Source organism: Eretmochelys imbricata, chromosome 18 (genome assembly GCF_965152235.1).
Source record: "Eretmochelys imbricata isolate rEreImb1 chromosome 18, rEreImb1.hap1, whole genome shotgun sequence".
Lineage (NCBI taxonomy): Eukaryota > Metazoa > Chordata > Testudines > Cheloniidae > Eretmochelys > Eretmochelys imbricata.
Genome location: NC_135589.1, coordinates 4,726,791 through 5,303,506, shown reverse-complemented (window position 1 = coordinate 5,303,506; position 576,716 = coordinate 4,726,791). Strand labels below are relative to the sequence as shown.

General features: G+C 51.0%; 4 protein-coding genes and 1 long non-coding RNA gene across 7 annotated transcripts; 1 reads left to right on the top strand and 4 right to left on the bottom strand.

Annotated features, from left to right (window-relative positions):
* Positions 1-105,394: 105,394 nt before the first annotated feature.
* On the bottom strand, positions 105,395-314,435 carry EPHB2 (EPH receptor B2). The gene is made up of 16 exons (XM_077837254.1): positions 314,393-314,435; positions 302,006-302,070; positions 291,934-292,618; positions 190,935-191,090; positions 188,354-188,689; positions 148,433-148,557; positions 140,823-140,985; positions 140,336-140,444; positions 139,931-139,998; positions 137,296-137,418; positions 136,371-136,618; positions 134,691-134,906; positions 125,989-126,138; positions 117,385-117,578; positions 114,723-114,878; positions 105,395-106,374 (listed from the first exon to the last, which is right to left on the bottom strand). The coding sequence occupies exons 2-16, from the start codon at positions 302,060-302,062 to the stop codon at positions 106,266-106,268; spliced, it is 2,895 nt and encodes a 964-aa protein (XP_077693380.1). The 5' UTR covers positions 302,063-302,070; positions 314,393-314,435; the 3' UTR covers positions 105,395-106,265.
* Positions 314,436-314,821: 386 nt separating this feature from the next.
* On the top strand, positions 314,822-352,820 carry LOC144277014 (uncharacterized). Of its 2 annotated transcripts, none has more exons than XR_013348378.1 (5): positions 314,822-314,908; positions 315,557-315,693; positions 331,530-331,661; positions 335,759-335,939; positions 351,847-352,820. It is a non-coding gene; the product is annotated as an uncharacterized LOC144277014 (long non-coding RNA). The 2 variants fall into 2 exon arrangements; XR_013348379.1 differs by lacking the exon at positions 351,847-352,820 and adding an exon at positions 336,454-337,963.
* A 106,700-nt stretch (positions 352,821-459,520) lies between these two features.
* On the bottom strand, positions 459,521-464,477 carry C1QB (complement C1q B chain). Its single transcript, XM_077837233.1, has 3 exons — positions 464,434-464,477; positions 462,989-463,158; positions 459,521-461,105 (listed from the first exon to the last, which is right to left on the bottom strand). Exons 2-3 carry the CDS (start codon positions 463,143-463,145, stop codon positions 460,534-460,536), a joined length of 729 nt encoding a protein of 242 aa, XP_077693359.1. The 5' UTR covers positions 463,146-463,158; positions 464,434-464,477; the 3' UTR covers positions 459,521-460,533.
* Positions 464,478-468,288: 3,811 nt separating this feature from the next.
* On the bottom strand, positions 468,289-471,063 carry C1QC (complement C1q C chain). The gene is made up of 3 exons (XM_077837285.1): positions 470,992-471,063; positions 469,860-470,047; positions 468,289-469,396 (listed from the first exon to the last, which is right to left on the bottom strand). Exons 2-3 carry the CDS (start codon positions 470,041-470,043, stop codon positions 468,840-468,842), a joined length of 741 nt encoding a protein of 246 aa, XP_077693411.1. The 5' UTR covers positions 470,044-470,047; positions 470,992-471,063; the 3' UTR covers positions 468,289-468,839.
* Positions 471,064-473,084: 2,021 nt separating this feature from the next.
* On the bottom strand, positions 473,085-477,498 carry C1QA (complement C1q A chain). 2 transcript variants are annotated; one of them, XM_077837252.1, is made up of 4 exons: positions 477,437-477,498; positions 476,104-476,155; positions 475,477-475,724; positions 473,085-474,878 (listed from the first exon to the last, which is right to left on the bottom strand). In XM_077837252.1, exons 3-4 carry the CDS (start codon positions 475,688-475,690, stop codon positions 474,310-474,312), a joined length of 783 nt encoding a protein of 260 aa, XP_077693378.1. In that variant the 5' UTR covers positions 475,691-475,724; positions 476,104-476,155; positions 477,437-477,498; the 3' UTR covers positions 473,085-474,309. The 2 variants fall into 2 exon arrangements, with proteins under 2 accessions (XP_077693378.1, XP_077693379.1); XM_077837253.1 differs by having other exon boundaries at positions 475,477-475,646; positions 477,437-477,492.
* Positions 477,499-576,716: the final 99,218 nt, after the last annotated feature.

The window sequence follows — 576,716 nt, the reverse complement described above, 5'->3', positions numbered from 1 at the left end:
TTTTCAGCCCTTACTCCAGGTATCTGCTCTGACACCACGAGGAAAGGAAGAAAGCGAGCAGAAACTAGACCTGTATCTATGTCTGGAGGTTGCTCAGAGAGCCAGACACGAAGAACTATCACCCTCCCTTCCTCAAGGGAAGTAGTGCCGTACCTCTCCAACAGCTGACTCACATTTTCTCCACTGTATTTTACCAACCAGGAAAGACCTGGGTACAATTCCCATGTAGTGGCCCAAAATTTCTCAACTGCCCTAGAATATCATTGAGTGATATTGGCTGGACCACAAGCAGAGAAGACCTTGCATTTGTCCACTCGAGAAATGACCCCAGCCTACCAGAAGTAGAAATTCCAGTCTAATGCAAAGTTACATATTTATGACCAAGTGAAGCAGGCCACACCTCCAGAATGGGGGATTGTTTCTCTGAAAAGGATCTAGGGGATCATAGTATAAAAGCAACTCAACATGAGCTCCTGGCGTGATGCTGCGGCAAAAAGACTAATGCGATCCTGGGATGTATAAACAGGGAAGTAGTGAGTAGGAGCAGGGAGGTGATTTTACCTCTGTAGATGGAATTGGTGAGACCAATACTGGATACTGGATCCAGCTTTGGTGTCCACATTTTAAAAAGGATGTTGAAAAATTGGGAGAGTGAAGAGCCTCAAAAATGACCGGCGGGCTGGAGAAAATGCCTGGCATGAGAGATTTAAAGAGCTCAATCTGTTTATCTTACCAAAAAGAAGCTTGAGAGGTGACTGGATTACAGTGCTGAGGGTACTTCTTCCCTTGGACAGGGACAGATATTACTGAGATGTCTTCGCAAGCTAGGGGGACCAGCCCATTTTCAGAAGGCTCTGAGGAAGAATTGGGGGCAGCCAGAGTCCACTCTGTCACTGCACCGGTAGGACAATGGAATAGTCTTCTGTCCCAAACTTATATGCTGGTTCCCAAGTGCCTTCTTCTCCAGTTTTTCCCTCCAGTTCATCTCCAGGCTGGAGAAAATGCCTGACAGTGAGAGATTTACTCTATCGAGTGTCTTAGGGTACGGCTACACTGCAATTAGACACCCATGGCTGGCCCCTACCAGCTGACTCAGGCTAAGGGGCTGTTTAACTGCGGTTTAGACATTCGGGCTTGGGGTGCAGCTCAAGCTCTTGGACTGTCCCACCTCGTAGGTCCTAGATCTTGGGCTCCAGTATTGGTTGCAGTTGCTTGATGATACACCATATGGGTTCCAATATGAGGTGGTAGGTGACAACTAGGGGTGTGTGGTCAGAGGGGATTTTATGTCTGTAGTGAAACAGTTTTTCTTGGGGTATTTGGGTAGTCCATTCCATGAGGCAATCTACTTCTCTGGTGGAGTTTCCTTGTTTGTTGAAGGTAGTTTTGAGGGTGTTAAGGTGTGTATCCCAGATTTTCTCCGTGGGACATACAACAACACTTCATACTATCTAGTGTCTGGCACCCGGGGCACAGAGAACAGTCCTGTTCTCTACATCTCAGCCTGACTTCAATGCCCGCAGTTGCATGAGCCTCATGAGAATTGGTGCTGATCTCTCACATGCAACTAATTCCCTTTTGGACCTATTTCAGAGTAACAGCCGTGTTAGTCTGTTAATCTGATGAAGTGAGCTGTAGCTCACGAAAGCTCATGCTCAAATAAATTGGTTAGTCTCTAAGGTGCCACAAGTCCTCCTTTCCTTTTGGACCTAGGAGCAGGTTACTGTCTCAGGCTATGTCTACACTGATGTCTAGCCATGGGTCCACGCAAATGTGTTCGCTCACCAATTTTCCCCATACCCATTACATGTGTCCAAATATGCTGTGCAACACCTTCTGTCTTACTGTAGAGTGCTGTGCACTTCATAACATTTGAGACTAAAGACAAGTACTTTAAGACAGAGTGGACACAGGACAGGACAGGCTTGCAAAGCCTTTAAAGACAGCATGATCCAGTGGGCATTCATATTGGTGCTGGACTGCTGTGGGCCAGGGAAATCCGGGATGCAATTTGTGTCTACATCTTGGAACAGTGGGTAGGCAGGGGGTGACTTCAGCCTGGCCCCAAACAAACAAAGCACACCCCATGCAGTTGCTGTGAAAACACAGCAGGGAACATTCCCACTCACTTGTGCTTCAACACACAGTTTTGTTCCCCTCCTATGGACAGTCATTAGCCAGTCATTTATGTAATGACTCGTTATGGATAATTGGGACAGGCGCCTCCACAGGTATTACACCTGGTTAGTGATTGTTCTGCCAAGAGTGTCTGCTCAGTTAAATTGCACTTATTGTTCTTTCATTCTGTGTTAATACTCACAATTGTTAGCCAGACCATAGTTTCGGGGGATTACTCAGTGCCTGAAGGACACTGACAGCAGTTGGTGGAGGGGTTGGGATGGGCTTTTACAACTGATTGCAAGCAACTGTGATTGTGTTCGGGACACTTGCTGTCTGTGAACCATGAATAACCCCATGGTTCAAAGAGGTCATTGGGGGAGGGGTTTTAGTATTGTTCAGTATGTGATGGCAGTTACTTCACTTTGTTTTTCCTGAGATCTGTTTTGTCAAACCCATAGGGAAGTTTATCCACCTTTCCTGCCTACCTCCAGTTAATAATACTGTCTCACAAGACCTTCTCATAAACAAAGTAGGGAAATACAACCTAGATGGAGCTACTATAAGGTGGGTGCATAATTGGTTGGAAAACCATTCCCAGAGAGTAGTTATCAATGGTTCCTAGTCAAGGTGGAAGGGAGTAGCAAGTGGGGTCCCACAGGGATCGGTTCTGGGTCCGGTTCTGTTCAATATCTTCATCAATTATTTAGACAATGGCATAGAGAATTTGTGGATGATACCAAGCTGGGAGGGGTTGCAAGTGCTTTGGAGGATAGGATTAAAATGCAAAATGACTGAATAAACTGGAGAAATGGCCTGAAGTAAATAGGATGAAATTCAATAAGTACAAATGCAAAGTACTCCATTTAGGAACGAACAATCAGTTGCACACATACAAAATGGGAAATGACTGCCTAGTACTGCATTCTTACCCCATACATGTCTTGAAACCTATGTTTCTGGGGTTTAGATGTGGATGGTATAGGGATTCCGGCACAACCATGTGCACGGAGCCCTGTCCAGATGCTGGTGTAGATGTACCTTAAAAGTGACTTAATTTCACAATGTGCCCTTTAATGGCACTTAATTCTGCATGGGGAGACAAAGAATTCCCCAGCTCCCTCTTTTCCAGTCCACCTCCCACCACCACCTGCTCTGGACCTCTGCGGCACCCTCTGCTGTTTAGATGGTCGGCTCATTTAGCCTTCAAATTACCTCCAATGCATCCATCCTCAGACTAAGCGTTTAATGGGCTCAGGTGGATGTGCCATAAGTTAAAAAAATCTATTTCTAGTCCCAGAATGCCAGCATCCTTCTGGCTCCCTTCATGCTGCCGTCTGAAACAGCAGGCCAGCCTCTCTATGGGTGACCTACCTCATTCAGCCGGGCAGTAGGAGGCCAGGAGCAGCACCATATTGCTCCACTTTCTAAAGCTTTATAAATGTAAGCAACTTCTTAACTTGCTGTGTAGTGTAAACTCTGAGCCTTAGTGACAGGCTGAAGCCCTCTCCCCTTCAGCTACCCAACAGAGACAGCGTGGCGGCCCAGCCCAGTGCTGGAAATGTACTTTCTAAAATATTTAATATTTGAAGTATGATAAAAAATTCATTGTAAAGCAGCATAGCACAGGCACGTTACCAGGAGAACGCAGCCAAGGGCTGGGCACGTGGCAAAATGGTTCGGCATTCTTTTTCAGCAAGGGGGCCTGGTCTTTCGAATTTTATCTGACAGCACTGAACAGGGGCTTCAGGCAGACTCTGTGTGCTGTCCTCGTCTGGCATCTCATTGGTGGGATGGCCCTGGCTTTATTCTCATGACGGAATCAATAAAGTTGACTGGGATGTGTTTTTCAGATCAGAGGAATTCAGTGAGCAGGGGATAAAACCAAGAGAGTGAGGAAAGATGGAGAAGTTAAGCAGAACTGCTTCATATAAAGGGGAATAAACATCCCACAAGTTACCAGAGGAGGGAAGGGAAGCAAAGAGGCTGAAGGAAAGCAAGGAGACCTTGGACAATGCAGTGACTGCCGGGAGATGGGGAGTGAAGTAGAATGGGGGTCACTCAAATCAGTTTGAAAAGAGCTGAAGTGTGCAGTTCATGGCCTCTGCCTCATCCTAAACATGCCTGATCTGAACCATGTAAATACACCGAGCGGCAACTCTGGACACATCTTCATTGGCTAACTCTTTCCTGTCTGAGACAAGGTGGGTGAGGTAATGTCTTTTATTGGACCTGTTTCTGGCTCCTGTGGAAGAATTGCCGAAGCCCAGAGCTGCTGGCTGGCCAGCCTGCTGCACTTTCTCAGTTTGGGATGGATAAATTCTCAGACTCTGGCAAGTGGGAGAGAAATGAAGGGCCTGGTTTTCAAAGTTAGCCTCATGCCACTCAGTTTGAATCTACGTGCACTCAAATGCCTGACTTACATTTGCACCTCAGGAACTTGTGTACGAGCTTGGGCAATTAGGCTTCTAACTCTACTGTGTAGGTAAACATACCTCAGGTGTTTGCACACATAAGTTACACACGCCCAAATGTACATATACGATTGCAAATGTCCAACTGAAATCCAGGCCTGGGGCTCCTTGTAGCTCCTTTTCATCTGGGTTTCCCAGTTTTGTTTGGTGTCATTTGTATGGATATTTTTGGAAATTCCCATCCAATTGGGGGCTACTGCTCTGACATCTTGTCTCAAGAAGTCATAGAATCATAGAATCATAGCATATCAGGGTTGGAAGGGACCCCAGAAGGTCATCTAGTCCAACCCCCTGCTCGAAGCAGGACCAATTCCCAGTTAAATCATCCCAGCCAGGGCTTTGTCAAGCCTGACCTTAAAAACCTCTAAGGAAGGAGATTCTACCACCTCCCTAGGTAACGCATTCCAGTGTTTCACCACCCTCTTAGTGAAAAAGTTTTTCCTAATATCCAATCTAAACCTCCCCCACTGCAACTTGAGACCATTACTCCTCGTTCTGTCATCTGCTACCATTGAGAACAGTCTAGAGCCATCCTCTTTGGAACCCCCTTTCAGGTAGTTGAAAGCACCTATCAAATCCCCCCTCATTCTTCTCTTCTGCAGACTAAACAATCCCAGCTCCCTCAGCCTCTCCTCATAAGTCATGTGTTCTAGACCCCTAATCATTTTTGTTGCCCTTCGCTGGACTCTCTCCAATTTATCCACATCCTTCTTGTAGTGTGGGGCCCAAAACTGGACACAGTACTCCAGATGAGGCCTCACCAATGTCGAATAGAGGGGAACGATCACGTCCCTCGATCTGCTCGCTATGCCCCTACTTATACATCCCAAAATGCCATTGGCCTTCTTGGCAACAAGGGCACACTGCTGACTCATATCCAGCTTCTCATCCACTGTCACTCCTAGGTCCTTTTCCACAGAACTGCTGCCTAGCCATTCGGCCCCTAGTCTGTAGCGGTGCATTGGATTCTTCCATCCTAAGTGCAGGACCCTGCACTTATCCTTATTGAACCTCATCAGATTTCTTTTGGCCCAATCCTCCAATTTGTCTAGGTCCTTCTGTATCCTATCCCTCCCCTCCAGCGTATCTACCACTCCTCCCAGTTTAGTATCATCCGCAAATTTGCTGAGAGTGCAATCTACACCATCCTCCAGATCATTTATGAAGATATTGAACACAACCGGCCCCAGGACCGACCCCTGGGGCACTCCACTTGACACCGGCTGCCAACTAGACATGGAGCCATTGATCACTACCCGTTGAGCCCGACAATCTAGCCAGCTTTCTACCCACCTTATAGTGCATTCATCCAGCCCATACTTCCTTAACTTGCTGACAAGAATACTGTGGGAGACCGTGTCAAAAGCTTTGCTAAAGTCAAGAAACAATACATCCACTGCTTTCCCTTCATCCACAGAACCAGTAATCTCATCATAAAAGGCGACTACATTAGTCAGGCATGACCTTCCCTTGGTGAATCCATGCTGGCTGTTCCTGATCACTTTCCTCTCATGCAAGTGCTTCAGGATTGATTCTTTGAGGACCTGCTCCATGATTTTTCCAGGGACTGAGGTGAGGCTGACTGGCCTGTAGTTCCCAGGATCCTCCTTCTTCCCTTTTTTAAAGATTGGCACTACATTAGCCTTTTTCCAGTCATCCGGGACTTCCCCCGTTCACCACGAGTTTTCAAAGATAATGGCCAATGGCTCTGCAATCATAGCCGCCAATTCCTTCAGCACTCTCGGATGCAACTCGTCCGGCCCCATGGACTTGTGCACGTCCAGCTTTTCTAAATAGTCCCTAACCACCTCTATCTCCACAGAGGGCTGGCCATCTCTTCCCCATTTTGTGATGCCCAGTGCAGCAGTCTGGGAGCTGACCTTGTTAGTGAAGACAGAGGCAAAAAAAGCATTGAGTACATTAGCTTTTTCCACATCCTCTGTCACTAGGTTGCCTCCCTCATTCAGTAAGGGGCCCACACTTTCCTTGGCTTTCTTCTTGTTGCCAACATACCTGAAGAAACCCTTCTTGTTACTCTTGACATCTCTTGCTAGCTGCAGCTCCAGGTGCGATTTGGCCCTCCTGATATCATTCCTACATGCCCGAGCAATATTTTTATACTCTTCCCTGGTCATATGTCCAACCTTCCACTTCTTGTAAGCTTCTTTTTTATGTTTAAGATCCGCTAGGATTTCACCATTAAGCCAAGCTGGTCGCCTGCCATATTTACTATTCTTTCGACTCATCGGGATGGTTTGTCCCTGTAACCTCAACAGGGATTCCTTGAAATACAGCCAGCTCTCCTGGACTCCTTTCCCCTTCATGTTAGTCCCCCAGGGGATCCTGGCCATCCGTTCCCTGAGGGAGTCGAAGTCTGCTTTCCTGAAGTCCAGGGTCCGTATCCTGCTGCTTACCCTTTTTCCCTGCGTCAGGATCCTGAACTCAACCAACTCATGGTCACTGCCTCCCAGATTCCCATCCACTTTTGCTTCCCCCACTAATTCTACCCGGTTTGTGAGCAGCAGGTCAAGAAAAGCGCCCCCCCAGTTGGCTCCTCTAGCACTTGCACCAGGAAATTGTCCCCTACGCTTTCCAAAAACTTCCTGGATTGTCTATGCACTGCTGTATTGCTCTCCCAGCAGATATCAGGAAAATTAAAGTCACCCATGAGAATCAGGGCATGCGATCTAGTAGCTTCCGTGAGCTGCCGGAAGAAAGCCTCATCTACCTCATCCCCCTGGTCCGGTGGTCTATAGCAGACTCCCACCACTACATCACTCTTGTTGCACACACTTCTAAACTTAATCCAGAGACACTCAGGTTTTTCTACAGTTTCGTACCGGAGCTCTGAGCAGTCATACTGCTCCCTTACATACAGTGCTACTCCCCCACCTTTTCTGCCCTGCCTGTCCTTCCTGAACAGTTTATAACCATCCATGACAGTACTCCAGTCATGTGAGTTATCCCACCAAGTCTCTGTTATTCCAATCACGTCATAGTTCCTTGACATCACCAGGACCTCCAGTTCTCCCTGCTTGTTTCCAAGGCTTTGTGCATTCGTGTATAAGCACTTGAGTCATAGATTTCAAGGCCAGAAGGGACCTTGTGATCCTCTAGTCTGGCTTCCTGTATAACACAGGCCAGAGACCTGCCCCCAGATAATTCCTCGAGCAGATCTTTTACAAAAACAACCTATCTTGATTTAAAAAATATCAGTGATGAATCCACCACGACCCTTGGCAACTTGTTGCAATGGTTATTTACCCTCACCATTAAAAATTTGCATCTTATTTTTAGTCTGAATTGGTGTAGCTTCAAATTCCAGCTACTGCATCCTGTTACTTCTTTCTCTGTTAGGCTGAAGAGCCCATTATTAAATATTTCTTCCCCATGTGGATATTTATAGACTGTAATCAAGTCACCCCTTCACCTTCTCTTTGTTAAGCTAAATAGATTGAGTTTCTTGAGTCTATCACTATAAGGTAGGTTTTCTAATCCTTTAATCATTCTCGTGGCTCTTCTTTGAAGCTCTCCAATTTATCAACATCCTTCTTGAATTGTGGGCATCAGAACTGGACACTGTATTCCAGCAGCAGTTGCACCAGTGGGTGCAAAGTGTGTAGGTGTGTGTGTACTGGGGTGTTTTTTAATTTGTGCTCTTAATGATATTTTTATAAACAAAAAATGTATCAAATTTCCATAAATACAGTCAGAATGAAATAAAATGAAAGAGGAGCTGCAGTAGTCCATAAAATTAAACCACATGAGGCCAATCCCCTGTTAGTGTACTGGGCACAGCACCATTCTAGGCAATGGAGCTTTACCCATTTACTCTACCAGGGGATCTGGCCCTGCAATCAATAGGAAGGAAAAACAACAGAGGACAGCTGAGATGGTTGCATAGAGAGGGTGTGATTAATACTTCCTGCTTTCCCCTGTTACCAGTAATAGGTCCGGACCATGCGGCTATGCTGCTGTCAGATCAGGGCTGGTGTTTGCAGAACGGTTGTCACGAACAGTCATATACAACCACTGCAGCGCTAAGGGCCACTTTGGCAACTTGCCAGGACCCTGAGGGCAGATACTAAGTTGCATACATATTTACATGAATTTACATACATCTTGCATCTATTTGCATCGCCCTATGATGCATTTAAGAATAAATTAAGCATATGCTGCTCTGAAACAAACACATTTTACACATCTCACAGTTTTGTGTCTCCTAGATTATACTTCCCCTTTCCTCCAGACCTTTACTCCTTTCCTCTCCTTCCCTTCCCCATTCACCTTCCTTTCTCTTTTCTCTCTCCCTTCCAGTTCGTTTCCTCTCCTTTCCCTCTGTTTCGCCTTCATTATTCCCTCTCTGCTTAGCTTCCCCAGGTTGCCCTTTTGCCTTGCTGCTTTGCTCATGCCCAGCTGGGGTGTGGCCCAACAGTCTCCCTGCACAAGTTTCAATCCTGAGCGGTGAGAAAGTGATGAGTGAATTCCCCAGCGTTTCCCCACTATGAATAGATTTCTGTCCTGTTCAGAGGAGGCCTTTTCCAACCCTTGATTGCCATAGGTAACCTCTATGTTTAACCCTAAAAGCACCTCTGAGCCCTACTGACTAAGGATAACTGTAAAACAGAAACCCAGCCCAACTCACCCCGACCACCCTAAAATCTAAAGGAAACCGATAAACTTAAACCCTGCTGACAGAGTTCAGTGGTAGCCGTGTTAGTCTGTATCAGTAAAAACAATGAGGAGTCCTTGTGGCACCTTAGAGACTAACACATTTATTTGAGCATAAGCTTTCGTGGGCTACAGATCACTTCATCGGATGTATGAAGTAAAAGATAGAGGAGTAGGTATAAATACATGAAAGGATGTGGGTTGCTTTACCAAGTGTTAGGTCAGTCTAACTGGAATTAATTTGCAAACTAGATACCATCAGATTAGGCCTGAATAAAGACTGGGAGTGGTTGGGTCATTACAAAACCTAAATTTAATTTCCCCAGGACTAATGTCTCCCTCCTGTTACTCACACCTTCTTGTCAACTGTCTGTAATGGCAGGTTTCAGAGTAGCAGCCGTGTTAATCTGTATCCACAAAAAGAAGAGGAGTACTTGTGGCACCTTAGAGACTAACAAATTTGTACTCCTTTCCTTTTTGTCTGTAATGGGCCACTGTCTTACCACTTCAAAAGTTATTTCTCCTCCCTTGCTATCCTGCTGTTAATTGATTTATCTCATTAGACTGACCTAACACTTGGTAAAGCAACCCACATCCTTTCACGTATTTATACCTGCTCCTGTATCTTTTACTTCATACATCTGATGAAGTGGGTTCTAGCCCACGAAAGCTTATGCCCAAATAAATGTGTTAGTCTCTAAGGTGCTACAAGGACTCCTCGGTTTTTTTAAACCCTGCTGTGAGGCTGGCGGGTAATTCAATGCCACTGGAAGCAGGCTAGACCCTAGGCAGAATCTGCAATAGGTTGCCTAGCCCCCACTCTGTGACCCAGGACACTCCTTCAGAGAGGATAGGAGTGGCTGCGATTTGGGGAGCCCTGCCATCATGAAGATTTGTACAGCTGGATCTGCACAAACCTTGGAGGACGTGTGAATTTTAGTGCGCCCCCTAGGGGGCGTACCCTGCCTTTGACTGAAGAATTAGGAGGAAATTCTGCAAGATTCTCTCTAATAGCCCAGATGCAGGAGAAGGAGGCCCTGGCTGACAAATGCAGGTGAAACAAACATTCCTGCTATAAAACATGATCCTTTGCTACAAACGGCAAGAGACCACTCCTCACTGGGGGTTTGTAAAGTTCAGAAACATCCCATGTGTACAATTAAACCGGTTAAAATGAACACTGATTGCACTAAATGTTTTATTAATTAATACATATATTCATGGGTTTGTTATGTATGATTTTTGTGACATTCAATATTTAATTATGTTCTTATGTTCTTACGTTAAAAGAGATCTGATTTCAGAGTTTGCTTCTCATGTAATAGGTTGTTCCCTCACCCAATAGTTTTGTAACTGTGATTCATTAAGTGAAAAAAAAAAAGCTACATGGAAGTTGTGCACCTAAAGAATTTTAAAAAGTCAGGAAAGCAAACACTGAAGGTAGTTCTACTCTAAAAGGTACCTGTGTAAATATAGCACCTTTGCACTCCACACATCTGCTTCTTGTCTATAGCCAGAGACAGACCTGCTAGTTTAAGTGTCTAAAATACGTTATTCTGCTGTGATTTGCTCCTGTTTTCCGGCAGGGCTGATAAAGCTATGTGAGAGTGAGCTGGAGTCCATTACTGCCTATGCATCAGCTGCAGGATTGCTTACCGGTGAAGGTTAATAGGGTTGGTCACTGCTCGTATAACACATGTCCAGCCTTTATTGGGCACGACCTGCTTCATGGATAACGCTGGCAGTTGACACAAAAGTTGGAGAAGTGGTAAATACTGAAGAGGACAGGTTCCTGATACAGAGCGATCTGGATTGCTTGGTAAACTGGGTGCAGGCAAACAAGATGCATTTCAACGTGGCTAAATGTACACATCTAGGAACAAAGAACACAGTCCATATTTACAAGATGGGGGACTCTATCCCGGAAAGCAGTAACTCCAAAACCGATTTGGGGATTGTGGTGGATAATCAGCTGAACAGGAACTTCTAGTACAACACTGTGGCCAAAAAGGCTAAAGCGATCCTAGGATGCAGAAACAGGGGAATCTTGTATAGAAGTAGAGAGGTTATTTTGCCTCTGTATTTGGCGCTGGCATTAGGGCTGCTGGAATCCTGTGTCCAGTTCTGGTGTCCGCAGTTCAGGAAGGCTATTGATAAACTGGAGAGGTTCATTCAACAGAGAGCAGGGTGTGAACAGCTGAGCCTGCAATCTTATCACTCAGATGTTAATGTTAATTAGTTCCCCATGAGAAAGCTGGTGGGAGTAACTAGACAATCAGCCAGGTGGGCTGGATGGGATAAGGAGCCAATTAACCCATCAGCCCAAGGCTGATAAAGAGGCAGGAAGGAAGCCCCAAAAGGAGATAGAGAGAGAGGAGACTAGGGCTCAACGGGTAGTGATCAATGGCTCCATGTCTAGTTGGCAGCCAGTATCAAGTGGAGTGCCCCAAGGGTCGGTCCTGGGGCCGGTTTTGTTCAATATCTTCATAAATGATCTGGAGGATGGTGTGGATTGCACTCTCAGCAAATTTGCGGATGATACTAAACTGGGAGGAGTGGTAGATACGCTGGAGGGGAGGGATAGGATACAGAAGGACCTAGACAAATTGGAGGATTGGGCCAAAAGAAATCTGATGAGGTTCAATAAGGATAAGTGCAGGGTCCTGCACTTAGGATGGAAGAATCCCATGCACCGCTACAGACTAGGGACCGAATGGCTAGGCAGCAGTTCTGCGGAAAAGGACCTAGGAGTGACAGTGGACGAGAAGCTGGATATGAGTCAGCAGCGTGCCCTTGTTGCCAAGAAAGCCAATGGCATTTTGGGATGTATAAGTAGGGGCATAGCGAGCAGATCGAGGGACGTGATCGTTCCCCTCTATTCGACACTGGTGAGGCCTCATCTGGAGTACTGTGTCCAGTTTTGGGCCCCACACTACAAGAAGGATGTGGATAAATTGGAGAGAGTCCAGCAAAGGGCAACAAAAATGATTAGGGGTCTAGAACACATGACTTATGAGGAGAGGCTGAGGGAGCTGGGATTGTTTAGTCTGCAGAAGAGAAGAATGAGGGGGGATTTGATAGCTGCTTTCAACTACCTGAAAGGGGGTTCCAAAGAGGATGGCTCTAGACTGTTCTCAATGGTAGCAGATGACAGAACGAGGAGTAATGGTCTCAAGTTGCAGTGGGGGAGGTTTAGATTGGATATTAGGAAAAACTTTTTCACTAAGAGGGTGGTGAAACACTGGAATGCGTTACCTAGGGAGGTGGTAGAATCTCCTTCCTTAGAGGTTTTTAAGGTCAGGCTTGACAAAGCCCTGGCTGGGATGATTTAACTGGGAATTGGTCCTGCTTTGAGCAGGGGGTTGGACTAGATGACCTTCAGGGGTCCCTTCCAACCCTGATATTCTGTGATTCTGTGATAGGGATAGGGACAGGGCTAGGGCTAGCTGAGCCTAGTTACATGGGTGCTTCAGGGAAGAGAGAGAGAGAGAGACTTCTGTTCCCCTCAGGCCCTGGGGAGAGGGCCAAAAAGCACAGTGGTGCTGTAAATAGACTGTTGCAGAAATGGTGACAGGAATTTAAAGTAAAAGGGGTTCAGGGAAACCACTGGAGTCTGTGCAGTTTCTGCAGGGAAGAAGGCAAGAGAGAAGCCATGCCCCATAAAAGCTCAGAGAAGAGCCATGAGAATGATTAAAAGATTCGAAAACCTGCCTCCTTGTGACAGACTCTAGGAGCTCAATCTATTTAGTTTAACAAAAAGAAGGTGAAGGGGTGATTGGTCACAGCCTATAAATACCTAAATGAGGAACAAATACTTAATATTGGGCTCTTCAGTCTAGCAGAGAAAGGTATTGAAGGATGCAATGGCTGGAAATGGAAGCTAGACAAACTGAGACTAGAAATAAGGCTCACATTTCAAGGGTGAGAGTAATTAACCATTGCAGCTGCTCCATCACTGGCAATTTTTACACCGGGACTGCATGTTTTTGTAGATCTGCTCTAGGAATTCTCTGGCCTGTGGCAGACAGGAGGTCAGACTAGATGATCACAATGATCCCATCTAGTCTGGGAATCCAGCAATTGATGAAAAAACAAAATAGGTTTGACTTTTCAATTCAACAAAAAATTTTGTTTCAGTTCAAATCTAACTGGTTTTTCTTTTACTTTTTTGGTTTGGTCCATGGACCAAAAATTCTATTAGTCACTCAGCTCTGCTTATCTAACCTCTCGGGGCCTTAGTCTTCCATCCATGAAATGGGGACAGCGCTTCCACACTGCCTCGAGTGCTGTGCGCATGACTGGTCGGGTTGGCGTTTGGGAGATGCATGGGTACGCTTGGCTCAGAAGCCACATGTGTGAGTGAACAGATGATACTAAGAGGAAGGGAAAGAAAAAGGTCAGGGTCAAAAGATCCATTTGCACGATTTCTTCCGTCACAGAGCAGGGGAGGCTGCTCTGGCCTTCTACTCATAGCTACTGTGTAAATTATGGCAGCACTAGGCATGGGCGCCGGCTTCTGCTGGTGCCGGTGGGTGCTCAACCAGCCCCCAGGCCGGCCCTGACTCCGCCCCGTCCCACCCCCTCCCCGCCCCAGCCCTGCCTCTTCCCTGCCTCCTCCCTGGAGCGTGCCGTGTTCCCGCTCCTCCCCCCTCCCTCCCGGCCCTGGAGCACCCCCAGGGTCAGCGCCTGTGGCACTAGGAGAACTCAATAAATCAGGGCCCAGTTGGGCCTGGCACTGTACAGATGAGTAACGCAGAGGTGGACTCAGCCCGTGAGCACAAAGGATCTGCCAAGATGCACTAGGTGGAGAAGCAGCAAGTATAGAGGAGTACAGACACGCTACAGCCAGGGATGGGAAATCTGCACAGCTTGGCAGTCTCATTTTGATAGTAATTTTAATTCTAGCCATTCCAGCTGCCCCTTGTCTATTGTGAGCGGAGCTTGGAGGTTCCTGACTCCCAGTCCAGTGTTTTTTAGCAACAAGTTCATTCTTCTCTCCTACCATTAGCATCTCAATTTTGCCCACGGCTAACAGACCTTCCTGGTGAGTCGCTTTGATCACAGCCATCCCTCCTGTGCTTCCCTCCACCGTTTCCCCCTTCTCCACTGCATCAGTTAACTCCTGTCTTCACCTTTAAAGCCTTGGTTTTATAGCAATTGATTTTAAAATGCAAAATCTGTTTTCACTGAAATTATTATTTTTTGAATGAGGTTTGGTAAAGGTGTTGCCCCGGGGATGCCATGTATGCAGCATACACAGCCATCTGTTTCAGGAGTGCTCTAAGTAGGGTCCTTGACATGGAAGTAACAATGTTTGGGCCCTTCCACACCAGCACTTAAACACTCTCTACCACTGAGACATGGGTACTAATCCTTTTAGTGTGGACAAAGCTAAAGAGGAGATCATGCAGTGACAGAAAGGATGTATGTGGCTAACAAATGAGACAGAGCTTGGGAAACAGCTGACACAAAGTGACTCCATGGGCAGGGGTAGAGGCAATACAAACATGCCTTACTTCATCTTCACAACGCCCTTCCCTCCCCTGGAAAGCCTAATCCTCAAGGTCAGCCAGTCTGGGATAGAGGTCATGTACCTGCCTGCTTGGGGTTTGGAGAACAGCAGCAGCAGAGCCAGGGGAGAGCCAACAGAAGCCACTCAACTGCACAGATCAGAAATCACTTGGGCTCTAAAGAAGAGGGCAGTTTATATGATGAACCCATGATCCAGAAGGAGTCTGTATCATGGAGCTCAGACCACAGCTAATACCAGAGTAGGGGATGGGGCTCAACAGGGCAAGAACAGAGGAGAACAGCAGTCTGGACAAGCAAAAGCCCAGTCCAGAGAAGTGAAATGTAATTACCTGGGCTGCCAACTCACTCCTAACGGTCCTGGATTCACTGACTGACCAGAGGGGGGTGATGACAACTGCTTTCCGCTTTGTTTCCCAAGCCAGTGATGGGCAGCACTACTTAAGAACATTTTCATGCTTTCTGAATTGCTTTTTATGTCAGTCCCATCACGGCCTTGGGACAGACCCTCGGCTGGTGTAAACTGACAGCACCGTTGCTTCAATGCCATTGACTTCACTTGAGCTATGTTGAGTTACCCCAGTGGAGGATTTACCCTAAGTTTGCTCCTCCTTCCCCTCAATGCCTTTGCAAAGAAAACACAACTTTATACAAGTGTGGAGAACAGTTGTACCTCCTGGGTGCAATTCACCCTGTGCAGGCACCATTTCAACCTTTGATAATCCTTCCAAGTGTAGCTCATGTGGGACTGGCCCTTGGGGCTGGGTCCTTGCACAGGGCTCAGTCTCATCCTATGGGAATAGCAGCCATGCACAAAGACAGGCATTCACTCCCAGATTTGTAAAATTTCGGTCATCCAATCCAGGGAGCAAAAATGTGAGTTAGGTGGCCAATCCCACAGCATGCATTGGAAAGAGAGAACAGTTGCAGATGATTCATCAAGACACTACAAATAAAGGACTGGGTTTTCAAAAGTGTTTTTGCAAGTAATTGTCTAACAGAGAATGGGTATGTTTGTTGGATAAATTGCTCACTTTGTGAAGGAGAACTAGATAATTCTCTCCCCCGCCCCCCATCTGCTACTCTGCTAAATTGATTTTGTAGCTCCACTCCACTAGTTATGTCCTATACTGTTCTCAATATGGGGTCAATAGATACCGTCTCAGAAATAGTGGAACAAATGGGTTTTCTTTTTCTACTTGCAAATTTAAGAACTAGGTTATTCTTATACATGTCACCATGATTTATTTTAGAGCAAGAAAGAACACACCGACTTCAGACACACTTAGCTAGGTTAGGAGAACTGGCAGGCAGTGTAAGTGGCAGGGTAGTTGTTATTCTCTGAGCTTGGTATCTTGGAGCCATAAGGAGTTAATATATTTATAAGGATGCTTTTGAGAGTGCACTTAGTGAGGCATAGGCTCCTTACAAATAATTTACCATGTGGATATAGAGCCCAAAGCAGCTGTAACACATCCGCATCCCTTGACAAATAATGCAGAAGACAGGACAGATAGAGAGCACAAACGAGCAAAGTGTGAGATAGAAAGATTTTGCCAACATTAGGTGTGAGCCCAAGGCCTTTGACCGCATCACGTTGTGACCTGGCAGTGAAAGTTTACACCTTATCTATTCACACCTCTCTAAGACACTGGGCCTTGCATAACTAGTGCCCACAGGACTCAATGGGGAGAGGGTTGCCCCAAAGTCTGATTCACAACCATGCAAAAAGGTTCCGTATTCTTCTTCTCCCTGTCTGGTTGGGGTGAAGACCAGCACTTCCCATTCATGCTTTACTATTACTTTAACAACCACAAGAAAACACTGTCTGAATTTGCAGTATTTCCACAGAAGGCTTCCCTGTTTGTTTTCAGTTTGTTACTGGGGTAAATGGGATGTACACACAGTCCACTTTACTCCAGAAAGGGCACTGGCAGGCAGGAGGTTCCATACATTGACTCTGGCTGGAGTTTGTAACAATCCCATTGACAGAACAGTTGGGCCGTTGGCTTGTCTCCTAACTGCATGAAGGGACAGATTTTTCAGAAAGACAATTTCCGTTTCTGGAACCCACATGATCCTGGCAGGAATTTACTCACAGGCATACATTGGAGGCTGCACCTTGAATGACCTGAGTGAGGCACAGATCTCAGCTAGTTAGTGAGAGCTCACTCAGTTCTGGCTCACAAATTATTCTGCGGGTGCAAGTTGTGCCCACAGGCCGTGAGGCCAGCCCTCAGCATGGCAACAAACATACCCCAAGTATCAGAGTAGCAGCCATGTTAGTCTGTATTTGCAAAAAGAAAAGGAGGACTTGTGGCACCTTAGAGACTAACACATTTATTTGAGCATAAGCTTTCGTGAGCTACGGCTCACTTCATTGGATGCATCACGAAAGTTTATGCTCAAATAAATCTGTTAGTCTCTAAGGTGCCACAAGTACTCCTTTTCTTTTTGCGAATACCCCCAGTATCTTTCCACTCATTCAGAAATGAGTAAGGAGAGACAAACTGATTGCTATAAAATAAGAACTGAGGCCAAACATCACAGACTACAGACCCTTCCCCAAGGCTCAGAGATTCTGGTTAAGACATTGGAGTCTGTTTTCCATTTAGAAAAGGAGTACTTGTGGCACCTTAGAGACTAACCAATTTATTTGAGCATGAGCTTTCGTGAGCTACAGCTCACTTCATTGGATGCATACTGTGGAAACTGCAGAAGACATTATATACACAGAGACCATGAAACAATACCTCCTCCCCCACCCCTCCTGCTGGTAATAGCTTATCTAAAGTGATCACTCTCCTTACAATGTGTATGATAATCAAGTTGGGCCATTTCCAGCACAAATCACAAATCCAGCACAAATACAGACTAACACGGCTGTTACTCTGAAACCTGTTTTCCATTTGCCTGGGTGCTTCCCAGTTCTCCTAGGCATGATGTTTCCCACCTGGCAGGAACCCTTTTTGTTTCAAAGCTTGGTTCCCAAGCCAGTCAGTGGAAACACACAGATATCCCAAAATGGAGTCCAGCACCAGGTGACCTGGTCACATGTCCCTGTAGTGTCACAGGAGCCATGAGTGGCTGTCTGCAGTGTCCTCAGGAAACACACACACACACAGATAAGCTTCTTCTAGGCCTATTGTTTTCTCCTAATGGCTCATTAACCTGAATGGGCCCTTCCCAGCCAGCCATCTAGACTGAGAGCCTTTTGCCTAGTGAGTGTTCCCCATGTGTACACACATTTATAATACAGATACATAGTCAATACTCCTAACTTCAGATATAAAAATGATACATGCATACAAATAGGATAATTGTATTCAGTAAATCAGAACCTTTCCAATGACACCTCACATGACTTATCTTGCATAAAATACAGTATGATTATGTCATAATCATATCATAATATCGCTGTGAAGAGTATGCGGTGCAGTGTCACATAACTACTTAAGGGAAATGCTAAAAAGGAGCAAACGGGAACAGCTCACTTATTACTAACATTGTTTCTATTGTGACAGTGCCCAATATTAGCACAGCACAGAGGAAAAAGAGGCAGCCCTATGCACCCCGCAACGGCTGATATTAGTGCAGGTAGGCACAGCCTGGGTGCATACGATTCCACATAAGGGTCCTGCACTTAGGATGGAAGAATCCAATGCACCGCTACAGACTAGGGACCGAATGGCTAGGCAGCAGTTCTGCGGAAAAGGACCTAGGGGTGACAGTGGACGAGAAGCTGGATATGAGTCAGCAGTGTGCCCTTGTTGCCAAGAAGGCCAATGGCATTTTGGGATGTATAAGTAGGGGCATAGCGAGCAGATCGAGGGACGTGATCGTTCCCCTCTATTCGACATTGGTGAGGCCTCATCTGGAGTACTGTGTTCAGTTTTGGGCCCCACACTACAAGAAGGATGTGGATAAATTGGAGAGAGTCCAGCAAAGGGCAACAAAAATGATTAGGGGTCTAGAACACATGACTTATGAGGAGAAGCTGAGGGAGCTGGGATTGTTTAGCCTGCAGAAGAGAAGAATGAGGGGAGATTTGATAGCTGCTTTCAACTACCTGAAAGGGGGTTCCAAAGAGGATGGCTCTAGATTGTTCTCAATGGTAGCAGATGACAGAACGAGGAGTAATGGTCTCAAGTTGCAGTGGGGGAGGTTTAGATTGGATATTAGGAAAAACTTTTTCACTAAGAGGGTGGTGAAACACTGGAATGCGTTACCTAGGGAGGTGGTAGAATCTCCTTCCTTAGAGGTTTTTAAGGTCAGGCTTGACAAAGCCCTGGCTGGGATGATTTAACTGGGAATTGGTCCTGCTTCGAGCAGGGGGTTGGACTAGATGACCTTCAGGGGTCCCTTCCAACCCTGATATTCTATGATTCTATGATTCTACATCCCACCAAGGAACTATAACTCTCCTCTCTCCTTCCCTGCAACCTTGCAGAAGGCCACCACCAGGACTGTGTTGACAATGGCAAAGTCAGTCTCTAAAACAGCTGTAATATTTTCACTCACATATCCCCCTCTTGAATAATACCCTCTGGCAGAGATCTGGCCCTAGTACATTTCAACCCAAAAGTCACTGAAGAGGGCTCTTAAGCCTCTCCATCCTGAATTTATAATCTTACTGGCACTGCCCCTACTCACACCTCCTCTGCTACATGCTCATATCAAACCAGGCTGGTGCACTCCTTCAAAGTCCTCAGCACCGAGGTCCCTCGCTCTACACAATGCCACATTTTAGCAAGCCAGCGACTGACGCTAATGGGCTCTGGAATGACCATAGTAATTAAAATCTTTATTTTCCAATACATTTCACAGTGAGACATGCTTCTGAACTGTTGACCTTGCATGTGGTTGGGCTGAGACTCCCAGGGATGCCTTTCTTTTACATTTTTACCCCGATGTTATTTCCACTTATCCCCGTCACCTCAGTGCTAATGGATACCCTGAAATCCACAGCTGGCTGCACTGGGTGGTGATTGGACGGCTGTGACCATGATGTCATAGCCTGATCTCTGGGTCTAGCAGTGATTGGACAGCTGTAGCTCTGACATCATATTGCCATTGCTTCACTGGGTTCTTCAGCGTAACTCATGGCGGCAGTTTGCATTTTGTTTGTTAGTTAAATGCCCCTAAGCATGGTCTATGGAGCGCTGCTGACTTACTCCCTGTCTTTAAAAACAGGCCTCTCCCAAAATACACCACGTAGCTACCTCCTGCCATACACATCAGGCAAAGCTTCCTGGGTGGCTTCTCAAGCTGGTTTAGTCATTTGTCGTGAGGGGGTCCTAGCGGATTTTCCATCGTGGGCAATTTTTAAATCAAGATTGGATATTCTTCTAAAAGATCTGCTCTGGGAATTATTTTGGGGCAGGTCTCTGGCATTGGCTGTGCAGGAGGTCAAATGAGATGATCACAGTGGTCCTTTCTGGCTTTGGAATATATGAATCTGTATTTTGAACCCCACCCTTATTGCTGCCATTAACCACCTGGCAGACGGGTTACATTTAATTCCTGAAATGCTTCCATATTTTAACTTTGAGGAAGCTGTTGTAGGATTCCCACTATTCTATCCCAAAGCTCTGCAAACTCTACAGACCTTGTCCAGCTTCCCAGGTTCTACTTGGAGTCCTCAGTATAAGGTAACACTGGTAACACATTTAATGATGTGTTGAGAATTAAGTTTTGATATAACAAGATCCAAAGGCCGGATGCTGAAGCTAGCCAAATTCAGACAGGAAATGAAATACAAATTTCTAACAGGGTAATTAACCATTGGAAATACTGACCAAGGACTGTGGTAGTTAACCTAAGAACAGACATACTGGGTCAGACCGATGGTCCATTAGCCTAGTATCCTGTCTTCTGACAGTGGCAATGCCAGGTGCTTCAGAAGGAATGAACAGAACAGGCAATCATCAAGTGATCCATCTCCTGTCCACTTCCAGCTTCTGGCAGTCAGAGGTTAGGGACTCCCAGAGCATGGGGTGGCATCCCTGATCATCCTGGCTAATAGCCATTGATGGACTGATTCTCCATGAACTTATCTAATTCTTTTTTGAACCCAGTTATACTTTTGGCCTTCAAAGCATCCCCTGGCAACAAGTTCCATAGGTTGACTGCGTTGTGTGAAGAAGTACTTCCTTTTGTTTGTTTTAAACTTGCTGCCTATTGATTTCATTAGGTGACCCCTGGTTCGTGTATTATGTGAAGGAGTAAATAACACTTCCCTATTCACTTTCTCCACACCATTCGTGATTTTGTAGGCCTCTATCATATCCCCCCAAGTCATCTCTTTTCCAAGCTGAAAAGTTCCAGTTTTTTTAATCTCTCCTCATACGGAAGCTGTTCCATACCCCTAATCATTTTTGTTGCCCTTCTCTGTATCTTTTCCAATTCTAATACATGGTTTTGAGATGGGGTGGCCAGAACTGCACACAGTGTTCCAGGTGTAGAAGTACCATGTATTTATATAGTGGCATTATGATATTTTCTGTCTTCTTGTCAATCCTTTTCCCAGTGGATCCTGTTTACTTTTTTCACTGCCACTGCATACGGAGTGAACATTTTCAGAGAACTATCCACGATGACTCAAAGATCTCTTTCTTGAGTGGTAACAGCCAATTTAGACCCCATCATTTTATATGTATGGTTGGGATGATGTTTTCCAATGTGCATTACTTTGCATTTATCAACACTGAATTTCATCTGCCATTTTGTTGCCCAGTCACCCAGGTTTGTGAGATTCCTTTGTAACTTTTCAGTCTGCTTCGAACTTATCCATCTTGAGTAGTAGTCAAAGAGAAACTGCTGAGCTACAATTCATTTGCAAATTTAACACCATTAATTTGGGCTTGAATAGGGACTGGGAGTGGCTGGCTCACTACAAAAGCAATTTTCCCTCTCTTGGTCTTGACACCTCCTCATCAATTACTGAGAGTGGACCACATCCACCCTGACTGAATTGGCCTTCAAAATTGGTTCTCCACTGGTAAGGTAACTCCCTTCTCTTCATGTGCCAATATACATTTATGCCTGTATTTTTAATTTTCACTCCATGCATCTGAAGAAGTGGATTTTTTACCCATGAAAGCTTATGCCCAAATAAATCTGTTAGTCTTTAAAGTGCCACCGGACTCCTCATTGTTTTTCTTGAGTAGTTGTGTATTATCTACAAATTTTGCCACCTCACTGTTTATCCCTTTTTTTCAGATCATTTATGAATATGTTGAACAGTACTGATCCAAGAGGGACACCATAGAATCATAGAATATCAGGGTTGGAAGGGACCTCAGGAGGTCATCTAGTCCAACCCCCTGCTCAAAGCAGGACCAATCCCCAATTAAATCATCCCAGCCAGGTCTTTGTCAAGCCTGACCTTAAAAACTTCTAAGGAAGGAGATTCTACCACCTCCCTAGGTAACGCATTCCAGTGTTTCACCACCCTCCTTGTGAAAAAGTTTTTCCTAATATCCAACCTAAACCTCCCCCACTGCAACTTGAGACCATTACTCCTTGTCCTGTAATCTTCTATTTATCTCTCTCCATTCTGAAAACTGACCATTTATTCCTACCTTTTGCTTCCTGTCTTTGAATCAGTTGCTGATCCAGGAGAGGACCTTCCCTCTTATCCCATGACTGCTTACTTTGCTTAAGAGTCTTTGGTGAGAGACCTTGTCAAGGCTTTCTGAAAGTCCCAGTACACTATATCCACAGAATAACCTTTGTCCACATGTTTATTGACCCTCTCAAAGAATTGTAATAGATTGGTGAGGCATGATTTGCCTTTACAAAAGCCTTGTTGACTCTTCCCCAACAAATCATGTTCATCCAGGTGTCTGGTAATTCTATTTTTTACAATAATATCAACCAATTTGCCTGCTAGTGAAGTTAGGCTTACCATCCTGTAATTGCCAGGATCACCTCTGGAGCCTTTTAAAAAAATTGGTGTCACATTAGCTACCCTCCAGATGTCTGGTACAGAAGCTGATTTAAGCAACAGGTTATATACTACAAATAATAGCATTCTACAATGTCATATTTGAGTTCTTTCAGAAGTCTTGGGTAAATAACATCTGGTCCTGGTGACTTGTTACTTTTTAATTTATCAATTTGTTACAAACTCTCCTCTATTGACACCTCAGTCTGGGACAGTTCCTCAGATTTGTTACCTGAAAAAACTGCGTGAGAATCTCCCTCACATCTTCCGCAGTGAAGACTGATGCAAAGAATTCATTTACCTTCTCTGCAATGGCCTTGTCTTCCTTGAGTGCTCCTTTAGCACCTTGACCGTTCAGCATCCCCACTGATTGTTTGGCAGCTTCCTGCTTCTGATGTACTTAAAAAAAAATTGCTATTTGTTTTTGAATCTTTTGCTAGTTGCTCTTCAACTACTTTTTTGGCCTGGCTCGTTGTACTATTACACTTGACTTGCCAGAGTTTATGCTCCTTTCTATTTTCTTGATTATGATTTAATTTTTAAAGGATGCCTTTTTGCCTCAAACTGCTTCTTTTACTTTGTTGTTTAGCCATGGTGGCACTTCTTTGGTCTTTTTACTCTGTTTTTTAACTTGGGGTATACATTTAATTTGATGTTTTTAAAAAGTTCCCATGCAGCTTGCAGGCATTTCACTTTTGTGACTGTTCCTTTTAATGTCTGTTTAACTAGCTTCCTCATTATTTGTAGTTCCTCTTTCTGAAGTTAAATGCTACTGTGGTGGACTTCTTTGGTATTTCCCCCCCACAAGGGTGTTATATTTAATTATATTACGGTCGCTATTACTGAGCAGTTCAGCTATACTCACCTCTTGGTCCTGATCCTGTGCTTCACTTAGGACTAAATCAAGAATTGCCTCGCCCCTCGTGGGTTCCAGGGCTAGCTGCTCCAAGAAGCAGTCATTTACACTGTCTAGAAACTTTCTCTGCATGCCGTCCTGAGGTGACATGTACTCAGACAATATGGGGTAGTTGAAATCACCCATTATTATTGAGTTCATTAAAGTTTGATTAATTTAAGATTTTATTTGACTCTATGCTTTTTCACATATAGTGACACTTCGCCACCAGCACGACCTACTCTGTCATTCCTATTTGTTTTGTACCCTGGTATGTGCCATTGGTTATCATTGTTTCACCATGTTTCTGTGACGCCTCTTAAATCAATATTCCCATTTAATACCAGGCATGCAAGTTTACCCATCTTAGTATTTAGATTTCTAGCACTTGTAAATTTTTAGCTGTCTGCCATTTCTCTGGCACTGGCAATTTTTAAATCTATCATAGAATATCAGGGTTGGAAGGGACCTCAGGAGATCATGTAGTCCAACCCCCTGCACAAAGCAGGACCAATCCCCAATTTTCAGCCTAGATCCCTAAATGGCCCCTCAAGGATTGAACTCACAACCCTGAGTTTAGCAGGCCAATGCTCAAACCACTGAGCTATCCCTCCCCGCAAGGACACAGCAGTCATCACAGCCTTACCAGAGACAGGATTCAAACCCACACAGACTCACACCCATTAGAATTTTAAGTTTACTGCTTTAACCCCTCAGCTATTCTGGTGAGATTGGATGTTTTTCTAAAAGTTCTGTTCCAGATGAACAGGAATTAATTTGAGGAAGTTCTCTGGCCTGTGTTATACAGGGGGTCAGACTAGATGGTCACTATAGTCCCTACTGGCCTTAGGGCAACGTATCTCTGTAGGGAAGGTTCAGCAACATACAGGCCTGCAGACTTGGCTCTAGTAGCAGGGAAAGCACTGGACAGTGTGATCAGACACATGACAGATGGACACATCTGAGGCTATTGTGTAGTCACAGAAAGACAAACGTGGCTAACAAATGAGACAGAGCTGGGAAAGGAGCGGGTACAAAGTGACTCCATGGGGGAGAAGCTACAGACATAACTAACTTCATTGGCACAAAATTCCCACAAAAGCCTAATCCTCAGGGTCAGCACATCTGAGGCAGAGGCCAGGCTACCGCCTACACACAGCACTGGCTGGAAGAACATAAGCAGCCAAAGGAGGCAATGAATAAAACAGGACGGAGGGAGTGTGTCACATGGACCAGAGTGAGCGGGGGCTGAAGGCAAGCAGCATGCTAAACCATGGCTGGAGAAGAATCAGCTTGCAGGGAGGAAACGCAGAGTGCCGCTGGTGTGAACCTAAGGATGGCATCTCAGTGTGCCATGGAGACACTGGACGGTGGTGAGCATCTAAGGCAGAGGATGATCTGCTCAGAAAGGCCCTTGGGCTTCTAGCTGAGCCTTGCCCCACCTAGAGGGGCCTGATGGGATCCCACTGCTTGCTGCACTGCAGTGCTCATGCAGAATGGCAGGTACTGCCTATCAGCAGGTGCACTTCCATGCTCCTGGTCTCTACAGCCGTAGAGCTGATGCACTCATCTTGAGCAGGCCCCACAGGGGCCTAGGGCTGCTCTGACCAGTGTCAGTAGAGTTGTTTTGGTTTGAATACAATTTAAAAAACAATTTAAAAAAACAAGGCAACCCTACTAGAGCCTGGTAAAGTAAGAGTGATTAGCCATTGGGATGATTTATCCCCTGGCAGCGGGATTCTCCATCATTGGGTTGCTTTAGATCCAAACCCAATGTCTCTTTCTAAAAGCTCTGCTCTAGCTCACCCAGCAGTTATGGGCTGGATTCAGGGATCACTGTGGGAAGGCCTCTGCCAGGTGTGATGGCGGTCAGGCTGGATGGCCTTAAAAGTCTAAGACACTATGGAAGCAGCCCAACAGGGCCTAGAATGAAGAGAGAGATCAACAGTCCCATGGAGGCCAGGAGGCAAGAAAACAGACTTGGGGCCCATTGGGGACCTAGCGAGTGGACACCGAAGTCAGCAAGGGCTACCAGTTTTCACGGCAGACGCTCTGGGCAGCAGGCAAGGGAGTCTGGTGTGAAAATACTGTGTTTATCTGGAAGAGTGAAAGGATTTTTAGGCAGACTGAAATTTCACCAGATCACTGGGGTTAACGCTCTGCTTCCCCAAACGGTGCCATGGGAACTTCAAGCAGCCAAGTCATCGATTCATAGATTCTAAGGACAGAATCATCTAGTCTGATTCTGAGCATCTAGTCTGACCTCCTGCATATCACAGGCCAGAGAATTTTCCCAAAATAATTCCCAGAGCAAATCTTTAGATAACCATCCAGTCTTGATTTAAAAATGGGAAGTGATGAAGAATCCACCATGACTCTTGGTAAATTGTTCCAGTGATTAATTACTCTCACTGTTAAAATTATATGCCTTATCTCCAGCCTGAATTTATTTTGATTCAACATCCAGCCATTGGATCGTGTTGTACCTTTCCCTGCTAGATTGAAGAGCCCATTATTAAATATTTGTTCCCCATGTAGTTACTTATGTGATCAAGCCATCCCTTAATCTTCTCTTTGTTACGTTATATAGAGGGAGCTCTTTGAGTCTGTCACTATGAGGCAGATTTTCTAATCCTTTAATCATTCTTATGACTTTTCTCTGGACCCTGTCCAGCTCAAGTGCTTGGCTGGATCACACCTCTAGCAGCCCACATGCCATTCCAGGGCAATGCTCCACACTGACTTGCAGTGAAGAGTGCCCTCTACAGAAACACTGGCACCAATTATGTTTCTTGGAGGTCTCTATTAAAGGGCTTATCATGCCTGATGCTGTTTTACTCGTGGGAGCAAACAACACTGTGACTGAGTTTGCCTCTATTCCAGCACTCCCTTCGGGGCGAGCCATCAGCAGTGTCTGGAGCAAGGCATTCCAAGCCTATGGATGGAAAACAGCAATTCTTTTCTGTGGAAAAATTTAACATAAACTTCTGTTTCTGTCAAATTTTCTGTGGAAAATGTCAACTTGTCAGAGAAATATCACAAACCAAAATATTTTGTCAATTGAAAAGACACTTTTCACCCCAAAAGAAGTGTTTAGTAAAAAGCATAGAAGATTAGCATAGAAGATTATGGTTGGAAGAGACCTCAGGAGGTCATCTAGTCCAACCCCCTGCTCAAAGCAGGACCACACCAATTAAATCGTCCCAGCCAGGGCTTTGTCAAGCCTGACCTTAAAAACCTCAAAGGAAGGAGATTCCACCACCTCCCTAGGTAACCCATTCCAGTGCTTCACCACCCTCCTAGTGAAAAAGTGTTTCCTAATATCCAACCTAGACCTGCCCCACTGCAACGTGAGACCCTTGCTCCTTGTTCTGTCATCTGCCATCACTGAGAACAGCCGAGCTCCATCCTCTTTGGAACCCCCCTTCAGGTAGTTGAAGGCTGCTATCGAATCCCCCCTCACTCTTCTCTTCTGCAGATTAAATAAGTCCAGTTCCCTCAGCCTCTCCTCGTAAATCATGTGCTCCAGTCCCCTAATCATTTTCATTGCCCTGCACTAGACTCTCTCCAATTTGTCCACATCCTTTCTGTAGTGTGTGTGCGGGGGGGGGTGAAGGGGGCGGAACTGAACACAATACTCCAGATGTGCCCTCACCAGTGCCAAATAGAGGGGAATAAACACTTCCCTCGATCTGCTGGCAATGCTCCTACTAATGCAGCCCAATATGCCGTTAGCCTTCTTAGCAACAAGGGCACACTGCTGACTCATATGCAGCTTCTCATCCACTGTAATCCCCAGGTCCTTTTCTGCAGACCTGCTGCTTAGCAGGTCAGTCCCTAGCCTGTAGCGGTGCATGGGATTTTTCTGTCCTAAGTGCAGGATTCTTATTGAACCTCATCAGATTTCTCTTGACCCAATCCTCCAATTTATCTAGGTCCCTCTGGACCCTATCCCTACCCTCCCGCATATCTACCTCTCCTCCCAGTTTAGTGTCATCCTTGAATGTGCTGAGGTTGCAATCCATCCCACAATCCAGACCATTAATGAAGATGTTGAACAAAACTGGCCCCAGGACTGACCCCTGGGGCACTCCGTTTGATACCGGCTGCCAACTAGACATCCAGCCATTGATCACTACCCGTTGAGCCCAATGATCTAGCCAGCTTTCTATCCACCTTATAGTCCATTCATCCAATCCATACATTTTTAACTTGCTAACAAGAATACTGTGGGAGACCATATCAAAAGCTTTGCTAAAGTGAAGGTATATCATGTCCACCGCTTTCCCCATATCCACAGAGCCAGTTATCTCATCATAGAAGGCAATCAGGTCGGTCAGGCATGACTTGCCCTTAGTGAATCCATGTTGACTGTTTCTGATCACTTTCCTCTTCTCCAAGTGCTTCAAAATGGATTCCTTGAGGACTTGCTCCATGATTTTTCCAGGGACTGAGGTGAGGCTGACCGGTCTGTAGTTCCCTGGTTCTTTTTTTTTTTAAAGATGGGCACTATATTTGCCTTTTTCCAATTGTCCGGGACGTCCCATGATCACCACAAGTTTTCAAGGAAAATGGCCAATGGCTCTGTAATCACATCTGCCAACTGCCAGGATCCTGAACTCGACCATCTCATAGTCACTGCTGCCCAGGTTGCCACCCACTTCTACTTCCCCTACCAATTCTTTCCCGTTTATGATCAGCAGGCCAACAAGAGCACAGCCCCTAGTTGGTTCCTCCAGCACTTGCACCAGGAACTTATCCCCAACACTCTCCAAAAAATTCCTGGATTGTCTGTGCACGGCTCTATTGCTCTCCCAGCAGATGTCAGGGTGACTGAAGTCCCCCATGAGAACCAGGGCCTGTGATTTGGAAACTTCTGTTAGTTGTCTGAAAAAAGCCTTGTCTACCTCATCCTCCTGGTCTGGTGGTCGATAGCAGATGCCCACCACGACATCACCCTTGTTCTCACGTCTAAACTTAACCCAGAGACTCTCAACAGGCTTTTCCCCAGTTTCATACTGGAGCTCTGAGCACTCATACTTCCCCACTTACCTCTGGGTTTAGGTCTCCATCCCTTAGTGAACCTAGTTTAAAGCCCTCCTCACTAGGGTAACAAGCCTGCCTGTGAAGATGCTCTTCCCTCCGTACCTGTCTCTCTGGTTGCATTACTCGATGTTCACTGCCCCACACAGAAAGCCTGCTGCAGTCAGGGCTACCCCAGCCCATGCAAACTGCAGGACTGCAGGCTAAGCAAAGGCAGCAGGGTGTGTGCTTCACCAAGCAAATCCTTTCTCTAAACCAGGTGAACATCTTAATGTATTCCCCTGATTTAGGGTCTGGAATGTCTGAGGGGCCTGAGAGGTTTAACGGATGATGAAAACCTGGCTTTGGTCACAAGCATACAGCTGGAGTGTGGTCAGTTGCGTGTCCAGAAGGTGCTGCCTGTCTGCCTTGCAGGGAGGGCAGAGGTACGTTCTCAGCACTGAATTCAAATGCAGCAGTGTTTCCAGGCCTCCTATGCCCATGTGAGTCGGAGCTGGAGTGACGTTTCGGAGTGCTTGTCCTTCCATGTGGTTGTCAGTCCCTCGCAGAGATGTGTAAAGCTCACAGGGCTTCATCTGACCCTGCTCTTTGGTTTTTAAGTGGGGGTGAAAGGAGGCTCAGTGAGAACATCTGCTCTGTGGGCAGCAATTTAACAAGGAGATGGGTTGTGTTAAGAAAGGGATAGAGCATGCTATATAAATATTCTATTGTGGTATAAATCACTGGCACACAACCCTAGAATCTAGCACATGGTGCCGGGCTGCACATCTCAGGGTAGGTCTACACTGAAAACCCTGCATCGGTGCAGCTTCTCCCGTCGGCGTACTTAATCCACCTCCCCGAGAGGCAGTAGCTATGCCGGCAGGAGAAGCCCTCCCATCGACATCGTGCTGTCTACATTGGGGGAGGGGCGATATAACTAGGGATTTTTCACACCAGCGTGATGTAGTTGTACCGATATAGGTCTGTAGTGTAGATCTGGCCTCAGAAAGGATGCGGTAGGCATAGAGAGGACGACACAAATCAGCAGGTGCCTGGGCAGAGTCCCACAGACGAAAGACAGGAAGGTGGGGTCTTTATAGTTCAGAAAGACGTGACTAAGAGGGACCACAAGAGACCTACACAATACAATGGGAGGAAGCCTATAGGTTGCTCACTCCTACTACAAGATTGAAGGATACTCCCACTCCCAGGCAAAGTGAAAAGCATAAGATTTAAAACTGATCTAATGAAACATTTCTTTAAACAGAATGAACTCATGGGACTCACGTGCAGGTACTCCATGCCACCCCCCCGATGCTCACGTGCAGGTACACCATGCCACCTCCAGATGCTCATGTGCAGGTACACCATGCCAGGCCCAGACACGGGTGTGCACATGACCAAGGCAGAACTAATGCTCGTTGTGCCAGTTAAGGGTTGATGGGGGTGGGGAGTGGAGTTGGTGTCAAATGACAATGGCCAAGGCAAGCTGCCCCTCTCAGGCACATATCCCCTCCCCCAACTCAATCCCCCTCAGTCAGCCCCAGACGCTAGGGATTGACAAGCAAGAGCCACTTATGTCTCTGATTGACTCTCTCCTTGGTGTGTGAAGTGAATCATTCACACATTTCCTTGGGCCCCTTCATAGAATATCAGGGTTGGAAGGGACCTCTGGAGTCATCGAGTCCAATCCCCTGCTCAAAGCAGGACCAATCCCCAATTTTTGCCCCAGATCCCTAAATGGCCACCTCAAGGATTGAACTCACAACCCTGGGTAACCCTTCTGCCCGTCAGAGTTGGCAGCAACAAGGGCTGGGTTCAATATCTAGGGGATCCATTCCAATAACACAATGCAAACCGGTTCGAGACCCCACCCAGTGACCTGGGACAAATATATACCACCCCCGCTGGGCGCCTCCAAGAGGCAATACTTCCCCTCTCGCAAGCACATAGTCTGAGTGTAGCAAAAAGCCTTTTAATAACAGAGAGAAACAATGTGGCATTATGTTGGGGAAACATCACCAACAGGATTCATAACACAACCCATGAGCAAAAAAAACCCACCCCAAGCAAATTGGGGCATGCCCTTTTCCCTTTGGTTCTTGAGTCCAGCAACCCCAAATCACCCAAAGTCCCAAAAGTCCAATGACCCAAAAGTCTCTGTCCCTGGTCAGGGCAGCCCCAGAGTTCGAAAGTTTATGTGCGGACCTTTACCTCCCAACCTGGGTGGAGATGGGACGGGGGTAAGAGGCACCTTACATGAAGCTGACTGCCCCATAGCTCCATAGCTGCGCTCCACTCCGCCAGCCGCCCCACGAACTCCTTCGCTCAGCTGCGCTCCGCTCCGCCAGCCGCCCCACGAACTCCTTCGCTCAGCTCCGCTCCGCGGCCCACAAGCAGCTCCTGCTATCCACGAACTGCTCCGCATCGAACTGCTTCACCAGCCTGTCCACAAGGCAGTCCAGCCGTCCCACAAACTGCTCCACAATATATCTTCAGGCTCCCCCACTACTTAACACAACACTCAGCAATTTCAGCTCTTAGGTGAATTCAGCTTGTAGTAGGGGAGCCCTAGTGCTGGTGCACTGTTAGCCCAAGGTGAGCTCAGCAGCCTATAACTAGACTTCTAATGAAATCAAAATTAGCTCTGATATTCCACAGTGGAGAGAGGAGAAAGTGCAATTAGCATGGAAGGCCCTCACTAGGGGGCCCATACCACCAAGTATTAATACTTATCCCCAACCTCTCTCCATTTACAGAGTTTTGGAACCCATGTCCCTTGCCTAGTGAGTGCTACTCAGTTGATGGTGAATCCCTCCATCATAACAAAAGGCCACGTACAGTTCCAAGCACAGTTCCCATAATCAGGGTAATAACAATTTATTCTTCCTGCCCCAATAACAGAGACACTGGGGATCCCACAGCCGCCAAAGTGACCATTTGGGCAGCTATGGTCTCATTCTAGGCGGGATGGGTGTGCCTATGCAAATGAGATCAGCCCCTGAAGTTCTTTTCCACAACTTGCCACACATCACTACCAGATGTCAGGGTGGAGCTCATCCTGACACTGCTTACATCTGGGTTTAGCAGGGCAATGCTCAAAGCACTGAGCTATCGCTCCCCCCTTCCCACCTGCCCCAGCTCTGGAATCCTGCTGGCTATGGAGGATTAAAACTAGAACTTCAACCCAGGCTGATTTAAAACCAAGTGACACAGAAGCGTCTGAAGCTGCTAGCTGGAGCCCTGGGAGGATTCTGACAAAGGGTGACCTGGTCTGGTCAGCCCCATGGCAGGCCTTTTCTTCTACAACGCTGGAGCCTGGGCAGCTCGCGCGCCAGTGTGTGCAGCCAGCCTTTTCAAAGTCGCCCTTTGGGTCTCTCCTGTTTCTCTAACAAGCTACAGAAAAGGCCTCGTTAAAAGCACAGAAACCTTCCCAGGGCTTGGGGTTTTTGTAACTTTTCATTTTGAGGGGGAGAGGGGAATTGAGGGGGAGAGGGGAATTAGTTCTTCAGGGCTCTGCTTAAGGAAGTGAGAGAGGCCAAGAACAGGCTGGGGCCAAGCATAACGGAAGCAGGCAGGGGCTGATAGCTTCCCCTCACAGAGCTCTGCCAATGCTCCTGACTCCCCAGCTGCACCCCCCCGCCCTTCTGGTCATGGGTTCCTTGCACTCACCCACCATTTTGCTGATGCCCTCAGTCTCGACCTGCAATGTCCCTCCTACTTCAGCCCTGGTTTTCTGCCCACACCCCCCGCCAGCTCTGCAGATGCACCTCAACCTCTAACCATAGCCTCCCCGCTATTCCAGTCATGGGTTCCCTACACAGCTCTATCTTTGAACCTCAGTCCCAACCTGCACCCTCCTACTACTCCAGTTCTTCACTCCCCTCTAGCCAAGGCCCGGGGTATGGGTGATGTTAGTTGTAGCATCAGATTCCCTATTCACCCCTTGCCACAGAATCATGCTGCAGAATCTCAACTTTCCGTTTTTAAAAAAAGTGGTTCTAGCCCTTTTGGTGACCGAGAAAACCTTGGAAAATATGACCCTAGCGGGTCTGATGAGAGCCCGAAACAACACCTGTAAGAGGTGTGACCTGCTCCAGAAACAGGAGTTTGCAGAAATGCAACAAAAATGATTGAGAGGCAGGAGACAGGGTTGAAGAGGAATGATCAAAAGAACTCGCCATTTCACTAGCTTGGTTCCACAGGGGATGGTGACAGTGTGTTGGGGTGAGTGGTCATACATTTACACACAGCAGAAGGGTTCACACACTCGGGGGTGGGGGGGTGCAGAATGGATTAACCAGGGCCCAGGGGTGCTTTATGGAGTCATGGGATGGAAATAGGCGAAGGAATATCTAGGCTAAACATTAGGAAAATCTCTCTGGAAGTGAGAGCTCGCTAGCTGAGGAACTGTCTCTAAGGGGGTGAAGGGGAGGCCACTGGCCGCTAGGCAGGACAAGGCAGAGGAGAATGTAGGGCCCAGCCAGGCACTGGCTGATGGGAGTGATGAACTGAGCTTTCACTGCTGTGATTCTCTCTGTTCTGTCAGCATAGCCTGTGCTCTGGCACAGAGGATTGCCCTTGTTTCTGGAAGTCTCCTTGCTGATCCTACCCCCCTGGGGTACAGGTCATGCCACGATCAGTCTTTGGTGACCTGGCTGCAGCAGATACACCTAGATTTCCAACCCAGCCGGCTCTCCAGACCTTGGATTCGTTGTCAGGCCCAGGGGGAAGGAGGGCATGAGATGCAGTTGGATTTGTTCTGGATGGTTTGTCAGCACATTGGCTATTCTCTAACCTTTCTTCTAGCTGGAGCTGAGTGCAGATGGCTTTCCAAGGCTCCTGCCGGGGGCTGGGGCTGTTGGGAACTGTGCCAGGACATGCCTGCTCTGTGTGTGTTATTGATCGTAGATGCTGTTGCTATGCGAACAGGTCTGTTATCAGTCACTCAGCCTCCCTGTTTCTTTCATGCAGTTGGACATGGTGTCCTTCACAGGCCACATCACAGGCATGGGTGATGGGTGAATGTGTCATGGGAGGAGACTAGTCCCTGCTCCCTCCCGCCCAAGACCCCAGCCCTTCACTTCTGCCCCCTCCCCCACCGGCATAGACACGGCCGCCAGCCCCCACGCAGGTCCCCAGCCCGAGCGTGCTGGGTGGGTAGCATGGCTGGAGCGCCCCCGGCCTAGAGTGCTGGGTGGGCAGCACGGGCCCAGCACCCCCAGCGCTGGGTGGATGGACAGGTGGTGCAGTGTGGCCTCAGCCCCAGCGTCCCCTAGCGCTGGGCCTTGTGTGCACTGGCCCCAGTCTGCCTTCCCCAGCCTCTTGGCCACAAGAGCCAGAAGGGACCTGGAAGCAGGCAGGAGGGAGCCTGGGGCCGGAGTGTGGGCGGGGCCACGGCAGGCTGTTTGGGGAGGCACAGCCTTCCCCTGCCTATGCTACCCACCACCCATGATCACAGGCACTGCCAGTCAGCAGGCAGAGGTGTCACCAGCCTGGGGCAGATGAACCCTCCAATCCCCTGGAGCTCCCTAAGGATTCAGGGCAGTATTCACAGTCACAGCTCCAGCAACACCTTGTTGAGAGCCTGGCTCTGGGAGTGGAGCAGGCCTCATATATTTCAGGGATTCTGCTGCTAGCCATGGCCAGAAAACAAAGAATTTGGTTTTGCCAAAAAATTTAAGGTTTCAATTAGGGCTGTTGATTAAACGCAGTTAACTCATGAGAGCAACTAAAAAAAATAATTGCGATTAATCACATTTTAATTCCACTGTTAAATAATAGAATCCCAATTGAAATTTATTAAATATTTGGGATGTTTGTCTACATTTTCAAATATATTGACTTCAATTACAACACAGAATACAAAGTGTACAGTGCTCACTTTATATTATTTTTATTACAAATATTTGCACTGTAAAATGATAAAAGAAATAGTATTTTTCAATTCACCTCATACAAGTACTGTAGTGCAATCTCTTTATCCTGAAAGCGCAATTTACAAATGTAGATTTTTTTGTTACATAACTGCACTCAAAAACAAAACAAAGTAAAACTTCAGAGCCTACAAGTCCACTCAGTCCTATTTGTTCCGCAGGCAATAAGAGAAACAAATTTGTTTATATTTACAGGAAATAATGCCGTCCGCTTCTTATTTACATTGTCACCTGAAAGTGAGATTAGACGTTTGCATGGCAGTGTTGTAGCCGGCATTGCAAGGTATTTATGTGCCAGATATGCTAAACATTTGTATGCCCTTTCATGCTTTGGCCACCATTCCAGAGGACATGCTTCCATGCTGATGATGCTCATTAAAAAAATAATGCATTAATTAAATTTGTGACTCAACTCCTTGGGGGAGAATTGTATGTCTCCTGTTCTGTGTTTTACCCACATTCTGCCATATATTTCATCTTATAGCAGTCTCAGATGATAACCCAGCATGTTGTTCGTTTTAAGAACACTTTCACTGCAGATTTGACAAAATGCAAAGAAGGTACCAATGTGAGATTTCTAAGGATAGCTACAGCATTCAACCTAAGGTTTAAGAATCTGAAGTGCCTTCCAAAATCTGAGAGGGACGAGGTGTCAAGCTTGCTTTCAGAAGTCTTAAAAGAGCAACACTCCAGTGTGGAAATTACAGAACCCAAACCACCAAAAAAGAAAATCAGCCTTCTGCTGGTGGCATCTGACTCATATGATGACAATGAACATGTGTCAGTCTGCACTGCTTTGGATTGTTATCAAGCAGAACCCATCATCAAAATTGATGGGCATGTCCTCTGGAATGGTGGTTGAAGCATGAAGGGACATATGAATCTTTAGCACATCTGGCACGTAAATAGCTTGTAACGCTGTCTACAACAGTGCCATGTGAACACTTGCTCTCACTTTCAGGTGATATTGTAAACAAGAAGTGGGCAGCGTTATTTCCTGCAAATGTAACCAAACTTGGCTGAACAAGAAGTAGGACCAAGTGGACTTGCAGGCTGTAAAGTTTTACATTGTTTTATTTTTGAATGCAGTTATTTTTGTACATAACTCTACATTTGTAATTTTAACTTTCATGATAAAGAGATTGCACTACAGGACTTGTATTAAGTGAAATTGAAAAATACTATTTCTTTTATTTTTACAGTGCAAATATTTATAATAAAAAATAAATATAAAGTGAGCACTGTACACCTTATATTCTGTGTTGTAATTGAAATCAATATATTTGAAAATGTGGAAAACATCCAAAAATATTTATATAAATGGTATTCTATTACTGTTTATCAGCACGATTAATCACAATTAATTTTTTAAATTGCTTGAAAGCCCTAGTTTCAATATTTATTTTCATTCTGAAGGAAAATGAGCCCTTTCGAAAACTGTCACAAAAAATAGAGAGAGCCCTGCCTCTGACTAGCCAAGATGTGCTGCCCCAGCTTCGAGCTCTAGCTCTGCCAATTCAGAGATGGAACAAGAACTTGGGTCTCCCATCTCCCCAGCAAGTACCTGACCCCACCTGCTTGCCCTCACAGCTGGCGTGAAAAGGTGTTCCCTGTGGAATTCTTGTTCATGTCGCAGGGAGCTTTTGGAGCAAGTGCAGAGTCTGTCTCCAGAGGGAATTGGGTTTTTTTTGAAGTTTGATCACAGACAGAGAGCAACAACCAGCCAGCGTTCAGCCATTTACGAGAAGGAGGCTAATGAAGAATAGGTAGTTCAGTGTTCCAAAATCTTTCTATTTGTTTGAACACTTGTAGCACCCCTGAGGTTTGGAGTACAACTCTGAAATTTGGCAAGGGGAGAGCTGTGGAAGCAGGTAAATGGCCTTTGCGGTCCCTGTGTAAAGCTACCCAAGTTTGCTTGAATTATAAGCTGCAGAAAATCACCATTTGCACATGCTTCCTAGAACTTATATGTTTGCTCATTGTTTTCACACTCCCACTGCACCGAGCATGCTCCCTGGTTCAGCTGAGCCTCTTGCATCGTATGTGTATGCTATACATGGATCAAGAACTCCAGACAAGACACAGGCAAAACAAATTTGCCCCAAAAAACTGCCTGGCCTAAGAGTGATGCAGTGGGCTGGGTGCCAGGAGAACATGGGTTTAGCTCTTGCCTTTTGGACTGACTGCTGTTAATAATTCTGTGCATCTAACAGCTTTTATTATCAAGTCAGCCCTCATAACTCTACCCTAGGAAGTAGGCAACTATCATTATCCCCATATTACTGATGAGGTAACTAAGAGGTTGCATGTGATCATTTCTAGCAGAGCTGGGAAAGGAACCCAGATACAGGTCTCTTCCACAGCCATGCTGCCTTTCAGAATCACTGCAAATCTGTGTCATGCTCCACAACATACAAACACAGAAGTTAGCTAAAAACAGAACCACTCTTGCTGGAAGGTTGCAATGTAACACTACTTTATTTCTTAGAATTTGGAATGGTAACACAAAAGAACCAAAAAACAGAGAGCACGCGAGAGCAGGCTGCTCCCCAAAAGAGAGAGACACAATTCACCCCACCTTACTCTAGGCTGGCTACAAACTGACTGCTTCTAGGCCCAGATCACATGCTTCCCGATGTAAGCAGTGTCAGGATGAGCTCCACCCTGACATCTGGTGGTGAGGTGTGGCAAGTTGTGGAAAAGAACTTCAGGGGCCGATGTCATTTGCATAGGCACACCCACCACGCCTAGAATGAGACCATAGCTGCTCAAATGGTCACTTTGGCTGCTGTGGGATCCCCAGCGTCTCTGTTATTGGGGCAGAAAGAATAAATTGTTATTACCCTGATTATGGGAACTGTGCTTGGAACTGTACGTGGCCTTTTGTTATGATGGAGGGATTCACCATCAACTAAGTAGCACTCGCTAGGCAAGGGTCATGGGTTCCAAAACTGTGTGAATAGAGAGAGGCTGGGGACAAGTATTAATACTTGGTGGTATGGGCCCCTTGGTGAGGGCCTTACATGCTAATTGCACTTCCTCCTCTCTCCACTGTGGAATATCAGAGCTAATTTTGATTTCATTAGAAGTCTAGTTATAGGCTGCTGAGCTCACTTTGGGCTGACAGTGCACCAGCACTGGGGCTCCCCTACTACAAGCTGAATTCACCTAAGAGCTGAAATCACTGAGTGTTGTGTTAAGTAGTGGGGGAGCCTGAAGATATATTGTGGAGCAGTTTGCGGCACGGCTGGTGAAGCAGTTCAACGCGGAGCAGTGTGTGGATGGCAGGAGCTGCTTGTGGGTCGTGGAGCTGAGCGAAGGAGTTCGTGGGGCAGCTGGTGGAGCGGAGCGAAGGAGTTCGTGGGGCGGCTGGCGGAGTGGAGCGCAGCGGAGCGAAGGAGTTTGTGGGGCGGCTGGCGGAGCGGAGCGCTGCTATGGAGCTATGGGGCGGTCAGCTTCAGATCATGTAAGGTGCCTCTTACCCCTGTCCCATTTCCACCCAGGTTGGGAGGTAAAGCTCCGCAGATAAACTTTCGAACTCTGGGGCTGCCCTGACCAGGGACAGAGACTTTTGGGGCATTGGACTTTTGGGACTTTGGGTGATTTGGGGTTGCTGGACTCAAGAACCAAAGGGAAAAGGGCATGCCCCAATTTGCCTGGGGTGGGTTTTTTTTTGCTCATGGGTTGTGTTATGAATCCTGTTGGTGGTGTTTCCCCAACATAATGCCACATTGTTTCTCTCTGTTATTAAAAGGCTTTTGCTACACTCAGGCTATGTGCTTGCGAGAGGGGAAGTATTGCCTCTTGGAGGCGCCCAGCGGGGGTGATATATATTTGTCCCAGGTCACTGGGTGGGGGCTCGAGCCGGTTTGCATTGTGTTATTGGAATGGATCCCCTAGATATTGAACCCGGCCCTTGTTGCTGCCAACTCTGACGGGCAGAAGGGTTACATTTTTGGGGGCTCGTCCGGGATAGCCTGGGTCAGTACCCCTCGCAAGCACCTGTTGAGTGATCCACTACATTGGGAAACAATTTATATTTTTTTTTGTTTGTGCTTATATTTTGAGGAAATTACTGTTTGTATAATGGCTAATATGTCAGGTTTGTTGGGCCCTTGCTCAGCAGCTTCTAGCTCAGGGGCCGCAGCCTCGGCTGATGATTGGACAAAAGCTCTGGGGCAAATATTGGAAAAGGTTGTGCTGCCCCATGCTGAGTCAGACTCTTGTCGTAAGTTAAGATTATTTGCTGGGGAGGAGGAGTTTGAACCCTGGTTAGAGCATACCACTGAAATGCTGCAAGAGTGGGCCGTACCAGATGCAGAAAAGCGAAGATGCCTTATAGAGAGCCTTGGCGGCCCAGCATTAGATGTGATTCGCACCCTGAAGCTCATTGACCCTGGGGTCAGTGTGAAGGACTGCCTAGAGGCCCTTGAACACAACTTTGGGAGCGTAGAGGGCCCTGAAGACAGCTACTGTAAGTTCCTTAATTCCCGACAACAAAAGGGCGAGAAGGCTTCAGCCTACATACAGAGACTGGAGAGACTGCTTCAGAGAGCTGTCATGAGGGGAGCAGTGACTGCTGAGCAGATGGATCGGACCAGACTGGCTCAAATTGTAAGAGGAACTCAGTATCAGAACCCGATTCTACTTCATCTCCAGCTAAGAGAACGACGGGAACATCCCCCAAGTTACTCCCAGCTGATAAAAGAGGTCCGAGAGGAGGAAGAAAGGCAGGCTGCCAGTGAGTTTTGGGAAGCCCAAACATCGGAGCCAGCCAGCACAACACCACTGCAAACGGCCAGTGTACTGATGGTGAGCACCAGAGAGGAACTTGCCCAACAAATGCAGGTCCTGACGGAACGGATAGCTGAGCTGCAAAGTACCGTTGACCGAGTTAAGACTTCCAGGAATAAGAAGCCTCAAACTGTGGCGATTGAGAAGCCCGCACTTAGAGCCACCATCCCCCCCAGGCGAAGGGGAAAAGGTCAATTCTTCTGCTACCGATGTGGTCAGGATGGACACAGTGCTGCCAAGTGCCGTAATGAAGAAAACCCCTCCTTAGTGTATGGAAAGCTGAGGATCAGTTGGGAGAGATCCGGTAGCTGCCAGAGGGTCTGGGGACGGGGACCCCCCAGGTCTGCAGGATTTGAAGATTCCCCCAGAAAAGACTGTCCAGCTGGGATCCCTGCAGGACTGATAGGGCCTCGAGCAGAGGTCACGGTGAGGATTGAAGGGGTGGAGTGTAAAGCAGTGCTTGACACTGGATCTCAAGTGACTATTATATTTCAGTCATTCTACCAACAGATGCTTAGGCACCTGCCTATACAGCCACTGACTGGCCTTGGCCTGTGTGGCCTCAGCATGGATGAATACCCCTATCAAGGGTATGTCATCGTGCACCTGGAATTCCCAGAGGAGGTTGCTGGGGTAAGAGAAGAGGTAGACACAGCTGCCTTAATATGCCCTGACCCTAAAGGGACTTCTGATGTGTCTGTGCTGATAGGGACCAACTCCAGTCTCTTCAAGGTACTCGCGGATTACTGCAGAAGGCGGGCTGGGGACCAATACCTGAATACCCTGATGATCCATACGCTTTGTGCTGAAGCCTATAGGAAAATTGAGAGCGCTAAAAGGGACACATCTGAGCTACCGCTTGGGGCACTGAAGTACGCGGGCACAACCCCCTTAGTAGTGCCTGCAAGGACGGAGCAAGAAGTGCTTGTCATGAGTACCTGTCTGAAAGGCAGTAAAGGGACATTAGCAATGATAGAGCAGCCGATGGGAGGAGAGCTCCCTGAAGGAGTGTTGGTCCCCAGTGGAGTCATAACCCTACCTGCTGAAGCCCAGGAAAGGGTGACTATACTGATTGCTAATGAAACGAGTCGTGATGTTGTTGTGAAGCAAGGACAAAAGATAGCAGACCTCTTTGAGCCTGAGTCGATTGTAAAACCCCAGTGTGAAACTCAAGTTCCGACAATAGATCCAGCAAAGTTTGACTTTGGAGATTCACCAGTGTCCGAGGACTGGAAAGATCGCCTGAGGAAGAAACTTTGTGAAAGATCCAAGGTGTTCTCACTGCATGAGTGGGATGTGGGATGTGCAAAAGGAGTAGAGCACAATATCAGACTACATGACTCTCGACCTTTCAGGGAGAGATCTAGGAAGATTGCTCTCTCTGAGATGGAAGATGTGCGACATCATCTTCAGGAGCTGGCTGCGAATGGCATCATTACAGAGTCCCGTAGCCCATACGCCTCACCCATTGTGGTAGTCCGCAAAAAGAATGGGAAAATCCGGATGTGTATTGACTACCGCACCCTAAACAGCCGTACTGTGGTCGACCAGTACACTATGCCTCGAGTGCAAGATGCCTTAGACTGTTTGCTGGGAAGCCAGTGGTTCTCTGTGTTGGATCTTCGAAGTGGATACTACCAGATCCCTCTGGGAGAAGAAGATAAGGAGAAGACAGCCTTCATCTGCCCATTAGGGTTTTATCAGTTCGAACGCATGCCCCAAGGGATTTCTGGAGCACCTGCCACCTTTCAACGTCTCATGGAGAAAGTTGTGGGAGACATGAATTTACTGCAAGTGTTAGTTTATCTGGATGACCTGATTGTGTTTGGAAGAACCTTAGAGGAGCATGAAGAAAGACTTCTTAAAGTGCTTGATAGGTTGGAGGATTATGGTCTGAAGCTTTCAATTGACAAATGCCAGTTCTGCAGAACCTCAGTGAAGTATGTGGGTCACATTGTGTCCCAAGAAGGTGTGAGTACTGATCCTGATAAAATAGAAGCACTCACTACATGGCCACGTCCAAGTAACTACAGAGAACTCAAGACCTTTCTTGGATTTAGTGGCTACTACCGCAGATTTGTGAAAAACTATGCTACGATTGTAAAGCCTCTGAATGATCTTACCAGGGGACATCAGTCCAGCAAGAACAAATCTAAGTCCAAGAATAAGGGGAGGTCCCCAAAGCCTCCTGTGCAGAGACACAATGGCCCCTTTGCACCATTTGGGCCACGGTGGGATGAGAGATGTGAAAGGGCTTTTCGAGAAATCATTACTTGCCTAACTCATGCTCCAGTCCTAGTTTTTGCTGACCCAAGCAAACCATTTATCCTGCATACTGATGCCAGTTTGGAGGGTCTGGGAGCAGTCCTGTACCAGGAAGTGGAAGGCAAATGTAAACCTGTAGCCTTTGCCAGCCGAGGATTGTCTGATAGTGAAACTCGCTATCCCACCCACAAGCTGGAATTTTTGGCCTTGAAATGGGCCATCACTGAGAAATTTCGAGACTACTTGTATGGTGCTCAGTTCCAGGTGTGGACAGACAACAATCCACTGACTTATGTGTTAACAAGTGCTAAGCTGGATGCTACAGGGCAGAGATGGGTGGCTGCCTTGGCTAGCCATGAGTTCAGCATTCAGTACCGATCAGGGAGAAGCAATGTAGATGCAGATGCATTGTCCAGGCGTCCGCAGGCTCCAGAAGTTGCTGTGATACCCACAGATGGAGTGAGAGCTATTTGCAGTGTGAGTCGCCGAGAGCCAGAGGCCCGTGAGGGCTTTCAGGGATGTGTTGCAGAAGCTTTGGGCCTGCCCCCTGAATGCATGCCTTCTGCTTCAGTGAACTATATTGCATTAGACCAATCTCCTTTGCCCATGCTCAATGCGGCTGACTGGCAAGAAGCCCAGCGGCAAGATATTGACATTCGTGATACACTACTTGCCAAAAGGGAGGGGCGAAGCCCAGCTGCGGTTGTCCCACCTAACCCGGAGGGTAAACTACTATTGAGAGAATGGACCAAACTAAAACTGATTCAGGGAGTGCTACACCGAATGACCACTGACCCTTTACAAAAACAACGAGCACAACTAGTACTGCCAAAAAAGTACAGAGCCCTGGCCATGAGGGCCCTGCATGATGACTTTGGGCATTTAGGGATGGAGAGGACCCTGGAACTTATTCGTAGTAGGTTCTATTGGCCCCGAATGGCTGAAGATGTTCACAGGAAATGTGAGACTTGCGCTCGATGTGTTCAAAGGAAAACTCTGCCCACGAGGGCTGCATATCTCAAGAACATCACCAGCAACAAACCTTTGGAGTTGGTATGCATTGATTTCTTGTCTGTAGAGGTAGACAAGAGGAATGTTGGAAACATTCTAGTAGTGACTGACCATTTTACACGGTATGCACAAGCATATCCCACACGTGATCAGAGGGCCACCACCGTTGCTCGAGTATTGTGGGACAAATATTTCTCAGTCTATGGATTCCCGGCTCGGATACACTCTGATCAGGGGCGGGATTTTGAGAGTCACCTTCTGAAGGAGGTGCTGAAGATAGCAGGAATTAAAAAGTCTAGGACAACGCCTTATCACCCCCAAGGTGATCCTCAGCCAGAGAGGTTCAATCGAACCCTATTAGATATGTTGGGAACTTTGCGACCAGAGCAGAAGGCAACCTGGAGCCAGCATGTCGCATTTCTGGTGCATGCCTACAATGCCACAAAGAACGATGCTACGGGAGTCACCCCATATCTCTTGATGTTTGGGCGAGAACCAAGATTACCCATAGACTTGTGCTTTGGTGTATCAGAGGATGGAGATAACTATGAAACTCATCAGCAATATGTATCCCGACTAAGAGAAAAGCTGCGGGATGCTTATCGCTTAGCTACCGCTGCGGCTCGGAAGAACGCAGACCGCAACAAACATCGATATGATGCTAGAGTGCGTTCGCAGGAGCTCCAGCCGGGGGACAGAGTCCTGCTGCGAAATTTGGGTATTGCTGGCAAACACAAGATAGCTGACAGATGGAAGGCAATACCTTACCTGGTGATGGAAAAGCTGGGAGATCTGCCGGTCTACAAGATCAAACCTGAAGACGGTCCAGGGCAAATAAAGACGGTGCATAGAAACCTTTTGCTCCCTGTGGGGGAATTGGTAAGCACCCCTTATGAGATGGGCCACGGCAGGGCCGCCGGGCAGAACAGAGGTGCTAGACCAAAGCCGCCATCCAACACAGACAGTGGGCCCCCTGCAGCTAACTTACCCCTATTCTGCACATCTGAGAGTGAGTCTGAGGAGGAAGACACAACCCTGGTGTATCCTGGGATGGAGACAAGATTTCAGTCTCGATCAGCTGAACCAAACGAGAGTTTTCCCTCTTCCGCCCTAAACCCAATGGCGGAACTATTTAGGCCCCTTTCTGATACCCCGGTGCTGCTGATGAGACCCCCCTGTGATGACACACACAGGTTATTGGACAATGGAGACACACAGGTAGAGGATGTCCTGGGCACCTTGGACCCTCCAGCGTTAGAACTAGGAGTGCAGGGGCCTACGCCAGTAGCCGAGGGACCCTCCAGGGAAGCCTCTCCATCCGTCACTCAAGAGGATGTTCCCCCTACCTCGGCAACAGAGATTCTCAATAGACGAGACAGGGTGATAAGACCAGTGAAACGGTTAACTTATGATGCACCTGGGGTGACTAGTGAGGAGCCAATACATTTAGCACACAGGCTTGTGGAAGCTAAAGTGGGCTTCCTGAGGCCCTTTGGAGGAAACCAATGAGTTGGTATAAAGGGGGTGTGATTTGTCGGGACGACAAAGTCTCGGCTGGGGGGAGGATGTAAGCAGTGTCAGGATGAGCTCCACCCTGACATCTGGTGGTGAGGTGTGGCAAGTTGTGGAAAAGAACTTCAGGGGCCGATGTCATTTGCATAGGCACACCCACCACGCCTAGAATGAGACCATAGCTGCTCAAATGGTCACTTTGGCTGCTGTGGGATCCCCAGCGTCTCTGTTATTGGGGCAGAAAGAATAAATTGTTATTACCCTGATTATGGGAACTGTGCTTGGAACTGTACGTGGCCTTTTGTTATGATGGAGGGATTCACCATCAACTAAGTAGCACTCGCTAGGCAAGGGTCATGGGTTCCAAAACTGTGTGAATAGAGAGAGGCTGGGGACAAGTATTAATACTTGGTGGTATGGGCCCCTTGGTGAGGGCCTTACATGCTAATTGCACTTCCTCCTCTCTCCACTGTGGAATATCAGAGCTAATTTTGATTTCATTAGAAGTCTAGTTATAGGCTGCTGAGCTCACTTTGGGCTGACAGTGCACCAGCACTGGGGCTCCCCTACTACAAGCTGAATTCACCTAAGAGCTGAAATCACTGAGTGTTGTGTTAAGTAGTGGGGGAGCCTGAAGATATATTGTGGAGCAGTTTGCGGCACGGCTGGTGAAGCAGTTCAACGCGGAGCAGTGTGTGGATGGCAGGAGCTGCTTGTGGGTCGTGGAGCTGAGCGAAGGAGTTCGTGGGGCAGCTGGTGGAGCGGAGCGCAGCGGAGCGAAGGAGTTCGTGGGGCGGCTGGCGGAGTGGAGCGCAGCGGAGCGAAGGAGTTTGTGGGGCGGCTGGCGGAGCGGAGCGCTGCTATGGAGCTATGGGGCGGTCAGCTTCAGATCATGTAAGGTGCCTCTTACCCCTGTCCCATTTCCACCCAGGTTGGGAGGTAAAGCTCCGCAGATAAACTTTCGAACTCTGGGGCTGCCCTGACCAGGGACAGAGACTTTTGGGGCATTGGACTTTTGGGACTTTGGGTGATTTGGGGTTGCTGGACTCAAGAACCAAAGGGAAAAGGGCATGCCCCAATTTGCCTGGGGTGGGTTTTTTTTTGCTCATGGGTTGTGTTATGAATCCTGTTGGTGGTGTTTCCCCAACATAATGCCACATTGTTTCTCTCTGTTATTAAAAGGCTTTTGCTACACTCAGGCTATGTGCTTGCGAGAGGGGAAGTATTGCCTCTTGGAGGTGCCCAGCGGGGGTGATATATATTTGTCCCAGGTCACTGGGTGGGGGCTCGAGCCGGTTTGCATTGTGTTATTGGAATGGATCCCCTAGATATTGAACCCGGCCCTTGTTGCTGCCAACTCTGACGGGCAGAAGGGTTACACCTACATTGCTTCCTAGCCTGCCAGCAGGACCAGGAAAACCTCTGAACATTAAAAGGGATGGCTTGCCATTTCAGTAGTTTTCAACACAACACACTATGTGTTTGGCTATCATGTCTGTGAAATGGGGCTACTCCTATATACCTACCTGTGATAAATGAAGGGGTGGGGGGTAGCTCCCTGTTATGGACACCCAGCCAGCCAGTTAACTATAAAATCCCTCTTTTCTCTACTTGCTTTACCTGTAAAGGGTTAAAAAGTCTCACTGCTATGGATAGGTAAAAGGAAATGAGTGGGCACCTGACCAAAAGAGCCAATGGGAAGGCTAGAACTTTTTAAAATTAAGAAAAAACTTCCCCTTTGTCTGTCTGTGGTTGTTCTCCTGGGAACAGGGGCACAGAGCAGCGATGCTGTAAGAAGCTTTGGCCCAGGTATGAAAAATCATCTGTATCACACCTAGAAACTACTTATTTGAAACCCCAGATATGTAAGTAGATCAGGAAATGTCTAGGAAGATGCGATTAAGTTTATCTCTTTTTTATTTCTTTATGGTTTGTGGACTCCTCTGTGCCTAAACCCAGGTGCTTTTGTTTTGCTTGTAACCTTTAAGATGGACCTCAAGAAAGCTATTCTTGATGCGTAATTCTTGTTTTTGCTCTTTTAAAATCTAGCAATAGCCTGAGTTTTCAGATGTATTTTCTTTCTTCCTTTTTTTAATAAAATTTACCTTTTTTAAGAACAGGATTGGAGTTCTGTGTCTTAAGAGGTTTGTGCACATGTGTTTTTTTTTAATTAGCTGGTGACCATAGCTGATTTTTTTTTTCTTTCTCAGCTCTTCCCTGGATGGGGGTGGGGTGTGTGAAAGGGCTTGAGGGTACCCCACAGGAAGGAATTCCCAAGTGCGCCTTCCTTGGTTCTCAAAGGGGTTTTGCACTTGGGTGGTAGCAGCATCTACAAATCCAAGGTCAGAGAAAAGCTGTAACCTTGGGAGTTTAATAGAAACCTGGAGTGGCCAGTATTAATTTTTAGAATCCTTACGGGCCCTCACCTTCTGCACTCAAAGTGCCAGAGTGGGGAATCTGCTTTGACACCACCTTTTGGGATCTACAAATAAATTAGCACTATGCGGCTGAAGGTATCTTTAGCCTTAGACGTCAGAGGGGAGGGGAGTCAGCTAAGGGCACCTGATGACATGTCTCCTTCCCACCACAGAGGTGCCAAGTATGCCCATTTTGGAAGAGGCCCCACTGCAGCTCTCTTCCTAATGAGCCCTGTGCTTGGCCGAAAGGAGAGGGTCTAAGTGCTGCTTTGTCCCAGTGGTGCTAACCAGCTGGGAGCAGAGCTCTGTAGAGGCTGCGTGTACCCCTTGTGACAGGTCCAGTTTGGGGCTGGGGACGCAGGGCATTGAATATATCAGCAAGGAAAACTGGATCCAGAGGCCGGGGGCAGAGGCAGAAAAGAAATGAGAAAAATGTCCTCAGAAAATATCATTTAAACAAGGCTGGAGCAAGGGAGGAGAGCGACATGGCAAGCTGTGCTACCAGGCTCAAAGGCACATCAAAGGCTGGCCCGGGAGGCTGCCCAGCTGAATAGCTAAACAGAGCGGGGTGAAGGCTCCAGAGTATGACAGAGATGGGGAGGCAACTGAACAGAGCGTGGAAATAGACCCAAGCCCATTCACCAGGGTCAGCGTTCTGCCCAGCCCTTCCCCACCCCCCAGGCAGGAGCACTGAGAACCCAACTCATTGCAGCTCGGACAGTGGAGAGGCCCAGGCCTCTGCCCAGCCCAGCGCTTGGCCTGGCAGGTGCCAAGGGGGCTGGGCAGGAATCAGAGAGTGCTGAATCCTCTCTGAAGCCTGACAGCTCGTACTCATCCGTGGGGGAAGGAATCACGCCAGCCTGAGAAGTGCAAGGTGCCCTAAGACTTAAAGTCTGTCCCCTGAGGTCTCTGCAAAGGTGTCAAGGTGAATATCAGGCAGCCCACAGGAGCCCCGGAACAGGGCCAAGGAGGGAGTTGCCATGGTAACAGAGCAGCTTACGGTGGAGGCTGTTGAATGATGTGTCACAGTCACAAACTCACGGCACTGAGGCAGCGTTTCAGAGGAGCCACACGAACCTTCTCAGGAGGCGCAGTGAGGGAGCCAGACCCAGGATCCAGTCCCGTGCTGCTGGCCGAGGGAGAGGCACGTGTGGGTGGCTGGCTGTGGATGAGCATCGGTGTTTGTGTCGGGAGGAGTGTGAGACGATGTGTGCATGTTAGTATGAGTGTGAATAGATGGGTGTGTATGTGTGTGTATTGTATCTGGGTGAGGGAGTTTGGTGCGTGAGGGACAGTGGTGTCTATTTGCCCGTGCAGGGAGGATGATATTGTAACTAAAGCACAGAGGCAGCAGTGAGGCATCCTGGGCGCTAATCCGGACTCTGCCACTGAATCACTGTGTGACCCTGAGCAAGTCACTTATGTTGATATAAAAGGACAGGAGATGAGGGTACAGGGAATTTGCTCTGCCTGCACTTAGAAAAACCAGCTTCTGACTTTTACGACAAAATGTTTGAAGAAGGAAACCTGCGGGTCAAGCCTGAAAATCTGTGTGCTGATATTTGCATATGTAATAACTAGGGCCCTACTAAATTCACAGCCATGAAAACTGCGTCACAGACAGCGAAATCTGGTCTCTTGTGTGCTTTTACCCTATACTATACAGATTTCACAGGGGAAACCAGCGTTTCTCAAATCGGGGGTCCTGACCCAAACAGGAGTTATAGTGGGGTCACAAGGTTATTTTAGGGGGGGGTCACGGTATTGCCACCTTTACTTCTGTGCTGCCTTCAGAGCTGGGTGGCTGCAGAGCGGCAGCTATTGGCTGGGCGCCCAGCTCTGAAAGCAGCGCCCTGCCAGCCGCAGTGCAGAAGTAAGGGTGGCAATACCATGCCGTGCCGCCCTTACTTCTGTGCTGCTGCTGGCGGAAGCTCTGCCTTCAGAGCTGCGATTCCGGACAGAAGCTGCTGCTCTCCAGCTACCCAGCTCTGAAGACAATGCCCCGCCAGCATCAGCACAGAGATTGTACTGCAACCCCCACTACAATAACCTGGTAGGACCCCCCCACACACACAACTCCTTTTTGGGTCAGGACCCCTACAAGTACAACACCGTGACATTTCAGCTTTAAATAGCTGAAATCATGAAATTTATGATTTTTAAAATCCTATGACTGTGAAATTGACCAAAATGGACTGTGAATTTGGTAGGGCCCTAGTAATAACACAACCATATGTGCAAGGTGCATGTACCGATGGCCTATTAGGTGTCTAAACAGACATTTGTGAGCATAGTCACCTGATTTGTATCCTCAGTCATGGAACCTGGACACACAATGCAGGTATAAAATAATAATGTCCAAAACACTCAGGCTGATGTACAACAAAATAAGATCCAGTTCAGGGCCCATCCCAGGGACAGTTCTGTGGTCTGCTGCCTTTAGTGTAGTAGTGGGATCCTAAAACACAGCTAGTGTGTGCAAAGCAATGCAAGGCTTACAGAGCATATCCTCAATGTAAACCAAGACAAGCACAGGTAAGGACTTTAAGAAACAGTAATTCCACTGTAAAGTCAATGCTGCACTTCGTAAGCATGCAGTATAAAGACTCATTCGTGGATGAACAGATTTTAAGGTCAAAAGGAACCATTATGATCACCTAGTCTGACTGCCTGCATTTCACAGGTCAGAGACCCTCACCCAGGGATTCCTGCATCCAGCCAAAGAACTTCTGGTTTAACTAGAGCAGATCTTTTAGAAAAAGACATCAAAGCTTCATGTAAAGATTCCAAGGGATGAAGAGTCCACTTCAAACTGAACGGAAGGATTAACAAAAATAAATCTGCAAACTAGGGTTCTTGATTTCAAAAGGGCTGACTTTCAAAAATTAAGGAAATTAGTTAGGGAAGTGGATTGGACTGAAGAATTTATGGATCTAAAGGTAGAGGAGGCCTGGGATTATTTTAAATCAAAGCTGCAGAAGCTATCGGAAGCCTGCATCCCAAGAAAAGGGAAAAGATTCATAGGCAGGAGTTGTAGACCAAGCTGGATGAGCAAGCATTTCAGAGAGGTGATTAAGAAAAAGCAGAAAGCATACAGGGAGTGGAAGATGGGAGGGATCAGCAAGGAAAGCTACCTTACTGAGGTCAGAACATGTAGGGATAAAGTGAGACAGGCTAAAAGTCAAGTAGAGTTGGATCGTGCAAAGGGAATTAAAACCAGCAGTGAAAGGTTCTATAGCCATATAAAAATTAGAAGAAAACAAAGAAAGAAGTGGGACCGCTAAACACTGAGGATGGAGTGGAGGTCAAGGATAATCTAGGCATGGCCCAATATCTAAACAAATACTTTGCCTCAGTCTTTAATAAGGCTAAAGAGGACCTTAGAGATAATGGTAGCATGACAAATGGGAATGAGGATATGGAGGTCGATATTACCATATCTGAGGTAGAAGCGCAACTCAAACCGCTTAATGGGACTAAATCGGGGGGCCCAGATAATCTTCATCCAAGAATATTAAAGGAATTGGCACATGAAATTGCAAGCCCATTAGCAAGAATTTTTAATGAATCTGTAAACTCAGGGGTTGTACCGTATGATTGGAGAATTGCTAACATAGTTCCTATTTTTAAGAAAGGGAAAAAAAGTGATCCGGGTAACTATAGCCCTGTTAGTTTGACATCTGTAGTATGCAAGGTCTTGGAAAAAATTTTGAAGGAGAAGGTAGTTAAGGTCATTGAAGTCAATGGTAAATGGGACAAAATACAACATGGTTTTACATGGTTCATGCCAAACCAACCTGATCTCCTTTTTTGAGAAAGTATCAGATTTTTTAGACAAAGGAAACGCAGTGGATCTAATTTACCTTGATTTCAGTAAGGTGTTTGATACCATGCCACATGGGGAATTATTAGTTAAATTGGAAAAGATGGGGATCAATATGAAAATTGAAAGGTGGATAAGGAATTGGTTAAAGGGGGGACTACAATGGGTCCTACTGAAATGTGAACTGTCAGGCTGGAGGGAGGTTACCAGTGGAGTTCCTCAAAGATTGGTTTCCGGACCAATCTTATTTAATCTTTTTATTACTGACCTCAGCACAAAAAGTGGGAGTGTGCTAATAAAGTTTGCAGATGATACAAACCTGGGAGGTATTGCCAATTTAGAGAAGGACAGGGATATTATACAGGAGGATCTGGAAAACCTTGTAAACTGGAGTAATAGTAATAGGATGAAATTTAATAGTGAGAAGTGTAAGGTCATGCATTTAGGGATTAATAACAAGAATTTTAGTTATAAGCTGGGGACACATCAATTAGAAGTAACAGAAGAGGAGAAGGACCTTGGAGTATTGGTTGATCATAGGATGACTATGAGCTGCCAATGTGATATGGCTGTGAAAAAAGCTAATGCGGTTTTGGGATGCATCAGGAGAGGTATTTCCAATAAGAATAAGGAGGTTTTAGTACCGTTATACAAGGCACTGGTGAGACCTCATCTGGAATACTGTGTGCAGTTCTGGTCTCCCATGTTTAAGAAGGATGAATTCAAACTGGAACAGATACAGAGAAGGGCTACTAGGATGATCCGAGGAATGGAAAACTTGTCTTATGAAAGGAGACTCAAGGAGCTTGGCTTGTTTAGCCTAACTAAAAGAAGGTTGAGGGGAGATATGGTTGCTCTCTATAAATATATCAGAGGGATAAATACCGGAGAGGGAGAGGAATTATTTAAGCTCAGTACCAATGTGGACACAAGAACAAATGGATATAAACTGGCCACCAGGAAGTTTAGACTTGAAATTAGACGAAGGTTTCTAACCACCAGAGGAGTGAAGTTTTGGAATAGCCTTCCAAGGGAAGCAGTGGGGGCAAAACATCTATCTGGCTTTAAGATTAAACTCAATAAGTTTATGGAGGAGATGGATAACATGGTTTTGGTAATTAAATATTCCTGGTAAATAGGCCCAATGGCCTGTGATGGGATATTAGATGGGGTGGGATCTGAGTTACCCAGGAAAGAATTTTCTGTAGTATCTGGCTGGTGAATCTTGCCCATATGGCTGCTCAGGGTTTAGCTGATCTCCATATTTGGGGTCGGGAAGGAATTTTCCTCCAGGGCAGATTGGAAGAGGCCCTGGAGGTTTTTCGCCTTCCTCTGTAGCATGGGGCATGGGTCACTTACTGGAGGATTCTCTGCTCTTTGAAGTCTTTAAACAACTATTTGAGGACTTCAATAGCTCAGACATAGGTGAGAGGTTTTTCGCAGGAGTGGGTGGGTGAAATGCTGTGGCCTGCGTTGTGCAGGAGGTCAGACTAGACGATCATAATGGTCCCTTCTGACCTTTGGTATCTATGAATCTATGAATCTACAAGCTATGGTTAGTTGTTCCAGGGGTTAATCACCCTCCCTGTTAAAAATTTGCATTTTATTTCTAGTCTGAATGTGTCTAACTTCCAGCCATTAGATTTTGTTCTTCCTTTGTGTTCTGGATTTAAAAGCTCTGAGAAATTTACCCATATAGATGAAGAAAACAGGTTGTACATAACATGATCTAATAGATCAGACCATTGGATAACCATGCTGCTGCACTCTGAATGGGCTGCAAGCAATGGAACAGCCCTCCTGAGAGCCCCGTGAAGAGGGAAATTACAATAATTAAACCATAGGGTCATGGTGAGATATGTTGCTTATGCCATGATATTAGCCACCCAGGCTAAAAGTGCTGAGCCAGTAACCTCAGAGGGTGTATCTACAACGCAATTAAACACCCGTGGCTGGCCCGGGGCAGCTGACTCAGGCTAGTGGGGCTTGGGCTGAATGGCTACAAAATTGCAGTGTAGATGTTCAGGCTAGGGCTGGAGCCTGGGCTCTGGGGCTCTCCCCACTCCCTAGGTCTCAGAGCCTGGGCTCCTGCCTGAGCCTGCATATTCAAACCCTGTGAGCTCAAGTCAGGTGACCCAGGCAGCCACAGATGTTCTGTTGTAGTGTAGATGTATCCAGAGAGGTCTGAGCTTCCATACCAGCCCTGCAGGGTAGAGGTGCTTTCGTGTTCCCAGCTCTAAGAGTTCACAATAATGAGTCAGACCCCAAACTCACGAGATTAGCTCAAAAATCATGAGACAGTTTTAAAAAAGAATAAAGGCTATTTCTGAGCTGTCTTCTGAGTTTAGAACTCCCCTGCCCACCTCCAGTGTGGGGGATGATATGGGTTACCATTTTATAGCAAGCAATATGATTTTTGGCACCCTGCCATCAATTAGTTTTGTGCCCAGGCTCCACATCAATTACTTTTGTGCCCCTTGGCCCTCGCATCTGACCCAACTTCCAGCCCTAGGTCATCTCCACCCACATAGCCACACAAGTGTTCTGCCCCCTAGCCCCCAGTACAGCTCTGCTGCTCCTGCACTGTAGAAGCTCTTCACCTTCTCCCAGTCCCAGGAGAACTTCACACCTCCTCTCCCTGGCCTGGGGAAGGCAGGCAGCCTTAAGGGGGTTTTCTGTCTCCCTTCCCAGCCCTGGTGCTGCAGCATTAGAGTGGAGGGTGGGGAGGGAGTGGAGCAACTCTGAGTGGCTGGGCTTTTTCTGCTCCCTCTCCTCCCACGACAATGGTATCGGTTACTTCCTTCCCACATGAGGGGCTGGCAGCTCGGCCCAACCTGTCAGAAAATCAAACTTACCTGCCAAGAGTTCTCCAGCTGCCCAAGGAAGAGAGACGATCCTTCATGGAGATTCAATGCTCAGAAGAATTGAAGGAACATTCTGTAGAGGACAGGTGGACAACAAGACAATGTGCTGCCTGCCTGGAGCCAAGACACAAGACGTCACGCTAAGAATGGCCAGGCTTCCGAAGTTGACGGGCAAGAATCCATGGGTGGGGGTTCATATGGGCACTAAAGACATTACATCACAGGGTATCTCATAGCTAGCAGATCATGCCAGGGGACTTGGAAACGTGCTGAAGGAGGAGAATATCCAAGCAATGTCTCTGAGATCCTTCTTGTCCCACAAGCAAAGGAAGGCGGAAGGTTCTGGGAGTGAGTCACTGGCTAGGTAAGTGGTGGAGGGCTTTGGTTTTGTGAAACATTGGTCCACCTTCTATGGGGAAAGGGGGCTGTATAGTCTGGATGGCCTCCATCTCAGGAGAAGGGATCAATTGCCTCAGGAACAGGCTGGCTAGAGTAGTCAGGAGGGGGTTAAACTAATAGCAAAATGGGAGAGTAAAAAGAGCGAAGATATGAGCATTCAGCATAAATTTGAGATAGAATCATAGAATATCAGGGTTGGAAGGGACCTCAGGAGGTCATCTAGTCCAATCCCCTGCTCAAAGCAGGACCAACACCAACTAAATCATTCCAGCCAGGGCTTTGTCAAGCCTGACCTTGAAACCTCTAAGGAAGGAGATTCCACCACCTCCCTAGGTAGCTCATTCCAGTGTTTCACCACCCTCCTAGTGAAAAAGTTTTTCTTAATACCCAACCTAAACCTCCCCCACTGCAACTTGAGACCATTACTCAATTGAGACCATTGTTGAGAACAAAACTAATCAAGGAACCAAAGGACACGAAAAGAAGAAATTATTGACTTGCCTATACACTAATGCTAGGAGCCTGGGAACAAACAGGAGGAATTGGAGTTGCTCATTTATGAGCATAAAGTCAATCTGGTTGGTATTACTGAAACCTGGTGGGGTGATTCACGCAACTGGAATGTTACAATCACTGGTTATAACCCATTTAGAAAGGATCAAGTGGGGAAAAGGGGAGGGGGAGGGGCACTTTGTCAAAAATGGCATCACCTGTTTCTGAGTCACTGACAACTTTGGGAAAAAAGATGATATAGTCTCATCATATGATGACGATAGCAATATTTCCATTCTAGTACCTCTGGAGACTATTAAACACAAGCTTAAAATCAGCAGATCCATATAACTTGCATGCAAAGAGTTTTAAAAGAGCTGGTTGAGGAGCTCACAGGACCATTAATGTTGATTTTCAATAAATCTTGGAGAACTGAAAGACTGAAATGAAGAAGACTGAAAGAAAACGAATGTAGTGGCAATTTTTAATAAGGTTAGTAAATGAGATGACTGGGGTTTAGGAGGGTAATGTAATTAATGCAAAGTAACATGGTTTAGGGGTTTATGGAGAACGGATCCTGTCTAACTCGGTATCTTTTTTGATGAGATTACAAGCTTGATTGATAAGGTAATAGGGTCGATATAATATACTTAGACTTCTGTAAGGCATTTCACTTGGTACTGCATGTCATTTTGTTAAAAAACTAAAATACTATAAAATTAACACAGCACACATTAAATGGATTAAAAGCTGGCTAACTGATAGATCTCAATGTAACTGCAAATGAGGAATCATCTTCGTGTGGGTGTGTTTCCAGTGGGATCCCACAGAGATCAGTTCTTGGTCCTACACTATTGAACTGTTTTATCAATGACCTGGAAGAAAACATAAACTCCATCCCTGATAAAGTTTGCAGATGATACAAAATTGGGGAATGGTAAATAACAAAGATGGCAGGTCACCTTTTGAAGAATGGACTAGAACTCACAGCTCACTATCTTGTAGGTCAGTGACCCCTTTTTGGGGGTGTAGAATATTGGGGGAGGGGCAGTCATGTTTGTAACAATTACGTGCTAGGTCTCTAGTTCTTTGGAGATTCCTGACAGACTAGTGTGATGCATCATACCCTGCAGGGCAGACCAAACCAGGGCTTTGGTGTTGTCACCTCGCTCTCCATCACTTTCCCGAACAAAGGGGTGGCTTGAGTCTGCATGTTAAATGGCAAAGGCTGCAGCTTCAAGAGATGGTTTACTGAACTGGAATGAATGGCTACATGTATGCGTGATCAGTGCTCCCCACTGTCCCCCCCCCACACACACACTATGTGATGCATTGACAATGCTTACCATTAATTCCACCACAGTCACACTACTTGCTATAAGCTGGGGTCACAGCCACAAGTGGGGAGTCTCTGGGGACCCAGGAGACCATAAACAGCCTCACCTGAGACCAAATCAGAAGAACCCAGTGGATATCAATCTGCTAGGAGAGCCCTACTCTCACAATCAGAAGGGGACCAGCCATCACTGACTTGGCTTATCCACAAAGAACGTTTTAAATGCTGCCACAGTGATCAGCTGAGTGAACTGCTAGCTGAGGGAGTCAGTCTGAAGCAATCGGATTACTCACTGCTTGTGGTATGTCTGACTCATGACAGATAACATTTCTGGATTCAGTCAAAGCTCTCCTGTGCTTCTGCATCAGCTCTTGGCACAAAAGAAGATCCAAGCCCAGCCAGCTCCCCTCCAGTCTATGCTCAGCAATTTCAAAGATCACCATTAGACCGCAGTGGCCTGCAGTTACCAAAGATGACCAAGTTACAGCAAGAAACCCAGAACTTGAAAGCCTTTTATAACACCTAGTGATAGCTGTCAGAGATGTGGTCAACACCAAGCTGGAGGTTGGACGGTATGCCTCAGCACCAGTGAGCAGACTACAGAGATCCATCACATTCATAAGCCTCAAGGAGTAACCCGACTCTGGCTGTGAGATGGGTGTGGGATAGCCCTGTATTTACAACAATGTTGTGATGGTCAGCCCATCCCACAGGAATGACCCAAATATCTGAAACATCAAACCAGTCTCAAAGGTGAGACTGTGCATATGGACATTTTCAAAGCTCTCGGCCTTCTGACCAATCCATGCTAAATCCTCATTCATATTAAAATGCCCAAGAACAATAATCCGTCACAACTCTAACAGCAGCACTGACACCAGCTTAGGGAAGTCAGCTGTGAAATCCTTCCTGAAATCTGTTGGTCCATACCCCAGAAGAACTGTACACTTTTGATCTACTGCAAGGGCACAGGAAATGGCCAGTGCTCGAGTGACCCCAGGTCTTCACAAACAGATGCCAGTTCTGATCATGTTACTTTTTTCCATCTGTCCCTGTGGGACTGAAATCCCAGCTGGCATCACCTAGGAGTTTGGGATGGCTAAGAGAAAGTTACACATGGACTCATGGGTCCTGGAGCAGCGGGGGACAGCAGAGCAGCACACAGCAGGAGTTTGCCTGGGAGTTCGCCTGGAGTGAGCCCAGTGAGGCTTACATCTTGCCAACTTCTCTGAGGAAGCTCATAGTAAGAAGGTGATATGAAAGGGGGGGGGTTCAGCTGTTGTGACCTGTTGTGATGTGCCATGTATGTCTTTCTTCCACAGGACAGAAGCGACTTTGTCTGTACAAAGTGCAAGCTGGTCTCCATATTGGAAGAGAAGATTGAAGGTCTGGAGCAACAGATAACGACCCTGCATTGCATACGAGAAACGGAGGATTTTCTGGACAAAAGTCAGGGTATGCTTCTACGGGCACAAAGCTCTAAAGATTTAGAGCAGGTTGCACAGTGGAGCCAAGAGGCCAGTGAAGAAGCTTGGCAACATGTGACCTCCAGAAGAAGAAGGGGGAATGTCCGGGTTCCAGCAACGCGGACACAGGTAACTAACCTCTTTCATGTTCTCTCCACAAGTACCGTTGCAGAGAGTGGACCAGATGATATGTCTGGGGGGAGAAAGCAGAAGGAGACTCCGCTGGTTGGAAGGCATGAGATGCACTGTCCTGAGATGGGGGGTTCCACGACCACCACTCCCAAGAGAAGGAGGCAGGTGGTGGTGGTCGGGGACTCTCTCCTCAGGGGGACTGAGTCATCTATCTGCCGCCCTGACCGGGAAAACCGAGAAGTCTGCTGCTTGCTGGGGGCTAAGATTCGCGATGTGACAGAGAGACTGCCGAGACTCATCAAGCCCTCGGATCGCTACCCCTTCCTGCTTCTCCACGTGGGCACCAATGATACTGCCAAGAATGACCTTGAGCGGATCACTGCGGACTACGTGGCTCTGGGAAGAAGGATAAAGGAGTTTGAGGCTCAAGTGGTGTTCTCGTCCATCCTCCCCGTGGAAGGAAAAGGCCTGGGTAGGGACCGTCGAATCGTGGAAGTCAACGAATGCTTACGCAGGTGGTGTCGGAGAAAAGGCTTTGGATTCTTTGACCATGGGATGGTGTTCCATGAAGGAGGAGTGCTAGGCAGAGACGGGCTCCACCTAACGAAGAGAGGGAAGAGCATCTTTGCGAGCAGGCTGGCTAACCTAGTGAGGAGGGTTTTAAACTAGGTTCACTGGGGGAAGGAGACCAAAGCCCTGAGGTAAGTGGGAAAGCGGGATACCGGGAGGAAGCACAGGCAGGAATGTCTGTGAGGGGAGCGCTCCTGCCTCATACTGAGAATGAGGGGCGATCAGCAGGTTATCTCAAGTGCTTATATACAAATGCACAAAGCCTTGGAAACAAGCAGGGAGAACTGGAGGTCCTGGTGATGTCAAGGAATTATGACGTGATTGGAATAACAGAGACTTGGTGGGATAACTCACATGACTGGAGTACTGTCATGGATGGTTATAAACTGTTCAGGAAGGACAGGCAGGGCAGAAAAGGTGGGGGAGTAGCACTGTATGTAAAGGAGCAGTATGACTGTTCAGAGCTCCGGTACGAAACTGCAGAAAAACCTGAGTGTCTCTGGATTAAGTTTAGAAGTGTGAGCAACAAGAGTGATGTAGTGGTGGGAGTCTGCTATAGACCACCAGACCAGGGGGATGAGGTAGATGAGGCTTTCTTCCGGCAGCTCGCGGAAGCTACTAGATCGCACGCCCTGGTTCTCATGGGTGACTTTAATTTTCCTGATATCTGCTGGGACAGCAATACAGCGGTGCATAGACAATCCAGGAAGTTTTTGGAAAGCATAGGGGACAATTTCCTGATGCAAGTGCTGGAGGAGCCAACTAGGGGGGGAGCTTTTCTTGACCTGCTGCTCACAAACCGGGAAGAATGTGTTGCCTAGCGAGGTGGTGGAATCTCCTTCCTTAGAAGTTTTTAAGGTCAGGCTTGACAAAGCCTTCGCTGGGATGATTTAATTGGGGATGGGTCCTGCTTTTGAGCAGGGGGTTGGACTAGATGACCTCCTGAGGTCCCTTCCAACCCTGATATTCTATGATTCTATGATTCTATGAATTAGTAGGGGAAGCAAAAGTGGATGGGAATCTGGGAGGCAGTGACCATGAGTTGGTTGAGTTCAGGATCCTGACACAGGGAAGAAAGGTAAGCAGCAGAATACGGACCCTGGACTTCAGGAAAGCAGACTTCGACTCCCTCAGGGAACGGATGGGTAGGATCCCCTGGGGGGCTAACATGAAGGGGAAAGGAGTCCAGGAGAGCTGGCTGTATTTCAAGGAATCCCTATTGAGGTTACAGGGACAAACCATCCCGATGTGTCGAAAGAATAGTAAATATGGCAGGCGAACAGCTTGGCTTAACGGTGAAATCCTAGCGGATCTTAAACATAAAAAAGAAGCTTACAAGAAGTGGAAGGTTGGACATATGACCAGGGAAGAGTATAAAAATATTGCTCGGGCATGTAGGAATGAAATCAGGAGGGCCAAATCACACCTGGAGCTGCAGCTAGCGAGAGAAGTTAAGAGTAACAAGAAAGGTTTCTTCAGGTATGTTGGCAACAAGAAGAAAGCCAAGGAAAGTGTTGGCCCCTTACTGAATGAGGGAGGCAACCTAGTGACAGAGGATGTGGAAAAGCTAATGTACTCAATGCTTTTTTTGCCTCTGTCTTCACTAACAAGGTCAGCTCCCAGACTGCTGCGCTGGGCATCACAACATGGGGAGTAGGTGGCCAGCCCTCTGTGGAGAAAGAGGTGGTTAGGGACTATTTAGAAAAGCTGGACGTGCACAAGTCCATGGGGCCACACGAGTTGCATCCGAGAGTGCTAAAGGAACTGGCGGCTGTGATTGTAGAGCCATTGGCCATTATCTTTGAAAACTCGTGGTGAACGGGGGAAGTCCCGGATGACTGGAAAAAGGCTAATGTAGTGCCAATCTTTAAAAAAGGGAAGAAGGAGGATCCGGGGAACTACAGGCCAGTCAGCCTCACTTCAGTCCCCGGAAAAATCGTGGAGCAGGTCCTCAAAGAATCAATCCTGAAGCACTTAGAGGAGAGGAAAGTGATCAGGAACAGGCAGCATGGATTCACCAAGGGAAGGTCATGCCTGACTAATCTAATCGCCTTCTATGATGAGATTACTGGTTCTGTGGATGAAGGGAAAGCAGTGGATGTATTGTATCTTGACTTTAGCAAAGCTTTTGACACGGTCTCCCACAGTATTCTTGTCAGCAAGTTAAGGAAGTACGGGCTGGATGAATGCACTATAAGGTGGGTAGAAAGTTGGCTAGATTGTCGGGCTCAACGGGTAGTGATCAATGGCTCCATGTCTAGTTGGCAGCCGGTGTCAAAGGGAGTGCCCCAGGGGTCGGTCCTGGGGCCGGTTTTGTTCAATATCTTCATAAATGATCTGGAGGATGGTATGGATTGCACTCTCAGCAAATTTGCGGATGATACTAAACTGGGAGGAGTGGTAGATACGCTGGAGGGCAGGGATAGGATACAGAGGGCCCTAGACAAATTGGAAGATTGGGCCAAAAGAAATCTGATGAGGTTCAATAAGGATAAGTGCAGGGTCCTGCACTTAGGATGGAAGAACCCAATGCACAGCTACAGACTAGGGACCGAATGGCTAGGCAGCAGTTCTGTGGAAAAGGACCTAGGGGTGACAGTGGACGAGAAGCTGGATATGAGTCAGCAGTGTGCCCTTGTTGCCAAGAAGGCCAATGGCATTTTGGGATGTATAAGTAGGGGCATAGCGAGCAGATTGAGGGACGTGATCGTCCCCCTCTATTCGACATTGGTGAGGCCTCATCTGGAGTACTGTGTCCAGTTTTGGGCCCCACACTACAAGAAGGATGTGGATAAATTGGAGAGAGTCCAGCGAAGGGCAACAAAAATGATTAGGGGTCTGGAACACATGACTTATGAGGAGAGGCTGAGGGAACTGGGATTGTTTAGTCTGCAGAAGAGAAGAATGAGGGGGGATTTGATAGCTGCTTTCAACTACCTGAGAGGTGGTTCCAGAGAGGATGGTTCTAGACTATTCTCAGTGGTAGAAGAGGAGAGGACAAGGAGTAATGGTCTCAAGTTGCAGTGGGGGAGGTTTAGGTTGGATATTAGGAAAAACTTTTTCACTATGAGGGTGGTGAAACACTGGAATGCGTTGCCTAGGGAGGTGGTGGAATCTCCTTCCTTAGAAGTTTTTAAGGTCAGGCTTGACAAAGCCCTGGCTGGGATGATTTAATTGGGGATTGGTCCTACTTTTGAGCAGGGGGTTGGACTAGATGACCTCCTGAGGTCCCTTCCAACCCTGATATTCTATGATTCTATGATTCTATGACTCCCACTGAATAGTTGTGCAGTGGTCCCCAGATCAACTTGAGCTAGCCGTGACTTCTGCCATGCTCAGAGCTTTCCCCCAATACAGAGAGGGGGTCATATGGGTATCATCAACCCAGTAGCTCAAACTCCTCATCCATTCACTTCATCAGTCCCGTATCCTCTCCAGGTGGAATTATCTGCACCAACTCCAAACAGAACAAAAATCTTAAGGACTAGGAAGCCCCAAATCAAATAGCATGCTGCTTGTCCTATGGGTGTGGACTTCAAGCTTCCTTTAAAAATTTAGTCCTACAGGCTGACTAAATGTGATAAAAAAGTCACTGAGAGAATGAATATGAAGATAGCTATAACTGCTAAGCTGCAAACGGGAGATAAGGAGGACAGAGAGAGAATACAAAGCATAGATTTCCAGAGATGCCAAAAAGAAGAATGCAAAAGCTAATCAGACTTTGGAAGCAGGAAGACTCTTGTGAACACACGACCTTAGGAGAAAGTGCAAGGAAAGAGAATGGTGAGATAAGCAAACAAGTTCAATTAATATCCCACATACTTATTATTACTATATATAGGGATGGGGAAATCTTTGCTCTAAAACTGCTTTTTATAGGAAAGAAGAGTGTGACCTTCAGACTAGTAGAGGTCTTTAAGAGCAAAGCTATGGAGTAACTTGAATAACTCAAGAAATACAGGGCTGGAGGGGATTTCTCCAAAGGTTCTAAAGGAAAGAAAGACATAAAATGGCAGAGATAGTGAGGAACATAACAAATGTTTTTGAGTCTTTCCATTGACTTCAGTGGCCTTTGGATCAGGCCCTTTATCCTTAATAACAGCAACTGTTCCAGGAGATTAGAAAGTTTCTCACCCAATGTCTAAGAGAGAATTCAGGAAACTGGCTAATTAAGAACAAAACAATACAGTTCTTACATAAATGCAGTGTAACCTGACTGGGTCAAACTAGCACAGCTTCTGAAAGGGAAACTTGTGCCTTGCTGACCTGAAAAAGTTAATAAAACTGTAGATAAAGGTGACCGAAGTGGATGTAATTTACTTGGATTTTTGAAACACTGTTGATAAGGGTCCTCATAAAAGACTATTAAGGAAAATAAATAGCTGCAGGATAAAGAGGAAGGCCTGCTGGATTAAGAACTGATTTCATTAAGAGATAGGAAACGAAGAACTGTGATGAAACTCTGCTCCTCAGAGTGGAGAGAGGTGAGGAGAGGGTTGCCCCAGAGAGTCAGCGTTATTTCATATATTTATTTATTACATACAAAAATGAAGTTAAAAATATTGGTGTTGCAAAGTCAAGCCCTCAAAAATTAGCAAATGGCAGCATTAAGGTCGCCCATGCAAGCTTAATTCAGTCTCCTTGTGCATATGCATTCTGACAGTCTTTAATTCCTGATCCCGTATTACTGTTTCCACAGAATCCCTCCTCATTCAGTGCACAGGAGAGATGGTGTTTTGGGGAATAAAGCAGCTGCTCAATATTACTTTTTACTCTCATTGTTCAGCATGTGGCCCCCGGTCTTGTTTACTGCTCACCATGCAAACCCTGCCCTGAATATGGAATTGTTCATTTCCTCCTGGGCTATTCGATGGTACTCATCACAGTGGTATCTGAGAATCTCACAAACATTAATGAGTTTGTCTGTGTGAGACCCCTGGGCGGTGGGGAGGGTTTTCACAGACAGGAAAATCGGCACAGGAAGATTAAAATCAACATTTGTAAAAGTCTCCACTGATTTGAGGTGTCTCAAGGATTGGGCACTCAGCTTAAGACATGTCGAGCCTGATTGTTTTACAGTAGTCTACCTGTTCAAAGCACTGTGCAGACACTAACTGATAGATCCTCACAACGCTCCTGTGAGGTAAGTGGATACATCTAAAAAAGGATACTTACAAAAAGGCAGCCAGTTGCCACCCTAGTGAGAGCAAACAGAGGGCGTTTGCCTGGGAGTTTGCTTAGGGGGGAGAGTCCACAGAGTTTTTGCCTTTCAGGCTTCTGTGAGCAATAAATACATCATCTGAAGAGGCTCTTGATACATTACATTACAAGAGAGAAAATATGGATAGTGAGGAATAAACATGGGGAAATAGTTCCACTTTGTGTAATGACACATCCACTCCCAGTCTTTATTCAAGCCTAATTTAATGGTGTCCAGTTTGCAAATTAATTCCAATTCAGCAGTTTCTCGTTGGAGTCTGTTTTTGAAGTTTTTTTGTTGTAATATTGTGACTTTTAGGTCTGTAATCTCACCAGTCGGAGAACACTTCAATCTCCCTGGTCATTCGATTACAGACCTAAAAGTCGCAATATTACAACAAAAAAACCTCAAAATGTCAAAAAAGCAAACAAAATGTTAGGAACCATTAGAAAATGGATAGATAATAAGACATAAAATATCATAATGCCACTCTATAAATCCGTGGTGCAACCAAACCTTGTACACTGCGTGCAGTTCTGGTCACCCCATCTCAAAAAAGATATATTAGAATTGGAAAAGGTACAGAGAAGGGCAACAAAAATGATTAGGGATATGGAACAGCTTCCATATGAGGAGAGATTAAAAAGATTTGGTCTGTTCAGCTTAGAAAAGAGACAACTAAGGGGGGATATGACGGAGGTCTATAAAATCATGACTGGTGTGGAGAAAATAAATAACCAACTGTTATTTACACCTTCACATAACACGAGTACCAGGGTCACCCAATGAAATCAATAGGCAGCAGGGTTAAAACAAACATAAGGAAGTACTTCTTCACACAACACACAATCAACCTTTGTAACTCATTGCCAGGGATGTTTGAAGGCCAAAAGTAAAACTGAGTTCAAAAAAGAATTAGATAATCTCATGGAGGATAGGTCCTTCAATGGCTATTAGCCAAGATGGTCAGACGTGCAACCCCATGCTCTATGTGTTCCTAAACCTCTGACTGCTGGAATTTTGGACTGGACAACTGCATAGATCAGTCAATAATTGCCCTGTTCTGTTAATTCCCTCTGAAGCATCTGGCACTGGCCACTGTCAGAAGATGGATGGTTTGATCCACTATGGCCATTCTTATGTTCTAAAACAGCGACTTAGACACCTTTATCGTACCTACTAATACAGTAGAACCTCAGAGTTATGAACACTTTGGGAATGGAGGTTGTTCGTAACTCTGAAATGTTCGTAACTCTGAACAAAACAATAGGATTGTTCTTTCCAAAGTTTACAACTGAATATTGGCTTAATACAGCTTTGACACTTTACTATGCAGAAGAAAAATGCTGCTTTCCCTTTATTTTTTTAATCATTTACGTTTAACACAGGACTGGTCTGTATTTTCCTTTTTGGTCCCTGCTGCTGCCTGACTGCATACTTCCGGTTCCAAATGAGCTGTGTGGTTGACAGGTTTGTAACTCTGAGGTTCTACTGTATCTTGTTATCCAGTCACAAGGGGAAGAGACACTGCATAACTGGGTGATGTGTAACAGTTTTGTTTTTACTACATAGCAGCAAAAAATATTTAGAAGACTTTTTGACGCCTGCAGAGAATTCTTTTTTTAGGCTGTCATAATTGAATTAAAGGATTCTTCATCCAATCTACTTCACATTTGGCAGAACAATTCTTCCTAAAATATAGATCCAAACCCCCAAATTGAGACCAACATTTCATTGCCTGTGGAATTCAGATCGGGTGGGGTGGGATATGTGCCAGATCTGGTTTACAAAAGAAAAACCCCTCAGCTGCAACCTTAACTCTGGAGTCCCTGATACCAAACAATAAGTAATTATAGTAATGAGACAAAATTCAAACTGGGGAGAACAGTTCATGGTGAAATAATCAGCTCCTGAAACAAAGGGACTGTATGAAAAACACTCTGGTCTTGAACTACCTTTAATGTCCCAAAGCAGTCTGCAAATATCTGAAAGCAACAGAACTAGGGCCCAGATGTATGCTAGGAACTCTCTGTGATCAATCTGGAGGGCCCTCTACACAGGTGCAGTTAAGCCCAAAAACAGGAGATGGTTTTAAGTTTAAAGAAGAATAGAGCTAGCTGAAAACTGGGGAAATGGTTCCGCAAAAAAATTCAAAAGGTTGAAATGGTTTCCATTTCACGAGGTTCAAACTGGAACCACTGTCTGTATTTTACAATATTTTATAACAAGTTTTATTGAAATATTAATCAAAAAATTTTTAAAAATCCTTATAAATTGTTCAGTTCCCTGAAAACTGCATTTTCTTACTGACAACTGTCTTATGTAAAGAAAACAAATCAATGATTTTGAAAATAAATTTGATAAACATCAATAAAATTTTGATTAAAATATTGACTTAAAATATAAAAAAATTCTGGAAAACAGAAGATGTCAATATTATCAACAATGTTTTTCATGAAACAGTTTCATTTTTGACAAAAGACCATTCTTCGGCCAACCCCCCCCCCGCCAGCCCCCCACTCTTTTATTTGAAGAATTCTGATCAGCTGTATAAGAAGCATGAGTGAGTGACCCACGTAACAGGATGAAAAGGATAGGGGGCACGGTCCTAGCCTATGAAATAACCCAAACTATTCAGACCAGCATGGACTGTCCATGTTAGTGGTGTGAGCTGAACACCAGGGCACCAAGCTGGCTGTACAAGGCTCACAGGACCTTTCTATAGAATGGACAAAGATGAAGGAGCAAGGCAGAGGATGAGACAGGAACACAGCGTGAGCAACCAAACCAGTAACAGCAGCTACAGAGGAACAGGCCTGACATTTACAGTGCTATAAAGCAAAGAAAGCACAAGCATCTCCATCCCAGTGTGGCATCAGGAGACTTCAAGGCAGGAATGAATCCACATCATAAGGGTCAGAGCAGAGTAGGAGGACCTGGAGGCTCCCTGAGCAATTTCCTGTTCAAATGGAGGTTTAATTGCCCTGGGGTAATCTAACATGGGGAGCCTTCTGGGAGGGGAGAAGAGGATGCATGAGATGATTGTTCTCATCCGCTCCCCTGACTGTACATGGTCAGAGGCTAACCAATGCATTGCAGAGCTTGGCTGTGCCTTCCCTTCACCCTCTAAGCTGCTTTATAAACATCAGAGACATGATAGAAGATGAAGTAATTGATTTAGACTCCACAGTGGGTCACTGAGAATGCCCAGGAGTTCAGCTGGGACCCCACTCTGTCATCCAGTGTCCCTACTCTTTGGCAACTTCCCAGCTGTCTCAAGTGAATGCACAGTCACCAATCCCTGTGTCACCCTGCTCAGTGATCCCTGGGAATCTGCAGGACGGCATTAACGACTGAGGGCCTATACTGTTCAGTTCCATCCACCTTAGGGTTTCTATAGCGCCCGTCACTGTAATATCTACGTGTCATAGATATATTTATACAGCTGTGGCAGTTAGCACTATAGACACCAGAAAAGGAATAGTCAGTAATCAATTACCCAATATCTTGGGGAGAATTTCCTCTCCCTACTGTTCGGCATATTCCCTTAAGCACAGAAATAGAAAGCCTGTGTAGCGTTACACTGTCATCTCAGAGAGGGACAGGCAGGTTTCGATGGGCTCATTCTCATGGCTAAACAGGGTGTGAAGATGATGCTGGCAATGTCAGAGCTGACACTTTGCTCATGGTGACCTTCAGCCCCCACCAACTGTTGCCCCCAGAAAAAACCTGTGCCCCTCAGTACTGTGCTGTGAATCAGTGCCTTTCTCTGGAGCACTCCAATTAAGATTCAGCACTGCTTAGAGGGCAGCAGTCAGCCCACACTGGACTAATTAATTTTTCCTGCCTGAGTAATTACAGTCCAGAGGCAACCATGAAAGCCAAGCAAATCAATTTGTGTTCTACTGAGATCCCCATCAGTCACGGAGCACTAACCAAGAGGGAAAAAATGACCAGAGACGAAAGCTGGCCCCCAGCATAACAAACCACAATAACTGCACTGAGCTGCTGACTTGCCCACCGGAGCCAGGGATCTTAGCCCACAGATCCCAACCCAGATCAGAAGGCTCTGCTGTCAGCTGTTGTGTTCATCCTCATGACAACTGATGCTCCAGCTCTTTCATTGGTGCTCATGCCCCTTGAAACACATTAATGTTCCAGCCAAGAACACTTCAGATAGCAGCTTGGAAAGATGAGCACAATTGTTTGTCAAGATCTGCAGGAGATCACCCAGAGCTGAGAGTGACTTTTCTAGCCTCAGTGTCAGTGGGGACCTGGCTGCTCTGCTGGGGTCTAAGCACAGTGGCCAATAGCTCAGTAATTATCCCCCAAACATGCTGGGGATCTCTGAGGCTGCTTGCTTCCATCTGTCCAGGGATGTTCTGCCCAGATTTTAATAGGGGACTTCCTGAGGAACCTTCTCCCTCACTCGGTGACACAGGAGACAACCCCTCAGTAAACCAGTCTTCCAGACTTCCTGTTCCCCTCAAATCTAATGGTTCCATGCTCTTTCCCCCCACTCCAGGTGGGGGCTGCTGGGTGAGGGACTGGTTGTCTTTTGCCTGAAGTGGGGTATAAAGAGGGCGCAGCCTTGTTATGAAGTGGCTACATACAGCTGTGTTATCAGGCTGTGTAGGTTCCTACACCAAGCGCTTGTCTACGTGGGAATGTTAGACTGGTATAAGCCTAGGTGTGAATTTAAACCAATCTAGTTATACCAGTATAACTCCTGTGTGGACACTTATTGAAGTATGAGAGAGGCATTTTTTTAGTTTATGTTGCTAGAGAAGGGGTTTAAGCTAAACTGAATAAAGTAGTTTGCCTTCTGGTTTCTGATTCGTCAGGCTGCACTAGCTTCATGTTTCCAGATTTTCTTTGCAGCCACCAAGGCCAGAAACTGACTTGGTTTAAGTCTCCTCCAGTCACTTGACTGCAGGTGCTGGGCTCTATGAAATACACCAGAAATCACAAGACTCACGATAAAATTGAGGAACTTGGCAACACTGTATGTGTGCTCTAAGGCGCCAGTCCTGAAAGAACAAATAAAATGGAGAACCTCCAAGATTGGGCGTCTGCTTCTAAAAGATCTGCCCGAGCTCTACTAAAAGTTATGGACCGGATGCAGGGATCATTGGGTGACCTTTTCTGGCCTGGGCTATGCAGGAGGCTAGCCTCAGGGATCAAGGACAGAAAGGAATATCATGAACGCCATGAATATATGGTCCTGTAAGTTGTTCCACAGGGCAGACCCCCTATATTGAAGTCAATCAGCTGCTCACAGTGAAAAGAGTCCAGCCCGCATGGTGCTCATTGAAAGACAGGCCTCAATTTGGACCAGGAGCAGGTACGAGGCAAGGACAAGTACATCAGGTGTGGATTACAGCACTGGTCCGCTGCTATCTTGGAAATACGAAGGTCAAAAGAGAGCTGGTCAAAAATGCAGAAGAATAAAAGGTTTACCAATGACATTAGCTGAAATTTTTATTTTGAAAAAATGTTATTCACTCCCAAAACTGGTCAAAAATGGAAAACTTTTTGCCAAAAAAAATTGTTAAAATTTTGAATATTCAAACATTTTCAACACCTGTAGACCAAAGCGTGTGAGGCCATATGTGTTGAAACAAAGATTTGGCTGAGCTATAAGTAGAGAAAGTATTGATTATATTAGAACCGGTTTCAGAGTAGCAGCCATGTTAGTCTGTATCCTCAAAAAGAACAGAAGTACTTGTGGCACCTTAGAGACTAACAAATTTATTTGAGCATAAGCTTTCATGGGCTAAACCCCACTTCATCGGATACATGCAGTGGAAAATACAGTAGGAAGATATATACACACACAGAGAACATGAAACAATGGGTGTTACCATACACACTATAACAAGAGTGATCAGTCAAGGTGAGCTATTACCAGCAGGAGAGGAAAAAAAAAATCCGCAAGGGCTTCTTTTCCATGGAAATTCCTTGAGGAATTCCACCATGATTTCAACAATTTCCATCCCACCATCAACCTCACCCTGGACCAGTCCACACAAGAGATCCACTTCCTGGACACTATGGTGCTAATAAGCGATGGTCACGTAAACACCACACTATACCGGAAACCTACTGACCGCTATTCCTAGCCTACATGCCTCCAGCTTTCATCCAGACCACACCACATGATCCATTGTCTTCAGCAAGCTCTACCATACAACCGCATTTGCTCCAACCCCTCAGACAGAGACAAACACCTACATGATTTCTATCAAGAGTTCTTACAACTACAATACCCACCTGCTGAAGTGAAGAAACAGATTGACAGAGCCAGAAGAGTACCCAGAAGTCACCAGACAGTGCAGTATGACTGGTAGCCATCGCTGACGTACTCCAAGGTGCTCTTTTAGACAATCTCGGTGAGGTCAATCAAGGGCACCTGGGCAAACATGGGAGTGACTCAGCCAGGTCATTACCCTTTTAAGTTTCATCTCATGGCGATTCAGTCCTGCTGGCAGTCCTACTGCACCGTCTGCTGCCGAGCATCCAGGAGATGATGATGGCCAGCAGTCGTACTGCACCGTCTGCTGCCAACAAGATGTATAAAGATAGATGAAGTAGATCAAAACAAGAAATAGACCAGATTTGTTTTGCATTCATTTTCTTCTCCCTCCCTCCGTGAAATCAATGGCCTGCTAAACCCAGGGTTTTGAGTTCTATCCTTGAGGGGGCCATTCTGTTTCTCCTTGATGCAAAGCCATGTTGATTTTAATTCCCTGTAAGCCAACCCTGTAAGCCATGTTGTCAGTTGCCCCTCCCTCCGTCAGAGCAACAGCAGACAATTGTTTCACGCCTTTTTTCAGTGCAGACGCCATAGCACTGGGAACATGGAGGCCGCTCAGATCACCGCGGCAATTATGAGCACTATAAACACCGCGTGCGTTATCCAGCAGGATATGCAGAACCATCTTTTCGCAAGAAAAGCGAAACCAGGCGAGGAGGAGGCAACTGCAGCATGGTGACGAGAGTGAAGAGGAGATGGACATAGACTTCTCACAAAGTACAGGCCCCTGCAATGTGCACATCATGGTGTCAGTTGGGCAGGTTCATGGTGTGGAACGCTGATTCTGGGCCCGGGAAACAAGCACAGAGTGGTGGGACTGTATAGTGTTGCAGGTCTGGGATGATTCCCAGTGGCTGCAAAACTTTCACATGCGTAAGGGCACTTTTATGGAACTTTGTGACTTGCTTTCCCCTGCCCTGAAGCGCAAGAATACCAAGATGAGAGCAGCCCTCATAGTTGAGAAGCGAGTGGTGATAGCCCTGTGGAAGCTTGCAATGCCAGATGGCTACCGGTCAGTCGGGAATCAATTTGGAGTGGGCAAATCTACTGTGGGGGCTGCTGTGATGCAAGTAGCCAACGCTATCTGTCAAGGTTCCTTCCCCACTCTGAACTCTAGGCTACAGATGTGGGAACCTGCATGAAAGACCTCCTAAGCTTATTCTTACCAGGTTAGGTTAAAAACTTCCTCAAGGTACAAACTTTGCGTTGTCCTTGAACCGTATGCTGCCACCACCAAGCGTTTTAAACAAAGAACAGGGAAAGAGCCCACTTGGAGATATCTTCCCCCAAAATATCCCCCCACTACATAATATCCCAAATAGCCCTACACCCCCTTTCCTGGGGAAGACTTCATAAGAATCCTCACCAATTTGTACAGGTGAACACAGACCCAAACCCTTGGATCTTAAGAACAATGAAAAATCAATCAGGTTCTTAAAAGAAGAATTTTAATTAAAGAAAAGGTAAAAGAATCACCTCTGTAAAATCATGATGGTAAATACCTGACAGGGTAATCAGATTCAAAACATAGAGAATCCCTCTAGGCAAAACCTTAAGTTACAAAAAGACACAAAAACAGGAATTTACATTTCATCCAGCACAGCTTATTTTACCAGCCATTAAACAAAAGGAAATCTAACGCATTTCTAGCTAGATTACTTTCTAATTTAACAGGAGTTGTAAGTCTGCATTCCTGATCTGTTCCTGGCAAAAGCATCACACAGACAGACCAACACTTTGTCCCCCCCACCCCCAGATTTGAAAGTGTCTTGTCCTCTCATTGGTCATTTTGGGTCAGGTGCCAGCTAGGTTACCTTAGCTTCTTAACCCTTTATAGGTGAAAGGGTTTTGCCTCTGGCCAGGAGGGATTTTATAGCACTGTATACAGAAAGATGGTTACCCTTCCCTTTATATTTATGACACTATCACTGAGTTGCTGATATCAAGGGTAGTGACTCTGGAAAATGTGCAGGTCATAGTGGATGGCTTTGCTGCAATGGGATTGTGGTGGGGTGATAGATGGAATCCATATCCCTATCTTGGCGCCGGAGCACCAAGGCAGCGAGTACATAAACCGAAAGAAGTACTTTTCAATGGTGCTGCAAGCACTGATGGATCACAAGGGACATTTCACCAACATCAACCTGGGATGGCCGGGAAAGGTACATGATGCTCGCATCTTCAGAAACTCTGGTCTGTTTCAACAGCTGCAGCAAGGGACTTACTTTCCAGACCAGAAAATAACTGTTGGGGATGTTGAAATGCCTATAGTTATCCTTGGGGACTCAGCCTACCCCTTAATGCCCTGGCTCATGAAGCCATACACAGGCACCCTGGACAGTAGTCAGGAGCTGTTCAACTATAGGCTGAGCAAGAGCAGAATGGTGGTAGAGTGTGCATTTGGACGTTTAAAGGGTCACTGGCGCAGTTTACTGACTCGCTCAGACCTCAACGAAACCAATATTCCCATTGTTATTACATGTTATTATCCTCTTCATAACATGTGGGAATGGTTTCAAAGAGCAGCACCCTCATTTCCCATACGAAGTAGCCGTTGGGTTGGCCATTAAAAATGGGTTGGCAATTTAAAAGGAGGGGCTGCGGTTTCTGGGTTCACATGCAGCAGAAACCCAACTACCCCCCCGCCAATTCTCTGGGTTGATCACTTCACCCTTCCCCCACCGCGTGGCTAAGAGCGGGGAAGATTTCTGTTCAGCCACAGGCAAACAGCCCAGCAGGAACGGGCACCTCTGAATGTCCACTTACTAAAACTACCCTATTTCAACCAGGTGACCATGAATGATATCAGTCTCCTGAGGGTAACACAGAGAGATAAAGAATGGATGTTGCTTGAATGCAGGGACCATACACTGCAATGCTTTGTTCTGCAATGATTCCCGACTACGTGCTACTGGCCTGGTGTGGTAAAGTGTCCTACCATGGAGGATGGAATAAGGCTGCTCTCCCCAGAAACCTTTTGCAAAGGCTTTGGGAGTACATCCAGGAGAGCTTTATGCAGATGTCCCTGGAGGATTTCCACTCCATCCCCAGACACATTAATAGACTTTTCCAGTAGCTGTACTGGCCGTGAATGCCAGGGCAAATTAATCATTAAACATGCTTGCTTTTAAACCATGTATAATATTTACAAAGGTACACTCACCAGAGGTCCCTTCTCCTCCTTCAGGGTCCGGGAACCTGCCTTGGGTGGGTTCAGGGGGTACTGGGTCCAGGTCTAGGGTGATAAACAGATCCTGGCTGTTGGGGAAACCGGTTTCTGTCTCCTTGCTGTGAGCTGTCTACAACCTCCTCATCATCATCATCTTCCTCGCCCCCAAAATCCACTTCCGTGTTGCCTCCCACTCCTTGGAAGGAGTCAAAGCACAGGGTTGGGGTAGTGGTGGCTGCACCTCCTAGAATGGCACGCAGTTCATCATAGAGGCGGCACATCTGGGGCTCTGAACCGGAGTGGCCGTTTAGCTCCTTAAGTTTCATACGGCACTGCTGCAGGTCCCTGTTATAGCCTCTGTCCTTCATGCCATTGGAGATTTTTTTCAAATATTTTGGCGTTTCGTCTTTTTGAACGGCGTTCTGCCAGCACAGATTCGTCTCCCCATATAGCGATCAGATCCCGTACCTCCCGTTCGGTCCATGCTGGAGCTGTTCGGCGATTTTGGGACTGCATGATCTCCTGTGATGATGAGCTCTGCATGGTGATCTGTGCAGGTGAGCTCGCCTCGCTGGCCAAACAGGAAATGAAATTCAAAAGTTTGTGGGCCTTTTCCTGTCTACCTGGCCAGTGCATCTGAGTTGAGAGTGCTGTCCAGAGCGGTCACAACTGAGCACGCTGGGATAGCTCCTGGAGGCCAATACCGTCGAATTGTGTCCACAGTACCCCAAATTTGACCCGGCAAGGCCGATTTCAGCACTAATCCCCTTGTTGGGGGTGGAGTAAAGAAATCGATTTTAAGAGCCCTTTAAGTCGAAAAAAGGGCTTCGTCATGTGGACGGGTACAGGGATAAATCGAGATAATGCTGCTAAATTCGACCTCACATCCTAGTGTAGACCAGGCCTGAGAGGCTACCTGCTGTGTGAAGTGCACTCTGCTCTCTTGTCTTTCCTCTCCCTTGTTAGCAGCAAGGTCACAGGCTGCCCTATGCGCAGAGGGGAGGTGTGTTCCTAGCCAGGGCTGACAGCCAGGTGGGGAAGGGTGGGGGACAGGGCTGCTTGCAAAGGTTTATTTCTGGCTTTTCTGCTGACTCATTGTGTAACCTTGGGCAAGTCACTTACCCTCCCTGCACCTCAGGTTACTCAGCCAGAAAATGGGGATAATTATACAAGCCCAGTGGGCTGGGAGCTCTACGGGGCTCTCCTAGGGAAGCTAAGTGAGGCATGTTAAAGCCCTGGGACCACAGAGGCACCATGGCAGAGTACTCAAGTTGATAGGAAAGTACAGGGAATGGCAGCTCCTGGGGGTGAGAACTCAACGACCCCGGGAGGAAGGAATGAAGATTGCCCACAGGCAAGTCAGGGACCACGGCGGAGTAAGAGAGGAAAGTCTATCCTTTGTCTCTGTCTCCATCTGTCCCCCCTGTGTCTTCCTGACCAGCGTGTGCCCCCCAGCAGCCACAAAGCACCATTCCCCAGGCAAACAGATGGCATCAGTTGGAAATACTCTGCAGCGCCCTGAAAACAGAGACACTGGTGTGGAGACGAATGCCCCTCGCCAATGGTAACTCTGCTGCAGAAAGCTGGAGTTTGTTTTCCTGCCCTCACCCCTGAGGACACATAAGAGCATTAAGGAATGGCTGTATGAGAATAAAGCCAAGCCATCAGTGTTTCTCTGCCCGGGTAGTTGTGTGGCTCAGTTCTCCATTTAGACCCTTGGCCTTTCATTCTGAGACAGCCATTTACTTTAAAAAGGTTTCAGAGTAACAGCCGTGTTAGTCTGTATTCACAAAAAGAAAAGGAGTACTCGTGGCACCTTAGAGACTAACCAATTTATTTGAGCATGAGTTGAGCTACAGCTCACTTCATCGGATGCATACTGTGGAAACTGCAGAAGACATTATATACACAGAGACCATGAAACAATACCTCCTCCCACCCCACTCTCCTGCTGCTAATAGCTTATCTAAAGTGATCATCAAGTTGGGCCATTTCCAGCAGAAATCCAGGTTTTCTCACCCTCCACCCCCCACACACAAACTCACTCTCCTGCTGGTAATAGCCCATCCAAAGTGACCACTCTCTTTAAAATGCGTATGATAATCAAGGTGGGCCATGCACCTGCACATCCACCAATGTGATATATGCCATCATGTGCCAGCAATGCCCCTCTGCCATGTACATTGGTTAAACTGGACAGTCTCTACGTAAAAGAATAAATGGACACAAATCAGATGTCAAGAATTATAACATTCATAAACCAGTCGGAGAACACTTCAATCTCTCTGGTCACGCAATCACAGACATGAAGGTCGCTATCTTACAACAAAAAAACTTTAAATCCAGACTCCAGCGAGAAACTGCTGAATTGGAATTCATTTGCAAATTGGATACTATTAATTTAGGCTTAAATAGAGACTGGGAGTGGCTAAGTCATTATGCAAGGTAGCCTATTTCCCCTTGTTTTTTTCTAGCCCCCCCCCCCCCGACGTTCTGGTTAAATTTGGATTTATGCTGGAAATGGCCCACCTTGATTATCATGCACATTGTAAGGAGAGTGGTCAGTTTGGATGAGCTATTGCCAGCAGGAGAGTGAGTTTGTGTGTGGGTGGGGGGGTGAGAAAACCTGGATTTGTGCTGGAAATGGCCCACCTTGATTATCATACGCATTTTAAAGAGAGTGGTCACTTTGGATGGGCTATTACCAGCAGGAGAGTGCGTTTGTGTGTGGGGAGGCGGAGGGTGAGAAAACCTGGATTTCTGCTGGAAATGGCCCAACTTGATGATCACTTTAGATAAGCTATTAGCAGCAGGAGAGTGGGGTGGGAGGAGGTATTGTTTCATGGTCTCTGTATATACAATGTCTTCTGCAGTTTCCACAGTATGCATCCGATGAAGTGAGCTGTAGCTCACGAAAGCTCATGCTCAAATAAATTGGTTAGTCTCTAAGGTGCCACAAGTACTCCTTTTCTTTTTCTTTAAAAAGCCACTCTCTTTAACTAGAGGGGAACGTTTTTTCCATGCACAGAAGTGGGTTCGGTTTTTCTTGGCCACCTGACATGATGGCTCCTTTCCACAGTAAACTGGTGTTGCTAGCACACTCAATTTCAGACTTAATGGCCTTTCTGCTGCCTTGTGTGAGTCTGTGTGGAAGGCGGTTTGAACTTGGGAAGGTCCTGGTCCTGAATTTTTTGTGAGAATTCCTGGAGAAGGCTGGAATTAGTGGGATTTCTCACTTCACTCTCCTTCCTTTGCCCTCCTCCTATCTCTCCCAACAAAGGCCCTTGTTTTTTGGTTCTACAAACCTCAGCAAAGTGCAGACCAAGGGGACCCGGAGGCGATGCTAATGCACTGGATGAAATGAGGAGAGATTCCTGCTTTTGCCGCGAGCTCCTCGTGGCATGGTGAACCGTCGCAGTGGGGTGCCAAGGTCACAGCAAGTCATTTTCCAAACGCAGGGGTTTGCGAGGCTGGCAAGGGTGAGAATTCCCAAATTTGTGTCCCAGAATAATTATCTTTCGTCAGCTATAAAGCCCTCCCCGAAAGCCCCCCGCCCTTCACGCCTCGGCGCCGAGAAGCTGATGCCTCTTGACGCGCGCTGAACTTTTGAACCCAGAGAAAAAAAAACTTTCTTTTTTTTTTTTAGTTATACAAGAGAGTCATCGAAAGTTCAGTGCCCTTTCTCACGTTCGCACCACCAAAGGGACAGAAGGAAAGACATCAAGTATAATATCCATCAATGTAAGCGAGGCATTCAGAACACATCACCGATGCATAAATAACCCAAATGAAACTCCAGCAGCGGGAGGAGGTTCTGGAAGAATGGACTTACACAACAATATTTCATGATAAATTGCATCAGCATGATCGCCCAGGGTTCTTGAGTCTCACCAAAGGTTTCTCTCAATCAATCCTTTGGTTTAGACGCAAGTTGGAAAATCCTGGGCACCCGAGATCCCAAAGCTCCGGATTTCTCTTGGTTCACTGGCTACTCCTTCATGCCAAAGCTCATAAAAATCCAGACACCAATTTACTTAACATGTGAGTGGTGTGAACTCCCCAGTCAGAGCAGGTGACGTTAATTGGAAAAGAAAAAATAACCCCAAGCCACTCAGAGATTTCCATTAGCAAGCTCTGCAGTGACCTCCAATTTTCATGAATTTTTTTTCCCAACTCTAGTTCGACGGAAAAAATCTCTGCCTCAAAATACTCAAGCGTTGGAGTTTTCTCTGTCCTAAGGCTAGCATTGGGCCTGGCGGCCATACACTACCACCTTAGCAGCTGATGATTCAAATATTTGCAATTATAACTCCTTAGTGCTTGACCCTGCTAATCTCAGCCCCGAAGTCCAGCGGCTAGCGGTCTGAGGAAGCTGAGCAGAGTGTGGGCTTTGATAGGTGTGTGTTAGAAATTAGGAGTTATTAGATCATACAGCCCAGGTCTCTGCTAGGGCAGGGTTGGTCTTTTCTCTACAGTCACTGGTGTTTTCTCCAGCCTGGTTGTGTCACCTGGGAGACTATTTCACAGCAGACCTCACTGGTCTGATATTTTTCCTGGCTAAGTTTTCTCAGTCAAGTTCATCCCTGGTGTAAGTATTGACTCCAGCAGAGGTGTGCCAGGGATGAATTTGGCCCTGCAACGTTGGTTTCTTTATGACGGCGTGTGATGGACAGTTGCTTTGTAATTGGTAAGAACCTACTCTGTGAATTGTCCACAAAATGACCCTACTCTGTGGGCATCTGTATAAGAATCAAAGAAAGAGACATTTTTCATGCTTTCAGACTAAACGATCCTTCGGTCAGTTCCATCCCCACGCACCGATTTGCACCCATCCCCATAGCACCCCATTCCTCTCCCTGTCCATGTTTGGCTGTGGTTATTGTGTCTCCCATTGGCCAAGCAGTGCAACTGTCCTCTGTCCTCCCCACCTTTGTGATGTCAACGGCTCAGCCCTGCCAGGGACAGTGGAGTGACCAGACCGGCTGGGGTGAATGGAGCTCTTCCCAGCAGTCAGTGCCACCTGCCGTGAAATGCAATAATGAGCATTCACAGGATCCTAGGGGTGCAGGGAAGGAAGATCAAGTTGTAATTTTGGAAACCTTGCTCCCAAAGGGCCTGAGTCTCCTGCCCTTGCTCACCCTGAGGCCTCTCATTGGCTACAGACAGTATCATAAGGGGTTTGCTCAAACATTTTTTTGGTGGCCTCAGAGTGCGGCCACCAACTCTTGCTGGCAGCCGCTCTGACACTTTCCCCTAAAACTCTTTATTAATTTTAGGAAAAACAACTAAATATGTGTGTATAGAGATCCAAATCATTGTAAGTTATTTATGTTCAGTAGGTTTTTTTGCAGAGTCAATGATAAAAATAATGATAAAAAAGTGATATTTGTATGTTTGTTAATATCACTTTTCACAGCAAGTCCTGGCAATTTCTGACCTGGATGGAGGGGTGGGAGATGAAGCAGAGGGAGCCAGGGGCAATGGATGCAGGGCCCCCGCCACTGTGTGGTCGGAGGTGGGGGTCAGCATCCTGGGCTAGCACCCACTGGAGCCTGGGGTCGGCGCCCATGGTTGCAGGCCCAGGGCTGGGGATCGGCTCCCACTGCCATGCAGCTGGGGATCAGCATCTAGAGCCGGCACCTGCTGCTGTGCAATCAGGGCCAGGGGTTGGCACATAGGGTCACTGCTTGGGGTCCGCGCCTGCTGCTGCACAGCCAGGGCTAGGAGTCAGTGTCCTGGGCCAGCACCCACTGGAGCCTGCTGCTGCGTGACTGGGCCTGCAGGTCAGCACCTGCTAGAACTTGGGTCAACATCCAGGAGCAGTGCCCGGGGACAGCGGCCAGGGCTGGGGGTTGGAGCACACAGCCAGGGTTGGGGCTTGTGCTTGGGGTCTGCACCTGCTGCCACATGTCCAGGGCTAAGGGGCAGCATCCAGAGCCAGCAACCACAGGAGCCCAAGGCTAGCACCAGAGATCTGCACCCAGCACCGGCAGCTGCTGGAACTCAGGGTTGCTGCCTAGGGCTGGCACCCGGGTCAGTGAGTAGGGCTGAGGGTCGGAATATACAGATGTGGGTCAGTGCCTGGGGCCAGTGGCCTCCGGCAGGATTAGGGGTCGGCGCCTGTGATAAATAAACTGGGGGGATAACTCCCTTTGATGGACACCCAGCCAGCAAGTTAGCTGTAAATCCCTCTTGGTAGCTGTTCTTTACTTGCTTTACCTGTAAAGGGTTAAAAAGTCCTTTAGGTAAAGAAAAAAAAAAGTGGGCACCTGACCAAAAGAGCCAATGGGAAGGCTGGAACTTTTTAAAATGGGGAAAGAAAACTTTCCCTTTGTCTGTTGCTCTCTGGGCTGCAAGGAAATGGAGCAGCAATGGTGTAAGCAGGAATGCTGTGTGAAGTTTGAACCAGGTGTGAAAAATCACCTTCCATATCTAGAAGGAATTATTTGGATAGGGAATGTTTAGATAAATGTGATCAGGTTTTTTCTTTATTTTGGCTTGTGGATCTCCTCAATGCTAACACCAGATGCTTTTGTTTGTTTGTAACCTTTAAACTGAACCCCCAAGAAAGTTATTTTGGGTGCTTAATTTTTGGCAATTGCTCTTTTAAAATCTAGCAAAAGCCTAAGTTCTAGATGTATTTTCTTTCTTTTTGTTTAAATAAAATTTACTTTTTTAAGAAAGATTTGGATTTTTGAGTCCTAAGAGGTTTCTGCATATGCTGTTTGATTAGCTGGTGGCCACAGCTGATTTCCTTTGTTTCCTTTCTCAGCTCTTCCTCCGGAGGGAGGGGGGGTTGAAAGGGCTTGAGGGTACCCCACAGAGAGGAATTCCCAAGTGCTCCTTCCTAGGCCCAAGGGTTTGGGTTTTTTTTTGCATTTGGGTGGTGGCAGCATTTACCTGGCCAAGGTCAGAGAGAAGCTGTGGCCTTGGGAGTTTAATACCAGCCTGGAGTGGCTAGTATTAATTTTTAGAATTCTTGCAGGCCCCCAGCTTCTGCACTCAGAGTGCCAGAGTGGGGATTCAGCCTTGACAGTGCCACACAGCCAGAGATTGGAGCCTGCCACTACGCAGCCAGGGGTTGGAGTCTGAAGCCCCATGGCTGTAGCCCTAGTCTGCAACCAGGCTCCTTGAGTCGCCACCAGCCAACCACTGTAGGGCTGAAATCCGAGCCCCACTAAGCCCCCCCCCATTTTCCCCCAGGTAGAGAACTCCCCTTACTCCTTCAGTGCTGTGCCACACCTGTCTCCAGAGACGTGCAGAGTGGCACTTCCAGGAGCAATAGAGAGGGAGGGGTCGGTGCTTTGTGCCCCCCCATCACAGCCCAGAAAGCTGTTGTGGCCACAGGTAAACGCCCTGGTGGCCGCATGTGGCTATGGTGGCTGCATTTGAGGAACGGTACCGTAGATTGCAATAAGAAAAGGAGTACTTGTGGCACCTTAGTGACTAACCAATTTATTTGAGCATGAGCTTTCGTGAGCTACAGCTCACTTCATCGGATGCATGCTGTGGGAAGTGTAGAAGATCTTTTTATACACACAAAGCATGAAAAAATACCTTCCCCCACCCCACTCTCCTGCTGGTAATAGCTTATCTAAAGTGACCACTCTCCTTACAATGTGTATGATAATCAAGTTGGGCCATTTCCAGCACAGATCCAGGGAAGGATTCTAGGTGGACTCCTCCTGAAGGTCGAAACAGCAGACTGGACTTCTACATAGAGTGCTTCTGCCGACGCGCACGGGCTGAAATTGTGGAAAAGCAGCATCACTTGCCCCATAACCTCAGCCATGCGGAACACAATGCCATCCACAGCCTCAGAAACAACTCTGACATCATAATCAAAAAGGCTGACAAAGGAGGTGCTGTTGTCATCATGAATAGGTCGGAATATGAACAAGAGGCTGCTCGGCAGCTCTCCAACACCACTTTCTACAAGCCATTACCCTCTGATCCCACTGAGAGTTACCAAGAGAAACTACAGCATTTGCTCAAGAAACTCCCTGAAAAAGCACAAGATCAAATCCGCACAGACACACCCCTGGAACCCCGACCTGGGATATTCTATCTACTACCCAAGATCCATAAACCTGGAAATCCTGGGCGCCCTATCATCTCAGGCATTGGTACCCTGACAGCAGGATTGTCTGGCTATGTAGACTCCCTCCTCAGGTCCTAGGCTACCAGCACTCCCAGCTACCTTCGAGACACCACTGACTTCCTGAGGAAAATACAATCCATCACTGATCTTCCTGATAAAACCATCCTGGCCACTATGGATGTAGAAGCCCTCCACACCAACATTCCACACAAAGATGGACTACAAGCCGTCAAGAACACTATCCCCGATAATGTCACGGCTAACCTGGTGGCTGAACTTTGTGACTTTGTCCTTACCCATAACTATTTTACATTTGGGGACAATGTATACCTTCAGATCAGCGACACTGCTATGGGTACCCACATGGCCCCACAGTATGCCAACATTTTTATGGCTGACTTAGAACAACGCTTCCTCAGCTCTCGTCCCCTAACGCCCCTACTCTACTTGCGCTATATTGATGACATCTTCATCACCTGGACCCATGGAAAAGAAGCCCTTGAGGAATTCCACCATGATTTCAACAATTTCCATCCCACCATCAACTCAGCCTGGACCAGTCCACACAAGAGATCCACTTCCTGGACACTACAGTGCTAATAAACAATGGTCACATAAACACCACCCTATCCTGGAAACCTACTGACCGCTATTCCTACCTACATGCCTCCAGCTTTCACCCTGACCACACCACACGATCCATCGTCTACAGCCAAGCTCTGCGATACAACCGCATTTGCTCCAACCCCTCAGACAGAGACAGACACCTACAAGATCTCTATCAAGTATTCTTACAACTACAATACTCACCTGCGGAAGTGAAGAAACAGATTGATAGAGCCAGAAGAGTTCCCAGAAGTCACCTACTACAGGACAGGCCTAACAAAGAAAATAACAGAACGCCACTAGCCGTCACCTTCAGCCCCCAACTAAAACCCCTCCAACGCATTATTAAGGATCTACAACCTATCCTGAAGGATGACCCAACACTCTCACAAATCTTGGGAGACAGGCCAGTCCTTGCCTACAGACCGCCCCCCAACCTGAAGCAAATACTCACCAGCAACCACATACCACACAACAGAACCACTAACCCAGGAACCTATCCTTGCAACAAAGCCCGTTGCCAACTGTGCCCTCATATCTATTCAGGGGACACCATCACAGGGCCTAATAACATCAGCCACACTATCAGAGGCTCGTTCACCTGCACATCCACCAATGTGATATATGCCATCATGTGCCAGCAATGCCCCTCTGCCATGTACATTGGTCAAACTGGACAGTCTCGACGTAAAAGAGTAAATGGACACAAATCAGATGTCAAGAATTATAACATTCATGAACCAGTCGGAGAACACTTCAATCTCTCTGGTCATGTGATTACAGACATGAAAGTTGCGATATTACAACAAAAAAACTTCAAATCCAGACTCCAGCGAGAGACTGCTGAATTGGAATTCATTTGCAAATTGGATACAATTAACTTAGGCTTGAATAGAGACTGGAAGTGGCTAAGTCATTATGCAAGGTAACCTATTTCCCCTTGTTTTTTCCTACCCCCTCCCCCTTCCTCAGATGTTCTTGTTAAACCCTAGATTTGTGCTGGAAATGGCCCAACTTGATTATCATACACATGATAAGGAGAGTGATCACTTTAGATAAGCTATTACCAGCAGGAGAGTGGGGTGGGGGGAGGTATTTTTTCATACTTTGTGTGTATAAAAAGATCTTCTACACTTTCCACAGTATGCATCCGATGAAGTGAGCTATAGCTCACGAAAGCTTATGCTCAAATAAATTGGTTAGTCTCTAAGGTGCCACAAGTACTCCTTTTCTTTTTGCGAATGCAGACTAACACGGCTGTTACTCTGAAACCTGTAGATTGCAATGGACGTGGCTTGTGGAGTGAGGGGCTGTGTCTGTCCGGGAACCAGAATTTGATCCAAATGACAGTAATATACCTTGGCTAGAAGGACTATTGTGTTGCATAAAATCTAGCTGGTGGAGTGAGGCACGACAGTGCAATGATCTGGGGAGGTGGCTCTGAGGAGCTGCAGGGTCAGTATTAAGGATCTCTCTTTAGCTTGGAGTCTTGTATACTTTCAGTGCTTACCAAATACCTAACCCCCATAACAACAATAATCATTAATGCTCTGGAAGCATGTTACTGAAATCTGCTGGTGATACTGAGCTGAGAAATGCTGTCGGTTTGTCCAGCACCTGGGGCAATGTGGTCCTGGTACAGGACTGGGGCTGCTTGGCATTATTGCAAGGCAAATAATAATACTTCTAATGGTAAGTGTTTGAAACATGGCTGAGGGCAGAGAAATGATAAAAAAGGGAAGAAACAGGAGAGGTGAAATATGGTCAAGAAAAAACAAACTGAAACAAACAGCCTGGAAAACTGCAGCTGTATCGAATAACAAGAATACACAGCTATCAAGGCTGATTTCCCGCTCTGGCACTACGAGTGCAGAAGGTGGGGGTCCGCAAGGATTCTAAAAATTAATACTGGCCCCTCCAGGTTGGCATTAAATTCCCAAGATTACAGCTTCTCTGTGACCTTGGATGGGTAGATGCTGCCACCACCCAAGTGCAAAAATACCCCTTTGGGAACCCAGGAAGGCACACTTGGAAATTCCTCCCTGTGGGGCACCCTCAAGCCTTTTCAACCCCCAACCAGGGAAGAGCTGAGGGGAAAAAAAAACAAAGGAAATCAGCTGTTGCCACCAGCTAATTAAACAACACCTGCACAAACCTCTTAGGACACAAAACCCCAATCCTGTTCTTAAAAAAGGGAAATTTTTATTAAAAACAAAAAGAAAGAAAATACACCTGGAACTTAGGTTATTGCTAGATTTAAAAAAAGGAAATATAATAATTAAGCATCAAAAATGGTTTTCTTGAGGTCCAGCTTAATGGTTACAAGCAAAACAAAAGCATTTGGGGTTTAGCACAGAGAAATCTACAAGCCTTATAGAAATTAAAAAATAATAAACCTAATTGTGTCTTCTTAGACATTTCCTAATCTACTTACATACCTGGGGGTCTCAAATAAGTGGTTCCTAGGTATGATTTGATCATTTTTCATACCTGGCGCAAGCTTCTTACAGCATCGCTGCTCTGTGTCTCCTCTCCCGTGAGAACAACAGACAGACAAAAGGGGAGTCTTGTTTCAATTTTAAAATGTTTCAGCATTCCCATTGTCTCTTTTGGCCAGGTGCCTGCTCACTTCCCTTTAATTAACTATGCATAGCAGTCAGACTCTTTAACCCTTTACAGTTAAAGCAAGTAGAGAACAGCTACTAAGATGGATTCTATAGCTAACTGGCTGGCTGGGTCCATAAAAGGGAGCTTACCCCCCCCCATTTATCACAACAGCCATGGAGAGGGACAGGGCAATTCTGGAAAGCATCAATGCCAAAAAAGACTGAGGAAGGACAGAGAGCAGCAGATGGGCTAGGAACTGGCAGTGACAAAATGCAGGAAATAAAGTGAATGCAGGCTTGGTCTGTATTTGGGAGGGCTAATTAAACCTAACCAAAAAATGGAAACAAAAGTTGTATGAAAGGTTCCTAATTCTGAAGTTGTTTCCACTGTACAGGGTTCGAAAGGGAACAATTTGTTCTTGTCTTTTTCAAACAAACATTTGCCAAAAGAGTGGGTTTTTTTTTTTAAAACATTTCGAATTTTTTCAAAATTTGAATGTTAATTCAGCCCCTTTCCTCACTCTCCTGGCCCCCATTTGCCCCTTGTGTGATAAAAGGAGTTTTGTCCAAGGCCTGAGCCAGGGTTTTGTTTATTTTTCACACTTCCCTTTGTCTTTTTTCCCTTTCTTCTTTCCCCACTCTGCAACTTTTCTAACCTTCCTGAGTCTTTCAAATGTTACCAAAGGGCAGAGTGAGACAGCTTCACTTTTCCTTGCCCAAAGGGGGACAAGTTTTGAAAAGTTAGAGTGGGAAAAGAAACAGAAGGAAATATTGAAAATGTGCAGCCCAAAGTCGTTAGTCATTCGATTGTGGGAAATGACAGAAAGGGGCAGCAAAAGGGGAAAAACCAAAGTCCCTTATTTTGCCCGTATTTGGATTTTTGTGTACCAGACTGAAATTGGATTTCCAAATAAAACAAAATCAGTATTTGAATTTTTTCATTTTGCAATTTACAGTAGAAAAACTGTTAAATGAAAATGACACTTTCTCATGAAAAAATTCATTTATGACAAACCCCATTTTTACAGCAATTATTTTTTTAGCAAAATGTGTCCAGCCATGCTGTGTAGTAGTGCACTTTGTCTATGCTCCTTCAGGCTTCGCTCATTCCACGTGGCAAAGCTCACACCTCAGCTAATTGGCAGTTACTCTCCAGGTATGACAGGATGAGGTACATGTTGCCAAGGCCACGGTGCTGCACTTTATACCTCATTCACACCTTGCAGGCTCTCATATTGTAATTGTCTCAAAAATGATCAGGTTTGTCAGCCAGGATTTGCTCGGTATAAATCCATGTTGCTGGTTGTGCTTTTATCCTTTGGCTCTTTAGAGTTTTGTTTTCCTGTTAATATTTGATTCCAATTTACAAGGAATTGAGATTGGATTTACCAATGGTAATTGCTGGGTTCGCTCTTTTTTTTTTTTTTCAAAGGGGAAAAAGAGAATTTGTCCAGCTTCGCTTCCAGCCACTGGCTCATGTGATCCCAGTCTCTGCTAGATGGAAGAGCCCATTATTAAATATTTGTTCCCCATTTAGATACTTATAGACTGTAATCAAGCCACCCCCAACCTTCTCGTCATTAAACTAAATAGATGGAGACCCTTGACTCTATCGCTATGAGGCAGGTTTTCAAATTCTTTTATCAGCCTTGTGGCTCTTTTCTGTCCCAGTGCCAAAACCAGAGGTAAATTAGCCTCTTTACTCCTACTTCATATTCCCATGTATGCATCCCAGGATAACATCAGCTCTTTTGGCCACAGTGTCACCTTGAGAGCTCATGTTCAGCTGATTATCCATCATGACTCCCAAGTCTTTTTCAGAGTCACTGCTTCCCAGTAGGGCGTTTCCCTATCTGGTAAGTATGGCCTGCATTCTTTGTTCCTAGGTGCATTCATTTACATTTACCCATGTTAAAATGCATATTGTTTGCTTGTTCCCAGTTTACCCAAGCAATCCAGATTGCTCTGTATCAGTGATCCGTCCTCTTCAGTATTAACCATGCACCTGATTATTCTATTTTCTGTAAACTTTATCAGGTCATTGATAAAAATGTGAAACAGCATAGAGTCAAAACCTGTTCCCTCCTGGACCCCACTGGAAACACACTTACTCAGTCCCCATTTACATTAAATTTTGAGATCGATCAGCTAGCCAGTTATGAATCCATTTAATGCGTGCTGTGTTCATTTTATATTGTTCCAGTTTTTAATCAAAATGCCATGTGGTACTAAGTCAAATGCCCTACTGGAGTCTAAGGCTCTTATAGCAATACTAAAACCTTTATCAGCCAAACTTGTAATTTCATCAAAACGAGATATTAACTTGACAGGAGTCTCCCACAGGCCCCCATCTGGAAGGAGAAGAGGTCTGGGACAGGGTGGGTGCACAGCAAAGATCTTGCCCAAGGGCTAGAGTCATGAGTTTACTCTGACCACCAAGGGCTGGAGGCTGCTTTTTGTGTGGCCACTCTGGCTATCTCTATCTGACGTTATGGACAGGCCTAAACTGCCAAGAACCAGGCTCAGAAACCAATACCGGCCAACTTGTCAGCCCTTGTTCAGATAAATGGGGGCCAATGTGACAGGTCTTGTTGACTCAGGGTGTGGTCAGATCTTAGTATGGGACTGCTTAGTACCAGCTGGGAACCCCTTGGTGACACAACTTATTCACCATGCATCCATGGCGGACTTAAGTCTTCCCCTACTAAACACAGGCCAACATGTGGGGTTCCTAATTATAGCACTAGGACCAACAGTGGCCTCCCCCATGATTCTAAGCCAGAACTGGGAATAATCTGGGGAGATGCTGGGGCAATTTGGATCCATCCGAGGCTCCAGCTACACCTATCTCAGACAACCCAGGGGAAGGGGTTGAAGGTCCTGTGAGTTGGGAGGAGGTAGCCAAGGAGGCAGACCCAGGGGAAGCAGGGTCCGATTAGCCAGAGGCTCTCCCAGTCTCCCTCCCAGGTGAAGAAGCAGGGGCATCCCTCCTACAGGAGACAGATGTTCTGTCCAGGTTTCATTGGAGAACAACAGTCAGATGAGACTCTGGGCTGGGCCTATGACCAACTGAGTGTTGTGAATGGGGAGCGAGCCAGCCAATATCCTGGGATTGAACTCCTAGCAGAGAGAATCTATCACTTTGAGAAGGGTGACCAGCGCAGAGAAGTTTGAACTTAACTCCTGATCCCGTGACCATACTGGCAGGAAGTCCTGAGGCTGGCACATGCTGTCCCCTTTTCAAGACAGCTAGGTAAGGAGAAAACCCTCACCCAAATCTGGAGCTAGTTTTTCTGCCTGGGAATATATTAAGTGGCAATAGACTTTTGTGCCTCTTGTCCCGAATGCCAACTCATTGGTCCCCCTTTAGTCCCCTTCCATTGGTGGATACTTACTTTGATAGAATGCGGTGGACCTGGTAGGGCCCCTTGAGACCAGTGCAGTGAGATGCTGCTCTCTACTGATAATCGTAGATTACACGATCCAGTACCCGGAGGCAATGCCTCTATACTCAGCTAATGCAAAGACAAGCTCAGCTGAGCTGGTAAAAGTTCTCACCTGGGAGATCTTAATGGCTGAAGGATTAACTTCCTGCCATGACTCATGAAGAAGCTGCACGGAGGGTTACAAATGAAAGCTATTGGACCTCCGTGCACCACCCACAAACAGAAGGGCTGCCTGAGCATTTCAGTCAGGCTCGGAAAAATATGCTGAAGAAGCTCATTGTGACAGACTTCACTGGGACCAGCTGCTCCCCACCCCCTCCTATTTGCTGTGAGGGAAATTTCCCAATCGTCAACTTGTAAGTGGTCTGGTGGCCTCTTATTGAAACTTAGTGGCGCTTTCGGTTGTCCCTCTCCCAGTACCAGGAGCAAGGGGAAGGGATGAAGAGGAGCCAGGATCCTGAGGCTGACAGTCCCCAGCGCTGATGGGGAAAGGCCAGTGCTCCTAGTCAGCCGGACTGACAGGGCAGGCAGGCCAGTGAGGAAACTGAGAACCCAGGGCTCATCCTCCATGTGAGCTGGGGCTGCCAGGCCAGAGGAGGCACAGCCAGGGAGCAAGCAGCAGGCGGAGCCCGAGCGGCATCAGGGCAGTACTGGTGGGGTGAGTCTCCCGTTCTCACAGCAGGATCACGTGCACTGGTCTAGGGCCCTTTCCCAAAGTCTATTGAGAGGGCAGCAAGTTCCAGAGCCAGAGGTGGACAAGACCTGACAGGGAGCCAGGACTGAAGGTGGAGAACGAATTTGGTCACACTGAGGCCAAACCCACCCTGGTAACCACACTGGGACGCACACATCCAAATGGCTCCCAGAGTTTCAGTATGACTTTATTACTATTAAACAGAGGGGGGAAGAGGAGCAGTAACTTGTCCCTGGTCCCAGAGCAGGTGAGTGGCAGAGCCAGGAACAGACCCTAGGGCTCCTGAGGCCTGGCCCAGCAGCCTAGCCACTAGACCAGGCTGTCTCCCCTAATTGCTGAAGGTGTGGGCCCCTGTAGATTGCAGCCTCATGGGGAGGCAATTGAGACATCTATGATGTGTCCGAACCTAGCTCAGAAGACTCGCTAATGACCAGGTCAGTCATGTAGCAGGTCTGTGATATGGACCAAAACTCACCCTCGATTAATACAAGACCTTTCACTAGTGAAGTGTGAGCTCAGCTCCCCCGTGGTGAAAGGCTGTTACTACACTTGTCGCCCTGCACCACCATCATGCACCTACAGCTGGGCTGTGCTAAGCGTCATCTTTAATCCCAGGATCAGGACCCTACAGTACCCCTAAGGGAAATGCATGGGCAGCCCTCCCTTAACACTCATTCCAGAGGGTTGAAAATGTTTCTTTAACAACTGACATTTTCACAAGAAAATCTCCATTTTCCTCAACATTTCGGGTGGGGGGCAAGGGTTCACTGAAAAAGCACAACCCACAAAACCAACTATTTTCCAGTTCTGCAAACTGTTTGGTGTTGAGATTTGGATGAAAAAGTGAAAATTCCATTAAAAACATTAACTGAGACAACCCAATTTCCTTTTCTTCCAAACATTTCATGGGCAATAAAATCACTTCAGAGCAGCTCTTGTTACAATACCCAACATATCAATGGTGAGAGACACACCTGTGCCGGGGGGTGAGGAGTGCTTGGGGAACCAGAGGTGGGTGGAAGTCAAAAGAGCCCAACAGTCAGGAACCTGCCTTAGTGTGGCAAGTGGGACATTGCTGGTTTGGAATGAAATGTCTTTCCATAGGCTTCTCGCATCATGGGTGCTGGACTGGGCCCGGTTTCTTGTATGCACTGGCGGGATCTACTGGGACTGTGTGCTATGGGAGCTGGTCCCATTTACCCTTCACTGACGCTGTTCTCTTTACTGGGTGGTAGGGTCTGATGCTAATTTGCACCCCTCTGCCCTCCTCCCCTGGAGTGGCCATTGCTTTTCCTAATTGCTCTCCAAGGCACTGGGAGCAAACCTAGTCCCTGACCCTATTTAGAGCCTTGACGTTTCCTGGTAGGAAAAGGGAAGTGGCCTGTAGCAGCCGCAGCTAGTTCGGCATGTCAGTGGCCAGTGTTTTATGTGCTGAAAGCCCCTATCAGTACTTGCACTGACATGTTTTCGTGGCTCAGCTGTAAATTGATTTCCTTTTATACAGATTAGGTTATGGGGGAGCTGCTTAGCCCCACAGGGTCCCTAGGTAACTTGGGTGCCCTGGGGTATTGGAGGGCTTGGGGCAGTGAAAGTTGCTAAGTATCCCAGGGCACTAGGAGCTAGGGGGAAGCACTGGCCCTATTTAGCTCTTAAAGGCTTGTGGTACCAGACAGAGCAGCTGATCCAGGAGCCAAACAAAGGTCTTCAGTTTTAGCTGCATAGTCTGTGACGTGGAGGCTTCTTGGAGGGTGCTGCAGGCAGTAACAACGCACATCGAAAACAGCTCCAGTCCGTCAAAGCCAGTACTCTGATGAACGCTGGGGTGCAGGAGGGAGAGTTGAGCTCAGGGGCTGGCCATGGTGCTGCGGTGAGGGAGACAGGGCTGTAAAATCTGGAGACATGGTTTCAAAATATTTTAAATGGTCACTTCTTGTTATTGCAAAACTCTTTACCTGGTAAATTTGCAATGCTGGGAGAACCGTTCTTCTGCTCCAGAGCCTGCTAATGGTGTAACCAAGAAGAGCTTAGTCTTTTGACATCTGAGAAGCGGGGTGACAAAAGTAGGCTATGTAATGGCTATGAACCTAATGACTGAAGACCTTTGTTATCTCCTTTCGCTACAAGCCAATGTTTCTTTATTGCTGCTGTATGTTGGAACAGGCATTTGAACATCAGGTCACTCAACATATCCACAGCCTCTTCCTCGGCCGTATGAGCCAGTTTAATGCCCCCTCTAAACTATTGTGATAGTTCTGCAGAGTGGGGGACTTCTATCAGCCACTTCCCTGCTGCCTGCGCCTTCCCCATGCCAAGTTGGGGGAGGAGTCCAGACCCAGAAAGAGGCCAGGCTCTGTTTGAGAGCAGCAGGGAGCTCCAGGGAAGCAGCCACATGGCTGCATGGTGAGCTGGAGGGAAGCTGGGAGAAGCAATGCAGGCAGAGCTGCTGTGGACCCGGCTGTGACTGCCCGATATGACCATGTGGGGCAGGGTCTGTATGGGACTTACGGGGGAGCAGCAGGGGCTGGGCAGGGAGCCAGTGCAGATGGGCCCCAGGACAGTTACTAACTGAGCCTGGCCTGGAAACCTGCAAGTGCCTTATTGCTTGGAACAGAGACTGGAGTAAAGCGGGCACCCCAGGCACTAGTCCTGAAGAGCCTTGACTGGACTGCTCCAAGGCCCAAATGGGAACTGATCGCACATACTTTGAACTGTAACTGGGGTATTCAGGCAACTAATGGAAGTTACTAGATCACAGGCCCTGGTTCTCATGGGGGACTTCAATCACCCTGATATCTGCTGGAAGAGCAATACAGTGGTGCACAGACAATCCAAGAAGTTTTTGGAAAGTGTAGGGGACAATATCCTGGTGCAAGTGCTGGAGGAACTAACTAGGGACAGAGCTCTTCTTGACCTGCTGCTCACAAACCGGGAAGAATTAATAGGGGAAGCAAAAGTGGATGGGAACCTGGGAGGCAGTGACCATGAGATGGTCGAGTTCAGGATCCTGACACAAGGAAGAAAGGAGAGCAGCAGAATACAGACCCTGAACTTCAGAAAAACCGACTTTGACTCCCTCAGGGAACTGATGGGCAGGATCCCCTGGGAGAATAATATGAGGGGGAAAGGAGTCCAGGAGAGCCTTAAAGAATCCTTATTGAGGTTGTAGGAACAAACCATCCCTATTTGTAGAAAGAATAGTAAATATGGCAGGCGACCCGCTTGGCTTAACAGTGAAATCTTTGCTGATTTTAAACACCAAAAAGAAGCTTACAAGAAGTGGAAGATTGTACAAATGACCAGAGAGGAGTATAAAAATATTGCTCAGGCATGCAGGAGTGAAATCAGGAAGGCCAAATCACAATTGGAGTTGCAGCTAGCAAGGGATGTTAAGAGTAACAAGAAGGGTTTCTTCAGGTATGTTAGCAACAAGAAGAAGGTCAGGGAAAGTGTGGGCCCCTTACTGAATGAGGCAGGCAAACTGGTGACAGAGGATGTGGAAAAAGCTAATATACTCAATGCTTTTTTTGCCTCTGTCTTCACGAACAAGGTCAGCTCCCAGACTACTGCACTGGGCAGCACAACATGGGGAGGAAGTGACCAGCCCTCTGTGGAGAAGGAAGTGGTTCAGGACTATTTAGAAAAGCTGGATGAGCACAAGTTCATGGGGCCGGATGCGCTGAATCCGAGGGTGCTAAAGGAGTTGGCGGACGTGATTGCAGAGCCATTGGCCATTATCTTTGAAAACTCATGGCGATCGGGGAAAGTCCCAGATGATGTCATGCCCATCTTTAAAAAAGGGAAGAAGAAGGATCCTGGGAACTTCAGGCCAGTCAGCCTCACCTCAGTCCCTGGAAAAATCATGGAGCAGGTCCTCAAGGAATCAATTCTGAAGCACTGAGATGAGAGGAAAGTGATCAGGAACAGTCAGCATGGATTCATCAAGGGCAAGTCATGCCTGACTAACCTAATTGCCTTCTATGATGAGATAATTGGCTCTGTGGATGAGGGGAAAGCAGTAGATGTGTTATTCCTTGACTTTAGCAAAGCTTTTGACATGGTCTCCCACAGTATTCTTGCCAGCAAGTTAAAGAAGTATGGGCTGGATGAATGGACTATAAGCTGGATAGAAAGCTGGCTAGATTGTCGGGCTCAACGGGTAGTGATCAATGGCTCCATGTCTAGTTGGCAGCTGATATCAAGTGGAGTGCCCCATGGGTCAGTCCTGGGGCCGGTTTTGTTCAATATCTTCATTAATGATCTGGAGGATGGAGTAGATTGCACCCTCAGCAAGTTTGCAGATGACACTAAATTGCAAGGAGAGGTAGATACACTGGAGGGTAGGGATAGGATACATAGGGCCCTAGACAAATTGGAGGATTAGGCCAAAAGAAATCTGATGAGGTTCAACAAGGACAAGTGCAGAATCATGCACTTAGGACAGAAGAATCCCATGCACTGCTACAGACTAGGGACCGAGTGGCTAGGCAGCAGTTCTGCAGAAAAGGACCTAGGGGTTACAGTGGACGAGAAGCTGGATTCAGAGTAACAGCCGTGTTAGTCTGCATTCGCAAAAAGAAAAGGAGTACTTGTGGCACCTTAGAGACTAACCAATTTATTTGAGCATAAGCTTTCGTGAGCTATAGCTCACTTCATCGGATGCATACTGTGGAAAGTGTAGAAGATCTTTTTATACACACAAAGCATGAAAAAATACCTCCTCCCACCCCACTCTCCTGCTGGTAATAGCTTATCTAAAGTGATCACTCTCCTTACAATGTGTATGATAATCAAGGTGGGCCATTTCCAGACAAGATCTCTATCAAGCATTCTTACAACTACAATACCCACCTGCGGAAGTGAAGAAACAGATTGATAGAGCCAGAAGAGTTCCCAGAAGTCACCTACTACGGGACAGGCCTAACAAAGAAAATAACAGAACGCCACTAGCCGTCACCTTCAGCCCCCAACTAAAACCCCTCCAACGCATTATTAAGGATCTACAACCTATCCTGAAGGATGACCCAACACTCTCACAAATCTTGGGAGACAGGCCAGTCCTTGCCTACAGACCGCCCCCCAACCTGAAGCAAATACTCACCAGCAACCATATACCACACAACAGAACCACTAACCCAGGAACCTATCCTTGCAACAAAGCCCGTTGCCAACTGTGCCCTCATATCTATTCAGGGGACACCATCACAGGGCCTAATAACATCAGCCACACTATCAGAGGCTCGTTCACCTGCACATCCACCAATGTGATATATGCCATCATGTGCCAGCAATGCCCCTCTGCCATGTACATTGGTCAAACTGGACAGTCTCGACGTAAAAGAATAAATGGACACAAATCAGATGTCAAGAATTATAACATTCATGAACCAGTCGGAGAACACTTCAATCTCTCTGGTCATGTGATTACAGACATGAAAGTTGCGATATTACAACAAAAAAACTTCAAATCCAGACTCCAGCGAGAGACTGCTGAATTGGAATTCATTTGCAAATTGGATACAATCCCCTTGTTTTTTCCTCCCCCCTCCCCCTTCCTCAGATGTTCTTGTTAAACCCTAGATTTGTGCTGGAAATGGCCCAACTTGATTATCATACACATTGTAAGGAGAGTGATCACTTTAGATAAGCTATTACCAGCAGGAGAGTGGGGTGGGAGGAGGTATTTTTTCATGCTTTGTGTGTATAAAAAGATCTTCTACACTTTCCACAGTATGCATCCGATGAAGTGAGCTGTAGCTCACGAAAGCTTATGCTCAAATAAATTGGTTAGTCTCTAAGGTGCCACAAGTACTCCTTTTCTTTTTGAGAAGCTGGATATGAGTCAACAGTTTGCCCTTGTTGCCAAGAAGGCTAACAGCATTTTGGGTTGTATAAGTAGAAGCATTGCCAGCAGATGGAGGGACGTGATCATTCCCCTCTATTCGGCATTGGTGAGGCCTCATCTGGAGTACTGTGTCCAGTTTTGGGCCCCACACTACAAGAAGGATGTGGACAAATTGGAGAGGGTCCAGCAGAGGGCAACAAATGATTAGGGGACTGGAGCACATGACTTATGAGGAGAGGCTGAGGGAACTTGGATTATTTAGTCTTCAGAAGAGAAGACTGAGGGGGGATTTGATAGCTGCTTTCAGCTACCTGAAAGGGGGTTTCAAAGAGATCTAGACTGTTCTCAGTGGTACCAAATGACAGAACAAGGAGCAATGGTCTCAAGTTGCAGTAGGGGAGGTCTAGGTTGGATATTAGGAAACACTATTTCACTAGGAGGATGGTGAAGCGCTGGAATGGGTTAGGCAGTTGGGCATCTTGATTATCACTACAAAAGTTTTTTTTCTCCTGCTGATAATAGCTCATCTTAATTAATTAGCTTCTTACAGTTGGTATGGCTACTTCCACCTTTTCATGTTCTCTGTATCTATCTATCTATCTTCTTACTATATGTTCTATTCTGTGCATCCGATGAAATGAGCTGTAGCCCACAAAAGCTTATCCTTAAATAAATGTGTTAGTCTCTAAGGTGCCACAAGTACTACTGTTCTTTTTGCGGATACAGACTAACACGGCTGCTACTCTGAAACCTGTCAATACATTGAGGTCTTTTTTCCTCCTCCATCGCTTCCAACTGATAAATCCCCAGTTTATAGCAAAAATTATTGTTGTTAGTCCTTAAGTGCATGACCTTGCACTTTGCACTATTAAATTTTATCCCTTTTCTATTACTCCAGTTTTCAAGGTCATCCAGATCTTCATATTGGCAATACCTCCCAATTTGTGTCATCTGCAGATTTATTAGGACACTCAAGTTTTATGCCAAAGTCATTGATGAAAATTTTAAATATGATTGGTCTCAGTACCAGGCCTTGAGGAAATCCACTACTGACCTCCCTCCAACCTCGCAGTTCACCTTTTAAAATGACCCTTTCTAGTGTGCCCTATAACCAGTGCCTTACCTACCTTTCAATTCTTGTATTAATTCCGATCTTCTCCAATTTAACTCGTAATTCCCCATGTGGAATGGTATTAAATGCTTTACTGAAATCCAGGTAGGTTAGATCTACTGCATTTCCTTGGTCTAGAAAATCAGTTATCTTCTACAAGAAAGAGATCAGCTTGGTCTGGCACGATCTACCTTTTGTGAAACCATGTTGTATTTCAGCCCAGTTACTATTTACCTCTATGTCCTTAACTACATTCTCTTACAAAATTTGTTCTAAGACCCTGCATACAATTAAGGTCAACCTAATGGACCTGTAGTTTCCCAGATAATATTTTCCTTTCTTAGATATAAGAACTATATTTGCAATTCTCCAGTCATAGGATACAACCACTGCTCAGCGCTTGTTTCCTGAGCCCAGTACAGACAGTCCACTGTGTGCAGCTGCTCCGTGAATGCTAGCAGCAATCTTTGTTTCTTTCCATTGCATGCAGCAGGACAGACAATACAGATTCACTTTCTATTTCCCAGCTCATGAAATACTGCAGGACCAGCCGCCTTGTGTTCATAACACTCATCACCAGACTGGCCAGCAGTTCAGGATCCATGCTTTCAGGCAGAGATGGTGGGTGCACAGTTTACAGGGACTGATATAAAATGACACAAAGTGAAGTCGGAAGTCCATGGAACGATGGCACGGAAATAATTGCATCATGGGACGGTGAGCATGCCCTCGTGATACACTGCGATCCATTCCCAGATCTCCCAGCAGCCGTGGGAGGCAAGTTGCACAGTGGGATAGCTACCCACGATTCAACGCGCTCTCTGTTGATGCAAGAGCACTGACTTTGGACTCACTCCACCGACACAAGGAGCGTTGTGTGGATGTGTACAACTGATATAATTAAAGCAGCATACCGGCGTCGATGTAATTTAAGCCGACTTAACTCTGTAGTGTAGAAAAGGCCTTAGCGTGTGCATTATTTTTCCTGTGAGCTGAACGCTGCAGAGAACTATTTCTGAGCATTCAATCAAATAAAAACAGCGAATTCACTTCTGTTAAATTTGTGAACCTGTCACTAATTTACTGTGAACTTTAGTACAGGCCACTTTTGTTGATTACAGGGATGTTGATGGAGAGTGAAATCTCACGACCGCACATGCAGCCCTTTTCATGTGGAGGTTCACGTCAGACGTGTCCACTCAGACCGTTTGGGCTCTCCTTGATTTTCCTCCTGCTGTTTATAAATGTTTCAGCAATCCCAGCAGGAAGCAGAACCTCCATGTGACTTAAATGGTCAATCACATACCAGGAATAATGAACAGTGAGCTGTCAAAGTCACTAGTTTACAAACAATCCATTGACTCAAACTCTCATAAAGGATTTGTGGCACATTCCAGAGTAACAAACAAATTTGTGAAAATCAAAGTCTGTTTGTGGAAAAGTCGCAGAGAAAATAGTAGAATTTGTCAAATTAACAGCCTACATCACTTTACACTTAGGCGAGGGCATGGTGCTACTAATTTTAATTTAATCTAATCTAATCTATCGATCGATCATAAGGATATTTCCCAGGCATGCAGTATGCAGTCATTCTGTGTGTGTCTCTCTAAGGGACCAATACCTTTTGTGGTTCCCTAGTTCAGCATTTACACTGGAGCAATATTACTGAGGAGGGCAAAAGTTGGAAGAGGAGCAAGGAAGGAAAACCATGAGCAAATGCTTCAAACGTTACAATTCACATTTATTTTGAAAAAATGTTGTGTTAAAAATACTCCTACAAAGGCATTGGAGCAGCAGGTTTCTGTTTCGTTTATAAATACATCCGATTTATTTTATTTTATTTTTTCTGAGGAACATCCAAAGATATTTGACGAAGCCAGGGGAAGCCCTGGTCGGAATGGAAGACACACACCCCTGTGTTACAAGGACCTGCACACTATCTCCCCATTCACGTTTAAAAAAATACAAATACTGTCATGAAAACCATTACATTGTCCACAGGGCCACAGCCAATGTACGAGGGCGAGACAGAGCAAGTAATCAGGATTGGGACTCCCCTTGGGCCCACCAGATAACAAGGTCACTCCATGAGGCAAATGCTGGGTGGCTAATGAGCAGATGGAACACTGATTAGTTACTTGTCTTGGGCAGTCGAAGGGTCCCTCTCCCTCCCAATGAGGGCTTCGCACACCGAGCCACAAGGTTCTGTGATGAAACAAAGACTATTAACCACCTTGTGAGCCAACAGATGAACTAGGAACACAGCAAAATGGACTTTCAGCCACAAACACCTTGTTCCGGAATAATGTCAGCACCTCTTTGTAAGCCTTTCAAACATATCACAGGTTAGAGCTATTCAGCACCTCTCTTTGAAAGGGAAAATCCCCAGCATAGTACGGATCATATGGAAGCATCTGCTGAATGTAGATGCTAACAGGCAAGCAGAGACATTGCCATTACACTCAGCCAGCCTTTCCACTACTGTATGGCTCTTCGCCTCCCTACGGTGTTATCTAGATATGCATTGAAGGATTTCCTTATATGAGGGCAGGTAGTTTCCCCTCTGCATTGCCAACCCTGGCTCTGGGCGCAGAAGTCCAGCAGCAGGGACAGCTGCAGATTCTGCTGGAATGATATTGGTCGCAATAGCTGCCTTTCTGGTAAATGGAGAGGGATGTTTGCTCTCTGCGGTTTCTCAGACGCGCACTGAGATATGAGACTGTGTCTAGTGCTACAGAAAAGGACGTTGAGTCGCCCAACCCAGCCCACTCTACGTTACACTGAGGTCTTGAGGCTCATAATTATTGCTCACCTTCACTGAGCTCCTCACCTGTATCCCAGAGAACAACGATGCCCTCTGGAGCCCGCAATACTTGCTAGGGACCATTCAAGACAAGTCTGATGGCCTCACCCTGAGAGGTGCATTGAAACCCAGCTCTCACTGGGATCAGCAGGAATTGTGGCTGCTCAAAGCAAGGTGCTCATGTCTAGAAGATGGTTGCTACAAAGCAAGTCAAGGCTCTTTGTACAATATTCTGCCTTTCTAAAGCATCTAATGGAAGATGGCAAAGAACATGATTAATTAACTAAGCTCAATGCACTCTGGAGGCACAGGGAGGAGAAATTACTTGCACGAGGTCACAGAGCTGGGACAAGACCCAGGGACCTAACATCTAATCCTAGGTTTAACTATTAAATCACTCGCACGGCTCCCCACTCTCCTGGGCTCAGGGAACGGATTGCATCACTTCCCGAAAATACACTCAGATTGTGCTTCTTTGCTCGACCAGCAAGCTGCCCTTTCCACCGACCCATCCCACAGTAAAGAGCATGCAGGGCCTGATCCCAGGATCCTTCACGCTGGGACTAACCAAATCCTGCAGCACGCTTGCTCCCCACACGCTGCTCCTGACCAGGCGGTGGGGAAGCAAGAGGGCTTAGCTGTGCTGGGGTCACGCAGGAGAAGCCCATGTTACAGAGCTGGGAGTGCTCAATAATTCATCTCCCAAGAACATGGATCACTGTTTACAAGGTGGCTGGGACAGTCTGCTCATTTGTCCATGGGGAGCCTGATGGGCTAGGGCCCCTCCCTGTGGCACAGCAGTGGCTGCGAAGGGCCAACAGGTGCATAATATTTAAAACAAGCTGCATCAGCCCTGCTATCCTGACACCCCTTTAAGCTTCCTTGCAGACCCGTCATCCAGGGCAACTTGCTCCCGGAGAGGATGGGCAGCACAGGGAGCCAGGGCATGGAGGTTGTTATGGTTCAGGGGCAAAGCAACCTGGCTTCACTCTTCCATCTGCTTTCCTAGCGGTGTGCAGGCCTGGCCTGAACTGCATCAACACCTATGTGCTCTGTGGTAGCTCTATAAAGGGAGGAGAGGCCATAAAGAGAAATTAACCAAGGCAGAGAAAAGTTTGGAGCTGATTCCAGAGCTGCAGGGAGCTCGGTGGCAGAGGATCCACCCCAGAGAAGCCAGACTCATGGTTAGCCTCAGACACTGGGCTGGGCAGAAAACCACTCCGCTTTGCAAGACATTTTCGGGGTTAGAATTTTGATTTAATTCCAATTCTGAATGTAAATGAGCCCCTTATAAAATGGCAGTTAGGGACTTGCTTGGGCTGTGGGACAGCTGTTTTCAAACCTGGTTCTGCCTGATTCTCCCAGCTGCTAGGTGAGGGGTACTGGCTGTTCTGGGGTGTCACTCACTCGCTCTCATATCTAGCTGGATCCTAGACCTGAGAAACCTTCACAACAAAATTTCTCTTGAAACCAGTAAGTTTCCTTGGAGCACCCCCATTATTCAATGGAAAAAAGTTTAGTTGAATTTTGTTGTCCAGCTTTACCCAGCCCCTTGTATAGTTCTGACATGTCAGAACGGCTGGGGGTTGGGGTGTCACTCTGAATTGCTCGCCCCTTCCCTGACCGGGAGCTCCACCTCATGCTCAGACTGGCCCTCTCTGCCCTCACCCCTTAGAAATTATTTCCTTAAAAAAAGAAAAGAAAAACCCTTTCCTACCAGACCCCCTTTATGCCTGCTTGGGGGTGCTGTGCTGCCCACTCCCTGGGCTGGTGCCCCACCCGCCCTGCCCAATTCCCTTGGGCACTATGGTCCCAGGCACTGCCAGTCCCAAGTGGTGAAAGCTGATGAGATGGGCCCTAAGCAATCCTGAGATTAGAATAAATGCTCAGGGCTGGGTCTGGCTCTGCCTGCTTGTGCGGTGCCTTTGAGGTCCCCTTTCACAGCTTTGGGGTCTCTCTCCATGGCTTTGGGGTGACCTGTCACAATGCTTCTCCACAGATAAAAACTAGGAATTGCACCTTTGTTTTTAGGAAAGCCCAGATTCTCTCATAATCCCAACACTCCAGAAGCTGGGGCTTTAAAAAAACCCACCAGATATTGTGAGACTCACAGTGAACTCATGAGCTGGCAACACTGTTAAAGCTCGAGGTTTGTTCCCACCCACCGCTCCCAGTGCCAGGGCTTTGCAGAGTTAATGAAGGAGGGCTCCTCACCCAGCTGGGTAGCACCTCAGTGCCTGGCTGGCTGGAGTGATGACAGGGGCAGGTGGGCGTTCAGACTGCCCAGCAGCGGGACCAGTCAAAGCTAAAAGGAAATGCAAGAAAGTGCCTGGGGATGTAAACGGCACCAGCCTTTGCCCTGGAGACGGAGGAGGTGGCAGGCAGCACCATTTCCCTTCTCTACCTCACAGCACCTTGCAGGGTGCTACAGATGGGGTCTGGCAGAAGTGACACCCTGCGAGGAGTCCCCTAACTCCTTCCCTGGCTCCTCCCCCAGGGAGGCATTTAGTGCCAGATCAGCTCACAGCTCCACCCCAGCACTCACTGCCTCTCAGCAGCCAGGCCTGGAGCCTTCAAATCTCCCCAGCTGGCAGGGTGAGCCCGTCACCCCCTGCAGGACAGCGCAGCATTACCTGCATGAACCTGCCAGATGGGGGCGCTGCCTGCAGCTGGTTCGCCACATGGAGCTTGCAGGGGTCTCTGCACAAGCGCACACAGAGCTATTCCAAAGGAAAATATCTGTGTGCAGCAATCACAGACACAATGATGATACTACCCCCTCACTGCCCTCTGGGCTGGGCCCCTGGCTCAGACCAGCTCCACGGAGGTCACACACAGGCTGACAGGGCAGCCTCTTGCTTCCCTCAGGAATTCCCCCAAGGCCTCGTTTTGCATTTTCATGCCCTGAGCTGCAGGTTACAATAGGACAGAGGCAAACATGGGCCAGTCCCTTCTGCAGTGAGCTCAGCCACCCACCCACGCCAGGGGCTGCGCTTTGATAGGCATTGGCACTCTTGTGTGATGGGTGAAGGATGGGCTTTGCCTCCATGACCATCTTTCACCCCTGCACTCCCCAGAGACGACCTACGAAATACTCCAAATCGCTTGCCATCCTGCCCTGTAGGTTTCCTTTAGTTCTCTCCCTGCATTATTTGTTACTAAGGACACCAGTGTGAGAGAGAAACTTGCAGCACCATCACTCCCCCGACTCGCCCAAGTCAGCATCGACTTTTGTGCTGCAGCACCTGCTGGTGGCTGTGGAGATGATTACGACGCCACAGATCGGGCTTCCTCTGATGCCCAATCTCAGGCAGGCAATCAGGAGCAGGCACAACCGAGCTCTCCAAATCTGAGGACTCTGGCTCCACACAGGCCCCCTTCGGAATACAGAGCAAAGGAGAGGAATGGAAAAGCTGTCCCTCCTCAGCCTCTCTGGGGTGTTTCCCCAGGAACGGCCAGTGAAGCTAACCTCTATAGCAGACATGATCCATTGTTGCTGGCAGAACAGCCCAGACCCAAGAGATGGACTGCCGTATGGGTGGATGCGTTCCTGCCACATTTAGGACCAAACATTGATAAAACACCCCCTTCCGTTCAGCTGTAAAAATACCTCACCTTTGGAACAACCCCGTACTGGTGATTTCCTCCCTCTTCCCCGGCTCTGTTTTACACTCTAGATGGATCCAGCCTTGCGGGTTACTCCTGCCATCCCAGCTAGACTGTGATCTTCTACAATAGTTTTCCATGCAGTGACTGTGTAAGTGACAAGGTGATCGCTGCTTTCCTCTTTGCCTTGCACTGGTGATTACTTTATCTGCTGTACTGCAAATGGGTCTCCTCTTGCTTACGCTGGTGTAAATCTGAGCTAGTCCAGTGAAGCCACCAGGGCTACCCTAGTGTACAAGTGTAAGGGAGAGCAGGAACCAGCCCTTTCACTTGTGTACTACGACAATTAACTGATACCACTATACAATGAATTAATGCTGTTGTGAGCAACACGCACCTAGCTCCTGGGGGTGCCCCAGTACTGGAAGTTACTGGTCACTATTTGGTGGGTAAGTGCTCAGAATACATAAAGAACCTAACTGAGCAACTCCTCAGCTGACGTAAGTTGGCACAGCCCCTTTGATTTCAATGGCGTTTTGTCTATTGACAGCAATTGAGGATCTGGCCCACAGTTTCTTATCTTTGAGACATGAGACAAAAAGATGAATCCCTGAATGGTGAACCCACCCCCAACGGCCCCTATATCTCCATCCTCCACTGTGGCTGAGAGGAAGCAAGTGCTCATGGCAGAGCTATAATGAAAGTGCTTCCGAGTTTATTTTTCTTTTACTCCAAAGTAGCTCTTAGCCATTAATTCAACTTACAGAGCTGGAGGTGAAAGCTAAGAGTTGCTTGTTAAATATAAAGAGAAGGAGTACTTGTAGCACCTTAGAGACTAACCAATTTATTAGTCTCTAAGGTGCCACAAGTATTCCTTTTCTTTTTGCGAATACAGACTAACACGGCTGCTACTTTGAAACTTGTTAAATATGACACCCTTGGGATTCTGGTACCCTGGCATCAGCACCCTCCATCCTACTCTTTCTGGTTCTTGCTGCTCAGTTATGGTATCGACACCATGGGTGGGTCATTGCTTGACATTTTTATTGCTATTTTCAACATAACTTTGGAATTCCAACTTAAATTCTCCTGCCAGACACCATCATTACTGATGCAAGGCAGGCTGTAGCAGCCGGAAGATGGACTGTAAGAAGCTGGAGGAAGAAAACCCTAGATCTGGAAGCTGGGCTGGACGGCTGGAGGGGAACAGCCAAATTGCAACAAGCTGACTGACAAACTCAGCAAGATGAAATTGCTAAAAGATATACACACCCCCACTCCATTGTGTCACAGTGTCCATGTTACTTTTTCACTTGTTACCTGCTCTCTGTTTGAAGCTGATTTTTGCCACTATAAGAATGTTTCACAATAGTATGTTTTACACCCATGAAATGCAATTGTTTTGAAGTCACCCCAGTGGCTCTCTGCTTTCCTAGGAGCAGACCCTACCTCTGAAAGCATTACCAGGCAAGGGGACGGGTGAGGAATGTTGGACGGTGGCTCCTCATGTTCTCAGCTGGAAAGCTGCAGAGAGAAATGGTGCATTATTCGTTCTTTCCATTTCTGTCTCATTCTCCGCTCGTCCCAGGTAAGCGGTCACCGTGACACCTGGCATTAACAGACCAGAAAACATGCACTTCTTGGGTTGACACTGTGTGATTTTTGGTCCAGGGAAGAAATGACGATGCACCTTTCTGCCTTGCCACCGCTCAGGCCAACTCCGGCATCCACCGCTCTGTACAATCCCTTCTTTCACAGTGGGTGGGGTCAGGCAGTTAGATGTGCATAATGCCAGTTGGCGGGTGAAGAGCAGGTTTAGTGCATCAAGGCAGAACATCGCCCAGTGGACACGATCATAAGCTCTCCCCAGAGCCCTGTCCGAAGGTGACCGACTGTGAGGGCTGCAGCATGGCCGTCACTCCTACTGAGTTCATGGAAGCATGTAATGGGTGGACCAGAACAGTCAAGCATTGTCTGGGAAAGCCAACGCAAGCGCATCATGTGATCATTCCAGATGGTTGCCCCATTGGAATTTGCTGGTGGGTTTTTTACAGAGGCAGATCTCCTCGCACTCAAAAGCGTTCCTTGTTCACATAGCAGCTGGCTGACTATGGCTATACGATTTAGTACAGCCCTGTGCGTCCGTCCCCTGGGGATGGCACTGAGCAGCCTCGTCCGATACCTTTGGGCGACACTGATGAGCTCTCCCGTGTTAAAATGTAGCGCTTGCAGTGGAAGAGAGAGCTGCAGTAAGGAAGCATTTCTCTCTGCTGCTCTGCTCACCCATCTATCACACTCTGTGCGGAGAGGCCTCCATTTTCCCAGTACGCCCCTGGCAAGCACTAGGAATGTTCCAGCTGACACACTGTCTCTTGTGTGCCAATCCTGTAACGCTAGATCACACAGTTCTCAGGTATGCTGCTTGTTAAACACAGGGCCCGTTTACACACACACCAGTTGAATACACAGATAAAGACTGACTGGACTGTGTGTCAGAACGCAGAACAGACAGCTGACACTCCCGGGCCCCCAGGAGCCTAAGCACGCCTGGCGTTACTTCAGTCTGCTTCCATTGCTTCTTTCTCACCCCAATCATCAGAGACTTGGCCAAATTCTATTCTCCGTGAAATCTGGAGCGGTGCCATTCATTTCAGAGCAGTTGCTCTGAATTGACACGGAGGTCACTGAGAACTACGGCCTGGCCCAGTTACAGAGGTCCCCAAAATACCAGTGATTGTTTGGCCATCAGGCCATGTAAAAACCAGCCCCAGTGTCTAGACACATTTCAGATGAACGGACCCTTGAGAGGCAGACTTTGCATTTCAGGCTCCTGCTGCTGTAGCTGTGCACCAAACACACCAGAGAGAACAGAGCTGAGCAGAGGGGTGACCCAAAGCTCACTGGGACCTGTCTCTCAGCCATGTTTTGTCTCCCAGTCAAATCTTAAGGGGAAAACATTAAGTATTTTGTACAGGGCTTTACATATTTTATAAAGACTCCAGTACAAGCCTGCGTGACCCAGGAGGGTGAGCCACACATAGGATTCTCTTCACAGCACATGCTTTGCCCTCTTGGCTTCAGCCACTGGAAAATAATCCAGACTAGCTCCCTGTGAACACGTCTTCAAGGCCCTGTACTGCTGCAAAGCAAAGGTGTTCCTGCATGAAAGACACGGTGACCCTGGGCGCAGCCTGAGGAATGCCGAGTGATACCGCACATGCCCAGAAGGACACAGGATGATGAAAGCTCCAAGAGCAAATGCAAGCATTTGCGCTCATGCACTGCCCTACGATTTGTCCAGTGTCCAGGGGTTTGTTCTGTAACTAAAGCCTCAGTGTCAGTTCTTTATAACCCCCCTGACTGACTGGTCAGCTGGTTTGGTCTGGGGAGGAACCTGCCTGCTGTGGGCACTTGGCCAGACCTATTTGTTCACGAGTTTTCGCTTTTGCTGTTTTGGCCTCCCCTAGATGTGGCGGCTGAGAACGAAGCCTTTGGCACGTGAAGCAGCTCCTGAGGCAGGGGCTGAGCATCTGAGTGCATAGAGAGCAGCCACACAGCATTAGGTATCACAGTGAATGATTTACAGCCTGGCCTGTGACAGCGTCCCCACTCTGAGAAACCTTCTGCCAGGATATTGGCGGCTGCCCTTAGTGCATCCCCCCTCCCCTTCTTTTCTCACAGCTGGTAGGATCAGCATAACTCTTCGGGTCTCACCTCCCTAAACAGTCCTGCGTCTCCAAAGGGCTCTGATCATGAGCTGTGGAATGACCCCTCTTTCCCCATCCACAAACCCCTCCATAACCCTGCCCTGCCCTGCAGCAGCAGCCCCAGCTGGGCAGGTGGTTATTTCAGCCAGACACCCAGCAGCTAGAAACAGCTGTCAGGCAATGGAAATTACAAAATAACTAACAAGCAAACAGGAGGAAATGTGAATATAAAAAATCTTGCCCTTGGCGTATTGTCTAGTCAGTAAGCTGCAATTCTCCTTCCACAGGGAGAAGGTTCAAGTTCTGGAGAGATACGAAGCCTGGAAATGTCAGTTCCTTTTCATAAAAAAACCCAACCAACCAACCAACCAAAAAACAAAATCCATCCCCCAAACCACAAATTGTTGTAAACAAACAAGGTCAAAGGACAAATTTCCAAACAACGACAACAGAAAAATAAATGGACACGTCAGCATTTGTAATCAAAAACTACTACATACTGTACTTGGGAAGTCTTCTGAGAAAAGGTCATTGGCAACTAGTGAGGCGATCACTAAAAGTCTTGTGCATATGATATGTATGAGACAATGATGCCATTGGAGGGGTGGATGGGAAGACCCCCTGGAAAACGCATCACTCACTAAACCGTTCCATGTCAAGCGAAAATAAGAGCTCTAAAAAGGATTGGTTTCCCCATCCCCCATTCCTAGTGGGTTCAAGGTTCATTCTCATCTGCAGGAAAAAAGAATCTTCTTGTCTCAGTTTGTTTATTTTACAAAAATCTTCAGCTTTGCAAAAGTTTGCCACTTTTCAGATGCGCTTGGTCCATTACATGGCAAGAACTTCTCAGCTCTCTCTCTCCCTGTGATTTGCCAGCTGGGGGCTTTCGGGGATGACTGCTGGCTGCAGGATAACCCCAGAGTCACCATCCCAAGGGAGAAACGGAGGAGCGCTTCCCATGTCTTCACTTGGCTTTCATCTCCTTGACAAAGTCTCTTTGCTCCAGAGGTGTCTGAGGCCTGCTGAAGCAGCCTTGTGCAGGAAGAAAATGAAAGGATCTGCTCTTTTATCTCCCTTTGGAGACTCCTGTGGATCTCAGAGCCCTTTTCAAAAATGCCATTGCTTTATTATTATTATTTTTAAAAAATATTTCATAGTTTCCCCCCAAAATATTTGTCTTCCTTGTTCCCTTTTTCCATTGCTTAAATTCTAGAAGCTCTTGGCAACCTTTTGTTGTCAGGATGTTTCTTCCTGTTGCCATGATCCTTAGAGCAGCTGCCTGTCTCTGGTGAATGCAGAACACTCAAGAACTGGAGCTTGGACGTACAGGGGCAAAGGGGAGAAGGGCCTTGAGGAAGAGGAGTGTGAGGACGTGTGAACATCAAACCTCCACAGATTGGATCTGATTCATCTGTGCTCGCATCACTTGGATACTGTTCAGAATTTTCTTCTGATGGCCTGCTAAAGTGACCCCGACTCGCAGAATGTCCCTTTGGAATAAAAACAAATACACAATAAAGGCCAGTAAGGAACCCTGTTCAGACACAGAACAAACCCACACGCTGAACATGCATCTGCAAAGCTTTCTTGAGGAAGCTGGGAGTCTTAGGGTTGCTTCTATTAAACTATTACTACAGAAATGTAACAGGTTAAACTGGGTTTTGTCTCTCACTCAGAGCCCCGGTACTTTGTCTGTCTCTAAGTCTCTCCCTAGCCTACTTCTCCTAGCCTCTGCACTTCCTGTTAGGTAGCTGCAGTATGCCCAAGATGGTCTATGCCACACACTATATTCAGAACTGACGACTAACAGCTCATTCCCATGTTCAGAGCTCTGCAAATCACTGAACTGCAACAAATGACATGAATTTGTTGCTGATGGAAGGTGGAGGACTGACAGCCCTGGAGGATAGGTTCAGCAATGGCTATTAGCCAAGATGGTCAGGGATGCAACCCCATGCTCTGGGTGTTCCTATGCCTCTGACTGCCAGAAGCTGGGAGCGGACTACAGGGGATGGATCACTCGATAATTGCCCTGTTCTGGTCATTCCCTCTGAAGCACCTGGCACTGCCTACTGTCAGAAGACAGGACACTGGGCTAGAAGGACCACTGGTCTGAGCCAGTGTGGCTGTTCTTATGTCATCTCTCTCTCTCATCACATTTTGGTCCTTCAGTTTTCACATTAGTAACATGGGGATCATGACACTGACCTTTGTTTGCAAGGCACTTTGAGGTCTCTTTATGGAAAACATTACATTAGTATTCATGTTTATTATCGTCTGTGTATTCTGATGGGTCCCATTGCCATCACATACATGAATCTGATGGAAGCTGCCTGGGCTGTGCATCATATTGTACCTCAGCTCCATCCCAAGGGATCCTTCTCTAAGACAGCCGGGCTTTTGCTCTTTAGCGTCTCTAAGGGGAGTGCCAACAAGGATGGCAAGTTAGTGCCAATGGTGAAGATTTTGTGTGTGGGCACCCAGGACCTTCCCACTAGGACTGGGGCCAGCAGCTCATTTCACACAAGTTGCTGCATGGCTGGCTGTCGGACAGGAACCATCTGTGGTCACTGCCAAGCTGCTGCATCCCCAGTGGGGGCAAGGAGGCTCCTGTCCCCCGGCTAATCCTGCCTATTTCTCCTGGCCAGGATTTCCACGGCCTGAACCATTGGCTATTAGGGGATTGGTTTTTATCAGAAAAAGTCATGCTTGTGAATTCTATGCCTGAGGCTCTACACAAGTCCCAGGGAAGCAGGGGGCTGGCACTACAAAGGACATATTACTGTAGATGGTGAATTCCCTGTTGTAAATCAGATGCTCTCCATTTGACTGTTGTCACACCACCGCCTGGACATGTTGGGGCCAAACACGTGAGGCAAGGGACTGCAGGACCATTCCTCCAGCACAGAAGCCACGTAGGGCAGCTTGCACTGGCCCTTTGCTACCTCCAGTCACAAGCCAACGGTGAGTGGGGGCAGGAGAGCAGCCAGCTGAGCAGACTGCGCACACTCAAGCAGCCCTCTGCCTGCGCCTTCTGAGACAGCCCAATGGGGAGACTCCCAACACAGCAGTACCCAAGGCCCCAGCAGCCCTGGTATTCCCCAGACTCTCGGACAGCATCCTCTGCACTAACATCCCGAAGGAAATCTGGGATTGGTGAGTATCCGAGTGCGTGTTTGCTGAGTGAGCATCCGAGTGTGTGTTTGCTGGGAGGGCAGTTTGAAAGCCTGAGCGAGTGCCTGATTGGGTGGTAGCCTGCAGGGGGCGGGTATTAGGAGTGTCTGTTTGTTTGTTTCAGGGAAGCCTGGCTGTTTAAAAATAGCCAGAGCTCCGCGAACCAGCTGAGCGGCAGCGAACCAGCAGAGCAGGACACAGCAGGAGTTTGCCTGGGAGTTCGCCTGGGGTGAGCCCAGTGAGGCTTACATCTTGCCAGCTTCTCTGAGGAAGCTCATAGGAGGAAGGTGATATGGAGGGGGGGGGGGGTTCAGCTATTGTGACCTGCACTGGATGTGCCATGTTTGTCTTTCTTCCACAGGACAGAAGCGACTTTTTCTGTACAAAGTGCAAGCTAGTATCCATATTGGAAGAGAAGATCGAAGGTCTGGAGCAGCAGATGTCGACCCTGCGTTGCATACGAGAATCTGAGGATTTTCTGGACAAAAGTCAGGATATGCTTCTACGGGCACAAAGCTCTAAAGATTTAGAGCAGGTTGCACAGCAGAGCCAAGAGGCCAGTGAGGAAGCTTGGCAACATGTGACCTCCAGAAGAAGAAGGGGGAATGTCCAGGTAACAGCAACGCAGACACAGGTAAGTAACCGTTTTCATGTTCTCTCCACAGGTACCATTGCGGAGAGTGGACCAGATGATACGTCTGGGGGGAGAAAGCAGAAGGAGACTCCGCTGGTTGGAAGGCATGAGATGCACTGTCCTGAGGTTGGGGGTTCCACGACCACCACTCCCAAGAGAAGGAGGCGGTGGTGGTGGTCGGGGACTCTCTCCTCAGGGGGACTGAGTCATCTATCTGCCGCCCTGACGGGAAAAGAGAGAAGTCTGCTGCTTGCCAGGGGCTAAGATTTGCGATGTGACGGAAAGACTGCCGAGACTCATCAAGCCCTCAGATCGCTACCCCTTCCTGCTTCTCCACGTGGGCACCAATGATACTGCCAAGAATGACCTTGAGCGGATCACTGCGGACTACGTAGCTCTGGGAAGAAGGATAAAGGAGTTTGAGGCGCAAGTGGTCTTCTCGTCCATCCTCCCCGTGGAAGGAAAAGGCCTGGGTAGAGACTGTCGAATCGTGGAAGTCAATGAATGGCTACACGGGTGGTGTCGGAGAGAAGGCTTTGGATTCTTTGACCATGGGATGGTGTTCCATGAAGGAGGAGTGCTGGGCAGAGATGGGCTCCACCTAAAGAAGAGAGGGAAGAGCATCTTTGCGAACCTAGTGAGGAGGGCTTTAAACTAGGTTCAGCGGGGGAAGGAGACCAAAGCCCTGATGTAAGTGGGCAAGCAGGATACCGGGAGGAAGCACAGGCAGGAACGTCTGTGAGGGGAGGGCTCCTACCTCATACTGAGAATGAGGGGCGATCAGCAGGTTATCTCAAGTGCCTGTATACAAATGCACAAAGCCTTGGAAACAAGCAGGGAGAACTGGAGGTCCTGGTGATGTCAAGGAATTATGACGTGATTGGAATAACAGAGACTTGGTGGGATAACTCACATGACTGGAGTACTGTCATGGATGGTTATAAACTGTTCAGGACGGACAGGCAGGGCAGAAAAGGTGGGGGAGTAGCACTGTATGTAAGGGAGCAGTATGACTGCTCAGAGCTCAGGTACGAAACTGCAGAAAAACCTGAGAGTCTCTGGATTAAGTTTAGAAGTGTGAGCAACAAGTGTGATGTAGTGGTGGGAGTCTGCTATAGACCACCGGACCAGGGGGATCAGGTGGATGAGGCTTTCTTCTGGCAGCTCGCAGAAGCTACTAGATCGCACGCCCTGGTTCTCATGGGTGACTTTAATTTTCCTGATATCTGCTGGGACAGCAATACAGCGGTGCATAGACAATCCAGGAAGTTTTTGGAAAATGTAGGGGACAATTTCCTGGTGCAAGTGCTGGAGGAGCCAACTATGGGGGGAGCTTTTCTTGACCTGCTGCTCACAAACCGGGAAGAATTATCAGTGGAAGCAAAAGTGGATGGGAATCTGGGAGGCAGTGACCATGAGTTGGTCGAGTTCAGGATCCTGACACAGGGAAGAAAGGTAAGCAGCAGAAAACGGATCCTGGACTTCAGGAAAGCAGACTTCGACTCCCTCAGGGAACTGATGGGTAGGATCCCCTGGGGACTAACATGAAGGGGAAAGGAGTCCAGGAGAGCTGGCTGTATTTCAAGGAATCCCTATTGATGTTACAGGGACAAACCATCCCGATGTGTCGAAAGAATAGTAAATATGGCAGGCGACCAGCTTGGCTTAACGGTGAAATCCTTGCGGATCTTAAGCATAAAAAAGAAGCTTACAAGAAGTGAAAGATTGGACAAATGACCAGGGAAGAGTATAAAAATATTGCTTGGGCATGTAGGAATGAAATCAGGAGGGCCAAATCACAACTGGAGCTGCAGCTAGCAAGAGATGTTAAGAGTAACAAGAAGGGTTTCTTCAGGTATGTTGGCAACAAGAAGAAAGCCAAGGAAACTGTGGGCCCCTTACTGAATGAGGGAGGCAACCTAGTGACAGAGGATGTGGAAAAAGCTAATGTACTCAATGCTTTCTTTGCCTCTGTCTTCACAAACAAGGTCAGCTCCCAGACTGCTGCGCTGGGCAACACAGCATGGGGAGTAGGTGGCCAGCCCTCTGTGGAGAAAGAGGTGGTTAGGGAGTATTTAGAAAAGCTGGATGTGCACAAGTCCATGGGGCCGGATGCGTTGCATCCGAGAGTGCTAAAGGAATTGGTGGCTGTGATTGCAGAGCCATTGGCCATTATCTTTGAAAACTCGTGGCAAACGGGGGAAGTCCCGGATGACTGGAAAAAGGCTAATGTGGTGCCAATCTTTAAAAAAGGGAAGAAGGAGGATCCTGGGAATTACAGGCCAGTCAGCCTCACCTCAGTCCCCGGAAAAATCATGCAGCAGGTCCTCAAGGAATCTCTCCTGAAGCACTTACACAAGAGGAAAGTGATCAGGAACAGTCAGCATGGATTCACCAAGGGAAGGTCATGCCTGACTAATCTAATCGCCTTCTATGATGAGATTACTGGTTCTGTGGATGAAGGGAAAGCAGTGGATGTATTGTTTCTTGACTTTAGCAAAGCTTTCGACACGGTCTCCCACAGTATTCTTGTCAGCAAGTTAAAGAAGTATGGGCTGGATGAATGCACTATAAGGTGGGTAGAAAGTTGGCTAGATTGTCGGGCTCAACGGGTAGTGATCAATGGCTCCATGTCTAGTTGGCAGCCGGTATCAAGTGGAGGGGCCCAAGGGTCGGTCCTGGGGCCGGTTTTGTTCAATATCTTCATAAATGATCTGGAGGATGGTATGGATTGCACTCTCAGCAAATTTGCGGATGATACTAAACTAGGAGGAGTGGTAGATACGGTGGCAGGTAGGGATAGGATACAGAGCAACCTAGACAAATTGGAGCATTGGGCCAAAAGAAATCTGATGAGGTTCAACAAGGATAAGTGCAGGGTCCTGCACTTAGGATGGAAGAATCCAATGCACCGCTACAGACTAGGGACCGAATGGCTTGGCAGCAGTTCTGCGGAAAAGGACCTAGGGGTGACAGTGGATGAGAAGCTGGATATGAGTCAGTGTGCCCTTGTTGCCAAGAAGGCCAATGGCATTTTGGGATGTATAAGTAGGGGCATAGCGAGTGGATCGAGGGACCTGATCGTCCCCCTCTATTCGACATTGGTGAGGCCTCATCTGGAGTACTGTGTCCAGTTTTGGGCCCCACACTACAAGAAGGATGTGGATAAATTGGAGAGAGTCCAGCGAAGGGCAACAAAAATGATTAGGGGTCTGGAACACATGACTTACGAGGAGAGGCTGAGGAAACTGGGATTGTTTAGTCTGCAGAAGAGAAGAATGAGGGGGGATTTGATAGCTGCTTTCAACTACCTGAGAGGTGGTTCCAAAGAGGATGGTTCTAGACTATTCTCAGTGGTAGAAGAGGACAGGACAAGGAGTAATGGTCTCAAGTTGCAGCTGGGGAGATTTAGGTTGGATATTAGGAAAAACTTTTTCACTAGGAGGGTGGTGAAACACTGGAATGCGTTACCTAGGGAGGTGGTAGAATCTCCTTCCTTAGAAGTTTTTAAGGTCAGGCTTGACAAAGCCCCGGCTGGGATGATTTAATTGGGGATTGGTCTGCTTTGAGCAGGGGGTTGGACAAGATGATTTCCTGAGGTCCCTTCCAACCCTGATATTCTATGATTCTATGACTTCTGGGTGCTGGCTCTGCATGGACCTTCCCTCCCTTCCTGCACAGACAGATACCGCTCAGACTCCCAGCACCCTTTACTGCACCACAAGATCCAAAACAGGCATCTCTAAAACCCTCAGCTCCCAGCCTCCCCAGTCTTTGCAGGGTGGGGCAGCCTTTCCTGGAGCCATGGGATCTGGAAGTGCAGGCCCCCCCAGCAACCTGGCAGGCAGGCTGCTGAGGACCCAGGAGGCGAACCTGGTGGGGAACTCGGCAGCTTTCAAAACCTGCCTGGGCAAAGTCAGAACTTTGGAAAAACTGAACCATCCCCAAGAAACGTTTCAAATCCACTGACTCAGCAACCAGCTCTGTATACAGTCATCTGCAGCTTCTCAGCCCAGAATCATAGTATCATAGAATCATAGAATATCAGGGTTGGAAGGGACCTCAGGAGGTCATCTAGTCCAACCCCCTGCTCAAAGCAGGACCAATCCCCAATTAAATCATCCCAGCCAGGGCTTTGTCAAGCCTGACCTTAAAAGCTTCTAAGGAAGGAGATTCTACCACCCCCCTAGGTAATGCATTCCAGTGTTTCACCACCCTCTTAGTGAAAAAGTTTTTCCTAATATCCAACCTAAATCTCCCCAACTGCAACTTGAGACCATTACTCCTTGTCCTGTCCTCTTCTACCACTGAGAATAGTCTAGATCCATCCTCTTTGGCACCCCCTTTCAGGTAGTTGAAAGCAGCTATCAAATCCCCCCTCATTCTTCTCTTTTGCAGACTAAACAATCCCAGTTCCCTCAGCCTCTCCTCATAACTCATGTGTTCCAGACCCCTAATAATTTTTGTTGCCCTTCGCTGGACTCTCTCCAATTTATCCACATCCTTCTTGTAGTGTGGGGCCCAAAACTGGACACAGTACTCCAGATGAGGCCTCACCAATGTCGAATAGAGGGAGACGATCACGTCCCTCGATCTGCTGGCAATGCCCCTACGTATACATCCCAAAATGCCATTGGCCTTCTTGGCAACAAGGGCACACGGTTGACTCATATCCAGCTTCTCGTCCACTGTCACCCCTAGGTCCTTTTCCGCAGAACTGCTGCCGAGCCATTCGGTCCCTAGTCTGTAGCTGTGCATTGGGTTCTTCCGTCCTAAGTGCAGGACCCTGCACTTATCCTTATTGAACCTCATCAGATTTCTTTTGGCCCAGTCAGAGACTTGGAGAAGGCTGAATTTGGGTATGTTTTTATTGGAAACACTGCAACCCCCAGTCACCTGTTTGGCAGAGCTGTGGGGTCACAGTGCTGACATTGTGTTCCCCAGCTTGTGTACCAGTGCTTCTTCCCTACCCAGAGCCTCCCTCTCGCCCTCCTTCAGTTGCTCTGATTGTCCTAGGGCACCTGTTACTGTCATTTCTAAGCTCAGCCTGTAGGCTTCATAAGCCACCTCTAGCAGTCGTGGAGCTGCTGTGGATACATGGACACGTTCAGAACGGTCCCATAGATATTTCCAGGTGAAGAACAAAACAAAAAACCCCCAAACAGAAAAGGTCAGTTTGGCTGTTTGGCTGAATGGGTTTCGATTGACCATCAGCTGTATGTGTGCTCACCTGAAGGCTGCCCTGCCCCAGACCCATAAGAAAACAAAGCATTCCAGTGCTTACAGACAGCCTTACCGCATGGGTCATTAATTCCACTGTCTTGGCAGGGCTTCCAAAGTTTGATGCACCTGGCCACAAATCTTTTAATAGACACATCGAGGCCCTAAGGGATTCCAGCAGCCCGCAGCCCACTGGAGCTGGCATTTCAGCAGCCTGCTCATCTCTGGAGAGCCTGCTATATTGTTGTTACTGTTGGATGGGGGTGGGGGGCATACCATTGTTTCAGATGTGTGCAGGGTTATTTGGAATGAACGGGATACCATCCTGGCTCTCAGAGTCCTTCTTCAGGGAGCGACTTGTATGCAATATGCAAATCTTGTCAGCAATGAATCCATTAGGACCATGGCGTCCCAAAGTGCCCCCTAGTGGCAGAAGAACTGCCTTGTGCCCGCCTGTAATGTTTACTGTTCCCCCTTGATATTGTTGTGCTAATTACGGGGTTTGGAGAACCCCATGCAGAACTGCATCTTCATAGGAGGGAGAAAACCAATTGGATAGCATGGAGATGAACGGTGTAGAAATATCTAGTAGACAGATACTCAGCCCATGGATTAATGAGGAAAAGCAGGAATAGAAAAGATTAGAAATGATTGGGGGGGTTGTTTTCTTTTTCTGGCAAAAAATTATTAATATTGCGTAACGATAAGATTAATATAAAGCTCAGAAACCTCAAATCTGATAATGGCCAATTGTTGCAAGAATCCTGAGGTCTTTGCGTCTGGTTTGTAACCACTGCTATTGGCACTTACTCCATGGTCATCTGTGACACCACATCAAAGGTGGCAAAGCCGGCACTGGCAAAGCTCTCCTTGTACTGGCCCATCTTGATGGCATCCAGCCATTCATCCACTGTGTTGAAACTGGTGTAATCAGGGATTGTGCGGTCCAGTAAAGGGAGGTTAATCCTGAAAAAGAGAGACCGAAAATGAGCAGAAGTTAGTGGCAGCCTGTGAGGGGCTTTCTTTACCCTTTGTTGGCTGTGGAAGGTGGGGCAAACCCTGGAATGCCCCTGCAGCAAGTTCATTCATCATCTGTCCCTGTGTAGATGACTTTACCCAAGCGTGGACCAACAGTACAGAAAGCTGTGGGGCTGGATAAAATGTTACCCTTCCCTTCCCCTTAGCAGCTCAAATTTAGATCTATCATGGGGAACAAATATTTAACAATGGCCTCTTGAATCTAGCAGAGAACGATATACCACGATGAAACATAATGGCTGGAAGTTGAAGCTAGAACAATTCAGACTGGATATAAGGTGTAACAGTGAGACTAATTAACCCCCACTGGAACAATTTACCAGGGGTTATGGTGAATTCTTCATCACTGACCCTTTTAAAATCAAGACTGGATTTTTTTCTACATGATATGCTCTAGGAATTATTTTGGCAATGACCTATGATCTGTGTTACACAGAGGGTCAGAGAAGATGATCACAGTGGTCTCTTCTGGCCTTGGAATAGATAACTCTATTAATCTAAGCATATGATGGGGATCTGAGTGCTATCCCCAGTTCTATCCCTGATTTACTATGTGGTCGTGAGTACATTGCGTCCCTTCTCTTTCTCAATTTCCCCATCTGTGAAATGGGGACACTATCCCTTGTGGGGGAGGGATAGCTCAGTGGTTTGAGCATTGGCCTGCTAAATGCAGGGTTGTGAGTTCAATCCTTGAGGGGGCCATTTAGGGATCTGGGGCAAAAATTGAGGATTGGTCCTGCTTTGAGCAGGGGGTTGGACAAGATGATCTCCTGAGGTCCCTTCCAACCCTGATATTCTATGATGGCACCAGTCTTTTGGGGAGGCACGGATAGCTCAATGGTTTGAGCATTGGCCTGCTAAACCCAGGGTTGTGAGTTCAATCCTTGAGGGGGCCATTTGGGATCTGGGGCAAAAATTGGGGATTGGTCCTGCTTTGAGCAGGGGGTTGGACTAGATGACCTCCTGAGGTCCCTTCCAACCCTGATGTTCTATGATTCTATAATACTGAACTCCAGGGGGTGGGGTTGAGAGGCATGTCTGCACAGGGCTCTGGGGAGCTCAGCTCAGAGATGCAGTAGAAATTAATAGAATTGTTGTACCCCTAAAGGGGATCCCTAGTTTTAGTTGTAACAAAGCAGACCTGTGAGGATAACAATTCATAATGACAAGTCAGTAGCATCTGCAAAGTCACTCACATACTACTGCCTACCCACACTTCCGTCTCCCGTCTACACAATATCTTGTGGCTCCAGCACCCTCTTTCTAGCTCTTCACAGATGTATTTGTCAGAGCAGCAAGGCTGCACTTGACTGTATGCTGGTGCCAGCCCGCACTGCTAGCCGTTTGGCCGCGCCTGCGTTTAAGCAAGCTCCCTCCAGGGCCAATCACTAATGAGGACGAATGTTGCAGGGCTGCAGATGTCCTCAGCTCATTAAAATCTGCCTTGTCTCAGGGCTCACTCCCTTTGGTTTGCTCTTAGAAGGGGCCAAGTGCCTGTGAAGTTCGTATTGTTACTGACAAACAGATCTGCCTGGGAAGCGCCAAAGTCTGTTTGCTCCTTCAGGGAGCCTGGTGAGGTTAAGTGGCTAGATGGCTACGAGGAGGGCTAGCCAAGCACTTCCTCCCAGGGATGGGAGCTGGGGGCTCTTGGGGCACAGGAAAGAAAGAAAAAACAAAAGTAAGGGAGCTGCAGAAGTCCCAAATAGTGGCTGGGATGCTCTAGCTCCTTGACTGAACCAGCTCAGGTTTCCTCCTGGTTCTGACCCAGCACAGAGCTCTGGGCCAACCTCTCTCTCCTCCCCAAGCAAGACACCCAGCCCCAGTACCAGCTATTCCCTCATGACACAAAATCAGAGTTGGGAAAGTTCGGTTATTTCTGTAAAAGAAACGAATCCTCCCTTTTCCTTTTCAGCTTTTTGCAAACCCACCCTGTTATCAATGGCCTTTCGTCCGACACCGGGGCCGTGACAGGTTGAAAAGGCAGCCCACTGTCACAAATAGTATCTGGATTTCTGACACTGTCTCCTCCCCAGGATATCTTCTACACATGCTCACCAGGAACTCGAGCCATGTAATGGATCCATTACTTGGCAAAGGTCAATGTCTGAACTAGAACCTGGGTCCTTGGTTTTCTAAGAGAACTTAAAAATGCTGCCCAGTGAGCTGAAGCCTGTAGAAACCTCTTTGTATTCTCCCAGTTTTCTTTGTAACGCATGGCTCGGGACATGTTACAGAGGAGGACATACGCACTGTTAATCCCGACCAAACGGAGGTGCCTCCGCTCCAACCATCGGAAGGCACCGCTACCTGTAAATAATGGAAATGCCCAGGCATACCTTCAGATTTCACAGTCTGGTGTGGACATTGATGGTACCTGGCATTGATGGAGCTCAGTTTGAAAGAGACGCTCAGAGGCGACAGAAGAGATACCTACCCGGAGGAGAGGGGTGCCATGGCTTTCAGGCTATTGGGGTTTCGGATCATTTTGTCTAACGTGTTGACAATCTGCCCGAATTTGGGCCTGTGGTTCCGGTCCTTCTGCCAGCAGTCAAGCATTAACTGGTGCAAGGCATTGGGGCAGTCCATGGGAGGGGGCAGCCGATAATCCTGCTCTATTGCATTTATCACCTGCAAGAGAAACCGCAGTGACAAGGTCAATGCAGTGGGAGTAGCAAGGAGGAGTGGGACAGCGCAAGTATCGTGTGCCAAAGCAGTGCCCGCTGAATTCGCATTGTTCATCATCTCGTCTTCAGGGAGTACCGGGCATGGACAACCTTAGACCACAGGGGCTGGGTCCCTCTGTCGCACTGAATCACTGGTGACATACCTCTGCAAGCATAGGCAGGTCAGTTATTTTTATGGTAGTGACACCCACAGTGGGAAGGAAACACCTGGTTTGCTCCCTGGCCCCATCCATGGAATGGAGCCTGAGGGGCAGACCTGGGTTACTAATGGGGCAGCTCTGCCACATGTCCCCTCCCCACTGGCAGTGTTCTCTGATCCCTCCATTCTAATGGTCCCCGGCCTTTCTGTGCACTGGTGCCATTTAATCAGATGGGGCTGTACTGACCACGGCCTCCCAGGCAGCTGTGTGTACTTAGGGTATGTCTACACTGCAGCTCGACACCCATGGCTGCCCCATGCCAGCCGACTCAGGGATGCAGGGCTGGCTTGCGGGGCTCAGGCTTCGGGGCTCAGACTTCCAGGGCCAGACTCCTCAGAGATGGGAGGGTCCTAGAGCCAGGGCTGCAGCCTGAGCCTGGCAGTCTCCACTGCAATGAAAGAGCCCTGCAGCCCAAGCCCAAGTCAGCTGGCACAGGCCAGCCGCAGGCTTTTATTTGCAGTGCAGACACACCCTGAGCCAGGTCCACACCACTGCCCCGACTGCAGGAGCAACCTAAGCTCCAGCATGGATAACAGAATGGGGAGGGAAAGGCAGCAGGGTCACCCATGGAGCGGAGGCTAGAAAACCTTTCACAAAAGCCTGCAAGAAAACAGCTGGCATATAGACTTGTGCTGGCATATAGACTCGTGCTTAGGAGCTGCTGCTCGGTTGCCTCTTTGGCTTCTCTATGCCCCCATGTATGCCTGGGGGATGCTGGCCTCTCCATGCATACAGTACCTACATGCATCCTCACGCCCAGTAGGGCTTCCCCTAGGAACATCCTGCCCCTTTCCTTTGCCACCATTAACAGTGTCTGGCCCGTGCAGCTGCCGCCCTGGCCAGAGTGATGCGGGTGCATCAGAGTCAGGAGGCTGTTCGAATGTGGTATGGTCTGTTCAGAGGGCAGCCTGTTCCTCACACAGAGCCACGCAGCGAGGAAGGCTTCTGGGAAGCTCTCTTGTCATCCCCCTGGGCATCCCCTGGGTTGTGCCCTGGGGCACAGAACTAGCTGGTCGCCAGCGCGACAGAAAGAGGAGACAAAGCGGTGGGCACTTCAGAGCAGGCTGCTCTGGCTCCAGACAAGAGCCCCTTGTGCCGACTAAATGAAATGTCAGAGTCTCAGAGACTGCAGTCAGCTACGGCACTTGCCTAGCAATGAGAGAGAAGGAAGAGCTCACCCCAGAGAAGGTGGCAATGCAAAGGTCACACACGTAACCCTAAGGATTGCTTAGCTACATGAGAACAGCAAGTCACCATATACAATGCAGTACAATATAGTGCAACTCATTCCCTGCTGTGGAGAGAGACCCTGAATGAGAACAACACGGATACAATGAGTCAGGATTCGGGCAGAACCGTGTGGGGAGCGCAGAACTGGAATAGCAGCGGAAGGTGGGAGATCAAGTCCAAGGTATAGGGTCAAATACGTGTGTGCATGTACCGACCTGTAATGTGAGGCTTGGAAGAGCAGGGGGCTGCCAGTCATAACTGAGGGGCATTGGCAGAGCTGAGGGTGTGCAAAGGGAATCCAGAGCTGGAATAGCAGGTGGGCTACTGGTCAGGATGGAGGGGTACCACGGAGCCGCACATCTCTGCGTTGAGCCAAGGACTGGAATCGCGGGGGGCTGCCAATCAGCACTGAGGGACATTGGCAGAGCCCAGGGCTGGGTGCAGGGTGGTGCTGAGGTGCAGTGACAAAGCTGCGTGCAGGGAGAGCTCTGCGCTCACTACAATGCTGCTGGGACATGCCCACATCCTCACAAGTGCTAAACTGTGTCTGGATCCCACAAGCCCCTCGCCCACCATTCCAAGCAGCAGCACTGGCCAGTGAGGATGTGCCCCGCTCAGCCTTTCCGGGCCTAACCTGAGGAATCGCTAGTGTGCTTTGTGCGGCTCTCGGCTCCTGGTCAAGGGCTGGAGAAAACCCTCTCCTGAGAGATGTGAACTGTCCCCTCTCCCTGCTCTTTCTCCGGCTGGCAGATCTATCCAAGACAGAAAGGAGGGAAGGGGGCGCACAGGGGGAGTGGGGCTGGGGACAGTCATCACACAGGCATCAGGATCTTGGATCTGGCATTGACCCAGCAAATCCCCACCTACCCAGCTGCCAGCCCTGAGCTCTCTGCCTCACCTCCTCTTCCTGGCTCCTTCCGACTCTCACACCCTGGACTCAGGAGGCTAATCTGCAGTGGGAAGTTTTGGGTCCAAGGTCACGTCTGACCAGACAGACACTAACTCGCACACTCTACAGCGAGGTGGCTAGGGCGCTGGCCTGGGATGTGGCAGACCCAGCTCCAAAGGCCTAAACTCTTCCCAGTTCAGAGCTGAGTTTTTGTCACAGATTATACTGAGTTGGGCTGAACAAGGACTCAAGCCTTGGTCTCCCACATGCAAGACCAGTGCCCTAACCACAAGGCTATAGCCTGGTCAGAAGTGAGCCACCTCTGACTGCCAGAAGCTGGGCCTGGACGACAGGGATTCGATCACTCGATAATTGCCCTGTTCTGTTCATTCCCTCTGAAGCACTTGGCATTGGCCACTGTCAGAGACAGGATACTGGGTTAGATGGACCATTGGTCTGACCCAGTAGGGCCATTATTAAGTTTTTATAGAGCTCTGGACTGGTGAAAACTGACATGCCTCTGAAAAATGTTTTGGCTTTGTCAAAAATATTCCAACCACCTCTGCGCCCGTCCCTCAGCAGGTGAGAGAAGGGGGAGGGAGCTGGGGTCTCTCTCCCTGAGAAGGAGGGCGGTGGCCTCCAGATATAACGGAGTTCTTGTGAGCACCTACACCTACATTCCTACGCACCCGCCAGGGAGAGGGAAATGCTGGGCACAGAAGGATGCGTTGGATCGGTGCAGTTGGACGTCGGTTACGCTAGTGTTAACTAGGAAGCCATTTGCAAACACCCGTTTACCATGCCTGACTTATGAACAATGCTACATATCCTTAAGTGCCACTTGCTGGTGCTCTTTCTATTAGCTAATTACACATTCACAAATCTACAGATAACCCTCCTTCATAGAGCACTCCTGGGACACCCCAAAGGGGTGGAATTTGGTGAACTATTCTGTCTGGAAGAGAGGAACTGTGGGAGTGGCTGCATTTCCACGACGAGGAGGTGTAAATCACAGCTATGTCCCTGCACTGAGATAAGGGGGCAGAGCACAGGGGAATCTCCAGGTCCCAGAGTAAGTGACACACACATTTGGGGCCTCCATCTTGCACTAATGCCTGTTTGCCCCCCAAGGATGGAAACAGCTGACTGCACACAACAGTCTTCCGTCACCAGCCAGAACCATGCCCAGCTCGTGGAGAGCGCAGGATACAAGAATGGCCTGGGAGGAAAGGCTCTGAAAATGGGCTCTAGCAGGGAAAGGACGGGTCGGGGGCTCTCACAGAAGGGTGTCTGAGTCCTGAGGCTTGCTGCGAGGGAATGTCCCAGGCAACAAGGCCTTTACAGTGCAGAATGTTTCCATTCTCCGGTGCTCTGTGCAGGGGCTCTCCTGATCTTCACCGTCATTGCCTGATAGTGACTGTCCCCAGCTGTGGATCCTTCACAAGGCAGAGCCTTACCGCTAAGACCATGCTAGTTCCATGGAGCTGATGGGTTTCAATGGAGGGTTAGACTCTGCTGCACCTCCCAAGAGGGAAGAAGGGGCAAGGTGGCTGTGAGGGGGTTTAAGGTAAAAGGAGTGGTGGAGTCGTCTGGGCCAAGAAGGCCTGGCCCTCAGCAGCTGCCTGGCATGCTCCCTAGGGAGGACCTGCTTATAAAGGGAGCTCCGGCAGGGGGAGGAGAGTCTGGCTGCAGCTGCTGAGGCAGAGCAATCTACAGGGGAAGGGTAGGGTTGCCAACTTTCTAACTGCACAAAACCAAATGCCCTCGCCCCGCCCCTTCTCAGAGGCCCTGCACCCACTCCCTCCATCCCCCCTCCCTCCATCGCTTGCCCTCCCTCATCCTCACTCACTTTCACTGGGCTGGGGCAGGGGGTTGGTATGCGGGAGGGGGTGAGGACTCCGGGGTGGGGCTGGGGATGTAGGGTTTGGGTTATAGGAGGGGGCTCTGGACTGGGACCAAGGGATTCAGAGTGTGGGAATGGGCTCACAGCTGGGGTAGAGGGTTGGGGTGTGGGAGGGTGTGCAGGCTCTGGCTGGAGATGTGGGGTCTGAGGTGGGGCCAGGGATGAGGGGTTTGGGGTGCAGGTGAAGGCTGGGACTGAGGGGTTTGGAGTGCGGGAACAGGGGGTTGGGGCAGGGGGTTGGGGTGTGGCCTCTGAGGTGGGGCTAGGAATGAGGGGTTAGGGGTGCAGGAAAGAATCATACAATATCAGGGTTGGAAGGGACCCCTGAACGTCATCTAGTCCAACCCCCTGCTTGAAGCAGGACCAATTCCCAGTTAAATCATCCCAGCCAGGGCTTTGTCAAGCCTGACCTTAAAAACCTCTAAGGAAGGAGATTCAACCACCTCCCTAGGTAACGCATTCCAGTGTTTCACCACCCTCTTAGTGAAAAAGTTTTTCCTAATATCCAATCTAAACCTCCCCCACTGCAACTTGAGACCATTACTCCTCGTTCTGTCATCTGCTACCATTGAGAACAGTCTAGAGCCATCCGCTTTGGAACCCCCTTTCAGGTAGTTGAAAGCAGCTACCAAATCCCCCCTCATTCTTCTCTTCTGCAGACTAAACAATCCCAGCTCCCTCAGCCTCTCCTCATAAATCAGGTGTTCTAGACCTCTAATCATTTTTGTTGCCCTTCGCTGGACTCTCTCCAATTTATCCACATCCTTCTTGTAGTGTGGGGCCCGAAACTGGACACAGTACTCCAGATCAGGCCTCACCAATGTCGAATAGAGGGGAACGATCACGTCCCTCGATCTGCTCGCTATGCCCCTACTTATACATCCCAAAATGCCATTGGCCTTCTTGGCAACAAGGGCACACTGTTGACTCATATCCAGCTTCTCGTCCACTGTCACCCCTAGGTCCTTTTCTGCAGACCTGCTGCCTAGCCATTCGGTCCCTAGTCTGTAGCGGTGCATTGGATTCTTCCATCCTAAGTGCAGGACCCTGCACTTATCCTTATTGAACCTCATCAGATTTCTTTTGGCCCAATCCTCCAATTTGTCTAGGTCCTTCTGTATCCTATCCCTCCCCTCCAGCGTATCTACCACTCCTCCCAGTTTAGTATCATCCGCAAATTTGCTGAGAGTGCAATCCACACCATCCTCCAGATCATTTATGAAGATATTGAACAAAACCGGCCCCAGGACCGACCCTTGGGGCACTCCACTTGATACCGGCTGCCAACTAGAAATGGAGCCATTGATCACTACCCGTTGAGCCCGACAATCTAGCCAGCTTTCTACCCACCTTATAGTGCATTCATCCAGCCCATACTTCTTTAACTTGCTGACAAGAATACTGTGGGAGACCGTGTCAAAAGCTTTGCTAAAGTCAAGAAACAATACATCCACTGCTTTCCCTTCATCCACAGAACCAGTAATCTCATCATAAAAGGCAATTAGATTAGTCAGGCATGACCTTCCCTTGGTGAATCCATGCTGGCTGTTCCTGATCACTTTCCTCTCATGTAAGTGCTTCAGGATTGATTCTTTGAGGACCTGCTCCATGATTTTTCCAGGGACTGAGGTGAGGCTGACTGGCCTGTAGTTCCCAGGATCCTCCTTCTTCCCTTTTTTAAAGATTGGCACTACATTAGCCTTTTTCCAGTCATCCGGGACTTCCCCCGTTTGCCACGAGTTTTCAAAGATAATGGCCAATGGCTCTGCAATCACAGCCACCAATTCCTTCAGCACTCTCGGATGCAACTCGTCCTGCCCCATGGACTTGTGCACGTCCAGCTTTTCTAAATAGTCCCTAACCACCTCTATCTCCACAGAGGGCTGGCCATCTCTTCCCCATTTTGTGATGCCCAGTGCAGCAGTCTGGGAGCTGACCTTGTTAGTGAAAACAGAGGCAAAAAAAGCATTGAGTACATTAGCTTTTTCCACATCCTCTGTCACTAGGTTGCCTCCCTCATTCAGTAAGGGGCCAACACTTTCCTTGGCTTTCTTCTTGTTGCCAACATACCTGAAGAAACCCTTCTTTTTACTCTTGACATCTCTTGCTAGCTGCAGCTCCAGGTGCGATTTGGCCCTCCTGATATCATTCCTACATGCCCAAGCAATATTTTTATACTCTTCCCTGGTCATATGTCCAACCTTCCACTTCTTGTAAGCTTCTTTTTTATGTTTAAGATCCGCTAGGATTTCACCATTAAGCCAAGCTGGTCGCCTGCCATATTTACTATTCTTTCGACTCATCGGGATGGTTTGTCCCTGTAACCTCAACAGGGATTCCTTGAAATACAGCCAGCTGTATTTCAGCTGAAAGGGTGCAGGGCGCAGTCACCAGGAGAGAGTTTGGGTGCAGGAGGGGCATCAGGGCTGGGGTTGGGGTGTAGGAGGGGGTGCGGGCTCCAGGAGGAAGTTTGGGTGTGGGAGGGGCATCAGGGCTGGCGTTGGGGTGCAGGGATGGGGTTGGGGTGCAGGGTGTGGGCTCCAAAAGGCGGCTCAGGGCTGGGCAGGGGAATGGGGTGCCAAGAGGAGGTGAGGGGTGCGACCTCTGGGAGGGAGTTAGGGTGTGGGAGGGGGTTCTGATCTGGGGCAGGGGTTCGGGGTCTGGGAGGGGGTTTGGGGTGCGGACTCTAGTCGGGCGGCACTTACCTCAGGTGGTTCCTGGTCAGCAGCACAGCAGGACTGACTGGCTTCCACCCTGCCCGCCCTCCCTCCCTCCCTCCCTGGCTCCGCGTGGCTCCCGGAAGCAGCAGCCATGTCCGGCTCCTAGGTGCAGGGGCAACCAGGCAGCTCTGTGCAGTGTCTACACCCACAGGCACCGCCCCCACAGCTCTGACTGGCCACAGTTCCCAGCCAATGGGAGCTGCAGAGGCAGCGTTCAGGGCAGGGGCAGCGGCCGGAGCCTCCCTGGCCACCCAGGCACCTAGGAGCCGGACATGGCGGCTGCTTCCGGGGAGCTGCACAGAGCCAGGTTAGCCCCACTGCACTGCCGACCAGACTTTTAACCGCCTGGTTAACGTGCTGACTGAAGCCGCCAGGGTCCCTTTTCTACCAGGCGTTCTAGTCAAAAACTGGATGCCTGGCAACCCTAACCACGACTGTGAGTAAGACTCGGCTGGGATCCCCCTTCCCTCTGACTAAGGTGGGGACTCACAACTAGACTCTGAGGGTGAGCTGGGAAGCAGCACCCCCCCACCGCCGGACTGAAGCCCCGAACTAATGAGATTGTGTAAACAGAAGGCTGGGGCCACACCCGACACTGAAAGGAAAGAGGGATGGTAGGAAGCAGCCCAGGGGATGCTGATCAGGTGTGGCAGCCACAAGGGACGGAGCCACCTCTCTCCCCGAGGGCCCTGAGCCAGGACCTGGTTGCAGGGGAGGGCCTGGGTTCCGCTGTCCTTCCCTCTTCCTCCAGCTGCCTGAGAGATCGTGGAGGACACCATGGGGGCAATGAACTGTGACCTTGAGCCTGCGGGCCCAGCAGCGGAGAGGCTGTTTGGCTGCAGCCTGACCACTAGGCCTGCTGGTGCCTGAGGAAGCCTGCTATAGTGGCTTTATGTCACCGTGGCACCCCCCATATCCTGTGCTGCAGCAGGGACTGAAACCCTCCCCAGTGCCCCAGGGGCCTTCTTTGGACTGCCTATGGGAGATCCCCCTTAGCACTCAGCACTAAAAGAGCACATCCCCCGCCCCCAAAGGGTCCCCTCTCACCTCTGACATGCTCCCTACCCTACAGCTTGCAAGGGGGAGTGGTATAGGCTGCTTATGTCAGCCCTATGCTACTTCTGAGCTGGAGGAATTCTTCTCTGGACCCTTGTACCTCCTGTATGGCCCCTGCACCTAGCCACAGAGACATATATGGGCCTGAGAGGAGGTGAGAGCCAGCCCTATTGTTTCTGCCAAAGGATTTGGCCATGAAGTGAATCCCCCCAGCACGCTTCAGGCTGAGTTCATGACCAGAGAATCCCCCCAGCACGCTTCAGGCTGAGTTCAGCCTAACCATGTAGGGAGCCTTTGCCTTTTCCATGCCTACGGCAGATTTCAATGTTTCCACCACATCTCTCTTGATAACTTACATCTTGATTGGTCATATCCCAGTACGGCCGCTCCCCATATGACATCACCTCCCACATGACGATGCCGTAGCTCCACACGTCGCTGGCTGATGTGAATTTCCTATACTGAATTGCTTCTGGTGCCGTCCACCGGATCGGGATCTTCCCACCCTGCAGGAAAGGAACAGAGAGAAGGAAAGTGAGAGAAAGAGAGAAGGATGAGATCTGGAGTCTTTGCATACAATGAACCAGTGAAATGGAGCCACTGGGCCAGATAACTAGAATTCTGAGCAATGAAATTACTAACATGCCAAAGTTCCTTGACCAGAATTTACCCCTCTCCACACTTACACAAATCAGTACTCCTATGCAGGGTTAGACAAGGACTGCCCTTTTGGAACCAGTGGGCTAGCCGGACATGAATCAATTTATTCCTCCCTGTCTTGCAAGAAGGATGAAACCCTGAGCTGCTCTGACTGCAGGCTGCCTACAGACTGGGTTTATATGAGTACCATTCTCCTACAAACTGCTGTGATCTCTGGACTCCCATACCTAAGGCTGCTTGTGCCAATAGATTCATTTGAAGAAAAATTAGTATGTAAAAATATAGAAAATCTTGACTCTTCTCTCTTGAGTTTCTCTCCATCCTCTTGCTGTCAGCTAGTTATCCCAGTGGAAGGATAAATGCTGATATTTAAAAGATGCCCTGTTTAATTGTTCAACATTTGTGGGATGCATGATACTCCTGGGGCTAGAGTTCCCATGCTGGAAGATTTGTGGCTATCTTTTTATTGTAGAGGGTCATATAGGTCCAGGTTCTGCTGTTACCCTCATGTAAACAGAGTAAATGCATTGGAGTCACTATTGGTTTAAGCTGGCTGAGGTGAGACAGATCTGGTCCACGTGAATAATAATTATCTACTCCCTCTTACCAGGGGTCCTGTTAGGTGAAACAGTCTCAGACCACTACAGATGCTAGACACAGTAACAGTGCAATTACCCTAAATGCCCTCTGTGGTCTGATCAGACCCACTGAACTTCAGATAAAATGAAAAGCTTTCCAGGTCTGGATTGAGCAGAGAAGGTGCCCCAAGAGGGATCAGATGCAGCATGAGTGCTCAAGGACCCAGACTGGGGACGAGGAAGTTCCAGAGGCCTAGACAGAGAACTTCATCCTAGCATCTTCCAGCCAGTCCAGCCATGAAAGGCAAATACTACTGGCCAGCACTGCATTCCTATAAAACACAACACTCCTCTCTGCAGGGCAGGTGACATTCCCATGCTTCAGGACTGTTGTTCCTCAGCAGAGTCACCCTGGGCCCAATTCATGTCCATTTCAGCACTTCTCCAATCCAGCTGTTACGTGTGCCAGGAGGCAATGGCACACAGGCGTGGGGTCTGCACGTGGCATTTCTCTCCCTTCCCACAGGTGCGCCAGCCACACAGAACAGGAGAGCGTGGCAGTGAACCTCGGCTGGGTGGCTGTTACTCAAGCTTGAGCCACTGCCCCAAGTGAGAGCATTTCCCTGGTCCCTCCGCTAGCATGGCAAAGACTCACCCTTACATGGGGCACTTGAGTTTGCGCCTGGAATTCATGATCGGGTGCAAGTCATAGAATCATAGAATCATAGAATCATAGAATATCAGGGTTGGAAGGGACCCCTGAAGGTCATCTAGTCCAACCCCCTGCTCGAAGCAGGACCAATTCCCAGTTAAATCATCCCAGCCAGGGCTTTGTCAAGCCTGACCTTAAAAACTTCCAAGGAAGGAGATTCCACCACCTCCCTAGGCAACGCATTCCAGTGTTTCACCACCCTCTTAGTGAAAAAGTTTTTCCTAATATCCAATCTAAACCTCCCCCACTGCAACTTGAAGCCATTACTCCTCGTTCTGTCATCTGCTACCATTGAGAACAGTCTAGAGCCATCCTCTTTGGAACCCCCTTTCAGGTAGTTGAAAGCAGCTATCAAATCCCCCCTCATTCTTCTCTTCTGCAGGCTAAACAATCCCAGCTCCCTCAGCCTCTCCTCATAAGTCATGTGTTCTAGACCCCTAATCATTTTTGTTGCCCTTCGCTGGACTCTCTCCAATTTATCCACATCCTTCTTGTAGTGTGGGGCCCAAAACTGGACACAGTACTCCAGATGAGGCCTCACCAATGTCGAATAGAGGGGGACGATCACGTCCCTCGATCTGCTCGCTATGCCCCTACGTATACATCCCAAAATGCCATTGGCCTTCTTGGCAACAAGGGCACACTGCTGACTCATATCCAGCTTCTCGTCCACTGTCACCCCTAGGTCCTTTTCCGCAGAACTGCTGCCTAGCCATTCGGTCCCTAGTCTGTAGCGGTGCATTGGATTCTTCCGTCCTAAGTGCAGGACCCTGCACTTATCCTTATTGAACCTCATCAGATTTCTTTTGGCCCAATCCTCCAATTTGTCTAGGTCCTTCTGTATCCTATCCCTCCCCTCCAGCGTATCTACCACTCCTCCCAGTTTAGTATCGTCCGCAAATTTGCTGAGAGTGCAATCCACACCATCCTCCAGATCATTTATGAAGATATTGAACAAAACCGGCCCCAGGACCGACCCCTGGGGCACTCCACTTGACACCGGCTGCCAACTAGACATGGAGCCATTGATCACTACCCGTTGAGCCCGACAATCTAGCCAGCTTTCTACCCACCCTATAGTGCATTCATCCAGCCCATACTTCCTTAACTTGCTGACAAGAATACTGTGGGAGACCGTGTCAAAAGCTTTGCTAAAGTCAAGAAACAATACATCCACTGCTTTCCCTTCATCCACAGAACCAGTAATCTCATCATAAAAGGCGATTAGATTAGTCAGGCATGACCTTCCCTTGGTGAATCCATGCTGGCTGTTCCTGATCACTTTCCTTTCATGCAAGTACTTCAAGATTGATTCTTTGAGGACCTGCTCCATGATTTTTCCAGGGACTGAGGTGAGGCTGACTGGCCTGTAGTTCCCAGGATCCTCCTTCTTCCCTTTTTTAAAGATTGGCACTACATTAGCCTTTTTCCAGTCATCCGGGACTTCCCCGGTTCGCCACGAGTTTTCAAAGATAATGGCCAATGGCTCTGCAATCACAGCCGCCAATTCCTTCAGCACTCTCGGATGCAACTCGTCCGGCCCCATGGACTTGTGCACGTCCAGCTTTTCTAAATAGTCCCTAACCACCTCTATCTCCACAGAGGGCTGTGGAGTCCCTAACCACCTCTATCTCCACTTAGACCAGGTCTGATCCGTCCCCCTGTGCTTGCATCTCTACGCGAAGGGAAACAGGCCTTGCTTACATTAGCACACCTTCTAGGAAAGAGTCCCAATCGCTGGCCGTCTTCTGAATGTCTCTGGCAATCAGACCCTTTGGCTGTCTCTCTCACTGCATGAGGAATCACAGAGAGCAGTAACGCTCCCCAAACTCTGGATGGATGGAATGGTTCCTGTTACCAAGGCAGATGGTTACAACCATGGCCACCATCTCTAAAGGGCTGTTGCTGGATCGCTCCTTGAAGAAGAGAGTGAAAGTGGAGCTGTGACTCTAAGACTCGATGCGCATCTGAAGTCAGTGGGAAGGATCCATTTGTGATGGTGCTTATAGGTACTAACAATGCTGCTTCACGCGATACCTCCCCGGCTATACATGGCTTCAGGGAACTCAGAAGAGTGTTGAGGGAGAGGAATGTTCAAATGGTCTTCTCAAAGATCTTTCCTGTCCTAGGAGCGATGAAAGGCAGAAGATTCTGGAAGTGAATCACTGGCTAGGTAAGTGGTGGAGGGTGGAGGGCTTGGGTTTTCTGGCACATTTTTCTACCTTCTGTGGAAGAGGGAGCTGTATAGTTTGGATGGCTTCCACCTGAGTAGAACGGCAACCAATCCTCAAGGGGACAGGCTGGCTTGAGTAGCCAGGAGGGTGTTAAACTAGTAACAAAAGGGGAGGAACAAATGAATATTCATTTAACACAAAACCAAGAGGTTGAGAACAAAATCAGTCAAGACACCAAAGGACACGAAGAGGAGAAATTCCTAAATTGACTATACACCAGTGCTAGGAGCCTGGGCAATAAACAGGAAGAATCTGAATTGCTCATTTATGAGCATAAATTTGATTTAATTGGTATTACTGAAATCTGGGGGGATGATTCACATAATTGGAATGTTAAAATGAATAGTTGTAACCTATTTATGAAGGCTCAAAGGGGATGGGGAGTGGCATTCTATATAAACAATGGCATTACCTGTTTTTGAGTCACTGACAACTTGGAAGCAATTATTTTGAATGTTTGTGGATCAATATAAAGCACAAGATGGGGGTACTAATTGGTGTCTGCTACAGACCACCAAAGCACAATAGAGAACAAGATGATTTGCCTTCTTAACCACCTATCTATAATGTGTAGGAAAAAAACCCTGTGGTGTCACGGGGGACTTCAATCTGAGTGACGTATGCTGGAGATTTCATTCTGCCAGTAGTAAAACATCCTTGGAATTTCTAAATATTATAGATGACAATTTTCTGTCTCAAAAAAGTGTTGCATACACAATGAAGGCATCCTATATTAGACCTTATTTTGACAGATAAAGAGGAATTGATCACAGAACTAAACATTAGTGATAGCTTAGGTACAGTTGATCATGGATTAATTATATTTGTTATGTGCAAACAGAATAAAGTCCAAATTGCTATAGTTGAGGCTTTAAAAGGGCATATTTCACAAAGCTGAAAACACTACTGAGAAAAAGCAAGCTGGGAGAAAAACATTAAATAGAAAAATGTGAATGATAATTGGGAATTGTTTGAAAATATTTTACTAGATGCCAAAAAGCCAACAATCTCACTATCTAGAAAAAAGCCCACACTGGTTAAACAAAGAGCCTGTCTTAGAGAAGAAGAGAAATCAGATATAAACCCCCCATATATAACAAATGGAAGGAAAGGAAGTTGATAGTAATGAATATAAATAATAATTTAAGAATTGTAGAAAATTGATAAGGGAAGCAAAGGATTCAAGAACTCTATGGTCAACAAAGTTAAGGACAGTAAGAAGTTTTTAAAGTATACTAGGAACAACATGAATCCTGACAACAGTATAGGAATATTACTAGATGGAAATGGTAGAATTGTCAATAATAATGCAGAAAAGGCAGAAGTGTTCAATAAATATTTCTGTTCCAAATTTGGAAAGTATCCAGATGATATAGCTATAAGATAGGAAGATAATGAAATACTTTCCATTCCAACCGTAACTAAGGAGGATGTTAAACAGCAGTACTAAAGCTAGACATTTAAAAATCAGCAGGTCCTGATACCTTACATACAAAAGGAGCTTTCTGAACTGCTAATGTTGATTTTCAATGTATTGGGGAAATAGGGAAGTTCCAGAGGACTGGAAAAAGCTAATGTGGGGCCAATATTTAAAAGGAATTAACAGGATGAAAGACTCAAGGAGCTCAGTCTGATTATCTTAACAAAGAAAAGGTTAAGGGGTGATTTGATCAGATTCTATATTTAACTACATGGGAAACAGAAATTTGATAATTGCAGACTTTTCACTCTAGCAGGCAAAGCTATAAAACGTTTAATTGCTCAAAGTTGAAGCTAGATAAATTCAGACTGGAAATAAGGCATACATTTTTAACAGTGAGGGTAATTAACAACTGGAATAATTTACCAAGGGCTGGGGTGGATATTCCATTACTGGAAAATTTTAAATCAAGATTGGATGTTTTTTTCTAAAACAGCTGATCTAATTCAAACAGGAATTAATTCAGGGAAGTCTTATGGCCCAACACAGGAATCAGACCAGACTGATAATCACAATGGCTCCTTCTGTCCTTATGATCCATGCATCCATGAATCTATGAAAAATGCATTTCAGCCAACAGTTGGGAGACTTACAGCACAGTAATGAATTCTGCAAACTAGCAAGCAAAAAGCAAACATCTTGACTAACAACTGTACCTTGTTCACTGACTTTAACAGTGCAGTGAAGTTTTAATTATTCATGACTCTCCTTCTCTGAGTCCTAGTAAATGTGCTGTAGTCTCATTCACCAACGAGGCCTTTGTACTGTGAGATGTCAGCATTATGCTGCTTCTGCTAGTCAAGTCTTTGCTGAGAAGTTGGAAGAAACTGGTGGGTTATTTGTGGGGAATTTTTGGTTTGCGGGTTAGTGGAGTGGAGCTGAAGCAATCTCAGAACCGTTAGCGATCATCTCCAAGAACTCATGGAGGACAGGTGAGGTACCAGAGGACTGGAGAAGGGCAAACATAGTACTCATCTTTAAAAAGGGGAACAAAGAGGACCCGGGAAATTATAGACCAATCAGCATAACTGCAATTCCTGGAAAGAGACTGGAACAAATTGTTAACAATTTGTAAGCACCAAGAGAATAATAGGGTAGGAAGTGACAGCCAACATAGATTTGTCAAGAACAAATGCCAAACCAACCTAATTTCCTTCTTTGACAGGGTTACTCAACCAAGTGGATGGGGAGAAGCTGTAGACATGATCTATCTTGATTTTAATGAGCCTTTTGACACAGTCCCATATGAAATTCTCATCAGCACACTAGGGAAATGTGGTCTAGAGGTGCTCACATTTGGTTGAAAAACTGTACCAAAGAGTAGCTATCAATGGTTCACTGACAAACTGGAAGTATACATCTAGTGGGGACCAACAGGGGTCTGTCATAGATCCAGATTAATCAATATTTCCATAGTGACTTGGATGGAGAATATTCTTATAAAATTTGTGACGTGCAGGTGGGAAGGGCTGCAAGCACTTTGGAGTAAAGGATTAGAATTCAAAACAGCCTTGATAAATTGGAGAATTGGTCTGAAATCAACAAGATGAAATTTAATAAAGGCAGGTGCACAGTACTTCCCTTAGGAAGTTAAAATCAAATGCACATGTACAAAATGGGGAATAACTAGCTAGGTGTTAGTGCTGCTGAAAAGGATCTAGGGGTTATAGCGGATCACAAACTGAACAGGAGTCAACAGTGTGATGCAGTTGCTAACGAGGCTAATATCATGCTGGGGTGTATTAACAGGAGTGTTGTATGTAAGACATGGGAGGTAACTGTCCCGCTGTAATTGGCACTGGTGAGGCCCCAGCTGGAGTCCTGTGTCCAGTTCTGGGCGCCACATTTTAGGAAAGATGTGGAGAAACTGAAGAGAGTCTGGGGGAGAACAACAAAAATGATCAAGAACACTTGACCTACGAGGAAAGATTAAAAAGCTGGGCATGTTTAGTCATGAGAAAAAAAGACGGGGGCGGGAAACCGGATAGCAGTCTTCAAATCTGTTCAGGGCTGTTATAAAGAGGATGGCAATCAGCTGATCACCATGTCCACTCCTGGTAGCACAAGAAGTAATGGGCTTAATATGCAGCAAGGTAGATTTAGGTCAGTTATTAAGAAAAGCTTTCTAACAATGAGTATGTCTACCCCCGGAGTTGATGTGTTTCCCAGCCCATGTAGACATGCTCACACTAACTCTCATTGAGGCAGCGTGCTAACCAGAGTAGTGCAGCCTTGGCAGCACGGGCAGCAGCGAACAGCGGCATGGGCTAGCTTTGCCACAGACACACCCACAGGGTTCAGATGAGTTTGTACTTGGCTAAGCTAGTCTGTGCCATGCTCCATGTGCTCCCATGGCTACACTGGTTTCAGTGCTCTAGCTCTATGACAGCGAGCACAAATGTGTCTGGGTGAACAGGGAATCATACCCCTAGCTTGTTGAGCAGAGGTAGTCTGTAAGGATAGTTAAGTGTTGGAATAGCCTTCCAAGGGGGGGTTGTGGAATCCCCGTCATGGGAGGTCTATAAGAACAGGCTGGACAAATGCCTGTCACGGATGGTCTAGGTATATTTGGCCCTGCCTCACCACAGCAGGCTGGACTGGATGCCCTCTTGAGGACCCTTCCAGCCCTCCATGTCTGTGGTTCGGTGAATACTCTTCTGTCATTGGTTTCCTTATACTATTTAGAAGAAGCTGTCGTTCGAAGAAGCTCATGGTTTGTTATTGCCGGATTTCTTATCAGCACTGGGTTTCATACACTGGTCTGTTGTTTTAGGGCATTAGCTACTGGCAGGGATGTGAACTGATGTGTGCGGCCTCATGAACAGTTAGGGCAGCGAAGTGGATAACCATGAAGCAAAGACAGAAACAGAATGAGAAATTCTAGAATTCCAGAATCTTCTTACACGCCCGTTATGAAAGACCTCCCTTCCGCCAGCTCCACCCCGCCCCCTCACCCTGGCATTCCTGTGAGCCATTAGCTCTGCCCTGCAGTGCACCTGACCATGCGGCCTGGGCCGCTCTGTCTGACAAAATGCATCGTCCCCATCTTGGGAGTGTGGGTGTGAAACAGAGGGTGCTTATCCTCAGCCCGATATGAATGAACCCCTCCAGGTGCAGACCCTTCCCCTTCTCTGTGGCTCTGCCTGGCTCTCATTTCATGGCTTTTCATGTCTGAGCCCTTCTGCCCTTTCCCTATTCAGGCCCTGTGTGTGGTGCCCTTTGGGAAGTGCTCACACCAACAGCAATGAGCCGAGTCTGCCAGGCTCACCACCAGGCCGAGGGCTCGCCAACTGCCCCCCCCCGTGTTTCTCTCACTCTTCACACCTCTCCTCTCTCTCCCTCCCCCCTGATCATCTCCTTCCCTCCCCCCAAGCTCTGGAGATAGGAGCTTTACCAGTGCACTGGTGTAGGTGGGATCCGAGGTGTCATCCTCCAGGAAGCGGGACAAGCCGAAGTCGGACACCTTGCAGACCAGGTTGCTGTTGACGAGGATGTTGCGGGCAGCCAGGTCCCGGTGTACGTAGTTCATGTCGGCCAGGTACTTCATGCCCGCAGCGATGCCCCGCAGCATGCCCACTAGCTGGATCACAGTGAACTGCCCATCGTTTTGCTTAGGGGGAGACAGGAAAAGTCCGTATGGGTTTGCACTTCATGCCGACACGAGGCCAGGGAAAGAGGCACGCAGACGCAGAGTAACTTGCCTATAGTCACGCAAGGAGTCAGCAGCACTCAGGACTAGGACCCAGGAGTCCTGAGTCTCTGCCCCAGAATTCAGCTGCTCTCATATACTCAAAGGAGAGTTGTCAGCCATTTCTGTTGGAATAAGAGGCCTGGTGTTGCTGCCTATGACGGGGGCTGTGGGCCCTAGTGCTCTGACACAGGAATGGGCCTTCGAGGCGCAGGGGCACCTTGTCACACCTATTCCTGCCCAACAATCGCAGCATTCGCCAGCTGAGCATCTCCCAGGTATATGCACCACAGAGAACTTTCCACACCAACAATTCCCTGACAAGTGGGGGGGGGGGGCAAGGGTGTGGAGGGACATGTCCCCTTCAGAGCAGTGATCTTAGGGAGCTGCTGCCATACAGAGGTGCAACTTGCACACCAGGATTCGGGCACTAGCATCTCACTCAGCTAAGTGGGTTATTCCTTTCAGCACAATGAATTATTCACCTCGGGCTGAGGCACACAAAGGTTTAGATGGAACGGATTGAGGGTGATATCCTGCCCCTATACAAGCCAATGGCAAAACTTCTATTGACTTCAACAGAACCAGGATTTCACCTTGAACATGTATGTGCCCTGTGCACTGTGTGAGCACATGTGCACTGGCAGGCAGTGTGTGCACGTGTGCTCTGGCCATCGTGAATGTGTGCGCTGGGCAAGTCGTACATTTGTCCTTGTGTGCCTTGGTATGCAGTGTGTGTGTGGATGTGTCTGCACTTGTGTTTTGTCATGTTGTAACCCGTGTTATGTAATCCATGCTGCTAACATGGTGGTAAACTGCAGTGTAGACAGACCACGGGCGTCTGTTCCTCACTAAGTTAAGTAGTAGGCTGCAGCCTGGCATCAATCTCTGTGTCCTGGAAGACATGTTTATGTAGAGCCTACACTGAATTAATTGACATGGGATGTTCACAATTGTGGCTGGATCCCACAAGAGCTTGGCACACTGGGAACGGCTGGGTGCCAGTGTCCCCAGGGAAGCCGCTGGGGGCTCAGAACTCCGACATCTGACCCTGAGCACATTTGAAACGTGTGTCCTACCTGTGAGCTAAGTGGCGCATGTGTATGCGTGAAACATGCGTGCACAGCGTGCAAGCAGTATTTGCACAACGTGTGTGTGTGCACAGGTGTGTGAGCAGTGTATGCCCTCTGCCTGTGCCCAGCCCTGGGGCAGAGCCTTCCAGAGCACAGTACGGCTGCTCTCAGCCTGCAGGATGAATGCTGCTGGCCTGGAGGGGTGTAGCGCTGCCATAGGAAAAGGTGAGTCAGCAAGGGCTGGGCCCCGCTTGCCATCTCCCACCCTGGTCCCAGCATCCCCTCTGCCACTGCACTTCCCAGCACCTCATACCCGGAGAAAGGAGTCCAGTGAGCCATTCTCCATGAACTCGGTGATGATCATGACAGGGGCACTCTTGGTGACCACACCCTCCAGGTGGATAACATTGGGGTGGTCGAACTGCCCCATGATGCTGGCCTCGCTCAGGAAGTCCCGTCTCTGCTTCTCCGTGTAACCCGACTTAAGTGTTTTGATGGCCACAAAGATCTCTCTCTTGCCAGGCAGCTTGAGGTGCCCACTGCACACTTCCCCAAACTCCCCTGAGATGGGAGAGGGCACAGGTTACAAACTGCTTGCCTCCCCAGTGCTCTGCCTGCCACTCAGACCCTCTGTACAGGGACCCTGCTGCTCCCACTCTACCAAACACACCCACCCTCCCATGCGCCCAGCCCCATGCATGCCCCTCCCATGCACCCAGCCCCACACACATCCTACCCACTAACTCATCTCCTTGCATGCTGGCCCATGCACATGACCCAAGCACACTGGACCCACATAATACCTGCCCCCTCTTTTCTGGGGGCAGCTGAGTTCATCAGGAATCTCACTGCTGTTCCCCCTTGTTTTGTGCCAAATGCTTCTCCTCAGGCCCACGCATCCTTCCAGCTGAGGAGTGCTGAATCCTGCTCCCTCTGGGTCAGCCAGCTGGGCATGAGCATTCAAGAGCGCAGTGAAGTGTTCCTGCCTTGCGGGGCTGAGTGTGCTGCCCGCAGAGCACCCAGTGCCAGCTGACACAGGCAGCCTGCTGCTGAGGTTGGGCACCCCACATAGCAGGACATGCACGGGCTGGCCCCATTCCTCTGTTGCTGGCCACAGCTAGTTCCCCTGTCTCACAGGTGAAAGCTGCTCAGCAAGCTCCTTCCTAGCCCCTGGGCATGGCTACCACAAGGAGGCTGTGGGGCTGTTGGAGAGCCCAGCCCAGTGTGGCCCAGCCTACCTGCTCCGATCACCTGCTCAATTTTGACACAAGAGATGTCGATTTCCTTTGCAAATTCCCTGACGGCCTCATTGGGGTCCTCATAGGTGAAGGGGTCAATGTAAATCTTCATTCCAGGAGTCACTGCGAATAGGTGGAGGGAGAGAGTCAGACAGAGAGAGGCACATGGAATGACAGCCAGACAGCAAGAAGAGTACACACAGGAAAGGAAGAACCCATGCATGCCTGTTTGTGTGTGTGTATCTGGGTCTGTGTGCGTGCGTGTGTGTGTGTGCAAGAGAGAAATGCTGCTGTGGGCAAGGGGCAGGCTCTGAACCCAGCAGGCAGTGGGAGCATGTGCAGGAGAGCGGGATGTGGAGAAGCAGGTGGCATTCATAGGAAGAGCACAATCCAAGCAGAGCTTCTCGCTGGCTGAGCACAGAGCCCCGTCAGCAGGCCCCTCCTGAACACAGGGCTCATCAGCCACGGAGGAGCCTGGATCCTAGGCCAAAGGAGCTAATTGCAAACAACGAAAATGGTTAAGTACAATTCCTCCACAATAGACGCTCCTGCAGCTCGGGCAGCAGACACATCCTGACCCAACCCCTCTGGCTTCCCCAGCGAGAGCGACAGCACTGCAGAGACTGTCTCAGTCTGCCCATTGCACCCCCAGGGTACAGGTATCCTGGACCTCATGCCAGGCTGTGCTACAGCGAGACAGCCACCGCAGTGACCAAGGCCACAGAACCTGAGCCTGGCATCCAAAAACCCCCGGAGCTCTGTCATTTTGGAGTTTAATATGGGGGAATCCAGATGTTAGCCAGCAGACCAGACTGAGATAGAAAGCAGCCAGATTCTGCTCTCAGCCTCCCCGGGCAAACCTCCAGTAACACAGGCAGTGGGAGCTAGAGATGCCTAGCATCCATGACTAGCCGGGTACTTTTACGTTGCCACGTCATTATGCACTTGGGCTCCCAACCTTCCACCCCACCATGAAAATGCTGGTCTAAGTGACTTACTGAAGGCCACACAGCAAGTCAGTGGCAGAGCCAGGGAGATGGAGAATCCAGTCTGGTGCCCTCCCCACAGATAACTGTACACAGAGGGGGGGAGGGACCCAGCACTGGTGGCCTAGACACAGCCAGGCCTGGAGGTTGAAGACACCACGGCAGTTGCAAGAGCCAAGCTCCCCCTACCAGACGGAGCAGAACACACCAGAGGGAGCCTGTCTGGAACTCACCACTGGTTTTGAATGCCCCAGCGCACACTGGACTCATTGCTGGGGGCTAGGCTGCCAACACTGAGCACCACACTTCCCAGCTGTTACCAGATACCTTGGCTCTGCCCACCAGAGCCTTTCACCAGCTGTATTCTAGCCTGCCACAGAACTTGGGCTGCTCCTGGGAGCCAAGCCTTGGAGCAGAGCGTGCAGTGGGGTCCCGCACGGCGCTTCATTAGAGCACCAGACCCAGAAGTGCCAGTACTGGGTACATGTCAGGGATGGGACCCAGCCAGCGAGCCAGAATGCAAGGAAGGCCGTTCTATCCAGAGTGCAAGCCAAGGGCATTCGAAGACCGGATGGCACTTCAGGGGTTTCTGACACTTCAAACAAAGCCACACTCGCCGCTAAGGTGGCACGGCTGGGACACTGAGCAGCGTCTGGGGCTCTTATTGGTCGGCAAAGTGACAACCACAGTTACAACAGCACAATAACAACAACAGCACCGGAGCTCATTCAATGGCTGTGCAGACATTAACTCATGAAGGCCAGCCAAACTGTGACAGTCTTTGCTAGCTGCTAGTGGGAAATGTGAATGCAGATTTGTACACCTTATATGGTCTGGTCAGCACTAGAAAGTTATCTGGACATAGCTCTGTTGTTAGGGGTGTAATTTTTAACTGGTGTACTGGTACAATTCCTGGGATGGGCACAATTATACTGGTAAAAAGATGCCTTATATTGATATAGCTTATTCCTTTCTCCCTAGAGGATGCACAGCAAGGTGGTGAATGGGGTTCTAGAGGACACACAGTGAGGTGGGTGGTGGGGTTCTACAGGACACACAATGAGGTGGGTGGTGGGGTTCTAGAGGACACACAGTGAGTTGGGGTGGGGTTCTAGAGGATGCACTGGGAGGCTAGGGGATGTGGCAATGTGGTTTTAGGAGATGCACAGCAAGGTGGTGAATGGGATTCTAGAGGACACACAGTGAGGTGGGGTGAGGTCTACAATTAGGTGAGGGTGGGGTTCTAGAGGATACTCTCTGAGGAGGTCCGAGGTCCTAGAGGATGCTCTAGATGGGGTGGGATTCTAGAGGATACGGAGCGTGCTGAGCCATTAATTTCATGCTAGTAACCATAAATTTGCCAAATAAATTCCAGATTAAGTTTGGCCTCTACATCCAAAAGTTGGGTTCATGGTGAAGACTCCTTAAATGGCTCCTTAAAATGACCCGCTGGCTCCATGGTGCCCCATATTCCAGGTAACTGACATGAAGGGAGGTGAGGGTGCTCCTGGCAGGACTAGCCACCACAGGGCCCGGAGCCTGGCTGGGCCCAGTGGGGTTTTCACACTCTACACAGGGAAAGAGTGAATAAGAGAACGAACCGAAGAAGGAATGGACCCCCAGGCCAGGCACGGGTGCGCGGTACGTACTGTGGCCACTGGTATAGTGCTGCAGCTTGTCAGTGTACTCGGAGTCGGCTCGCTCGAAGCCCCGTCTTCTGAAAGGAAAGCGAGCACTGAGAGGGTCAGGGAAGGGATGGGCACAGCAGGGCAGGGTGCTCCAAGCATGGGGCATGTAAGCACCATCCCACCGTGCCCACACAGTCCCAATAACCTCTACCCTCTATGCCCCTTGTCCCCACCTGCCCTCATCTCTCCCACCTGGCCTCTGCCCTCCCCTCCCCTCACATTTGCCCTCACCCCCACCTGCCCTCTGCCTCCCACCTCCCCCACTCCCACATGCCCTGTCACCCTTCACCTATCCCACCACCGTGCCAGGCCGAGCGTGGTGGGACTGTCCCTGGGCAGCGCATGGCATGCTCACTGGTAACCCACCTGTTGCACACAATGATGATGACGACCACGGCAATGAGGAACACCAGACCCGCTGCTGAGGAGCCAATGATGAGTGGCAGCTTCTCCTGGACGCTGGTCTGGTACTCAGCTGGCACACAGGATGAAGGGAACCAGTTACTGCGCCGTGAGACCCCCGCAGGTGTGAAGCTCACACACGGGTCGGGGATGCAGCTCCCCACAGTGCAGGGGGAAGGGGGAATGTGAGTCTTCTGCCCCATCCCTGGCTATGGGTGAGGGGGGAATAAAGCACCCTTTGCGGGTCCCAGCTTGGTGGGAACCCTCGGAGGAACTCTGTGCCCATCCCTCTGTGTCTGCTCACCTGAGCCCTGCCAAGTAGAGAGGGTGGGGGGATTCACAGCCTTGCAGCAGAAGGCACCAGCACCCCTGCCAGAGCAGGCCCACCCTGCTAAAGCCCTGATCCTGGTCTCTGCCCCTTTACGCAGAGGGAGCTGCCTGCCTGTCTCACCTTCGGTCATGGTCTGGAAGTACATCTTGCCACTGTAGCGGCCGTAGCCGGCCACGGTGCGTGCTCGCACCTGGAAGACATAGATGGTGCCGGCTTTGAGGTTCTGCACAGTCATGGTGTTGGTGGCGCTCTTCACTGCCGTGGCATTGAATTCACTCAGATCCTGCCAAGGAAACAACACATGCTGTCAGAGAGCTGAGCCTGGGCTCCTGGCCCCTGTCAGGCATGAGGAGCTTTGCAATCTCTGCAGCCTGGACAGCTCCCAGCAGGGCTCCAGAGAGAATCATAGAATCATAGAATATCAGGGTTGGAAGGGACCTCAGGAGGTCATCTAGTCCAACCCCCTGCTCAAAGCAGGACCAATCCCCAATTAAATCATCCCAGCCAAGGCTTTGTCAAGCCTGACCTTAAAAACTTCTAAGGAAGGAGATTCTACCACCTCCCTAGGTAATGCATTCCAGTGTTTCACCACCCTCCTAGTGAAAAAGTTTTTCCTAATATCCAACCTAAACCTCCCCCACTGCAACTTGAGACCATTACTCCTTGTCCTGTCCTCTTCTACCACTGAGAATAGTCTAGAACCATCCTCTCTGGAACCACCTCTCAGGTAGTTGAAAGCAGCTATCAAATCCCCCCTCATTCTTCTCTTCTGCAGACAGAAGGGAGCATCTGCAGGGGGTTCTCTGGCGGGGCAACAACTCAGTGATTGGGGAAGCCATGGGGCTCAGTGGTGCTTGAGTGCAGCAGCTCCTCGCTTCTGAGTCCAGCAGAGAATCTTGGGGAAGCCATGCAAAGTGACAGCTAACAGCACGCTGCTCAGTGCCCAGGGGTCAGGAGCGCTCTGCTTGAGGGGCTGGTTGCAAATCCAGGATGGCTTCGCCAGCAGTGAACGACAACAGAAACGAACTTCTAAATGCTAGTCCCTCAACTGCTGGGTGGGTGGGAGGGAAGTCTGAGCTCAGCGTTGCTGTGAAGGGGAGATCTGGGGGGCAAATATGGTGCTGCAAAGTCCATGCTTCCGCACTGAGGCCATCTGTTCCCCCCACACCTTTGATTTCTCTTCCTTTTCCCCATTAGCCCCTAGAATTTATAAGCAACCCTATCAAAACAACCCAGTGGAATACAACCTGCTTAGTGAGGAAGCAAACCCCCTAGTCCTGAATATACGTGCATGTGAATATCTAGACATGCAACTAGTTAATGAGAGAGACATTAGCTTCAAGGCACTGTGAAGAGCACAATGACCTTTAGTGCCTGCACAAGGCCCCAGCAGTCTCCTGCTGGAGTGGGGCCAGCTGAGGGGTTACACAGACTCCAACTGTATGGTTCCAGCCCTTGGGGCAGGTTCCCATTTAAGCCCCTTCAGTTTTCCCATGAACCTATAGGGGAGCAATAAAGTCTCTGCTTCTGCAGATCTCCCGCTCCTGGGGTTTGCACAATGGTTCCACTTGGTACAGAAATGGAAACCACCTGTTGCATGGGGGACTCTGGACTCACCCATAGCAAAAGCTGAATTTGGATGGAGACAGTGACTCTTCTGCTCTGAATGAACCATGCTCTTCATTCCGTACAAATGTGAAGGATCACCCTTCTCTGCACTTATGTCCCCATCTGCATCCCTTCCATAGACTCATAGAATATGAGGGTTGGAAGAGACCTCAGGAGGTCATCTAGTCCAACCCCCTGCTCAAAGCAGGACCAACACCAACTAAATCATCCCAGCCAGGGCTTTGTCAAGCAGGGCCTTAAAAACCTCTAAGGATGGAGATTCCACCATTTCCCTAGGGAACCCATTCCAGTGCTTCACTACCCTCCTAGTGAAATAGTGTTTCCCAATATCCAACCTAGACCTCCCCCATTACAACTTGAGACCATTGCTTCTCGTTCTGTCATCTGCCACCACTGAGAACAGCATAGCTCCATCCTCTATGGAACTCCCCTTCAGGTAGTTGAAGGCTGCTATCAAATCCCCGCTCACTCTTCTCTTCTGCAGACTAAATAACTCCAGTTCCCTCAGCCTTTCCTCGTAAATCATGTGCCCCAGACCCCTAATCATTTCCACTGTCCTCCGCTGGACCCTCTCCAATTTGTCCACATCCCTTCTGTAGTGCGGGGACCAAAACTGGACATAATACTCCAGGTTTGGCCTCACCAGTGTCGAATAGAGGGGAATAATCACTTACCTTGATCTGCTGGCAATGCTCTTACTAATACAGCCCAATATGCCATTGGCTTTCTTGGCAACAAGGGCACACTGCTGACTCATATCCAGCTTCTCATCTACTGTAATCTCCAGGCCCTTTTCTGCAGAACTGCTGCTTAGTCAGTTGGTCCCCAGCCTGTAGCGGTGCAAGGGATTCTTCCTTCCTATGTGCAGAACTCTGCATTTGTCCTTGTTGAACCACATCAGATTTCTTTTGGTCTAATCCTCCAATTTGTCTAGGTCACTCTGGACCCTATCCCTACCCTCCAGCGTATCTACCTCTCCCCCCAGCTTAGTGTCATCTGCGAACTTGCTGAGGGTGCAATCAATCCCATCATCCAGATCATTAATAAAGATGTTGAACAAAACCGGCCCCAGGACCGATCCCTGGGGCACTACGCTTGATACCATGCAGAGTGGCCTACCCACTCCTTGTCTCCATCCCTTTCCCATTTTACCCACTCCTATCCCCTTCCCTCCACATCTGACCCACTTCCATCCCCATCCCTGGGAGGATGTTTCTTGCTGGGTCCTACAGGGCTCTGTACTGGGTCTCGTATTATTCAATATTTTCATGAATGACTTGAGTAACAGAGGGATAGTATGCTTATAAAATTTGTGGATGACACCAAACTGGGAGGGGTTGCAAGCACTTTGGAGCACAGGATTAGAATTCAAAACAGCCTCGACAAATTGGAGAATTGGTCTGATATCAACAAGATGAAATTTTATAAAGACAAGTGCACAGTACTTCACTTAGGAAGGAAAAAATCAAATGCACAGCTCCAAAATGAGGAGTAGCTGGCTCGGCAGTCATGCTGCTGAAAAGGATCTGGGGATTATAATGGATCACAGACTGAACAGGAGTCAACAGTGTGATGCAGTTCCTAAAAAGGTGAATATCATGCTGGGGTGTATTAACAGGAGTGTCGTACGTAAGACATGGGAGGCAACTGTCCCACTGTCAGCACCAGTGAGGCCTCAGCTGCTGTCCTGTGTCCAGTTCTGGGCACCACATGTAAAGGCAGATATGGCCAAGGGTTAGAAAGCCTGGCCTCTGAGGAGAGGTTAAAAAAGCTGGGCATGTCTAGTCCTGAGAAAGGAAGATTAGGCGGGGACCTGGTAACAGTCTTCTAATAAGGTAAGGGCTGTTATAACCAGGGCGTGGCTCTCCTAGGAAATGTTGTTTACTAATGGGGTTTTGAGGACTGTAGCTCTGAACCTTTCCACTCCCAGTAAGGTGCATGCCCGGTGTGGTGGAGGTATCCTGGGGTAATTGGGCCTTTAGGGCATGTGAGGGGCGTGCTGATCTCCACAGGTCTGCGCTTCTCCTTTGTTCCACTAGGGCACTGGGATTGGTTTGGGGGTGATGTGCAGGCTGTATAAATACATTGGATACATCAAAGCCTGCCAGCTGAGCCCAAATGAAAACGTTGCAATTGTCAGGTTAATCTGCCCCTTAAGGAAAGGAAGCAGCCAACCAGCCTGCACCTGCAGGGCGAACCACTTTACAACAATATTTACTCAGTGCTCTGAGCGCCTCACGCACGACATCTGAGCGCTGGGCAGAAGCCACTCAGCCTGAGCAGGCCCCTGATCCTCAGGGAAAGAGCATCAGACTCCCCAGGCCAGAGGCAAAATCCTCCCTCTTAAACCTGCTTTACACTGGTCACTGCCTTAGTCCAGGAGTGTTGCCTTCAGGCATTTCAGGGCACTGTGCCGCACAGGGGGTAGGGTTCCTAACAATCTGGGGGGTTGGGATTGTCAGCCTGCAAAGAGGAGCTGGACCAGCTCACTTGGTAGGAGAAGAAGCACATTCTTCCCAGGAGGAATCAGTCCAGCAGAAAAGTAAGGAAGACTTCAGCCCCAAGCTCCAAGAGACTGTCCCCATGCCGGGCCAGCTAGGCCATTAGCTAGGGCAGTGTCCTTTCTGTCCGATGCGGCAGGCTTTGGAACGTGGGCAGCACCGTGGCATCGCGGGCTGGATCTAGGTCCACCTCACCTCCACCCCCTCCCCCCAAAATGGGTGCTGGAACTGGCCCATTGGCAGCCTTTTGTTCATCACCTTTTGCAACAAGCGCTTGATGAGCTTACACTGTTTCCCCCTGCCCAAACCCACTCCAGAGCTGCCCAGATAATATGAAATGACTGAGAAATGCTTCTCCGTTTCTTTCCCAGCCTTGGATCTGGGGGAGATGTGTCACAGGTTGGGGCAGACCCCACTACACCCTGAGTCTGGACATCCCCTGCCCTGGGGATGCTGGGATTCGCACGTGAACTCTGAGTGCCACATAAAGCAGGGCTCCCTGCTCCTCCCAGTGCTTCCCTCCCTCAGTGAACAAACGGACTGCTCCTCGCTCTCCCAGCCCTGGGCCCCAGCGCTCCCGTCCCACCCTGCCTCCCAGCCAGCCCCGTCCTGCTCAGGCTCGCTTCTGCAGCCTGGTTTTGCCAATGCACGTGCACCACCGACACTGCGGGCACGCCGACACCGCAGCACCAGGGGGCGCGTGCTGCTTGTGCAGGCAAAGGCGGGCTAGTTTTCATCTTGTCGGCAGCGAAGCCACAGCAGCACTGGCTGCAATGGGGGCTGGACGAGCCCTCCTGGACCGCTGGGAATGACTTGTGAGGCTAGCCTGGGCTGCACTGCTCTGCTCCATGTGCCGGCTGGATTACAGCCAGCTGGGAGAGTTGCAATTGCATCCTGAGGGCAGCGCAGACACATCGACAGAGGGGTCTGCACAGGGCTGACAACTGGCATCTTTCTGTGCACGCCAAGCCCACTGTTCTTCCGTTATTCTTTGTCCTTTCCCTGTGTGACACTGACAGGAAATGCAAAATAACCTGCCCCAAGTGCCAGTGTGGCTTGGGGAAAGGTTTTTTGGCCTCTGCTTCTCTTAGCTCCCTATGGAGTCCAGAGTCTATTAAGGGGCCCTAAGCTTTTCCATTGGAAACCCCCATTTTTCAGGTGCTCACAACCTTTGGGGCTGAAATTCTCCAGGGCTGGTTACTACCCAGGAGGGAATTTGTTTTGAAACTTTGAGCAAAAACAATTCTGGGCTTTTCAAGTGAAGCAAGCGCACTTTTTCCATGATGAGACAACTTTGCCACTTTTAAGCAGCTCTGGGTGTCCAAGCCGCTTGGGGTTGGGAGCTGAAATCTAGCAAGGAGAGATCCCTTAGGGAGAAGAGGGGTTTTTCTGGGTCTGGCCTAGTTACGAGGGTGCCCCCGAGGAATGAACAGAACAGGTCATCATCAAGTGATCCATTCCTGTCGCCCATTCCCAGCTTCTGGAGAGTGAACGGCTGACAGTGGCCAGGACAAGGACCAACTTGTCCAAATGTCAAAACACCCCGCAAGTGTCACTGTAGTATCAACACCAGCCCCTCCCTCTGCAAGCCAAAGGAGGGCTGGGGTTAGAATATTCCCTTCTGCCCACTGCTAATGCTGGCAGCGAATTCCAGCCCAGGCTCCTCTGCAGAGCCCCAATGCCATTTGCATCGTAAGCTGTAGGAACCATTACATCTTGGCATTATTTGTGCCATTTGTCACCAAGACCATTTGCCTCTTATGCAATAATCTCTAAGAGCAAGGAGGAGAGCAGCCTCCCCCAGCACCCAGCCACAGCCCAGCGGACAGGGGCGTATAACACAGCTTTGGCTTTACAGACCATTTCCCTGTATTTACACCCCCACCAAAAGAGAGAGAGAGAACGAGCGAATAAATTCCCTGAGATCTTCTGTTGCTGCTTAGAGTGTCTCTGGGCTGGGACCCCTCTCCGGATCTGTCTGGTTATCTCCCCATCCAATTTGCTAGGTTCTCTGGGATCATTTCCAGGGGTCAAGTAAATGGCTCAGATATATGCAATATAGGTCAGGACCTATTTTACAGCTTACAAAGCAGCTCTCCCTCCCCACTCTCCCTCTGGCTCTTGGTGCTGAGAAAATAGGTCACGGGCAGGGAGCAATGGGGATTAATCATTTCCTCTAGCAGCTGCTGGGAAAATATTTTCCTTTTCATTTAAATCATAAAATGTTTTAATTAGGTGGGGATTTTTTAAGTTTATTTTTTAATGTGTAGTTTGCGGCAGAGATATGCTCCTGGGAGAAGAAGGCTCCTGCCCCCTATTTCCTGCTTCCAGCGGGGTCCATCCTGCCAAAGCCTCAGCACCACTCACTGAGGCTGGGCCTTCTCCTGCGACCCTGCACTCCGGCCAGACCCCCAGCACTGCAGGCCCTGGCAGCACAAAGCCAGCCCTTCTGACACCTCATCCCCATGCAAAGGAAGTTACAGTCCTGGCCCTTGCACTTCCTCCTGTTGTGCAGGGTAAGTTCAACTGAATAGCACAGAATCCCTCTTCTCTTCTCTGGCTGGGCTGGTGGCACCTGGAATGGGGCGTGTTTCGGAGAGGGATGGATTCTCACTCACACGGGCCATTCCACCTGGACCTCTTCCAGCCTCTTACATCAGCTCCTGTCCCCTAGGGCATTGCACTGGGGTAGTTGCATCAGTGTAGACCCCCAGCACAGGTGCACTGCACTCGTGTAAAGTGGAGCTTGCATCAGCACCATTTATCACAGTTCTATCCCTGGATAAGTCACACGGGGGAGTGCAAGCCCTGCTTCCTACTGGTGCAACACATACATATTGGGAAGTGCAAGCTCAGCTTTGTACTTGTGCAACTTGTGTATACACCAGGGAGTGCAAGCCCAGTTTTTGCCAGTGCAACACATGCACACTGGAGGCTGCACTGGTGCAAACAATGCTAATGCAGAGAAGCCCGTAGGACTGGCACTGGAGGCTAAATTCATCCCTGGTGTAAAACTATTGACTCCGTGGAGTTCCAGCAAGCATGAATTTAGCCCCAAGATACTAGTGTCTCAATTTGTGAGGTTCCAGACAGCACTGTTCCTGCTCCATGGAGGCACCATTGCTGCACCAGGGAAAGGGACTAACAAGTCCCTGGGACCTCGGCTTTCGCAAACTGGCAGGAAGGGCCAGCCTGCAATGGTGCTGACAGTCACTAGCTCTTGATTATTGAAGGTTGGGATGCTCCTCCCAAGGCCTCAAGAACTTTCCTCAGTGGCTTCCCATTCCCTTTCAAACCCAGCTATATCGCCCAACCAGAGCTAGCTGCATGGAGACCTGCCCGACACATGCGATCACTGGGATCTGAAGGGTTAACACGCACTGCCAGACTGACTCTGGGTCAGCTTCAGTGCCTGTCCTGTCTGTTATTCTCTTCAGTTGCCTCTGGCACCTGGTGCGCCGCCACATGCTCCCGGGGCACATGCCATCCCTGGCTGAGATGGTCAGTCCCCCGAAGCAGCTCCACCCAGGATGGCCAAGGTTTGAGCTGCCTCTCCCCACGTCCACATTAACCGTGGGCAGCTCCGGGCTCTGCTGATACCTTCTCATAGTACTGCAGCTCATAATCCAGGATGACTCCGTTGGGCTGGTCAGGCTGAGACCACGATAAGGTAATGCTGTCCACAGTCCGGCTGACCTGGTGCATGATGGACACAGCAGACGGGGCTGGAAGAGGGAGAGGAGAGAACTGTAAATCAACTGCATGGCGCAGATGGCCTTTAATGCTGGAGGGGACAGGTCAGTAACATTACTCCGTCGTCGCCATCGCTTTCAGTTCCAGCACTGGCCACTGGTCTGCACAGCTACTGGGGCCAGCACCTTGCAATCCCTAGAGTCTGAGAGGAGAGCAAAATATTCCTAGGAACATGGAAAGTTATTCAGGGTTTGAGATTTTTGCATTTTGTTATGAGTGTGAAATCGGGAGCAGTTCAGTGCAGTATTTCAGGGGGGGATCTGGATTCTATTCAAGTGAAACGGGCCCTAATTCTCAGCAAAATGAGCTCATGTTTGAGCAAAACCTGCTGTGTCTCCCAGCAAAGAAGCCATTGCATCAAGAACATGCAAAAATCCGTTTTCCACCCCCAATATTCGTCATGCCTGGGGCCCAGGGACACACCAGAAGTGCACATTTCCCCTCTGCTTTCAGTGTGCTGGGTCTGCAGGCAGCAGATGCGAGTGCGAGAGGTTCATCCATCAGCCTGAGCATAAAGCGCAAACTGGCCTGACACATGTACAACAGTAAAAAGAAAAGGAGGACTTGTGGCACCTTAGAGACCAACAAATTTATTTGAGCTTAAGCTTTCGTGAGCTACAGCTCACTTCATCGGATGCACGAAAGCTTATGCTCAAATAAATTTGTTAGTTTCTAAGGTGCCACAAGTCCTCCTTTTCTTTTTGCGGACACAGACTGACACGGCTGCTACTCTGAAACATGTACAACAGTGACTCTTCCGCCCCATCACAATCCTCCTGGAAATGTCACACATGCAGACGCCACTAGTTCTCCTGCACCCGACGGATCCCTCCAGCTACGGCTCAGACTGGCCCACCAGCTGATCACCAGTGAGATTACCCTTGATTGCCAACACAGCTCAACGTGTAGCCCGCTAGGAATGATGCAGCTACAGATTCTTACCCCATTTCCATGGTCACGTGAGATTCTCTGGCACCCAGGGCTGGGCTCACAAGCAAAGCAGAGGCAGACTAATTCATTCCTCTTCACTCACAGCACAGTGCAGCTATCCCTCCCATAAGCACCACGGACACGTGGCTGGATTCTGCTCTCACACAGATGTAAATTAGGCATAACCCCAGTGTGCACGACTGATGCAAAACCAGTCTCAGGCAGAGCTACGTCAGAGCCGGGGAGAGAGACCCAGTGAGAATGGCCAAGAGAATAAACTCCCCACATCTGCAGCACCAGGCTTTGAATCCTCAGAAAAGGTAATGAGGTAACAGGCCCTGTGACACACTGTACCTCAAAACAGCACCCTGTAACCCCCATATTCATCATTCCTATATGGTTGAGATATTTCATACAAAGCATGCCAGGTAAGATATCATATGAAAAGTCATGATCTGCTGAAACCCACTGTTCTGTCCAAATATGTGTAGCACCGGTGTGTATGCCATTATGAGATTTTGCTGTATGAACCAGCTGAGCGGCGGGGAACCAGCTGAGCAGCGGGGGACAGCAGAGCAGCCAACAGCAGGAGTTTGCCTGGGATCTGTGCTGGTGAGTATCTGGGTATCTGAGTGTGTGTCTGGTGAGAGGATCGGAGTGTTTGTAGTGACGGCAGCTTGAAAATTTGAGTGAGTACTTGATTGGTTGGCTGAAATGGGCGGGAGTTGGGAGTGTTTGTTTCAGGTGAGCCTGGCTGTTTAAAAAAAGCCGGCGCTCCGCGAACCACCTGAGCGGCGGGGAACCAGCTGAGCAGCGCGGGACAGCAGAGCAGCAAACAGCAGGAGTTTGCCTGGGAGTTCGCCTGGAGTGGGCCCACTGAGGCTTACACTCTAATGACTTCTCTGAGTAATTACTGTATCTCCTGAGGAAGCTCATAGTAGGAAGGTAATATGGATGGGGAGTGTTCAACTATTGTGACCTGCACTGGATGTGCCATGTTTGTCTTTCTTCCAGAGGACAGAAGCGGCTTTGTCTGTACAAAGTGCAAGCTGGTCTCCATATTGGAAGAGAAGGTTCAAGGTCTGGAACAACAGGTATCAACCCTGCGTTGCATAAGAGAAACTGAAGATTTCCTGGACAGACATCAGGATATGCTTCTACAGCCACAAGGTTCTGAAGATTCAGAACAGACTGCGCAGCACGGACAGGAGGACGGTGAAGAAATCTGGCAACATGTGACCTCCAGAAGAAGAAGGGGGAATGTTCATGTATCAGCAACGCGGACACAGGTAAGTGACCGTTTTCATGTTCTCTCCACAGGTACCATTGCGGGGAGTGGCCCAGATGATACGTCTGGGGGAAGGGAGCAGAAGGAGACTCCACCAGTTGAAAGGCATGAGATGCACTGTCCTAAGGTTGGGGGTTCCACGACCACCACTCCCAAGAGAAGGAGGCGGGTGGTGGTGGTCGGGGACTCTCTCCTCAGGGGGACTGAGTCATATATCTGCCGCCCTGACTGGGAAAACAGAGAAGTCTGCTGCTTGCCAGGGGCTAAGATTCGCGACGTGACGGAGAGTCTGCCGAGACTCATCAAGCCCTCGGATCGCTACCCCTTCCTGCTTTTCCACGTGGGCACCAACGATACTGCCAAGAATGACCTTGAGTGGATCACTGCGGACTACGTGGCTCTGGGAAGAAGGATAAAGGAGTATGAGGCACAAGTGGTGTTCTTGTCCATCCTCCCCGTGGAAGGAAAAGGCCGGGGTAGGGACCGTCGAATCGTGGAAGTCAATGAATGGCTACGCAGGTGGTGTCGGAGAGAAGGCTTTGGATTCTTCGACCATGGGATAGTGTTCCAAGAAGGAGGAGTGCTAGGCAAAGACGGGCTCCACTTAACGAAGAAAGGGAAGAGCATCATCGCGAGCAGGCTGGCTAACCTAGTGAGGAGGGCTTTAAACTAGGTTCACCGGGGGAAGGAGACCAAAGCCCTGAGGTAAGTGGGCAAGCAGGATACCGGGAGGAAGCACGAGCAGGAGCATGTGAGAGGGGAGGGCTCCTGCCTCATACTGAGAACAAGGGGTGATCAGCGGGTTATCTCAAGTGCCTATACACAAATGCACAAAGCCTGGGAAACAAGCAGGGAGAACTGGAGGTCCTGGCAAAGTCAGGGAATTATGATGTTATTGGAATAACGGAGACTTGGTGGGATAACTCGCATGACTGGAGTACTGTCATGGATGGTTATAAACTGTTCAGGAAGGACAGGCAGGGCAGAAAAGGTGGGGGAGTTGCACTGTATGTAAGGGAGCAGTATGACTGCTCAGAGCTCAAGTATGAAACTGCAGAAAAACCTGAGAGTCTCTGGATTAAGTTTAGAAGCCTGAGCAACAAGGGTGATGTCGTGGTGGGCGTCTGCTATAGACCACCGGACCAGGGGGATCAGGTGGACGAGGCTTTCTTCCGGCAAGTCGCAGAAGATACTAGATCGCACGCCCTGGTTCTCATGGGCGACTTCAATCATCCTGATATCTGCTGGGAGAGCAATACAGCGGTGCACAGGCAATCCAGGAAGTTTTTGGAAAATGTAGGGGACAATTTCCTGGTGCAAGTGCTGGAGAAACCAACTAGGGATGGAGCTCTTCTTGACCTGCTGCTCACAAACTGGGAAGAATTAGTAGGGGAAGCAAAAGTGGATGGGAACCTGGGAGGCAGTGACCATGAGATGGTCGAGATCAGGATCCTGACACAAGGAAGAAAGGAAAGCAGCAGAATACGGACCCTGGACTTCAGAAAAGCAGACTTTCATTCCCTCAGGGAACTGATGGGCAAGATCCCCTGTGAGAATAACATGAGGGGGAAAGGAGTCCAGGAGAGCTGCCTGTATTTTAAAGAATCCTTATTGAGGTTACAGGGACAAACCATCCCGATGTGTAGAAAGAATAGTAAATATGGCAGGCGACCAGCTTGGCTTAACAGTGAAATCCTTGCTGATCTTAAACACAAAAAAGAGGCTTACAAGAAGTGGACAAATGACCAGGGATGAGTATAAAAATATTGCTCGGGCATGTAGGAATGGAATCAGGAAGGCTAAATCACACCTGGAGTTGCAGCTAGCGAGCGATGTTAAGAGTAACAAGAAGGGTTTCTTCAGGTATGTTGGCAGTAAGAAGAAAGCCAAGGAAAGTGTGGGCCCCTTAATGAATGAGGGAGGCAACCTAGTGACAGAGGATGTGGAAAAAGCTAACGTACTCAATGCTTTTTTTGCCTCTGTCTTCACGAACAAGGTCAGCTCCCAGACTACTGCACTGGGCAGCACAGCATGGGGAGGAGGTGGCCAGCCCTCAGTGAAGGAAGAAGGGGTTCAGGACTATTTAGAAAAGCTGGATGTGCACAAGTCCATGGGGCCGGATGCGTTGCATCCGAGAGCGCTAAAGGAATTGGTGGATGTGATTGCAGAGCCATTGGCCATTATCTTTGAAAACTCATGGCGATCGGGGGAAGTCCCGGAAGATTGGAAAAAGGCTAATGTAGTGCCCATCTTTAAAAAAGGGAAGAAAGTGGATCCTGGGAACTACAGGCCGGTCAGCCTCACCTCAGTCCCCGGAAAAATCATGGAGCATGTCCTCAAGGAAACAATTCTGAAGCACTTACACGAGAGGAAAGTGATCAGGAACAGTCAGCATGAATTCACCAAGGGCACGTCATGCCTGACTAATCTAATTGCCTTCTATGATGAGATAACTGGTTCTGTGGATGAAGGGAAAGCACTGGACGTGCTATTCCTCGACTTTAGCAAAGCTTTTGACACGGTCTCCCACACTATTCTTGTCAGCAAGTTAAAGAAGTATGGGCTGGATGGATGCACTATAAGGTGGGTAGAAAGTTGGCTAGATTGTCGGGCTCAACGGGTGGTGATCAATGGCTCCATGTCTAGTTGGCAGCCGGTATCTAGCGGAGTGCCCCAAGAGTCAGTCCTGGGGCCGGTTTTGTTCAGTATCTTCATTAATGATCTGGAGGATGGTGTGGATTGCGCTCTCAGCAAGTTTGCGGATGACACTAAACTGGGAGGAGTGGTAGATACGCTGGAGAGTAGGGATAGGATACAGAGGGACCTAGACAAATTGGAGGATTGGGCCAAAAGAAATCTGATGTGGTTCAACAAGGACAAGTGCAGAGTCCTGCACTTAGGACGGAAGAATCCCATGCACAGCTACAGACTAGGGACCGAATGGCTAGGCAGCAGTTCTGCAGAGAAGGACCTAGGGGTGACAGTGGACGAGAAGCTGGATATGAGTCAACAATGTGCCCCTGTTGCCAAGAAGGCCAATGGCATTTTGGGATGTATACGTAGGGGCATTGCCAGCAGATCGAGGGACGTGATCGTTCCCCTCTATTCGACATTGGTGAGGCCTCATCTGGAGTACTGTGTCCAGTTTTGGGCCCCACACTACAAGAAGGATGTGGAGAAATTGGAGAGAGTCCAGCAAAGGGCAACAAAAATGATTAGGGGACTGGAACACATGAGTTATGAGGAGAGGCTGAGGGAACTGGGATTGTTTAGTCTACGGAAGAGAAGAATGAGGGGGGATTTGATCGCTGCTTTTAACTACCTGAAAGGTGGATCCAAAGAGGATGGATCTAGACTGTTCTCAGTGATAGCAGATGACAGGACAAGGAGTAATGGTCTCAAGTTGCAGTGGGGGAGGTTTAGGTTGGATATTAGGAAAAACTTTTTCACTATGAGGGTGGTGAAACACTGGAATGCGTTACCTAGGGAGGTGGTGGAATCCCCTTCCTTAGAAGTTTTTAAGGTCAGGCTTGACAAAGCCCTAGCTGGGATGATTTAGTTGGGATTGGTCCTGCTCTGGGCAGGGGGTTGGACTAGATGGCCTCCAGAGGTTCTTTCCAACTCTGTTATTCTATGATTCTATGGTTGTTACTGAAATATGCTGTAAATTTGAGATTCTCCTTTGCTAGGAGGTGAACCACTCCCAGGAGGGTGTCAAATGACCATTAATCAGCAGGGGAGGTGTAACCAAGGGGTTTACAATTCATGATCATTGCACAAGCACCACACAATGGGGACTGCTCAGCTCAATGACTCAGTTGCACAAGATCACCGGGGCGGGGGGGGAGGCGGGGGGGAGATTGCTCAACGCTGTGATTTAGCAAAGCCCACCAGGGCATGTCTGGGCAAGTGTCTTCTAGGCACATGGACTAAGATTATAAAATAGGGGACAAGGGCATCATGGTTTTGCCTTTCTCCTCCCCCACCTACACTAGAAGCAACAAGAATGCTGGAAAGACAAAAGACTTCGACTGAGGAGACTGGTCCAGGCTTAAGGGAGAATCCGGTGTATTAAGAACTGTAATATCCAGTGGGGTGAGAAACCTGCTTGATCTAAGTACTGTCTAGTGTAATAAGGCTTAAGATTTAGATTTTGCAGTTACCTTTTATTTTCTTTGATAACTAGCTCTGACCTTTTATGCCTCCCACTTATAATCACTCAAATCTATCTGTCTGAAGTTAATAAATCTGTTTTATATTTGACCTAACACAGTGCGTTTTGGTCAAAGTGCTTGGGAAATCACAGCTCAGTTTACAAAGGCTGGTGTGTGCATCATCTCCACATTGAGGGATGGGTGGACTGGGTAATAAAGTTACACTGGTCAGGCTTCTGACCAGGGCAAGATGGTACAGCTCTGGGGTGTAAGGGTAGGGGGCTGGGGGGAACTGGCTGGTGCCTTTCCTTGTGTGGTTTTTGTCAGTGGCTCAGGGAGCACTCATGCAATGTAGCTGGGTGTGGGGCTCCACATGCTGTTGTGCTGAGTGATCACAGCGCCTGGAGGGGTTTGTTGCTTGTCACTAGCAAAGCACTGTGAGAGACAGCCCAGGCTGGAGAGTTAAAGGGGCACAGCTGTACCCCAGTTCCAGGTTGCATCCCAAGGATCCCATCACACCGCTGTCACTATCTCTCCAGGTCTGTTTCCACATGAAAGAGAGACTCACACTCAAAGGGGCTTTTACTAGGCCCGGCTTTTTAAATATGTTGTGATGTAAAAGCAATTCACTAAACAACCCTGAGAACGGGTGTTAGAGAGCAGCCAGGCATCCCCCAATGTACGAGGTGCCAAGCACCTCACTCATCCCCTGTGCAAAATTCCCAGGGTTCTCACTGCACCTCCACAAAGACTTCACGGCAGACTGCTGCCCCCAGGTCTCCAGTAACAGGCTGTTTCTAAGACTTTGTTACTTTGACCAGCTTGGCCACAGCACATAACAAAGCAGAATCATAAATAATTAAAATGAAGCTGCAATTGTCAAAATAAATGAACAAAGAAAGTACACTTTCATGATGCATCATCCTGGCTTTTCAGTTGATTTTCTTCATTTACTATTTTGCAACATTCATGATGGGTTATTCTCCAGCATAGACTGGTGTTTAGGGGCCAGGCATGGGAGTCAGGACACCGGTAAGTTGCTGTGTCACATCCCTGCTCTGTGCCTCAGTTTCCCCATCTGTGAAAGAGGGATAATGACACAGGCCAGCATCGGCAAAGCACTCTGAGCACCCGTCCACAAAACGAAGCCATTTTTTTCAACATAAAGGGCTCTTAAAACCAATTTCTGTACTCCTCCCCAATGAGGGGATTAGTGCTGAAATCCACATTGCTGTTTCAAATTAGGGTTAGTGCGGACGCAGTTCGAAGGTATTGGCCTCCGGGAGCTATCCCACAGGGCACCACTGTGACTGCTCTGGACAGCACTCTGAACTTGGATGCACTGGCCAGATGTACAGGAAAAGACCCAGGAACTTTTGAATCTCATTTCCTGTTTGGCCAGGCGAGCTCATCAGCACAGGTGACCATGCAGTCCCAGAATCTAAAAAGAGCTCGAGCATGAACCGAACGGGAGGTACTGGATCGGATTGCTGTATGGGGAGAGGAATCCGTGCTATCAGAACTATGTTCCAAAAGATGAAATGCCAAAACATTTCAAAAAATCTCCGAGGCCATGAGGGACAGAGGCTACAGCAGGGAGGCAACGCAGTGCCGCATGAAACTTAAGGAGCTCAGACAAGCGTACCAGAAAACCAAAGAATCAAACGGACGCTCCGGGACAGAGCCCCAGACATGCCGGTTCTACGCTGAGATGCATGCAATTCTGGGGGGGGGGCCGCCACCACTACCCCACCCCTGTCCATGGACGCCAATGATGGGGTACTCTCCGCCATGCCTGAGGATTTTGCGGATGGGGAAGATGAGGAGGCGGAGGACGAGCTTGAGGAGAGCACACAGCACACCGTTCTCCCCGACAGCAAGGATCTTTTTATCACCCTGACTGAAATACCCTCCCAACCCAACAAAGCTGGAGAAGGGACATCTGGTGAGTGTACTTTTTTAAATATAATACATGTTATAAAAGCTAGCGTTTTTTAATGATTAAGTAGCCCTGAGGACTTGGGATGCATTCATGGCCAGTACAGCTTCCGGAAAAGTCTGTTGATGTGTCTGGGGATGGAGCAGAAATCCTCCAGGGACATCTCCATGAAGCTCTCCTGGAGGTACTCTAAAAGCGTTTGCAGAAGGTTTCTGGGGAGAGCAGCCTTATTCCGTCCTGCATGGTAGGACACTTTACCACGCCATGCTAGTAGCAAGTAATCTGGTATCATTGCATGACAAAGCCTGGCAGTATATGGTCCAGGTGTTTGCTGGCATTCAAACAACATCTGTTCTTTATCTCTGTGTGTTATCCTCAGGAGAGCGATATCGTTCATGGTAACCTGGTTGAAACAGGGGAATTTAATTAAGGGGACATTCAGAGGTGGCCGTTCCTACTGGGCTGTTTGCCCGTGGCTGAAAAGAAATCCTGGGGGGGGGAGGGGTGGGCATTGGCGCTGAGCTGTTCGTGTTTGGCTAGGAGGGAACTTCCCTGATACCAGCCATGCGGTGGGGGGAGGGGTAAAGCAATCATCCCAGAGAATTGGATGGGGTGGGGGGGTTAGTTTGGTTTCTGCTGCTGCACGTTAACAGGAAAACCGCAGCACTAAATGGCCAACTCAATGGGCTTTGCTTGGTATGGGAGAGGAGGGGGCTGCTGTTATGAGGGTTGCAGAAGCTGAAAGACTATGGCTTACCATGGCCGCCTGCAAGCCGAATTCTGCTGCCCGGCCCTGCGAGTGTGATCTCCAACACCAACGCCGCAGGCACTCAATATAAGATGCAAAATGCGACCTTGTACCAAAATCACACGTGCTCTGTAATGTGAATAGTGCTGTTCACCGCGAAAGAGTATAGCCATTGTTCTGTAAAATGTATCTTCTAAAATACTTCACTCCCTTTTTTCCTCCAGCAGCTGCAAACGTTTCAAGCCTCCCTCCTCCATCCCAAAGACTGTCTCAGATAAGGCGACGAAAAAAACGCACGCACGATGGAATTTTCTCTGAGCTTATGCAGTCGTCCGGCACTGACAGAGCTCAGCAAAATGTGTGGAGGGACACAATAGAAGAGTACAGCAAAGTGGCCGACGAACGTGAGGAGAGGTGGTGGCAGGAAGATCTGAGGAGGCATGAGGCAACGCTGGGGCTACTGCGGGATCAATCGGACATGCTCCGTCCTCCCCAAGGTGGAGGTTCATGAACGGCAGCAGGATTACAGACTGCTGCTGCAGCCCCCGTTTAACTGCCCTCTCTCCTCCCCAAGCTCCATAGCCTTCTCACCCAGATGCCCAAGAACGCCGCGGGGGAGGCTCCGGGCACCCAACAACTCCACCCCAGTGGACAGCCCAAGCAACAAAAGGCTGTCATTCAAGAAGTTTTAAAGTGGCCTTTTCCTTCCCTCCTACCCTCCTACCATACCCCCGGGCTACCTTGTGAGTTATCTCCCTGTTTTTATAATCAATTAATAAAGAATACATGTTTTTTAAACAACAGAGACGTTATTTCCTTTGCAAGCAAGCTGTGATCGAAGGGGGGAGGGCGGGTGGCTTACAGGGAATTTAGAGGTTACCAAGGGGGCGGGTTTTCATCAAGGAGAAACAAACAGAAGGGTCACACAGTACCTTGGCCAGTCATGAAACTGGTTTTCAAAGCTTCTCTGATGCGTAGTGCTCCCTGCTGTGCTCTTCTAACCGCCCTGGTTTCTGGCTGCACGTATTCAGCGGCCAGGCGATTTGCATCAACCTCCCACCCTGCCATAAACGTCTCCCTCTTACTCTTACAGAGATTGTGGAACACACAGCAAGCAGCAATAACAATCGGAATATTGGTTTCGCTGAGGTCTGAGCGAGTCAGTAAACTGCGCCAGCGACCCTTTAAACGTCCAAATGCACACTTTACCACCATTCTGCACTTGCTCAGCCTATAGTTGAACAGCTCTTTACTACTGTCCAGGGTGCCTGTGTATGGCTTCATGAGCCATGGCATTAAGGGGTAGGCTGGGTTCCCAAGGATAACTATAAGCATTTCAACATCCCCAACAGTTATTTTCTGGTCCGGGAAGTAAATCCCTTCCTGCAGCCGTTTAAACAGACCAGAGTTCCTGAAGACGTGAGCGTCATGAACCTTTCCCGGCCATCCCACGTTGATGTTGGTGAAATGTCCCTTGTGATCCACCAGTGCTTGCAGCACCACTGAAAAATACTCCTTGCGGTTTATGTACTGGCTGCCCTGGTGGTCCAGTCCCAAGATAGGGATATGCGTTCCGTCTATAGCCCCACCACAGTTAGGGAATCCCATTGCAGCAAAGCTGTCTAGTATGTCCTGCACATTTCCCAGAGTCACTACCCTTGATATCAGCAGCTTCGTGATTGCGTTGGCTACTTGCATCACAGCAACCCCCACAGTAGATTTGCTCACTCCAAATTGATTCTAGACTGACCGGTAGCTGTCTGGCATTGCAAGCTTCCACAGGGCTATTGCCACTAGCTTGTGAACTGTGAGGGCTGCTCTCATCTTGGTATTCTTGCACTTCAGGGCAGGGGAAAGCAAGTCACAAAGTTCCATAAAAGTGCCCTTACGCATGCGAAAGTTTTGGAGCCACTGGGAATAATCCCAAACCTGCAACACTATGCGGTCCCACCACTCTGTGCTTGTTTCCTGGGCCCAGAATCGGCATTCCACGGCATGAGCCTGCCCCAGTAACACCATGATCTCCAAATTGCTGGGGACCGCGGTTTTAGGGAAATCTGTGTTCATGTCCTCATCACCGCGCTGCCGTCGCCTCCTCGCCTGGTTTTTCAGGTGCTGGTTCTGCATAAACTGCACGATATGTGCAAGGTGTTTACAATGGTCAGAACTGCTTCGGTGAGCTGAATGGGCTTCATGCTTGCTGTGTTATGGCGTCTGCTCAGGCAATCCAGGGAAAAGGGCGCGAAACGATTGTCTGCCGTTGCTCTGACGGAGGGAGGGGTGACTGACAACATGGCTTACAGGACTGGCTTACAGGGAATTAAAATCAACAAAGGGGGTGGCTTTAAATCAAGGTGTCATAAATATAAAGGGAAGGGTAAACACCTTTAAATCCCTCCTGGCCAGAGGAAAAACCCTTTCACCTGTAAAGGGTTAAGAAGCTAAGACAACCTCGCTGGCACCTGACCAAAATGGGGAGACAAGATACTTTCAAAGCTGGAGGGGGGGAAAACAAAGGGTTCTCTCTGTCTATGTGTTGCTTTTGCTGGGACCAGAGCAGGAATGCAGGTCAGAACTCCTGTAATGGGTTAATAAGCAATCTAATTAGATATGCATTAGATTCTGTTTTGTTTAAATGGCTGATAAAATAAGTTGTGCTGAATGGAATGTATATTCCTGTTTTTGTGTCTTTTTGTAACTTAAGGTTTTGCCTAGAGGGATTCTCTATGTTTTGAATCTAATTACCCTGTAAGGTATTTACCATCTTGATTTTACAGAGGTGATTCTTTTAATTTTTCTTTAATTAAGATTCTTCTTTTAAGAACCTGATTACTCTTTCAGTGTTCTTAAGATCCAAGGGTTTGGGTCTGTGTTCACCTCTGCAAATTGGTTAGGATTTTTATCAAGCCTTCCCCAGGAAAGGCGGTGTAGGACTTGGGGGGATTTGGGGGGGGAAAGATGTTTCCAAGTGGGCTCTTTCCCTGTTATTTTTGTTAGACGCTTGGTGGTGGCAGCAATAAGGTCCAGGGACAAAAGATAGAATAGTTTGTACCTTGGGGAAGTTTTAACCTAAGCTGGTAAGAATAAGCTTAGGGGGTTTTTCATGCAGGTCCCCACATCTGTACCCTAGAGTTCAGAGTGGGGAAGCAACCTTGACACAAGGAGAAACCGAATGGCCTCCTCAAGGATAGAACTCAAAACCCTGGGTTTAGCAGGCCATTGATTTAACGGAGGGAGGAACGAAGGGAGGAGAAAATGAATACAAAACAAATCTGGTCTATTTCTTGTTTTGACCCACTTCATCTATCTTTATACATCTTGCTGGCAGCAGATGGTGCAGTATGACTGCTGGCCATCGTTGTCTACTGGATGCTCATTAGAAGACGGTGAAGTAGGACTGCCGGCAGGACTGAATCACCATGAGACGAAACTTAAAAGGGAAATGACCTTGCTGAGTCACTCCCATGTTTGCCCTGACCGACCTCACCGAGGTCGACTAAAAGAGCACCCTGGAGTACGTCGATGATGGCTACCAGCCATACCGCACTGTCTGCTGTCAAAACGCAATGAGCTGCTGTTGTGTAGCAATGCAGTACCGCGTCTGCCAGCACCCAGGAGACATACCGTGACGGTGAGCTGAGCGGGCTCCATGCTTGCCGTGGTATGGCGTCTGCACGTGTAACCCAGGAAAAAAGGTGCAAAACGATTGTCTGCTGTTGCTTTCACGGAGGGAGGGAGGGAAGGGGGCCTGATGACATGTACCCAGAACCATCCGCAACAATGTTTTTGCCCCATCAGGCATTGGGATTTCTACCCAGAATTCAAACGGGCGGCGGAGACTGCGGGAACTGTGGGATAGCTACCCACAGTGCAATGCTCTGGAAGTCGATGGTTGCCTCGGTACTGTGGACGCACTCCGTTGAGTAAATGCACTTAGAGCATTTGTGTGGGGACACTCACAATTGACTGTATTAAAAACGCTTTCTACAAAACTGACTTCTATACATTCGACCTAATTTCGTAGTGTAGATATGGCCTGAGATCTATGTCTGTCTCAGAGATCTCCCCCTGGTAGTGTCACTGCCAGGCAATGCTCCCTCAGAAACATGATGAGGGTAGGGACTGGAGACTGCCCGTAGGATGGCAAGTTCCCATCCACTATCCAAATCACAGCTGCTAAAGTCACCTTCTCTCCCTCTGCTCCAACCCTGGTGCCCTTCACTGGATTCCTGTCTCTTGTCATGGCAAACCAGAGCTCCTCACCCTTATTGTTTCAGGTCATGTGCTTGTTTCTCTGCAATCTTCCCAATCCTCTCTCCTCACAGCTCCCTTACTCCCCTCTAGGCTTTGTACCATCACTCACTGTTGCCCCATCCACCTGGTGCAGTCTCCCACTCCGTCAGCCCAATCTTGCAGGGCCCGTGCCCCACATGAAGTGCCACTGACTGCAATCCTCTTGCAGGACCAGGGCTGACTGTTGTAAAGAGTAGGGTAGAGATGTGATTTCATTTGAATGAAGTGATGACGTTTCTAGCCCCGGCTGTTATTTCATTGTTACTGTGGCTGATTATTTTCACCACCATCAAGAATTTTATGGAAAACCGACAATCTCAGTGACAAGCATGAGATTCACACTGGATTTCCCTTGCTGCAGAAAAAGGGCAGAGAGACGTGGGTGTGCCCAAGCCATGGATTGCTGAGGCAGGGCCAAGGGAAGGAGGATGGAGCATGCGCTGGAGCCAGCTGGTCTGCACCAGGGCTCTCTCAGGCTGAGAGCAGTGGGAGCAGAGAGGAGCTTAGGAGAATGGGCACAAGCCCCCCACTCAGAAAACAAGAATGATCCCCCAATTGCGTTTCCTTCTTGGTGGGGAGAAGTGGATGAATCCTTTCCCAAGAGGAGTTGTCTCTGCACACCCGCCTGAGAGACCTCACAGAGGGGCTCAGCATACCTAGGACAACAAGGCAGACAGAGCAGATTCTGTTCCCATGCAGGGCCTTGAACCACCAATCCATGCTGCTTCTTGTGTGTTTAGGCCCTTTGCACACTAAACCACCATGAATGACTGAATCCTGCAGATCAGAAAGTGAAGGAACACTACGTACAATCTCTCCAGCATGTGCCAGTCTCTGCTTTATGAAAGTGGAACGTGCCGTGTGCCTGCTGGTGGCATGTTCTGCGCCACGTACAATAATCCAGGGGACTGTAAAAGAAACATGCCTCGTGAGTGCCATCTCGCTTGATTCTGATGCAACCTGCCTTGCAGAAGAAGTGGTGATGGGGAGACAGTTTGGCCCAGAATAAACGCAGCTAGAAAAGCAATGGGAGCATTTACATCTGCTAATGGGCCCGCTGTACTGTGTCTAACGGAACCCTGCATTCCTACAGTACCAGGGGCAGGCCTAGCAGATGCTCAGCGCTGGTCTCACTCTGCTCCCAGTGGAGTCAATGGAAGCTTACAGAGTTACTCCAAGGCCGAGCACTTTTGATAACCTCACCCAGAAGGCGCCGGGGTCATACAAACGACTTCGTGGCTAGTAAGTATCTCCGCTAGTTTTTGACCACCATATTGATGCGGTAAGTAAAGAAATCAGCGGAAACCACCTCTGAGTGAGTCGTTCCGTGATTAACGAACCCAAGCCCAAGAGAGCCGTGTCCTCAGTGAACTTGCCCCATTCTAGTGCAGGACAGGTGAGTATACCAGCGAGGGGGGTCTCAAAGCTGATCTGGAGGGGACACATTTCAGAACCATTTCCAAAGTGACGATGCAAACGCTATGAAAGTCTGGCACTGCTTCAGCAAAGGTGCTGGGGCTTGTGACAACCAGTGCTGTGGATGGGGGAAATCCCTTTATGCACAAGACCAAAGCACCACTTACGTGCCACTCATACCTTCTGCACAGGTGGGGTTTCATCCTATGTAGGCAAGTGTGGGGGAAAATACCTGCAAGATGTTCTCCTTGCTGGAGGTCATGAAGCAGCTCAACTTATGGGAAAGGCACTTGAGAGTAACATCAGTGACCTTGCTGTAGCTGTGAAACAAGCATTCCCATTCACTCCTGGAAGGAGAGCCAAGCGCAGTCAAGTCCTGCAGGCAGGAGGGGAACCCCCAACATTGTCCCCTTGACAGGAACCACAAGGGGAGACACTTGTTCTTGGAGAGAACAGGTTTGCATGGAACAATGCTGCAAACCTTTGTCTCCACACAAACACCCATTGATGGGGCAGCAGCAACCTATGGATTGATATGGCCTCTGGCTCTGTTCACAGGCATGACCCCCATCGCCTGGGAATTAGGAGATCACATCTTTCTGCTAGAAGGAGGGGTGCTGATTTCCAAAGCAGCTCAGGGGATCCTAGACATATCTTTGCCATTCAGCTGAGTGTCTTTTCAGAGTCTAGCCACAGGAAAAGCTTCTAACCACAGAACTACAAAACACCAGGGCATCTTGTGCCCAGATGCTGTGTGACTCCACAAAGCAAGACAGTGATTTTATCAGCCAGCTGCCATGTACGGTGAAGCCATGTGAGTTTTTAACCCTTCAGAGCCTCCTACACTGCGGGATCCAGAGAATCCCTCAGCTTCTGACTTGATATCAGCTCTCAGTTCTGCCAGAGATTCCACACAAGACCATGGGCAAGTCACAGATAATCACTCTGGGCCTCAGTTTCCCATCTGCAAAATGGAGGTAATATCCCTTCCCGTCTCCCATTCTCTGTCTATTGTCTAGTTAGATGGGAAGGTCCTTGGGACACGGACTGTTCCTTCCTGGGTACAGTGCCCAAGCCTAGCACAATGGGCCCCAGCCTGGGCCCTCCTCCATGCCATTCCTGCAATGAAAATAAGACAGAGCAATGCAAAATACCAATACTGTCTCACATGACCTTCTCATAAACAAACTGGGGAAATATAACCTAGATGGAGCTACTATAAGGTGGGTGCATAACTGGTTGGAAAACCCTTCCCAGAGTGTAGTTATCAGTGGTTCATAGTCAAGCTGAAGGGCCTAACGAGTGGGGTCCTGCAGGGATCAGTTCCAGGTCCGGTTCTGTTCAATATCTTCATCAGTGATTTAGCTAATGGCACAGAGAGTACACTTAGAAAGTATGTAGATGATACCAAGCTCGGAGGTGTTGCAAGTACTTTGGAAGATAGGATTAAAATTCAAAATGATCTGGACAAACTGGAGAAATGATCTGAAGTAAATAGGATGAAATTCAATAAGGACAAATGCAAAGTACTCCACTTAGGAAGGAATAATCAGTTGCACACATACATAATGGGAAACGACAGCCTAGGAAGGAGTACTGCGGAAAGGGATCTGGGGGTCAGAGTGGATCACAAGCTAAATATGAGTCAACAGTGTAACACTAGTGCAAGAAAAGCAAACATCATTCTGGGATGTATTAGCAGGAGTGTTGTAAGCAAGACACAAGAAGTAATTCTTCCACTCTACTCCATGCTGATTAGGCCTCAACTGGAGTATTGTGTCCAGTTCTGGGTGCCACGTTTCAGGAAAGATATGGACAAATTGGAGAAAGTCCAGAGAAGAACAACAAAAATGATTAAAGGTCTAGAAAAATTATCTCTGAGGGAAGATTGTAAAAATTGGGTTTGTTTAGTCTGGAGAAGAGAAGACTGAGAAAGGACATGATAACAGTTTTCAAGTACATAAAAGGAGTTACAAGGAGGGAGAAAAATTGTTCTCTTTAACCTCTGAGGACAGGACAAGAAGCAATGGGCTTAAATTGCAGTAAGGGCAGTTTAGATTGGACATTAGGAAAACCTTCCTAACTGTCAGGGTAGTTAAACACTGGAACAAATTGTCTAGGAAGATTGTAGAATCTCTGTCATTGGAGATTTTTAAGACCAGGTTGGACAGGGATACCTGTTAGGGATAGTCTAGATACACTTAGTCCTGCCATGATTGCAGAGACCTGAACTAGATGACCTCGAGAGGTCCCTTCCAGTCCTAGATGTCTTTGATTCTAAAACCTTAGTTCAGCTGCAAGAATGCAGAGAACAGCCTCATTCAGTCGGGGCAGGCTAGGGGGATATGACAGGTAGTAGGCTTTGTGTGTGAGTCCACACTGGACTCGGGTGGACACTGCTGAGTGACAAACACAGGTGCAGAGAACCAGAGGATTTACACAATGAACTCAGCGGAGACAAAGTTTCCGGTAGCAGAAGTTCCAGAATATTTAAGTTGAATTTACTGAAGTTCATTACTTTTGAACACATTTTACACAGCTTCTCTCCCTTGGGTCAATAAATTTGTTAGTCTCTAAGGTGCCACAAGTCCTCCTTTTCTTTTTAAGAAGTGACTGGACATTCTTTGTTCTTTTATTCTGCTCTGCACTGGGACATTTCTGCCGCTTTCCAGAGTGTTGTCTAGCTGATGCCGGCTGTTCAAATATGTTTGTAAAACGGAATGTGGCCCTGTGGGATGTGCCATTTTGTTGCAGGAAAAATGACACTTTTTTTCCCCGTGACAAAATAAACAGCATCGTAATTATTCTTTGCAAGGTGCACCCTCTGCTCCGGAGCTAAACATTGCTTCTTTATTTCCTTAGTGGATGGTTTGCTTGGCTGCTCCTTGTTCATTACGTGTACTTGATGCAATTATTCAGCATGAGGAAGTGGAATCTGAGAAAGAGGGCAGTTTCTCCTAACAGAGCCCTGTGCAGGGCAGAGCCAATGGATCGGGCACAACTGGCACACCCCAGCCCCAACAACTGCTGTAACTTTAGGTGTGTCTCTTCAGCCCACCTGAACACACAGGGAGAGACAAATTTATCCTCCTGGTGACTCTAGGGATGTTGGGCAGCACGGATTACAGAAACACACACAGCCTCCTTTCCACAATGGGAGGGAACCCTTCCTTCTCACCTTGGAAAAAAGGGGTCCCTTCTGGTTCTTGCTTCGCAACCAGTAATGCTGATCTTGTAGGCCAAAGTCTACCCTCAGTTACACCTCAGAAGCCCCACTGCCTTCACATGCTGCCCCCGGTTACAGCCCCAATGCCCCCAGGGGGCAGAACAGGTATAACTGAGAGCAGGATTTGGCTCAGCAGCTGGAACTGAATGAATGGTTCTGCTGATGACAGAGCTAAAACAGAATCCCAGATTCTGTTTTAGCTCTGTCATCTGTATCAGCTCTGCAGCGCCAGGCAGCTCTGACGCTGAAGAGAGAAGCAGGCAGAAAATCTGTGGCGTAAGAAGGGACCATTTTTTCACAGCAGCAATATACACACTTTGGCCTGACTCTGGTCCACTAGAAAACGCACCTGATTCTTGGTAGACCGATTACAGGTGCTATCCAGCACTTTCTGATTCCTGGTCAGGTGCCACCCGAGGCATGTTGCGCATATGCTAAGAAGATCTGTCAGATGGAACACACAGCAGACAACCAAACATTCCCTCCTTTGTCTTCCGAGAGGTTTTGGTTCCTATAATCGAATATATGGCTTAACTAAGGCATGTGCAAAGCAGCATTGTTATGATGTTTCCATGATGGCTGTAGCATGTTTTTGGCTTCCCTCCCTAATTGTACAATATATTGTTGTATATTTTCAGTTTGCCTGTGGAAGATGATAAAAAAAATTAAGCTAAAATAAAGGAGAAAGTGTGTCATGCCTTTTAAATGAGGCAGGTCAATGCAAATGCAACAATATCCTAAAGGAAACACTGAGTCCCAGTACAGTCCTTTAAAAGGGAAAGAGAGAGTTCGTAGGTTTCATAGGAAGGCCAGAAAGGACCATTACAACCCTCTAGTCTGACCTTCTGAACAGCACAGGCCAGTGACTCCTGCATCTAACACAAAGACTTGTGGCTGAGCTAGAGCATATCTTTTAGAAACACACTTGGTCTTGATTTAAAGCCTCCCAGTGAGGGAGAATCCACTCGCTCCTTGGGAAGTTATTCCCATGGTTAAGTATTATCTTCCCTCTTAAAATGTATGCCTATTATTTCCAGTGTTAACTGTACTGTCTTCAGTTTCCAGCCACTGGATCTCGTTCTGCCTTTGTCTGCTAGGTGAAAGGAGTCTAGACTCAGAAATCTTTTCCTCAGATTAAACTGCCTCGTCACCTGCTCTTCAGTTCGCTAACTAGATTGCGCTCCATTCGTCTCCCACTATAAGGCAGGGTTTCCAGATCTTGAATCATTCCCATAGCTCTTTGCTGAGGCCTTTCCAATTTTTCAGCTTTAGATTTAAAGTGTGGTCACCAGAACTGGATACAGCACCCAGGAATGGTCTCTCCAGCGCTGTCTACGTAGGTAATGCCGCCTCCCTTCTTCTACGTCCGATTCCCCTTGTTTGTTTATCCCAGGAGCAGCCCTTTTTGGAACACTATCGCTCTGGGAGTGCATGTTCAAATTGTGCGAACCCATTCAAAAACTGCAGATGTCAGGGACAGCAGAGTTTGCTCTGCATGGTCTTTATCACTAGTGATGATGCATGAACTTGGCGCACAAATCCCTGGCTGAGTCTCGAAAAGCATCTTTTGACTTGTAAGCTGAGCCCATTTGATCTGGAAATTATTAAGAGCCTATAAGCAAAGAGGCCCTCAGAGCCACTTTTAGTCTCCATTTGGAAGAGCACTGCACTTGATTAATTGATGTTACTGTAGCACCTAGGAGCCTTAATCATGGGACCAGGACCCTGTGCAAACACCAAATACAAAGACAGTCCCTGCATCCCCTCCACCTGCTTTCTGTCTGATTCCTACCATCCGCTTCTCTAGGTCCAAACCCAACTCCTCCTGGCCGCAGCCTCAGCCGCCTCCCTGAAGTTCTGCAATATCCACCAGATGTACCACACTGTGCTGTGATCTGGGGCCGAGAGATTTCGGCTGTACTAGAAATGAGGGTAATTGGGGAAGCTGCTGTGTGATGCTTAAGGCAATTCATTATGATAAAACTGACAAAAATCAGCAGGGAATCATCCGACTATGAAGAATTGCATCAGGCAAAGCAGACAAAAGAGGCCCATTCGCGGGCTCTGTGCCTCCCATAAAATAGCAAGATATGCAGAGTCTTTGCTTGGCTGGGACAGGAGGGGAGGTTATCTGTGGCTGCACTATAGGTGCTCTGAGGAAGCTGTGATGTGATCCCCGCTCTAACTTGTCCCCTGACTCTACCAGCAGCAGGACAGGGCTTTTCTAGCAGCAGCAGGCCAGAGTCCTCAAGCTAACTGCAAGTGCGTGCCCTGCCACCTGCCTCTAATCACATAGAGAGCAGGAATTCCAGTGGGAGCTCTCTCTCCATCCGGGGACTGCTGCGTACTTAGCCCCCAGAGGCCACCTGCCTGCAGGGAAACATGCTCTCGCCCCGGTGGTCTCTGTCTACCTTCCATGTGAACTGCAATCAGTGCTAAGAGGCTTTTTGCACAGAGCCGGACAAAGGTGAGCAGACACATTACCATCCACTTGACGGTGGAGGATGAGACTGCCTGATATCATGTCTGTGACTATGTATTTGTGCTCCCAACCCCGGACAGAGGAATACAGAGCCTGTCACCCTGTGACATGACCCATTCACCACTGGCTTCACACTGTCCCGTGGGAACCCAGACTGGCCTTGTCCTCAACACACTTCAATAACAGAGGGCTGCTTGTCTCCAGGACCATCCCATCTGTCAGGGACCTGCCATGCTTTGTTATGACTAAGTCAGACTCCCAGAGGGCTGGGCTCTGGCCTGGCCTGTAAGAGTCCCAGCTGCAGGAACACGCTAGACAATCTCCCTGGCCATTCAGAGCCTCCACAGGCGTGGCACTTAGGGGAAGACGAAAAAACCCACAATTACCTTTGTGGGTCCCAGGACAACAGGGAAATGGTTGGTGGAAGAGACTGGAGACTCTAAGGAGCAGCACAGAACTAACCAGAGCCTGAGACACCCCAGTCTGGGAGTCCTCTTCATTGTCTCCTGGCTGCTGCGTGGTGGCTCACTGACTTTACCTATCGCCTTAGACTTGGGACCACGTGCCAGCAATGGAGGAAACCACAGTCCTTCTCTGATTTCTCTTTCATGAGCTGTATCTCCACTGGCAACCATGCCAGTTCCAATCCATCCACATTACCACTGGTTCCCCACCCCCCCAGCTGCCATGACTACAGGGTGAACCTTTCTCTCCTTACTTGTCAGGAGGTTGGCTCCATCTCGGTCCCCGTATAATCAAAGGCACTCCTTCCCCCTTCTGGCTTAGCTGGGAAGGTCATGTTACAGGCAGCATAACCCCCATCTCTGATCACTTTAATCCCAGCAACTCATGTCGTGTCAGACAGAGGCAACATTTGCTCTGGAAAATGGTCATGACCGAAAGAGCAAAGCCAGGCCCCGTCCTCTCCTCCAGAGCACATTGAAATTAACCATGGAAATGAAGGGGTGAACAGCTGGGTGCTTTCCAGCCTCCCTCAGAGCCCCACTGACAGATCACAGTCCCTGGAGTGTCAGCTTACCAGACTGGGAACGACTTTTATTATGAGCTGGTCAGTGGGGAATTCTGACATTTTCAATTACCAGCATGCAGAGACGGCTGTGCTCTCGGGGTCAGGATTAACGGCATGACCTCGGGCTGGAGACGAAGCAGCAGGGGAAGAACATACCAGGGAGATGCAGGCGCTGCCTAGTCCGGAGGCCAAGGGATAAGGTGGTGGTGGGCAGGCATGGTGAAGAATGTAGTGGGAGGGCAGCCAAAAGTGTCCCCTTCTGCCCTGCCAGCTCTGCCGGGGGATCTGAACTGCCATGGCAGGACCTGACAACTCACCTTCAGGGACTGGAGACTGCAGCCCGTCTGTTCAACATGCACTGCACCCCCCTGCCTGGCCTGCTCTCACTGCTGCTCCCAAAGGGCAAATCTGTGACTCCTCTACTCGCTCAAGTAGCCCCAGTGAAGCTGATGGAACTACTTTACATGAGTAATGAGATCACAATTTGCATCCAAGCAGCTAACCCTTAAAAGGACAGTGCTCTTGGGAAGCTCCTACATGGTCATTTTGGGATTCAAACGCTAGACGACCAGAGGATCCCTTTCTTCTAACTCTCCGGGGCAATCAGAAACTGAGCCTCACCATTCTGCAGCAAAGAGGAAGGCACCTAGGTTCACCGCACGGCGGCTGGGGGCTTCCCAGGCCCTGGGCTCAAAGAAGCTGGTTATCAAGGCTGGAATTCAGACTCTGGCAGTGCCCAGTACCCAGTGCTTTGGAGGGAAGAGCCCCACAATGTACCTGTCCAATGACGCAAGGCTGCCCATTGGTGGAATAGTCCTGTCCACAGGCGCTGACTCCGTGGGTGCTCTGGGTTTAGCACCCACCAGCAACCCATCTGTGGATCAGCTCCTCACCCCTCCCCTCCCAGTGCCTCCCACCCGCTGTGATCAGCTGTTCAGCGGCGTGCAGGAGGCGCTGGGGGGAGTGGGGGAGCGACGGCAGGAAGAGGTGGAGGGAGGGGTGGGAAGAGGTGGGGCAGGGCCTGGGGTGGAGCGGGAGTCGAGCAACCCCCGGGATCTGAGTAGTTAAGGACATTGAAGTCAATGGTAAATGGGACAAAATACAACATGGTTTTACAAAGGTAGATCGTGCCAAACCAACCTGATCTCCTTCTTTGAGAAAGTAACAGATTTTTTAGATAAAGGAAACGCAGTGGATCTAATTTACTTAGATTTTAGTAAGGCGTTTGATACGGTGCCACATGGGGAATTATTAGTTAAATTGGATAAGATGGGCATCAATAGGAATATTGAAAGGTGGATAGGGAATTGGTTAAAGGGGAGACTACAACGGGTCCTACTGAAAGGTGAACTGTCAAGTTGGAGGGAGGTTACCAGTGGAGTTCCTCAGGGATCGGTTTTGGGACCAATCTTATTTAATCTTTTTATTACTGACCTGGGCACAAAAAGTGGGAGTGTGCTAATAAAGTTTGCAGATGATACAAAGCTGGGAGGTATTGCTAATTTAGAGAAGGACAGGGATACCCTACAGGAGGATCTGGATGACCTTGTAAACTGGAGTAATAGGAATAGGATGAAATTTAATAGTGAGAAGTGTAAGGTCATGCATTTAGGGATTAATAACAAGAATTTTAGTTATAAGCTAGGGACGCATCAACTAGAAGTAACGGAGGAGGAAAAGGACCTTGGAGTATTGGTTGATCATAGGATGACTATGAGCTGCCAATGTGATATGGCTGTGAAAAAAGCTAATGTCGTCTTGGGATGCATCAGGAGAGGTATTTCCAGTAGGGATAAGGAGGTTTTAGTACCGTTATATAAGGCACTGGTGAGACCTCACCTGGAGTACTGTGTGCAGTTCTGGTCTCCCATGTTTAAGAAGGATGAATTCAAACTGGAACAGGTACAGAGAAGGGCTACTAGGATGATCCAAGGAATGGAAAACTTGTCTTATGAAAGGAGACTCAGGGAGCTTGGCTTGTTTAGCCTAACTAAAAGAAGGCTGAGGGGAGATATGATTGCTCTCTATAAATATATCAGAGGGATAAATACCAGAGAGGGAGAGGAATTATTTAAACTCAGTACCAATGTGGACACAAGAACAAATGGATATAAACTGGCCACTAGGAAATTTAGATTAGAAATTAGACGAAGGTTTCTAACCATCAGAGGAGTGAAGTTTTGGAATAGCCTTCCGAGGGAAGTAGTGGGGGCAAAAGATCTATCTTGCTTTAAGATTAAACTCGATAAGTTCATGGAGGAGATGGTATGATGGGATAACACGGTTTTGGTAATTAAATATTCATGGTAAATAGGCCCAATGGCCTGTGATGGGTTTTAGATGGGGAAAGATCCAAGTTACCTGGGAAAGAATTTTCTGTAGTATCTGGCTGATGAATCTTGCCCATATGCTCAGGGTTTAGCTGATCGCCATATTTGGGGTCGGGAAGGAATTTTCCTCCAGGGCAGATTGGAAGAGGCCCTGGAGGTTTTTCGCCTTCCTCTGTAGCATGGGGCACGGGTCACTTGCTGGAGGATTCTCTGCTCCTTGAGGTCTTTAAACTACAATTTGAGGACTTCAATAGCACAGATATAGGTGTGAGGTTTTTTTTTTGTAGGAGTGGTGGGTGAAATTCTGTGGCCTGCGTTGTGCAGGAGGTCAGACTAGATGATCATAATGGTCCCTTCTGACCTAAATATCTATGAATCTATGAGTAAGTCAGCGCCTAGGGTCCTGTCTGAGTCCCATAGGCGACTAGCCCACTCCTGGAGCATGAGGTCGGACAAGGAGTCTTCCCTACAAACGCCAGCCATGTTCTCTGTCTTTCTGACACACTGGGCCTCCATCCTCTGCTAGGCTCGCAGCAGGGCTGGGCTGCCTCTATTTGTTCACAACTAGCTCCCCTTGAAATGAATGGAGCACCCCCTTTCCCTTAGATTACAGGACTGGCTGCAGAGCAGGGATGGTTCATTGTCACTGCCCCATCATTCTAATACCTCACCCCAAGCCTCTGTAGCTTCCTTCCTGACAGCCTATAGTCTCTCGCCTGCCAGGGCCCTTCCCGACACAGACACAAGAACTGGGCTGGGCTGCATTGCTTGAGAGGGATGTCGGGTTATGTTTGTCTCCAGGTTCTGCCTTCAAGTCACCCCTCGTCAGCTCCCTGCCTCACACTCATTGGCACCACTGGGCTCAAAGCCATAGCCAACTTTTCACGGTCCTCCTAGGGTTCTGTAGCCAAATCAATTGGCTGTTATTGGCAAATGTCCTCCATTGCTTTCCCCCTGCCTCCCCTCCACTGCCCCCGGGGAGCAGGATGCCTCCTGGACCCCGGGATCTCCCTTTGCTCCTCTCCCCTCTAACTGTCAGCACCTTGTGAGTACTAACGTGGGGTATGCACCACCATTCGGACCCGGTAGCAGGTCACACCCTGAGAGCTGGGGCATGGACAGTGCTCCTCAAGCTAACACTGACTGTGTCATTCTCTGGCGATAATCCTCATTGGCATCTGCTGCTTTTCTCCCTTTTGGTGCGGCCTTGTCTCCTCACTGCTCTGAAGCAGCCTGTGTGTGCCACGGGGTCCCACACTGAGGGTACTGCACTCTGACGAGGTGCCAGCAGAGACCATGCAGCTGGTGCTGAGGGGCCATGCTGTGCTGGAGGATGCAGGCAGGATCCAGCTCTGCGGTGGGAACAAGGTGAGGGCCATGGCCCTACGGAACTAAATGGGGAAGCAGAGTCAGGGCAGGGCAGGGACTTCCCTTTGTGAGATATTTAACACCCCCCTCCCCCAGGTGTGTGCAGTGAGGTCTGGGTGTCACATGTGGCCTTTACAGCAGTCCTCCCTCGGTGCCCCATGGAGGGAGCCTGCACCCCCATCCCCACTCTGGGACTCTCCAGAAGGCAGCCTGGGCATTTAGCAACAGGGCCAGTACCCACCGAACACTTGGTAGTGCTCAATCTGCTGGCCAGTTCAGTGCCACTGTCCCCTCCCCCCATGATGGCAAAGCTGGGGCACACGCTTTGGAAATCAATTGCCTCCAAGTGGAAGTGGAGGATGCAATGGAAAGGTGCAGAGCTGATGGCACTGGGGCTAGTTTAATAAGTGACTCTTTCCTGTAATGCAGTGCAGCCTCGGGCCAGGGAATTCACTGCTGCAGCCATAAAGGATTGGCATTTTACAGCTTGCCGGATTCCATTTCAAAGGCTGCCGGCCTGTGGCTGGCAAGGTAGCCCCCTCCAGCTCACACTTGCATTGTTTGTGTGCACAGAGCGTCTGGAAAATTTCACAACAGGCCCAGCTCTCAGGCCTCGCAAATGCTGGACGAGCTTAAAAAAACCCAGCAGCTGAGTCCAAAGCTGGACTCTGGCCCTGCTTAAATGAACGAAAGCCCCACTGGGATTGGATTACAGGCTTTAAAGCAGGTTCTAATGCAGCAAGGCCAGTAATTTGGCTCAGGCAGATGGAAGCTTTTGGCCGTCTTCTGTTTCTTTGTTCAACTGAGTTTACAAACCTTGCTGCTGCCCGCCAATGGAGCAGGGGGGGTTCTGCTGGTGGCACTGGGCAGAGATGCCGGCTGGGCAGTGCAGTGTGCATGTCAATGCATTATCCTGGGGCAGGTTTGACATTGTCTCCTCCCCCACAGCCCAAACCTGGATGCACCCTGCTCCAGTGCCATGCAGCTGGAGCAAAGGCGGCCCTGCTGTTAGCACAGGGCATGGGACAAACCATTTCAACTCCTTCTCCAGCACGGAAGGAAGGTCTGGGGATTTTGCATTTGTTTTGGGCCACTTTGATCTAGCCTCATGTGCCCCATGGTGAGCTCTCTCTGTTTCTGGAGCTGCCATCATGTCTGGAGAGAACCTCACCTACGGCTCAACTGGTCCTAGCCACAGGGGATCCACTCGCAGGGGTAGGCCCAGACGCAGTTCGCCCCTGGCCTGTTTCTACCTGGGGAAGGTTACAGTAGATGCTCTCTACGTTCACCCCACTTTGCAATAGCTTCACAAACTGCTCCTGACTCCTCTTCCAATCCTTGAGTTTCCTTTGTCCTGCATCCAGCTCCTTCCCTGAGCCGTTTGGGTTGGCAGAGTTTAGCACATCACCCCAGGTCATGGCAGAACTGGATACGGCCTGCAGCTTTGAGAGGAGCCAGAGAGCCCGTCCCGCAGCACCGTGCTGCCCTGCCAGGAATGTGGGTGGGAGCTGTTGTTGGCTCATGTAGAGACCATCCAGAGGCATTTCCCAGAGCCATTTTGTGGAAGAAGAAGGGGCTAGCTTCCGAATTCAAGGGCCTAGAGTCAGACAATGGGCTTGTGTAGCTTTGACATACTGGACGAAGGCCTTTGTAACTAGTTTCCCCAGCACCGGTAGCTACTGGATGAAGTTGAGGGCTCAGTTTCTGCCATTCCCACTGACAGTGGGGCAATGGAGGGGAGAAGGCAATCCTTCTCCCTTAAAATCCTTAAAATCCTTGTGCATCCCTTTCGAGGCGAAGAGTTGGCTATGACTGCGTCACTGACCCCCAGCTAGCCCCTTCCTCAGCCGTGCCAAACTTCTGGCTTGTGGCCTGAGACTTGAGGCTTAGCCACATCTCACACACCCATTAGCCAAGGGCTAGCACCTCGGTCACTCCATCTGTCTTGTGCACAAACACAGCGGGGACAAGCCCATCTCTGGGAGGGGGAGCTGCACTGACCAGGCACGGGAGACGTCCACCCCTCTCCGTCAGGGACAGGTCTTTGTTTTCTGCACACGTTTTGGAACAGGTTTCTCAAGCCCCAGACCAGTGTCGGAAACCTTAAACTCCTGGAGGTATTTACAGGATGGGGAGAGTCGGGATCAGGAGGTGGGGGGATCCCATATAGCTGGTGACAGGAGGGTTACAGAATTTGCCAGAAAAGCTCTAGCAATGTATCTCACACCCTGGTTTGCCAACTTCCTCCAACTGCCAGCTACAGTAACAGAAACAAGAGTCCTGAGGTGCTAGCAGCTTGCAAAGCTCCTGCCATCTGGGAGTCCTGGCTCTGGGCAGTCTCCAGTGGGCAATGCCGATCTGTCCGTCTGTGTGTCTACGATTACGTCTACACTATGAGCTAGGACTGTGCTTCCCCGGCCGGTGTGCACATACTCTTGGTAGCTGGATGGGAGCTAGTGGGAGAATACATAGCAGTGTAGATGTGGTAGCTTAGGCAATGGCAGCAGAGCCATGGCTGAGTCGTGTGATGTACATACCTGCCCGAAAAGGACGGTATATACTCGGCATGGCTCAGCCACGCCTGCACTGCCCCCACCCATGCAACCGTGGCTACAGTGCTATCTAGACTCACACTAGCTCACATGGAGCCCCGTGTGTGTGCACGAGCTGGGGAATCACACTCCTAGCTCACAGTGCAGACAAAGCCTAAGTGTTTATGCTGCACTCATCACCACGGTCTCCAGGCACAAAGGGTCTGTCTACACAGCAGTTGGGAGAGTGCTGCCGAACGTGGGTGAACAGACATGCACGGACCTACGAACTCTGCTGGAGCTAGCATGCTACAAATAGCAGTCTAGCCGTGACGGACTAGGGGGAGGTTCAGGCTGGCCGTCCGAGTACCATCTCAGCCGGCCCTGGTGTCTGTGTGGCAGAGGGCACAAAGGGAGCAAAGGGTTTTATAGGGATCTCCTGGGTCTGATGTCTACATAACAGTGTGCCAAAGGGTAGCATGTGAGGTCTCTACCAACATCCAGTAAGGCACTGGTCGTTACGTATGGTGATAGTTAAGGAGTTAGGCATCTATGCTGAAAATTATGTTCTGAAGTTAAGATTAAGTCACCAGAGTAAGTCATTAAGAGTAAGTTAACATCGGTCACCAGAAGGTTATAAACAGGTTCTGCTCAGGCAGGGGATAGCAGATGTTTATTTCTCCCTGGCTGTTTATTGTGTGTCTTCCAAGGTAAATCTATTTGCCTATGGAGCCACCAGCTAATCTAGACTGCGAAGTCAACAAGAGATCACAAAATCTACAGGAAAGGACACACAGCAGGAGGGTGTCCTGTTTCTCACTATGATCAAAGAAGTCATCTGGTATACCAGGAGAATGCAAGGAGACACACAGTATCCTTCACCTGGGGGACAAGCTGCCAGCGTGCTTGTCTTATGGACAGAGGGTCACAGAAAGCCTGGCTGTCAAACGCAGGGAGAAAGAATTCGGGTGAGCTAAACTTTATTAGAGAGGGAAGTGACTTGTTAGCTCAGTCTAGGCGTGGGCAGCGCTATGATTTTATTCTACATGTAGCCATGTGTTTATTTGCTACTTCTCAAATCTCCGTTCTTTGCTGATTACACGTATACTTATTTTCGTGATAACCAAAGCTAAGTGCTGGGAGCTGAGCAGAGCTCTTGAGGTGGGAGAATGGCTGCTCTGAGAACAGCGGCTCTGGGAACTCTGACAGTGTCCATGGGACCAGGGCTGGACGCTCCAGGGGCTGCTGGGGGGGCTCCAGGGTTGGAAGGTGCCTGTCGCTCACTGGCAGAAGGACGGCAGAGCCTCTAGAGGCTGAGAGGCATGTGCTGCCCGTGGCTGGTGGAGCCAGGGAGCTGACCCATGATAGGCATAGACCAGGCTGTGCCCTCATGGCCACGCTGCTATTTTTAGCGCTCTAGCGCCAGCAGAGCTAGCATGTGTCTGTTTCCCAGGCAGGGAAGTGCGCTCCCAGAGGCCAGGTACCCTATGAGAAAGCAAGCTGGGATGTGCCCTGGGCTGTGCTTGTGACACACTAGCTGCAGTCTGGGCTGCTGCCTGTCCCAGAGCTCTTCCTGGACGTCTCTTTGCAGCCAAGAGCCCCTAGCCCCAGAGTTACTCCTGCCCTCTTGCTCAGAGCGACACAAGAGGGGCACGTTAAAGGGATGTGTTCTAGAAGAACTAGCTGTTTTCATTCTCCCGATCATTGGGAGCTCCTGTTTTCTCTTATGTATTCTTCACTCCATTCCCCCACAGTACCGAGTCAGGGTCTGATAAACCTCTGGCCCTACAAAGTGCTGTTTGGGACACATCCCAGAAAGGGGCCGTTCCTCCTTGGTGCTCTACAACCCACCCCAAACCGCCCAGACTGTACACCAGGACGGGGTTCTGTAGGTGCTAAAAACAAGAGGAAACCAGGACACGTAAAAGGGTGGCTCCTGCAACATTACGAGAGAGCGGCCTGTTGTCCTGTACATCCCAGTACATCATGGACACAGGTTCTCCGCAGCACATCACAGACACAGCCCCCATGGAACATCATGGAGACAGCGTCCTCGTAGCTCATCACAGACACAGCGTCCCCACGGCACATTGCAGACAGTGTCCTCCTGGGACATCACGGACACAGAGTCCCTGCGGCACATCATGGATACAGCCTCCCCACAGCATATCACGAACACGGCATCCCAGTGGCACATTACGGACACAGTGTCCCCCTGGCATGTCACAGACACAGCATCCCTGTGGTACATTACAGACACAGCATCCCTGCAGTACATCAGGGACACAGCATCCCCACAGCAAATCACGGACATTGCCTCCCCACGGCACGGTATGGACACAGCTTCCCCGCAACAAATCACAGACAGCATCCCCCTGGCACATCACAAATACAGCGTCCCAGTGGCACATCTCTGACATACCGTCCCAGCGGCACATCACAGACACAGCATCCCCCTGGGACATCATGGACACAGCGTCTCCATGACACATGACAGACAGAGTGCCCCCATGGCAAATCACAGACACAGTGTCCCCAGAGCAAATCAGGGACACAGCGTCCCCATGGCACACCACAGACACAGCGTTCCCGAGGCACATAATAGACATAGCGTCCCTGTTTCACATCACAGACACAGCATCCCCACTGCACATCACAGATACAGCTTCTGCGCAGCACATCACGCACAGCATCTCCATGGCACATCATGGACACAGTATCCCCCATCACACCAAGGACACAGCATTACCCTCGCACATCACAGACACAATCTCCCCATGCCACATCACATACACAGCATCCCAGCAGCACATCACGGACACACCATCTCCACGGCCCATCACGGACACAGCATCCCCGCAGCCTATCACAGACACAGCATCCCCCTGGCGCATTACGGACATGGCATCCCCCAGAAATAAAAGTCCCCGCTGGACATTACGGAAACAGCATCCCCGTGGCACATCACAGATACAGCATCCCAGCAGCATATAACAGACACAGTGTTTCCAGAGCAAATCAGGGACACAGCGTCCACACGGCACACCACAAACACAGCGTTCCCGAGGCACATAATAGATGCAACCTCCCCGAGCCACATCACAGACACAGTGTCCCCGCGGCACATCACTAACACAGCGTCACGGCAGCCCATCAGAGATACAGCGTCCCCGTGGCACATCAGAGATACAGCCTCCCCGCAGTATATCACAGACACAGTATCCCCCTGGCACATCAGAGATACAGTGTCCCCGTGTCACATCACGGACACAGCGTCCTCACGGCAAATCACAGACACAGCCTCCCCATGGCACATCATGGACACAGCGTCCCATGGCACACCACAGACACAGCATCTGCACGGCACATCACGGAAACAATGTCCCAGCAGCACATCACAGACACAGTATCCCTGAGGCATATAACAGACACAGTGTCCCACAGAAATAACAGTCCCTGCTGGACGTCACAGACACAGTGTCCCCCTGGCACATCACGGACACAGCATCGCCGCAGCACATCACGGACAGAGTGTCCATATGGCACATCACGGACATTGCTTCGCCACGGCACAGCACGCTATGGACACAGCCTTCTCGCGGCACAGAATGTTCCCGTGGCACATTACAGACACAGCGTCATCTCCGCGGCAGATACCATACACAGTGTCCCCGTGGCACACGATAGACACAGAATCCCCCTGGCACATCACAGATAGAGAGTTCCCATGGCACATCACGGACACAGTGTCACCGCTGCATGTTACAGACACGGCCTCGCCGCAGCACATCACAGACAGAGTGTTCCCGTGGCACATCATGGACACAGTGTCCCCGCTGCATGTTATGGACATGGCATCGCCGCGGCACATCATAGACAGAGTGTTCCAGTGGCACATTACGAACACAGAGTCGTCACCGCGGCAAATACCGGACACAGTGTCCCTGTGGCACATGATAGCCACAGAATCCCCCTGGCACATCACAGACAGAGTGTTCCTGTGGCACATCATGGACACGGCTGTGACAGGTTCAGTCATAGAATCATAGAATCATAGAATATCAGGGTTGGAAGGGACCCCTGAAGGTCATCTAGTCCAACCCCCTGCTCGAAGCAGGACCAATTCCCAGTTAAATCATCCCAGCCAGGGCTTTGTCAAGCCTGACCTTAAAAACCTCTAAGGAAGGAGATTCTACCACCTCCCTAGGTAACGCATTCCAGTGTTTCACCACCCTCTTAGTGAAAAAGTTTTTCCTAATATCCAATCTAAACCTCCCCCACTGCAACTTGAGACCATTACTCCTCGTTCTGTCATCTGCTACCATTGAGAACAGTCTAGAGCCATCCTCTTTGGAACCCCCTTTCAGGTAGTTGAAAGCAGCTATCAAATCCCCCCTCATTCTTCTCTTCTGCAGGCTAAACAATCCCAGCTCCCTCAGCCTCTCCTCATAACTCATGTGTTCTAGACCCCTAATCATTTTTGTTGCCCTTCGCTGGACTCTCTCCAATTTCTCCACATCCTTCTTGTAGTGTGGGGCCCAAAACTGGACACAGTACTCCAGATGAGGCCTCACCAATGTCGAATAGAGGGGGACGATCACGTCCCTCGATCTGCTCGCTATGCCCCTACTTATACATCCCAAAATGCCATTGGCCTTCTTGGCAACAAGGGCACACTGCTGACTCATATCCAGCACTGCTGACTCATATCCAGTCACAGAGATCCTCTTTGGACTGTCCCCTGATGTGCTGAAATTACCTTTGACCCAGCCTTGTTGAGCCAGACACGCTAGCCTGCTGCAACACAGACCCAGGGATTGGTCCACGCCCCCAAAAGCTGCAGACTTAACTGAAAATGGCTTAGCAGGTTACCTGTCTCCAGCATCCAGACACCCAGTTGCCAATGGGATCCAAACCCCAAATAAATCTGTTTTACTCTGTATAAAGCTTATACAGGGTAAATTCATGAATTGTCTGCCCTCTATAACACCAAGAGAGAGATATGCAAGGCTGTTTGCTCCCCCAGGTATTAATCACTTACTCTGGGTTTATTAATAAAGAAAAGTGATTTTATTAAGTATAAAAAATGGGATTTAAGCGTTTTCAAGTAATAACAGACAGAACAAAGCAAGTCACAAAATTAAATAAAAAAAACATGCAAGTCTAAGCCTAATACATTAAGAAACTGATTACAGGTAATATCTCTCCCTCAAAGATGTTCCAATAAGCTTTTTTCACAGACTAGACTCCTTCCTAGTCTGGGCCCAATCCTTTCCCCTGGTATAGTCCTTGTTAGTTGCAGCAGACATCTCAGGTGGTAAGCAGGGTTTTTTTCATGACTGGCAGCCCCCTTTGTCCTGCTTCACCCCCTTTTATAGCACTGGCACAAGGTGAGAATCTTTTGTCTGTGCTTGTCCCCACCCCTGCCTCATCAATGGAAAAGTACAAGGATTAAGATGGATTCCAGTGTCATGTGACATGGCCACATGTCACTGTAAGACCCCTAGTCTCCATTCTTCCTGGGTTGGCCCACATGTACACAGTAAGGTTTGCAGGTAACTAAACCATTTACAACCAATTGTCCTAGGCAATGGGAGCCATCAAGATTCTAAACCACAATTAATGGCCCACACTTTGCATAATTACAATAGGACCTAGGAGTTATACTTCATATTTCTAGTTTCAGATATAAGAATGAAACATACATACAAATAGGAGGAAAATATTTAGTCAGTTATAACTTTTGTTATGATACCTTATAAGAGACATTTTGCATAAAGCATATTCCAGTGACATCATATTCACACTCATAAGCATATTTCTATAAAACATATGGAGTGCAACGTCACAACGGCGTCCCCACAGCACATCACGGACACAGCGTCCCCGTGGCACATAAGAGAGACACCGTCGCCGTGGCACATCACTGACACAGCATCCCTACGCTCATCAGAGATATAGCGTCCCCCTGGTACATCACAGACACAGGGTCCCTGCAGCACATCACAGACACGGCGTCCCCCCAAAATCACAGACACAGTGTCCCCATGGTACATCTTGGACACAGCGTCCCAGAGGCACATCACAGACACAGCATCCCCCTGGGACATCAGACACTGCGTCCCCATGGCCCATCATAGGTACAATGTTCCTGTGGCAAACCACAGACGCAGCGTCCTGGTGGCACATTACAGACACAGCGCCCCACAGCACATCACGGATAGAGTGAACCCATGGCACATCACAGACACATTGTCCCCCTGGCACATCATGGACATACCCTCCCCATGGCACAACACAGACACAGCGTCCCCCTGGCACATCATGGATACAGTGTCCTAATGAGACATCACAGACACGGCATCCCATCGGCATATCACAGACACAGTGTCCCGACGGCACATCATGAACACAGCACCCCCAAAAATCACAGACACAGCGTCCCCACGGTATATCACAGACACAACTCCCCTGTGGCACGTCACAGATACAGACACAGTACTCCCCTGGGACATCACGTACACAGCGTCCCCATGGTACATCATGGATATAGTGTCACCTTCTTGTCAGCTGTTTGAAATATGCCATCCTGATTATCACTACAAAAGTTTTTTTTCTCCTGCTGATAATAGCCCAACTTAGTCTCGTTACAGTTGGTATGGCAACACCCATTGTTTCATGTTCTCTGTGTACATATATCTTCCTACTGTATTTTCCACTGCACGGATCCGATGAAATGGGTTTTAGCCTACGAAAGATTATGCCCAAATAAATTTTCTAGTCTCTAAGGTGCCACAAGTACTCCTCGTTTTTTTTTAATACAGAAACAGCGTCCCCGCAGCACATCACGGACATAGCCTCCCTGCGGCACATCAAAGATACAGCATCCCCGCAGCACATCACAGACATGGCGTATCCTGGCACAGCATGGACACAGCTTCCCCATGGCACATAACAGACACATTGCCGTGGCACATCGCGGACACAGTGTCCCCCAGAAATAACAGACACCGTGTCCCCACTGCAAGTCACAGACAGAGCATCCCCAGGGCACGTACGAGACACAGCGTCCACACGGCGCATCACAGACAGAGCATCCCCGCCGCACATCATAGACACAGCATTCCTGCAGCACATCACAGACACAGCATCCCCGCCGCACATCACGGACACAGCGTCCCTGCAGCACATCACGGACACAGCAGCCCCACGGCACATCACAGACAGAGTCCCCACAGTACATTATAAACAGAATGAGACGGAGCAGCAGGGCAACCCAGCATGGGAGTTTCAGAAATGCTCGTTGAGTGGTTCTTCCCATTGCAAAGCCCCTAAGAAATCCCAGGGACATTGTGACTGTGATTTTGGTTCATCTTTCAGCAGGAAACTTGCAGACCTTCTTGAATCATTAAATATCTTTGTTTGGTCCATGTTTTTATACCTACTTGACATCTTTCTTAAGAGTAATGTGGCATGAAAATGGTGGTGAAAAGTGTGGGGTTGACAGCCGTGCATGTACACAAGAGTACCACCTGCAATCCACCCAGGGCTGGCCAGTGCAGAAGCGGCACAGGGCCATGGCTCCACCCCAGCCACTGTAGGAGAGTGAGCTCCAAGGTTCTGGGAGCCCTAAGGGGTGTTGGGGGAAGGTGCCCTCTCTTCAGCTTTCACTCCAGCGAAGAAGCAGACAGAATCTGGTCCTGGCCTTTGCAAACCTTTGCTGACAATGCAGCATCCTGTGCAAAACAGGGAACCTTGGTGGTGACAAATTTCCGGGTCCTTATAGACATCTGTGCATGCTCTTTTGGGCCCTGTGTCTTCTTAAGGCAGCTGTTCCCAAACAGTAGTCTTTGGCTCACTGGTGGTCAGCAGGAAGTTTCTGGGTGTCCTTGCAGAGTGGGGCAGGCAGGTCACATGGTGCTGACTCACTTCTTTGCTTCAATCACCAAATTGTATTAAAAGAAGCTAATTTCCTAAAGTAGCTTTTCCATGTAAACTAGTGGTGTCATTACCTCAGGGAGGTCAGGTGAGCATGAAGGGGAGGCCATCATCATCTTCATCACGGCCAATCCCGAAGGGACGTAGCCACCTTGCAGATGGATGAAGGGGAGGTGAGTCTGTTCTCCTGAAAATGGACGGGGCGGTGGGTCTGGGTGAAGGGTAAATGAGAAGGGAGGTGGATCTACACGACTGTGAGCCAGAGGGAAAGTGTTCTCAAGATAATGTCTATCTTAACATATGAGCCACACAATGGAGAGTTTTGAGTCTCTCTCTCCAGAGACTGCTGGAAAAAAAACTCTTGATGTGTCATTATTTAAACCAGGTAAATGGGATTAACTACAGGCCAGTTACTCTGACATCGATCCTGAGAAAAATCAGGGAACAGCTGATATGGGATGCAGTCAGGAAAGAATTAAGGGATAGTAACATAAGTGATGTCCATCAGCCTGGTTTTATGGAAAATACATCTCACCAAACTAACATATATTTTTTATGAGATTACAAGTTTGGTTGATAACGGTAACTGTGTTGACATAATATAAATAAACTCTGTCTACACCGTAGCTGGAAGTGGGCTTCCCAGTGCGGATAGACAGACATGAGCTAGCACATTAAAAATAGCAGGGTGGCTGCTGGCCATCTGAGTACAAACCTGCCCAGTCCCCTCTCTGTGTATTTGGATGGCTAGTCTGAGCCGCTGTCCATGCTGCTGCAATCACACGGCTATTTCTATGTGCTAGCTTGAGCTCAGCGAGTGTGTGTCTGTGTATCCACACTGGGAAGCGCTGCTGTGTAGACATACCCAACCCCCTTTGACTCTGTACCACACAACGTTCTTACTAAACAATATAACACATATCAAATGGATTGAAAATGAGCTGACCAATATATCTCCAAAAGTAACTACATGGGGAATCAGCATTGTGTTTCTACTGGAATGCTCCTACAATCTATTCTTAGCCCAATGCTATTCAATACCTTCATCAACTATCTTCAAGAAAATACAATACCACTGGTGGTCATGTTTGCAGATGACACACAGATTGGTGGCCTGGTAAACAACAGTGGGGACAGGAGAGTTATACAAACCAACCTAAATTGCTTGGGCTCATTCGAACATTGTATGTTTTAACACAGCCACACAGAAGGTCATCCATCCAGGAACAAAGAATGTAGGTCATACTTATAGAATGGGGGACTGTAGCAGAGAAAGGTCTAACATGATCCAATGGCTGGAAGCTAGACAAATTCAGACTGGAAATAAAGTGTACACTTTTAACAGTGAGAGTAATTAGCCACTGGAACAATGTACCAGGGTTGTGGCTATTTTAAAATCAAGACTGGGTGGTTTTCTGAAAGCTCTGCACTAGGAGTTATTTTGGGGAACTTGTGTGTGTTCTACAGGAGGTCAGACGAGATGATCACAATAGTCCCGGCTGGCCTTGGAATGACACCCAAGAGGGCTGAGGGGTTAAGATGGAAACCAAGAGAACATGAGCTCCCAGTGTGATTCTGTGCTCAGAACAGCACAATTCTGGGCTGAAGAACCGAGGAACACTGGGTAGGAGTAGGGCTGTGATGTTGCCAGCACACAGAGCATTGACAAGACGATTACTGGGACAGTATGTCCAATTACTTCAAAAAGGATGTTTCAAAGAAGTCCCAGAAAAGAGCTACAAGAATGATTCAAGGTCTGGAAAACCTGTCTTAAACCCTTCCTCTCTCACGATCTTCTGCAGCCACAGGTGGATCTTCAGCCACAGTTGAATTCTCGGACGTTTCTTCCAATCCCTGCCTGTGCTTTTGCTCAGCCTGGCACCCTCCCCTCTGCCCCAAAGTCAGCCTAGGACCCAGAGCATGGTTGCTTCTCTCCCACCCCTTTCTGACTCAACACCTTCCTGAGAAACAACAGGTGTCTCCCTTCTCCAAACCAGCTCCCCTGCTCCTGGGCTACCCCTTTCGCACCATGGTCACTGTGATGTCATCTCCTCCTGCGATGCCATTCCTCTGGCTCTGGTCTTCAGCCCACACCCTGCTTCCTCTGCAGGGGTGTTTCCTCCATTCCCTCTAGGGCTGTTCTCCCATCTGGGATGCTAAAGAAGCCACCATTCCTGAAGTCAGCCAGCACCATCTGCTTGCCTTCAGAGTCTCCTGGAGAAGGCTGGCTCTCCTTGTGCCATTCAAGCCACAGCAGTTTCATGGCTTTGTCTGTCCCTGCCTGGCTGCTGTGTGAGCACTGTACCACACTGCACAGCACCTGATATTATCACGTCAAGGAGTGTCAGTGAACTATCGATACCAAGGCAACAAGTGGGCTCAGTCTAGGGAAGCAATCCAACTCCCAGTCCTGCCCTCTGAGCTGCACCAGCGGGGAGCCGAAAATGACTCCAAGGCCAAAGCAACCCATGGCTGGTGGTCCTTTCTCAAGAGCTGCTGAGGCAAGAAGGAGGGAGAGCAGGTAGCTGTCATGTTCACTAGGAAAGCATTGCCCAGCCCCTGCAGGAGGTGGGGAATAGCCCGCCCTCCTCTTAGGCTCCCAGGAAAGCTGAGAACAAGCCCCAGGTGGAGACTGAGCCTGGAGCTCTCCTTGCAAAGGCAGACATGCCAACCCCTAAGCCATTCAACAGGCGTTCTTGTATCCAACCATTGCTGCCCTTGAGCCACCCTCTTCCCTCCCCCATCTCTCCTTTCCCTGCCGCAGAGTACCCTCCCTTCCCTGTGTTCCCCCCTTTCCCCTTCTTCCCAGCTCCCTGTTGTATCTTTGTAGATACAGCTTCTGTTACCAACTGCTAATGAGATACACCAAGGCTGCCAGACTAGGCTGAGTGTAAGCAAAAGAATTCAGAGCCTCTAATTACAGAGGAATTAGCGAGCAGGCAGTTACTGTTTAGCGCTAATGAATGGATACATTAAGAGAGGCATCACACAGCCTGAGAAGTGTGAGCCCCGATAATAAGGGAGTGTCAGACAAGGGAGGCACAAGAGGAGGATCCAAGGCTCTGAAAGGAGGCAACTAAAAAAACTCAATTCGCAATGTCAGCCGCCTCAGCTGCTTGTTCTGCAGAGGTGGAAAAGTTCACGATTGGGGCATTAATGTAGCGACTGCAGCGCTTAATTGCAAGGTGTGAAATCAGAGCGTTAAACAGCTTCTAAATGCGGGAGGAGCCCCTGTGAGGGAAATGGTTAGATCTCTCCTAACTAGAACAGAAATAGACACATAGCCCACATGTACACACGCTCAGAGTCCTACACAGAAAGACCCCCTGCACAGCCAAGCCGTGTGCCCGCTGTTTCTCTCCCAGCACACAGACACACCGTTCATACTCAGGCTCACACACACAGCTCAGCCATGCATACCAGCACACAGATCTGGATGCTCACGCATGTGGACGCTGACCTGGTGCCCACCCGTTGAGTTATGAGCTCAAGCCACAGTCCAACAGACCCAAACCAACCCCCTGAGCTCTGAGATCCTGGGGACTCCCGGACTCTGGCCCGAGGGAGAAAAAGGGAACTGCCCTTGGAGTAGTGCTTCTTATTAGCAATTGTCTGTGGCCATGTCCCCCTGCGACATCATCCTGCGAGAGCTGCTGGGTGCGGAACTGGCACGTCCTGTGCAGCCTCCCCCTCCCCACCAGCCCCTCTGCCTTAGCGCTCCAGCTCCGACCACTGGAACATTGGCAGCACTTGCAGAGAGGCCGGACCAGAGAGAGTGGCAATGCAAGCTCCTGCCAGGTGACGTCTACAGCCCATTATTTGGATTACTGTAGTGCCTCAGAGTCCAGGGACAGACAGGACCCCACTGTGCTAGGCCCTGTACAAACATACACAAAAGAGTCTCTTTGCTAGGACAAGGGATATTTTCCCTGTGGCCGGGGAAATGGGCTGGCACCCACCCAGGTCACTACCACCCCTCAGGTGGGACGGGCTTTTGGTCAGCAACAATGTGACCAGGAAGTGAGAGGCTCCTGACTCCCTTCCTACCCCTGAGCCTCAGCCTGGCTCAACAGCAGAGCAAGCGCAATTCCTTACCGGCCTGGTTGGTGGTGATATTGACGGAGGCAAACTGCGGGGAGAAGGGGCTCTGGTCAGTGACCCCGTTCACGGCCTGGATCTCAAAGGTGTACTGGGTGTGGGCCAGCAGGTCGCTGATGTAGATGCGGGCCTCTGTCAGGCCCAGCTGGCGTGGGGAGAACTGCACGTTGTCCCCACAGCGGGTGCAGGCACCACGCCCAGAGCCGCAGCTCTTGCAGATGATATTGTACACCAGGTCCTCGCGGCCCCCGGAGTCCCGGGGCGGGGTCCACTCCAGCATCAGCGACGTCTCATTCACACTGGAGATCACGGCCTGCGGGGCAGACGGGATGGCTGTACGGGAGAGGGAAAGAGAGAGTGAATGAGAGTCCGTGACCCCCGTCCCCATGGGGCAGGGCGCACACATGCTCATCAGCATGTTTCTGATCAGCCCAGACTGAAGGGAGATGGAAGCTGCTACCTGCCAAAACTTTGTTTCCCCTGTGCTGGCCTGGCTGCTTCGGGAACATCCATGGACTACCAGCTCCACCCCCTCCACAGAGTGATGTGCAATTCCCAGGCCCACAGCTCCAGGGCCAAGGACCCCACCCCAAGGGTGTGGGCAAATGAGCAGGAGGGGAGGCCTCAAATCCCAGAGGCCACTGTTAGCACCCCCACCCACCCTGCAGCTCAGTCACTCTCAGGGGACGTTGATTCAAATCAGCGAGCAGGAAACCTTAATTTAAATCAGTGATTTTAATCTGGTTTTGCATTTGTACTTTTTAGTTATTTTCCTAAAAATGGTTCTTTCCCACTGGCTGACATAACCATGAAAACATGCTGATTTGCAAGCAAATACAGCCTTTACACTAAAGGTGATGCTTCTTTTTGCTAACCAGGATGATACGCTGCCCTAACCACGTTTATTTACATGACGATCACTTATCATATATTGCTTCAGATTCTTTTGACATTTGTTAATAAGCTAGAAAATGGTGAATGACACATTTCTTATTTACTACATGATAACTGTTTACTCGGAGTTGTGTCAAGCTGCATTTCGTTGGAAACTGGAATTCAATTAAAAAGATACAAAATTGTTTACATTAGCGAAGTAAAACGACCTTAACTCTGCCGGATACATTCAAAAAGGAAGGTTATCAAAGTGACAATGGTCCCAGGTGGCCAGTTCCTCCTAAGGCTCAGGGTGAAAACAGCTCTGTAAATTTGCTGTTTGCCCTCCGGGGCTGGGCTTGTGGGGTGTTAACCTCTTGAAGGAATCCTCGTTAGGCTAACTGGAGGCAACATCAGCCAGAGAAGGGACTGTGCACTGTGCTCCCAAAAACGTAAATAAAAAGTGGGAAAGAAGGAAATTTTCTCCCAATAATAGAAGGAAAGATGAGAAAGTGTGAAGACAACTAGCAAATCCATCCTAGCAGGCAAAAGCTATGCACCTGCCGGAGTGGGAACAGGGCAGGACTGAAGCAGCTGTACAGGACCCTAGCATTTCATGGGATAAGCAGGACTGGGAAACTCCAGGAGCAGCTCCTGAAAAAAAACTTTCAGCACAATTCACCCTCACCATGTGCACCATCCTGAGCTGGGAGGCTGCCTGGCCCTCTGCAGCCTCGAGTGGAGATGCTTAGTGCAGTGATTAGAGCAGGGACAGGGCAACTGGGCAAGAGCAGGCAGTCACTGGCTCCGATTCCCCCAGTGCAGGAAGAGATGATGACACTGGCCTCCTTCAGGAAGCATGTTCAGCTCCAGGCAGGCAGGAGACGTGCACTGTCCTAATGGGATTTGCTGGACTGAGTTTTTTTGCATTAAGTCATTTAACCTGAGAAACTTTCACCAAAGAGTTTCTAACGTGGTTCCTTCATAGACCCCTCATCAGGAACCCAAAACCTATCCCTAATCACAACCCAACCCAAACACAATGCTAGCTCGAACTACAGCCTAGCCCTCACCCAACGCTAACCCTAACCAGAGCCTAGCCCTAACCCAGCGCTAAACCTAACTACAGCCTAGCCCTCACCCAACACTAACCCTAACTATAGACCTGCCCTAACCCAATGCTAACCCTAACCAGAGCCTAGCCCTAACCCTAAATACAACATATTCCTAAACAAACAGTAACCCTAATTCTAACTCTAACTATAAACTAGCCCGAACCCACCACTAACAATAACACTAGCCCGAACTGTAACCTACCCCTAACTCTAACTACAACCTCAACTTAAGGCTGACACTATTTTTAACCCCAAACTTAGGGCTAACATTGAACCAAACCCTAACTCCAACCAACTCCCGCTGCTTGAGAGCTCCAGGCATTGTAGCCCCTAATGAGATGAAGATATCTGTGCCACCTGCCCATCTGATCCCACTGGAGTCAGCAGCCTTGACTACAGTCTCCAGAGACAGTCCCTGACGGCACCAATACCTTCATATGCAGCCACGGGGGGGATGTGCAGCTCCAGTCTGGGACAATTTGTTAGACACCAACAGGCAATTTGAAATAGTTTCATCCCTGCTTCAGGGTCTGTACCATCCCATGGCCTTTCCCCGCTCCCCTCTCCCGTCTAGCCGGGTGGTTACGTACTGGTGCATGGCATATCCAGGGGGTCGGAGTCTGCCCGGTAATATCCATTTCGGCACACACAGTTGGTGGCCCCTTCCGAAGTAGTCCTGCTGTTAATTGGGCAATGAACACACCCTTCGTCCCCTTGGCTGGCCTTGAACGTCCCTGATGGGCAGCCTGGAAAAGAAGTGAGAACAACAGGTGGTGAGAGGAAAGCCCAGTGGGGTGGGGAGATAGGCAGGGAGGGGGCTGCCTGGCTTCTACTGGAGCTGCTGGACAACACCATTCAGGGGATTTCAGGGTCCAAAGCCAAAATCTGACAATTTAAAACAAGCAAACGAGCAGCAGAAGCAGCAGCTGGTTTGAACGTTTCCAGGAACCAGGCACGGCTGCTCTGTCAGACCGTGAAGACAAAGTGCCTGCTAGCCAGAGAGAAGTCCCTACCTATGATTACAGGACAGGCTCCCAGTTACTCGGCAGTATGATTAGAACTTTAAAAAGGAGCTGACTCCATAACTCCATCTCCTTGCTTCTGCCCATTATGCCATTGTTGATGCCTGGATGTTGCAGTTATGTTCCGTGACGCCCCCAGCTGAGACCTGAACCTGCAGATCCCAAGGCAAGAGTTCTCCCACTGGAACTAAAGGAGATGCACTAGGAGTGGTGACGGCCTTGTGTCAGGTCTCCAGCCCCTAATGGGAGGAGTGTTACAATGGTTCCTGGGAATGCATGGTGGGCTGAAGGTTGAGGACCGGGATGTGAATTATGGCAAATAATAGTTGTGATGGAAATCGAGAAATTACTGCCAAGTGTCTTATCCAACAAAAAGCCCTTGTAGGTCATGGAACCCCACTGGTTGATTCCTGCACCCCTGGCCCCAGGCTCCTAAATGTGGACTGTAGTGGTCTGTCTGTATTGCTCTCCGCATCCACTGCTGATTGTATGTTGTTAACTTGTTGTGTAGCAAGGGGGATGGCAGACGCTGTGTGCAGTGAAATACAGTAAATAAAACCATTTCCCATTTCACTTTATCAGAGCGAATTCTTGAAATCAATGATTTCTACAGAACATCTCCTTCCACTCTGCCAAGGGTTGGAAGGGTGAGAAAAAACAGCCTGAGAAGGAGGTTACAGCCTGGGACTGGTCAGAAATTTTCTGTCACAACATTCTTTCTGCAGAAAATTGTGGAAAAAGGTTTTGTGAAAGGTTTCTGCTTTCATCAAAAAATTTCTATTTTCATCAGCAAACCAACCAACCCTCCCTCCCTCCCCCCCCGCAATGTTTGGGTTTCAACAATTTTCAGCCAAAAATTTTCAGTTTTCATTTTTTTTGACAAAAAGTCAAAGTTTTCCACAGAAAACGAACCCCTTTCCCAGTGATCTCTGTTACCAACCCCCTTCTCTTCACTCGTCTGAGCATCGCCAGTGAGAAGCTGCTTCTCCTTCCATGCTCTTGGATCTTCACACACTCCCAAACCCCCTAGTGCAGCAGCTCCACTGCTGATCCAACTTCCAGCACACATTTGACTGCAAACCCATCACTGAGAGGGCTGAGCTGTGGGGAGCAGGGATGGCCAAGCAGCTCTCAGTGAAATGGAGGAGCAATGCCTGCTCCATAGCTAAGGCTGCTGCAGAGTTTCTGTTTTTAGCCCCATTTTGAAGCTGCAATCAACATGCGGAGTTCGATCAGTCTGAAATTCCAGGGCCAGGGTAGTTTGTGGTGGAAATGTGTGATCATCTGATCAAAGACTTCCCGAGATACAGGCCCCTTCCCCTACAGACAGTATGCAAAGGGCAGTATCCACAGGAGACCCAGGCCACTGACTGAGCCTGCTGAAATCTAGTCCAGCTCTGAAAGCTGAAAACGAAAACATTCCTGGAGGTTGGGTCTGGCTCTGTGGTGAAGGCAAAGGGCCCATTCCAAGTCCTGGCTGGCTCCCGGCTGCACAGAGCCAGCTCTCCCACCCCCAAATGCCCTGGTACTTAGGGGAGGAGCACCAGCGGTGGTAAGGAACCCCCCACCTCCCTTGTAATGATTCGAGCAAGCAGCAGGTGAGCCAAGAAACCGAGAGGTGGCAGAGAACAGACAGGGTGGACAGTGCCCTGTGGGCAGGTCTCACCTTATCTACCACAACACAGGAGCAACACAAGTTGCCTCTGCCCCATCCCAGATCCCTAGAAAGGGGGGAACCAAGGCTCCAAACACAGTTTTGCTGCCTCAGACTCTCCTGGGTTCTCCTCCCAGGCTAGACCCTGCCTCACGGTGTGACCTTGGACAAGCCTCTGCCCCTCCCTGCCTCAGTTTCCCCATCTGTACCATAAGCCCAGCACTCAGAGAAGCTGAGTGAAGACTGCGGAGAACTTCAAAAAGATCTCACAAAACTAAGTGATTGGGCAACAAAACGGCAAATGAAATTTAATGTGGATAAATGTAAAGTAATGCACACTGGAAAAAAAAACCCAGTTATACATACAATATGATGGGGGCTAATTTAGCTACAGCTAATCAGGAGAAAGATCTTGGAGTCATCGTGGATAGTTCTCTGAAGACGTCCATGCAGTGTGCAGTGGCAGTCAAAAAGGCAAAAAGGATGTGAGGAATCATTAAAAAAGGGATAGAGAATAAGATGGAGAATATTTTATCGTCCTTATATAAATCCATGGTACACCCACATCTTGCATACTGGGTACAGATGTGGTCCCCTCATCTCAAAAAAGATATACTGGCATTAGAAAAGGTTCAGAAAAGGACTAAACTGCAACTAAAATGATTAGGGGTTTAGAACAGGTCCCATATGAGGAGAGATTAAAGAGGCCAGGACTTTTCAGCTTGGAAAAGAGGAGACTGAGGGGGGATATGATAGAGGTCTATAAAATCATGAGTGGTGTGGAGAAAGTGAATAAGGAAAAGTTATTTACTTGTTCCCATAATATAAGAACTAGGGGCCATCAAATGAAATTAATGGGTAGAAGGTTTAAAACAAATAAAAGGAAGTTCTTCTCTCAGTGCACAGTCAACCTGTGGAACTCCTTGCCCGAGGAGATTGTGAAGGCTGGGACTGTAACAGGGCTTAAAAGAGAACTGGATAAATTCATGGAGGTTAAGTCCATTAACGGCTATGAGCAAGGATGGGTAAGGAATGGTGTCCCTAGCCTCTGTTTGTCAGAGGGTGGAGATGGATGGCAGGAGAGAGATCACTAGATCATTACCTGTTAGGTTCACTCCCTCTGGGGCACCTGGCATTGGCCACTGTCGGCAGACAGGATACTGGGCTGGATGGACTCTTGGTCTGATCCAGTATGGCCATTCTTATGTTCTTATGTTCAAAGTGCTATGCAAAAGCAACCTGGCCTACCTGCAACACACCTCCTGGGCTCTGACTTCTGGAAAAGAGGGAGCTGCACCCTCCCCTGGTTGGCTGAGCTCAGAAATGGCCAGGTTGACAGCTCTGCCCTGCACCAGCTAACCCTGCTGGATGACTCACAAGCCCAGATGCCTTCCGCCCCTCAACTGCTAAGCCACGAAGCTGGTAGCTCCCCAGGCCATAAAGATCATGCAGCTGAGTCATTTGCATCCTGTATGAAGTCCCGGGTATCACATAATGTTGCTAATCTTCACGAACAAGCCGTCATGGAATGGTTCCTGCATGTGCCTTGCGATGCGGCCCAGACGGGCAGCTCGGCACATCACTGCCTCAAGAGGAGAGCATCAAAGCCCATCTCGCTGGGCTTGGAGTGAGGATTAATTGTACCTGTTATGAAAAGGAGGCCAAAACCTGGGAGGTGCTGAGCCCCAGCAAGCCCCATGAGCCCCAGGGAGAGAGACTGGGCACCCTGGCTCCAGGGGGGGAGGCAGGGGCTCAGCACCTATCCGCCTGTAACCCAGCAGCTGCACTGGTTAGTTTAAATGTGTCCTCATTCTGTGCTGGTTCCTAGGCACAATCTCCACAGGCAGCCCCTGTGGCAGCCACTGCACAGGGAATGGGAAACTCACCTCCCATCGCTGCAGACCTGCTCCTCCAAATCCCCTCGCTCAGAACCTGAGGCTGCAAGGGTGAGATCTCTGTGCCCCTCTCCACCTCAGCACTGTCTGCCCTATCTGGATGGGGAGGGGAAAAGCTGCCCCCCTCCCTTCAGTCTCCCCCTCCTCTCATTGTCATGGGGTGCCATCACAGCCAGCACCGCCTGGGCCTTGCTGTGGGAATGAAGAGGGGGCACAGAGGCTGCAGACCCCAGAGTAAGTCCCGTGTGTGGTGGATGGAGACCGGTCACCCCAAGCTCCCTGCGCTGAGCAGGATCTGTGGTGGTGGGAGACAGATGAGGATGTTCCTGTGAGAAGCTCCCTCAGTGACGGGGAAGGCGGGAGCAAAGTTTGTGCCTAGACACCAGAATGGAGCGGGGGAAAAGCGAATGGTTGCAGCACAGAGGGCTCCAAAGGCAGAACCGATTTATTTCTCAAAACCCCTGTTAGCCAGGGAAAGGGGGAGAAATTACCCTGCCGGGAGGGGCTCTGACCTGCCTGCTGGGGCTGCAATAGCTCACAGTCTTCAGTGCGCTAATTCCAGTGCCACCCCGAGGCTAGTCATTGGGGCCCGCTCCTTTCATCCCCCCGTTGCAGTGCATGGCAGCGGCTGGATGCATGGGGGGCACGGAACGGTGGCCGTTTGCTGACAGGGCCGGCTCCGCTGACACAGGGATGGCCAGGGCCCGGCTTTCGGTTCTTGGCGCTCCCTCCCCGGCTGGGAGCGGTGCGCACTCTGAAAAGCAGAGTCAGCAGGGGACAAGGGGAGGGGGCCGCTGGCCAGGCAGCATCAGGCGTGGGAGAACACACTCTTCTTCCGAAGCTGCTCCCGCTCCTGCCAAGCCGGCTCCATAGCGTGCGCCGGCCCCCAGGGGGCAGGCAGCCTTCAGGAACTCCAGTGCCGGCTCCGGCCACTGTGCCTGCTAATGCATGAGACCCGCCGGGGGTGGCCCCAGCCTGGGGGCACATGATGCGTGTGATGGGAGCAGGTGTAAACTAACAGGTGCTGGGACTCCCAGGGAGAATCCTCCAAGGATTTATTGACTCCTTTAGCACCAGCCTAGTGAGCACCTCTCCTGGGGCTGCCTCCAATCTCTCTCTGTCCTGGCTCGGGGAGAGCAGAGCTGCTTGGGAAGGGAGATTCTTGCTCAGTGTTCAGCGGGGGCTTCTGCCAGGCCCCAGCAGCCTCTCCCTTCCCCTTGGCGATGGAGAACTCTGGGCAGTTCACACAGCTGGGCCTGGACAGAGCTGGGTGGAAAACAGGGTTCTGCAGCTTCTTCCTCCTGCCACCTGCCCTGCGGCTTCCCTGGTACCAGCTCCCTCCTCTCCTGGTACGCATGGTACGCATCTCCCGCCCCAAGGCTGCGTCGGAACAGGCTGGCTGGTGCGCGCGGTTTGCTGGCTGGACTCACAGGAGAGAGAGATCAGAAATGCTTTGTTAGATCCCATCTAGGAGATACCACAGCTAGCATCATCCCTGCGGTCTACATACCAGCTGTGGGGCTGCCCCCTGCCGTCTGTACCCCAGCCCTAGGGCTGCCCTGTCCCCTGCCGTCTGTACCCCAGCCGTGGGGCTGCCCCGTCCCCTGCCGTCTACACTCAATGGGTGGGTTGGGCTGTTCCCTGCAGCATAGGCTGCATAGGTCCAGCTCTTTTCCCACCCAGTCCTTGGGAGTTGATGTTGCAGGCCCAGCACCAGCCAATGCTTATCAAGGGCCAGAAATTGTTTTCAGAAGTGCCTACTGTGTGCAGAGCCGTCCCGTGTTAACCAGCGGCGCAGCGGCAGACCAGAGACTCGCCACAGGAATTATAAACAGTAGCAGAATACTGATGCAGAAACCCAATTTTACTGTTTAAATCCAAGATTTTGCAGGGGTTTAATGGACCCTTGGCACGTTGGTTGTTTTTTAAATAGCAACATTTAGGGGCTCCAGCATCCGCCCCTGGCTCCTAGGACCTGTCCTGCCTGCTTCCTGCACAGACCCCATCTCCCAAGCCAGGGAAAGTCGCTGGTGTGTGCGCCCTGGGCCAGTGCACCAGGCTCAGAGGGAACCGAGGCTCCTGCCACCAGCTTCCATCCCCTTCCATTCGAATGGCAGAGCCTTTGAGTTGCAGCCTCTGATCTCCAGGAGGGCCTGGCCATGTTGGTTCAAACCAGCCCCTTGAGTTAATCCCGTGAGCTGCACGGAGACCGAGGGAAGCCTTGAGAGTGTCTCTTGAAAACCGCTCAAACACAGGCCTCCGGAGCTTCCCTCCCCGCAGATCACTTCTGCAAACAGCTCATGTCAAGCAGCTCTCCCGGGGAGAAAAGCTTCCAAAATGGCAGCCCTAGCCCCGCATTCATGGCTCTAAGGAAGGGCTCTCCTCTGCCTTGTTTGCCTGCCTTTGTTTCTCCAGACAGGCCCTTTGCTGCACAAGAGAGGCTGTTCTCACTGTCTGACACAAAGCAGCCAGCCCCGGCTCTGTCAATTAAGTTTAACAGAGACCCTTTAATATCCTCCAGCCTTATCTCTCAGCTGCCCTCCTCACCTCTCCGTACGGAGGGGGAAGGGCAGAGGGCCACTGCAGCCTGATCCTGCCAGTGCCCAGCACCTGACAATGCCATTGACTAGGAGGCACCACGCTGGGCAAGCCCAGCACCCGTAGGGTGCAGAGACTGGGGATTAAATCAGGATCAGCCCTCCCTTGCCTCACTGTCTTTCAGTGCCTCGCATGCGCCATGGAACGCTCCCATTGTCTCTCTCCCGTGTCTCCTGCACTCACTCTCGCCTCATGCTTTCCTGCTGAAAGCTAATCCCCGGAGCTGCACTGGGGACGCACAATTCCTCACCAACGTGAATTCCTAATTACAACAGGCACCTCAGCTCCACTCCCTGCACCCTCATTTCTTAGCAGACAAATGCCCTTCACTAGCAGGAGAGGCTGTGCCTGGGAACAAGAATGTGCCTCATAGGATCATAAGCTGATAGGAATAGCCAGGCTGGTGCCGAGCTCGGCTCATCCAGCTCAGTCTTCCATCACCAACACTGCATGATGCCAGCTGCCCCAGAGGATGGGGCAAATCCATCTTGCCTCCTGACCCCAAGAATCAGAGGCTGGCTCGTGCAGCAGGGTTTCTCGCCTTCCAAAACCCGTCATTATTGTTAGCATTTACTGTTATAACTGCAAATAGCTGTAATCTGCACAAGTGTCTAATGCAGTTTTGAATCCTGCTAAACTCTGGGCCGCAATGACATCTGGTGGCAATGAGTTCCACAGGGCAATTGTGCTGTGTGAAAAGTATTCTCTTTGACCAGGTCTGAATTTGCCACCTTTCCATTTCACTGCATGTCCCCTAGTTCTCATGCTATGGGACAGGGAGACTTTGTGGGGGGAGGGATAGCTCAGTGATTTGAGCATTGGCCTGCTAAACCCAGGGTTCTGAGTTCAATCCTTGAGGAGGCCATTTAGGGATCTGGGGCAAAAACTGGGGATTGGTCCTGCTTTGAGCAGAGGGTTGGACTAGATGACCTTCCGAGATGACCTTCCAACCCTGATATTCTATGACTATAAATTCCTGATGACCATCTCTAGACCAGACATTATTTTCTACTCTTTTATCAGATCAGTTCTTATCACTTTTAAGGTAACAATCCAAACCTTTTCAATCTCTCTTCACATGGGAGTTTTTCCAGGCCCTCATCACTCATCTCAGCAATCCTCTCTAATTCTGCTGTCCGGAGTGACGGGGACTGCACATAGCATTCCAGCGAGGCATATTCCAGCACTTGACATAGATTCCTATGACAGGTTTCAGAGTAACAGCCGTGTTAGTCTGTATTTGCAAAAAGAAAAGGAGGACTTGTGGCACCTTAGAGACTAACCAATTTATTTGAGCATAAGCTTTCGTGAGCTACAGCTCACTTCATCGTATGCATCTGATGAAGTGAGCTGTAGCTCACGAAAGCTTATGCTCAAATAAATTGGTTAGTCTCTAAGGTGCCACAAGTCCTCCTTTTCTTTTTATAGTTTCCTATATTATCCTCCATTTTATTCCTCCCACTTTCTAATGTCTTGTTGCTCTTTTGCCAACAGCTGCATACTGAGCAGAGCTCTTCATGGAGCTGCCCGCAATCACGCCCCGATCATTTCCCTGAGCTAACACTGTTCATTCAGAACCCAGAGAGCTGTAGGAGTAGTTCACATTGTTCCCTCCAGCGTGCACTTACCAACACTGACCTTTCTCTGCCATAGTGTTGCCCCTTCCCCTAGCTTGGTTAGGTCCTTGGTTAGCAGAGGTTCTCAAACTGGGGGTCAGGACCCCTTGGGGTTGTGAGGTTATTACACGGGGAGTCGCGAGCTTAACCTAAATAATTTTCTATCATCTGCAAATTTTGCCTGCTCCTTCCTCACCCTTTTTTCAATACCCTCACAACTTGGCTTAGTTTCTTTAGTAGCCTCTGGTGAGGGACCTTGACAAAGGCCTTTGGAAAGTCCACCCAGCTCTCCTGTAGTCATTACTGCACAGACACGTTTGAAGAGTTCTATCCAGCTGAGCCTTTTACTTGATGCAAATACAAGTGATCCCATCCCCCCTTGGAGGGCTGAGGGCTGGGAGTGGGGAGGGGGTCTCTGACTGGGATCTCCCACTCCCCCCATGCTTCTGCAGACGCAAGTTGGGCGACATGAAGGAGCAACACAATCCAGAGGCTGTGTGGAGGTGGCCTGACACCCTTGCACCAAGAGCTTTGCAGTTCAACTGCCTCCATTAGCTGTGGCCTTGGCAATGCAAGAGAGCCATGTCCCAGTTCCCTGGGGCCTGGGTGTACACGTCTGCCTAAGCTGCTGGGATTGTCAGGATGCCCATTCGTGGCTGAGAAAGCCACATCCAGCAGTGGGCAGGCTGGGTCCTGCAGTCAGCTTAATTTGCCCTTTCACCATCCACATCCACACCAGGGGGAACTTGGCTCAGAGGCAGGGTGGGGATCTCTGCAGAGATGGGTCCCCGCTACCCAGTTCAGGCCCAGATCTGAACACTCCCAAGGCACCGGGTGCTGGGGAAGAAGGGGGAGTACTGAGCGCACCTCAAGAGCCCAGTGAGATTTCTGCTTTATACCCAGATTGACATGTGACAACCACGCACCCGCCCTCCCCATCCATCTGCACTAGGGAAGGCAGGTTTTTGAGGTTACATGGGGCAGCAACTTGGTCCTCCTGCAAATCTAACCTTGCCAGCCTGGGTAATGTAAAGTGGTTCAGGGTTCCTCCCGCCACCGCATTGGACACCTGCTGTGAAATCCCTGGAGTAAGTGGGAGTTCTGCCATTCACGTCCCCGCGGTCAGGATTGCACTCAGCACAGGTGCCCACCTGGCAGTGTCCCCGAGTTGTTCTATATGCAGACACACCTGTGGCACATACAGAACAGCTGGAGAGTGGCATCTCTCACAAGAATATACTGCCTCTATCTGCACTTGTGCATCTCCAGGTGGTCCTGTCCTGCACTCACTCTCTCAGGCGCCTTGGAACTAGCAGCAGGGTGGCAGACAAGTGACAGAGCCAGGGCTTTCAGCTGCCACTGAAGGGTGGCCGGCAGTGTCGTGGGACCGTGCAGAGGGAACTGGCTGGATGAGTGTGGCTGTAACACCACTGCTTCCATCAACACTAGCACCAACATGAGTCCCAGGGAACTGGTGGGTGTGAGGGCACTGCCGGGGGCTGGTGCAACTGGGAGCACTTGGAAACCTTCGAGTGTGCACACGTGTGCTTCTCAGGCCACACACATGCCTGAGCCAGTCCTGGGAACACCAGCACTCTCCAGGGTCAGCAGGGCTACAGTGAGCTGGTGGGTCTCTGGTGCCAGCCCTTCGCTCTAACCACTAAACCACACACTTGCCACGCTTCCTGAGAGAGGCTAAGTGAGCCGTTCCTGCCTGTTTCCACCCATTCCTCCAGTTTCCTCCCCAATAAGCAAGCCCAGAACTTTTTAAAAACCAGCCTGCAGCATTACCTTGTGTGTAAGCGACACCAGGAATCCCACTGCCAGGTGCTGTCCCTGCCAGCCACACCGACAGCAGTGCATGGACAAGCTGAGAGGAACCCAAGGTTAAACGAGATTAACTGAAGGGAAATGTGGAGATCAACCAGCTTCTTTAATGTGGATTAAAGAGCTGTCATTAAAAGAGGAAAAATCCACAATGCAAATACTTGCAGTTTAACCCAGTGATTCTCCACAGGACAGAAACAGAAGCTGATCCTTCAGGACACTGGAGAGCATCCTGCAGTTTGCTAATAGGAGTTTTAACAGGATCCCTAGATTCAGGCTCCTTCGCTGCTGTTCATAATATTACCCCTTTTTGACCAGACCAGTGAGTCAAAGTTCAGGGCCCTGGGGATGTTCCACCTGGAAGCAGAAATTGATGCAGTCTGATATTTTCTTTGATGCAATCTTGTTTATTTACAAGGAGTGTACAAAGACCTGTGTCTCCGAACACACAAGGAACGAAGAACAAAAGGAGCAATTTCTTAGCTTACATCCCCAGGCCTCTTTAGCCAACACCAGACCCAAACGCTCTCCCTCTAGCTTTTCCCAGGGTCACACTGCAATTTCAGCGTCTTGGCTTTCACATACATACACACACGCACACACCTGCCCAAAATGATGTTCAGCCAAAAGCTCCTGGTCAGTTTCATACACTGCTTATGCTTACAGTTATCTTAACTGAAGGGTGAGTTCACACCTATCAATCTCAATGGGGTTTTCTCTCAACCCTGAACAGCGTTTCACCCAGCTCATAACAATAATAATAATACCTGGCACTTCCAAAGCACCTTTCATCCCAGGATCTCAAATCCGTAATAAACCAAGACTAGTAGATCTCCTCGTCAGGCAGGCGTTTCTACTCCAGTGTTGTGGGTAGAGGAACTGAGGTGCAAAGGGAGCACGTGACTTGCCCAGTGCCAGCCTGTGACAGAGCCAGGAAGAGAAGCCAGGATATCTGACCCCTAGTTTCGTGCATTAGCTGTAAGAACAGGCCTCCGCTCCAAAGCTGGCACTCCCGGACTCAGTTACTACCTCTGGAAAGTTTCTGATACAAGCTGTTTCCTTTCCCAATAGGCTTCCACATGTTCCATGCTCTGTTTCAGGTCTATCCATTTCAGATGTACGGAGCTAACAGCATGTACTGGTTAGTTCCTGGTTGGTCTCACAGGCCAGGCCCTGACTGCTCTGTAAAACACTGGTCAGAACACGGGTTCACTGCACAGATGGGGTGCCGTGTGTAAGGGCACAGCTGGGTGATGAGAACGGTAGGCATTAGCGCGGACAGAACCCTAGTAGGCCCCATCTAGTCCTTCCCCTCCAGTGGCCAGGGCAGAGTGCTGTCTGCTTTTTATGTTCACCCCAGCAGGGCTGGCCTCCCCTCCGGCCCATGGCCTCTGGTGTGATCCTGAAATGGAATATTTAAGGAAAATGCAGACTTGGTATTTACTGGGCATGGCAGGCTCAGGGATGACATCACTGAGAACCATTCAGAACCCGCCCCCCACCCCCATTTGACCACAATGTCCATGTCCCTGTAGCATTGCCTGTCATGGCTCGCAAGCCTTAACCCTGGGCTGTGAACCCTCTCCCACGTCCAGCTCTCCTGCTCTGCTGGGCTCAAAAGGTCATTGCTCTGCAAACATGGCTCAGAAGTTCAAGCATCTGGCGAGACTGCCCCACTTGTGGGAAAGGCATACCTGTGAGTGTGCATCGTGACCCCCCCGCAGCCAGCACGGAGGCCTGTGCACAGCCGCTCCAGGGGAGGGGATTAGGGGGTCAGTAAGAAGCATGCATGGAATTCTTTCCCTGCTCAGCAAGCCCAGTTAAACCAACACGGCTGCTTATGGGACTCACCTTACCAGCCCTGAAAGAGAAATAACAGGCTTTCTGCCAAAGCCCCAGCCCTGAGTACACAGGGACGCGGAACCGCTCCCACATGTCACACAAAACACACACAGCACACACTGACCGGACCTGAGGCTTCTACTGAAAACTACTGATGAGCAAATGGAATGGGGGTCGCCTGGTCCGAGATGTCCGCCCCGTCAAACTGAGGCCTTAAGCTGCTGTAAGTTACATCACTCCCCACGCCCCCAGCGATGTAACTTACATTGACTTAACGTGTCTACCCCGCACTGTCGGTGGGAACGCGCTCTCCCTCTCGTTGAGGTGGAGTAATTACACCAATGGGAGAGCACTCTCCCATCCACGAAGCGCGTCTTCACCAGACCTGCTAAAGCAACGCTGCTGCATCGATCGCAGTGGTAGTGATGACAAGCCCTGAGACTCTCCATTATCACAACCATCCCGCAATGTGGGTGCCCTACGTATTCTGCAGGAGGCACTATGCAGTCTCCAGATGAGGGTGAAGGGCTGTGTGACCCTGTCTCAGCACTACATTAACCACATGTTAGCCAGCTGAAATACCCACAAAAGCCCAAATCCTCAAGTGATGTAAACTGGCACCGCTCCCTGGAGCTCTGCTGATTTACACCATCGCCCCATCCCGAGAGGAGCTGTGCCCAGTTATATCACCTAAACCTCACACCATAACTTACTAGCAAATGCATCATAAGAACGTAAGAGCGGCCACACTGGGTCAGACCAAGGGTCCATCAAGCCCAGTATCCTGTCTTCTGACAGTGGCCAACGGCAGGTGCCCCAAAGGGAATGAACAGACAGGTAATCATCAAGTGATCCATCCCCCGGCCCCCATTCCCAGCTTCTGGCAAACACCATTCCTGCCCATCCTGGCTAATAGTATTCTCCATGAATCTATCTAGCTCCCTTTTGAACCTTTCAGAGTAGCAGTCCTGTTAGTCTGTATTCGCAAAAAGAAAAGGAGGACTTCTGGCACCTTAGAGACTAACCAATTTATTTGAGCATAAGCTTTCATGAGCTACAGCTCACGAAATGCATCCGATGAAGTGAGCTGTAGCTCACGAAAGCTTATGCTCAAATAAATTGGTTAGTCTCTAAGACGCCACAAGTACTCCTTTTCTTTTGAACCTTGTTATAGTATTGGCCTTCACAACACCCTCTGGCAAGGAGTTCCGGAGGTTGACAGTACATTGCATGAAAAAATACTTTCTTGTGTTTAAAGAAAAGGAGTACTTGTGGCACCTTAGAGACTAACACATTTATCTGAGCATAAGCTTTCGTGAGCTACAGCTCACTTCACTGGATGCACACAGTGGAAAATACAGTGGGGAGATTTTATATACACAGAGAACATAAAACAATGGGTGTTACCATACACCATGTCAAGGTTCCTTCCCCATTCTGAACTCTAGGGTACAGATGTGGGGACCTGCATGAAAGACCCCCTAAGCTTATTTCTACCAGCTTAGGTTAAAAACTTCCCCAAGGTACAAACTTTGCCTTGTCCTTGAACCCTATGCTGCCACCACCAAGCGTGTTAACAAAGAACAGGGAAAGAGCCCACTTGGAGACGTCTTCCCCCATAATATCCCCCCAAGCACTACACCTCCTTTCCTGGGGAAGGCTTGATAAAAATCATAAAATCGTCACCAATTTGTACAGATGAACACAGACCCAAACCCTTGGATCTTAAGAACAATGAAAAATCAATCAGGTTCTTAAAAGAAGAATTTTTATTAAAGAAAAGGTAAAAGGATCACCTCTGTAAAATCAGGATGGTAAATACCTGACAGATATCAGATTCAAAACATAGAGAATCCCTCTAGGCAAAACCTTAAGTTACAAAAAGACACAAAAACAGGAATATACATTCTATCCAGCACAGCTTATTTTACCAGCCATTAAACAAAAGGAAATCTAACACATTTCTAGCTAGATTATTTACTAACTAAGAGTTGTATGGTTTGTAAATTGTGTTTGTTTTAAACCTGCTACCTATTAATTTTATTTGGTGGCCCCTTGTTTTTGTCTTATGAGAAGGAGTAAATAACACTTCCTTATTTACTTTCTCTATACCACTCATGATTTTATAGCCCTCTATCATGTTCCCCCCTTAGTTGCCTCTTTTCCAAGCTGAAAAGTCCCACCCAGTCTTCTTAATCTCTCCTCATATGGAAGCCGTTCCATACCCCTAATACTTTTTGTTGCCCTTTTCTGAACCTTTTCCAATTCCAATATATCTTTTTTGAGATGGGGCGAACGCTTCTGCACGCAATATTCAAGATGTGGGCGTACCATGGATTTATATAGCGGCAACATGCTATTTTCTGTCTTATTATCTATCCCTTTCTTAATGATTCCCAACATTCTGTTCACTTTTTTGACTGCCGCTTCACATTGAATGGATGATTTCAGAGAACTCTCCACAATGACTCCAAGATCTCTTTCTTGAGTGGTAACAGCTAATTTAGACCCGATCATTGTATATTTATAGTTAGGATTATGTTTTCCAATGTGCATTACTTTGCATTTATCAACATTAAATTTCATCTGCCATTTTGTTGCCCAGTCACCCAATTTTGTGAGATCCTTTTGTAGCTCTTCGCAGTCTGCCTGGGACTTAACTATCTTCAGTAGTTTTGCATCATCTGCAAATTTTGCTACCTCACTGTTTACCCCTTTTTCCAGATTGTTTATGAATATGTTAAATAGGACTGGGCCCAGTACAGATCCCTGGGTGATACCACGGTTCACCTCTCTCCATTCTGAAAACTGACCATTTATTCCTACCCTTTGTTTCCTACCTTTTAACCAGTTACCAATCCATGAGAGAACCTTCTCTCTTATCCCATGACTGCTTATTTTGCTTAAGAGCCTTTGGTGAGGGACCTTGTCAAAGGCTTTCTGAAAATCTACATACACTATATCCCCTGGATCTCCTTTGTCCGCATGCTGGTTGACCCCCTCAAAGAATTCTAGTAGCATCAATCGAGCATGTTCTGTTTCTTCAGCCTCTCAAGATAGAGGATGGACTCATCTGTTCCCCAGTTACTGGTTGCAAAAGTTTTGCTTTTTGTGTCTGACAGATTCCCTACAATATAAGGGATGATTTTTTTTTATTTATTTATTTTTTTTTTGGTACTTCAAAAAAGATTTAAAAGGGCAAACAGCATCTTGATTTTAAGTTTTTAAAAGGATTGAAAAGTTGAGAGATGACATTCTTACAGGGTGGGTTATTTGGACAGTAAGTGCTCTGTGTCCAACTCGCCTCCAGAAGAATTTAGGACTTTCATATTTTGTTTCTTTGTTTGGTCTTGTTTAAATGTTTCCCGAAGCTCCTCTCCTAAAAGCTGTGTCTCCTTGGGCTGGGATGTTAACCATTAAGGAAATGACTCCCAACCTTTTAATGTACTGAAAAGAAGGCAAGCAAGCCAGTGGTGACATCAAAGTTGGATTGATGGAAAGCCCCTAAGCCCATAAACCCTTCTTGCTTTAATTGGTGTTAAAACAAAGATAATCTTATCTCAGCCCTTATAAAAGAGGGGATAGGATGGACTCTCTAAAAGCCCCTCTAAAAGCCCTCATAAAATTGGCAAACATTCCATGTCCAGAGCCCCGAGGAACCAGCTTTAATCCTGAAGGAAACATAAAACTATAAAAGGAGCTTTCCTGAAACAGAGCCCTTCAAAACCGCCTGCCCTTCTTCCAGCTTCCATCCCTCAGCCAGTGCCTTGGAAAGACAGAGACAGACTGACAGACAGACAAAGGGGGAGACAGACAGGGACAGGCACTGCCTTCCTGGCTTTTACCTGGGGGTAACTAACACACGTGAGCTATCCTGAGGTCTGAGGCCCAGGCCTGCACCCCTGCAGGGTTTCCCTCAGAGTAAAACGAAAGGGCCAAGATCCCATGGTGGTTTTAACCAGGTGAAAACACCCCTTCCTTAGAAGTGAAGACAAGGCCTCAGGCAGGGTTTTGATACACAGGTGTGACTGAGGGCAGAGCGTGGTCTGGCACAATGCTGGGAGATGGGGAAGAGACAGGCTGACACCAAAACCAAAATGGAGTATGCTGCCAATTAGATACACAGACATTGAAATGGTGTCAGGATGTACAGGTCCACTGGTCGCTGGGCTAAGCACCTGCAGCTCCCAGTGCCTTAAACTGGATTTGTGATTAGCTGTGTGAGCTGTAGCTCACGAAAGCTTATGCTCCAATAAATTTGTTAGTCTCTAAGGTGCAATAAGTCCTCCTGTTCTTTTTGCGGATACAGACTAATACGGCTGCTACTCTGAAACCTGACATTTGTCTGTCAGTCAGTCAGTCGGCCGACCCACGCTCCCTGTCCCATTTCTGTCCCTGCAGTGTCTGATCACGTCCCGATATGATGGTGCACACGGCGAGGATGTCTCTGGCTCTCCCCTCTCGCTGGGTGTCTGGTGGGCTGGTTCCCATGCTAGTGCCATGAGCAGATTGGCTGACGCGAGGTTTGTAGTTGGGTCTGAAGGAACTGAGGTTCCTTCCCTCCTGATGCCCTCCAGGAGTGAGCTCCAGGTTTGTTGGCCAGTCCCGCAGGAAGTTCTGTTTCCTGCCCACACGGGTCACACACTGGAGGCTGGTAGTGCCACTGTCCCAGTGCAAGGTGGCGGCTATCGCAGCAAGTCATCTGCATGTTGCTCACATTTTAGTGTCCACTGTCTCCCCCACTGACTCCACACAGAGGGTTTGCCGCTGCTGAAAGCTTCAGAGGCAGATGAGCAGACGCTCGTGACTCTCCAGGTGTGGCCAGAGTGGAAAAGAGGAGTGGCGGAAGCACCCTAAAAGTGTGTGTGTGTGGGAGGCAACAGGCACCCAAACCATGGCCTTGCCCCCACATCACCCCTTCCCCCCGAACCCCCACCCTTGCGCCACCCTTTCCCCCCGAGCCCCGACCCTCGCACAGCCTCATTTCGGGACCTGTGTGCTGTGCTCGCCCCAGCCGTCCAGTGCATGGACACCAGAATGAGAGCTGCATTGTCACAGGAGAAGCAAGTGGCGATTGCACAGTGGAAACTTGGCAAACTGGATTGTTACTCATCAGCGGAACATCATTTTGGAGTTGGAAAATCCACTTTAGGTGTTGTTGTCATGCAAGTGAACAGGGCCACTAATTGTCTCCTCCTACACATGCCTATGACTCTTCGCAATGTGCAAGACGTAGTGGACGGATTTTCAGCAATGCAGTTTCTGAATTGCAGTCGGATGACAGACGGCACACATATCCCCATTTTGGCACCACCTTGCCACGAAGTACATCAACAGAAAGGGATACTTTTCTATGGTTATGCAAGTATCAGTGGATCTCTGGGGCTGCTGCTATTAATGTAGCTAGGTCAGGGAAGTTGCATGATGCTCGCATCTTTAATGAGATCTTTAGTCAAGCAGAGAAAGGTATAACACGATCCAAGGGCTGGAAGCTGAAGTTAGGCAAATACAGACTAGAAATAAGGTGTAAATTTTTAACAGTGAGGGTCATTAACCACTGGAAAAATTTACCAAGGTTGGGGTGGATTCTCCATCACTGACCATTTTTAAATCAAGATTAGATGTTTTTTTCTAAAAGATCTGCTCTAGGAATTATTTTGGGGGAATATTTCTCTGGTCTGTATTATACAGGAGGTCAGACTAGATGATCACAATGGTCCCTTCTGGCCTTGGAATCTATGAATCTTTACGAACACAGGACTGTTCAGAAAGCTGAAGGCAGGGACTTTCTTTCCCAACCGGCAGATTATCATTGGCAATATGGAAACGATTACAGGAATTCAGGGGGACCCAGCCTGCCGTTTGTTCCCCTGGCTCACAAAGCCATACACCGGCCATCTTGACAGGACCAAGGAAAGATTCAGCTACTGGCTCAGCAGGTGCAGACTGATTGTTGAACGTGCTTTTGGTTGACTGAAAGGACGGTGGCCGTGTTTACTCACTATATGGGATCACAGTAAAAAAAAATGTTCCAGTGGTTAAAGCTGCCTGTTGTGTCCTGCATAATATCTGAGAGGCAAAGGGGGGAAACCTGCCTCAAGGGTGGAGGTGGAGTGGCTGTCTGCTGACTTTGAACAGCCAGACACAAGAACCATTGCAAGATCTCAGTACGTAGCTATGTGTTGAGGGAGGCTTTGAAAGAACACTTTAGTGGTCAGCCACAGTAGTGTTCTGTGCTAGAGTGTTCTCTGGGCCTGGAGCTGTGGGTGCTGCTATGCACGGTGTGGTACACGGTGTGTACATTTATAAATAGGACTGGGTGTTTTCCTGAAGCTGTGTCCCATGGTGCTTGGTGTGCGTTTACAAGGGCTTGTCTACACTTAAACCACTACAGCGTTGTAGTGCTTCAGTGTAGACACTACCTACACTGATGGGAGGGATTCTTCCACTGGCAAAGGTAATTCACTTCCCTGAGACACAGTAGCTAGGTCGACAGAAGAATTCTTCCATTGACCTAGCGCTCCCTATGCCAGGTCGGCTTAACTACGCTGCTCAGGGGTGTGGATTTTTCACACCCCCTGAGAGACGTAGCTCTGCCAATGTAAGTTCCCCCGTAGACCAGCCACAAGTCTTGTTTGCTTTGACTATTACTACGCATTCAACAGTATTTGTTGTAAACTAATAAAGGCTTTGAGGCTCCAAAAATAGAACTTTATTGAGTGAGAAAACCAATGCAGCTCAGTGTTTGTGAAGCTGTGGTTTCCCTTGCTGTCTGTCCCAGCGTGGAGCGGTAGGGGAAAGGATGCAGCCCATGATGCACGTGGAATGTTGTGGGGTGTAAGGAGCAGTAACCAGGGAATTCTGAAACAACTGTGAAGGGCAGAGAGTTGGGGATTTCTCGACCTGTAGGTCAACCAGGGTCTGCAGCATTTGGGTTTGCTGCCTGAGAAGTCCCCTTATGTCCTGGTGCATTTCCATCTCCTTGTCTTGCTGGGACTCCTGGGCCTTTTTCCTGTTTTCTGTTTCCTTCTCCATACTGTTGGTCATGTTGGCCCTCCAGGCCCTTTCTTTGTGGTTCAGGGCAGCACTGGCTTGCAATATCTTTCAGAACATATCCTCCCTAGTCCTCTTCTTTCTCCTCCTCAGCAGGGTCAAGTTTTCTGTGGTGGGTGCACTCCTCAAGGCCATCACACCAGAAGCTGCTGGTAGAATGGAACAGATATACCACTGGATTTGCAGTCACAATGGAAAGGGAAAGAGAAGTTTTAAAACTCCCTTTCCTTATTGCCAATAAGACACGCAGTGCCAATAAACAGCACCGCTCTCCAGCCCCAGCCATGGTGCGTATGGTCCACCAGGGGCAAGGAGGGAAAAATGTTCTGTTGCATGAATCTATAAAGTATCAGTCCCTGTTCCATGGATAGGAGTATGGGGCAATGGCACTGAATACTGGCACAGTTTCCCCCAGGCAGTGGTGATTTCAGCTGATATCTCACTCCTGAGGGTCACAAAGCTGCTACTGGCATCCCAAAGCTGCCCAGGCCTGTATGCCACTAGTCTGTTTACTGCAATACTGCCAGTCAAACTCACTGCAGAGTGGCATAGGAAAGTGCCCTACCACAGGGGAAGAAATAAGGCAGCCATCCCTAGAAAGCTTGGGAGGGGATTGCAGAGTATCTCCATAAAAGGTTCCCCGAGATCTCTCAGGAGGATATAAGGGATACCTATGCACATAAACAAAGTGTTCTGTCCCCGTCCCCCTCACCCCAGCCAATATGGGAATGAAAAGCAGATGCCAACTCTGCCAACTCTGTTGTACTGCTGTCTCTTCTCATATAAGTAAATCAATGAAAAGTTGACGTCTGTGTCTTGTTAACTCAGGGATGGACCAGACAGAATCTTTACATTTAAACCCTGTAAAGAAAACTGCACATGCACACTTACCCGAGTTTCCTTCCCCTTCATCGGGCTCATTCTCGCTCACCTGGCAGGTCTGGCTAGCTTGTGATGGAATCCTGAGCAGGACCTGGCTTGTGGCAGGGCTGGAGCCCCCTGCTGCATCTCCCCATTCCTCCTCTTCCTCCTGTTCCTTCTCCTCTTCACTGTTTACATCAGGAGTCTTTGGCTCTGGCTCCTTCAACGTGACCATGATGGTCTGCATGGCGCTGGTGGGGCCTCTGCCAAGCATAGCCTACAGCTCATTGTAAAAGCAGCACGTCTGTGGGTCAGCACCAGATCTATTGTTGGTTTCCCTGGCCTTGTAGTATTCCTGGCAAAGTTCCTTTGCTTTCAGGTGGCACTGCTGCTGGTCCCTGACATACCCCTTTGCCTGCATCCCCTGTGCAATCCGCTCGTTTCTGTGGTTGGTCCATAGCTGTGCCTGCCAGACTCTTCTTCCCACAGGCCCAGGAGAGCCAATACCTCTTGCCTATTCCAGACAGCAGCACAAATGCATGGAGCAGCAAGGTCAGCTGGGCAGTCAGATACAAGTTTGAGCTGCGAGCTGTGCTCGCCAAGGTGGGCAGTCAGGAAAAGACATTTCCAAAACATGTAGGGAATTTTCAAGGGGAGTGGGGATGGCTTCTGGTCTCCATGACCCCTGGACACAGGAGCTTACAATAGCGACCAGAGCCGTCACTGTTGCAGGGAATGGGACACTGTGGGAGAGCTGCTGGAGAACTGGTAGGGTCGACACTGCTTATGCAGTGTCTACACAAGCACTGTGTCAACCTCAGTAGGCCAACCGTGGCTCCATGCCCTTTGGGGAGGGGGTCTTGCTGTGTTGCTGTAAAGGGGTGCTTATGTCACCCAGAGACAAATTTGGGTTGTAGACATGTGCACAGACAGGTCGACGCAAGACAACTTACATCGACCTGACTTTGCGAATTAGGCCGGACCAGAGCCATCCACACCGGAAAGCCTAGCTGCTTTAAAAATCACACCCCCAAAGTCCACATTGCTGCTTTGTGTAGATAAGCCCTCACATATAAGTAACCTTTTTTGGTGTCTTTCTAGTGTTCCAATGGATAAACACTGATTTCACTGGGGATGTATCATCAGCATTCATCAGTTAAAACTGAAAATCAGAACTCTATGTTTAGAGCACCTATAGAATATAAAACCCTCCTACACCATGAGGTCTCTGGGAACAGAGCCTGCACCCAGGACAGAGTTTGGCTGGACTAAGACCCTGATACACTATGGAAACCTCAGAATGACTTAGGTGAATCTTGCCCGTGAGCATTAATGAATCAATGAAACAAACAAACCATGCATCTAGGCATCATCAAATATGTGGACAAGAATGATCCAGTGGATCCAGTACACTGGATCCACTGGATACAGTGGATAGAGTGTACACAAACCGGGTAGAATTAGTGGGGGAAGCAAAAGTGGATGGGAATCTGGGAGGCAGTGACCATGAGTTGGTTGAGTTCAGGATCCTGACGCAGGGAAGAAAGGTAAGCAGCAGGATACAGACCCTGGACTTCAGGAAAGCAGACTTCGACTCCCTCAGGGAACGGATTTCCAGGATCCCCTGGGGGACTAACATGAAGGGGAAAGGAGTCCAGGAGATCTGGCTGTATTTCAAGGAATCCCTTTTGAGGTTACAGGGACAAACCATCCCGATGAGTCGAAAGAATAGTAAATATGGCAGGCGAACAGCTTGGCTTAATGGTGAAATCCTAGCGGATCTTAAACATAAAAAAGAAGGTTACAAGAAGTGGAAGGTTGGACATATGACCAGGGAAGAGTATAAAAATATTGCTCGGGCATGTAGGAATGATATCAGGAGGGCCAAATTGCACCTGGAGCTGCAGCTAGCAAGAGATGTCAAGAGTAACAAGAAGGGTTTCTTCAGGTATGTTGGCAACAAGAAGAAAGCCAAGGAAAGTGTGGGCCCCTTACTGAATGAGGGAGGCAACCTAGTGACAGAGGATGTGGAAAAAGCTAATGTACTCAATGCTTTTTTTGCCTCTGTCTTCACGAACAAGGTCAGCTCCCAGACTGCTGCGCTGGGCATCACAAAATGGGGAAGAGATGGCCAGCCCTCTGTAGAGATAGAGGTGGTTAGGGACTATTTAGAAAAGCTGGACGTGCACAAGTCCATGGGGCAGGACGAGTTGCATCCGAGAGTGCTGAAGGAATTGGCAGCTGTGATTGCAGAGCCATTGGCCATTATCTTTGAAAACTCGTGGCGAACGGGGGAAGTCCCGGATGACTGGAAAAAGGCTAATGTAGTGCCAATCTTTAAAAAAGGGAAGAAGGAGGATCCTGGGAACTACAGGCCAGTCAGCCTCACCTCAGTCCCTGGAAAAATCATGGAGCAGGTCCTCAAAGAATCAATCCTGAAGCACTTACATGAGAGGAAAGTGATCAGGAACAGCCAGCATGGATTCACCAAGGGAAGGTCATGCCTGACTAATCTAATCGCCTTTTATGATGAGATTACTGGTTCTGTGGATGAAGGGAAAGCAGTGGATGTATTGTTTCTCGACTTTAGCAAAGCTTTTGACACGGTCTCCCACAGCATTCTTGTCAGCAAGTTAAGGAAGTATGGGCTGGATGAATGCACTATAAGGTGGGTAGAAAGCTGGCTAGATTGTCAGGCTCAACGGATAGTGATCAATGGCTCCATGTCTAGTTGGCAGCCGGTGTCAAGTGGAGTGCCCCAGGGGTCGGTCCTGGGGCCGGTTTTGTTCAATATCTTCATAAATGATCTGGAGGATGGTGTGGATTGCACTCTCAGCAAATTTGCGGATGATACTAAACTGGGAGGAGTGGTAGATACGCTGGAGGGGAGGGATAGGATACAGAAGGACCTAGACAAATTGGAGGATTGGGCCAAAAGAAATCTGATGAGGTTCAATAAGGATAAGTGCAAGGTCCTGCACTTAGGACGGAAGAATCCAATGCACCGCTACAGACTAGGGGCCGAATGGCTAGGCAGCAGTTCTGCGGAAAAGGACCTAGGGGTGACAGTGGATGAGAAGCTGGATATGAGTCAGCAGTGTGCCCTTGTTGCCAAGAAGGCCAATGGCATTTTGGGATGTATAAGTAGGGGCATAGCGAGCAGATCGAGGGACGTGATCGTCCCCATCTATTCGACATTGGTGAAGCCTCATCTGGAGTACTGTGTCCAGTTTTGGGCCCCACACTACAAGAAGGATGTGGATAAATTGGAGAGAGTCCAGCGAAGGGCAACAAAAATGATTAGGGGTCTAGAACACATGACTTATGAGGAGAGGCTGAGGGAACTGGGATTGTTTAGTCTGCAGAAGAGAAGAATGAGGGGGGATTTGATAGCTGCTTTCAACTACCTGAAAGGGGGTTCCAAAGAGGATGGCTCTAGACTGTTCTCAATGGTAGCAGATGACAGAACGAGGAGTAATGGTCTCAAGTTGCAGTGGGGGAGGTTTAGATTGGATATCAGGAAAAACTTTTTCACTATGAGGGTGGTGAAACACTGGAATGCGTTACCTAGGGAGGTGGTAGAATCTCCTTCCTTAGAGGTTTTTAAGGTCAGGCTTGACAAAGCCCTGGCTGGGATGATTTAACTGGGAATTGGTCCTGCTTCGAGCAGGGGGTTGGACTAGATGACCTTCTGGGGTCCCTTCCAACCCTGATATTCTATGATTCTATGATACTTGGACTTTCAGAAAGCCTTTGACAAGGTCCCTCACCAAAGGCTCTTAGGCAAACTAAGTAATCATGGGATAAGAGGGATCCCATACTGATCAATCATTGATCAGTAACTGGATAAAAGATAGGAAACAAAGGGTAGGAATAAATTATCAGTTATCACAATGAAGAAAGGCAAATAGTGGGGTCCACCAAGGGTCTGCACTGTTCAACATATTCATAAATGATCTGGACAAAGGGGTGAACAGTGAGGTAGCAAAATTTGCAGATGATACAAAATTATACAAGATAGTTAAGTCCACAGCAGACTGTGTAGAGTTACAAAGGGATCTCACTAAACTGGGTGACCAGGAAACAAAATGGCAGGTCACATTCAACACAGATAAGTACAAAGCAATGTACATTGGAAAACATAATCCCAACTCCACATACAAAATGTTGGGGCCACAGAATCATAGAATATCAGGGTTGGAAGAGACCTCAGGAGGTCAACTAGTCCAATCCCCTGCTCATAGCAGGACCAACACCCACTAGGTGTTAATAGTCCATCAACGGCTATTCGCCAGGATGGTCAGGGACCCAACTCCATGCTTTGGGTGCCCCTAAACCTCTGACTGCCAGAAGTCGGGACTGGATAATTGCCCTGTTCTGTTCATTCCTTCTGAAGCACCTGGCACTGGCCACTGTCAGAGACTGGATACTGTGATAGATGAGCCACTGGTATAACCCAGCATGGCCATTCTTATGATCCCACTACTGCTCTCTTCACATAGTGCTGGATTCCTCTCTCGGCACTCTCGGGGTCAGAACCTTCTCTGCATCTCCTGCCATTGGGACAACCACTCTGCAGAAAACTCACTGATTATTTGCAAATCTTAGATGAAAATTTACCTTTGTATCCCTACTGTGATGGGGCCACCTAAGTGCCCAGATTAGACAGACAGAGAGATAGACCTTGCCATTTATCTCTGCCTCCACTATTAATCTTAAGCAGGAGCAGGGAGGTTATTTTACCTCTATAACTGACACTGGTGCGACCGCTGGTGGAATCCCGTGTCCAGTTCTGGTGCCAACAATTCATGAAGGATGTTGATAAACTGGAGAGGGCTCAGAGAGGAGCCATGACAATGATTAAAGGGTTAGAAAACCTGCCTTACAGTGAGACTCCAGGAGCTCAATCTATTTAGCTTAACAAAGAGAAGGTGAAGGGGTGACTTGATCACTATCTATAAGTGTCTACATGGGGAATATTTAAGAATGGGCTCTTCAGTCTAGTAGGAAAAGGTATAGCATGATCTAAATTGAAGCTAGCCAAATTCAGACTGGAAATAAGGCATAACTTTCCAACACCGAGGGTAATTAACCATTGGACCAATTTACCAGTGGACATGGTGGATTCTCTATCACTGACAATTTTTAAATTAAGATTGGAAGTTTTTCTCAAAGATCTGTTCTAGCAATACTTTTGTGGAAGTTCCCTGGCCTGTGTTATACAGGAGGTCAGATTAGATGATCACAAGGTCCCTTCTGGCCTTCGAATCTATGCAGTCTGTCACACATTACAATCCAGACTGCTTCAATTATTGCTATAAACGTGAAGTCACGTGACAGCTCAGCAGTGTCCGAGAGGGTCCATTCCTCAGGCAGAGAGTACTAATGGGTCAGATCCTGTATGTCGACTGCTCTGTTTTCCTGCATTGTCTCCCAGTGGTCCAACACACATTTTCCCATCTATCTTGTGGAGGCAGTTGAATGCTGATGGTTGGAATTCCCATTTTGCAAGCCCCCTCTGATGAGTTCCCAGCTCACTTCTGCTCTTTTGACTCCCTGGTTATTGACTCCGGACTGTGCATAAGCCCATGGAGAAGTGGGTAAACATGCCCTTGGAAATGAGGTTATGCAAACATGCTGCTGCTGCACTATTGGCCTGCATGTCAAAAGAGTCATTTATACCAGGAGTACAAAAGTCAAACCATTGTTTGTATAAACAGCCGAGGGAACGAACTGGATTTTTCTCCCACTAAATTCACTGACTGCACTAGATCAATCACACTTGACCACGACAGTCCACTTCTCCAAAGCGCGGTCCCAAAGGGCTGTCATTCAGTCAGGACAGGGTGCTAAGCCAATCCACTTCTTCACTTCTACTTTGAAAGCCTGCCCTTTTCTACCATCTTTGGTTTACTTTTTATAGACAAGCTTCTGGCTCTCAAACATTTTAAAAGCTTTAAAAATGACCTGATCACAAACTGCCTCAATAGCCCTAGCTAGCAACAAACCACCGAGGAAAGACACAGAAAGAATTGTAAGGACTTGGCCACATCACCACCATGCAGGAGAGAACAGGTGCCACAGAGGCAGGGAGTGATACAAGCAGATCTTCACAATTGCCAGTCTCCCAGCATTCACATCTTCACTCAGGCTGATAGCCAGCCTCCCCCTTTGCCAGCGCAATGGATACCTGCAGAATTCTGTGCCTATATCTCTGACCCTGCAAAATGAATTTGAGACACAAATCAGAATACTTGTGCCTCAAGATACCCAATGTGTGCCAGCTGATACACGGCACGGTTTGGAGCCCATAATCCAGTGAAGGTGCAAATTTACAGGCAAAAGCAGTACTTGCTAAAGGCAGGACAACCTTCTGAGAATATGAGGTTATGTGAAATGGTGGCCAATCTAAAATCAATGTTAGCAAAGGTTGGGGAAGGAATGGATGCTCCAGCTTTCACAGAATCATAGAATCATAGAATATCAGGGTTGGAAGGGACCTCAGGAGGTCATCTAGTCCAACCCCCTGCTCAAAAGCAGGACGCATACCCAATTAAATCATCCCAGCCAGGGCTTTGTCAAGCCTGACCTTAAAAACTTCTAAGGAAGGAGATTCCACCACCTCCCTAGGCAACACATTCCAGTGTTTCACCACCCTCATAGTGAAAAAGTTTTTCCTAATATCCAACCTAAACCTCCCCCACTGCAACTTGAGACCATTACTCCTTGTCCTGTCCTCTTCCACCACTGAGAATAGTCTAGAACCATCCTCTCTGGAACTACCTCTCAGGTAGTTGAAAGCAGCTATCAAATCCCCCCTCATTCTTCTCTTCTGCAGACTAAACAATCCCAGTTCCCTCAGCCTCTCCTCATAACTCATGTGTTCCAGACCCCTAATCATTTTTGTTGCCCTTCGCTGGAGTTAAAAACATAAGAACGGCCACACTGGGTCAGACCAATGGTCCCTTTAGCCCAGTATCCTCTCTTCCGACAGTGGCCAATGCCAGGTGCATCAGAGGGAATGAACAGAACAGGCAATCGTCAAGTCATCCATTCCCGGTCATCCACTCCCAGCTTCTGGCAAACAGATGCTAGGGACACTCAGAGCATGGGTTGCAACCCTGCCCATCCTGGCTAATAGCCATGGATGGACCCATCCTCCAGGAACTTATCTAGTTCTTTTTTTAACCCAGTTATACTTTTGGCCTTCACAACATCCCCTGGCAATGATTTTCACAGGTTGACTGTGCACTGTGTGAAGAAATACTTCCTTTTGTTTGTTTAAAACCTGCTGCCTATTGTTTCATTGCGTGACCCCTGGGTCTTGTGTTATGTGAAGGAGTAAATAACACTTCCTTGTTTACTTTCTCTGCACCAGTCATGATTTTATAGGCCTCCCTCATATCCCCCTAGTCGTCTCTTTGCCAAGGTGAAAAGTCCCAGTCTTTTTACTCTCTCCTCATACGGAAGCTGTTCCATACCCCAAAACATTTTTGTTGCCTTTCTCTGAACCTTTTCCAATTCCAGGCTATCTTTTCTGTGATGGGATGACCAGACCTGCACATGAGTGTATCATGGATTTATACAGTGGCACTAGGATATTTTCTGTCTTGTTATGTCTCCCTTTCCTAATGGTTCCCAACGTTCTGTTCACTTTGTTGACTGCCGCTGCACAGTGAGCAGATGTTTTCAGAGAACTGAGTTGTGGCCCCTTCCCCCGCCCCAAGTGAGGCATAACTAGAATTCCAATGCCTGCCATTACATATAGTCCACTCTATACTATCTATTATCAATCTATCACTTTCCATAACAGCAATCACTAAGGTATTTAAGCACTGTACAAAACCGAAGTACACAACAGCATTTTTTCATGTTTTGTGTGTATAAAAAGATCTTCTACACTTTCCACAGTATGCATCCGATGAAGTGAGCTGTAGCTCACGAAAGCTTATGAATTGGTTAGTCTCTAAGGTGCCACAAGTACTCCTTTTCTTTTTGCGAATACTAGACTAACATGACTATTACTCTGAAACAGCAGCATAGTGTTCTGACCGATATTTATATTACACACACTAAAACGAGGTTAAAAAAACCAGTGTAAATAAAGTCAAGCACTCAAAAGTTAGGAAATGCGAGTATCACGGTCATCCGTGCAACTTTAATTCTGGCCCCTTGTGCATATACAGCATGATACAGTCTTTAATTATATTATCTCATTTTTTTTTCCTTGAGACCCCTGTCTCATTCAGTACACAGGATGGAGCATGCTCCAGGAATGCACCGGGGTTTTGCTGTGAAGAAGGCAGTTGTGTGTACAGCACCGCAGTCACTGTATGAGCCGGAAGGTGCATAGAGAATGAGAGGGGGTTGCAGGGGGTTGCAGGTAAGACAGGTGAATACCAGCCAGGAGAATTTTCTGGCTCTGCTTTTAGCACAGAGTTCCTAGGTGATGTTGCACAGGTTGGTAAAATGAAAATATTTGCAGGTGTCCACTAAGTGTGTGTGTTCCTCATTTTCTGGGTGCCCAGTGTGAGACACTGGGGGGCCTGATTCTTAGCAGTGCTGAGCACTCACAACTGCACCTTGTTGGTTGGTCTTGCGGTTGGCTAGCAACCAGGTAGTCCTGACGTCAGATCCAGTCTCTGCCACAGCCTCACTATAGGGCCTTGGAAAGTCTTTCAGTCCCTGGTCTCCCCTTCTGTAAAATGGGGTGAGGATCCTAACTCACCTGCCTCACAAAGCAGTGTTGCAAAGAGCGATTAGTTACTGTCAGTCCTACGAGTTGAACATAGAAAGCACTATAAAAAGCTGAGTTTGCGGAAAAAGCTGGCCCCCCCCAAAGGTGGGTGCCCAATCACTGAGGCACCCCAGACTAGTGGATAAGTATCCACAGGAGATGGGTAGGGGAGGTTAATGCATTGACTTCACACCGTTAGTTGGTTCACCCAAACTTTCCTGAACATCCCCATGTAGACAAGCCCTTAGATGTGGCAGATTCTTTCGGAGGGGCTGGGGCAGGATGGAGTAGACTTGGCTCAGACATATTGGAAAGCTGGGTTCTAGTCTAGGTTTGTATAATCTCTCGGTGAGATTAGAGCCGTGGTGCCCAAACTTTTCCTGTCACCCCCCCCACCCCCATACCAGTAATGGAATCTGCCTGCACTCCCCTCCATTACTACACAGTTGGCTCAGCAGAGGAGCCTGGGCTGATCACAGAGCTGGGGGCAGAACCATGGATGGGGGAGGAGTCGAGACTGGGGGCTGAGCTGGGGCGGAGTGGAGCTGTAGGGAGAGAACAAGGGCAGAGCTGGGTGGGCGACAGAGTGGAATTGTGGCTGGAGCTGGGCTGGGGGCAGAGCAGGGGCAGAGTGGAGCTGCGGCTGGGGATGGAGCTTGGCAGGGGGCGGAATGGAGCTGCGAATGGGGGCGGAGCTTGGCAGGGGGTGGAGTGGAGCTTGAGTAACAAGAAGGGTTTCTTCAGGTATGTTGGCAACAAGAAGAGAGCCAAGGAAAGTGTGGGCCCCTTAATGAATGAGGGAGGCAACCTAGTGACAGAGGATGTGGAAAAAGCTAACATACTCAATGCTTTTTTGGCCTCTGTCTTCACGAACAAGGTCAGCTCCCAGACTACTGCACTGGGCAGCACAGCATGGGGAGGAGGTGGCCAGCCCTCTGTGAAGGAAGAAGGGGTTCGGGACTATTTAGAAAAACTGGACGTGCACAAGTCCATGGGGCCGGATGCGTTGCATCCGAGAGTGCTAAAGGAATTGGTGGATGTGATTACAGAGCCATTGGCCATTATCTTTGAAAACTCGTGGCGAACGGGGGAAGTCCCGGATGACTGGAAAAAGGCTGATGTAGTGCCAATCTTTAAAAAAGGGAAGAAGGAGGCTCCTGGGAACTAAAGGCCAGTCAGCCTCACTTCAGTCCCCGGAAAAATCATGGAGCAGGTCCTCAAAGAATCAATCCTGAAGCACTTACATGAGAGGAAAGTGATCAGGAACGGTCAGCATGGATTCACCAAGGGAAGGTCATGCCTGACTAATCTAATCGCCTTCTATGATGAGACTACTGGTTCTGTGGATGAAGGGAAAGCAGTGGATGTATTGTTTCTTGACTTTAGCAAAGCTTTTGACACGGTCTCCCACAGTATTCTTGTCAGCAAGTTAAAGAAGTATGGGCTGGATGATTGCACTATAAGGTGGGTAGAAAGTTGGCTAGATTGTCGGGCTCAACAGGTAGTGATCAATGGCTCCATGTCTAGTTGGCAGCCGGTGTCAAGTGGAGTGCCCCAGGGGTCGGTCCTGGGGCCGGTTTTGTTCAATATCTTCATAAATGATCTGGAGGATGGTGTGGATTGCACTCTTAGCAAATTTGCGGATGATACTAAACTGGGAGGAGTGGTAGATACGCTGGAGGGCAGGGATAGGATACAGAGGGACCTAGACAAATTGGAGGATTGGGCCTAAAGAAATCTGATGAGGTTCAATAAGGATAAGTGCAAGGTCCCGCACTTAGGACGGAAGAACCCAATGCATAGCTACAGACTAGGGACCGAATGGCTAGGCAGCAGTTCTGCAGAGAAGGACGTAGGGGTGACAGTGGACGAGAAGCTGGATATGCGTCAACAGTGTGCCCTTGTTGCCAAGAAGGCCAATGGCATTTTGAGATGTATAAGTAGGGGCATAGCGAGCAGATCGAGGGACGTGATCGTCCCCCTCTATTCGACATTGGTGAGGCCTCATCTGGAGTACTGTGTCCAGTTTTGGGTCCCACACTACAAGAAGGATGTGGATAAATTGGAAAGAGTCCAGCGAAGGGCAACAAAAATTATTAGGGTTCTGGAACACATGACTTATGAGGAGAGGCTGAGGGAACTGGGATTGTTTAGTCTGCAGAAGAGAAGAATGAGGGGGGATTTGATAGCTGCTTTCAACTACCTCAGAGGTGGTTCCAAAGAGGATGGTTCTAGACTATTCTCAGTGGTGGAAGAGGACAGGACAAGGAGTAATGGTCTCAAGTTGCAATGGGGGAGGTTTAGGTTGGATATTAGGAAAAACTTTTTCACTAGGAGGGTGGTGAAACACTGGAATGCGTTGCCTAGGGAGGTGGTGGAATCTCCTTCCTTGGAAGTTTTTAAGGTCAGGCTTGACAAAGCCCTGGCTGGGATGATTTAATTGGGGATGGGTCCTGCTTTTGAGCAGGGGGGTTGGACTAGATGACCTCCTGAGGTCCCTTCCAACCCTGATATTCTATGATTCTATGATTCTATGTGGGCGGAGCTTGGCAGGGGTGGAGTGGAGCTGTGGCTGGGGGCAGAGCTGGAGATGGAGTTGAGCTGTGTCTGGAGCAGGAGCGGAACTGAGTGGTGCTCCCTCCCTGTCCCCATGCTGAGCTGGCCTGGGCCCTGTCATGCACCCCCCAAACCCCTAAACATTTCTCTGCACCCGTCTAGGGGGGCGCGCCCCACGGTTTGGAGACCACTGGGTTAGAAGGCTTATTCAATAACAAGGGTTGTGAAGGGCTAACACTAGTCAATAGATTAAATGAGACTTGAACTTAAGTCCCCATTTCAGTGCACCTTCCTCCAGGCCAAAGGAAGCTTCAGTTGGGGAAAGCAGCACCAACACCGGTAATAATAATTCTGTCTATGTCCCGCCCAGAGCAGTACTACGTGGCAAGATGCCGGTGCGATGCATATAGAACGTTCAGAGTTTTCAGAAACAAGCTGTACTGAGCAAAACACAGATGGGAAACAGCAATTTTCAATAATTCATAATCTTAACTTGCTCAAATATGCATGGATTTACCCAGGGCCATTAAAAGGCACCTCCCTGACCTGAGGGCTTTTCCCCACCAAATTTCAAACTCTTGCTGCAAACTATAGATGTGTTAGAGCTGGGGAGTTTTAAAATAAACTAAACTTAAAAAACATAAGTAATTTTAGAATGGAACGTGTTAGGCAAGCTAAATACAGGGGGTCCCCAATGGCTTCAATGTGAGTGGCACCAGGGTGCCTGAGTGCTGAACTATGGCCCAGTCTGTGTGCATTTAAGAATAAATATCTATGAAACTTGTCTTTACAATCTCTGTTGTTCCACAGCTCTCTGTATACATCTCCTGTGTTCTGTCTTGGTGCTCTGCCTCTCCACAAAAATCCCAGGGCCCCTAAATGTGATTTAGCCAGGGGTGGTTGGGCAGGAGAGGTGAGCATAGCATGGGGAAGGTGAAGGACATACGGAGAAGTTAAGAGCAGATACACATAGGGGGAGAAGAAAAAAGAGAGAGGGACGTGGGGCACAGGAGATGTTCTTGGAAGGCAGCATAAGGTGTTGACAGATCCCAGGGTCAAGGTTAAGAAAACAAGACAGTGAAAGCTGCGGAGATCCCACGAGGCTGAGGCTGACCTCACCCAGTGCTGCAGAAAGGACACACCACTCCACACATATGACATCCTCACTCACCTCTTTGCATGCAAGTCTGACCCCACTCGCTCACTGACAGCGCGCACAGCAGCTACTCAGCCCTGGAAGTTAGGTTGACGCTTGCAAATGGACACCCAAGGGATATATCCGACTCATCAGGCTGCCCAGAAGACCCCATCAGTCAGTTCTCAGCCTCAAGCCCGGTCTGAGATCCATTTGAGCAGATAGCTCACCCCCCACCAAACCCTTCTAGGCCAATTCCTGCTCAGTGAAATAGCCTGAGCTTCCAAATTGCAGCTTTTCTAAGGAGCTCTCCTGAGATGCAGGTCATTGGTGGGACTGGCCCTCATGGCTCCCTGACAACACTGCTGATGGGCAGAAGAGTTCTCCAGGGTCTGGAGCTGTGCTCAGAGCTCTGTGCAATGAGACACTGACCTTAAGCCTTCTGCATTCACTTGATTCAACCTTGTCCACTACTGCTGGCATCCCCAGGGATCAGGGGTAGAGGGAATGCAGCTAAGCAACAGGTGTCTGTGTTTGTGTACGCAGGAGTGTGCACGTGTGTTTGTATATGTGTGCACGCATACATGTGTGAGTTTGTATCTGTGTGTGCCGGCATGTGTGTCTGCACATGTGCACTGTGTGTGTGGTTGGGGGAAGGGAATTCGGTTTCACAGCTGGCTGACCCCACCAGCCATGCACGAAGGGTGTCTGGGTGAACAGAAAGGGGCTGCATGGTCCAATGGCCGTCACTGAGTGTAACCCACACAAGGCGGAAAATGCCTGTGTGGGGCAAATCCCAGACACTCACCTCACTCTGGAACCTCAGGAGCCTCATTTCCACAAGCGGTGCTGACCCCTCTTTCTCCCAGGCCTGCAGTTCCTCTCTTCCCCAGCTCACAGCGGCACCGCAGCTAGGATGGATCCGGCACAGCCGCTGTATGGATCTCGGCCTGCAAACCTGTCCTGGATGTCAGCCCCACTGCCATCCAGCTCAGTAGCAAATGTTTGCTCAGCTTAGGGCCAACTCCTGCAGGCCCTAGGCAGCCAGCCTGGAAAGCTGACCCTGGGTGGCAGGACCTGCCTCAGATTCTGAACTAAGCTCATTGCTGGCCTACAGAAGTGCAGCTTCCCTGAGCTCAGCAGTGAATGTGACCCTTCGTGTTCTGGGCTCATGCAAGGGACATAGGGGGCTGGGAAGGGTCAGTGTGGAGAAAACATTCAGGTGAAATATTGCGTGCCAAGCCTGGCCCTGTCTGCCTCAGCCCACTGGTTTTCCACTCATCTGTGACAGAAAAAGACGAACTGATCACTTAATGAAAATAAGTGGTTACCTAGGTTCAGGTGATCATGACCTAATGACATTTGTGATGTGCACACAGAATACAGTCCCAGCCTCTCATACAGTGGTTCTCAACCCGTGGGCCACTTGCAGCCCAATCAGTACACAGTTGCGGACCATCAGGGAGTATATATATTGTGTGGATGTGGCCCACAATGGTAAATAGGTTGAGTACCACTGCTTTAACATATAGACTTGATGCAGGAAACGGGCCTCTTTTCCAAAGCTGAAAACAATTATGAGCAAAACTGATTGGAAGAAAAACTGTAAACCAAACAATGGAAAGGATAATTGAAAGTTCTTAAGAAGAGTTTCTAGAGCCCCCAAACCCCCAATTCCACAGTGCAAAAGCAGGCTTTGTCAGTTAAAAAACAACCCTGGTCAAGAAGGGAAATGAAAGCAGCAGTAAAAAAAAAAAAGGCATACAGCAACTGGCAAAAGTGGAAACCTGATACCAATGACTCTAAATTAGCATTATGAAATTCAGACAATTGATAAAGGAAGCTAAAGGTATCACTGAAAAATCAATGACATGTGGGTTTAAAGGGCAATAGGAAGGAATGCTCTCAATATATCAGGAACAAATGACATCCTAGCAATGGTGTACATCCATTACTATACCGGCATGGTCAAATTGTCCACAACAATGCAGAAGAGGCAGAAGTGTTCAATAAATATTTTTGTTCTGTGTTTGGAAAGGAGCAGGATGATGTACTCACAATGTACAGTGATCATGAAATACTTTCTATTCCATCAGAGACTAACAACAGCAACTGCTAAAGTTAGATATTTTTTAATCAGCAGAACCAGATAACTTGCACCCAAGAGTTTTAAAATAATTGGATGAAGAACCCTCCAAGACACTGATATTGATTTTTAACAAATCTTGGAACGCTGGGAAAGTTACAGAGAACTGGAAAAAGCTAAAACTGGATCAACTTCATATTTTAAAAGGGTAACTTTAGGCCAGCTAGCTTGCCATTGATCCTGGGCAAAATCATGGAAAGGCTGATACGGGACACAATCAATAAAGAATTAAATGGTGGAAGCAGAATTAATTCCCATCATCATGTTTTTATGGAAAACAGGTCTTATCAAACAAACTTTATGCTATTTTTTGATGAGATCACAAATTTGGTTGATAAAGGTAATTGTGTTGACATAGAATGCTTAGGCTTCTGTAAGGCACTTTATCTAATATTGCATACGATTTTAATTAAAAAATTCTGAAAAGGACCTAGGAGTCATGGCTGATAGCTAACTGAACATAAGCTCCCTGTGAGATGCTGTAGCTAAGAAGGTGAAGCAATCCTGAGGTGTATAAGTAGGGGAACGCTGGAGGAAGGTGGTATGTTACCTCTGTATGGGTATTGGTAAAATCATACTGGAATGATGTGTCCAGTTCTGGTGTTCACACTTCAGAGAGGATGTTGAAAAATCAGGAAAAACTACAAGAATGATTAAAGATGAAAGCAGCTCAGTCTACTTTCTTTACCCACAAGAAGGTTAAGAGGTCACAGTCTATAAGTGGAGCGGATTCGAAACGTATACCCACGGATGGAATGTGGAGATCCGCGGAGCTGCAGGGCTCTATCAGGAACCACAGCAGTGAAAGCAGCAGCATGCGGGGCTGCCACTTGCAGGACCCAGCCCCCAGCCCAGGCAGCTCCTCCGGCATGGCTGGATCACCCCCAGTCCTGCCCACTGGGGGGGCACCAGGCTCACCAGCAGCTGTCCCTGGTCGCACTAGTGTGTGCAAGCATCTTGCACACTCCCGGACAGGAGAGCCAGTGCACTAACCACCCCGCTATACACATCCAGTACAATAACCATCCACATACACCCCCCATACACATGCAGTGCGTTGACTGCCCCCCCCACACCCAGTGCACTAACCACCCCGCTATACACATCCAGTACAATAACCATCCACATACACCCCCCATACACACGCAGTGCATTGACTGCCCCCCCACACCCAGTGCACTAACCACCCCGTTATACACATCCAGTACAATAACCATCCACACTCCCCCATACACACACAGTGCGCTGACTGCCCCCCCCCCATATATCCAGTGCACTCGCCATCCCGTCCACACACCCATGTGTGCCTGGGGCATGAGGGTGGGGGAGAGTCGGGGCAGGCGGTGCTGGTCTGTGTGTCCAGGCCATTGGGGGGATCTCTGTGCCCCTGAGCATGGGCAGGCAGTGCCAGTCTTTGTACCTGGGGCATGGGCGGAATCTCTGTGCCCCTGAGCCTGGCCAGGCAGTGCTGGTCTGTGTGCCTGGGGGCACTGGGGGGATCTCTGTGTCCCTGCGTGTGGGCAGGCAGTGCTGGTCTGTGTGCCTGGGGCATTGGGGGGATCTCTGTGTCCCTGCGTGTGGGCAGGCAGTGCTGGTCTGTGTGCCCAGGGCATTGGGGGGATCTCTGTACCCCTGAGCCTGGCCAGGCAGTGCTGGTCTGTGTGCAAAGGGCATTGGGGGGATCTCTGTGTCCCTGCGTGTGGGCAGGCAGTGCTGGTCTGTGTGCCTGGGGCATGGGGGGAATCTCTGTGTCCCTGTGTGTGGGCAGGCAGTGCTGGTCTGTGTGCCCAGGGCATTGGGGGGATCTCTGTGTCCCTGCGTGTGGGCAGGCAGTGCTGGTCTCTGTGCCCAGGGCATTGGGGGGATCTCTGTGTCCCTGCGTGTGGGCAGGCGGTGCTGGTCTGTGTGCCTGGGGCATGGAGGGAATCTCTGTGTCCCTGCATGTGGGCAGGCAGTGCTGGTCTGTGTGCCCAGGGCATTGGGGAGATCTCTGTGTCCCTGAGCCTGGCCAGGCAGTGCTGGTCTGTGTGCCCAGGGCATTGGGGGGATCTCTGTGTCCCTGAGCCTGGCCAGGCAGTGCTGGTCTGTGTGCCTGGGGCATGGGGGGAATCTCTGTGTCCCTGCGTGTGGGCAGGCAGTGCTGGTCTGTGTGCCCAGGGCATTGGGGGGATCTCTGTGTCCCTGCGTGTGGGCAGGCAGTGCTGGTCTGTGTGCCTGGGGGCATTGGGGGAATCTCTGTGTCCCTGCATGTGGGCAGGCAGTGCTGGTCTGTGTGCCTGGGGCATTGGGGGGATCTCTGTGTCCCTGAGCCTGGCCAGGCAGTGCTGGTCTGTGTGCCCAGGGCATTGGGGGGATCTCTGTGTCCCTGCGTGTGAGCAGGCAGTGCTGGTCTGTGTGCCCAGGGCATTGGGGGGATCTCTGTGTCCCTGCGTGTGGGCAGGCGGTGCTGGTCTCTGTGCCTGGGGCATGGGGGGAATCTCTGTGTCCCTGCGTGTGGGCAGGCAGTGCTGGTCTGTGTGCCTGGGGCATTGGGGGGATCTCTGTGTCCCTAAGCCTGGCCAGGCAGTGCTGGTCTGTGTGCCTGGGGCACTGGGGGGATCTCTGTGTCCCTGCGTGTGGGCAGGTAGTGCTGGTCTGTGTGCCTGGGGCATGGGGGGAATCTCTGTGTCCCTGCGTGTGGGCAGGCAGTGCTGGTCTGTGTGCCCAGGGCATTGGGGGGATCTCTGTGCCCCTGAGCCTGGCCAGGCAGTGCTGGTCTGTGTGCCCAGGGCATTGGGGGGATCTCTGTGTCCCTGCGTGTGGGCAGGCGGTGCTGGTCTGTGTGCCCAGGGCATTGGGGGGATCTCTGTGTCCCTGAGCCTGGCCAGGCAGTGCTGGTCTGTGTGCCTGGGACATGGGGGGAATCTCTGTGTCCCTGCGTGTGGGCAGGCAGTGCTGGTCTGTGTGCCCAGGGCATTTGGGGGATCTCTGTGTCCCTGCGTGTGGGCAGGCAGTGCTGGTCTGTGTGCCCAGGGCATTGGGGGGATCTCTGTGTCCCTGCGTGTGGGCAGGCAGTGCTGGTCTGTGTGCCCAGGGCATTGGGGGGATCTCTGTGTCCCTGCGTGTGGGCAGGCGGTGCTGGTCTGTGTGCCTGGGGCATGGAGGGAATCTCTGTGTCCCTGCATGTGGGCAGGCAGTGCTGGTCTGTGTGCCCAGGGCATTGGGGAGATCTCTGTGTCCCTGAGCCTGGCCAGGCAGTGCTGGTCTGTGTGCCCAGGGCATTGGGGAGATCTCTGTGTCCCTGAGCCTGGCCAGGCAGTGCTGGTCTGTGTGCCTGGGGCATGGGGGGAATCTCTGTGTCCCTGCGTGTGGGCAGGCAGTGCTGGTCTGTGTGCCCAGGGCATTGGGGGGATCTCTGTGTCCCTGCGTGTGGGCAGGCAGTGCTGGTCTGTGTGCCTGGGGGCATTGGGGGAATCTCTGTGTCCCTGCATGTGGGCAGGCAGTGCTGGTCTGTGTGCCTGGGGCATTGGGGGGATCTCTGTGTCCCTGAGCCTGGCCAGGCAGTGCTGGTCTGTGTGCCCAGGGCATTGGGGGGATCTCTGTGTCCCTGCGTGTGAGCAGGCAGTGCTGGTCTGTGTGCCCAGGGCATTGGGGGGATCTCTGTGTCCCTGCGTGTGGGCAGGCGGTGCTGGTCTCTGTGCCTGGGGCATGGGGGGAATCTCTGTGTCCCTGCGTGTGGGCAGGCAGTGCTGGTCTGTGTGCCTGGGGCATTGGGGGGATCTCTGTGTCCCTGAGCCTGGCCAGGCAGTGCTGGTCTGTGTGCCTGGGGCACTGGGGGGATCTCTGTGTCCCTGCGTGTGGGCAGGTAGTGCTGGTCTGTGTGCCTGGGGCATGGGGGGAATCTCTGTGTCCCTGCATGTGGGCAGGCAGTGCTGGTCTGTGTGCCTGGGGCATTAGGGGGATTTCTGTGTCCCTGCGTGTGGGCAGGCAGTGCTGGTCTGTGTGCCCAGGGCATTGGGGGGATCTCTGTGCCCCTGAGCCTGGCCAGGCAGTGCTGGTCTGTGTGCCTGGGGGCATTGGGGGAATCTCTGTGTCCCTGCATGTGGGCAGGCAGTGCTGGTCTGTGTGCCTGGGGCATGGAGGGAATCTCTGTGTCCCTGCATGTGGGCAGGCAGTGCTGGTCTGTGTGCCCAGGGCATTGGGGGGATCTCTGTGTCCCTGCGTGTGGGCAGGCAGTGCTGGTCTGTGTGCCCAGGGCATTGGGGGGATCTCTGTGTCCCTGCGTGTGGGCAGGCAGTGCTGGTCTGTGTGCCCAGGGCATTGGGGGGATCTCTGTGTCCCTGCGTGTGGGCAGGCGGTGCTGGCCTGTGTGCCTGGAGCATGGGGGGAATCTCTGTGTCCCTGCGTGTGGGCAGGCAGTGCCAGTCTCTGTGCCTGGGGCATGGGGGGAATCTCTGTGCCCCTGAGCACGGGCAGGCAGTGCCAGTCTCTGTGCCTGGGGCATGGGAGGAATCTCTGTGCCCCTGAGCCTGGCCAGGCAGTGCTGATCTGTGTGCCTGGGGCATTGGGGGGATCTCTGTGTCCCTGAGCCTGGCCAGGCAGTGCTGGTCTGTGTGCCTGGGGCATGGGGGGAATCTCTGTGTCCCTGCGTGTGGGCAGGCAGTGCTGGTCTGTGTGCCCAGGGCATTGGGGGGATCTCTGTGCCCCTGAGCCTGGCCAGGCAGTGCTGGTCTGTGTGCCTGGGGGCATTGGGGGAATCTCTGTGTCCCTGCATGTGGGCAGGCAGTGCTGGTCTGTGTGCCTGGGGCATTAGGGGGATCTCTGTGTCCCTGCGTGTGGGCAGGCAGTGCTGGTCTGTGTGCCCAGGGCATTGGGGGGATCTCTGTGTCCCTGCGTGTGGGCAGGCAGTGCTGGTCTGTGTGCCCAGGGCATTGGGGGGATCTCTGTGCCCCTGAGCCTGGCCAGGCAGTGCTGGTCTGTGTGCCTGGGGCATTGGGGGGATCTCTGTGTCCCTGCGTGTGGGCAGGCGGTGCTGGTCTGTGTGCCCAGGGCATTGGGGGGATCTCTGTGTCCCTGAGCCTGGCCAGGCAGTGCTGGTCTGTGTGCCTGGGGCATGGGGGGAATCTCTGTGTCCCTGCGTGTGGGCAGGCAGTGCTGGTCTGTGTGCCCAGGGCATTGGGGGGATCTCTGTGTCCCTGCGTGTGGGCAGGCAGTGCTGGTCTGTGTGCCCAGGGCATTGGGGGGATCTCTGTGCCCCTGAGCCTGGCCAGGCAGTGCTGGTCTGTGTGCCCAGGGCATTGGGGGGATCTCTGTGTCCCTGCGTGTGGGCAGGCGGTGCTGGTCTGTGTGCCTGGAGCATGGGGGGAATCTCTGTGTCCCTGCGTGTGGGCAGGCAGTGCTGGTCTGTGTGCCCAGGGCATTGGGGGGATCTCTGTGTCCCTGCGTGTGGGCAGGCGGTGCTGGTCTGTGTGCCTGGGGCATGGGGGGAATCTCTGTGCGCCTGAGCACGGGCAGGCAGTGCCAGTCTCTGTGCCTGGGGCATGGGGGGAATCTCTGTGCCCCTGAGCCTGGCCAGGCAGTGCTGGTCTGTGTGCCTGGGGGCATTGGGGGGATCTCTGTGTCCCTGCATGTGGGCAGGCAGTGCTGGTCTGTGTGCCTGGGGCATTAGGGGGATTTCTGTGTCCCTGCGTGTGGGCAGGCAGTGCTGGTCTGTGTGCCCAGGGCATTGGGGGGATCTCTGTGTCCCTGCGTGTGAGCAGGCAGTGCTGGTCTGTGTGCCTGGGGCATTGGGGGGATCTCTGTGTCCCTGCGTGTGGGCAGGTAGTGCTGGTCTGTGTGCCTGGGGCATGGGGGGAATCTCTGTGTCCCTGCGTGTGGGCAGGGAGTGCTGGTCTGTGTGCCCAGGGCATTGGGGGGATCTCTGTGCCCCTGAGCCTGGGCAGGCAGTGCTGGTCTGTGTGCCTGGGGGCATTGGGGGAATCTCTGTGTCCCTGCATGTGGGCAGGCAGTGCTGGTCTGTGTGCCCAGGGCATTGGGGGGATCTCTGTGTCCCTGCGTGTGGGCAGGCAGTGCTGGTCTGTGTGCCCAGGGCATTGGGGGGATCTCTGTGCCCCTGAGCCTGGCCAGGCAGTGCTGGTCTGTGTGCCCAGGGCATTGGGGGGATCTCTGTGTCCCTGCGTGTGGGCAGGCGGTGCTGGTCTGTGTGCCCAGGGCATTGGGGGGATCTCTGTGTCCCTGAGCCTGGCCAGGCAGTGCTGGTCTGTGTGCCTGGGGTATGGGGGGAATCTCTGTGTCCCTGCGTGTGGGCAGGCAGTGCTGGTCTGTGTGCCTGGGGCATTAGGGGGATTTCTGTGTCCCTGCGTGTGGGCAGGCAGTGCTGGTCTGTGTGCCCAGGGCATTGGGGGGATCTCTGTGTCCCTGTGTGTGGGCAGGCAGTGCTGGTCTGTGTGCCCAGGGCATTGGGGGGATCTCTGTGTCCCTGCGTGTGGGCAGGCGGTGCTGGTCTGTGTGCCTGGGGCATGGGGGGGAATCTCTGTGTCCCTGCGTGTGGGCAGGCAGTGCTGGTCTGTGTGCCCAGGGCATTGGGGGGATCTCTGTGTCCCTGAGCCCGGCCAGGCAGTGCTGGTCTGTGTGCCCAGGGCATTGGGGGGATCTCTGTGTCCCTGCGTGTGGGCAGGCAGTGCCAGTCTCTGTGCCTGGGGCATGGGGGGAATCTCTGTGCCCCTGAGCCTGGCCAGGCAGTGCTGGTCTGTGTGCCTGGGGGCATTGGGGGAATCTCTGTGTCCCTGCGTGTGGGCAGGCAGTGCTGGTCTGTGTGCCTGGGGGCATTGGGGGGATCTCTGTGTCCCTGCATGTGGGCAGGCAGTGCTGGTCTGTGTGCCTGGGGTATTAGGGGGATTTCTGTGTCCCTGCGTGTGGGCAGGCAGTGCTGGTCTGTGTGCCCAGGGCATTGGGGGGATCTCTGTGCCCCTGAGCCTGGCCAGGCAGTGCTGGTCTGTGTGCCTGGGGGCATTGGGGGAATCTCTGTGTCCCTGCATGTGGGCAGGCAGTGCTGGTCTGTGTGCCTGGGGCATTAGGGGGATCTCTGTGTCCCTGCGTGTGGGCAGGCAGTGCTGGTCTGTGTGCCCAGGGCATTGGGGGGATCTCTGTGCCCCTGAGCCTGGCCAGGCAGTGCTGGTCTGTATGCCTGGGGCATTGGGGGGATCTCTGTGTCCCTGCGTGTGGGCAGGTAGTGCTGGTCTGTGTGCCTGGGGCATGGGGGGAATCTCTGTGTCCCTGCGTGTGGGCAGGGAGTGCTGGTCTGTGTGCCCAGGGCATTGGGGGGATCTCTGTGCCCCTGAGCCTGGCCAGGCAGTGCTGGTCTGTGTGCCTGGGGGCATTGGGGGAATCTCTGTGTCCCTGCATGTGGGCAGGCAGTGCTGGTCTGTGTGCCTGGGGCATTAGGGGGATCTCTGTGTCCCTGCGTGTGGGCAGGCGGTGCTGGTCTGTGTGCCCAGGGCATTGGGGGGATCTCTGTGCCCCTGAGCCTGGCCAGGCAGTGCTGGTCTGTGTGCCTGGGGCATTGGGGGGATCTCTGTGTCCCTGCGTGTGGGCAGGCGGTGCTGGTCTGTGTGCCGAGGGCATTGGGGGGATCTCTGTGTCCCTGCGTGTGGGCAGGCAGTGCTGGTCTGTGTGCCCAGGGCATTGTGGGGATCTCTGTGTCCCTGCGTGTGGGCAGGCGGTGCTGGTCTGTGTGCCCAGGGCATTGGGGGGATCTCTGTGTCCCTGAGCCTGGCCAGGCAGTGCTGGTCTGTGTGCCTGGGGGATTGGGGGAATCTCTGTGTCCCTGCGTGTGGGCAGGCGGTGCTGGTCTGTGTGCCCAGGGCATTGGGGGGATCTCTGTGTCCCTGAGCCTGGCCAGGCAGTGCTGGTCTGTGTGCCCAGGGCATTGGGGGGATCTCTGTGTCCCTGCGTGTGGGCAGGCGGTGCTGGTCTGTGTGCCTGGGGCATGGGGGGATCTCTGTGCCCCTGAGCCTGGCCAGGCAGTGCTGGTCTGTGTGCCCAGGGCACTGGCGGGATCTCTGTGTCCCTGCGTGTGGGCAGGCAGTGCTGGTCTGTGTGCCTGGGGGCATTGGGGGAATCTCTGTGTCCCTGCATGTGGGCAGGCAGTGCTGGTCTGTGTGCCTGGGGCATTAGGGGGATCTCTGTGTCCCTGCGTGTGGGCAGGCAGTGCTGGTCTGTGTGCCCAGGGCATTGGGAGGATCTCTGTGTCCCTGCGTGTGAGCAGGCAGTGCTGGTCTGTGTGCCCAGGGCATTGGGGGGATCTCTGTGTCCCTGAGCCTGGCCAGGCAGTGCTGCTCTGTGTGCCTGGGGCATGGGGGGAATATCTGTGTCCCTGCGTGTGGGCAGGCAGTGCTGGTCTGTGTGCCCAGGGCATTGGGGGGATCTCTGTGTCCCTGAGCCTGGCCAGGCAGTGCTGGTCTGCGTGCCCAGGGCATTGGGGGGATCTCTGTGTCCCTGCGTGTGGGCAGGCGGTGCTGGTCTGTGTGCCCAGGGCATTGGCGGGATCTCTGTGTCCCTGAGCCTGGCCAGGCAGTGCTGGTCGGTGTGCCCAGGGCATTAGGGGGATCTCTGTGTCCCTGCGTGTGGGCAGGCAGTGCTGGTCTGTGTGCCCAGGGCATTGGGGGGATCTCTGTGTCCCTGAGCCTGGCCAGGCAGTGCTGGTCTGTGTGCCCAGGGCATTGGGGGGATCTCTGTGTCCCTGCGTGTGGGCAGGCAGTGCTGGTCTGTGTGCCCAGGGCATTGGGGGGATCTCTGTGTCCCTGCGTGTGGGCAGGCGGTGCTGGTCTGGGTGCCTGGGGCATGGGGGGAATCTCTGTGTCCCTGCGTGTGGGCAGGCAGTGCTGGTCTGTGTGCCCAGGGCATTGGGGGGATCTCTGTGTCCCTGAGCCTGGCCAGGCAGTGCTGGTCTGTGTGCCCAGGGCATTGGGGGGATCTCTGTGTCCCTGCGTGTGGGCAGGCGGTGCTGGTCTGTGTGCCTGGGGCATGGGGGGAATCTCTATGTCCCTGCGTGTGGGCAGGCAGTGCCAGTCTCTGTGCCTGGGGCATGGGGGGAATCTCTGTGCCCCTGAGCCTGGCCTGGCAGTGCTGGTCTGTGTGCCTGGGGGCATTGGGGGAATCTCTGTGTCCCTGCGTGTGGGCAGGCAGTGCTGGTCTGTGTGCCTGGGGGCATTGGGGGAATCTCTTTGTCCCTGCGTGTGGGCAGGCAGTGCTGGTCTGTGTGCCCAGGGCATTGGGGGGATCTCTGTGTCCCTGCGTGTGGGCAGGCGGTGCTGGTCTGTGTGCCTGGGGAATGGGGGGATCTCTGTGCCCCTGAGCCTGGCCAGGCAGTGCCGGTCTGTCTGCCTGGAGGTATTGGGGGGATCTCTGTGTCCCTGCGTGTGGGCAGGCAGTGCTGGTCTGTGTGCCTGGGGTATGGGGGGAATCTCTGTGTCCCTGCGTGTGGGCAGGCAGTGCCAGTCTCTGTGCCTGGGGCATGGGGTGAATCTCTGTGCCCCTGAGCCTGGCCAGGCAGTGCTGGTCTGTGTGCCTGGGGGCACTGGGGGAATCTCTGTGTCCCTGCGTGTGGGCAGGCAGTGCTGGTCTGTGTGCCTGGGGGCATTGGGGGAATCTCTGTGTCCCTGCGTGTGGGCAGGCAGGGCTGGTCTGTGTGCCCAGGGCATGGGGGGAATCTCTGTGTCCCTGCGTGTGGGCAGGCAGTGCTGGTCTGTGTGCCCAGGGCATTGAGGGGATCTCTGTGTCCCTGAGCCTGGCCAGGCAGTGCTGGTCTGTGTGCCCAGGGCATTGGGGGGATCTCTGTGTCCCTGCGTGTGGGCAGGCGGTGCTGGTTTGTGTGCCTGGGGCATGGGGGGAATCTCTATGTCCCTGCGTGTGGGCAGGCAGTGCCAGTCTCTGTGCCTGGGGCATGGGGGGAATCTCTGTGCCCCTGAGCCTGGCCAGGCAGTGCTGGTCTGTGTGCCTGGGGGCATTGGGGGAATCTCTTTGTCCCTGCGTGTGGGCAGGCAGTGCTGGTCTGTGTGCCCAGGGCATTGGGGGAATCTCTGTGTCCCTGCGTGTGGGCAGGCAGGGCTGGTCTGTGTGCCCAGGGCATGGGGGGAATCTCTGTGTCCCTGCGTGTGGGCAGGCAGTGCTGGTCTGTGTGCCCAGGGCATTGGGGGGATCTCTGTGCCCCTGAGCCTGGCCAGGCAGTGCCGGTCTGTCTGCCTGGAGGTATTGGGGGGATCTCTGTGTCCCTGCGTGTGGGCAGGCGGTGCTGGTCTGTGTGCCTGGGGGCATTGCGGGGATTTCTGTGTCCCTGTGCCTGGCCAGGCAGTGCTGGTCTGTGTGCTCGGGGCATCAGGGAGGACTGGCTGTTATCCTGCTCCTGGGCACACCCTGCATCTCTGTGGTTGCCCTGCCATGGACTCAGCTGCGGTGTCAGGTGTGACCCCTGGTCACTCAGCCCTACCTTGCAGTCATGTGGCCACGTCTTTTCAGATGGTGATGGGGACCCAGCGTGGTGGTGTAGCCCTCGGAGACGCCGCTCCTCCCCTGCCTGTACCCACCCTGGCACTGCCATCCCCTCCCCAGGACCCCTTCCCAGGAAACCCCATCACAGCACCAGGGAGCTGCCAGTCTGCCCAATCCGAGTGGCACCACCGTACTGAGACCGAAACACTCAAAGGGCTGCCATCTCTGGTCTATTGCTGAAAATTAAATTAAAAGCGCGACAGGGACAGTTAATTAAAGCAGATTAGTGTGAGACTAATTAGGGACACTGACACTGGAACCATCAAGGCCTGTGATGTTAATTAGCTGTTCATTAACGTCAGCTCCCTGTTCGGTACAGAAATATGAACAGCCTTGCTCCTGGGTTCACTCACGGCAGAGCAAACAGCCATGTTACGGTCGCCTCTTCCTGGAGCGTGGGCTGGGATCCAGCAGGGAGCCCCCCTGCCCGCCACGGCCCAGCGAGCCCCTGGCCGCTGCCTGTCCCCCTTTGTTTCCCACATTAGCGTGGTGCATGGCAGCAGGCAGACCCTGCTCTCAGTTACTTCAGTGCACATGAGGGTTACCCCTGGCTGGTCAGCAGCCTTACCCTGGATTTACGCTGTGGCTCTGGGGTGGGATCCAGGCCTGCCGGCGGATCAATAGCTGGAACACACTAGCCACCCACCAGGGATGCAGGGAGCTGCCTGGTGTCTGTAGAGACGCAGTGTTGATGGCATGGAATCCACCCAGCGTCCTGCCTTGAGGCCTGGCCTCCCCCGTCTCCAGACTGGACCCCTGGAGGGGTTTAGCCTGGGCAGGGCAGGGCCATGGAGTGTGAACTGCTGCCAGGAGGGGGAAGCTGCTCTCAGCCAGCAGCCAGCCCCGTTGACAGAGGCACAGGCTGCAGCCTCTTGTCAAAATGTTTGATTCCTGCAGCCTGCTGGAAACAACAACTGACAGCAGTGTGGGCACCCATCCAGGGCCGCTGCCCTGCCCTCTGCAGAGGAGGCAGCAGTGCCAACCGAGTGGCACAGCAAATGGGCAGCAAGGCCCCAGCAGGCACTCACAGGACAACAGGCACGCAACTCAGTCCTCTTGGGCACATACCAAACCCAGGCCCAGGTGATAGCGAGGAGCCACAGTGTAACAGCACCCTCACAAACCTGCAGCACAAGGACAGCAGAGCCTTCCCCAGCTGTGCATGGCTGTGCTGAGGGGGCCAGCCAGCCAGCACAATGAAACCTGACACAAGAATATGTCGATCGCAGCCACATCACGGACACTACCACAGCACTAACCACCATTGCATGGCTACACCGGGAGCTGTGGCGCACAATAGCCCCTCCCAGCCACAGGCCCCCATATAAACCTGCATCCTCTGATGGAGCTCCAGCACACAACACCTCATCCAAGCCACAGGTCCCTGATACACCCCAACACCATCTGACACAGCTCCAGCACACAACACCCCCTCCCAGACACAGGCCCCCGATACATCCAAACAACATCCCACAGAACTCCAACATACAACACCCCCTCCCAGACACAGGCCCCCGATACATCCAAACAACATCCCACAGAACTCCAACATACAACACCCCCTCCCAGACACAGAACCCCAATACACCCCAACACCATCCGAAAAAGATCCAGTATATAGCATCCTATCCAAATATCAGATACAATAGTGCAGTACTACACAAAGCTCACTGGTCTATTACTAACACTAATTAGTATCTTTCTTCTCAGTATCTTGGGTTGGCCTACCCTAGAGCTTACTTTGATACAACTGACATCACTCAGGGGTGTGAATAATCCATGCCCCTGAGCGACGTAAGTTACACCGACCAGTGTGGACAATGCTACGTTGGCAGGAGCATTGTCCCAGTGACATAGCTACCGCGTCTCTTGGTGTTATGATGTCGACCGGAGAGCTCTCTTCTGTCGGCACAGAGCATCTTCACCAGATGTGGCCCTGTAGCACGTGTAGCATAGACTAGGCCTTACTTCTCCTTACTCCTCATGGGGGACGGCGCTACCCACTGTGCCACAGGCCATGAGCGTCTGTCCCAACGTGAGCCCAAGACACCCTGGGAAACCTCCCAGCTTCTGTATACATTGCACCCAAGGTGCATACATCAGCAATCTTGTTCCATGCTTTGGCCCTTAGCACTGGCTGCCCCCGCATTGCCCAGCACTCAGCTCTCCTCTTACCCCCATACAAGGAAGGAAGAGCCCCAGCCAGCAAGGAATCCAGCCACATTAATGCAAAATGGCCGAATTTTCAGCAGGTCGTCCCCCAGCTCCCAGCTCCTCAGTGCGAATAGCCCTTGAATGTATGCCGGTTAGTCGGCCCTTGCACCACCACTCATCTGAGCACTACCAGAATTCTGATGTCTCACAAAGGAGGTTTCTAGCGTGTTAGCCTGCCATGCACGTCTGTGTCTCACCACAGCGCATTCGAGTGCAAAACGCCACTTCCCAGCAAAATGCTCCAATGCATAGATCCTTTGAGTACAACCCTGCCCTACAGAGCTAGAGACAACATGGCGCATCCCTCTTCAGCCCCTAGTCTGCAAGGCCTTCTGCAAGCAGTGACCAGAGAGGGGTCTCAGCCAACAGCCAGTGCTGAAGACTGAGCTTTCCCTAGCAGGCTCCGGAGCTAGAACTCTGTATGTGTATGGTGCATGTTGGCGAGGGACAGAACCTAAGTGAAGACAGGAAGAGATCTAACTCCACTGCTCGTCCTGCCCCCAGAGCGTATTTAGGGCTTTCAGAAGGAAACAAAACTTGCTTTTCTTAACACAAATCAATTTATAGCAATCAACATAAAACCCATTAGGAGCTGTTCCCCACTGGAATTTCAAAGAGACTTTTGACCCCACAAGGCACTGAGCTGATTGATTAGAAATTCCTGACACTAATGCGTGACTTAGAAGGGTCCAGTGTAGCTTTAATTGCTCTCTCCTGGGACAGTGATTGCATGTCCACATCTGTCAGCCGCACTCTGCATGTAGGGGAGGAGAACTCATAAGCAATATTGAGTTGCATGGCACAGCTAGGGAGGAGGCGGAATCTGCTGGCTTAAACAACCTCTGTAAATCCCCTGGGGCAAATCATTTGCATGATCCCTTTTTCCTTGGGCAAAAAGCTTTAATGCACTAAGAAATCAAAAAACCCATGCTATGGAATGGAGGGCAGCCTGTGTAGTGGTTAGAGCAGTGTTTCTCAAACTGTGGGTCACGGCCCCAAAGTGGGTTGCGAGTTTGTTTTAATGGGGTCACCAGGGCTGGACTCCCTGCAGTCCGGGTCTGAAGCTGAAGCCCGAGTTCCGCTGCCCGGGGTTGAAGCCGACACCTTAGCAACTTATCTTCGTTTGGCCCCTTGTGGCATGGGGCCCTGGGCAATCGCCCTGCTTATCACCCCACTTATCACTCCCTAACGCCAGCCCTGATCCTAGACTCTAGAATCTAGAGTAACACAGGGCACGGGGGTCAAGTAGTAATTTTTGTTGTTGGAAGTGGGTTGCAATGCAATAAAGTTTGAGAACCCCGGGTTAGAGGACAGGGCCGGGGCCCAGGATTCCTGGGTTCTGTTCTGGGCTCTGCCATTGACTCCTTGGGTAACCTCAGGCAAACCACTACCCCCTCAGTGCCTCAGTTTACCTCACATTAAAAAAACAGGGTTGCTGATCCTTATCTTCCTTTCAGGCCCTCAGATGAAAGGTGCTAGAAATAGGAAGAGTCTGATTATATTTCTGATTAGATGCAGAGAACAGTGTAGGAAGACCTCGTCTGAAGCCTGTATCCTTCATGGACATATGTGATCTCCCTGGCTGGCTGTTTATTGATCTTGCATAGCCTGCCTGCTATATATTGGTTTGCCATGCCTGGGTGCCCATCCTTTTGTATGTTCCACCAGCAGTGGAGTGCGTTGGCCACTCAGCCCATCACGTAAGTTACATAACATGGTGTTGGTTGCACCTGCCCTCATCTTGCTGGCAGAGGTGAAGGGGCAGAGGTCCCAGCATGCAATGCAGCATGACCTCTCCGATCATGCTGGGACCTGTACTCCTGGTGGGCTCAGTAATAAGATGCAGATTGGCCTGGGCAGCACTCATGAGCTCCACAGGCTGCCTGACACTCCCCAGGCTGCATTTGGACTGTAACGTAAAAGCAAAGTCAGAAGTACAGGTCAATGGCATGGTTCTTGCTCACGGATGCCAAGGCCTACAGGAGGATCTCACAAGGAGATCCCAACTCTTGCCATACTCCACTAGCTTGCTATGCTAACTCCGTTCATTTGCTCTTCTCCGTTTGGATGCTGACATGACCCAGAGCCAGATCCTTCATGCTACACAAAGGCTGTTAAAGACCATGTCCAGGGAGATTACATGACTTGCCCAGGGTAACACAGGCAGTTTGTGGCAGAGCTAAGCATTGAACACATGAACCTCTGAGTGCCAGGCCAGCACCTTAGCCACAAAACCACCTTCCCTCTCTGGGGTGCCCATGGGAGCACACTGTCACCCTTTGGGCAACAAATTAGCTACTCCCATGTGGAGTTCAGAACTAAGGGACTCCATGAGGAGACAGAGACCCACGCTGCACACATGGACTCTCACTGCCGTGAGCTACACTCCTAGGCAGAAGAATCAGTCTCTGAGAAAGCCAAGTGACATACCAACCTGATGAGGGGTGTCTGGGAAGGACAGGCAGACCCTCTCCTAGTATTTGAGAAGTGCTTCCCAAACAGCTGGGCTCTGCCAGGATGGCCCTTTCACCATCCATCATGCGGCTAGGCTGCAGATTGGGTTATAGAAATGTGCAAAAAATACCCCATAGGTATGTGTCCATTTTACTGACATGCACAGAGAAGCAACGATGGGTGCCTATAAAGGGAATACAGGGGGATTGCTATAGAGCAGGGACCCAACCTCTCCTCCTACACAGCCTCATCTTCAATGCACCCCTCCCATCTGGCCATAAAGGAAGGGGAGGAGAGGGGCATAACCAGATTGCTTGCTCTCAGGGTGAGAACACGTGCCACAGACCCATAGGTCTCTGTGGGCGTTTGCTCTCACTGCTCTACTTGAGCAGAAACTTTCTCGCCTTCCAAAGGGCTTTCACAGAGCAGAAAGCAGAGCTCTCCCTGTTGCCTCTTGGGAAGCTGCACAGAGGCTGTGCACAATCCTCACCCACCAAAACTCCAGTGGCAGATGCCCCACCCTGAGCAGCCTGAGAAGTGAACCTGTGCCTGGCGTGGGCATGGCAGCACCGACTGCTCTCAGCCGCAGCCATGGCAGCTCGGTGGAAGTTGATGGGCTGCCTGGGATGTCAGCAGTGTCACCGAGAGCAGCAGTGGCCCCTTTTCATTACAGATTCTTCTTCTGCATCATCATGATGCTTCATGGGAAATAACCCCGTTTAGAAAAGCAGCTCAGCAGCTACTCAGTAAAGGCTGGGTGGCAGGTGCAGGAGAGGGAGGGGGCAGGGAGGTTGCATGCGGGACAGGAAGGTGCAGGGTTGGCTGGAAGGCTGAGGAGCAGCAGGGAGGTACAGGGAGGCGGGGTGGGGCAGGACACGCAGAAGCGGGAGGGGGCTCTCCCTATGTGACTGGCTGGCTTCCCTGCTGCCTCAGCCCATGTCCCAGCAGACCCCACTCCAAGGAGTCTCAGGCAGGTTCAACTAGCTTTTACTTTAACAGATTAAAATAACAAATCTAGTTAATGAAACCAAATCAGCCTGAATGAGCCTCTCTCATCTCCGCTAGGGCAGCAGGTTGCTGGGGGAGCGAAGCTCTCCATCGCTGTTAGGTGCCTTTAGCTCCCAGCCAGGCCTCAAGTACTGAACTAGGTCTCCGTTGCTCAGGCAACTCCACAGCTCCTGGCCTGGCCTTTCACCTCCTGATCAGGAGCATGAGGCAAAAGGGCCATGCAAGTCTGCACCCAGCGCTTGGCAGAAGCTGCCAGCTTCCTCTCTGGACACATCCAAGAGGAAATTAGCCAGGTCCGTCATGCCTGCCAGAGTCGTGGCCCAGGGCTGGGGACACCGTGCCCGGAGGCCAGGCAGATCTGATCCCAGGGCAGCAAGGTCACTTGGTCAAATGTTCACAGCGGGAGAGCCTGAGGCGGGAGGGATCCAGCTCCGTTCGCAAGCAGTGCAAGGGGGCAGCTCTGGCGGGAATGTGTCTCTGGGGAGCACGGCTGCCGATGTGCAATAAGCATGGCAACGTCTGCACCACCTCCCATCGAAGAGCAAACCTGAGCCCCTGCTCACAGCCTGCGGCAGGTCAGCATCACTACCCCTCCGTGGCACAGGCCTGGGACAGGCGGCAGGGAGGGTTTGCAACATTTTCAGAAGTGACCATTGAATTTGGGGGACTCAGTGGGGGAGCGTGGGGGCCCGGTTCACCGACAGGGTCGATTGTTGTGAGTGCGGGGGCCCGATTTGCCGTCAGGGTTGATTATCAGGAGCGCGGGGGCCCGACTCGCCCAAAGGGTCGACTGTCAGGAGCGCAAGGGCTCGAGTCGCCGACAGGCTCCATTGTCGGGAGCGCGGGGGCCTGACTCGCCCACAGGGTCGACTGTTGGGAGTGCGGGGGCCTGACTTGCTCACAGGGTCGATTGTGGGGAGCATGGGGGCCCGATTCGCCAACAGGGTTGATTGTTGGGAGCGCGGGGGCTCAACTCGCCGACAGAGTTGATAGTCGGGTGCGCGGGGGCCCGACTCACTGTCACGGTCAATTGTTGGGAGCACGGGGGCCTGACTCGCCCAAAGGTCGATTGTCGGGAGCGCGGGGGCCCAAGTCGCCGACAGGGTCGATTGTCGGAAGCACAGAGGCCTGACTCGCCATCAGGTCCTCAAGGAATCAATTCTGAAGCACTTAGAGGAGAGGAAAGTGATCAGGAACAGTCAGCATGGATTCACAAAGGGCAAATCATGCCTGACTAATCTAATTGCCTTCTATGACGAGATAACTGGCTCTGTGGATGAAGGGAAAGCAGTGGACTTGTTGTTTCTTGACTTTAGCAAAGCTTTTGACATGGTCTCCCACAGTATTCTTGTCAGCAAGTTAAAGAAGTATGGGCTGGATGAATGGACTATAAGGTGGAGAGAAAGTTGGCTAGATTGTCGGGCTCAACGGGTAGTGATCAATAGCTCCATGTCTAATTGGCAACCGGTATCAAGTGGAGTGCCCCAAGGGTCGGTCCTGGGGCCGGTTTTATTCAATATCTTCATAAACGATTTGGAGGATGGTGTGGATTGCACCCTCAGCAAATTTGCAGACGACACTAAACTGGGAGGAGTGGTAGATACGCTGCAGGGTAGGGATAGGATACAGAGGGCCCTAGACAAATTGGAGGATTGGGCCTAAAGAAATCTGATGAGGTTCAACAAGGACAAGTGCAGAGTCCTGCACTTAGGATGGAAGAATCCCATGCACTGCTACAGACTAGGGACCGAATGGCTCGGCAGCAGTTCTGCAGAAAAGGACCTAGGGGTTACAGTGGACGAGAAGTTGGATATGCGTCAACAGTGCGCCCTTGTTGCCAAGAAGGCCAATGGCATTTTGGGATGTATAAGTAGGGGCACTGCCAGCAGATTGAGGGACGTGATCGTTCCCCTCTATTCGACATTGGTGAGGCCTCATCTGGAGTACGGTGTCCAGTTTTGGGCCCCACACTACAAAAAGGATGTGGAAATATTGGAAAGAGTCCAGCGGAGGGCAACAAAAATGATTAGGGGTCTGGAACACATGACTTATGAGGAGAGGCTGAGGGAACTGGGGATGTTTAGTCTGCAGAAGAGAAGAATGAGGGGGGATTTGATAGCTGCTTTCAACTACCTGAAAGGGGGTTCCAAAGAGGATGGCTCTAGGCTGTTCTCAGTGGCAACAGATGACAGAACAAGGAGCAATGGTCTCAAGTTGTAGTGGGAGAGGTTTAGGTTGGATATTAGGAAAAACTTTTTCACTATGAAGGTGGTGAAACACTGGAATGCGTTACCTAGGGAGGTGGTGGAATCTCCTTCCCTAGAAGTTTTTAAGGTCAGGCTTGACAAAGCCCTGGCTGGGATGATTTAGTCGGAGATCGGTCCTGCTTTGAGCAGGGGGTTGGACTACATGACCTCCTGAGGTCCTTTCCAACCCTGATATTCTATGATTCTATGATTTAGGGTAGATTGTTGGGAGCGCGGGGGCCCAACTTGCCCACAGGGTCGATTGTCGGGAGCACGGGAGATTGAGTTGGCGACTTACTCCATTGTCGGGAGCGCAGGGGCCCGCCTTGCCCACAGCGTCGATTGTCGGGAGCACAGGGGCCTGACTTGCCGTCAGGGTTGATTCTCGGGAGCGCGGGGGCCCGACTTGCCATCAGGGTAGATTGTTGGGAGCACGTGGGCCTGACTTGCCCACAGGGTTGTTTGTTGGGAGTGCGGGGGATCGAGTTGCCTACAGGGTCGATTGTCGGGAGCGCGGGGGCCTGACTCGCCATCAGGGTAGATTGTTGGGAGTGCGGGGGCCCGACTTGCCCACAGGGTCGATTGTCGGGAGCGCGGGGGCCCGCCTCGCCCACAGGGTCAATTGTTGGGAGCGCAGGGGCCTGACTCACCATCAGGGTAGATTGTTGGGAGTGTGGGGGATCGAGTCGCCGACAGTCTCCATTGTCGGGAGCGCGGGGGCCCGAGTCGCCAACAGGGTCGATTGTTGGGAGCGCGGGGGCCTGACTCGCCCACAGCGTCGATTGTCCGGAGCGCGGGGGCCTGACTCACCCACAGGGTCGATTGACAGTGGCAGGAGTGCCTGAGTCACACATTCATAGATTCCAAGACCAGAAGGGACCGTCCATTGTCCAATTTCCAGTAAATCACAGGATTTCCCCAAAATAATTTCTAGAGACGATCTGTGAGAAAAACGTTCACTCTTGATTGAAAAATTGTCACTGATGGAGAATCCACCAGGACCCTGGATAAATTGTTCCAACAGTTAATTATTCTCACCGTTAAAAATGTACACCTTATTTCGAGCCTGAATGTGTCTGGCTTCAACTCCCAGCATTGGATCACATCAGACCTTTCTCTGCTAGACTGGAGAGCCTGTTATTAAATAGATTCATAGACTTTGAGGTCAGAAGGGACCATAGAGATCATCTAGTCTGACCTCCTTCACACTGCAGATCACAAAACCTCATCCACCCACTCCTGTGACCCCTGAACTCTGTCTGAATTACTGAACTCCTCAAACCATAGTTTAAAGACTTCAAGTTACAGAGAATCCACCATTTACACTCATTTAAACCTGCAAGTTTCAGAGTAACAGCCGTGTTAGTCTGTATTCGCAAAAAGAAAAGGAGTACTTGTGGCACCTTAGAGACTAACCAATTTATTTGAGCATAAGCTTTCGTGAGCTACAGCTCACTTCATCGGATGCATCGTGAGCTGTAGCTCACGAAAGCTTATGCTCAAATAAATTGGTTAGTCTCTAAGGTGCCACAAGTACTCCTTTTCTTCTGGCTATGTAGACTCCCTCCTCAGGCCCTACCCTACCAGCACTCCCAGCTACCTTCGAGACACCACTGACTTCCTGAGGAAACTACAATCCATCGGTGATCTTCCTGATAACACCATCCTGGCCACTATGGATGTAGAAGCCCTCTACACCAACATTCCACACAAAGATGGACTACAAGCCGTCAAAAACACTATCCCCGATAATGTCACGGCTAACCTGGTGGCTGAACTTTGTGACTTTGTCCTTACCCATAACTATTTTACATTTGGGGACAATGTATACCTTCAGATCAGCGGCACTGCTATGGGTACCCGCATGGCCCCACAATATGCCAACATTTTTATGGCTGATTTAGAACAACGCTTCCTCAGCTCTCGTCCCCTAAAGCCCCTACTCTACTTGCGCTATATTGATGACATCTTCATCATCTGGACCCATGGAAAAGAAGCCCTTGAGGAATTCCACCATGATTTCAACAATTTCCATCACACCATCAAACTCAGCCTGGTCCAGTTCACACAAGAGATCCATTTCCTGGACACTACAGTGCTAATAAACAATGACAAGTTTCAGAGTAACAGCCGTGTTAGTCTGTATTCGCAAAAAGAAAAGGAGTACTTGTGGCACCTTAGAGACTAACCAATTTATTTGACCATGAGCTTTCGTGAGCTACAGCTCACTTCATCCGATGCATCTGCGGAAAAGGACCTAGGGGTGACAGTGGACGAGAAGCTGGATATGAGTCAGCAGTGTGCCCTTGTTGCCAAGAAGGCCAATGGCATTTTGGGATGTACAAGTAGGGGCATAGCGAGCAGATCGAGGGACGTGATCGTTTCCCTCTATTCAACATTGGTGAGGCCTCATCTGGAGTACTGTGTCCAGTTTTGGGCCCCACACTACAAGAAGGATGTGGATAAATTGGAGAGAGTCCAGCGAAGGGCAACAAAAATGATTAGGGGTCTAGAACACATGACTTATGAGGAGAGGCTGAGGGAGCTGGGATTGTTTAGCCTGCAGAAGAGAAGAATGAGGGGGGATTTGATAGTTGCTTTCAACTACCTGAAAGGGGGTTCCAAAGAGGATGGCTCTAGACTGTTCTCAATGGTAGCAGATGACAGAACGAGGAGTAATGGTCTCAAGTTGCAGTGGGGGAGGTTTAGATTGGATATTAGGAAAAACTTTTTCACTAAGAGGGTGGTGAAACACTGGAATGCGTTACCTAGGGAGGTGGTAGAATCTCCTTCCTTAGAGGTTTTTAAGGTCAGGCTTGACAAAGCCCTGGCTGGGATGATTTAACTGGGAATTGGTCCTGCTTCGAGCAGGGGGTTGGACTAGATGACCTTCAGGGGTCCCTTCCAACCCTGATATTCTATGATTCTATGATTCTATGATTCTATCCTGAAGGATGACCCAACGCTCTCACAAATCTTGGGAGACAGGCCAGTCCTTGCCTAAAGACCGCCCCCCAACCTGAAGCAAATACTCACCAGCAACCACATACCACACAACAGAACCACTAACCCAGGAACCTATCCTTGCAACAAAGCCCGTTGCCAACTGTGCCCACATATCTATTCAGGGGACACCATCACAGGACCTAATAACATCAGCCACACTATCAGAGGCTCGTTCACCTGCACATCCACCAATGTGATATATGCCATCATGTGCCAGCAATGCCCTCTGCCATGTACATTGGTCAAACTGGACAGTCTCTACATAAAAGAGTAAATGGACACAAATCAGATGTCAAGAATTATAACATTCATAAACCAGTTGGAGAACACTTCAATCTCTCTGGTCACGCGATTACAGACATGAAGGTAGCTATTTTACAACAAAAAAACTTCAAATCCAGACTCCAGCGAGAGACTGCTGAATTGGAATTCATTTGCAAATTGGATACAATTAACTTAGGCTTGAATAGATATTGGGAGGGGCTTAGTCATTATGCAAGGCCCAAATAATTAGCCTATTTCCCCTTGTTTTTTCCTACCCCCCCCCCCCCAAGACGTTCTGGTTAAACTTGGATTTATGCTGGAAATGGCCCACCTTGATTATCATACACATTGTAAGGAGAGTGGTCACTTTGGATAAGCTATTACCAGCAGGAGAGTGAGTTTGTATGTGTGTGGGGGGGGGGGTGAGAAAACCTGGATTTATGCTGGAAATGGCCCACCTTGATTATCATGCACATTGTAAGGAGAGTGGTCACTTTAGATAAGCTATTACCAGCAGGAGAGTGGGGTGGGAGGAGATATTTTTTCATGCTTTTTGTGTGTATATAATAAGATCTTCTACACTTTCCACAGTATGCATCCGATGAAGTGAGCTGTAGCTCACGAAAGCTTATGCTCAAATAAATTGGTTAGTCTCTAAGGTGCCACAAGTACTCCTTTTGTTTAAACCTGCAAGTGACCCATGCCCCATGCTGCAGAGAAAGGCAAAAAAAAAAACCCAGGGTCTCTGGGGAAAATTCCTTCCTGACCCCAAATATGGCAACCAGTTAGACCCTGATCATGTGGACAAGACCCACCAGGCAGATACCTGGGAAAGAATTCTCTGTAGTAACTCAGAGCCCTACCCTTCTAGTGACCCATCTTCAGTCTTTGGGGATTTTTGCTACTGGAAGTCACGGATGGGCTACATTCCATCATAGGCAGTCTCATCATACCATCCCTGACTAATCTAATTCTATGATGAAATAACTGGCTCTGTGGATGAGGGGAAAGCAGTGGACGTGTTGTTCCCTGACTTTAGTAAAGCTTTTGACACGGTCTTCCACAGTATTCTTGCCAGCAAGTTAAAGAAGTATGGGCTGGATGAATTGGACTATAAGGTGGAGAGAAAGTTGGCTAGATTGTCGGGCTCAATGGGTAGTGATCAATGGCTCCATGTCTAGTTGGCAGCTGGTATCAAGTGGAATGCCCCAAGGGTCGGTCCTGGGGCCGGTTTTGTTCAATATCTTCATAAATGATCTGGAGGATGGTGTGGATTGTACCCTCAGCAAGTTTGCATATGACACTAAACTGGGAGGAGAGGTAGATACACTGGAGGGTAGGGATACGATACAGAGGGTCCTAGACAAATTAGAGGATTGGGCCTAAAGAAATCTGATGAGGTTCAACAAGGACAAGTGCAGTGTCCTGCATTTATGACGGAAGAACCCCATGCACCGCTACAGACTAGGGACCGAATGGCTAGGCAGCAGTTCTGCAGAAAAGGACCTAGGGGTTACAGTGGACGAGAAGCTGGATATGAGTCAATAATGTACTCTTGTTGCCAAGAAGGCCAATGGCATTTTGGGATGTATACGTAGGGGCATTGCCAGCAGATTGAGGGAGATGATCATTCCCCTCTATTCGACATTGGTGAGGCCTCATCTGGAGTACTATGTCCAGTTTTGGGCCCCACACTACAAGAAGGATGTGGAAAAATTTGAAAGAGTCCAGCGGAGGGCAACAAAAATGATTAGGGGTCTGGAACACATGACTTATGAGGAGAGGCTGAGGGAACTGGGATTGTTTAGTCTGCGGAAGAGAAGAATGAGGGGGGATTTGATAGGTGCTTTCAACTACCTGAAAGGGGGTTCCAAAGAGGATGGATCTAGACTGTTCTCAGTGAGAGCAGATGACAGAACAAAGAGTAATAGTCTCAAGTTGCAGTGGGGCAGGTTTAGGTTGGATATTAGGAAAAACTTTTTCACTAGGAGGGTGGTGAAACACTGGAATGCGTTACCTAGGGAGGTGGTGGAATCTACTTCCTTAGATAAATTTTAAGGTCAGGCTTGACAAAGCCCTGGCTGGGATGATTTAGTTGGGGATTGGTCCTGTTTTGAACAGGGGGTTGGACTAGATGACCTCCTGAGGTCCCTTCCAACCCTGATATTCTATGATTCTATGATCCCCTCTACAAACTTATCAAGCTCAGTCTTGAAGCCAGTTAGGTTTTTTGCCCCCACTGCTCCCCGTGGAAGGCTGTTCCAGAACTTCGCTCCCTAGATGGCTAGAAACCTTCACCTAATTTCAATCCTGAACTTTCTGATGGCCAGTTTATATCCATTTGTTCTTGTTTCCACATTGGTGCTTAACTTAAATAACTCCTCTCCCTCCCTGGTATTTATCCTTCTGATGTATTTATAGAGAGCAATCATAGCTCCCTTCAGCCTTTGTTCGGTTAGTCTAAACAAGCCAAACTCTTTGAGTGTCCTCTCATAAGGTAGGTTTCCATTCCTTCGATCATCCTAGTCGCCCTTCTCTGCACCTGTTCCAGTTTGAATTCATCGTTCTTAAACATGGGAGATCAGAATTGCACACAGTATTCCAGGTGAGGTCTCACCAGTGCCTTGTATAATGATACTAACACTTCCCTGTCTCTACTGGAAATACCGTGCTGGATGCATTCTAGGACTGCATTAGCCTTTTTTCATGGCTGCATCATCTTGACGGTTCAGTCATCCTGTGATCAACCAATACACCCAGCTCTTTCTCCTCCTCTGTTGCTTCCAAAGGAGAAGTCCCCAGTTTCTAACAAAAATTCTTATTAGTCCCTAAATGCATGACCTTGCACTTTGCAGTATTAAATTTCATCCCGTTTCTATTACTCCAGTTGACAAGGCCATCCAGATTTTCTTGTATGATATTCCGGTCCTCCTCCATATTGGCAATATCTCCCAACTTTGTGTCATCTGCAAATTTTATTAGTGAACCCCAAGTTTTGTGCAAAGGTCAGTAATAAAATTGTTAAATAAGATTGATTCCAAGACCAGTTCCTGCTCCAAGTCCTGAGGAACTGCACTAGTAACCTCTCTCCTGCCTGACAGTTCCCCTTTCAGTGTGACCTACTGTAGTCTCCGCTTAACCTCTGGGCAGCTAATAAAGTGCTCTTATTTCCCAATTATCATTCACATTTTTCTAATAAAATTATGATTTGGCTCATAACTGTTTTCAGCTTTGTGAAACATCTATATGTGACAGGTCTGTACCTCTGATATATATATCATTGTACCTAAGCTACCAGTAATTTTTAGTTCTGTGATCAGTTCCTCTGTCACTTGCAAGACAAGGTCTGATACAGGACTCCCCCATGTTGGGTGCAAGACTTTTTGAATTTGGAAATTGCCATCTATAATATTTAGAAATTACAAAGGATGTTTTGGTACTGGCAGCATGAAAGCTCCAACACAACTCTCAGATTGAAGTCCCCCATGATCACACAGCTTTTTCCCTACAGCTCATAGGGCTTGACAGGGCTCGACTGTCAGGTGCGTCAGTGTCTGAGTCACTGACAGGGCCCGATTGTCAGGGGCACCGGAACCACTGACAGGGCCCTACTGTCAGGGGTGCCGGTGCCTGAATCACTGACAGGGCCCAATTGTCATGAATGGTTTGTGCTCCCTGTTACAAGTCTGCAGCAGAGCCAGTAACAACCCAAAGCTTCCTGCCACCTAGAGCTGAGCCCTAAGCAGAATACTTGCTTCCCCTCCCTGCCCCAAAGAAGCCAGAGAACCACTGAGAAGAGGGGCAATGCCAGGGCTTTGCCAGCACAGAGTGAGGCCCCACCTCCCACCTCGAGGAGAGGTCATGGCAGCTTCCTGGGGGGAACCGCTGGTTGCTTTCCTTGTGCAGCAGCCTAACCTTCTGTGGTCCCCAGTTGGGTCTGGCAGGCGCTGGAGTTCCCAGTAACAGGCACTGAAGTTTTTACTGATTTAGGGAAATTCTTTTCCTAACCAGCCCTCTCTTGGGCTCCCATTTGCCCCTGATTCCCCCCCTCTGCTGGACACCGTGGGTTTCCAGGCTGGTTCCATGGGAGAGAGGTTTCCAGCCAGCTAGTTTTAGTACAAGGCTCTGAACATAGGGAGAAGCACACACTGTAAAGGAAATCTCCACCATTCTGTTCACCTCTGACATGCGAATCCCGTCGCCCATGAACAGTCTCTAGTCTCTGGTGAAGTTTTCACACCTGAGCTTCCACGTGGGACTCTGCCATTAGGTAAAAATTAAAGAACCCTCATGGAGGACGGGAACTGGGGAGGGATGACTCAGCCTGACAACCACATTTTAACCTCTGACCCCCAGGGAGACCTGCATTAGCTTAGAGGGTGGAATATTGAGCTGTAAAATGGTTATGCCTTGCTTTCCTGGTACACTCTGTGGACTTAGCTGTCCAGAGCTGTTCTGTGTTCAGTGCAGTGCAGACTGTTACAGAAGAGATGCACAGACTGTGCTCTCTCCTGAAGATTTTATCTTTGTTCCTCCTTGTTTTGTTGTTCTCTACATGAAGGCGAAGGTTTTTCTGACTGCAAGTGTCTGTTTGATCTTTATCTCTCGAAGCACAGTCCCAGTCACGTCCCGCTCCAGTGGCCATTTGCAGCACAAGTTGGAGAAGGGGCTTCTTTAATGTTGGGGCAGGAGGTGGGAGACTGGGTGTGGAACGTGCCCATCTGCTCCCTGTCCCCTAGCTGGATTAGCAAACAGCACTCCTCTAATATCATAACTGTTTGGAATCAGCCCAGCTCTCTCCAGGCATCCACCCACTGAGCATTAGCACAGAGCATGCCAAGCATGAGAGACCTGGCATATGGAGCACCACTAGTAGGATTACTGCGAGACCTGCATCCCTGACAGCCCACTCCCCAATGGCTGGGCAAGCTGCTCTCTGGGAAGGCGGCTGGGAGCCTGTGGGCAGGGGGCATCACTGGTAGAGGACCTTCCAACACATGGCCTTGCAGCCAGGGGGCAGCTCATGCAGTGCAGCTCGAGGGAGAAGCGCAGGGCAGCTGTATGGCCCTCTGCAGCCCCCTTCCCACTCCCCACTGCATCCTGGGGCTTGCTGAGGATCAATCTAGTCCTGGGCATGAGCCCGAAAGCTGGCCTGCCAAGAACCATGCTCCTCATGGCCACTGGAGAGTTGGTGCAGCACCATTCCAGACTTTTCACCAGCAGGGAACCCCTCCCCCAGGCACAGGAGGTGTCTCCTGGCACCAGTACAGCCAGTTTTACAGCCCCGTTACACCAGCTCCACTCGTATGACAGGGCAGAAGGCAGGATGGGAGCCACAGTCCCCCAGACACAGGCAGACGTGGGCGCAGGGCAGGACAGGTTCTCATTGCCCTGGACAGTGTCCCCATCACTAGGAGGCGCTGTGCTGTGGGGGGGACTTGGCAGGCTGCAAACATATGGACAGATGCAGGACTGCTGTGCTGACCTCTAGCCTTTCATTAGCCCATAATGCCATAGAAATAAACGACCTTCCCAGGCCACTGAGACTTCAGTCCCCTGTCTGTAGGTGACCGCCTGCCTGGTGGGAGCCCCAGCTCTGCAGGGCATCCTGTGTGGGGGCAGGGGTTGCAGCCAGCACACCTGGCAAGCTTTGCAAGGTGGCAGCCACACCAGAGGGACCAGCCACCCAAAGCTATTTCCATGGCAACGGGCTAGAAGCCTACAGCTGGGCTTTTGAAGCACATTCATAAAGCATCAAACTCTGCTCAGACAGGCTGGGGCCGTGCTCACTGGGGAGGCTGAGCAGTACAGCCCCAAATTCTACTTGGAAAGGGCTAGGCTGGGAATGTAGGGGGTCCCTGGCCTTGCTGCCTCAGCTGATATGCAGGGAAGCGTTCGTGTACGTCCAAGCTACCCCAACCACTCAGGCATGGAGGAGTCAGCGTCACTTGGGGCTGCTCATGGCTACTTCCTAGAAAACACATTCCATGCATCCCCGCGCTCGTGTATATATCCTGTACTGTCTGCAACCCCGACACACTGTACCTACACACAACCATACTACATACATCAATACCACACTATACACCGCCATCCCAATCACCCCTTCGTACACTGAAACCTCTTCAATTTACCCCAGGCCATAGCATACACTACCCCACGAACCCTCTGGATTTACACAATGCGCGTGCGTGCACACACACGGCTGTGCTGTACACCTCCAACACAAAATATCCCTCTTATCCTCTTTACGCACACACACTCCATGCACTGTCCTGCTCTCTAGGCACGAAATCTTGCAGCTCGGCCAGCAGATTGCTTTGAGAAAGACGGGCTGTTGTGCTTAGCAGGATAGTGAGAAGGACTGAGGGGTTAATGCTCACAGAGTTCACCTGTAAGACAATAGTCTCTCCAGCCATGTGAGAAGCTTCCAGCACAGTATGCAAGTCTTTCCCACCCGCAGTGGGCTGCACAGGAAAGGGGAGCCTCTGAAATCAGCACACGGCAAATGGAGGGCTGCCCCCTCTGCACATCTGGCTGTTTTCTCAGCAGCGCTGCACAGCACAGCTGAGCGTGAATTTTTTAGAACAGTTTTCCATCAAAAATGCTGTTTCGACAAAATGGTAATTTTTCATGAAATAATATTCATTGCAATCAAATTTCATTTTGAAAAAAAATTGGAAACATGTTTGTTTCATTTGAAAACAACGTTTTGTTTCAAAATTTACTTTGTTTTATATATTAATTTTTTTTTAAAACAAAAAAGGTTGCAACTAAATGAAATGTTTCAATTGACCCAAAACTGGCTTTTTTCTCTGACCCCCTAAATCCTTTGTAAGGTCACTGCTTTCGAGGATACAGGCCCCATTCTGTAGGGATGGCCTGCATTCCTTGTTCTCAGATGTATAACTGCATTTGGCAGTATTAACACATTTTGTTTCAATGGGCCCAACTTATCAGGTGATCTAGGTCACTCTGCATGAGAGACAGCAGGGGAGTTAAGAGACTTTTAGTTACTTATACTCGTTAATTTTCTAATAAACAGCTATGGTCTATGTTTCACTGCATAAACCCGAACCTCCCTTTCAGGGCAAGGTTTAAGCACAGATATAGATATCGATATAGAAAATAGAGCAGTGTGCCAACATGTCCCCCACCAAGTTGCACGACCTGTATCTACCTCCTCTTGCCAAAATGAGAGTTGCATTAACAGCTGGACAGGCCATTGTCCTGAGCAGGATCCTGGCCTTGGCACTGGCTGGAACAGAGGCTGCAGACAGAGATCTAGAGTGTGTTCACTGCAGGTTCAGAGCAACTCTCACACCGGGCCAGAAAGGCCAGATAAGTTCTCCCACAATACGCTGCCAGAGAATCCCTAGAGCAGCACTGCTCAGGGTCATGCTATGAACCATGGGATGTGCCTCCAGGAGTCTGAGCAACCCACACAGGGAACACAGCACCTATGAGGGTGCAGTAATTTCAGTCTGGTTTTGCAGTGTGGTCATTCACAGACAGGGCTCGACTGTCGGGAGCGCAGGGGCCTGACTTGCCCACTGGGTCGATTGTCGGGAGTGCGGGGGCCCGACTCGCCCACAGGGTCGATTGTCGGGAGCGCGGGGGCCTGAGTCGCCGACAGGGTCGATTGTCAGGAGTACGGGGGCCTGAGTCGCCGACAGGGTCAATTGTCAGGAGTACGGGGGCCTGAGTCGCCGACAGGGTCGGTTGTCGGGAGCGCGGGGGCCTGAGATGCCAACAGGGCTCAATTGTTGGTAATGCGGGGGCCTGAGTCACCAACAGGGTCGATTTTCGGGAGCGCAGGGGCCTGAGTTGCCCACAGGGTCGATTTTCGGGAGTGCGGGGGACTGAGTCGCCGACAGGGTCAGTTGTCGGGAGTGCGGGGGCCTGAGTCGCCGACAGGGCTCGATTGTTGGGAATGCGGGGGCCTGAGTCACTGACAGGGTTGATTGTCGGGAGTGTGGGGGCCTGAGTCACCAACAGTGTCGGTTGTCAGGAGCGCGGGGGCCTGAGTCGCCGACAGGGCTTGATTGTTGGGAGCGCAGGGGCCTGAGTTGCCAACAGGGTTGATTTTCGGGAGCGTGGGGGCCTGAGTCGCCCACAGGTGCCAATCACCCAGGTTAGCTCTGCAGTGAAAACAGACCCTTTGTGTGTCTGGGTAGATCAGAGATTCATGCCGGGTATCAGAGCTGCTTTAGCACTTCTTCCCCACTTCTCCAGCTGGCCTGCAAGATCCTACTCTGGAATAAGAAACCGCCTTGAAGCAGAGCAAAGATGGCCAGAGACAGACTGTTTAAGAGGAAATAGCTCCTGGGCTTCCCATCTGTGGGGGATGTTTCCCCTCGTACAGTGATTAATGCTCACCAGGGATTCATGGCTGCAAAATGACTATAAGACAGAGCAGTGTCAGCTCTTTAGGAGCTCAGAAAGGATCTTGGCTCCCCAGAGGCCAAGCGCTGAGCTCTTACAATTCAAACCTCTGCAATGAATTTAACAACCAAACGCTTCAGCTGCTGAGAACTCCTCCTCGATTTCTCCCCGAGGAAACTATTAGCACCTGAAAATGGAGGAGCCACAGCCTTGGACAGAGCATCTGGAGTTGGACACTCCACTTCAGAGCCACACTGGAGCACTATGAAACTCAGGCCTGAGAGACACTTTCATGCTCAGGCGCACACATTTTTGGAAACAATATCCCACAAGGCTGCAACGGATCCTGCTTGATCTTGCGCCAGGGCTGCTTGTTTTGGAAGGTTTGATAAAGCTCCATTTGGCTGCCTCAGGGTTATTTGAGCACACAAATAGGGGTTTACTGGTTACAGGAGGTTTCAGGTTTTTCCGAGGGGTCCAACAGCTCCAGAGTGGTTTGGGTGGAAAAGCACAGCCTTGGCCTGCCTGGTACTGGGCCAGCAGCCTTGTTACACTGACAGAACGAAGGTCATGCCCAGAACGCCCCTCCCATCCCTCCTCCCTCCCCACCTGTCCAGCCGCCTCGCTGGCCCTTCACACAACTGCACTGCACGTGGGGCAAGAGCCTTCTCCTCTGCAGCAACAAAATCTCCCTGGATCTTGCATGCTCCGTGGCTCTTCATATCTCGCAGCTCTTACCCCTCCATCCGCACTGGAGACCTGCTTGGTCCCTCAGCTGCCATCTGCTATTTAACTCTGTTGAGGGCTAGGGAGAAGAGACCCGATGCAAAGGGAAGCTGGGGCTGCTCTGAGTTTCATGGGACAGTGGGTATAATCTCCCTCATGCACTTCATAATGTCCCCAAATGGGAGGCTCCCCCGCCCCTCCTTTCCCTCTGCCATAATGCCGACAATAAAGAAATCTCTGTGTGTCTCCAGGGAAGCGGGACTCAGAGAGGGGCACAAAGGCTCCTGCAGCTGTGTGTTTGCAAACAACCAGGCTGAGCTGTGAAGAGGGGCTGAAAGCAGTAATTGTCTTTAATTAAAGGAGGTTGGAGGCATCTCAGGCTTTGACAAAAGACATTTCCAGCCCGCTAGCAGCTCCAGCACTGAGCGCTGCCACAGCCGCAAAACAGACCTTCCCTCAGCAGGCCTGACAGTTCAGCAGCTGAACATTTGAGAGAGGGCAGGGGGATTTGGTGCCAGGGTACCCAGAGGGCACAGCTGCTCCTATGCCAGGGCACTCAGAAGTCGTGAGTGCAGCTGGGAGTAACTTCCACTTTTCCTGGGCCTCTAGCAAGTGAACTAATCACAAAATAAAAATATAATGACAACCCCAGAATTTCCACCCATCCCAGTGAATGGGACCTGGGAGTCTGTGTGTCTGTCCATATGAGGCCCAGCTACAGAGAGAAGAGCTGTGCACAGGTCCCTTTCAGTCTCTTCCACTCCTCTCAGGCGGTTGAAGTGGGACAGACGTGTCCCGGGAGCCCATCCCAGAATGATTGAACTGCAGAGCTGTGCACCTGCCTGTATTTCCATTCACGTCTCTCTACTCTCCCCAACACCACACTGTCTGGGACAAGCTCCCTGCCCCACACTGCCCCATGGTCTGGAGACTCTTCCGATGGGAAATGCTCATCGCCTTAACCCAGAGCCCCATCCCTCCCCTCCATGGTTCATACAGAGATGATGTCAGCAAGGAGGTCAGCCTGCCAAGGGATGCAATACTAGGAGGCAGCTCACTGCCAGAAGTCAGTAGGCGGCAGCAAGCGGCGGGAACAGAAACGACCTGCTGCCATGCCCAAAGCTGGGCAGAGACCCCTGCTGTGACTTGCGGGCCAGGGCAAGACGCACTTTGATTCTCAGGTCTGGTTTACTCTACAGACCTGAAAAATCCACACCCCAAGTGACATAATTATGCCGACCTAACCCCTGGTGTAGACAGTGCTTCGCCTGCCGATGTAGCTACAGCTTCTCGGGCTGGTGGATTAACGACGCTGGCAGGAGAGCTCTCTCTCTTCAGCGTAGAGTGTCTTCATTAAAGGGCTACAGTGGTGCAGCTGCCCCGGTGCAGCATTTTAATGTAGATGTGCCCTCAGTGACAGCATGTGGAGTTCAATGCTCAGGTCCCCACCCCAAGCTGAGCTGGGCACGGCAGAGACACTGGCTGTGGACTGGAGACATTATGAATGAATGCAAGGGGCCTGCAGCTGGGGGGTGAGCTCCACTTCCCCTGACCACAGGCAGGGCTCGCTGAGGGGCAAACTCCAGCCCCCACTGTGGCTGCAAGGGCCTCCTTGGCAGGAAATCAGTGAGGTTCCCTTGCACAAAGAGGGTGCTGGATGCTGGGGCCTCTCTCTGTGGCAAGGAGCAGGGAGTGGGGTAGGGCCCAGGTCGCTGAGGGAGGGTCAACCCCAGAGGACCCATCTCTGCCCAGGTCTCTCCCTATGGCAGGGCTACTCCAGGCCTCCACAGAGCCAAACTGCAGCCCTTCTCGTGGCTAGGGGCAGGATGTGTGTGTGATGTCTCCTCCATGTATTGGCCCAGGCCAGCCGCTGGTGACAAGCATCGGTCTGGAGATCTGACCCTGACTCTAGATATCTGGATCCTTCTTGACCCATCCTGCCCCTCCCTGCCTCACAGGTTCCCCCAAGCCCTCTCTGTTGTTGTGATGGTATCACAAAAGCCCAGGTAGCCTGGGATCTATAGTGCTTGCTATTGAAAGGGCTGATCACCCCCCTCCTCTGTGTTACACATCTGTGTCTGCTCTTGATACCTTTCCTCCTGGAGCCCCTGAGCCGGCTTTGGCCTCGCTCACAGTACTCTGACAGCCATGGGCTTCAAGGGCGTGACTCCGATTTAGCCCAGCATGAGTGAGAACAGGATCAGGGCATCAGCATTTCATCCTCCTTCCCTGGGACTGAATGGTTCCTCACTCCACCTACCCCCATGGCACAGGCAGGCATAGCAGGGGTAAGCCTCACCCGGAAAGGTGCCTTGCGTTGCCCATGGACACTCCGCCCCGTTTCCTCTGCTCGTGTATTTGCTGAGTAGAGAGCCCCAGGAATGCCCTATTACACCGAGATTTTAATCACACAAGCCTCAGGAAATTCACAGTTCTTGTTCCCATAGTAACTGTAATTCAGCCCCCTTTGTGTACAGAACATTCCCTATTCCTGTCTCGAGCAGTAGCTTTATTGCCTTAATACATGTGTGCAACACGGCAGGGCTAGTGCTGCTGCGAGGACTTGCATCTGATGCCTGCGCATTTCACAGCTCAGACTTTCAGATGCAACAGCTTTATTTTGGCATTTAATTAGCAGGGGAAGCCTGATTCTCTTTTACATTAAGGCCCTTTACCCAAGAGTCTTCTGTGTAGATCAAGCCAAATTAGAGAATGAGGGTGACCCTGCCTCTAGCAGAGACAATGTCCTGGGAAGCATGGGGGCTGCCCTGACAATCCTGGAGTCTTACTCATTTTTGTACCCAGACCTAACAATCATTCTGCCATCACAGAAAAATACAGAACTACCAGGTGTCTTCTTTGGGAAGAAATGTGCAGGTAGGAGGTAGGACATGCTCGCTTTCAGTCGGAACCCTATTCTCATTCTGGTCGTTTTCATTTTTATTGAATTCATGATTAACAACAAAACAGGAACAGCCACACTGGGTCAGACCAAAGGTCCATCTAGCCCAGTATCCTTTCTTCCAACAGTGGCCAATGCCAGGTGTCCCAGAGGGAATGAACAGAACAGGCAATCAAGGGATCCATCCCTTGTTGCCCATTCCCAGCATCTGGCAAACAGACACTAGGGAGACTTCAGAGCATGGTTTTGCATCCCTGCCCATCCTGCCTAATAGCCATGGATGGACCTATCCTCCAGGAACTTATCTAGTTCTTTTTTGGACCCTGTTATAGTCTTGGCCTTCACAATGAGTTCCACAGGTTGACTGTGCGTTGTGTGAAGAAATACTTCCTTTTGTTTGGTTTCAGAGTAACAGCCGTGTTAGTCTGTATTTGCAAAAAGAAAAGGAGTACTTGTGGCACCTTAGAGACTACCATCAGCTGAAGTGAGCTGTAGCTCACGAAAGCTCATGCTCAAATAAATTGGTTAGTCTCTAAGGTGCCACAAGTACTCCTTTTCTTTTTCCTTTTGTTTGTTTTAAACTTGCTGCCGATTAATTTCCTTCGGTGACCCATAGTCCTTGTGTTATGAGAAGGAGTAAACAACATTTCCTTATTCACTTTCTCCACACCAGTCATGATTTTATAGACCTCTATCATATCCCCCCTTAGTCATCTCTTTTCCAAGCTGAGTCACAGAGGTTCTATCCAGCCCACAAGTAAGCAGAGAACAGTTCAATATTATAAGGTCCTCAGAAGATACAAATACATAGGTTGTTGTTCATTTTGCAAACTCCTAATATTTATGGTAGCACAGTAATTAAAAATGATAAATGATAAACTTTCCCTTCTAGCCAACTGATCTTCATTATAAATCTGAACACCAAATACTAATATTCTGGGCACCGGACAGATTAACCAGAACATAACTCAGGTTTCTCTAAAGTCTAGGTTAGTGAATTGATTTATTGCTTTGCACAGCCCCAGGACAGATCTATGTGCTCCACTGTCTATAGAAGATACTTCAGTGCTGCCAATCCAGTGTAGTGTTTTCAGTAGGTTAAGGTAGCTTTGGACTTTTCCTTGCCACATCTGGAATGTGGGTGTTTTATTTGGGGTAGATAGGAGATTTCAGCTGGGCTTTTTGTTCACCATAGGAATTGTGCTCTGTACTCTAAAGTCAGTGCTAGAGAGCTGGTCCAATGGGTCTGTCCCCAGAATGTATAATAAAGAGTTAAGGAGTACGTGTGGTACCTTAGAGACTAACCAATTTATCTGAGCATAAGCTTTCGTGAGCTACAGCTCACTTCATCGGATGCATTCAGTGGAAAATACAGTGAGGAGATTTATATACACACAAAACATGAAAAAATGGGTGTTTATCAGCTATCCATGCTTCCTTAGTGGACCCCAATTTAATCAACCCAGAGATCCAAGTGACGATTCAACCCTTCAAGTCCAACTCTTTCAATTTGCCTACAGCCAAGTTGCCTGTCCAGTACAAGGGCTGGTCAGGAACATGGACTTTTGCAGTCTATGATGATTATCCCATCCCCATGCTGTTGGGGGAAGACTTGGCCAATCATGTGAAGCAGGCCAAGAGGGTGGGAATGGTCACCCACAGCCAGGCTAAACAAGCCGTGAGGCCTAGCTCTGTTCCGGAAACTTCTATCAGGACCCAGTCAGAGGTGATGGATCCGGATCCCAGGCCAATGTCTGCAACAGCAGTAGTGGATCCAGTCCCAGAGACCCAGACGGAACCAGTCCCAGAACCGGAACCCGCCGAACAACCAACACCAGACCCAGTGTCAGCACTGAATCCAGTACTTGCAACCTCAACACCAGAGGGCCCCACCGACCCTGAACTGGCAGCAGCCGATAACCCAACACAAGAGGCTCAGCCGGAGACTGAATCCCAACATAGTGTCTCAGCGGAGAGCGGTTCACAGTCAACAGAAACAGCTCCATCCCCTATATCGCTTCCAGAGGGACCAAGCCTAGGTCCACAATCCAATGAGGGACTGATGTCTCCCGCATCAAGGGAACAGTTCCAGACCGAACAGGAAGCAGATGAAAGCCTCCAGAGAGCTTGGACGGCGGCACGGAGCAACCCACCGCCTCTCAGCTCTTCTAATCGATCCAGGTTTGTTGTAGAAAGAGGACTTTTATACAAGGAAACTCTTTCTGGTGGACACCAGGAAGACTGGCATCCTCAGAGACAGTTGGTAGTTCCAACTAAATACCGGGCCAAGCTCTTGAGCTTAGCCCACGATCACCCTAGTGGCCATGCTGGGGTGAACAGGACCAAAGACCGTTTGGGGGGGGTCATTCCACTGGGAGGGAATGGGCAAGGATGTTTCTACCTATGTCCAGTCTTGTGAGGTGTGCCAAAGAGTGGGAAAACCCCAAGACCAGGTCAAAGCCCCTCTCCAGGCACTCCCCATCGTTGAAGTTCCATTTCAGCGAGTAGCTGTGGATATTCTGGGTCCTTTTCCGAAAAAGACACCCAGAGGAAAGCAGTACATACTGACTTTCATGGATTTTGCCACCCGATGGCCGGAAGCAGTAGCTCTAAGCAACACCAGGGCTAAAAGTGTGTGCCAGGCACTAGCAGACATTTTTGCCAGGGTAGGTTGGCCCTCCGACATCCTCACAGATGCAGGGGGGGTGGGGGGAGTGGAGGGTGAGAAAACCTGGATTTGTGCTGGAAATGGCCTAACCTGATGATCACTTTAGATAAGCTATTACCAGCAGGACAGTGGGGTGGGAGGAGGTATTGTTTCATATTCTCTGTGTATATATAAAGTCTGCTGCAGTTTCCACGGTATGCATCCGATGAAGTGAGCTGTAGCTCACAAAAGCTCATGCTCAAATAAATTGGTTAGTCTCTAAGGTGCCACAAGTACTCCTTTTCTTTTTGCGAATACAGACTAACACGGCTGTTACTCTGAAAACTGTAAACATGGTTAGTCTCTAAGGTGTCACAAGTACTCCTTTTCTTTTTGCGAATACAGACTAACATGGCTGCTACTATGAAATAAAGGGTTAAACACCAAAATGATTGCTGACTTGTAATGTATGAAGCAGTGAATCAATGTCCAAAATGGGAGTGTGGAAGGGCAGTTCCATAACCTCTTTATGAATCAGGGTGATTGAAAACCACAGTTAGGGCATCATAGATACAGAACTGAATTTGCTTTCTTTAAAATGGAATGAAAATGGCAAAGCAGAAAATACTGTGTTTACTGTTACTTGTAAGCACTGCAAATAGAAACTCCTAAAGGCATTCACATAATTTCTGTCATTGATTATGCTTAAGAGGAATGTGGAGAACACAAGTCGCAGGTACAAAAGTTGGAGCTCACACTTCAGAGTATTTCTCAACTAAGATGTCGAGTTAAGGGCTTACTTGGGTTAGACCATTCACTAAGCGCTTCTTCTAATTGATTCTTCTCCATTTGAGCTGCTTCTCCTTTAGTAACAATGTCTAGGAAGTGTACAAATGATAGGTATGTATAGAAACCCCAAAAGGGCAATATAAATTGAATTCTGATCTGTTCAAAGTTCAGCAGAGTTAAGCCCTGGATGAAGTCTCTAAAGGGTGATAGTTCTTTGATGTCTCATCTTTTAGAGTTGGTATCTTCTTGTCCTGCAGGAAAGCTGGGATCCTGCATATCCAAGGAGTCAGAGAGAATTTTGGCATTGAACCAAGATATCTGACTGTGTTTTTCCATACTTGCCACATGGTCCCATGAAAAGGATATTATCTGATCTCCTGAAGATGCAAAGCATCTTGTCCATAAGTCAGATTGGAAAGAATAAAAGGAAAACAATATACAGCTTCTGTGCTTGGGATATGAGGATATTGTTTTGAGTGTCTGTAAAATATATCAGTTCCAAATCTTTCTGTCTTTGAAGCCTGAGTCTCAGTATTTTCCATAGCACCACACACAGCATTTTGATATCATCAAGAAGTTGGGAGTACTGGGAAGGCTTGGAGGAACCATGGCGCTTGTGGAAGGTTTCTTATCAAGCTGACTTAGCCAAACAGAGATAGTGAAGAAATAAGTATGACTATAATGGTGCATCTAGCCCAGTTTCCTGTCTTGCAACCATGGCCAATGCCAGCAGCTTCAGAGGGAATTAACAGAACAGAGTAATTATCGAGTGATCCATCTCCTGTCATCCAATCCAGCATCTGGCAGTCAGAATCTTAGGGACACTTAGTGTATGGAGTTGCCTCCCTGACCATCTTGGCTAATAGCCATTGATGGACCTACCCTCCATGAATTTATCTCATTCTTTTTTGAACACTGTTATCCTTTTGGCCTTCACAACACCCTTTGGCAATGATTTGCACAGGTTGCCTGTTCATTGTTTGAAAGAGTACTTCCTTATGTCTGTTTTAAAGTTCCTATCTATTAATTTCATTGGTTCTTGTGAAAGGGTAAATAACACTTCCCAGTTCACTTTCTCCACCCAGTCATGATTTTATAGACCTCGGTCACACTCCAGTACAGTCGTCTCTTTTCTAAACTGAACCGTCCCCGTCTTTTTAATCTCCTCTCATATATAGAAGCTGTTCCATACTCCCAAATATTTTTGTTGCCCTTCTCTGTGCCTTTTGCAATTCTAACATAGCTTTTCTGAGCAGGGATAAGCAGAACTGCACACAGTATTCACGGTGTGGGCACACCATGTATTTATAGAGTGGCATTATGATATTTTCTGTCTTATTGATCCCTTTCCTAATGGCTCCTAACATAGAATCATAGAATCATAGAATATCAGGGTTGGAAGGGACCTCAGGAGGTCATCTAGTCCAACCCCCTGCTCAAAGCAGGACCAATCCCCAATTAAATAATCCCAGCCAGGGCTTTGTCAAGCCTGACCTTAAAAACTTCTAAGGAAGGAGATTCTACCACCTAGCTAACGCATTCCAGTGTTTCACCACCCTCTTAGTGAAAAAGTTTTTCCTAATATCCAACCTAAACCTACCCCACTGCAACTTGAGACCATTACTCCTTGTCCTGTCCTCTTCTACCACTGAGAATAGTCTAGAACCATCCTCTCTGGAACCACCTCTCAGGTAGTTGAAAGCAGCTGTCAAATCCCCCCTCATTCTTCTCTTCTGCAGACTAAACAATCCCAGTTCCCTCAGCCTCTCCTCAGAAGTCATGTGTTCCAGACCCCTAATCATTTTTGTTGCCCTTCGCTGGACTCTCTCCAATTTATCCACATCCTTCTTGTAGTGTGGGGCCCAAAACTGGACACAGTACTCCAGATGAGGCCTCACCAATGTCAAATAGAGGGGAATGATCACGTCCCTCGATCTGCTCGCTATGCCCCTACTTATACATCCCAAAATGCCATTGGCCTTCTTGGCAACAAGGGCACACTGCTGACCCATATCCAGCTTCTTGTCCACTGTCACCCCTTGGTCCTTTTCTGCAGAACTGCTGCCTAGCCATTCGGTCCCTAGTCTGTAGCGGTGCATTGGGTTCTTCCGTCCTAAGTGCAGGACTCTGCACTTATCCTTATTGAACCTCATCAGATTTCTTTTGGCCCAATCCTCCAATTTGTCTAGGTCCCTCTGTATCATATCCCTGCCCTCCAGCGTATCTACCCTCCAGCGTATCTCCTCCTAGTTTAGTATCATCCTCAAATTTACTGAGAGTGCAATCCACACCATCCTCCAGATCATTTATGAAGATATTGAACAAAACCGGCCTCAGAACCGACCCCTGGGGCACTCCACTTGACACCAGCTGCCAACTAGACATGGAGCCATTGATCACTACCTGTTGAGCCCGACAATCTAGCCAACTTTCTACCCACCTTATAGTGCATTCATCCAGCCCATACTTCTTTAACTTGCTGACAAGAATACTGTGGGAGACCGTGTCAAAAGCTTTGCTAAAGTCAAGAAACAATACATCCACTGCTTTCCCTTCATCCACAGAACCAGTAATCTCATCATAGAAGGCAATTAGATTAGTCAGGCATGACCTTCCCTTGGTGAATCCATGCTGACTGTTCCTGATCATAGAACATCAGGGTTGGAAGGGACCTCAGGAGGTCATCTAGTCCAACCCCCTGCTCAAAGCAGGACCAATTCCCAATTAAATCATCCCAGCCAGGGCTTTGTCAAGCGTGACCTTTAAAACTGATCACTTTCCTCTCATGTAAGTGCTTCAGGACTGATTCTTTGAGGACCTGCTCCATGATTTTTCCGGGGACTGAGGTGAGGCTGACTGGCCTGTAGTTCCCAGGATCCTTCTTCCCTTTTTTAAAGATTGGCACTATATTAGCCTTTTTCCAGTCATCTGGGACTTCCACCGTTCACCACGAGTTTTCAGAGATAATGGCTAATGGCTCTGCAATCACAGCTGCCAATTCCTTTAGTACTCTCGGATGCAACTCGTCCGGCCCCATGGACTCGTGCACGTCCAGCTTTTTTAAATAGTTCCTAACCACCTCTTTCTCCACAGAGGGCTGGCCATCTACTCCCCATGCTGTGATGCCCAGCGCAGCAGTCTGGGAGCTGACCTTAGTGAAGACAGAGGCAAAAAAAGCATTGAGTACATTAGCTTTTTCCACATGCTCTGTCACTAGGTTGCCTCCCTCATTCAGTAAGGGGCCCACACTTTCCTTGGCTTTCTTCTTGTTGCCAACATACCTGAAGAAACCCTTCTTGTTACTCTTGACATCTCTTGCTAGCTGCAGCTCCAGGTGCGATTTGGCCCTCCTGATTTCATCCCTACATGCCCGGGCAATATTTTTATACTCTTCCCTGGTCATATATCCAACCTTCCACTTCTTGTAAACTTCTTTTTATGTTTAAGATCCGCTAGGATTTCACCGTTAAGCCAAGCTGGTCGCCTGCCATATTTACTATTCTTTCGACTCATCGGGATGGTTTGTCTCTGTAACCTCAACAGGGATTCCTTGAAATACAGATCTGTTAACTGTTTTCACTACCACTGCACATTGATCTGAAATTTTCAGAGAATTATCCATGACTACTCCAAGATCTCCTTCTCTCATGGTAACAGATAGTTTAGACCCTTAACATTTTGTATGGGTAGTTGGGATTATGTTTTCCAATGTACATTACTTTGCACTTAACCATGTTGAATGCCACTGGCCATTTTGTTGCCCAGTCACCCAGGTTTGTGAGATCCCTTTGCAATTGGCTTAGGACTAAACTATCTTGAGTAATTTTGTATTGTCTACAACACTGTCACCTCACTGTTCACTCCTCTTTCCAGAACATTAGTGAATATGTTGAACAGCACTGGTTCCAATACAGACCCTTTGGTAATCCAGCTGTTTGCCTCTCTCCACTGTGAAAACTGGCCATTTTTTCACCCCTTTGTTTCCTGCCTTTTAACCAGTTACTGATCCAGGAGAGGACCGTCCCTCTTTATCTTATGGCTGCTTACTTTGCTTAAGGGCCTTTGATGAAGGACCTTGTCAAAGGCTTTCTGAAAGGCCAAGAACAGCATACCAGCTGGATCATCCTTACCACCTGCGTGTTGACCCCCCTCAAAGAATGCTAATAGAATGATGAGGCATGATTTCCCTTTACAAAAGCTGTTTTGACTCTTCCCCAACAAATCATGTTTATCAATAGGTCTGATAATTCTGTCCTTTACTATAGTTTCTACCAATTTGCCTGGTACCGAAGATAGGCTTACTGGCCTGTAATTGCCAGGATCGCCTCTGGAGCACTTTATAAAAATAGGCATTACATTAGCTATTCTCCAGTCATCTGGCGTAGAGGCTGATTTAAGCAATAGGTTACATACCACAGTTAGTAGTTCTTCAATTGCATATTTGAGTTCCTTCAGAACTCTTGGGTGATACCACCTGGCCTTGATGACTTATTCCTGTTTAATGTATCAATTTGCTCCAAAATCTTCGCTACTGATACCTCAGTCTGGGCCAGTGCCTCAGATCTGCCACCTAATAAGAACAGTTCATGTGTAGGAATCTCCCTCACATTCTCTTCAGTGAAGAGCGATGCAAAGAATCCATTCAGCGTCTCTGCAATGGCCCTGTCTGTCTTGAGTGCCCCTTTAGCACCCCAAAAAAAAGAACAGGAGGACTCGTGGCACCTTAGAGACTAACACATTTATTTGATCATAAGCTTTTGTGAGTTACAGCTCTCTTCATCGGATGTGTGCCGTAGCTCACGAAAGCTTATGCTCAAATAAACTGGTTAGTCTCTAAGGTGCCATGAGTCCTCCCGTTCTTTTTGCGGATACAGACTAACACGGCTGCTCCTCTGACCCCTGTCAATTTAGCACCTCGATCGTCGGTTTGGCAGCTTCCTGCTTCTGATGTACTTAAAAAAAATTGCTGTTAGTTTTTGTGTCTTTTGCTATTTGCTCTTCAAATTCTTTTCCTGGCCTGGCTTGTTGTACTTTTACTCGTGACTTGCCAGAGTTTATGTGCCTATTTTCCTCAGTAGGATCTGACTTCCAATTGTTAAAGGAAAAATTGGAAGTCAAATCCTACTCTAACCGTCTAGCCTCTAACCATCTCTTTCCCTCTGCTCTTTAGCCATGCTGGCATTTTTTTTTGGCCCTAGGCTTAATGGCTTTATTCTTATTATTTTAGCTGGAGCCTCTATTACGGTGTTTTTAAATAGTTTCCATGCAGCTTGCAGGCATTTCATCTTAGAATCATAGAATCATAGAATCATAGAATATCAGGGTTGGAAGGGACCCCTGAAGGTCATCTAGTCCAACCCCCTGCTCGAAGCAGGACCAATTCCCAGTTAAATCTTGTGACTGTTCCTTTTAGTTTCCAATTAAGTAGCTTCCTCATTTGTGTGTGGTTCCCCTTGTTGAAGTTAAATGCTACTGTGGTGGGTTTCTTTGGTATTTCACCCCCGCAACCCGCAAGGATGTTAAATTTAATTACACTGCAGTTGCTGTTACTGAGCAGTTCAGGTTTATTCATCTCTTGGACTGGATCCTGTGCACTCCTTGTGAGCTCCAGGACTAGCTGCTCCAAGAACCAGTCATTTATGGTATCAAGAAACTTTATCTCTGCATCCCGTCCTGAGGTGACATGTACCCAGTCAATGTAGTGGTAGTTCAAATCCCCCATTATTACAGAGTTTTATGTTTTTGTAACCTCACTAATCTCCATGAGCATTTCACAATCACCATCATCATCCTGGCTAGGGGGTCAGTAGTATATTCCTACTACTTTACTCTTATTATTCAAGCATGGAATTTCCATCCATAGAGATTCTATGATACTGTTTGAGCCATTTAAGATTTTTACTATCTTTCACTCTATGCTTTCTTTCACATATAGTGCCACTCCCTCAGCAGTACAACCTGCTCTGTCCTCCCTATATGTTTTGCACCCTGGTATTACCCATTGATTATCATCATTCCACCAAGTTACTAAGATGACTATTATATCAGTATCTTCATTATATACCAGGCACTCAAGTTCACCCATCTTAGTATTTAGACTTCTAGCATTTGTATACAAGTACGGATAACATTTGCCTTTATGTGATGTAACTGAATGGTGACTCTCTTTTGTTTGACTTTCTCTTCAGTTCCTACCTGTGCTTTATCAACTTCTATCCTCTCAACATTCTGGGGATATCGAGTGTCCCCTTTAATAAATCCTCCTCTAAGGCAGTGGTTCTCAACCTTTTCTCATTTACAAACCCCTACACAATTTCAAATGGAGATGTGGACCCTTTTGGAAATCTACTGTCTGTAAATATAGCTGAATTCTATTCAGTCCGTTTTCAGTCTAAGTCTTTCTTGGACCCCTTAAACATAGTCCGTGGATCCTCTGGGATCTGCGGAGCACAGGTTGAGAACTACTGCTCTAAGGAATGTCTCTGTCTGAACCATGTGCTCTCCTGCCACAGCTCTTAGTTTACAAACTTCTCTACAACCTTTTTAATTTTGTGTGTCAGCAGTCTGGTCCTGTTTTGCTTTAGGTGGAGCCCATCCTTCCTGTATAGACTTCTCCCTTCCAAAAAGGTTCTCCAGTTCCTAGTAGTGGTAGACCTCTGAAAGCCATGACACCAGGTGTATGGAAAGGGCTGCAGATTCGTATCTCCGAGCATGTAAATCTGTCAGGGGATGACAGATATGAAAATGGAAATGGAGAGTCTTGTTGGATGGGTGCCTAAGCGTCTGACTTGGTCATCGTTACATGAAAGCTGGCTACAGTGCTATAGGCCTCGCGGCTGCCTGGAAAGTTCAATTTCACTGAGTTAATATAGGATTCATCTGCCAAGACACCATTTTATGTTCTTTATTGTGATTGTGATGCACTGTCTGGAGACAGGAGATGGAGCTGGATACACAATGGACACAGGAACCAGGGGCCCCTTGCTTTGCACTGCTCTTTAAGGAGAAAAGGCTAGAGATTTTCAAAGGTCCTGAGGTGGCAGAAGATACAGATAAGACACCAATGGGATTTTCAGAAGAACCTAAGGAGGTGCAGCCACTAACTTGCACTGATTTTAAGCACCTGGTTGCATTGACAATGGGTGTTAGGCGCCTAAACTGCTTAGACTCTTTTGAAAATCCCACTTGGTGCCTATCAGCATCTTTCTAAACATAAAGAAAAGGAGTACTTGTGGCACCTTAGAGACTAACCAGTTTATTTGAGCATGAGCTTTCGTGAGCTACAGCTCACTTCATCAGATACATACCGTGGAAACTGCAGCAGACTTTATATATACACAGAGAATATGAAACAATACCTCATCCCACCCCACTGTCCTGCTGGTAATAGCTTATTTAAAGTAATCGTCAGGTTAGGCCATTTCCAGCACAAATCCAGGTTTTCTCACCCTCCACCCCCCCACACAAATTCACTCTCCTGCTGGTGATAGCCCATCCAAAGTGACAACTCTTTACACAATGTGCATGATAATGAAGTTAGGCCATTTCCTGCACAAATCCAGGTTCTCTCACTCCCTCACCCCCCTCCAAAAACCCACCCCCATACACACACAGACTCACTCTCCTGCTGGTAATAGCTCGTCCAAACTGACCACTCTCCAAGTTTAAATCCAAGTTAAACCAGAACATCGGGGGGGGGGGGGGGGGAGGAAAAAACAAGAGGAAATAGGCTACCTTGCATAATGACTTAGCCACTCCCAGTCTCTATTTAAGCCTAAATTAATAGTATCCAATTTGCAAATGAATTCCAATTCAGCAGTTTCTCGCTGGAGTCTGGATTTGAAGTTTTTTTGTTTTAAGATAGCGACCTTCATGTCTGTGATTGCGTGACCAGAGAGATTGAAGTGTTCTCCAACTGGTTTATGAATGTTATAATTCTTGACATCTGATTTGTGTCCATTTATTCTTTTACGTAGAGACTGTCCAGTTTGACCAATGTACATGGCAGAGGGGCATTGCTGGCACATGATGGCATAAATCACATTGGTGGATGTGCAGGTGAACGAGCCTCTGATAGTGTGGCTGATGTTATTAGGCCCTGTGATGGTGTCCCCTGAATAGATATGTGGGCACAATTGGCAACGGGCTTTGTTGCAAGGATAAGTTCCTGGGTTAGTGGTTCTGTTGTGTGGTATGTGGTTGTTGGTGAGTATTTGCTTCAGGTTGCGGGGCTGTCTGTAGGCAAGGACTGGCCTGTCTCCCAAGATTTGTGAGAGTGTTGGGTCATCCTTTAGGATAGGTTGTAGATCCTTAATAATGCGTTGGAGGGGTTTTAGTTGGGGGCTGAAGGTGACGGCTAGTGGCGTTCTGTTATTTTCTTTGTTAGGCCTGTCCTGTAGTAGGTAACTTCTGCTCTCTGTGTATATATAAAGTCTGCTGCAGTTTCCACGGTATGTATCTGATGAAGTGAGCTGTAGCTCACGAAAGCTCATGCTCAAATAAACTGGTTAGTCTCTAAGGTGCCACAAGTACTCCTTTTCTTTTTGCAAATACAGACTAACACGGCTGTTACTCTGAAACCTTTCTAAACATAAATGCCTTTACAAACCTGGCCCTATATCTCTGCTCTGCAGATATTCACATAAAGGAAGGCATGTGGAGAGCGGTGGAACAGTTTGATGGAGGTAATTGGTTGATGTCTGAAACTAAATCTCTCCAGTACTACAAAGAGATTGCCCCAAAGCACTCTGTAGAATGCCTTCTCCATAGCCAATCCCAGAAAAAGGCAGTGATGTTTGCATTTCTTTAATGGTATTTGCCATTTGACAAATGTGATGTGTAGCTCTGCCTTAAATAAAGCGAGAGCACTTGGTAAAAATCAGCAGTGACAAGGTTAGGGGCAGCTGGTTTTCTGAGGCTTTTTCAGTGCTTTATTGTCTAGTTTAATTGATAAAATTAGCCTGTGTGAGATTCAGTCTTCTGGATTTTTATCATTTTTCAGGAGTTCAGTTACACTGGCTTCCAAACAGGAATTGGGCAATTTTCCTTGTCCAAGGGAGTGACTGAATGTTTAACGTATTCAAGGCACGATTAAGCAATGGTCTCAAGTTGCAGTGGGGGAGGTCTAGGTTGGATATTAGGAAAAACTATTTCACTCGGAGGGTGGTGAAGCACTGGAGTGGGTTCCCTAGGGAGGTGGTGGAATCTCCATCCTTAGAGGTTTTTAAGGCCCGGTTTGACAAAGCCCTGGCTGGGATGATATAATTGGGGATTGGTCCTGCTTTGAGCAGGGTGTTGGACTAGATGACCTCCTGAGGTCTCTTCCAACCCTAATCTTCTATGATTCTAACTCCTGAACAGATTTCTAGAACTTACTGCTAAAGCCAAGCAGCCCTGGAGAATTACCCTTTGGAATAGCATTTTGTAGTTTCTCTGTTGATATCTCTGCTTCAGATTGCACTTTCTGTTCTTCAATAATCTCCAAGATGTGGATGGTTTCAATACCACTATGTATTTCTATTGTAGCAAGAGTTCATTTAGGGGGAATAAACTTTTTCTGTACAACTTTAAAAATGTTACTGCTATTTAACTGTTGCCCTTTTATTGTCTCAGATCTGGTCTACACTACTGATCTATATCGATATAACTGTATCACTCAGGGGTGTGAAAAACCCACACCTCTGAGCAATATCGTTATAGCAACCTAACACCCCCATGTAGACAGCACCATGTCAGTGGGAGAGCTTCTCCCATTGACAAAACTACCGCTTCTCAGGAGGCGGACTGGCTATGCCGACAGGACAGCTCTCTCCTATCTCCTTACAGCAGTGCAGCTGCGCCAGTGCAGCATTTTAAGTGTAGACGTGCCCTCTGTTACAGATGCAGGTATAATGGACAGAGCAAGAGTGGGATAGCGTGGTTTTGAAAGCTAGGCGGCTAACTTTATTGCCCAATTCCAAAAATTGGCCACATGAATGAGTTTCTTGAGCCTTAGATATGAAAACGCTCTCAAGTTGCAACTAAATTTCTTCACCTTGAGCTTCTGTTTCTTAGGCAATGCCAGCAATCAGCTGTTGACAAGGTTTGAGTTGCTCTGCTAAGATCAGCCACTCTTCTAAAAGAGCTCTTTGGGTTTGCATTTAAGGGAATGGTTACTCCTAACTGCCTCCCTGTAGCGGGGTCGTATTGGAAAACCCGGGAAGTGGGTGGGCACAAGCTAAAGGTCCCTCCCACAGCCTAGTTGGAGGGACCACTGGACCCAGGGACCAACTGATTACGGGGGACAACTAATGAAAAACAGGGACCGGAGTGAGGGTCAAAGGTTCAAAATGAGGATACCGGATGGGGACACCGAGCAGAGAACCCTGGACAGCGCCCACTGCTCCTCAAAGCTGTCGAGGGAGCCAGCGGACGCTGCCAAGTGGAACTCTGCCCGGATGCGTGAAACTAGGGAGGAACGGAAATAGGCCCCACAGTCACAGAGCACCCCCTCATCCAACATCCTCCTCCTGGTATTGTAGATGGAGACTTTGGCCAGAGCCAGGAGGAGGTTGACGAGGAGGTCTTGCGACTCCGTGGGGCCACGGATAGGGTGTGCGAAAATGAACAAGTGTGGGGAAAAGTGCAGCCAGAACCTCAACAAGAGGTTCTGGAGGAGCAGGAATAGGGGCTGCAACCTGGTGCATTCAAGATAAGCGAGCGCCAGGTTCCCCCTCATGCCGCAAAAGGGACAGGCCTCAGGTGTAGGGGTGAACCACGCCAGGTGCACACCTGTGCTCATGGCTCCATGAAGGAGCCGCCAACTAATGTCCCCGGCGGGCCATGGGACTAAGGTAGAGTAAAGGCTGGCCCACCGGGGCTCCTCACCCTCTTTAGGTGGAAGATAGTCCAGCCATTTGGTGTCAGGGCGGGACACGAGGGTGAGGAAATGTAACGTATGGAACACGAGCATGTACAGATGGTTTCTAGGCACGGTTTGAAACCAGACCGGCTGCAGGGTAAGCAGCCGGCTCGGAGTGTGGGAACGGGTAGGCCGGGGGGGCTCGCGGAACAGGGGCCCAAGAAGAATGTCCGGAGGGCCAGGGGTGAGGGGTGGGCGGGGAACGCCCTCTCGCAGGGCTTGCCGCAGGAAAGCGAGAGAATTGGGTGACAAGGCGGCCTTCGCCTCCCGGAGTACACGCCTAGGGGTCGGAAGGGTGGAAAGGCCCATGCATCGTCCGAGCGTGCGGGGCTCCACACAATCTCCCCTGTCGTAGTCCAGGAGGTCTCCGACTCTGGTGGTTCCTGCCGGGACCAACCTCCGACACACAGAGGGAGACTCCGCCACCTGCACATGGAGGTCGAGGTTGTGTAGCAGGGGCTCCGTGAGGAGGTCTGCTCCCTCAGTGGCCACAAATGACCTGATCGCCGAAAAAAGCTTCCAGGTCCGGAGGAGGTCCTGGTAGAAGACCGGCAGCTCGGAGAGGTCTCGCGGAAGGCCTCTCAGATGGAGAAAAAAGAGCTGCCGGTCATATTGGAGCCCTCGGAGGCGGCGGAGGAAGGTGTGCACCAACGTGCTCCACGCTGGACTACCTGCACTATAAAGGAGCCTCTGCAGGGCCTGGAGGCGGAAGACATGGACCTGGCTGAGCAAGGAAACCAGGCCCTGTCCTCCCTCCTCCAGGGGAAGACTCAAAGCCCCTGCAGAGACCCAGTGCAGCCCCGGTCAGAAGAACTCCAGAGCCATCCTCTGGAGCCTGGCCAGGATCCTCGGGGCTGGGCTCAGGGTGTTGAGCCAGTGCCAGGGCATGGACAGGACCAGTTGGTTCAACACCAGCGCCCTCCCTCGCAGGGAGAGACACCGGAACAGTCCTCTCCGCAACCGCTCACCCACCCTGGCCTCCAAATCCTGCCAGTTCTCCGGTGGAGAAGGATGCGTGGCGGATAAATAAACGCCAAGACAGAGCAGCGGACCCGTGCTCCACCAGATGGCTTGAAGCGTGGGTGGGTGGGAGCTCGCCTGCCACCCATCCCCGACCACCAGGCCAGAGCTCTTGACCCAGTTGACCCGGGCGGAGGAGGCCGCCAAGTAAACGGCCTGGCAGGCCTCCACCCGCACCAGGTCGTCCGGGTCCTGGATCATGAGGAGCACGTCGTCGGCGTACGCCGACAGGACCAGCCGCAGCTCCGGCTCCCGAAGCACCAACCCCGTCAACCTCCGGCAGAGGAGACGGAGGAAGGGCTCGATCGCCAGAGCATACAGCTGACCCGAGAGGGGGCACCCCTGCAGTACTCCCTGCCCGAAGCTGACCGGCTCGGTCAGGGTCCAGTTGAGCCTGACCAGACACTCCGCGTCAGCGTACAGCACCTGGAGAAAGCCCACAAACTGGGACCCAAAGCCGAATGCCTGCAGGGTGACCAGGAGACACCCGTGATCCACCCTATTGAATGCCTACTCCTGGTCCAGGGACAGGAGGGCGAACGACAGACCATCTCTACGCCCCAGCTCCAAGAGGTCCCGGACCAAATACAAGTTGTCAAAGATGGTCCGGCCCGGGACGGTGTAGGTCTGGTCGGGATGGACTACGTCCGCCAGCATGGGCCCCAGCCACAGCGAGATAGCCTTTGCTATGACCTTGTAGTCCGTGCTGAGGAGCGAGACGGGACACCAATTCTGTAAGTTGCGGAGGTCCCCCTTCTTTGGCAATAAGACGAGCACAGCTCGCCTGCATGAGAGAGGGGGACCCCGCTTTGCAAGGACTTGGCCCAGACGATGACTAGGTCTGGGCCGAGGACGTCCCAGAACATGTGGTAGAACTCCACGGTCAGCCCGTCCATGCCCGGAGATTTGTTAGTGGGCATGCGACGGAGGGCTTCTGAGAGCTCGGCCAGAGAGAGAGAGAGGCAGCTCCAGCTGGTCCCGGTTACCCGCGCTGGCCGTCAGGAGTTCGGTCCAGAGCACCCTGCGGGCATCGGCATTGGTCAGATCTGGGGAGAAAAGGTTAGCGTAGAAGGCCCTGGCCCTTCCACGCATCTCCTCCGGATCCGTGAGGGGGGTCCCGTCCTCCACCAGTAGGCAGGTGACATGCTTTTTGGCCCCCCTCCTTTTCTCCAGGGCATAGAAGAAGCAGGAGCCGCGATCCATCTCCCAAAGGAGGCAGATGCAGGATCGGACAAAAGCGCCCCGGGCTCTATGGTCCTCCAGGGCCCGGAGCTCCTCCCGCTTCTCCCAGTATGCTGCGTGGAGGGGTGGATCCTCGGGGCCAGAGGCAAGACGCCTCTCTAAGTCTAAAACCTCCCGCTCCAACTGCCCTATCACCGCATCCCTCCGCCGGGTGGCGCCCTGGGTGTAGTTGCGGCAGAAGAGCCGTGCGCGTACCTTTCCCACATCCCACCACCACCTCGCCGAGGGAAAGGCACGCTGCTGCCCCTGCCAGGCCAGCCAGAACTCCCGGAAGAATGCCACGAAGACCACATCCTCCAGCAAGCTGTTATTAAAATGCCAATAGGCCGGCCCCGGCCTCTCCGGACTGAGAGAGGCTGTCACAGTCACCAAGTGGTGATTCGAGAACGGGGCCAGCCGGATGCCGAAGGCGTAGGCTCGTGCCAGATGGAAACGTGAGATATAAATACAGTCCAACTGGGAGTGGCACGACCAATCCCCCTCCACCCGGACATAAGTAAAGGTAACATCATCGTACGGATGGTGGTCACAACAGACGTCCACCAGGGAGTGATGATCCACGATCTTCCTGAGGACACCCGCGGCTGCCTGGGATGTCTCGACTCCTGAGCGGTCCCGCTCCTCAAGGGTGGTGTTGAAGTCCCCGCCCAGGACCAGGCACTTGTGAGGATCCAGGGTGCCGAGGAAGGCCGAAGCCTGCCGATAGAATCGCACTCGTTCCGGGCCTGTGTTCAGAGCGTAAACGTTGACCAGGTTTATTCTCAGCCCCTCCACGCAGGCCCCGACGTGCAACAGGCGACCCAGCACGACCTTGGCTATCCCCAGCACCTCGGGCCGTAGCTCGGGGGAGAACAAGGTGGCCACCCCAGCCGAACGGGCGCCGAGGTGGCTAAAGTAAACCTCGTCCCCCGACTCCAGCCACCAGATAGCCTCGACGGCTGGAGCCGTGTGGGTCTCCTGCAGGAAGATCACAGAGTACCCCCCCCACCCCGAAGGAAGGAGAGCACCTGGCTCCTGCGGAGACCCACGCTACAGCCCCTGGTGTTCAGTGTGGCAAAGATGGTATCCTTCATAGGGAGGACTGGTGTGAATCCTCACAGGCAGGGGAATCGACGGCCTCCAGGAGGCCCCGCAACAACCCATGTTCGGCCCCAAAGGACATCAGGGAGTCGCGGAACTTATGGGCCCACTGGTAGGCTGCGAGGCCCTGCCTCCCGGTCCCTCTCCCCTCCCCCAAAAGGCCCTTCACGGCCCGGAGGACGTGATGGAAGTCCCCCCAGCGCTGGAGGGCGAGCTGCACCTTGCCCTTTGAGCCACGAGTGTCCTGCAGGAAACGGCGCAGCTCTTCCCTCAGCGCGGAGGGGGATGCAGCAGCCAACCTGCTGCCGTCCTCCGGTGAGGCCCCTGAAACATCTTCGCGGCCTGTAGAGATGGGCAAGCATGGAGCAGAACCCCGGCTCAGTTGCGCCGGGCAGCCCGTCCCCATCCTCGGCACAGGAGGGGGAGGCGGAGGGAATAGTGCAGCCCCCATGATGTTAGGAAAAGGGGGCATGAAAACCGCCCCCTGAGAATTGTCCATAGACGGAGGAAACGAGACAACCTCGGAGGCAGCAATAATATGGGCGGTGGCAGGGAAAGGGGCGACTCATCGGGGGTGGATTCTTTTTGGACAAGAAATCCAAACAACTGTCCCACATTGATGTGTCAACAGAGGAGATTTTGGAACTAATTGATAAATTAAAAAGTAACAAGCCACCGGCACCAGATGATATTCACCTAAGAGTTCTGAAGGAAATCAAATATGAAATTGCAGAACTATGAACTATAGTATGTAACTATCACTGAAACAAGCCTCTGTACCAGGTGACTGGAGGATAGTAATGTAACGCCAATTTTTTAAAATGAGCTCCAGAGGCGATCCCGGCAATCCCAGGCCAGTAAGCCCAAATTCAGAACAAGGCTAATTGGTACAAACTATAGTAAAACAGAATGATCAGACATATAAATTAACATGATTTGTTGGGGAAGAGTCAAAACGGCTTTTTTAAAGAGAAGTCATGCCTCACCAATCTATTAAAATTCTTTGATGGAATCACCATGCATATGGATGAAGGTGATCCAGTTGCTGTAGTGTACTTGGACTTTCATAAAGCTTTTGACAAGGTCCACACCAAAGGCTCTTAAAGAAACTAAGTAATCAGGGAATAACAGGGAAGATCCCCTCATGGACCAGTAAAGGGTTGAAAAATAGGGAACAAAGGCATGAATAAATGACCAGTTGTCACAATAGAGACCGGTAAACAAGAGGGTCTCCCAAGGAGCTGTACTGGGACCTGTGCTATTATTCCACATACTCATTCATGATCTGGAAAAGGAAGTGAACAGAAGTGGCAAAGTTTGCAGACGATACAAAATTATTCAAGAGACTTAATTACAAAGTAGACTGCAAAGAGTTACAAAGGGATCTCACAAAACGGGGTGACAGGGCAACAAAATGGCAGATGACATTCCACAGTGGCAAGTGGAAAGAAATGCACGTTGGAAAAAAATAATACCAATTCCACATACATAATGATGCATTCTAAGTTAGCTGTTACCACTCAAGAAAGAGATCTTGGAGCATGGATCGTGCTCTGGAAACTTCAGCTCAATGCTCAGCAGTGGTCAAAAAGGGCTAACAGACTGTTAACAACTATTAGGAAAGGGATAGAAAATAAGATGGAAAATATCATAATATCACTAGATAAATCATGATGCATTCACACATTGGATATTGTGTTCAGTTCTGGTGGCCCCATTTCAAAAAGGATGTATTGGAACTGGAAAAGGTTCAAAGAAGGGCACCAAAGATGATCAAGGGTATGGAACAGCTTCCATATGAGGAGAGACTAAAAAGTTGGGCTGCTCATCTTAGAAAAGAGACAATTAAGGGGGGATAAGATAGAGGTCTATAAAATCATGAATGGCTTGGAAATAGTGAATAGCAAAATGTTATTTACACTTTCCCACAATATAAAACCCAGGAGTCACCTGATTAAATTAATAGGCAGCAGGCTGAATACAAAGAGGAAGTACTTTTTCCAAACAGTGCACAGTTAACCTCTGGAACTCATTGCCATAGGATATTGTGAAGGCCAAAAGTATAACAGGGTTCAAAAAAAGAATTAGATAAATTCATAGCCTTTGATGGACCTATCCTCTATTAGCCACAATGGTCAGGGGGACAACCCCATGCTTGGGCATCCCTAAACCTCTGGCTGCCAAAAGTCAGGAGCTGAAGAAAAGGGTGGATCTCTCCAAAATTTCCCTTTTCTGTACACTCTCTCTGAAGCTCTGGTACTGGCCTCTGTTGGAGAGAAGACACTGGGCTACATGGACCATTGGTCTGACCCAGTATGGCCGTTCTTATGGTGCAGCCTGGAAAAACCAAGACGGGAGAGGGACGTGGGTCTATGCCAAAGAAGGGTGATGTTGAAGAGCCAGGAGCCTGGAATGAGTGCCCTTGGTGAAGAATGGAGGGGAAATACAGGTGGCACCTGCCATGAACTGTGACACCCACCTCCAGCACATGCCTACCCCATTCCCTCTGACTCCTGTTAGTGAGCGTTGGGCCTGCACCTATCTTAGGCCTTTGGCTGGCCCTTGTGCTGTAGTCTCCAGGTCCTGGCTTAGATGGGTAGAAACAAACCCCGCCTTGATTTGTTTTTAATTCAGTCACCTTTCTTGGCCGTGGTCCTTTGTCCATTGCTGAGAGTGACAGAATGGGCCCCTTGAGCATTACCTTAGGCACCCCTCCTTAGACCTACCTGCGGCAGCACCACATAGTCATCTCCAGAGCTTCCTCAGAGCCACCTCCCCCACGAGCACACCCAAAATTAGCCCCTGGGGGGAACTAGCCAAGCTGTGGAGTTTCCTATTTCCCCAAATGTGGTGCTGTCCATTTCTAGGGGAATACATCTGGCAGAAGAGAACACTGCACCTTCCATCTGAGGATCTCAGAGTGCTTCAACGCAGTGATGAATTACAACAAACAAACCCACACCCTGGTGTCTGGGAAGTGTTATCTCCTCCATTTTACAGATGGGGAGTTAGAAGTTAAACAATTAGTCTAAGATCAGAGTCAGTGGCAGCACCCACAGGCATAGCACCCAGTCAGTCCCCCGCTCCAGCCATGCTTTCGTTCACATTGTTTCTTTCTTAGTGATTGCACGACCGCTGTTCTGGGTTTGATTTCCAGGTCTTGGTTTCTCTGTTTGCGATGCAGCAGGAGGGCAGAGCTTAGTGGTGCTAGAACAGGTATCGAGAAGAGCTCTCTCCAGAACTCATCAGGAAGATGGGCAGGGATGTAAAGCTCTAGAAGCATTCTAGAGTAAGTGTCTGCATGGGGAGATATTCCGGTCCATTTCCCCCTGCAGACATGCCTTGCTGGAAAAACTCTGACCACATGCTGCATCTTAAAGGCAAACTGACAGAGTAGTTCCTTGAAGAGTCCCTGCTTTCCCTGGCTGTTTGGGAAGGTCAGCGTAACCTCTGGGGAAGAGCCTCCGCTCCTGAGAGTGCTGTGTTCCTCACTGAACAGCCTCCCATGCCCCATCGAAAAGGACCAAGCCCCTCCAGGAAAGTGAATCCTCCCCTCCCCCACCACAGCGCACAGTGTGAGCAGGGGGCAACCTGCACCCTAGCCAGGAGGGCCCTCACTATTCAGGGACATTCCCATCGCAGGCTTGGCTAGCAGCTGAACTTACAGGGGACACATGCCACCTAACTCGTGTGTCTGCCCCTCCCCCAGCCCCTTTCCCATCGCCAGGAGCCCAAGTGCTGTCCCAGAATTACAAGCAGAAGAGGCTGGCACCTCCTGTGGCTCTGAGGCACTGAGCATGCTCAGTGCAGTTAATAGCCTGACGCTGTGCAGCTGTGATCCCCATCGCGGTGCTAATTGGATTCACAACACGCAGGGGTCAGCGAGAAACAGGAGGGACCAGACTGGAGGAGGAGGAAAGAACGGAGCAGCATTCTGCCTGCAGAGACAAAGGGGGGAGCACAGAGAACGGGACCCGCATTAGCAGAGTCCAGCAGCGCCAGAGCCCAAGAACCAGCACACACCAGGAGTCATGTAGCCAAAACCACAGTCCACACAGATGGGACCACACGAGGACGTGGCTAATATGTGCCCATGCACAGAGGACATAGCTAGTCTGCAGGGCACAACACCACCTGTGCATGGTGAATGCTTTCCATGTCCCGATGCCATTTTCATCCAATGCCCTGGAATGAATCCCATTCTGGCGTATGGCTCCACAGAACAGTCTGAAGACAAAGTGACACAAACCTGCCCAGGATCTTCTGTGCCACAGGGGCACACAGCTGTACCCAGCAGCATCGTGGGTCCCTGTCCATGTCAGGATTGTGTCGGGAAGTTCACACCGACATGGGAGAAATGCTCACCCTTTTGTGGCATTGTCCCTCCCTCAAGAGGGCAAGGGGCCTTCATGCATGGGGAGAATGCTCTGCATACGGCTCTCAAGGAAGCAACAGCAGCCATGTAGCCTGGCACAGCAATTCGTCTCTGTGTTGATCAGCCTGATGAATGGGGCCATAATCCAGAGCCGCAGTCACGCAGCAAACACAACTGGCCGGTGTCTGGCTAAGCAGCTAATCACTCAGTCAAGGGTTAAAGAACATGGTTCTGACACAAAACTCTGGGACTGAGGCCTGCCCCAAGTACAGCATCCCACTCTGGAGAGCCCACATTTGACCCCAGAGTATAGCACCCCTGGGGACAGTCAAAGGACTGTTCTTTGCCTTCCTCTAGAAACGCCTCTGAGAGCCATAGGAACAGTCTGTGGACCCTGGGTGAAATCCGAGCCCTGCTGAACTTGAGGGGAATGTCCTATTAACTCCAATGGGGCAAGGAGCATTACTGCAGTGGTGCTGGGCTGGGACCCAGTGCACTGTACAAGACAGCACAAAAGGACAGTCCCTGCCCCAAAGAGCCATGTCTCCGTGAATGGAAACACCAGGCCTATTGAAGTGTTACGTATACACTGAGACACACCATGTAATCCAAAGTGGAGGCCAAGGGACCACGCACAGCTCATGCCATTTAGGGTACATGGGCAGCTGCTTCTGTCCTAGCGCCTGGCTTTAGTGTTTAGCCAGAAGCCTTTGCGAACAGACAGATGGACACTGCTGTCAAAGGAAGCGCTTGATTTTAGAGTCTGGTACAACCAGACCTAGCAGAGAGCACAACAATAGCACTGCCTCTGCCATCCCAGCCCAGAGCCAATAAACCGGAGAGGCAGAGACACAGACGCGCTTAATACAGTGCATGGGGTGGGGCGGGAGTGCAGACAAAGGGAAGGGGCATGGAGAAAAACCGCAGAGGCAGAGACGGAGAGAAGGAGAAAGTGAGGAAGAAGGAGAAGCCAGGATGCAGAGTCTCTGGAGGGAAGGTCTGGGGGAGGGGCGTTCGGCTGCAGCATGTTAATGAGACCCTTGCAAACACAAGGGAAAGAAGCAGGGAAGTGATTGTCTCTGGACGGAGGAGACAAGCGGTGCTCCTCACTCAGTCTCCCCTGTGGGGCCCTGTGGGATTGAGTAGCAGGACCCAGGGAAATGAAAATCTCTTAACCACACAGAATTGTTAACTGCTCCCAAATCCTTTTGTGCCATGGCTGCAAGTTTAGAAGAGCTTAAGCTGTTAGATGCATGAACTTCCTCAATAAATATCTCTTGTATGGTGCCTCAAGCAGGTTTGCATTGTATTACCCAGATGAAAAGCCCAGCAGAGAAAGCTTGCAACTTTCCCAGCTCTTTCAGCAGCGTTTGGAGCCTTTTAATCACTTGGGCTGCATCTTCCAAATGAAACGCATTAATAGTACAGCGCAGGCAAGCGGAGTGCTCCACCTCTGCAGGCTGGGTGCCGTGCAGGCTGCCCGGGCCATCTGATAGTACTTCACACTGAGGGCCGGCTTTAATATGCTTGTGTTTTGCTGTTGGAAAGAGGCCCAGACTTCCTCCCACCTCTGGAAACATGGGAAAACCTGCCAGCCACATGTGCGGGTTAGTGCTCTGGGCCAGGCTGCTCAGGGATGGGGCAAGGCTAAGCAGGGAACTGGGGGGGGGGAAGCGGGGGGAAACCAAAGAGGGGGTCACAGCTCCCCAGATCCCTATAAGAGAAGCAGGTTGGGAACCAAAGACCCTTTCACTGTGCCGTCACCTATCCTTTCCCTCTCCCCTGCTGTGGGGGCCCAGCAATGGGGCTGCCGAGAGGAAGGGGATGCCAGGGCTGAGCTGTGCCCCACAGGGAGAGAGCTACCCCAAAGGGCTCTCCCTACAGCCCTTCCACAGCTCAGGTGTGACTAAGCCCAGGGACAGCTGCACTGCCCAGCTCTCTCAGCCACGGGCTTTGGCAGACAGGCCTGGAGGCTTCCATGTTCACAGACCTAGTACCCCACAGTCCTGGCTGGCAGCACTCAGCACCTTCCTGCAGAAGGGTGAGGCCTGTGGCAGGCCTGCTCCTGGGGCAGGCTACGGCCACAGCAAAGGCTTGTGAGCTCTTCCAGGCCCTCCCTGCCTTGCACTGTACCTGAGCACCTGGTATGGACAGGCCAAGCTCTGCCCCAGGGAGTCCTGGGAGAGGCTCTGGTGTGCAGTCATGTAGGAGAGAAGGGATCCTGTATCCCGTATTCTCCACAGCGGCTCTGTCAGGGGAAGAGATCTGAGACAGGGACACCAGACAAACAGAGGCTCCCAGGACATCTCAGTCGGACATGCACAACCTCCTCCCGCCCTGGGGCGCACAAGTCACACACACAGCCCCTCCCCAAGACGGGTCAGATCCCACTGACCACAGCCCTGGACTCCCTCCCTCTCTCTTCCAGCCCCCTTCTTTCAGCCCCCTCCATCCTCAACTTCCCATGAGGTCTCACAGCCCCCTCCGTCTGCCTCACAGACTCTGCCTCAGTCTTCACCACTGTACCCTATATCATTCCCTCCCAAACCCCCACATCAAACCCCATCCACCTCACACCGCTCCCTCCCTGACCCCCCATGCCCTTTTTGTTCAGTGAGCCAGCTCTCCAGACACAAGCAGGGATGGGCCCTTACTCCCATTGGTGTCTAGGCCAAATTTTACCCTGCCCACAGACTACTCTGCTCAGCCCCATGAGGATGGGGCAGTCCTGGGTCTCAGACTCTGTTGGGGACGGTTATTATCCCTGCAAACACACTCTCTCTCTGTGGATGGCCACCCTCCTGTTCCCATTCCCCCTGGACTTTCCAGGAGCCCAGCCCACCGTGGGAATCCAAAGCTGGGCCGTCAGGCCTGGCACTTTCCCCAAACACCTTCCAGCTCCAACCCCTCCACCACCCTGTCACTGAGTCCCTGCCAGCATGGTGCCCAAGGGAACGCCCCCCACTTGCTGTGGTGCAGATCTTGAGCCAGCTGCCCCAAGAAGACTGGATTGCAGGCCACTGTTATTAACCAGCACTTAGTCACTGCACCTCGCCAAATCCTACTGCTAGGAAAACAAAGAGAAGACACAACCCAGCTCTCCCCCATCTCACTCCTGCTCTCCCCACTCTGGTTTCCTTCCCCCTCCTCTGGTTCACTCACTTTCTAGATTACTTTTAAATTACTTCCTCTCCTCTCAGCCAGGTCAGACTGGGCTGCAGCCTGTGGCTGCCATGCCACGCCATGGGCTTCATGAGTCTCCCAGGCAAGTGGCGGAAGCCCGAGCACCTGACACCCTAAGGTCACTGTACCAGGGTGCCAGCAGTACTGGTTGGCGAGAGCTGCTTGGGCCAGCATTGACATCGGGAACTGCAGCGCCGTCAAACCCAAAACATTTCCCGGAAGCCTGTCAATGCTGACACAATTCTTTATGAGAGAAAATCAACAGGAATCATTCCGACTTTCCATTGGATAGCGGCGAAACATTTCACTCTGATCAGGCAAAAATGTCTGGGTTTGACTCTCATCCGACTTGCCCTTGTTTTGACTTTTATATTACATTAAAATATCACATTTCATCCTATTTCTATAGTTTAGTTAATAATCCATAGAATGTATTATATTTAATATGTTTGTATAATATAAAAGTCAAAATAAAAGGAATCAACTTGAAACAAAACATTTTGATGGTTCTCAAAAGGATTTTTTAAAATTTTCATTCCATGGGAAATTTTGGTTTTTTGTTTCGATTCAGATTGAAGATTTTTTTCAGAATTTCCCAAGAACAGACATAACAATGTCCAGCTGCCCTCTGGAGCAGGCTGGACAATACCTTGCGCAGCTTTTCCAGCTCTGTAGTATTATTTATGTTACCAAAGCACCTAGGAGCCCATTGTAGACCAGGACCCCACCATGCTAGGAACTGTATAAACACAGTGTGTGTCACTGCTGGCAGCAGCCAGTCCGGCCCTGTGCTCATCAGTCCCTTGGGAGTCTCGTTAACAACCCACTGTCCCCCTCCACCCACTTACGAGAGAGGGCTAGGTGGTTCATCCTGGAGAACCTACCCATTCTTTTGTCCTCAGAGCCCCTATGTCTAACCCTTGGAGGTCACTGGTCCCCATGACCAGTAGCACTGACCCTGAGACACCCAGAGAGCATTGGTACCTGTGATCACAAGCACCTACCCTACCACACCTGGTGTGCATAGTGGGCCATGTTCTGCTACAAGCAGGACTCCCTCTGGGGTTCCTTCAGCCCCTTCTCCCTGGACATTCCTCCTTGGAAGGTCCATTTCCCAACACCATTCATATCTACAGGGATCTCCCTCTGCTATCCCTCACTCATTGTCTGTCCTCCCTGAGACAGGGGGTTGTACACGTGCCTCTGAATCTGCCTGCATGTCCTCTTTAACCCTTCCATCTCCTCCTGGCTTCTGCCCACACTGTAGGGGCTCCAGCAAATCCCATTGTATCTGTCCAATGCTGGCACAGAAAGCTTTACCCCGCTGTCCCGCCCAAAGCCAGGGACCTGGGAGAGGTATAATGTCCTAGAGAGGCTGGCACAGCCTTGCGGTTTCAGGTCCCCTGCCCGGCCCCTACAAGAAGATGTGGCAGGGTACAGAGGCTGCAAACAGACACAAGGGATTGATGGAGAATTCCCAAGTGCAGGCACTTCATTGGTATGTCCCAGGCCACCTTATACTGATGGCCCCCTACACCCTCTCCATGCAAGTCCCAACACCAGGGCATGTCAGGTGAGGTCGTGCTACAGGACAGTCTGTGGTGTTGTGGAGCAACCTACAGGCACTCTCAGGAGGCTGCTGTAATTAGAGGTCCTGGCTGCACTGATCTCTGCCAAGGGCACCAGCAGCCTCAAGGACAGCCCCAAATTGCCAGGGTGCAGTGCTTACAGTGCAGCACAGAAGGCAAAGCCCCCCCAGGAATTTCCCAGGAGCCACTTCACCACCTAGAGCCCCAGAGACTCTCCCCAGTGTTCTGCTCTTGCCCTGCCCCATGCTTGCCTGGCCTCTGCACTGGGGTGTGCGGGGGGCCTATGGCCCAACACAGCGCCTGCCCCGGACAGACCCAAAAGGGCCCGTTCTGATCCCAGGGCAGTCCATCCCTTTAATTTAATTTTTAAATTATTTAATTTAATTTAACTTATGAGGAGAGGCTGAGGGAACTGGGATTGTTTAGTCTGCAGAAGAGAAGAATGAAGGGGGATTTGATAGCTGCTTTCAACTACCTGAAAGGTGGTTCCAGAGAGGATGGTTCTAGACTAGTCTCAGTGGTAGAAGAGGACAGGACAAGGAGTAATGGTCTCAAGTTGCAGTGGGGGAGGTTTAGGTTGGATATTAGGAAAAACTTTTTCACTAGGAGGGTGGTGAAACACTGGAATGCGTTACCTAGGGAGGTGGTAGAATCTCCTTCCTTAGAAGTTTTTAAGATCAGACTTGACAAAGCACTGGCTGGGATGATTTAATTGGGGATTGGTCCTGCTTTGAGCAGGGGGTTGGACTAGATGACCTCCTGAGGTCCCTTCCAACCCTGATATTCTATGATTCTATGAATTGTCACAGAGATTCAGGGATTTTAAGGCCAGCCCGCTGCCCTTCCCCTCCCTTCCCCGCTGGGAGGCAACGCACTCCCCCACCTCGCAGCGCGTGCATTAGGATGCACCTTTCCCTTCACAATCCCCTCACCATATCTATAATTGATCTTGAAGAAACACCGTCTTGACACCGATTGCCAAGATGCTATCGGGGCTGTAATGGGATTTTTATATTTAGCTTGGACAAGGGACGGCTCTGTTGGCTGGAATGAAATGTTTCAATAACTGTGTCTGCCCAGGAGCCAATCTGATCCCCCTGGCTGCGCTGCCTCTTTTCACTCCTTTTCACAGGCTCGCACGCTTTTCTTCCTCCCTCCCGTTACCTCAGCAGCTTCCCTGGCTCTCTCTCCCCTACCATCCATCCTGCTCCTGGGCCTGGGAGTTCCCTTGTCAGTGTATTACACAGCTGCAAAACTGTACTTCTCTCTCCAACCAGACTGTCACATTCCCTTCCCACACCTCCACCCTCGCCTGCCGCTCAGCTGCATCCAGTTAGCACCCCAGCTACTGCCATCATCTCCAAGTCTATCAGAGAGAAGCATTCCCTTTCCAGCAGCCTCTGAGCAGGCTCCGGGCTGACCCTGGGACATGTCTACGCTGCAGCCACATCAGAGGCACAACTACGGCGCTGCTGGAGCAGAGACACTTCCTTCATCAACAGAAGCGGGGTTTCCATTGATGCAGGTAACCTACCTCCTCAAGAGGCAGTAGCTAAGCTGATAGAAGAATCCTTCTGTTGACCTAGCCACATCTACACCGAAGGTTAGGTCGACCCAACTCCAGCACGTAGCTAGAGTGATCTAATTTTTCAGTGTGAGCAGGCCTGAATGAGGGTAGGAGAGGGCAGGGACATGAGCATGCAGAAGAGGGAGAGAATAGCCTCATTTTTCCAGGTGCACAGACAGTATCACAGAGATAGTATGCCCCAGTCACTGTGCCCTGCAGAACCTTCGTGCTGGCACACCCAGTACAAACGGGCTATCTGGCAGCTACATGGCCCTGAGGGTACCTTCTGCAGTGACATCCCTGCACCTGGTCCCCCTGCATGGGGCATTGTGGGGCGGGAAGAGAGCAGGCAGGAGGGGACAGGCTGGAAAGTTATGACATCAATGGCCCACAGATGGCTGCCCTACCCTGCACCAGGACTGAGATGAGCACCGGAGCAGGGGGCATAATTGCCCCTCCTCTGGCTTAGGCAGGGCTGAATTCTCCTGACGGTCCCTTTTCTAACAGGAATATTGGTCTCCAGGCCCTGCTCCATTGGTAAGTCACTGTGTCCCTTCGGCACAGACCTGTGACCAATTTCCTTCATAGTAACTGCCAGGGCTAGGGTAGTGAGTCAGACATTCATAGATTCCAAGGCCAGAAGGGCCCATTGTGATCATCTAGACTGACCTCCAGTATAACACCAGCCAGAGACCTGCCTCAAAGTAATTCCTAGAGCAGATCTGTGAGAAAAACATGCACTCTTCTATTGAAAAATGGACAGTGATGGAAAATCTACCACAGCCCTGATTAGCCATTGGAACAGTTTGTTACCCTCACTGTCAAAAATGTATGCTAGGAGGGTGGTGAAGCACTGGAATGGGTTACCTAGGGAGGTGGTGGAATCTCCATCTTAGAGGTTTTTAAGGCCCGGCTTGACAAAGCCCTGGCTGGGATGGTTTAGTGGGTGTTGGTCCTGCTTTGAGCAGGGGGTTGGACTAGATGACCTCCTGAGGTCCCTTCCAACCCCAATCTTCTATGATACGCCTTATTTCCGGTCTGAATTTGTCTAGCTTGAAACTTCCAGTCATTGGATCACATCAGACCTTCCTCTGCAAGACTGAGGAGCCCATTATTAAATATTTGTTCCCCAGGTAACTACTTATAGACTGTGATCAAGTCACAGCTTAACAAAAATATTGAGCTCTTTGAGTCTATCAGGATAAGGCAGGTTTCCTAATCCTTTAATCATTCTCTTGCCTCTCCTCTGAACCCTCTCTAGTTTAGCCTCATCCTTCTTCAACTGAGGACACCAGAACTGGGCACAGAATTCCTGTAGCGGTTGCAGCAGTGCCACGTACAGAGGTGAAATCACCTCTCTGCTCCTACTCGAGATTCCCCCGTTTATGCATCCCCAGGATCCCATTAGCCCTTTTGGCCACAGTGCAACACTGGGAGCTCATGTTCGGCTGATTATCTACTGCCCACAAAAGCTTTTTCAGGGACACTGCTGCCCGGGTTAGAGTCCCTCATCGCGTAAGCATGGCCTACCCACTTTGTTCCTAGATGTATACATTTACATTTAGCATGAGACTAATTTACCAAGCAATCCAGATCGCTCTGAATCAATGACCTGTGCTCTTCATTATTTAACACACCCCAGCAAATTGTGTGTCATCTGCAGACTTTATTGGTGATGAATGTTTTCTTCCAGATTCCTGATAAAAATATTAAGTAATGTAGGGCTAAGAACTGATCCCTGTGGGATCCCACTAGAAACCCACCTGTTCAATAACAATTCACCACTGAGCATCACATTTTGAGACCAATCAGTTAGCCAGCTTTTAACCCTTTTAATGTGCACCATGATACTCTTATATCTCTCTAGTTTTTAAATCAAAATGTCTCGCGGTACCAAGTCAAACGCCTCGCAGAAGCCAAAGTCTATTACGTCAGCACTGTCACCTCTACTCCATGGTTGGGCTCTAGGCAGCACTCTGGAGGGGCTGGTGGAAACAGACAAGGGAGCACACAGTGGGGTGACCCTCCACGGTTCCACCTGGTCACCAAAGCAATCGGCTGGAGTTTGGCACAGTGCAAGGACACTCTGCACTCTTCCCCTGTACATCTGCTCCTTCACCAAAGCCCCTCACCTTGCCGTGCAGCTGCCCACTCAGCTCCACGCACAACTCTGCTGATGCCTCTGTCCTCTGCTGCAGACAAAGGGGGGTTCTCCACTGCGGACCAGGATGTAGAATGTTCCCATTAACTGATGAGTTAATCCAGACATGCCCACAGTGATTAACCAGAGAACCAGCCCTCAGATCTTTTGGGCCCTTCAATGACCACAGCTGACAGAGAACAGAAAAACTTGACTTACACTTATTCTGTTACAGCAGAAAAACAGTGAACAACCAGATCCAAATCCCTGACGCCTCCAGCCAGGTATCTCAGAGCACCCACCCTGCCCCCACCCCTACCTGCAGTACATGACTCAGGTTCCTTTAGCAGGAGCTGTGAGCAGCAAGACCCGGGCTCTGTCGGACCATTGGGAAGGCCAAGGTGACCCCGAACCCATTTCCTGCCACACCCCAGGACTGGGAAAGGCAGAGCTGCTCCAGCTCGAACCCTCAGCAAACCCCAGTGGAAGTCACGCTGATTCAGCTGTATTTCAGTCGCAGTGCAGCCCCTCTCCAGTACCCTTCCCATGGGGCAGAAGGGGCGAATCGTGGAGTTCTCAGGGATACACGAAGTGCCAGTGGAGAGCGAGGGAGGATCATGCTGGCTGGGACCTTGAGGGAGAGTTCTCCTCTGAGCAGTGAGTGGGACTGGCAGACCTTGACTTTCTGTGCCTGCAGGAGGCCCTAGTCCTGGTGGTCTCTACTGTGCTTGTACCTTGCTGGTTCACCCAGGGCCTGCCTATCTGCTGAGGAATGTGTGACTCCCCTGAGTGTCCAGGCAATTGCAAGTGAAACTTTATCTCCAGGAAACAGCAGCTAAGATGGGAGCTGGCACCAGGAGCGTGATCGGACCTGAAGACATGGGGGGAAGAGAGCAGTGGAACTGGGGGAGGAGGCTGGAAGGCCAGAAAGAATTACGGGGGGAGCAAGTGAAAGTTATTCATTCCTGGGTGACCCTCTCCTGCTGCTCTCCCCTCCCCGCCACAGTAAGGGACCAGATTGCAGCCACTCCTAGCAGTACCTCTGTTAGACATTGCTCCGTAGTCTGGATGTCCTGTTACAGTCTAAACATAATCCCTTTGGATCACAATTCTCCCTAAGAATGGACTCCCCTTCAGACCCTGCTGCTGCAGGGAGGGACTCTGCCTGCCCATCCTTTCGCCACCTGTTCTGATTGGCTAGCGTAATCCAGCCCTGCAATGCTAAGAGCTACTGGCATCCTTGAGTTGCATGACTCACAGGTACTGTAATCAGGCAATGCCAGGACCCTCTAGCCAGTCGAGGGCGAGCCTTCCACTTGGCATTTTCCCAGGTGAAGCACAGCAGATTGTCTGGGAGATCAGCATGCATGGCGCGGGCACTGAACATGGAACACGCCATGTCTGTGTGTGCGTGTCCCTCAAATGGCTCGGGAGTGTAAGCCTGGCCACCGTACACACCAGCGGGCACCCGACTCAGGCACAAATGGGCAGACGTGCTCAGAAGCTTAGCTAGAAGGAGCATGCGTTCATGGTGCCCCCAGGCACAAGGACAGGCAGTCCAAGCAGGCTATGAACAGGGACCATAGTGATGGGAAATCAGCCAACGACAGAGAGGTGTATGGAGATCAGCCAGCCAGATGCATGTTTAGAACCAATGGCCAGCTCTCACAGAGATCATGAAGAGCCTGCAGAATGAATGGAAGGGACTGGATCATGCTGCCCAGTGCAGGCAAGAGCAGGGAAAGCTCCCCATAGGAAGAACAAAGGGGAAGTGACCAGTCACACACACACACTCCTTCAGCCCTCACAGCGAGGCCCATCTGTTGCTCTAGGCAGAGTGTGTGCTCCCTTGGGCCTTTGTTTGGGCTGTTCTCCTATTGTTCCCCTCCCTGGCTGCGGAGGACACTGTCAGGTTGACAGAGCTGCAGATTAAAGCTACAGATCCTAATTCCTTACCCTGAGCAATGCCCACAGAACCCAGGTTCTCCCACCCGCCTCCAGTGCCAGGAAGCAGGGCCTACAATATCGCCTACAAATCCCAGTCACCAACAGTTTGCCAAAGAGCCACTGCCCGGAAGGCAGGTGCTGGGAATGGCTGATGCAATGAAGGAGGGAGCTGGGGAGGGAGCAGCCAAAGGATACGTGGTGCACTCAGACTTGCTGCCACTGCAGAGGCAGGACAAAGCCACTGAGCAGGGTAGGTTTGCTAACAGCACGTGAATGAATCTGTGGCAGCCAACCTCCCTCTGCCTGCAGGAGAAGCAGCATGATGAGGCACCTTCAAGAGCCAGGGGGCTGTGGCCTATGTGCCCTGGCCCGGTGCAATCACAGGTTCCCATGCTAAGGACACAGCATCCTAACAAAAGCAACGAAAAATGGTTACCTCTGCAGATGGTCCCGTTCTCCACTGATTCATAGCCAGCCTTGCACATGCACCGTCCAATGGGCACCAGCCACTCCCCATCCCCATTGCAGTACAGCTTGATGGGGACATCCACCTCCTCTGCGTTGGTAATGCACGAACCTCTGGCCGCCACCAGTGAAGTGCTCTCTGCTCCAGAGAGCGTCTCCTGAAACACAGCGCCGTTCTGGATCACTCGGGGGCACTTGCGGTAGAAGACCCGGACAGCAATTAAGGACATGCAGCCCCCATAGTCCTGGAATGCGAGATAGAATCCATTCTTGGAGACCGGCCCAAAGCTCCGCACCTCGGTGTTGATCTTCATCACGCGGCCACCCAGGTCCACCTGGGAGAAGCTCTCATCAGCCGCAATGGTGTCCACCTTTGCCCAGGGGTTCTCCATCCAGTTGGGAAAGGTCTTGGTGGCTGAGTCAAAGTCAGATTCGAAGTAGTAGAGATTGAAGGTCTCCTTGCAGGAGCCAGGAACGTTTGGGATGCTGCTGCAGTCCCGGACGGAGAATTTCATCTCCACGTGGATGCGGTGAGCTCCTCTCCTCCGTATGTACTTGGTCCGCAGCCAGTTGTTCTGATTGGACTCAAAGACGTTGCACACCTGGTACGTCCTGATCGTGTTCATGTTCTCGTCATATCCGCTCACCTCTTCCCACTGTGGATGGGACACAAAGAGTCACTGGGCTGCATTGCATTTACATTCACTGGCAGTCGGCTTACGCCCATTTACATACCCGGTGGGGGCACATCTCTGCCTCTCCCCACCCCCTGATAGACAAAGACTCAGGCTGCCTGGAGGCAGAGGAGAAGCCCATTTCAATGTGGGGTCAGCTGCATTGGTACAAACTGCGCTGCACCAGGGTCAATTGTATCTACACTAGGGCTCTGGCTAGGTGCAGCCACCCCAGAGTCCAATGCCAGCGTACACTGGGTCCCTCCCAGTCTCCATGCTCCCTGAGCCAGGGCACACGCCTCAAATGCTTCATGCTCATCTAATGCGCCGCGCAGCCAGGTGCTGGGAATGGCTGATGCAATGAAGAAGGGAGCTGGGAGGGAGCAGCTAAAGGATACGTGGTGCACTCAGGCTACAATGCCGCTGCTGGGACAGGACAAAGCCACCACACTAGCTAGGGGCTCTCTTCTCCTGGGTGGTTACTGGGTTTCCACTCTTGTTAGCGGGAGATACATGCACTGATTGGCAGAGGAGACTCTTCAAGGGTCATTAAAGTACCTACATGTGTCTAGCACAGCCTGGGCCTCTGTTAGAAGGGCTCTCACCTCCTGGCTCATTCCACTGTCACAGGGGAAAGGGTTACTTGATATTTTAAAAAGTAAATTGCAAAGAAAACCATGAAGGGCCAGAGTCTCCATCACTTCCACCCTGAGCCGTCACTTAACAGCTGGGCAAAGGGAGTGAATGACTGTTTCACCATTACACAGGTACAAGTGACGGTCAGACTCCAGGGGTGAAATCCTGGCTTCACTGCAGTGAATGGCAAAACTCCCATTGACTTCAGTGTATTTGTGCCTTCCAATGCTCCTTTATGATGGAGACAGATGTCTCTGAAATGTACTGTGTGTTTCCATATTTTTTCTCCAAGTAAAATGCCGTCTCAGCTCTGCATCTCCCTGTCTGTCCTGGGGGCCTGGTGAATAACCTCATCCGTAGCTCTGCCTCCTGTCCCCACCCCGAGATGGGAAGGATGCTATGTTGTAGAGGACGCTGCCCCAACCCAGCACTGCGCCTTGCATGGTCCAGAGAGAAAAATGTGGCTGTAACACAGAATCATAGAAGATTAGGGCTGGAAGAGACCTCAGGAGGTCATCTAGACCAATCCCATGCTCAAAGCAGGCCCAATCCCCAACTAAATCATCCCAACCAGGGTTTTGTCAAGCCTGACCTTAAAAGCCTCTAAGGATGGAGATTCCACCACCTCCCTAGGTAGCTCATTCCAGTGCTTCACCACCCTCTAGTGAAATAGTGTTTCCTAATATCCAGCCTAGACGTCCCCCACTGCAACTTGAGACCATTACTCCTTGTTCTGTCATCTGCTACCACTGAGAACAGTCTAGATCCATCTTCTTTGGAACCCCTCTTCAGGTAGTTGAAGGTTGCTATCAAATCTCCCCTCACTCTTCTCTTCTGCAGACTAAACAAGCCCAGTTCCCTCAGCCTCTCCTCGTAAGTCATGTGCCCCAGCCCCTTGATCCTTTTCGTTGCCCTCCACTGGACTCTCTCCAATATGTCCACATCCTTTCTGTAGGGGAGGGACCAAAGCTGGACACAATACTCCAGATGGGACCTCACCAGTTCCAAATAGAGGGGAATAATCACTTCTCTCGATCTGCTGGCAATGCTGCTACTAATGCATCATTGTCTACTTTCCTTTTCTGAGCTGAGTGCGAGAACGTGCATGCACTGTGCCCGGTGCTGCATCAGCAGGGCCCGTGCAAACCAAAGGGCTCTGTTCCACACAGAACAAACACCATGGGGGCAGCGCAAGCTCCACTCCGCCTGCAACCTTGGCCTGAAGCTTGGGGTTGACAGTGGAATTTGGGCTCCGGGGCCCATTGCTTCTTCAAAGCCTTCCATAAAGGGTTCCACGTGGGACAGCTCCTTGTATAACAGGGATACTAGGAACTAGATTGAGACCTGTTGGCTCATTTTACACAAGGCATCAGCCTGGGCTGGACTCACCCAGCAGCCAAGAAGTGAGAAACTCCAGAGTCCCTGACTGATCCCTGGCCCAATAACACAGCCAATAAGAACAGCATGTGATGGCTGCTCTCTTGGCAAGCACATAGGTGCTGAACTGTGGCTCTCCAAAACTAAATACAGCCTGAACTAAAGAGCCAAGCTTCCTGGCTCGGGCTGCAACAGACTCCTGTCCTCTGCGGATTCCCTGAGGGGAACTTGGAACACACACAGCAGTGGGTTACAATGATACACGTTTTAGGAGGCCCCGTGCCCCCAGGAAGTGGGCTCTGCTAAAGGAATGAGCTGCCCCGCCAGGCCCTCTTTGCCATTAGGATGTCAGTGCAGTAGTTCCTTCTCGCTCGCAGCCCCGCTCTGCCGGGAAAGGCAGCCTGAGCCTTTGCAGGACCTACCATGGGGGGGCGGGGGCACCGTACACCCCATTCTGGGGCAGCCTTCCACGAACAGCCTGCAAAGTAGTGGGTGGGGGAGAGCAGGCCTCCGCCCCGTTCTGCAGAGACAAGAACTAGTGAGCCTGGCAGAGTGCGTCCCATTCCTGACGAGGAGAGGGACCCGTCAGCAGGGGCCGCCCTGCTCACCTCCAAGGGGCACGGCCAGCCGGGCCAGGCATTTGTTTGTTGTAGCTTCGCTCCCCGCTGGCTGGGAGACCATCACCTGGGAAGCTGAAATAGATCCCTCCCCTCCCCACCCCACCCCACGCCCGCCACCCACCTGGGCTTTGGCGTGGTCAGGCTGGTGAACATCACTTACTCTCCCCTCTGGGACACCCGGCTCCCCCTTCCAAGCTTCCCTGCCTCTGCGCTAGCATTCCCGGGACACTTGCACAGCTCCTGGGACATGCTGCTCCCGCTGCACCAGCAGGAAAGCTCTGGGCTAGGCAGGGTAGGTCCAACCCAAACAGGGACTAGAGTTTTGATCTCTCAGTGCCAGGCTGGGTAAGGTTCAAACACATCACAAAGGGCATTCGCCATCCAGATTAGAGCCGTGTTAAGGTGCTGAAGGAGAACTATTCACTCCAAACTACTTGTCAGGGCTCCTTTAACTGCTTGAAATGTAGCAGAAACCCTAATTAAACACTTAGCCCCTGGGCTGAGGTCCGGCCTCTGCCTTGTCTGCAGGGAGCTGCTCTGGTTTGTGAATAGGGTTTGCTGCCCAGCCCCATGCCCGGTTCCCAGGAGATGGATCAGGGGTGGTGTGTGCATGGCATTCTGGGGGCTGTGTGGTGAGGCTGCAGCAGGGACGTGAATCCCATCTGCGAGCAGGTCATGTCTTTACCAGGGATCCTCTCCAGCAGGGGCCTGTTAACGGTCCGGCCTCGCAGTAAAGTAACACGATGCCTTTTGCAAATATCTCCCACTGGTCCCACCGTGGTTACAAAGGGGGCAGACATTCCATGAGAACCTGCTTTCTCAGGATTCCTAACTTGGAGGTAAAATCCTTTTCCAGGCTGAACCTTGGCCGAGAGGCCAGGGCAGGCAGCACTGGTGAAAGGTGCCGATTAGCAGCCCAGGAAATGGAAAGTGTCTGGTTTAGCAGCAGCAAGATGAGCAGAGGGGGCAGCCAAGCTTCCCCACACTGAGCACATGGCTGAGGCAGGGGAGCCCCTCGGAGAGGAAAGGGGAGCTCAGTCACTCCTCAGCCTCTGTCCTGAGGCTGCCAGCAAGGAAGGGAGTCAGAGCCGGCCTGTGCAAAGGGCACTGAGCCCTTAACCAGCAGTGCCCAAACTTTTCCTCTCGCGCCCCTCTTACCAGTAACGGAACGTGTCCGCACCTCCCCAGGCTGGGAGCACAGTTGTGGCCGGGGGCAGCAGCTGGGGGTGGAGCTGCGGCCAGGAGCGGGGACCAGTAGCAGGGGCCAGTGGCCGAGCTGTGGCCAGGAGCAGGGCCGTGGCCAGGGCCTGGGGGCTGGGCTGGGCTGGAGTGGAGTTAGGCACAGAGCGGGGCTGGGTGGTGCACCCCGCCCCTGCCACCACATGGGGGCTGGCATGAGTCCTACCATGCGCTCCCGGATGTTCCTCCACCCCCCACACACAGTTTGGGGACCACTGCCCTGACTGAGAGCCACAAACTCACCTCACATCGGACATGGAACAAACCTACAGGGAAAACAACCTCTCTAGACATTTGGCATATGTGACTGGGATGGTCTCTTCTTGTTTTATGGCTGCTTCCTATCCCCCTCCCCTAATCTCCCCACCTCTCATGCCCCCACCCCCAAACCCACCAAGCTAATCTAGACAGGCAGCTCTTTGAGCCCAGGACCCTGCTGGTATTCTATGTTCGTACAGCACCTGGCTCCATGGGGGCCTGGGCCAGGACTGCCCTCGGCATGATGGTAATCCAAATAAATAACAGCAATACCCTGACCAAGACTGACTGCCCACTGACCTCACCTCACCCTGTCCTGTGTCCTTGCTCCCTCTTTCCACAGCCCCTCAGGTCGGGCTGGGCAACACGCTACACTGACGCTCAGGAAAACAATTCCTGGATATTCTTTGTCCCCAGTTTTCAAGCCCACGGGGGCAGATAGTCAAGACTTTCTGCACCCAGCAGGTTGGATGTTCTCAAGGGGAAGAGGCTGGCTGCTGAAACCCTGACCCCAGCTTGACGAGCACCCCAGCAACTCCCAACTCACTCCAGGGGCTGTGAGAGGAGACCCAGGACCCAGGTAACATCCAGGAAATACATCTGGGCTCCTAGTGACTGATCCATCGCTCAGGGCCAGGGTGCAGGGCTGATGGCATGCTTTCTAAAGCTCCCCTAGGGACTGGGACTTGGTGATGGAGAGGACACCAGGGTCTCCCTATGCAGTCATATTTGGGATGTTTCCCCTGCTATTTCCCTGGGCTTTCCCTGTGGCAGGCTCATCCACGTGCTGTGGCACCACCCCTGGTGACTAACAGCAATAGCTGAGCCTGTCTGCTGCACAAGGTCTCCTGGCAGATCTAAAGGCCATTATTACATCTCCCTTAGCTGCCTCCTCTCCAGAATGACCCTGCCCAGTCCCCTGAGCCTTCCACACCTGGCAGGGTTTGTTTTCCAACCCCGGCACCTGTTGTTCTCCAAGCTCTCTCCAGCCTCCGGTTCCCAATGTGGAACCAATGCTGCAGTGGAGGCCTGGCTCTCAGCTCTGGGAAAGGCACTGATTTGACAAAGCTGAGCCCGGCAAACAATGTTCCCTAGTCTGTGTGCGGGGCTCCCTCGCCTCCACAGAGCCCAGTACTTCCAGAGAGAGGGCAAAAGAAAGGTTCTCTTTGCCTTGGATGTGGCAAAACTCCACCCCAGTGCTGAATATCCAGGCAGCTGCTGAACATGCCACCAATGGAGCCCAGGTGGAAGGCAAGCGAAAGACACGGGTCTCCTTGCCAGAGTGAATGGACACGCCCCAAATCCACGTGCTTGCTAAAGAAAGCTCTTTGCCCCTCTGCTGCCCCTGGCTCCCGGATCCTTGCAGGGGCCTGAAGGCTCCTTCTCAGGGGAGAAACCGGTTAACATTTGGGGACGTCTCCCTCCGGCACAGGTGGTGCTGAGCACACCCTGGAGCAGGAACGCATGGCTACCCAGCAGGCCGCGGCTGGGGCAGGCACACGAGTTCTTCATTTGTGGTGTGCACAGATGTGAGAGGGACACTGGCTGGGAGGAGGTTTAGCCATCAACTGGGCCGTCCCAAGAAAGTAGAGCTCCTCCCATGGCTTTGTCCAGGCCAGACAGGGTGCAGCATCCAGCGGTGGCCCCACCCCACCCACAACACCTAAAGCCAGCGTCTTTCCCATGGCACAGGCAGGAACCAGCACCATGGATTGTAGCAGCAGGAAGCAGCGGGGTCCAGGGTTGCCCGGTTCCTGCTGCAAGCGGGGAGCAGCATGAGGCAGTGAGCGTCTTTGGAAACGCTGAGCGGCACACTCCGCTTGGAGAAAGAAAAGGAGGACTTGTGGCACTTTAGAGACTAACAAATTTATTTGAGCATAAGCTTTCGTGAGCTACAGCTTGGAGTGCAGCAAGAGGGGGAATCTGGTAGGCACTAGTGACAAAATCCCAGGCAGCTGGAATGGCGTATCAGAAGCCTGCTCACTGAGAAGCCAAACAAACAGTTTCCCATGGACGTGAAACCTGATGTGTTGGGAAGACGCCCTCCCTGAAAACAGGACTGCCTTACCCAGCACAAGGCACTAGCCAGAGCTCTCATCATTCCCAGAGCGAACCCCTCCACTGGTTGCCGCCAGCAGAAATTCAGTGCTAACTCTCCGAGAGCTGCCAGAGCACACCTGCCCAACAGCCCTGGCCCTTCAGGCTGTGAAAAGCTTCACGAGAGACACTCAGGCCCTACATTGCTAGGCATGGAGATTGCGCCGCGCACATTTAGGCTAAATACCCAGTGGAGGCACTCACATAAAGGCAGCCACATGATCCTCACATAGATCCAATTTTCCTCTTTTGCACTGTCCACAAATCTGCCTCCACAGATTTTATTTCTCACTATCATCTATATTGCAGTGGAAAACTGCAGCAGGTTTTGTCACACATTTCAGTCACTGGCTGTTAGCAATGCTGAATGGCCAGGGGGGATAAAGAGGAAGCAAATGAACATTCAGTCACAAAATCTATTGACGGGAACTTCCCTGCCCTGCATGAAATACGGCTCTTCCAGCATTATCATCCAGAAGAAGACTGTCCCGGTGTCTTACAAAGGCAGTGGCACCAAATTACAGGGGCAGTAGCACAGAAAAGCAACCGAAAAATCATAACAAATACAGGTGGGTTCTGCAAGGAGAGTGTATTGGCCCGGTCCCCATCCCCTCACACATGCTGGGTGTGTATTGGCCCGGTCCCCTGTGATCGAACATATCAGGTTAGGACAAAGCAGGTCAGGGCGATTGAGGCCAACGGGAAGGCAAGCCGCCTGCATCTCTGGGGTCTGCCAAGCTCTCTGTGCCTCTGGTGTTCCCCAGGCCGTCTCCAGTCCCTGGTGATCCCAGAGCTGCGGGGGAGCAGGGACACAGGGCTGGAGAGCCCAGAGTGCGGGTTGTCTGCGCCTTCAGAAAGAATCTCTAGTGAGGCTCCTCGAGTGGCCTGGCAATGCCCCAGCTGTGGCTGCAGGCCAAGGCCCCTGGCTATAGGGCAGATCCCCCCGCACCCTGAGCTGGGAGGGGAGGAGGAAGAGTAAGGCGTGTCAGGGCTCCGGTCTAACACCTCAGAGAGCCCTGTCAGTGCCCAAGGCAGGTGGGAGACTGCAGTGGATGCTGGGCAATAACACCGTGCCTGGTACAGCACCTCCGTGGCAACGCAGCCTCCCACACAGGAGGCAGGGCCCTGTGGCTGGGGAGCTGAGGTGCCAAGAGGGGCCGCGCCTTTCCCCAGTCTGTGGTGGCGCTGCAGATGGACCCCACATCAGCCCACCTTGCACCCCATGCTTTAACCACACCAGCATACTCCCTCCTGTCAGCGCCAAGACCTTCCGCACTACAGCAGGGGAATTCAGTCTGGGTGTGGCAGGGTTTCTGGACTTCAGCACAGCCCCAGGAACTGGGGTGGTTAAGTAACAACATCTCAGATCTGGATCTTCTCCCAAGTCACCGTCCAGTGCTTCCCTGACTGCCTGTCATATGCCTCTGCACTTCCTGCACTGAGCCAAATGGTTCGAATTGTGGCTTTCGGTCCAGCTGAGATCCCACAGCACCAGCACCAGGTGCCAGTAAGGGTAGTAAGAACTCCCCTTACACTGCTTGGGTGTGAGGACACAGGAGCAGGTGGGAATGAGAGCCTTAGTCGGAGCTCTCCTCCAAAGTGCTCTGCTGTCACAGCTGAGCCAACTGCCAACATGGGGGTCTTGTAGTTTACTGCTGCGGGACAGGAAATTCCTCCTCCCCCAGGCAAGGGGAAATGGCCGAGGGACATGTACTCCGGCGTGGTGTCTCTGTCACCATGGTTTTGGGGTGAGCCCTGGGGCGGGTGCACAGCTTCTGCACTTGCCATGCAGACACACCCTGCCTCCGTGTGCCTGTCATACTTCTCCTGGAGCCTGCCAGCTCAGCCCCACAGACCCGACGGAATAGAGTCTCTCAACGCACACATAGTCACCAAACTCGGCTCAGTCAGCACAGCCCAGAATCCAGGGCCCTCCGCTGACAACACCTCGCCCCAGCCCCAGAGAGTCATCTGCAGTAAACATGGGCTGCTCCCAGCTGCCAGGCAGGGACAAGGGAACATGGTGCTCAAACCCTGCAGGCCCACCTGCGCCGCCGTGTTTCTCTTCATTTCTTCAAATGGATCTTTGTGTTATGGGAGAGCACAGAACAGACCCAGCGCTTCTCTGGTGTCCTTCACAACCTCCAGGCCAGGGCTGAGTCTGGAGTCATACAGCCCTGGAAGTCGGATGGAGTTTGTCTGAGTAAGGCCCCCAGGATCTGGTTCACCGTGAGAGTGGTCTGGTTGGAGTGGAGTATAGGGAGAGTCCAAATTACCTCACTGAACTTCCTTGGACGTGTGCGCCACTTAGAGACCCAAGTGCCCAGGCCCTTACTGGGTGTTACTCAGTACTTCCTCCAGCAAGCTCCCATTGCTGCGAGCAGACAGGGCATCACCACTGTCAGATCTGGCCCACAGTGACTGGCTTCCTCGGTGCTAATTCCCCAAGACTGCAGCACTTATTGCCAGGAGGAGATGCCAGTATCCCTTATGGAGAGGGGAAAGGCAGGACCCCTCTGCCACGCCTTCTGCAGCTACTTGCAGGAGCTGAGCTGTCTAGCTCTGGCTGCTTCCCGACGAGCCAGAGAAGCCAGGCCAGTTTCACTTGCCATTCTCACCAGTTCATGCCAGGCCCTGGGCCTGAAGCAGGTGTGTTTGGGTTCAGTGTTTCTGTTCCTGGCCACGCCCTTTTCCAACCCGAACAACTGACATTTCTCACATTTTGACAACTAAAAAAAAAAAAAGTTCTGGGAAATTTTCTGATGAAGCATTTGCTGAATCTCCCACCCCCCTCTGAGCATTTCAGCGACTACGGAGAGTGGGCTACAGCTTCAAAAGCACCTGACTGCCATTTTCAAAAGGGATTTAGCCCCTTAGGCATTTCAGTCCGATTGACAGCCAATGAGAATTTGGCTCCTAATCACGCAGATGCTTTTTAAAATCTTACCCCATATCAAACATTTTCAAAATCTCAGAATTCAGGAATTTGGGGGGGAACGTTTTTGCCTTCTGCTTGTTTTGGTTTTGGCCCTGTTTCAGTGAATCTCTTTTAGTAATCAGTAACGTCTAGGATTGCTAATCTGCCCCAATCTGCGTCCTACACCACTGTTCCCTTCAATCCCGAGGAGAACAGAGAACTCACCCCTGAGGGAGGATGCACTGTCCAGCCCAGCTCTGCCGTCGCTGTGGTGGAGTCCATTAGCGTTTCTGTGGGGAGATTACAAAAGAGAGCCGTCAAGGGGAGAGAACCAGGAGGCAACCTCAGCAGGCAGGTCCGAGTGAGCAGCACAGTAGGGTCCGGACCAGGAAAGCCATTCACGCACCCCAGGAAGGCCTCCAGTCACAGCTCAGAGCAGAGGCCTTAACAAGCAGATTGGTGCAGAAACCAGCTATGATCCTGGGCAGCGAGCAGCATCCGCCCCAGTTAGCATCTTGTCTCTTCACATACCACTGATGACCCACTCCAGAGCCTAGGGCTTCCGCCAGAGCTGGAGTTCCACTAGCTCTCAGCAAGGAGGAGGGCCCACGCTCACGTAGGGCCTGATCCACAGAGAGCCTGCCCTTTGCCTCCAGTGGCACTGGACCAGGCCCCTGGCGCCAGGTCCAGCCCCAGCTCAGCTCGTGCACTGGGGATCTCCCTCAGGACCATGGGCTGGGGAGAAATTCTCCAGCGGCACGAGGAGCTGTTCTGCAGTCCCTCCCTCAGGCTGATAATGGGCTGATCCACAGAGTGGCAGACAGAGGCCACTCAAGACAAGACAATCTGGAGTGGTAGACAAAACTTCAGTGTGCTGCACCCCTCCTCCTTGGCCTAGGGCAGCTAGTCATGATGGAGGGGTGGCCAGGCCAAATCTGAGTGAGTGGCGTTGTGACCTGGCACACAGGGTCGCAATGCCACAGAGATTTGGCCTAGCCGCTCTCTGTCATGGCAGCCGGGCCAAATCTGCAGCTTTAGGCAGCTGCTTAGTCTACCTAAGGCTAGAGCGGCCCCTGCCCCACCCCTTCCCTGGTCTGCCTTGCCCCAAACAGGAGCTAAGCTCCATGCATGCAGGCAGTGCTGAAGTAGCGGGGTTCAGCAGTGTTATTGTGCTGCCAACCCTGGCCCTCTGCGTAGAGGAACACCTCCATTCTGCACTGGGGGTCAACACCTGTCCCCAAGTGCCGTGTGTGCACAAGCAGCGGCAGGTACCTGAGCCGTCTTGGTGCTCAGACTCAGCCTTGGAGGGCCCTGCCATTGGTCCACTTCTCAGCATGGCCCTGCCAGACTTGCTTCACCCACAATCTGTACCGAGAAGGGGGCTGCAGCCCCGCTGTTTCACACCATCCCCAGGTGAAATCTGCTCCTCCAGGGGCGAGTTTCCCCTTCCAAAATATCTAATCCTCATGAACTACGTGGCGGCAGCTCGGAAACGGCAGTGCAGGAGCTGCAGCCCAGCGAGCGGAACTAGAGGCTTCTCTGCTAACCTCTGCTTAGAGAGCTAAATGTAAAAGAACATGACGTTTTCCCTCCACTTTGCACAGTAAGAATAATAATCAGCAGCACTGCCAAAAAGCACATTGTAGTGTACAGGGAAAAACCCTGACTTAAGGATTTAAACAACATTAAACTTTAACATTAAGGCTGATTTTCCAGGCAATCTGGGCCCAAAGGCTTTAGGTGAGATGATGTTTCAGCCCATCAGGACTGAGAAAAAAATAGACCAAGTTTTTACAGACAGTGCAGGTAGCAATGATGACCGTTAAGGCTGCCAGATACTTTCATTATAAGATCCTTCTTTCAATTTCTTATAACTTTGCCAACATTTAACCATTCAGTCTGAAACGTTGCTTGCCAGGTGTCTGCCTCAGCCTGAGGTGTTCTGGGAGGTTTCAGATAAAACGGTCCAGCCATTCCTCTGAACAAAATTAGGAAAATTTTGTTGCTGTGCCCATGTTAAAAACAGCCACACCAAGCGCTCTCAGTGGGACATGGGGTGGGGACTGCTGCAGCATACACAGGAGCCTCCACAGTGCCCCCTCCCACCCCGGCTGTGGAGTGGGGAAGCTGGGAAACTGAAGACCCCCACATTCCACTCCAGGTTCTCCCACACCCTGCACTCTACCACACTGAGTTGCGTGCATGCAAGGTAAATCCCATGCCTGGGCCCCCCGCCCCCATCCACCGCAAAGGGCCAAGCATGGCAACGGCAGGGAGGGCTGGATTTGGGGCTGCTGGGGAGTGACACAGGTCACAGGGTTTTTACCATCTCAGCCTTTCTTTTAGGGATTTATTTATTTTTAAACACAGAATCTCTTTGATTTTTGCTTCTTTGTGTTTAGGAATAGGCTAGGTTCAGGTACGCTTGGAAGCCTGTGCGATGGAACCACACAGCACGGGTTCTGTTAACCCGCACACAACGCACAACATGGGACAGGTGAGCCCCAAAGGCAAAAACAGGGGATGGGCTGGCAACGTAAACACTGCCAGGTGTGCTGGGCACCTTCCGATGCAGTGGTCCTGGCAGGGAAGACAGAGGCATCTGAGGCTGTGGCCCTGGTGGGGCCCCAACTGGAGAGATGCTCCCTCCCTCTGCTCCGGGTTAGCAGTGTGGAATTATGCACGCTCCCTCCAGGCAGCCTCCCAACGACACATGCAGTCAGGCCCAGGGAGGGTGAGTGGGGGAGACACAGCGAGGGCCCAGACCCACAGAGCTCAATAAGGGACAGCTAGGCTAACTGGTCTGCACTGGGGAATCCAGATACCATGCGGCTGCCATTTGCCTCTGGAAGTGTTACCAGACAAGCATGCCACATACCATAGGCACAGCTGCCTGGCGACTTGGGGAGGGGCTTGGGGGAGGGCGGAGAGCAACGAGCGGGGGCCTCAAGGAGGGGGCGGAGTGGGGGCAGGAAGAGATGGGGCAAGTGTTGGGCCTCGGGGGAGGGGATGGAGTGGGGCGGGGTCTCGGGCGTTCCCCCATGGGGAAAAGTAAAACGCAGGGCCTATGCCCCATACACAATATAATTTTATGCTTCAAGTTTTTTTCTTGTCCATTTCTCCTTAATACCTTTTGTAGGGGAGAGCTAGCAGTCCTCTGTGTTATTAGCACTGTATATTAGCAAACTGCTGTATCATAAGCATTGACCAGATACCTTACAATACTGGCAACGTAACTGCATCTAGTCACCCCAGCGTATAAGCAGGACTTAAAACCCATGATGAGATGGGTTCCTGATGAGACAGTACTAACAATGATTTCTTCTTCGGAGGAGTCCTCTCCTTAGCATAGATATGAGTAGCTGTGTTTGCTCTTGGCCTCTGTGCTTTCTGTATCTTTCTGTGTTGTGCTCAACTTTTATGCTAAAATGTATTGGAAAAAATATCTTAATTACATTACTTCTAAACAAATTTCCTCCAACTTCAAAGCCCGCTTGGAGGGCTGGGTTCAGGGAAAGTCTGATGCTTCCACGACAGACTGTATCTTAACTAGTGTGCAGCCTTCTCTGAAACGGCTGCCCAAAGGGGACTTGTCTGCAGAAAGCTCTAATTGCCTGAAAACAGGCTTGGGATGAAAATACCTCCTGACCCCTAATGAGAGCATCCCAGACAGTCCCATGTGACAGTGTGTGATGGAGAGTCTATAGCTAAGGCTGCACTGAGGTTTGCGTTTATAGCAGGGATAAGATCCCTTTCTTAGGTTTGAGTAATGTGCATCTCTAATGTACAGCGCACACGCACGGTGAAGAGTGCATTTTCAGGGACGCTCGAAGTCAAGCTGTTGAGGAGTTTAGGAGCTGGATACAGTTACACATGAAACACGGCCTGGGATCTCTCCTTTCCTCCACTCCCTCCAGCTCCGAAAGGGCTGGGAAGTGACCCTTCAGACTTTAGGCCCACGCATCTCCAGACTAAGGCCCCCATCCAGCAAAGCACTTTAGCACGTGCTTGAAGTTTTGCAAGTGCTTTGGAACAGTGCTGGACCACGGTCTGAATTCCCGATACCAGCGAGTTTTATATTAAAAAGGAGACACGTTATGTGACTTTTGCCAAAGGACACTGACAGAGATTGCCTCCTTCACACCACAGCCAGCTCAAAGCCCAGGCAGCGAAGGGCTGGAGTAGGAGTGAACCTGCACTCCCCTGTCCTACTGCTCAACCTACCTCCCCAGCCTCACTCCCTTAGCCCCCCGCAACCCCTCTCGCTAGCTCTCCCATAAAAAGAAAAGGAGGACTTGTGGCACCTTAGAGACTAACACGTTAATTTGATCTGCTGGGTTTACTGGCTATAATGGGAAACTTATTCTGCTTGGAAACTGGCACATCGCCTTTCCTGCTTGCACTGCCTAGACACAGCAAAGAGGAAGGGCAGACACTCAACAGAGAGCCCCCAGCATTCATTAGCACCGTGGCCTTTGGAGTCACTTTTTGTTCAGCTCTAGTCACGTTGATAATATCCATATTTGCAGAACACAACTCCTCCTCCCTCCACAGCTGCCCATTCAGCATCACAAGTACCTAGCCCCTTCCCTGGTCTGGCTAGCAAACAAAAGCTTAAAAACAGAGAGCGGAGGCGATGTGACAGGATAGATGGGGAAGGGGGCAGGAAATTAAAAACATGTCCAGCTAGACAGAGCAAGTCTGCCTCAGCAGCCCTATCTACACTAAGGTTGAAACCATGCTAGCAGCAGCCATATGGCTGACATCTCTGTCCTGCTCTACCAGTGATTTCAGGCCATCATCTGACTCATGGGTGGCTGCACATGGAAATGCAGCAGCATTGTACCAGAGATACCGATCAATCATTATTTCATCCACCGTCAGCTCCCGGTTGGATGACTCTCTACATGTTCTAGATCGCAGGCTGCCACTCTACAGCCTCAGCAGATGGCACTGATTTCACATGGGAACCACAATCCAGCATCCCTGGGAGGCATCCCAGAGATGCTGCCTCCTACTGCTTGATCCTGGCAGGTGAAGAATCAAAGCACCCTGCAGCAAACACAAACAATGGGATTTTTCTCTGCTTTTAGCACCCAGCATGAGGAGAGGGGGGAAGGTGGTCAGAGGGTCTCACCATGTGCAGCAAAAAGGTGAAAAAAATCAGAGGCTTACACAAACACAGCCACAAGGGTGCACTGTCTCATTAACACCAGCCACCGCATCCTCCCCAGCACCTGCCCTCTGGACATCTCCAACGCTCTTTATTTAACCCCCCAGCTACTCAGAGGTTCCAAGGCCAGACGGGACCATTGTGATCATCTAGTCTGACCTCCTGTAGAACGCTGGCCAGAGACCTGCCCCACAATCATTCCTAGAGCAGATCGGTGAGGAAAACATCCACTCTAGATTTAAAAATTGTCAGCAATGGAGACTCCACCACATCCCTTGGTAAACTGTTCCAAAGGTTCACTGTTCAAAATGTAGACCTTATTTCCAGTCGGAACTTGCCTAGCTTCAACTTCCTCGACCTTTCGCTGTTAGCACGAAGAGCCTGGGCTAGTCTACGCTACCGTGTTACATTGGCACAGCTGTATCAATGCAGATGTGCCATGGTAGCACATCTGGTGAGGGCGTGCTATGCCAACGGGAGAGCACTCGCCCATTGGTGCAATTACTCCACTGCAACGAGAGGCAGGAGCTGTGTCAGCGGGGGATCATCTCCCACCGACAGCGTGGTGTGGACAGCACTCTAAGTCGATGTAACTTGCGTCGCTCGGGGGTGGTTTTTTCACACCCGAGTGACGTACGTTACATCACCTTAAGCGATAGTTTAGACAAGCCCCCCATTATTAAATATTTGTTCCCAGTGTAGATACTTACCGACAGTAATCAAGTCACCCCTTTGTGAGGATTTATAAACCCCAAACCAGTGATGAAGGGGTGTGGGCAAGGCTGGTCCTGCCCCTCTGGCCCTGTCAATCATGTCGGGGTGGAATAAGGGCTGAAAAGGAGGAAGTTCCCGGCAGCTGCCCGGCAGCTCTTGGAGAGAGCAGTTGGTGGCTCTACAGCTCCAAAAGGAGTCTCCTGAATGTCTTCGGGGAACTGCCCTCAGAAAGGCCATTTACCAGATCCCCACCACCAGGCCTACAGGGGGAAAAGGACCCTGGTCTACTGGCCAGGTAGCACAGCTCCACACTAAAGGGACTCGGGGCATGGGAGTTTATACATGGGCAAGGAACTATAACTCAAGTGCGTATTCAATATCCCTACTGAGGCAGATGGAAGTGTCCTAAGGTTTTTTTGGTGTCCCTACAGTAGGATGCACCCATCAGGAGCCCAAGAACTGTGACCCCACTTAATCGTCCATGTATTAAATAGATGGAGCTCCTTGAGTCTATCACTATCCGGCAGGTTTTCTAATCCTTTAATCATTGTCATGGCTCTTCTCTGAACCTTCTCCAATTTATCAACCTCTTTCTAGCATTGCGGGCACCAGAACTGGGCACAGGATTCCACCAGGGCCAAATCCAGAGGTGAAATAATCTACTCGAGATTCCCCTATTTATGCATCCCAGGATCCCATTCGCTCTTTTGGCCACAGCGTCACACCAGGAGCTCGTGTTCAGCTGATTATCCCCCATAACTCCCCAAATCTTTTTCAGAGTCATGGCTTCCTAGGATAGAGTCCCCCATCCTGTAACTGTGGGCTACACTCTTTGTCCCTAGATGTATATGCTTACATTTAGCCATATTAAAATGTACAGTTTGCTTGTGCCCAGTTTATCAAGAGATCCAGATCGCTCTGTAGCAGTGACTTGTCTTCTTTATTATTTACCATTCTCCCAAGTTTTGTGTTACCTGCACACTTTATCAGGGATGATTTTATGTCTTCTTTCAGGTCACTGATAAAAATGTTAATAGTGCAGGGTCAAGAACCGACCCCCGCCAGGCCCCACTAGTAACACATCTGCTTGATGACGATTCCCTGTTCACGGTTACATTTTGAGACCTATCAGCCAGTTTTTAATCCATTGTGTGCCATGTTAACATTATATCTTTGTAGTCTTTTAATCAAAGTGTCATGTGGTATCAAGTCAAACACCACACTGGGAAGACACTGGCCCTAGAGGACCAAGGAAGAACTCTTTGGAAGCATTACCTCCTTGCTAGGCAATCCGAGCCTTCCATTGCAACAGCAGAATATCAGACCAATCAACAGCTCGAGAAGGCAACCTTGAGCGAGGCTGTTTACTGGCTGAAATGCTGCTCTCCCATTCTCCTCTCTGGCACGTGAATCAAAAATGAAACCATACATAACTAGCTGGCTCCAAGCCTCTGATTTTCCCATTTGTTGTCTTGCTCTTGCTGAGCACTGTCTGGAAGGCATTCCCTACCTGGGATCAGTGAACACTCACTCTTCTATTTCTTGCTGTCCACAGCTCTGTAGTGAGGTGTACAGCCTGTCGTACATTCCTGCTCCACTCCCCGGATCAGTTTCACTCATCTGAGCACTCCAGGGCAGCACGCTCGACTCTTTCCTTACGCATTGTTTCCTTCCAAACCCAGTAACGGTGTTAATTCTCTGATTTCCAGCAAATGGAATCAGGAGCGATTTGCAATCCATTTATGCATCCCTAGGCTGCAAAGGGCTTAGCTCTGCCTTCCTCCCGGGTTCCACATCAGATCAACGGGATCCTTGGTGAGAGGCTAGCATGGCCAGATTGCTCCAGAGAGGACACTCCACATACCAGGCACCAAGCTAGTTAAAGGCACAGTGGGCCCTGTTTTCACAGTCTCTTCGTGAAATGCTGGCATGGAGTCTAAACTAGTGACCAACAAAACGGTGAAGGTTTGAAAAAGTGTAACCTGTCCCCATCCCATCTCCCCAGCCAGCCACCCTGAATGTCCCTCAGGGTCTGTTCTTATTTAAATTGGACAGGTCTTATTGCTGCATGGGGGCAGAGTAAGCTTATCAAATAGGAGGTTAAGAGGTGACTTATCACTGTCTGTAAGTACCTGCCCAGAGAGCAAGTATCTGAGAGCAGAGGGCTCTGCAACCTAGCAGGGAAAGGCAGAACAAGAGGCAACGTCTGGACGTTGAAAGTGGCAAACTTCCAATTGGAAGGCAGACCCAGTTTTTTACAGGGAGAGTAACTAACCAGTGCCGAGATTTACCCAGAGAGATGATGGATCCCCCAGCACTTGAAGAGTTTAAATCGCAAATGGACATCTCTCTCAAAGAGAACGCAGTTCTGGGCTGGATGCAGAAAGCCCTGAGCAAGGTTGCCTGGCCTGTGCTAGGCAACAGAATGGATTAGATGGTCCTAGAGGTCCCCCTTGTCCTGGAAAGTCTGAATCTATTAATAATCCTCTACCTGCACCAGAAAACTGTCCATCCTGCCTAGCAAGTCCACTCCCCCATGCTCTGCGCCTGTCTGCTGTGGAGCTGGGTATGGGCTTGCCAGGCTGAGCCCGGAGCTAATTATCTCTGAAAGGGAAAGGCTCTGCCACAAAGCCACACTCCCAGCCTGCTCCGTAATCTGTTTACGAAGGGGGCAGATTTCTCTCTATGCCACAGCGATAATGCTCTTCTCTGTAAAAAGATCTGCATCAGTAGCCAAGTGCTTTAGACAACTCTCCAATAACAAACTATTGTGCAACCCAGCACTCATCTGCAACCCTAAATAACTACAGGCTGTTACATATTTGTTGTACTCCTGCATTGGCCAGTGGCAGTGTCTGACCCCACGTCCGTGAAGGCTACAGCACAGAGCTCTTTCATTTTGCCTACAGGAGCAAATAACAGGAAAGGGCGGGGGGGGGGCGGAGTACATGCTGCTGTCATATATGAAGCCTGGCCCCAACTGGAGCTGCAACAAACACACGGCCAGCAAGTTACACGGTGACTTGTCAGCCAAGGTGCAATATTAGACATCAGGATTCCTGGGCTTTGTTCCTCGCTCTGGGAGCAGATTGTAGTCTAATGAATATAACACCACACCTGTTTGGGGCATGTGGGTGTGACACCCTGTACCCCAAAGCAACAGCCAGGCACCCCCCCATTCACCAGGGTGATTTAATTATAATATGTTTTGTACAAAGTATACCTTGTGAGGTATCATTTTAAACATCTTGATCTATTGAACATTAATACCCTGTTGGATTGTGCGTGCTGTCTTTGGATGGGAAGTTATAAAGTTTTGCTATGTGTATATTACTGAAATGTGTTATAAGGTTGGAAACACCCACAACCAACCTTTCAGGAGCAACAGTGGAGGAGTGAGATGTGTTGATGGCCCATTAAGGGGAATCCACACTCACAAGGACTACCCCAGGAACTGTGTACAATGGAGACCTCTCAGAGAGAGCACAATGACAATGGAGACTGCTTGACTCACCTCATAGCAAAGGATCTTTTCAGCAAGCTGGAAGAAGCTATCAAAGGGGCAAGTGACATAGTCACTTGTCCTCATTCTCCTCACAACTCGACACCTGGAAACCTATCTGGAGAACAAAGACTTTGAATGGGGGAGGTGGTTCCAGGCTGAAAAGAGGAATCCCAGCCTGTGTATGAAGGAGCTATACCATCAGGGTGAGATACTGCTGGATTCAAATCCTGGATAGTTATAGAACTCAGACTGAGATTTTACTTTTATTTCTTAGGTGACCAACTTCGATCTGTAAGCTTGCTACTTATAATCGCTTAAAATCTATCTTTCTGTAGTTAATAAACCTGTTTCATATTCTACCTAAAACAGTGGGTTTTGTTTGCAATGCTTGGGGAATCTGCTCAGAAACAAGAGCTGGTGCATTGTCCTCTCCACACTGAGTGAGGGGCAGACTAGGTTATAAACTTACACTGGTCAGGCTTCTGACCAGGGCGAGACGGTACAGTTCTAGAATGCAAGGCTGGGGAGAATTGACTGAAGTTTCTATATTGTTGGCTCATGGGTGGCTGGCGAAAGCATTCATGTAACTCAGTTGGGTGTATCCCTGCCTGCGGGTGGCTGTGTAAGTGCAGTACCTGGAGGGGTCTGCAGCTTGCCACAATGTCACAGTGTGAGAGGGAGCCCACGTTGGTAAGACAGAGGGCTCACCAGTACCCCAGTTCCAGGTTGCACCCCAGCGAACCATCACAGTCGGGGAACCAACCTGAGGGCATAAATGCCTGAGCGTTTTCCACTTGAGCTGAAGAACCCACCTTCTTAACAAGGAAGCAGTACCTGAGTCAATACAATATAGTCTATCTGGTAACACAGACCACCACCAGGGTCAGGTGGGCTACACAAGCACCTTATTTGACGTTCTCCTCCTAAAAGACAATGGCAAAGTGGAGGAGACATGGCTCTATTACATCAGAACTTCCAGCTCTGTCTGGAGTGATCTTGGGTAAGGTCTCAGTTACCTGCTCTGTGGAATGGGTGAACGACAGTTACGAGTGTGACTCTAATGCACGAGAGAGGCTGGCAAGCCACGGCCCCGTTAACAGCACTCAGTCGCAGAGCTGAGATAAGGGCTTGCAGGGCAGTATGCCTCCCGATAAGCTACAGCATGCAGGGCTCCTGCCCCTCCCTTTGAGTTTTTCTGCCCCCAAACCACAGAAAGGCTGCATGTTTTTGCATCTTCACAAGCCATCCTGCAGCAGGGATGCAAAACATCTGACCAGCGCACAGAGCTGGGTACGCTGCCCATCCTAGTGACATGGACCCTTACCCACAGCGACCCTGAATGGGCTCCTGTAAACACCCCAGCCCCACTGGGGCTCCCACCTTCCTGCTGACCCATGCTCACTCCCAGATTCAAGCTGATGACAGACTCCCACCCCAAAAGCAAGATGGCCCCCTGCCCAGCCCATGGTGGGATCAGCACAGCAGTTCTGTGGCCTGACCAGACCCGACCTGTCAGGTCCTGAGGAGCTGCTTGCAGCCCTGAGGTCTTCACTCTGCCTGGCTTGCCATGAGGAGGCCAGGTCAGGCTGCCTGCCCCTACACACTCCTGCTCGGGGGACCTGGGCTCAGTCCTATAAATTAACGTTTAAAACTGTGATTCTTTAACCCTGGTGGGGGGCTCCCCCCGCCCCCAACTCTGGACCAGCACCAATGGAGCGCTGGCAGGAAACAATGGCAAAAGGTAAGGCTGGGGAGGCAGCAGGGCTCAGACTCGAGCAGCCCCTCCTCTCTCGCCAGGCAAGGCACACTTCCCCCAGGGTCTTGCTGCCAGGCTGCTGCCCCCAGCTCTCTCTCTAGCTCACACCGTAGTCGTGCCGAGCGGCCCCACTGTGCTAGATGCTGTGCAGACACAGCAAGCACCGGCAAGAGACCAGAGGTTATCTGAAAAGAATCCACACGGACCCCACTAAAACCCAGCATTGCTTGCCCTGGCCTCTCATGCTCCTTGGGGCTTGCTGCTCTTCGCTCCACTGGACAGAGATCAAACACCACAGCTGCCAACGACAAGGTTTTAAAGGCGACTTGAGGACGGTTCTGAAGGCAGGAATTGCCAGATGAGATCAGACCAGCAGCCTATGAGCCCAGCAACCTGTACCAGGCAGTGGCCTGATCCAGAGGATGCTTCCTCCCGAGCTCAGCTAGTCAGTGGTTGCTCACCCCCTGAAGCACATGGGGTTATGCCCCTTCAGACCACTGATCTGGGGAAGCTGGGTGTTTGTATCGTGGCGCTAGCGGCTCATGGGAATTGGACTGAGATCTCAGCTCCTTTCTCAAGGGGACCGCTGAGCAGCCGCAAACAACCGGCAATCACTCCTACCCTCAGCAGGATTTGAACTCGCAAGACAACAGCAAACATTCCCATCCCCCACTGTCCCCAGCCATCAATCCTTGTTAATGCCACACCATTGCCTCCTGGGCACAGGCTGACTGCCAACTCCATGGGCACTGTGCCAGAGAGCCCCACACCCAATGTGCCGCTGCATGCCATCCACAGCGAAGGCCCATGGCCTCCTGCAGCCCAGCATTCCTGTCCAGCAGCACTGCCTGCCACCCAGCTCTCTCCCCTTCCCGGCCTACACAGCTGGTGAGCTACTAGTGGCTCCAAGAGGCCCTGAATGGGAATGAGACGGCCACGCGGGGATGGGGATGAAGGAGAGGCCGTAGCTGGAACGCCGGCTTAATGCCTGGTCAGAACGGCCGGGAGGAAAGCCAAGTGGTGCCTAGAGACAGACCAGATTCAGGACTCCTGGATTCTAGTCCTAGCTCTGCTCCTCAGTTGCTGTGAGATTTTCAGCATCTTCCCCTGCCTCCCAAGGGAGTGCTAGGCCTAACTGTTGTCAAGTGCTTTGAGATCCCCAGAGGAAAGGGCCTCAAACCAAGGGAGGTGGCAGCTCTGGCGGCTAGAGCAGCAAATAAGGGTGCCAGCTCTGCCGTTGCTTTGCTGAGTGCTTTGGGCCAGTCTCGTCCCTTCCCTGGGTCTCAATCTCTGCCGTGGCCTGGCTTTGTCAGCTGGTTTGAGGGGCTAGATGAGCGAACTCTGGCTATTTGCACAGCGTATGGAGGACGGGCAGTGTCGATGCAGGCGACTGGCTGCCTCAGCAGAGGGGCTGGTCGGGTAGAGTTCTACCCACCCAGGAGCGAGACTGGCTGTTTTGCTCACCCTTCCCCAAAGCCTCGTGTGGCGGCAGCAGCCTGGCACCTGCTAACTGGCAGCGGCTCTCACACGGGTCCCAGAAGAACACGGGAGCTCACGGAAGGCCCACGGCACAGTGGCAGCTCAGCCACCTGAACGCCACGGTGGGTGCTGGATGTGTCGCAATGCCCTGGCAGGCCCGGAAGCACCTGCCTCATGCAGAGCCCAGACCTGCATCCTGGCCGTAGCAATGCTCTGCCAATGCCGGGCATGAAGCGGGCCCGCAGGGAGCAGGAGGGAGTGGGTGTCTGGCTGCTGGCCCATCGCTGGTGGCTGGCGATAGCTGCAGCTCAGTGAGATCCTCTCGCAGAAGAAGCCTGTTATCAATGTTGTTGTTTGCGTTATTCCCTCCCGTGTGTTTATCTGCAGACTCACACACTACACCCGGCATTATAAATAAATCTGCAGCTGTTCAGAACTCGCAGACACAACTCTGGACTCCTTCCCACCATAAACCGCACAGCTCCCCATGGCACAGTTACGGTAAGTGCCTATCCTTTTCACTTTGAAGATGCTTTCACTGAGCAACTTTCTGCCCTCGCTGACGGGGCTGGCTTGTAAGGACTTCCACAGCATTACAGCCACTCTGCCACACAAGCCTGTGCTCGGTTAGTCCCAGCTCAGAGCACTCTGCAGGTCAGCACCATCGGTACACAGCCGCCAGCTGGTCCAGAACCTACTCTGGACCATGTGAAAATCACACCCGTGTTGATACCCGGGGTGGAGGGGGGACCTTGTTTTGCACACTAGCCTCTTGCTACTTAAGTCACAAGTGAAAAGAGCTTGGGACTCACTTTTCGCAGCTGGCTGGTTGAGGATTGAGGGTCATTGGCAGAGTTTGGAGGAGAAGGCAGGACAGGACTAGTAGGGGATGCTAAAGGTCAAAATTAAGGGGCATTGGCAAGGGGGGGAAGAGGGGAAGGGGATCATCAGAGCATGTGTGCGCACTATGGCCTAGTTCACAAACATTGAGGATCTGGCCCTGTGTTTCTCACCAGTTGTGACAAACACTTCTCATTCACAAGCACTCGCGTCCAGATGCAAAGTGCACCAAACAGCTGGAGTTCGCCCCTTCATTTCTCCTCTCACATATCTAATCCCTTCTTCCCCTCCCTCCCCTCTTCACTGCAGCCTCTTCCTCGTTCTGCTTCTCTAGTTATTTCTCAGGGTAGGGAATAAACCAAACTTTCTCCCACTTCAATGTTACTGACTGAATAGACCTCTGCATGGACGCTGGAAGGGACTCCCTCCTGGGTTGGTGCTGGATGGTAAGTAATTGCCTATATAATTAAATGCCCCTTTTTAAGATATCAAAGCTCTCAACTGCAATCGATGGTAACTCAGCCCTTGAAGCATTAAGCTCATAAGGTGCATTGCCCAAGAGTTGCAGGCAGCAAAATTAATCCAAACTTGACCTACAGCACCTCACTGCATGAGGGCACGCAGCCAATGAGCTGCATCTGTCAGGCCAGTTCCAGGCTGCCCTCCCGGCAGTGCAGACAGCTCCCCGTGCCCAACACCAAGACCTCGGTGCAGACGAACTGGGCTCAAAGGCTGACTCTGAATTATACTGGAATGGCCTTGCAGTGATGCTCCCTCCTCAGCAAGGCCCTGTCCAAGGGAGCAACGACCCCACACTGCCATGCTTTGCCCTGACATATTGCGGTTTGGCCTTTGGTGGGCCTGAGCAAACTCCAATCAGGAGCAGGTTAGCGGGAGCTGTTACACCCAGGAAGGGGTGCAGGTGTGTGGGGAGAGGTACGCCACCGTTCCCAGGAGGGGCAAGTCCAAAGCTGCCCTTGGCCCCGCCTGTGCCATGCTGCCAACACCCAGCGCTCGCTATCATGGCCGCCGACGTCATGAGATCAGCTTAGAGCTCAGGAGATCTTTGAAACAATACATCTGGGGTTCTCACTACTTGCTTTCTGATTCGGGGGGGGGGGAGGGGGAAGGGAATGTTTTCAAGCTTTTCTCCACAGTTAGCAGGGCTGGGAACTTCCTTTAAAAAAAAGAAATGAAAGGCAAGGCTTCCTCGGAGTGCCAGGACTCCAGGAGCTGGGGCTTTAAGAGATGCACCAAATATCACAAGACTCATATTAAAATGGCGAGAGTCGGCAACGCTGTAAGTGACCGAAGAAAAACAGCTACAAGAATGTAGGCCTGAGCCCTGAGCACAGACATAGACTGGGCAGGGTGGGCTGTCCCCTGAGACCCAAAAGGATGTCCTGGGAATCCCCAGGGCCTGGTGCCCCAACACACTGGGCCATCCCCATAAACGTGGTGGAGTTCCCCAGGGACAGACGGGGCCCATTCCCGGTTCCTTTCCCACTGTGATGAGTGGAGCTGAGTGACATCCCTTGGCCCAGCTCAGGCACTTCCCTCTCAGCAGAGCACTGGAATCTCCCACGGCGTGGCAAGCTCCATGATGTACAGATGCACGGATATGCTGATCTGGCACAAAATCCCTCATCAAAACAGGGGAACGCGCGCTCTAGGCCAGCCTGTGCACAGCCACGAACTCCTGCGCAGGGGGGGTAGCTAATGAGGAATCCATCTGGGCCTGGCTAAGGAGCTTTCCTGCAGATGTATTTATCCTCCCTGCAGTTGAAAGGCCCCCTATCTGCCTCCTGCTCTTTACTGGGGCCTAATATAATATTTTCACCAGTCAGAGCTAAGAGGGTCTTGCAAACCCAAAGGCAGCTGCTTGCCCTTCACGACAACACCCGGCTTTGCTTTGCCTGGCCTGGGGCCAGCGGAACAAACTGAAACCCAATCCCCACAGCCGACCAGTCAGCACAGAACGGCACACTGCATTGTGAACCGGGGCGACAGGATACTTGGGATACTTTGCTCAGGGATCCACTTAACCTCCAAGAGGGAGAGAGTGATTGATAGGGAAAGGGAATGAACGATGACTGATCTGGAATGGGATTCCCAGCCCCCCCCCCCCCCCCCCCCCACACACACACACGCCTTCAGGGAACAAGGAAAGCCAAGGGCATGGTGTGGCAATGCCCTACTGCACTGGCAGGAGCGCTGGCGGTGTTAGTGTTCGCTCTGGGGCAGCAGGGAGCAGGCAGCCAGGGGCAGAATAATTTCTCTGCACTGGCCCTTGAAAACACCAAGTACAGAACGATGCCCACGGCTCTGGCCTCACACCCATGCAGCAGTACTCCATGTACCCCAGTAACCGTCGGGCCCAGGCCTGACCCTGCAGTGGGATGTGCGTGGCCAGCCCCACAGCTCAGACCATAGGAGTGGGGTCCTTGTCAGCAATAACAATGCACGGAGGAGGGGCAGTCCGACACCCCGCTGGCATCACGGGAGTCGAGGACTCAATCCAGGCTGCAGGATATCAGGAGAAGAGCCCACGTTCCCAGCCCTGGGGAGGATGAGGCATGCATGCCATCTGCCTGTGACAGGCCAGGGACCCAGCAGGAAGGGGAGGGGAAGCGGTCTGCTCACACACTGTGTGGATGGGAAAGGGCCCCGGATGGTGCCGATATCCTTAACCAGTACACACCACCCTCCCTCTGGCTTCGTGACTCCCGCGGGCTCCCCCCGCCCCACCCGGATAGCTGGGTTCTTTATGGCTTCAGAGTAACTCCCACCTGCCCTTGGCCTCACTTCCTGCTGGTTTTGATGGGTCCCAGGTCTGCCCCTCCTGCCGCGCAAGTCAGTGGAAGGCTAGCCATGGGAGCAGGATCGGACTGCATTGTGTAGGGCACCGTGCTAGGCCAGGGAGGAAATCAAGGGGCTGCTGCACTTGTGCGGCGGACGATTTCACTCAGGGGTTCTTGCTCTGCTATGCCCACCAGCTCCGGGGCTCCATCTCTCACGATAGCTTCTGAATCTTTCCCGGGAGTCCTGACCCCGTGGAGGGGTGTCTGCACAGAGCTGAGCTGGGCTGGGCTGGGCTGGGCTGGGCTGCTCCCACACCCCCGTATGACTGTAATGCTTCCTTCTCCACAACAAAACTCCTATCCCGCTGCACATGGATTGGCCGAATGGAGTGGAGGTTTCCGCACCTTCTCAGTGCCAGCGGGGAACACCCGCTCACAGAGAAGGGTGAGTCCCCCGTACAGCTCTGCCCCTCCCTGTGCAGAGTGCCCCACTTCTGCATCGCCCTCAGCGACAGAGAGCCAGTGTAATTCGAGCCAGTGTGTTCCCCATAATCAATTCCTTCCTATGGGTTTTCAGTGCACACAACTCAATAGTTCCTGCAATCGTGACAAATTTTGTGGGTTCCTAAATAAGCATTGGCTCCTATTTCTGCCATGACCACAGTCATATCCCACTGACCAAGCTGAAGGGGACTGATTATCAGCCCGGTTACTGGGAAGGCCTTGGCTTGAGCATCTACACTCCTTGGAAAATCAAGCCCACTTCTAGGACAATTTGAGGACTTGGTTAGCGCTATGCACTGATTGCTGACGATTCAGCCCGTGAGCACGCAGCCAAAGCTGTCCATCAGCTGTCGCAGAAGGGACACTGGCCAGTCGCTACACAAGCAGCAGAGTTCCAAGACTTGGCACATTCATCAAATGGAGTGAGGATGCCCACTGTTATTTCCAATTCAGCCTCAACAATGATACTAAAGATGAATTGGCCCAGGTGGAATCCCCACCCGGCCTGGAGGCTTAGTCATCCACCTGGCTGAACACCTCCAGCTCCGGCCCCTCATCAACAGAACCCATACAAGTCAGTCAAGCCTGGCCCCACCTCTCTGACGTAGAGAAGAGTTGATGCTGGGCATCAGGCTTATGCCTATGCTGCAGGGAATGAGGACACTTTACATCAAGATGTCCTACGAAGTTCCAAGCAGGAAAAAATCCTAAAATATTTGGGAAAAGGAGCTATTGGCTATCAAGGCAGCTTTTGAGGAGTGGTACCACATCCAAAAAGGAGCCAAGTTCTGATTCAAGTCCTGCCAGACCACAAGAACCTGGAGTACGTACAGACTGCCAGACGTCTTAGCTGACGCCAGATCTGCTGGTCCCTTTTCTTTGCTTGCTTCAGCTTTGTTGTAACCTATCACCCAGGGACAAGAAACAGGAAAGCAGAGGCCCTATCCCCCCAAAGACGAATTTCTCTAATCTTGTGGTGCGCCTTCTCCCACTGTCAACGGGATGAGCAATGGCAGTCTGATGTTCTGCATCCCCTGCTGTGCCAAATTCACATATAACAATACAATCCACACCCCGACCCGACACAGCCCCTTCTTCGCAAACTTTCTCCCCTGCTTCCATCTGGACTTCTCCAGGAGTTCCTCAGTACCAGCCACTGTGGATTTAGCCTCCCACCTATACCAGTGCACCAGGACCTGAAAGAACACCTGTCATCCGTCAGAGAAACTTATCAACACCTAGGGTGACCAGACAGCAAGTGTGAAAAATTGGGACAGGGGATAATAGGAGCCTATATATAAAAAAAACCCAAAATCAGGACTGTCCCTATAAAATTGGGACATCTGGTCACCCTAACACCACCACACAGACCAAGGCTGTCAGGGTGCCCCCCCATAGGGGACAAGGTGCAGCTCTCTGCCCCAAATCAAGCTGCCCATCTGCCAAACTAGACTACCAATACTGGGCCCCTTCAAGACCATAGAACAGGTAAATCCAGTGGCCTTCAAGTTATAGCTGCCTGAGTTCTTGAAGATCCACCCCATCTTTCACATCTCACTTTTAAAACTGTACAGCAAGAACCCAAATTTCTCCAGTCTGCCACGGCCACCCATAACAGTCCATGGACAGCAGGAGTACTTGATCTATCAAATCCTTGACTCGCAGAGAGTTAGGGGAAGGCTCCAGCACCTGGTGGACTGGGAAGGCTATGATTGCCATGACTCAAGGGTCGGTCCTGGGGCCGGTTTTGTTCAATATCTTCATTAATGATCTGGAGGATGGCGTGGATTGCACCCTCAGCAAGTTTGCAGATGACACTAAACTGGGAGGAGTGGTAGATACACTGGAGGGTAGGGATAGAATACAGAGGGACCTAGACAAATTAGAGGATTGGGCCAAAAGAAAACTGATGAGGTTCAACAAAGACAAGTGCAGAGTCCTGCACTTAGGACGGAAGAATCCAATGCACAGCTACAGACTAGGGACCGAATGGCTCGGCAGCAGTTCTGCAGAAAAGGACCTAGGGGTTACAGTGGACGAGAAGCTGGATATGAATCAACAGTGTGCCTTTTTTGCCAAGAAGGCCAAAGGCATTTTGGGATGTATAAGTAGGGGCATTGCCAGCAGATTGAGGGACGTGATCGTTCTCCTCTATTCGACATTGGTGAGGCCTCATCTGGAATACTGTGTCCAGTTTTGGACCCCACACTACAAGAAGGATGTGGAAAAATTGGAAAAAAAAAGAGTTCAGCGGAGGGCAACAAAAATGATTAGGGGGCTGGAACACATGACTTATGAGGAGAGGCTGAGGGAACTGGGATTGTTTAGTCTGCGGAAGAGAAGAATGAGGGGGGATTTGATAGCTACTTTCAACTATCTGAAAGGGGGTTCCAAAGAGGATGGCTCTAGACTGTTCTCAGTGGGAGCTGATGACAGAACAAGGAGTAATGGTCTCAAGTTGCAGTGGGGGAGGTTTAGGTTGGATATTAGGAAAAACTTTTTCACTAGGAGGGTGGTGAAACACTGGAGTACGTTACCTAGGGAGGTGGTGGAATCTCCTTCCTTAGAGGTTTTTGAGATCAGGCTTGACAAAGCCCTGGCTGGGATGATTTATTTGGGTATTGGTCCTGCTTTGAGCAGGGGGTTGGACTAGATGACCTTCTGAGGTCCCTTCCAACCCTGATATTCTATGAGTCTGGGACAGAAAACACATGACTGCCTAGGCTGCAGGGAGGCTCCCATCTGCAATCTCCACTCACTGAATCCTTTCGAATCTGAGCCATCTGCATAGCCCCTGCATCCAGTCCTGCAAGGTGCAGGTTTCCAAGTGCCATGAGAGATGCCAGTCTGCCCCTCGGTGGGTCCTGAAAGCTGCCCCCATTGCTCCCATGAGCACGTGCACTCAGTAAAGCTAGCAATTGCCATCAGACCAGGCGCCAACCCAGCCCACTCTGCTGCCTCCAAAAGTGGCCAGCCCAGCTGCCTCCAAGGCAGGTGCAAGAACCCCCCAGGCAGGCAATGGCGGGTGCATGCCCTGCTACAGAAAGATTTCCAACTCTGTCATCCTAGCGAATGCTACCCATCAGTCTGACAAAAAACCTAAGAATCATCAGAGCAATATAAATGGCTAAACCTTTCTGCAACCCTGTGAAATACTTGGTCTCCAAGATATCTTGTGGCAGGAAGTTCCACAGGTTGCCTACGTGTTGGGTGGGTCTCTCTCAGTTCCCCAGCCTAAGCAGAATAACTTGTCCCCTTGATGACAGTCCTGGCCAAGAGGCTGAAACTCCAGCCCCAGCGTTTCCAGACTCTGGCCCATAGCCAGGGTCCTACCTTCCCACATCACGACCGATAGGGGCAGGAGGGACACCGTGAAGCCAAGAAGGGCTGATGTTCCTCTCCACGCCCGTGAGCTCCTGGTACCTGAGCCTCAGCCCAGCTGTAAGCTACACCGGTGACATTGTTCATTTCTGCACCAACAACGTGGCTGCTCGAGACAGCAGGTGGTGGCAGCGGTGCTGCAGGGTGCAGGGCACCGATTCCTCACAGACAGACGCTGGGGGACTGCAACAGCCGCCAGGGACAGGAAGAAAATTAATGGCGAAGTCAATTGCATGTGGTAGAATCTCCCCCAGCACGTGCGCGTAGACACCTCAAATGGGCTGGGTCCAGCTCTGGCTCAGCAGCCCTGACGGGAGGAGACGCAGGTCCATGGACTCCACCGGAGGTGGACTCACTCACTCAGTACCCTGGGCCAACCTTTGTCCCTCTGCCCCAGGGGGGCTAGTGCAGCAGCTCTGGGATCAGGAAGCGCTCAGAGATGCTGTTTGCTCCCCGCCATGTCCACAGGCCTGGAGTAGGGACTGGAACCGAAGCTGTACCTGCCACCCCACAGCACCAGCACTCTCGCTCCGCGACCCAGGGGCTTGGCTGGCACCATGACGAGGCCGTGCCCCCCTCAGTCACTCTGGTCCAGGGTACGTTTCTCTCACTGGGACGGGGTGGAGGCTGCCAATCCCCAACCCGACAGGGAAGTGCTGCGCCCTGCAGATTAGATTCTCTGGGAGCACGGAGGGGCTGAGCTGTGACAAGGGTCCCCATTTCCACGAGCAACCGTACTCCTGGGGATGTGGCGAATCCCAACCGGAACGCGTGCTGGTGCTGCATGTCGCACCCTGGCATGGCACTCTTACCCCAGTGCTAAAGGGTTCAGTGCCCATCCTTAAAGGGACACTGCTGATTTCAAACCATCTGCCTGCGCTATGGCACTGGGGAGACGGGTTTCCAATACTCTCCTTGTCACACGTGTTTGTTCTGCACTATCGTGTGTGTTCAAGTGACCCCTGTAGTTCTCAGCTGAGATCAGGATCCCCAGTGGAGACCCAGCCGGGCCCCAAGAGCTCACAGTCTCAACAGACAAGCACCATCGAGAGAAAGGAAGAATCAGCACCTTCATTGTACAGGGCAGGGCCTCCTGAGTCTGAGTAGGATGTGTTGGCCCAGTGAGCTAGCTGGGTTCTGCCGCTCGATTGCTACGGGGGGTGACACTTTGCTTTTGTGTCTTTTCCTTAACACAAACCCTGCGTGTAGAGGCAGCTGACCAGACAGTCCACAGTGGCTCCCCTGGGCAGGGATGGGGCTCGTCGTTTAAGGTAACGGGACCGGTCTTGCTGCTGAGTTCCAGTGAGCAGCCACTACCTGTAGGTGAACGGGCCCCGAGCTGGGTGGACTGTGCCAACTGGGCCTGATCTGTCCAGGAGCAGCCTCTCAGGCACGGTGGCTTCACCAGCCCCCCCTGGGGAAGACCATGGACTGAGGAGGGCTCTGAGGGGGTCTTGCTTTAGCTGCTGCCCTGAACAGCCTCTCCCTGAGCTCTGAACAAAGTCCAGTCGGCCTCCTCTGAGCACAGCAGGGGCCAGGCCTCCCCTGTCAGGCCATCACTGTGGGAACCAGCCAGGAGGTAAAGCCAGTCACTTGAGCAGCCAGTCTCATCCCGTCACTTCCCAACCAGCTCTCCCGAGCTGGCCTCCCCATGCTGGTTCCTTTCGGAGGTGTCAAGGGGATCGATCCCCACCAGGGCCTGCTCCCTCCTGCCCAGCCCCTGGGGCACACTGCAAACCAGCCGGAAGATCTAGCTACGCCGCTGGCGGCGGTGTAAGTGCAGCGTGGGTAGGCAGCCCTGGGCTAGCTTTCAACTAACTAGCACAGGTGAAGCCAGAGCAGCATGGACCCAGCCCCCCGAGAACAAGGCTGCCAGGGGAGCTGGGCACATACTCAGGGTGCCGTGCTACCACGCCTTCACTGCTAGTGTTACCTGTACTAGCTCAGTTAAAGCTACCAGGGGATGGCTACTGACACTGCAGTCACGCCTTCAATTGCAGTGCAGAGTCCCTGAGCCTGGGTTTACACTCCCACCCCCCCGCCCCCCATAGCTATGCAGTTACACCAACCACACTCCCGGTGCGGACAGCGCTGGGTCAATTGGGGGGCTTCCCCTGTCCACACAGCTCCTGCCTCTCGGGGAGCGCGATTCGCTCGAAGCATCTTCACTGAGCTCTGCTCCCCTGCAGGTGCAGCCACGCCCCAAGCCAGGAGCACTTTAACACCCTTAGCACTGGCATAGGTGGGGCACAAAAGGCGGGGGGGGGTGGCCAAGCCCCGTGGCTCACCCTGGGTCCCAGCCTAGACACTCTCTGTTCAGGACCCCACCATGTAAGTGACAAGGGGGCTGTCAGACTTGGAGGAACCCCTTCTCCCCACCAAGTGCAACCATGGAGACCCAGGTGAGCTTTTCCAGCTCTGCTCAGTGATCCAGCAGCCGCCATACGCCCACCGAATCCCCACCCATCATCCAGCAGGGCTCCGAGTAGGGCCAGTCACATCTGCAAACGCAGGCATGGAAACAGCCTCCCTGCCCCCTCCCAGCTTTGGGCCTCAGCTGGGCCCCAGTGGGGCGCATGCTGGTGAGCAGAGCCATCCCCAGCTACCTACTCTATGGGCAGTGCCAAGGGCCAGGCCCACAGCCGGACCAGCAAATCTAGGAGCTGCACTATCAGCACAGGCCAGGCCCAGTGCGGGGCTGTCTGTGCAGCCCATCCCCATGGCCACCTGACCATGCCAGTGGGCAGCAAGCCAGAGCTCCCTAGGATGGGATGAGCAGGGCTGCACTGCCCAGCCGGATACACGGGGAACATTGTGACCCTGCCCTCAGCCCCTTCTCCTGTCTGACCCAGGGGTCCAGCAGATGAACAGAGGGCTCTTCCCAGTGGCAGGCAGGGCCACCCCCCACCAAAACCCCACAGCCAAGGGGCTGGGCTAGCCCTTGCCGGTACTGGGGTTGGTGTGACTCCAGGTGTGCAAGGGGAGCCAGCAGCCTGCTTGCCAGAGACGCCTGGCTCAGTGAGATTTGTCACCCTACCTGGTGGGGTCATTTGGAAGCGGCTCCTCGCTCTCAGCAGGCTCTGGAGCCCTGCTCAGAATCCCAATCAAGTTCCCCTTAATGGGCTTCCATTTTAATTTCTTTTTATTGGAAAACACAGATGGTGACCCACCTCCTCCCCCCGGCGCCCCTCCCCTTGCATGCACACAAGGCAATAACATTTCAAAGGAAAAGACTATCTGTAAGTACGGCCCCGACGGAAACCCAGAGCCGGCGCCCCCGGACAGCGGCGTATGGCTCGTAGCGCCGGCCACACGGGCACTGCAGGGGCAGGGAGCTTGAGGCACCTGGGCTCTCTGAGCACGAGAGTTCAAGGCAACCCAAGGACCCAGCAAGCACCAGCGACACCGGCAGCCACATGAGCCGCAACTTTGCTTCCCCTCCCCCTCACGGCACCAGACCCCATTGTGCTGGGCACGGGCCGGGAGCCCCGGCAGCAGTGGGGCTGGGCAGCCTGCAGGCTAGTGCCGCCACCTAAGGCCACCTATCTTCTGTCTCCTGAACAGCTGCCGCAAGGGGCCTTTCTGCCTGGCCCCACTCCCCGCCCACCCCCAGAGGCAGCAGTGGCAGCCCCGTCCCCTTTGCTCTCTCTCACACACACACACACACACCTCATTAGTTCTCGGCTGGGCAGGGAGCTGTCGCCCCAAGCAGAGAAGAGCCATGCTGGGTGATCAATCCCATAAGCCTCTGAGGCTGACACTTGTTCTTAAAAATGCATCTAATTAAAATGGCTGGTGACTGTCAGCTGGGGATGGGGCAGGGGGAGGAAACCAGAGCGCAGATCTGGCTCCAGGCAGGCCCAGTGGCTCCCTGACCTGAATCAATGATCTCAGCCACTGCCAGCCAGAGCAGCGGGACGGGTCCACAGCAGCTCCCGGGAGCTGGGCAGGGGCTGGATCGGGCCAGGCTGCACTCAGCAGGGGCTGTGAGGGGGAGCGAGCGAGCGAGCACCGGGCAGACAGACGCACAGCCAGGGTAAACATGGCCCTGGCACGATACAGCCCAGTCCCCTGACAGAGCCCAGGCTCCCAACCCGCAGGAGGCGCTGTGCAGTCACACGCCCCGGCAGGCAGCCCCGACGTGCTTCAGACACGTCCATGTGAGTGGGGCAGCGTCCCCGCCCTGGCGCAGAGACAGCAGGTGACCTGCCCAGGATCACAGAGTTGGGAATAGACACCGGTTCCTCCGGCTCCCAGCCCTGCACAGAGCTGCCCCAGCCCCGAGGACACTACATAGGATGCACCTAAGGCCCACTGGGGTTCCCTGATAGTGGCAGCTCCCCAAGGGACCTGACGGAACAGCTCAGAGAGGGGTGCAGGACAGGGGCAGGAGCACAGGACAGCTCCGTGGAGCTGCTGAGAGCAAGTAGGGAGCCTTCCCCTCAGGAAGCCGTCTTGGGTGTATTGGGTAGAGTGTGCATAGCACGGCAAGCCACATTCAGCACTGTGGCCCAGATACACCCTTTTGCTCCCCACTGCAGGCTGGCCGCCAGCATGGAATCCCAGTGACACTGTCTCTCCCAGCTCACTGCTGTGCGGTGGGGATGCAGGTAGGAGGCCGAGCTGGTGAAGGGCACTAGGCAGCCCCAGCCTGCACCATGGACTCAGTGAGCTTGGTTCCTGGCTTCTCTGGTGGGTTCTTAGAGCCGTGGGAGGGGCACATTCAGTGCCTCCTAGTGCAGTGCTGTGGAGGGAGAGGGAAGTTCAGGGCAAGGTGCAGGAAGGTCACAGCACCAACGGACCAGCCATCGCTCAAGTGACCTTTTGTTTGTATCAGAATTTAGGCTGCCCAAGGGAACCTTTCCATCTTCCAAGCTGTCACTTCACTAACTGAAGTGGGCACCAGTGACCAGCAGATCCAAGACCCTGACAGCCGAGTGTCGGGGCTGCCAACCCCACGGGGAGAAATGTACCTGCACATTATGTACCCATGCTACAGCCCTTGCCTGGCAAGCTTTCAGCTGATCACTGCAAAGCACAGACACTGTCGTGCACAGGGGCTCGCTGGATGAAAGGAGAATCCCACAGCACCATGTGAGCAATCTGCCCCGCGCAGCATTGGTTTTGGGACCTAGGTGTCAATATCTATAGGTGCCACTACACCCTGGGTTAGGGCTCAGGTCCTTTCACTAACAGAGCCCATGCACGAGTCCTGGAAATACACAGCATGTGGCAGGAGCAGGGACAGATTCTCCCCATTTTACTGACAGCCCCATGTTCCTGCTTTTCCATATTTTTATGGATGGTCCGTGCCTCTGCTGCTGGCTGGCAGCTCCACCCAGGATCGACTTCTGAGGAACTGAAGAGCCAGTGCAGGTTTGAAAGTGCAGAGATTAGGGCTTCTTACCTCAGAAACGCTCCGTGCCCTGACTAGGCAGGGCAATGACGGAAGTCCAGGACTAGATCTCAGGGCCACAGGAGTGACTCCACACCACAAATGCTACAAGGATCTAAATTCCCAGCACAGAGCATGCAGGATGCCAGCCACTGAGAGTGACTTGATAGCAGAGGAGACTCCTCAGCGGGGCCCCTTCTAAGGGCTCCTCCAAACACAATCCTCAGCCAGAATCTGAAGGAGCACTTTACACTATATATTAGGCAGATTGGGTAGCTGCAGTAAATTTCTAATGGTCCTGTTGCTAAGGTGCTCAGGACAGTAGCCTAAGTCTTGGGAGACTTGGGTTCAGATCCATGCCCTGCCCCAGGTTCCTTGTGTGATCTCAAGCAAGTCACTGAACCTCAGTTCCTCACCTGCCCAGTGGGGATAACAGCACTACCCTGGCTCCCAGGGCATTGGGATGTGAGGCTAAGCATGCTAGAATCACAGGCCCACAGGGTTCGAAGGGAACACAAGGGTCATCTAGTCTAGGCCCCTGCCGAGATGCAGGATTTGTTGTGTCTAAACCATCCAAGACAGACGGCTATCCAGGCTCCTTTAAAAGCCTCCAGTGAAGGAGCTTCCACAACCTCCATAGGTATCTGGACCGTTGTCCTACTAGTTTTACAGTTAGGAAGTTTTTCCTGAGATTTAATCTGTAGTTTGAACCTATTGCCTCTCATCCTGTCCTCTGCGGCAGGAGAGCACAACTTGTCTCCATTTTTTTTATGGCAGCTTTTCAAGTATTTGAAGGCCACTATCATGTTCCTCCCCCCGCCTCTTTTCCAAACTAAACAGACCCATGCTGAAGATTACAAAGGGCTGTCAGACCTACTGAGGGAAAGCACTATATGTGAGTTAGGTCCTGCTACTACTGTGCTCTGTAAGCACCGAGCTGTATGCATGTACAAGGGCCCCTAAGTGTGCTGCACGGAGGGCTACGGTGTACATGCCAGCTGGAAGCTATAGCTGCTTCCAGTGTAGCTGCAGAAGTTTGCTCCTCTGGGAGCTATGGATGAATTCTATCTTCTACATCTGGCGTATGAGAGGGCACCCTCTCTCCCCCACCCCGCATGAGTATTCCTTACTGATAAACGTAACGCTCCTGCAAAGGTTGGTGGTGGGGGTAGAACCTTGCATGTTCACCCCAGGTCTTCCTACTTGAGCTAAAAGAGTAAATCCATTGGCTGGTAGTAGTGGTAGGCTATAATTCTGCAAATGTGTGCCGGCCGCTAGAGGAAGACATGACACCTGAGCCCGCATGTTACATAAACCTGGTGCAGTGTTGCTGACCTGGCAATGTGCCTTTAAACAGGATATGTGCCTTTAAACAGCACTCTCTTCTACCTTCAGAGGCTTGGTGATTGGGAATTTCACCCCCTTCCCTGTATTATTGAGAACACCAGGGGACGGGTGATTTTCTACCGGGCTCACTACCTCTGCTCTCATTGAAATTAGTGACCCCACCTGCGCCCTGACCCTGCATGAAAGCCCAGCTATGAGTATGTGGGCAGGGGACACTGAATGCCAAGCACAGCTGCAGTCCTTTCGCTCGCCAGAAGTTAGCATGACCTATGGGGCAGGTTCACAGGGTCCCCTCCACATCAGTGCCAGCTAGTGGAGCTGGCCACTGCACAGAGGATCATACCCTGCCACCTGTGGGCAGCATGCCCAGTGCACCCTCTTGTATGAACAGTGAGGAAGCGAGGGTCCAGCTGCTAACATAGAAACCAGAGAGAATGTGAATTTATTCTTCCCGGGGCCAGCAGCACTGCAAGCTCTAAAAAGTGAACCAGTTCACTTTTTAGAGCTTGCAGTGCTGCTGGCCCCAAGCTATGAATCAGGCCCCCAAAATTTTAAAAAGATTTTAAAGGCTAAAACTGTGGGACTGTCTTTGCCTTCTGGTTTCTGAGCCCTTAGGCATCAGGCTTTCGAACCTTTCTTCACAGCTGGGAGGGTCAGACAGTTACTTTTTCGGTCATGAAAGCTGATCACACACACCAGATACCCAGAGACTTCCCGACAGTGGAGTAGGTATAGTTTGACAGCAATGTGCAGCAGGGACAGCAGGAAAGGGGGAGTCTGGGTCCATGTCTACACGACGGGGACTACAAAGGCAGAGCGGAAGGGGCTTTTCCGTTGCTGTAGGAACCCCACCGCTCTGAACACCACAGAAACATTTTTCAGTCCACCACCTAGCTGGTCCACACAGGAGTTAGAGTTAGGGCAGCACAGTACTGCCTGTATATGGATTTTCCCTACCCCCGAGAGCTGTAGCAATGCAATGTCACGCTAACAAGCCTGGTGGTGAATGGGCAGAATTTGGGCAAGTGGAAGGGCTACCATTCCGCCCGGGGCAGAGTTAGGGTTGTACGGCACAGCCATTGTACAAGTGACAAGGTTGCTCTCTAGGCAGGGCAATGGGGAGTCTATGCTGCTGGCTGCCTTCATTTGTCATTTCATAGAATCTCAGGGTTGGAAGGGACCTCAGGAGGTCACCTAGTCCAACCCCCTGCTCAAAGCAGGACCAGTCCCCAATTTTTGCCCCAGATCCCTAAATGACCCCCTCAAAGATTGAACTCACAACCCTGGGTTTAGCAGGCCAATGCTCAAACCACTGAGCTATCCCTCCCCCCTTGCTTTATAGGCTTGTGTGAGGGGCACTACATACAGAACCTCAACGGCACACCCAAAACAGCACTTCTACGCACCCACATTTAGACAGCATTTCAAAAAACAAAGGAGGGGTTTCTTGAGATGAACGCTCCAGTACACAGAATCCAGCCACCTGGGCAGGGGTGGAAGGCTCATGCAATGGTGAAGGGGAGCAGAGGCTGCCCTTCTGATGGCAAATAGGTAAAGGGAAAGCCAATTTCACTGCGGAGGGAAGGAAAGCATTCTACACAGTGGCACACGGAAAGGGACCTGTAAACCTGCCTGTTAAGATGTGATTTGCAGTGTGGCAAACTAGGAGCCTGGTCCAGCTCCTCTCTGAACAGCCCCAAAAAACTCAGCCTCTTATTCTTCTGCATGCCCAAGTGAACTCCTCAACCTGCTTTGAGGCACTTCTTCACACTTCCTACAGGGACGTGGCAGATGGGCTCCTCTGGGACTGACCCAGGCCGGGCTAGCCCCGCTTAGAGAACCGTTCCTGGGAGCAGGAAGTTAGGGCTCACCATGAAATTAAGCTCCTGAATCCTGTCTGCCATATGGAATGGCCTCGTCGGCATGCAGTGAAAACGTACTAAGCAAAGCAGCAGCGTGGGGGGCTGATCAATAATAAATGACCCGGGGGAAGACAGAAACAGAAGAAGAAAATTATCCCTTAGTTAGGCTGGAAACATGGAGCATCCCACTCTGCATCCCCGCAACCCTTTCCTGGCAGACAGGACCATTCATGGGGCTAAGGTGGATGTGTAGATCTTTCCCTGCTCCCAGCGCAGATCAGAAGGGGTGGAAGTCACGCTGGGGCGGCGGCCCAGTGACTTGGTTCTGCATTTCCAGCTTTCAGTCACTCAGGTCCAAGTGGATTCCAGGCTCTCTGTGACCAGTGTGTTTAGCCGATGGGAGCGGCGCTCTCCCCCACTATCATTCTAGGAGCAAACACCGTGCCCCTTCCTGTACGAGTATGGAGAAGTCAGGTCGGCACAGGAGGGCGGGTAGGGCACATTGCTGCCTGGGCCCCGCTGATGGACAGCTAAGAACCAGCACATCTTCTAGTGACAAAAATATGTTATGAGGGATGATTAAGAGCTAATCCTTCCCAGTGGGCATAACCCAGGGCAAGGCAGCCCCAACAAGAGGCTGCAGGGACGAGACGCTGTAAATGCCAAGGAGGGAGGGGACCTGTTTGGGCTGCTACCCGAGGCAGAGCTGGGAGTTACGAGGACAGAATTCAGAAGGGGACACCAGGGCTAACTAGCAGGGAAAACTCTCAGACAGCAAGGTGTGGTGTGGCAAGGGTCTGTCCCCCAGCAATGGGGTGGAGGTCCAACTGCTGGGGCTCCAGCAAACACTTTTTTTTTTTTCTTTAAAGTATAAAAAGGAACATCACAAAGATTGCCAAGGAAATGGGCCGGGCAATCCAGCCACATCACAGGAAATGCTCATCTTTAACTCTGTAATTCCATGCTATTTCTCTTTAAACTCACAAACTCAGCACCATGTGACCCAGCCTCTGGCCTCCCTGCACACCAGGATACTCCTCGTCTCCACCCAACGTGGTCAAGGAAACAATGGCCAGCCCCTGTAGGAGCAGAACAGCCCAGCAGCACCCAGCTGCAAGGACCAGGTAGGAACCACCAAAGACACATGAAGTCATTTGGCCAGCACCTTTGTATTTAAAATTTGCTTCTTAACCTCTACGTCTCAGGTAATTGAGTTTCATGCATCAGTGCTACAGAGTAGTCTGGGAAGGCAAGTGCACGCATGTACACCTCCACACACACTCACCCCCCCAGGCCAGCCAGCCACTCAGACTTCCTCGGAGTGAGCTGCGGCATGTGAGCAAAGCTCTCCCTCTCTCGCTGCCAGAGTGCACACACTCAGTCCTCTTCTGTTTTTCCTTCCCCACAGGCGGTGGAATCCCACTGCCCAGCGTTTGCTTGGGCGCTGGCTCCCAGCTACTGCAGAGCCCTGAGAGGCCAATTCTTGTAAACAGCAACTCAAATGAAATTTCACTGGGGCAAGATCATTCAGCCTCACTCCCCGTGGGAGCTGCTGCCACAAGAAATCCTGCTGCCAACCCCCAGCAAAGAGACTCGCTCTGCTGGGGAGAGGATGGCCTTAAAGAGACAGGCAGCTCACTCACACCCCGGCCTTATTTTGCACTGCAGAGACATTGGCACAGCCCTGCCTGCTCTCAGGGCAGCCACCCTCACACACACTGCGCTGGGCCGGCAGGAAGACTTTCATCCGCATATAAGGAGAGGTTTCAGAGTAGCAGCCGTGTTAGTCTGTAGTCGCAAAAAGAACAGGAGGACTTTGGCACCTTAGTCTCTACGGTGTCACAAGTACTTCTTTTCTTCATATAAGGAGAGGGAAGTGGAGGCTTCCATGCTGCTCTGGCTCTGGGCCTGTTGGGCCCACGCACACTGCTGTGGGGTCAGAGTGCCTGCAGGAATTGGATGGGTTTGCTCAGTCCACAGAAGCGCAGAGCTACAATTCATTTGGAAATTTAACACCACTAATTTAGGCTTGAATAGGGACTGGGAGGGGCTGGCTCACTACAAAAGCAATTTTCCCTCTCTTGGTCTTGACACTTCCTCATCAATTATTGGGAGTGGACCACATCCACTCTGACTGAATTGGCCTTGTCAACCCTGGTTGTCCACTTGTAAGGTAACTCCCTTCTCTGCATGTGTCAGAACAGTAACTCCTCACTTAAAGTCATCCCAGTTAACATTGTTACATTGTTGATCAATGAGGGAACAGGCTCCCTTAAAGTTGCGCAATGCTCCCTTATAAGGTCGTCTGGCAGCCGCCTGCTTTGTCCACTGCTTGCAGGAAGAGCAGCCCATTGCAGCGAGCTGGTGGGGGCTTGGAACCAGGGTGGACAAGCAGCCCACCCCATCAGCGACCCACTCCCCTAAGTTCCCTGTGCAGCAGCCCCCCAGCAGGCTCTCAATTGCCAGCAATTCAGCTGTCCCTCCCCCCACTGCCACGTGTTGCTCCTGCCCTCTGCCTTGGAGCTGCTCTCCAGAGCCTCCTGCTTGCTGGGGAGGGGGGGTAATGTCAGGGTGTCCCCCTCGCCCCTGCACCCTGCTTACCCCATCTCCATAGAGCAGGGCTCAGGACAGAGGGAGCTTCCTGGAAGCAGCTGCTGCGGTCTCAGCTTGCTGATTAACTTAACAAGGTAGTGTATTTAAGAGTGGTGTCAGCATATCTAAGGGGAAACGCACATCTCTCTCTCACACATATGGTGTGCATCTCTGTCTGCCATGCTGTCTCCCCTCCCTCCATTCCTGCTGCCTTGTAGAGTGTGAGGCTGCATTGACAATGAGTTAACCCTTGAGGGCTCAGCCAATTGCTAGTTCATCATTTAGCAGTAAGGCAATCCCTGGGAAGTATCCCACCCTCTGACTCCACCACCTCAACCAAGCTTCACAATCATTATCTCTGTGTACAGTATTAAATTGTTTATTTAAAACGAGCGAGAGAGTGAGTGTGTGAGTGGTCTTTTGTGTGGCAAAAAAAGTTTCCCTGGAACCTAACCCCCCGTTTACATTAATTCTTATGGGAAAATTGGATTCGCTTAACATCGTTTCGCTTAAAGTCACATTTTTCAGGGACATAACTACAACGTTAAGTGAGGAATTGCTCTATATTTATGCCTGTATCCGTAATTTTTATTCCATGCATCTGAAGAAGTGGGGTTTTACCCACGGAAGCTTATGCCCAAATAAATCTATTAGTCTTTAAGGTGCCCCCAGATTCCTCATTGTTTTTATGGATACGGACTAACACGGCTACCCCTCTAATACAGACGCGCAGTGTTTACCTCACAGAAAATCGCTGGGTTTCTCCTCAAAGGAATCTGGTGTCACTGCCTTGACCTTGTTACATATATCACCAACTCAACAATGATTACGGACGCACACCTAGAGACAATGCCCTTCTCCAGAACAGGGAGCAATGCAGCAGATCCTCTATCTGCGAGAGAGAAATGTCTCCCTTCCCCAGAGCCACCAACCAGTCTGGCAGCTCCACTTTCCCACCCCTCCCCCTTTTCCAAGCACAGATTGTGTCATAGAGAAGACCAGTGAAAAGTCACAGCTCCCCAGAGCACAAAGCAATGGTGAGGAGGGCAGGCCCGAAAACTACAGTTCTGTTTTGTGACGAAGTCTGAGGTCCCAACATTTGTTTTCATCCCCATGTTGAAAAAAATTAGACTTTTGAAATGTTGTGTGTAAAGTTAAAAAAAGCACAAGAGAGTCCTCAGAACAGTGGTCTGCGCACTCGCCTAGGATGAGAGAGACCCAGGTTCAAAGTCTTTGCTCTGGGGCAGTGACTTGGGGCACATCTACACTAGGAACTTAAGTCGACCTAACATTGTTAGACTTAACTCTTGTCCACACTGCCCTTCTTCTGTCGATGGTGCATATCCTCACCAGGAGCGCTTCCACTGACTTAAAAGGGGCAGTCGGAAGGCACTGAGAGCCCGGGTCCACAGCTCCCCTCCGCTAGAACCAGAATCCGGGGGGGGGGGTCATGGATCCAAGTGGGGAGCGGGGTGGGTGCAGCCCAGCTTGGAGCAGGGAGTCCAGGGGATAGCCGGGCTCTAGCTGGAGCCCCCAACACACTCCAGGGTGACAGCCCAGCTTTCCTGTCAATTTCACAGATCCATACTAGAGCCATGAAATTGACCAGAATGACACCCAACAGCTGATGTAAATAACCCCGGTGTCTAGACAGACACTGTGCTGCCTTAACTACACTGACATAAGCTCTACGCCTCTCGTGGAGATAGAGTAATGTCGGTGTAGTAGGGCACTTACATCGGCGGGACAAGGCTGTAGCGTGGACATAATTAGGTTGAGGTAAGATGTACATGTCTATCTAACTTTGTAGTGTAGACCAGGCCTTGGAAATGAGTCTCCCACATCCCCGGTAAATCCCCATACCACCAGACCAGAGAGTCCATCTGTCTCCCTGGTCAGCGAATAATTAGTGATACAAAGTGGAACGGCTCCAACCAGAAAGCCAGAGTCTGATTTGTAGCCTTCTAAACCCTTGCTCTACCCCTGTTCATCACAGGGAACTGAACCCCCATAACGGCGATAAATGCTTTAATCACCAGGCTATTCTGGGCATCTCTCTCACTGACTGGAAATCCCATCGCACACTTGAGGAAATTTTCAATCAAGAAAACAGTTTTGCCAACATTTTCAAAACCACTTCAATGCTCATTAACGCCAGCCAAGACTGGTCACTGATCTAGCACTTTCCATCCAATGCATGACACAAAAGTAGGGCAAGATCACTGTCCCCATTTTACAGACAGGGAAACTGAGGCACCCACCAGTGACCTTTAGAACTTCAGCCGTGACTCTGGAACCAGCTGTAAATCTGACCAAGACCGAAAGAGTTTATACTCTCAGAGCATGCTAGAGAATGCACCTCACATACAATTCCCCTTTCACTGACTCCATTCACAATCTCAGAGCTAACCAGACTCTGCATATCAAGTTCTGCATTATAAAAGCAGATGAGAAAGCATCACGCTCTTTGTTCACACCCTGCAGGGTGTGTTCCAGGTGCTGCATTTGAGCATCTAGCTGTTCTTCTTGGACATGCTGAGCTCCATACCAGACAGCCTGCAAGGGAAATAATAAGACTTCACATTAGTTTAGTACTTTCCATTATTTCATTCTGTTTTGTTCTATTCAGGCTCCTTGTACTGCACCCATCATCATGATATCCAGTACCAAATCCCTCTGGGAGAAAACATCCACCACTGAAATACAGCCACCTCTGGAGTGGAGCATGGCAGCAGTTTTATCGGGCATGCCAAGACTACATGAGAGTTTAGGACAGAAGTAAAGAGCACTGTACCCAACTGAAACTGCAGGTAAGGAGAGTGCATTTGCCCAAAGGGAAGCTTGGCCAGAATACTGGGGTAAATAGACTGAATAAGAATCCTGCTCAGCACAGACTCTGGGCTCTGCACAGGAGTGTACAAAGCAATCATGTGCATAGGTGCCGACTCTGTGGGTGCTCCTGGGCTGGAGCACCCATGGGGAAAAAATTGGTGGGTGCTCTGCACCCACTAGCAGCTCCCCGCCCCAGTTCATCACCTCCTCCGCCCCTGAGCGCCATCCCTGCTTCTCATCCCAGTTGTTTTGTGGCATAACAAGCTCTGGGAGGGAGGGGGAGGAGCAGGAACATGGCACACTCAGGGGAGGAGGTAGGGAAGAAGCAGGGCTGGGGCAGGGATTTTGGGGAAAGGAGTCAATATGGGCAGGGGCAGAGTCAGGGTGGGGCCGGGGGGCCGTGAGCACCCACCGGCGCCAGGAGAAGTTGGCGCCTATGATCATGTGTTTCTATGGGAGCGACGCTTACTTGACACCAATTACCATCTTCAGCTCACACTCCATGCTGCTGCTCTGAACCGGAGACGAAGAAAGAGTCGGAAAGATTCAATCTTAGAAGGCCCACAGCCCACCTGAATGGAGAAACGTGGCTCTCTCACCTGGAGAATGGCCACACTGCAGCTCCCATGGATTCCCCGAGTGAGGGCTCATCCCACGTACACCCTGCCCCTGGCTCCCGGAGCTTCCCCCTACAGCTTTGTAGGGCAAGAGCTAGAGGCCCTCATGTTCTGCAGACCTGCCTATCCATGGGCTATTTCCTGGCATTGCATTGGGAGCTCTCCAGAACTTAACAGCTCCATCTTACCAGTTCCTGCCCATCAGCTTTTCGGCTGCAGGAAATCAAAGGGGGGAAGGGAGAGAATACCACTGCCCACACCTGGGAGATGTGGGTGGGCTGCGACAGGAAAGCCTCTTTCCCCGCAATCCACATCAGAAGTGTAGGAACACTTGTGGAGTCAAGTGGAGGGAAGAGTTCAGAGCCACCAAACCCACTGCAAGAGCCACCCAGCCACCGGCAGCTTTTCACTTCATGATTTACTACGACCGCGTGCTGCTCCTCCCCGGAGCAGGCGGAATCTGTCTGCACACAAAGCGAACTGCCTCTGGAATGCGGCTGCTGCCACGCTAAGAATGGGGCTCCCCAGGGAGACGGCTTTGCTGAGTTATGCCAAGCCAGCTGCACGGAGAAGCTGCAGCCGGGAAAGTAACTTCTCAGGTGGCTTTACAGTGCAGTGGAGATCAGGGTGCCTGCGTCGCGCCCTCGTTACAAGGCCCGAATGCAGAGATTTCCAGGAGGAGAAGTTGCTTGGGCAGCTCCCTGGTTCATTAAGCATCATAATAACTATTCACGGAGAACCCCTGGGGCCTGAAAGCTGCTCTGGGGGGGAGGGTGGGGGTGTCACCGGCCTAACCGCCTCCCATAATCTCTCCACACACACTTGCTTCTAACTGAGCAGGGAGGGGAGAGTCAGTCAGCTCTAGGGAGCCAGTGGGAGGATTCAAGGAAAGGGCACGCAGACGCAGAGGGACACCACATGCCCTAATGCACAGTTATGCACTCTCACTTCCACACACACACGCTTGTGCGCATGCAGACACACACGGGCAGGAGTACTTGCACAGCACCAACGCACACGCTACCACAAGTGCGTACACACAGGCACCTGATGTACACACACAAGGCACGCAATATGCTTGTCTGTACACACACACGCTCACGCCCAGACTTGTGGACACATACACATTCCATGGCTGGGAACCAAGGCCAGAATATTTGAATATGTTTTTTTTTAATGAATACAAACTGTGACTGCATTCGGTTACCCTCTGCTACTGAAACAATCCCTTCGCCTTTGAAGGCTGCACCACGGTACTGTAGTGATCACTCACTTCCTCGCAACTCGTGGAACAAGTAAACAGATGTTGGGTGGCTGGTTAATCACTTCACCTGTTTGCTACACGTTGCCACAGCTTTATAGATAATAAAAATCCACTAGCTGAATATTCCTAAAGGGTGACTCTTCTCGCCTAGAGCGAGTTGGTATTTAAGCAGGTCGGATTTGCAATTTGCGATTATAAAAATAATCCAGTAAAACTGGAGCAAGGGTGAAACTGGACTGGTGACCCCCAACTCACGATTCCAAGTGGAGGGCTGCCATTGACCAGCTGTCCCACAAGACAGGGCTGGAGGGGCACACCGCAGTGGACAAATCCCCAAACCAGAGCTGATCTGCACATGGATCCAGACTCCCTGGGACTGTGTGGATAGAGATCCTGGAAGTATGTAAGCCTCGGAAGGTACCTTGCACATTAATCCACCCTCCCAGATAGCAGTGGGCCCTGTTCAAGCAGAGGCAGAGATATCCAGCTATTCTGGACCAGCTATGAGAAAACACATTCACAGCAGGCACCTGGGAGCTTGGGAAAGCTTCATGGAAAGGGCTACCGGGAGGCAGCACTGTGTGTACAGAATTCAGTCCAGTCAACAAGCCATGCAGGGATCTCTGGGGAGCAGGGAGCGCAGAGGGGGCTGTGGAGGGACAAGTCTCCTAAGGTAAGATCCATATTGCCATGGAGAATGACAGCCACCGACAGCCAGGTAACTGCACCTTGGCAACTAGTAAGGCTTTCAACTTCAGTTACAGCTTCCCTCCAGTAACTTCCCAGCCAAATACTAGCAAGTGTGCCTGACAGGGACAGTGGTGCTAACACAGACCACAGCCTGGTAGGCAGAGCAGAAATGTGTTCCCAAAGGAAACTGCCCAGGCTTGCCTTGAGCCCCTTGGCTACTCAGAGATCTCCAAAGCACATCCACAAGCTGGGTGTGAGGATGTGCTGGGGGAATGGCCCGGTGCCAGACACAGCATGGGTGTGGCTCTCTGAGAAGGTGCCACCGGCATGGTGAGTGCTTCCAAACACTGTACCAGGTACAGCCGCTTTGCCCGCTCTGCACTAGCAGCGGCTTATTAAACCAAGGCTCTGTGCAACATGCATATGGGAGCTCAGAAGCTGGTCAGCAATTCTAAGCATCCTGCCTGCAATCTGCACAAGTCAGACCCAGCAACGGCCTTCGCATTGACCAGCCCTACCACGAGACAGGGACAGAGGGGTGAGGCGCTGGGGAACAAACAGGCTCTCATCCCTGGCTGCTCCAAGGAAGTGGAGGTCACAGCTCTGCACAAGGCACAGCAGACCAGCTGTCCCACAAAACAGGGCTGGAGGGGCACACCACAGCTGGTTCTGGTGGACAAATCCCCAAACCAGAGCTGATCTGCCCATGGGTCCAGACTCCCTGGGACTGTGCAGATAGAGATCCTGGAAGTATGTGAGCCTCAGGATCCAGCTTCAGAGGCCTGGACACACAAGGATAAGCTTCAGCAGCACAGGTGTATCTGGGGTCGTGCCAGCTGTCAAGACTAACTCGCCACCCAAGCATGAAGATGCCCAACCAAGATATCAAGAGAACAAAGGTCAATTCACAGATTCATAGGTTTAAGGCCATAAGGGGCCATTCACTGGGCTCTTCAATCTAGCAGAGAAAGCCATGACATGATCCAGTGGCTGGAAATCGAAGCTAGACAAAAATCAGACTGGAAATAAGGCATCAGTTTTTAACAGGGAGGTTAAGTAACCACTGGAACAATTTACCAAGGGCTGCTGTGGATTCTCCAGCACTGGCCATTTTTAAATCAAGACCGGACTTTTTTCCTCACAGATCTACTCTAGGAATTATTTTGCGGCAGGTTCTGGCCTGTGTTATACAGCACTGCAGACTAGATGATCACAGTGGTCCCTCTGGCTTGGGAATTACAAATCTATGATTTGCAATCACCTTGTCCGACCTCCTGCCTAGCACAGACCACAGGACTTCCCTGAATTAATTCCTGCTTCCAGTCTAATAGCTTTGTTTAAACTAGAGCAGCTCTTTTTGAGAAAGACGTAACCATTCCTAGGGACAGAGAATCAACTACAGCCCTTTTCGCTTCTATCTCAGAGTGCAGGGGGGCTGAAACTAGGGGTGCTGCACCCCTAGTTCCAGTGGTTTCCGTCGCAGACTGTGTTTACAGTTCAGTTCAATGGCTCTTAGCACCCCCAGTATGCAATCTGCTCCAACACCGCTGGTGGAGTTCTTCACTGACAAGGAGCCCAAAGCTTGTGCGCAGCAGCCCCAGTTCAAACCCTTCCCCCTTCAGCCCTGCGCCTTACAAACCCATTGCCAGAGGCTTTACATGCAGCCTGGCCAAAGACCAATACAGCTACCAGAGATGGAGAAGCAAAGCCTGCGACCCAGCTCGGTATAGAAATCCAACCATATAGAGCCGTTAGAAAAGACTGCTCCCGACTCCAGATCACAAACTCACGGAGATCAAGCCGGCAGCGCACCTCACTTAGCCCACCACGCCACTGACGCCCTCTGGAGTGGCGGTAGCACAATGACGCCATGCTTCTGCATCTTGCAAACCTAGTTCTGCGTCCTAGGGTTGCCAACTTTTTCATTGCACAAAACCAAACACCCTTTCCCCGCCCCACTCCTTCTGAGGCCCTGCCCCACTCACTCGAGCCCCCCTCCCTCCATCGCTCGCTCTACCCCACCCTTACTCATTTTCACTGGGCTGGGGTAGGGGGGTGGGTTGGGGCCGCGGGGAGTTAGGATGAGGAGGGGGCTCCGGGAGGGAGTTTGGGTACAGGAGGGGGTTCTGACCTGAGGCAGGGGGTTCGGGCTCTGGTCAGGAGTGGGTTCCGACCTGAGGCAGGGGGTTCAGGGTGCGGGCTCCAGCCGGGCAGCACTTACCTCAGGTTGGTGGCACAGCAGAGCTAAGGCAGGCTCCTCGCCTGCCCTGGCTCCACGCTACTCCCAGAAGCGGCCAGCATGTCTGGCCCCTAGGCAGAGGCACAGCCAGGCAGTACCGCCCCCGCAGCTCCATTGGCCACAGTTCCTAGTCAATGGGAGATGCAGAGCAAGCACTGGGGGCAGAGGTAGCACTTAGAGCTTCCCTGATCATCCCTGCACCTAAGGGCCGGACATGCTGGCCACTTTGGGGAACTGCACAAAGCCAGGCAGGCAGGGAGCCTGCCTTAACCCCGCTGCACTGCCGACCGGACTTTTAACAGCCCAGTTTTCTGATCAAAAGCCACATGCCTGGCAACCCTACCTGCATCATCCCCTCTGAGAGGCTCCTTCAGTCGCAAATAGGAGGTAGCATCCGACAGCAGATGCTGGAGGGTTTGTGGCTGGGCAAACAGATCGGTTTTAGCCCTCGAACTGACCAAACAGGGAAAAAGGTTTCAGGGTTGAACAAAACATTTCATTTTGTTTTCATTTCCTTCTACCCCCCCTGAATCTAGCTAAATTTCAAAACAAAAAAACATTGACTTTTCCAGAAAAATTCCCCCTCCTTTTTCCCAGCCAAAACTGTGTGCCAAATTCATGAATAAAGAAAAGGAGTACTTGTAGCACCTTAGAGACTAACCAATTTATTTGAGCATAAGCTTTCGTGAGCTACAGCTCAAAGTGAGCTGTAGCTCACGAAAGCTTATGCTCAAATAAATTGGTTAGTCTCTAAGGTGCCACAAGTCCTCCTTTTCTTTTTGCGAATACAGACTAACACAGCTGTTACTCTGAAAATTCATGAATGCCTTCAGCTGACCTGAACATGTAAACTGTTCACAGAAAAGTTTCACCCTGCTTGGCTGCAATTTTACAAGCACTTTACAGCCATGCTACAATAGTTTTATTAGTGAACACTTTTAAACCAAAATATCTTGTTTAAGATGAGTATTTCTATTGAAATATTAGTTCTGTAAGACACTCCTCCCAGCAAGAACATGCACAGTTGAAATGCAGCAAATAAAATTCAACTCAGAATTCTTTTCCCAGTAAATTCTTTATGTTAGGCAATTTGAGTGACATGTCATGACTTGGAATTATATTTGATAAAATATGAGAATCTCTGATTATTTTTTGTAAGTCCAAAAGGAACCACTCTTATCTAGTCTGACCGCCTGTATAACACAGGCCATAAACCTTCCCCCAGATAATTCCTAGAGCAGATCTTTTAGGAAAAAAATCCAATTTTCATTCAAAAATTGCATTATGGAGAATCAAGCACAACCCTTGGTAAATTACTGCAGTGCTTACTCTCATTGTTAAAAACTGATGCCTTATTTCCACTCAATTTGTCTAGCTTCAACTTCCAGCCATTGAATCGTGTTATACCTTTCTCTGCCAGACTACAGAGCCCATTTGGAATATTTGTTCCCCATGTAGGTACTTGGTCTAGGATTTATTTTGGGGCAGGTCTCTGGCCAATGACATACAGGGGGTCAGACTAAGTGATCACAATGATCCCGTCTGGCCTTGGAATCCAAGTGTGTTCAAGTCACCTCTTAACCTCCTCTTTGTTAAGCTAATAGATGGAGCTCCTTGAGTCTATCACTATAAGGCGGGTTTTCTAACCCTTTAATCGTTGTCATGGCTCTTCGCTAAACCCTCTCCAATTTATCAACATCCTTCTTGAGCCGTGGACACCAGAACTGGATGCAGTATCCCAGCAGCAATTGCACCACTGCCAAATAGAACTAGAACCTTCCTACTCGGTATTCCCCTGTTTAGACCTCCAAGGATTGCATTGGCCCCTTTGGCCATGGTGATGCACCGAGAGCTCATGCTCAGCTGATTATCCACCATGATCCCTATTTTTTTTTCTTGGCAGAGTCACTGCTTCGCCAGATACAGCATGGCCTACATTCTTTGTCCCTAGAAGCATAACTTTACGTTTGGCTGTATTAAAACACACGTTGTTTGCTTCCCACCCAGCTTACCAGGCGATCAGATCACTCTGTAGCAATGACTTGTCCTCTTCATTATTTACCACTCCTTCCATCTTTGTGTCCTCTGCACACTTTATCAGCGATGATTTTACATAGTCTTCCAAGGCATTGATAAATATGTTGAATAGTGTAGGGCCAAGAACCAAAATCTTTGGCACCCCACTACAAGCCCTCCCCTCCAATGACAATTCTCTGTTTACAATTACATTAAGACCTATCAGTTACGAATCCATTTAACATGTGCCATATTCATCTTATATCTTCCTATTTTAAACAAAATGTTGTTTGACTACGCAACCACACATCTGATAGAATTCTATCAACACTAGGACCTTTATCAATCGAACCCATCATCTTGTCAAAAAATGGTATCAAGTTAGTTTGATAGGATCTATTTCCCATAAATCCATGGCATTAATTATGTTACCCTCCTTTAATACTTTATTAAATGTCCCATATCAGCTGCTCCATCCTCTCACCCAGGGTTGTAATCAGACTGACAAATCCATGATTACCCAGGTCATTCCATTTACCCTTTCTAAACACTGGCACAACACCTAGCCATCTTCCAATCTCCGGGACCTTCCTCAATGTTCCCAGACTTACTGGAAAGGTTCCAGTGGTTAATTATCCACACTATTAAAAAGTGTGCCTTTTTACTTGCCCAAATTCGTCTAGCTTCTGCCTCCAGCCACTCCATCTTGTTCTGCCATTGTTTACTAAATTAAAGAACCCTCTACCATCAGCAACCTTCTTCCCCTGTAGGTATTTATAAACCATGATCACGTCATCACTTAACTTTCTGGAGAAGCTACTTCAGTATGTCATTTTAAGGCAGTTTGCAGTGTTGTTTCCAGGATATTAGAGAGACAAAGTGGATGAGGTAATCTCTTTTACTGGATCAACTTCTGTTAGTGAAAGAGACCAGCTGACCTGAAGAAGAGCTCTACATAAGCTCAAAAGCTTGTCTTTCATCAGCAGAAGTTGGTCCAATAAAAGATATTACCTCACCCACATTATAAGACAGGATTTCCAGACTTTGAGTCATTCTTGTAGCTCTTTTCTGAATCTTCTCCAATTTTTTCAACATCCCCTTTGAAGTGTGGACACCAGAACTGGCTGTGGTCTCATTAATGTCATATACAATGGTAATGCCATCTCCCCGCTTCTACTCGGTATTTTTCTGCTTACAGAACAGGAGCCCATTAGCCCTCTTGGCCACCACATTGCACTGGGAGCTCATGCTCAGCTGGTTACCCATCATGACCCAAATCCCTTTCAGAGTCACTGCTTTCCAGGATACAGCCCGCCTCCAGTAAGCTTTATTCCTAGATGAATGACATCCCATTTGGCTGTATTAACACGTGTCGTTAAAGTGAGCTCAACTTACCAAGTGACCCTGATCATCCTGTATAAATGACCTGTCCTCATCATTGTTTATCACACTGCCAGTTTTTGTATTGCCTGTAAATTCAAGCCACATTAGAAACATACCTGTTGAATGATGATTCCACATTTACAGTAATTTCTTAAGATATCAGTTTTTAATCCATTTAATATATGCTGCATTTATTTTATGTTAACTCTTCATCAGAATGCTTGTGGTAGGCAGTCTAGTGCCTTGCTGAAGTACTAGTATGTCAGTGTTACCTTTATCGATTAAACCTGTGATATCAAAGTCAATTTCAAATTTGTCTGTCGAGACCTATTTTCCATAGGACCATACTGACTGGCATTAATTCTTCTACCAGCCTTTAATTCTTTACTGACTGCATCCCGCATTAGCTGTTCCATTATTTTGCATAGTATCTATGTCAGGTTAACTGGCCTATAGTTACCTGGGACATCCCATTTATACTTGTTAAATATTGGCAGAGTATTAGTTTTTAACCTGTCCTCTGGAACTTCCTCAGTATTCCAAGATTTGTTAAATATCAACATTAATGGCTCAAAGAGGTCCTCTGCCAATTCTTATCAAACTCTTAGATGCAAGTTATCTGGGTCCTGCCAATTTAAAGATGTTTAGTAGTCGCTGTTTCACATCCTTCTTAGATACTGTCAGGAAATAAAGTATTTCATTATTACTGCAAGATGTGTACCAGCCAGCCAGGTTCTTTATGAATATATAAAGACTTTATTGAGCACGTCTTACTTTTCTGCATCATTATTGACAATTTGACCATTTCTAACAAATAACAGACCTACCCCCTTGCTAGGATTTTTTTTGTGTTCCTGATATACACCCCAAAAAAAAAAAATCCTTCTTATTGTCCTTTAGTCCACTGGCCACGTTTTTCATTGATACCTTTAGCTTCCCTTGCCAACTGTGTGCATGTCATAACCGTTAATTGGTAACCATCATGCAATGGGGTGTCCACCCAAACAAGGCAGAGCAGGTTATATTAGGTCAATTAACCTTATATGCAACACCTGGAGGAGAGCCAGGAACTAATAAAGCCTAATGGAGGATGAAGTTCAGCTAGGAGGAGCAGGATGGGCTTGTATAAAGAGAGAAGCTTAGAACAGAAGGGGGCTGCGGGGGAAGTAGTCTGCAGTCACTCCTGGGGAGAAGGGAGTTTGGACTGGTAAATCCAGTGGTAGGGGAAACAAAAGACAGAGCAGGGAAGTAGGAGGGAGTCCCTGGAAATAGCGACAAGGCTTGGGAGTAAGCAGACTGTGCCTGGGCCCAGATTCCCCTACCAGCCAGCGGGAAAGTGACAAGACCTGGCCTTGGGCTGGAAGACTGTCCAGAATGGCATGTGGACCGCAGATCCAGTGGCACCTGGATACCCGGGAAGGGGAGGACTATTCAGTGATCTGGCCAGCGGGCTGAGTCATGAAGGAGCACTGAGAGTTCTGGAGAACAGGGTGGGAGTGGGGGGTTACGATGTGAGCAACTGTTAGAAGAGTAGGGCTTTTGACCTGAAAGGAGCTAATCCCTAAATGCAGCCACAAGGAGGCACTCCAAGGGTGAGTGAACATTGTTACACATCAGTATCAGTTTAGTATTTGATGTTTCCAAACAGGAATCAAATCCACCCAAGCCAGGCCTGGCTGCTTTACCAGTGGCCCAGCTCTTATGAGAGCTCCTGCTGCCTTTATCCTCCTGCAAGGACTGGCCAGCAAGGGTACAGGGCATCACATACACACTGGCCATAGTATCCAGCATTTGCTATTTATCACTGGGTCACATGCATTTCCCCTGTAGACACATTTATTTCAATAGTAACAAACAGTGTGAACACAAGCCAGAGTGGAATCCATTGCACAGTATCTAGTATGTGCCATTTTATCCACAACCACGCTTCCGATTTTACAGTTGAAAAAGTCCACTAAAGCAGCTGTCACACCCAAGGTATCTGGATTGCTCCATTAGGTAAAGCCATGAGGCCGAGGGGAGCATCTTTAATTACTTTTGCAATTTTGGAAGCTCATGTTCTTGCTAAAACGTACAAACCTGCTGTGGGCCTTTCTGGGTATATGTCATACCTGCAGCTAATGGTGTCACTGCCTTCTCAGCGTAGCAAGATGCAATCCTCCCTCCCCGCAAACTACTCCATCCATGATGCTGGGCTGCAGAAGGAGATATGACTGGCCACAGCAGTCATTCCCATTAGGCTCAGACGGTCTTTTGAAGTGGATATGGGAATGCAAATGATCACTCCAAAGGGAGAGAAACTTTGAAATAAAGGATTGTTTAGTTTAGAGTAGTTCCTGCAACAGTCTCCTAGACCAGTGGCTCTCAATCTTTCCTGACTACTGTACCCCTTTCAGGAGTCTGATTTGTCTTGCGTAGCCCCAAGTCCCACCTCACAAACTCTTTGCTTTCAAAATCGGACATAATACAAAAGTGGCACAGCTACACTACTACTAAAAAACTGCTGAGTTTTTAATTCATACCATATAATTATAAAATAAATCAACTTGATATAAATAGTGTATGTACATTTCAGTGGATAGTATACAGAGCAGGGTAAACAAGTCATTGTCTGTATGGAATTTTCATCTGTATCGATTTCACTAGTGTTTTTACATAGCCGGCTGTAAAACCAGGCAAATATCTAGATGAGCTGATGTCACCCTGTAAGAGCTCTACATACCCCTTGTTGAGAACCACTGTCCTAGACCTTTGCCAGGCAATTACAGTCTATTCAGCGGAGGGATTCTCCAGCATTTCCACTTCAGAAAAAGAGGTGGTGTTCTCATGAGCTACCTCCCCTCAGACACTTCATTTCCCAGACCAGAAGGACATCTCCAGGCACCACTGGGGATACGGGGGCAAGTGGAATCCTTGCTGCAGGTGCAATACACCACAGGGGGCGCACCAGTGCTCGTGGCACAGCAGCAGAGTGAAGGAACGTTGGGCCAAATAATGAAAGGAGAGTTCTTTCGAACCAGGATAGCGTTTCCCACCCAGAATCTGCCCGTTCCCCTGGGGGAGGAAAGGACTCCTGGGGAAGGGGCTGCATATTCATGGGGATGAGAGAGATTGTAGCTTTCCACTCGCTCCCAGCTCCCCACGCTTAAGGACGAGGGCACATGGGGGCAGGTGACTCTGAGAGGGCCAGAAGCCACCACAAGCAGCAGTGATCCAAAGTGTGCATGAGAAGAATCCAGCTCCTGCAGGTGACACTTTCCCGAGAGACTTGGGCTGGACAGGGATCCCTCAGCCCTTCCAGTCTCAACGTGCCCATGCCCTGCTCCATCCCCTCCATGCCCAACCATGGGCTCCTGCCAGAGAATGGATGGATCCCACCTAGGCTTCTAGAGTCACCCGACTGGTTTGTGGGGCCCAAGCACAGCGGGGCCAAAGCTGCCAGACATGAGCTGCCTCCCTGGCAATCCCAGATGGGAGGGAAAAGGCCTAGCTACGATCGCTAGAGGCTGCTTGGACTGCATGGAGGCACAGCAGAGATCTAAGAGCACTTGCTTTATATTTGCCTGTACAGCATCCGCCTCTAGCAGCCAGTCAGTAAAGCCACAATACATGCAACCTGGCTCCTACCCACTGGCTATGGAGCACGGGAACCGTTCAGCCCCATCCCACCTGCTTCCGCCGAAGCCTCACTCCGCCGGACACCTCTCTACACTGAGTATCCAGGTAAATAAGAGCCATCCCAGCAGCAAAGTCGCCCTGCACTGACTGATCAGCTGTGTGTCTGTTTCACAGATTAAATCATAATACTAAATAATTGGCAATTGTCCTCTCTCTGAGGCATCTCCCCTGCAGGCACATTTACTTCAATAGTAACAAGTAACAGTGTGAACACAAACGTGAGAGGAATCCATTGCACAATTTAGCCACATACACAAGGACACCAAGCCGGGGGGAAAGCAGGATCAGCTCTATCCATTTGTGGAGCAGGATACAGGGGGTCAAGACCTAGGTTTTATTTCCGGCTCATGTCAGTAACCTATACACTGAACTAGGGGCTACACCAGGGCTAGTTTCCCAAAACTAAGGGAAAATTATGAGCAAAATTTAGTAAGATATGAAGGAAAATTGGGAGTGCTTTAAGAAGAGTTTATTACAGGGCCAAAAAGCCATAATTCCACAATCAAAAAAAATGATGATACTTTTTGACATCCTGGATCAGTGTGAAACAAAGGCAGCAATTAGAAAGAAATAAGCAATACATAACAAATGGTGGAAAAGGATTAAGAGAAAAAATTAGAAGTTATGAAGTGATGAAAATTGATAAGGGAAGCGAAGGACATTAGGGAAAAATAAGGGAAGTGCTAAGGACAATAAGCAGGAGTTTAAGTATATTAGGAAAAAAGAAATCCCAGCAATGATGGAGACCTATTACTAGATGGAGATGATAAAATTGTTAATAATGATGCAGAAGCAGTCAATAAATACTTCTGTTCTGTTCTTGGAAAGAAGCAGGATGACGGACTTGTACTGGAAAGTATTTCATCATCCTCATGTGGTACATTAGTAACTCAGGAGGATGCTAGATGACATATGCTACGGGATACAGATTTTTAAAATCATCAGGCCTGGGTAACTTGCACTGAGGGGTCCTAAAAAGTTGGCTAAGGACATCTCTGTTATGCAGATAAACTTTTCATATATCTTGGAATCCCAGGGAAATTCTAGAAGACTGATAAAGTGCTAATACAGTACTGAGCCAACAGACAAAAAGGGCAAGTGGAATGACCCATTAACTATAGGCTGGCCTGCCTGACATCTGTCCTGGGCAAAATAATGGAAATGCTGATACAGGATTCAACTCAGCAAACTGAAGGATAGGAATGTAATTAATGCCAGTCAACAAGGCTTTACAGAAAATAGGTCTTCTCAAACAAAGCTGGTTTCATTCGTTTATGAGATTAAAAGTTTGGTTGATAAAATGTTACTACTTAGAGTTTTGTGAAGCATTTTGAGTTAGTAACACACAACATTCTGATTAAATAATTAGCTCTACTCAATATCAACAGAGAACTGGCTAACTGACAGATCACAAGAAATAGCTGTCGATAGGGAGTCATCATTGAGGTGTTTCAAGCGGGGTTCTGCAGGTACCTGGGGTACCTGATGCTCTTCAACATTTTCATCGATGATCTGGAAGTAAATATACAATCATTGCTGATAAAAATCTGTGGACGAAGATTGGTGTAGTGGTGAATAATGATGTGGGCAGGACAGGTGAACGGATTCGCTTGGTAACTGGGGCCATTCAAACAAAATGTAATTTAAGACAACCAAATGCAAAGTTGCATATCTAGGAAGAGAGAATACTGGCCATCCTTACAGACTGGGGAACTATATCCTGGAAAGCAGTGACTCTGAAAAGGATTTAGCAGTTACAGTGGACGAGCATTGAACATGAGCTCTCAGTGTGATGCTGTGGCAAAAAGCGCCAATGTGATTTTTGGATATATGAGCAGTGGGTAGGAAGCAAGGAAGTGACCATGTTTTGTATATGACATTGGTGAGACCAATACAGGAAAACTGCATCCAGTTCTGGTGTCCACATTTTATAAATGGTGTTGAAAAATTGGAGTATGTGTAGTAAAGAGACACCCCAATGATGCAAGGGCTGGAGAAAGTGCCTTGCAGTGAGAGACTTAACAAGTGCAACCTGTTGAGTGTATCGAAGACAGAGGGGACTCGTGTGTAAGTACCACCATGGGGAGAAAAACCAGTACCAAAGGGCTCTTTAATGTAGCACTGAAAGGCAAAACAGGAACTAATGACTGAAAGCTAAACCCAGACAAATTCAAATTAGAAATAAGGCGCAAATATTTAACAGTGACGATGAATAGCCATGGGAACAAACTATCTAAGGGAGCGATGGATTCTCCATCTCTTGATGTCTTCAAATCAAGACTGGATGCCTTGCCAGAAAATATGCTTTAGTCCAGTAGTCCCCAAACTTTTCACGTCATGCTCCCAGTCACCCCATTCAGCCCCCCCCCCGCCCCCAGAAGCCATGGTCAGGAGCGGGACCGTGGCTCGGGCTGAAAGCCAGAGCCGCAGCTGGGGGTGGGTCTGGGGCCAGGGCCGACAGCCAGGGCCAACAGCCAGGACCAGGCTGGGAGCAGGGACCAAGGCTGGGGCCACAGCTGAGGGAGGGGGCAGTGGTGAGGGCGGGAGCAGAGCCGCAGCTGGGAACTGGGGCCAGAGCAGAGCTGGGGGCAGAGTGGGGCTGGGTGGCACTCCCTCCCTACCTCCCATGGGGGATGACCCAGGCCCCGCTGTGCGCCCCCCCCGAATGTTTCCTTGCACCCCCATAGGGGGTGTGCCCCCAGTTTGGGGACCACTGCTTTAGCCAAACACAAGTTATTGGGCTCAATATAGGAGTGTCTGGGTAAAATGTAATGGTCTGTGTTATTCAGGAAGTCAGACTAGATCTAATTTTCCCTTCTAGTCTTTTTTGTAAATCTAAAGCTTTGTCACAAACAGTCTGTCAAGATTTACTGAAAAATTACAGATACAAATGATAGGGAAACCATATGTTTCCCCAACAACCTCTCTCCCCTACTCTGCACTACTTCTCAGAAAGGAGGCCAATTTGCAGGCATGACCCCATCTCACACAAGAGGTTCCGTCTCATCAGCAAACTCATTACCGTGTTTCTAGGGGTGGCATCAGCAGCTCATTAGCAGAGGAGCTGACAAACTGGAGAAGATTCATGGAAACGCCACCGATAGGAACAGGCACCGGCTCAGGAGGAAAGGAGAAATATAGAACTTTTCATGAGGGGTGTACAGCCCCTAGCAAAATGGGGGCAGCTGGGGCTTCTAGGTGCTACTACAAATATTTAATAATAATAGAGCTATAGAAATATAATAGAGTGGAGCTAATATGGAGACAAATGAGACTGATCATTCTTCACTGGAGAAAAAGAATGGTCTTGTGGTTTATGAACTTGAATTTCAAATACTTACAATAGTCTCCCCACTAACAAGCTACAAACCAAGAATAATTTGTTGACATTATATGATGAATAACGCTGACATTTTTTTAGACCACCTAGAGAATCTGGACAACGGGTTCCCATTAAAACTAAATTTGCAATGAGGCGTCCAAATCCCCTTTATCCCGTGAAACTCTCAGCCTATCTGTTTTTAGACCATTCTCAAAAGAGAAAAAGAAACTTCTCCAGGTAAACTGCTTGTCCCAACCTACACCAGAATTATGTGCAAGGTGTAACACTGCGGAAGGGGGAGAATTTATAAGCTGTAGCTAGGAGAAATGGGACTGAAATTCAGAAAAGGAAATGTAAAATGCATATTAAGAAATATCCTGGCAATTAGATATACAAGACCATGGCACTGTCTCCAGAAAGAGGTGGTAGAAGCCCCACAATCCTTGAGATATTTAAACTAGACAATGGTATAGTCCATTACTAGATGAAAATGGTAGAATTGCCAACAGTAAGGCAGAAAAACGCTGAATAGTTCAATAAATATTTTGTATTTGGGGAAGAATAAAACAGATGATGTAGTCATACATATGATGATGATGAAACATTTTCCATTCCAATAGTATCTCTGGAAACTGTTAACAACAGCTGCTAAACCTAGACATTTTTAAATCCTCAGGTCCAGACAACTTGCATCCAAGATTTTGAAAAAGCTGGCAAAGGTACTCGAGAGAGTAGACCACTAATGGGATTTCGATAACTCTTGGAACACTGAAGAAGTTCCAGAAGAAATCTAATGTTGTGCTAATATTTAAGTCGGGTAAATGGGACACCTGGATAATAATAGGCCTATCATCCTGACACGGATCCTGGGCAAAGTAATGGATCAGATGATACAAGACTCAAATAATAAAGAATTAAAGGAGATTAGTCTGATTAATGCCAGTCAACAAGGGTTTATGGAAAGTAGATCCTATCAAACTAACTTGAGATACTTGTAATCTCATCAAAAAGTTTGGCTGATTAAGATAACAGTGTTGATGTAACATACTTAGACATCTGTAAGGCATTTGACTTCGTACCAACAAGACAAACTGACTGTATTGTGATAAGGTGGCCAAGTGGCTAAGGCAATGGACTGCTCATCCACTGTGCTCTGCACTTGTGGGTTTGAATTCCACTTTCATCGATTCTTCGTCTTTGGGTTCAACAGAGGGGTACGTGGGTGAAATTGAATAGCCTCCGATATACAGTAGGTCAGACTCAATTTCTGGCTTTAAATTGTATAAAACAACTTTTTGATTAAAAACTAAAACAACACAAAATTAACACAGCATGCACTCACTGGCTAATATAGGTTTCAAAATGTATCAATCAATGGGTAATCATCATTGAACAAGTGTATTTCTTTTGGGGTCCCACAGGGATCAGTTCTTGGCCCAATGCTAGTTAATATTTTTCATCAATGACCTGAAAAAAAAAACAATCACCATCAATAACATTTGCAGATGACAGAGATTGGCGGAATAGTAAAAATGGAAAGGACAGGTTACGGTACAGAGTGATCTGGATCGCTTGGTAAACTGGGCACTAGCAAACAATATGCATTTTAGAACAGCCAAATGTAAAGTTATACTTCTAAGAACAAATAACGTAGGCCGTGCTTACAGAACAGGTCACTCTGCGAAGGAGTAACTGCAAAGTATTGTGTGTGTGTGTGTAGGTGTATGTGTGTGTGTGTATATATATATATATATATATATATATATATATATATATATATATAGGGATCCTGGTGAATAATCAGCTGAACTTTGAACTCCCAGCTCATGGGATCCTTGGATGTATACATGGGAATCTCGAGTAAGAGTAGGGAGGTAATATCTCTGCATCTGGCACCAGTACATCAGAGCACTGGCCTAGAACCCCGATCTTGGACCCGGGTCCACTCAATTCTTGGGAAGCAGTCTTGGCTGCCGCATCACACCAACTCATTGAATTACCCGGGAATTCAGATACTCGGGTGGGCCAGCTTCAAGGATTCCACATCCTGCTTCCTGACTGGTCACAGGATTTTGACCCTGATTGGCTGATGATGATATATAAACTTCCTGCTTCCTTTCTGGCCTTGTCTGAGCAACAAGCCATTGCCCACCAGTTGCTACTCAGATCCTACGTGCCCCTGCCTTTCTGCCTCTCCCACCCTGCCTTGCTGTACCTTCTCCTTGGCTGGGATCTTCTGGCTATCAGATCTTGTGTGTGAATTCGGACCACTAATATGGACTACTCAGAAAACATGCTTTATAGTGACAGACACCAGGAGTGCAATCTATTGATCTTAACAGAGAGAAGGTTAAGGGGTGACTTGACTACTTACAAGGGGGGCAAAAATTGGATAATGGGCACTTCACTCTAGCACAGAAAGGTCTAACACAATCCAATGGCTGGAAGTTAAAACTAGAGAAATTCAGACTGGAAATAAAGTGTAAATTTTTAAGAGTAAGGGTTAATAAACCATTTTGATTCAGGGTTGTGGGGAGTTGTCTGGCACCAGCAAGTCAAGTCAAGATTGGATGTTTTTTCCTAAAAGATGTGCTCTAGTACAAGCTGGAATTTGGGGAAGTTATGCCCTGCGTTATGCAGGAGTCAGACTACACAGAATCATAGAATATCAGGGTTGGAAGAGACCTCAGGAGGTCATCTAGTCCAACCCCCTGCTCAAAGCAGGACCAGTCCCCAACTAAATCATCCCAGCCAGGGCTTTGTCAAGCCAGATCTCAAAAACCTCTAAGGAAGGAGATTCCACCACCTCCCTAGGTAACGCATTCCAGTGCTTCACCATCCTCCTAGTGAAATAGTGTTTTCTAATATCCCACCTAGACCTCCCACACTGCAACTTGAGACCATTGCTCCTTGTTCTGTCACCTGCCACCAGTGATGAGCTGCCAAAATCTTAACCGCTTCCCTATAAAAAGTTCTGATGTAAGGGATGTGCCCCAGTATGTATTTTTTGTACCAACAGGGTTACCATACGTCCGTATTTTCCCAGGAGGAATTTTTAAATTTTAAATCCTGGAGGGCGATTTAAGAACCAAAAAGCCTGACCTGTCTGGGGAAATACAGGTATGTGTTAACCCTGCCTAAAGTTCTTCCTCAAAAAGATGGGCCTGAGCTAGAAATGAGCTCCGTTTTACAGGTGTGGGGCCTTGCCACACCCTGGGGGTGTGCTAGGGGGACCAGATGTCCGGATTTTATGGGGACAGTCCCGGTTTTGGGGTCTTTTTCTTATATAGGCTCCTATTACCCCCCACCCCATTCCTGATTTTTCACACTTGCTGTCTGGTCACCCTAGGGTGTGCATATGTGTGGGTCCCAGCTGCTCCCTCCCCCCTCATTGAAGCAGGTGTGCAGAGTTACTGCCCTGGGAACTGCAGGGCACCAGTGGACGTGGGGCCAGCTGGAGGCAGGGGGTGCGGCGCTGGCTGGAGGCAAGGGGTGGCTGCAGGCAAGGCAGGGGGGTGCGGGGCTGGCTGGAGACAGGGCAGGGGGTGCGGCGGGGGCTGGCTGCAGGCAGGGGGTTCAGGGGTGGCTGGAGGCAGGGCAGGGGGTGGCTGGAGACAGAGGGTGGCTAGAGGCAGGGCAGGGGGTGGCTGGAGACAGAGGGTGGCTAGAGGCAGGGCAGGGTGTGCGGCAGGCGCTGGCTGGAGGCAGGGCAGGGGTGCGGGGGGTGCGGCAGGGGCTGGCTGGAGGCAGGGGGTTCAGGGGTGGCTGGAGACAGGGCAGGGGGTGCGGCAGGGGCTGGCTGCAGGCAGGGGGTTCAGGGGTGGCTGGAGGAAGGGCAGGGGGTGGCTGGAGACAGAGGGTGGCTAGAGGCAGGGCAGGGGGTGCGGCAGGGGCTGGCTGCAGGCAGGGGGTTCAGGGGTGGCTGGAGGCAGGGCAGGGGGTGGCTGGAGACAGAGGGTGGCTAGAGGCAGGGCAGGGGGTGGCTGGAGACAGAGGGTGGCTAGAGGCAGGGCAGGGTGTGCGGCAGGCGCTGGCTGGAGGCAGGGCAGGGGTGCGGGGGGTGCGGCAGGGGCTGGCTGGAGGCAGGGGGTGCGGAGGGTGCTGGTGGGCAGAGCGGCTCGGAGCAGCCTGAGCAGCAGGATGCAGCCCCGACCCAGCAGAGCAACCGGGGACCCACCCGGCAGCAGCGGGAGCCCCAGGGCCAGGGGAGCAGCAGCATCAGGGCTCGTGCTCAGGGCCAGACGGCAGCCCACGTGGCTCCCGCAGCGCAGTGCCCCCGGTGGCCGGAGGAGGAATTACATCACTTCCTGGCCACAGCTCGGCAAAGCCTCAGCACCCCCTGCAGGGAAGCGGGTTAACAACCGGTTCTAAAACGGCTTCAAAATTTAGCAACCGGTTCACGCGAACCGGCTCCAGCTCACCACTGCCTGCCACCACTGAGAACAGCCGAGCTCCATCCTCTTTGGAACCCCCCTTCAGGTAGTTGAGGGCTGCTATCAAATCTCCCCTCATTCCTCTCTTCTGCAAACTAAATAACCCTAGTTCCCTCAGCCCCTTCTCGTAAGTCATGTGCCCCAGCTCCCTGATCATTTTTGTTGCCTCCGTTGGACTCTCTGATTTGTCCACATCCCTTCTGTAGTGAGGGGCCCAAAACTGGGCACAACATTCCAAGTGTGGCCTCACCAGTGGCGAACAGAGGGGGAATACGCACTTCCCTCAGTCTGCTGGCACTGCTCCTACTAAGGCAGCCCAATACGCTGTTAGCCTTCTTGGCAACAAGGGCACATGATCACAGTGGTCCCCTTCTGGTTTTATAATCTATGACTGGACAAAGTATTCTGTCCTACAGAGATTAGCCCTGAAGTGGACCTCTGGACACCAGTTAGATGGAACCTAATGCACATTTTCCACCTAAGAAGAAACAAAGAGAAAAAGTACAAACAGAAGTCATATAGAAACTCAAAACAAGCAAAACACCATTATCTACCTTAAGTAGATGAGAAACCTAAATCATTACCTCTCCCACCACAGCCACCTGCCCTGGTTAACAGTGAATAGACAGGTTCCCATCTGACAGCTGTCCACTGACATACTGTATATAAAACAACTGGATGGTTTAAATCTCTTTCCAAATTGGCAGGTTGCCCTCACAACTGGTGCCCTTGACGCAGTGACACACATGGGGGATACAAGTGTCAGATTGTGAGTGCTGTTTGGTTTTCAGGGCTCCATTTTGTATTCCAGCTTTCATGTGGAAGCATGACTCATGTTGTATTGCAACCTCCACTGTGGATCAGAGCATCCAGTTCATAGTAGGGCCTTGACATCTTGGGGACAGAATGTCTGATACATTGGCACAAAGCAATCTAGGGCAATCCTGCTCAACCCTCTGGGTATATACTCGGGCAGCTAGCTTTTGAGACGCTGCCCATGCTGCCACAGTTAACTGTCCACCTGAGCAGAGGTTTACATCTCCCAGCTGTTGTGTAGACACACCCTGAATGCCTCTCAGCTACCAGACCATCACAACACCATGACTCCCTACACAGAAGCAGATGCGGGAGGAAGGTGGAGTTCAGAAGTTCCCCTGCCTCATGAAGCACGCAGGCAAAAGGGGGATAGAGGCTGCCTGGCCTTAGGACAGTAACTAAACACAGGACTCACAATAGGCATGAGACCTCAGTGTGGGGACTGCATTCAGCACTGAGTGTTATTTTTCAAATAGCTCTAATTCTAGTGTGCTTTGTTCAGAGTAAAGTGTCTCTGGATAAGGAATTCCTTGGCTAAGCCTGTGTTCCTTGTTGACCTGACATGTTGCCCCTGAAAAGGAGCTCAGAGTGCCCACAGGGAGGTCTGAGGGAGCATGTTCAAACAACTGAGGGTAGGCTACAGCAGTGGCTATGAGGTCTAAGGCAGCCACACTGCAGGGTCCCACTGCCCAAGAAGTCCACCTGGGAGTGCACCAGAGACCCCAAGCAAGGATCATAATCCAGTCCCCAGGAATTTAGCAGAATATGGGCCCACTCACAACAGACTGGTGCCAGTCCAGAGAGGTGGAGGGCTGAGCTGGGGAGGGATAGCTCAGTGGTTTGGGCACTAGCCTGCTAAACCCAGGGTTGTGAGTTCAATCCTTGAGGGGGCCATTTAGGGACCTGGGACAGAAACTGGGGATTGGCCCTGCTTTGAGCAGGGGGTGGGACTAGATGACCTCCTGAGGTCCCTCCCAACCCTGATATTCTATGATTCTACGGGTTGTGACAAGGAATCTCGGCAGAGGCTGACAAGGGAACATGAGGTGTGTAAGCAGGACAGGAGGGCAGGGCAATATGCACTGTGACTCCCAGCACTGCCCCCGTCCTAAGGTTAAACAAGAGACTCCAACACTCTCACTCCAGCACCTTTCACAAGATGTAAATTCATAGTTAAGAATCCCTTCGAAATGGAGACAAAGCAGCTGCTGTTGTCAGTGTCTCTGAGCTTCGCTGCTGGAGCCTCTTACCCCCTGCCCTCCCCAGCCAGCTCCACTGACATTCAACACCATCTGCCCCAAGGCAGCCCGCAGTTGGGTTCCCTCCACTAATCCACGGAAAATGCCATCCTTTGGGGGTCACTTTAAAGTGGAGCATCCCCTTCCCCCTCAAGACTCAGTCAAAGCAAACACCAGCCCCATGAAGGGCAAAGGGCCTCGCAGCCAACGGAGGAATTCTTGGGCTTGACGGACTGTTTATAGAGTCTTTTACAGGGAGGGCAGGTAATCTAATACCAAGTACAGCATTTTTATACTGCTCTCAGAAAGTTCAGCTGCGATTAAGTTGCTGGCAAAGCCCCATGGCACATAAAACGTGGAGTCCTGCGAGTCTCGACCCCATCAGAGAGCCCCGAGAATAGCCGTGGTGTAACGACTCCAGCAGGATCAGCCATATCAGTGACACATCCTTACAGCGTGACCCGCTGCAGGCGTTGGTTAGTGCCAGCCGTTGGGAGGCTCCTAGAAGTCCATGTGTGAGGCATGCTAGAAGGCAGCCTCCTGGTAACAGAGTGGCATACGTTTAGTGCTTTTCATCGTGAAAGATCCCGAAGTATTTTTCTGCCTTAAGAAAATTATTTATATATATACACACACACACCCCCACACACCACAGGGATCACTGCTCCAACCCCTTGAGAGCAGCCACCTCTGGGGTGAGCCACGGCAGCTGCTTAATAGTCCAAAGCAACAAGTGAAGAACACTGTATCTGGAATGGCAGAGGGGTGTAGGTAATGTAGAGAGCTGGAATTCAATAAGCAGGTATTCACCACTGCTCTTACAGAAAGCACTGTAGGAACTTCAATGGCCAACACGGCCTCAGTCTCTCGTCTCATTCAAAACACAGCACCTCCAGCCACATAGAAGAGGGGGAGGGGGGGTGCTAAGGCACAGAGCAGAGCTGATCAAAAAAAGGAATTTCTGTCTCATGGAAAATTCCAATATTTAGACATTTTCATGGCAAGTCTGGGCAAAAGGCAAAATATTGAAGCTTTTCACAGAATGACAAGTTCCAAAAAAATTCAATTTGGAAATGTAAGAATGTTTAATTTTTAAGTCTGTTCAACACTAAACTGAGTCTGCATGACCCACTGTGGTATCTCTTGGGAGTTGTCTTCTGAGTGCCTCCTGCTCCCGTTCTCCCCGATAGCCTGGACTCCCTGGCTGAACTACATATCCCATGATGCATCATGACACCTCACCAAAAATGAAGAGTGTAGTGCATCATGGGAGATAAAGTCCAGCCAAGGAGCCTGACTCCTAGAGGAGAATGGGAGGAGGTGGTACACAAACTGACTCCAAACCAAACGTTTCAATTCGGAATGACCTGTCCCAGAATAAAGTATTTTGATTTGCCAGATGGAGAATTGAAGCATCTGTGGAAGTCATTCCGCAGAAGCAGTATGTCCCTTCAAAAACCATTCAGACAGAAAGTTCTCGTCCAGCTCTAGCACGGACGCGGATAGAGGAGCACCAGTCACTGATTCGCCAGCCCCACTCCAGGGCTCCTGGATGCGACTTCACTCAGACGTACTGACCCAGCATTGCCCTGCTTAACTTCTAATAGCCAAAAGGTCCAATTGTATTGATCTGTTTCCTTCATAAATGCTCCACGTTATACAGCTGGAAGCTCTTTCTAGAAGGACCTCTAAAGAGCACTGGGACACCAGGGTTGCAACAGCCCTAACAGCTGGTGGTCAGTAACACATGGAGTAGGGCTATTTGAAAATAAACTTTTCACACAACCAGGAGACCTTACAACAGCTATGTCCTGTCTCTCAGAAGCACGCAAGTCTGCCTGGCCTGTGGCAGAACATGTTGATCACAAGTGGACTCCTAAGCTATAGAAATGAGCAAAGCAAAGCTCTAACGTCCTAGATATCCTGGCAAGGAGTGCCGCATAGGAACCAAGGCAGAGGAGAACCAACATCCCCATCAGACGCTCACAAGACAACCTGAACCACAGTTCTTCTTCTGCATCACAGCTGTCATGAAAGATGCGGGCATCCCGGGCCTAAGCAGCCCCAGAAAGTGTGTTCTCCCCGCACACACACGCAGCATAGCTGGACTCTAGGTTGTGTGTGCGATGAAATGTTGCCAACAATCCACAACAACTGACTCTGGGCCATGCAAAACCCTGCAGCGTGCTCCAGCCTCACCTGGGAGAAAAGGATGGAGACTCTGTAGGGTGTTCAGATTCTCCTATAACTTGTGCAGGGGCCAGATTCAGATGAACATTCATGCAGTTTGCTCCGCCCTCCCATCAGATGTAGGAATCCAGACACTTTATTGGGATCTGCATGTGCACTGACAAGAGACTGGACCCCAGGCTCAATGTGTGAGAATCAATGTTTGGACTAAAAACTTACCAGTAATTCTGACCCAGTGATTTGATATGAAAGACGACAAGGGACCATCTATAAGCTACAAAGCTCTGCATTACTGCTCAGAGGACACAGCTCAGACAAGAACCTGCCGTTCAGTCCTGGCAAAGATATGGTGGTGAGGAGCTGGAATATCTAGTGACAGACAGAGATTAGAGAGAGAGAGAGGGGTAGGGGGGTGGGAGAGTGTGTGCATTAGAAAATTAGACAGACAATCAACTTTTAAAAGGAAGATTGTAAATGAAGACAGACATTTTCTGCTCAGCGCCTAGGGCCTTTATTCCTAATGCGCCACACTGAGGAGCAGATACTGTACATTTCTGTCTAGGCCAGCTCTGCGACCCTTAGGGATCTCATCGGACTCTGCTGGCAGTGCTCCTCAGAGACACGAGCTATGGCTGTGGATTTTGCAGGACAGACAGTACCCAAGGATTTGAATCCAGGCTCATATTGCCTGGGTGTGGTTTCCTGTGGGGATGGGTTGTGGGGGAGCTCGGAGGACAGAAACTGTGTGAGGTGGAGAATGAACCCCTGGGCAGGCATTGTGGTCTGTGCATTGGGACGCAAAGCACTATCCAGGGCTATGACTGCTTTGCAGACAGACAGAGGGAGCTGCTCACGTGAGGTCTCTGAGAAAGCGTCTGAGGTCTGAGCAGGGCTCAGCATCCCCAGCTGCGTACAGGTCTGTCCTGCCAGCAGATGGGACAGCTCACTGTTCTCCTCCTCAAAGTAAAGCCTCAGATGAGGCTTCCCAAGCAGTACATTTAACCATCTGAACCAGCTTCTCATGGGGAATGAGGACCTCAGCAAGGACTCTTACTGAGTCTTCGACTTTTTAGAACTCGCTGCCTGATGGTGAGCTCCCCAGGGCATGGCCTGTCTTTACACGGTGTCTCTCTGCCATGCCCAGCCCAGCTCAGCCACACCCTGATCCCTGCTTGGTGCCGCTAGCCGCTCCAGCAGTATAATGATGTATCATAACAACCCTGACAGTGCTACACGCTGCTAGATGGAGGCTGATCTGCTGGAGAAGAATCTGAAGAAAGAAAAATTAGTAAGATCTACGTCTCTGTATGCTTCTGCTTCTTCTACTAGACCAGCCCAGACCCTGGCAACCTCCCAAACTCAGGTCAAAATACACGGCCAGATTCTCAAGAGCTCAGCACCCACAACTGAGAGCTCAGTGCCCACTGAGGCACCTAAATGCCAGGGCTTTGTGTTCAATGATGTTTTGCAGCATCCTTCTGCCAGAGCCCAGATGAGTTGCTACCCCAGCCAGGGGGCCAGTGACAGCATGCGCACCTTTTAATTCTCACCTCGGGTCTGCCTTTCTTTAGATGTGTTGCCCAAAGCTGACTACAGAGCAGCAGCCAAGGCCTCGCCCAGCGGAGGAGATTAAACACCCACCTGTGTGAATTTACGTAAGGATGGGACCCTGCCAGAGCTCACAGTGATCCTCTCTCTCGGTCTCTAATTCTGCTTTTTTCCAAATTTCAGTTTAGGAGACACTGGGACAGATCCATCTCTGGCACAGCTCTGTGGACTCTGGGTAGGGAGAAGTATCTGAGCCGCTGAGAGCTGGCCTGCAGCCCATGACTCCTCAGACATGCCTACTCCCCACCTGTGTTTTACAGTCATGTAATCCACTAGTCTTAATAACCAGCCATTGCTAGTAACTTAACAAGTCTTTATTAGATAGGCAGTTAAAGACAGAGCATCTGAACTCCAGTCTGTCAGTCTAACCTAAAACCAGCTGCCTCCTACTGTCAGATCAGAATTCTGGAGTCTCTTAAAGCCACAATAATACCACATCTCCTTTCTCGTAATTTTTTTTCAGCATTTTTATGCACGTATAAATACATATAAAATCAGAATTATCTTAACAGATTTCTATAAGTCTTTTAACAGGTCTCCTTGGATGCAGTAATAGTGTAACTTCTATATTTGCCATATTAATTATTACTTAGAGGACTGACGTCATTTTCATTTTCTTGCTGCTCCTATTGCTGTACTATATTATTTCTTCTTTCAGCCGAGGCCTAGCCTGCACTACAAAATTAGGTCAGTTTAATTAAGTCGGTCAGGGGTGTGAAAAATCCACACCCCATACAGCTTTGTTCAGCTGACCTAAGTCCCTGTGTAGACTGTGCTAGGTCAATGGGAGAATTCTTCTGTCAGCCTAGCTACCAGCTCTTGTGGAGGTGAATTACCAAGGCCGATGAGAGAACTGCTCCCATCAGCAAAGGTAGCATCTACACTGGCCCAGCTGGGCCACTGTAGCATTTTAAGGGCAGACAACCCCAGAGTCTGGTCTCGCAAGTAACAATTGCAAATGCCTCCGATTTCATCTGTACACGTGACCATTACTAGTCATGACGTCATAAGACTACGGTGCTACCTCCTTTGCTACAGTAGCTTTCCAAGCCCATCTTCTCCCATTACAGACACGTACTCCATCATTGGGTTTCAAATCAAGTAGTTCATTCCATCCTAATAATTATTTTAATACAAACTCAACTGATATTGATATTCCTCTTCTTATATCCTCCTTGGAAAAAAAACAATACATAAGCGGTTTCTAAGATTTCTGTTAAATAAACTGTGCAGATGATAAACCTTATGGTAATGGCGATGTTCTGTAATTTAATAACGCCAAATATAAACCAGAATTCACTTCTTCAGCTTCTGTTAGTAATCTTTTTACTATTTTAACACCATTTGCAACTAGCCCATTAGACTGAGGATAAACCTGGGCTTGATGCAATCTGTTTGAAATCATACACATACTGGCAAAAACTTTTAAACACTTGACTATGTAATTGAGGTCCATCATCAGTAATTGCTGTGTTGGGAATGCAATGCCTCTCAAAAACTAATTTCATTTTATAAATTGACTGGCATATGTGTTTTATAGTATAGATATTTCAGGGAAATGCAAAAATGAACTAGAACAAAAGCATTTCCTTTATATTCAAATACAGCAGTAGCTCCCAAACTGGGGTTTGCAGAACATTACAGGGGGTTCGCCAGAAAAATTTCACTCATGGCGGCCAGAGGACCCCGGCCATTGGAGGCAGCAGGTGGGATCCGGTTGCAGGGCAGACAGCCTAGGAAGAGTGGGGCAGGGCAGGTGGGGCTGGCAGCCCGAGCCCTGCCCCAGTCAGCAAGGAGCCCGCCGCCCGAACCCCAGTGCTCCACACGGGGCTGGCAGCCCAAGCCCTGGCGGTCAGAGGGACCTACAGCCAGAGTTCAGTGGAGCTCAGTTGATCGGGGTGGTCAACGGGGTCCAGCAGCAGGAGCCCCACGGAGTGCGGAGGAAATTTAAACTTAAATCCCTGGAAATATTCATTTTTAGGAGGGGGTTCACGAGATTTCACAATTTAGTGAAAAGGGTTCGTGGCTGTTAAAGTTTGGGAACCGCTGAAATAGATCTAAGCCTACTTTAGACCGAGATCTTAAGTTTCATGAATATGTGTCATAGGTTGTTTAGACTGAGCATTTCTATGTCTTTGACATATGTCACATTCTTTATATTACTCTGTCTTTTGGGGCCAGCACAGAACCTCTCACTCTACATTTCATTTATCTATGCCTACATGTCCGTCATGTATGCACTGCAACCTCTCTGCTGTAAACCCTAAAGGAATTACTACTCTATTGCCTTTAACCAGAATTCCTTCTATTACTGATAAATCTTGAATAAATTGATTATATGGCTTCAGTATAATTTATTATATCCTTTTTCACAAGCTGTAATAACTGTTTGCAAATTCTCAACCTGTCTACTTGTACAATTTCTTTCCATACTCTTTCTGATACAGAAAACTATTTAAGTACATCTACATGTATCACATCACCTTCTTCAATTACACTGGTTACATTTTAAACTCTAGAAGGAATATCATCAACAATTAATGACAGGTTTCAGAGTAACAGCCATGTTAGTCTGTATTCGCAAAAAGAAAAGGAGTACTTGTGGCACCTTAGAGACTAACCAATTTATTTGAGCATGAGCTTTCGTGAGCTACAGCTCAAAGTGAGCTGTAGCTCACGAAAGCTCATGCTCAAATAAATTGGTTAGTCTCTAAGGTGCCACAAGTACTCCTTTTCTAACAACAATTAATGATTTGCCTGGCTGATACTCCACTACTAAATCATATACATAAAATTGAAAAAATAATCTTTGTAACCAAGGCAGTATGTCTGTCATGTTCCTTTTTGAAATATTAACTAATGGCTTATGAACTCCTCCTGCAAGTACAGTTCTATCACATACAAAAGTGAGCCTTTTTTGCATGCAAAAACCAATGCCAAAGCCTCTTTCTCTATTTGAGCATACTGACATTCGGTTTGACATAGCTCTAGATGCATAAGCAACTGGTTTTCATAGTGCACGACACTTCTGTAATAGAATTGCTCTGAGGCCTTGTTTGGATGCATTTGAAGATAATTTTGTAAGTGTTACTATCAAATAACTTTAATACTGGAGCGGTTTTTATTAGTTGCTCAATTCTTGTTGTGTTCATAGTCCCATTTCCATTGATTATTTTTTCAAAGTTAAAGCCCTTCAATTTGTTGGTTGTTTTTTCCTCCTAGGTTAGGTTTATATTTTCCTACAAAATCAACCACACCCAAAAATTTCTGTAATGGCTTCTTATCTTTTAGGTAAGCAATATCATCAATGGCTTGTATTCACTGTGGATCAACTCTTCTCCAAGAAATGTTAGAAATGTTAATTCTTGCACAATAAATTTACATGTATTTTTGTTAAGTTTCAATCCTCCTTTTGCTCTGGGTAATGATTTAGTTAATCTTATATCATGCTCTTCTAAAGTTCTTCCCCATATTACTATATCTATATTTTCAAAAATCTTTTGCATTGCTCCATGAAATACCTCAGGAGCATTAAAACAGTAACATCCAAAAGCTGTGTTAAATGTACATGGCAACTGACCTTCTTGCTCCAAAGATATCTGCCTAAATCTATATGAAGCATCAAAAAGAAGAAATGTATTTTGGTCCTGCCATTTGTCCAAATATTTCTTCCCTGATAGGTATTTTTAAATGTTCCTTTTTAACATACGTAAGTAAGTCTTTCGGATCTAAACAAACGTAAGGATCCATCTTTCTATTCTGCTATTACAGCTGAATTCACCCAGTCAGTTCTTCAACTCTTTAATTATATCTAAATTAAAGAACCTTTCCAATTTCTTTTGTACCCTACTTCTTAAAGCAGTGGTTTTCAATCTTTTTTCATTTGCGGATCCCTACAAAATTTCAAATGGACCTGTGGACCCTTTTGGAAATCTTAGTCTGTAAACTACAGGGGTCCACAGACCACAAGTTGAAAATCACTATTCTGTAATAATGACAACCTTTCACGGACCCCTTAGACACAGTCTGCAGACCCCCACAGGTCAGCAGATCACAAGTCGAAAACCACAGTCTTAAAACAAAGGGTATTTTTCTAGTTGTATGTATAACTGATTTCTTTGTTTCATTTAAAATATCTGTTTTATACATTGTATCCAATTTACCAATGCCAGTGAATACCTCAAAGTTTTCCGGCATTTCAGAATCCTGAATAGTCTGAATTCTACCAATTAGAATTAGTGCTAAACACGTTTCTAAACCTAAAATAGAAATACTTTGTCCCTTAACTACTACAAATCTTATCTTTAACTATGACCTGTAATTCACAAATACCATAACAGGAATTTTTTCACCGCTATATTAGATTGTAAATTAATCTGCATTTGTTCTCCTACTAGAGGTTTTACTTTTAGACATTTTGTAATTTCAGAAGAAATTACATTAGCCTGTGCACCTGTATCTATTACATACAAAATGCATGTTCCATTAGTAGATAGTGTAACTATCCAATCCTCCTTATAGTTCACAGAGTGGCTCTGTTTCAAAATACTCAGAAACACAATTTTCTTCTTCTGTAACGTCAGCTCTGCATTCCTTACTTGGCATCTTCTCTGAGACTTTTGAATTTGGAACTAAATGTATATTTTTAAGTTCTTCCAGACGTCTCTGTCTACCAACTTTCAACAATAATTCTGTTTCTTGCAGGTGTGACAGGTTTGACCATCTGCTGGACATTGTCTAGGTTGGTGGCTCCCTGCACATTCTAGAGCATTCTTTCATATGCTCATATGTTTTAACTTTAATACTTTGACTCGGTTTTCCTCCATAGCCTTTTTTTTTTTAATATACACTTTCTTATTAAGTCTATATTCATATCAGTTGGTTTTCTTTCTAAAATGTGCAATTGTTGATTAAGTTCAGCAGTTTGGCAAATTTTCACTGCTCCTTCTGAATTTAGATCTGACTGTTCTAATCTTCTTACAGAGATCTTTTATACGCATCACAACTGATCTCTTATTGACTCAGAAAATTACATCTGAGTTCTTATCTTTAGATCTATTTTAAATTATTCAAAAGTCTCTTCCTCCATTTGGTTTGAATGAAACTGAAATTTTTCATTTCATTAATCTCAAAATGAATTATATAAACAAATTGCTTCAGCACCTGTACTTTTCAAAAAGGTAGCAATCTTTTGTTCATCTTCCCTTAGAGTAGACCCTGATGCCCTCAAACATAAATCCAGGTTTCCGCAGCACTTCAACATTTTTAGAAATGTGCTAACTGAATTGGTCCATCTTATTTCATTCAAACTTGTTTTTCACTCCTGAGTGATTTTTACTTCAGTGTTTTTTTGTTCGTTTGTTTTTAAATGAACGAACAAAAAACCACCCAGCTTCCAGTTCTTTTTATCACTTCCCCCAATCCTGGTACCATGGTCATTTTACATCATTCACTGCTAGTAACTGAACCACAGTCTTTATTCAGATGCTCTGTATGTGTGGTGGCAGAGCACTTAACTCTGGCCAGTCTAACCTAAAACCAGGTGCCTCCTCCCCTTGTCAGCTCCCACATCCTGGAGACTGTTCATCCTATTAAAGCCACAGTAATATCACCCCACCTACACGCTGCCATTTTAGTGCTCTGGGCTCCTGTCATGAAGGGAACTGGCACTCATGGTGCTTGCGACTCACCAGGGCTCAGTCCAGAGGAACAGGCCTGCCCCATAGATCCTGCACTCCTCTGTTACCATAGGTAGTCTCCCCCGGCATTGGTATTGCTCAACACTTCTGCACTCTCTGCAACCTACCACAGAAGGGCTGGCAGCACTACAGCCCTAGCCCAGGGAGCTGGCAGCGCCCAGGCCATGGCCATGCCTAGAGGGGCAACATCACAGCCTTTCTACGCTGTTCAAGCTCCATATTAGCAGAAACACAGGTGACAAGTGGAAGCAGCTGACAGTCAATTCAGCATTTCCAGGAGATCTGTATTTATCGAAAGCTGTCAATCTGCAGCCAGAACAGGTGTCAGTCACAGTGAAATCTCCTGGCAAATATTCAGTCAGAAAGCAAAGAGTTTGACATCAGGTCAGAATGAGCTTTTAGCTCCTTCTCTCATGGGAGAACCTCCTTCTCTGCTTCCCGAGTTTGCAGTGAGCTATCAGTAAAGGAAAGCAAAGAAACAGAGGCAGAATGAAAGGTGGGTAAATAATAGGAAATACAGACAGGCCCTGCTCCAGGGGATCTTCTCCTGCACCCAGCACCAGGGATCAGCCACTAGCAGAATCAGAGAATCTCGGGATTGGAAGGGACCTCAGGAGGTCATCTAGTCCAACCCCCTGCTCAAAGCAGGACCAATCCCCAATTTTTGCCCCAGATCCCTAAATGGCCCCTCAAGGGCTGAACTCATAACCCTGGGTTTAGCAGGCCAATGCTCAAACCACTGAGCTATCCCTCCCCAGAAGCAGGACCCCAGACTGCACCCCAGGAGATGGGGAGTGACCCTTTTATTAAAACCCAAAGTAACATCTGCCCTTCTAGTGACAGCAACAAGTTACTGAGTCACATTCAATTTTCTGTCCATTCTGAGCCCTGGGCCTGTGTCTGCCTGGCCAGCACTCCGCAGGTTAATGGAGTGAAATTCATGTTCCACCACTCCTCCCCTGGGGCTGAATACCCTTACCCTGAGGTCAGCCTGCTCTCCACACCTGTGAGACCATGCTGGACAGCAGTGCTGTCTCTGGAGGCTGCACCTGACGACCCAGGACTGATGGCTTTGGGTTACTTTGCCTCATGCATGGAGGCAGCTCAGATGACAGTCACTGGAAACTGAGCAGGGGGAGCAGGCCCTCCTATCTCTCCAAAGCAGCAGAACCATCACTTACAGTCTAAAACAGGGCAGGGCAGGTTTGGGGAAAGGCCAGCCGACCTGACATCTCAGAGAAAAGAAACTGACAGGTCAGGACAACTTTTCTCCCTTCCGAAGTGCTGTCATTGCTCCAGGCTTGTGCCATCAATGAACCCGATTCGCTGTCCATCAGCCAGTGTGTTTATGACAATACTGGATACAGAACAGACCTCTGCAGTGCCCAACTGCTGCTTCTCACGAGCCAGACACCAATCCCTTCATTACTCCAGGATCACCAGGAGTCACTCCTTCCAGGGCTGCTATCCAGTGGTGTGTCCATCCCTACCCAGACGGCTCGTTTCCAAATGAAAATATTGCTCAGGGCCTGTATCAAAGACCTCCCCGAAGTCAGGGGAGCCACAGCCCCAGCCCGTTCCTGAACCACTAGCCTGTGTCCCTCAGCACAGAAACAATTATGCCGATCTGGCGCAAGCTGCTGCCAACCTGCTGTCCCTTTGCTCTCTGGTGGGGGCTTTCCCAGCCCACCGCTTTCCACCAGGGAGCTGATCCCACTGCTCTGTAAAGCCCTGGGCTTCCCACACTCCAACTCAAAATACTTTCCAAGTTTGTCCACGCTGGGCTGGGGAAGAGGAGACAGGCCCAGCCTCAGTCACACAGGGACTGTCTGTGGCTGGCTGTGTGTCTGCTGAGGGTACAAAGCCACAGCCCCTTCAAGCAAGAGAGGCTGCCCGGGTGGGGGAAGCATCTATTTCCCCGGCCCATCCGTTGGCACTGCCTCTCGTGGCCCTGCGGTGGCATCACTAGCTCCCACAAGCAGAATTAGGCCAGGTTCAAAAACAGATTCCCTGACCCGCAGCACCTGCCAGAGCAGAGTTCACGGAGAGCCTGCACGGAGCAGCCCTCCAGAGGAAGGGAGTCGCTGCGGTTCCTGACCCTGCTCACGCTCCCTGAGTACAGCATGGACTCAATGTGCTTTGACGCACAGGCCGGAGCAGGGGCCCAGCACAGCTGAATACCCCAGCAGGAGCTCTGGGCATAGGGACGCAGGGCACCCAGCTGTGGGGCTGCCTTGCCCAGGATGCAGCATGTGGTCTCCCACAGCTCGGCAGAGCTGCATGGAGACAGTGTGGGTGGGCATTGCAGGGGTACGGAAAATGGAGCTAGGACACGGCCTCCCTGCTGAGACGTCAGGTAAGCTAGAGGCACAGAGATCCACGGGTGCAGGGAAGGCTGAGCCCAACAGGGATGAGAACGCAGGCAGCTCTCCTGCACCCCGAAGAGGATTTACACATAACCCCAAGCAAGCAGAATGCAGATGCAGCCAGCAGTGCCAAGGTGTGTGTGTCTGTACACGTACACATGCCTTGGTGAAAGGACCAGTTCTGGCAATGTAAATGCAGAGGGACTGCCCTGGAGTTACTCCAGGTTTACTCTGATGTAGCATGATGAGAATCGGCCCCGATTTCTCCATGTGTTACCCACTCAGGGTACATCTCCCCCAAGAAAAAAGGTGCATTCTGAACTGGAGTTAAGCGAACGCGTGCAGACTAGCACAAGCCCAAACCGCAGTGCAGACACGGCCTGGGCCGCACGCAGGAGTGAAGAGGAACTAACTGTGGGACAAGCTGCATTTCTCATATACCCACCCTCCGCCTGCAGCCACTCACTGAGGCGCTCTCTGCTCTCCTTGGGCAACAGCACACTCCTTTGAAGTGATTTCAGCCCCTGGAGCGCTCTCCTTCCACACCTGCCGGTGCTGGGCAAGCCCAGCTAAACCGGCTGCCTTCGCGGCCACCCCTCAGATTGGCGGCAAGCAGCACCTCGCCGGACAGCAGCAGCTACCAGGCTCCACTTAGGCAACATGGCCCAGCCTGCTTCGCCCTGCGGAGAGCCCAAACCCCTCACCACACCACACCCACAGGATGAATGGCAGACATGGCCCATTCGTCTCCCGGGGGCCAGTAAGGGAGGCTTCAGTCAGATAAAGAGACCTGCATACCAGTCATTCCCAAACGTCTCCCCCCTCCTCTGCGCGTGCGCAGCTCCCCAGACACACAAACTGCCCCTGCTCTCGCTTCTCCCATCACCCCCTGTGCCCCCAGATACACCACCTCGAACCCAGTCGGAGCAGGTGTGCACCCACGCTGCACTCTAGAAAGTAAACAACAAACAATACAGCCCCCCCCGGGGTGCTTGGAAAGCACAGCACACCCTGAGCCCCCCTCCCCCCACACCCAATACTGCCCCCCCCGGGGCGCTCGGAAAGCACAGCACACCCTGAGCCCCCCTCCCCCCACACCCAATACAGCCCCCCCGAGGCGCTCTGACAGCACAGCACACCCTGAGCCCCCCTCCCCCCACACCCAATACAGCCCCCCCGAGGCGCTCTGACAGCACAGCACACCCTGAGCCCCCCTCCCCCCACACCCAATACTGCCCCCCCCGGGGCGCTCGGAAAGCACAGCACACCCTGAGCCCCCCTCCCCCCACACCCAATACAGCCCCCCCGAGGCGCTCTGACAGCACAGCACACCCTGAGCCCCCCTCCCCCCACACCCAATACTGCCCCCGCGAGGCGCTCGGAAAGCACAGCACACCCTGAGCCCCCCTCCCCCCACACCCAATACTGCCCCCCCGGGGCGCTCGGAAAGCACAGCACACCCTGAGCCCCCATCCCCCCACACCCAATACTGCCCCCCCGGGGTGCTTGGAAAGCACAGCACACCCTGAGCCCCCCTCCCCCCACACCCAATACAGCCCCCCCGAGGCGCTCTGACAGCACAGCACACCCTGAGCCCCCCTCCCCCCACACCCAATACTGCCCCCCCGGGGTGCTTGGAAAGCACAGCACACCCTGAGCCCCCCTCCCCCCACACCCAATACAGCCCCCCCGGGGCGCTCGGAAAGCACAGCACACCCTGAGCCCCCCTCCCCCCACACCCAATACAGCCCCCCCGGGGCGCTCGGAAAGCACAGCACACCCTGAGCCCCCCTCCCCCCACACCCAATACAGCCCCCCCGGGGCGCTCTGACAGCACAGCACACCCTGAGCCCCCCTCCCCCCACACCCAATACAGCCCCCCCGGGGCGCTCTGACAGCACAGCACACCCTGAGCCCCCCTCCCCCCACACCCAATACTGCCCCCCCGGGGCGCTCTGACAGCACAGCACACCCTGACACACCCCCCTACCCCCCGGGCTCTTGGAAAGCAAGGCACATGCTGAGCCCCCCTCCCCCGTACTCAATACAGCCCCCAGGGTGACTGACAGCATGGCACGCGCTAACAAGAACCCCCCCGGGTACCCACTACAGCCCCCGGGGCGGTCTGACAGCATAGCGCACGCACACACACCCCCGTACCCAATACATCCCCCCCAGGGCGTTCTGGCAGCACGGCACAGGTTGATCTCCCCCCACCCCGTATCCAATATGCCCCCCCCCCCGTGCAACTGACAGCATGCACATGCTGAGGTCCCATCCCCCCCGTACCCAATACAGCCCCTGGGGCGACGGACGGCATGGCACGCGCTGAGTCGTTCCCCCCCACTCCCCCCCGGGTACCCAATACAGCCCCTGGGGCGACGGACGGCATGGCACGCGCTGAGTCGTTCCCCCCCACTCCCCCCCGGGTACCCAATACAGCCCCTGGGGCGACGGACGGCATGGCACGCGCTGAGCTGTTCCCCCCCACTCCCCCCCGGGTACCCAATACAGCCCCTGGGGCGACGGACGGCATGGCACGCGCTGAGCTGTTCCCCCCCACTCCCCCCCGGGTACCCAATACGGCCCCTGGGGCGACGGACGGCATGGCACGCGCTGAGCTGTTCCCCCCACTCCCCCCCGGTACCCAATACAGCCCCTGGGGCGACGGACGGCATGGCACGCGCTGAGCTGTTCCCCCCACTCCCCCCCCCGGTACCCAATACAGCCCCTGGGGCGACGGACGGCATGGCACGCGCTGAGTCGTTCCCCCCCACTCCCCCCCGGGTACCCAATACAGCCCCTGGGGCGACGGACGGCATGGCATGCGCTGAGCTGTTCCCCCCACTCCCCCCCCGGTACCCAATACAGCCCCTGGGGCGACGGACGGCATGGCACGCGCTGAGTCGTTCCCCCCCCACTCACCCCCCGGTACCCAATACAGCCCCTGGGGCGACGGACGGCATGGCACGCGCTGAGTCGTTCCCCCCCACTCCCCCCCAGGTACCCAATACGGCCCCTGGGGCGACGGACGGCATGGCATGCGCTGAGCTGTTCCCCCCACTCCCCGCCGGGTACCCAATACAGCCCCTGGGGCGAGGGACGGCATGGCACGCGCTGAGTCGTTCCCCCCCACTCCCCCCCGGTACCCAATACAGCCCCTGGGGCGACGGACGGCATGGCATGCGCTGAGTCGTTCCCCCCCACTCACCCCCCGGTACCCAATACAGCCCCTGGAGGCGCTCTGACAACACAGCACAATGCACACGCGCGCGCACACCCGTATCCAATACGGCCCCTGGGGCGACGGACGGCATGGCACGCGCTGAGTGTGTTGTCTTCCCCGCCCCGCCCCGGTACCCAATACAGCCCCCTGGGGGTCTCTGGCAGCACAGCACATGCTGACACCACCGCCACCCATACCCAATACAGTCCTTGGGTGCTCTGGCAGTAGAGGGCACAAAGACCTGGGCTGGGATGAGGAGCAAGGGGAGATCCAGGGTGCAGATTGGGCAGGGGGGAACAAGTTGGGAGGGGGAAGAGCAGCATTTCAGTCCCCTGCTCCAGTACCATCAAGCACTTGGCCCTCTCTGCAGCTGAAATCGAAGCCCAGGGACCTGTGGTCACAAGACCCCAACTCTGGCTACAAGCTGGACCTGGCCAGGCCCCAGACCGAGTCCCTCCAACCTCACCGTAGTGGGAACCCAGAGCTCTGCATAACAGAGACCCCTCCGCCAAGACGTGCTCCGTCCGTCCTCACTCTCAGTGCCAGAGCTTGAGGGCTTGCACTGCTAAGCCCAGAGCGCCTATGTGGAGTTCAGGCTATAGCAAAGAGCAAGCTGTTCCCTGCGGCAGCTGCCTGGTGCTGGCAGCCTGCTCTGCACAGAGGGGTTTGTGGCCATCTGCACGGGCACCCTAACTGCTGTGACATGGGGGCACAGCAACAGCCACGAAACGCCTGGTGGACAGAGCACCCTCTTCCTGGTCCAGGTGGTTCCCCAGCCCTGCCAACAGGGCAGAGATGGGCACACAAAGCTTTGTGGAAAGGAGAGAAGCTGCAGCAGGTAGAGGGACCAGGACAGAAACCGCCTGACTTCATCCTGTTCTCTTGCCTCAGGGAAGTTGCTAGAAAGCAGATGTCTCCCCAGAGATGTTTCCTGGCAGCCAAGTGCTGCTCCTAGAGGAAGTGCTGAACGCAAGCCAGCAGCAATGCTGGTGACGCAGCCGGCTGCTCTCCAGGAACCAAGCTGGCAGCACTGGCAAGCTGGAAGGGCGGGAGTAGGGGAGTCCCCATCGGGAACCACCCTGATCTCCCAGGATCTCCATACGGGGACAGGCTGCACAGGCCAGGGCCCTGCTCCATTTACTAACAGGCACTTTAAATACCTTGAGGATCTGGGCCAGACTCCTAACACCCAGTGCAGCCAACAGAACTGAAGTGCCTAAATACCTGTGAGGATGTGAGGATTCTTGCCAAAGCTCACAGAAGGCAATGCAGAGACTCGGGTTGACCTCTGTGGCTTTGGATCAGATGCTGTGTGTATTTGCTGGTGAGACTCAGGGATGAATGTGGGGGGGGAGGGGTCCGTTCTCTGTGGATCTGAGCAGCACCAAGGGCAGGGCAAAGGGGGAGCAGGATCACTGCTTCAGCCTCACACCTTGCCCAGCTCCAGAGCAGGCCAACCCTGATTCCTCACACTGGGCCTGTAGTGGACCCAGAACTACCCAGGAACTGGGTGGTGGCTAGGAGAGGCAGCAAGGCCTAGGGACAAACATGGGGCTGGGCCCCAGGAGCTCCTGGCTTCTACTCCTGTCTGCTATTGATAACCGTAATAACTGGACAGTTGGGGATCACCGTGTGAAATGGAGATGTTGACTCACATGCAGGGCTGGGAGGGCTCAAGCACTTCAGGTCCATCAAGCAGAACTCTCCCTGGGAAGGAGTCAGAGCTTCCTTGGGAGCCATCCCCAGGCTGGAACAAACACCCCCAGGAACCAAGGCCCACCCCAACCTGCCCCCCTCCCACCTGGGCACCTCTCTGACTTGCCTTTGCTGACTAAACACAGAGCAGCATGGACGTGAGAACCCCCAAATCCACCAAACCAAACCTCTCCCACTCCAAATCATGATTTGAGGACTTCGATAGCTCAGACATAGGTGAGAGGGGTCTTTCGCAGGAGTGGTGCGTGAAATTCTGTGGCCTGCGTTGTGCAGGAGGTCAGACTAGATGATCATAATGGTCCCTTCTGACCTAAATATCTACGAATCTATACATCTGTGAGAGGGAACGGACATTAGTCACATCTGCTCCACGACCGGAGGGTACCCAGATACTAGAGTCATGAGGATGGGAATGAGGCTGTGTAGAAGAGACCCAAACAGAAAAGTCTAGTCCTAACCCAAGGGTGGTGTGGCAGCTTATGGCAATGCAGGGGATGCCCTGGGTGACCCCTTCACTCCTGTATGTTCCCAGCTGGCCTATGACACAGTAACGTGTCAGAACGTTTCAGATCGATAGCAAGCTGCCTCCCCTCCTCCCACAGAATGCCCCCGCCCTTCCGCTCCTATGGGGAAGCCAAAATGCAGGTGACCTGTCTCGGGGGACGGCCCAGCTCTGCCATGATAAGCTCCCCTCCAGCTTTTCCTTTTCAATTGGTTAAAGCCATTCATAGATCTCACTTTTGGAAAGGGGTGCCTTCCCCCAGCCCCACTTGGCACGCAGATCTGGGGAGACTGGAGGCAGTGCTGGGAATCTTCTGACACATCCAGAGAAGGAGACAGTGGAGCAGGAAGCAGACCCCAGCAATTTTAACAGAGCAGCAATGAAGCTCCTTCCGGCATCCTGGACACTGTTGTCCTCGCTCTGTTCGGTCACAGGAGGCTGGGATGGCGCAAGATGACAGAGCAGGAGAACTGGGTCAGATCTCCCGGGTTCTAATCCCCACGCTGTCCCGGCCTCCCTGCGGGCCGGGCAGCTCCCTGTGTCTTTGTTTCCCACCCGCACTGCAATACTAAGCTGGGGGAACAATGAAACAGACACAGTCACCATCAGCAAGGGAAAGAAAAAACAATGTGAGATGAAAACACAGTCTCCTGGGGCTCGGACCCGCCCTGTCACCCGTGGGTGTGGAACCTGAGGGCCCCACAGGCCCTCCCTGTCTCCCAGGCAGCTCAGATATACAGTACCTGGGACAGACAAGACGTTAACCCCTTGTTCACTGAGAGCTGGCAGTGCCCAACACACAGGGGACCCATCCTGGCAGGGTGCTGTGGGCCTTCTGGGGAACGTATCGTCGACATGCTTCTGAACCCTGGAGTGGTTTTATCAACAGATTGACTTGCCACAGAAATCCTCCTCTGGGTAGCGACCGAACCGGGAACCGCTGGCCCAGCAGGGCTCAGAGCGCCGGCTGCTCTGTGACCTCAGCCACACTGAAGCCAGCGCTACACTGAACGTATTGGCTAGTTTCCTGGGATCTGGCTGCATTCAGGGTCCACGAGGCTGTTCTCTCCTCACAGCCAGCTATTCCCTGTGCCTGCTGCAGCCAGCCAGTCACTCCCTGATCTCCACCCCGACTGCCCCAGCTCAGCACAGCCCTTTGCTCTGCCTCTCTACTGCACTGTCTGGCAGGAGGGTCTGTATGGAGCCGGAGAACCCTCTCTACCATGCTCATTACCTCATTCTCTGCCAGGCTTTCCCAACCCCCTCCCGCAGGCAGGGAAGGATAATCGGCTCAGACATGAAAGGCTCCTCCGAGGCCTGGCTTGGTGCGTTCGGCAGGTCTTGATCTGCAGTGACCCCAGCAGGACGAGGCTCTGGCCATGCCCCTCCCCAGGCCCAGTATAAAGCTCCTGGAAATCAGCCTGCCACACCCCTGGAACTGGGGGTACCCAGGCAGCTGCTGGCAGGAGCAGCGACTTTGCCTGCTCAGAAGCCAAGTGGGAATACAGGAGCACAAAGCCCTCTGCATCCAACCCAACAGCCCCCCTCCCCTGCTTTGCTCCCAGTCCCCTCTGTGTGTGTGTGCGCGCGGGGGGGGGGGGGAAGAGACGGACACATTGTCCTTGTACAAGAGTCTCATCTGAATCCACTGGGGATCTCTATGAAGAGATGACTCCTCTGCCGGAGGGACACAGGTATGCTCAGGTCCCAGTGTCCCCTCTTGCTTGATCTCTGTGCTCCCACCCTCCACCCTTTGCTCTCTTGCTCCAGGAACTCAGGAAGGAATCTCTGATTGGGAGGGGGTTGCCAGGCAGATTGGATCCAGCAGCCTCTAGTCACTAATAAAACAAATGGCTCTAGCCAGGAGCAGACCTGCACTTGGCTTTGTAGCCAGACACTGCCACCGCTCTGCTCCATCCAAGCACACAGGACTTGTGCCTTCTTGTCCCTGGAGCTGCATGGCCCTGTCTACAAAGACCCTCTCTTATGGAGCTCATGTGGCTGAAGAATAGCTGAAGCACACAGATGCCGGGCCACACCCCTTCCCAGGACCCAGCCCCATCAACCCAGAGCCCTCTCTACACCGGGGAAGAGTACAGAGCCACTCCCACGCACAGCCATTCTCCAGTGGGACAGACAGTGGCTTTGCAGGTGCATGATGCATTGTAACCATTAGCCTGGACCTCGGGAGGCAGGAGAACAGACCCAGCACTTCCAGTACCAGCTGCAGTGAGCTCAGGGGACTGCAAACATCCAGTTGACACTTGACATGCTCAGAGGCGAAGCATATCCACTGCCATACTATTAGGACACCTTCTTATTTGCATACTGCCCCTCTCCCAGTTGTTCCCCTGAGGGTTATCACTATGAGAAGGGAGGTAAAGGGATCTGGGAGCACCCGGTGAGCCAAGCGGCTGTGCTGGCAGCTCTGCTCTGCACACAAAGCCCACCCCAGCCTGGCAGGGCCCAAGACACTCTTTTGATTAGAGACACCAGCAAAACAGCCATGACAAAGGGAGAGTGTCCAAGAGAGCCCAGAGGGGCACTCTGCTCTGAGACAGGCCCTCCCATGACAGCAGTCACCCCTGCAAGCACACAGACAGATGCCATGGCAATGGCAAGGTACAGTACAAGGAAACCCAACTCACCCTGGTTCTCTAGCACAGTAGTCTCCAAAGTGGGGTGCGCCAGAGGATCCCAGGGGGTGCAAGGCAGGAGGAGTGCCGCCGGACAGCACTCCACCGTTTTTTTCCTTTGACAGCAGCTCTGCACGCCTGCAGCCGGTCTTCCCCTCTTCTTGCTTCGGTGGCACGCCTGGGGTAAATCTTCCCTTCTCCTTTCTTTCGCGGCACCGTGGGGGTGTGCGATCCAAAAACTTTGGAGACCACTGCTCTAGCACACTCCCCGGGGTTGCACCCAGCAGGGGGACTGAAGAAGCAGGGCTGCAGAGTCTATTGTCTGGTGATAAACACACCTGGTTGAAAACCCGGGGCCATGGAAAACACTGGTATTTGGAAATTCATTTTTGTCCTGAATAGGGACAAAAGGGCAAAAATATCAAAACATTTGGTGGAACAGAAAGTTCTGAAAAATGTCCATTTGGCAACGTCTACACGTTTCATTTTGGATCAGACTCAGATTTAAAGGTCAGAAGGGACCAATGGGATTATCTAGTCCGACCTCCTGTACATCACAGGCCACAGAACCTCGCTCATCCACTCCTGTAACAGACCCCTGACCTCTGGCTGAGTTGCTGGAGTCCTCAAATCATGGTTTAAAGACCTCAGAATTCTTTACAAAGAATTCACCATTTACACTAGTTGAAACCTGCAAGTGACCCATGCCCCATACTGCAGAGCAAGGCGAAAACCCCCCAGGGTCTCTGCCAATCTGATCCAGGGGGATATTCCTTCCTGACCCCAAGTCTGGCGATCAGTTAGACCCCGAGCATGAGGGCAAGACCCAGCAAGCAGATACCTGGGAAAGAATTCCCAGTGTCAGGGAAAGGCTGCCAGGTGCATTTCCCCACTGCCACCTTCCATCAGAGCCTTTCCCTGCAGTGGTAAAAACTCCAGCAGTGGGACACTACACAGCTAAAAGCAGGAGCACAGATGTGGCAGCACTGCTCAGCAACACAGAGAGCCCTAGAGGGTACATTGGCACAGGGTTCAGGTGTGTCTTCACCTCCTGGTCTACACTGTCATTTATATCCGTGCTACCATATACACTTTACATCTCACTGGCGGGGGGCGGGGAGGGTTGCACTGTTTCTGCCCTGTGCACTGGTTCTAGTTGGGAGGACTTGTCGCTCCTTTACAGGGAAGCTGCACAGATTGTAACTAGCAGCCCAGCATGATAGTGATAAGTAATTACCCTAGGACCCATCCATTTCCAGCCTTTCATTCCACAGCTCCATCCCGAAGTGCCAGACAAACTCCTACACACATGGGGGGCAAGCTGGAAAAGCAGCCTCCCATGGGCTGGAGGGGCACCAGTAATTAGCTCCAGAACCTCCCATTCCCAGTCAAAAGGCAGCCAGCGGGAGCAGCATTCACTCCCGATGTGTTAAAGGCAGCACCTTGTTCACTCTCCTCTTGTGGTGAGACCCAAGCCAGCGACAGGGCAACCCTACACTGTATGGGTTCCTCATAGCTCGAAGCCCTCCCCATCCGAGTCCGCTCTGTGCTCTCCCCGCAGATTGTAACTGTGCAAACCAGCCTGAGGCTCAGGAAAGAGTAGATACAAAAGCCGCAGCAAGAGATAACCCTAATAGAGGAGCTCCAGCACTCTACATACTTACCTGGCCTTCCTCACCATATCCTCTGAGCACCTCACAATCGTCAGTGGAGTTTAATTTCACAATACCCCAAAGGGCATTACCCCCATTGAACAGACAGGAAGTGAGGCAGATTAAGAGACTCGCCCAAGGTCACCCAGAAAATCTGTGCCAGAGCAGCGAATTAATCCCAGGTCTCCCAGGCCCCAGCCTCATGCCTTGTCTACTAGACCATCCACCCTACCAAGGAGGGAGGGGAGAAGTGTCAGCCTGGAAGGAATGCAGGCAGCCCAGCACGGCCTCCATGTGCCAGACACCTAGGGAGGGCTGGCCTGGGATCACACGGCAATGAAGAGGATCAATCTCCACAGTAAAGGTGCTGACCCCAGCCAGACCCAGAGCCCATAACTCTCTCTCCCCAGGCAGACCCGATTTTGGAGGAGGCAGTGATGAAACTGTGATACTGGGGGGGGCTCTCCCGCCACACCTATTTCCGGGTGGTTCTAGCGCTCAGTCCCGGAGTCCCAAGCGCCCACAGTTCAGCACAGGGTAGGAGCTGGATGGTCTGCACCTGGATGGCCTGCACCTGGGCCCACAGGATCAGCGAAGGGAGGGCCCCGGCCTGCTGCAATCAGAGCCAATAGTGAAACTCCCACTGAGGCCCAGGCCCCCAAGGAGCCTGAAGAGAACGCTGGGACTAAGCAGGCACAAGGCCCCCTGAACCTCCTGCAGCCCCCCAGAGCCTTTCAACACGGCCTTACAGCAAGGCTTGGGAGCTATGAACTGAACCTTTCTGGAACCCCCACAAAAGTCTCCAAATAGGGCCTCCCCTGCCCCCGTAGTTGCCATGGCCCCCCGCCCTTCCCCATTCAGCCACAGCTCTTGAAGGCCAGCAAGCCCTGGGGTTGATCCAGAAGCAGGCAGTATCAGAGAGCCTGTTTTCCCAAAAAATTCAGCCAGCTCAGATGAGCAGCACCCAGATGTTCGGGAATTCATCTGCGGTTGGCCTATTTCTGCTGCTGCCCTCCACAGTCCAGAGCGCCCCCTGGCTGTGACAGAGGACAGGGCATCCCAACCATGGCAGAATGTTCCATGAATGACCCCATTGCTCCCTGCCTTGGTCCTAGCACTGGCTCTATGGATCAGTCCCTGCTGAGAATCTATTTCAGGATCCCCCAAGGGAAATGCGATTGAGGGACACAACAGGTCAGGACAGGAAAGTCACCAATTTCCTCCCCTCCCGCAGGACTTTCAATGTACCTCTGGCCTGGCTTACATGCAGCGTTTGTGCCAACAGAGTGTCAGTCGGGGGTTGTGAATGTACCACTGACATAGGTTTGCCGGTATTATTCCCCTGTAGATGCAGTTTTACCGGTACAAAAGTGCCTCCCACTTGCAGAGCTGTTCTTCTTTCTGTACAGGAATAGTGAGCCTACTGTACGCACACTGATGCCACTGCAGCCAGTGTTACACAAGGGACTTGGTGATACTATCACTACACCAACACAGTGCAAGCATTTTATGTATTGCACAGACAAGGCCTTTCGACACCTCGGCCTGGCTGAGCAGCACGCCAGGGCCTCACTGTGTTCACAGTCAGGCTCCCGCAAGCTGCTCCTAACCAGAACCCCAAGGTGCCCCCACTTAGTTCGCCACCCCTTCTGCCAAGCACGTGTAATGACACATTATTGAATAGCCTTAGGCTGAGAACCAAGCCCTGTAGGACCCCACTGGGAACACCCCATTGTGGATCATTCCCTACCAGCAACTGCAGTTGGAGATCGGTCGTTAGCACATTTTTAATCCATCTAATATGGGATGCAATGATTTTATACATTTCAGGGAGGGGGGGAAATGATTAATGTCTGACAGAGCTAAGTCCTTACAGAATTCTAAGTATATTCAGTCAACACAAATGCCTTTATCAACCAGACTTGTACCTTATCAAAGAATGATATCAAGGTGGTGTGACAAGACCTATTTTCCATGAAACTACGTGCACCAGTATTAATTATATTTCCATCTGTTGGCTTGTTAGTGGTGGAATTCTGGTGTTAGCTGTTCCACTGTTTTTCCCAGCATAGAGGTCAGGCTAATAGTATCCTGTCGTTACCCAGGTTATCCCATTTATTTGTTAACATTTTGTTCGAACAATACTGCATTTCTTCTAGCCGTCTAAAACCTCTCAAGCACTGCAAGTTTTAATAAAAGTAAAAATCAAAGGTATGAAGAGCTCCTTGGCCAACTCTTTTAAACCTCTCAGGTTCAAGCTTTCTGGCCCTGCTGATTTTAAAAGGTGTAACTTGAGTAGACACTGCTACTGAACATCCTTTTCGTTACCCTTGGAGAAGTATTTTTACATCATTGTACACAATGGATAGATCATCCAACTTGATTCATAATAGAGGACAAATTTATTGAACCCTTCTGCCTTTTCTGCACCATTATTGACAACACTATTTTTAGGATTCCTTTTGTTCCGGGTACATTTTGAACACACCTCCTTATTACCCTTAACTCTCTGACACAGATATGGGGAGGATCCCTTTTGCTTCTCTTATCAGCCGCCTGCACCCTCTCAGCTTCTGTTTTATATTCACTGCCACTCACCTCCCCTTTTTCCACACTGATTTATATTTTATTGTTCTTTGCACATTTCCTTTAAGATTTAAAAAACAGCCTTTTTTTTACAGCTGAGATACTGAGACTTTTGGAGCACCTAGTGAAATGTTTTTAAACAACTCCTAATTCCCATACACACTTCCCAGTTTAAGTTTTTCTTCCCAATGATTCTGCTCATAATTATGTGTAGCTTTGGGGAATTAGCCCAAGTGTGTGTAAATACGGATACGTACATATCTATTACTGGTCGGTACAGCATTCTCTTTACTTTCAACAAAGGATCTCAAAGCACCTTACAACATCAATTAGTGAAGCCTCCCAGGATGGGAGTCTGTATTATTTCACTCATTTAAAGATGGGGAAAACTGAGAGACAGAGGGGACAAGTGACCTCCCCAACATCACAGAGCTGGGAATAGAACCCAGGAGTCTTGTCTCCAAGAAGATGATCCCCGATCTAACAACTAGACAACACTGTCTCCCATAAATAAGCCAAAGGTCTTGCCCTGCCTGTTGGAGAAAAAGGAAAAACAGCCAGGAGTCCATTGCAGCTGCGAAGGCAGCGGGGGAACATTCAGGGAGCAGGGGCTGAGGAGGTGTCACTCAGACATATGGTGGAGTGAGACGCCTGCCGAGCCTCCAACGTAAGGAAGGACTCTTAACACTGATTTGCTGTGTCAGTAGATCTGGCACACATGCTTAGCCAACCTGCTAGAGCGGAGGCAAGTACCAGGGGGACCTTCCAATAGCCCAGCTCGCACAAGGCAAGGGAGGCTAGAATGGATTAGACATAGGCACTGAAGCATAAATGTCTGAGCTTCTTCCTACACTGGCCAAGGCAGAGCCACAGCCTGACATGGTAGCTGCAGGACCAATCAGCATGCCAGGCTTACCACCTTGGAGAAGAGTGACTCAAGGAGGGAGGAGAGCACCACATCACCCCAAGACAGCCGAGCCGGCATTCAGCTTGGGGGTGGTAGTTCTGGGCTAGGCTTTGCTATCAGAGAGACAGAGCCAGCCTGAGCTGGGGGTTGCTTGCATGAACATGATGCTGGGTCCCTCCTGATCTAGACTTAGTCCTGCCATGAGTGCAAGGGTCTGGACTAGATGATCTCCCAAAGTCCCTTTCAATCCTACAATTTTAGGCATCACACAGAAGTAGTGTGGGACCATGGGCCATGCCCAGGACCACCCTAGCAGGCAATGGACATTATCCATCAGGGAGGGGGGCAGCTCAAGGGCATAATATGAGTGACTTACACCAACCTGGCATTAAGGTGGCGAGCACATGAGTGAAGCTGACCCATCCGGGGAGGCGGGGGGGCAAGGGGCTAGCAGCATGGAAAGCAGCTAGGCCTCTGGAGAGTGTAGCCTATGAGCTATCCATCTGAGAGCCCCCTCTTCCTGCCGCACATTTCCACTCTCCCCACTTCCCCACTCCACTGAATGCCCAAGAGATGCAGCTTACATAGCACCAGTGCACACTCACACCCGCTGCGTGAGTCACTCACACCCAGCATGAGGTCCAGAGAGTCGAGTGGGAAACGCACTGACCCCAGTTTGCATTTGTCCCATTTTGACTCTGGCAACTGTGTTTCAGGCTCTAATGTCCAGCTGGTTTGTGACTCCCTCCCCTTGCTCCCCACTCTCCTCCCCTTCCCCCTCTCCCCTCTTTTCTTTCCAGCGCCCAACAGGCCTGAGTAGAGCAGGACTTCCCTGTGCACGCCCTTCCCCCTACGGCCCTCCTCCTCCCGCTCCACACCCAGTACACCCCCACCAAAGGCTCTCCATAATGTTAATGACTTTTTAAACTGGCAGCACTCCCGCCTCTCCCCCCCCAGTCTGGCAGTCTGGGGGCTGGCCAGTAAGGAGCACTGCATTTGCTGACTGGAGCTTTGCAAAGCAAGGATGGGAGCTGCTGACCTGTGAGGTGCCACAGCCCACAGGAGCACCAGACACGCCTTCAGGTGGAGAGAACAAGGCTCTTGCTACAGTAAATGGTAAAGGAGCGAGCGGCAGGAGCAGGAGACTCAGCCCCAGCTCTGGTTTCATTTCCATGCTCCAGGCCGGTGCTGGCAGGGTCTTGGAGAGGAGCCTGAGACCAGGCCCAGCCCAATGACTTCAAGCCAGGCCCAGGATCATCTTTCCCAAAAAAGCTGCTTGTTTCCCTATTTCAAAGCCACGTGAGCAAAGCCCCCTTGGGGAGGGCTGGGGGCCCTTCACTGCAAAAATGGAAAGACGCAGGCTCCTCGCTCAGGTGCAGGGGCTTGAGGGTGGGTGCAGACGGGCCACTGGACAGGCAGAGAGTGACACTAACGCACAGCTGGGGAAACGCCTGGACCAACGCGACTGGCCAAAGAACAGATCCGCCTTCCTGGTGGGGCAACATCTGCTGAGAGCCCCTGACCAGGACACACACACTGTGGAGCGCCCAGGGGAGCGTGTGTGGGGGAAATGTTAATGTGAGGCCAGTCAGACCCCAAAGCCGACAGCCTGGGTTCTGCATTGCCGGGCAATCCAGTTAACAGAGGAGAAAAGCCCCCCAAGTCCAGCACGTTCTTGACCCCGCGCCCAGCCAGACGCTGCCACGGCACCGGGAAGCCGCCCATGTTATCTGGCGTTTCTGACTCCTTCTAGAAAATGGAGGAGCCCTATGGCCAGGCAGTGCCACAGTACATGGGGCTACTGATCCCTAGCGCTGTCCGGTGGGCTGCATGGGGCTCTCCTCTGCCACAGAGAGGTGGCACTAGGAGGGTGGGGGCGGAAGTGTCAGCCAGCTCCTGTGCACAGCCCCAGCCCCCTCCCCTCCCATGGCTCTAGTCGCCTACGCAGCAGCCACTCCTGCTGTAGTCAGCAGTGTCGGGTCTGGCTGGCTTTGCAGGAATGCCGCTGTCAACCATCAATACTGCCATTTGATCAGGCCAGCCACCCGCCCTGGACACGGATGTTCCTACAGACACACTCATCTCCCTATAATTAAAAACATGCCAGGCTCCTCTGAACAGCACTGCTGGCTAGTGCTCTCCACTGCAACGTAAATAGTCCTGTTTGTGCCAAGCGCGCATATTGTAAATATCACTACGTATAGCTGGCCAACCCATGAGTCATTCCCCAAAACTCCGACTTAATCAACAGTGCCTCATCCCTAGCCCACACCAACGCAGAGCCGTGGGCCCCTTCCGGGCATTTGTCTTGACATCCAAACCCAGTGGCGTCCACACAAAACCATCCATCCGCCCAGCAAGGGATCCAGTCACCCCTTGCCTTGAAGGCAAGTTCCATTCGCTGCCCTCAAAGCTCTCACCAAGCCAGAGTCCAGCCGGAGACAGCGCGCTCCTCTCGGCCCCAGAGAGCGGAGCCCAGGGCTCCATGCAGTTGGTGCTTCCCTGGGCGACAGGGTCAGCTCTCTCCCAGCGCAGAGGGCGGTGTGAGGGCACGGATGGACAGGCATGCGAGAAGGATGAATCCCACCGCATCCTGTGCCGCCGCAATGAGTCTCCCCCTGTCGGGCAGCATGTTCCAAACGCACCCACATTCCACAGGCTCCCTACCTGGCATCCAGCCTGCACGGCCTAGGGAGAACACAGCCAGGAACATGTCATCTCCAGGGAACACAGGGCTCCCGAAAGCCCATGCCAAGGGCTAATGTCAGGCTCCGGAAGCCAGGAAGGTGCCAGGGCCCACTACAGGCACATGCCAAACCCTCTCCCGCCCGCCAGCGCCAGGCTGAGGTGGGCAGCCTGTGCGGCGCCAGGACCGGGAACCCTAAGCATCTCTCAGAGTGCACAGCCGCCATGCCGGGGCTGCCCACCAAGCCAGGGGCAGCTAACGGTGGTGCCAGCAGAGGGCACAGCACAGGCATCAGGCTGGCAATGCCATCCAAGGCACATGCCAGAAGCCGCTGCAGACGGCATGGGGAGAGGGGGACCTGTGTGCCCCACACGCCCACTCTATCTCCACGCCATGTTTGGGAAGGTCCAGGCGCCACCAGCCAAGCCCGACAGCTGCAGCCCGGAGCCCCCGGACAGCGTCCCCGCATTGGCCAGCGGGATGCGGGGTCCTGGCCCCCCATCTCCTCCCCCCGCACTTCCACCGTTAGGCTGCAAACTTTGCATGTCCCCCAGGCTCCGGGGGCCCCGGCCGGTTGCTCGCGGCAGCGCTTCCCAGGGACCCGTTCCCGTGCCGAGGGGGGGAGGAGGGGTGCGGCGCCGGCCCCTGCCCCCGGGAAAGGCGGCGGCTCCCCGCCATGCCTTCGCCTGCGCCGGCCGGGCGGCCCCCGCACACGAGCTCCGGAGCCGCACTTACCCTCCACGGCGGCGAGCGGCGGCAGCAGCAGCAGCAGGCAGCAGCCGGCCAGCAGCGCCATGGCGGGCGCGGGCGGGCGCGGGGCGGCGGCCGGGGCTAGCGGGGCAGCGGCCGCGGCTCCATGCGGCCAGCCCGGCCCCGCGCAGGCAGACACACGCGCCGCGCGCTCGCCGCCGAGTGAGCCATGGGGCGCGCGGAGCCGGCCCCGCTCCGCCAGGCTGGAGCGACCCACCGCCCGCGCCGCGCGGGGGAGCGCTCGCCGCCGCCCCGCCCCCGCGTCCCGCCGCGCCGGCCGGGCCGGGCGGGCGGCGCAGCCTGCGGAGGGCGGGAGTCGGGGGGCGGCGCGGGGCGGCCAGGCGGGCGAGCGGAGCCGGCGCCCCCCCGCCGCCAGTGGTATCTCCCGCCGCTGTCAGTCAGCCGCGGCCGGCGGGGCGGGGTCGCCCTTCACCTGCCGGGCCAGGGGAGCAGCGCCCCAGGCTCGCCAGCTGGGCCTGGCCGGGGGTTACCTGCGCCTGCCCCGGGCTGTGCCCGGCCGGGGGTTACCTGCGCCTGCTCCGGGCTCTGCCCGGCGAGGGTTTACCTGCGCCCGCCCTGGGCTGTGCCCGGCCGGGGTTTACCTGCGCCCGCCCTGGGATCGCCAGCTGGGCCCGGCGGGGGGTTACCTGCGCCCGCCCCGGGCTATGCCCGGCGGGGGTTTACCTGCGCCCGCCCCGGGCTGTGCCCGACCGGGGGTTTACCTGCGCCCGCCCCGGGCTGTGCCCGACCGGGGGTTTACCTGCGCCCGCCCCGGGCTGTGCCCGGCCGGGGTTTACCTGCGCCCGCCCCGGGCTGTGCCCGGCCGGGGTTTACCTGCGCCTGCCCCGGGCTCTGCCCGGCAGTGGTAACCTGCGCCCGCCCCGGGCTGTGTCTGGCGAGGGGTTACCTGTGCCTGACCCAGGCCCCAGCCAGCCGGGTGTTAAACTGTAAGGCTGGTTACAGAGAATGTATGAAACAGCTTTCGGGTTTTGCGTTACCTAGTGGTGCATTCAAGCTGGCAGTACTGGGCACGGCCCTGGCACAGCAATCCAGGCTCCTCTCTGAGTCAAGTGATGGTTCCTCTGTGGGTGATCTCCTGCCACTCAGCCACAAAGTCTCCTGCAGTGGGCACATTGTCAGCCCCTGGCTGGGAAAGGGAGAGGTTCAAATGGAGCAATTTGCTTCTTATTATGTGGTTTTAGCACCCCCAAGCTTTGCCAGCCTTCCCCAGCAGAGGGGCAAAACCCTGATAGTAAGAGTCAGATAAAACACAGGTGAATTGAGGGGGTGGCTAATTCCTGGCTCATCCCTCCCGAATCCAGGCTTGTCCCCCACCCTGTTGTTTTATTAGGTGTAGAGATATTAGTCCCAGTGGAGCATGCACAAGTGGGGCAGTGGTCCCATGCACAGGTGCGCCCTGCATCTCCAGTGCTGACTAGGACTTCACATGGCTGTAGGGCCTGACTCGCCTCCACTCACATCTGTGTCAATCAGGAGTGGCTCCGCTGAAGGCAGTGGTGTAACTGAGATGCAAATCAGTGACCAAACTGGCTCTCAGTTGTGCCAGTGCAACTGTCTCAGGGTACTTCCTGCAGGCAGTGTACGGTAATGGTCCAGACAGCAAAGCACTCAAGAGCTGAGTTTGACCCCTTGCGTTCAGCATGGCCCAAAAGCTACTCCAGCCATGACAAACAGCATGTCCTGTGCTATGCCGCAGCCTCACTCGCACCAGTGCAAAGTGGACTAACTCCGCTGCTGTCCCAGCAGTTACCCTATGTCTACAGTCGTGTGAATGAGATCAGGATCTGGCCCCCTCTCTCCCTGGCGCCTTGGCCCTGGCCAACATCCCCCAGTGCAGTGGTTTCTGGTGCTGGCAAAACTATTCTAGCCTCTTTGACCAGAAACTATGGCCCTGGGGGGTTCCTGCCCCACCCCTCCAGGTGAGCTGAGGTGCTGCAGGCCTGAACTCTTCTACCCCGGTTCCTTCTACCCCGACTGTGCTGCTCGGCCCGCTCCTCGCCTGGATTCCAGGTGACTGGTGCTGTCTCAGTCCCTGCCCTGGAGAGAGCCACTCAGCCCACGTTGCCCTGCAACTGCATTCCCTGGCTTATGGGCTCCCCCTTTATCAGCCCCTCACTCCCCACATCTTTGAGGGGGCCATTTAGGGATCTGGGGCAAAAATTGGGGATTGGTCCTGCTTTGAGCAGGGGGTTGGACTAGATGACCTCCTGAGGTTCCTTCCAACCCTGATAGTCTATGATTCTATGATTCTATGAATAAGACTAATCCAAAGCCAGGCACACTCCCTGCCTCAAGTGCTCTAATGCAGTAACAGCCCCACCCCTGTCTGTGTCCCCCCTCCACCTGCTCCCTGCAGCAACAGCATTGCCCCTGCGGCTGTCATTCCCCAGTACACACATCCCCCCACGCCCCGCAGCCGGCTCCCATGGCAAGCAGCACTCCTTCTGGAGCTCACGCTCCCGTGTCACAGCACTGCTCTGCGGGTCTGAACTCTGCGAAGGGCCCCATAGAAAGGTGAACGAGGCACCACATGGTTCTGGAAGCTCTTAGAGTACTTGGGACAGAGAGCTTTTGGAGAGGGGGTTTCCTGGGGTCCAAGTTCCTGACAAGACAACCCCTTAGCCCATCTGCTCTCAGAAGCTATGGCAAAGCGCCATGGGGCATTTGGGGGCCAGTCCCCATTGTGATCAACCCCAAATGATTATATTGGCGAGCTCTGACTTCATGCCCAGGGCCCCAGCATGCAGCAGCCAGCCCAGGATTAATCCCACCACGAGCTTCCTGGTACTGTATTACAGCAGCTTGGGCACACAGAGGTCCACCATCAGCCCACGCAATCTGCATCCCGCTGCCCTCCAGTGGCAATAGCCAGCACGTCAGAGGAAGGTAAACGCCAGCAACAATGCCGCTGGTTAATTGTGCAGAGCTGTGCACAGGAGGGGAACGACCCTCCGTGACCCCAGCAGCAGACCGCTCCAGCCCAGGCACGGGAGACTCCATTCCCTTCTTGAGCACACAAAGCTACACATTTTATTATTGCTCATCAAAATGACCACTGGGGGTAGCGTGGTGACGCTCCCTTCTGACAGAGAAGCCCCCAGCCTGACCCACACTGGCTGCATGGAGAAGCGGTTCCCTTCAGTGAATCTAAATGGAGCTGCCACTGATGTGCTAGAGAGGCCGAGTGTTCTCACATTAGCAGGCAGGGGACTGAGGAGGTACTGACCAGCTCTCCCTCTGCTCTTCATCACCTGCGATACTTTTCTAATGCCCCTTCCAAGGGGAAAGGAGTACTTGTGGCACCTTAGAGACTAACCAATTTATTTGAGCATGAGCTTTCGTGAGCTACAGCTCACTTCAAGGGGAAGAGCCCTGGGCTCTCCACCCTCTGCTGCAAGAGAATACCATACAGGCCTCAAACCATTTCCACTGTCCTTCACAGAACCCCTTACTCCCCACTAGATCTTTCTTGTTGCAAGGTGCCCAAGCCTGGGCACAGAGCTCCCAACGGTGGCCCTGCCGTTTGATACAATGTCATTAGAACATATTCCTCTCTCTCCCATTCTGAATATCTCCAAACAGCCTCTTTGCTTGTTTAGCTGCTGCTGCTGTGTGCCAGACCAATGCCTCACGCCCCCAATACCCCCCAAGCTTTTCCTCAGAGGATCCCTGGAGCAGCATGCCCCGCAGCACCAGAGCTCAGGCTATATTTGCCAAAGTGCACAACTGTACACAGCCAGCCTGGATTTTTCCTGCCATCACCCTGTGCCATCTCCACCATGCTCAGCTCAGCTGGAGTTTCTCCCAGTTCTTTATGGTTTGTTTTAGTTAGAGCCCAGGGTCACCCGCAAACATTACCATCTCGCTCTCCTCCATCTCCTCAGAGTCATTAATAAATATATCAAAGAACCCTGACCCAGCACTGCCCCACCCAATCATCCCCTCGCTCCATACTCAGGAGCGTCTATCATAGAATCATAGAATATCAGGGTTGGAAGGAACCTCAGGAGGTTATATATCCCTCAGGTCCACTTTGGACTCCACCAGCAGATGTTGGCCGTGGCCCTGGGGCTATGGACCCTCCTTAACAGTCTCCTGGGAGAGGGGCCTCCCTTATGGAAAGCTTGGTGCTGTCAGTGCAGGGAAATGACTGAACCCCAGCTCCAGGGAGCCATGCATGGCTCTCTCTCAAACATCTACACTCCCAACTGGGTCTCTTCTGCCCACCGGAGGCCACTGGATCTATCACTCTGAATGTGTACATAGCAGATCTCATAGCCAGATGTATGTGTGTTTAGGAGAAAATGACTTTTCTCCTTATGGTCTGGCTGGATTTGATGCTCCCATTCCCCACCACCCCCACCCCATTTCCTTATGTTCATCTTTGTGCCAGATCCATGTGTGTGGCCTATACAAAAGCTATTCAGGGAGAGACAGAAAATCTGATTGTAGGGTATCTCAGAGAGCCAGCTTCTCTATAGCTGGTGCTCTCTGTGCTGCCTCCTAGTGGCAATCAACTAACTACAATGCCACAACTGCCTTTAGCTTACCACAATAGTGCATGGTTTTGTCTGCATGGGGAAGTTTTAGCAGTTATACCGATCTAGTTATACTTGTCTAAGTCCCCATGTGGACATTCTTATTCTAGTATAAGGTTGGGGATTTTTAGGTTAGTTTAAACCCCCTGGAATAAGAGTGTCCACACCAGGGTTATATTGGTATAACTAGACTGATTTAAATTAACCCTTTAGGTTATACACAAAACACTCTGCCATGTAGACATGGCCTTAGTTACACCAGAGGGTGTGTCTAGACTAGGACAAAAGGTGGTTGCTACCATGTTTTAACTAATGTTTTTAATCCCTAGTAAAGACAGAGCAAGCTGTATTTTAACATGTGTTAGCTGGTCAAGGATCCCACCTAGACCACAGAGTGCTCTATTAGACCCCAGAACAAGGATTGCAGCCATTTAAAATTCCCATCTGTTCAGCTAGGAGCAAAACTACAACCAAATCCTGTTACTGGGATTGTTAACACAATAGTAACAACAGTACCGAGTATCTAACATTTGTTAACCTATCCAACTATACTCTCAGCCCAGCATAAGCAGCTGTCCTATCTCGGCGCCTCTCCTTCTACCCCTCCACCCCCACGAACATGATACAGTTCTGTGGTGACCTAGAATCCTATTTTCGACGTCTCCGACTCAAGGAATATTTCCAACACGCCTCTGAACAACATACTAATCCACAGAGACCTCCCTACCAACACTACAAAAAGAAGGATTCTAGGTGGACTCCTCCTGAAGGTCGAAACAGCAGACTGGACTTCTACATAGAGTGCTTCCGCCAATGTGCACAGGCTGAAATTGTGGAAAAGCAGCATCACTTGCCCCATAACCTCAGCCGTGCGGAACACAATGCCATCCACAGCCTCAGAAACAACTCTGACATCATAATCAAAAAGGCTGACAAAGGAGGTGCTGTTGTCATCATGAATAGGTCGGAATATGAACAAGAGGCTGCTTGGCAGCTCTCCAACACCACTTTCTACAAGACATTACCCTCTGATCCCACTGAGAGTTACCAAAAGAAACTACAGCATTTGCTCAAGAAACTCCCTGAAAAAGCACAAGATCAAATCTGCACAGACACACCCCTGGAACCCCGACCTGGGATATTCTCTCTACTACCCAAGATCCATAAACCTGGAAATCCTGGGCGCCCCATCATCTCAGGCATTGGCACCCTGACAGCAGGATTGTCTGGCTATGTAGACTCCCTCCTCAGGTCCTAGGCTACCAGCACTCCCAGCTACCTTCGAGACACCACTGACTTCCTGAGGAAACTACAATCCATCGGTGATCTTCCTGAAAACACCATCCTGGCCACTATGGATGTAGAAGCCCTCTACACCAACATTCCACACAAAGATGGACTACAAGCCATCAAGAACACTATCCCCGATAATGTCACAGCAAACCTGGTGGCTGAACTTTGTGACTTTGTCCTTACCCATAAATATTTTACATTTGGGGACAATGTATACCTTCAGATCAGCGGCACTGCTATGGGTACCCGCATGGCCCCACAGTATGCCAACATTTTTATGGCTGACTTAGAACAACGCTTCACCAGCTCTCATCCCCTAACGCCCCTACTCTACTTGCGTTATATTGATGACATCTTCATCATCTGGACCCATGGAAAAGAAGCCCTTGAGGAATTCCACCATGATTTCAACAATTTCCATCCCACCATCAACCTCAGCCTGGTCCAGTCCACACAAGAGATCCACTTCCTGGACACTACAGTGCTAATAAACAATGGTCACATAAACACCACCCTATACCGGAAACCTACTGACCGCTATTCCTACCTACATGCCTCCAGCTTTCACCCTGACCACACCACATGATCCATCGTCTACAGCCAAGCTCTGCGATACAACCGCATTTGCTCCAACCCCTCAGACAGAGACAAACACCTACAAGATCTCTATCAAGCATTCTTACAACTACAATACCCACCTGCGGAAGTGAAGAAACAGATTGATAGAGCCAGAAGAGTTCCCAGAAGTCACCTACTACAGGACAGGCCTAACAAAGAAAATAACAGAACGCCACTAGCCATCACCTTCAGCCCCCAACTAAAACCCCTCCAACGCATTATTAAGGATCTACAACCTATCCTGAAGGATGACCCAACGCTCTCACAAATCTTGGGAGACAGGCCAGTCCTTGTCTACAGACCGCCCCCCAACCTGAAGCAAATACTCACCAGCAACCATATACCACACAACAGAACCACTAACCCAGGAACCTATCCTTGCAACAAAGCCCGTTGCCAACTGTGCCCACATATCTATTCAGGGGACACCATCACAAGGCCTAATAACATCAGCCACACTATCAGAGGCTCGTTCACCTGCACATCCACCAATGTGATATATGCCATCATGTGCCAGCAATGCCCCTCTGCCATGTACATTGGTCAAACTGGATAGTCTCTACGTAAAAGAATAAATGGACACAAATCAGATGTCAAGAATTATAACATTCATAAACCAGTCGGAGAACACTTCAATCTCTCTGGTCACGCGATTACAGACATGAAAGTTGCGATATTACAACAAAAAAACTTCAAATCCAGACTCCAGCGAGAAACTGTTGAATTGGAATTCATTTGCAAATTGGATACAATTAACTTAGGCTTGAATAGAGACTGGGAGTGGCTAAGTCATTATGCAAGGGAACCTATTTCTCCTTGTTTTTTCCTACCCCCCCCCCCAGACGTTCTTGTTAAACCCTGGATTTGTGCTGAAAATGGCCCACCTTGATTATCATACACATTGTAAGGAGAGTGGTCACTTTAGATAAGCTATTACCAGCAGGAGAGTGGATTTGTGTGTGGGGGGGGGGGGGGGGTGAGAAAACCTGGATTTGTGCTGGAAATGGCCCAACTTGATTATCATACACATTGTAAGGAGAGTGATCACTTTAGATAAGATATTACCAGCAGGGGAGTGGGGTGGGGGTAGGTATTTTTTCACGCTTTGTGTGTATAAAAAGATCTTCTACACTTTCCACAGTATGCATCCGATGAAGTGAGCTGTAGCTCACGAAAGCTTATGCTCAAATAAATTGGTTAGACTCTAAGGTGCCACAAGTACTCCTTTTCTTTTTGCGAATACAGACTAACACGACTGTTACTCTGAAACCTAACATTTCAGGAATGTTCATCCATGGAACTCAAAGCAGTTCACAAAGCCGGGGCAGCAGCATTTAAAATCCCCCTCTTCCGCATTTGTAGATGAGAAACCAGCATGGCTGAAGCCAACATTTCAAAGTGGTTTCAAATTTTGGGTGCCCAGCTTTAGAAACCTAGGCTTGAATTTTTAGGAGTATCCATTAATTTGGGGTGCCTGCTCTGAGACCCCTCATGCTAGACTCTCTTTGGTTCCAAGCACTTACGAGTCCAACTGATGCATGGGACCTTTGAAAATAAAGCCTAGGGTATCTCAGGTTGGGTTCTTCACAACAGAGGCACCGAAAATTAGTAGGTATTTCTGAAAACATGGGCCCGGGAACTTGCCCAGGGCCATATAGCCAGTCAAACTCAGAACTGAGCAATAGACCCCATTGTACAGCCCTTCCCATAATGCCTGCAGAAGTGTGTGCCTTGCCTTTGCTCCAATCCTTGCCCATCAGCTGAGGTTCTCTAGATCACTCCCACACCAGCATCAACTTCCTGGACACCACGATCAGCTTCAACAATGGAACTCTGCAGACTATATGCAAGAAACCCCTGATCATCACCCTTACCTCCAAGGATCCAATAATCACCCCAAACACACCAAGGAACCACCCCGAACACACAACCAGGCACCCAGATACCACAGAATATGCTCATAGGAGAAAGTCCTGGATACACACCTTAACATACTCAAACCGCCCTTCACCAAACAAGGACATCCACTAGAGAAAGAGATCACATCATGGAATAGCTACGCAAATACCCCAAGAGAACTTGCTTCAGTACAGGGGCTGGGGGGAAGTCTGACCACCTATCACCCCACACTGGAACCCAAATGGGTATCATCAAACAGCTACAGCCCATACTTGATAGGGACCACATTCTGAAAGAAATCTTCCCTGAACCTCCTCTTCTCGCCTTCAAGCAACTCTCAGCCTCTCCAAACTCATCTTCAGAAGCAAGCTTCCCACATAGAATCATAGAATCATAGAATATCAGGGTTGGAAGGGACCCCTGAAGGTCATCTAGTCCAACCCCCTGCTCGAAGCAGGACCAATTCCCAGTTAAATCATCCCAGCCAGGGCTTTGTCAAGCCTGACCTTAAAAACTTCCAAGGAAGGAGATTCCACCACCTCCCTAGGCAACGCATTCCAGTGTTTCACCACCCTCTTAGTGAAAAAGTTTTTCCTAATATCCAATCTAAACCTCCCCCACTGCAACTTGAGGCCATTACTCCTCGTTCTGTCATCTGCTACCATTGAGAACAGTCTAGAGCCATCCTCTTTGGAACCCCCTTTCAGGTAGTTGAAAGCAGCTATCAAATCCCCCCTCATTCTTCTCTTCTGCAGGCTAAACAATCCCAGCTCCCTCAGCCTCTCCTCATAAGTCATGTGTTCTAGACCCGTAATCATTTTTGTTGCCCTTCGCTGGACTCTCTCCAATTTCTCCACATCCTTCTTGTAGTGTGGGGCCCAAAACTGGACACAGTACTCCAGATGAGGCCTCACCAATGTCGAATAGAGGGGGACGATCACGTCCCTCGATCTGCTCGCTATGCCCCTACGTATACATCCCAAAATGCCATTGGCCTTCTTGGCAACAAGGGCACACTGCTGACTCATATCCAGCTTCTCGTCCACTGTCACCCCTAGGTCCTTTTCCGCAGAACTGCTGCCTAGCCATTCGGTCCCTAGTCTGTAGCGGTGCATTGGATTCTTCCGACCTAAGTGCAGGACCCTGCACTTATCCTTATTGAACCTCATCAGATTTCTTTTGGCCCAATCCTCCAATTTGTCTAGGTCCTTCTGTATCCTATCCCTCCCCTCCAGCGTATCTACCACTCCTCCCAGTTTAGTATCGTCCGCAAATTTGCTGAGAGTGCAATCCACACCATCCTCCAGATCATTTATGAAGATATTGAACAAAACCGGCCCCAGGACCGACCCCTGGGGCACTCCACTTGACACCGGCTGCCAACTAGACATGGAGCCATTGATCACTACCCGTTGAGCCCGACAATCTAGCCAGCTTTCTACCCACCCTATAGTGCATTCATCCAGCCCATACTTCCTTAACTTGCTGACAAGAATACTGTGGGAGACCGTGTCAAAAGCTTTGCTAAAGTCAAGAAACAATACATCCACTGCTTTCCCTTCATCCACAGAACCAGTAATCTCATGATGAAAGGCGATTAGATTAGTCAGGCATGACCTTCCCTTGGTGAATCCATGCTGGCTGTTCCTGATCACATCCCAGGACCCACCAACTCAAAGTGGCACCAGACCCTGCCAGAACAACAGATGCAAAACCCACAGATATATCCCCACTGCTATGATGATCAACACCCCCACAACACACCTTTCAAGATCTGTGGGTCCTACACACGGCGGTCACAACATGTGCTGTACCTCAGTCAGTGCACTAAATGCCTCACTAGCAACTATGTGGATGAAACCAATCACTACGCACTCGAATGAACTCACACAGAAAAGTTATAAAAGACAAAAACACCCTATCACCAGTGGGTGAGCACACTTCACACTGCGATCGCTCCATATCTGACCTCTCAGTCCTCATCCACAAAGGAAACCTGCATAACACTTTCAAAAGAAAAGGAGTACTTGTGGCACCTTAGAGACTAACCAATTTATTTGAGCATGAGCTTTCGTGAGCTACAGCTCACTTCATCAGATGCATACCGTGGAAACTGCAGCAGACTTTATATATACACAGAGAATATGAAACAATACCTCCTCCCACCCCACTGTCCTGCTGGTAATAGCTTATCTAAAGTAATCTTCAGGTTAGGCCATTTCCAGCACAAATCCAGGTTTTCTCACCCTCCACCCCCCCACACAAATTCACTCTCCTGCTGGTGATAGCCCATCCAAAGTGACAACTCTTTACACAATGTGCATGATAATGAAGTTAGGCCATTTCCTGCACAAATCCAGGTTCTCTCACTCCCTCACCCCCCTCCAAAAACCCACCCCCATACACACACAAACTCACTCTCCTGCTGGTAATAGCTCATCCAAACTGACCATTCTCCAAGTTTAAATCCAAGTTAAACCAGAACATCTGGGGGGGGGCGGGGGTAGGAAAAAACAAGAGGAAATAGGCTACCTTGCATAATGACTTAGCCACTCCCAGTCTCTATTTAAGCCTAAATTAATAGTATCCAATTTGCAAATGAATTCCAATTCAGCAGTTTCTTGCTGGAGTCTGGATTTGAAGTTTTTTTGTTTAAGATGTACATTGGTCAAACTGGACAGTCTCTACGTAAAAGAATAAATGGACACAAATCAGATGTCAAGAATTATAACATTCATAAACCAGTCGGAGAACACTTCAATCTCTCTGGTCACGCAATCACAGACATGAAGGTCGCTATCTTAAAACAAAAAAACTTCAAATCCAGACTCCAGCGAGAAACTGCTGAATTGGAATTCATTTGCAAATTGGATACTATTAATTTAGGCTTAAATAGAGACTGGGAGTGGCTAAGTCATTATGCAAGGTAGCCTATTTCCTCTTGTTTTTTCCTACCCCCCCCCCAGATGTTCTGGTTTAACTTGGATTTAAACTTGGAGAATGGTCAGTTTGGATGAGCTATTACCAGCAGGAGAGTGAGTTTGTGTGTGTATGGGGGTGGGTTTTTGGAGGGGGGTGAGGGAGTGAGAGAACCTGGATTTGTGCAGGAAATGGCCTAACTTCATTATCATGCACATTGTGTAAAGAGTTGTCACTCTGGATGGGCTATCACCAGCAGGAGAGTGAATTTGTGTGGGGGGGTGGAGGGTGAGAAAACCTGGATTTGTGCTGGAAATGGCCTAACCTGAAGATTACTTTAGATAAGCTATTACCAGCAGGACAGTGGGGTGGGAGGAGGTATTGTTTCATATTCTCTGTGTATATATAAAGTCTGCTGCAGTTTCCACGGTATGCATCTGATGAAGTGAGCTGTAGCTCACGAAAGCTCATGCTCAAATAAATTGGTTAGTCTCTAAGGTGCCACAAGTACTCCTTTTCTTTTTGCGAATACAGACTAACACGGCTGTTACTCTGAAAACTTTCAAAAGAAGAGCCTGGGACCTTAAATTCATAACTTTGCTAGACACTAAAAATCATGGACTGAAAAGAAACACTGGAGTTATGGTTTATTATAACAATCTGTAACCCACTAATCTGCCTTTTTTGTCCTATGACTGGAGAGGCCACCTCACCTTGATTGGTTTCTTGAAATATGTGTTAACTGCTTATGCTCAACAGTCTGTTCCCCACTGTATGTAGCTGGGACCCTCTGATTACCTTTCCCAGAGCTGAAGAAGAGCTCTATGGAGCTCGCAAGCGTCTGTCTCACCAACGGAAATTGATTCAATAAAAGGTCTCACCTCACCCCCCCTTGCCTCTCTAATACCCTGGGACTGACACGGCTACAACACTCCAGACCCGGCAGAAAATGGCAGAGGATTTGTATTTGCTCATGTATTACTGCCGTGAAGCCCCCACAGAACATCAGTGGCAGGTCAGATCCAAACAGTGGCTTTCCCCCTTCCCTCCCCTAGCCCACCTGCAGGGGCAGGAGAGTGGATTGAAAGCACACAGAGATGTAGAATTTGGAGGACATCCGCCAGCAGGTTAGTCCCTTCTTTGTTTTCAGTTAGATCGTCGTGATGCGGGGAAGGGTCACATGCCTCCGGCAAGCCGAGGGTTAAAACCTATTCCAAGAAGCCAGAAGACCCACAGCTGCTGGCAGCAGTCCAGCCATGGGATTTGTCAGCATGCTCCCAAAGAACATCGTCTGGCATCAGGCACCCGACCCCCTCGATGTCGGGGTGCTAGCCAGCAGCAGAGGGCAAAGGGAAGTGAAATAAGTCCTTTCTCCTCTCTCTGATGCCAGCCTTATTTTACCTATGGACTCTGGCCGCACAAAGCCACACTCTCCTGTTGGCACTGCCCCTGTTGTGCTGACTCTCCCCCTCTACCTGTAGGTCTGGCACCTACATGGCTCACCTGGGCCACCTTTAACAGGAGCATCCCCATTGATCCAGCCGTTCATTTCCTCCTGCTCCATTCACCGAGGACCTGGTAAGACCGTGCCCACCTCAGATCAACAGGGGGCTGGGGCGCAGACCCCCAGTAGCCCCTCCAGCCCTGCTCCCCCAGTTTCCATTTGGGTTCTCTTCTCTGATGGTGTCAAGGTAGGGAGCCAAGAGTCACCAGCACTAGAGGGAAGCAGGGAGTGTCATCCTTTGATTGGTTGGATCAGGGCCCATTTAATCTTCGTCTTCCACCAATGGTCCAGTGAGCTTTCCACCTGCCTGCTGGGGGCCCGGTGATACTGGAGCTGGATGGATCCCATAGCTGGGAGGGCATTTTTATGTTCAATAGGAAGAATTTGGTGCTGTCTCTTGGTGAAATCTGGGGCAGTAAAACTGTCTATAAAGATGATTGGGGAGCAGCCAGGCAGCTGGGGAACCTGCCTCCTGCTCAAGTCTCTGCATGTGAAAGGGAAGATTTTTGGCTTCTGGCAGAATCCCTTGGGCTCCAGAGAGCCTCGAGCAGCCAGGCCAGGGGCAGGTTGGGAGGGGGAAACACTAGCGTATTTTTACTGAAAATGGAGTCTTGCTACAGCAGCAAATCACGTCAAAGCAAAGCCCAAAGCTTCAGCTGTTCTGGCTCTGGCTGTGACGGGCTTGGCCCCAGGCCAGCGAGTTAATTCTGCCTATTAACTAATAGCATAGTACTGTCAGCGAGCATTCATTTTTAAACTTATGTTTTTAACATATCGCTTATCACGTAAACACTTAACTCCTGATCCCTGAGCACATCCATGCACAAGCTAGCCCTGCTGCCACTGAGCCGGTCGCTGAGGTGATACTGGACTGGGGAGCAAAGACAGCGATTCACCCCCGCCCCCCATGTCTGAATGATAAATCAGCTTGGAGAGCAATTTTAAAACATGAGCAAACCCTCCTGCTCTTCTCACCTGGCAAAGCCCCCCGGCAGCTCTGGCTGCGCTGTGGGATGCAGGCAGAGCAGGAGCAGCGAGGCTGGATTTACAGCAGGCCTTTCTCGCTTTAGTGAAGCGCTGTTGGGCAGGCTGAGGTGAGTGGCTTTGAAGGACATAGTGGATGTGATCGATGAACCCGGGGCTGGGTACACGCCATTCGATGGCAGCGCAGGTGTCAGGGGGATTCTGCTGGCCCTGACCGAGACATTGCAATCGGTCCTAGGGAAAATGACCCATATGCTTAAATTCCCCCCATAGTGCTCTGCCTCGGACACACTCCAAATGCTTTCTGGGGTCAAGTGCAGGGCAAGATTCTACTCTCTCCCCAGGCTCAAGGTTTGGAGAGATGCCCTGTCCTGCACAGTGGAGCCCCGGCCTCCATGGCCCACAGGCTCCGTGGCTCCATGGTGCTCAGGCCCATCTCACCAGCTCTATGCCTCTGTGCTAAGCCCATACGTCACTCAGGGCTGGGCTCATCCAGTGCTCTGGGGGACACATGGCAGGGTCTGCATGCTGGTGATTCAGGAACAGGTGCACTCTCCTCTAACTCCTTACTCAGCCAGTCCCCAGCTAGCCAGAGGGGATCTCTCTTATGGATGAAAAGTTAAACTGAAGGCCTTGGCTGGGTTTTGACTGGCCCAGCTGGTTTTTCTAGGGCCTTTCTGGTTGCTGGTCAGAAGAAATAATTTGCTGGTTTTTTTTTTTTTTTTTTGCTGTGCACTTGTGCACGCAGTGATGGTAGCTACGGGCCATGTGCCTTGCGATGTATTTCTTGCACAAGCAGAGCTGCTACTAGCATGTCAGGCTTCTGTATCAGATACAGACTGGCCACAGAGTGTCCTTCCCAGAGTACACACCAGATGTGTTCACGGCAGGGTCCTGCCTGGTTTGGTTGAGGTTAGCTTAAATCAGCTCACCTGGTGGCTGAACAGCGTCATTCAGTTTAGCATTCCATTACATCTCCCCCTTTAAGTTCTAGGTTAATATACACTATCACACTATCCTTAAAGTTCAGCACAGATCAGTCTGTTCAGTGTCCCTGAATCATACTGGTTTTCTAATTACATGACCTGAATGCGTAACAACTTGGTCATCTGGCTGCCCGTTAGTTCTAACGACTGGTTTGAAATTCTGAGTCTTTGGCTCCTTCTACTTAAAATACTACAGCAGCAGAGCAGCACTGCTGTAGTGCGTCAGTGTGGACGCTCACTACAGTCAGTGGAGGTAATCCACCTCCCCAAGAGGCGCTAGCTGGGTTGACAGAATTCTTCCATTGACCTAGCGCTGTCTACACAGGGGTTAGGGCGGCATAGCTACGGCTCTCGGGGTGGGATTTTCACACTGCTGCGAGGTGTAGCTGTGCCAGTGTAAGTTCCCAGGGTAGACCAGCCCTTCTTCTTCTAGTTCTGCTTCTGCCATCTGCAGAGTTTGCTCTGTTGATTCTTCTTTCTAAGGAACAAACTGTAGATGTCGACGGTTTCTGCTGAACTCTCCACCGTTGGTCTCAATCACACACAATCTGGGTGCTGAATTCTTTTTCTTTACAACAGCTGGAGTTCTCCATCCTTTTTCTCCATCCAGTTTGACCCAAACATTGTCACCACGTTCTAGACCCAGGAGTTCTCTAGCTCAGAGCTTGCCTACAGTAACACCAGTGCAGCTCCAGTGTGGACACTCCTACGCCAATGGGAGGGCTTCTCCTGTAAGTGAAGGAATCCACCTCCCTGAGGGCTTGTCTACACTTAAAACACTGCAGCTGCACCACTGTAGCGCTTCAGTGAAGATGCTACCTATACCAATGGGAAGGCTTCTCCTGTCGACAGAGGTACTCCACCTCCCCGAGAGGCAGTATCTATACTGTGCTGTCTACACTGGAGGTTACGTTGGTTAGAATCATAGAATCATAGAAGATCAGGGTTGGAAGGGACCTCAGGAGGTCATCTAGTCCAACCCCCTGCTCAAAGCAGAACCAATCCCCAACTAAATCATCCCAGCCAGGGCTTTGTCAAGCCTGACCTTAAAAATATCTAAGGAAGGAGATTCTACCACCTCCCTAGGTAACGCATTCCAGTGTTTCACCACCCTCCTAGTGAAAAAATTTTTCCTAATATCCAACCTAAACCTCCCGCACTGCAACGTGAGACCATTACTCCTTGTTCTATCATCTACTACCACTGAGAACAGCCTAGATCCATCCTCTTTGGAACCCCCTTTCAGGTAGTTGAAAGCAGCTATCAAATCTCCCCTCATTCTTCTCTTCCACAGACTAAACAGTCCCAGGTCCCTCAGCCTCTCCTCATAAATCATGTGCTCCAGCTTCCTAATCCTTTTTGTTGCCCTCCACTGGATGTTTTCCAATTTTTCCACATTCTTCTTGTAGTGTGGGGCCCAGAACTGGACACAGTACTCCAGATGAGGCCTCACCAGTGTCGAATAGAGGGGAACAATCACGTCCCTCAATCTGCTGGCAATGCCCCTACTTATACATCCCAAAATGCCATTGGCCTTCTTGGCAGCAAGGGCACACTGTTGACTCATATCCAGCTTCTCGTCCACTGTAACCCCTAGGTCCTTTTCTACAGAACTGCTGCCTAGCCATTCAGTCCCTAGTCTGTAGCAGAACATGGGATTCTTCCATCCCAAGTGCAGGACTCAGCACTTGTCCTTGTTGAACCTCATCAGATTTCTTTAGGCCCAATCCTCTAATTTGTATAGGGCCCTCTGTATCCTCCTTCTTCTCTTTTTTAAAGACGGGCACTACATTAGCCTTTTTCCAGTCGTCCGGGACTTCCCCCGATCACCATGAGTTTTCAAAGATAATGGCCAATGGCTCTGCAATCATATCCAATAACTCCTTTAGCACTCTCAGATGCAGTGCATCCGGCCTCATGGACTTGTGCTCGTCCAACTTTTCCAAATAGTCCCGAACCACTTCTTTCTTCACAGAGGGCTGATCACCTCCTCCCCATGCTGTGCTGCTCAGTGCAGCAGTCTGGGAGCTGACCTTGTTCGTGAAGACAGAGGAAAAAAAAGCATTGAGTACATTAGCTTTTTCCACATCCTCTGTCGCTAGGTTGCCTCCCTCATTCAGTAAGGGGCCCACACTTTCCTTGACTTTCTTCTTGTTGCTAACATACCTGAAGAAACCCTTCTTGTTACTCTTAACATCTCTTGCTAGTTGCGACTCCAGGTGCGATTTGGCCTTCCTGATTTCACTGCATGGCTTGTTCAACTGCATTGGTTGGGGATGTGAATTTTTCACACCCCAGAGCAATGTAGTTATACCTGGGGTAGACCTGGTCCAATAGGTGGTAGCTAGGGCAAAGGAAGAATTCTTCCATCGACCTCAAGCTGTCTACACCAGGGTTAGGGTGGTATGGATTTTTCACACCCCTTTATGACATAGCTCTACTGTTGTAAGTTTCCAGTGTCCCAGCCTGAGTGCTGACTGTAAAAGTGTTCATAATCTCTTTGTGCCTTTTTATCTGATGTGGCTGGTCTCTTCTTGTTAAACCTGAAGATCTCTGGGGCATTGAACAGTGTCATGTGGATGAGATCCTGCAACCTTTGTTGCTTGTTTCCCCTTCTGTCTGCAGCCTTTGTTGATTTGTTCCATCTATTTGCAAAAATTTTTGCTGTTTTCCGTCTGTTCCTTTCTCCTCCGGCACTAATCCCATGACTAACACCATGTCATGTATTTCTTGTACGTGGTAGGTTGCAGGCCTGCCAAGGGCACGGGAGCCTTCCAAAAGTGGGGAGGCCTCCCTGCCCAAGGCCCCACCCCGCCCCTCCTCTTTCTCCAGAGGGCCTGATCCCGGCCAAGCTGGAAGCCAGAGTGGGTCCGGGGAGCCCTTGCCCCCCCCCAGGATATGGGGGGAGGGAAGCAGCCCCCTGCCCTTGTCCCCAGCCTTCGGGTGCCCCAGCCAGGGCAGGCTGGAGCTGGGTCGGGGAGAGCCACATGGGGAGCCAGTGTGGACCCTCTATCTGCCCTGGGCCAGGCAGGGAGCCTGGGAGGCAGGAACAAAGGCCAGGGGCTGCTCTTAGCTGCCCTGCACCGTGGGCAGGTGGAGGGTCTGTTACAGCTCCCACAACTGCCCGGATTCCCCGGCTGGGCTCCACACTGGCCTGGCGGGGGGTAGGTCCTTAGGGCGAAGAGGAGGGGAAGGGGGTGTGGTGCGCCCTGACCAAAAATGGAGAGCTATGGCCCCCTGCCCCTTCCCCTCAGTTTCAGTGCCCTGAGCCCTGCTACTAACAGGTCAGGGTCCTGTACCAGATATGGACTGGCTACAGAGCATCCTTCCCAGAAAGATGCACACCCGATGTGTTCACTATGGGTACGTCTACATTGGAATAAAAGATCCACGGCTGACTCAGGTCAGCTGACTCAGGCTTTTGGGGCTCGGGCTTCAGGGCTAAAAATTGCTTTGTAAATGTTTGGGCTTGGGCTGCATCCTGGGCTCTGGGCCCCTTCCAGATCATGGAGTCAGCCACTGGTGTTCAATTGCTGTGTGGACGTACTCTATAAGATCCGTTAATGTTCTGTGGTGTTTGGCTGAGGTCACCTTAAATAAGGTATGTTACACACAGTGCCACCTAGTGGCTGAACAGTGTAATACAGTGTAGCAGTCCATTACACCTCTTGGCAGAGCGTGCGCCATGGCTGCCCCGCTTTGGTGTGTGCAGCGTGCCAGGGGCAGACACCAGCCAATGGGGAAGTAGTGTCCTAGCCCTGGCCCTAACTCCCTCCAAGTCTCATGTAATTTCCAAGATCTGAACCCCACTCAGTGGTTCCCTCCAGCCCTGGGACCTGGCCCTGCTGACAGACTGTACCTGTCCCCTGCGTCCTTGGCCTACCCAAAGACCAGAAGTTTTTCTGTGCCTCAGAAGTGCCAGTCCTACCTAGTGTGACCCAAAGAATGCTTGAAAGAGTTTCTGTGTGTACAGTTCAATAATACGAACACTTTGCAGTTCAGTGCTGTGGTGGCCTGGGAGGGAGGGAAAAGGTCCCCATCTTGTGACAAGCTTTAATGGGGATCTGAAGGGGGAGAAGAGGTTAATTGCATGAAAAAGACCCAAGAGTGAAGCATGGCAGGAGGAGACAAAGCAAGTGGTTTGGAGCCAGGTGTGGCCAGAGCGCTGAGTTTGAAAGGGGGTGCACAGCTGAGGGGCTGTGGCTGTGCAGGGCCGAGGGAGTGGGGAGTTTGTGAAGGGATCCAAGAGTGGGGGCTGTGGGCATAGCAGTGGCAGAAGTGGAGCGTTCTCTGTATGTGTGCAGAGACTGCGAAGCCATTGGGCGGGTGTATCTCAGAGCACACTGTGGGTTTGGAAAGCGCTGGTAGGTAAAAAGATGAATTGAGAGATGCCCTCTCAAGAGCACTTCCTGTGGAACACCCCATCAGTCTGTGTTTTGGGATTTGCTGCTGCGGTGACACTGGAAACACTTGCCATAAAATTAAACTCTAGTCCTTCCCCTTCATCCCAGGCATGCGGCCTGCACTTTCTAATGCATGATGCTGCATTTCCCCAGAGGAGCCCGGTTGTCTGTGCATGCTGCTTGCATTCCCCGGCAGTGTGTGTCCAGCAGGATGTGCTTGATGGTGGTCACAGCAAGCTCTACAGGTTACCCTCGCACTTGTGGGATTCCTGTCCCTCGCACACCCCGAGGGGGCTCAGGCACAGAGGTTTGCAGGTGCCAAGTGCTTTCACTTGGGCACAAGGCGTCTCTAAGCAGCAGCAAGTGTTGCTGAGGGGCTGATCCTGCTCTCTGCAATTTCGCACACTTGGCCCAGCCCTTAACCAAGTGCAAGCGGCCAAACTAGGCACTAGGGCCTAGTCCAGCTGCCACTGTCATCACAACAGTTTTGCCACTGGCTTTACTGGGACTTGAATCAGGCCTAGGCTTCTCTGCAGAGGTGGGACCCTTCCGCCAGGCTGTGCACTTCAGCTGCACCCAGCACCAGGTGTGCTCTCCGCTCTGCAGGGAGGGATGGCTGCTGGACACATATTGATAGATGTCGTATCCTGAGAGCTCCCTGCATGCGCCAGCACAGGGAGAGCCCACAAAATCCTGCCCCACTTCCATTGGTTCAGTGCACAGAGTGGACGGGCTGAACTGGACCCATTTGGCATCTTTCAGAGCAGCTCCCAATTTTCAAAAGCTCCTGTGGGGGCTGCCATTAGCCTGTGGCTCCCTCCTGAGAACTCTGCCTGCACCGAGTTATGGCACGAGCGAAACAATCTTCAGTGTGAGGTGAAATTCAACGGTCAGGCACGTTTTCACAGGCCCCCTAGCCTGGCCTCCAGATTTGTGGCCACACTTTTGCGCCCATAACTGAGCTGTTCCTGAAAGTGTGTCCCTATTCCTGCTCCTGCGGCCTTCCCTTCCTCTTCACACTGACGTCCAAGTGTTCTCAGGCAGCCAGTCCTCTAGATAAATGACGCTTTTGCTTTGTCTGCTTTCAGAGCACCCCTGAACCCAACCCTTTGGCTGGCTCAGGGCTTCCCCTGACTGGAGGGAAACTTGGGACAAGCCCACAAATGCTCAGTTTGCATCCCTGGAGGAGCTCACAAATGCCTAAGCAGGAGATTCCACATTCTGGTTTGGTCAGGGAGCAGGGCCCAGGAGTGCAGGAAAGCCCTGGCCTGCTGTCTTTGCTATGTGGAGGGGCCTGTCCATCCCACACCGCCCCTGCAGGGGTTAAAGTGGCTCAGAAGGGGCTAATTCACCTGCCCCAGGGAGGAGATTGAGACTTGAAGGACTAGCACTAATTGAAGATAGAGCCCATTGGGCAGCAGTAGGCAGGGCTGGTACACAGCCAGGAAGGGAGAGCAGACAGGACTGCAGTGTCGAGGTTTGCAGTCCCTCTCTGAGCCTAGTGAGTGGGAGGAGGAAAAAATAAGCTGTTAGCGGAGCAGGAGCCCTGAGAGCCTGACCCTGAGGGAAGGGTTTACCCAAGGGTGGTAAAGAAGGAAGCCTGCAGAGGGTGGAGTAGGAGGAAGCTCAGGGAAACTGCAGGAAGAGTAGAGGCGGTGCAGACCTTGGCTGCTGATTCTAGGGTCCTGGGGCTGGAACCCAGAGTAGCCGGCAGGCCTAGGTTCCCCTAGCAGCCCACAGGAAAGTGGCACAGTCTTGATTGGGAAGACTGCCCCGAATGGCACAGGACTGCTGGTCCGGTGAGACATTGTTACTACCCCAGAGGAGGAAAACTGCAGTGCGTGGCTGGAAGGCCAAGCCATGAAGAGGAAGCACCTAGAGAGCAAGAGGGCCCGCGGCACAAGCAACCCAAGGAAGGGGGCGTCAGACTGGGCAGAGCTAATCCCCAGACACAAGGCTTGCCAGGGGTGAGCAGAACCCTGTTACAGGGCCATTATGCCTAGCGGGTCAGCCCGCAGGACAGGAGCCTGACTCTGCCGGACTCTTTTTGTTTGATTTAACAAACCTTCCAGGTGCTTGAGGGGCCATAGAGAAGATGACTTTGTGCATGAATCAAGGACTGGCCACTATAATCATGTGTCAGTGTCTCCTCATGGGACTTCAGCTCCAGTGCCTAGTTAGGGTCAGCCTTTGAGCCTGCTCCCAGAGGCATGCTAGCTGAGGGCTCACTGCTCTGAGTCCTGCACAATGCTCTGATCATTAATTACTACCCGGCGGGTTGCATTCTCTACATTCCCTGACCACATGCATCTCTGACTGGTTTAAGTGTGCGAGGAGCATCTCGTTCGGAACAAGGTGGTCAGAGGATTGACACTTGCTGCACCATGTGCATGCAGCATGCAACGTTTTGCAGCTGGAGCCTTGGGGATCAATCACACAATGTGCTCAGATGGGAATTGCCTTTCCTGCCCAGTTCCTGCCTTGTATGCTAATTGGATGCAGTCATGCGTGGCTCTGCTAAAATCCTTACAGTGTCTGTAAGTCCCACAGCCTCTCAGCCTGCGGATCTATAGGGCTACGTTACTGCTGGCCTGGCACAGGTGTGCTGCATTGGGACAACTGCCCAGGGAGTCCTCAGTGCACCTGCAATGGAGGCAGCCATAATCTGGCTGCAAAACACTGGCACTGGGAATCAGATGGCCCCCATCCCCTTCAGAGCATGATTTGATCCACAACGTCTGTGAGAAGGGCCCTCATGAGCGAAACCCAGGTTTGACTTCTCATTGCTTGATTGGGCGCAGGGACTTGGCGGTGAGTAGCTCAACCGCAGGGCTATTGGCTATTCTGACACACACACTCTCTTTTGTTCTGGTGCTGTGCTGCCCCCACCCCCCCGCAGCCCACACCCACCTCTCAGGGTCCTGCGCCTGGCCCTCCTGCTTTGGGACTGAGAGGTATCAGGTCTTAGGTGTGCTCTGAGCACCCCTGCAGGATGAGGCCCTGATGGCAAGATAGGCCTGGTTGGAGAAGGCCACTAGGGCTCCGAGCAGCGAGGGGGCATGAGGACTTAGGTCACTTTGCCAGCGCCAGTGGGTGGAGACTTAGGCACGTATGAGGTTAGGCGGCAGCTACGTGGGGTTTTGAGAATGTAAGTGGCACCTCACTGTGGATGATTTAATTGGGGATTGGTCCTGCTTTGAGCAGGGGGTTGGACTAGATGACCTCCTGAGGTCCCTTCCAACCCTGATATTCTATGATTCTACATGTTGAATTTAGGTGCCTAAAGAGGTAATTAGCCTCTTAAGCCACTTTGTGGGTGTGGCCCTCTGAGCCTGAGCATTGCCTGACCTCGCAGGGTGTGGGAGGATGAATCCCTTACAGACAGTGAGGTGCTCAGATATTACAGGCCCTGGGAGTACCTGAGTTAGAGGGAGTTGATAGCACGGGCAAGGAAAGCAACAAAGGCCAATCTCAGGCAGAGAGGAGACTGGATGGCCTAGAGCTGCCTCAAGAGCCCAGCTGCTGTACAGGGAACCCCTCAAGAGTCTGGGAATGTACCCATCAAGTATGTCCATTTGAGGAAAGCTAGTGAAGCGGCCATAAAGGAGAGAGACACCCAGTCACAGGGAGTGACACATATCCCACAGACATTAGGAACTCAGTGGCACCGTGGGTGGTTAATGGGCCTTCTAGAGGTGGGTCGGTATTCAATGGCTGTGGGTTTGAGTCCCACCACAGTTGACCTTTTACCAAGGATTGTGGTGGATTCTCCATCACTGCCCATTTTAAAATCCAGACTGGACGTTTTTCTAACCAGTTTGCTCTAGGAATGATTGTGGGGCAGGTCTCTGGCCGCGTTCTACAGGAGGACAGACTAGATGATCACAATGGTTCCACCTGGCCTTGGAATTCATGAATCTGAGAAACAATCCTCAGTGGGTGGATCACTCACCCCATGCCCGGGACAGCTGGCCTGAATTTCGTAATCCTCAAAGGGATCCCGAGCTGATGGCTGGGATTCCATCCGCTCCTGGAGCATGGCTCCTATTATTCCACCGGAACAAGAGAGATGTGAGAGAGCTGCTTCTCTTGGGAAGCATCACTGCGCATGGGAACCCAGAAGTACATTTGAGATGGCTGAAAACATTCGCCTAGGACAGCAAAAGCTTTGGTTGGGTGTGACTGAGATAGATTGGTGAAGACATACTATTTAGTGGTTAGAACAGGGGCCCAGGTATAAATACTCTGGCTCTAGAGAAGGCACCAACCATTTCTTAGTTCTGATCTTATTATTCGGTACCATCAGTACAAGTACAGAGAAGTACCGCGGAGGTGTGACAACTGCTCGGAGTCTGGACAATCATGCAAAGGATGCAGCTCCCGGGAATTAGTTCTCTTTGTGCCAGCTTCATTCCTGACGTGGTAACTGTAGCCACAGCACTGCGGAGACTTGCACAGAAAACCACAGATTGACAGCAGGACAGGGAGCATTTGAAGCACTGAGGACGAGAGTTGGCATGTGATAATCCTAACGGCTAGAACGTGAGTCATTGCTGATGCCAGCCTGTATTAAGTCAGGAACAACCAGTACGATTTGCAAGCCAAGGCCTCTCTGAGGGTGACCAATGTTACTCACAGACACAAAAGGCAATGAGCTCCTCTGTGTGCTTGTACAGCAGCGGGCATCACAGGGCCCCAGTCCTGATGGGGCTTCTGGGCAGTGCCAGAGCTGAAATATAAGAAATGATAACATTCGCCCAAGCAGGGAAAGCTGGGTACTGCGGCTGGGACACTAGAATTTAGAGCATACTTCCATGTCAGGAGCTACAAATGCAGGAGGCGTGTACTGCAAGTTCCTATCAAATAATGTAAAGTCGGCTGGGAGAAGGTACTCTGACTAGAGAGCTTGGCCGGTACAGGAGACTGGGAACTTCAGGTACCTGAACTACAGCTCCCAGGAGACCCCAGAGCTGCTTGGGGGGACAGAGATTAATGTCAGAGTGACCCAACACGAACCACTTCAGTTCAGTTCAGTCTGACAAACTGACATGTTTCAATCCAAAATAACCTCTAGATTTTCCCAGTGGAAAATAAATAAATAAATAAAATAAAAAGGACAAAATTGAAATTTTCCCATGGAACATTTCTATTGTGCAGCAACTGCACTTTCAGTCCAAAATAAATTAAAAAAGTAAAGCAAAAAACCCCCATTCTGATGGAGAATTCCTAACCTGCTGTACTAGCAACCCAGGGCCTGTGAGTTTTGTGGCTGTACTGGTAATAAGGGCATTTTGTTATCTGACAAAGGGGATTGTACTGTGGAAACCCCAAGCTGGCAGCTGTGTGTGAACAGGATACACTTAACTGGTTCACAGGAAGCAATAAAGTAATTTAAAGGAGAGTCCGGGACAGTGTGCACGTTCCTGAATCTGTGTTAAATCACAGCATTAGATAAGCAAACACAGCAGTGATCAAGCCCAGCGCTGTAACGCTGCCAAGTGGGAGTTCACCAGCACAGCAGCTCAAGCCAAGAGTCTCAGGGAGCTGTTCAGCGAGGATGTCATTTGGAGAGCAGTGAGAACAGCTTTGCAAGAGCCCTCTGGTGCCAGCAATGCCGATTTTCCTCCTCCTTTCACCTGGCCAGCAAGCCAGATTAGTGCAGTTGGAGGAGCAGGGTGGAGAGGACTGAGGCCAGGGGGTTTCTGCTTGGAGAGATAAGGCCAGAGGACCGTGTGATGGGAAAAGCTTAATTTCAAACCTCAGGGCTAGTTTAATACAGTGTAGTAGGCACAGTGTTTGCAGTAGCTTTGGGCACCAGCTAAACCCAGAAGCCTGGAAGGCCACTTGTTGGGATTACAGGCAGTATTCTCACAATGCCCATAAAGACCCAGCACCTCCTTCTACCTCTGCATATTGGATATTTAGATCCTGAGCTGGCACTGATCATCTTAGCTCCACCGAAGTCATTGGAGCCTCAACACTTTGTGTGTTGGCTGAGGATCCAGCCCTCAGAATAGTCTGGGCATGTGAGAAGTGTTTGTGGACACTGGAGACAACGGAGTGTCTCCATCCTTGCTCATCATCTGAGGATGCTGCAAAGCTACATGCTGGATTGATAGGTATCCAGATAGGCCTCTCCCGTCTCCACTGTGTGTCTGGGGGGAGGGAAGAGTTCCCTTTGCAGTCTTAAAACTCTAGTGACCCTGTCATGTCTGAGTGAATTGGTGAATGCACATCCCCATCTGTGTCCCTCTGTGGAACAGAGCAGAACTGAGCGTGTGCAGCAGCAGGGGAACAAAGCTAGCCAAGCCAGTCTCCTGGAAAGATGGTTTTAAAGGTTTGAATTTTTGAAGACCCCTCTCAGAGTCAGAAGATAAGTCAAGGAGGTTTAAAGGGAATCGGTGCAGAAAGAAATGTGGACCAAAGTCAAACTAAATTGAACTTTGGCAGGAAGGTGCTTACATTTCTCAGCTCCCAGACTTCCCCAGGAGCTGACTGCTGAGAGCAGAAAGGGTTTTCTGGCAGGGTATAGGATGTGCAGGCTTTAATGGCTTATTTATTTTGTGAATTACAGACAAGCTGTTTTGGCCAGCTGTGCTGTATCAAAGAAATTCACCTTCAAGACATGCGATGAAGATCCTGGAGACAGTGTAAGGAACACTAGGCCCATGATTATATCCTCATTTCAGGTGTGCCTAGATTTTTTGGGACTGCAAAAATTCCAGGCCCTGTATGTATGCACAGCACCTTGCTCTCAGCTGGTAGCTGTATTTGCACACACTGCAGTGCCTAATTGCTGTACATGCGTATATGTACATGCTGTCCAGGTGGATGCAGTACATATACCCCTGGATCTCTTGTGGATTTGGTAGTCAACCATGAGCTGCCTGGAAGGCTTGGCAGGGGTAGGAGGAAGTGCACTGAGCTTGATCAGATCCTTCCTCTCACAATAACGCCAGAGGAATGTCTCTGAGTCCTGACTTGTGGAGTTCCTCAAGGCTCAGACCTGTCCCTGAACTGATCCAAGTGGAGACTGAGAGGCATCATCGCAGGGATAATGCTAACCGTACTACCTCCCAGATGTCCCAGGGCAGCCCTAGGAGGGAGGAGAGTGGTTGAGTGAAAGCAACTGGCTGAAGCTAAACCTGGCCAAGGAAGAAGAGATGTTAGTGGAAAGAAGTAGCCCGATCCACTTCCTTATCCCCGTTTAAGGGGTCTGTTCTCTGGCTGTAGCCTTGGGGCCCTTCTGGGATGCTCTTCACTATGACTAGGCTCCCAGATAAAACTAGCTCACCGAAGTTGTTGTTCCATCCAGGACTGGCTCCATCCTGACTTGGCCACAGGGATCTGTGCTGTCAGGGCATCCAGGCTTAACCAATGCAATTCATTCTACCTGGGAATAGTGGTGAAGGCCATAAAGAGTAATTCCAGCAGGTTCAAACTGTAGCAGAGCATCACCCCAGTGATCCAGATACTGCAATGCCTGCCCTAAATACTGGGTCCAATCCAAAGTTCTGGTCCTCATCTTTAAAAACCTCGATGAGCTGGTCTGAGCTCACCTCTGAGGCCACCTCTCCATCCATCTGAACACAGCAGTGTTTGTACACAACAACTCACCCTGTGGGAACCGGGGCATTGGCTACTGCAAGGGTGAGACTTGGGCAACTAGGGCCTGGAGCTGTCTGGTTGGGCAGCCCTGGTTTGGAGCAGCCTCCCAGAGGAGACTGGTGTGTGCACAGATCTTACCACATGCAGGTGAAAATGCAGCACTCACCTCTGGGCCACAGCTCGTGTATGGTAAGAGCTAATGGCATCTCTCAGCTGGCACTTCTATATTTCCAGTCCCTCTCAGCTGACCCCTGCCTGGGAGCCCTGTCGCCCTCCGGAATCTGCCCCGTCCTGTGCCTGCCTTGCAGAGTCATTCCCTGGAGATCTCTGTGGGAAACGTGCTGCCCGTTTATCCCCAAGATGACACGAGTTACCAGATCAGCCCATGAGCCACTTCTGCACTCAGTAAAACAACCCTATCCCCTGAATAATGAATGCACCAAACAGCCCCACTCTGTCACGATCCACCCATGAGTGCAGGGCTCTGGAGGTGCCAGCCACAGCTGCATCTCTCCCTCGGGTGGGCAGGAGCACTCCCTGGCTGCAGCCCCTTCATGCCCATGCACCACTGACCCCTCCCTCAGCAGCACACTCTGAAATCTAGAGCAAAATCTGATGGGAAGCTGCCAGCCAGGCCTCCACAGGACAGCACAACCCTGACTTCCCCCAGTGCTGCTAGCTGGGGGCCAGCCCTCTGCAAGGGATGTCAGCTTAGTTCCTGCTGCCATCCCCGGTGGCTGCTGACACCATTCACACTCATGTCTGTCTCCCTGACAGCATCTTGAGGAGTCTGACACCCTCACCGCTGCTTTTGCCTTTCTGTATTCTATCTGGATGCCCTCTGCTCCACCAGCAGCTTCTTTCCCTTTCCTGATGCTCCCCCCACCCCTCCCAGAACAGCCATTTGAGCACCCCAGCCTGGTTTCATTCATTAGAAATTCCAGCCCCACAGAACAAGCGCCAAACTCCAAGGGCAGCTGGTGCCGAGGCCCCCTCAGCCCAACGGCCAGGAAAGACCATGCCCTATATCAGGCTCGTGCCACAGCTAGAAAGAAACACAAGCTGCTTTAGCTGTGGTAAATAAAAAATTCCACTGTGCACAGAACAGCAAGACCATTACGTCTCCTCCCGATTTCTCTATAGCGCTACAGAGGGTGTGCAGGCTTCACCCCAGTAAGGAGCCCAACCACAGACATGGCCCTGCTATCCAGTTACTTTCAACATTACCACCAGTCCTGCACAAAACCAGACCGAGCCTTGAGCTGGGTTTCAGGAGGCCTGGACTGAATTCCCAGCAATACCAGCGTATCACTGTGTGGTGAATCGCTGTGCAGGTGGGGGAGCGTGGCGGGGGGCATGTCCACAGTGCTCAGCATTGGCCTAATTATGCTCTCAGGAGAGGCACTGGGCTGGCACCGAATGCTCTGGGAATTCCACTCAGGTCCCTGGCTATACAGTGGGGATGATCCATTCCTCCCTTAGAGGGCTTGGTGGGGCGATCTATCCATTAATGCCCATGAGATGCTCAGATATTGCAATCAGGTCCTTAGCAGCATATAGGTGGCATGTGCCTTTTGTTGCACATCGGTAAACTACTATAGATCACATTGACCCCCAATCGGCTTGGACCAAAGATCACCTGATCCATATGTAAGCTTTAAGTTGCTTTATAAAGCCATGGTGGAAGGCCTAATTTCTTGTGCTAAAGGCTAACAAGATGCCCAGTTGACGTGCAAGGACTTGGGAACAGCTCCTTGGTGTGCACTGGATTGGTTTAAAATACTGCTCCTGATTAAGTTGGTTAATTTTTATGGCATTAAAGTTTATAGTTCTGGGGAAAATCCATTGCTGGCTCCCTGGCTGGAGGAGGGTCTAATGGAGAGACATGATTATAGCGCCTCTCAGGGAACACATTACTGTTTATTACTGTCCAGATATGTCCTTGGAACACGCAGGGTATTTGGAACCCAGTCAAAGGGAGAAATCACGAACTCGTTAGAACAAATTTGAGAGCACGAGGCAACTGCAAGGGGTGCAGAAAAGGAAATGAGACGAAAAAGTCTGTGAGCTCTAAGCAGCTCTCTGCTGGGCCCCCCCACTGCTGGGGTGAAGGGGAGAAGCGGAGCCTAGGGGCCGATACTGCTTGGAACAGTATCCAAGAAGCTACTGAACAGCTCCAAGCTGGTGGATTTGCAGACCCTGGTGGATGCTCAAACAATTGCTGAAGAAAAAGTTCTAATGCCTTCTTGCAAAATGTAGTTATTCCAGACTAACCAGCCCCCGACACCTCCTCTCAGGGTTGGCTTCGGTGGGAGCTGGGCTGAGACCTGCCTCAGGCTCCAGTAATTGTCTTTCCCCCAAAAGAGAAAAGCCTGCACTGTGCATCCCCACAGCCTCACCCCGGGGGACCTTTTCCAAAGCGCCCCAGGACTGGCCTGGACTTGGTGGCTGTCCCACTTTCTGTATCCCAGCAGAGCTGAAGCGATACAACCCCCTGGGGTGGACTTGATTACACCAGGGTAAAGGTGCTGTTCCCATCCAGAAGGGAGAAGGACTGTCCTGGGGTAAAGCCCTTTTAGCCCAGTCAGCCACATCCTCCCTAGGGCTTATACCGGGATAAATGACAAAAATCACCCCCAACCCAAACAGTTACGTGAGTAAAGCTAGACAAAGCCCTGTGGCCTAAGCCCCAGATTCCAAAGTGACAGAGGCACTTAGGAGCCTAAACCCCATTGGTTTTCAGTGGGAATTGGGCACCTCACTTCCCTACTCGCTTGTGAGAATTCCACCCTAAGTCACTGAGGTGCTTTTGCAAATGTTCCCCCCGTTGGTCCGGTTACACATGGCGCAGTCAAGCACAGTGCAGAGACTGCTCAGTAATGGTGGCCCAGGACAGAGCCCTGACTCAGGCTGGGCATTTCACTGGGTTTCCTTGGTCCACCACCCGTCAGTTCTGCTTTTTCATTTGTGCCTGGGGAGTGAGGGTCACATAGTCTATCCCTCCATAGTCAGGGAACGTGCAGAAACAATTCAAAAACCTCCCCCTCCTCCTCTGGCTGAGCTGTGGACACTGGGAACTGGGCTAACAGCTAGTCTCCCCTCCCCCCCGGCCTGTGGGATTCCCTCCCAGTAACCAAGGCTTTCGTGCCCCCTCCTTCTCCTGCCACAGCCCTCAGCAGAGCTATATTTACCACCAGGATCTCCAGGCCAGTGTGGCGCAGCCTTTCTTCCTTTTCATCCCATTTTAATTCCTTGAATGCGTTTTTCTTGTTTTAGCGGCGCGGGAGGAGTGACAGCCCCTAGCCCCCTCGGCCTGGGGAATCTCTCCCAGCAGATGGGGCAGGGATAAGCATACACATACAGTCAAGGCCTCTAAGAGGATTTGCTCGATGCCCTTTCATTTCAGCCCTTTGTGTGCTTCTCCGCTGCTGTCGGACGCCTCCGAATTCTTGCGCCGTCTCTCCCCCTTCCACTCCAAAAGGAAAGAATGTGCCTATAAAGGCCTTGTTTGTTCGGCTTGTTTAAGGGAACCACATTGCTGTAGGTGCCGAGGGCCCCGGGCTGACAGAATTGCCCCTTTGAGAAAGGGTGACGCGCAGCTCCCCCCTGGGAGAGCAGCTGAGCAGGTGGCTTATCCTGGCTCCGGGGAAAAGGGTTCAGTTGCATTTCAATGTTCCCTGAACCCTGAATCCCAGGGACTGTTTCACCAGGGCTCCCCAGCCAGACAAAGCAAGCTGGGGCCACCAGCACGGAGGGTGGGAAGCAGCAGAGTGAGGTACAGGGAACCTCCACCCCTGCCTGGGCGCAGGCCCCTGGGAAAAGAGGAGAGCCCGCTGTGTGGCTTATGTGAGCCTTGAAGCAGGCTGTTTGTCTTGGAGGTGCACACGCCGTGGGAGTCGGGGACTGGCAGGCCTCAGCGCTGGGCAGCACATGGAGTGTTGCTTTCCCTGTGACATCTAGTGGCAAAGCTTGGGAAAAAGTGTCTGTTCTGTTTTTCCCTGCCTGAGCATGGCCGTCCCCTGCTGCGACATTTTGCTCTTTGTATTCCAGCTTCTAAAGAGCAGACAGTCTCCTGATTAACAGGGATGCAAAAACAAATGGCACAATAGGGGCGGCAGCTGAGAGACGTCAAACAGTCCTCCCCGAAACGTGTGCTGCCCCTGTGCATCAGGCCAGGCCACAAGCAGGGCCAGGCCTCCCTCCCTGTGTGCGCAGGGAGAGCAGAGCCAAAGGGGCCAAGTGCCATAGGGCTGAGTGCCCCAAGACAGCTGCATCTGGGAAAACCCCTGGGCTCACGGGATCCAAATGACCCACGGACGCAGCTGATGTGCAGTGGGAAATTCCCATCAGGATTGTCCGAAGCTCCTTTCCCCTTTCACTAGCCCAGCAGGGGGTTGGGTCTGGCTAAGCCAGTTTGTGTTTCCAGTGCCTGACTCTGAAGCATAAGAGATGGGGCTGTCACACACTGGAATCCTCAGGACGCTGGGCACAGAGGGGGCCCTTTATCTCGCCCTTCTGGGGGTGTCACATATACACACATTCAGAAACACACACATGCACTGCCATAGACAATGAAGGTCTGCAGACTAGACCCTAGATTCCCACAGTACCATGCTGAGCCACACCTAGGGAGCATGGTGCAGAGTAGGTACCACAGGAAGTACCACCCTAGGGAGCCAGAGTGACAGTGCCCTGCAGCCCTCTGATTGCCCAAGCACCCTATTTAACGCAGGGGTTGGCCTCGGAAGTTGTCTGGGCAACCACACAGATTTTGGCCGACTGTGATTCCAGACTTCACCTTGTCTCCTGGCCCTGACCCCAGCCCGGTACTCACTCTGATCTCCAGTCTCCAATTCTGGCCAGACTCTGAGCCTGATTCCAGCCTGGTACTGCCTCTGGTTTCTGACCCTGGCCTGACTCTGACCCTGACTCTTGCTTACCAGATCTGGGTTGTGCAATTCCTCTGACTCCTGCTCAGCAACCACCACTAGGCCAGATCACCTATGCCCTGGTTCCTTACACATACACTTGCTTGTACACATGAATATATGCACTTGTGCAACTACACAAACCCACTCATGTATGCAAATATGCTCACACACACAGATCCCTATAGATACACACGTGCAAACAGAGGTGTGCATGTGAAGATACATTATACACAAATGCCATGCCATGCACCTTTCAGATCTCCCAACTGATGCATTACATGCACCATGTCCTGTCAGTTGCCCTGAGAATGTTTGTAGCAGCAGGGAGCAAAGTGATAAACCCAACACCTACCCTCTATAAAAGAGCGAGGTTTGGTTGTGGTGAGTGACAAGCGTATTGTTATTATTATTATTTATTATTTATTATTATTTTATTTTTTATTTATTTGTATTACTGAAGCCCGAGTCTTGGACAAAAACCCCATCTGTGGGCTTCCCTCACATTCAGAGCTGCCCAGATTGCACAGCTGGCAAGCTTTTTGTCTTTCCCAGTGGGACAGTTTACACAAATTATTGCATGGGCTAATTTCCATATTTGGAAAAAATTTGCATATCATAGACTCATAGAAATGTAGAACTGGACCTCGGCGGATCATTTAGTTCAGTTCCCTGCACTGAGGCAGGACTGAGTATTATCTAGACCAGTGGTTCTCAAACTAGGGCCACCGCTTGTTCAGGGAAAGACCCTAGCGGCCTGGGCTGGTTTGTTTACCTGCTGCGTCCGCAGATTTGGCCAATCACGGCTCCCACTGGCCGTGGTTCGCCGCTCCAGGCCAATGGGGGCTGCGGGAAGCAGCACAGGCCGAGAGATGTGCTGGCCGCCCTTCCTGCAGCCCCCATTGGCCTGGAGCGGCGAATTGTGGCCAATGGGAGCCACGAGCGGCCGAACCTGCAGACACAGCAGGTAAACAAATGGGCCCGGCCCGCCAGGAGCTTTCCCTGAACAAGCGGCAGCCCTAGTTTGAGAACCACTGATCTTCTAGACCATCTCTGAGAGGTGTTTGTCCAACCTGTTCTTAAAAATCCCCAATGATGGAGATTCCATAACCTCCCTAAGGAATTTGTTCCAGTGCTTAACTATCCTTACTAAATGTAACCTAAATCTCCCTTGCTGCCATTTATTGCTTCTTGTTTTGTTCTCAGTGGTTAAGAAGAACAATTTATCACTCTCCTCTTTATAACAACTTTTATGTACTTGAAGGCTTTTATCATGTCCCCCCTCAGTCTTCTCTTCTCCAGACTAAACAAACCCAGTTTTTTCTATCTTTCCTTGGATGTCATTTTTTCTAGATCTTTAATCACTGTTGATGCTCTTCTCTGGATTTTATCCAGTTTGTCCACATCTTTCCCAAAGCATGTTGCTCAGAACTGGACACAGAACTCCAGTTGAGGCCTTATCAGTGCTGAGTAGAGCGGAAGAATTACTTCTTGTGTCTTGTTTACAGCACTCCTGCTAATACATCCCAGAAGGATGTTCACTTTTTTTACAACAGTATTACATTGTTGCCTCATATTTTGTTTGTGATCCACTATAGCCCACAGATCCTTTTCTGCAGTACTCCTTCCTAGGCAGTCATTGCCCATTTTATATGTGTGCAACTGATTGTCCCTTCCTAAGTGGAATACTTTGCATTTGTCTTTATTGAATTTCATCCTATTTATTTCAAACCATTTCTCCAGTTTATCAAGATCATTTTGAATACTAATCCTGTCCTCCAAAGTTCTTGCAAACTCTCCCAGCTTGGTATAATTGACAAACTTTACAAGTGTATTCTCTATGCCATTAGCCAAATAATTTATGAAGATATTGAACAGAGCTGGACTCAGAACAGATCCCTGAGGGACCCTACTCAATATGCCCTTCCAACTTGATTATGAACCATTGATCACTACTCTCTGAGTAGGCTTTTCTAACCCATTGTGCACCTACCTTATAGTGGGTTCATCTAGGCCAGAGGTTCTCAAACTAAGGAGCAGGTCTCAAGGGAGGCATGGGAATGTGTCAAGTGAGGCAAGAGCTGTGTGCCCTTTTTTTTTTTTTTTAAGAGCTCTGGCTGTCAGCCCTAGGTGACTGGGTCCTGTGCAGAAGGGCCATGCACACCCGTGAGGCGGGGATAAAAGGGACAGTTGGGTCCCTGCCACTCAGGCTCTCCTTCCCTCCGCCAGTCCCGCACTGGGAGGCAGCCTGGGCTTGGGCTCTCCTTCCACCATCCTCCCTCAATCCCTCTCCAGGATGCAGCCCAGGCTCAGACTCTTCTTCCATCCCCTAACCATCCCTCACCTGGAGGCAACGGGGCTCTGGCTTTCAGCCCCAGGGTGGCAGCAGCAGCGCAGAAATAAGGGTGGCAGTGGGGTGCTAAGAGAAGTGATATCTGCTGTGAGAAGTGATACTGACAAATATCACTTTTCACATCTCCACCTTCACTTCTGCACTGCTGCTGGTGTGGCGCTGCCTTCAGAGCTGGGCTCATGGCCAGCAGCCGCTGCTCTCCCCTTTAACTTCAGAGCTGGGCGCCCGCCGCTCTCCCCTCTAACTTCAGAGCGGGGCGCCCGCCGCTCTCCCCTCTAACTTCAGAGCGGGGCGCCCGCCGCTCTCCCCTCTAACTTCAGAGCTGGGCGCCTGCCGCTCTCCCCTCTAACTTCAGAGCTGGGCGCCCGCTGCTCTCCCCTCTAACTTCAGAGCGGGGCGCCCGCCGCTCTCCCCTTTGACTTCAGAGCTGGGCGCCCGCCGCTCTCCCCTCTAACTTCAGAGCTGGGCGCCCGCTGCTCTCCCCTTTAGCTTCAGAGCTGGGCGCCTGCCGCTCTCCCCTCTAACTTCAGAGCTGGGCGCCCGCCGCTCTCCCCTCTAACTTCAGAGCGGGGCGCCCGCCGCTCTCCCCTCTAACTTCAGAGCGGGGCGCCTGCCGCTCTCCCCTTTAGCTTCAGAGCTGGGCGCCCGCCGCTCTCCCCTCTAACTTCAGAGCTGGGCGCCCGCCGCTCTCCCCTTTAACTTCAGAGCTGGGCGCCCGCCGCTCTCCCCTCTAACTTCAGAGCGGGGCGCCCGCCGCTCTCCCCTCTAACTTCAGAGCTGGGCGCCCGCCGCTCTCCCCTCTAACTTCAGAGCTGGGCGCCCACCGCTCTCCCCTCTAACTTCAGAGCGGGGCGCCCGCCGCTCTCCCCTTTAACTTCAGAGCGGGGCGCCCGCCGCTCTCCCCTCTAACTTCAGAGCTGGGCGCCTGCCGCTCTCCCCTCTAACTTCAGAGCTGGGCGCCCGCTGCTCTCCCCTCTAACTTCAGAGCGGGGCGCCCGCCGCTCTCCCCTTTGACTTCAGAGCTGGGCGCCCGCCGCTCTCCCCTCTAACTTCAGAGCTGGGCGCCCGCCGCTCTCCCCTCTAACTTCAGAGCTGGGCGCCCGCCGCTCTCCCCTTTGACTTCAGAGCTGGGCGCCCGCCGCTCTCCCCTCTAACTTCAGAGCGGGGCGCCCGCCGCTCTCCCCTCTAACTTCAGAGCTGGGCGCCCGCCGCTCTCCCCTTTGACTTCAGAGCTGGGCGCCCGCCGCTCTCCCCTCTAACTTCAGAGCGGGGCGCCCGCCGCTCTCCCCTTTAACTTCAGAGCGGGGCGCCCGCCGCTCTCCCCTCTAACTTCAGAGCTGGGCGCCTGCCGCTCTCCCCTCTAACTTCAGAGCTGGGCGCCCGCTGCTCTCCCCTCTAACTTCAGAGCTGGGCGCCCGCCGCTCTCCCCTCTAACTTCAGAGCTGGGCGCCCGCCGCTCTCCCCTTTGACTTCAGAGCTGGGCGCCCGCCGCTCTCCCCTCTAACTTCAGAGCGGGGCGCCCGCCGCTCTCCCCTCTAACTTCAGAGCTGGGCGCCTGCCGCTCTCCCCTCTAACTTCAGAGCTGGGCGCCCGCCGCTCTCCCCTTTAACTTCAGAGCTGGGCGCCCGCCGCTCTCCCCTCTAACTTCAGAGCGGGGCGCCCGCCGCTCTCCCCTTTAACTTCAGAGCTGGGCGCCCGCCGCTCTCCCCTTTAACTTCAGACCTGGGCGCCCGCCGCTCTCCCCTCTAACTTCAGAGCTGGGCGCCCGCCGCTCTCCCCTTTGACTTCAGAGCGGGGCGCCCGCCGCTCTCCCCTTTAACTTCAGAGCTGGGCGCCCGCCGCTCTCCCCTCTAACTTCAGAGCGGGGCGCCCGCCGCTCTCCCCTCTAACTTCAGAGCTGGGCGCCCGCCGCTCTCCCCTCTAACTTCAGAGCTGGGCACCCGCCGCTCTCCCCTCTAACTTCAGAGCGGGGCGCCCGCCGCTCTCCCCTCTAACTTCAGAGCTGGGCGCCCGCCGCTCTCCCCTCTAACTTCAGAGCTGGGCGCCCGCCGCTCTCCCCTCTAACTTCAGAGCGGGGCGCCCGCCGCTCTCCCCTTTGACTTCAGAGCGGGGCGCCCGCCGCTCTCCCCTTTAACTTCAGAGCTGGGCGCCCGCCGCTCTCCCCTCTAACTTCAGAGCGGGGCGCCCGCCGCTCTCCCCTCTAACTTCAGAGCGGGGCGCCCGCCGCTCTCCCCTTTGACTTCAGAGCGGGGCGCCCGCCGCTCTCCCCTTTAACTTCAGAGCTGGGCGCCCGCCGCTCTCCCCTCTAACTTCAGAGCGGGGCGCCCGCCGCTCTCCCCTCTAACTTCAGAGCTGGGCGCCCGCCGCTCTCCCCTTTAACTTCAGAGCTGGGCGCCCGCCGCTCTCCCCTCTAACTTCAGAGCGGGGCGCCCGCCGCTCTCCCCTCTAACTTCAGAGCTGGGTGGCACTATATGTACTTGTGAAGGGACGGGCGTAAACGATTACAGACATAAAGAAGGGGGGCCTGATTAAATAAGTTTGAGAACCACTGGTCTAGGCAATATTTCCCTAATTTATTTATGAGATGGCCATGTGAGACAGTATCAAAAGATTTACTAAAGTCGAGATATATTACATTGATAACCAGAAACTTCATTTAAGGTCAACACAGCCCGGAGCAGTGGTCAGAGTTGGGCACAGAACTGCACAAAGTTTGGCAGCTGTCTATGTGACTGGCTAGGTAGGAAGGGTGCTGTAATCTGGCTGTGCTGGGAGCGTGGCTGGAGAAGATGCATGGGTGTTGGAGGTTGGTTGTGCTGGGTGGATGTGTAGGTGTTCGACGGTATCTAGCTTGTAGCTGGGTGGATGGGAGAGTGGTGGGGGTGGGGACTCTCATGTTAGGGCACTGGAGAGGCCTGTGTTGGCATAGCAGGGAGTGGTGGATACCAAGAATTGCTGGATATTTGCTGGGTCCTTGGGAGGTTGGGGCTGCTAGGGGTCTGGGGAGTGTTGCTGGAGCTACTAGTCGGGGTGGATGCTGAGGTGCCCGGGGGTGGGGTGGGTGCAGCTGCTTGGGAGCATGAGGGAGCCTGCTGCCACCTTCTCCTAATAGCTCCTTTGCACAGATACAGACAGACATCATCTTCCTTTCCAAATGCAAACAGATGGACTTTGTACCAAAAGGACTGAAGGTAAAAAATCCATTACAATCTACATACCACACAGACTATGCTGACAGCTTGTGCCACACGCTCTCAAAGAAACTGCGGAATCACCTGATCAACATCCTCTACAGCAAACAGGGAAAGATTAAGAATGAGCTCTCAAAAATGGATACTCTCATAAAAAACCAACCTTCCACACAAACTTCCTCGTGGCTGGATTTTACTAAAACTAGACAAGCCATTTACAACGCACACTTTGCTTCTCTACAAAAGAAAAAGGACACTAAACTTTCTAAACTACTACATGCTACAAGGGGCCACAGCAATGGTTCCCTCAACCCACCTAGCAATATTGTTAACCTATCCAACTATACTCTCAGCCCAGCAGAAGCAGCTGTTCTATCTCGGGGCCTCTCCTTCTGCCCCTCCAGCCCCACGAACATGATACAGTTCTGTGGTGACCTAGAATCCTATTTTCGACATCTCCGACTCAAGGAATATTTCCAAAATACCTCTGAACAACATACTAATCCACAGAGGTCTCCCTACTAACACTACAGAAAGAAGGATTCTAGGTGGACTCCTCCTGAAGGTCGAAACAGCAGACTGGACTTCTACATAGAGTGCTTCCGCCGACGTGCACGGGCTGAAATTGTGGAAAAGCAGCATCACTTGCCCCATAACCTCAGCCATGCGGAACGCAATGCCATCCACAGCCTAAGAAACAACTCTGACATCATAATCAAAAAGGCTGACAAAGGAGGTGCTGTTGTCATCATGAATAGGTCGGAATATGAACAAGAGGCTGCTCGGCAGCTCTCCAACACGAGTTTCTACAAGCCATTACCCTATGATCCCACTGAGAGTTACCAAAAGCAACTACAGCATTTGCTCAAGAAACTTCCTGAAAAAGCACAAGATCAAATCCGCACAGACACACCCCTGGAACCCCGACCTGGGATATTCTATCTACTACCCAAGATCCATAAACCTGGAACTCCTGGGCGCCCCATCATTTCAGGCATTGGCACCCTGACAGCAGGATTGTCTGGCTATGTAGACTCCCTCCTCAGGCCCTACGCTACCAGCACTCCCAGCTACCTTCGAGACACCACTGACTTCCTGAGGAAACTTCAATCCATCGGTGATCTTCCTGATAACACCATCCTGGCCACTATGGATGTAGAAGCCCTCTACACCAACATTCCACACAAAGATGGACTACAAGCCGTCAGGAACACTATCCCCGATAATGTCACGGCAAACCTGGTGGCTGAACTTTGTGACTTTGTCCTTACCCATAACTATTTCACATTTGGGGACAATGTATACCTTCAGATCAGCGGCACTGCTATGGGTACCCGCATGGCCCCACAATATGCCAACATTTTTATGGCTGATTTAGAACAACGCTTCCTCAGCTCTCGTCCCCTAAAGCCCCTACTCTACTTGCGCTATATTGATGACATCTTCATCATCTGGACCCATGGAAAAGAAGCCCTTGAGGAATTCCACCATGATTTCAACAATTTCCATCCCACCACCAACCTCAGCCTGGTCCAGTCCACACAAGAGATCCACTTCCTGGACACTACAGTGCTAATAAACAATGGTCACATAAACACCACCCTATACCGGAAACCTACTGACCGCTATTCCTACCTGCATGCCTCCAGCTTTCACCCTGACCACACCACACGATCCATTGTCTACAGCCAAGCTCTGCGATACAACCGTATTTGCTCCAACCCCTCAGACAGAGACAAACACCTACAAGATCTCTGTCAAGCTTTCTTACAACTACAGTACCCACCTGCGGAAGTAAAGAAACAGATTGATAGAGCCAGAAGAGTTCCCAGAAGTTACCTACTACAGGACAGGCCTAACAAAGAAAATAACAGAACGCCACTAGCCGTCACCTTCAGCCCCCAACTAAAACCCCTCCAACGCATTATTAAGGATCTACAACCTATCCTAAAGGATGACCCAACACTCTCACAAATCTTGGGAGAGAGGCCAGTCCTTGCCTACAGACAGCCCCGCAACCTGAAGCAAATACTCACCAACAACCACATACCACACAACAGAACCACTAACCCAGGAACTTATCCTTGCAACAAAACCCGTTGCCAATTGTGCCCACATATCTATTCAGGGGACACCATCACAGGGCCTAATAACATCAGCCACACTATCAGAGGCTCGTTCACCTGCACATCCACCAATGTGATTTATGCCATCATGTGCCAGCAATGCCCCTCTGCCATGTACATTGGTCAAACTGGACAGTCTCTACGTAAAAGAATAAATGGACACAAATCAGATGTCAAGAATTATAACATTCATAAACCAGTCGGAGAACACTTCAATCTCTCTGGTCACGCAATCACAGACATGAAGGTCGCTATCTTAAAACAAAAAGACTTCAAATCCAGACTCCAGCGAGAAACTGCTGAATTGGAATTCATTTGCAAATTGGATACTATTAATTTAGGCTTAAATAGAGACTGGGAGTGGCTAAGTCATTATGCAAGGTAGCCTATTTCCTCTTGTTTTTCCTACCCCCCTCCCCCAGATGTTCTGGTTTAACTTGGATTTAAACTTGGAGAGTGGTCAGTTTGGATGAGCTATTACCAGGAGGAGAGTGAGTTTGTGTGTGTATGGGGGTGGTTTTTGGAGGGGGGTGAGGGAGTGAGAGAACCTGGATTTGTGCAGGAAATGGCCTAACTTCATTATCATGCACATTGTGTAAAGAGTTGTCACTTTGGATGGGCTATCACCAGCAGGAGAGTGAATTTGTGTGGGGGGGTGGAGGGTGAGAAAACCTAGATTTGTGCTGGAAATGGCCTAACCTGACGATTACTTTAGATAAGCTATTACCAGCAGGACAGTGGGGTGGGAGGAGGTATTGTTTCATATTCTCTATGTATATATAAAGTCTGCTGCAGTTTCCACGGTATGCATCTGATGAAGTGAGCTGTGGCTCACGAAAGCTCATGCTCAAATAAATTGGTTAGTCTCTAAGGTGCCACAAGTACTCCTTTTCTTTTTGTGAATACAGACTAACACGGCTGTTACTCTGAAACCTAATAGCTCCTTGTGGACTGGGATCCAGCAGAGGGAGCAGAGAGATCCTGGCCACCTCTGCAGTAGATGCCACAACGATTCCATGTGTCAGGAAAGCACATAAGAATGGTCTGGCCCAGTATGGCCAAAGGTCCATCTAGCCCAGTGTCCTGTCTTCCGACAGTGGCTAATGCCAGACGCTTCAGAGGGAGTGACTAGAATAGGGCAATTATTGAGTGATCCATTCCCTGCTGTCCAGTCCCAGCTTCCGGCTGTCAGAGACTTAGGGACACCCCGACATGAGGTTGCACAACTGCGGGCAAATGCTGCTGCCTTCAGGACAAAATTCTGGGCAATTGGCAGTCTTGGCATTCAACCCACCAGTGGGACAGACAGTGTGAAGGTGTCAGTTGTGGCTCCCTAATTAGGGCTGAGCTGCATTTTGCACCTTACAGCAGGGATTCAATCCCTTTTCTTTGTATGAAAAATACAACATATTCTCCCCAGAAGCATGGAACTCTGTGTGGCCAGCTCTCAGGCTCTGATCACGCGTCTCATATTGGGTGCTTTTTTAAAAGACCCACCTCCTGCAGTCCTGTGATGATACTCTCAGTGTGCATTTTTTTAACAAGGGAAAGCCTCTAGGCCTCCAGGTTACAGAGAAAAGCCTGAAAGCATGACTCAGGTGTGACCCACAGGCTCAGAAACCTTGTGCTGCTATGGTCAAGCAAAGCAGCTATAAACCCAGCTCCGACCCATATGCTCTGGCTGCCTTGTGCTGCTCTAGGGTGGCCAAACGCAGCCAGATCGTAGTGGTGAATCTGGTTCTAGAAATATACTTAAAAAAAAAAAAGGCTGAAGGTTGAAAAAAAAAAGTGTCTTCAGGTTAGTTCTCATCATGCTGGCCGTTGGACAGCGTAGAGGGCCCTGGACATCATGGTGTTCTGTCCTGAGTGAAAGCTGGTGTGTTACAAGGCGGGATGCCTGCTAGGGACAGGTGCCCCTTGACACAGTCCAACCGTTGTGTTTTAGGTCTTCCATGTGGTCTTTTCCAGCCTGTTTTCATGGGGTCAGAATTGAAGATGATTCTTGCAGGGACGTTGGCAGGTGTTCAGAGCAGATAACCATACTGCCTTTGAGAGCACCGGAGGACCGTTGAGAGAGCGGGACCTGCTTAGTTAGGAAGTGGATCCCCTCACTCTTCCATGTCTTCAAATAATTAGAAATAGCCCATGGGAACAGGTGCTTTGAGGGCTGGGAACTAGCATGGGGCAGGGAGCAGCCCTAGAGGAGACAGAGAGGCTCAGAGGATTCCATGACATCCCCAGTAGCCAGGAGGGACTGGCGGCAGGGGAGCTAGGCTTGCCCAAAGGGTCTGGCATCTCACCTTCAGGCTCTCCTTGCACATTTGTGAATAGCAAGCACCCAGCTGGGTCCCAGGAGAGAGACAGGTTTGGGCCTCACTCTCCTGGGTCCCAGTCCACTGCACTGCCCACAATTCTCAACTGGCCTGAGCTGGATACATAGGTGGCTGCCTGGCTGTGGGCGTGGACAGCCCTACTTCAGGTCCTCTTCCTTCAGGGGAGAGGTCTGTCAGGCGGGGTCTGTCTGTTACAATAGATGGATAGATAGATAGATAGATTAGATAGATGATGATAGGGTGTTTGGAGATAGGTAGATAGATCTTGGCACCTGACTGCAGTGATCAGGCTATGGAAGAGCCTGAAGTTATTTGGGAAGGGGATAGTTTAAAATGTAAATGAATAAAATGGAAAGCGCTGGCCAGGCTAACACTGATGGACAGGGAGGGTTTAACAGAGGAACAATCCAAAGCCTCTCATTGGGCAGTGCCAGGCACTGGGCAGCAAGGACTATGATCCATGATCTCTCCAGGGCCCCGTGTCCATTGCAGAAAACCTTTCCTAGCAGCACAACTGTCACTCTGCATTGGTCCGGATGGATCACTGCTCACCTATTGCAGGTACTCCCTCCTCGCTGACCGCCAATGCTCATTTCTAAACATGATTACAAATAAAAGCCCTTCTGCCACATAATGGAGATTGAAAGGAGTGCTGGGTCTGGGCAGCCGTCAGTGAACGGTTTGTAGGCTCCGGAGCACCGCCTTGTGCTCTTCCGTAAATCAGTCAAGAGTGAGGACTTGCTTGGAGATAATTCCTCTTTACAAACCACATGGGAATTTCAGGCATGTCTCCATATGCACTGCACACATTTCCCAAAAGACCCCTCTGTGGCTTAGCAGCACTGGCTTGGCGTCATGTGGCTGCCCCTCACACATGCTGTGTGGTCCTAGCTCTTTTCCAGAATTTTTTCTGTGTACATAAGTGTAGTGCTCATGGAAAGGCAAGGCTGCCGAGCTGTCGAGGGGCTTGTGCCACCTTCCTCACACCTTTGTCAGCACAGCACAGGGCACCTCGATCCTGACCCACAGCACCCATGGCTAGCCTGCTTCTGCATCTCTTGTACTGTGTGATGGTCAATTCCGCGCATGGTACGTGCTTGGAATGGGGTCCATGCAGTTTGCAACTCGCATGTGCCCTGGGCACAGAAAGGCTCTTTATTTGTAGTTCTTGTGAACACTGGCGTCCTTTAGACTAATGTCACCTGACTCCCACACTCCACCTGTGACAAGAAGGGAAGCCTGGCGCTCTCATTGGTTCTGTGCCTGTCTCATGATGTAAGTCCAGTCTCACCTCAGCTGACATCACAGGAAGTCCCATGCGCATCTTCTCCAGCAAGCAGGGCAAGATAATAACAAGGATTTCAACATCGTGTGAAGAGCTCAACCTACTTATACGGAACTCAGCTGTGAGACTGGTACCTTAAGTATGACTAGCCCCTTTTGCAGATGGGGAAACTGAGGCAAAAAGAGGGACAGCAGCTCACCCAAGATTGCCTAATGAGGCAGTGGCAGGGCTGTGAATTCTGATTCCCAGTCCCCTGCAACAGACCATCCTCCCACTGCATGTACAGCACAGACACGCCTGGACTCTTGCGCTTCTGGGGCCTGGAGAATGCTGATGCTCCAAAATGAGGCCTGGTGCAGGCTATATGGGATTCCAGCGAGGATTCACGTACATGCTGCGGCCATTCTGTATATGGGTGCATATGGAGTCCACCATGGAGTATCTCCTTATAGCACCCTGGGGGTCTCTGCGGGGTTTGAGCCTGTCCCCTCAGTGCCCACACAGGCCGTCTCTGAGCTCACTGAAGGCAGCCCCAAAGGAGCTGTGGATGAGTGTTGTGGAACTCTGCCCTGGGACCGTGGGTCTGCAATGGGTGCCATTGCTTGGATCCCAGGAATCTCACTAGGTCTAATTGCCTGTGCCATCCAGCCCGCCCTGCAGAGAGCGGCAGGCCTGGGCAGGAGGGGACCAGGCGAATCTATGCTGCAGATCCCCTCTGGGGCAGAGAGGAGATGCTGCTCCTCTAAAGGGAAGAGCTGCCTGCTCCAGGATTGGAGGCCAAGCAAGAAACAGAGCAGAAGGAGCTGGGACTGACAGCAAGGAATGCTGGTTAGCGCTGCCTGAAGCTGAACACGGGCCAGCTCACCAGTCTCTGGTCGTCCCCATGGTAACCTGGGCCCAGGGAGATCAGCCACCCCTCCCTTCCAGTCCTGGCGGTTTCTAGGTCACAGATGGCCCTGCCAGTCCAACTGGCCTGAGAGTGGGAGAACAAAACTCACTGAAGGCCGGTTCCCCTGGGCAGGCTGCATGGGAAGGGGCTGGCAGGGCCGCAGTGGGGCACCGGCGCAAACTCACCTACCCAAACACCCTGCACGTGCCCAGCACAACACGCTCAGAGGGGACAGAATAATTTCCCAGCCCCGGCCCTCAGCATCATCCCAGCGCACCAAGGCAGGGGCTGGTGTTCCCCTCCCCCATCCAGCCCGGGTGCCCTGGCAGGGTTGCTGGGCTGTCTGGGGGAAGTTGCTGCACGGAGGCAGGCGCATCCTCACCCCAGCTGGGTTTTCTCTCCCCCGCTCCGCTCCCCTGAATGCTCCATTTGAAGCTAATTCCGGCTGAAATCTGGTTTGCTTTCTAATGTTGCTGCTTTAAATGGGAGAGATTGACCTTGTAGCAGGAGGTGACATGCAGATGCACATCGGCAGGCTGTCGGAGGGGTCGGTGGGGGCTGGGCTGGCTGCTGAACCGCCTCAGGGACAGGCCAAATATTTTATGAGTAATTTAATATGTGGAACACAGACTTTTCATTCCCCGAGATCTGCCAAGGGAAGAAGGAACCTTTCTGCAGCTCTGCAAGGTCTGTTCCTCATAAGGAGGCAGAGCAGTGGAAAGGGCTGGGAGTTAACCCCTTCCTGGTTAGCCCAGAATGAGCCGGCGTGACATGCAGTTCTTCAGAATTGAACCAGAAACAAGGATGAGAGCCGGAGCCCAGAGTTGGAGACAGAGATAGAATGTATTTGCGCTTGCCGGACACAAGGAAAAATCTCTCCTTCTCAGCTACTAGTTGCCCCAGCTGGCAATGCTAGTCAAACCAGAAACCCAGGCAGCAGATTCAGGGTAAGGAATTTTGCCCTTTCCCCACTTTCCTGTCTCGGGAACTGATCAGGAAGGCCTGGCTAGGAAGGAGCTTGTCACAGCTGGGTCGTGGGCAGACCTAGTAGTCAGAGCCAGAGTCCACAGTCACAAGACAGGAGTCAGCTGGGTCAGGATACTGGGAGATCAGAAGCAGGAGACAAACTGGAGAACCAGTCAGGAATCACAGTCAGGCCGGGTCAGGATACCAGAAAGTCAGAAGCAGGAAACCAAGTGGAGGCCAGGAACCACAAGTCAGATGCCTGGAGTCAAGCTGGGGCAGGAAGCTAGGAAATCAAGCAGCAGGGGCAGGAAGCCCAAGGCCCACAGTCCAGAGCTGGGTGCAGCCTAGCTGTTCAGACAGTTCCCTGCTCCTGGCTGAAGTTGGGCAAGCAGGCCAATCAGCTGCTCTGCAGCTCTCTCAATCGGACCTCAAGGGCAGAGTCTGAGCCTCAGGATGGGCTCCGTGGGTTCCAGGTAAACTACTGTCAGCAGGCTGCCAGGCAGAGCGTTGGTGTATGGCTGTTCCTGTGGACCAGGGTTTGAGATCCCAGGGTCCTAACACCACCCCTCTCCTAGGGGTGCCCTCTGAGTGACATGGGTCCTATAAAACACCTGAACCAGGACAGGAGTGCAAATGTTTTCAGCTGGCTCTCCAGTGCATTCTTCTGGGCCTTAACCTTCCCATTCACCAAGTACCATAATTTGCCTCATAATATGCACAGTGTATTCCTCCTGACTTTGTACTTTTGGTGATTGGGCTCTATGGGGGAATGTGTTCTCAGTGTAGGGTTTTAGTAAGTGAGACATGGAACATGGGGTGTGCTCTGTGGGATTGAGGGAGCTAGAGCTTGAAGGTGACCGGGTTGATTTGTCACTGAATCTGTAAGGGCCAAGAAACTGATAGTCTAGTTTCTGAGAGGGTCTGTCCGTGAGGAGGTGTTCTGTAGAAAGCCATATCTTTTGTCCTACAGAGTAGGTGGGGCCCTGTTGTCTTTACTTGTCCATGTGCCTTTTGTACTCCTCCATCTTTTCATGGTGTCCCTTCATCTCCTCTTGGATGTAATGGATGTTCTACTAGGTCTGAGGCTGATGGCTGGGGGAGGATAAGGGTAGTTATGGGTGAGATTGGGGGTAGTACCCACAGATGATAAAAATAAATAAGGGGCTGTGGCCTGGCAATTTGGCTTATGGTAAGAATGAAGATCAGTCATCCTGGTGATAGTTGATGTAGCATCGTAAGTATTGTTCTAGGATCTGGTTGATTCTCTCCGTTTAGCCATTTGATTGAGGATGGTAGGCAGAGGACAGGTGCACGTGCACTCCTAATAGACACCTCCCATCAGAGGTGATGTGTTCCGAGAGTCCATGAAGACAGACTATATTGTTTATCAGAGCTGGGCAGTTTCCCCTGTGGAGGGTAAACCCATGCATGGAATGAAATGGACCATTTTAGAAAAACGATCTACCAGTGTCAGAATGGTCATGAAACCACTGGATTAGGGTAGTTCCACCACAAAGTGCAAGGAAATAGCTTCCCAAGGCCGAGATGGGGTGTCCAGAGGTTGGAGAAGACCACAGGGTTTCTGGCATGGGATCTTGGTGTGGGTACACACCTGGCAGGAAGTGAAAACGGTCTCTATCGTGGGGCACATTTGTGGCTACCAGGAGAACCAGGCATTAATCATCAGGCTTTATTTCTCCCTAAATGTCCTGCCAGGATGGAGTCATGGCATAGTTGGTGAGCTGCCACTCTTGCAGGTCCTGGGGAAACATAAATGCAGTCCCTTACTAACGCGATCCCCTCCCAGGGGGCTTTTTGTGGTTCTTGATCGATAACGGCCAACTTGTTGGGTGGAATTCCAGAGACAGAGGCAGAGCAGATGAGTGTGAGCAGGTCCTGGTGGTGAGTCAAGTTGGGGAAATTATGGGACTTGAGAATGTGGGCTGGTTCCAGACTGGGGCCTCGTGGGTTTGTGCTGTATTTATGGTCAAGGCATTGACCTTGCCATTTCTAGTTCCAGGGTGGTAGGTCAAGGTAAAGTTGAACTGAGAGCTGTCATTGGTTTAGGACTTTGGCCCTGTGCAGGTACTCCAGGTTCTTATGATCGATAAACACTTGGACTGGATGATGGGCCCCATCAAAGTAGTGTTGCCACTCTTCAAAGGTGGTCTTAATTGCTAAAAGCTCCTTGTCCAAGAGCTTGTAGTTTGCTCAGAAGGGGTAAGATTCCTCGAGTCGCAGGCGATGGGGTGCAGTATTTGCATGGGTGCATGCCCCTGGGAGAGGACTGCCTTGATTGCTGTGCTAGATGCATCAGCTTCCACAATAAAAACTTGCATCATGTCTGGTTGGGCCAGTACTGGAGAGGTGGTGAAGGCAAACTTTAGCAGCTCAAATGCGTGGTGGGCCTCAGGTGATTAGTGGAACTGGGCATTTTTCCAGAGTAGGGCAGTGAGGGGCTCAGCTTGTTTTGAAAAATTCAAAATGAACTCCCAGTAAAAGTTTGTGAAGCCTAAAAACTTGTAGGTCATGCACATGCACATTGCAGGGGCTGCCCACTTGTGGACAGCCTGGACCTTGTGTGGATGCATCTTGATTCCTTCCGGAGTCAGGATGAAACCCAGGAACTTGGTTGAGGTCTGATCTAATGCGCACTTCTCAAGTTTACCATAGAGAGTGTTGTCATAGTCCAGCACTGTACCGATGTGAGTGGTGTGTTGGTCCAGATCATTTGAGAAGATCAACATATCATATAAGTATACCACTGCTAACTAGTCCATTAGGACTTGTAGCACATTGTTAATGAAGTGCTGATGCGTTGCTGGGGCATTACTCAGTTGGAATGACTTAATCAAATATTCAAAGTGGCCATAGTGGGTCCAAAAGGCAGTCTTCCATTGGGCGCCCTCCTGAATACTGCTAAGATTGCACACTCCCAGAGATCCAGGTCAGTGAATTGGCAGGCAGCCCACACACAGTCCGTTGTCAACTCAGGGATTAGCGGAAGGGGGTAGCGGTTCTAGATTGCTGCCTGATTCAGGGTTCTGTAATCGACACAGAGGCGGAGGCTCCCACCCTTCTTTTTTTTGTGGAAAGGACTGAGCGCTAGCTGGTGAAGTTACCTTGCAGATGAACCCCCCTGTCCCCGTCCCCCGCTAGGTTCTCTTGCAGATAGTCTTACAACGCAGCCAGTTCAGGGTCTGACATTGCGAATATCTGCCCAAATGGTACCTTCACCACCAGCTGGAGTTCCATGGGGCAATCATAGTCCTGATGTGGGGTGGTGGCTTTCTGTATACTTCTTCTTCTCAAAAATGTCAGTGAAGTCACAGTACCTGGGGGGAAATTCCATAGTTCCCTCAGTACGTGTTTCAATGCAGGCAGCTACACCTACTTTAGGTGTACTATACTTTAGGTGCACTATAAGGTGGGTAGAAAGCTAGCTAGATTGTCGGGCTCAACGGGTAGTGATCAATGGCTCCATGTCTAGTTGACAGCTGGTATCAAGTGGAGTGCCCCAAGGGTCGGTCCTGGGGCCGGTTTTGTTCAATATCTTCATAAATGATCTGGAGGATGGTGTGGATTGCACTCTCAGCAAATTTGCGGATGATGCTAAACTGGGAGGAGTGGTAGATACGCTGGAGGGGAGGGATAGGATACAGAAGGACCTAGACAAATTGGAGGATTGGGCCAAAAGAAATCTGATGAGGTTCAATAAGGATAAGTGCAGGGTCCTGCACTTAGGATGGAAGAATCCAATGCACCGCTACAGACTAGGGACCGAATGGCTAGGCAGCAGTTCTGCGGAAAAGGACCTAGGGGTGACAGTGGACGAGAAGCTGGATATGAGTCAGCAGTGTGCCCTTGTTGCCAAGAAGGCCAATGGCATTTTGGGATGTATAAGTAGGGACATAGCGAGCAGATCGAGGGACGTGATCGTCCCCCTCTATTCGACATTGGTGAGGCCTCATCTGGAGTACTGTGTCCAGTTTTGGGCCCCACACTACAAGAAGGATGTGGAGAAATTGGAGAGAGTCCAGCGAAGGGCAACAAAAATGATTACGGGTCTAGAACACATGACTTATGAGGAGAGGCTGAGGGAGCTGGGATTGTTTAGCCTGCAGAAGAGAAGAATGAGGGGGGATTTGATAGCTGCTTTCAACTACCTGAAAGGGGGTTCCATAGAGGATGGCTCTAGACTGTTCTCAATGGTAGCAGATGACAGAACGAGGAGTAATGGTCTCAAGTTGCAGTGGGGGAGGTTTAGATTGGATATTAGGAAAAACTTTTTCACTAAGAGGGTGGTGAAACACTGGAATGCGTTACCTAGGGAGGTGGTAGAATCTCCTTCCTTAGAGGTTTTTAAGGTCAGGCTTGACAAAGCCCTGCTGGGATGATTTAACTGGGAATTGGTCCTGCTTCGAGCAGGGGGTTGGACTAGATGACCTTCAGGGGTCCCTTCCAATCCTGATATTCTATGATTCTATGATTCTATGATTCTACTTGAACTGTCTCGGGTCTGGGTGCAACCTTTCTGGTCCCTGGCCATGTGTCAGCAAAATTCTGATGGGAAAGTGACCTGTTCTCGCTAGTGAATGAGGGGATCATGAATGGTCATCCAAGAGGTACCAAGGATCAGGAATGGATCACACCGAATTGTATTGTTTCTAGGTGTCCCTGAATAACAGGCTCTAGGGGGACAGTTTCCTCCACAACCGGACCTGAAGTCAGCGGGGAGCTGTCAATAGTTTCAACCGTGGCCTAGTATAGCAGGGAAATCTGTAGGGCCCGAGCTGTAGCTGCATCCATACAATTGTCTGGTGCTCCTGAACCAATGAGGGCCTGTTGGAATATAATCTATTGGGGATCCTCTGGGATGCACAGATGGATAGACACCTTCAAGTGGGAAGCCCCAGGAATCTCAGTGAGGACTAGGGTACGGGGAAATTCTCATCTCCTCCACCATGCCTGGGCTGGCTTCTTTCCCAAGCAACTTGGTGCTTGTATTGGGCAAGCTGAGATGGTATGGTTGGGTTCACCACATTAAAAGCACAGGTAGTGTTGACAGTGCCATTCCTTTTCTTTGGGTGTGAGCTGCTGACAAGACAGATCAGCTTGCATAGGTTTGGTGATAAATACAGAAGATGAGGTCATGGCATGTGGGGAGGATGACAGCAGAGAACCTCTTTTCTCCTTTCTTCGTTCTTCCAGCCTATTGTCTATGCAGATGGTAAGGTCCATGAGGCATCTAGGCCTGCCAGTTCGTCTTTGATTTCTTCTCACAAGCCCCACTGGAATGGTACAGCTGTGCTGCTTCACTCCACTCTATCTGCTGTGCGATGGCGGAAATGAGCCTGACTGATACGTTGGCACGGAGAGGTCCACAAGCTAATGGGACATGGTGCAAAAAGGGGCTTCCTTGAATCAGTTTTATATTTGCTGCCTCTCACTGTCATCAAATGCCTGTTCGTTCTTGTGTTATGGGACAGGGTGAGCTGGGTCACCCAACTTACCTCCTACAGCAGCCAGATCCTTGTTCATCTTCTCTGTATACTAAAGAGTGCTGATCTTTCCAGGCCTCTCCTTGCATCTCTGAGCCCCCTCTATTTCTGCTGTATCCGTTTGGAGATGGGATGACCAGAACTGCTCACTGTATCCAGTTGAAGGCATCCCATTAATTTATATGATGGCAGTAGGATATTTTTAGTATTATTTAATGCATCCTAACATCTTGTTTGGGTGGCTCATCTTTGGGGGCTTCTCATACATCCGGTACTTCCCCTCAGTTGATATGCTCATAAGTTCATTCACATGATCAGGCAGAAGGTGATGTCCTTCAGACACAAAATTCTATTCAAAGAGGAAAAGGAAGGCTCAACTGTAGCTGTTGTGACTGGGAGTAGCAAGAGATGAATTCCTTCTTCTTTCATCCCAGGAAACAGAGCACAAAGATTGGATCGAGCCACTAGTGACGATAAAAAAGAAGTTGAAGTCAAAACTTCATTCGTTTGTCATATGACATTCCACTCTATGTTCAAATTCTCTATTCTGTCCTGACCACCTGGCAGCCCCATTGCTGGTAATGCCTCACTCCATTCAACTGTCAGTGTTTGAGAAGACAGGCATCTGTAAAAGCTACGTAGAGGTTGAGTACAATCCAAAAGTCACTGTAGTAGATTTGTAAGAATCAAGTCTGTGTACTTTTTCAGATGCTTTAAAACAAACACTTTTTATCCTCTTCACTTAAGAATTCAATATAATGACCTTCATTAGTCAACTTCTGGACTGACATCTTTCATGGATATCTCTCTGATTGATCCAAGTGTAGCTTTTATTGCTGGACAAAGATCTGCTACCGTTGTAGCAGATGCCTGGATGGCTTTGCTTAATGACCCAAGTGGTTTCAAAAGTAGACTTACAAGAGAGAAAATGCCAATTGTCTTCTCTGACGTAGTAGCAAAAGTAGACCACCAGCCTCACTACTTAGACCTGTCCCATCTTGGTGGATACTTTCCAAAGCCAGTAATAATGGTTGCGGTAATTTTAAGACAGCAGCCAAGGATCTCTCATGAGAAAGCCAGCAGGTTTTCCCAGGTTGGACTAATTTGAACTTCAGTCCCAGATCATCTTCTATTTTTTTCCAAGACATTTTGTCTTTTTGGACTCTTGTTGAAAAAAAGAGTATAATGAAGACATTCAATTTATAGCTTCTTAAATGTCTTTTGAAGATTCTGCAGCTCGTATTACTGCTAGTTGAGTAGACCATAGAACTGTAGGATCGTAGGGTTGGAAGGGTCCTTGAGAGGTCTTTCTAGTCCCGTCCCCTGCTCTCAAAGTAGGACTAAGTATTATCTAGATGATCCCTGACAGGTGTTTGTGTAACCTGCTCTTAAAAACCTCCAGTGACAGAGATTCCACATCCTTACGCAATTTTTTTCAGTGCTTAACCACCCTGACAGTTAGGAAGTTTTTCCTAATGCCCAACCTAAACCGAATTTACTGCAATTTAAACCCATTGCTTCTTGTCCTATACTCAGAGCTTAACAAGAACAATTTTTCTCTCTCCTCCTTGTAACAACTTTATATGTACTTGAAAACTGTTATCATGTCCAGATTAAACAAACCTAATTCTTTCAATCTTTCCCCTAGGTCATGTTTTCTAGACCTTTAATCATTATTGTCACTCTCTTCTGTACTTTCTCCAATTTGTCCTCATCTTTCCTGAAATGCAGCTCCCAGAACTGGACACAATACTCCAGCTGAGGCCGTATCAGCATGGAGTAGAGCAGAAGAATTACTTCTCGTGTCTTGCTTACAACACTCCTGCTAGTGCATCCCCAAATGATATTTTTTTTGCAGAAGTGTTACACTGTTGACTCATATTTAACTTGTGACCCCCAGATCCCTTTCTGCAGTACTCCTTCCTAGGCAGTTATTTCTCATTGTGTATGCATGAAACGGATTGTTCCTTCCTAAATGGAGTACTTTGCATTTGTCCTTATTGAATTTATCCTATTTACTTCAGACAATTTCTCAGTTTGTCCAGATCATTTTGAATTTTAATCCTATTCTCCAAAGCACTTGTAACCCCTCCGAGCTTGGTATCAGCCGCAAACTTAAAAGTGTACTCTCTATGCCATTATCTAAATCACTGATGAAGATATTGAACAGAACCAGACCCAGGACAGATCCCTGCAGGACTCCAGTCGATATGCCCTTCCAGCTTGACTGTCAACCACTGATCACTACTTTTTGGGAGCAGTTTTCCAATCAGTTTTGCACCCATGTTATAGTAGCTCCATCTAGATTGTATTTCCCTAGTTTGTTTATCAGAAGGTCATGCAAGACAGTATCAGAAGCCTTATTAAAGTCAAGATATACCACATCTACCACTTCCCCCATCCACAAGGCTTGTTACCATGTCAAAGAAAGCTATTAGGTTGGTTTGACACAATTTGTTTTTGACAAATCCATGCTGACTATTACTTATCACCTTTTAAACTTCCAGGTGTTTGCAAATGGATTGCTTAATTATTTGGTCCATTATCTTTCTGGGTACTGAAGTTAAGATGGCCTCTGCACTGTGTGTAGGACAGATTAGGGTTACAGAAAACTTGTACTCCACCAGGTCTTCCAGAGAAGTTGTATCTCCAACAAATGCACAAGCAGCCATCTGTTTGGGGTCCAATTTACAAGCATTTAACTCTGATAAAATGTGGGTTGTCACAGATGCAGCCAGTGTGCCTTCTATAACCTGAACATCTAGAAATGCACTTACTGGCCTACCACTGACACCAAGATAACGTACGCAGTGACTTAATACTTGACACCCATTTGCATTGGTGCATTCATCAGCCATGTATGCAAATTTTCTGAATGTGGTGAGAGAGCTCTTCACTTTTTCAGCTGCTGAGCCTTTCACTGTTGCACCGCATGCTTCTAACCAGTCAGTTGAGTTTCTTGCAGAAAGATAGTGAGCATTTGCCAGTCTTGTTCAGAACCAGTGTCCAACTTCAGGTTTAACAAGCAAAAATGCAGTTAACATTGGCCTCTGGTTTGCAGTGTGCGGTATCTCTTGCTTAAATAGAACATATGATGCAACGGCCATGTTGGTTCACATAAAATGTGTTGTGTCTCCAGCATTTTTAACAGCCTCATTAAGAAATTCTAAAATTGGCTTTGACAGTGACGGGCTTATAAGGCTTTCTGCATGTCGATACAGTCCAGAGGCTTGGTGTTTTGCAGCCTTTTCACACAGTTTATCAGCATTGGCTTTGCTGATTTGTCTGGCAAAACAAGCCCCTCCCGTTTTACCAATTGTAGCAGTGGGAAGCTTTCCTTCTTTGTAAGCTTTTTTGCAAGAGGTGCACCAGTAGCTATATTTTGTAACTTCAATAAATGGGAAAAGTTTGATCACCAACACTGCCTTTAGGTTGTGGAGACACTGTCTCTTCAGTAAGTAGCTATATTTGTGCTTTGGGTTGTTTGGCTATAGATACTCCACTTGAACCTTCAGATGACAGATTAGGGTTGTTATATTCTTGGTTTTTGGTGTGTTCTTCATCTTGGTCAGTTTGACCACTGGGGTGAGGGATGGGTGAGTGTAGGGAAATCCCTGCCTCACTGTACACCCCTTCCCCTGGCCTGGTAGGGGGAAAGGTGTGGAACCAGCAAGTGGCTGGGCTCTCTTTGGGAGCGGCAGCTGAATGGAAAGCTAAGAGTTGCTGGGAAGCTGAAGCAGAAGCCCCATGGCAAGCAGGCAGGAAGAATATGCAGAGCTGGGTGTGGAACAGGCTGTGACTGCTGGATATGGCAGGGTTCGGATGGGATTTATGAGGGAGCAGCAGCAGCTGGGCAGGGAGCCAGTGAAGAGGGGCCCCAAGGAGAGATGCTAACTGAGCCCAGCCTGAAAGCCTGCAAGCTCCTATTTGCTTGGAATAGAGACTGGACTGGAGAGGGCACCAGAGGCACAAGGCCTGGCTCTTGACTGGGCTGCCCCAGAGACCCAAACAGGAACCACTTTCGCTCCCTTTGAACTGTAACTGTTTAAGCCTCTGTACCTAGGGTACTGGCAACCTTCCCTTTCCTGCCAGCCCCAGTAAACACCCTTTCCCTGAGCCATGTGTTGGACCCACCAGGGCTAGTGCCTACAGGGCCTAGCTGCTGAAATACCTACAGTGCTTGCCTCCGAGTCATAGTGCAACTGGCCCAGTCCTTGCACCCGAGGCCTTGGTGTACTCTGACACCGAGCAGCAGCAACTCCATCGATTCACAAAGGGATGCAACACCCACCCCCGCTTCTTTTATGCCTTTTTCATGGGGTTTTTTTGGACCAATCACACTTCTTTTGGGTGGTTTTTATGGCAATCTGTAGGCACCTAAACTCCAGATGTAGGTTTAGGCGACACTGTAGCTGAGCACTGTAGGTGCCTAAATTCAGTCACCATCTGCATTCTCAGGGTAAAAGTCCCTGAGGTAGCTGAGGCTATGTCTACACTGCAGAGTTTTGTCACCAAAAGTGATGCCGTTTTAAAGCGCTTTCATTAAACTGCTGCTGCATGTCCACACTATGCTCCTGGTCTCGGCAGAGTGCATCCACACTAGCATCAACACAGAGAGCAGTGCACTGTGGATAGCTATCCCACTGGCTGCAGGGTGCTTTGGGAAGGGTTTGCAATGCCTCCTGGGGCAGGGACAGCATCACATGATGCAGGTTTCTCAGTCCCATCCTTCCATGGGCATCCTACTAGATTGCCAGCTGCCTTTCAACTGAAGTGGGGGGATAGCAGAGAGTGTGTGACAGGGAGTGTGTGTGTGTGGGAGAGACAGACGGAATGTGTCTTGGGGGAGTGTGTATGTTGGGGAAGCGTGAGTGTGTTGGCATGCCGTTGTCTCTTAGGTTCAGACAGCCACCGGAAGCAACCAGTCCGGAGGCAAGGGGAGGAGGATACCCCTGTCATCAGCCCCCCGCCTCCCTCCCTGGCTCTGCACAGCATAGCAGTCTCTTTCTCTCTCACACACACACACATCCGCCCTGCCTGCCTGCCTCTGTGTTCCTAGTGTGGGAGACAGCAGCATTCCACGTTAATGATTTGCTCTTTGTTCCCCAAGCAGAGCAGCAGGCTCAGCTGTCAGACCTTCCCCGAGCTTTGAAAAGGGAGGGCAGCTGAGTTCAAACCAGTGAGCAGAGCACTCATGCTGGGCATTGTGGGATACTGGGCGAGGCCAGTTCTGGCGATATAATAAACGGCAGTGTCTACACTGACGTTTTGCCGCTTTAACTTTGCTGCAAAAAGCTCCATGCCTCTTGTTGAGGTGGTTTATTTTGTCGCTGAAACTAAAGAATTTTGTCGCTACACCTCCACTGTTTCAGCACCAAAAGCTGCCTTAGATTGTTAATAATTATATTAAAGAGACACTTGTCCAAGTACAGAGCATTGTGGTTCTGCTGTTAACCTTTGGCCAGTCTCTAATGCAAGAGGTACTTCGACTCTCACCCCATGACCACCTAGTATTGTAATTCCAGGTGCCACAAGGTGGCACTGTTACTCAGACCTTTCCATTTCTTTTTCTCAGCACGAAGAAGTTTTACGCGTGGGAAGACATGCTGTGTTGTGGTTAGTGGGGTGTTATATAAGGGCTTGTGTAGAGAAAGCTTTGGGGAGAGAGGGTGCCATGTGAGCAGCAGATGAGTTTGTTTTTTGCCTTGATCTCTGACTGGAGTTAGTTCTTGAGGCAGAGTTACTCACTGGGAACTGGGCATCGGTGCTGGGCTGAGATCCTTGGAAGTACAGATCACCCTGCCTGCTTTTCGACCACCTCTGTTCCAGGAGTGGTGTATGTGTGTGAATAAAGCAAGTTACATTTAGAATATACCCAGACTCAGCATCACTAATTTCTCCTCCCTTGGGAAGCTGGCCTGCAAGGCCACAGAAACCTACTGCCTCTTGGCAGAGGGGCACTGCTGGCATCAATATGGGATGCTGGGGTCAGAAGAAGAGACAAGAGTATCCTCTGGTGAGGGACCTGTCAAAAATCGGTTAAAAGTCCAGGTAGATCATATGAATTCATGCAGCTAAGCAGGAGCACACACATGTCTTTGGTTAAGTAACTATTTTGAATTGAAACAAGTATTCACGGACATTTTTCCATTCACCGATCTTTGCTGATAATACTTGCTTGGCCCCTGGGCTGCAGACATGCTGCTGTGTGGGATCTTGGCTTGCTGACTGTTGGCTTTGGAGCGATCACCAGGAAGGTCAGTGTGATGGGGGTCTACAGGCCCCACGTTGAGCCAGGGCTGGCTGTCTCAAAGAGCATCACCGCATCTGCCATCTGCTGGAGGAGTCTGCATCGTCCGGCCTAGGATTGGGAGTAGGGGCGTGTGGCCACTTATCAGGTGAATGTCTCCCATAGCACTAGCTGTGGATGGACATTACTCCACACAGTAGGGTCTCTTTCATGGTCTGTGCATAATTCCAATCTGTTCTGGCCAGGCTGCAGACTGTCCAGGGTATTACGTGTTTATTTCATTGCATACACATTAGGAAAGGAAGTCCCCTCTTCTGGGCCCTCCTTCCAATAGGACAGCACCACAATAACCAGCAGCTATACACTGAACTCCCAAGATCTACTGCCAACCACACTCCCAACCATAATTCACTCCCACCTCAGAGCTCCATTGTATTGCAATGATCATCAATCCCACTTCCACCCCTCATCCTGTTCTGGCCCCAAATGCCTGTGAGATCCTTGCAGCATGCCCTGAAGGTTAACCAGGCTGGCCACTGGCAGACCAGGGGTATTCTCTCTGCCTGTGTGTATTTCAGCTCCAATCCAATGGGTAAGCACACTCCAGCCTCCGTTGACATGGCAGTGTGTTCAGCTCCAGCAAATGTTTGGTGTCGTTCCTGGATCAGGTCCCAGTTTCTGCCAGTGGGACTTTGGCTAGAGCGTCCGAAGCTCATCAGTGCCTGGCTGCTGATAGAGGCCCAGAGCCCTGGTGCTAGCTGGAGACTGAGTGAATGCCTGCGTCTCTCCCCATATCTTTGCAGCGTGCCAAGAGCTGAGCCCGAGTTACCCCTGGACACTTCTACCCAGATAACTTACGACTCCTCAGCTCTTGCAGTGTCTGGGCCAAGGGGGTTGAAAATCCACTGGTGCATCCTATGTACATCGTAGGGAACCTGTTATTGTGGATAATCTCCACAGTGTATGGTGAGGTCCTGACTGCCTGACTCTCCAGCTCCACCTCCTGGTAAACGGTGTCAGATCTATACTGAGACTTCAGGCTCATTCTCCTCTGCAGGAGAAAACTGCATTGGAGCCCAGGAAGCTCCAGCAGTGTAACTCCTATGTGGGAGAACAGAACGAGGCTGCTTCTCTCCAGAACCACGTGGGCTGTTTCTAGTGAAACCTCAAGCTGTGGGAAGCTTTCGTGTTTCCTCCCATGCTGGTTATCCAGGCAGTGTTAGCAGGAGGTTCAGGAGCTTGTCGTGTGACTGCCAGCCCAGCTTGATGCAGTCTGAAACAGTCGGGAGCCCAGTTTTAAGCGATCTACAGACCAGTTCTGAACAGGCCAGACCTCGGTCCCTTTCTATCAAAGCACACAGCATTCATAGTTTTGAAGTGGAAGCTGGTGAAACGCAGCAGTTTTGCCACAGTTTCCCTGAGTTCCTTGGAAATGTGGGGATTGATCCAGCTCTAATCAAGGCCTGATTGTCACTTTACCCCCCCCCACATTAGTCCCCCACCACGTGTGTTAATTTAGCTAATTTGTAAATTTAGCTGCTTGGTCTAATTCCCTCTCCGAAAGCAAGACTTCTTATTGATACCAACAGCCTAATCCTGCACCCACTGAAATGGGAGTTTTAATTAAAGGGCCCAGTTCTCCTACTCAATAGAATTTGAGTGGTGTAAAAGGAGAATCAGGTCCATTCAATGTAAAAGTGACCTCAAATAGCTTTCCTGGATATAAATGTGTCACAATTCTACAGGCCAATGTCCACCAGAAGTAGTGGGAAATCTCCCTTCTCCAGGGTATATTATATAATTCCCATGCTAGCCAGATGGGTTACAAGGTACTAGACTGATTTCAGTCACCGGTGCGAGACTGAAGTGACCTGTTCTAGGACTCATGAGGGGGCAATGGAGGGGAGGTAATGTCACATTTGGAGAGAGGATGGCATTTTGATGGCAGGGTTCTACTGGAGAAGCTTGATGTTCGATGCTGCACAGAACTTTGGAATATTAGACTCAATCCCAGCAGGGCGGCTTAGTGCTCAGCGTGCAGGGGAGGTGTCGAGAGGTGAATGCTGAATGTTGGGCACCACAATTACGTACCAACAGCCGTGGGAGCTGCCCAGGCCCAGCACTTCATTATGGGGAGGTGGTAAATATCTCTGTGTCACCCTCCTGCCGGGTGCCAATGCCAGCACTGAGCGCTGGTTCCTGCTGCCTAGAGATCCTGCTACGAAAATATACAAAACTCTGGTTTGAGCCCCTGCCCAGAGCTGGACTCATCTGTCTGGCTCCGGTCTATCAGAGACCTAGAACCCTCAGGCCAGGAGGGACCTCCAAATCATCTAATCTGACCTTCTGCACTCCACTGGCCACTAAGCACTGTCCAGCCATTTCCGTACCGAGCCAACAGCCAGAATTAAGCCAAAGTTTGGCAGCCTGCAGGAACCTATGGTATTGATTTAAAATAGAGCCTCCCTGGTCGCCCGGGGTGTTTTCCCTCACTCACCAACATGCAGGATCCTCGGATCATGGACCCCAAGGAGCTGTTATTTGGAGGAAATGGGAAATCAGTAAAAACACTATGAAAAGCCCGTGTATACACATTTGCGGGTAAGAAATCAGACAAACCAGATCAACTGGGCCATGGGCACATAGGACTGAAAGGGAGCATTTGGATCATTGGGTCCAGGCCCAGCTAGCGTGGGCAACTCTGTCATGTAATCCCATTCATAAGTGTATCAAGATCCATCTTAAACCTAGTTAGGTGTTTGCCCTTGTCATAAATATAAAGGGAAGGGTAACAACCTTTCTGTATACAGTGCTATAAAATCCCTCCTGGCCAGAGGCAACATCCTGTTACCTGTAAAGGGTTAAGAAGCTCAGCTAACCTGGCTGGCACCTGACCCAAAGGACCAATAAGGGGACAAGATACTTTCAAATCTTGGGGGGTGGGGGAAGGCTTTTGTTTTGTGCTCTTTGTTTACATGTTGTTCTCTCTTGCGACTGAGAGAAGCCAGACAGAAATCCATATCCAGATCGATATCTGCTGCTCCAGGCCTTCGATCTTCTCTTCCAATATGGATATTAGCTTGTACTTTGTACAGACAAAGTCGCTTCTGTCCTGTGGAAGAAAGACAAACCCATCCTAATCCTCTTCTCCCCAGCAGAGGGAGCAGAGAACTCTGTCCCTCTAGTTTTCTAGCCCTGGGGCTTCCATCTGTATTATTAAGGAAGGATCCTTGCAGTACTGCAGATCTCACCCCCTGTTCACTGGGAGACCCTCCAGCCAGGGGCTGTTGGCAGCAAGAGGGGCCAGGTTCAAAGTCTAGAGGTTCCTTCTCAAAATACAACTACATGGCCTAAGCCCCCACCTGGAAACCAGGGAAACGGAATACCCCTGGCACACTTGACGGGCAATAATTCCCCACTCGGAAGCACTGAATCCATTGTATGAAACAAAGAAAACTTCATGGCAGGTGGGTGTGAGGGGGGACAGGGAATAAATGTGGGAAAGCCAGTAATAATTCATCAGCATGATCATTCACATAGATTATATGTAAAAAGAAAAGGAGTACTTGTGGCACCTTAGAGACTAACCAATTTATTTGAGCATAAGCTTAAATGCATCCGATGAAGCAAGCTGTAGCTCACGAAAGCTTATGCTCAAATAAATTGGTTAGTCTCTAAGGTGCCACAAGTCCTCCTGTTCTGTTTGCGAATACAGACTAACACGGCTGGTACTCTGAAACCTGCCATAGATATATGTGTGTATATATATGACACTCCCAGGGTGTCTTGGCAATAGTCTCAAACCTAGTCCTGCCATCACGGTGTGAGCATTCAACAAGGTTTGTTCCCACTTCCCTCTTCTTCCTCTTCTGCTGCACCTATGTTGGCTGTTTGTTGGCAGGTGGGTCTGTCTGCAGTCCCTAGGGCAGTACTGCATCACCTGCTGCCAGGACAGTGCTCTGCCGCCTACCCCAGCCCACATGATTAAAGCTGTTACCAAATGCTGAGCAGGGAACCCCTCACTGGAGTTCTCGGCAGAGCTGCTGCCCCCCCGCATGCAACGTCTCCAGCGGGAAGGAAGTCAGTGGCTTAGGACTCGGATCAAAGTCCTCGCCACCAGCGATGTACCACCCAGCCAAGCGCCCCTTTTCTATCCTGGTTTTGTGCAAGCCAGCATGCCAGACTGCAGACTGGTTAGGGGGGTCCTTACCTCAGCCCCATTTGAGGCACCTCTCTTGTCTTTCATTAACTGACAGGGCTAATAACATTTTTTACCCCCAAAATCAAAACGTAGCTGAATTTTGACCAAACCGTCCCATAAGAGCAGTACAAGTCAGGTGTGGCCATTCAGCCATTTCCCTCCTCTATGAGCCCCTGTTCACCAGGAGCTGTCAACAGCGGGCTCTGGGGCTTCAGGCCACTGGTCATATAATTGCGTAGGCCCCAATCCTGCAAAGGGCCCCCCCCCCCCCCTCAGAGTCCCTCTGACTTCAGGAGGCCTGCACACAAACAGAGACGGCCATGCCAAAGTGTGCAGTGTGCTAGAGCAGGACACAGTGGGGGCTCAAGGTACCTGGTGGAGAGCCCTGGGAGACCCACAGGACAGGGGATCACTACACTGCACTCCCCGTCCCCACGCTATGGGGCTCCCTGCGACCTGGGGCTGTAATCATAGATAACGACGCTGCCGGCTGGCATTTCCAAAGACGGTCTCGCCTGTTGGTCTCAGCGCATTGTGCACAGGCAGGCGCCGAGGTCTCCATTAGAGGTGGGGAGCTGAGCCACTGGGGCAGCCCTGGGGTCACACGGTGAGTCAGAATCCAGGCGTTCAGGTTTGCAGGAAGCCCGCCAGGGTGACGGTGAGAGGGCAGGGAGGGTAGTGGTGGCTCCCAGTCTCTGCCACGTGGCCCTCCTGCCCCAGTGTGCCACTCTAGCTTTGCATAGCTGATGTGCAGTTACCTGACTCCCCAGGCGTTAGCAAGCAGGGCTCAGCAGGCCTGGCCAGTGGATGTGCTCACCCTGCTATTTCTTGCTTGTCACCCGCCCAGCGCTGCTGCTGTCCCTCAATTCTGGTCCACATCTACCCCTAGGTTCTTCACACACACAGCTCTGCCAACTCCCCTGTGTCCCGCTCTGCAGGCCCCTGATCCCTGTCTGCCTGCCTCACCCAGTGACGATGGCCCTCAGTCCTGACCTGCAGCTGCTATGCCGGGCCTGGTCATCCTGGGAGACGTGGGGTTGTGGTTGTGCTGTTCATTGATGGCCACCTGGGCAAGGCAGGCTGGGAATGAGGGGGCTGCAGGTCGGGATTGAGGGGCAATGGGAGAGCTGTGTGTGAAGGCCTGAGGACTGGAACAGCAGGGGGGCTATGGGTTGTGATCAAGGGGCATCAGCAGAGCCCTGGAATGCCAAGGTCATAGGGCAGAGAAAAGTTCACTGGCTGTGTGTGTCAGGGAGTGCTCACGCCAAACAGAAAACCACACCCTTTTGGAGGCTAAAGGTGCCTCCAGCATATATTATTATTATCATAGGGCCCAGCACCCCCAGCCCTGATCCAGGCCCCCACTGTGCCAGGCTCTGTACGGATACAAAGAGACAGTCCCTGCCCCAAAGAGCTGACAATCTGAACATAAGCCAAGAGCCAAGAGATGGACACAGACAAACTGAGAGGCAAGTACAAGATAACAGGGAGATGATGTTGGTTTGCAGTCTCCTCACACCAGGCAGCTTAACCATTGTCAAGGGTTTTGTAGGCATCATGGCAAAGGACAGTTTGAAGGAGGCTAATGAGGTGGCTTGGTGGCTACTTATGGGGAGCTCCTCCCAGATATGAGGGGCAGCACATGAGAAAGCACAAAGATTCTTGTTTGAAAATTTAACAAGTGGGGGATGGACGCTGGCATCATGGGCTGATGGGAGGTGGGAGTTGGCATCTCGATAGCGAATGAGAGATGATAGGTAGTGGGGAAATGAAGGCAGCTATAAAAATATGAAAAATAATATATAACAAATGGAAGAAAGGGTAAGATGATACTAATTAATATAAACCAGAAACTAGGAATTGTAGAGAAGTGATAAGGGAACCAAAGGAACACAAGGAGACATCTAAGGCCAATTGTAAGGAGAATAAGAAGGACTTTTTTTTAAAGTATATTAGGAACAATAAAGAATCTTAAAAATGATATTGATCATTACTAGAAAATGGTAGAATTATCAATAAGAATGAAGAAAAGGCAGAACTGTTCAATAAATATTTCTGTTCTGTATTTGAGGAAAAAAACAGATGATGTAGTCATGTCATATGATAACACTTTTCATTCTACTAATATGTCAGGAGGTTGTTAAACAGAAGCTACTAAAGTAAGACATTTTTAAATCAGCAGTTCCAGATAACTTGCATCCAAGAGCTTTAAAAGAGCGGGCTGTGGAGCTCACTGGACCATTGATGTTGGTTTTCAATAAGGCTGAGAACACTGTGGAAGCTCCAGAAGACTGGAAGAAAGCAAATGTTGTGCCAATATTTTAAAAGGGTCAAAGGGATGACCTGGTAATTATAGACTTGTCAATTTGGCATAGATCCCAAACAAGATAATGTGTCATCTGATACAGGGCTTGACTGATAAAGAATTAAAGGAGGGTAATATAATTAATGCCAATCAATTTGGCTTTATAGAAAGTAGATCCTGTCAAACAAACTTGATATCTTTTTTTGATGAGATTGGTTGGTAAAGGTATTAGTGTTTATGTAATATACTTAGACTTCTGTAAGGCATTTGACTTGGCACAGTACGACATTTTGATTAAAGAACTAGAAAGATATAAAATTAACATGGCACACATTAAATGGAGTAAAAGCTGGCTAACTGATAGTTCTCAAAATGTAATTGTAAACAGGCAATCACCAACAAAGGGATATATTTCTGGTGGGCTCCTACAGGGATTGATTCTTGGCCCTGTGCTATTTAACATTTTTATCAGTGACCTGGAAGAAAACATAGACTCATCAGTGATAACATTTGCAGATTGCACACAAATTGAGTGAGTGATAAATAATGAGGACAGAGTGATCTGGATTGGTTGGTAAACTGGGTTCAAACAAACAGTATGAGCTTTAATGTCACTAAATGTAAATGTGCACATCTAGGAACAGAGAATGCAGGCCATGCTTACAGACTTTATCCTGGAAAGCAGTGACTCTGAAAAAGATCTGGGGATTCATAGATTCTAAGGCCACTGTGATTATCTAGCCTGGCCTCCTGTATAACACCGGTCAGAGAGCTTCCCCAAAATAATTCATAGAGCAGAGCTTTTTGAAAAAAACATCAACTCTTGATTTTAAAATGGCCAGTGATGAAGAATCCACCCGAACCCTTGGTAAATTGTTCCAGTAGTTAATTGCCCTCCCTGTTAAAAATGTATGCCTTATTTCCAGTCTGAATTTGTCTAGCCTCAACTTCCAGCCATTGGATCGTGTCATACCTTTCTCCGCTGGATTGAACAGTCCATTATTAAATATTTGTTCCCCATCTAGGTACTGATAGGCTGGGACCAAATCACTCCTTCACATTCTCTTTGTTAAGCTAACTAGATGGAGCTCCTTGAGTCTATCACTATCAGGCAGGTTTTCTAATCCTCTAATTGTTCTCATGGCTCTTCTCTGAACCTCCTCCAATTTATCAACATACTTCTTTAATTGCGGGCACCAGGACTGGGCACAGGATTCCAGCAGTGGTCGCACCAGGGCCATATACAGAGGTAAAATAACCTCCCTCCTCTTACTCAAGAGTCCCCTGTTATGCATCCCTGGATGGCATGAGCCCTTTTGGCCACAGCTTCACACCGGGAGCTTGTGTTCAGCGGATGGGGGTGGATAACGAGCTGAACAGGAGCTCTTAGTGCAATGCTCTGACCAAAGGGGCTCATGCCATCCTGGGATGCATAAATGGGAATCACGAGTAGGAGCAGAGGGACAGGCACAAACACAGTCCCCCTCAAGAGAGGTTTTGTGCCAGGGCTGAAAACCCCTGTACCTTCTATCCCAGGCAGGGAGACAGCTCCCGTCATGGTCAGGGACCACAGGCACGCTTCCCTGCCTAGAGACCTCTGCCTGAGGCTCCTAGCTGAGGCGACTTCTCCTGAGGGTGAAGGCCCCCCCAGCAGCCAAACTGAGGTGGCTGCTGCACATCAGAGCGGCTGTGTTGAGAAGAGCCCAGGCTCCGGCTGAGTGTAGATATCCTGGGCCTGGGCTGAGTCATACTGAGAGAGAGAAATCGCAAATGGAGATGAGAAAGTGGTGCTGAAACAGGGACCTGCCTTGGCTTCCATCCTGGACTCACCATGTCAATGTGATGAATTATATATGTCCATGGGGCTGTCAGCTGTGCTGGGGATATATGTGTCCCTGGGACTGCTGGCTGCATCAGGGGTTTATGTGTCCCCAGGGTTGTCAGCTGTACTAGGGGTATATATGTCCCTGTGCTATCAGCTGTACTGGAGGGTATATCTGTTCACAGGGCTGTGTTAGAGATATTTGTGTTCCTGTTGCTGTCAGCTCTATTCGGGGGTATATATTTCCCCGGGGCTGTGTGATGTACTAGGGGTTTATGTGTCGCTGGGCTGTTGTCTGTACTATGGGTATATGTGTCCCTTGGGGCTGCTGGCTGTAGTTGAGGTACATGTGTCACCTGGTCTTTTGGCTGTAGTTGCGATACATATGTTCCCAGGACTCTCAGCTGTAGTAGGGGTATGTGTTTCCCTGGGGTTGTTGGCTGAAGTGGGGGAATGTGTGTCCTCTGGTGTGTCAACAGTACTAGGGGTATATGTGTACTTCAGGGCTGTTGGCTGTACTAGAGGTATATGTGTCCCCGGGCTGTCAGCTGTACTAGTGGTATTTGTGTCCCCGGACTGTCAGCTGTACTAGGGGTATATGTGTCCATGGGTTGTCAAGTGTACTAGGGGTATATGTGTCCCTGGGCTATCAGGATTCCTAGAGCTAGTGGCTTGTTGCTTTGGCCAGGACGAGGGTGCATTGGATGTAAGTGGCCAGCTCCAAACCCTACCTTTGGAACTGAGTGGTCTCTGGGAGTAGATGCTGTTTCCCCAGTGCTCAGAGACTCCCCTGGGAGCCCCATGAAGGGGAACCTCTAGGGAGGGCGGACGGAGCCCTGAGGACTCTGGCTGGCTGGCTGTGTTTGATTGCTGGACAGCTGTAATCGTGGTGAGACACCAGCGCTGGAGTCTCACACGGAGAGATGCCGTCACACCCCTGTGGGCCAGCAGGGAGCCAGGTGGCTGTAGCTCTGCTCAGGGGTGTATTGTGTGGGTGCAACGAGCCCGCTCTTGCCACTCCTCAGAGATCCAGGCACCTGTGAGCATTCCTCAGCATAGCTTCCCAATCCTTCTTGTCTCTATTTTACAGACACTGAGGGGGGCAGAGACTTGCCCAAGGTCACCCAGACAGTCAGTGGCAGAGCCAGGAAGAGACCCGGTTTCCTGATGCACCAGGCTCGGCCTGAATCCCCTTGCCCTGGTCCCTGTGTGATCGTCGACCACTGATGGAAGCGGCTATGCAATACTGCCTGGCTGAAGGGACAACTGCTGCACGCTCCCACTGCACTCGTTTTGCCCTGGTGTAAATCAGGCCCGTGGGGCCAGGCAGGGATAGAATCATAGAATCATAGAATATCAGGGTTGGAAGGGACCTCAGGAGGTCATCTAGTCCCACCCCCTGCTCAAAGCACGACCAATCCCCAACTAAATTGTCCCAGCCAGGGTTTTGTCAAGCCTGACCTTAAAAACTTCTAAGGAAGAAGATTCTACCACCTCCCTGGGTAACGCATTCCAGTGTTTCACCACCCTCCTAGTGAAAAAGTTTTTCCTAACATCCAACCTCAACCTCCCCCACTGCAACTTGAGACCATTACTCCTTGTTCTGTCATCTGCTCCCACTGAGAACAGTCTAGATCCATCCTCTTTGGAACCCCCTTTCAGGGAGTTGAAAGCAGCTATCCAATCCCCCCTCATTCTTCTCTTCTGCAGACTAAACAATCCCAGTTTCCTCAGCCTCTCCTCATAAGTCATGTGTTCTAGACCCCTAATCATTTTTGTTGCCCTCCACTGGATGCTTTCCAATTTTTCCACATCCTTCTTGTAGTGTGGGGCCCAAAACTGGACACAGTACTCCAGATGAGGCCGCACCAATGTCGAATAGAGGGGAATGATCACGTCCCTCGATCTGCTGGCAATGCCCCTACGTATACATCCCAAAATGCCATTGGCCTTCGTGGCAACAAGGGCACACTGTTGACTCATATCCAGCTTCTTGTCCACTGTAGCCCCTAGGTCCTTTTCTGCAGAACTGCTGCCTAGCCACTTGGTCCCTAGTTTGTAGCGGTGCATGGGATTCTTCCATCCTGGTCGTAGCCACAGGTGATCTCCCAAAGGAGGGGGGGCCGTGTCTGGGGATGTGTGTCACAGAGTCCCCGGGTGATACACTGGAACTGCTCCCTACAAAGCCAGTAAGGACTCTGGTGAAGTCTCCTCTCTGGGAGCAGATTGTCTTCAGGGCAAGAAGCTCACACAGGTTCCACCTTCCTGGGTCTGACCTCGCAGCATTCAGCATCCTCTGCCCCTCCGTGCGCTTCCCACAGCGAGTCCACTCAGGTGGGGTCCTGGGGAAGCCAGAGGGTCCTGCACCCCAACTTCGCAGTCAGATGTGACTCTTAGCCAGCCAGTAAAACAGAGATTTATTAGATGACAGGAACATGGTCTAACACAGAGCTTGTCGGTGCAGAGAACAGGACCCTTCAGCTGGGTCCATTTTGGGGGGCAGTGAGCCAGACAACCCCATCTGCACTTCACTCCATGTCCGCAGCCAGCCCCAACTGACTCCCCCTCCAGCCCCTCCTCCTCTGGGCTTTGTCCCTTTTCCGGGCCAGGAGGGCACGTGATTCCTTTGTTCTCCAACCCTTTAGCTATAACCTTGTAGGGGGGAAGGGCCCAGGCCATCCGTTGCCAGGAGACAGAGTGTTGGCCATTTACGTACACTGGCCCTTTGCTCTGCAACAATTACACCCTTTATGCCACCACCTAGAGTCGTAAGAAATGCATAGGGGAAACTGAGGCACCCCTACAGTATTCAGAGGAAACATTAAGAACAGTCCCACTTCCACACATCTCTTCCCCTTCCAGACCAAACTGAGTGAGGTCACTTTAGCTGGTGACCTGGGGAAGTTTGAACCCAACAACGTCCCATGGATGCCCCATCATCTCTCCCATTCCTTGATGGGAGTTACACCAGGCCCTTCCAGTTTTACGCCCTCCCTGAGGTCGGGTGTGCTCGATGGCACTCGCAGGCCGCATTTGGGAAAGTTTATGCGGCCCGTGCCCTTTTTCCACCCCAAAACCCCTGGGGTTCAAACTGAGATGAGGTCTTCTCCCAGTGCTCCAGTCTGGAGGGCTGTGATTCGGGCTCTCTTGGTTAAGAGCCCCCGTCTTGACTTTGGCCACCCTCTGGCCATGTGTCTCTGTCACCCGCCGCTCGGCATCAGCCCCTTTCATTGGATGCAGCCATATCCGGGCAGAGGGGTCAGTATACACTGCAAAGCACCGCCCCAATAGATACGGCTGCAGCTCTTTAAGGGCCTGCCCCATGGCCAGACATTTCTTCTTTATGGCCACATAATTCTGCTCCCGGGGCAGCAGCTTCTTGCTTGGGCACCCAGTGGGGTGTCTCCCCCCTCCGCATCGACCTGCATTAGTATCATGCCCAGCCCTGTGTCTGTGGCATCGGTGAACACTGTAAAGGGCTTGGCACTGTTCGGGTTTACCAGATTTACCAGGCCCTGGGTTAGAGCCTCCTTCAGTGCACAGAGAGCCCTCTGGCGCTGCTCGGTCCAGACCACCTTGTCTGACTTCTCCTTTGTACATAGCTCAGTGATGGGAGTAGCTAGGGAGCTAAAGTGGGGTACAAACCCCCAGTAGTACCCCGCCATCCTGATAAAGGCCTGGACCTGTTTCTTGGTCTGGAGAATGGGCCAATCTCTGATCCTCTTTACCAGCCCGTTGGACTGAGGGTGATATGCAGAGGTCCGAGTGGGCCAGACCCCACATTTCTCCCACAAGCCCCAGAGCCGGGCTGACATGACATTGGACCCCTGGTCTGTAAGGACCTTGCTGGGGACCCCCTCTCTGCTGAAGATGGTCAGTCTGCCACGGTGTCTGCCACAGAGCCCCCGCCCCTGGGTAGCGGGTGGCGAAATCCATCACCACCAGGATGTATTTTTTCCCCGACCAGGTCGCCTTGCTGAGGAGCCCCACTATGTCCAGAGCCACTTTCTGGAAAGGTTCCTCTGTGATGGTCAGGGGTCTCAAGGGGGCTTCACTCTTATCCCGTCCTTCCCCCCCTCTGGCCGGGGGCGCAGGACCTGCAGTGCTGCTGAGCTGCGTCACAGACTCCGGGCCAGTCACGGTTCTGCAGCAGCCGCTGCCTGGGGCTCTGGATCCCCTGGTGTCCCGAGAGAGGGACATCGTGGGCCAGGTATGATAGCCTGCGGCGATACTTCTGGGGGACCATCAGCTGCCTCCTGATCCCCCACAGTTTTACTTCTTCTGGAGGAGCCCATTCCCGGTACAGGAACCCCTTCTCCCATGGGAATCTGTCCCTGCAGCCTTCCCCACAGGGGTTTGCAGTACTGTGGCCAGCAAGTTCCCTCAGCTCCTCCAAGGAGGGATCCTTCTGCAGCCCGGTCTGGAATTCATCTGCTGGGGAAGGGAGTGGGACCTGTTCCCTCTCGCGGGCTGGGCCTGGGGTCACAGCCCCACTGAGCCCTGTCCCTGGTCGCTCCCTCCCTGGTGTGGGATCACTTCCCAGCAGTGCCTCTGGACCAGGCAAACGTGGTTGGCAGCTGTCCTGCGCTCCCTGTGTCCCCCCGCAGCGGAGGTCTTGTCTCCCCCCTTGCTCAGCGCTGTCCTGGCTGTCCCAGTGGGGCCAGGCAGCGAGCTCTCTGTTCTCCTTACAGCATCAGAGCCAGCGTGAGCCGCCTCTCCGGTGTGCAGTGGGGCAGGGAACATCTCTTTGTCCCACCCAGCCCCAGAGGTCTGGTTACAGGCTGGCAGGTATCCTAAGCCTAGCAGCTCCTCCCTCCTCCTGCTGGGCCATAAGCAGGGTGAGGGGCTTCATCCCTAGGACCCTCACCCAGTTCACACAGCCCCTCAGCATCTGAGGCTGCACCACCCAGGGGCTGACAACAGTTCTCTCTGTCCCAAGGTCTCGCCACCCCAGGAATGTCTCCCCATTGACCATCACCTTCCGCTCCCACTGTGGGGTCCGAGGGGCCTGAACCCAGGAGACTCCACACAGACATATAGGTTGGGGTCAGGAGTGGGAGCCTGTCCACCACCCCACCCATCTGGCTGATGGAGTCTATGGCCTTGCGACCCAGGAAGGGAGCTAGACACCGGGGTTTTTTCACAGGGTCCCCCTGGTTCAAATCTCCAGCCTGCTCAAGGCAGTGAGGTGGCATCCACATCCCCCCGCTCCTTAACCCGGGGCAGCAATTTAGTCTCGAGGTTCCCTGCGGAACTGGCACCCCGGGGTCTATCCCCACTCACCCCGGGGAGGACCCCTAGGCCTCTCCGCTCCACCACCGCCAGTTCATGCTGTTGCTGCTTCTGCAGCTCTTTCTTGGGCTCTCGCTGTCTCTCACAGTCCTCTTGCTCTCTCAGACTCAGCTCCAATCCCACCCATCTCCGATCCCCCGATCCCCATCGCGAAGACCCCCATCTGGTCGGGGACAGGAGTCTTGGGGATGCCTGGCTACTGCTCCAGCTGCTCCCAGATCCTCCCCCATCTGGGTCAGGAATCTTCTCCTTAGAGCGGTCATCATCCTCCAGCTGCACGATTAACTGTGCTTTGGAGAACTTTCCAATGCGCAGCCCTCTCTTTTTGCACAGGGTTACAATGTCCTTCTGTCACGGAGTGTGAGGGAGTCCAGGCCCTGCACCCCTCTTCCTGGGATTCACTGAGACTCTCAGCCAGCCAGTAAAATGGAAGGTTTATTGGACAACAGGAACACAGTCCAAAACAGAGCTTGTGGGTACACCCAGGACCCCTCAGTCAAGTCCTTCTGGGGGAGCAGGGAGCTTAGACCCCAGCCTTGGAGTTCCCTGCGTTCCTCTACCCAGCCCCAAACTGAAACTAAACCCCCCCCAGCAGGCTCTCTCCTGCAGCCTGTCTTCACCTTCCTGGGCAGAGGTGTTACCTCCCCCTCCCCCTCCTGGCTCAGGTTACAGCCTCTCAGGTCTCCCATCCCCAGGGCACATTCCCAGGTCAACACTCCCCCCTCCCTGCTGCCTCAGGTCACATCCTCACACCTTCTTAAGGAGACGGTGTGAGGCCATCATTCCACTGTTCCAAAGTTGTTGTGGACTCACAGGCCTGTGTGCTCTCAGCTCCCCACAATTTCCAGGGAGAACCGCTAGTGTGCCAGCCCTTCTCAAGGTCACCACCTCTTTGCCAGGGTCAAGCTGCAGACTCCTCCACCCCAGGACCGCTCGCTGCAATCCCCAGGTGGACCCTGTTACTGCAAAAGTTCTTCTCGCTGGTCATACACTGCCAGGGGTTAACCACCACCACCGCCCCCCCGAAACCGCTCCTCTCTGAGCCTTCAGCATGCCTGGTCCTCATCAATCTCCCTTTGTTTTACTGCTCCCCAGTCACTTACTGCAGGAAGCGCCATTCATGGGGTGCAGTACATCCCACCCCTGCCACCAGTCGTCACAGAGACCGTGGGCGATGCTCTGGAACTGCTCCCTACGAAGCCTGGCATGACTCTGGTGAAGTCTCCTCTCTGTGAGCAGACTGTCTTCAGGGCAAGAAGCTCACACGGTTTCCACCTTCCTGGGTCTGACCTCGGAGCATTCAGCATCCTCTGCTCCTCCGTGCGCTTCCCACAGCGAGTCTGCTCAGGTGGGGTCCTGGGGAAGCCAGAGAGTCCTACCCCCCAACTTCGCAGTCAGACATGACTCTCAGCCAGCCAGTAAAACAGAAGGTTTATTAGATGACAGGAACATGGTCTAACACAGAGCTTGTAGGTACAGAGAACAGGACTCCTCAACCGGGTCCATTTTGGGGAGCAGTGAGCCAGACAACTCCATCTGCACTTCACTCCATGTCCCCAGCCAGCCCCAACTGACTCCCCCTCCAGCCCCTCCTCCTCTGGGCTTTGTCCCTTTTCCGGGCCAGGAGGTCACCGGATTCCTTTGTTCTCCAACCCTTTAGCTCTCACCTTGCAGGGTGGAAGGGCCAGGCCATCAGTTGCCAGGAAACGGGGTGTTGGCCATTCTCTGTGTCCAGACCCCTGCACACACCTGCCCTCTACGGCTCTGCAACGATCATACACCCTTATCCCACCACCTACATACTTAAGAACTGCCTAGGAGAAACTGAGGCATCCCCACAATATTCAGAGGAAACATTAAGAACAGTCCCACTTCGTCACAGCTTCCCACAGCGAGTCCATCCAGGCGGCGTGCTGGGGAAGCCAAAGGTTCCTGGCCCCCAACTTCGCAGTTAGACGTGACTCTCAGCCAGCCAGTAAAACAGAAGGTTTATTAGATGACAGGAACATGGTCTAAAACAGATCTTGTAGGTACAGAGAACAGGACCCCTCAACCGGGTCCATTTTGGGGGGCAGTGAGCCAGACAACCCCATCTGCACTTCACTCCATGTCCGCAGGCAGCCCCAACTGACTCCCCCTCCAGCCAGTCCTCCTCTGGGCTTTGTCCCTTTTCCGGGCCAGGAGGTCACCTGATTCCTTTGTTCTCCAACCCTTTAGCTATCACCTTGCAGGGGGGAAGGGCCCAGGCCATCAGTTGCCAGAAGACAGAGTGTTGGCCATTTATGGCCCTTTGCTCTGCAACAATTACACCCCCTTATCCCACCACCTAGAGACTTAAGAAATGCATAGGGGAAACTGAGGCACCCCTACAGTGTTCAGAGGAAACATTAAGAACAGTCCCACTTCATCACATCGTGTTTCCATAACACCAGGGCAGAATGAACAAGGGGAGGAAGGGAAGGAGTCTCCCGAAGTGTCTGAGCAGCACCAGGGCCTTTAACCCCTGCACCACCTGCTCTTGCTGGGCATGGCGGTGCCCTGAGTCCACACCCTGGCGCCTGTACCAGACGTGCCAGAGACGCCCCAGCAATCCTGCAGCCCCAGCCCCTCCACAGCCCCACAGCCCCCAGAGCTCTGGCCACAGTCAAGGCCATTGCCCACAGAATGACATCTGATGAGAGAATCCATCAGCACCGCACAGAGCCAGGAATGGGAAGCACCCAGCACCTTACCATCCTCCACAGCCACACAGCACCCAGCACCCTACCATCCCCCAGCGGCCATGCAGCACCTAGCACCTTACCATCCTTCACAGCCATACAGCACCCAGCACCCTACCATCCCCCAACAGCCATGCAGCACCCAGCACCCTACCATCCTCCACAGCCATGCAGCACCCAGCACCCTACCATCCCCCAACGGCCATGCAGCACCCAGAATGTTCCCAGCTCTAAGAGCTCTGCAGTCTTAGCTCTTGCTGTCTGGCTGGGAGCAGCCCCTGATGTGTTTGCTGAGCCCTGTGTTGGTGGCTGGCCAGGACTTCCCCTCCCTCACTGGGCTGCCCCAGACCACCCCAGTAGCACTGGCAGACTATTTGTTAATTAAATCAGAACAGCAAAATCAATAGCAGAAATCAAGTTTATTGGCTGTCTCTGCTCTGTGGGGCCTGGCTTAGGGCCTGAATGTGTACGAGCATGCTCAGGCCTGGCAAGCACTAGCCCCAACGGACAGCAAGCAGCCACTGGAGTGGAGAAGGCAGTGGGGCTGGCTAGGATGCAGGTGTCCTCACTGGAGGTCTCCTCCCTGCTACAGGCTGGAGCAGGGCAGCCGCAGGGTGTCAGGCTCTGGCTAGTCCAGCAGCTCCAGCTGGGTTGGAAAGGGGAGTGCAGATCTCAGATTGCTCCTGATGGATCATCTCCCGGGAGCTGGGGCTGGGGCTGGGGCGGGGCCCTTTGGCCTGACCCCATCGGCCCCACAGCATGGGTGCTGCAGTGAGCAGGCCACAGCGGTTCACAGCTGGGCATCCCCCTGGGGGAGGATGGTGGGCACTTCCACTGCACCCAAATATTTGTCTATCAGGGCTGGGCTGCCATGATTCTCCAGCATGAGAAGCCTTGGCTATAGAATTAATGCTGGGGAATCCCCACTGCTGTGACAGGAACCCCCACTTGGCTGCGATTCCCTGGGCCAACCATCACTCAGCTGTGCTGAGGGGGCTGGTGCTTTGCTCATTTTAAAGGGGTTGTGTCTCCCTCCCGCGGCAAGCAGAAGCTATGTGAACGCTATGGGCTGGGGCCTGGGATCCACAGGCGCTTGCCAGGGATTCAGGGACACAGAACGGGTCTCCTGGGGCCAGGCCTCCCTTGTTGTGGGTTCTCTGCCAGGGGGCTGCGTGCTGGGTAGGGCTGAAGCTGGTGCTGCATCAGGGGTGGGACGGGCAGTACCGAGAGAAGGCAGCTCTGTGCGGGGGAAGTGCCACGGGCCTGTGCCCTGAGCGGCAGCCGGCGCTGCTGCTGGGGAAAGCACTTCATGTATCAACGGGCTGTAGCGTGGAAGCTTGTGCCAGCACGTGGCGCTCGGGAGTGACATGCGGGGAGCACGTCGGAGGGTGAGTGCTGGGGCGCTGTCCGCAGGCGGCTAGGCGTCGGGGAAGAGCAGGAATCCGGAGAAGATGCTGTCAGCCCCTTCAATCCCCACCAGGGAATTCTTCTCGGTGGGCTCCAGCCACACAGACTCGTCTGCCTGCAGCCGCAGCACCACCCCCCCAGTGGTGACCTGGTAGGTGTTGTGTACATAGTCGCAGAAGGTCACCACCTTCTCCCCCTTGGTGCCCTGGCCCTTCTTGATGTTGATGCACAAGTTGCCCCGGGAGGTGACGTGGTAGGTGAAGTAGTAGAGGCCCGGGATCCGGCAGGTGAACCGCCCGTACCTGTTCTCGTAGTGCCCATTCTCGTTGGTGATGATGCGGTCGAAGCGGATGGGCTGCTCCCGACGTGGCAGCATGCTAATGGTCCTGGCAGCTGAGAATGCAGATTTGAGGGTGGTCTTGAAGTCCCCAGATTCACCCATTGGCCCAGGAGGACCAATGGGACCTGGAGAGCCCTTGGAGCCGACGGGGCCTTTGGGGCCAACTTTCCCGGGGTGTCCAGGGCTCCCCGGCTCTCCTTTCTCCCCCAGCTCCATTTCATCGTCCACCTGCCCCGGAGCACCTAGAAAACAGGATAAGAAGAGTCAGGAGTGGAAGGCTCACAGGCTCTGTTCTCATTCCTCATCTTATCACTAGCAGGTTCCTAGCTTCGCTGCTGAGCCCAGAGCGTGGCCTCGGATGTTCCACCAAAGCCATGCGACCAGCTCAGGGCCGGTGGACGAGGAAACCCTCCTCCAGGCTTTCTGTGCTGGAAAGTCCTCCACCCACGGCACAGGGACACTGGTGCTGGCTGAAACCCCCTGCCCCTCACACGGGGACACTGGTGCCAGCTGAGACCCCCCCACACCTCACATGGGAACACTGGTGCCGGCTGAGACCCCCACCCCTCACACGGGGACACTGGTGCCAGCTGAGACCCCCCCACACCTCACATGGGAACACTGGTTCCAGCTGACACCCCCCCCCCCTCACACAGGGACACTGGTGCCCACTGAGTCCTCCACACACACACAGGGACCTGCCCAGCATTTCCCGTAGTGGAGGTCTGCAGGATGGATTCCCGAATCCCACCAGGCAATTTGCTTCCCCACAAAGGGCCTGTGTGTCGGCCCTTTAGGCTGTGCCCATGAGGGCTCCATTTTCACAGGCACTGCGAGTTCTTTCCCTGGGGCAGCCCCTAGAGCGCCCCTCGCAGGACATGTGCTGGCCAGGGCTGCCCCCGGGGTGGGTCTCTGGGTTGTTTAGCGCAGGCAGACCGCAGGCTGCAGAACCTGCCCCGGGGGGATGTGCTCAGGGCACGAGGCCGAGCTGCAGGTGCCACGCTGCACTCGGTGAACTGAGCAAACGCCCTCCTTCGAATGGCCTGGCAGCAGGGGCAGCGGTGCCAGGATGAGGTGCTGGCTCGGTGCGGTCTGCACAAGGCTGTGTCTGCGCTAGCTGTTTCTCCTGAAAACTTACCACCGTTGCGGCCACCATGGGCGATGCATGAACCGCCTGCTTGGGGAGGCTAGCCCCCTGCCCCACTCCTTCTGCCTGAGTCCACCCCCTTCCTGCCCACTGGAACCAGAGGAGCCCCAGAGGAGCCCCAGCCGGCCCACCTGAGCTGACCCAAGCGCCAGCCTGCCTGAGCAGCCCCAAGTCCTGGCCTGAGTCACTCTTACCCACGGGCCTCCGGCTGGCCTGAGCTGGCCAAGCCCTGGGCCACCAGCCTGCCTGTCCAAGCCCCTGGCCCGCTGGCCTGCCCGCCTGAGCCCCTGCCGGCTTTGGGGGAGAGGCAGAGCTAGGATGGGAAGAGGAGCAGCGTGGGCGGGGCTATGGGGGAAGAGCGGGACGCTGGAGCGGGGCCTCAGGCCAGTGCTCTGAAGGCGGCAGGCGAGTGGTGTGCCTCCAGAGGGAGGTGCCCCGCATCCTGTTTGGGGAGGCTTAGCCTCCCCAACCTATTATACCCACTGCCCATGGCTGCCACCCGTGTAGCCCTGATAGCAACGCCCTCACCCTCCTGCCCGAGGTGCAGCGCTCTGTCTGTCCCCCTCCTGTCTGCACTCGAAGCTCCTCCCTTGCACCCCTCTGGATCAGGCCCCATTCCTGCTCCCCTGCAGCAGGGATCCCTTCTCGCAGACACCTCCCCTCTCCGCTTTCTCTCCAGCCAGGCCAGAGCCCCACCTCTCCCCTGGTGCTCCCCTCTTGGCCAGGGGGCCAGGAGGGATGTATTCCTCGCACCTGTGGCTGGCTGGTTCCTGCATTGGAAAAGTGCAAACCATTTGCTTCCAGCAATGCATCCTCCTGGCGGAGAGCAGCAAGGGCCGGGCTGTCTGGGCAGGCACTAACAGCTAACCCCGGGAATCATGCTTTACTCCGAAAGGGCCTTCAGGGAGCTGCTGTCATCCCGATAGCACCACTCTGGCCCAGAGCTCTGCCTGCTCCCAGCTCCCACCTCCTTCTCACCTTTCTCTCCCTTCGGGCCATCCACTCCATCTTTGCCATTGGAGCCCGGCTGTCCTGGTGCGCCCGGAATGCCCGGGATGGCGGCGTAGCCCTTGCAGCTATCGGCCCTGGCCAGGGGGACCACGGACAGGCAGAGCAGCATGGCCCACAGCATCATGTCGGCACCAGCGCTGGAGAGAGCAGAGGGACACAGCACAGCTCACAGGGCAGCACGGGGTGATGGGCTGGGCAGAGGGCTGGGCAGCAGGCTGCCAGGAACAGCGCAGCCCTGGGGCACCGTGCCATGGGGACATTCCCCCAGTACCGGGGGCAGCAGAGGAGCAAAGTCCACGACAGGAGCCGCTCCAAGGAAAAGCTACAGGCCCAAGTCCTCCCCCTGACACCCCGTTGTCTTTGATGGAGCTGCCCCTGGATGAATGGGGAGAGACTGGCCCCCGGACTGCACATCTCCTCCCCTCCCCAGATGAGAACAGCCTCAAGGCTCAGGCACCAGTGGCCCAGTCCCCAAGCTGCGGGGCAGCGCAGGGGAGAGAGAGTAGCAGCAAAACCTTCGGTGTTTGCAGAGCTTCTGTGGGAGGGACAGGGAGAGCAGCACGCACGGCTCTCACGTCTGCACCTCACCCAGCTCAGGTCAAATCCTGCCCCAGCTCCCACTGCTCTGAGATCCCGCCAGCTCCACCGGCTGCAATTCCCCATCCAGCCACAGAACCAAAACATTTGGGGCCAAACCCTGCTTTGATTTACACCACTGCAAACCTGGAGTGGCTCCATTAGCTTCAGTGGCGAGATTCTGGGTTTGCTCCAGAGTAACTGAGAGCAGGGTTACATCCATAAGCCACCCTCCCAAACCATCTGTCCCCCAGGGCTTTGTCCTGCTGTGGGGCTTGTCCCCTGGAGCCTGTTCCCCAGGCTAATCGGCTGTCTCATCAGGCACTGAGCTGAACTGCCAGCATCAGTGCGCCAGTCTCTCCAGTTCTCCCAGACCGTCCTGTCCGAGCCATTTGTGACTGTGACTTGCCCCCGGACACACCGGACAGGAATTAGTTCAGGGCAGGTCTCTGGCCTGTGTTATTCAGGTCAGACTAGATGATCACAATGGTCCAAGCTGGCCTTGGAATCTCGGAATCTCCTGGTCCTACAGACCAAGAGCCCAGCACCGTATAAGCCAGACACAAAACACTGCAACATCAGGAGCTGCTTCTTGGCAAGGTTAGCTTGGCTGGGAACGCATGGCTGGGGCAGGGCCAGAACCCCTTGGGAGCTCAGTGCAGGGCTTGCTCCACAGCTCAGAGCCGAGTCTGCTCTCGAGCCCAGAGGGAGCCGGGTGCAGAGAGGGTTCTGGAGCCCTGGCAGCCCCTTAGGGACACTGCTCTGTCCAAGCGACCGGCTCGTTCGTGGCTATTAAGGAATTGGGCGCCTGTGGCACCGTGCGGGCTCGCTCTTACCTCGCAGCGTCCTGCAGCAGCGAGCAGGGATGAGGCCGGGTGCGTCTCAGTCCAGCTTGGCAGTGACCCTGCGCAGGGAAAGCAGAAGTTTGCGTGAGAAGACAAAGGCTGGGCAAGGAGAGGAACTGGCCACATCCCTTTTTTATCGTTGGCTCTGGCCCTTCTGCACACTGGCACTTTCACATCCCCCGCTGCCCCGCTCGGAGCTGACCACAGGCTCTTTCTGCAGGCTCAGCAGGACCCCCGGTGCCTGAGCCCTGCAGGGAGCCTGGGCGTGGCTGGGCCAGAGCCTCTGGCCATCAGCAGCTCTTGGCCCAAGCCCTAGAAAGTGCTGCTCAGTGGGTCTGTTCTTACTGGGGTACGTGCCCTCACCTGCCCTTATAGGAAACTCCCCAAGAGGGTCACAGGCTGCTAAGATCCAACTCTACCTGGCCCCCCTGACCCTGCTCTGAGTCCCCCCTCTGAAAACCCTGAGCAGCCAGGGCAGTCTCTGCGCTTACACCCTGGTGATAGAGAGCTGGTTTGGGGGAATTGTGGGAATGAGGGTCACTCGTGAACACCCAGCCCTATGCCCTGTGGCTGCACACGAAGGTGTCACTAACTTCCTGGTGGCACTGTGCAGACAGAGCCCCCCCCCACGCCCTGGGTCAAAGAAAACACTCCAGTGGGTGTCCATGGGGTGAGGATCTGGCCCCACTCATTGGTGCTGCTGGGACCCACTCGCCTGGGCCAGACGAGACATGGGCTGGGAGACATGACGGTGGTGAGGTTCCAGGGCTGCACTTACCTGCTTCCAAGGGTCCATGTGAGTGTGAGGGCGCCAGAGCGGCTGTAATGTCCCCTGTGCCAGCCCACCAGCTCCCTTGGATCCCCGGCGCTGCCCGGCCTGCCTAGACTCACCCCTCCCACACATCTCCCGAGCCAGCCCTCGTGTTCCAGGGAGTCACCGCTGGGCCGACGCTGAGGCAGAGATGCAGCTCGCAGGGGTGCAAATGGAAGGGCCACCCCCCACTTTAACTCACCTCTGTCTGGCTCCTCAGTGTGGAAGTGCTGCAGGTTCGCCTCCACTGGGGAGTGTGTGTGCAAAGGTCAAAGGGGGCCAGCTGTGCCCATCACCTCTGCATCTGGCCCCTGACTCTGCGGGATGCTGTCCCCTGGACAGAGTGCTGGGCAGCCAGCACAGAGACACTCACCGCCTGGCAAAGCCTCATGCTGCAGTCGAGAGCGATTCCATCCCATCGCTAAGAACCGCCCTCCCTCCCTCCCGGCGTTTCTCAGCCTCGGGGCATGCGGCTAATGGAACAGGAGCCCGGCTGGGCTGGGGGTCACAGACCATTGAGGGGCTGCCATGTGCTGTGGGGAGGAAAGGAACCCGGATTCCCTGTCTCTTGGGACTCTAGCCGCCACATCTGGCTGCCCCTTTCTGTTAGGAGTTGGCTCTCTAAGATCACCCCTGCATGAAAGGCGAGCCAAAGGGCTTGTGGGGCCCTGTCCATGCCTGGAGTCACGCCTCCTCCAGCTGCACGCGGCCTGGACTATCCCAGAGAACCCCAGTCAGAGCAGGCCTGGATCTTGGTAGCACCAGGCACATTTCTTAAAATCGATTCCGCTTGTCCTTGCTCCCTGCCGAGCCTCTGCCCCGTGGGCCACACTCAGCCCTGCTCCAGGCACATGCACTCCCCAGCCTCCTGGGGCTGCCCCGGCTCACGCCAGGCTGGGATTTGGCCTGGGGTGTCCACACAGTGGGGCCTGATCCTGCATTCCCCACTGACTGTGATGGCCCTTCCAGCGCTCAGTGTCACGTAGGGCCAGGGGTGTGGTTCAGGCTCCCCTGCCCTAGGGGGAGCTCTCGGTCACGCGGATTTCAAGTTGAAAGGGCTCCTTGGAAGGTCCCTGCTCTGCAGATATTTGGCTTGATTCATTGGTAGAGTTTGTAAGTGCTTTGAACCAGCGAGTGGCACATGCATGCCCCTGCAGATCCCCGGGGAGGTGCTATTGCGGGTGTCAGGAGGGAATGCTCAGGTGGCCATTCTTCTGTGAACTCAAACCTGCCTGGAGTTCCTGAGCCAGGCTCGGGGCAGGCGTCGGGGCAGGCACTAGCCATTCGGACAAGCAGCTCCTGGTTATAAACACCACTGGAGCCCTGTGTTGTAACCTGGGGGAGTTTTTGCCTCCTTATCCAGAGAACTGAGAAGTGCTGGGCCACAATTGTCACTAGAGAGACTGCGGAAAGATGGGCTCGGCTACAGAAGGCCCTGGCTAGCTTAGGCCTCTGAGGGTGTGTCTACACTGCAATTAGACACCCACGGCTTGGGCTCACAGGGCTTGGGGCAAGGGGCTGTTAATTGCACTTTAGACATTTGGGCTCGGGCTGGAGCATGGGCTCTGGGACCCTGTGAGATGGGGGCGAGTGGTGGGGTCCCAAACATCTTCATCACAGTTAAACAGCCCCTTAGCCAGAGCCCTGCAAGCCCGAGTCAGCTGGCACGGGCCGGCCGCAGGTACCTAACTGCAGTGTAGACAGACCCTGAGTGACCCATGCTCAGGGTCCAGCTGCCCGGCTGAGCTGCACTGGACAGATGGGGAGACTGGTGCCCAGAGATGTGCGGTGACTATCTCCAGAGCCCAGGTCTCCAGACTCCCAGGCGCTTCCTCTAGCACTCTCCAGAGTCTAGCATGAGCTGAGAAGGCGCGGTGCTGTCCTGGGCCCTGGCATGGGGCGGTGGGGATCAGCCCCTTATGTCTGTGCGTCAAAGGGAGCTTTGGAGCTTTACAGACCCGTTCCTAGAATCTCAGGATGCCCCCTGAGGCTCTGTGGCAGCTCCCAGCTTCCTCTGACACTCAGTGCCTCTGAGCTGGCCTCAGAGAGGCCCCAAGGATCCTAAGCTCGTCTGACAATCCCTGTGTCCATGGTGGGAACGGAACAGTTGCACTTTATGACGATGGCTGGGCAGGGTGCTGAGGGGCCCAGCAGCTTCATGAAGCAGCTTGGAAGCCTTGAGGTGAGGCACCAAGACCCAGGACATCAATGTGGGGCCAATCTACAAGGCTGGGAGGGAGGAATGGGACACAGGCATTCTCAGGCCATTTCTGTTTGGATGAGGCCTGGCTGTGTGCTGTGCCCTTGGAGCCTCTGGGCGCCGGGGCCAGGGTGTGCCAGGCGCCAAGGCCAGGGGCATGGTGGCGCTGTGTGTGTTTGCCAGGGAGCTGGGCTAGGGGCTGGGCCTGGGGCAAGGCCAATTCAGGATGCATTTGGCCCTAGGGTTGTGACTCACTTGCACCCTTGTGTCAACAGAGAGAGAATCCATCCGGGGTGGGGGTGGTGGCAGGCACTGTTCCTCAGGCCCCATGGGGAAGGGCAGCTTAACTTGCAGTCAGAGCCGGACTTGTACCCAGAGGCCATCTAGAGAAGGGGCTGAACCAGCTCATTGCCTGGCCACAGCCTCTGCCTGGGAGGGCTGAGACAACTGGGAGGGAGATGGAGCCCGGGCCTGTGTGTAGGGATGGGAACCAGGCCCCTTCCTCCCCCGTCACTCCATGGGGCAGAGGGAGCTCAGCGCTGCCCTGCTCTGAAACAAACTCCCCTTTCCCAACTGCGCCCAGTCGCCCACCAACAGGAGCGCACACCCCACACGGGCAATGGAGGCCTGGCTGGGCATTTGTGGCGTTCGATGTCTAGCTCCAGTAACCAGTGCTATAGAAATAGGTCACGCACGCGCATGCGTACACACACACACACACACACACACACAGGTTTCTGATATGCTGCGTGGTGAGGGTAGAACATGAGACACCAGGCCCCGTGCCACAGAGTGGGGATTTATTGACGTTTTCGACAGAAGCTCATGGCCAAGTTCCCTTTCCAAACTTTCTGGGGTGAACCCATCCCTGGTGTGACTCGCTGGGGGCAGCGGGGAGACCCCAGGGCTAGGAGTCTCTGGGTGTGAGCAGCGTGAAGCAGCGAGGGCTAGTTAATGCAGAGCGTGCAGCAGCTAGACCCTGTACTGTGTAGAGAGCGCAGAGCGGCTGGGGAGAGCGGGGACAGTGGGGCCACCGTGGTTCTCGCTAAGCAGGGATGCAGCCAGACAACCCTCTTCCCTTACACTTGGTGACTCTGTCTTGAAAACACATGTGAAAACCTGCTCGGCCCTGGTTAGTTTTTGGTTGGAGTCTGGCTGCTCTGGGTGGCTACCGGGGCCCAACAGGGACAGGACTGCAGCCAACAGGCCCGGCCCCAGCCCAGCCAAGCTGACGCAAGCAGAGGACCTGTGCAGAGAGCCCCGGGCGTGCCGTTCCCTTGTGCCCCACGGTGAGGCGCTGCGATGCAGGGAGAGCGCCAGCGTGCACGTTAGAGGGCAGAGAGAGGCTGGGATCAGCCGGCGCGTGCCAGAGCTTGCCCGGCCCGCCTAGTCTGGGAAGACCAGGAAGCCGGAAAAGACGCTGTCAGAGCCAGCGATGCCCACCATGCCGTTGTAATCATTGACTGCCAGCCAGAGCTGGTGCCCGGCGTCCATGCGCAGCAGCAGGCCTCCGGAGCTGACCTGCTTGGTGTTGGACATGTGGTCGCAGAAGCTGGCCACCTTCTGCCGGTTCTTGTACATGTTGACACAGAGGTTGGCGATCTGGGAGGTGTGGAAGACGAAGTAGTAGAGGCCGGGCACGCGGCACGTGAACTTGCCCGAGGTGGTGTTGTAGTCCTGGGTGGGGTTGGTGATGGCGTGGTTGAACACCACCGGGGCGTTCTTGTCTGGGTGCTGCCCGGTCTGTCTCACTACTGAGAAGGCTGACTGGTGCTTCTGCTTGTAATTGCCAGCCATGCCGGGCCCTCCAGGCTGGCCTTGCTCACCCGGCTCTCCCCGGATGCCAGAGGGACCCATGGGACCAGTTTTTCCTTGCAGGCCAGGGCTGCCAGGTTCTCCTTTCTTCCCCTTGGGCCCTTGGGTTCCAGGAATGGCCGGGATGCCTGTGGGGTTCCAGGGAGTGTCCGTCAGTGTGGATCCAGTGGCTCCGTGCACTGGGAAGGGACGGCTGGCGGCTCCTCCCTGCCCCCCCTGCCCTGGTGGCTGAGCGGCCGTGTTCCCAGCCTACCCTGGCTGTGTGGGCAAGTCTTCTCCCCTCCGTTCCGTGCCTGCAAAGGGTTGGTATCCCTGAGCCAGCCCCCAGGGCTCTGAAGCTGAGCGGGCAACTGTGCCAGTGTCTGAACTCCTGCAGGAAAGGCGCCGGAGAAGGGGAGCTGATTCCCTGCATTGGGGTCAGGCTGTGGGGCCATGTCCTGTCCTCTCCCTCTGTGCTTTCCCACCTGTGCACCCCAGGACAGAGCTGGCACTAATCCTCTATCTTCCGGGCACTATGGGCCGCGGGGAGCCCTCTGGTGACACCTCTCCAATGCCCACTCCCTTGACAAGCTTCTGTTAGAGCGTACCTACCTGGTTCACCTTTGACTCCTTTCAGCCCATCTCTGCCATCCTTGCCAGGCATGCCAGGTGTGCCAGGCAGCCCAGGGGTACCATAGCAGCTGTGGGAAGCGTTGCCTGTCACGGTGGTCTCCAGCGCCAGGAGGAGAAGGGCTAGGCCCAGGCCCACTGGTTCCCAGACGTTCTTGACTATCATTGTCCTACCACGAGTGGAAATGTGGAGAGTGTTGAGAGTCCCTGTCCTGTCGCTGTGGGCACAGTGGAGGCCCCTTGCTGCCAGGCTGGGTGCAGCATCTCCACCCAGTGACAGACCGCAGGTTACTCTGACCCTCGCTCATACCAGGACCCACCCTCCCTCGGCTCGCCATCCCCACCTGCTCCCGCCCCCTGGGCACAGCCTGTCCCCTCGGCAGCCTGCATGGGTCCGGAACGCTGCCTGACGGGCTTTGCCTGCCTGAGCCCAGAGCCCAGCCAGAGAGTCAGGGCAGCATCTCCCTCCCCACCCTCATGGGCAGCCTCTCTCCCTTCTGGCAGCCCTTCCCGCTCCCGGCTCTGAGCATAGGTCAGGAATGGCCCCTGCTGTGGGTGCATGGACAGAGAGGCTTGAGCTGCCTGGCCCTGGTTTGCCTGTCACAGGTGCTGGCTGTGGCCCACAGCACAGCTGGGTTGCTGGAGATAGGTCCATTCTGGGGTTCCCTGGCGCTGGCACAGGGATAGCCTGGCTCCCAGGGCATTGTCCTATTTCCAGGATCCCTGGTGCTGCGCTGCTCGGGGGGGCAGCTCTGCCTTTCCGCAATCTGTCCCTGCACTGGACAGTGCATTGCCCAGCTTGGCTGCCCCACACCAGTGCACCTGCTGGCCCATGCCTCTGCCCTCCAGCCTAGCAGGGGCTCTTAGACCCAGAAGTCCTGCAGAGAGTTAGTGAAAACCCTTATGCAGATTGACCTACCAGTGGCCATACGTACAGCCACTCCCAGGAGCAGGCTACTGGGGTATCCCCGCTGTGAGCCCACCAGCCAGCCCTTCCAGAGCCACACGTCAGCTCCTATGGCCATGGCAATGCCTGCCACCGTGCCCACAGCACAGTGACACAGGCCTAGCCACTTCACCAATGTCCTGCGGCTGCCCCCCGCCAGCCCCTTACCTCTCTGGGGCAGGGCGCTGGCTCCTGCGCTCTCTGGAGGGCTCTGCTGTGGTGGGGCTGCTGGCTGGCTTGTCAGAGCTCTGGCTGCAACACCAGCCAGGAGGAAGTTGGTGGCTGAAGGAGTCCAGGACAGGCCTCTTGGAAAGACCAGCCCCCTTGCTGGGGCCCTGGCCAAGTTTCACATCCCTGTCCTGGACATTTCTTCTGAGCAAGCGTTTTCCACAGTGCCGGGCAGCACTGAATGCCGCGCCAGTGCTCCCCACCTTGTCATGGGCCTGGCCGCCAAGGGGCAGGGCAGGAAGGACCAGACCAGGGGTGCCAGGGTCAGCAGCAGGATCAGGGGCAGTGTGCAGTGCTCACGGCTGATCCAGAGGCAGATGCGCACCTCCATCAGGGCACTGCCCCTCCGCTCACCTTCCCGCTTTCTTCCCCTCCCTCTGGGACTGAAGTGTAGGAGGGCAGAGGGCCATGCTGGGGGTGCCCCCACAGTGGCACAACCTCAGCCCAGTGCCCAGGGCACCTGCTCAGAACCCTGTGACCTCCAACACTCGCCCATCGGTCGGGGGATGAGGGTTAGTGCTGAGTCTGTGTCATCCCCATCTCCTGGCACGTGTCACAGCCCGCTCCCAGCTTCGCACTGGGCACCCTGGCCAGCCCAGCCCTCCACTCAGCCCCCTGGGTGCCAGCGAAAACAATTGAATTGGTGGGGGGTCGCGGTCAATACCCATATAACTCCTGCTTCCTTTTACTGAAGAATGTTTTTGGATCAGTGAAGGACTCGTGGCACACACCGGGAATCTGGGAATCAGCCCCCAGGGTCGGGTCCTGGTGGTGGCATGGCACATACCTGGGTATCAGCCCCTGGGGAGGGCTCCTGGCACCATGGCCCATACCCAGGTATCATCCTTCTGGGCAGTGCCCCAGGGCCCATGTGTTGGCTCACTAGCTGCATCAGTAAAAGTCTTTTTCGAGGTCGAGCCATTCACCTGTCTGTCCAGCATGTTCCAGGAGCACAGGCCCCTGGACGAGGCACCGGTTCTGGTGAGGAGAGCACAGCGCCCACCAGTGTGAGTGAGCAGCTCTCTTTTCCCTATCCCTTCCTCTGTCACTGTGGGCAGGGTGTTAAGGGGCAGACGCAGCCCCCAGGAGGAATCCAAGCTGGCCCCCAGGAGTGTCCAGTGCGTGCTCCCTGAAGAACCAGCTCTGCCCTCTGCAAGGGGCACATGTCCTCTGCCTGCTCTGCTTGCTGTGTGTGGGGGGGAGGGTAATGCCCGGGGACCCTACCAGGGGGCAGTGCCCATGCTCCCTGCAGCATTATGCCCGGCTCCCCTCCCCCTTTTCCCGCTAGGGCAGAGCTCTCCTTCCCACCAGCAATCCAGTGCCTGGGCATGCCACAGGACAGCCCACAGTGCAGGGGTCCTGGGACTGACGGCCTGCAGCCTGGCCCAAGCTGGGGGACCCCATTTCCCACATGGGAATGAGGCTGCTGGCCTCATTTTGATTTAGGAAGAAAAAAGTGTCACCCTCCCAGAGACTCTTCTCCCTTACCCATTGCTCCCTGTCACGCCCAGATGCCCAGGGCCGCGTGGGCCACAGAATCTGGACGCCCACTGGCCCTGGGGGGTCCCTCCTGCTCAGGATGGACTGCGGTGTGTGGCTGCTGCACCTTCTATGTAGCTGCAGTGTATTTGGGTCAGCCAGGCTGATCCCTTTTCCCGGGTGCAGGGTGGAAAGATGCCTGCCCAGGCATTGCTCTTAGTGCTGACAGATCAGAAACACTCTGGCCTTGTTGGCTCCTTTAGGCTCCCCAGGGACATCATGGCTTGGAGCCTGAACTCGCTGGACGGCACTGGGATGGGGGAGCTGGAGCCAAAGGCAGGCTCTGCAAAGGCTGGTGAGTTCAAATTCTGAGGGGGTCTTTCCTGGGAGACGCCAGCCTGTTGTGCTCTGGGCCTGTGCTGTTCCTGGCTCCGGGGGGGCTGCCATGGAAGCAGCAGCCTGGGAAAGGGCCCGGGACACTGACGGTTTGCAGGACGATGTGAACGAGAAAGAAAACCAAGGCACTGGATGGGAATGAGCGAGGGAAAGAAAGGGTTTATTCGTCTGTGCTGATTGGAAGGGTGTGAAAGCCAGGGGTGGCCTGCAGCCAGCTCCGGATTTGCAATGGTTAGTACAGCGCAAGCCACAACCAACAGCGATTTTCTATCAGGGAATAAAGGGGCCACAGCGGGGGAATGACACTGGTGACAACTGATCTCCTTCGGCAGGGAGATGAGAACCAGCATGGCAGGAAGATCTGAGCCTCTGCTCCCTGGGACCGGGGCACTGTCTGGGACTGTGCTGCTCGGGTGTGACCGCTCTCCTTGGCCTGGGGCACACAGTCCATGCTGAATGGCAGCGCCTGGCCGGGAAGGGGGGGACCCTGACTGGAGTGGGAGCTGTGGCTCTTTAGGCAGTGCGCTGGCTGTGGGCGACGGACTGGACCTGACTGGAAGGCGAGATGATACTTCCCAGGGCGTTAGCTGGGGTTCCAGAGCAGCCAGCAGCTGAGCAAACCCAGCCTATCTACCACCCCTGCCCCCCACGCCACATCCTGGTCCCCCGGGCAGCTCTCTCAAGGCCGCACGTTACAGGGACGCAGGCCAGGGCAGAGGGGTGCACAGCAGGACAGGGCCACTGGCAGGCTTTGGCCCTTTGCAGACAGATCTTGTCTAAGGCCTGGGCTGCGGGCTGTGGTATCATGGCCATGGGGCCAGAGGAAGGAGCCCACCCTTGTCTGAGGAGCCTCACACTTGGCTGCTGGGAAGGAGGCCCCTGCTGTGAGTGACCCGGGCAGTCCAGATGCCAGCCCATGGGGACAGGTGGGGATTCCCGGTCTGTTTGGCATGCTGGGAGTGCGCTCGTCCCACAATGCCCAGAACCAGCCTGCGATGGCACAGGCTTCCCAGGGCAGACACTTGGGGCCCAATCCTGGTCCCATCAAAGCCAAGGGGAGCTCTGCAGGAGCAGGGTCTGGGCCGTCACGCCTGGCCAGGGCCTATATCCCCTACACTCGTGGAACTGGACACAGAGTATTCTGATACAGGCCCCGGGGAGCTCAGCAGACGGCTCCCACCCCTGCAGGGCACACAGGGCGCCCCACGTGTGTTGGCGCAGTGCTCTCCCGAGTGGTGCGGGAGGAAAGGCTGGGTCTGCACACGTTGGCTGGCCTGCGGCCCTCCAGGACACCCCCCAGCAGGGCTCTCACAGGCCAGCGGGCGAAGCGGTGGGGGCTCGGAGCGTCAGGGGCCGCCTTGCTGTAGCGCTGGCTGAGGGGCGTCACTGGGTCTCAGGGAAGAGCAGGAAGCCGCTGAAGACACTGTTGGCCTCGGTGCCGTCGTACACCCTGTTGCCTTGGCGGGGGTCGCTCTCCAGCCAGACCCGGTCGTTCGGGGCCAGCCTGAGCACACCACTGCCTGAGTTCACCTGCAGGATGCCGCGGCTGTTGCTGTCGCAGAAGCCCAACTTCTTTTCCCCATTGAGGGCGAGGCTGAGGCAGAGGTTCCCGCTGGAGATCACCTGGAAGGCAAAGTAGTAGACGCCGGGCACCCGGCAGGTGAACTGGCCCGTCTGGGTGCTGTAGGTGCTGTCCTGGTCGGTGATGAGATTGTCAAAGACCACCACGTTCCCGTGGGTCGGGGGGTTCTTCCTGCAGGCCGAGAAGGCGGGTCGGGGCTGATCCTTGATATTGCCAGCCTTGCCTTTGGCTCCCTTCCTCCCCGGCTGCCCTGGGAGCCCGGGGGAACCATTTGGCCCCCTGTAGCCCTGGTTCCCAGGCATGCCGGGAGACCCAGGCTCCCCTTCATCACCTTTGGGTCCCTGGATCCCCGATCTCCTTCCCGGCAACCCTGGAAGAGAGGAACAGGCCGCGGCTGACGGAACCTGGGCCCAGGCATTGTTGGCTGATGCCAGCCACATCCCCCCATGAGCAGCCACCCTCCAGCCAGAGGCCGGCTCCATCCCTTGTACTGAGCCAGCCTAGGCAAAAGCCCCCAGATCCCTCTCTGCCGCCGAGCCAGTCTGGGCCAGAGCCCGGCTCCATCCTCACCGCCGAGCCGGCCTGCACCAGCACCGGGCTCCCTCCCCTCTGCCAAGCCGGCCTGCACCAGCACCCGGCTCCCTCCCCTCTGCCGAGCCGGCCTGGGCCAGTGCCCGGCTTAGTCCCCTCTGCCGAGCCGGCCTGGGCCAGCGCCCAGCTCAGTCCCCTCTGCCGAGCTGGCCTGGGACAGCGCCCGGCTCCCTCCCCTCTGCCGAGCCGGCCTGGGCCAGAGCCCAGCTCCATCCTCACTGTTGAGCAGGCCTGGGCCAGCGCCCCGGCTCAGTCCCCTCCACCAAGCCAGCCAGGGCTGAGTTGGAACTGGTGCCGTAGAGACAATACCCAGCACCATACCCAGCCCTCCCCATGTTCTCAGCCCTGGGAGCTACAGCTCCCCTCTCCCACCTTACCTGGCTCGCCCCTGTCGCCTTTCTGCCCTGGCCTCCCATTGAGGCCCGGTACTCCCGGGTAGCCATCTTTGCCATTTAGTGCTCGACACACGTTCTCCTGAGGGACTGCCATGCCCAGGATCATGGCCAGGGTGCTGGCTGCCAGCCAGAATCTGCCAGCCATTCTGCCTCTGCAAGCACATGGGCCCCCTAGCGTGAGCCGTGGCTGGGGCATTCCCACAATTGCTCCCCGCTGCGGGAGTCAGCACCTGCAAGGGGCACAGTTCCAGCCAGGGACAACAGCCACCTCCCTACAGACCCCTGCCTGGACCGGGGAGAGTCCCCAACCCAACTACACACAGCCGCAGATAGGGAGCTTGCCACACCCACCCACCCACCCACGCACAGAGAGAGAGAGAGAGAGAGAGACAAGCACTGTACACTAGAGCTGGGTGAAATCCTAGCTGCACAAACCCCTCCAGCCTGTGGAGACTGTTGTCACTGCCCAGGATTTGCAATGGGCCCTCTTGGAAAATTGATATTTCAGTTTTGAATTTGTCTCCAGAACCATTCCGGAGATGGCCATTCTCCTTCACTAACCACACTGGTTATGGTCTGTGTGTGTGTGTGTGGGGAGGCTGTCCTTACCTCCAGGGGCTGCCGTGCACGGGGCAGAGGCTGACTACCAGCGGGCAGGGACCTGGAAAGAGACCATCACAACTATGCACAGAGCAGCAGAACATGAGCCAAGGATCAAAAAACAGCTCAGTCCCCTTCTCTCCCTCCAAGGTACCTGTGATTCAAGGGGCAGTTCTAGAAGCATGGGGGGTGGGGGTGGGAGAGATAACCAATTAAAGGGGGGGGGGTCTCTGCTCACTTGTACCTTAGAAACATGCGGCCTGTGACCTTTGCTGTCCCTGGTATTGTGCTTCTGGGGGCTCCAAGTGCATGCTGAGAGTGCACTCAACCTAGCTGGAGGGACCAGGAATGGTCCTTTAACAAAGACATCCTTTCTCCAACCGGTGCATTAGGTATTGGGGTTTAATAGACAGGGTGAGATTCTGGCCTTTTTGGTGTCAGTGACCAAACCCCCATAGATTGCCATGGGCCCAGGCTTCCAACCAGTGTTTTAAACTGTCAGACTCTGATTCCTTTCCTCTCTCCACTGTTCATATGTCATTCACAATGTCATGTTCACCAGTCTTCCACCCCAGAGTCAGCACCGGGGCAGAGATGACCCATCCAGCCAGAATCAAACCTGGGTCAGAGCCAACACCCAGATTCAGAACTGGCTACATCCTGGCCATGAGCAGCATGGGGGTATGACCGGGGCACCCATCTAGAGCCAGGAGTGGGCTAGGTCTGATGCAGATACACGATGCAGAGCCCAAACTTCGCTCCCAGCCCCTAGCTGAGGATGAGACCCTGACCTGCACTGCAGGGGACCCCCATCTGCAGGGCTGGGAGAAGGTGACCCCAAGCCAGGAACTGCTCTGACTGTCAGGGAAGATGGGCCCAGAGAGACCAGCCCCTGGAGCAGGGAATGACCTGATGAGAGCTGACTGCAACTGGGCAGGGCTCAGAGATGCCGGGCAGCAGCAAGGCAAGAAAAGCGACTTGTCATTTCAGCACAGAGCCACCGCAGACTGGCTGCATCGCAGGGCAAGGGGAATGGGACGTGACTATCCCCCTGTACTGCTTGGCTGGGACCCCCTGCACACTGGCCTTCTGAGAGGGAGTGCAAGGCCTGAGGGGCTACCCCTTCCCAGCTCCCTACAGCCATGCACCTGGGGAGGGGCTGGGAGCTCCTCGGCCCAGGACAGGCGAAGAGCGAGGTGGCAGAGAGCCAGTCCGAACATGGCGGGAAGGGCTGAGAAAGAAAGGTTGCGGGATCCCGAACGCAGAGACCTGCCACTGGGGAACCAGAGTGCAGCCTGCACGGGAGAAGTGCGTCTGGGCAGCGCAGAGAAGAGTCACTTACCTCTCCCAGAGGCTGGCCGAGGCTCTGTGAGCAGGGGGCTTCGTTTGGTCTCTGACCTTCCCCGAGAGGGAGAATGAGGCGGAGAGTGCGGGCTGGGGGGATTGCGGGTGGCTCTGTCCGATCAGGGTTGGAAGAAGCTGCTGAGTTTCACTTCCCCACCCATTTCCCCTTTTGGTGTTTACCCCCTGCCCCGTGCTGGGTCTCCCGGAACAATGAGAACGTCCTGGTCAGCAAAAGTGCTAACACTTTTAGACTCAAAACCACAGCAGATCTGGGCAGGCCGGACCCTGCTTCCTGCTCGGTGCCTCCCTGGCCCCCCAGCAGCCCCTACTGCAGGGCACCACTGCACACACTGAACAAAGCCCTAGTCCCTGGCCCCAGGAGCTGGCACTCAGAGGCTAAGGTTTGCGGGGAGCAGCTCAGTATAGGTGTGACACAGCACATGGAATGTGTGCAAGAGTGGGGCAGGACACCAGGACTTGCACTATATCTCACCAGAATTGTGAGGGAGTTCTGTGTGAAACCTGCACTTTGTATGGGGCAGGGTGTTCTCAAGGAGCAAACTCAATAAACTGGGATTTTAAACAAAGAAAATTGTAAAACTAATTCCATGGTGTTGCTATGAGCTGGCTGAAATATTGCATGGGTTGAGTTAAAACCTCATAGAGATTGATAGGTGTGAACTCACCCGTCACTTAACATCACCGTCAGAATGAGTTTGCCAGCCGCCTCCCACCTATAGAGGGCTTTCGTGAGTATTTTTCTTGGGGGGTGTGTGTGTGTGAGGGAAGGCAGGACACGCAGAAATTGAGACCACACACACCAGAGAGAGAGAGCCAGGAAGCCAAGCAGGAGTCAGTGGGTACAGAGTGATGCTGGAAAAAGCTAGGAAAGGGCTTTTGGGTCTGGTGTTGGCTAAAGAGGCCTGGGGTCAGCCAAGAACCTGCCCCTTTTGATCTCAATTCCTCCTGCATTCGGACACACCGGACTTTGTACATTCCTTGTAGAGAAACAAGACTGCATCAAAGCAAATATCAGCCTGCACTGGTCTCCCCAAGGTAACATCCCCAGGGACCCAAACTAGCTGCTCTAGCCAAAAAGGGTCAACAACATACAACCATTGACCCCATGCCTCATCTGCCTAGTCCTGTTCCCTTCCCTCCATCCCGTTCCCCATCGTGCTCCCCATTCCCGTTCCCATCCCCCCATCCCGTTCCCCATCATGCTTCCAGTCCTGTTCCCTTCCCCCCATCCCATTCCCCATTGTGCTCCCAGTCCTGTTCCCATCCCTCCGTCCCGTTCCCCATCATGCCCCCCACTCCTGTTCCCATCCCCCCGTCCCGTTCCCCATCACCCAGCCCCTCTTCCACTCGCTTTGTGATTTCTCAGCAGGAAAACATGCACTGCAGCAGCAGTTTCTTTGCCATGGCCCTCCCCATCCTGTTAGCTTGGCTCAGAGGGGCAGGTGGGGCTGGCCCAGCATGCTCCAGGCCCATCTCTCCTGGCTGTGTGCCCTTCTCCAACACGGGCCAGTGGCACCATCTGCCGAGCCCGCCTTTGCCACTCGAGTCGCTTTGAGCCACTTGCATTTGTTTCCCTCAGATGCTCTAGCCAGCAGCAGGCAGTGCTTGGCACCCTGTACCTTTGCTGACACCAGGTCCAAAAGAGCTGCCAGAAAGCATCCCCCTGGCACCGCAGTGCACCCCTGGGGCCAGGGCAAAGCCATTAGCAGCTCCAGGGTCTGCTACTGATGGGACACAGAAAACATCCAGCCGACGGCAATGAACGAAGGGAAAAACCCAGAGAGAAACGTGTGTCTGAGCAAAGCACCCAGAGCCAGACTGCAGGGAGCAGCCCGGAGGAGTAGCGACTGGCAAGCCAGCACAGCCGGCCGAGACTGCTGGGAAGCCACAAATGTGCAGGAACACCAGGCTTCTAGCTGACGTTCCAGAGCCCATCAGCAAGTCTCACACAATTTAGCTGCATGTGTGATTGCTGATGGCGTGGGTAGCAGGAGAACAGGGAATCTGCCCTGCTTAGTGCTGAGGATGGGCATGCTCAGTGCATGTGTGAATTTAGAGAAACCTGGAAATGCAAATATCCTTGACCTGTAAGGGGGCCCAGCCAGGAACAGAAAAGGAGCTTGTGCCCTTATCTGCTTCTCTGTGAGTGCAAAGTTAGCCTGAAAAGTGACTCTCCTCCACTGTGCAGGCAGGCACATAGGTACACGGACACTTACACAGAATGCATGTACATACATACCTACATACACATACACACGCATGCAGATACACACACAAGCATACACATGTGCACATTAACACTCATACAGACACAACAAAGAGCACATGTGCACATTTCCTGTGTGTTTTTACATTGGTATTCCAAGTCCTGTCTTGGCTGCACTACATAGTCGTCAGAGCACTACTGTGATAGAGACAGCGTGGATCTGCATGTGCAAGAGGTGAGTTACTCACAGGGGAAGACAATTTTAGTCCAACAAGAGCTGAAAATGTGAGCTCTTCGCCAATCTGTTAGAATGCTTTGAAGGGGTCAGCAAACACGGACAGGGGTGATCCAGTGCATATAGTGTGCTTGGACTTTCAGAAAGCCTTCGACAAAGGCTCGTAAGCAGTCATGAGATTAGAGGGAAGGTCCTCTCCTCCATCAGTAACCGGTTAAAAGACAGAGACAAAGGGTAGGAATAAATTGTCAGTTTTCAGCTTGGCGACAGGTAAAGTGTGGGGTCCCCCAGGATCTGTATGTGGACAGTGTTCATAATTGAGCTGAAAAAAGGGATAAGGGATGAGATGGCAAAGTTTTCACACGATACAAAATTACTCAAGTTAGTTAAGTCCAAGCTGACTGCAAAGAGTTACAAAGGGATCTCACAAACCTGGGTGACTGGACAACAAAAAACAAAATGGCAGATGAAATTCCATGTAGATAAATGCAAAGTAATGCACGTTGGAAAACATCATCCCTGCTATACAGACAAAATGAAGGGGTCTAAATTAGCTGTTACCACTCGAGAAAGAGATTGTGGAGTCATCGCCTTAGCCCCTGCTTGACATGAGGTCCCGCCCTCTGCTCGCCTCTTCCCCCCGAGGCCCTGCCCCTGGCCAGGCCAGAAGCCAGAGCTGGGCCATGTTAATCATAGAACCATAGAATCATAGAATATAAGGGTTGGAAGGGACCTCAGGAGGTCAAGAGGTTAAGAGCCACCCAGTGGGCCTGGACCACGGTGGGGAGTCCTGGACCCTCCACCTGCCCTGGGCAGTGCACCCTGGGGGGAAGAGACATGGGCCAGGGGCTGATCTTGAGCCCCCCAACCCCCAGCCCAGGACAGGTGGAAGGGCCGGGGCTCCTCACAGCAGCTCAGGCTCCCTGGGCGGCTCTTACCACTGCCCAGCTCTGGCGTCTGGCCTGAACAGGGGGCGGGGCCTCAGGGGAAAGAGGAGGAGCAGAGGGTGGCGCTCCAGAGGGGGCAGGACTCCTGCATGTGTCCCGTTTTTGCATTTTGAAAAGGTAGTCACCCTGCTTGCCATACACTCGGCACTGGGGCCCTCCAGAGCTTCAAACCTGGCCTGAGAATCTGACAGCGCTCACATTGTGACAGGGCACTCAGACACTCAGAGTGGCCTTGGGGTTAGACATGGGCCTGCCCCTGAAACTAAGGGCCCAAATCCCTTAGCCTCTCAGCATCAGGGGTGGCTTGTTGACTCACTGAGCAGCATGTGGGGTTGGGGCGAGTCTTTGGTTTGTGGTACTCAGGAAAGTTGGAAGATTCCTTCTCAGTCATCATTTATTTAGATTTAGTTGGGGTTGGTCCTGCTTTGAGCAGGGGGTTGGACTAGATAACTCCTGAGGTCTCTTCCAACCCTGATATTCTATGATTCTATGATTCTATCAGATCTTTCCTGTCCTGGGCATGGTGTATTTTAACTTTAGCTTAGTTACTGCTCTGCACACAAGATGTCCTATCTGCTGGTAGGGGGCTCTTGACTCATTGTCTTGAGCTCTAAGAAGAAGCCAAAGATTTGGAAGAGGCATAAGGGTGATTGGTGGCAACCTCACTTGCCACAGATACAGTTACCTGAGCAGAGCGAGATCAAGCATGCGTGACAGAGCGCTGTAGCCGTTAACAATGTATTTTCAAGGCATACTTCAGACCTATCCTTCTGGCGCTTTTCTGTATCATGACTTACAGTTGGACCATGCCCAGGATACAATCTAGAACAATGAACAGCTGTGTCACCTCAACCCTCCAACCTGGGGTGCCCTTTACACTGCTGTGTGGGTTTGCTCACACCCAGCCTCCAGCATGTACGTCACTCCCAGTTGTATTGCCGGAGTGCTGCAGCCAGCCACTCTTGTCTTCCTCTGAAGGCTGACACCAGCATGCACCCAGTCCCAGACGTTCCCCAGAAATGTACGTCTTGTACTGCCCAGCTCTCTCCCGGACAACACAAGCTCATAGAAAGCCCGTCATTTTATTAATAGAAAATGATATGCACAAATCCTGTTATCCCAAATGGAGTTTCCCAAACACTTCAGTCCAAACACACTGGTTTAGATGAAACAATAAAACAAGTTTATTAACTACAGAAGGATGGCTTTTAAGTGAATACAAGTAATGCGGCTAAAAGTCAGAACTGGTCACAAGAAAAAGAAAAGTAAAATGGAACTAATGTAACAACCTAGAGTGAATTCAAAGCAAGGTCTCTCTCACCACAAGTTTCAGCAGTCCTACTGGCTAGACTTCTTTCAGTCAGGATCCATCCCCCAGTCCAATGCAACTTCCTTTGAACTTCAGGTGTCATAGATGCTGTGGGCAGAGAGAACGAAGCGATAAGTGCAGACAATTGATAAGGGAAACTAAATGTATCTGTGAAAAATGTATGGCTGGTATGGTTAAGGACAGCAAGAAATAATTCTTTAAATATATCAGGAACAAATGAAACCCTAGTATAACATTTCTGTCAGGTGTTGTCTGGAGCAACAAGGGCCAGCTTCAATATTTTAGGGTGTGATCTGCACCTGCAATTCCCCCTTAGAATCCTCTCCTTTCTTCGAGAAGCATTGCCAGCTCAGGTTCAGGAAACAGAAAGTCTGTGTGGATGGGAACCCCATGCTGTTTCTTTGCTAAAATGTAGATTTTTCTCCCACACCATCTTTCCTGCCAAAGAATGGCCATTTAACAGGCGATGGCCCATTTGACCTACTTCACACTTGGCTGAGGCCTCAGCTTGTCCTTTGTCTCTGAGGAACTGGTTTCGCCACAGCCTGGCCAGCTGCCTCCCCTGCTTGCAGGAGAAGAGGGTTCAGCCGGCAGCCCCGGAAGCAAATCACAGAGCTGCCAGCTCATCCCCATTGTCCCCAGTGGGTTTACCTGCACGTCTGGATTCTTCCCAGACGCTCCCCAGACTTGGAATATGTCTTAGTAACACTGTACAGTGGAATGTTGCCACACTTATTTTATCAGGGCAGTATTGACTAGTGAGCTTATGCTCAAATAAATTTGTTAGTCTCTAAGGTGCCACAAGTCCTCCTTTTCTTTTTGCGGATACAGACTAACACGGCTGCTACTCTGAAACCAGTGAGATATGAGTTTTCAAATGATACCTCACAAGGCATACTTCTACAAAGATTATTATAATAGTGTGCAAGGGGTGACTATGGGGTACAGATCGTCACACTGTCCTTATCTAGCACTGGACTATACCATTGCTACTGTGAGAGAGAAGGAGCCCTCTGCACTGGTGAACTGGAGCAAGAAACAGAATAAGCAGATCTTGATCTGGGTGAGACCTACCCACAGAAGCCAGGCAGCACTGCCCCCAAGGGGCTGGAGATAGACCTGTCCAAATACATTCCTGGGCTCTGCAATTTCATTATCCAGTGACAACAAAGCATGAGTGGGATGCCCCAGACGGGAAAGAGGATGGTACATGAGATGTCAAAAGGACATTTGTCCATTAGGCATTCACACTGGCAGATGGGGCAATGGAGGCAAAGGACACTGCGGGGTGGAAGTTTTACTTACCATTCACAGAAACCTGTGGTTGATGTATTATTGTTTTTTCTCCAGTAAATGCTGGGTTCCCTTTCCCCTTATTAGTTAAGTGTTCTCTGTTTCACACACAGAGACACAATGCTTGTGGGAGGGGATGTATTGATTGTCAAGGACACCCAACAGAGGGATTTAGTTTTCCCAGGTGTCAGGTTTGAGCTAGTGTGTTTACTAATTTTAAGAGAAAACCTATGTGACGTTAACCAGGGTGCAATCTGGACTGAGGAACAGCTGTGTCCCCTCAGTTCTCCAACCTGGGGGGCCTTTTACCCAGCTTCGCTGTGAGAGCAACCACTCCTGGTCCACTCCCACACAGCCTCCAGCATGTAAACCGCTCCCAGCTATGCTGTATGAGTGCTGTGGGCAGTCACTCTTGAATTCATAGATTCATAGATACCAAGATCAGAAGGGACCATTATGATCATCTAGTCCGACCTCCTGCCCAACGCAGGCCACAGAATCTCACCCACCCACTCCTGCGATAAACCTCTCACCTATGTCTGAGCTATTGAAGTCCTCAAATCGTGGTTTAAAGACTTCAAGGTGCAGAGAATCCTCCAGCAAGTGACCCGTGCTCCATGCTACAGAGAAAGGCAAAAAAACCCCAGTGCCTCTTCCAATCTGGCCTGGAGGAAAATTCCTTCCTGACCCCAAATATGGTGATCAGCTGAACCCTGAGCATATGGGCAAGATTCACCAGCCAGATACCCAGGAAAGAATTCTCTGTAGTAACTTAGATCCCACCCCATCTAACATCCCATCACAGGCCCTTGGGCCTATTTACCACAAATATTTAAAGATTAAGTAATTGCCAAAATCATGTTATTCCATCATACCATCTCCTCCATTTATACTTCAGGGAAACACCAGCCAATTCCCAGTCCCAGACTTTCCCCACAAATGTGCATCTTGTACTGCCCAGCGCTCTCCTGGACAACACAAGCTCATATAAAGTCCCTCATTTTATTAATAGAAAATGATATGCATGAAGCCTGTGATCCCAAATACAATTTCCCAAACACTTCAATTCAAACAATCAGGCATAAAAGTCAGAATTGGTTACAAGAAAATAAAAGTACAACACAACTAAGGCTAATTGAACAAGCTAAGTGAATTCAAAGCAAAGTCTCTCACACCAAATGTTTCAGCAGTCTTACTGGCTGAATTTCTTACATTCAGGATTCCTCTCCCAGTCCAATGCTGCTGTCTTATTCTTCAGGTGTTGTCGATGCTGTGGGTAGAAAGAAAGGGAGAGATCATTTGGGGCATCTGCTCTCCCTTCTTATAGTTCTTTTTCTTCTTTGAGAATATCTCCAACTGTGGTTCAGGAGACAGAAAGTCTAGGTGGATGGGAACCCCAAGCTGTCTCTTTGTCAAGATGTAGATTTTTCACTCACACCCTCTTTCCTGTCAGAGAATCACCACTTAACTAGGGGATGGACCATTTGATTTTGCTGACACCTGTCTGAGTCATCGTCTTTCCTTTTGTCTCTAGGGAATGGGTTTGTAACTACTCCCCAGTTGGAACAGGTCTTAGTAATATCATATGGTAGAATCTTATAACTTTACGTACAATGTTGCCACACAATAATGATCAGCAAATTATGACTTTTTGATGATACCTCACAAGGAATACTTTTTTTTGCAAAATTTATCATAATTTTGTTAGAGCGGTGAACATAGGGGTACAGACTGTCACACTCTAAAATATTGAAGCCGGCCTTTGTTGCTCCTGACAGCATCTGACAGAGGGATTATACTAGGGTTTCATTTGTTCCTGATATATTTAAATAATTATTTCTTATTATCCTTAACAGTACCAGCCATAGAGTTTAGCTTCCCTTATCAATTGTCTTCATTTTTAACTGTTGGTTTTCACTCATTGCTAATGGCTCCCCCTTTTTGCCATTTGTTCCATACTGTTTCTAAAGTTCTCTTGGCTGATTCCAGAAGCAGTCAAGGGCATGCACATGCCACAGACACCACAGCCAGGCCCTGCGCAACCGCCAGAAAGGTGAGTGTGGTGTATGGTAGGGTGAAGCCTCTCAGTCTAATGACTGCAGCACAGTATGTGGCAGTGTCTCTGTGTATGTCTGTGCTCTGCTGAAAGCCCAGGCACATCATCTTTGGAAATGGGGTCTGTCTGGCTCATGCTTCCTCTTCTCCCCAGCACTGACGGGCAGTATGTGAAAGCTCTGTGCCAGGGACAGCAGTGCCACCAGCAGGCAGGGAATGAACTCCTAGCTTAGCCTGCCCACTGGTGTAAGAAAGGCTTGGACAGGCACTCAAACGAAAGCCAGGGACATGGAAGGAAACAGCCTCTGAAGGCTTCACATCTCTGTGTCCCTCACTGGCCATGCCTCCAGACTGTGTAATAGCAGACCCCACAGGGTCCTTCCCTGCCCCACACCATGATGTGCAGTTGCCCATGCCAGCTGTCACAGGTGAACCCCATCTGACCCACTTGACCTAGATTTCAAGAACGTATTTGACATGATCCCCTCAACACTCCTACACACAGACTGGAGAAGTGGGTGTCCCAATTTGAGGGTCACTGCACTTAGGGCACCCACTTAGGGTTTCCAGCTCCCAGTCATCACCTCTCTGGGGGGCAGAGGGAGTGTCCTGCATCACTCTACCTCCTGACCGGGGTTTTATGGCTTCCCACCTCCCTGCCTTACACTGGGATATCCCCAGCAAGCCAGACTGCCTAATGCCCAGCATCTGTGCTTTGCTCTCTCTATGAGGACTATGAAGAATGTATTGCCAGCAGTTACAAGTTACCACCCAGCTTTTCCCAAGCAAGCACCTTTACTCTTAAGGGAAAAAGCCTTACAGAGAAACATGAAAAACAATAAAAGTTCCTACACACCTGCTGAAACGTTCTGCAAGTCACCCATCAGTCTTATGGGGCCCTGGTAGGTCAAAGTTCTTCCAACCCTTCTGCCCGGTTGGAGCCCCCTTGGCCAGACAGTCCTGTCTGTTTGCTGGGTCTGAAAGAAGACACCAAGTCAGTTTAAATGTAGCCTTTTTCTATCAAAAGCCATTTTTCTTTGTCTCCTAGTTACTGGACAATGCAGCTTGAGCCACTCCACGCACGCCACTCCAGGGGGTGGTGCCCCTCTAGAGTTGTGTAGTCCTAGTGATGTAGTCCTAGTGACTCACCTTAATCCCCCCACCCCCATTTTCAGTTCTCTAGGAGCTGGGTAACCTCCCCCATGGAGTTGAACACAATCAAACACAACCCATTCATCGAAGTCCCCAAAGACAATGCACGTGGTTGCAGAACCTGCCACAGTGGGGACAAGGTGGTGCTACCACCCGATGGAGGCATGAATGGCTGGTATCATTTTCATGCCGGGTAAGTATTAACAGCCCCGTCAGATGAATGAGTGGTGCTGGCCTGTCTTCGCCAGACAGAGTCTCATCTGCAGCCAGCCTTGTCAATTCCACGGCTGCAGCGTCTTCTCAAGAACTCCCTCAGTATCCCTGGCTGCCGCGGATGCAGCCCGTGTGATGGTGGAATCTGAGCACGGGGTTTTATTCCGTTCTTTCTCCATGTCCTTTGCTGAGACTAGAAAAGTGGTGCTGCAGGCATTCGAACGCAGCCTGTGATCATCTCACCAGCCACGGCCACGGCCACTTCCCCGGCTGTGTCCTGGGTCAGTCTGAGCGCAGCTCTTGCTACCTGCTATTGCCAACTTGACAAAACAGCTTGTGCTGCCCTCGCTGCTGCTCTTTGAGGTGGCAAATCTCTTTTGGGGTGTCTGGGTTCCCTTCCACGTGGCTCTCTGGCTCCAGGAGGGGGACAGGGAATCTGCGCTTGGCGGGCTGATCTCTCTTCGCTGATAGATGTTGCAGGCCAGATGGTGCAGCTCTCTGTGCCTTTGCTCCCTGAGCAGAGACTAAATCCTCCCTCACTACCCAGGCTCATCTGCAGTGACAGGGCTTGGCACTAACAGACCTGGGAAATGGTTTGCCATGGTCACATCCAGCCATTTTGCAACTGTCTCTCCAGTGCATTAGCAACTGTGGGGAGCTGGCTGAGCACCCCACCCCCCAATAATCAAGATTGGTTGACTGCAGAAATGATCTCTTAGCTAATGTAATCCCCCTCCGTTCTCCATTCACCACCGTTAGCCAGAACCAAGGGTTCCAAGTCACAGCTCCAGCACCACAGTCCTGCGCTTGGTCTGAAAGAGCAAAAGCAAATCTCTTTGAGGCTAAAACACTGCATTGGGTCACAAGGGTTTGCTGGTTGGGATTAGCCTGGCACATTAGAAAGCTGGGGCCTCTGGAGCTCAGAGGCCACCTACCAGATCAGGTCCTATTCAAAATCTGCCCACTGACAGAGTGGTGGTGGTGGCAATGCCCAGCAGTTAGCACCCGCACCCTGGTTCAGGAGCCTCTCACCTCTGAGCTCCGGGATGCTGTGGTGTGCAGCTCCCTCACTCCCTCCTATGGCAGCTGTTCTAGTGATTGCAGAAGGGGGCCAGGACCCTGGATCTCCTGCCTCGACACCCTAACCACCAGGTTCTGGAGTCACTCTCTTTCTAGCTCTCTGGCTCTGTCCCAGTGGCTGTTTACATCGTTCTGCACCATGGAACAGCTCCACGGGGCCGGAGCGAAAGAATGCCCAGTGCTTAGGGCACCCACCTGGGAGGTGGGAGACCCAGGGTCCAGCTCTAATGACCAGTTCATTGTTTATCCCCAGGGGAACAGCTTCATCAGGTGAGATGGAGGGAGCCCCCTCCCCACATGTCAGAACAGCCCGGGGCGAGAGCCACCTGGGGGGTGGGAGGGCCCTGGTCAGATCCTTTCCCCCCTCACCCCCCAGCGGCCGAGGGGGAACTGAACAAGCTCTCCCACATTCCAGATGTGCTAAACGTTATAAGCTGGGCACCCTCCTCCTCTACCTGTTCTCTGGGGAGCGAGTCGGCCACCTAACTCATTCTCACAAGAACCCCCCGAAGGACCTAAACCACCTGCCTGCAGGCAGCTGGCTCCCGGGCGTGGATCACTAGTGGGGCTGGGTGCTCCCAGGAGCCCGGATTTGGGCACCTAGCTCCGTGAGAGGTGGGTCTTAGGACACACCCCTCTGCTCGGCGTCTCCCATTGGCTAGCACAGGTGGCTCCGTGCCCAGCGGCAAGCTGGTATGAAGGGCAGGCTCTGGCCCCCAGCTCTCCCCACACTGCGCAGAGGAGCCTCGGCGCGGTGCAGAACGCAGCGTGTGCTTCACAACAGCCTAGTCCAGGTGTGAATCCGGCCCCGTGCCCGGGATCCTGGGCTGGGCAATGGGGATGCTAGCGCTGTCCTGCCTGCCGGGTTGGCGGGAGGGTGAATGTGTTGGGTACTGCGGTGATAGAAAACAGCTGGCTGCCACTCGCCTGTGTCTCAGGGACCAGCTCTGACAATCAGCCTGGGCCCAGCTGATCACATTCCTGGGGGTGGCCCTCAGAGGCAGACGGCTTCGTGCTGGTGTCAGCGACTGGAGACTGGGAGTGTCGCTCGGGAGTGTCTCTGCCCAAAGCACAATTGAGCTGAATGTTGAGTACAGGCTGCGAACTAGCCGGCAGCCAAAGGGGAATGGCCAGGTTGCAACGCTAGCCCCTGCCCCATGCAAAGGGGCCTACGGGCTGAACGAGACTATGGTAATAGAGGTCTCTGTTACAGGAGAAGCTGTGGAACCAGTGTGATGGCTCAGTGCCCCATGGAGCCTTCCCCATTCGAGTCCGTTCTCTGTCCTTTAGGTGGCTAGCCACTCCGCAGGGGCCATCTCGTCCCACATGCTGGCTCACCGCTGCAGTAATAGCAACGCTATTGGCCGCATGCTGTGCTGGTCTCTTTCCCAGGGGAGGGCCTCGCCGGGACATGTCCTGTCTCTGACCCCTCCGGACCCTCTGTGCTCCTGACAGCAGTGGGGCTCTGGGGCTCTGGCCATGCCTGGGAAACCTTCTTGCTATGGAGGCTCCTTCCTTTGCTGTCTAATCAGAAGCGAGTTTAAACGTTTTCTGAGCAGCCCTGTGGCACCTGCAGTGGGAGCTGCTCTGTCCTCGTGCCCAGCAGCACACCTGGGTGTGAGACAGCCCCTAACGGCTCTCCTCCGCCTGTCAATTCCCATTGTCTAGGCCTGTCTCAGGACTCCCATGCCCTCCAGAATGTGTGGCCATGTGCATGGGCAGTAGTACTGGATTACGGGGGCTTTCTCTGCCACCTTTGGTGAGGTTAGTCAGTGTGGCGAATGCCCACTACTCCAACTGTACAGTGGCACCCGCCTTTCAGGCCACTGAGTCCCTGCGGGCAGTGTGGAGAGTGCCAGGGATGGGGCTGGGATGCTGAAAATGAGACAGAAATGGGGGGCGGGCTGTGGGGGGACAGAGGAGGCGCCTAGGATGGGCAGGGGGCCGCCCGCGTGGGGAGCCGCAGGGCAGTGGATTGTAAATGTGGCGCGGTGCTCTTATCAATACGGGTGCCTTGTAGCCACTTCCAGAGCCAATTTCTCTAGACACCTGCAGGAGTCGTTTGTTTCCTGCGGTCGCCCAGACACGCGTTAGCTTCCTTCCAATGAGAATGTAAGAAACGATACGTAAGCTAGCCCCCAGAATCTCAGCCCAGCCCTTCCCCCCTGTGGAGTGGCTGGGGAGAAGTCGTGTCTGAAGGACACAGCGCAGCCAGGGGAACTGGTGGTTTGCAGGATGCCCACCAGGTGGCAGCATTGCCTCAGCACAAAACCATGTTCAAGTGGCAGAGAAGGTACCTGTCTTGGCCTCTTCCACGGCTCCTTAAACTAGGGACCTCGACCTTCCTCTCCTGCCCTATGTGAAGTGGGTGCCGAGCGCAGAGACGCCCTAGGCAAAGGCTTTCCTTGTCCCCCACATGTGGGCGCAGGGAGTACCGGAGTTCAATAGGTTTCAGAGTAGCAGCCGTGTTAGTCTGTATCCGCAAAAAGAACAGGAGGACTTGTGGCACCTTAGAGACTAACCAATTTATTAGAGCATAAGCTTTCGTGAGCTATAGCTCACTTCAACGGATGCATTCAGTTCAGTAGCTATCTAACTTCTGTCCATCATCTGAGTACCAAAGGCTAACTGCAGATTACCAGCATCCCAGCCTTGTGTAAGGCACCACTGGACCCGGGAACCAACTGAACACAGGGGACAGCTAATGAACAACAGGAGTGAAGGTCACAGGTTCAAAACTAGGGATCCAGAGGGCGACACTGAGCAGAGACCCCCGGACAGCACCCACTGCTCCTCAAAGCTGTCTAGGGAGCCCGCGGAGGCCACCCAGAGGAACTCTGCCTGGATGCATGAGACCAGGGAGGAGCAGAAACAGGCCCCGCAGTCGCAGAGCACCCCCCCGTCCAGCATCCTCCTCCTGGGGTTGAAGTTGGCCACTTTGGCCAGGGCCAGAAGGAGGTGGACGAGAAGGTCTAGCAACTTCATGGGGCCATTAACAGGGTGTGCCAATATAAACGGGTGTGGGGAAAAGTGCAGCCAGAACCACAACAGGAGGCTCTGGAGGAGACGGAAGAGGGGCTGCGACCTGGCACATTCGAGATAAGCATGCGCCAGGTTCTCCCTCACGCTGCAGAAGGGGCAAGTGTCAGGGATGGAGGTGAACTGCGCCAGATGTACTCCTGTGCTCACTGCTCCATGGAGGAGCTGCCAGCCGATATCCCCAGAGGGCTGTGAGTTCAGGGTGGAATACAGGCTGGCCCACCGGGGTTCCTCACCATCCACAGATGGTAGATAGTCCCGTCATTTGGTATCAGGGCGGGACATGAGGGTAAGGAAGTGAAACGTGTGGAACACGAGGGTGTATACTTGTTCTCCTCCCTGCCCAGGGGAATGAACCTTCCAGCCCACTGCCATCCTCTCCAGAGAGGGCTGGGCACAGGGGCAGGGACACCAGGGTAACTGGCGGCGCTGCCTTTGATGCCAAAGGAGCACTGAGCTCAAAGGGGCATGTGAACACAGCCACAGCAGGGCCCCCACGCACCGTGGGAAGTCAGTGTGTGACAGAGCAGCAGCATACGGTGACATGGGCACAGGGGCACTCGGAAGCATGTTCGCTGAGCGAGCCCAGAAGGCACAACACGGGCTGGGCGGAGGATCAAACCTATGTGTCTGCGAGAGGAAGACCCTCAGGGCTGTCTGCTGAAGCGAGTGACTAAGAAACACTCGTCTGGGTGGGAGGCAAATCCCCAGCAATTGTACGGCTCATCTGTGCCACAGTATGGAGAGGGTGGGCATTGGGCTAACGGAGAGAGCACATGGGGCGGGAGCCCCTTGCAAGTGGGCAGACGAGAGGAGCTGGACAGGACGGGGGTGCCAGGCAGAACAAGCCAGGGCTGGGGCAGGGTGTGTCCTTGTCCCTAGAACCTTCTCCCCAAGGGACTGGCAACTGCAGGGTCAGTCTCACTGCAGAGCTAGCTGGTCTGATGGGCACCCAGCTCTGAGCCCCCGGGTGAGCCCAGTACAGCTGTGAGCAGCCACACTGCAATGTCCTGCCCGGGTTCCTGTGTCGTCACTGGGGAGGCGCTCCCTGTGCCAGTCGCTGGGATCTGGGGGGCACATCCCGTGGGTCTTTGTGCTGCAGTCAGTTGGGCCGCTCTATGAGTCTTTCCCAGTGCATTGTGGAAGAACTTGTCTGTCCTTCTGGGCACACGGCGGGACCATGGGAAGACCCTGGAGGACTGTCGCCCAGGAGTGATTTCACCTGCATGCTCACTGCAGAGTGGGTAGGCGCCCAGCCCAAATGTTAGAGCTCCTGGGCTCTAACCTGCCCCCGCCCGGCCAGCCGGTCTGGTGGAACACAGATCTCACTCAGGGCGGAGGAGCTTGTGTGTGGACATGGTGAGGGGGAGTTCGGGGAACACCTAGGTAAGAGCCCAGGCTGACTGTGCAGGCGACAAGCCCTTAATGGTGGCAAATAAAGCCAACGGCCCTGCCGCTCTAATAGACTCTTTCTAGTTGCTTCCCCAGTGGGGAGCTGGTAAATTACATTAGCTGGGAAGAGCACAGATGATCTTTACAAGCCCAGTGCTGCACCAAAACCCGTGAGAGGAAAGGGAAAATCAAACCTCAGTCCCTGGAAAAATCATGGAGCATGTCCTCAAGGAATCAATTCTGAAGTACTTAGAGGAGAGGAAAGTGATCAGGAACAGTCAGCATGGATTCACCAAGGGCAAGTCATGCCTGACCAATCTAATTGCCTTCTATGATGGGATAACTGGCTCTGTGGATGAGGGGAAAGCAGTGGACGTGTTGTTTCTTGACTTTAGCAAAGCTTTTGACACGGTCTCCCACAGTATTCTTGCCAGCAAGTTAAAGAAGTATGGGCTCGATGAATGGACTATAAGGTGGATAGAAAGCTAGCTAGATTGTCGGGCTCAACGGGTAGTGATCAATGGCTCCATGTCTAGTTGGCAGCCGGTATCACGTGGAGTGCCCCAAGGGTCGGTTCTCGGGCCGGTTTTGTTCAATATCTTCATTAATGATCTGGAGGATGGTGTGGATTGCACCCTCAGCAAGTTTGCAAATGACACTAAACTGGGAGGAGAGGTAGATACGCTGGAGGGTAGGGATAGGATACAGAGGGCCCTAGCCAAATTGGAGGACTGGGCCTAAAGAAATCTGATGAGGTTCAACAAGGACAAGTGCAGAGTCCTGCACTTAGGACGGAAGAATCCCATGCACTGCTACAGACTAGGGACCGAATGGCTCGGCAGCAGTTCTGCAGAAAAGGACCCAGAGGTTACAGTGGATGAGAAGCTAGATATGAGTCAACAGTGTGCCCTTGTTGCCAAGAAGGCCAATGGCATTTTGGGATGTATACGTAGGGGCATTGCCAGCAGATCGAGGGACGTGATCATTCCCCTCTATTCAACATTGGTGAGGCCTCATCTGGAGTACTGTGTCCAGTTTTGGGCCCCACACTACGAGAAGGATGTGGAAAAATTGGAAAATGTCCAGCGGAGGGCAACAAAAATGATTAGGGGACTGGAACACATGACTTATGAGGAGAGGCTGAGGAAACTGGGATTGTTTAGTCTGCGGAAGAGAAGAATGAGGGGGGATTTGATGGCTGCTTTCAACTACCTGAAAGGGGGTTCCAAAGAGGATGGATCTAGACTGTTCTCAGTGGGAGCTGATGACAGAACAAGGAGTAATGGTCTCAAGTTGCAGTGGGGGAGGTTTAGGTTGGATATTAGGAAAAACTTTTTCACTAGGAGGGTGGTGAAACACTGGAATGCGTTACCTAGGGAGGTGGTGGAATCTCCTTCCTTAGATATTTTTAAGGTTAGGCTTGACAAAACCCTGGCTGGGATGATTTATTTGGGGATTGGTCCTGCTTTGAGCAGGGGGTTGGACTAGATGACCTCCTGAGGTCCCTTCCAACCCTGATCTTCTATGATTCTATGATTCTAAATAAGCCAGGTGAGACAAGAGAGATGTAAGGCCAGCTCCTGGCAGCCCAGCTGAGCCCTCCCCTGGCTGCTCAGGACGTGCTGATGCCTCTCCAGAGATGTGCAAGGCTGGCCGCCAGGCTCCAGCCCACATGTATGTGTCAGCAAGGACAGAGGAGCAATGGGACCTTCCATGGATGCCCTTCTCCCATGGGCAGCTGCTTTGCAGAGGGTGCTGCTAGGGCAGCTGCTTTGGGCCCCACTCATGGCAGAGAGTTCAGCTCCAGAGAGGTGCTGGATTCCAGCCCCCGCTCCACACACAGAGCCCTAGAGACAGACACTGCTTGGCTGGCAGCTCCAGCGTATGGGGCTTGTAGACACCTCACCCAATGGTTAACCAGCCCCACCACAGACTGTGGTGCCTATGTCCCATGCGATCTATGGGAGTGTGAACTCAGTGGCATTTGGTACCTAGAGACCTTTGGGGGTCCGAGACTGTGTCCCTGCCCTGCTGTGTCAAGGGGCTAGCCATGCACCGCAGCTGGCGGGGGGAAAGTCCCTCAGATCTGGCCCAGTGACGAGCTCTACACTGCCCGCTTGCAAGCCGCAGTGTAAGGGGCATGCTGGGGTGGAGCCCAGGGGCAGGAGGCCATGGGCCCACAGCGCATGGGTCTGTGAGACTCTGGACTTCACTGCAGGCTGCTGGCACCTGGGCCAGGCTGCCATAGGTTAGAGCAGCAGTGGGCTGCTCTAACTTACACCAGGGGCCTTTTCAGCCCCCAGAGCAGCCCAGGATCCGGAGGGTGCAAAGGTGGCGTAAAGCCCTGGTCCTGAATCTCAGTGCCACATCCCCTGCACAAGTAGTTCCCTCGGCTGTCCGGCACAGCACAGCCCTCCTGACCCGCCCTGGACCTACGCCTGAGCCCCTGGGCTCAGACCCTGGCACAGAGCAGTACGCAGGTGTCACCCACGGGCCCCTTGTTACAGCACGGCCGGTTTGTCAACGCACCAAAGTCCTCTCTGGGCACTGTGCCCACTGATGGCCTACAGGCCACTTCATGTGATCGTTCCCCTCTATTCGACATTGGTGAGGCCTCATCTGGAGTACTGTGTCCAGTTTTGGGCCCCACACTACAAGAAGGATGTGGATAAATTGGAGAGAGTCCAGCGAAGGGCAACAAAAATGATTAGGGGTCTAGAACACATGACTTATGAGGAGAGGCTGAGGGAGCTGGGATTGTTTAGTCTGCAGAAGAGAAGAATGAGGGGGGATTTGATAGCTGCTTTTGACTACCTGAAAGGGGGTTCCAAAGAGGATGGCTCTAGACTGTTCTCAATGGTAGCAGATGACAGAACGAGGAGTAATGGTCTCAAGTTGCAGTGGGGGAGGTTTAGATTGGATATTAGGAAAAACTTTTTCACTAGGAGGGTGGTGAAACACTGGAATGCGTTACCTCGGGAGGTGGTAGAATCTCCTTCCTTAGAGGTTTTTAAGGTCAGGCTTGACAAAGCCCTGGCTGGGATGATTTAACTGGGAATTGGTCCTGCTTCGAGCAGGGGGTTGGACTAGATGACCTTCTGGGGTCCCTTCCAACCCTGATATTCTATGATTCTATGATTCTATGCTGCTCCGGGGCTCCGGGGTGGGGATCTTGCTGCCTGGCTCTGGGTGTTCCTGGGGCAGACTTGTCACAGTGTGGTCGCTGTGCCCATTCGGCACGATGGGGGCCCAAATGCTAAACGTGTGGCCTTCCTCCCCCTTCTCTCTCTCTGTCTCTCATTTCTCCTTCAAATGCTCTTCGTCCTCTTTCATCTCTCGCTCCTCAGCTCTTCGAGGAGCCGGCTGTAGTCCCACCCCGCCTCTGTTTTTCTGCCTTTGATTCCCTGTCCCTTCATCTCCATCTCTATTTACTGGTGTTCACTCTGCTGCGTGTGCCTTTCATGGGTCTGTTTGTTGCAGCTTCTTGTCTTTGTTTTTGTGGATTCCTGTCTCGGGCCCCTCTGCCTCCCAGGCTGGATGGGGCCACGGTGCTGCTGCCCGTTCACACTGGCCAGCAGAGCGAATGCCCCTGCGCTCCCCTGGACCGGTCCAGCTTGGCACAGAGCCCTAGGGCTGGGGGCTGTTCCTCTCCTCTGTGCTAGTGCATCCAGGGCTGAGGGCCTGAGATCTCTGCTCTGCAGCAGGGGCAGGGACAGGCCAAGTGGCTTCAGCAGAGACTCTCCAGATGAAGCACTGGCAGCTGCAGGTGGAAGATTTTCTCCTTCTCACTTCCCTGGCTCCGCAGCCCCTGGGCCTGGCACCGCAGCCCAGGGGCCTGGGACCACAGCCCAGGGGCCTGGCATCACAGGCCCTGGGCCTGGCACTGCAGCCCAGGGGCCTGGCAACACAGCCCAGGGGCCTGGCACCACAGCCCCTGGGCCTGGCACCACAGCCCAGAGGCCTGGCACCACAGCCCAGGGGCCTGGCACCACAGCCCCTGACCCTGGAACCGCAGCCCAGGGGCCTGGCACCACAGCCCCTGGGCCTGGCACCACAGCCCCTTACCCTGGCACCGCAGCCCCTGACCCTGGCATCGCAGCCCAGGGGCTGTCAGCTTTGCTCTGGGTTGAGTGGTCTCCATGTTTATTTCAAACACAGATCTCTGTTGCTAGTTCCCCTTGTGTCTTTTCTTTCTTGCTGTCTCCTTTGCTGCCATGTTGCACTGCAAGCCCCTTGTTCTCTCACCACAGCTCTCAGTCATGGAGTAGCTGGTTTGGGAGGCCTTTCCCTGGGCACCTGAGCTGTGTTTGTGGGTGCTGACTCAAGGGATGTCTGCACAGCCCCTGCCAGTCCCTGCAGCCCAGGGCAACAGCGGGGCTCACATGAGTCGCTTGTGCTAGTGGCATAGGCAATGCTCTGACATTACAGATCAGGCTGGCGCTCAGGCTCTGACACCTTCACTGACCCTATTTCTGACCCAGCTGGTCACAGGGATGGAATGCAGCCATACGAGCAAAGGGTGGAACTGCGTCTGTTTAGTAAAGGGGGACACGATAGCAGTCTCCAGATACTTGAACGGCTTCCATAAAGAAGATGGAGAAAAGTTGTTCTCTCTTGCCACAGAGGGCAGGACAAGAGGTGATGGGTTCAAACTCCAGCAGAGCAGATGTAGATTGAATCTCAGGAAAAACTTCCTAACTGTAAGACCAGCAGGACAAGATTAGCTTTGTTCCCTGCTTGCCAAATTGTGCAGGATCTTTTAGAAGCAAAGTGCAGCAGTTCAGCAAATTTGTTAATGTGCACAATCCCAACATGTGAGCATGATGCCAGCTGTACACCATCATCTGGACATGTGTGTACAGTTGTGATCTGCTTGCACAGTCCCAGACAGACGTGCACAGTCCGAAACGCATGCAGGAGCCTGACAGCCAGGGCCCAGAGCCTTCGCCCTGCGGTGAGTGAGGAGGTTCGGCCTGGAGGAGTTCATTATGACCAATGTGCCAGGCTGGTTTGCTCAAACCTCATTTTCAAATGCAGTCGAGTCTCTGCCTTTTCTGAGTTTCCATCTCGTGACTTGATTTCCAGTCCGGGTGCTGCTCTGCTGCCTTGTCCTCCCACTGGCTGCCTCGCCCCCCCGGCCTCCTCGCTATCCCCGAGCTTTTGCCTTGAGTTTTTCACTGCACCGTGGGTTACCTGTGCAATGGGGAACAGCACCCACCTGCACGTCCAGGGGTGCTGACGATCAGCTGAGAGCAGCAAGGGATGGAACCATTCTGGCTGTAGGTCTTTCCCCTCTTTGCCTTTCTGTACTACCCAAAAATTTGACTACAAACTCAGCCCTGATTCTATGCCTGGACCTCGTGTCATTTGCACGAGTGCAACGTGTGCCTCAAACCCTCCCCTTCTGAGCTAGCACTTCCCCCCTTGCCCCCGGAATGGGTATCAAGGGCTGCAGATGGAAAGGCAGGGCCAGGGTGGATCAGGCTCTGCTTGACAAACAGGGACCTGCTACAAACTGCAGGGCCAGCTGGCGGCACTTTCCCTGTACGTAGAAATCAATACACTGATACCAAGCAGCAAAGAGAGACAGTGCGGAGGCGTTTGGCTCAGCTCAGTTCATTTCCCACAGAGATCTGCAATTTGGAAGGGAAAAGCCCTGTAGATTTTTGTTGCTGGGTGTGAGCAACCTTGACTAGCTGCTCAGACACACTGTGTGCTGTCCAGAGCGAGCTCTGCTAGTGACTGGAAAAGGGCTCCTCCACCCCGTGCTCCGCTCAGCTCTCCATGCTCAGTCACCATCAGGCTGCAGCTCTATTTGCCCTGCTGCAGCATCAGCAGAACCACCGGCTCAGCTACCGTCAGTTCCCCCTGCTCAGGGGTCAGTGAGGGCAGGATGGGGCCTGCAAACCTTTCGTTACTGGTGCCAGCGCACTAGGAAAGAGCCAGGCTTGGCTCTCCGGGCCCAGGCTGGCTCTGCTGGGCTGGCAGCAGGGCTGTTTGCCCACCATCCCACGCAGGTGGATGCAGTTGTATCACTCTCCTATGTTTGGGGTTCGTGTCACCCTCCCACCAATGTCTGTGGGCTTGTGTCACCCTCCCACCAGCGTCTGTGGGTTCGTGTCACCGTCCCACTGGTGTCTGTGGATTCATGTCACCCTCTCACCGGCGTCTGTGGGCTTGTGTCACCCTCCCACCAGCGTCTGTGGGTTTGTGTAACCCTCCCACTGGTGTCTGTGGATTCATGTCACCCTCTCACCGGCGTCTGTGGGCTTGTGTTACCCTCCCACCAGCGTCTGTGGGCTTGTGTCACCCTCCCACCAGCGTCTGTGGATTCATGTCGCCCTCCCATTGGTGTCTGTGGATTCATGTCGCCCTCCCACCAGCGTCTGTGGGCTTGTGTCACCCTCCCACCAGCATCTGTGGGTTCGTGTCACCTTCCCACTGGTGTCTGTGGATTCATGTCACCCTCTCACCGGCATCTGTGGGCTTGTGTCACCCTCCCACCAGCGTCTGTGGGTTTGTGTCACCCTCCCACTGGTGTCTGTGGATTCATGTCACCCTCTCACCGGCATCTGTGGGCTTGTGTCACCCTCCCACCAGCGTCTGTGGATTCATGTCGCCCTCCCATCGGTGTCTGTGGATTCATGTCGCCCTCCCACCAGTGTCTGTGGATTCATGTTGCCCTCCCATCGGTGTCTGTGGATTCATGTCGCCCTCTCACCAGTGTGTGTGGGCTTGTGTCACCCTCCCACCAGTGTCTGTGGGTTCGTGTCACCTTCCCACTGGTGTCTGTGGATTCATGTCACCCTCTCACCGGCGTCTGTGGTCTTGTGTCACCCTCCTACCAGCGTCTGTGGGTTTGTATCACCCTCCCACTGGTGTCTGTGGATTCATGTCACCCTCTCACCGGCATCTGTGGGCTTGTGTCACCCTCCCACCAGCGTCTGTGGATTCATGTCGCCCTCCCATCGGTGTCTGTGGATTTATGTCGCCCTCCCACCAGTGTCTGTGGATTCATGTCGCCCTCCCATTGGTGTCTGTGGATTCATGTCGCCCTCTCACCAGTGTCTGTGGGCTTGTGTCACCCTCCCACCGATGTCTGTGGGCTTGCGTCACACTCCCACTGGTGTCTGTGGATTCACATCATCCTCCCACTAATGTCTGTGGGTCTGCATCACCTTCTCACTAGTGTCTGTGGATTCGTGTCACCATCCCATTGGTGTCTGTGGGTTTGCATCACCTTCCCACTGGTGTCTGTGGATTCACATCACCCTTTTGTGGGTTTGCATCACTCTCCCACCTGAGCTCTTAGCACTAGACACTCACGAACTCTAGCTCCTACTTTCTTCCTCTCCAGTGTGCTGGGATCAGATGCACGCAGACCCTCAGTATAACCACCAGATCTCAGTGCATGCCCAGCCTCAGAACGGGGGCAGCAACTCAGAGCTCTGCAGTGCTGCTTGGGCAAGAGGAAGCAGCTGGAGTGTCTGTTTCCTTCACCTTCTGTGTGATTTACCAGTGCCAAGGGGCAGACAGAGATTGGTCCCTGCACTGGCACAGGGTGCCGGAAGCTAAAGATCCTGGCATGTCCTCTATGAGGCCCTACCTTGTGCCCCTGCTTCCCTTGTCCCATGGGGATTTACAAGAGAGTGGAATTGCTGGGAACAGGTCTGCCCCATCCCCTGTGCCAAAGGCTACTGCCAAGGCAGTGCAGAGCTGGTGGCGCTGTGTGCCAGGCTCGGCCCTGCGCTGGAGGAATACCTTGATAGTGCTCGCCCCTGCCAAGCTGGCATAAAGGGGACTCAGGGCTCTGATTCGGAGAGTGTACACTCACTGGGCACTGATGTGCCAGTGGAGAATCAGAGCCTGCAGTCAGCGCAGCGTGAGGCTGGGGCTGGGAAGGGCCCTGTGGGGACATGGGGGCTGTTTGCATTTTCAGGGTCACATCATCCCTCAAGGCATTTCCCTCATTAGAAAGCTCATGGCCCCAGTGCCTCAGCCTGTGTGTTTTGAGCATGGAGTGGGTGTGGCCAGCCCCAGGCCTTCCAGTCACCAGCCAGGCCCCATAACCAGGATACTGTAAACAACCTGCCTTGGGGGCTGTCTCTGCTGTCTGCGCTGGGTCCTGGTGAGCCATCTTTCCAAGCTCTTCTCTAAAACCAGGAGAGACAGAAACTATGCAAGCTGAGATTCTCCCACAATCCCAGGGCTCCGGGAGCTGGGGCTTGATGGGGAACGGCAAACATTGTGAGACTGGTGCTAGCCTCATCAGAGCTGGCAACAGCCTCTTGTGACATTTGCTGTCTGTCTGTGTCTGCCTGCTTGACTGCTTAGAATGAGCCCTTGTTACGGCAGGTACTGTCCTGGTCTGGATGTGCAGAGCCCAATGTCCGGGGACCGGATCTCCGGGTGAGGATGTGGGCACATGATAAACAATAGAAGAAGAACACGGCTTTGTTTGGGAAGGAATCAGACGTTGTGAAATCTGGGCCCCACCGAAGCCACAGTGAGCTTTCCAGCACTGCCTCAGAGAGGAGAGTGCCCCCTAGTGATTCCCCTGCATTGCTCCCTGAAAAACCCTGGGTGATCTTTGGAGGTCTCCCAGCCAAGGACTGACCCAGACCAACCCTGCACGATTTGTGGGGTTTGATGGGACTGCAGCCCCCAGTACCATTCCTGATGGGGTGTTCCCCACACATCCCTAACTAGAGGGGAACAGACAAAGGAAGGGGGTGAGAGGAAAGAGAAGCCCACCCCTCCCCTTGCCCCACTCCCCCTGTTCCCCCTACACGGCGGCTGTCAGTGTGGGGCAGCGTGGCAGGCTGGCTCCCTTCTTTCCGTTCCATGCCCATGTTGGGTGGCTGGTGGCCAATAGATGGCACTGTCTCCCCAGCAAAGTCGCCAGCTCCTCCAACCGCCCCAGTCTGCGCAAAGCTCCAGCCTCTGCTCTGGCCCCTCGGGATCCAGCCACAGGGCTCCCAAAGTCTGTGGGCTTGGACGGGGCAGCCGCTCTGCAGTGCAGGGGCCTCCTGCTTTGTGGGCCGCAGGGAGCACCTTTAAAGAGCCTTCGACCAGCCCGCTCAGTATACCCAGTGACACAGAAGCACAGGCGATGCTTGACTAGTATCATGGCAAAATGCTTCCCTGGTGCTTCCCGTGCTGAGCAGCAGGCTGGCACTCGGAGCGGCAGAGAGGGAGCAGAAGGCAGAGCGAGCCATGGCCAGCACCTGTAAGCCGCGTCACCAAGGGAGCAGTGCCGCATGGAGAGCAGAAAGTGTCCATGGAGTGCCGCATGGAGAGCAGTGCCGCATGGAGATGCTTGCAAGGCTGGTGCTGCTGAGCTGGGGATGGGACTTGGAGCAGGTGGCTGGAGCGGGGAGAGGAGCAGGTGTGGAGAGCAGTGCCGCATGGAGATGCTTGCAAGGCTGGTGCTGCTGAGCTGGGGATGGGACTTGGAGCAGGTGGCTGGAGTGGGGAGAGGAGCAGGTGTGGAGAGCAGTGCCGCATGGAGATGCTTGCAAGGCTGGTGCTGCTGAGCTGGGGATGGGACTTGGAGCAGGTGGCTGGAGTGGGGAGAAGAGCAGGTGTGGGGCAGAGCAGTGTGGGGAGCGGGCGAGGGCAGGAGGGGGCAGCTGGTGTCTGACGGGAGGGGACATTAATCATCCCTAGGGCAGCAGCGTTCTGAGCTGGGCCCCAAGGATTGGACACCAGGTTCCTAAGGGGCTGGCCTGGCATGACAAGGCCTTGCCCCCTGTTAGACCTTGTGAGGGGGGAGCTTGGGAAGCTGCAGTTCCTCAGGCAGTCCGGCTCCCTTGGTCAGTGTGGAGGGCCCCTCGTTTCTACAGCCCTGAGCACCCAAAAGGGACCAGAACACTTACCAGTCAATGGGCCAAAGCCTCAGCGAGGCTGAATGGTCCAGCCCCTCTCACTGCACTGAGTTACACCTGCTAGGCCCCAGGCTCAGTACAAGGCTAGCAGAGGGGTCTCCAGGGGCCCTGGATCTTCAGCGGCCCAAGCCTCGGCAGGAACCAGAGCAGCGTAATGATGGCTCCAGGGTGTGGCAGCCCCCGGGCCCAGGGTCCACTGCAGCAGCTGAGACTGCCTTTGGCCTGGACTCCTCACATTTTCTCCAGCCCCCACTCTGCCAGGTTTGGGGCTGAGGATGTGGCCATTTCATACAGGAGTCACCTCCCCCATTGCTGAAGGGCAGCCACCTCTGAAATAGAGCCCAGCAGCTGGTTTACTTGGCACAGCAACACTGCATAACCTTGGGGCAGGCGGTGAGTTAGAAGCCTGGAACGGCAGCGGAGCGGAGCCTGTGGCATGGAATTGCCCCAGCTGGAATTGGGGCCGGGTTCTGTGCCAAGTATCCTAGTTGGCCAAGAGTGCCACGGGGCCAGACTGTTGACCAGCAGGTTTCTGTCTTCTCTGGCAGCTTTCTCAGGAGTTGGCTCATTACTGAGCCATAGGGGAGGTGCCATCTCCAGCACTTCCCACAAGACCTGTCTTCTAGCCATGGCTGGCTAGGCCTAGCTCTAGCTCTCCTTGGTTCCCAAGCAGAAACAGGGATATTTTTGTGGTAACCAGTTTTAGAGTCACATAAGACTATACAGAAGCTCAAAGTTGCACGTTTCAAACCACGAGTGACTGCCAGCGCCTGGCATTAGAGCACATGGCCACCCATCCCTCCAACCAATCCAGCCACTAGGCCATGCAGCCCTAACAAACAGGGCAGCCCTATTGACTCTGGCCGCTAGACCACCCATCCCTGAGGGAGAGGCTGCTATATGGACTCTGGCCATTGGGCTGCATAGCCCAGCATAGGAGGGCCACTGCCCTGAGACTAGGGGAGGTCATTCAAACTCAGCTGTGGGGCCATAACACCCCTTCATCCCACGTCCAAAGCGTGATGGGGTGTATCAGCCCCACCACACACCCCATAGGAAACAGCCACCCCTATGGTCACTTTCTGCTTGGTGTGTGAAACGTATTGAGTTTGTAGCCCGAGGTGCTGTGCCGAGATGCACGGGGAGCAGGGAGGTTAGAAAACAAGCCACAGGGTTTCATGCTTCAGCTCCTTGTTTAGTCTCTTTTGGGCTGGGGCTGGTCCCGTCTTGGTGCCTGAAATGTGCCAGAAGACAGATGAGCCTCCTAGAGCAGCTATTAGGTGACCTTGGGAATGTGTGCCCAGCCCTCCTCCCCCTTGTTTTTTGTTATGGATTGTCAGGGCCTGCAATTATTTCACATCTCTTGGCTAATTTGTTTGATTGTTTCCCACTGCTTAATGTATTTGTTATTTATTTGTTCACTTGTGTAATGAGCAGCTTGGGATAGATCGCTTTGCCATGTAAATTAGCCCCCGCTAATGTTCGTCACTGAAATGTTAGATGGGGAGGATTTGAAATCAAACCCAGCTGGAATCTAAATGACAGCGTTTCAGGCAACAGTGACCGAGAGCTGGGAGAAAGTAGGTTTGATAAATGAGATGGGATCAGAGAAGGCGTCCCACAGCCCAGAGCCATGTTGATGATGTGCCAGGAACCTGGGGCTGAATGGAGCCCATGCTGAGGTGTGGCCTATGGAGATGTCCGGGCCCAAGGCATGGAGCAGTCTGGGTGAGTGTTGCCTGCTGGGACCTGCAGACAACAGTGAAGAGCTGGACGGGGACTGGCTTGGGAGGGGTGGATTTGCCCCATGGCCGGCAGTGTTTTCACTGCAGGGAGCCTGTGTGCCAAACCTGGAGCTGTGCCATTGGGCGTTCAGTTATTTTATGACTTAAAAAACATATGGGAAAGAATGGCACCTTGTCGGTACTGTGGGTTGGCCAACTCCAGCTCTGGCTGACAGCCTGGGTCTCAAATGGCCCTGGCTTTACTCGTGCTGTATAAAGCAGCGGGACCCCACCAAGCCTGTAGCTAGATGCTCCTTAGGCACCATGAAACCTGTGGCCAATTGCCTAGGTTGCCCTGAGAGATCCAGTGCACTGAGTGAGGATTGTCTCCCCTCTCCCTCTGTTCCTGCCTGCGGGACACCTAGATCACCTGGAACACCAGGAGAGGAGTCTTGCTTTAGTGTCAGAATCTCTCCCAGCCCCATCCACGGGTCCATTCATCCACCCCCTCCATGCCTCCTTCCTTCCTTCTATCCATGCCCCCCCACCCCACCTTCCATCCATCCATCCCTCCCCACACAGCCAGTTTGTAGGGGCCTGCTGCAGCTTCTGCTCACGTTGCGGCCAGTTCCAGCCTGCTAGCCCAAGTCAGGAGTAGCGTTGCACGAGTCAGTGACACGAGCGCACAGTACAGTCGTGCCTGATGGTCGGCATGAGACCTCAGCTCACCATGAGCATGGAGCAAGGCTGCTGGAGTGAGCAAGGGGCTGCCATTGAGTCAGGGATCATCGGAATGGAGCCCTTGTCAATCCCATGAGGAAAACCTATCTCAGTGCTTCCGCGCTATTTGTACTATTGATCAATTTCCACTGATTTTCCCTGGTTCCAAGGCCCATTGTCAATTACGACTATTCTGAAAATGACCGAAGTCCCATAAGCCTTTTTGCCAGGCCCAGGCAGCCTTGCGTGGACTCAGAGACACACAACATGCTGCTTGCAGGGGGCCTCCCTCCTGGAGATGGGAGGATAAAATCCTTGGACCAGTATGAACGAGAGATGAGGCGGGTCCAGCATCGCCCGAGCTGCAGTGTGTGTGTGGGGGTGGTGGGGTGAGGGTGGGGTAGCTGGCTGGGACTGGCAGGGACATGAGCAGAAGCTGCAGTAGGCCCCTGCAAACTGGCACCCAGCCTGGCACCCTCTGGTTTGGGCAGCCAGACATGCCGAACTCACGCAACTGTGCATTTCAGCTCCCTTGTGGCTTATAACTCAGTGGACAGCCAGTGACAGCTCCACCCTGCAGGAGGCTCCCCCTTCAAGCAGCCCCGCAAAATGGGAGCAGGGGCCTGGCAAGCTGGATTCAGCCTGTACATGAAGCTTTTGGAAAGGCTGCACTTTGGCAAGAGCCTGTGTGTTGCTGGGTGGGGGAGCTGAGTGTGACCCCATCATGCCAGGGTGGGCAGGTGTCAGAGTGAGAGCACACAGGCGGCAAACCCCAAGCATTTAAAACTCATGAATCAGGCCCCCCAAACCAGGAGGTTTTTAATAGGTAGTAACTATTGGATCTGTTGCTTTGCCTTCTGGCTTCTGTACTTGTAGGCTGTGCTCAGGTAACATTTTCAAGTGTTTCTCTGCAACCAGGAGGGCTAGAAATGTAGTTTTTAAAAAAGTGCAAGCTGAGGGTCTCATGTAATCACAGGACTCCTGGAGCTGGGGCTTTAAGGCAAACACCAACTTTTGTGAGACTTACAATAAAATGATGAGAGTTGGCAACCCGGGGGGAGAGCGAACAATGACTGTCTGTATCAATGGACTCCATGCCCTTCTGGAGTGTGCCACAGTACCCCTCCAGAGTGTGCCCTGGAGTCAAAGCTGTGACAGGAGCATATGCACAGGCATGTAACAGAACAACAGGCGTGTCAGCGTAAAGATAGAATTCAAAGCCCTGTTGGTGGCTGAGATCACCCAGAGAGCAGGTGTGAGGGAGAGGAGGAGGGGGCCATGGGCAGAGTCCTGTGGGTCCCCCACTGAAAGAGAAGAGGGAAGAAGGATAACCATGCCAACGAGACCCAGAAGGAGTGATCTGAGATGCAGGGGGAGACCCAGGAAAGAACAGTCACAAAACCGCCCGGAGGACAGGACGGAGAGGAGAAGTGTCAAAGGCAGCTGCTGATGAGGCTGGAGTACAGGCCAGGAAGAGGTCCTCAGAGAGCATGGTAAGAGCCATGTCAGTGGGGTGCAGGGCATGGGAGTGGGCTGGTGAGAGGCTAGGATGGACAGCAGGAGTAGCTGGCTTTCCATGAGGCTGCTGATCTCCCCATGAGCCCTCAATTGGCTACACAGGTCACAAGTCCTGATCCAGATCCTGGTTTCTGCCTGGGGTGTTTCTAAAGCACCCCTCGAAGCCCTTTGGAATTAGCCTGGCATCCCAGCTCTCTGTCCCTGCATATAGTCTGGGGGCTGCATAAGCCTGGCAAAGGCAGCATGTTGCCAGCATTGCTGGGGTTGTCGTGGGTGGTTGCCTTGGCAGGGAGCACCAAGCCTTCACGATCACCCAGTCCCCAGAGGCGAGTGTGCGGCCGCCAAGGGCTTTGCCGCCCCGTGCAGGTTTCTTTGGCATTGGGGCTTGGCAATTAAGTAGCAGTTTTCTGCAATTGAGTGTTAGCAGTAACTGGGTCAGCAGAGGCTGGAGCTCTGTGCTGGCTGGGGACTGTTACCACTTACTTCCCGGCAGCTTCGCTTGGAACTCGGCTTTCCTCTAACTGACCTTGGATCGATTTGAAGCTGAATTTCACTTCCCACATCTGCTCGATTTGGAAGGCGTCTTATGTCACTTCGGGGACTGAGATCGGATTGCCTCCTCCTGGCAGGCTGGACCCAGGCAGTGCTTCAAAGGCAGCATTAGCAGATATCCCCAGGGCTATCCTGGCCAGACTCCGGTGTACCGTCCAGCGCACTCCAGCCAGAGGGCTTTGAGTGAGGAGGGGCTCCGTCTTCAGTAAAAACCCACGGTAACTTTTCAGCAAAGCCAGACCGTGGGTCATGGGGAGTTTCCTGGTATTTTGGTTCCCCTGGCAGGCCAGTGGGGCTGGCCCCATTGTCATGAGTGAGGCAAGTGACCCCAGCCCCATCAAGTGCTGGAGATTTGCAGTCTGAAAGGGGAAATAGACTCTGGCACTGATTTATCTTACGGCTAATTCTTCACTATGGAGAGCTGGTTAGCTACTCAGAGTCTCTCGTTTTTCCTTGAGAACTCCATGGCCTCACGGTGGGGCTGACCCCTAAAGGGCTATAGGCAGCTGGGCACTGCCTGAGTGTTAACATCAGGCCTCAGCACCCAGCCACCCCGCCCCAGATGCTCAGTAAATGAGCCTCTTTAGCCCCCAGGCTTGAGAGTGAAAGTGGGTCTGTTGCAGCCTGATTTAACGGGCATGCTCACCCCCTGCGTGCGGACAGACTGCATGGCTTATGGGAAAGATATGAACCTGTCCGACTGTCCCAGTCGGTAGAACTCTGCAGCCGTGGAGTGTGGCTCGTGGTTTTTGCTGGTAACCATTAACAGCGCCACCCACCTATGCCTCACCTTCAATGGGGCACGCCAGGGAGGGGTGTTCTTGCTCTACCTGTGGGACCCATAATGCGCTAGGCGGAACGCATCATGTTCTCTGCTGCATGGGGCATGGTGGCACCAGCCGCGTGGAAAGTGCTACAGTGTCACCCAGCCACCCAGCCAGAGTATGGAGGTGCAGAGACAGCAGCAAAAATGATGCGATGTGTGGGGGTGGGTGATGGGGGTAAGGAGCTATAAGGAAATGGTTGAATCTCTCACCCATGTCCCTGAGTTTTGTGAAGGGCTGGGGTCCCATTCATTGTGTCCAGGGCAGTTTGCCCACCTCACTCCGAATCAATAATGGTGCCTGCTGTGCAGCCCCAGAAATGCCCCCCACTAGCTCCTTCTTCCCAGCCGCGCTTCTCCTCAACCCTCCAGCACCACTTCAGAAAAACGGGCTTCCCGCCCCTGAGGAAACCTGTTCAGATGGTCTTCGCCACACAGGATGGCGGAGTGGAAAGTGTGCTCTGATTCTGTTTTATATGTGACCATTTGTTTCTAACATTGTTGCTTGCTGTCAGCTGGATCTCTGCTGTGTGATAATAAATGTTTTCACTATAACTATATCTCAGGGCTGTGGTGTTAAGCAAAGTGCTGGTCCTGAGTTGACTTTTATCAGCTGGCATGTACTGTCCTTTTGGGAACAGCGGGCCTGGTAATTCTGTGAGTGGTCAGTGGATAAGGGGCTGGACACTGCAGGGAACATTCCAAGTATTGGGGAGTTGGTGCGTGCCTATCACTGCTTGTACAGAGGCCAGGGGGGGCCTGAAAGGCAGTGGCGGTGCTGCTAGAAGCTGGGGGTTTCAGGGAGCTGATTCACAGCAGGCAGAGAAAAGAGTGCCTCACACTACGGACAGGTAGCGGTGAGTGCCTCACAACCATGGGTATCGCTGGGGAATATCACACCATAATGCACCCGCAGTTTTGTGATGCCCAGGGTATCCATGCAGCGTGGCCTGTGGACTCTGGCCTACACTCTCCTGTGTCTGGCAGTGCGACTGAGCCCGCAGCCCCTCCATACTCATTACAACTGGCTGGGGAAACGGATTGCCAGTTTGGGGAATTTATTTTGTCCCAATTCAGGATGAAAAACCAAACACTTGAAATATTTTGCAGACCTGGAAATCCACAATATTTCCCTTCAGAAAAACCAGAATGTTCCCAAACCTGGAACATTTTGGTGTTTCCAAAATTAAATAAGCTCTCCAGGTTCCCAGGCTCCCACAGAGGCCTAGCTCTGCGGCAGCCTACTTGGTGAGTTGCTTGGGAGCCCAGGCCACTGGGAGATGCCTGAAATTGACATCAGTCTTGTCAGTGTCACAGTTGCCCACCACTGAATAGCAGGCATGAAACTAACCAGACTCTTGTTAGCTTCACTCAGCTGCTGGTTTTTGACAAAGCTATGAGCTACAGCAGAGGGAGGTATTGGAGCTTCCTTTGTTTTTGGTTTTTGAGGGGGATCCTTCTCCAGGAATAACCCAGTACCTCTCTGTGCCATTGCTCACAGCTTTGTCAAACACCAGCAGCTGAGTGAAGTGAAAGTTTATTAAATCAGCAATTTCTAAAAGAAAAACTTCCACTGGAAAATTTCCAGCCAGCTCTGGTAGGCACCTTGGGCCTGACTGTACACACCCAGTGACGGTGACAGGAGAGTGGCATGGGAATGGCATGCTGTGCTACCGGGATTAACCATTGGAACCAACTCCCAAGGCACTATCAGAGGTTCACCGTCTCGGGATAACTTCAAATCCAGACTAGCCACTTTCTGAAGGATGCCTGAGCCGAACACAAAATACTGGACTCAACACAGGCGTAACTGGGTGACACTGAATGGGCCTGTTCAAGAGATCTGACGAGATGATCTGTCAGTCCCTTTAGGCTGTATGAATCCATGGTTTTGTGGGCAGTGGTGGAGACGCGATGTATAAATGACCAGACTGTGACATTGAGAAGAGCAGATGTTTTGTAGGCAGTCGCTGGAAGTAAGTGTATAAACCACGCAAGGAAATGCTCTGTGAACGTCTTTCAAACCCAGCCCAAGCCCCAGTGAAGCCTGGTGAATGTGCAGGGTAAGTTGGGCATTCTGGGACCAGCAGAGTAGACAGGTTCCCAGGGAGTATTTCCGGTGCTCCAGCGCTGTGGAAAGTTCTTCCACTGGGTGCACAATGCAGGTGCCCTACGGCACAGGGAAGCACTGAATTCATCTGGACAGGCGCCTCCGAGGCTTCCTTCCCAGGCTCCCCACAAACAGCCCTGCTCCTGAGTCAGAAAACAGAACCACCGAGAGACAGCTGCACCGCCCTGCATACCCACGTGCAGGAAGTGTGGGTAGCTTGTGCCAGGGTGGGAACACTCAGCTTGTTTATGAGAGGCACCTGTCCTGGGCCTAGTGGCGTTGCTCACAGGAAAGGGGCCCAGGCCCAGTGGCATCGCCCACGGGAAAGGGGCCATGGCTCAGCAGCATCACTAATCTTCATAATTTTATCATGAGTCTCACAAGAGCTGGTGTGTTTCTTAAAGAACCAGCTCCTGGAGCTTTGTGATCAGGTGAGACTCATTTTCCATTTTAAGTCAAGTAATTTCCTAGCCCTCTGGGTAGTGGGGATAAACTGGAAACAGGCTCTGAGTGCGTTATATAGGCGTATAGACCAGCAGGCTACGAGTAAGAATCTCAAATTGATTATTTTATCAAAATCTCCTGACATTTAAACTGATCTTTATTTCTGAGGTCCTGGTGTATGATTTTTAAGTGTTGGGCTTGGCAGTGCTGCATTGACCAGGTGAATCCCATCAGTCCAATCATGGAGTGTTTGTACAGTGGTCCCCCAGCTCTGGGCGTACAAGAGGCTAAGGAGTTATGCCCAGTGGAGTCAGCCATTACATCTGCCTTGGGGTACCAGACAACAGGATCCTCCCAACCCCACACTGGGCACCGCCCACCGGCCAGCCAGTCTTCCCCCGTGCCACAACGGCAGCTCTGTGAGATATTCCCTTTCACCAGGGCTGGTGCTGGCGGAAGGCCCAGGAGTTGCTGCGTTCGCTGTTCACCTTGATGAATCACATGTTTTTAAACAATTGCATCCTCCTGGGGAGAGCTGGGGTGGGGGGGACTGCAGGGTCTGTTCCTAACGCTGCTGCTGCACTGCAGACAGCTCCTGGCCAAGTCTCTGTAAGGGCCCTGGGCCCAGTTTCTCCATCTGTCACTGGGGATAAGACGTACCTTAGCACAGGGGGTGGGACTTGATGACTTCTGGAGGTCCCCCTGGCCCTACCTCTCTATGAACTCCCTCCCCATGGCTCTCAGGAAGGCAGTTATGAAGGTTAATTCAGCTGTAGTGGACTCACCTCCTGGGCTGGATCCTGGTTTCAGCGACACAGGGCTAAGTGCAGTAACCCCACTGAAGTGACTCTGGATTTAGCCAGTGTAACTGAGTTCAGACGCAGGTCCTCTTGTGCTCTCAGCAGGCCAGGTGCGCGCCAGGGCTTCTGCTTGTCTTGTTGGACTTCACCTTCTTTCCTTTGATCTGTTGTTTCAATCAGTCCCTCTCCTCAGGCAGGAAGAGCCGCTTCCACAGACTCCCCTCCATGGGAATGGACACGGAGATTTTAAGTCCAGAAGGGACCATTTGGATCACCCAGTCCAACTCCTGTATAGCCCAGAGCACAGAGCCTTCCCTAGTGACCTATGTACCTAGCCCTGCACTGCTGGCTCACCCGGCTAGCTCATCTGAGCATGAAACTCTTGATTTCAGGGTTGTGGGTTCAAGCCCCACGTTAGGTGGCAGATGGTGCCGCCTTAGGTGTCATTGTTTTCAGGTGGCTTAGCTCAGTTGGTTGCTCGCTTGTCAGTCTCACAATCTGAAGGTCCTGAGTTCTGCCCTTGGAGAAGACTCTATCTTTGGAGCAGAGCGCTAAGAAAAGGCAGCCACCCAACAGTCTGGGTTTGGTGCTAAGTCCAAGAGTTGCCCAACCCTGAGATCCAGCACCCAGAGAACGCGCCACTGACCCAGATCTGTTTCTGAGGGAAGTGCCCTGTCCCCCCTGCCCTGCCTAAAGGGCTTGTGATCACCTGCTAATGCCAGCTCCCACAGGCTGGCAGCATTTCCACTGCATGGCCAGGGGCTAGGCACCCTCCACCTCTGGTCACAGTGACAGCACATCATCCGTCCCTCTGGGTTTGAGGCCGGGGGGTCCAACAGACCAGGCACCACTTTGAAGGTGGAGAGACCTGGCTTCTACTTCCAGCTCTTGCAACGAGTCTGATATTAAAGACACATGTTTTGTCTCTTATTCTACACTATCTGCCCTCTGGGTTCCATTCCCAGCTCAGCCACTGACCTGGCAGACCATGGACAAGCCCCATCCCCGCTCTGTGCCTCAGTTTCCCCAGCTATAAAATGGGGAGAATCACACTTGCTTTGTGTTATTAATAAAGTAACCTTGGTTTCTGCTGCTGCTATCAGTCCATCCCTGAGCTGAAGGCCTGGGGTCCTGCTGTTCCCTCATAGCTCATTATTAAATATCACACTTCCCTTTTGCTGCTCTTCTCATTTTAATCAAGACTGCTTGCTGTCAGAGTTGTCTCCCAGCCCCTGGGGCCGTATTGTGAGTATTAATGTTTTATTGGGGGAAGTGACACCTCCTGCCCAGACACCCTCCTGCCTCGATGCTGCCACAGTAGCACTGAGCTGTTGTCATTTTGAAATTGCACCAGACCTTGATTTGATGTGAAGGGGCTGGCACGGGCCCTGGTGGGATAATTCATCCCTGAGCTGCCCTGCTCCAGGGGCCGGAAAGTCAGTATGACTCACATGCAGGACATGCACTTCCAGCGCTGCTAAATCCTTGGGTTTCTTTTCCCCAGATGCCCCTGTTTGTCACAGAATGATCACTGCACAGGAGAAAACATCATCTGGAGCTACACACATGGTGCTGGAAGGAAGATCCTATCCCAGGCTTCAGGGCATACGCAGGTCAGCACAGGGGGTCAGGCAGGAATTTTTGCTCAAGGTGCTCTATGTTTTCTTGCCTTCCTCTGAAGTTTCAGGCACAGGCCACTGCCCAGCAGAATATTAGAGCAGATGGGCCACTTGCAGGTGTAACCCTTCTGCCCGTCAGAGTTGGCAGCAACAAGGGCCGGGTTCAATATCTAGGGGATCCATTCCAATAACACAATGCAAACCAGCTCGAGCCCCCACCTAGTGACCTGGGACAAATATATTCCACCCCCGCTGGGCGCCTCCAAGAGGCAATACTTCCCCTACACAGAGTCTGAGTGTAGCAAAAAGCCTTTTAATAACAGAGAGAAACAATGTGGCATTATGTTGGGGAAACACCACCAACAGGATTCATAACACAACCCATGAGCAAAAAACCCACCCCAAGCAAATTGGGGCATGCCCTTTCCCTTTGGTTCTTGAGTCCGGCAACCCAAGTCACCCAAAGTCCCAAAAGTCCAATGACCCACAAGTCTCTGTCCCTGGTCAGGGCAGACCCAGAGTTCAAAAGTTTATCTACAGAGCTTTACCTCCCAACCTGGGTGGAGATGGGGGCGGAGGTAAGAGGCACCTTACATGATCTGAAGCTGACTGCCCCACAGCTCCATAGGCCTTCGCTCCGCTCCGCTCCATCAGCTGCCCCACGAACTGCTTCGCTCAGGTCCACAGCCCACACAGAGCTCCCACTGTCCCACGAACTGTTCCGCATCCCACCAGCAGCTCCTACCGTCCTATGAACTGCTCCACCAGCCTGTCCACAAGGCACTCCAGCCGTCCCGCAAACTGCTCCACAATATATCTTCAGGCTCCCCCACTACTTAACACAACGCTCAGTGATTTCAGCTCTTAGGTGAATTCAGCTTGTAGTAGGGGAGCCTCAGTGCTGGTGTACCATTAGCCCAAAGTGAATTCAGCTCAGCAGCCTGTAACTAGACTTCTAATGAAATCAAAATTAGCTCTGATAGTCCAAAGTAGAGAAAGGAGGAAGTACAATTAGCATGTAAGACCCTCACCAAGGGGCCCAGGCCACCAAGCATTAATACTTATCCCCAGCCTCTCTCAATTCACACAGTTTTGGAACCCATGACCCTTGCCTAGTGAGTGCTACTCAGTTGATGGTGAATCCCTCCATCATAACAAAAGCCAAGTACAGTTCCAAGCACCGTTCCCATAATCAGGGTAATAACAATTTATTCTTCCTGCCCCAATAACAGAGACACTGGGGATCCCACAGCAGCCAAAGTGACCATTTGGGCAGCTATGGTCTCATACTAGGCGGGGTGGGTGTGCCTAAGCAAATGAGAGCGGCCCCTGAAGTTCTTTTCCACAACTTGCCACACCTCACCACCAGATGTCAGGGTGGAGCTCATCCTGACACTGCTTACACAGGTATGCTAGGTCCAAAGCCAAGGTCAGGGCTGACATCTGGGAAGTTTCATGCATGGCAAGCCAGGGGGTTAATCTACAGCACACTAACTGGACATGTGGACCCAGCTACTGCACTTGACAAGTTCCAGAGCGCACAGTGACGTGCTCCCGTTTGAAACAGCAGCACGTGAAAGGGCAGCAGGGAACTTGTAGTGCACAGCAGCGGGTCCGCCCGGCCAGTTAGTGTGTAGCAGGCCAGGGCACTAACCTAGAGTCACCTCCTGGCTTGTCGTGCACTAAGTGGCCATGTAGATTCCTTGGCCCTTAGATTCCTTGACCAGCTCAGCATCTAAGTCAAAGTGCATGTGTCCCCTTGCTGTCCATGAGTTCCAAAGGACAAAACCAGGCGTGTCGTGTCACACACACACACACACACACACAGACCCGCTTCCTAATGTCCTAACCCCAACCTAAGAAGGGAGGTGATTATTTTGATCAGTTCGAGAGCTGATAAATAATCTGCATGCAAAGTGCTTTCCTCGCCCACAGCCAGCTCCCATGACAGGGACAGGACTCCAGGAGATGGGGAGGTTCATTATACCTGGGATTATGGAAGTGTTTGACAACTGCTCGCTGTAAACTGATTGGAGAGAAAAGAAATCAACGCTGCTCTGCATTCTGATGAGACCTTAACCCCAGTCAGGAGCAGCCAGCAAGGTGCATCCTATTAAAGGGATGCAGCTGCATTGTGTGTGGGTGTGGGGGTCCTACAATGTTAGTGGGAAAACATAACAGACTCTGCTGGGTAGCCAGGGAGGGATCTAGGAAGCCAGTGGGGCTTGTGGAGGAGGGGAAAGTTGGCTTCAGCATGTCCCAGCAGTAAAAGCTCATGTGTGTGGTTGTTTGGACCTTGACTGAGGATGTACAGGGCCAGATTCTCCTGTACTCGTAAACACCACACTGGCTGGGCTAGACCCTGGTTCAGGCCCCTGAGATGGACAATCTGCTAGTGGGGGACTGAGGATGGCACAAAGTGGGTCAGCACTGCCCTGGAGATGCACCCTGCGCTGCATTACTGCCGCATCAGGCTACAGCAGCTCCTTCCTGCAAAGAGAAGGTGCTGGCTGTGAGTAGCGAACCTGAGGGTGCTTGGCAGGTAGCTGCCTGCTCTGGGTGTCCCCCCGTACCCCGAGTGGGCTGGGAGGAGGGGTGCTCAGGAATTTTTCACTAAAGTGTTTTTTTGTCAGCAAATGCCAATTCATCAAAACCAAAAGTTCCTGGAGGAAAGGATCAGTTTGACCAGAGTGTCCGTCTACAAGGGGCTCTGCTCCGGGATGGAATTACTGGTTCAAACCAGAGAGCCACCCCCAAATATCTAATAGCTCAGCAGTTTGGGCCCTCCCCTGGGATGTGGCAGCCATGGGCTCAAAGCCCCTGCTCTGCCTGGTTCAGAATAAGAACTTGCTCCTGGGTTTCCTATGTGCTGGAGGAGGGCCCTATCCCAGTGCTACTGGATGGTCTGGAGTGGGCTGCTCACTCTGGCTTTTCATGAGATGTTACTTCAAAGGGTTTGGCTGACTGAGGACTAGGAAAATTTCACATTTCCCTCCAGACTCTAGCAGGCCTGAGAACCTGCCCCGCTGGCTAGCTCTGCACTTTCACTGCCCCGTTTGCAGGGAACGCAGGGTTTCAAACAGGGAGTTGGTGTTTCCTGGCCACAGCTGCAAACCCAAATTCCCAGGTTCCTTGGCATGCAGGACACCAAGGACATGCGTGGAGTCCTGCTGCCCCAAAGGCTCCTGCTCCCAGCCCCACCCTCCTCACAAAGCAATGCCCCCCTCCCCCCCCGGTTTGTCTCTCTGGACAGGACTGTGTGGAGTGACTTTCTCCTCTGATGGGGATTCACCCTGGGCGGGGCTCACGCAGGCTCTGGTGCAGGGGCTGGCTGGGGTATTTCTGGCAGCACTTCATGCGCACTCATGCCATAGGTCCTGCTTGCTGCTCTCTAGCTCATGTAATTAAAGGGAGAGGCTGCCATAGCTGGAGCTCCCATTCCAGGCGGATCAGAGCGTTTGCAGGTGACTGGAGACAGGATGGAAATAACCCTCTTTGAATCATTTTTAGTAATTCATTTGGAGCTGTATTTTGCCAGCAAATCCTCCTCACACTGTTTATCTCTTTGAGTCGAAGGCTGTTATTACTGCACAATGTAGCAGTGCGTTCGTGAATCCTCGGCAGCACGGAATTGGTCATGCAGTGTGAGCTATGCCGGGGAGCGCAGACAATATCCTGCTAAGTGCCATTATTAATTCTGGGTAGCATTCATTGTAATAATGACTCGGATCAGGATGAATTCAATTGGCATTAACTACTCCGTGCCAATAGCTGGGATTGTCTAAGGACAAGAAGCTTATGCAAAAATGCACACCGGCTTTGAGCCTTTTGTGGTGGGCCTGTGCCTGCACTGTGGGGGTCCCCTATATACCAGCATCGGGTGGCCTACGTGCAGCACACAGCCGGTGCCATCAACACAGAGGTGCTCCGTGTGAAGACTATAGGTTCCAGGAGGCAGCCTCTGTACTGATGGGGGGCAATGGCTCATTACCTGCACGGAGCTGAGTCATGCGCAGGATGCACCTCTGTACTAACGGGGGCACATAGGACCATAGACAAGTAGGGCTGAATGGGACCTCGAGAGGTCAGGTCCTGCTCCCTGCACTCAGGCAGGATCAAATAAACCGAGACCATCCCTGACAGGTGTTTGTCCAACCTGTTCTTAAAAGCCTCCAGTGATGAGGATTTCACAGCCTCCCTTGGAAGCTTATTCCAGAGCTGAACTACCTCTACAGTTAGAAAGTTTTCCCATATATCTAACCTAAATCTCCCTTGCTACAGATTAAGCCCATGATTTAGTGTCCTGCCTTAACAGATTGGAAGACTGTTGCTGGGTCATCCCTCAGTTTTCTTTTCTCAAGACTAAACGTTCTAAGTTTTTGTAACCTTTCCTCATGGGTCGGGTTTTCTAAATCTTGTCTCATTTTTCTTGCTCCCCTCTGGACTCTCTTCAGTTCGCCCACATCTTTTCTAAAGTATCGTGCCAGAATTGGACACAGAACTCCAGCTGGGGCTTCACCTGAGGAGAGTGAGCTACTATCTCCCGTGTCTTATGTGCGACACTTCTGTTAATATCCCCCCCACTCCTGAATGATGTTAGTCTTTTTCACAGCTGCATCACATTGTTATCTCATTCAATTTGGGATCCACTATACCCCCGAGATCCTTTTCTGTGCACGACTGCCTAACCGGTTGGTCCCATTTTATAGTTGTACATTTGATTTTCCCTTCCTAAGTGAAGTTCTGTGCACTTGTCTCCATTGAATTTTATCTTGCTGATTTCAGACCAATTCTCTAATTTACAAGGTCATCCTGAATTTTAACACTGTCCTCCCAAGTGCTGGCAGCCCCACCAGCTTGGAGACAGCCACAGCTTTTCTAAGGGTACCTTCCACTCCATTATCCAAATCATTAATGAGCATCTCCAGCCTGCTCCATTGTATACACCTGTGGAGAGGGTCTCCAGCTCCTTGTCACACTGGCCCTTGGGTGGGCAGTGTGGTTGCCCACAGTGTGGGGGCAGAGGGCCAAGGGGACAGGGCTGTTTTGCCTCAGGAACCAGCAGAGTTGGTGAGAGAAATGAGCGTCAAAGTTCATCTCTTCTGGCCTTTGAATCCCAGGTGCTCACTGAGGAGATGCACCCGGGATAGGGGTGTCTTTCGGGGAGGAAGCAGTTAAGTGGACGAGAGTCCAAACAGGGTATGCCCGATTCTGGAGGTGCCAGTCCCGAGTGTGGGTGTCTCGCTACTTTCAGGCCAGTTCCTGCACAGCCCTTCCGGTGGTGCTGTCTGGGTGCATGATGAGCTATGGCACTGTCCCATGGAGAGCATACGGGTATGGAACAGCTTCTGTGTAAGGAGAGATTAATACAACTGGGACTTTTCAGCTTGGAAAAGAGATGACTAAGGGGGGATACGATAGAGGTCTATAAAATCATGACTGGAGTGGAGAAAGTGAATAAGAAAGCGTTGTTTACTCCTTCACATAACACTAGGGGTCACCCAATGAAATCAATAGGCAGCAGGTTAAAAACAAACAAAAGGAAGTACTTCTTCACACAACACACAGTCAACCTGTGGAACTCCTTGCCAGAGGATGTTGTGAAGGCCAAGACTATAACAAGGTTCAAAAAGAACTAGATAAATTCATGGAGGATAGGTCCATCAATGGCTATCAGCCAGGACAGGCAGGGGTGGTGTCCCTAGCCTCTGTTTGCCAGAAGCTGGGAATGGGCGGCAGGGGACGGATCACTTGATGATTACCTGTTCTGTTCATTCCCTCTGGGGCACCTGGCATTGGCCACTGTCAGAAGACAGGACACTGGGCTGGATGGACCTTTGTTTTGACCCAGTATGGCTGTTCTTATGAGCCCTCCAAGCCTTAATGCTTTAGCACCGAGGACATGGGATCCCCTCCCCAGACCACTCTGGTCTCCCCAGTGCAGAACTTCCTTGCACATCAATCGCTTTCCATCCTCCATTCCCAGGCTCATGCACATTGCTGGCCTCCCTGCCCTGCACTAAATCCCCATGCCCTATCCCTGCCCACCCAGCCTGACCCCTCCTTCCCCTTTCCCCTCAGTGCGCTCCCTGCACAGCTCCTGGGGCACTCACACCACTGTAACACTGCCCTACAGTGACACTATGGGGCGTGGAGACCGATCATGCGGCTTGGCAATGGTTTCACTGAATCGGGGAACACCGCCACCGGAGTGCATCCGCCACAAACACCCCCCCAGGAGACAGAGAAAAGCAGCAGATCCTCCCACTGCCTCTTTCTTTTTTCAAACCAAACCCTAATCTAGCGGAGAGTTGAGACAAGGTCACGCAGGCCCCGAGCTCGAGTTTCTAAAATAACAACCCCCAAAAGTAGCGACTGCAACACAGGGCCGTTTACGGCAACCGAGCTAGTTCGGGCTAGTTCTCCTGCTATACAGCGCACTCCTCACCCAGGACCAGGATAGATGCCATGATGCCTGGTCACCACTGTTCTATGGCTGACAAGCAAATGGCTCTGTCACGCACTAGACGGTGTCTGAGTCCTCTGCTGGCGGGGCTGCACAGAGCAGCAGCAGTTAGTCTTGTGGCTCAGCTAGTCAGGGCCTAAGTTAGGGATGCAAAGGTTCAACCCCTGCTGCTGATTAGGCCTGACTGTGAAAAGATCAGTTTGAAGCAGGTTCTGTACTTAAAGCTATGCTGATCTCTACATTATGATGTGACCTACCAAAATGCCCACTCCGCATCCGGCCATTTGTAACACACTTTGCTGAACAGTGACCGCAGCGGGGTTAAGTCAGAACCACCTCATGCATCAGTGAGCTGGGCTTTGGTGGCACCAATCTGTGGCCAGAAAGGGGCGAGAGGTGCAAAGGTCACCGCACAATGGGTGATGGGTCAGAGTGCGAGTTTGATGAAGCGGGGGTGGGTTCTGCTATAGGGTGTCTGGCGGAGATGGGAGTGAAAACGGTATGAAGTGTAGCAGAGTTATCAGCAAAGTGAAGGTGGAAAGGAATTCACAAGTCTTTCCCCTTCACTTCTTACTCCCTTGCTTCACCGGTTTGGGATTGAGACGTATTCTCAGCCTTGGGTTTAGCTTCATGTATTTTTTAGTCTAGGAATTAAATGGAAGATTGGAACCCTCCAGGAAGTAAATCCCTGGAACATGCCACGGCATCTGTAGACATCGCCCCATCTTGTAGACATTGCCCCATCCAGCATAGCGATGCTCCTGGGGAACTGCAGCACCTGCTTTACTGGCCAAAACACATTCCCAGTCCTGCGGCCCCAACGCAGCTATGGAATCCTATCCTGCGTCACGCAATGGCAAAGCTAGTCTTGTGACGGGTGATTTCTGCTAATGTCCATCACCCTGCCATGCTGGCTAGCTCTGAGCATCCCCAGAGCTGCACAGGTGTAGGCTACAGCCAGAGAGATTGTGATTCAGTCTCAGGGAACTGTCAGTGCTGTCCGATAAGGAACACGCTACAGAGCAGTGGTGTCCAATACGTTCACCACTAGCCACATGTGGCTAATAGGCTATTGAATTGTGGCTAATGCATGTGGCTTTTTTATAATGTGGCTAATAAGAAAAATTCAAAACCACAAATGTGGCTAGCAGTGTGGCTAGCGTCGAATTTCTATTGGACTACAGAGTCTGCTACAGAGTCTTTATGAAATGCAATAGCACACCCAGCCGCTCTTCCTCGAACACAGCTCCCTTCTGGGTGATGCCTCCTGCGATCCACTCCTTGGGCGTAAGTCTGTGATAAATAAACCCACCGGTCCCATGGAGGGCTGCATTCGGAGCTCCAGGCATTAATTATGCAGAATTATCACAGTAGCAGGAATACAATGTATTTGGTGACAAAGCCAGACTCCTGTTTCCCAGGTTCAGCCCTGAGAGACAGAGCTGTGGCTCGTGTGTAAGGATCACTCCTCATTAGTCTTGTGCCCATTTGTCACAGGGCGCTCTCCTCACGGCTGGGTGGCGCCTCCTTCTGGCGATTCTTGGGATTAGCTCTGCCCAGTTCAGCGCCCCCTTTCTCCTCCTTTCCCTTTGCAGCTCTCCTCCCGTGCAGAGTTGCAGTACGGCTGCTTTGTGACTCGACCCTCTGGCCAGGTTACTCTGAGATCTCCCCTTTCTATCATCCCTTCCTTCTCCCTGACCTCAGGGAGAGACACTGCAGGCTTCTTCCCTGCTGCACCCCTGTTGCCAGTTTCCTGGCTGTGTAGAAGCCCTGTCTGGTTCCTTCTCTCTAATTAGTGCTCTTCACACAGCCTACATCTCCCCTGTTTGCAGCTTAACTGGCGATTGGGCCCGGCTGGCCTGATTCCACTCTTCCAGGGCCAGGATGGGGAGTACAGCCCATCACACTGGTCAGGAGGGAAAATGGCACATTAGTGCTTCTTGCACATTCTGGGTGTGGTGCTGTGCTGGGGTGCACTGGCCCTGAGAGGGTTGACATAGGCCAGGTGGGGTAATTAACCCATTAAGCAGTGAGCAGGGGAGAGATTTAGGCTGCACTAATTGGAAGCAGGCTAAACTGGACAGACGAGGAGAGGCCAGTATAAAGCCCAGGAGCTGTGAACAGCTCAAGGCTGCAGGAAAAGTGGGCAGCAGTCATTCCCTAAGAGAAGAGAAGTATGTTTGGGGCTATCGATAGATAGCCCACAGGCAGAGGTGAAAGTAAGCCAGTGTAAGCAGTGTCAGGATGAGCTCCACCCTGACATCTGGTGGTGAGGTGTGGCAAGTTGTGGAAAAGAACTTCAGGGGCCGATGTCATTTGCATAGGCACACCCACCACGCCTAGAATGAGACCATAGCTGCTCAAATGGTCACTTTGGCTGCTGTGGGATCCCCAGCGTCTCTGTTATTGGGGCAGGAAGAATAAATTGTTATTACCCTGATTATGGGAACTGTGCTTGGAACTGTACGTGGCCTTTTGTTATGATGGAGGGATTCACCATCAACTAAGTAGCACTCGCTAGGCAAGGGTCATGGGTTCCAAAACTGTGTGAATAGAGAGAGGCTGGGGACAAGTATTAATACTTGGTAGCATGGGCCCCTTGGTGAGGGCCTTACATGCTAATTGCACTTCCTCCTCTCTCCACTGTGGAATATCAGAGCTAATTTTGATTTCATTAGAAGTCTAGTTATAGGCTGCTGAGCTCACTTTGGGCTGACAGTGCACCAGCACTGGGGCTCCCCTACTACAAGCTGAATTCACCTAAGAGCTGAAATCACTGAGTGTTGTGTTAAGTAGTGGGGGAGCCTGAAGATATATTGTGGAGCAGTTTGCGGGACGGCTGGTGAAGCAGTTCAACGCGGAGCGGTGTGTGGATGGCAGGAGCTGCTTGTGGGTCGTGGAGCTGAGCGAAGGAGTTCGTGGGGCAGCTGGTGGAGCGGAGCGCAGCGGAGCGAAGGAGTTTGTGGGGCGGCTGGCGGAGCGGAGCGCAGCGGAGCGAAGGAGTTCGTGGGGCGGCTGGCGGAGCGCAGCAGAGCGAAGGAGTTTGTGGGGCGGCTGGCGGAGCGGAGCGCCGCTATGGAGATATGGGGCGGTCAGCTTCAGATCATGTAAGGTGCCTCTTATCCCCGTCCCATTTCCACCCAGGTTGGGAGGTAAAGCTCCGCAGATAAACTTTCGAACTCTGGGGCTGCCCTGACCAGGGACAGAGACTTTTGGGGCATTGGACTTTTGGGACTTTGGGTGATTTGGGGTTGCTGGACTCAAGAACCAAAGGGAAAAGGGCATGCCCCAATTTGCCTGGGGTGGGTTTTTTTTTGCTCATGGGTTGTGTTATGAATCCTGTTGGTGGTGTTTCCCCAACATAATGCCACATTGTTTCTCTCTGTTATTAAAAGGCTTTTGCTACACTCAGGCTATGTGCTTGCGAGAGGGGAAGTATTGCCTCTTGGAGGCGCCCAGCGGGGGTGGTATATATTTGTCCCAGGTCACTGGGTGGGGGCTCGAGCCGGTTTGCATTGTGTTATTGGAATGGATCCCCTAGATATTGAACCCGGCCCTTGTTGCTGCCAACTCTGACGGGCAGAAGGGTTACACCAGTATGCCCCGGTACGGCATACCATAGAATCATAGAATATCAGAGTTGGAAGGGACCTCAGGAGGTCATCTAGTCCAACCCCCTGCTCAAAGCAGGACCAATCCCCAATTAAATCATCCCAGCCAGGGCTTTGTCAAACCTGACCTTAAAAACTTCTAAGAAAGGAGATTCCACCACCTCCCTAGGTAACGCATTCCAGTGTTTCACCACCCTCTTAGTGAAAAAGTTTTTCCTAATATCCAATCTATACCTCTCCCACTGCAACCGGTAAGAGCCAGTGCGCCGTACCAGGACCGGCTTTCCGAGAGGGCAATTTAAAGCCCTGGGATAGCGGCGGGGCTGCGGCAGGTTTTAAAGGGTCCCAGAGCTCCAGCTGCTGCTACCCCACCGGGGCCCTTTAAATCTCTGCCTGAGCCCTACTGCCCGAGCCCTGGGGTAGCGGCAGCAGGGCTCTGGCGGGGATTTAAAGGGCCAGGAGCTCCAGCCACTGCTACTGCCCCGGCCCTTTAAATCCCCGCCGGAGCCCTGCTGCCGAAGCCCTAGGGTAGCGGTGGTGGGGCTCCGGCGGGCATTTAAAGGGCCAAGGCGGTAGCGGTGGCTGGAGCTCCGGGGCCCTTTAAATCCCCGCCAGAGCCCCGCTGCCGCTACCCCAGGGCTCGGGCAGCAGGGCTCATGCGGGGATTTAAAGGGCTCGGGGCTCTGGCAGCTGCTACCACAGCGGAGCCCCAGGCCCTTTAAAGCTCTGCCAGAGCCCAGAGCCCTGGGGTAGCGGTGGCAGCCGGGAGCCACCAGGGCTCCTCAGTGATTTAAAGGGCCCGGGGCTCCACTGCGGTAGTGGCAGCTGGCGCCCTGGGCCCTTTAAATCACCCCCGAGCCCTGGGGCTCCCAACCGCCTCTGCAGCTGGTAGCTCGGGGGTGATTTAAAGGGCGCTGGGCTCCCAGCTGTCACTACCGCAGCTGGAGCCTTGGCCCTTTAAATCTTGATTTAAAGGGCCCGGGGATTTAAGTCCCTGCCTCTTCTGGTTGAGGCTGCGCCCCCTGCTCAGGCCGCTGGCGTACTGGTAAGTCCTCTAACTTACTTTCACCCCTGCCCACAGGTATCTGTGGACTGGCAAACCCAGACTCGGAGGGAAGCTGGGAACATGGGAAAGCAGTAAGGTAGGACAGTGCAGGCCTTGCTTGCTGACCGGAGGGCCCCTGAGCTGGAACCCGGAGTAGAGGGCAGGCCTGGCTTCCCCTACCACCCACTGGGGACATGACATAGACCAGGCAAAGGACAGTGGATTGCAGAGTTGCAGAGGATGCAAGAGGATGGTAGAGACTCCACCAGAGGAGGACACAATGCTTGGCCATAGCTAATCCCCAGACCAATGACGAGGAGGTGCCAGGAGCAGTGAGTGGACCCCATGACAGGTGTCCTGCATGGTGTTTTGGGGGCTGGTGAAATACTGTGTCAATATGCTGTAGGCATTAGCCTCTACCTATGATTACAGCAAATGTCGGGGTCATTTGTAGCCCCAGGAGCCATTCGTTCTCAACTAACAGGACTGCAGGTCTCTTGTGAGGGAGTTGGGGACACTAGTAGTTTGCAGGGTGAGATGTATTTATTTTCTGATGCCCACCTATTGCAACCTTTAAAGAGGGAGCAGAGCAATTGGTCGGTTTGTTTTTTAAATCTGGGATAGGTTTTTAACACCAATTCTCTAATCTGGATCAGTCGTAGGACTAGTAATCTGGGATGGGCCTTTATCTTTGCAAATCTAGAAGCAATACCAATGTCAGACTTTCCAGTAGATTATCCTGACTGTGGAATCTTTATTCCCAGGGGCAGAAAGAACCAGCTGGAGTTTCAGATCCCAGGTGGAGTTTGTGGCAAGTGAGAGAAAGTTAGAAAAATTGTCCTTCTGCCTAAACTTAACAGGCAGCAGGTTTAAAACAAACAAAAGGAAGTTCTTTTTCAGACAACACATAGTCAACCTCTGGAACTCATTGCCAGGAGATGTTGTCAAGGCCAAGACTATAACAAGGTTCAAAAAGAACTAAATAAGTTCATGGAGGATGGGTCCATCAATGGCTGTTAGCCAGGATGGGCAGGGATGGTGTCCCTAGCATCTGTTTGACAGAAGCTGGGAATGGGTGACAGGGGCTGGATCATTTGATGATTACCTGTTAGGTTCACTCCCTCTGGGGCATCTGGCACTGGTCACTGTCGGAAGACAGGACACTGGGCTGGATGGACCTTTGGTCTGACTCAATATGGCTGTTCTTGTGTTCTTATCTAAATGGAGCATGTTTGATCTGGAACAACAGAGAATACATATGGACCCCAAAAGGCCCTTTGGTCACTTAGAGTGAAACGGGGGGCTGGAGCACTCCTTTCTCTTTGCGTTTTCATACGTACCAAAACCCTGGTGCTCTCACTCAGGCCAAATTCACTATGGTGTGAGCAGCAGGTTTGCATGTGTGAGGACCGAGTGCACGCTGAGTAAGCCCTGACGGTGGCTTCACAAAGGCATTTGGGCACTTAGCTCCCATTGAAATCAATGGGACTTTGTGGTTACCACCAATACTGAGTCAGGCAGTATTGCCAAGCCCAGACATTTAAAAACCATGAGCCTGACCAGCCAGAACGATCAGCTGAGGATTCTGTTACTTGCCCTCCGGTTTCGGAGCCGTTGGGCTGCACTCAGATCCCATTGGCAGGCATTTCTCCACAACCGGGAGGGCTAGAATCATAAAGGGAAAGGCACGAGTCTCACCTGATCATATGATTTCAGGAGCTGGGACTTTAAAACACATCCGAGATCTTCACACTCCCGATCTGGTTGGGAGAGCACAGCGTATGGAGCCTCAGGACTGCGTCTGGAGAGAACAACTCCCATGTGCTTTGGAATCTGAAAAGCTCCCATTGCCCATGACCTCAGCACAAGCCCCACTTTGTCTCTGTGAAGTGCATGAGCCCATAGCTGGGAGCTTTGTCTCCCCTTTCAGATAAGACACAGCTTGCTTTGTCTGCTCAATCCCATATTGCTTCCAGCGGGGATAGTTATAGCACCAGCCGGAAAGACTCAGCTCTGCTACATGGGGGAGGATGCAGTGAGTTGCAGCCCCAGAGGAATTCACCTAGAAGAAGGGGAATAGGGACCCCTAACAGTGCAAGCCTCTTCCCTTCTGTTGCAGCATCCCCTGTCCCTAAGGTTGCCCTGGGGTCTTGATTTGAACAGGGCTAATGCTGTACTCTGTGCCCATGTGCTTTGTGTTGGAGGATTCACATGACATGCTGCTTGTGATTTATGAAAAGCTTGAATTTTCCAGGGGGGAAAACAGCCCTGAGCATAGTCCTGCTGAGAGAGAGGGGTACCTCTGTGACTGTAGTGACATCACTGTGCGCTGTAACTTCCCGGGTGTGGTACATGCTGAACCTGTCACCTGAAGTCTATTAGGATGTAAACCAGGGCAGCTGGACAGCAGAGTCCCATGCCCAGGGATGGGCTCAGACATAAGGGCTGAGCCTGGGGAGTGTGCCAGAGAGACCCAGAGCTAGAAACAGTGACTAGACTCAGCCCAGTCGAAGGGGTTTAGGCACTGGCAGGGCCCAGCAGTTGGGTTGACATGCAGCAGATCGATGCCTGCAGAGTGGGCTTTGCTTGCAGGGATAACGTCCTGTTGATGGCCTGGGTGAGAAGGTACTTTATAGCTGGATGCAATAACAATTGGTTCTCCAGTTTCCTTTGTACAAACTGGTGTGTTTAATGCACACAGTGAGAAAACTTCACTCAGACAGGCCTACTAGTCTGAAACTTTATAATCAGTAAATGAGGGGCAACATTGGATCACGTGAACAACAAGCATTTTCCCACAGCCAAATGCCTTGTGCACCTAGGAATGAAGGATGTAGGTCTCACTTACCCTCTGGGCTCTTTGTGAACGCAGGGCCTCTGAAAGGGGCTTGGGGGCCATGAACAGGAGCTTCCAGCACGTGCTGTAGCTAGGAGGGAGAATGGTGACCCTTGGATGTACAAGCAGGGGGACGTCAGGTAGGAGCAGGGCTGGGGGACTCCCTCTGTATTGCCAGCAGTGAGACCACCACTGGATACCAGGCCCTGGTCTGGTGTCCACACCACAAAAAGGGTGTTGGAAAAATTGAAACAATTTAAGAAAAGAGCTACAGGAATGATTCAAGGTCTGGAAAACCTCCTGTAGCATGAGAGATTAAAGAAACTCCGTCTATTTCATTTCTCCAAGAGAATGTTAAAAAGTGACTCGGTCACGAGCTGCAGGAAGCTGCAGGGGTGAGAGCTTTCTGCTAGCAGGGCTCTTTAGTCTAGCAGCAAAAAGCAGAGTTAGATCCATGGCTGCAAGCTGAAGCTAGAACCCTCCAGACTAGAAATAAGGCACCAGTTTTTCACAGGGCTGGGACATTGGAACAGAAAGAAAAGGAGGACTTGTGGCACCTTAGAGACTAACCAATTTATTTGAGCATAAGCTTTCGTGAGCTACAGCTCACTTCATCGGATGCATACTGTGGAAACTGCAGAAGACATTATATACACAGAGACCATGAAACAATACCTCCTCCCACCCCACTCTCCTGCTGGTAATAGCTTATCTAAAGTGATCACTCTCCTTACAATGTGTATGATAATCAAGTTGGGCCATTTCCAGCACAAATCCAGGTTTTCTCACCCCCCCGCCCCCCCCAAAACACACACACACACACAAACTCACTCTCCTGCTGGTAATAGCTTATCCAAAGTGACCACTCTCCCTACAATGTGCATGATAATCAAGGTGGGCCATTTCCAGCACAAATCCAGGTTTTCTCACCCCCCACCCCCATACACACACAAACTCACTCTCCTGCTGGTAATAGTCATCCAAAGTGACCACTCTCCCTACAATGTGCATGATAATCAAGGTGGGCCATTTCCAGCACAAATCCAGGTTTTCTCACCTTCCGTCCCTCCCCCCCACAAACTCACTCTCCTGCTGGCAACAGCTCATCCAAACTGACCACTCTCCTTACAATGTGTATGATAATCAAGGTGGGCCATTTCCAGCATAAATCCAAGTTTAACCAGAATGTCTTGGGTGGGGGGAGGGTAGGAAAAAACAAGGGGAAATAGGCTACCTTGCATAATGACTTAGCCACTCCCAGTCTCTATTTAAGCCTAAATTAATAGTATCCAATTTGCAAATGAATTCCAATTCAGCAGTTTCTTGCTGGAGTCTGGATTTGAAGTTTTTTTGTTTTAAGATAGCGACCTTCATGTCTGTAATTGCGTGACCAGAGAGATTGAAGTGTTCTCTGACTGGTTTATGAATGTTATAATTCTTGACATCTGATTTGTGTCCATTTATTCTTTTACGTCGAGACTGTCCAGTTTGACCAATGTACATGGCAGAGGGGCATTGCTGGCACATGATGGCATATATCCCATTGGTGGATGTGCAGGTGAACGAGCCTCTGATAGTGTGGCTGATGTTATTAGGCCCTGTGATGGTGTCCCCTGAATAGACATGTGGGCACAGTTGGCAACGGGCTTTGTTGCAAGGATAGGTTCCTGGGTTAGTGGTTCTGTTGTGTGGTATGTGGTTGTTGGTGAGTATTTGCTTCAGGTTGGGGGGCGGTCTGTAGGCAAGGACTGGCCTGTCTCCCAAGATTTGTGAGAGTGTTGGGTCATCCTTCAGGATAGGTTGTAGATCCTTAATAATGCGTTGGAGGGGTTTTAGTTGGGGGCTGAAGGTGACGGCTAGTGGCGTTCTGTTATTTGCTTTGTTAGGCCTGTCCTGTAGTAGGTGACTTCTGGGAACTCTTCTGGCTCTATCAATCTGTTTCTTCACTTCCGCAAGTGGGTATTGTAGTTGTAAGAATGCTTGATAGAGATCTTGTAGGTGTCTGTCTCTGTCTGAGGGGTTGGAGCAAATGCGGTTGTATCACAGAGCTTGGCTGTAGACGATGGATCGTGTGGTGTGGTCAGGGTGAAAGCTGGAGGCATGTAGGTAGGAATAGCGGTCAGTAGGTTTCCGGTATAGGGTGGTGTTTATGTGACCATTGTTTATTAGCACTGTAGTGTCCAGGAAGTGGATCTCTTGTGTGGACTGGACCAGGCTGAGGTTGATGGTGGGATGGAAATTGTTGAAATCATGGTGGAATTCCTCAAGGGCTTCTTTCCCATGGGTCCAGATGATGAAGATGTCATTGATATAGCGCAAGTAGAGTAGGGGCGTTAGGGGACGAGAGCTGAGGAAGCGTTGTTCTAAATCAGCCATAAAAATGTTGGCATACTGTGGGGCCATGCAGGTACCCATAGCAGTGCCGCTGATCTGAAGGTATACATTGTCCCCAAATGTAAAATAGTTATGGGTAAGGACAAAGTCACAAAGTTCAGCCACCAGGTTAGCCGTGACATTATCGGGGATAGTGTTCCTGACGGCTTGTAGTCCATCTTTGTGTGGAATGTTGGTGTAGAGGGCTTCTACATCCATAGTGGCCAGGATGGTTTTATCAGGAAGATCACCGATGGATTGTAGTTTCCTCAGGAAGTCAGTGGTGTCTCGAAGGTAGCTGGGAGTGCTGGTAGCGTAGGGCCTGAGGAGGGAGTCTACATAGCCAGACAATCCTGCTGTCAGGGTGCCAATGCCTGAGATGATGGGGCGCCCAGGATTTCCAGGTTTATGGATCTTAGGTAGTAGATAGAATATCCCAGGTCGGGGTTCCAGGGGTGTGTCTGTGCGGATTTGATCTTGTGCTTTTTCAGGAAGTTTCTTGAGCAAATGCTGTAGTTGCTTTTGGTAACTCTCAGTGGGATCATAGGGTAATGGCTTGTAGAAAGTGGTGTTGGAGAGCTGCCGAGCAGCCTCTTGTTCATATTCCGACCTATTCATGATGACAGCAGCACCTCCTTTGTCAGCCTTTTTGATTATCATGAATAGGTCGGAATATAGGTTGTCATCATGAACCTATCCTTGCAACAAAGCCCGTTGCCAACTGTGCCCACATATCTATTCAGGGGACACCATCACAGGGCCTAATAACATCAGCCACACTATCAGAGGCTCGTTCACCTGCACATCCACCAATGTGATATATGCCATCATGTGCCAGCAATGCCCCTCTGCCATGTACATTGGTCAAACTGGACAGTCTCTACGTAAAAGAATAAATGGACACAAATCAGATGTCAAGAATTATAACATTCATAAACCAGTCGGAGAACACTTCAATCTCTCTGGTCACGCAATTACAGACATGAAGGTCGCTATCTTAAAACAAAAAAACTTCAAATCCAGACTCCAGCAAGAAACTGCTGAATTGGAATTCATTTGCAAATTGGATACTATTAATTTAGGCTTAAATAGAGACTGGGAGTGGCTAAGTCATTATGCAAGGTAGCCTATTTCCCCTTGTTTTTTCCTACCCTCCCCCCCCCAAGACATTCTGGTTAAACTTGGATTTATGCTGGAAATGGCCCACCTTGATTATCATGCACATTGTAAGGAGAGTGGTCAGTTTGGATGAGCTGTTGCCAGCAGGAGAGTGAGTTTGTGTGTGTGTGTTTGGGGGGTGAGAAAACCTGGATTTGTGCTGGAAATGGCCCACCTTGATTATCATACACATTGTAAAGAGAGTGGTCACTTTGGATGGGCTATTACCAGCAGGAGAGTGAGTTTGTGGGGGGGAGGGATGGAAGGTGAGAAAACCTGGATTTGTGCTGGAAATGGCCCAACTTGATTATCATACACATTGTAAGGAGAGTGATCACTTTAGATAGGCTATTACCAGCAGGAGAGTGGGGTGGGAGGAGGTATTGTTTCATGGTCTCTGTGTATATAATGTCTTCTGCAGTTTCCACAGTATGCATCCGATGAAGTGAGCTGTAGCTCACGAAAGCTTATGCTCAAATAAATTGGTTAGTCTCTAAGGTGCCGCAAGTCCTCCTTTTCTTTTTGCGAATACAGACTAACACGGCTGTTACTTTGAAACCTGTCATTGGAACAGCTTGCCCAGGGGTGCGGGAGAGGTTCCCACCCTTGAAGTCTTTTAATCGAGATCAGATGTCTCTTTCGAAACGCTCTGCTCGAGCGAAACCATAAGTTCTGGGCGGGACACAGGAATTACTGAGTGAAGATCCCTAGCCTGGGTGGAGTAGGGGTCAGACTAGGTGATCACAATCCTGTCTGGCCTTAAAACCTATGGATTGATGAAGATATTCACACATTTCGGCCCTTTGTCGCACACGACGTCCGCCGGTGTCACAAGCTGGGAGGTAAGTTACAGGGATAGAATGGGACCTTTTGCTTTTCACCAGACTCAGGTTGACTTCAGGAGAGTCAGGTGTGACTCCAGTGAACACAGAGTGGCTCTCTGTTACCCTCTATTGGCTAGTCCATGTCTCCAGGTCCACAAGGCTCCTGTAAACACCTTCATGCAGCTTTCTGCACTGCCCCTCACACCTGGGGAAACTCCCTGGCAGAATCAGTACAGCCACTCTTTGATCCTCCTTTGAACCCCTGCTGAGATTTGTCCCTGCCCTGGTACCTACATGTCCTGCCCGCAGACCACGGCCAGGCTGGTGACAAGATGTGACTGTCCCTCTTCTCCATCCTTCCTTTCCCTACTCCCAACCCATCCGGACCCCTCTCTCCCTGCCCACCTCTTGACCAAACTCTGCTGGGCTGCCCACGAGGGCTGGCCCCAACCAGCTACCCCCATTTGGAAGGTGTTAAGCCGTGCCTAGGGGAGGGCCGAAGGCAGCATTTCAGTGTGGGTAACTAACAGGATGTGCAAACACACCTTTCCCAGGTGAGACAAGACCTGAGGCGGTGAGCGCTTTGGGCCAGGGATGTGTTGGCGGGAGGGTGTACAGAACTCTGCACGGCTGTCACATACGTGGGAATAATGAGCTGCCTGAGGAACAGGGTCCTGTGGGTAGGGCGTGGTCGCCAGCTGAGAGGCGAGGAAGCTGCTGCCCAGGCTTGTGGGGTGTGGGAGCCCCCCACTGACCTCCGCTGTGCTCTTCCCTCCTCATTACATTGTCTCTGGGCAGAAAAATCCCTGGATTTTGATCTACCGCCCGTCACCTGCTTGGGGATTTAGCGCTAGGATTATCAATGACAACAGGCGCAGGCCCCTGGCATGCAGGGACAGGCCGTCCGAAGGGGGCTGGAGATTTCCTGCCTTCCTGGGTTAGATCAATGAAATGCTGGGGGATGGCTTCTCCTGGGAGAGCTGCCAGAGGCCCAGCTCCCAGTGCAGAGTGGGCCAGGAGGGACAGGGCTCCCCAAGCCCTTCCCCATCCCAGGGGACACAGTTATCTCACCTTGGGCAATAAAACACACTGGGACATGCAGTATGTGTCGCCGCCACTGCTCTGGAGCCAGTAGCACCCCAGGGTGTGCAGGGCCGGCCCCACCCCTGCAGGCGCAGGGTCAGTTGCACAGCGGGGCATGCTGAGGGTCACGGACCAGTGCCTTGGGACAGCGATAGTGATGGGGTTGTGACCAGACGGTGGGATTTCAGGGAATTGGGAGCACAGGTGCCAATGACTCTCGAGAGACAGTGCTCCTGTTTCCCTGGGGTGCTCTCTGCTTAGTCCTGAGTGTTGTCCAGGCCCCAGAGAGAGAAGCAGAGAAAAGCCGCAGGGAAAGGCTCTTCCAGAGGCCAGGAGCTGCATGCTGGCAGGCTTCTGCATGGAAGCCAGCCCTAGAAGAGCAATGGGAACAAGCAGAGAACAAAGAGCTGGCGAGAGGGAGTCTGTGAAGGGTGTTGGAAGCCGGGAGTCATGAGCTGTGTCATGTGCAGTGAATGGGGTGTCACCTGGGTGCCTGGCGATGGAAGCTGCGCTCCCATAGCTTTGTGCATGAGAGGAAGTGGGCAGCAGCACCCTGTACAGGTTGTAGTCTGCACTGTAATCTAGCTGGGTTGAGGGGTCCAGAGAAGGGGGTTGCAATAGTCAACGTGAGAAGGGGATTCAGGGGATTGGAGCTTGCGCCAGCAGCACTGGGGTGAGGGTGATGAGCAGATCTAGAGAGGATGGGGTGGTGGGAAGAGGAGGAGCACTCTGTGTCAAGGGTGAAGCCAAGTTTATGGAGAGGACACAGGCTGGAGGCTTGAGCTGAGGCGATGGACTCATGACATGTACACACACATGTCACGAGGACGCACACACCCGGTGAGTGGGTCAGTCACAGACACCTAGGTAGGGGCAGAAATAAATACTGGGGTGATGGGGACAACCCTACAGTAGCCATGTCTGGGACATGGAGAGGGGTGTCCTGCTATACCCTTCTTCTGCGTGCCAAGTCTGATACCCATAAACACTGGGCTTTTCCTGCCCCAGGGTCCCTGTTACAGGCTTTGCTGATTGGGCTCCATGGCTGGGTCCAGGCAGCCATTGGATGGGGAGGGGATCTTGCTCTGTCTCCAGCAAGGTGGAAGCATCTCATCTGTATCAGCAATAACTCTGGCCTTCAGGGCAAGCTAATTCTGGAGTCACTCATATAATGATGATTAATGACAGGTGCACCACCCTTCTTTTTCATCCCATTATTGATTTGAAAGCAACCCAGAGTAGAGCCAGCAATTAATTAATTGTCTCAAGTGGAGGGGAAAGTCATCAGGCTGAAATCAGATAAAATTTGGGGCTGGTGGGGAAGCTGGAGCTGATGTGCGACACATTATGCAAATGAGGCGCTTCTCCTCACTTGGCGGGGTCGGAAAGGGCCTGAGTTCCCAGCAACTTCTCCGGGAAGGACTCTTGGGCAGAGAAACGTGCAGTGGCAGCAGCAGGGAACATGGCAAGGAATCCAGCGGGAACCTGCACCCTCGCTCCGGGAGCTCAGCAAGTGATTTCCCAGCAAGGTCAGTAGCTACAGACCTTACAGGGTGCCTGGGAAGGGGCTTATCTGCACAGCCCAGAGGGCGTTGGTTGCCAGGGGCACTGGGGGGCAGGACACGTCCTCATCCATGTAGCAGATCTGCTGCTGCTGGCTTGGCTTTGCCTCAAGCAGGGAATGCGGTTGGGTTCAGATAGGGTTAACTAGCTCAGGCTAGCAAAAGCCAGCCTACCCCTGACTCTTTTCCCGGTTCAGATGCAGGGTAGTGCCTCTGGTTGGTGGGAGCCCAGTGTTTGGACCTCTGCATAGCAGATGAGGCCACAGCTCAACCTGCTACAAGGCTATCCTGCATCGGTGCTCGGGAAAAGCTGAGCTGAGTTTGGGTTCAGCTGCCATGTGTTACCTGAGCCTGACCGAAACTCAGCCACTGTCCCAAGTCAAGCCTTTGGATGTAGATCTGTTCTTCCCAGTGTGACTGTGGCCACTCTGCACATTGTCAAACGGGCAGGTCAGAGCTGACTCAAGCCTGACCTGCAAGTACAGACCTGGCAAGAAGGTGTCTGGTAGCAGAGGGCTCTTTAATCTAGCAAAGACAGACCAAGACCCAAGGCTGGAAGCTAAAGCTAGATACATTCCGAGTAGAAACCAGGTGCACAATTTTAACAGGGAAGTTGATTAATCATTGGAACCACTCACCTGGGGGCATGGGGGATTCCCCGTCACTTGGTGTCTTTCAATCAGGATTGGTTGTGTCTTTCTCAGAGCTCTACTCTAGCTCCCGCAGCGGCTCTAGTCTGGGTGCAGGTATCACTGGGGCAGGGTCTCTGGCCTGGGCTATGCGGGAGGTCAGACTGTGTGTTCACAGCCATCTCTTCTGGCATTAAAACCAATGAATCTATGAAATACGGAAGATCCCCCCAATCCACTCCCCCAATCACAGCAGGGCAGGCCCTTTACTGCCCAGCCATGGCACAATCCCTAGCGTTCACAGGGTTTGACTCCCCTCTCTCCTTGGCTGCAGATTCCCAGAACGTGGGTTCTACAAAGGCCATGTCCCCAAGACCACGTTCTCCACTGGCCCTGGGGTCTGCTGACTTGTCAGCCTGTTGAGTCTACCCCCTCCTCTCTTTCAGACACTGCTCCACTCCCGAGCAGGTGGCTGGCAGCCATCCAGGCCGTCTACTATCTGCACCTCTGAGCTGACAGGGCCCCACTGCTCGAAACAGTGTCTCTCCTCTCTCCCTTTGGGTCTGTCCTTGGCCCCCTGCTCCCAGGACAGTGCCTCTCCCTGAGCTCCCAGCACACACAGACCCAGGAGCAAAGTGAGCTTCCTGGGGGGTTACGAACCTGCTCCTTTCTAGTCAAAATGGTCTGATGCTGGAAAGTCCCTGCCCCGCTGGGGGTGGCAGCGGGTGTGCTCTCCTGGGGAATCGTAGAATCTCAGGGTTGGAAGGGTCCTCAGGAGGTCATCTAGTCCCACCCCCCGCTCAAAGCAGGACCAATCCCCAATTTTTGCCCCAGATCCCTAAATGGCCCCCTCAAGGATTGAGCTCACAACGCTGGGTTTAGCAGGCCGATGCTCAAAGCACTGAGCTATCCCTCCCCAGATGGCCTTGTGCTTTGAGTCTGCAATGAAAGGCCCCTAGCCAGGGAAATGCATTTTCCCCTTTTCCCTCTTTTCCAGCTCTGAGCAATCCACAGGGTGCCTGGGAGCGCTGAGCACAAGTGCATTGTGCTCCCATGCAGCCACCTGCCCTAGGGGCATACACCTGAAGGGTTTGGTCATGGAGGATTAGTGGGGGCTTAACAGACTTCAGCTACTGTCTCCCATAGCCGCTGGCCAGACAGCTGAATAAATCTGCCCCCTACGCACCCCAGCACGTGCTCTTCCCACTGGCTGAGCTATTGCATTCTCAGACACAGTACCAGAAACAATCACCATTTTACAACAGGGATACAACGTGGCCTCCCATCCCAGCAACCTCACGATACCCAGCCAAACAAGGTGTTTGAAATTGGGCCACTGCCCCTTTACATAGGACAAAGACCCTTGCGAGTGTGTCCAGCAGTCATCGAATCATAGACAAATGCCACCCTACGCCATCCCCACTAACATGGGGTCCTCACCATGCCCCCATCCCTTCTTCTGAACTACTGCTGTGCATCACCTTAGCCACCTCCCCCAGGGATCTGTGCTGGGACCAGCACTGCTCAACACAGTCTGGAAATGGGGGCGAACACTGAGGTGGCAACGTTTGCAGATGATACTAAATTACTCAAGACAGTGAAGTTCAAAGCAGGCTGGGAAGAGTTACAAAGGGATCTCACAAAACTGGGTGACTGGGCAACAAAATGGCTGATGAAATTCAATGCTGATTGGATGCACATTGGAAACCTCATCCAACCATACGTACAAAATGATGGGGTCTAAATTAGCTGTTATCACTCAAGAAAGAGATCTCGGAGTCATTGTGGATAGTTCTCTGAAACTATTTGCTCAACGTCTATTCTGCTGCCCAGTTGCTTTTCATGTAAAGAACATTTATCTAATGTGTTCCCTGAATCCTACCTTCCTCCATTTCAGCCCATTGCTTCTCACTGAGGTGTGTAATCCCCTTCTTTCACTGATACTATTGCTTTGGAGGGGATTCATAGAACGTTATCATGACTCCACTGAGGCTTTGGTTTCTGGGCTATATGTATTCGTCTGCCTACTACAGTAGGTTTTACAGAGAGAGATCCAGGCCAAGGTAGCCAATGGCCATGGGAGAGCAGGGATGTGAGCCGCGGTGTCCCACACCTGAGGTGGCTGCCCTGACCCCTGGGCTATTCAAGCACAGGTAGCACTGTCTCGCTCTCTTTTGTTGGAAGAGACATTTGCATGATAAATGTCAAATTTTTCAACCTTTTATCATTGTTGTTGGTCTTCTCTGGGCTCTCTCCAATGTGTCCACGTCCATCTTAAAGTGCAGTTCCCAAAACTGGACACAGTACTTCAGCTCAGGCCTCACCAGTGCTGAGGACACTGGAGCAATTGCCCGCCCATGTCTAACACATGGCACTCCTGATACTGCACCCCAGAATGATATCAGCCCTTTGTGCAACTGCACCATATTGTTGGCTCATATTCAATTTATGATCTTCTATAACCCCCAGATCTATTTTAGCCATACTGCCACCTAACCAGTTGTTCCCCATTTTATAGCTGTGCATCTGATTTCTCCTTGCTAAGTGTAGTGCTTTGCACTCGTCTTTACTGAATTTCATCTTGTTGATTTCAGACCAATTCTCCAATTTGTCAAGGTCATTTTGAATTCTAATCCAGTCCCACAGAGTGCTTACAATCCCTCCCAGCTTGGGGTCATCCACAGATTTTATAAGCGAACTCTCCACTCCATTATGCAAGTAATTAATGAAAAAATTGACTAGCACTGGACCCAGGACACACCCCTATGGTACCCCACTAGATACACCCGCCCAGTTTGACATTGAACCATTTATAACTATTCTTTGAGTACAGTTTTTCAACCCGTTGTGTACCCACCTTATAGTAATTTCATTTAGGCCACATTTCCCGACTTTGCTTGGGAGAATGCCATGTGGAACAGTATCAAAAGCTTTACTAAAATCCAGATAAATCATGTCTATTTCTTCCCCCATAAGCTTGTCAAAGAAGGAAATTAGGCTGGTTTGGCAGGATTTGTTCTTGATAGAACAATGCTGGCTATTCTTATCACCCTGTTATCTTCCAGGCACTGATTGTTTAACAATTTGTTGTGGTCTCTTTCCAGGGTATTGAAGTTAGGCTAACTGGTCTATAATTCCCTGGGGTCCCCATTATTCCCCTTTTTAAAGATAGGCACTATGTTTGCCCTTCTCTAGTCACCTGGGACCTCACCCGACGTCCATGAATTCTCGTAGATAATCGCTAATGGTTCTGAGATTATTTCAGCTAGTTCTTTAAATATACCAGGGTGAATTTTGTCATGCCCCACTAACTTAAATTCATGTAACTTATCTAAATATTCTTTAGCCTGTTCGATCCCTATTCTAGCTTGTGCTCCTTCCCCCTTTGTGTTAGGATTAATTGTGTTAAACATTAGATCATAATTAACAATTAACCTGGAAGAAAACATAAAATCATCACTGATAAAGTTTGCAGATGACACAAAAATTGGGGGAGTGGTAAATAATGAAGAGAACAGGTCACTGAATCAGAGTGGTCTGGATCGCTTGGTAAACTGGGCACAAGCCAACAATATGTGTTTTAACATGACTAAATGTAAATGTATACATTTAGGAACACATAATGTAGTCAATAGTTTATGGACTTTATGGGGGGAATCTATCCTGGGAAGCAGTGACTCTATAATGGGCTCTCCAGTCTAGCAGGAAAAGGTCTAACCTGATTCTACAGTTGGAAGTTGAAATTAGACCAACTCAGACTGGAAATAGGTATTTAACAGTGAGAATAATTAACCACTGGAACAATTTACCGAGGGTCGTGGTGGATTCACCATTACTGACAATTTTAAAATCACGATTGGATGTTTGTCTAAAAATACAATCTAGGAATTATTTTGGGGGGAATTCTGTGACCTGTGTTATACAGGAGATTGGACTAGGTCATCATAATTGTCCCTTCTGGCATTGGAATCTGTGAATCTATGAACTTTTTTTTAGAGAAAACTGATGAAAAATAGACATTGAACATCTCAGCCTTCCTAGTTTCCTCTGTTATTGGCTCTCCTTGCCTGTGAAGTAGCGGACCTACACTTTCCTTCATCTTTCTCTTGCTCCTAATGTATTTATAGAACCTCTTATGGCTTTTTATGTCCCATTCATTATGCGCCTAAGCCTTTCTGATTCCACCCCTACAAGCATACACATGCTACATGCTTGTGCTATCAGGGATGGAAAGTCGGGCAGAAGGGTGTAGGAGGGGGACACAACCAGAAAGCAGGCCAGGTAAAGCCTGCTTAAAGGAAAGGGTAAAGAATGTGCAGGAAGCAAATAGGAGCCAAGTTCTTCTTTGTCATTAGAGAGAGATCATAACTCAGGCTGTGCCCCTGGTGTTCTAAAGACACTTCGCGAGCAGTTTCCACCCCTCTGGGGCCTAGTCTCCCTACACGATACAAGTGATGCCCACTGGAGTCAGAGAATCACTGGTATCCTGAAGTGGGAGAACAGGGTCCTGGGAGAGCAGCGAGTCTCCTCGCAGGCGCCATGCTGTGTGCTCACCGAAGGGAGAGGCTGGTCCTGTGTGCTGGGCTCTTGGGGGTCTATTTCTAGCAGGTCTATTTGCAATCAGGGCTGTCGATGAGCTGAGCCAAACCCCACTGCAATCCATGGAACCGTCTATGCTGAGCCAGTCTCTCCTTGCACTAGTTCACTGCTACTTTGTGTCCCAAGCCAAAACCCTTCACCTATTGGTGTCATGAGACTTCAGGGCAGGGGGTGTCTCTGGTCTGTGTGTGTGCAGTGCCCCACACAACCAGGTCCCATCCTGAGCGGGGCCTGTGGACCCCATCCATACATAAACATTCTCAATAATAATGACAAGGAGTGGAGGGAGCATCTGTCCTTTTAAGCTGGGAGGGGCAGGGATTCCTAGAATTGCCACAGTGGCTAGGCGGCTGGAGGGCCAGGGCTCTGCCGGCTCTTCTCTCCAGGCACTCTGTTCTCCCAGAGCTCTGGGGGTCAGGTTTTTTTTCACCTTGGCACTAGGATGAATTTATCCTTTCTGATCGATTGCTGAGCGCCGGAGGTGCCAAGAGCTGCGCTGGAGAGGCAGGAGAAGCTGCTTTCTCCTTAGTGCTTCTGTAGCAGCGTGACTTCATGATAAAAGTTGAATAAATTGAAAGGCACAGTTTTCATTCCGTTGGTAATTAACTCCTGCTGCTGTGTTCCCTCCTAATTGTCTCTATTACTCCAGATAAAACGGAGATCAATAGGAACCAGAGTCTCTCGGCTGGGAAAGTCACAGTTAATTAATTATCGCTCTCTTGTGTGCACTCCCATCTGCTGCTGATCAAACAAGACTGCAGCTCCTCACTCCCGGGCCAGGTCCCTCTCACCTTTCACAGTGCAGCAGGCTGCGGCCCAGCATAAGGCATTAGAAGGAGCAGACCTGGGACGTCCCCTCTCTCATTGCATTCTTAGGTGGCGCTCCATTGCCATGCCTCTGAGCATCAGCTTCCCCCAGTCCCATTGAGAGGGGCGGGATGCAGAGAGATTTACAGACACTGGCTTTTCCTCCTAAAATACTCCATTTATTGGCCAAGTTTTTCTGTGTCAAGCAAAGTATCTGTGCCCCTCTCTAAAGCTCTAAGCTGTGCCCCTCTGTATAAGGTGCTGGGCTATTCCCTCTCACTGTAAGGCTCTGTGCTAGGCCACCCTCTGTGTCCTGGGTGCAGACAGACCCAGCACTTACAGACCTGGATTTTGTGCTGCACCAGCTGAGCCATAAAGCTCCGGCTGTGTTCACGCTCCATAAAGCTCTGGGTCATGTGTGACCTAGCACCACAGGACTCTGCTTTGCTCTTTCTGAACTTCCGTATTATCCACCTCTCCCCTTTGTGCCAGGCTCCAGCTCTATCAGGCTCCCTGTGATGCTTCTCTTGCTAGAGGGGGGCATGTGTCTGCTGCAGGCTGAGGCCTCCCTGGTCCACTGCTATAAAAGACTTACTGTAGAGAGGCTTAGTGGAACTGCAGTGTTCCCCTGTGAAGAATCCCTCTTTATGGCTCCAGCCAGGGCTGGGGGAGAAAGGGAACCCCACTTAAATGGGTTTTCCTTCCAAGATCCCCTCCTGGTCTTTGGCATGCTCCCGGCTATGCAGAGTCCTGGGTGTCCCTTCTCTTGGTGCTGTCTGTCTCCACTGCCAACTAATCTCTGTATCCTTTTAATAATTCAGATCCCTCCTCCTAGCATTTACCCGCCCTGGAACCTGCTGTGTGCAGACTTCCCCGCTGTGTGCAAGAAACAGATACCCACATGAAACAAACACTGGCAAGACGAAAGGGCTGCTGCAGCCACACACCCAGGGTGTCTTAACACAACAGTGCCCAGAGCTGAGCCGGGCTAGTGGGGACTAAAAGCCAGCGCCAACAGCAGGCAGAACGGTGTCCCTGGGGGAATAATGTTGGCCTCAGTCCGCTCCCTAGCTGGAGAGTTCACGTCACAGCAAACCTGCCACAGCAGGATGTACCCACCCTCGTCAGCAGGTGGGCAGGCAGTCTGGGATTCGAATGGACCACAGCATTTGACGAACCCCTTGCCCTAGCCTGAGCTGTGTAGAAAAGCTCTATGGCTGGGTGGGGGGAGACGGCCTGGCACTTTCACCAGCACTCAACTCAGCCTGGGTCTGCTCCAGCTGCTGCAAACATCCCCTGCTAACTGGGCATGCTGGGAGGCGTCACAGGGCTGTCAGCACAGCGCTCCCATGTCTGCAGCACGGTGCCCGTCTGTGTGGAATAGCCCAGCGGACACTAGGCTAGGCAGTGTTAAGGTTCGGGGAAGATGGGGGAGTGTAAAGGGCAGTACTGCAGAGGTTGTGGGACTCTGCAGCCCACCTGCCTGGGGCCTGAGAATGCCAAGCCCCCTCACTGCCAGTGTCAACCCAGGACAGACAGAGTGAGGGCTAAGAGTGAACAAAATCTGAAATGTCTAGAGAGGAACAATCATAGAATCATAGAATCATAGAATATCAGGGTTGGAAGGGACCCCTGAAGGTCATCTAGTCCAACCCCCTGCTCGAAACAGGACCAATTCCCAGTTAAATCATCCCAGCCAGGGCTTTGTCAAGCCTGACCTTAAAAACTTCCAAGGAAGGAGATTCCACCACCTCCCTAGGCAACGCATTCCAGTGTTTCACCACCCTCTTAGTGAAAAAGTTTTTCCTAATATCCAATCTAAACCTCCCCCACTGCAACTTGAGGCCATTACTCCTCGTTCTGTCATCTGCTACCATTGAGAACAGTCTAGAGCCATCCTCTTTGGAACCCCCTTTCAGGTAGTTGAAAGCAGCTATCAAATCCCCCCTCATTCTTCTCTTCTGCAGGCTAAACAATCCCAGCTCCCTCAGCCTCTCCTCATAAGTCATGTGTTCTAGACCCCTAATCATTTTTGTTGCCCTTCGCTGGACTCTCTCCAATTTATCCACATCCTTCTTGTAGTGTGGGGCCCAAAACTGGACACAGTACTCCAGATGAGGCCTCACCAATGTCGAATAGAGGGGGACGATCACGTCCCTCGATCTGCTCGCTATGCCCCTACTTATACATCCCAAAATGCCATTGGCCTTCTTGGCAACAAGGGCACACTGCTGACTCATATCCAGCTTCTCGTCCACTGTCACCCCTAGGTCCTTTTCCGCAGAACTGCTGCCTAGCCATTCGGTCCCTAGTCTGTAGCGGTGCATTGGATTCTTCCGTCCTAAGTGCAGGACCCTGCACTTATCCTTATTGAACCTCATCAGATTTCTTTTGGCCCAATCCTCCAATTTGTCTAGGTCCTTCTGTATCCTATCCCTCCCCTCCAGCGTATCTACCACTCCTCCCAGTTTAGTATCGTCCGCAAATTTGCTGAGAGTGCAATCCACACCATCCTCCAGATCATTTATGAAGATATTGAACAAAACCGGCCCCAGGACCGACCCCTGGGGCACTCCACTTGACACCGGCTGCCAACTAGACATGGAGCCATTGATCACTACCCGTTGAGCCCGACAATCTAGCCAGCTTTCTACCCACCCTATAGTGCATTCATCCAGCCCATACTTCCTTAACTTGCTGACAAGAATACTGTGGGAGACCGTGTCAAAAGCTTTGCTAAAGTCAAGAAACAATACATCCACTGCTTTCCCTTCATCCACAGAACCAGTAATCTCATGATAAAAGGCGATTAGATTAGTCAGGCATGACCTTCCCTTGGTGAATCCATGCTGGCTGTTCCTGATCACTTTCCTCTCATGCAAGTACTTCAAGATTGATTCTTTGAGGACCTGCTCCATGATTTTTCCAGGGACTGAGGTGAGGCTGACTGGCCTGTAGTTCCCAGGATCCTCCTTCTTCCCTTTTTTAAAGATTGGCACTACATTAGCCTTTTTCCAGTCATCCGGGACTTCCCCCGTTCGCCACGAGTTTTCAAAGATAATGGCCAATGGCTCTGCAATCACAGCCGCCAATTCCTTCAGCACTCTCGGATGCAACTCGTCCGGCCCCATGGACTTGTGCACGTCCAGCTTTTCTAAATAGTCCCTAACCACCTCTATCTCCACAGAGGGCTGGCCATCTCTTCCCCATTTTGTGATGCCCAGCGTAGCAGTCTGGGAGCTGACCTTGTTAGTGAAAACAGAGGCAAAAAAAGCATTGAGTACATTAGCTTTTTCCACATCCTCTGTCACTAGGTTGCCTCCCTCATTCAGTAAGGGGCCCACACTTTCCTTGGCTTTCTTCTTGTTGCCAACATACCTGAAGAAACCCTTCTTGTTACTCTTGACATCTCTCGCTAGCTGCAGCTGGGGCCCCAAAGCTACTCCCCCCCTCGCTGTGACACGCTCCAGCCCTATTTAATGCCTGTTGGGGGCTGTGGACCCAGATTAGATTCAACTGATTTTAAAGGAATTTTTTCATATTTCCCCCCTCCTGGAGACGATTGTGTGTGACCATGGCTGGTTTTCTCAGGCCATGGCCACTCACAGGACTCACTCCAGGCAGCTGTGTCAGGGCTGCTGGCACTTGGTAACTTTATGTATGTGTTTATTTCAGTGCATACACATCTGTAGGCAGAAGCGTTCACCCCGTGTGCCAGGCAAGTTGTGGCACTTTGCAAACACAGAGATAGGAACAGAACGCTCCAGTGCCCCCCACGTGCCCAGACATGAACATCTATCATAACCCAGCGGCCAAAAGGAGACTCTTGCTCTTCATCATCTCCCACCAGTGTCTGCCCCATTCCTTGCTGCTGGTGATGCTTCTAGCCCAGCTGGTGGCTGTAATGACCCTGCTGGCTGTGTTACAGATCTGCTCACACCACCATCTGTTCTTTGAAGAATGGCATCTTCTCCTTTCTCTCCTGTGTTAATAGAGACCTGGCATGTCTCAGGTGTCTCCAGTAAATCTCAGTAATTTCTGCAATGCTTCCAACTGGCTGCTTGCAGAACATATGCTCCTGACTCTGCTGTAGGATAATTCTCAAGGTAGTTCCTTATCCCATTTATATTCCCTTTGCAGGCCAGATCTCGGCAGTTTTGACATCCTTTCTGGATTCTGGGCAGTGCTGAAGGAGGGTTTTAAAAAAACATTCCGGGTGCCTTGTGCTCCATTCCTTTTCTCTCCCTTCTATATTGCTGCTCTCACAGCCCTGGCTAAATCCCCTGGTAAACGGTCACTAGTCTGTTGTAACTGGACCCAAACCTTGGATCCCACATGCTTCCAAGCCAGCTGGTTCTGGAAGGTGCTCATCCAGTCACTGTTTCTAGCTCTGGGCCTCTAGGCAAATTCCTGGGTGCAGATCCTCATTCTACCACCATCCCTTGGGATGTGGGATTCCTCAGTCCAACTGCCCTAGGCCCAGAAACCAGTGCTGAGTCCTCCCAAGCTTCCCCAGTCACTGATGCATGTTTCCCCAGAGTCCACCTCCATGAGAGTTCCGGTTATAGTTATTTCTTAGGGGGTCACCTGGCAGGTAAACTAATGCATGCAGTTTGCGCAGGAGTTTCTAAAACCAGGGTAACTTTATTTTACTAGCACATGAGTTACTGATCTTTAGACAGCCCAACCAAAGCCTGTAGGCTCTCACTTCCCAAGTCTGTGCTCACTGCTTCTGGTGAATCCCTTGGCTCAGTCCATGTGCCAAGCGGGCAGGTCCCTCTTACCCTTGGACTCCTACAGTCCTGGTGTCAGGCAATGGTTGGTTGTGGACAGAGCAGGAGATTGCACAAACACTGCCTGTAGGCTCCTGACCCCTCTGTCATGTGACTCCTGACCTGCTTCAGAACCCCAGTCAGTGGGTAGAGTCCCAGCCCCATCCTCGAGGTCCAAACTTGGAGAACCGGTTCCCTTCAGCCTGGTCATTTCCCGTACCAAACCCACTGTCCTAGGGTGGACCCCTCTGGTAGGAGAACAATCACAGCCAAAGACTCCTGGTGCAGCATTACAAGAAGCTGCTTGGGCCTGTCCTTGACATCTTCAGGCAGTTACAATTATAGCCTCACAATGTAAGTCACATTCTTCAAGCTGGTGGTTACTGTGTCGAGTGAAGGTCCCGATTTTACAACAGCCTTGTGTGGACACGTACCAATGTGTCCTGGATGGGACTTAAGGAGCTCAGTTTATGCAGCCTATTGAGGAGAAAGCTGAGAGGTGGCATGATCATGGTGTCTAGTTACTTATTCCAGGACAACAGATCTCAGAGTGATGGGCTTTCAGCCTTGCTGACAAAGGCATAACAAGATCCAGTTGCTGGAAGTTTGTTAGACAAATTCAACCTTGAAATAAGACTCAATTTCCTAACAGTGAGGGTGATTAAACACTGGATGGAACACCTTCCCAGGGCAGATGGTGGACTCACCATTGTCAGGAGTCTTTGGATTAGATATCTTACCCCAGCTTCTGAGAGCAATTCTTTGGTCTGTGTGCGGGGCGGAAGAAGGTATCAGGCTGTATGGTGCAGGTGGTCTCCTCTCATCTTGAAATCTGTGAATCGATGAGACCCCTCTTCATCCACTTCCTTTGTGGGCAATGGGGAGAACTGCATTGCCCTCAGCTCATCACACTTGCAGCTCTGCATTAAAATAATGCGTGGAATCAAATCTCATGTTTCACGGCTGCAGGGGTCAGGAAGGAATTTTTGCACAATTGGCCAGATGTGTGGTTTTTTTCACCTTCTCCTGAAGCATCAGAGATTGGCCACAGCTGGAGACAGGACACTGGATGGAGTGGACTTGTGCTTTGAGGTGGTACAGAGAATCCTCTTTCTTAAATGCCAGCTGTGGGGCTTGCCCACATGCTCAGGGTTTAATTGATCTCCATTATTGATGTCACAAAGGAACTGTTCCCCAGGTCAGATTGGCAGGGTTCTTAGGCATTTTTCACCTTCCTCTGCAGCATGGGTGTGAATTGCCTGCTGGGATCATCTCGGCATGTCTCACCTCATCAGGCACCTCGGGTTCTCCTGTTATCTGCCTGTGGCCAACAACAGTTTAGTCTTCTGAGGACTGAAATGCTTTATTTCAGAGTAGCAGCCCTGTTAGTCTGTATCCGCAAAAAGAAAAGTAGGACTTGTGGCACCTTAGAGACTAACAAATTTATTTGAGCATAAGCTTTCGTGAGCTTGAGCTCACTTCAGCTGTAGCTCACGAAAGCTTATGCTCTAATAAATTTGTTAGTCTCTAAGGTGCCACAAGCACTCCTGTTCTTTTTATGAAATGCTTTAGTGTAACTAAAAGCTTTAGTGTAACTTTCTGTTACACTAAAGCTTTAATGCTTTAGTGTAACTTTCTGTGGAGAAAGAGGTGGTTAGGGACTATTTAGAAAAGCTGGACGTGCACAAGTCCATAGGGCCGGACGAGTTGCATCCGAGAGTGCTAAAGGAACTGGCGGCTGTGATTGCAGAGCCATTGGCCATTATCTTTGAAAACTCGTGGCGAACGGGGGAAGTCCCGGATGACTGGAAAAAGGCTAATGTAGTGCCAATCTTTAAAAAAGGGAAGAAGGAGGATCCTGGGAACTACAGGCCAGTCAGCCTCACTTCAGTCCCCGGAAAAATCATGGAGCAGGTCCTCAAAGAATCAATCCTGAAGCACTTACATGAGAGGAAAGTGATCAGGAACAGGCAGCATGGATTCACCAAGGGAAGGTCATGCCTGACTAATCTAATCGCCTTTTATCATGAGATTACTGGTTCTGTGGATGAAGGGAAAGCAGTGGATGTATTGTATCTTGACTTTAGCAAAGCTTTTGACACGGTCTCCCACAGTATTCTTGTCAGCAAGTTAAAGAAGTATGGGCTGGATGAATGCACTATAAGGTGGGTAGAAAGTTGGCTAGATTGTCGGGCTCAACGGGTAGTGATCAATGGCTCCATGTCTAGTTGGTAGCCGGTGTCAAGTGGAATGCCCCAGGGGTCGGTCCTGGGGCCGGTTTTGTTCAATATCTTCATAAATGATCTGGAGGATGGTGTGGATTGCACTCTCAGCAAATTTGCAGATGATACTAAACTGGGAGGAGTGGTAGATACGCTGGAGGGCAGGGATAGGATACAGAGGGCCCTAGACAAATTGGAGGATTGGGCCAAAAGAAATCTGATGAGGTTCAATAAGGATAAGTGCAGGGTCCTGCACTTAGGACGGAAGAACCCAATGCACAGCTACAGACTAGGGACCGAATGGCTAGGCAGCAGTTCTGCGGAAAAGGACCTAGGGGTGACAGTGGACGAGAAGCTGGATATGAGTCAGCAGAGTGCCCTTGTTGCCAAGAAGGCCAATGGTATTTTGGGATGTATAAGTAGGGGCATAGCGAGCAGATCGAGGGATGTGATCGTCCCCCTCTATTCGACATTGGTGAGGCCTCATCTGGAGTACTGTGTCCAGTTTTGGGCCCCACGCTACAAGAAGGATGTGGATAAATTGGAGAGAGTCCAGCGAAGGGCAACAAAAATGATTAGGGGTCTGGAACACATGAGTTATGAGGAGAGGCTGAGGGAACTGGGATTGTTTAGTCTGCAGAAGAGAAGAATGAGGGGGGATTTGATAGCTGCTTTCAACTACCTGAGAGGTAGTTCCAGAGAGGATGGTTCTAGACTATTCTCAGTGGTGGAAGAGGACAGGACAAGGAGTAATGGTCTCAAGTTGCAGTGGGAGAGTTTTAGGTTGGATATTAGGAAAAACTTTTTCACTAGGAGGGTGGTGAAACACTGGAATGCGTTGCCTAGGGAGGTGGTGGAATCTCCTTCCTTAGAAGTTTTTAAGGTCAGGCTTGACAAAGCCGTGGCTGGGATGATTTAATTGGGGATGGGTCCTGCTTTTGAGCAGGGGGTTGGACTAGATGACCTCCTGAGGTCCCTTCCAACCCTGATATTCTATGATTCTATGATTCTATGAACTAAAGTCTTTGTGCTGAATGTAAGGGTATCCAGATGAAAGTTAATGGCCTGTGTTGTACAGGAGGTCAGACTAGAGGGTCTAACACTCCTTCTGGCCTTCAGCTCTATGTAACTATGAAACTTAAGACAACCAAACCTCTGTCAGCATCTCCCCATTGATCTGTGTTTGCTTTTGGCTTTGGTTTGGTATCTTGGAGCAAATGCAACTGGCTGTCCTTCCTGTATAAGGACCTCTAGACCTTCAGAACATGCATCTGCTGAGAGTAGAACTGGGTAGAAAATAGTTTTCCCGTCCCATGAGAATTTATGAGATTTCAAATTTCCCATCCTGAATCAAGACAAAAAGTTGAAATTACAACAATTTTCACAAACAGAAAATGACACAAACATTTTGGTCTGGGTCAATCAAAAGGTTTCATTTTGATAATTTTACAATGTGTTTTGAATTCAGACTTGTAAACAGTTTTTTAAAATAAATTAATTTCAATTTAACAACAAAAAATAATTTTAACTGAAAAACTGAACTTTTTAGTTTTGAAAAAGTTGGACAATTTTGAAGCTTTCTTTCCCAATTTTTTTCTAACTGTAGAAGTCACAGAAACTGGACTTCTCCTGTGAACGGTGTAAGTTAGTTTCAACTAACTGACATTTTCCAATGAAAAAAACATTTTGTTGAAAAATTCCTGACCTGCTCTGCGAGGCAGAGGCCTGTTGATCAGTGATTTTAGCTGCTCAGATGCCGATTTCTTTCTGCCTTCCCTATGCCAGGTATGTCATTTTCCTGTAGGCCCCAGAGGGTTGATGGACCGCAGGTAGACTTGGAATACACCGTCCCAGATAGATAAATTACATCTCAGCAGAGCTGCATTACCTTGTGCAGCTATTGCTTTTATTGTAGCTAGAACAATTTGTCCAACATGTTAGACTCAGCCTGGGGCTGGTTATGTTTGGATCTAAGGTATCTTGCTCTCTGTGAATCCTGTCCACATTTTCATCTTGTTCTTTAAGCTACCTCATCACCTCAGGACTTTGGGATTCCCTGTAGACTTGGGCAATTACTCTTTGAAATACCCTGTGAACAGAGTTGATTTTCATAGGTTGAATGGGACCATTATGATAATCTAGTCTGACTGCCTATATCACACAAGCCAGGGAACTGCCCCACAATCATTCCTAGAGCAGATCTTTTAGGAAAAACACCCAAACTTGATTTAAAATGGTCATTGACTGGTGGATTCCCCTCCTCTGGGTCAGAGAACCAGCACCGCCCCCTCCTCCCATGGTCTGTCATGGGGTGAAGTGGATCCCTGGTGTCTAGATGTGGGTTTCTTCTCATGGCTGGTGAAGTAGGAAGAGAGCCTGAGGCATAAGCCCTTGTATCAGAGGCCTGGTATGAGGCCTGGGGCCTGAACTAAAGTAGTGGTCAAAACTTTGCCGATATGAAACAAAGTCAGGTTGTGAGCAAGAGTCTAGAAGTAGGGAAAATGAAGTTATTCTCTCCTGCTCCTCTTTTGTATCAAAGAGATGCTGGGTCTCAAATGCATCATCAATACGAATGGACGTTTTTCTCTTCTTAACTGGAGGAATCGATATATCATTCTCTACACACATTTTCACACTGTCATTGAAAATAGATTGAAAATATTCTGGGCCACTTCTCATCACAGCCAAAGAGTTACACAAGCTTTTCACCCCTGTCATTGCAGTAAATAAGTTGAGATCTGGAGCTTGAAGAGCCTTACTCACTTTTACCACCACCTGGAGAATAGGGTCCATCATGTGAAGGGCAAAGAGGAACTTGAATGAATTTAGTTCATGGATAAGGCCCCTGGCTTTTATTTTAGCGTCAACAAGGCCAGTTGTTTCGATAATCTCTTGTAAAGCTTGTAAAATGATGGAGTAGTTTTGTTTTACAGCAGCCACTGCTTCTGCTTTGCATGCCCATCTTGTGTTTGACAGGGACTTCGAAGTCTTCAACTGGGATCCTACTTCTTGTGAAATCTTCTCCATTACTGCATGTTGCATAGGACTCCCCTGCATGAAGGCATAAAGAGCCTGAATAACACGAAAAAAATCAAAGGCAGTTCTGTTTACTTGCAGTGCATGCATCTTCTAGGACGAGGTTCAAACAATGCACATAGCAGTGTACATAGAGTATTTCACTGTTTCTTTCTTTACATTTCATTTGAACTCCCACAGTACATCCAGACTTAGCTGATGCGCCATCAAAACAGACAGACATCACTGATGACCCGTCAATTTTAAGAATGCCAAGGACGTCATTTAACTGGTCAAAAATAGACTGAGCATCAACGGTTAATAGTCTCTGAACAGACACCAAATGTTCAACTGGACTATGTTTTTCATTGTCAAAATATCGCACCACAATGGACATCTGCTCATGGTGTCCACAGTCAGGAGTGTTGTCGGCAATTATTGAGACCATTTTTCCATTTAGTGAAGACACAACCTTTTGTTGCACAACATTGTGCAAGGCCACAATTCAATCATTTTGGATGCGATTACTCAGATAGGTAGCGTTTTGAGGAGACTGGTGCACATGTGGGATCATATTTTTGGAGCATATTGACAAGATTTAGAAATAAACCTCTCTCAAAACTGTCAGCTTTTTCATTGTGACCCCTGAATGGTCTCCCACTTTTTGCCAAACACAGAGCAATGTCAATCAGTCGCTCCATTACATTTCGGTTATGGCACCGTTCTTCTTGTTTAGACAGATAAGCCTGTTTGCCCTCATCCATCAATAGGTTTCCCTTCATTAAAACTTGACCATGAAGAACAGCTCAACACATGAGATTTTGACAGTTGGTGGTTTTTAAAACGTTCGTTAGCCCTATGCCAGTTTCTGAATCTCTTATCAATAAATGCTGGATAAGTGTGACCTTTGTTTGCTGCATCATTAGAGGAGACGAAACGGCAGTAAAAGCAAAATGCTGTGTCCTTTGATGGGCTATATTCTAACTACCTATACTTTCATACCAATCGGACTGAAAACTTCTTTGTTTATTCCCTATTTTACTTCTAGGAAACATACTTAATCTAGGTTGATAAGGACCTCTAGATAATCGAGACTGGCGTTCTAATCTATTTTTTGGATATCTCAGACCAGGTCATCAGATGGAATGTTTGATGGCTTTGAATAGGAACTACACTGACCTGAACTAGGGGTATGTCTACACTACAAAATTAGGTCGAATTTATAGAAGTCAGTTTTGTAGAAAGCGGTTTTATACAGTCGATTGTGTGTGTCCCCACACAAATGCTCTAAGTGCATTAGTCAGTTGAGTGTGTCCACAGTACCGAGGCAACCATCGACTTCCGGAGCGTTGCACTATGGGTAGCTATCCCACAGTTCCCGCAGTCTCTGCTGCCCATTTGAATTCTGGGTAGAAATCTCAGTGCCTGATGGGGCTAAAATATTGTTGCGGGTGGTTCTGGATACATGTCATCAGGCCCCTCTTCCCTCCCTCCCTCTGTGAAAGCAACGGCAGACAATCGTTTTGTGCCTTTTTTCTTGAGTTACCCGTGCAGACGCCATACCACGGCAAGCATGGAGCCCGCTCAGCTAACCATCACCGTATGTCTCCTGGGTGCTGGCAGACATGGTACTGCATTGCTACACAGCAACAGTTTATTGCCTTTTGGCAGCAGACAGTGCAGTATGACTGGTAGCTATCGTCGACATAGTCCAGGGTGTTCTTTTAACTGACCTCGATGAGGTCGGGGCGCCTGGGCAAACATGGGAGTGATTCAGCCAGGTCATTTCCCTTTTAAGTTTCGTTTCATGGTGATTCAGTCCTACTGGCAGGGCACTGTCTTTTAATCAGCAGCCAGCAGAAGACGATGGCCAGCAGTCATACTGCACCGTCTTCTGCCAAGCACCCAGGAGATAACGATGGCTAGCGGTCGTACTCCACAGTCTGCTGCCAGCAAGATGTATAAAGATAGATGAAGTGGATCAAAACAAGAAATAGACCAGATTTGTTTTGTATTCATTTTCTCTTCCCTCCCTCCGTGAAATCAATGGCCTGCTAAACCCAGTTTTGAGTTCTATCCTTGAGGGGGGCATTCTATTTCTCGCAAAGCCACCCCCTTTGTTGATTTTAATTCCCTGTAAGCCAACCCTGTAAGCCATGTCGTCAGTCACCCCTCCCTCTGTCAGGGCAATGGCAGACAATCATTCCGCACCTTTTTTCTGTGCAGACGCTATACCACGGCAAGCATGGAGCCTGCTCAGATCACTTTGGCAATTAGGAGCACATTAAACTCCATGCGTATTATCCAGCAGTACATGCAGCACCAGAACCTGGCAAAGCGAAACCGGGTGAGTAGGTGACGTCAGCGCGGTGACAAGAGTGATGAGGACATGGACACAGACTTCTCTCAAAGCATGGGCCCTGACAATGTGGGCATCATGGTGCTAATGGGGCAGGTTCATGCCGTGGAACACTGATTCTGGGCTCAGGAAACAAGCACAGACTGGTGGGGCTGCATAGTGTTGCAGGTCTGGGACGATTCCCAGTGGCTGCAAAACTTTCACATGCGTAAGGGCACTTTCATGGAACTTTGTGACTTGCTTTCCCCTGCCCTGAGGTGCAAGAATACCAAGATGAGAGCAGCCGTCACAGCTGAGAAGCGAGTGGAAATAGCCCTGTGGAAGCTTGCAACGCCAGACAGCTACCGGTCAGTCGGGAATCAATTTGGAGTGGGCAAATCTACTGTGGGGGCTGCTGTGATGCAAGTAGCCAACGCAATCAAAGATCTGCTGATATCAAGGGTAGTGACCCTGGAAAATGTGCAGGTCACAGTGGATGGCTTTGCTGCAATGGGATTCCCTAACTGTGGTGGGGCGATAGACGGAACCCATATCCCTATCTTGGCACCGGAGCACCAAGCCGGTGAGTACATAAACCGCAAGGGGTACTTTTCAGTAGTGCTGCAAGCACTGGTGGATCACAAGGGACGTTTCACCAACATCAACATGGGATGGCTGGGAAAGGTACATGACGCACGCATCTTCAGGAACTCTGGTCTGTTTCAAAAGCTGCAGGAAGGGACTTTATTCCCAGACCAGAAAATAACTGTTGGGGATGTTGAAATGCCTATGGCTATCCTTGGGGACCCAGCCTACCCCTTAATGCCCCCTCAAGAAGCCGTACACAGGCGCCCTGGGCAGAAGTCAGGAGCTGTTCAACTACAGGCTGAGCAAGTGCAGAATGGTGGTAGAATGTGCATTTGGACGTTTAAAAGCACGCTGGTGCAGTTTACTGACTCGGTTGGACCTCAGCGAAACCAATATTCCCACTGTTATTACTGCTTGCTGTGTGCTCCACAATATCTGTGAGAGTAAGGGGGAGACGTTTATAGCGGGGTGGGAAGTTGAGGCAAATCGCCTGGCTGCTGGTTACGCGCAGCCAGACACCAGGGCGGTTAGAAGAGCACAGGAGGGCGCAGTGCGCATGAGAGAAGCTTTGAAAACCAGTTTCATGACTGGCCAGGCTACAGTGTGAAAGTTCTGTTTGTTTTTCCTTGATGAAACCCCCTGCCCCTTGCTTCACTCGACTTCCCTGTAAGCTAATCACCCTTCCCTCCTCCCTTCGATCACCGCTTGCAGAGGCAATAAAGTCATTGTTGCTTCAAATTCATGCATTCTTTATTAATTCATCACACAAATAGGGGGATAACTTCCAAGGTAGCCCAGGAGGGGTGGTGGAGGAGGGAAGGACAAGGCCACACAGCACTTTAAAAGTTAAAAACTTTAAAACTTATTGAATGCCAGCCTTCTGTTACTTGGGCAGTCCTCTGGGGTGGAGTGGCTGGGTGGCCGGAGGCCCCCGCTCCGCATTCTTGGGCGTCTGGGTGAGGAGGCTTTGGAACTTGGAGAGGAGGGCGGTTGGTTTCACAGGGGCTGTAGTGGCAGTCTCTGTTCCAGCTGCCTTTCCTGCAGCTCAACCATACGCTGGAGCATATTAGTTTGATCCTCCAGCAGCCTCAGCATTGAATCCTGCCTCCTCTCATCACGCTGCCGCCACCTTTCAGCTTCAGCCCTCTCTTCAGCCCGCCACTTACTCTCTTCAGCCTGCCACCTCTCCTCCCAGTCATTTTGTGCTTTCCTGCACTCTGACATTGTCTGCCTTCATGCATTCGTCTGTGCTCTGTCAGTGTGGGAGGACAGCATGAGCTCAGAGAACATTTCATTGTGAGTGTGTTTTTTTCGCCTTCTAATCTTTGCTAGCCTCTGGGAAGGAGAAGAGCCTGTGATCCTTGAAACACATGCAGCTGGTGGAGAAAAAAAAAGGGACAGTGGTATTTAAAAAGACACATTCTATAGAATAGTGGGTACACCCTTTCACAGTAAAACTTGCTGTTAACGTTACATATATCACACATGTGCTTTCATTCCAAGGTCACATTTTTCCTCCCCCCACCGTGTGGCTAGCCCCCCATCCCACCCCACCCCCCTCCCCCCGTGGCTAACAGCAGGGAACATTTCTGTTCAGCTACAGGCTAACAGCCCAGCAGGAACGGGCACCTCTGAATGTCCCCTTAAGAAAAGCACCCTATTATAACCAGGTGACCATGAATGATATCACTCTCCTGAGGATAACACAGAGAGATAAAGAACGGATGTTGTTTGAATGCCAGCAAACATATGCTGCAATGCTTTGTTCTACAATGATTCCCGAGTACGTGCTACTGGCCTGGAGTGGTAAAGTGTCCTACCATGGTGGACAGAATAAGGCTGCCTGCCCCAGAAACCTTTTGCAAAGGCTTTGGGACTACATCCAGGAGAGCCGCGAATGCCACGGCAAATTAATCATTAAACATGCTTGCTTTTAAACCATGTACAGTATTTTAAAAGGTACACTCATCAAAGGTCCCTTCTCCCCCTGGCGGGTCCGGGAGGCAGCCTTGAGTGGGTTCAGAGGGTACTGGCTCCAGGTCCAGGGTGAGAAACAGTTCCTGGCTGTCGGGAAAACCGGTTTCTCCGCTTGCTTGCTGTGAGCTATCTACAGCTTCATCATCATCATCTTCCTCATCCCCAAAACCTGATTCCATGTTGCCTCTATCTCCATTGAAGGAGTCAAACAACACGGCTGGGGTAGTGGTGGCTGAACCCCCTAAAATGGCATGCAGCTCATCATAGAAGCGGCATGTTTGGGGCTCTGACCCAGAGCGGCTGTTTGCCTCTCTGGTTTTCTGGTAGGCTTGCCTCAGCTCCTTAAGTTTCATGTGGCACTGCTTCGGGTCACTGTTATGGCCTCTGTCCTTCATGTCCTGGGAGATTTTGAGAAATGTTTTGGCATTTCGAAAACTGGAACGTAGTTCTGATAGCACGGATTCCTCTCCCCATACAGTGATCAGATCCCGTACCTCCCGTTCAGTCCGGCTGGAGCTTTTTTGCGATTCTGGGACTCCATCATGGTCACCTCTGCTGATGAGCTCTGCATGGCCATCTGCAGCTTGCCATGCTGGCCAAACAGGAAATTGAAATTCAAAAGTTCGCAGGCCTTTTCCTGTCTACCTGGCCAGTGCATCTGAGTTGAGAGTGCTGTCCAGAGCGGTCACAATGGAGCACTCTGGGATAGCTCCCAGAGACCAGTACTGTCTAATTGTGTCCACAGTACCCCAAATTCGACCCAGCAAAGCTGATTTAAGCGCTAATCCCCTTGTCGGGGGTGGAGTAAGGAAATCGATTTTAAGAACCCTTTAAGTCTAAAAATTCGACCTCAACTCCTAGTGTAGACCAAGGCTAAGAGTCAAAGTCTGCTTCTGTTGGTGATTACTCAGTTTATTACACGCACTGGAACTGGTACGGCATTATAGATTTAGACTTTAAGGTCAGAAGGGACCATTATGATCATCTAGTCTGACCTCCTGCACAATGCAGGCCACGGAATCTCACACACCAACTCCTGTAACAAATCCCTAACTTATGTATGAGATATCGAAGTCCTCAAATCATGGTTTAAAGACTTCAAGGTGCAGAGAATCCTCCAGCAAGTGACCCATGCCCCACACTGCAGAGGAAGGCAAAAACTTCTCCATGTAAGTTCTTAACCGAGGAGTCCGAGGTATTTGGACTACTATCAGCACATTCATTATAATTCAGTTTGTCTGCTCCTTTTCTTATCTTAACAACGAACCGATCCATATTTTAAAATTAAAAGGAGGTATCATACGATTGAATTAAAACAAAGCCCCGGGCTTGCTATGCTATTTCAATAGAGTACACGCAACAAAGATTACAAACACTGTAGACGCTGCGCTGGGCACGCCTGACGCGGCTGCTTATATAGGTCAAAGAATTTTCTAGAATAGTAGTCGGAGGGGGAGGGGAGGACCAATGGTAATGTGGCACCGCAGTAGTGGGGACGCATGCTGCGAGCGAACGCGGGCTTTCTAGACATTTCTACATCTATGTTATGCAATTTGGCGCTTATTGCATAATACATCATAATACAACTGCAAAACTAAGCATTTCTGATGGTGTCTTCTCGACTGAGCACTGGGTCCCATTGGGTAGATAGAAAGATTAACCTAAATAAGCTATACAGAAGCCTGTGGAACCCCATAAGATTGGGTCCCTAATCCATGAACTATTAGAACTCATTTACAAAACTTTTCTTAAACATTACATGAATATATTGTCTCATACTATAGAATTAGAATTTTATAATCTCTATTCCATGATGAGATATAATGTATCTTAATTAAAACTATCTTTAGATATGTTTTTTTCCTCAAAAATCCAATTTAAATACAAAAATCTGATATTTTTGATTTTTGTTTTAGTCATTGATTTTTATCCACTCTAACAGCTGGGCATGGTGGGGACAGAGGGAAGGACTGGTCCCCAGCTGGAGCAAGGCAGGGGCCAGGGGCAACAGCACAGCGGGGCATAGGGGGGATTGGTCACCAGCTGGAGTGAGGCAGGGGCCAGGGGCAAGAGGAGTACAGTGGGGCATGGGGGGAGGGTTAGTCCCTGCTGACTGGAGCAAGGCAGGGCCCGGGAGCAAGGCAGGGGCCGGGGGCAAAAGCACAGCGGGGCGGGAGCTAGGGTTGGTCCCTGGAGCAAGGGAGGGGCTGGGGGTAAACTGCAAGTGCAGCAGGGCTGGGGGGCGGTAAACAGGATCCCCCCCACTCCTGCCCACATAGAGCGGGTACCTACCTTCTCCCTGGTTCTAGCTCATTCTCTTTGTCTCTCTCCACATTGAGCTGAGGGCGGGGGTGCACTGAGTACAGGGCTGGGGATGCAGGGTCTGGGAGGGAGTTAGGGTGAAGGAGCAGGCTGGGGTGCAGGGTCTGGCCAGGAGCTAGAATGAGGGAGAGGGCCCAAGGTTGGGGCAGGAGGTTGGAGTGTGGAGCGCTTACCTAGGGCAGCTCCCATTTGGTGCGAGGAGTGCAGGTGGATATGTGGGCAGAAGGGCGCAGGAGCTCCCCGTTTGGTGCTCAGAGTGGGGGTGGGGATGTGGGGGGGTACAGGAGTCAGGACATGGAGCGTGCGGGGCTGGGTATGTGTGGAGGTGCAGGAGTCAGGGATGGGGTCGTGGGTGTGGGGGGGTGCAGGAGTCAGGGCAGAGGGCTGGGGTGTGTGTGTGGGTTGCAGAGGTCAGGGCTGGGGAGGTGGGCTGGAGTCGTGCGGGGGGTGCAGGAGTCAGGGCAGGTGGTGAGAGGGGATGCAGGAGTCAGGGCTGGAGTTGGGGGGTGCAGGAGTCAGGGCAGAGGGCTGGGGTGTGTGTGTGTGGGTTGCAAAGGTCAGTGCTGGGGAGCTGGGCTAGGGTCATGGGAGGGTGCAGGAGTCAGGGTTGGGGGGTGCAGGAGTCAGGGCAGAGGGCTGGGGTGTGTGACGGGAGTGCAGAGCTCAGGGCTGGGGAGGTGGGCTGGGGTCATGCTGGGGGTGCAGGAGTCAGGGCTGGGTGGTGCAGGAGTCAGGGCAGAGGGCTGGGGTATGTGACGGGGGTGCAGAGATCAGGGCTGGGGAGGTGGGCTGCGGTCGTGGGGGTGTTCCCAGCCCCCTGCCCGGAGTGGTTCACATCAGGGGGCTGGAGGGGGGAATATACCCCGATTCCACCCCTTTCCCCAAGGCCCTGCCCCGCACGTCCCCCTCTCTCTGCCTGGCAAACCGCGGACTGGGGGCAGGGAGCGGAAGAGGGCCGAGTCCGTGGCGTGCTGGGAGACGAGGTGGGAGCTTGGCTGCCGGCGGCCGCGGAGCAACAGAACAGAGCCCAGGGCGCAGCTCCGCCAAGCTTATAGCCCCTCAGGGAAGAGCGGGTTGGAGAAGAGAGGCCAGGCCAGGGCAGGCCAAGCCAGGCTGGGCCCCCGCCCTACCCCAGACTCCCCCGCCCACCATCTCCGGCAGTCCGGCCCCCCTTTTCTTTTCTTTTCTTTTCTTTTCTTTTCTTTTCTTTTTTGAGCATGGGGCGGCCCTGATTAGGGTGGGCTTGTGCCTGGGCATACCCGTATGCACGCCTCTGCTGGACATGTGGTTATGGTTAAAGGAGCAGCTAGGGTCTCCACCTGCCATCGCTGGGATTCATACATGGGGCAGAGCCTTAGAAGGATCCTAGTAATTCCCTGCAAACCGTCTCCTCTGGAAATGGCTGCAAAACGCTGGGATGGGGGTGGGGATTTCTACCTCCTCCGCCAGCCTTAGCCTGGCATTCCCACCCCTCCCTGTCTAAGGCGCAGGTATCTCCTGTGAAGCAAAAGAGCAGGATCAGAAAGACGCCAGTGGGAGTGGGTCTTTTCCTCTTGGCTAATTGCCCTCCCCACACACACAGCTGGGCAAGACCTGGCCTGCAGGCACTGCACATGTGGGGCTATTTCCCCATGCAGAGAGCCAGGACAAAGGTTAGGTCCCTCGTAACTCCCACTTCAGCCGTAGCTGGAGAGCACACATGGGATTAAGCAGCACACAGGTCCCGTGCTGGCCTGTGTGTATGTAAGGGGGTGGGGGTGGATGTCCCCACAAAGGCATTCTCCAGATCAGGACCAGTCTGAAATTCCCCCTTCCATTCTTGTTCATCTCACCGCCCTGCCAGGCTGCAGGCTGTGGCTGACACAGAGATGCTGGGGTAGGTGGCTGGGCCTTTCGTGCCAGCACAGGTGGGGAATGTCGGCTGGGTGTGGCTCCCTGTGCCAGCTGGGTGTGGCTCCGCGTGCCAGCTGGGTGTGGCTCCCTGTGCCAGCTGGGTGTGGCTCCGCGTGCCAGCTGGGTGTGGCTCCGCGTGCCAGCTGGGTGAAGTGCTGGCACTTTTATCCAGAGTGAGACATGTTCAGCCTCCCACTTTCATGCAGTGAGGGAGCTGGCCCAGCCTGTTGGGGACCCCAGGGGAGGGGACTCGACATTGGATGGCACTGGAACAGGGGGGCTCAGCAGGCCATCCCCCCACTTTTTACGGGCCATATGGGTGAGCGAAGGAGGGGAGGGGTGAAGAGGAGACGAGCGAGTTGGGGGCAGGGTGTTGGGGGGAAGAGGCAGCACGGGGGCAGGGCCTCGGGGGAAGAGGAGACACGGGGATGGGGCTTCAGGAAGAAGAGACAGTGCAAGGGTGGGGCCTCGGGGAGAAGGGGCAGTGTGAGGGTGGGGGAGAAGGGGCAGTGCAGGAGGGCAGGGCTGTGGTTCGGGCACTGGTGGCCCCCATTTTTAGAGGGATTTTGCCATTCCTGGATGGTGCTTTTCTCATGGGACCAAATGCAATTGGCAGCCATGGAATTGCTCTTGCCAATTAATAAAACTATCATTGCGCAGTCTCGCTCACACACACACGGTCTCACTGCGTCTCCTTTCTCACCACAGATTTCAATGGCAACGTGGGATCCATCACTGAGGCAACAGGCAGCCCCTCCAGAGACCTAGCGCATGATCATCTGTGGCCTGCCACATTGCATTAGCATTTACATCAACGCACAGTGCGTGCCTGAGGCCACCAAGTCTGAGTGGTGTCATTTTACATCCATTTTTAACAGGTGTAAATGGAACACCAGGTGCTGGCTGCAGCAACCAGAACAGACTTTGGAGGGAGGAGCACAGGTTGCAGGAAGGGTTTGGAGGAGGGCCTAGGAAGTCGGTCTGTGTGCACACGGCTGGAATGTCAGCCCCAGCTGCAGCACCTCTGTACATAGTTCTCTTGATAAACAGTCAGTTTAGTTTTACCACCATGGAGTCCTTTCATGTTATTACCCAGAATGCGGTACGTGAAATGCGGCCAGAAGGGGGATCAGGCTTTGTGCAGTGTTTGTAGGCACTGAGGCATTTCCAGAGCATTGGGTCTGTCTAGGCTACAGAGCCATGTTTCTGAAATACCGTGGGGGAGAAACGCTGTTTGCTGAGTCCTGTCCTGGGGCTCGGCCCATACTGCTGAGCTTCTACGCCAATGAGAAATGCTCCCTGGGGGCAGATCAAGCTCTGGTCAGTGCAGACAGGTCTCCATGGTGCCTACTGCTCAAGTGTTCAGCATCGTCTGCTGCAATGTGACAGGGCTTCACCCGTCTCAGGTTGCTCCCCACAGAGCAGCAATCCCATTGCTTTGCGCTGCATTCCCTGTTTCCTAGAGGTCTGCTTTCCTCCATGCCAGAGAGGAACTTTGGCCCCCATGGCACCCGGCCTCTGCCTGGCATTGCACTGGATTCCTTGGAGCTGACAGCCACAGCCTGTCTGCTTCGTGTCCTGTCATGCCACTGCTGCTCTTGCTGCCTTGGGCTGCCCATGGCACTGTAAGGCCGTGAGAGCGCTGTAAGGATGAGCCAGAGGGCAGGTTCCTGCCTGTGCCCCTCACCCAGGCTCTAGGCTTGCTCTGAGTCAGTGGGAGTTATTCAGACCCTGCGGGGGACCTGGAGTCCCAGCTGTGATTCCTACTGGCAATGGGTTTTACTGGTAAGGTTTCTCTGTGGCTTATTATAAACCCGGAGGCCCATGTGCTCCAGCACTCTCTGCTGGGGTAAGCTGCACTGATCTGGATCCTTGCTACATTCCCAGCTCTGGCCTTGGGAAAGGCGTGTAAAATGGAGTAGGGACGAAATCAACCGGGCTCTATAGAAACGTGAAGGGCTTCTATTAAACTCACTCTCCAGCCCTAGGGAAAGTCCTCAGCAGTGAGAGCCTTTCCATCGGGCTGTTTTTGAAGTCGTCTTCAGGGATCGTCTGGCAGGGATAGAATCCTGTTAATTCTGTTGGAAGGTTCCCATCCGATGTGGAGCCTACGGCACTTTCCCCCTTGCTCTCTCCCGTGCACATGGGCCCGGCCGTTAGAGCAGAGTCCCTGAGCAGATACAGCGGGTGTGTTTGTGGAAGGGAGCTAAGGGAGCTCGGCCCATGAGCTGGCCTCCTGAAGGGGCTACGCTCCCATGGACAGGTTCTGTTCCTGTTGTGGAGTCCCATGATGCATTGCAGCAGCTCAGCCACAGGGAGAGTCTGCTGTGTGTCATCAGCTCTCAGGGAGCCCAGACCGTGGGGAAGAACGGGGGAGGGTGTGAACTACAACTCCCAGGGGGCACCATGGCCTCCTCAGGCGGATGCGGAGATCAACCTTGACAAGACATGAAACATTTCAATCCAAATCGTGAAAAAAATCGTGTCTCCGTGAAAAATTTCAATGAAACTTCACTTCCTGATGGGAAAAAGTTTAATTTGAAATTTGTAGTCAACCAGCCCGATATCATCTCAGCCACTGCAAATCCATTTGTAACCATCCCGCAAGTGCCCAACGCAACACAATGGGTGTCACAAAGGCATTTTCCTTTCTGGTAGGAGCTGGGGCTCTTCCCGGGGGTGAACACACACACGGCAATGTTGATCTTACAAGGGCACTGCCTCTGCTGATGCGACTGGAGACCCTTGTCTGCACCCACAGTGACTTGCTGAGCCTGCATTGTATTTCCAAGGAGGATGAAGAGAATTTCCCCAGCAAAACAAGTACTTGTTTGTTCACCAATATCCCGACAGCTTTGTATGTTGCAAAAGGAGACAGGGCGAGAGGGGAGGGAACTTGAAAAGCAAATGAACTTATGTTTTATGCTTTTTAAGGCTGTCTAATGGAGTACAAAAGTTCATCTGTAATGGGAGGGCAACCCAGAATGCTGAGAGCTGTGCTCTGACACACATAGCGAGCGCACATGCCTTTGAAGTATCTTCTGATTTTTCATTCTGCCTGAAGTAATGTTCGATTTATGCAGCAGATGGGGAATAGTCCCTCGTTCCGTGGCTCTCTTCTCCAGCGCTGACTCTGAGAGAAGGCAGCCCGCCTCGTCTGCATGCTTTAGAACTCTTAAACAGGCTTGTGGTCTTCAGGGGCCTGAGTCTGTCGTTTGCATATCTTTTTTCTGTTTCACTCAAAAATTACTCTTGAGAAGTCCAACATGTTGTGAGCATCTTCAAAGGAGAAGGTGGGGGGCGGGGGAGTTTGTCTGTGGAGCAAAAGGTGAATCATTTGAATTCGTTTGAAAACAACTTGGCTCATGTTTGCGGGAAGAACTGGAGGAGGAATGCCTCCCCGTGACCTCCCTCAAACAAACCAGCTTTGAAGAAGTCACTGAAATGCTTTGTGTGCAAACTTTGTAACTGCAAACCCCACCTTGAGCAGAGCTCCCCCACCTCTTGGGGGACCGGGATGCTCCCCAAAGGGCCTGCGGAGAGAGGAAAGCATTACCGGAGTGAGCTGAAATTAACGAGAGGGACAGCAAGCAGCAGAGATCAAGGGGATCTAAGAGTCTGGCAGATTCGGATAGCAGCACTGGTGGCCGTGTGGCAGACTACCTGCAAGGAGGGGACCCCAGCTCACAACTGGGGACTCCTGGCTGAGAAAGGATAGACATCAGCTGAGTCTGAACCGCGTTTTCGTTTTTTGACAAGGGCGAGCGGCAGAGAAGCTGACCCAGAGACTGATCCTTTGTTCCAAGCTTCCTTCCATCCAACTTGGGAACTCAATTGGCCTCATCACCCGCATCACAGGAAAGTAAATGGCACTGACCTCCTTGCTGCACTGGGGCAGGGAGAGGAAGTGGCCTGCCCAGGACCTTGCGTTGAGTGTGTAGCAGAGCCGGGGAGAGAATGCAGCTCTCCCAGTTCTCAGGTCTGGCACAGCCCATTAACCCCATCCATCCTCTCCCAAGGACTCTGACACTCTCCAGATGGCCCCCTGCGATTTCAGCAACCTCCCATCGGCTGCCTCCTGCCTACAGGACAAAGCGTCACTCTCCCTCTTGAGGCCATGGGTCTTTGGCGGCTGCATGCATTTGGTCACACCTGAACATTGGCCCTGCCACACAGACATGCCAGGTACTGCACCTGGCCACCCAGGAGAGCTGCTTCCCTCCCACACACCTGGAATGGCAGCATGAAAGCCGCGAATAGACCCCAGCGAGGACTGTGATTCCAACAGCAGGAGGTCCCCAGGGAAGTACAAACTGAGCTAATTGTATTTTTTCTGAGAGGGGGCCTGCACGTTTCTGGGGCAAGGTCAGATCCCTGGCTGGGAATCTTGATTCCTCTTGGGGCATTTGCTTGTCCTGAGGCTCCATTCAGATTGAAGCTGACAGGTTCAGCATGAGGAGGAAGAGAGCCCAGCGGTGTGCGCTGTCACCAGGAAGGCTGGTGCGTAACATTGCAAATTAACTGCAGTAATTGAAGTTGTGCAAACATAATTTATCCTGGTAGGATTCGCGGCTGCTGCAGACTGCCCTGGATTTGAGCTTTGATGTTTTCCCTGTTGGCCAGATGTGGAACATTTTTTCTTTATGCTCCCACTTAAAGCCATTCTTTTCCAGACAACTTTGCGTTATTCTTTCAGACTGCATGAAAGTTTCCCTGCAATTTGCTGTGTTTGTGGTCACTGATCTCCTTGGACCTTGACTCGTGAGCTCTGAAGCGATTGGCTCTGCCTGTCAGCATACTGCCCAGATCCAGGGAAACAAACTCAGCACAAGCCAAGTGTAAACCTGACTCACTTCTGGCTGTCCCCCTGCCTGCTGGACTTGGGCTAGAGCATGCAGAATGTGGGTTACACAGTGTACAAGGCTATAACCTTGGGATTCACAGCTACTCACCCCAGAGAGGAAGAATGATCCAGTATTTAGGGCAGCAGCCTGCGAATTGGGAGAGTTGGATTCAATGCCCTGTGTGACCTTGGGAAGTTACTTTGGCCCAGATCCACAAAGGGACAGAGGTGTCTATGTATGGACTTTGCTGAACAGCACAAAGTGGAAGAGAGATCCTGGGGAAAGGCTGCCGATCACGTGATGCACAATTGTTCATCGCCACCAATGAACTCCTGTACTCAAGGTATCATCTCAGCCAGAAGAGGGCAGCATCCCAGTGAGACTAAGCGGGACTGTTCTTAAAGTTTCCTCTGAATAGTGTGGGGGTGCCTCAGTTTCCCCTATGCAGTTTGTAAGTATCTAGGTGGTAGGATAAGGGTGTATGATCATTGCAGAGCCCTAGAGGGCAGGTGTGTGCAGGGGTCTGGACACAGAAAATGGCCAACACCCTGTTTCCTGGCACCTGATGGCCTGGCCCTTCCCCCCCTGCAAGGTGAGAGCTAAAGGGTTGGAGAACACAGGAATCAGGTAACCTCCTGGCCCAGGAAAGGGACAAAGCCCAGAGGAGGAGGGGCTGGAGAGAGTTTCAGTTTGGGGCTGGCTGGGGACATGGAGTGAAGTGCCAGACGTGGTTGTCTGGCTCACTGCCCCCCAAAATGCACCCAGCTGAGGGGTCCTGTTCTCTGTACCTACAAGCTCTGTTTTAGACCATGTTCCTGTCGTCTAATAAACCTTCTGTGTTACTGGCTGGCTGAGAGTCACGTCTGACTGCGAAGTTGCGGGGCAGGACCCTCTGGCTTCCCCAGGAGCCCTGCCTGGGCGGACTCGCTGTGGGAAGCGCACGGAGGAGCAGAGGATGCTGAATGCTCCGAGGTCAGACCCAGGAAGGTGGAAGTTTTGTGAGCTGTGTGTCCTGAAGACAGGCTGCTCACAGAAAGGAGACTTCCCCAGAGTCCTGACTGGTTTCGTAGGGAGCAGTTCCAGAGCATTGCCCAGGGACTCTGTGACATCCAGTACCTGTATTTCCCCTCCAAGGTGCAGCCAGGGCGTCCACCCTAGGCTCCCAGCTGTTCAGCCATCACCTCTCTTGGGTGGAGACACATGGCAATCCCCATCCTGACTAGGGTGTTTCCAGGCTACACAGTGCCCTGACTATACGGTGACCTCCCCAGCAAAAGACAGTCTGCCTCAGCAGGCCTGCTTCACTTCTCTTCTCAGAGACAGTGCACAGTGTAACTGCTCACCATTAAGTTAGCACACAGCTCATGTAAGCAAGCACATGTATTCTTAAGGTTTAAGCATTACAGAGAAAACACGTAAAAGCAATAAAATACATGACATGCAGGCTTTTCAGAGATCACCCCAATCCCAGCAAGGGCTCTGGCCAATGAACAGTCCTTCAAGCCCCAGGGTTTTTTCTGTGGTCACAAGTTCATAACAGCTTTGGCTCAGAAGGTGCCCTTTCAATCTTATGGGGCCTCAGCAGCCCAGTCCTGCCAACCCTTCCCTAAGGATTGATGCTTCCCTTGGACCAGAGGGCCTGTCTGTTTGCTGGCGCAGAAAGCAGGCCCCGAGTCAGTGTAAACTCAACCTGTGTATCCAAAAGTCCTTTCTTTGTCTGCTGGGCTCTGGAGAATCCAGTTTGAACCAGTAGAGGTGAGTGTCTGAAGCTGTTGGTACTTCTCTGGAGGTATTACAATCGGAGTGAATTTGCCCAAGTAACCCTGCACTGTTCTCAGTCCTGGAGGAACTGTAGCTACCCAGGGAGATACATACAGTCCCTGGCCCACAAGGGTATGTCAACCCATCATTGAAAACAATGGACTCCAAAGATAGGAAGCAAAAAGAAAAGGAGTACTTGTGGCACCTTAGAGACTAACCAATTTAAATTGGTTAGTCGCTAAGGTGCCACAAGTCCTCCTTTTCTTTTTGCGAATACAGACTAACACGTCTGTTACTCTGAAAGATAGGAAGACTTGTCCAGGATATTGCAGGCAATTGCCATACCTGACAGGCAGTTCCCAGCTTGCTCACAGCCTCTCCCGGATGGAATGGCTGAGAACTCCACCAGGTCCCAGACTACTGAACACTGACAGGAGATCATGCCCATTGCAGACCATTGGAAATTTTTTGACAAAACAGTTTTCCATCGCAAAATGCAGATTCATCTGAAGTGAAACTTTTTGCAGGAACGTCCCCAGAGTCAATGAAACTTTCGTCAAGAAGGTTTCTCAGGCTAAAGTTGGAATTTCTAGTTATAACCAGAGACAGCCCAGCCTGCCTTAGAATGGCCTATAGCCCAGAGTTTAGGGCACTCCTCTAGGACGTATGTGACCCAGGGTCATGTCTCTGGTCAGACTCAAGCAGAGCAGAGAATTGAACCTCGGTCTCCTTCATTGCAGGAGAGCACTCAGATCAGCAGCTATTGGCCTTCCTGTGGGGGGCTGGGCTCTCGTACTCCGTCTCACCCCCTCTCCTCCCTGCAAAAAAACTTCAGAGAGTCTCAGTTTTGTCCCAGTGCAAAATGGGAACATTTGTGACATCTTGAAATGTTTCATGGACTGGGAAACCTGTTTGCTGCCCAGCTCGATTGGTGACCCGGGTGAGCCCAAGGGACGTCAGTGGCCAGGTGCTCCTGGATTGAACAGTCACTACAGCCCCACTCACTGCCCTACAGATGGGATCATGGGTCAGCCCTGCAGCTCCAGACATGGTTTCCTGGGAGAGGCCCACCTTCTGCTTGTGTAAGAATAGCCTGCCCCTCCCCATAGGCTTCAATCAGCTCAGCTGGGCAGGGTGGGACCACGTGAGGTGTGTATCAAGAAGGCCATGGGAACATAGATGTCTTTATTAAAAACACAGCTGGGGGAAGAGCGGATCATCAAGTGTGTTTCCAATGGAGTCCCAAGGGAATCAGTGCTTGGCCCTGCGCTATTCAACATTTTGCTCAATGACCTGGAAGAAACATAAAATCATCACTGATAAAATTTGCAGATGACATAAAAATTGAGGGAGTGGCAACTAACGAAGAGGACAGGTCACTGGTACAGTGTGACCAGGTGCACCAGGCCCTTGGAAGCCTCCTGCTGGAGGCCTCATGGTCCTAAAGGAGGAGAGAAGGTAGGTCCTTCAGGGAAACAGCCAATCAGAGCCTGACTGGCCCTCAGATAAAAGGTGCTGTGGGGGCTGAGCAGGGCAGTCCCTGGCTGGGGCTAGAGCAGGAGGATGGGGGCTCGGCTCGGCTCGGCTCGGCTCGGCTCGGCTCGGCTCGGCTCGGCTCGGCTCCGCTCTGGCCTGCAGTAGCTAAATCTGGGAGTGAGAGGCACTGAGCACTCTAGCCCTAAGGTAATGGACAGAGGTGAAGAGGCCAGGGAATAGCAGCAGCAACCAAGTGAAGGAAGAAGCATGTGGCTGCTATGTTTAGGGTCCTTGGGCTGGAATCTGGAGTAGTTGGTGGGCCCGGGTGCTGGGGAAGTGGGCTAAGCCCTGAGAAGGGGGTGAGGCTTGTTTAGAAGGCCAAGCAAAGGGCAGAATTTAAAGGGCTCAGGGACCGGGCTAAAGACCCTGGTAAGGACAGACAGATCATTTGGTGAACTGGACTGAGAGATGACCTAGCTGGAGAGCTGGGGCAGTGAGAACAAGTGACGACAGAGTCTCTCCAGGAAGAAAGCCCCTGGCGGGGGCAGTGCCCTATAATAGGGCAAGGAAGGACTTAAAGCTAGCCCCAAAGGGGCTGAGAACTGAGCCCAGAGACAGGGATGAAGACACTAACAAGGGCACAGCCATTGTCCTTGTTGGACCTTTGTTACCCCAGAAAGGGTTTGTCCATTTTAGACTGTGTGACTTGGTAGGAGGCTGAGCCGCTAAAGACCCACCTAGTGAGGCCAACAACCTACAGGGGTGCCAGGAGCAGAAAAGATTGCAGCACCACACCCAGCCACTGCCGAGAGGTGAGTGCCCCATCACACAGAGCGAGATGGATCGCTCGGTAAACTGGGTGCATACAAACAATATGTGTTTTAAACTGGCTAAACATGTTTTAATCTTTGTCTCAGAACAAAGAACACAGGCTGCACTTACAGGCTGGGTGACTCTATCCTGGGCAGCAGCAACTCGGAAAATGATTCGGGAGCCGTGGGGGATAATCAGCCGAACACGAGCTCCCAGTGTGATGTTGTTGCCACAAGAGCTGATGCGATTCTGGGATGCATAAAAGGGGGACTCTTGAGTGGAACAGAGAGTTTATTTTATCTCTGGATTTGGCACTGGTGCAACCGCTGGTGGAATCCTGTGTCCAGTTCTGGTCCCCATGATTCAAGAAGGATGTTAATAAATTGGAGAGGGTTCAGAGAAGAGCCAAGAGAATGATTAAAGGATTGGAAAACCTGCCTTATAGTGATAGATTCAAGGAGCTCAATCTATTTAGCTTAACAAAGAGAAGGTGAAGGGGTGATGATCACAGTCTAGGTGTACATTTTTAACAGTGAGAGTAATTAACCATTGGAACAATGTACCAAGGATCACAGTGGATTCTCCTTCACTGACCATTTTTAAATCAAGATGGGCTGTTTTTCCAGGGCAGGTCTCTGGCCTGTGTCCAGACAGGAGATCCAACAGGATGATCACAATGGTCCTTTCTGGCCTTGGAATCTATGACTCCATGAATCTTGGCCTTGGTCACCGCTGTCCTGCAGTCACCCAGAAAGGTCCCAGGAGCTCCCAGGAGCTCCTGCTCCAAGCTGTGACCAGGGGTCCTGCACTTAGGATGGAAGAATCCCATGCACTGCAACAGACTAGGGACTGAGTGGCTAGGCAGCAGTTCTGCAGAAAAGGACTTAGGGGTTACAGTGGACAAGAAGCTGGATATAAGTCAACAGTGTGCCCTTGTTGCCAAGAAGGCTAATGGCATTTTGGCCTGTATAAGTAGGAGCATTGCCAGCAGATCAAGGGACATGATCGTTCCCCTCTATTCAGCATTGGTGAGGCCTCATCTGGAGTACCCTGTCCAGTTTTGGGCCCCACACTACAAGAAGGGATGTGGACAAATTGGAGAGAGTCCAGTGGAGGGCAACGAAAATGATTAGAGGGCTGGGGCACATGACTTATGAGGAGGTATATGGAATCTCCTTCCTTAGAGCTTTTAAGGTCAGGCTTGACAAAGCCCTGGCTGGGATGATTAGTTGGGAATTGGTCCTGCTTTGAGCAGGGGGTTGGACTAGATGACCTCCTGAGGTTCCTTCCAACCCTGATATTCTGTGATTCTATGATAAACCATGGCTGTCTCCCCGTAACAACTGGGGTTGTGCAAGGAGCCATGGAGCAGCAGCTGCGAGTGGATGTGATAGGACTAGGGGAACCTGAGGGGCTGGACTGTGGAAATGAGTCTCTGACAATTGGCCTGAGCTCTCTGCACTATGGCCTAAGTGTCCCCCCAGAGCTCTGAATTCAGCAAGCAAAGGGCATTGGCCGGGGACAGGCCTCTAGGAGCCAGGCAGCTCACCAGCGTCAGAGCCTCCTGACTCTGTGTGTGACTCTGCTCGGGGGCCTTACGGGGACCGGCAGGTCTGGGGGAGGAGCGGGCTTTGGCACCTAGAGACCCGAATGTAGCTCTCACCTTGCCTCTGGAGGTGGGACGGTCCCTGCTGACCGAGCTCTGCTAGTCTCACAGACTGCACCTCCCCATGGTAACCAGGGCCCATCACCCTGAACAGAGCACCTGGCGCCACAGGCTCCTGTCCCTGCGAACAGCGGCCTTTCCAAGACTGTGTTTGGCATTACGTGGGGGTGGGCACGCAGGAGTGTGTGTGTAAGCAGTGTCAGGATGAGCTCCACCCTGACATCTGGTGGTGAGGTGTGGCAAGTTGTGGAAAAGAACTTCAGGGGCCGATGTCATTTGCATAGGCACACCCACCACGCCTAGAATGAGACCATAGCTGCTCAAATGGTCACTTTGGCTGCTGTGGGATCCCCAGCGTCTCTGTTATTGGGGCAGAAAGAATAAATTGTTATTACCCTGATTATGGGAACTGTGCTTGGAACTGTACGTGGCCTTTTGTTATGATGGAGGGATTCACCATCAACTAAGTAGCACTCGCTAGGCAAGGGTCATGGGTTCCAAAACTGTGTGAATAGAGAGAGGCTGGGGACAAGTATTGATACTTGGTGGCATGGGCCCCTTGGTGAGGGCCTTACATGCTAATTGCACTTCCTCCTCTTGGACCTCTTTTATCAGCTGGGAGTAACTTGGGGGATGTTCCTGTCGTTCTCTTAGCTGGAGATGAAGTAGAATCGGGTTCTGATACTGAGTTCCTCTTACAATTTGAGCCAGTCTGGTCTGATCCATCTGCTCAGCAGTCACTGCTCCCATCATGACAGCTCTCTGAAGCAGTCTCTCCAGTCTCTGTATGTAGGCTGAAGCCTTCTCGCCCTTTTGTTGTCGGGAATTAAGGAACTTACAGTAGCTGTCTTCAGGGCCCTCTACGCTCCCAAAGTTGTGTTCAAGGGCCTCTAGGCAGTCCTTCACACTGACCCCAGGGTCAATGAGCTTCAGGGTGCGAATCACATCTAATGCTGGGCCGCCAAGGCTCTCTATAAGGCATCTTCGCTTTTCTGTATCTGGTACGGCCCACTCTTGCAGCATTTCAGTGGTATGCTCTAACCAGGGTTCAAACTCCTCCTCCCCAGCAAATAATCTTAACTTACGACAAGAGTCTGACTCAGCATGGGGCAGCACAACCTTTTCCAATATTTGCCCCAGAGCTTTTGTCCAATCATCAGCCGAGGCTGCAGCCCCTGAGCTAGAAGCTGCTGAGCCAGGGCCCAACAAACCTGACATATTAGCCATTATACAAACAGTAATTTCCTCAAAATATAAGCACAAACAAAACAAAAAAAATATATAAATTGTTTCCCAATGTAGTGGATCACTCAACAGGTGCTTGCGAGGGGTACTGACCCAGGCTATCCCGGACGAGCCCCCAAAAATGTAACCCTTCTGCCCGTCAGAGTTGGCAGCAACAAGGGCCGGGTTCAATATCTAGGGGATCCATTCCAATAACACAATGCAAACCGGCTCGAGCCCCCACCCAGTGACCTGGGACAAATATTTCTCAGTCTATGGATTCCCGGCTCGGATACACTCTGATCAGGGGCGGGATTTTGAGAGTCACCTTCTGAAGGAGGTGCTGAAGATAGCAGGAATTAAAAAGTCTAGGACAACGCCTTATCACCCCCAAGGTGATCCTCAGCCAGAGAGGTTCAATCGAACCCTATTAGATATGTTGGGAACTTTGCGACCAGAGCAGAAGGCAACCTGGAGCCAGCATGTCGCATTTCTGGTGCATGCCTACAATGCCACAAAGAACGATGCTACGGGAGTCACCCCATATCTCTTGATGTTTGGGCGAGAACCAAGATTACCCATAGACTTGTGCTTTGGTGTATCAGAGGATGGAGATAGCTATGAAACTCATCAGCAATATGTATCCCGACTAAGAGAAAAGCTGCGGGATGCTTATCGCTTAGCTACCGCTGCGGCTCGGAAGAACGCAGACCGCAACAAACATCGATATGATGCTAGAGTGCGTTCGCAGGAGCTCCAGCCGGGGGACAGAGTCCTGCTGCGAAATTTGGGTATTGCTGGCAAACACAAGATAGCTGACAGATGGAAGGCAATACCTTACCTGGTGATGGAAAAGCTGGGAGATCTGCCGGTCTACAAGATCAAACCTGAAGACGGTCCAGGGCAAATAAAGACGGTGCATAGAAACCTTTTGCTCCCTGTGGGGGAATTGGTAAGCACCCCTTATGAGATGGGCCACGGCAGGGCCGCCGGGCAGAACAGAGGTGCTAGACCAAAGCCGCCATCCAACACAGACAGTGGGCCCCCTGCAGCTAACTTACCCCTATTCTGCACATCTGAGAGTGAGTCTGAGGAGGAAGACACAACCCTGGTGTATCCTGGGATAGAGACAAGATTTCAGTCTCGATCAGCTGAACCAAACGAGAGTTTTCCCTCTTCCGCCCTAAACCCAATGGCGGAACTATTTAGGCCCCTTTCTGATACCCCGGTGCTGCTGATGAGACCCCCCTGTGATGACACACACAGGTTACTGGACAATGGGGACAGACAGGTAGAGGATGTCCTGGGCACCTTGGACCCTCCAGCGTTAGAACTAGGAGTGCAGGGGCCTACGCCAGTAGCCGAGGGACCCTCCAGGGAAGCCTCTCCATCCGTCACTCAAGAGGATGTTCCCCCTACCTCGGCAACAGAGATTCTCAATAGACGAGACAGGGTGATAAGACCAGTGAAACGGTTAACTTATGATGCACCTGGGGTGACTAGTGAGGAGCCAATACATTTAGCACACAGGCTTGTGGAAGCTAAAGTGGGCTTCCTGAGGCCCTTTGGAGGAAACCAATGAGTTGGTATAAAGGGAGTGTGATTTGTCGGGACGACAAAGTCTCGGCTGGGGGGAGGATGTAAGCAGAATCAGGATGAGCTCCACCCTGACATCTGGTGGTGAGGTGTGGCAAGTTGTGGAAAAGAACTTCAGGGGCCGATGTCATTTGCATAGGCACACCCACCACGCCTAGAATGAGACCATAGCTGCTCAAATGGTCACTTTGGCTGCAGTGGGATCCCCAGCGTCTCTGTTATTGGGGCAGGAAGAATAAATTGTTATTACCCTGATTATGGGAACTGTGCTTGGAACTGTACGTGGCCTTTTGTTATGATGGAGGGATTCACCATCAACTAAGTAGCACTCGCTAGGCAAGGGTCATGGGTTCCAAAACTGTGTGAATAGAGAGAGGCTGGGGATAAGTATTGATACTTGGTGGCATGGGCCCCTTGGTGAGGGCCTTACATGCTAATTGCACTTTCTCCTCTCTCCACTGTGGAATATCAGAGCTAATTTTGATTTCATTAGAAGTCTAGTTATAGACTGCTGAGCTCACTTTGGGTTGACAGTGCACCAGCACTGGGGCTCCTCTACTACAAGCTGAATTCACCTAAGAGCTGAAATCACTGAGTGTTGTGTTAAGTAGTGGGGGAGCCTGAAGATATATTGTGGAGCAGTTTGCGGGACGGCTGGTGAAGCAGTTCGACGCGGAGCAGTGTGTGGATGGCAGGAGCTGCTTGTGGGTCGTGGAGCTGAGCGAAGGAGTTTGTGGGGCAGCTGGCGGAGCGGAGCGCAGCTGAGCGAAGGAGTTTGTGGGGCGGCTGGCGGAGCGGAGCGCAGCGCAGCGGAGCGAAGGAGTTCGTGGGGCGGCTGGCGGAGCGGAGTGCAGCTGAGCGAAGGAGTTTGTGGGGCGGCTGGCGGAGCGGAGCGCCGCTATGGAGCTATGGGGCGGTCAGCTTCAGATCATGTAAGGTGCCTCTTACCCCCGTCCCATTTCCACCCAGGTTGGGAGGTAAAGCTCCGCAGATAAACTTTCGAACTCTGGGGCTGCCCTGACCAGGGACAGAGACTTTTGGGGCATTGGACTTTTGGGACTTTGGGTGATTTGGGGTTGCTGGACTCAAGAACCAAAGGGAAAAGGGCATGCCCCAATTTGCCTGGGGTGGGTTTTTTTTTTTGCTCATGGGTTGTGTTATGAATCCTGTTGGTGGTGTTTCCCCAACATAATGCCACATTGTTTCTCTCTGTTATTAAAAGGCTTTTGCTACACTCAGACTATGTGCTTGCGAGAGGGGAAGTATTGCCTCTTGGAGGCGCCCAGCGGGGGTGGTATAGATTTGTCCCAGGTCACTGGGTGGGGGCTCGAGCCGGTTTGCGTTGTGTTATTGGAATGGATCCCCTAGATATTGAACCCGGCCCTTGTTGCTGCCAACTCTGACGGGCAGAAGGGTTACATGTGCATGCGGCAGGGGAGTGTGGGCGTGTTAGTGTCTGCTTGTGTGGGAGTGTGGGGTGGGCTGAGGGGTGTGTGCACCAGCCTGTGTGTGCGCAGGGGTGCTGCTGTGGCTGGGGCGTGCTGGTGTCTGAGTAGCTCTGGCTCGGTGTGGGTGTGGGTCTGCGCACGCCTGCGGTGCTCTCACTCCCTGCTCCGTCTCCTCTAGTCGTGCCGCATCCATGAAGCGTTTAGCCCTTGAAAGCTCCGTGTTATGGCCCGGCACCGAGCGGTGTCTCTAGAAACGCCCAGTTCTCTGCAGGAAGCTCGTGGCTAGTCCGTGAGTTGAGCTGCCGGAGCGATCCTAAGAGGCCGAGAGCTGCGATTGTGACACAGTGATTGGTGCTGTTAGCGGGTCGAAGAGGACAGCGAGATTAACTAGGGACTGGCCCAGCTTGCTCGGAAATGACACGTTGTGGATGGGCTGTCAGGCTCCGCAATGGGCTCGTTCTATTATTCCTCCCCTTGCCAGGCCTTCTCTAGTGGCTGCTCTGCCAGGCCGGCTAATGGCAGAGCTGCCAATCCGGAGCAGACTAAATAAGAGCCGTTGCGAGTGGTCATTTCACTGGGGATTCAGAACATGCAATTTGTAGCCAGCTGATTGGCACAGCGGAGAAGGGGGAGGAAGCGGTGGGGAAGGGCAGTTGCCCCTGAACGGGGAGAGGGTGTTAGGAGACAGACCAGGGGGATTTCTCATCGAGGGCTCATTGAAGAGCCCCCCGAGGGGAGCATGGACACTGAGCACGAGGGCTACGCGTGGGAAGCAGCCGGGCGTCGCTGTCTGGGTGGAGGTCACGAGGTGGTGCATGTGACTGGACAGAACAAGGGGCAGGGGTTTGAGCTAACGCTGGGTGACAATGGGATGTGAGGGGCAAAGGTTTGATCCGGGGCAGCACGGGGGTGGTGGGAGGCACAGGAGTGCAGCCTTCAAGTGCTGAGTAGGATGGGGTCTGCGGGGAGGTGGGGGAGGGGATCCTGTGCTGTGGATCGTGTGGGGCGTGATCCTGCATAGCCAAGAATTAGTATAATGATTCTGTATTATTATCGTGGTCGCACATAGGAGCCTGCCGTGGACCTGGCCCCCATTGTGCCAGGCGCTGTATAAACCCAGAACGAGGAGAGAGCTGAGAACCAAAGTATGGAGGAGAGACAGCAGATGGCCCCCTCTATTCGGCACTGGTGAGACCACACCTGCAGTATTGTGTCCAGTTTTGGTCCCCACACTACAGAAGGGATGTGGAGAAATTGGAGAGAGAGTCCAGCGGAGGGCAATGAAAATGATTAGGGGACTGGAACACATGACTTATGAGGAGAGGCTGAGGGAACTGGGATTGTTTAGTCTGCGGAAGAGAAGAATGAGGGGGGATTTGATAGCTGCTTTCAACTACCTGAAAGGGGGTTCCAAAGAGGATGCATCTAGACAGTTCTCAGTGGTGGCAGATGACAGAACAAGGAGCAATGGTCTCAAGTTGCAGTGGGGGAGGTCTCGGTTTGATATCAGGAAAAACTATTTCACTAGGAGGGTGGTGAAGCACTGGAGTGGGTTCCCTAGGGAGGTGGTGGAATCTCCATCCTTAGAGGTTTTTAAGGCCCAGCTTGACAAAGCCCTGGCTGGGATGATTTAGTTGGGGTTGGTCCTGCTTTGAGCAGGGGGTTGGACTAGATGACCTCCTGAGGTCTCTTCCAACCCTAATATTCTATTATTCTGTGTTACAGACACAGGTGAAGGAGCATATGGAAACCATTAGCTAGGTCTTAGCAGAGCGTGGGGTGGAGGCCTGATCCAGCATTGCAGAGCATGGGGTAGGGTGTGATCCTGCCCTGTGAAGAGGGCAGCAGGGCCCAGGGATTGCTAAGGGCAGGGGAGCCTGATTTTGCATGGCGTGGGGGGCCCAAACCTGCATTATCAAGAGCACTTGTTGGGGCGAGGGGAAGCAGGAAGACATCTGCACTGCAGCGTTACTGGGTGGGGGAGGTGGGGAAGGGCTGATCCTGCCTTACTGGGCACAGGGGAGCACATTGGAACTACTTACTCAGGGCATGGGGGAGTCTCCATCCCAGGGCTGAGGCTGGATGTGTCTCTTTCTAAATGATCTACTCTGACTCCGCCAGCAGCTCTCACGGGGAGTGTGATACGGGAGATCAGACAGAATGGTGGTGATGGTCCATTCTGGCCTTAAAATCTATGAATAAAACCTGCATGGAGGGGCCTGATCCTGATTCACCAAGACAACAAGGAAGGGCCTGATTCTGAATTGCAGAGGGAGCCTGATCCTGCATCGCTGAGACTATGGGGAGGTGTCCGAACCTGCATGGCCTAGAATGTGGGGATAGGCCCAATCCTACACCACAGAGACTGCAGCGAGGGACCTGATCTTATATCACCAAGAGAGCTGCTCTGTGGCTGCCAAGTTCTTCCTTGCTGAGCATCATGGTGAGATCTCAGAGGTGGGGAGGGGGGCACAGAACTAACTGCTTCCTCCAACTTAAGCCCAAGTTTCCTCTGACAGGGCTCAGTGCTTTTACACTGCCCACCCGCACGTCAGGGAGCCAGAGTATGAAGGGGCTGGGGAATGCAGAGGGTAAGACCCAACACTTGGCCTTACTTTTACTTCATTTGCACTTACAAGGGCGTGCATCCGATGAAGTGAGCTGTAGCTCACGAAAGCTTATGCTCAAATAAATTGGTTAGTCTCTAAGGTGCCACAAGTACTCCTGTTCTTTTTGTGAATACAGACTAACACGGCTGCTACTCTGAAACCACACCCTTACTGTACCCCCTGCACCATCCTCCCCATGCACACACACTTCATGCTACAGGGGCCCTGCAGGATCTAGGCTGAGAGGGACCATCACATTGATCCTTGGGTGCAGCTTCCAGGAGTGGGGTTTTGGCTGGACATGCTGCTGGAAGGAGGAGGGAGTGGCCATGATTCCACTCGGTGATGTCTCAAAGCACTTTCCATCCTGCAGATGAAGGAAACAGGACAGGTGCAAGGGAGTTATTTTTGTTCCTGCTCTATGCCCAAAAAGCCCCAATCCCACCATTGAGGAAGAAGGCCCTGGGGGTTAAAAAAAATCCAACACCCTGGTTTAGCAGGGAAGTGAAGACAGCTATAAAAATATACAATAAATGGAGGAAATAGGAAATTGATAGTAAT

Bases quoted from the DNA above. Each gene is read 5' to 3' on its own strand.
- EPHB2 (XM_077837254.1), bottom strand. From the start codon at position 302,062: ATGGACTCCACCACAGCGACGGCAGAGCTGGGCTGGACAGTGCATCCT. The intron at 137,419-139,930 runs GTACGTACCGCG...ACCTATTCGCAG, and splicing joins GCACTATACCAGTGGCCACA to TGACTCCTGGAATGAAGATT. The intron at 106,375-114,722 runs GTAAGTGCCAAT...TTTATTCCAAAG, and splicing joins GTGTCACAGATGACCATGGA to GGACATTCTGCGAGTCGGGG.
- C1QB (XM_077837233.1), bottom strand. From the start codon at position 463,145: ATGATGCTGTGGGCCATGCTGCTCTGCCTGTCCGTGGTCCCCCTGGCC. The intron at 461,106-462,988 runs GTGAGAAGGAGG...CCTGTTTTCTAG, and splicing joins TGGCCCGAAGGGAGAGAAAG to GTGCTCCGGGGCAGGTGGAC.
- C1QC (XM_077837285.1), bottom strand. From the start codon at position 470,043: ATGATAGTCAAGAACGTCTGGGAACCAGTGGGCCTGGGCCTAGCCCTT. The intron at 469,397-469,859 runs GTAGGTACGCTC...GGAACCCCACAG, and splicing joins AGGAGTCAAAGGTGAACCAG to GCATCCCGGCCATTCCTGGA.
- C1QA (XM_077837252.1), bottom strand. From the start codon at position 475,690: ATGCCCCAGCCACGGCTCACGCTAGGGGGCCCATGTGCTTGCAGAGGC. The intron at 474,879-475,476 runs GTAAGGTGGGAG...CCTCTCTTCCAG, and splicing joins AGGCGACAGGGGCGAGCCAG to GGTTGCCGGGAAGGAGATCG.